Source organism: Plecotus auritus, assembly GCF_963455305.1.
Source record: "Plecotus auritus genome assembly, chromosome: 3".
Lineage (NCBI taxonomy): Eukaryota > Metazoa > Chordata > Mammalia > Chiroptera > Vespertilionidae > Plecotus > Plecotus auritus.
The window spans coordinates 169,061,209-169,625,801 of NC_137772.1; the positions used below are offsets into that span (position 1 = coordinate 169,061,209).

Below are 564,593 nucleotides of genomic sequence, written 5' to 3' on the forward strand. Positions count from 1 at the left end.
CAGCCGCCTCCCGCACACCCCCCACTGGGGATGCGCCCGCAACCAAGGTACATGCCCTTGACCGGAATCAAACCCAGGACCCTTCAGTCCGCAGGCCGACGCTCTATCCACTGAGCCAAACCGGTCTCGGCAAGGTCATAAGAAATTTGACAGCTTCTGCCCATGCTTCTTTTTGTTTGTTTGTTTGTTTTGTTTTTAATCCTCACCTGAGAATATTTTTCCATTGGTTTTTATTTAATTTATGTATTTATTTATTTATTTATTTATTTTTGTTAAATAGATTTTTTTATTGATTTCAGGGAGGAAGGGAGAGGGAAAGACAGATAAATATCCATTGGTTACCTCCTGCACACACACACACACACACCCTGCCCCCGCCACCAGGCCCCGCCCTGGGGAGGAACCTGCAAAGGAAGTACAGGCCCTTGACAGGCATGTACCCAGCTAGGAACCAGGGACCCTTCGATCTGCAGTTCACACTCTATCCACTGAGCCAAACAGGCTAGGGCTGCTCATGCTTCTTAGAACACTCTGGTAGCCCTGAGCTGCCATGTAAGAAGTCTTACTACCCTGAGACTGTCATGATCTCAGAAATGTGAGTGAAGCTCTCCAGATCAACCCATCTGCCTATTGAATACCACATGGGGCAGAAGAATCACCTGGCTAAGCCCTTCCCCAATTTTTGACCCATAAAATTGTGAGCTATATTAAAATGGTTGCTAATTTAAAAAATACAAACAAACCAACAAATCATGAGATAGGTCCTCTCATTCTCATTTTACAGATGAGGATCTGAGGCACAGAGAGGTTACTTTGTACCAGGAACTATACAAGGCATTGAAGGTAGAATTATTAACAAAATAGATACAGGCTTCTGCTTTGGCAGAGCTCAAAGACCTCCAGGGAAGTTAGATAATGAAATAATGTTTAAAATGTGATGGAAGTTATGATGGGGATGTAAAGCTTGCTGTGGGAGCTGCTAATTAGGGCCCCTACCTAACTCTAAGGGGTTAAAAGAGCTCTTCTTGTGTGTGACCTTTTGACTGAGATATGAATGATGAGTAAGAGTTACCCAGGTGAAGATTGGTGGGAGTGGAGAGAGGAAGTATTTCAGGCAGAGGAAAGAAGATATGCAAAGTTGCACTTCAGGAGTGGAGTGGCTGGAGTGTGGAGTTTGTGGTGGGGAGTGTGAAAAGTCTAGGATAAAGGGAAAAAGTGTTTGTAAATCAGATTGTAAAATGTGGGCTTTACTCTGAGTACAATGAGAAGCCTTTGAAAGGTTAAGTCAAGGGAGTGGCAGGGAATTTTTGTGTTTTAGACAAGTCACTCTGGCTGCTGTGCCAGGAATGGAGTGGAAGAGAGCAGAACTATATGCAAGGAAACTAGTTAGGAGGTTATATCATCCAGGCTAAAGAGGGTGGTAGTTGTAGGGATTAAAAAACATTGATAGAGCTCTGGCCAATTTGCTCTGTGGTTAGAGCGTCAGCCCTCAGACTGAAGGGTTCGATTCAGATCAAGGGAGCGCACCACGGTTGCAGACTCCATCCTAGGAGGCAACCAATCAATGTGTCTCTCTCACATCGATGTTTCTCTCTCTCTCTCTCTCTCTCTTTCTCTCTCTCTCTCTCTCTCTCCCTCCCCTCCCTTCCACTCTGTCTAAAAATAAATGGAAAAAATATCCTCAGGTGAGGATTAACAAAAACAATAAAAAATTAAAAAATAATGAAATGCTTTTAAAAAAAGAAAGGTAGATTGGAAAGGTTTAGTAATCAATTAAATGTGATTGGTGAGGAAATAAGAGAAATTAAGGTTGGCTGTCAGGTTTCTGGCATGGGCAATTGGGTACACCCTCTATGTGCTCCAACAGATAACAGTATTTCCCCTAGTGACTATCACACTGTATTTTAATTGTTATGAGAAGGTAGGGACCATATTTACCATCTTAATTGACAATACCCAGCACACAGTTCCTATCTGGCAAACATGCTAATAAGCATTCTATAAATATTACTAAATTTAAATTTAACCGAATAGGGGTACTGGAAGAGAAACGAGTTCGTTTAGAACATACTGTGTTTGTGGTACCTGTGAAATACCCACGTGGAGTTTTTCAGTGGACAGTGGATTAGACTGAAGCTTCAGATAAAGATCTGGAATGAAGATATGGTACTCAGCAGCACATGGAGCTCATTTGAGCTACAGAGATTAAGACTACCTAGGATACACAAAGCACAAAGGGCACCGGATCTCAGACAGACCATGGGGGTTTAAGGAACAAGCAAAGGAAAGCCCTCTCTTATACAACAAAGAAGCAAGTGCTAGAAAGGTAAGGAGGACACCCACAGTGTTTCTAGGAGAAAAAAGTAAATTGTGTTGGCAGCTGCTGAGATGTCAAGCAGCATAAGGACTGCAAAGTGTCCGTGCAAACTCAGGGGTGACCCTAGTGAAGAGTGGCCTTAGAAAGGGGAAGGTGTCAGGGGAGAGGAAATCAAGATTCTGTGTGTAGGCAACGCTTTCAAGAAGTTTGATTTTAAAAAGGAAGAGGGCCTAGCTAGTTTGGCTCAGTGGATAGAGCGTCGGCCTGTGGACTGAAGAGTCCCCAGTTTGATTCTGGTCCAGGGGCACATGCCTGGGTTGCCGGCTCGATCCCCAGTGGGGGGCTTGCAGGAGGCAGCCAATCAGTGGTTCTCTCTCATCAATGATGTTTCTCTCTTTCTTCCTCTCCCTCTCTGAAATCAATACAAATATTTAAAAAAATAAAAGGAAAAGGAAGAAGTACAGTGGCAACCAGAGAGCACAGTCAAGGGAGGTTTATTTAAAGATGGGGAATACTTGGCTACATTTAAAAGGTGATGAGGGTCTGGCTGGCATGGGTCAGTGGTTGATGGTCAACCTGTGAACCAGGAGTTCACTGATTGCGGGCTTGATCCCCAGTGTGAGGCCTGCAAGAGGCAGAAAGAACTGCAGTCACTATTTTGGAAGTGGGAAGGAAGAGCTGAAGGGTGGGATTCCCCACATTTTGAAAGTGGAGCAAACTAAAGAGGAATGTCACCCAGAACTCAGTACTGGCAACGCAGCCCTCAGATCACACATCAGAGGAGGAGAGCTGTCTGTCTGATGTCACCAAGGGGGTGGTACCCCACCTCCACTCCACCTCTCCAGAGCCAGACAAAAAGCCTCACAGAAAGCTTCACTTGTGCAGTGGAGAAACAGCAGGGGAAAAGAGGAGTGGTCAGGTAAGGAGGAAGCAAAAGTATGGGTTTTGAAGCTCTGGCAATGGACAGGGGAAGTCAGTGTCCACCTTCCAGGGAAAAGCTGACATCAGTCTCCCATTCACCCCAATATGCTGTCATAGCATCCTGTACTAGCTGTCCATAGACCCCAATTCCCTTGTCATTAATAAATGTATTGTGTGGTTAGTTAAGATCTGTTTTTAAGCTCTAAAAGGGCAAGGGATGTGTCTATCTCCTCCCTGCCTCTTATCTCCAGTGCCTAACATTGTTCCTTTCACACAGGAGGTGCACAGCCAATCCTTGCTAAGAGTATGAATGAATGAGCCCACACACTAAAGTAGGGCCCCACCCAAGAGGCTTAAGTACAGAGGCTTCCCAGCTCCCCAAAACATGTCCTGGGTGGGGGCAGGGGGGATGGTGGCGTTGGCACCACTGTCTCTAACTGAACCCCTCTGCGTTTCTCCCACCCACTTTCTTGTTCTCTCCAATGTGGTCTTCCTGGCTCTCTGTTTCTGTCTCTCTGACTCCACACAGGAAGCACGCAGCTTTAGGTCTGAGGTGATCAGTAATGGAAACATTGGTGCCTGTGTACATTTAATAAAGGGTCACAAACTTTTTTATTTTTGTCATTAACTGCTTTCTCTTTGTCTGTGTTCTGTCTCAGACCTGATTCTTTTTTTCTCATCTTCCTGTGTCCAACTCAAGAGTCCCACCACCGTCCGGAACCAACTTCTTTTGCCCCTGGATCTTCTGATGGGCCCCAGAAGATACTTGGAGGAAAATCACTGAGGTAGGCCATGTCTGATTTCCTGTCTTGCTGGCCTCACAGCCCTGCTGACCACATCCTCTGTCACCTTACTTATATACTTCCTCACCAGTCACATCACTCAGGAGTTCTCAGCCCCCAAAACCTGTCAGTGACCCCCACTCAGGCCTTTTGCTTTACCCTCTTCTCTCACTCCAGGATTCCTGTGCTTGTTTTCCTCTGACACTGCTCTTAGAACCATGTTTCTCTGCCTAGAAGTAGCTAGTTCTGACCCTTTCTGGACATCCAACACCCCTTTTTCCCACAGGTGATAGGACTGGCCACAATGCTGCCTGGCACTCAGTGGTGGCCAAGTACTTGGGGGAACCTAGGACTGGGGCCCAAAAACACTTCTCCGAGACCCCAGCTCTGTGCCCTATATGCCTTCACTTACACTGCGGCAGATGGCCAGCAGATATGTATGGCTGAAGGGGACAGGTTCCTACTGATTCGAAAGACCAACTCTGACTGGTGGTTGGCAAGGCGCCTGGGAGCACCATCCACCTCACGACCCATCTTCGTACCAGCTGCCTACATGACAGAGGAGTCTATCTGTTCCCAGAGCCCAACCACCATCACCACCAGGCAATCCCTCTGGACTCATGGTGAGTAAGCCCTTCCCATCACCTTCTTACCTCCCTGGCTTCTGGGAATTATTGGAAGGATCCTCCTCCTCCAAGTTTCTGCTGATCCCCTTCTCTTATTTTCCTGTCATCAGCCTACTCCTTACACCCACCAGGGTGTCCCCATTGCCTCTCTTCCTAGTCTCAAGTCTTCAAGATCTCATTTTATTTTTCAACAACAGCCTCTCCCTGCTCTTGTCTTCTCTGTGAACCCCCAGCCAAGATCAGGCCTCTGATCACCTGCCCCCTGCTCTCCCCATTTCTGTTTCCAGGGCCAAAGTTGTTTCCTGGCTCACTGGAGGAGCTGCACCCATCTCAGGCAACCCCAGGCAGAGCCCAGTCTACGTCGCAGCAGCCTCCTTCTCTTCCTCCCAAAATCTGTAGAAGTGTCAGTGTTACTAATTTGAGGCCCACTCTCCTGAAGCCCTCCCAGGATGGACAAAGTAGAAGATCTCTCTCCCGGCAGAATTTGCTGACAGAGGCCAATGCCAATGTGGTGAGTCATAGCTCTCCATCTGAGCAGCTGCGATCAACAGATATTTACTGCTGAGCCCTGTTCTAGGCACAGTGGCTAACAGGACAGACTCAGCTTTCAAGGGTTCCCATGACTGACAATTCTCATAAACAAATATGTGTTGGTACAAATAAGTGCTACCAGGAAGATAAATATGGTGGAGAGGGACTGAACTGGCCTAGGAAGGCATCTCTGAGTAGATGATGTTCTATCTATCTGAATAAGGAGAAGTCAGAGACAGCCTGATGCAAAGGAGGAGATGAGAAAGAATTCTAGCTAAGGGACAGGACAGCAAGTAGTAAAGATCCTGAGGGTACATGGAACCTGGCAGATGATAGAGGGACTGAAAGAAAGCCAACCTCAGCTGTGCTTTCTCTCTCTTCCTCCTACTCCTGGCCCAAGGCAGGGTTTGTCCAGTGTCAGGTCTCCTCACCTCTAGAGATGGAACTCCTTTTTCTTCCTGAAGATTCAGCCCCTCCCCTCTCTTAGTTACTAGTGGTTGAAAAGTGGCCCCTCCTTTCTCATACCCCTTCCTCTCTGTCTCCTTTTACTCTGGAGGATGTGAGGGTGGGAGCTCCCCTCAAATCACCCCCCCCAACACACACACGTGTACACACACACACACACACACACACACACGCCTGTTCCCCTTTCCTGCGGCCCTAGGGTGGGGGTGGGGTGGGGGAGGAGGGAAGTTGGCAACAGGAAGTGAGGAGAAGAGCATAGAAGACTGTGAGGGAGGGAGAAAAAAAAAAAAAAAAACACGCACACACACACACAGCCGGGGACCAGGTTTCTCCCTCAGTACCTGGGTAACCCCAGCCAGGATCTGGTGGTGAGAAAATGGTGGGGGAGAGGAGGAGGTAGTTAGGTGGAGAGAGGTTTGGGGAGAATACCTACCCCTTTCTTCCCCCTTTCCTGGCAGGCTGGACCCCAGCTCCTCATGTCAGAGCCCCCTGTGTACTGTAACTTAGTGGACCTTCGCCGCTGTCTCCAGTCCCCACCCCCAAGCCCTGCGTGTCCCCCGCTGCAGAGGCTGGACGCCTGGGAGCAGCACCTGGACCCTAACACCGGACGCTGCTTCTACAGAAACTCGCTGACTGGCTGCAAGTCCTGGAAGCCTCCACGCCGCACTCGAACCCAAGAGACGGTGAGACCTTCCCTCCTGCTTATCTTTGTCCCTTCCATCTCCTCCTCTCCCCTACTGTATTCCAAAGTAGCGTGTTTGCTTTCTGGGGCTCGCAGAAGATAAAAAGAATCAGAAAATTGTGAGAAGGGTGTTGAGAGCGAGTTGAGGGGGGCATCTGGATGTGGCTTTACCTCCTCTTTCCCCCCCAGAACCCTGGCTCCATGGAGGGAATACAGACCCTGAATAGGGACAACGGTGTCTTGCAACCTCAGACAAAGAGCTCAGACTCTGACACCGGGTCCCCAGAACTGCTCATCCCCCAGGTGAGATCCCTGCCTCCTCCAGTTTACACGCAGGAAAAGCCATCTTTGCACCACTTTCTCTTTTATGCAAGACATTCTTCTTTATTACACTCCTGTCACCCACATCCGCACTCCTCTTCCTCCGCATCTTGGGACTTCCAAGTTAGAGTTTGCTCCACCTGTTTTTCTCCAACCCCCTGCCCCAGGGTTCACCCTGCCTCCACCCACGCACCTCCCAGCTCAACCCCGCAGACCAGCCTGCAGCCCGGCAGCCCCTTCGGCCTCTGCCGCAGGTCCTGGACGACCCTCACGTAAGTTTCCCGTTTTCATGTGAATGCAAGATCCTCCCAGCCCCAGCCCTCAATTCCTGCTCCTCCGAAACACCTTCCTCTTTCTGACTGTTCTCTGGGGAGCCTCCCTTACCCAGCCTCCCTCGAAACTTTAAGCCGAGGTTCTGTGAGGGGCACTGGCTGACTTACTGGTACCCCTTCTCCGTTTCCCAGGAGGTGGAAAAGTCGGGCCAGCTCAACGTGACTAAGATTGCTCAGGGGGGACGCAAGCTCCGGTGAGGAGAGCGGGGATACCGCCGGGCCCGGCTGTTGGACCCCTCCGGTTGGGTAGAGCAGTGTTGGGAGAGCGCCCTCCCCTAGTGATTCTAAACGACCTCTGCGCGGCTACTGCCCCTCTGCCCCTGCAGGAAGAACTGGTGCCCATCTTGGGTGGTGTTAGCGGGTAACAGCCTGATGTTCTACCGAGAGCCACCCCGGGCGGCACCCTCCTCTTCAGCCTGGGTGAGTGAGCGAGGGAAGGGCCGGTGCCCGAGGGCACAGTTCTACCCGCCTCAGGCCAGCTGTGGGGACGGAGGCGTGGAGGAAGGGAAGGAATTAGGAAGGAGCGCAACCTCCTTGTGGTCCACCCTGTGAGAGGGAGACAGTGAGGGAAACCGCACCGCGGCCTCAGTCTCTCCCCTGATTCCCAGGGACCAGCGGGCAGCCGACCCGAGAGCAGCGTGGACCTACGCGGGGCGGCCCTGGCCCACGGCCGACACTTGTCCAGCCGCCGCAACGTCCTGCACGTGAGTGCCTCTCGAGCATCCTCAAAGCCTCTCTGACCCGAGGGTGCGCCCTCCATTTCCCGTGGTCTCCCTCTCGGCCTCCCCGCTCTATATGCTCCTCCCCGCTGACCCACGCCTTTCCCCCGCCGGCGCCCCAGATCCGCACGGTCCCTGGCCACGAATTCCTGCTGCAGTCAGACCTCGAGGCCGAGCTGCGCGCCTGGCACCACGCGCTGCGGGCGGTCATCGAGCGCCTGGTGAGAGGGGCAGGAGGGGCGGGGCGAGAGAGTGGGGGAGGAGCGGTAGGGCTTAGGGACAATGGGGGGCAGGATGGGCTCAGTGTAGAGCCCTGGGGTGGGGCTGGGATGTGGAACCCCAGCAGCCAATTAGGGTCTCCTTGCTTGGAGCTGGGGGTGCAGATTTCTCTCCTCTCTTCCCATCTCCTACGCGGCCCACCTCACCCGCCTGGATCTAGGATCGGGAGAACCCACTGGAGCTGCGCCTGTCAGGTTCGGGGCCGGCGGAGCTGGGGGAGCTGAGCGCTGGGGAGGACGAGGAAGAGGAGTCGGAGCCGGTGCCCAAGCCACTGCTTCGTTTCGGCGGCCGCTGGAGCTCCAGTGAGAGGCGGGCGTGGGGGGCGGGCCTCGGGGGCTATTTCCAGGTTCCTTCTCCCGGCAGCTGTGCTCTTACTCCGGTTCCCCGGCCTCCCACAGGTCGCTGCCCAGAAGGAACTGAGCAGAACCGCGTGCGGAACAAACTGAAGCGGCTGATCGCTAAGAGACCGCCCTTGCAAAGCCTGCAGGAGCGGGGTCTGCTCCGAGGTGAGGTGGGCTGGCCCAGCAGGTGCCTTTCTCCTTCGTGCCTCCGGGAGTATTTTTGCGTTCCTGATCTGGGCATCGGCCCATTTCATGGATGAGAAAACGTCAGTGAGGCTCGGAGTAGAATTTCTCTTCGGAGACCATTGCTTTTCCCACTACTGCTGACTTTGGGAGGTGGGTGTACCTCCTTGCATAGGCCTAGAACAGGCAGCCAGGAGGGCCAGCCCGACTTTGGAGTGAAGGCCTGTGCTGAGAAGAGCTTCTGTGGGTGATACTGCCACCTCATCCTGTATCTCTCCAGACCAGGTGTTCGGCTGCCAGCTGGAATCACTGTGCCAGCGGGAAGGAGACACTGTGCCCAGCTTTGTGCGGCGCTGCATTGCTGCTGTAGATAAGAGAGGTAATTTTCCCAGAGACCCCAGGTCTACCCTTCCAGCAGGCCAAGGCCTGGAATTTCCCACCTTCCTCACTCTTCCTTTTAGCCTTTTCCCTTCCACCCTTGGTTGCCTCGCCAGACCTCATCACACACATTAGAGCGGGAATCCTTATCTTCTTTTTCCTCACCTCATCTTCTAGGTCTAGATGTGGATGGCATTTACCGGGTGAGTGGGAACTTGGCAGTGGTCCAGAAACTTCGCTTCCTGGTGGACAGAGGTGAGAAGGCCTGTGGGCAAGTGGTGGTACTAAGAACTTCATGTCTCAGAACCACAGGCAGTTCCGAGGGAGTGAGCTGGCAGACAGGGAGGTCTTCTGGCTGGAACTGCATGTCTTAGCTCTTAATCTCTTCTCATACATGTTGCAGAGCGGGCGGTCACCTCCGATGGGAGGTACGTGTTCCCAGAGCAACCTGGACAAGGTACTTACATGAAAGGCCCCTTGGACCCTTAAAAATTCCCCACATCCTCCTTGCTCCTATGATTCCTTCATCTCCTGCTCCTGGAAGGCTTGTCCCCATCCCTGCCTCTGCTATCCTGCCCTACTGTAGACTCCCTAGGCCAAGCATGTCAAACTCAAAGGCTATCACGGGCCAAATAAATGAGACATGCAGCCCACGGGCCAAGAGTTTGACATGCTTGCCCTGGGCATTCCTATGTCTGCCTCAGCTGGATCTTCTCCCAAATTCCTGATCTCTCAGTCTTGGGGTCCCTCTGGCCCTTCATGAGCCCTGAGCCCTCTATACCTCCTTCTTCTTCCAGAAGGCCAGTTAGATTTGGACAGTGCTGAGTGGGATGACATTCACGTGGTCACTGGAGCCCTGAAGCTTTTTCTCAGGGAGCTACCCCAGCCTCTGGTACCCCCACTGCTGCTACCCCATTTTCGTGCGGCCCTTGGTAAGGGATGGGAGCTTTGAGCAATACCCTTGATATTGTGGGGAGATGTGAGGGGTAAAGAATAAAGTAGAGGTTCTCTCATACGCTTCTGTCTCATCCTGAACACAGAGATGGAAAATAACTTTCAACACATGTGCTGACCCCAGTTGTTGTTGGTTTGTTTTGTGTGTATGTGTGTGTGAATGTTTGGAGTGCTGAGTTGAAAAGATTTCTAAAGCTGCAGTTGGGCTCAGTGAAAAAGGAAGCTGCTATGCATAAATGATGTCTTCCATGGGCCTGGGAAAGAGTAATAAGTTACCCACCCTGCACTAGCACCTTCCCTAAGTTCACCCCCATGCCCTTCCCATTACTCTTTCTCTATAGAGCTCTCGGAATCAGAACAGCGCCTCTCTCAAATAAGAGAATTAATAGCCTCAATGCCGAAGCCCAACCAAGACACTCTGTGGTACCTCCTGGAGCATTTATGCAGGTCGGGAAAACCGAATATCTTGTTCATTAGGGAGAGGGTGGGGTGGGGCATGCAGCAGGGACTTTATTCAAATGGGGTGAAGGTAGGGAAATACCCACGTTTAGAGCAGATTGATGAGACAGGCAACTTTTGTGCAGGGGTCATATTATGAGGGTCGAAACCTTTGGTCAGCATCAAATGGGGAAATGGGGACCAATGATGCTGTGTGAGAAGTAAGGGAAATCTAACCTCTCCCTTCCCTCTGCCTCCTTGTTTCCCATTGGAACAGTGGTGATGGCTTATTAGGCTGAGCTGGGCCTGGGCAGTGACTTCTGAGAGAGGATAGCTATTTGAATTAAAGCCTCCCAAATTGTGAGCAAAGAGGACTCTAGGGGCAGTCTCTGACGCTGGGAAGAGGTGGTTGTATCCTGGCTTGTATCTTCAAGTTGAATCTTGAAGGTTTCTCCACTGGTCCTATCTCATCCCCTTGAGGCTCTCTCTCCTTGGTTTCCTTTGGCCACTACATGAAGGGATCCCAGAGTGAACTCTTCCCTGCTCAAATCTTTGAAGGGTTAGATTTATTTGAAGTGGCAAAGCTGCCTCCTTATAGCCCCTTCTCTTGGCCTTTGCCCACAGGGTGATAGCACACTCAGATAAGAACCGCATGACCCCTCACAATCTGGGAATTGTGTTTGGACCAACCCTGTTTCGGCCGGAGCAGGAGACATCTGACCCAGCAGCCCACGCTTTCTACCCTGGGCAGCTAGTCCAGTTGATGCTCACAGACTTCACCAGTCTCGTCTCCTGACTGGGACACGGAAGAAGAGAAAATGTGTTTCCAATGGTACCCTTTGGTGTTGTGGTGTGTTCTGAGGACATCCCTTTAAATCCCATGTCTCCCAGATGACTGTCTCCATCTTTGTGAGTCTGACCTGAGGGGTTGGGATGTGGTGAGAGAACTTCTCTAAAGAGGAAATTGGGAGGAAAGTGGGGGAATTAACCCCTGCTTCTCTTCTTGTTCCCTATCATCACCCCTCCCCAAGATAATAGCACATAAAGCAGGGCTTTTTCTGATGCAGTTCCTTTATTAAGAAACAGTGTCATTATCAAATTCCTCCCCCAAATATATACAGATTTTATACAACCCCCAGCCCCTAGTCCTATCCCTGGGGCATCCCAGGGGTCTATGGCTCCTTCTCCTGACTTCTCTGGGGGGATGGACACCCCTTAGGAAATGTGGATCTGTGATGGGTGGGATTCCACACTTTAAGCACTAGAGTTGAGGAATTGTGTCTCACCAGGCAGGGACCCCAGTAAGACACTCATGCTGCCCACAGCCATGTTGGGGGCTCCTGAGGGAGGTGCAGTGTGTTCAGAGCTGCCCCCCTGATCATGGGAAGGGGGAGGACTCAGCCCCTGAGCCTCATCCAGAATAGCCACAAAGTCCAGCTGAGTGTTGTCAAGATCAAGAGAGTCCAGGGGGTTACATACCTGTCCTTCAGGAGGAGGGTATAAAGCAGGACCCCCTCCCAACCTGCCCACTTCAGGGTGCCCACAGCTGGGGTTGGTGCCTCCTGCCTTTAAGGGCCCATAGCAAGTGGGCAATGGGGGCAGAAGTCGGGGTGGTGCTGCTGCTCTATGGGAAGCTTTATTTCCCCCCACTGCAAAATTTTCATGGCATGGTGAAGGGGTAGAATAGGAGCCTGACTTGTGATTGGGCAAGTTAGGTGCAAAGCCAGGTCCATATGTGGCCATGGGGGCCTTGGCAGGGCTTGGGCTAACCTGGGAACCTCCCAGAAACTTGGGACTCTGGTAGAGAGGTTCCTGGACTGGGGGATCTCCCCTGCCCCCACCCTCCCACAGCAGCTCCTGTTGAGACTGGACATAATTACACACAAGCTGAGCCTTGAGCTGTCCTGTGGAATGAGTGGGGTGATCAAAATCTGGGCCAGGCCTGGATTCTGAAGGAAGATAATCAGGGGGTGGCTGGGGATAGGAACCTGATGGCGGATATTGGGGAGGGGGAGGCTGGGGGTAGTGGGAGAACAGAGGTTGTGGGCATGGAGGCCCCTCATTGGGGTGGACATTGAGGCAGGGTGCCGGTCCGGTGGAGTCAGAACCCATTGGACACCCCTGTTCCGGCTTGACTTGCACATGTCCATAATGTTCAAGACGAGGACACTGGCTGTAGGCTCCAGCTGGAGGCTTGGTGCCTGGATACAGCCCAGAGTGGGCAGGGAACTCACCCCATGTTTCTGGGGTAGGGTCATGATAGGAGACCTGCTGGGGACAGGGATTGTGGTTGTAGTTGGTGGGTGGACCAGGTCCAAGAGGCAGGGAGCCTGGACCCCTAGCTCCATAAGGCTCAGCTGCTGTTCCCTCAGGTCCCCTGTAACCCAGAGTATCAGCAGGTGGGAAGTCCATATAGGGGTTCAGGCCACTGTCCATCATGGAGGTCCCAACCTCTGGCTCCTCCCGTAGCCCTCTGGTATCCACAGCAACATTCTCAGTGATGCTGGGGGGCTGTGGTGAGTAGACAGAGGTTGGGAGTTGGGGATCAAAGTTCCGTCCTCTCCCTGCCATGGTAGGGTATGTGTGAACACAACCCAAGCTCTTGAACCGCTGAACCCTGGCTGGGGGCGGGTGGTCAGCAGCCCGGGCTGGGTCACTGGCCCTCCGGGTGACCCCTGCATTGGGGTTGTATCCTGGATACTCAGCTAGGCTTCTCCAGGGAGGTCCCGGGAGACCCCCCATTCGATCTAGGCTGGATGCTGCAGTGGGTGGGGTACCACCTCCTCTGGCTGAAGCATATCTTGTCCGGAACAGGTAGTGCTGGGCAGGTGTGAGGCCAGGCAAAGAGGATGCCCCATTCTCTGGTGGGGAGCCAGGGGGAAAAGGAGAGGCCAGGGAGGAGCGGCGGCTGACAGTGTAGGCTGAGCTGACGCTGCTGGAGCTGCTGCTGCGGCGGTCAAGAGAAACTGGGGGGCCCAGACGGCGGGACACAGGGGTGCCTGCAAGTAATAGGGAGAAAAGGCAGGGTGGTCAGGAAGCTCCCTGAATCTCACCTGCCTGCCCCATGGGACAGCCTTGTCCCGGAATCCCGGGGAAAGGCTCCTTAACTCTAACCATTCAGTTCTGTCTCCTCTTTCTCCCATGCCCCTTCTGCTTCTGTGTCACCAGAGGTTCCGGGCTGCTGTGAACAGTTGTACAGGTTGTACCTGGTACACTGCACAGTTCTAGGGGACAGAATTCACCTCCCAGATTGTGTATATCACAACAATTTTCTGATGGATGGAAGGACAGTGTCTTAAGGAAGGGGGATCTTGTTCTAGTGTACAAAGCTTCTATATTGAAGCTCTGAAGGGTGAAGTCCACCCTCCAACTTCAAGGAAGGTCCAGATCTCAGCCCGGCAACCACCCGCTACACCCAGGTCTCACCAGTGTGGGTCAAGCTGGGCAGTTTGAGGCCCCGGGGCCCTATCGGCCGGAGTTGATGTAGCTGGTCCAGCCTGAGGTTCTCAAGGCGGCGAAGAGTGGACAGACTGGTGCCAGCAATGCAAGGCCCCTCATCCAAGCTGGACAGGTCCTCAGTGCTTCCCCCTGTATTTCCAGTCATTTCCACACCACTGTCTGTGTTCGCCGCGCTGCCTGCTGGGGAGTGGTCACTGCTGCAGGACGACTGGGCCCCAGGACTTGGCTGTGGCTTCTGTGGGGAAGATGAGGGCTGAGGGTGGTATCCTTCCTCCTTTCCCAGAAGTTGGGGAGTGGCTAGAAGCCAGTGGCTGCTCGGGTTGAGGGGGGGCTTACAGGTGTAGAGAGGGCTGAGCAGGTGAGGGATGGGGCAAAGTAGGAAAGACGTTGATGAGCAGAGCCGAGGCTGGAGCACAGATCACCTGGGCTCAAATTCGTCCTCTTAGTTCTATGACCTTGGAAAATTTCTCTATGCCTGAATTTCCTCATCTGAAATGGGGAAAGTAAGTTCCTTCCTCATGAAGTTGTTGTGAGGTGTACATGAAATTATACAGGTAAAGGGCTTGGAATAATTACACTAAAATCCCTAGATTTGGGCTAGTCCCAGGAGCCACACAGGGACAATTAGAGGACTGGCCAAGGAAGAGTGAGAGGATGGGATGGGCGAGCTGGGAAGATATCAGCAAGGCTGTGTGGAGGCGGGTATGGAGGCAGAGGCCTGTCCGGGCGTCTCACCATGGCACCCTCTGGCACAGTCAGTCTACTCTCCTCCCTGACGGGGCCTCCATCCCGCTCCCTTTTGGGCTCCACTGTGGAAAGGGATGGTGCCCGAGGGAGGGGGCCATCCCCTCGGTGCCGCTTGGTCACGTGGGCGTCAGGACCGTGCACTGTCTTGACATGTTTCCGGAGTGAGCTGGGATCCGTGTAGCGTTTGGTGCAGCCAGGGAGTTTACACACATATGGCTTCTGTTGAGTGGAAAAGGAAGACAGCAGACAAAGGTGTGAAAGTGGAAGAATGCAGAAGGAATGCAAAAAATTGGTGGCATCAAGTGAGGGCGAGGGGCAAGGGGTTACCCACAGCATTCAAGGAAGTACGGAGAGAGGGGCCCATGGAGTAAAAATATGAGAGGATGGGGGAAAGATCAGGAAAACTAACAGCCCAGGCCTGGGAAAGATGAAGGGTGAACCCAGGTCTGTGAAGCCTCATAAACTCAGGGGTTGAAGGGATCAGGGGTCTCCTTTAGTTAGAATGGGTCTTTTTTAAATTAGCCCTTAAGCTGGTTAGAAGTGGGGGGCAGGGTGGTAAGAGGAAATTCTTGGTTTCAGAAAGGTCTCCGGGTGAATTATACAGGAGGGGAGAACTCACCTCTATGGAGTGGGTGCTGGGCTAAGGGATGTCTTAAGGGGGAAACTCCCCGATAGGTGGCTTCTCAAGTGGGGAGGGTCTCTTAGGCGGGGCACTCACCTCATTGGAGTGGGTCCGATTCTGGTGCTTGGCTCGGTCACTGGCATTGCTGAAGGCTTTACTGCAGCCCTCGTGCTCACACATGTATGGCTTCTCACCCGTGTGTGACCGCAGGTGTGTCTTGAGATTTTCGAGGCGTGAGTATGACTTCCGGCACCCCTCAAACTGGGGGATAGAAGGGTCAAAGGATAGCGCTCAGACAGAAGGACATGGGATTAGAGGAACCCTGAAACTCAAATGGGACACACATCAGAGACTATAATTCAAGATGGGAGAGCACTGGGGCTTTAGGAGAATTCCCTTAATTAGGGGAAGAGGGCAGACAAAAGCTGGGGAAGCAAGTAGCTGGAGGCACTCTGCCCGCAGGGACATGGAGCTGAGGCCAGAGCATCTCCTGGTCAAGCCGGGGCAGGTCTCCCTGCATGGGGATCTTGGACTGTTTTGGGGTGGGGTGATCTGGGAGTGTTTTCTGTCCTCCATGCAGGGCTTCCCCGTTAGGCAGAGTGGTAGGCACAGTGCCTAGGGCCCACAGTACTTTCAAGGGTCCCACAAAAGAGTTTTAATTTCTTTGAAAAGCAAGAGGAAATTAGCTTTTAAATCCAAGAAAGTGTTCCAATATATAATATCAACATGTTTATCATCATACCAACAGTCATAAAACACACATTTTTAATATTTGCTTATGGAGGAAGGGACCCATGGTGGGCAGCCCCAATTTAAGGAGGACCCTGAGCTTGGGAAGAGGGAGTCTCACCGTGCACTTGTGTGGCTTCTCGCCCGTGTGTCTGCGCATGTGGACCACCAGCATGTACTGGGCTTTGAAGGGCCTCAGCTCCCTGGAGCAGCCCCCCCAGTGGCACACGAACTCCTTCCGCTCCCCATGGATGTGCTCGCTGTTGATGTGCTGAGGGAGGAGATGCAGAGGCTCTCTGAGGTTCTCCTATGCCAAGAGACCCAGACCTCCTTCCCTTGACCTTCCCGCCACACCATATTCCTCTACGGCTCCACTTCACGGGGGAAGATGGTGCAGGAAGGACAGGATAGCCCACATCTCAGTTCTTCCAAGTTTTGTTCTTTTTAAAAAATATATTTTATTGATTTTTTACAGAGAGGAAGGAAGAGGGATAGAGAGTTAGAAACATCGATGAGAGAGAAACATCGATCAGCTGCCTCCCACATGCTCCCCTCCGGGGATGTGCCCGCAACCAAGGTACATGCCCCTGAACTGGAATCGAACCTGGGACCCCTCAGTCCCCAGGCCAATGCTCTATCCACTGAGCCAAACCAGCTAGAGCAGTTCTTCCAAGTTTGTAAAACAAAGCTACATCTTCTGAGTTTATGCCTGCTCAAAAGGGCACTCAACCTCTGACCTCAGTATCCTCTGACCTCCTGCTCTCAGCCTGATTCCAGTGTCCCACCCAGAATGTCCTACAGGCTCCAGCCAACATTCCTGTTACCCCCTGGGGCTCACGTGCACCAGCTGCTCCTGGGAGTCAAATTCCTGGCTGCAGCCATCCCAGCGGCAGTCAGTCTCATACACAGATTCAGGCTCAGGCTTCTCCTCTCGCTCCATGTCTTCCCGCCCATCCAGCATCCCCAACAGGGGATCCTAAGGCAGGAGAGGCAATCCTAGGGTCACTCGGATGACAGCTTTTGTTTCACTCAGGTCCCGGAAGTAAAGCCTCCCCACCCTTACCTGTGTGCCTGTGGAGTTGGGGCTGGACATGTCACCTTCCAAGGGCTCCTCTGGACACTTGCTGACCAGCATGTCCAACTCAGACTTCAACTTCACCACGGGAAAAAGTGAGGGTGTGAAGGTTGAGGTGGGCCGAAGGAAGAGGGGGCCCAGTCCCAAGTGCCCCTCCCCAAGCAGCTAGAACCCCTGAATTTGATAGAGACTTCCTCCTCAGACTGCACTGAACAGGATGGGCTAAAGGAGCTCTCTCCTTTGGAAGAGTCTGATTCAACCCCAAGAGTGAACTCCAGCACCTATATTCCTTTATTTTTCTGGTACTGAAACTTTAGTATCCCCTGTCCTTCCTTCACGTTCCCCTATATAGTCCTCTCCCCACCCCCTTGAGCTGAGGCAGATAGGTAATAATATGAGGGCTCTCACCTGGCAAGTTGGGAGGGGTCCCCGGGACTGAGGATGTGGCATCATCGCCCCCTGGGTGGGGTCATGGGGACCGCAGGGCTGGACCCCGAAGGATGGTGAGGTCCCTTTTTGGTGATTCATCTGGGGTGGGAATCCCAGAGATGGGCTGAGGAGGAGGGGGGGGGGGGAGTGGTTACTTAGGACTATCACCTCAGAAAGTCTCAGGAGTTCTGGGGCTATGCGAGGGTGCCTGGAAGACAGTATGGGAGGTGGTTGAGGCAGTCCTGGGAGGTACTGAGGAGGGCTCAATGCCTTAGAAATTATAAGGATTCAAATAGGGTCAGGTAGTTTGGAGGGATTGAGGCTTTTGATAGGGTTTGTTTGGGAGGGTCTTTTGGGGCCTCTTAGCCCGAAGCTGTCTGCACCTCATAGTGCTGATAGAGAGGTGACCATAGGAGCCCCCCGGAGAGGCACAGTGTGAGTTGATGAAGGCCACGAGGGAGCTGGGTGAGGTTCGGATAACTGTCTGCAGGTCCAGGCTGGCATCTGACAGAGGTGAGATGGAGAGTGCCCGCTTCTTGGTCAATTTGACTGCACTCCGGGGAGGAGGAAAGAGTGGGGCTGGCCAGGAAACAAGGGAGATAGATATGATAAAGTGGCATGCCTTTCCATGCACCCAACCCATGCGTCCTAACTCGAAAAAAACACAAAACAAAACCACGTGACTCTGCTTTGCCCTATTGACCCCATCTGTGACCTCTTAATCATGCTCAGATCCCTCAAGCTCATCTCCAAGCATTTGCTTTTCAAGCTAGATCCCCTGCTCTCCCAGTTTCCCTCAAGACAAATCCCGGAGGGGCAAAAAGGAGAGATGTTGCCTGAGGCCTCACCCTCAGCGCAGCTGTTGGTCTCTCTGGCTGGCCCATAACTGTGGGGGCCAGACATGAGGTTGGCCTGGTGGCAGAAGGGCAGACCAGACAGTCCTAGAAAAGAGAAACAACTGGAATGGCGGACACACAAGGCTTCACCTTGAAACCCCAGGCAAAGCCTGGTCCCATATTCTAAGCCCACATTACATAGGACCTCAAATCTTTTTGTAGATGGGAAACTGTCAAGGGATAGGAGACAGAAGAGGGATCCCTGGGACTGGTAAGAAATCTGCCAGTCCTCAAGGCTCAGCGATTGGTATATGCACTGACCTTCTGTCCCCATGCTGGGGGGCCCCTGGCTGGGGAGGGGCCTGAGACAGCAGGGCTCGCCATAGCTACTGACTGGCGGTGGGGTCATCGAGTTGAACATGGTGTCTCAGAGGAGAGTGTGGGAACACTGCAGGAGGGGAAGGGAAATCTGCAAGTTATACCGGTGGGAGGAAAACAGGGAAAGTCAGATAACTAAATCAGGCACAGAACCCTGGGCAGAGCTTCCTCTGTGCTCCCAGTCCCCTCCAAGACAACTGGCACAGGAAATCAGGTTGAAATGAACATCACTCAGGTAATGTTGGTAAGGAACAAAATCAGGTAAGGAGAGAAGCCCCAAAGAGGCAGGGGCAGTCTTGGCGATTTTTGTGGAAAGTGGGTGGGAGCTTTGCCTGTGTGGTCTGTGTGTGTAGGGGGAGAGTGTTGTGGACTAATTGTGCCTATGAGAGCTTCAAGTGATTTTAATGCCATGGAACCTTTATTAATTCTTGCTCTGACCACGGGCCAGCTTTGAGGAGTGGGCTGAGACTCATGCAGAGCTTCTGGCTTAAGCACTGGGCTGGCTGTTCAGCCTGAGCCTCTTTCCCTTCATTTGTTACTGCTCAGGGACAGCCCGCCAACAATCTCTCCAGTGTCCAGCAGAGGGAGCCCTCGCCACAGCCCAGACAGACAGGCTGGTGGGGCCAGGAGGAAGCACGGATGATCTGCCCTTTTCTCTCCTAGAGCAAAACACTGTAGAACGGGATAAGGTTTCTGAAGGGAGCCTCCCGGGTCCGCTGCTTACAAAGGATGGAAGTTGGTGTTATTCTGGGTGGTTTGAATATGGGCACCCACCTAACGCTTTTGATCTGTTTGGGGGAACAGGTAAGGGACTGTGAGGGAAGTCTTTGGGAGAATAAAAAACAAAGTCATTATCCTTTAGGAGTAGTGAGGGAGGAAAGGGTGCCGCTGTCCGCTTTTCTCCTCAAACGCCAGTTTTTACTCCACCCCGTGTTTTCCGATTTCCCGAGACTGAGGGTGGGGTGGGGCGGGGTAGGGTGGAGAACGAACGGGAGCGGGCCGGCCGGCGCGGTGGGTGATCCCGGGATGCTGGGATTTAGGGTGAGGGCGGGGTAAGTTGGGGAGCGGAACCCGGACCCCAAGACCCAGTGGGAGCTTCGCAGCCTGGACTGTACTCTTCCTAATTCCTCCCTTCCTAGCGGAGATCTGGATCCCGCATCCAAGACCTCCCAACTCGACCTTGGCACGAGGGAGGGGGGGGCACAGCTGGCTGGCAGCTGGATCGGGGGACACTTCTCCCGCCTCCTTCTATGACTCATCCAGGGGAAGAAGGCGGGGGCTCGCAAACGACCCCCCAACACTAAAGAGACGCCCCCAAACATGCCTACTAAGTCATCTTTCTGCCCCACTGCCCAGCCTCAGGGGTGCAGCCGCTGGAAATGGGGCGACATCCCTCCTCGCCCACGCGTGCCAGGGCCCACCCACGACTCCCCTTCACATTAGTGAAAGGAAAAATTTGCCAACTTTTCCAGCTTTAGTTAAGTTTTTCTGCGGTGTGGATGAGAGCACAGGATGGGGCAGGAAGCTGGCTCTAGGGTTCTCCACCTGGAGCCCTGAATCATCTTGTGTGTCTTCCTATTTTCCAGAGTCCCTCTCGCACCCCCGCTCCCCAACTCCCAGGAGTCGGCCCCTCCCCCTTCTCCCGGTCCCGCCTTCTCCGCCCCCGTGCCTCCTCGGCCCACCCAAGTCGCCGCCGCAGGCTCTGGCTGCAGACGGCTCCGCTTCCCCCGCCCGCCCGGGAGCCCAGTCGAGCGAGCCGCAGCGAAGGGGGGAGTGTTGAGAGGCGGGACACATTCTTCCCTCCTCCCCTCAGTGCATCCAGAAAGCTGGCAGTGGCGCCCGGTGTGTGTGGGGGCCACTGTTGGAGAGTGGGGGTCCCAGTGGCAAGGTGGAAAAGAAAGAATCCAGAAACTACAGGGAGAGAAAGTGAATGGGTAAATAAAATAAGGTGTGTGTGGGGAGGAGAGCCATCAGGACACCTTAGGTTCCTGGGTATCCCAGCTGGCTTCCCAAGGGTTAACTCCAACAGACCCCCGGGAACCCCCATAGTGACGTAAAGGGCGGGGTCTGAGCCGCCTGGCGGGGATGCCGGGGAGATAATGGGGGAGGGGGTTTGGACCCCGCCCCCCTGGGGAAAACCACTCTAACTCCGGCCCTTACAACTCCCCCAGGAAATCACCCCGCCTTCTTCCTCTACCAGACCGTAAAGATCTATCCTAGGAAGACCCCAGTTCTGCAGCCCCCTAAAATCTCCATTTCTCAGTCTCTATGGGATCCCCTTTCCCTAATCCTGTCCCCAAAGCTAGCTGCACAGGGCGGATTGTTTCGGGGTCACGGGGCCTGAAAGAGGCTTCAGAGCGGCGAGCAAGGGCAGGCAGGGTGGTCTGAGCCAGAGGAGGGGCCTGGTCCAGCTCCCGTTTGGGAGGGGGACCAACAGGGATGCACCGGCAGGCAGTGGCTAGTGGTCCCGCCCAGTCCCAGTAGGGGTCTCCCTGCCGCTTGCCCCAGCTGTCCTGGTGGTCCTAAGGTCAGAGGGTCAAGACAAGGGCTCCTGGACTCCTCCTTAGCACCCTGCCCACAACCCTTGGGGACGCGGGAGTCCAAAGTCCTTGGGGAGTCTGTCTAGGGCCTAAACTAGACACTGGTCCCTCCAGCCCCCTTCCTTGTCCAGAAGACACTCCTTTTCCAAAAACACATGCACCAGCAAGCTCATCTGTCACAAGACAGGCCAGGGGTTCTAGCCCCGCCGACCCCCCCCCCCCCCCGTGGTTTTGTCACCTCACGCACACCCATCCCCACCCCACCTAGGGTTCTCTCCTTAGCTGTCCCCTCCTTTCAGAAACACTGACGTCTTCCAGCCGGCGCTCAGACACACCTGGAGTTCCCTCTCTACCTTGCAGACCTCCAGCTAGCCGTCCCTCCAGCCTCTTCATCCCAACCTCATGAAAGTGAGATGTTTCTAATGTATGGGAGAGGCAGAGACAGACAAAGAGATCCACAGTTGCCTGAGACAGACACACAGACAGAAGAGAAAAAGAAACAGTGAAAGGGAGATACAAATGAAAAAATTCTCCAAACGTTCTAATATCTCACCCCAGGCTCTCCCACCCCAATTCTGCCGCGGTGCCCCAGTCCTCATGGCTGGGCAGAGTCCCTCACAAGCAGAGCATCCCCTCAGGCCCCCTCCCCCACCTCTCCCAGGTGGTCCCCCGCCTGCCCCCCTTCTCACCTCTGTCTGGGCGCTGGGCTCGGGATGCGCGGTCCAGGGCTGGAGTCTGGGCTGGGGGGTGCGGTGGGAAGGGGGGGCGGACGGGGCCACTGCAGCGCAGCCTCAGTGCCACCCCCACCCCCCCTAACCTGGCCCCCAGCCCTCCCGCCGGCCCAGCCCGCCGGGCCGCGAGCCGGGACCACCCGCGAGAAGCGCAAACTTTTTTTTTCCCTAATGCAAAAACTTTTTCTCGCTCAAGCCTCTGGCGCGCCGCCGCTCTTCCCGCTTGCCCTTCACCTCCCTCCTATTTCCCTCCCTCTTGCCGTTCTGTAGGATGAGGCGGGGTAGCTGGAAGCAAGAGAGGGGGTGCCGGGCTTATTGCACCCCCAGGACCCCCAGGATCCTCCCCCTCCCTTGAGGGACCCTATGCTGCCCCCCCCAACTGAACACGCTGCTGGTGGTGGGCGGTAAATCCCGGCATGGATCCTTGGACCGGCTGTCCACGAAGAGTCCCTGAACCAGTGCCAGAAATACATTGCAGTGTGGGAAGGGGGCGATGAAAAAGTTCATTCCAGAAAGATTATGTTGGAGGTAGGGTCTTCGACTTTGATTGGCGCCTAATGAGCACCACCCTGCGGTTTCTCGGCTGTCCTCACTCTTTGGATGGAACACGAAAGAGCTGGGACGGAGTTGGGGGGTTTGTTGGAAACAGGATTGTGACAGCCTTGGGTTGGGGGCCCTGAGCGTAAGGTGAGGGTTCTATGGAGCATAAGAGGAACAGAGGCTGAGGTAATGGGTGCAGAGTGTGTGGACAAAGGTTACTAGGGAACCCTAGCACTGAGGCACTGTTCCCGAGGAACCCCGGTTCTCCTTGTTCTAGAAGTTCTGGAGACTGCGGCCACCTCCGCACCTCTGCGCTGTCCGCTCTCTTCCTGCTCTTCCAGGCTGTCTGCTCCCTCTGCTGGCCTTTTTGGCATATGACACCCTCCTGAAGTCTTGGAGTCAGAGGAAACTTGGGAAGCCAAAGGAATAGGGTTTACAGATCGCCACCAAAGCCCAGTTAGGAGTCCAGGGCGGGGGTTGTATGAGCCCCCAAAACTGGACTGGCAGAGGCTGCTAGTGCAGAGCGGTAGTATCTAATAGTGTCTCTTTGGATTTGTGTTGCCATGGTGATCAGATGCAGGGAAAGGGTCAGCTATTTCATTCTCTCTGACCTTTCTTTATGAGAAAGGGGCGAAAGCATGATGGGGGGGGGGGGGGGGGAAAGGTCCCTTTATTTTCTGTTACCCTTCAGACAGACCTCCCACATCCTAACTCTGCTTCCAAGAACCACTTCCTTGGGGCTGGAGGGTTAGTAGGTTAACTGTTCAGTCTGAGGGTCAAGGGGAAAAGGTGAAACTAGGAAGTGATCTGAGGCCAGACGCATATAGATAGTAGCTGTGAGGTACAGATAAGGAGCGTATCTGAGCTCCCTCCCCCATGTTTCTTTGACCCAGACACCAGTTATACCCAGAGGGTCAAGCACGACCAGAGGTCACTGGAGAAGAAGGGATCCTACTCATGCTCCGGTCTCAGCCATGTGCCCCATCCTCCAGGGTAGTTCTTTTAGGTCACACTGCTTTCTCCTTCCCACACTGCTTTCTCTAGATCAGCAATTCTCAAATATTTGGTTTCAAGACCACTTTACACTCTTTAGACTTACCAAGCTTTTGTTTATGTGGTTTATATCAATTTACCATATTAGAAATTAAAACTGAAAAAAGTTTGTAACACAAGAATACACAAGCACACATCCCATTAACAATGTCAGAAAGATGATGTAATCACATGTCACCAGCCTCTGGAAAACATTGAATGCTTTTGAGATAATGAAAATAAAAAGGCAAACAACATCTTAGTATTATTATGAAAATAGTTGTGACCCCGTGGACACCCCTGAAAGGGTCTCAGGAACCTCCCAGGGGTCCCCAGACCGCACCTTGAGAACCATTGCTCTGGACCACCACCCCAGCCCTTTATGACTCAAACTGGTTGATTTTTTTTTCTTCATTTTTATTAGGAAAGTATAAATGTTTGTCTCCCCAGTGGGTCATGCCCCTCACTGGAAAAAACCAAGGAACTTCTCAGACTCAGCACTCTTCTCTCCTGACTCCCATTTCTGGGGTTCTGCTCAACACCTTTCCTCAGCCCTTGCCCATCTCCTTCTTGAGCCTCCCTTAAAGCACTTCATCAGCCCGACCCCCGGTCAGCCTGTTTCCCTGGCCCCAAGTGTGCTGGACCCTCAGTCTGCTTCTTTCTTCTCTCACTTGAGGACTTTGTCTTCTTGGGAGAGACTAAGTCATATTCTCTGCCTGCTTCTTCCCTCCCTCCCTCCCTCCCTCCCTCCTTCCCTCCCTCCCTCCCTCCCTCCCTCCTTCCCTCCCTCCCTCCCTTGCTGCTGCTATGTTCTCATAGGGCTTAGGGCAGGAAATCATGCTTTCTGGATAGATTCCTTCAAAGGACACACTTTCCCCAGCTCCCCACACATCAACCAGCCTGGAATAGACCAGCGTCTGGATAGGAAAGTGTCCATTTGGGTCCCAGAGAGGTCAACTCAGTCATACTGCCAGGTGGCCCATTGGTTGGTGGTGCAGATCAGAAATCTGATGCCTCCAGCCACAGATGCCCTTTGCCTGGGAACCCCCAACTTGATATCTTTACTTCGACCCCCAGATCCTCTTGCTAGCTGCAGCCACAGGCCTCCACAACCATATCTGGCACATCTGTCTTGACCACATTACCATCACGGTTCAGGTAGAGGAGAGAGAGAGGCCTTCGGGTAGTAGGCACACAGCAAGAGGTACCCAAGGGCCAAGGGTTGTTGGCCTTGAGGAGGCTGAAGACAGCAGAATGGAAGGAGGCAGCAATGCCCGGGCTGCCAGCCAGGTGGGAGGGGCACTGCCCACTGCAGTAATTCAGCTGGTACCCCTCAGGCTGCAGGATCCAGTCCCTCCATCCCAGTTCCTGGAAGTCTACGTAATGGTCTCGCCTACAACATAAGGGAGTATCAGGTTCACAGGTGGGGGTCCTCCTCCTGACGCGGCCTGCTCCCTGCCCATTGGGACGGGTCTTAAGCTCCAGGAAGGGCCGCTGGTTTCCCTCTATGTCCAGGAGGCGCAGAGGTTGTCCAGCAGCTGTGCTGTTGCCTTCTAGGGCACTGCAGTCCAGTTGGAGTCTCAGGACATGAGACTCCTCACCCCTCAAGCCACTAGAGGGCAGAGTCAGGGCATGCCAGCCAGGGCTTGTAATTGGGTGCTCAGCCAGGAAGGCCCCGGACTCTCTGTGCCTCCTCCTTGTGCCCCATCGAAAGATCTTCAAGTAAAGAGTGCCAGGAAGGGTGGGGAGTACATGAAGCCATAGGCGCGCATGGAACAGCTGGTGGAACCGAGGAGTGGACAGGTGGAAGGTGAGCATGGAGCTGCAGGTTGAAGTGGAGGAATCTGCCAGAAAGATGGAGAAAGGACTGAGGGACTGAGCAGAAATGGAGCTCTCCTCCAAGACTCCTGCAAGCCCTGCCCACTGCTCGCCCTAGCACCCACCTTCAGAAGAAACAGGGACTGTCAAGCATCCTCTGCACCCAGTCCCTGCCCCATCTTCTCCTCCTCCTCCCACGCCCTGCTCTGTCTGTCTTGTCTGCCAGCCTCCCTTTCTGCCTCCCTTCCCCTGCTTGCTTTCTGCCTCTCTCTCACCCACCTGTGGTGGTAGCAAAGCTGATGACCTCCTCCCCTTTCGTCGGAGCCACACTTCCCTGCTGTAGTCTCCGGAGAGCTCTGCTCAGTGCTGCCTGGGGTGGAGGGTTAGTTATCCTGGGACGACTGGTCAGGTGCAGCCCCTCCAGGATTTGCTGCTTGGCTAGCTCTAGGACCAGAGCTCGTTCTGCTTGGGGTGACAGGGTGGGGCCCCCACAGGAGGGACACACAGACCTTGTCTCCTGTGCCCACACCAGTACCCACAGCAGCACCAGCTGGAGCTGGACACCAGGAAGCCCCATATTCCTGGTGAATGGCCCTGGGTCGAAACGGGAGCCTCAGATGGCAGTTGTTCCTGCTGTTGAGTCTGATTGCACGGAGGCCAAAGAGGGCACAGCAGCGGGAGTGCCACACCTACCCTTAGCCAAGGGCAGAGCCACCTGTCTTCTGTTGCCTGGTAGAAAGTGGATGGTCTGATGGGTAGCTGTGTTTAGCACAGTCTGCCAATTTGACCCTCACAGCTCATGTCTGGTTACTGACTGTGGCCCCTTTAGAGCCTGCAGCCTGGGGCTCCCGCACCTCATGGTCAGCCTGCAGACCTACCTTCTGAGCACCAGATTGGCCAGCTCTGCTGCCCATCAAGCCCCTGCAGGGGGTGGATGTCCCCCCCCACCCTGGAGCTCAGGTTTCACCATCTGGCCCTGGTCACTGAGCTTGAGGTAGGGGTATGGGTGGGGGCAATGTGGACACGCATGATGCAAGAAAGGATGATTTCACATGGTCAGCCCTCAAGGTCTGGGACTTGGGGGAGGGAACTCCATATAGCAAGGTGGGGAAGGGCAATTTCCCCTCATCCTTTCAGCCTTTCTAGCTCGCTCTTTGGCCACTGCTGCAGCAGTTGCTGTGATGCAGCTGCGAGTTCCCGCGGTTATTTCCCTGGGGTCTCTGGGCTAGAAGGAGAACTCTGGTTTCTATTTTTAGCAATGGGTCTGGTACAGGGGGGAGAGGTTGGCAGGTGGGGGCGGGAGGAGCAGAGTCCTTTTGCCCAGGCCCAGGTGTCAGTGCCATGGGACACAGAAGTCATTCCCTGACCCTGCCTGTGCTGGCTGCCCAGAGTCCAGTTGGACTGGAGCACACGTGGAGGAGGGCAGGGGCATGGGGTTGGCATGTTACTGTGATGTCTGGGGAAACCCAGAGAGGTGGGGGCGGTGGGGTTGATGCAATCTTACAGCAGGGCAGAGTCCACCAAGGCTGGCAGAGGGCATGGGACTTGGGAGGGCCTGTACCCAGCTGCTGGTTCTCTTTCAGGGACTTTGAGAGTTGCTTAAATGTGGGGCATCCTAGAAGTGGTAACAGGTCTCTCTTAATGGGAATGAGAAATGGATGGTTTAAGAGTAGAGCAAACAAAAAGTGCAGCAACCTGAGTTCAATCCCAGCCCTCCTTATCTCACTCCCTCACTGACTATAAATTGGAGGGCCAAGGCCCCTCTATCTGGAACTTATGAGGGAAGGCCTCATGTTAGCCTTTCTCCTTACACCTCAGTTTCTTCAAGAAGAGGGAGGAAGTGAGCGTGATTTGGAAGTGTGCCCCCACTCCATTTTATTCATCTCCCCGCTATTTAGCGGGGGTGTGTTGGGGGGCTGTCAAGAGAGCCTTCTAATCCAGCAGCAGGGAGAGAGGTGGTGCTTTGGGGGCTGGGTTTCAGTACCCCCGATGTCCACCATGTGGCAGTGCTGTGCTACTGACAGCCACTGTCTTAGCTCTGACCAGTTTTCCAGAGAAGGGGCCACCAGGGGAGTGGAGAGATGCAGTGCTTCCCAACCTCTCACGCTGGGAACCCTGACTCCCCAACAGGAGACAGAGAAGCTGGTCCCTCTGCTCTCACATCTCGCCACTGCCAGAGAGCAGAGAGTGCTGTTAGGACCAGCATCACTGCTGCCTTTGGTTTTGGACCTCATCACACTGGCAGGTGGCAGTGGAGCTTGGTGATGGGTGCGAGGTTCTTCCTAGAAACTCAAGGCACCTCGTGGTGGGGAGCAGGGAGAAGGGACAGTGAGACTTTACAGACCCTCCTGTCCACCCTGCATTTCCCCCTAGGGCCGGAAACACTCAAGCCCCTCTGTCCAGTGCTCTCCCCAGCTCCGTCTCTGTAGGTCGGGCTGGTGACAGCCCTCTACCTTCTGGGGTCTGGGCCATAGAACTGCAAGACAGAGGTTTTGCCCACAACGGCATTTCAGAGGGCTTACCTGTTGGTGCCAGGAGGCAGAGTTCAGGGAAGCAGCAAGAAATAGCTGCAGGAGTCGCTGACCCCACCCCTCCCCTCTGTCAGGTGCCCCCAATTTCCAGCTCTTCCTATCCTCTTGCTGCTGTGCCTGGCTTGGCCCTACCTCCTCACTGACACTTACGTCAGAACCCAGCTATAAATATGCTCTTAGCATCTTAGTCACTTTTCCCAAGAAGTGCTCCTGAGTTATAAATACTCCAGCCATCTGCCTCATTGGCCCGCCCTACCACCAACCTGGATGGGGCTGGGGGATAGCGACAAGGCTTAGGGGTGGGTAAGGAAGTAGAAGAATCCTGAGTGATTATCTTGCCTAAATGAGAAAAGTCTGACAGTCTAGAGCAGCCTTGGGCAAACTACGGCCCGCGGGCTGGATCCGGCTGTTCTATCCGGTTCTCTTGCTCTCCCCTCCGCTCCTTTACTTTGAATTTATATTAGTTCACACAAACACTCCATCCATGCTTTTGTTCCGGCCCTCCGGTCCAGTTTAAGAACCCATTGTGGCCCTCGAGTCAAAAAGTTTGCCCACCCCTGGTCTAGAGTTAGGGACTCAGGGGACTCTGGAAGAAAAGGTTTGAAAAAAGACATACCCACTCTTTCTCCTTGTTATAGAAGGCAGAGCCACAGAAGAATACTGATCCCCTGTTTATTTAAAAATCTGCCTTTTTACATCATGGATTTTTTTGCATTAATCTTGATGTTTTTAAAATATTGAATTAAAATATTATTTATTTTTGCCCTGTCCAGTTTGGCTCAATGGATAGAGCGTCGGCCTGCGGACTGAAGGGTCCTGGGTTCGATTGTGGTCAAGGGCAACATGTCCAGGTTGGAGGCTCAGTCCCCAGTAGGGGGTGTGCAGGAGGCAGCCAGTCAATGATTCTCATCATTGATGTTTCTATCTCTCTCTCCCTCTCCCTTCCTCTCTCTGAAATCAATAAAATATATATATATTATTTATTTTTATTGATAAATTTTTGGGCTCCCCCTTAAATTTTGCCCCTAAGGTGAGTGCTTCACTCTGCCTCACCTTTGTCTTGGCTCTGGGGACTGAAGTGGTGGGAGGGAGGGGAGTTGGGTGGGTGAAGGGAGAGGTACCAGAAGATTCCCTTAAATTCTCTCCTTAGATGAAGATCTCAAATTAAAGGTGGGATAACGCCCAAGAGGTTGCTCAGGAAGCCCCACAGCTCAGCCTTGCAGTCCCTCAGGAGGTCCTTTTCAGACTTTCTCCTCTAGGGTTCCTATTCCAAGGACCTCAGACCCTGGTTGAAGGGGGTTATAAGCTGAGCAAACACAGACATCACGTAACCCAAAGGACACATGGGTTTTGCAAAATCTCGGCCTTGGGCTGCAGACAATATCGACCCATGGTGCAGGGCTGTCCAACCAAAGGGAGGAAACTGTGGGGGAAGAGGGCAAAGGTCTAGCAGTGATTTTCAACCTTTTTCATCTCATGGCACACACAAACTAATTACTAAAATTCTGCAGCATACCAAAAATATATTTTTGCTCATATGACGAAAAGCTATACTGTTGATTGACTTACAAAAATATAATAGTAATTACCTACCTTTTTTGCTCCAAAGTGACTTTAAAAAAAAATCAGGTGTCTAGCCCTGGTGGGTGTGGCTCAGTTGGTTAGCATCCAATGCACTGAGAGGTTGCCAGTTGGATTCCTGGTCAGGGCACATGCCCAGGTTGTGGCTTGGGTTGTGGGCTCGATCCTCAATAGGGGGCATGCAGGAGGCAGCATATCGATGTTTCTCTCATGGATGTATCTCTCCCTCTCCCTTCCTCTCTCTCTAAAAATCAATTAAAAAACCATTAAAAATAAAAATGTCTATACTTGTAAATAAGGATTTCTGGTACTAAGAACTAACCAGATGCAACCTTATTATGTGATGTGATCAATAAGATGCAACTCTATTATATGACCTATATATTTATGGTTCAAGACAGGCATTCACACAAGATGGCTATTATTGTTGTTGTCAGGTATTGAATGTTTTTAAAATACTTGCAGCCCAGCTGGTGTGGCTCAGTCATTGAACATCCACCCATGAACCAGGAGGTCATGGTTCAATTCCCAGTCTGGGCTCATGCCCAGGTTGTGGTCTCAATCCTCAGTGAGGGGTGTGCAGGAGGCAGCTGATTGATGATTCTCTCTCATCATTGATGTCTCTGTCTTTCTCTCCCTCTCCCTTCCTCTCTCTGAAATAAATAAAAACTTATAAAAAAATTCTTGGAAATGTCTGGTCTAGAGAGAACCCAGAAACCTAGTCGCAAAGCAAATGCCTCCCTCTTCTCACTCCAGGCCTTCCTTTTTTTCTCCCTACCCTACTGTAGCGGCCCTTAGCTGGTTCCAGCTTCCAGTCAGGACTCCTGGATGGAGGCCTGAGAGTTGGTGAAAGGAAGGCAGCCATGTCTCAACCATTCCTCTGCCTCCCCCCACATGTGTGCCCACAGGTTGTTGGCCTACTTTCTGATTGAGCAATGATCTGTGAGTACAGGGGGAAGAGAGGACCAGGTAAAACCCAGGTCTTTATTAGCCTTGAGACCAGCAAAGATGGTTCCAAAAGGGGGCAGGGGGCCTAACAAAGGAGGGGAGGCAGCCTGGGGAAGGAAGGGCATGAAGTATGGAATGGACACAATAGCTCAGCTCTGAGGAACCTGTGTGAGGAGAGACAGAAATGGACACAGCAGGCAGGCTGTCATCTGGCCTGTCGGTTGGGGTTCTGACAGGAGACAAAAGACCCACTCAGATGGCTGTGTTTGCATCACTGAGAAGAGTTAACGAAGGACTTATTTTTTAAAAAATATATATTTTTATTGATTTCAGAAAGAGGAAGGGAGAGGGAGACAAACTTCAATGATGAGAGAGAATCATTGATCGCTTGTCTCCTGCACACCTCCTACTGGGAGTCAAACTCTGACCTCCTGGTTCATGGGTCGATACTTAACCACTGACCAATACCAGCTGAGCATTGAAGGACTTCTTTACAGAGGTATGGGCAGGGTTAAGGGAACCAAAGAAGGATAGTGAAGCACCGAGGTACTAGTAAGAGTGGAGAGCCATTATAAGCCTTTAGCATGGAAGCAGTGATATCAGAACCCAGGCAAAGCTGAAGCCATGGAAGAGAGGAGCCAGACAGGATCTGTGGGGACATAGTCACAGCCACAGTCACTCATGGCACTTAGGCCGAGTGAGCATGAATAAGAAATATTTGGACTTCTTGCTTGTGTCTTCCCTTAGTCAAATTCATCAGGAAGCAGGGGCCAAAGGAACTCAGGTGAGTCAGCCCTCAAGGGCATAGAGCAGGGCAGAGAAGGATAAAGAACGAATGTGGGTGTGCCAAGAAAGCCTTAGGTGGGCCACCTGGGCAAGTAAGAAGGAAAAGGGCTCAAGATACAGAGAGGAATGAGTCTCATTTTGGAGAGTAATGATCTAATCTTTGGTGAAACCAAGGCGGGGGCTCTTTGGAGATCCAGAAAATCAAGGGAAGGAGCTTGGTCAACTTATTTAGAGAGGGATGGGCATTGAGGGGAAAGGGCAGGGATGCATAGTGGATTATGGTGTAGACTAAGAGTAGGTTATGGGTGTCTGCCTGGGTTGCACTGCTTATGGTTGGAGGTGGATCAGAGTCTCTGGGATGGCAGTTGAGCATGTGGGGCTTGCTTGATGGACTGTGCTCTAGGAGAGAGGCTGGTGGTTATGTATATATTTATTTATTTTTAAAAGGTTGACTTTTTAAAAATTAAGTTTTTATTGATTTTAGAAAGAGGAAGGGAGAGGGATAGAGAGGTAGAAAACTATGAGAGAGAATCATTTATCGGCTGCCTCCTACCTGCCCCCTACTGGGGATCTAGCCTGCAACCAGGGTATGTGCCCTGATGGAGAATTGAATCGTGACCTCCTGGTTCATGGGTCAGTGCTCAACCACTGAGCTACCCTCTCCCTTCCTCTTTCTGAAATCAATAAAAATATTTTTTTTAAAAAAAGAAGTCCTTCATTAACTCTTCTCAGTGATGCAAACACAATGAGAGGCACAGTGACTCTCTTTATTTTTTTTAAAATATATTTTTATTGATTTCAGAGAGCAAGGGAGAGGGAGAGAGAGATAGAAACATCTATGATCAGAAATCATTGATCGGCTGCCTCCTGCATGCCCCCTACTGGGGATCAAGCCTGCAACCCAGGCATGTGCCCTTGACCGGAATCAAACCCATAACCCTTCAGTCCACAGGCCGACGCTCTAGCCACTGAGCCAAGCCGGCTAGGGCACAGTGACTCTCTTTAGATGAAGACCTCCTTAAGTCAAAGTTGTGATAATTTCCAAAGGTTGCTCAGGAAGAGGGATTGCACCTTCTGAACAGAGGCAGTAATGGAGTCAATCCCTGTTCTCAAGACAGGGCACCTCTGTCGAGGCTTGTGGGGTAGACTAACTGCACCCACAAGCCTCGACCACCATGTCAGGTATGTCAGTCTTAACAATGTTGCTGTCCCTGTCATAGTAGAGCAGAGACAAGGAGCGCCGGACTGTGGGCACGCAGCATGAGCCCCCTCCAGCTGTGCCTGTAGCTGTGTTGGCCTTGAGAAGATTGAGCACGGTGGTGTGAAAGGAGGCAGCAATGCCAGGCATGCCTGCCACATGCAGTGGGCACTGCCCTGTGCAGAAGTTCATTGTGTAGCCCTCAGGCTGGATGATCCAGTCATGCCAGCCAATCTCACGGAAGTTCACGAAGAACTCTTGTCGACAGCACATCCTGGACCCACTCTGGCAGTTGATGCCATGACGTCGAATCCGGTGCTTGCTCCCAACTCTCACCCGAGCTGCCACAAAAGGCCTCTGGGCAGCCCCACTCAGGATGACTGAGCTCTGGGCTACCTGGCCTTCAGGTACAAGCTCCAGGGTCAGGTGTCCCTGGCTGCAGGCAGCCTGAGCTTCAGGTCCCAGAAGGAGCTGGTGCCAGCCACTGGCATCCATCTTTAGCAGGTGCTGAGTGGCCAAAGTGAGGTTGGCTTCATGTGAACCTAGCACAAGGACCCTCACCTTCAAAGTCCAGGTGGTATTGGGAGGGAGCTGCACAAAGAACCTGAGGCTAGCCTCCTGGACCTCCATGCCACCAGCAGTTCTATCAGAGAAGTGGAAATCAAGACGAGTCTGGTTGATGTTGGAGAAGCCTGTGGACACAAGAAGCCCCAGTCATTGTGGTGTGCTGAGTTTCAATTCTTATCAGCTACCTCTCTATTCTCCGCACACTTAAACACTCTGCTCATTCTTGACCACGTTGCTGACTGAACTTTCTTCTTAAAAGTCTTTTCTCTCTTGGCTTTCATTACACAACTCTCTTTTGATTCTTCCTTGATTTTCTTTGCTGGCTTTTCTTTCTCTGACCAGCACTTTAATGCAAGAGTTCTCCAAAGTTTGCCTTTTACACTGAGGAGAGCTCTTACTCAGACTCATGGTCAGCCGAAACAACTTTTATTCTGGTGATTCTCCAATCTGTATGTCCAGTCCAGACCATTTTGCACCTCTGGACTGGACATGTAGATTTGGGAATCGCCAAGCTTCAGGACACATAAATGTCCTGCCAGCACATTAAAATAAATTTGTCTCAAATGAAAATCATTATTTTCTTTCTTGCTGATCTCTCTTTTTGTTCTTAGAATTGGTGGTGCCACTACCCTCCTTATCATCTCTAGAAACCCTGTGGTCACCTCCCTCATTCCCCTTATCCAGTCCTTCACCACAGTTGTTCTAATGTCTATGCATTTCTTCCGATCCCTATTACGATTGCAACAGTTCCCCTCTTCATCCCTCACCTGCCCTATTGAAACACTTTCATTGGGTTTTTATTCCCTCCACTCCACTGAAATTACTCTTGTCAGGTTCACCAACACCTGCCATGTTGCCAAGTCCAATGGTTTCATCTCTTTATATTTATCTTACTTGACCTTTAAGCAGTGTTTGACATACTTAACCATTCCCTCCTTCTTGAAATTGTTTTTTTTCCCCCTCCTGGCTTTTGTGACTCTGGCCACTCCATTTTGATCTTTTTTTTTGCTGACAACTCCTCTTTCTCTGCCTGACCTCTACATGTTGGAAGTCCTGAGCTCTCTTCTCCTTTTTCTTCTATATCTATACTCTCTCTCAGAATGGTCTCATCAATTCCCATGGCTTTTAATTTCATCTATATGCTGATGACTACCAAACATATACCCCTGGACCTGATTTCTCCCCAAGCCTCAGGCTTGTATATCTAACAGCTGATCTGATAACCTAGTTCAGTGGTCGGCAAACTGAACCGCTCTGTTGACTAATGAGTTTGCCGACCACTGACCTAGTTGGATAGCCAATGATATTTCAAACTTTTCATGCTCAAAGAAGAACTCTAGATTTATCTTCCAAAACCCATTCCTTCTCCAATCTCCTCCTTCCATATAAATGCATTGCTTAAGCCAAAACCTTGATTGCTCTCATCTCCTACTCTGAAATTATCTGCAAGACCTGTCAAATCTACCTCCAATTCATAATATAATTTCACTGATCTTGTCTCCTTTACTATACATTAGTTCAGTGATTTTCAACCTTTTTCATCTCATGGCACACACAAACTATACTAAAATTCTGCGGCATACCAAAAAAAATATATTTTTGCTGATCTGACAAAAAAGGTATAATTTTGATTGATTTACAAAAAAATAATGGTAATTACCTACCCCTTTTGCTCCAAAGTGACTTAAAAAAAATCAGGTGTCTGGCCCTGGTAGGTATGGCTCTGTTGGTTGAGTATCCAATGCACTGAGAGGTTGTCAGTTGGATTCCTGGTCAGGGCACATGCCCAGGTTGTGGCTCAGGTTGTGGGTTCGATCCTCAATAGGGGGCATGCAGGAGGCAGCAGATCGATGTTTCTCTCATGGATGTATCTTTCTCCCTCTCCCTTCCTCTCTCTCTAATTCATGAATTTCATCATCTCAAAAACCTTATTAGTGAAGAAAGCCCAAACTCTTTTAGTAAGCAGTCATAAGCCCATTATGATTTGATCTAAGCTACCCTTTTTTTCTTTATCAAGTAGAGTGCTTTATTGTGGGAATGCCACTGGCACTGTCATGGACATAAAAGGGCAGAAAATAAAGTTCAAATAGTGTTCATGTGAACTGGAATGTCAGGAATAAGACAGCTTTTGACAGCTCTCAGAGCCAATGTGATCTCTCTCATCTCTGTTTCTATGTAAGTCTACTTCATTCTTTTCTCTCTGAAAATTTGGACTTTCTTCACTAATAAGGTTTTTGAGATGGTGAATTTCATGATCTAGCCAAGTTTTTGGCAAGTAACTCTGGTGTCAGTGTAAAATAAGAATTAAAGAAATAAAAGACCATTCATTCAACAAATTTTTATTAGGTGCTGACTATGTACTAAGTGAACCATATAATGGTGAACCATACAGGCACAATCTCTACCTTCATGGAGTTTATATTCTAGCTGAGTTGGATATACTTCTTCTGCCTCCTCATCAGCTTTCTCAACTCCCAAAATGGTGGCCACAGGTCCTGAGTCTACAGAACATTTTACTCACCTCTTCCTAGCTAAGTGAGCGGATCTTTCAGTGTTCCAATTCCAAAATCCTAGAAGAGTCTGATTGGCCTAACAAATCTTTTCTTGCTAGGTCACTAAGCACCTTACTGTTAGGACCTCTAAAGTCACTCCAGTTATGGCAGGCAGACATATGACCCACAGTGGTTGTGGTAGACTATTACATCATTGGCTCCCAATGAACAACAGCTCCCTATATTCATAGCTTTGTGCAATTTCTTCCCATATTAACTCTTGTCTTGGCCATGTGATTTGATTTGGCCAATGAGACACAGGCAAGCATAGTGCAAGCAGAAGTTTATACACTGAGGCTTCATCTTTTTGGAAGCCAGCAACTTGGCTTCAGAGAAACCTGGGAGAGACTACTGAATGATGAGAAGCCATGTGGAGAATCAAAGACCATTATAGATGTTCTAGCCCCATCTGAGCTTCTGCCTGAATGTAGTTACATGAGCGACCTCAGCTAGCCCATGTGGACCAGAACTGTCCAGATAAGCCCAGTCAAATCACAAAATCATGAAAAACATTGAATTTTTTCTTTTAAGCCTCTGTATTGGGCTTCTTTGTTATATTAATGGATAACTTAAACAGAAACTAGTATCAGAAGTAGGGTATTCCATAATAAAGACCTAAAATATGTAGCACTGGCTTTGGGATTGGGTGGTAGGCAGAGGTTGTAAGGATGGTGAGGAGAGTGTTAGTGAAGGCAGTTAGAGCAGTGAGAAAATTGCTATTGGAAGCCAGAGAAAGGGGACACTGTATTATGTATTGGCTATCAGCTGTGATAACTTGGAAGCTAGAAGTGATATCTAACAAAGTTGTGAATTTAGCTGAAGATATTTCCAGGCAGAATGCTGAAAGTGTCATTTGGCTTATTTTAGCTGCCTTATCATAAGAACTGTTAAATTTTCAAGCAGAATTTCGATAGAATATTTCAAACAGGACTTGCTAGATTGAACAATAAAATATTTTTTCATTCCTTGTCTCTCTGTCTGGCAAAAAGTCCTTCAAATAAGATATGTTCTCAAGGCAAAAATCAAATCCAGGGCACTGTCAGTAAAACATGGCCTTGGTGTGAAGATAAAAACAAATATAGGGTCAGCCATAAGACCCTTTGCTATGATCTAACATCTTTGTTAAGCTCTAAAACTTAAGATGATGTTCTGTAGACCCTCTCAACAAGACAAAAGGGTTTCTAAGAATCTTAAGAGTTGTGTCCCACAACACCCTGACTTGTAACGTAGGTAGGGGTCTGTCTTGACAGAGTGGAGTGCCTTTTGTCTAATTGAGTAGACTATAATTTATTATTTAGAAGGCCCACAGAGTTTTGAAGATAATTTTAATAGTGAAAGCAGTACCAATTTGGACTAAAGGGACAGAGACAATTCAAAATGAAAAGAGGCCTGTGGGCCCCCAACTTCTCACGAGCACAGGTCATTTCTTATTTAAAAGGAAAGACATCTCAGAGGGTGCTGAGAGAGTGGCTCTAGAAGCCAAGGAGAGCAGTGATGGACTCTTCCTGAGAGGAGAGGAAAATCCTACCAGGGAGCAGCAGAATCAGGCACTAACCAAGGGAATTCTGGATTTGGGATAGACTGAGATATATGCCTGGCTAAATATCAGAATTTTCATGGGTCAGTGACTGCTCTGTGCTTCCCCATCTCCCATTTTGAATAGGAGTATCTATTATGGTTATCCTGTCTTGTCTCAGCATTGTATATTAGGTGTGTGGGAGGCAGTTAACTTATATTTTTAGGTCACAAGCAGTGGTGTGCTGGTAAATATTTAACAACTGGATTCTAGAGGGGGAAAAACACCCTGATTTGTAGTATTTGCCAATTTCTGTGGTATAAATTCTCCCACCATGACTGATTTCAAACTATCAATCTGATGTCTCTGGATGCAGAGTTGGAAGATATTCACAATCAGCTCTCATGAGCCAGTTCCAGGGCACCACTGAATACCCCTACCCTAGTTTCCCCAGAGCCTCAAACTCTCTCTTCATACTTCCAGCAAGAACAATTTTCAGATCTTTATTTCACACTACGGTGTAGATAACTTAAACGAATTGAAATGAAAACTTCAGGCTAAATTATTAAATGTGAAAGGTAAAATCCAGGCATCAGTCATTCTCACCTTCAAACTTCATCTCAGATCAGGTCCCCTCTGGCCTGAACATTGTAATCATTCATTGATTAGTAAATATGTGGAAAGTATACAGACTTTGAAGTCAGAGAGAATTGTGTTTGAATTCTGCCCCTTGCAAGCTATATGACCTTGGCCATGTAAATAATCTTCTTTGAATCTCAGTTTTTGCATTCATAAGGTGGGAATTCTAAAGTCTACTTTATAGGGTGGTTGTGAGAATTACAGGAGGTGAGGCAGGTACACGGAATGCATGGTAACCATCATTATTATTGCAATGTGCTAGGAACTGGGCTAAGTGTCAGGGATACAAAGGTGGAAAAAACCAAAACCAGCCAGGATTTCAGTGTTCAAGGGATTCATGGTTCATGGCCATCTGTCCACTTATGCTAACCTCCAAACTATTTTTTAACTCCAAATGCAATCTACTCCTTCAGACTTTCACCTGATTTCCCCCATTTAGGATGTTATTTACCATTCTCTACCCATTTGAAGGCAAACTTACTCTATAATGGCAGCCCATTTGCAATCTTCTGAAAGACCTCCCTGTCTCACCAGGTGCCAATGAGTTAATCCTGGCCCAGCAAACTCTTGTGCCCGCAGGCAGCATTTATTTCATTCTGCGTTATATTCTAAATAACTTATTTCCAGCAGCAGCAGCAGCAGCAACAGCAGCACCTAATCCCCTCATGGGCAGGAGCTAAGTCTTCTATTTCCTGTTCCCTCCCACCTTAGTCTTCTAAGTACATTACCTGTATTAGCTTATTTAATTGTCTCAACTATCCTCTAGTTATCCCCATTTTACACGTAAGGAAACTATTAACAACCCAATAAGTGTCTGAACAAGGATTTGAGCCCAGGCTATTTGGCTCTAGAATCGTCTTCTTAATCATGAACAGAAGCACATTTTGAACTAGAATAAGGTCTCATCCATCACTGGGGACTCTAGACTATGGTCAAGCTGACCTGCAATGTGATTTGGTTGTTTTAACGCAACCAATGTTTATTGGGCATCTATTATGTTTGGGAGAGGCAGAGTGGTGTAGTGCCCAAGGCCATGGATTCCAGAGCCATGACTGGTTCCACCACTTACCAGTCATGCAAACTTTAGCAAGTTACTCAACCTCTATGTGCCTCAGTTTCATCACCTCTAAAATGGGATAACGATAGTACTTGCGTCACTGAGCTGTTGTGAGGATTTTAAGGCATTAGTATATGTAAAAGGCTTAAAACACAGTAAACATTGTAAGTGTAAGTTATTTCTACTATATGCTAGCCTCTGGTGATAACATGAGGAATAAATGACAGTTCCTGACCTCAGGGTTGATATCCTATTGGAAGACAGGCTTTATAGAAAACCTGAAAATAGAGAATTTCTCACAGAGAGTTCTGGTTCAAGGTAAGGGAGCACCTCACCCTCAGGTCAGCGTGGGTTTTTTGAGAATGGGAGTGCCGGATCTTGAAGTACAGACCAGGAATGGAAAGGGCCTTCAGACATAAGAAAGCGCTTGTAAGAAGCTCAAAGGACAGATACTAGTAGATCACTTTGTGTTCTGTTTCTAGGGTACTGTCTACGAATTCTTGATCTTTCTCTCCAGCTGCCCACTAAATGCTCCAACTCCTCTCCCCTCCATGGAAGTAACTCTCCTCTTCTATCCTCTATCCACCCTTATATGTCCCATTTTGACCCTGTCCTGATGTGTGTAACTAAGGTATCAAGGCAAGAGGGCAGGGGTAGGGTGGAGAGGAATTATAGTCCTGATGTTTTTATTTTGCCCTTTTACCCAAATGAGGCATCTGAGGGAGAGGAGATGAAGAAGTTGTAACCTGGGACAGAGAAAAGACAGACTCGCCAGCCTCCAGCCTCTGGGTCCAGGCCCAGGAAGTGGATGGGCTCACACCACAGCCTGGGGAAGTTGGTGGGGTCTTTAGAGAGAGGAGCTAAAGGAGATGGGGGCAGGCAATCTTAAACAAAGTGAAATTTACCCACATCCCAGCTGCCCACTGGTCACATCTAAATTACAAGAGAGAGACTGGGGGGCAGAGTGGGGGGCGGTAGTGGGAATCCTGGGTTAGGAGATTACAGGTCATGGGAAGAAAGAGTTGGGATGGTTTGGGGGAGGAAGTCAGGGGTTAGGTTGGGGAGGACAGTTTTCCTTTCCTTGAGAGGTCAGGTTTTGAGGAAGATCTACAGGTCAGTAACCCACCTGTCTCAGCAAAGCTGATGATCTCATATTCCTGTCCCCTGTCAGCCTCCGGAAGCGCCCCCTGTGGGTGCCCATGGAAGCGCTGCAGTGCTATCCTCAGAGCGGCTCTGGACACTGGCCGGCTCAGCGTTGGGCGCTGGCTGAGGTGCAGCTTGTCCAAGATGCTTCTCTTGGCAAGGAGGAGAAGCAGCTCCCGCTGGCTCTGCAGGTCCAAGGCATGCTCCCCACATGCCAGGCATCGACTGTCAGCTCTGGTAGTGGCCACTGTGGCCAGAGCCAGACACAGGAAGGACAGGAACAATGAGGAGATCATTGTTGGGGGAGGCCCTCCTTAAGTGACACAGTGAGAGAATGCCACAAACCCCGGGCTCAGGGTCTCAACAGCTGAGGTCTCGGTTCTGTCCTGGCTGCCAGAGGCTGGGAAAGGAGAATGGGTCCAGCTGGCATGACTCCTTGTTGCAGGGGAGAGAGCAGCCAAACATCTGACTTGAGAGATGAAGCCAGTTACAGGTAGAACTTGGCAGAAGCTGCCAATGCATAATCAGTGAAAGGACAGAGTGGGGGATGTTAGTGGAGGTTGGTTTGTTTGGGGAAAGAAGTGTTCCTAGGCCAATGCTGGGAGACAGTGGGTTGCCCATGTGAGCTGCCAGGCCTAGGGACAAAGGTCAGAGATGAAATTCCTCTTCAGATCAATATCCTTGCTGGGAAGCCTGGTGGGGAAAGGGAGAGATTAGAGGCTGTAAGATAGAATATTAAAGGGTAACTTTCAAACAAGAGGGGGTTATTGGCAGGCATTTTAGGTCACTGTCATGCAGGTAATTGAGGGTTTGAGAGTTGCATTTTCCTTTGCCTGATACTTCTCATATCTCTGCCGGCCCCCAACCCAAACTCTTGTTAGCTCTTGTTCGGTTTTGCCCGAGTGAGGCTCAAAAAACATCCAGTCTAAAGGGTTGGGAGAGGAGAAGAAGTGTTCTAGCCAGGTCTTCTGTGTACTCAACGAGAAGTCTGAAGGTGAGGAAGGGGCTTGAGAGCTAGATGTACTCTGGGGTTTCTTCTGTTTAAGAAGAGAAATTTTAAGGTTGCTTAGAATTCTCCCTTTTCTCCCCTAAAGGTCCTGAGTAGTAGATCTTCAGGGAAAGGCTTTTATTTCCACAAGGGGGATTTACCTGGCAGGAGTAGCAGATGGAGTTTGGAGGATAGGTTTTTAAGCCGATGACTTTGGTTAAGTTCTATCTTTTCCTTTTATCAGCTGTGTGACTCTTAGCAAGTTACTTAACCTCTTTTGCTTTAGTGCCTTCATTGGAGAAATGGGATAAATTATTACCCATGATTCCAAAATCCAAAAAATAAAATCCACATTATTTTTTTGTGTGGGGGTAACTCATATAGTGTTTAAACCTGACCTGAACAGAAGTGAAGTTATTTGTGGTCTTTTTAAAAATCATTCTGAGACTATTTATATGTTTTTTTACTACAGAAATAGTATTTGATTATAGGATGCTACCCTTGGAGGTACTACATAATGTACATTTAAAAAATACATTTTTATTTATTTCAGGGAGGAAGGAAGAGGGAGAAAGAGATATAGAAAAATCAATGATGAGAGAGAATCATTGATTGCCTCCTCCGTACCCCACTTCGGGGGTTGAGCCCACAACCCGGGCATATGCCCTGGCAGGGAATCAAACCATGACCTCCTGATTCATATAGGTCGGTGCTCAACCACTGAGCCACGCCAGCCAGGCCATAATATACATTTTACATACCATTTTACCTTTCTAAAACTTGACATTTTCTAAATTCTGATCCATGTCTAGTCCTATGGATTAAAAAAAATTTTTTAAATTGATTTTAGAGATGAAGGGAAAGAGAGAGAGAGAGAGAGAGAGAGAGAGAGAGAGAGAGAGAGAGGTAGAAACATCGATGGGCCGCCTCCAGCATGGGCTGTCTCCTGCATGCCCCCTACTGGAGATCAAGTCTGCAACCTGGGCTTGTACTCTGATGAGGAATCGAACCAGCGTCCGCTTGGTGCATGGGACGACACTCAATCCACTGAGCAACACAGGCCGGGCTGCTCCTATGGATTTTGAATATGAGATTACAGATCTATAACAATTATCTCATAATTTTGAGATTTAAATAATTTTGTAAAGCACTTATAGTGGCTGGCACAGAGTAAGTGCTTAATAAAAGTTTATTATTATTCCTACCACATAGGTTTGTGGGCCAGAGTACCCTCACCTCTAAATGTGCTGAAGAAATTCTGCCAATATCTGCCCTTCTGGACTCTCCATTTTAATACATTCTGAAGTTCTAAAATTCAGTGTTTTTTAGTATGTTCTGCAGTTCTTGTTGCATAGTAAATATTTAATGGTCGAATTCTATCAATGTAAGACTACAACACTTCTTTGAGGTCGGTAAATTATCTAAATACACGTAACCAATAACTAAATTGACTCTCCCTTTCCGGGTTTGCAAACTGAAGATGACTCTTAAGAACTTATTTTAGTGGGAGGTGGTGGTAAGAAGCGATTTTAATAGAATTAAATTTTTACATCTGAAAAACATGGACATTTACCTACCACATGATCTTTATCCATGTATACTACACATTTTTATTGTAAAACTGCTCTTTTGGACTCAGGAGTTACTGTCCTAAGTCAAAGGCTGCTTTGAAAGTGCTATGTAAATTTAAATTTCTTTAGTTATTAGTATTATGTTTAAATTTAGGGTGAATATGACACGCTTAATGGGTTTAAGGTGGACTAAGGATCCCAGTGGATGTGGATTGGTAGCTTGAGACACAGGTTACACAAAGAGAGCGACACACTGAGCTACCGAGTGTGCTCGCGGGTGGGAGCTGGAAGGTGGGCAACCGTGTCCGGGGCGTCTGCAGGCCCGCAGAGGCATACAGCAAGCAGGGCCGCGACGGGCGCAAGACGCGGTGACGTATGCCGGACGTGGTGACGTAGCGCGCAGGCCGCAGCGGGGGGGCGGACTCTGGGCCTTTTCTTCCCCTTCTAATTTCCCCCCTCCCCCCTTTTCTCCCTTTCCGGGTTTGGTTCCCTCCTTTTCTCCCCCTCTTCCCCCTCCTTCCCAAGTCCCTTTCCCCTCCCCCGCCCCAGTTCCCCCCTGCACCCCTGTCCCGGGCCCGGGGGAAACCCCCGCCGAGAAGAGCCCGCCTCCAGAAGCGCGCTGCCGCTGGCCGTCAGGGCCGAGCCGCAGCTGAGCGGCCGTGGGCCCGGGCGGCGGGCGGAGACGTGGGTGCCCTCCCCGCCACGGCCCGCGTGAGGTGAGGCCACCTCCTGGCCGGGGGGGGGGGCGGGCGGCGCGGGCGGGAGGCCCGTGGGGAGGGGGCGTGGCGGCCGCGCGGTGCGGCGGGCAGAGGCCCCCGGTCTGGGTTCCCCGCGCTGGAGCTGCCCGGGGCCGGGGGTAGTGGGTGATGGCCGGAGTCTCTGGTGAAGGACGGCCCCGAGGCTGGAGATGTCCCCAGTGTGTGGGAAAACGCTGGCGAAAAACGGAGAAAGGGGGGCGCGGGGTGGAGGGTGGGGGGGCTGGCGCCACCTGTGGCCTGTGCAGTGGGACCTAAAAACTTGCGCCCTTTTGATGCTTGGGGGTGACTATCTCCATGTATTTCTTGGGTCTCCGTTTTCTGGAAAAAATGGGAGGGAAAGGTGTTGGAGTGTTTCAGATCATGCCGGTTTCCGAGTTTGTGTGGAGACAGGGATTTGAGTTGGAACATACAGGGAGATGTTTCTGGAGCTTAAAAGTTGGGCCTACACTAAGCCCATAACTCACTCGAGCCTCAGAAGACTATTACCGATTTCGGTTTCCTGTAGAGCCAAAAATTTTCAACATTTGTGACCGTTAGCCTAGTAATTCCACAGAATATTTATTTACTCATAGTGAACTGTTCTTGTATAATGATAAGTGACCGAATAACAGCCCCAGAGTTTCATTAAGCCAAAGAAAGGGAAAATTTCAATTCAGATCCCAGTTGGATGAATGTTCTTGTATATATTTTTTCCTGTAGACTTAACTAAAATGAAGACGCCTGAACCCTGGTTGATGTTGGTGGGCAAAATGGAGACTGGAGGTTCCACTTTTAAAATGTCACAAATTCCTAACGTTTTATTGTATTTTTGAATCGTCATATTGGCACTTAAATTGGTTTTGTGACTCTTCTTTCTTACTAATGCTTTTTCCCCTTTTCTTTTTTTGTGTTCTTTCTCCGATATTTCTCTTTTCCCCTTTTGTGGAGCCAGGGGCATGGAGACCAAAGTTTAGTGGTGGAAAGTGGTAGGTTAGGGCTAATTCAGTTCACTCTTCAGTTGTGTTTTTTCTTCCCCTGTTGCTGTTCTCCACAGGTTTGAGAGACCTGAGAACCTTTCTTGAAGGTCTGATAAATTGTCAGCAAAAGTCAAATTTCAGAGTTGCAGTTCCAGCTGTCTTTGAGTCCACTATATGATCTATACTGTAGATCTCCACAGTTTAAAACAATTTAAAGTTTTGCTTATGTAAAATAGGCTGCCTGATATTTTTTAATGGAAAGGAGTCAGAAGAGGAGATGGCTTCCTTTTTCTCTCAGAATAAAAACCACAGACTTTACAATTGCCTTCAAAGCCCTAGATCTGTAGCACCCTTTTGCCCCCCCCCCCCCCCAGTATATGCACTGGTCCGTGGCTGCTCCTTGAGGACATTTCTGCTTCAGCGGCTCTGCACTTGTTCCCTGGATCTTCCAGGATAACCATTTCCTTATAGAGCTGCACAGCCTTGTCGCCTCACCTCCTCAGATCTTTATTCAAATGTCACACTTAACAGGGACATTTCCTTGGCTATCTAAATTGCATAGCCCCTCCCCCACATACATTTTCTGAATATCCTATCACACTTCTCTGCTTGATTTTTCTCCTTACCTATTATCAACCTATAACATGAGAGATAGCAACATCAATGATGAGAGAGAATCATTGATCAGTTGCCTCCTGCAGGCCCCACACTGGGGATCGAGCCTGCAACCCTGGGCATGTGCCCTTGACCAGAATCAAACCCGGGACCCTTCTGTCCGCAGGCCAAACCAGCTAGGGCTAACATGCTGTATATTTAGTCTCCCCCATTAGATAGGAAGCTTCATGAAGGCCGATAGTTGTGTTTTGTTAATTGCTATATCCTTAGCATAAGGCATAGTACTTATGCAGTTGGTGCTTAACACATTTTTTTTTAAAATATATTTTATTGATATTTTACAGAGAGGAAGGGAGAGGGATAGAGAGCTAGAAACATCGATGAGAGAGAAACATCGATCAGCTGCCTCCTGCACACCTCCCCCTGGAGATGTGCCTGCAACCAAGGTACATGCCCCCGACCGGAATCGAACCCGGGACCCTTCAGTCCACAGGCCGACGCTCTATCCACTGAGCCAAACCGGTTTCGGCCTTAACACATTTTTTGACTAAATAGGTAAAGAGGAGTTTTATTCTTGAATTATCTCATTGTCATGAATTTTTTTTTTTTTTAATATATTTTATTGATTTTTTTACAGAGAGAGGAAGGGAGAGGGATAGAGAGTTAGAAACATCAATGAGAGAGAAACATCGATCAGCTGCCTCCTGCACACTCCCTACTGGGTATGTGCCCGCAACCAAGATACATGCCCTTGACCGGAATCGAACCTGGGACCCTTGAGTCCACAGGCCGACGCTCTATCCACTGAGCCAAACTGGTTAGGGCATCATTGTCATGAATTTCTGATCACGATTGGTTGTCCTTGGAGGTGTGGAATGGATTTTTACTAGGATTTTGTAAGGTATTTATTGGAAGAAATTGAGATTTTTTTCTTCTGTCAGTTCTTGCCACATTTCTCTTGACAGAAGTCTTGGGCTTTCAGGTCATTGAATAAAGCACTTTGAAGGCAGAGAGGATCAAGTGTGGGGAACCTTGTTTGGCATTGGTGGTCTTAGAGGAAGATTACCTCACATCTCATGTGGGTAGATTTTTACCAACTGCTTGAGGCTCTTCCCTTGAGATTTGTTCACATCCCCAATGAGAGATATCACCATCCTTACCACTTTGGCTCCAGAGAATTGAACAAGCTGGTTCCACTTTGAATTTTTCAGTAGACTGAAGATATTAGTATTTATAATCTGGGCAATATGGGTTAGGCATTTTTTCCTCATTCATGTAGAGGCAGGTGAGCTAAAAAACGATGAATAACCTCTAACAATGGTGAAGTGTTCGGTAATAGGCAACATTTGATCCTTTTAATCTCAATTCCATTTTGTGGTCATTTTTAGCAACTAAATTCTATATTAAGTCTGAAGATAAAAGGAGCAGGCCCCCTGAGTTCTGTGGATTATCCCTCATTTATTTTATCCTTTTTTGTTTCTTTTTTTGTTGTTAATCCTCCCCTCGGATATTTTCCCATTGATTTTTAGAGAGAGTGGAAGGGAGGAGAGAGATGGAGAGAGAGAAACAGATGTGAGAGAGACACATCAATTGGTTGCCTCCCGCACGCGCCTGGAGCCTACGGTGCCCTTGACCAGAATTGAACCCAAGACCCTTCAGTCCGAGGACTGATACTCTGTCCACTGAGTCAAACCAGCTAGGGCCCTTTCTTGTTTCTTGATTGACTCATTTGTTACTTTCATTGACCTGGCCAGAGTGGCCTGGATAAGATTTCTCTTTGGGGCAGTCCTGGCCACTATTTTTCAGATTAGGAAGGCAAAGGGGTGAGGTAGTGCTTTTAACTCTGTGGGAATGCTGGTGGCAAAGCCTTAAGATTTTTGCTTAACCCTTTGCCAGGACATTGAAAGCTGCCAGGCCAAAGAGAATGGTGTGTGTGTGTGTGGGAGAGATTGAGTATCTTGTATCTATTGGACTGGATCTGATTTGGATTTTATTAGTGTAAAGAAGTAACAGCATCAGAAATAAATTAGTAGTTCTCATTTGGTGAATACTTTCTGACATAATTTAGGCAGATTTATAGAAGCTTCTATCAGACTTCTATTGTCCCCTTTTTAATCCTTTCACAAAGTTTCTAGAAAGTCTTTCTGAAGCTTCAGAGATAAACAGTCTGTGCCATGTTCACACCTCTTATAGATAAACTAGAGGCCTAGTGCACGAATTCATGCATGGGTGGGGCCCAGCCAGCCTGGCCCCAATCGGGGTGGATCAGGACCAGGCCTGATGGGAGGAGGAGATGGTGAGAGGTTGGCCCAATCAGGGCTGGGCCAGCTGGGGGTAGGGGCCTCGGGCGATTGGTTGGCGGGCCTCACCCCAGATTGGTGTTGGGAGCCTGATTGGGGGTGGGGCTGACAGAGGGGAGGGGCTGTGTGCTGGCTGGCCCCACCCCCAAATGGTGTGTGGGGGAGCGATTGGGGGTCAGTGGCCTGGGGGAGGGGCCATGGGTGGTTGGCCAGCAGGCCCTGTCCCTGATCAGAGTGGGGGGGGCTGATTGGGGGCGGAGCTGGCTGGGGGGAGGAGCTGTGGGCCAATCGTGGTGGTGGTGGGGGCCCATTGGAGGTGGGGCCGGCCAGGGGGAGGGGCTGAAGGAGGTTGGCCAGCTGCCCCCCCCCCCCCCCCCCAATCAGGCTGGTTCGCTGGCCTCAGTGGGTGTCATAGCCACTGGTCGTTCAGGTCATTACGGCTTTCCTGTCACTGGCTTTTTATATATATAGATACTGAGTGCTAACAGCGGTTCAGAGTAGGTAACAGTTTCTGAATGATGCAGTGCTTATTCCTGTGTCAGATCTCTTCAGGAACTCAAGGAAAGCTTTCAGGAAAAAGCATATTTGGGGGAAAGGATAAAAAGTGTTTTATTTTGGTTACATGGTCCCAGGAAGTACAGAGGAGAGAATTCTATGAAACTGTGTGTGTGTGTGAGGGGGAGGGGGTGTTAAGGTTTTTCTATGCCTCCTTGTAAGATTGGATAAGGGACTCTTGAGTGTTCCTCTGTGGAATGTGTTACCAATTTACAAGTAGGAAAAATAACTGGACTCATGGCTTGAATATGTGTACATGAGTACAGTTGGTGCGTCTAATTTTAGAGACTTTCTTCATACAGTGGCCTCAGTATTTCCCTCTAGTTGTATCCTTCTTACCCTCTGTGTAGAAAACATTCCACTTAATAGTCTTTTAGTGGTTAACTTTTGTTCTTACCAATTTAGCAGTGTAGTACCTGTTCCACCTCTCCAGTGAAGTTACCATGTTCATTCCTTCGTATGTTTGAGTTTATTTGTGAAAACAAGTATAGATAGGAAAGATTTTGTAAGCAATCTATTTTAACTCCTCTTTGACTTCCCTTAGATTGCCTTAGCATATATCTGTTTTCTCCACACTTTAAAAAAATTGATGTGAAAGCCCATAATTATAATCTGCAGTGATTTTATTATTTTTATATGGGATGTATGAAAGGAAAGATTCTGGGATGCTTCCTAAATCCAGGTGTTCTTTTTGCTTTTCTGCAGGATTTCTTGTGAGTTGTACAGTCCAGGTGTTAGAGCCCATACTGAGAAAGCTATTTCAGCTTCTTGTTTTGATAATAAGTTTCCTAGAGTACTTTCCTGTGCTTTAAAAAAAATTTTTTTTAAAATAGATTTTAGAGAGGAAGGGAGAGGGAGAGAGAAGTAGAAACACCATGATGAGAGAATCAATTGGCTATCTCCTGCACTCCCCCTACTGGGGATCAAGCCTGCAACTTGGGCATGTGCCTGACCAGGGACTCAAACCATGACCTTCTGGTTCATCATAGGTTGATCCTCAACCACTGAGCTGCACATGCTGGGCTTCCTGTGCTTTTTAAAAAAGAACTGATCAAATTGGGAACCCCCAGCCTATAGATGAGAGAGGATAAGGAGAAAATGTGTGAAAGCTTTAGGTAGTCATGTCTCTCAATAATCAAAACACTTTGTATTTTTAAAGGACTAATTTTATTCTATTTCTCTTTAGTTTGTTAACCACAAAAGCATCACAAATCTTTTCACTTCCTTTAATTACTTGTCACACTGTGACTTTTTGAATTGTCAAAGACTGATTATTTCCTGGGAAATTATTTTCAGGCCTTTCTGGGTATTTTCTTGCGGAAAAAAAATGAAGCGGGTTATTAAGTGCTTTCGTAAGGTCTCTTCCTTAATTTAGACCAATGTTTTGATTCTTTCATTTATCTATAGGCATTTATAGTATGTTTTATAGTGTTTTGTGTGTGTGTGTTTGTATTGAAGACTGCAAGCAAATAAAAACTATAGTTTTGCATTCATCGTTATTCTGAAGTTCTTATCCTATAGAGCAAGAAGTGTAAAGATAAGTGAGATAATCAGCAGGGTTTAAGAGAACTCAATTTATTTCCAGTAGCTTTTTTGTTGATTATGAGTCTTGCAGGAAAAGAAAGAGAAAAAGATGGTCTGCAGGCTAGTCAAGTTGTATCTTTTGGAGGTATTTTTGCTCCGGCTCTTAGTCTTCTTTAAAAAAGATAAAAAAAACAAAAAACATATATATATATATATATATATATATATATATATATATATATATAAAATTCTTTTATTGATTTCAGAGAGGAAGGGAGAGGGAGAGAGAGATAGCAACATCAATGATGGGAAAATCATTGATCAGTTGCAGAATTGAGCCTGCAGCCCCGGCATGTGCCCTGACCAGAAATCAAACTGTGACCTCCTGGTTCATAGGTTGACGTTTAACCACTGAGCAACACTGGCTGGGCCTGCTATTAGTCTTCTGTATAATTATTTTCTGATGTACAGAATAGAGATAGATGTTTTTAATTACATTAACTAGTTTTCTCTGCCACTTGGTTCATTATCTTCTTTTGTGTAGATGCTTTTTGTATATGCCATGGTTATAACATTTGTGCTACAGTGTTCATCCTATCTAATAAAAGAGCAGTATGCAAACTAACCATCACTCCGCTACACCCATAAGCCACGCCCACCAGCCAATCAGGAGCGAATATGCAAAGAAACCCAACCAAGGTGGCTATGCCCAAAAGAGCAGGAGGGAGGCTTGGGTTTCCCCAGCAATGGAGGAAGGCAAGCTTTCCGGCTGCCCTTGCCAGCCCAGGCCTCCACTCAGTGCTACAAAGTTTCAATGATAAAAGATACATAAATCCAAACAGAAATGGCGGCAGCCACGGAGCTGGAAAGAGCTGGAGGCTAGGGTTGCCCGCGGCGATGGAGGAAGCCAAGCTTCTGCAGCCCTGGCCGGCCCAGGCCTCCGCTTAAGGCTACAAAGTTTGAATTATAGAAGATACATAAATCCCAACAGAAATGTCTGCCGCCACAGAGCAAGCAGGAGGCTTGGCTCCGCTCCAGGCTACAAAGTTTCAATTGTAGAAGATAAATAAACCCCAGATACCAGGGCCTCCGCTTGGGTCGCCAGGGGGCATGGCCGGCCTGCAAACCACCACAGGCCCCTCACCCAGGCTGCCCCACACCCCAAGGGAACCCCCACCCTGATCCGGGATACCCTTCTGGGCAAACCAGCCGGCCCCCACCCGTGCACCAGGCCTCTATCCTCCTATCTAAAAAGGAGTAATATGCAGATTGACCATCACTCCAACACACAAGATGGCTGGCCCCATGTGGTCAAAGATCCTGCCCCCATGTGGACACAAGATGGCCACCACAAGATGGCCAGCAAGGGAGGGCAGTTGGGAGGGACCAGGACTGCAAGGGAGGGCAGTTGTGGGCGATCAGGCCAGCAGGGGAGGGCAGTTGGGGGCGACAAAGCCTGCAGGGAGGGCAGTTAGGGGTGACCAAGCTGGCAGAGGAGAGAAATTGGGGGCGACCAGGCCTGCAGGGAAAGGCAGTTGGGAGGGACCCAGGCCTGCAGGGGAGAGCAGTTGGGGGGGACCAGGCCTGCAGGGGAGGGCAGTTAGGGGTGACCAGGCCTGCAGGGGAGGGCAGTTAGGGGCAAACAGGCTGGCAGGGGAGCAGTTAGGCATCGATCAGGCTGGCAGGAGAGTGGTTAGGGGGTGATCAGGCTGGCAGACAGAAGTGGTTAGGGGCAATCAGGAAGGCAGGCAGGCGAGCATTTGGGAGCCAGCAGTCCTGGATTGTGAGAGGGATGTCCGACTGCTCGTTTAAACGACCAGTCGGACATCCCTCGAGGGGTCCCAGATTGGAGAGTGTGCAGGCTGGGCTGAGGGACATCCCCCCCCCCATGCACAAATTTTGTGCACCAGGCCTCTAGTTATTAATAATGATCAAAACCATATTTCATATCTGCAAAGCATTTTTTTTCTTTCCTAAAAGCTCATTGGACCTTAAAGTGGTCTTAGTAATTATATTAAAAGTTTAGATTTTCCAAGTGTGCAGTTCATATTTTTTGTAGGGGAAGTATATATATATATATATTTTTTACATGTCAGTTGTAAGAATTTATGCATGGTTTTGGCATGTGAGCAGCATTCTGGGTACCAGGTAATTAATTCTTCATCCCTTGGAGAAGGGTGTTTCAGACTTGTGAAAGGTTCTGTAAGTTTCATAACAGAACCAGGAGGAAAGTAATCAAGGCAGTGACAATCTAAACTTAATAATGGATACATTTGAAATACATTTTTCTCTCTATACTCAGAAGTTGTTCTTTAGCCTTACCCTCCTTTGTGATTCTGTTGGAGAAGGGAAGAAGAGAATCTAGGATAGTACTCAGTTGATAACTTCCAGGAAAGAGTGGGCTATGGATGGGTAGCAGGTGAATGTAGATACAAGTGACTAAATGATCACTTACGGTTTCTAATGTTATTGATGGATGCAGCTCCCAGCAGCCATCAAAATCATTGGGAAGAACATGGTAGATCTGTTGTTAAGTCTAATGGACCTCTTTTCATCCTTACCTTCTTCACGGTTGATCCTTCTCTTTCTTGAAATGTTTCATTGACATGACTTTTCTTACCCACTTGCATTCCTGGTGGCTTTTTTTCTCCTGCTCATTCTTAAATGTGTATTTTCCTCAGGATTTCTTTTGTAGTCTCTCTTTCTACTTCTAATTCTTAAACCTTAACAGCATAAGCATCTCTTGGAGAATTTAAGAATGTGGCTAACAAAAGTCTTCATGACCTGGCCCCTGCCATACTCTCTGACCTACTTTGTACCACACTTTCCTGTTCTTACTAGCTCTAGCCATAGTAACTTTCTTTTCTGCCCCAAGGTCTTTGTGCTTATAATTCTTTCTGAGTGAAATGCTGTTTTTCCAGATCTTCAATTGACTTATCTCTTTTCATCATTCAAGTCACAGTTCAAATAACTTCTCCATAGACTCCCTGACTACCTTATCCAAAATATTAACCTCCTCTTTGTGCTTCATGACATTCTTCTGTTTTATTATCTCCATTGCACTTGCCAATATCTTAAGTTACATTGTTTTCTTGTCTGTAGTCTGGCTCACACCTAGAACTTCAACCCTATGAGAACAGGACCTTATTTCTATTATGATTGCTATATTCCTAGTGCCTAGAATAGTCACTCAGCACACATTTATGAAATGAATGAATGAAGTGTGGGTTCCTGGGTCTTAGTCCCAGAGGTTTTGATTTAGCAGGCTTGGAATGGAGTCTAGGTGTTTGTATTTTAGCAAACATTCCAGATGTTTCTGATGTCGCTCAGTTGTGTTTAAAAATCATTGCTTTACACAATCTGTTCGCCTCAGCCACCCTGATGGCTTTACTTAGCATTTGTTACTATAAACTGACAATTTGTGAGTCTCTGTGTCCAGTTCTGATCTCTTGTCTGAGCTCTAGGCTTGTCTATTTAGTGGTTTCTTGAACATCGCCATTTGACTGTCACACAGCACTTCAAATTCAACGTGACCAAAGCAAAAATAATTTTTTCTTGGAAATGTGTTTTTCTTTCTGAATCCTTTTTTTTGGTTCAAGATGCCACCTAGTTGCATAAGCCAGCAACCAGGATGTCATTCTTGAGTCGTTCTTACCCTTTAATATCAATAATCATAAAATTACGTAGACTCTTTATCTGCTCAGTCTTTCTTGACTCTTCAGTTTTCTCAATCAACATCACCACTTCCTTAATTCTGGAGACCATCCTCTCTCATCTGGATAATTGATGGCTTTTAACTGGCCCTCCTGCCCTAGCTTTGCTTCCAGTCTTTCATTTAGTTCTGTACACTTTTCAGGGGTGGGGAACATCCGGCCCACAGGCTGTATCATTTATTCTGGCTCTGCCAAGGCATTAGGGGTGAGTTAATTAAATGTTTGACCAAATATAGCAGGATAATTTTTAAGTTGATAATTTTGTGTGGCTTCTGAATGATGTTATAAATATCCAGTTGGCCCTTGGCAGAAAAAGGTTCCCCACCCCTGCTTTAGCTAAAGAAAACTAAATCTGTTATCGTCTGCTTAAAGCATTAAAAAAAAATACACACACACACACACACACACACACACACACTCACACACACTCTAGAGGCCTGGTGCACGAAATTCGTGCATGAGGTGGGGGGAGTGTGTGTCCCTCAGCCCAGCCTGCACCCTCTCCAATCTGGGACCCTTCGAGGGATGTCCGACTGCCCGTTTAGGCCCGATCTCACAATCCAGGACTGCTCGCTCCCAACTATTCACCTGCCTGCCTTCCTGATTGCCCCTAACCACTTCTGCCTGCCAGCCTGATCACCCCCAACCACTCCCCTGAGAGCCTGATGGATGCCTAATTGCTTCCCTGCCAGCTTGATTGCCCCTAATTGCCCTCCCCTGCAGGCTTGGTCACCCCCAACTGCCCTCCCTTGCAGGCCTGGTCCCTCCCAACTGCCCTCCCCTGCTGGCCTGACTGCCCACAATTGCCCTCCCTTGTAGGCCTGGTCCCTCCCAACTGCCCTCCCTTACTGGCCATCTTGTGTCCACATGGGGGCAGGATCTTTGACCACATAGGGGCAGCCATCTTGTGTGTTGGAGTGATGGTCAATTTGCATATTACTCTTTTATTAGATAGGATGATGTTTATTGATTTCAGAGAGGAAGGGAAAGGGAGAGAGAGAGATATAAACTTCAATAATGAGAGAGCATTCATTGATCAGCAGCCTCCTGCACATCCCCTACTGGGGATCAAGTCTGCAACCGGACCTGTACCATGACCCAGAATTGAACTGTGACCTCCTGGTTCATAGGTCATGCTCAACCATGCCTATGAGCCATGCCAGTGGTCATCCTGCTTAAAGCGTTTTAATGTCTTCTTGTTTCCAGTATAAAGGCTAGGTTTATTTGTTTGCTTATTTATTTATTTATTTATCCTCACCTGAAGACATGTTTATTGATTTGAGAAGGGGGAGAAGGGGTGTGTGTGTGTGGTTGCGGGGAGAAAGATAGAAAGAAAGAAACAAAGAAACATCAATGTGAGAGAGAAACATTGATACCGTTGCCTCCTGAGCCCTGACTGGGGATGGAACATGCAACCTAGGCATGTGCCCTGACTGGGAATCGAACCTGCAGTCTTTTTGGTGTTTGTGATGATGCTCCAACCCAACCAATTGAACCACCCAGCCAGGGCTTGAAAAAAAAAAAATCTGGGGGCTGCCTTATACTTTGCTGTTTTCACTTTGATTTAAGGGGTAGACTTCAGCTACAGATGAAGTACTTATTTTTTCACTCTCCCTGTTCTTTCACCTTATCTTCCCCTGAGTGCCTCTCTACCCCAAAACAACAAGAACCAAAACCCTCACTGGTTTGAGTATAATGTTCTGGTACCCTTCCAGGGCATCCCAAACCTCTCATTTTCTCTGCCTCTTTGAACCAGTTCCCACAAAGCTTGGTTCCTCTTTGTCTTTACCATAGTTTTCTCTGTACATTTCATTCTGAGTTCTTGCTCAAACTGAAGTTAAATTTGCTAGGATCGTGATCTCTCTTGTGCCAAAAGAGCTTTCTAGAACATGTGATTTTTGTCTTATTCCTCTACTAGCTGTATGGACAAGAATAGGAAAGAAAGAAATTGGATTATTTGAAGCTTATGTTCTAGAGGTATATGTTCTAGATTGTGATTTTGCCAGTTGTGCTAAAGTAAGTTTTTGCTCTTGTTGCTGTACCATCAGAGTAGTACATTTTCCATTATCAAGGTATCTTCAACCTTATATTAATTATCCCACATCAAATTTTCCTTCAGAGTTGTTTGATTTAAAATTTATTCTTTGTGTTTTACTCTCCATCCTAGCAATATTTTTGACTATGAAGAAATGGGAAGACCAAGATGGTTTGCACTTGGAATATAATAGTGCAGAAATATTTCTTTATTTTTTTAACTAAATGTCCACGATGGCTGAAAATTTAAGTTATTTGAACAGTATGGTAGGAGGACTATGGAAACCTGCTTGATTTCTCTGTAGGCTTTATGAGGGAGTAAAATCAGAACCAATGCTTAAAACTTTGACTTTTTAACCCTGTTTGAAGTTCTCTGAGGCTTTGCTGAGTTAATCCTTATTAACTCTGCTGAATCAGTGTCTTTATATGTAAAATGGAGTTGATAGTTTATTTTATGGTAGAAGAAAACTTGACTTTTGGAGATATCTATTAAGGTTGAGTACTTCTTAATACATCTATTGATTTAAATGTAGACACTTGAGATTAAAGCTATATTTAATGAATTTTCTTAGGCTAGCTTCAATATTTTACTCCACCTATAGTTAGTAGATAATACAAAAGGACAAAGAGGTTTTTGCAGATATTAAATTGTTACAGAGAACCGGAATAATCAAACAATGCTCGGAGAGTTTGGAGTCACACTTCATTCACCGGTGGGCTTAGAGAAAATGAATTCAAATTCTAAGCAAGACTACAAGCAGAACTTCCCTTTTTATTAAAGAGCCAGCCCTATGTGCACTTAGTGGTTATCCTGCTGCTGGCCTTGAAAACAACGCAGTTCTATCCAATTAAAAAATGCACCTGGCATGGCATTGAGAGTATGGGCATATCTAGTCTCTGGCCTACAAGGTCAGATAGCTAAGTTTATCTTCCTCATTATTCAAGCAGGCTAAAGCAGGCTAGAAAGCAAAGTTATTTTTTTAGAATAGGAGTCCGTCTAAAAAAACAGCAGAGAATTCCAAATAGTAGTTTTACAAAATAGGGGTTAGCCTTCTCAAAATGAGCACACTTTCCATGTAGCTGGGATTTATTTATACCTGTTTGGTGGCCACAGTCAGCAAGCATAGCCTACCTTACAGATCAGATTACTAGTCTCTAAATAATGTTCTCCAGTGCTGTTCAATAACAGAACATCAATGAAGTTAAGATTGGCAGAGAAAAAGTGGTGCTTTATTTCTGTGTGCCTCCTCCCCCATCTTTTTCTTCCTTTTTCTCTTTGGAATTAACATTGCTTTCATAACTGTTTTCCTGCCTCTTAGTTTCTTACAGGTTGAAATTAATTAATTAAACCTCATATGAATTTCCTCATATGGGAAATGGTAATTGTCTTTTCAGTTTAGTAGACTGGCTGGATCCAGCCATAGGGTCTCTTCAGAGTAGTAAAGTGTCCTAGGCCATGAGATTCTCTTCTATTTACTCTATGCTGTCATTTATTGTTGACTTGTGTTTTACTTAATGCCTACAGTAGAGGACATACATTTAGCCTTACCTATATATACTGTCTGACACATGAGGCCCCCTGGGAAAATTTTAGATTTTCAATTAAGAATGACAGGCATTGTCCTAGCCCATTTGGCTCAGTGCATAGAGTGTCGGCCTCTGAATTGAAGGGTACCAGGTTCAATTCCAGTCAAGGGAACATGCCAGGATTGTGGGCTCGTTCCCCAGTGTGGTGTGTGCAGGATGCAGCCAATCAATGATTCTCTCTCCTCATTGATGTTTCTATCTATTTCTCTATCTCCCCCTTCATCTCTGAAATCAATAAAAAAAGAAAAGAAAAGAATGACAGGCATTCACTTGCCACTGTTTCATTTTACTAATCCAGCTTTTTTTCACTTAACACAGATGCAATCCTGTTACTTAACTGCTTTGGTGCATTATGAGCCTATCATAGTATTAGGTTAGAAATCAGAGAAACCTATTATTATTATTATTAATCTCTGTTAGAAAAAACATTACTTACATGTTTTCTTCCCAGGACAGTTCTCTGTTACTAAGATATTTTCTTAGTTTCTGGTCCTCCTTTATTGGTATGATAGAAAAAGGGATCTTTAAGTCAGAACTGCTTCCAAAGTAATACCTAGTATTAAGAAAATTTATAAGAACAACTCATTCCTTTACTCAAATGTTTAATAGGTGCCCATTATTTGTTAGATATTGTTATATGCTAGAAATACCAAGATAAATGCAACATTGTCTCTATCCTCAAGGAACTTGTGTTTTATTATAGATTACAAAAAACTAAATAAGTTACAAGGTCACAGTGTTACACAATGTGGTGATAAAATGTAATATGAAGCCAAATAAGGCCTTCAAGATCAGGCCCCTACCTATCTCTCTAGCCTTTTCTCTAACTAACCCCATGAAAGTATCCTATGTCTAGACACATCCTATTCCTTAAAATTTGTCAAAGGCATCTTGCTGCTCTGCTGTATACCTCTACCCTTTATACATGCAGTTCCACCCTAGATTCTCTTCCCCATATTTCACCTGGCTGTTGTCAGCCCTTCAAAATTCAGCTGGATTATCACTTTCCAGATCTCCACTGTACTTCTAAAGCACCTTGTGCAGAGGAAAGAGGAATGGTTAACTCTAAATGACAGACTCAGATTCAGCTTTTCAGAGGAGGTAAAGTTTGAACTGAATCTCAATGGATTAATTAATTCAACCTCATATGAATAGCTATAGTATGAGGTGCTGGGGGGTATAAAATAAAAAGACCTAGTTTTTACCTTAAAAGAGCTTAGACAAATCAATCAGAGATAATGCAGCCTGATGAACACTGAGCTAGAGGAATGCACAAGGTGCTTTAGAAGTACAGTGGAGATCTGGAAAGACCCAGGGTGATAATCCAGCTGAATTTTGAAGGGCTGACAACAGCCAGGTGAAATATGGGGAAGAGAATCTAGGGTGGAACTGCATGTATAAAGGGTAGAGGTATACAGCAGAGCAGCAAGATGCCTTTGACAAATTTTAAGGAATAGGATGTGTCTAGACATAGGATACTTTTATGGGGTTAGTTAGAGAAAAGGCTAGAGAGATAGGTAGGGGCCTGATCTTGAAGGCCTTATTTGGTAGGCTAAAAAGTTTGAATTTTGTCTTAAACTATGAAAACTATTGAAGGATTTATTTATTTTTTTTTAAGATCACTTTTAGCAATTTAGCAACTAGACAGGGAAATAGACTGGAATCAGGAAATAAACTGGAGTCCAGTTCAGTTTAAGGGCAGTCAAAGTAATCCAGATAAGAAGTAGAGTCTGAAGTGGCCCTGCCAGGGATGAACAGATTCAGGAGATATTTAGTGGGTAGATCTGTTAGACTTGGAGGTGTGTCTGTGTGTGAGTATTGAGGTGAAAGTGATGAGTTTTGGATGACTCCCGGGGTGGATGGTGACATTATTTATGTTAGGCAAACAGGAAGTTGCTTATTTGGGAGTAAAAGTGAGGTGTTTGTTTTTGGATTGGTTGAATTTGAGGTACCTGTGAAACTATGTGGAAATGACTAACAGGAAGTTAGATGTACCAGTCTGGAGTTGGAGAGAGATATTGGGGCTGGAGAGACATTTGGGAGTCAACAGTATATACCTTGTAGTCATCTAAGGATTGTGTCAAGACTGAAGAGCTGAAGGCTGGGAGCCTTGGAGAACACTGACAGTGGTAATAGAGCCCTGGAAGAAAATTGAAGAGGCCAAGAAGGTAGATGGAGAACCAATAAAGTGTGTGTGATAGTGTCTTAGAGGAGAGAGTTTCAAGAAGGAGGCAGACAGTCATTTCAGGTCTGGAGTGAAGGCCTTCATGGCCATTACCTGAATCAGTTATTATATTGGTGGTAGCAAATATTGATTCTCTCATTCCTTCTACATTTACTAGTTGGTGTTGCTCTGTAAAGAAGAGCTTGATTTCTCTCTCTTTTTGTTTTGTTTTTGTTTTTGAGAGTCACTCTATAGATTTGAGGGTCACTCTATATACTTAAAAAAAACTTGGGCCCGGCTGGTGGGGCTCAGTGGTTGAGCATTGACCCATAAACCAAGAAGTCACTGCTTCGCCCTGGCCTGTTTGGCTCAGTGGATAGAGCACCGGCTGGTGGACTAAAGGGTCCCAGGTTTGATTCCAGCCAAGGGCACATGCCCCGTTGTGGGCTCGGTACCCCCACCCCCCCCAGGGGCGTGCAGGAGGCAGCCAATCAATGATTCTCTCTCATCATTGATGTTTCTATCTCTCTATTTCTCTCCCTTCCTCTCTGAAATCAATAAAAAAAAAAAAGTCACTGCCTCGATTTCTGGTCAGGAGATAGTCCAGGGTTGCAGGCTCAATCCCCAGTAGGGGGTTGTGCAGGAGGTAGCCGATTAATGTTTCTCTCTCATCGATGTTTGTATCTCTCTATCCCTCTGCCTTCTGCTCTCTCTAAAATCAATAAAAACATCTCGATATATTCCAATCCATTGCTCTACAGATTAAAAACACTGACTATAGCTGGTTTGGCTCAGTGGATAGAGAGTTGGCCTATGGACTAAAGGGTCCCAGGTTCTATTCCGGCCAAGGGCACATGCCTGGGTTGCGGGCTCAGTCCCCAGTGGGGGGCGTGCAGGAAGCAGCAGATCAATAATTCTCTCTCATCCTTGATGTTTCTCTCTTTCCCTCTCCCTCTCCCTTCCTCTCTGAAATCAATAAAAATATATTTAAAAAAACCCCACACTGACTATATTCAATATTATAGTAATTGTCATAGTTTGGTCAATGGGAGCCTCTTCAAACTGACTCCTATGCCCTTTTGACATGAACAGGTCAAGTTTTGAGCACTTTCTTATACTCTGGAATAAGATGTTTGAAGTTCACATTGTACTTTACTTGCTCCAGACCTGGAATCAATAATTTCTGTAAGGAACCTTGATTCCTTTAGTGGGGAACTGCTTCTCATTCTTAATGATCTATCCTTAGCTATCTTCATGGGATCAATTATTTCCAGTAAAAAAAAAAAAAAAAAAAAAAAAAATTGAGTGAACTCTAGACCTAAGACCCAGATGTACTTAATAACAAAATGTCTAAATTGAATTATTTCTCAGAATGAAGTGAGCTACAGGCAGTGATAATGACTTGCTATGGGAGATGGATATTGAGCAGAAAATTGGTATTGCTTCAATGCTCCTCACCTTACAATGTAGTTACTGCCCAAGAAACTGATCGAAAGTTGAAAATATCATAAGTCAAAATGCATTTAATACACCTAACCTATTGAACATCATAGCTTAGCCTCTCCTACCTTAAATGTGCCAGAATATTTAGACATTAGCCTATAGTTGGGCAAAATCATCTCGCTGCCACTGCTCACCATCATGAGAGAGTATCATGCTACATATACATCGCTAGCCTGGGGAAAGATCAAAATTCAAATTATGATTTCTAGTATCACTTTCATACCATGAAGTAGAAAATCATAAGTCAAAGCAGCGTAAGTTGGGGATTATCTGTATTGGGGTTCCCCCCCGCCCTCCTAACTTGGTGATGACATGTGAAGGTGAAAATAAGTTTTCATGTCCTCTTACTCTCATGCAATCCAGGCTTTTCCTTACTGTGGTGTAATCACTTAAGGGTTGTTTCCCTCTTTGTATCTTGTCTGAATTAAAATCTCCTTAGAAAGGAAAACTTCTAAACCAGAGCTTTCATACTTTGTGCTTTGAATCTAAACTTGCATACACACACATATTGCATATTGGTCTGTGAATATAGTCTAGGAAACTGACTTGAAGTTAGCGTGTTTGTATTGAACATGGAGTGTGGTTTTAGATTTAAGAAAATCTAAAATAGAATTAGCCTTAGAATTGGTATCTGATACACCCCAACCACTTATGGTCCAACAGAGTGAGAATGTCATGCTTTAGGATACTATATGAAACCAGATGTGTCAGTCTCTACAAAAAATTGTGCACTGAAGGTGAAACCCATTAAACCTATCTGTATGTTCTTTTGATGTGGAAACAGATAAGTAAGCTATAAGGAAAGGAATACTGTGCAATTAGCATGTTCTGTTGAAAATTTAAAGTCGTGCCTATTATCCCTGTGGAAATAGACTACATATTTTAAAAAAATATACTAGAGGCCCAATGCATGAAATTCGTGCAAGGGGCTCAGCCTTCGCAGCCGCGGCGGCTTGCCTCAGCCCTTGCAGCCCTGGCTTCGTCCGGAAGGTTGTTCGGCTGTCCTGTCTAATTAGTATATTACATTTTTATTATTATAGATTATTATTATAGATTTTAGAGAGAGAAGGGAAAAGGATATATATAGAGAAGCATCGATTGGCTGCCTCCTGCACACCCCCCTCTGGGCATCTAGCCTGCAACCCTGGGCACGTGTCCTGACTGGGAATTGAACCAGCAACCTCTTGGTTCATGGGTCAACGCTCAACCACTGAGTCACACTGTCCAGGCTATAGAATATATTTTTGAAGAGGGAAATTGTTATAGATAGAAGTTATAGATAATAGTTTACTTAACCTAGGTGCTAACCTATCTGTTGATTGTCTAGCTTATATATTTATTTTATGTGGATGACTGCTTTAAGATTATTTAAGAAATTAGCTGCCTGGCAACATTAAAGTGCAGATATTAAAATGAATTACATGCTTTCCAACTATTTCTGTTACTTGGCTAAATTTAGAACCATGCAGAGCTCCTGCAGAATTGAAATCTCTGGGGCTTTTAAGTCAAGACAGAAAATATTTAGCTTTTCAGATTAAGGAAGAAGAAATATAGCTTCAAATTAATTTTTGCACTGTTACCCAGACTACTTAATTAAGACATAGAGTCCAATGAAAAGTCAAAACTATTCTGAGATTTTTACTTCACTGTTGTTGAAAACTTGTTAGAGCCTAGGCTCTGGGTGTGAAAGGGATAAATTTCCCCTCCTCTGTGTATTGTTGGAGGCTGTCTACTATTTTCCCCACTGTCTCTTCAAATTTTGCTTGATAAGTATAGTTCTGATACTTCACTTGGATGGATGAGGTAATGCATCTGAGCTAGATATCAGGTGAGCATTACACTTGGGTACTTGTGGGTGAATTTTATGACACGAATTGTTTTGCAAGTATATAAATTCACACTAGTATAGAATATATATATGTGTGTGTGTGTGTGTGTGTGTATATATATATATATATATATATATATATATATATATATATGAACATAAACACCTTTATTACACAAGCTAAGATAGTAGGGAAGGGGATTTATTTGCCTTTCCTGGCCTTGGTTTTCCTTAGCTAGAACTCCGGTTCTTGCCTTCTAGCACATAGCCATTTGCTGTGCCACATTGGCCTGGGGCCTGATCTTGAAGAGATGCATGTAAGAAGCTTGCCCTGCAGGAATTGCTCCTCTAGGAGATGGCTGATTTTGGCATTCTTTTTCTTTTCATCGTGTTTCTTCTGAATTTTCTTTGATCATTTTTTGTTTAAAGTCTCTGTTCTTCCTCAGAAGTCAGCTAGACCCCCTACTTTCAGCCCAGTGGTACCGAGTGCTATCAATGAGCACGATGTAGTTCTCTACTAGGGTCTTGGTGTGGACCAGTTCATTGTTGGATGCATTGTAGACAACATTAAAAATCCTTGTTTTATTTTCACTTTTTTGTAGTAGGACTTTCTCTTGCCCCTGGTCTTGCTGTGCTTGTGCCAGTTGTCCGGAGAGATGCCCATGGCTCGCTGCTAGTTGGAAAGAGCAAGTGTAGGATATTCTGAGGAGAAACTTAGTTATACATTTAACTGTATATGAAATGTGAAAATCTGTTGATGGAGTTGGGTAGGATCTTTACATGAAAAATAGCAAATAAAGCCCTAGCCAGTTTGGCTCAGTGGATAGAGCATCAGCCTGCCAACTGAAGAGCCCCGGGTTCGATTCCAGTCAAGGGCACATGCCTGGGTTGCAGGCTCGATCCCCAGTAGGGGGCGTGCAGGAGGCAGTTGATCAATGATTTCTGATGTTTCTCTCTCTCTCTCCTTTTCCCTTCCTCTCTGAAATCAATAAAAAATATATAAAAAAAATAAATAGCAAATAAAAGGAATAGCTATTTTGGCTAATTTAAATATAATTTTAAAAGTAAGATTTTACATATGAAGTAAATACGATGTGTTTACTACCTGATTTGGCAATTGGAAATGTAGGATTTTGTTGCTACTATAGTAAGAAGTTTTAAGGACACTTGAAAAAATGCCAAAAATTATTGTAAACCAAGAAAACCCCATAAAAATGGAATGTATGTTTTTTCTGATTCTGGATTTATACAAATGGTGAAATGGTGAAATGTTGAAAAACAAATCTACATATTACTCTTTTAAAAATATTGATTTCATTTAAAAGTATTTTTATTGATTTTGGAAAGAAAGGGAGAGGGAGAGAGATAGAAACATTAATGATGAGAGAGAATCATTGATCGGCTGCCTCCTGCATGCCCCACATTGGGGATCAAGCCCACAACCCAGGCATGTGCCCTGATCTGGAATTGAACCCTGAGCCACGCTGGCCGGGCCATATTACTCTTATTGAATTAATCCTATGTGCACCATCCCTCTGCTTTCCTGCTAGGCTTCTATAGATGAGTTCTAGAAGAGAGGAGTCTCTGTTTCTTGGAGAAATGAGCTGCCTTCAAAGGGCTTACTGTTTAGTGAGGCAAAATATTATGCAAAAGGTAGCAGGATAGTTTTTATTTTCTTTTTGCTTATTTTTTTTTTTTTTTTACAAAGAACATGGATTTCTTTTATAATTAGAGGAAAAAAATTACTTAAAATACATCAACTCAATATTTGAAAATATTTTATAGACTTGTTCTCCATCACTCTTTTATTTTTATCCTCATCTGAAAATAAGTTTATTGATTTTAGAGGGAGAAGTAGGAGAGAGAGAGAAAGAAAAACATCGATGTGAGAGAGAAACATCGATTGGTTTCCTCCAGTATAAGCCCCAACCAGGAATTGAACCTGCATCCTTTTAGTATGCAGGATGATAATCCAAACCAGCCGTCGCCAACTGGTGGCCTGTGGATCACTGGTAGTCCATGAGGTCCGAAAGGTTGGTGACTGCTACTCCAAACAACTGCCACCCGGGCAGGGACAGCACTCTTATTTTTTAAAAAAATATTGGTTGATTTTAGGAAGAGAGAGAGATTTGTTCCATTTATTTATGCATTATTGGTTGCTTCTTATATATGCCCTGACTGGGGATAGAACCTGCAACCTTGGACAAATTAGGATGATGCTCTAACCAACTGAGCTATCTGGTCAGGGCCTCTCCAGCACTTTTTGTTAATCCTCACTGAAGGATATTTTTTTCCATTGATTAAAAAAAATTTTTTTTAGAGAGTAGAAGGGAGGGAGGTGTAATGGGGAGAGAGAAAGAGAGAGCTCTCACATCGATCGGTTGCCTCCCAAATTAACTCCAACCGGGGCTGGGGATTGAACTTGCAACCCAGGTATGTGCCCTTGATAGGGAATCGAACCCGCAACCTTAGGTGTACAGGCTGACACTCTAACCATTGAGCACATGGGCCAGGGCTCTCTCCAGCACTCTCGATTGGTCTCTAGTTAGGTGGAGAGTTCTTTTTTTCCTTGGCTTTATGACTGTTTCTTTGGGTTATCTCTTTTTATGCTCTAGCTGAAGCTCTTATTAAGTTTCAGTGTATTTAATCAATCATTTAGCTAACAAAATTTCTATTTAAACCTAGTAAGTATAGAATTGTTTTTCTGCGAAAGAGTATAAATATGCCCATTTGAACTCTGAGAAGAAAACTTGTTGTGCTTATTATTAGCTTGTCTTAACTTGCTGGAGACTTAGCTTTTTGATGTCACAAAAGGGACCCCTGCAAAATTTGAAGAAGACAATATTATATGCTTTTACTAGAGTAAAAACTTAATTTTAGCATAAAGTAGCACTTGAGGTAACAGGGAAGAATATTGGATTTTTCCCATAGGTCTCAGGGTTTTTCAGAGACAACTTTATTGTCAGATAAGGTTCTTGGGACCATTAGACGGCTTAGTATCATGCTAGGGCTGTGGGATCAAAATATTTTTATGTATTAAAGGACCATACAGGCTAGCTGTGGAGATAAATAATGAACATTTAATGATCAAAACAACAGTAGATAATAATGGATTAGATTCTGTAATATAAACAGGATGCAATAGGATTGAGTTGAGTCTAATTGAGTAGTATAAACAAATGGAAAAGAAAAGAGAGAAATTAATACAGAAAGGTAAAGAAGAGGTAGAAATTGAACTGGGCTTTTATTGTGGAAAATTTAAACTTTCTAAAGCAGTGAGAATAATAAAGTGAGCCTCCATGTGTAGTTATTAGCCTACGACTAATCTTGTTTTATTTATGCTTCTACCATCCGCTCCCTTCCTGATTATTTTGGAGCCAATCCGGGATGTATTATTTAATCCATAAATATTTCAGTATATATATCTCTAAAAGAAAGGACTTTAAAAAAACAATACTAGCGCTAGCTGATTTGGTTCAGTGATAGAGCGCCGGTCTATGGACTGAAGGGTCCCAGATTCAATTCCAGTCAAGGCCACATGCTGGGTTGCAGGCTTGATCCCCAGTAGGGGGCGTGCAGGAGGTAGCCAATCAATGATTTTCTGCCATCATTGATGTTTCTATCTCTCTCTCCTCCCTTCCTCTCTGAAATCAGTAAAAATATATTTTAAAAAATACCAACACCATTTGCACATCTAAAATACTTAATAATTACTTAGTATCACTAGTACACTTCTGATATTCATATTTCCTTGACTGTACTATCATTTTGTAAACAGCCTATATATTTATAATAGGATTCAAATAGCCTATAGCTTATAGTTGGTCAATATATCTTCAAAATCTCTCTTTTTAATATATATATATATATATATATATATATATATATATTTTTTATTGATTTCAGAGAGGAAGGGAGAGAGAGAGAGATAGAAACATCCATAATGAGAGAGAATCACTGATTGGCTGCCTTCTGCACACCTCCCACTGGGGATCAAGCCCACGACCCAGGCATGTGCCCCAATCAGGAATCAAACTGTGACCTCCTGTTTCATAGGTTGGTGCTCAACCACTGAACGACACTAGCCAGGCCTAAAATCTCTTAATCTAAAAGATTTTTCCTCTTTTTTTTCTTTGCAGTTTATTTGTTGAAGAAACTAGGTCATCTGTTCAGTAGTTTACCACAGATGGATTTGGTGATCAACATCATAGTAATGTCATTTAACATGTTTCTCTGTTCTCTGTGTTTCTTCAAATTTGGCAGTTACATCTAGAGACTTGATCAGATTCAGATTCAGTATTTTGGCTAGTTCAGATTCAGTATTTTGGCTAGAATACTTTATAGTGTATTTCTATTAGGAGGGAGATGTATGACATCTATTAGTCTCTTTTTTATGATGTCAGAAGCCATTGTTGATCATTGTCTACACCCATTCATTGAACTTCGTTAAGGGTTAAAAAATGGTGATATTCAAATTCTATCATTTCTTTTTTTTTTTTAAATATATATATTTTATTGATTTTTTACAGAGAGGAAGGGTGAGGGATAGAGAGTTAGAAACATCGATGAGAGAGAAACATTGATCAGCTGCCTCCTGCACAACCCCTACTGGGGATGTGACCGCAACCAAGGTTACATGCCCTTGACTGGAATCGAACCTGGGACCCTTGAGTCTGCAGGCCGACGCTCTATCCACTGAGCCAAACTGGTTAGGGCTATCATTTCTTAATTTATGTTAGCTAAAACCCTATCTAATAAGAGCAATATGCAAATTAACCATCACTCCGCTACACCCACCAGCCATGCCCACCAGCCAATCAGGAGTGAGTATGCAAATTAACCCAACCAAGATGGCTACAGCCAAGGAGTGAACAGGAGGCTTGGGTTTCCCCGGCAATGGAGGAAGCCAAGCTTTCTGCACACCCTGGCAGGCCCAGGCCTCCACTCAAGGCTACAAAGTTTCAATTATAGAAGATAAATAAATCCCAACAAAAATGGCTGCAGCCACAGAGGAAGCAGGAGGCTTGGCTCTGCTCAAGGCTACAAAGTTTCAATTATAGAAGATAAATAAATCCCAGATACCAGGGCCTCTGCTTGGGTCGCTGGGGGGCGTGGCTGGCCTGCAAACCACCACAGACCCCTCGTCCAGGCCGCCCCACGCCCCAAGAGAACCCCTACCCTGATCCAGGACACCCTTCAGGGCAAACCAGCTGGTTCTCACCCATGCACCAGGCCTCTATCCTCCTATCTAATAAAAGAGTAATATGCAGATTGACCATCACTCCAACACATAAGATGCCTGCCCCCATGTGGTCAAAGATGACTACCCCCATGTGGACACAAGATGGCCAGCAGGGGAGGGAAGTTGGGAGGGACCAGGCCTGCAAGGGAGGGCAGTTGGGGGCGATCAAGCCTGCAGGGGAGGGCAGTTAGGGTCACCAGGCCGGCAGAGGAGGGAAGTTGGGGGCGACCGGGCCTGCAGGGAAAGGCAGTTGGGGAGACCCAGGCATGCGGGGAGAGCAGTTGGTGGGGGGGGACCAGGCCTGCAGGGGAGGGCAGTTAGGGGTGACCAGGCCTGCAGGAGAGGGCAGTTAGGGGCAAACAGGCTGGCAGGGGAGCAGTTAGGCATCGATCAGGCTGGCAGGGGAGTGGTTAGGGGGTGATCAGGCTGGCAGGTAGAAGCGGATAGGGGCAATCAGGAAGGCAGGCAGGCGAGCAGTTGGGAGTCAGCAGTTCTGGATTGTGAGAGGGATGTCCGACTGCTCGTTTAGGCCCAATCCCGGTAGGATCCCATATTGGAGAGGGTGCAGACTGGGCTGAGGCACACACAACCCCGTGCATGAATTTCGTGCACCGGGCCTCTAGTACTTTTATAAAGATATACTTCCCCTCATCACCTATTTGCTTACTCTGAGATACAACTTGTGCAGAAAAGGCAAGACAAATGCCATTTTCAAAATAATGAGTTTGTTAACATCTTGCAAAGGTGATTGGTAAGTTTTATTTTAACTGTTATTATGGACTCTCCAATTTAAGCATATTTATGTGTTTCAACCAATTTTAATTTTATCCTTATTGATGTCTCACTTTCTCAGCTTGGCAAATAGGAACCTCCAATGTCCTTTTGCTGTGATCCTGTTACTCTTTGATAGCTTCTTTGTTTTCTAGCTAACATGATGTTCTGAGATCACCTGTTACATTTCCATTCCTGGGCATGTGTATCAGCCATTGCCCCCAAAATCCTAGTTCCTTTATGGGGAAATGATGTTTAGAGACCACAGTCTGGGTGCAAGAGTACTCATTCGCTTAGTGGGTTGGTCATTGTTTTTTTCCATTTTCAGTGAAAAAGGCTAGGAAATAAGGTGGCTTTTTAAAAAAAGAAAGTATATCACAAATTCATATCAATATTTCCAAATAAAAGTCAGGACAATAGATTTTTTAATTAAAATTTTTCAACCTTATAGAGGTTTGCATTTTTTTAAATTATGAAAGTAATCTGTGTTCATTATAAGAAATATAAATAATATAAATATCTATATATAAATATAAATAATTTATGCCCTGCTCAGTGGTTGAGGGTCGACATATGAACCAGAAAGTAATGGTTCCATTCCCGATTAGGGCACATGCCCAGGTTGCGGGCTCAATCCCCAGTCTAGAGTGTGCAGGAGGCAGCCAATCAATGATTCTCTCTCATCATTGATGTTTCTATCTCTCTCTTCCTCTCCCTCCCTCTCTGAAATAAATAAAAATATATTTTAAAATAGGATTATAAGTAATTCAAAAGAATATAAGATAAAATGTGAAGATCCTGATCCTACCCAGAATCACTAGTTAACCACTTAATACAGTTAATTCAAAGGTTTCATAGTGGGTATCTTTTATTCTTATACTAGAGGCCCAGCATGCGAAATCGCACAAGACCCAGACCTGCTGTGCTGGCGGGGCTCCAGACCCACTCTGTGTGAGATGCAGGACCCCAGTCCCACCCTGCGCGAGCCACAGGCCCCGCCAGCCCCATGCGAGCCCCAGCCTGCGAGAGGTGCTCCATGCACCTCCTGGTGACTGCTTGTTTGGTCGTTCCACTGTTACAGCATCACGATCACAGGCCTTTTATTATATAGGTCAATTATAGACACCTGATATAGGGACTTAAAATTTTGGCATCTTTTTTGAGGTTAGAGAAAATAAGATGAGAAGTTATTATGTGAAATAGAGATTATTATATATTTCTTAGATTTATTTTTTGAGTTGGTATTAATTTACATGGTTCATAATGCTAAGGATAGAAAAAAACAGGGTAGGAGAAACCAAGATGGCAGCATAGGTAAACACCTAAACTGCTGCCTTGCACAACAATATCAAAACTACAACTAAAAGACAAAACGGACACCATCCAGAACCACAGGAAAGCTGGCTAAGTGGAAATTCTACAACTAGAAGAAAAGAGGAAAGCACACTGAGACTCAGAGGAGCTGCAAAAGGCTGAGGTACGGAGACTCGCACGCGGAGAGGACGGGCGGCTGTGTGCATGGGTGGCTGAGTGCGCGGCTGGCTTTCTAAAGCAGGAGGGAGAAGGAAGCTCCCGACTGCACTGAACTCCAGTCCCGGGTGAGATGCTGGGAAACCAGACTCATTCGGGGGGAATCTGGACTGTCAGGAAAAGAGAAAGCACACTGAGACTCGGGAGCTGCGGAAGGCAGAGGTCAGGAGGCATGCGCGTGCAGAGAGGACTGACTGCTGAATGCACGGGAGGCTGAGTGCGCGGCTGGCTTTCTAAAGCGGGAAGGAGACAGAAGCTTCCGACTATGCTGAACTCCAGTTCCGGGCAAGTTTCTGGGAACCCTGACTCATTCGGGGAGAAACTGGACTGTTTGGCAGCGGGCGAAACTCGAGGGAGGCTTTCTCTCAGCAGTGCTTGCAGTGATTACCGAGGGACACTGAGACCCAGGGGCCTCATAGGGCAGGGCTGACAGGAAACCAAGGCTGTCTGCTCCGCACTGAAACTCCGCCCCATTCAAGCTGAGCACAGAGGCTTTTGCAGTTTTGCAAGTCTTGTCTCATAAGAGTGTCTCCAACACAGAAGTGTTCCCAGTGTGAATACAGCTGATCCTCACAGCCATTTGGCCTGGAGGTCAATTCCTCCCAGTGATACCAACAATAACAAGACTTAACTACAACAAGGCTGAGCACACAGTCCACAAAGGGGTGCACCAAGAGTGTCCACCTCAGGTTAACTGGGGAGGCTGAGCCACTGTGCCCTAGAGGACACCTGGTGAAAGAGACTTACAAGTCCAGGAAATGCACAGAATCCCAAACAAAAGGAATCCAAAGGGGAACACACCAAGACACATCATAATTAAAATGCCAAGAGCGAAAGACAAAGAGAATATTAAAAGCAGCAAGCGAAAAATAGTTAATTACCTACAAGGGAGCACCCATACAATTGTCAGCTGATTTCTCAGCAGAAACTATGCAGGCCAGACGGGAGTGGCAAGAAATATTCAAAGTGATGAATAGCAAGAACCTACAACCAAGGTTACTCTACCCAGCAAAGCTATCATTCAGAATTGAAGGTCAGATAACGAGCTTCACAGATAAGAAAAAGCTAAAGGAGTTCATCACCACCAAACCAGTATTATACAAAATGCTAAAAGGTATTCTTTAAGAAGAGGAAGAAGAAGAAAAAGGTAAAGATAAAAATTATGAACAACAAATACATGTGTATCAACAAGTGAATCTAAAAATCAGGTGAATAAAAAAATCTGATGAACAGAATAAACTGGTGAATATAAAAGAATCAGGGGCATAGAAAGGGAGTGGACTGACAATTCTTGGGGGGAAAGGGGTGTGGGGGGTGCGGGAAGAGACTGGACAAAAAGTGTACACCTATGGATGAGGACAGTGGTGGGGGGAGGTAAGGGCAGAGGGAGGGATGGGAACCAGGTGGAGGGGAGCTATGGGGGGAAAAAAGAGGAACAATTGTAATAATCTGAACAATAAAGATTTATTAAATTAAAAAAAAGAAAAAACAGGGTAAAGTTTTTTCTTGTTCCTATAACCCAACCAGTCAGTTCCTCTTTCCTAAGGCAACTAATATTATCAGTTTTTGTGCATCCTGTCCTATCTAATAAAAGAGTAATACGCAAATTGACTGTCACTCCAAGACACAAGATGGCTGCCCCCATGTGGTCAAAGATGGCTGCCCCCATGTGGACACAAGATGGCCGGCAGGGGAGGGCAGTTGTGGGCAGTTATGGGTGACCAGGCCAGCAGAGGAGGGCAGTTGGGAGAGACCAGGCCAATGAGGGCAGTTGGGGGGCACCCAGGCCTGCAGGGAGGGCAGTTGGGACCAGTCCTGTAGGAGAGGGCATTTAAGGGGAACTAGGCCTGCAGGGGAGGGCAGTTGTGGGGGATCAGGCATGCAGGGAGGGCAGTTAGGGGTGACTGGGCCAGCAGGGGAGGGAAGTTAGGGGTGACCAGGCCTGCAGGGGAGGACAGTTGGGGGGGGACCAGGCCGGCAGGTGAGGGCAGTTGGGGGGGACCAGGCCTGCAGGGGAGGACAGTTGGGGGGGACCAGGCCTGCAGGAGAGGGCAGTTGGGTGGGGGGGACCAGGTCTGCAGGGGATGGCAGTTGTGGGTGATCAGGCCAACAGGGAGGGCAGTTAGGTGTGACAGGGCTGGCAGAGGAGGGCAGTTGGAGGAGACCAGGCCTGCAGGGGAGGCAGTTAGGGGCAACTAAGCTGGCAAGGGAGGGCAGTTAGGGGTGACCAGGCCAGTAGGGCAGTTAGGGATGACCAGGCCTAAAGGGGAGGGCAGTTGGGGGAGACCAGGCCTAAAGGGGTGGACAGTTAGGGGGGACCAGGCCTGCAGGGGAGGGCAGTTGGGGGGGACCAGGCCAGGGGAGGGCAGTTAGGGGTGACCAGGCGGCAGGGGAGGGCAGTTGCAGGGGACCAGGAGCGCAGGGGAGGACAGTTGGGGGGACCCAAGCCTGCAGGGGAGGGCAGTGGGGGGGACCAGGCCTGCAGGGAAGGGCAGTTGGGGGGGACCATGTCTGCAGGGGAGGGCAGTTTTGGGGGGCCAGACCTACAGGAGAGGGCAGTTGGGGGGACCAGGTCTGCAGGGGAGGACAGTTTGGGTGATCAGGCCAGCAGGGAGGGCAGTTAGGGGTGACCGGGCCAGCTGGGGAGGACAGTTGGGGGTGACCAGGCCTGCAGGGGAGGACAGTTAGGGGCAACCAGACTGGCAGGGGAGGGCAATTAGGGGTGACCAGGTGGCAGGGAGGGCAGTTGGGAGGGACCAGGCCTGCAGGGGAGGGCAGTTACAGGCAACCAGGCTGGCAAGGGGGGGGGCAGTAGGGGGTGACCAGGCCAGCAGGGGAGGGCAGTTAGGGGTGACTGGGCAAGCATGGGAGGGCAGTTGGGGGCGACCAGGCCTGCAGGCGAGGGCAGTTAGGGGCAATCGGGCTGGCTGGGGAGCAGTTAGGCTTCGATCAGGCTGGCAGGGGAGTGGTTAGGGGATGATCAGGCTGGCAGGCAGAAGTGGTTAGGGGCAATCAGGCAGGCAGGCAGGTGAACAGTTGGGAGCCAGCAGTCTTGGATTGTGAGAGGGATGTCCGACCGCCTGTTTATGGGCAGTTGGACATCCCTCGAGGGGTCCCAGATTGGAGAGGGTGCAAGCTGGGCTGAGGGACACCCCCCTCCGTGCACGAATTTTGTGCACCAAGCCTCTAGTGTACTTATAAGCATAAAATATACATATACATGTAAATGTGTATATATTCTTTTTCTCCCTTTTTTTGCAAAAATGTTTGTTTTGTTCTTCCCTTAGCAATATAACTTAAAAGTACAGATATTTCCTTATTCTTGTTTATGCCTACAAAGTATTAAAGAATAGATATGTACTGTTTATTTTACCACTATAATTAAAGAGCATTTTGATTCTTCCAGTCTTTTTGCAGTTATAAACAGTGCTGGATGAGTAACTTTGTACATATATCATTTTGCATATTTGGAATAATAATTATTAAGATAAGTTTCTAAAGGTGTGCATTTTTATAAGTTTTTTAGATGTTGTAAAATCCATTCCAAAAATATATACAGTTTACATTTCTACCAGCAATTGATTCAAGAATTGAGAGGGAAGATTTAGTAATGGTGGTTATATACAAAATGATCAATTTGAATTAAAAAAAAAAGTATTGATTTTTAGAGAGGTGGAAGGGAAGAGGGATGGAGAGATAGAAACATTGATCGACTGCCTCCTGCACACCCCCTACTGGGGATCCCAGTCTGCAATCTGGGCATGTGCCCTCACTGGTAATCAAATCAGTGACCTCCTCGTTTATGGGTTTTTGCTCAGCTACTGAGCCACACTAGCCAGGCTCACATCTGCATTTCCATTCAGTCTGTTTCATTATGCCATTTTGGTTAAAGTAGATGAAGAAAATTCAGCCTCAGAGATACATAGTTTGGAAAATAATATTTTAATATTTCTTTGGATAATTTTGGATATTCTTTGATACTACACCCAAACTCAACAAGTAGTAGTTTCTTAAAGGTTAGTTGCAATGTAGAATCTGAAACCATGTGAATGAAATTTTGTGTTTGGTGACTTTATAATATATGTTTAGCTTATACATTGAATAGATCTTTAACCAATGTATGATTTTGAAACATTGTGAATTGGTCAATTGGAAAATTTTGTTTCACTGAGTTATGCAGAATTTGCAAATGTTTTACATAGTTGATTATACAGTTTTTTAAAAAATCGCATTCATTATCACCACTGTTTCATCAGGAAAGTCTTAGAGTATTCTGAAGTTGCCAAGCTCACAGCAGATACACATTTTCAAAATTCTGATTTTAGCTTAAAAGCTTTAATTTTATCTCTGGCAACAAATAGTATTATTTGTTTTCTTCAAAGTAATAGGTTCAATTTATTTATTTTTGTGAAAAATATTGCCATACCATAGTTTGCCTGTCAGTTGTTTACTGAAAAAATAATAGTAGTCCATGAAAAAAGCAGATAGTTCAGCTTGCAATTTAGTTGCTTTTTCTCAAGACAATTATATTTCGATATGCTATACTTTCCATTTTGTCACCTAGAATATTAAAAAAGACATGTACTCAGGAAGAGGGAATAATGGCGGCGGAATAGACAGACGTGTTCCGAGCCTTGTCCCGGAGCAGAAAGAAAGAACAGCTGAGGGTTGCACAAGGAGTGTTTGTTGGCCGGTTGGGAGACAGCTGAATTCCAGAAGGAGGTGGGGGACTGCTGAACGGGGTTCCCCTGACCTGGCAGCACCAACTGCGGCTGGGTCCCCTCCCAGAGCTGCGGGGTTGGACGCGGAGTCTGCGCCATCTTGATCCGGAAAGTGGAGCTTATCTGAAGCCTGAGAATCCACAACTGCGGCACCCCAGGAACAGCTGCGAGCCCCAGAACAACGCTCCCCAACTGGCGCAAGCACACGGGTTCAGAGGAGCTCTACACTCCACCACGGAAAGGTCAGATTTCGCCTGGGATAAGGTGAGGTCTCTGGTCCCGGAGGGAGAGAGGAACGCGCGTTTTGCGGGAGCTGGAGGACCAGGGAAGTCTGTGCCTAGAAAAATCCGTGGCTGTAGGGGCTGGCGTGATGTGATCTGTGATTGTGGAAAGGGGTCCTCAGAGCTGCTAAGAGAAGGGCACTCTAAAAAGCAACCCATTTTGATCTGAAGTGCAGGGACACCCTAAGAATTTCAGGCAGTCCAGACTTACGCGCAGCCCCTGCGTTCCCTGGGTGCCTGGGCTTACGCGGAGTCCCGGAGTTCGCACAACTGAGCTTTTTCCTCTTGAAATTCTTGCCTCTGATTACTAAGCCCAATACATAGGATCACCCAGTTGGGGACACCCTGGGAGACTGCAGGGGAAGGTTATTTTTCTGGAACCTGGGGATCGGAGCTGGGCGTGACCATCAGAGAGTCAGCTCTGAGGCAGACCACTCCCACAGGCCAGTGGCGAGTGCGGGAAAGAAGGCTCTAACACTGCCTAGAGAGGCCATAGATAGACCCGGAAGTTAATCCAGAAACACTGCCACCCAGGGGCTGAATCACAAATTGACTCTTGTGTAATCAAAAATAAAGGAATACGAGAAATTAAGACACACCGCCTGCTTAAAATCAGGACTGGCTTACAACACCGAAGAGCAGTGGATCGCAGGGAACTGCAATACTGTCTGGACTGAGAAACAGGCGTGCCAAACAGAAAAACAGAGGAAGTGAATGACCTTCACTACTTCACATTTTATTTTTACCTTTTATTTTTTTATTTTTTTATTCTTTTTTATTTTCATTTTTTGCATCTTTTAATCAAGAAACTTTTTTTTCTCTTTTTTCATCACTTGATTTTACCTTTTTAATTATTACATTTTTATTTTCAATCCGTATTATTACTACTGCTATTTTATCTTTTTTTTTTTTTTTTTTTTTTTTTTTTTTAAGTGTCATTTTATTTTCTCTTCATTTTATTTTGGGATTAGGGTTCTACATTCTATTTCTATCTTTCCTTTAGCATCGTTTTACTCTATCTCAACTCTACCTTTAGGCCATCACTCTCCTCCTAACCTCCCCCTTTTCAGTGTCCTGTTTATCTTACCCTTTTACTGCTTTAGATTCTCCCTATTCTTTCTGTTTACCCCTTGTTAAAATTTCACCCTACTTACATATCTAATCTCCAATCCCCTGCTCCTAGTCCACATACACCTCTCCCTTCGCTGTCTGAGCTATCCATAAACTTGTCCTTCTCTCTGTCCTTTTGTTGTTGTTTGCTTGAATGTAGATTATATCCAATTTTTATGCTTTTTTGTGAGATTGTTTTGCTTATTCTTCTTTTGTTTATTTTTTTGTTTGTTTTGTGCTTCAGCTTTCCCTTGCCTCACTCCATATTAGTTGGTGTTGTAGTTTGTACTAATCCCCAGGCACTTGTTGCTGGCATTTGCTGGGATTAGTGATTGTTCTATTGGAGTTTTATCCCCAATATATATAGTCTGTTCCCCTATCTCTCTTAGTCACTTTCTTGTCTCTCTTACTTTTTTTTTTTTCTTTTTTTTTCTTCTCTTTACTTTCCCTTTTCCCAATTTCATTTTCACACTCCTTTTTTCTTTTTTTCTTTCTTTCTTTCTTTTTTCCTCTTCTTCTTTCTCTCCTATCACCTAATTTGCCTTTTTCTGGTGGTCACCTTTATTGGAGGTTATTAATATCGTGAATACATTCCTGTTCAGTGCCTTGTGAGTTGTACCTGGTAGTGCTGTATTTTGTGCCTTTAAATCAACCCAGGAGAGAGAGAACTACATAACCAGACACCCAGAGAAGAGAGACCATGGGGAGACAAAGAGGCAGCCCGCATATGAAAGAAAAGCAGGCATCACCAGAAAAGGAAGTAAACGAAACGGAGGCAAGCAACCTTCCAGAAAAAGAATTCAGAGAAATGGTCATAAGGTGGCTGAAAAGAATGGAAGACAAATTCGACAATATGAGCAAGAACCAAGAGGAAATGAAGAAGAACCAAGAAGAAATGAAAAATGACATCGCTGCTGTAAAGAACTCAATAGAAAGCATCAAGAGTAGACTAGAAGAAGCAGAGGACCGCATCAGTGAGCTAGAAGACAAGATGGAAAAAAATACCCAAGAAAAGCAACTTCTAGAAAAAAAAATTAAAAGGCAAGAGGAGAGTCTAAGGGAACTTTGGGACAACACGAAAAAAAACAACATCCGCATAATAGGGGTTCCAGAAGGAAAGGAAGCTGAGCAAGGAATAGAAAACCTCTTTGAAGAAATAATGACAGAAAATTTCCCAGATATAGGGAAGAAAAAACACACACAAATCCAAGAAGCTCACAGAGTCCCAAGCAAAATGAATCCCAAAAGACCGACGCCAAGGCACATTATAATTAAATTGGCAAACAACAACGACAAAGTAAGAATCTTAAAAGCAGCAAGAGAGAGACAGAAAGTTACATACAAAGGAACCCCCATCAGACTAGCAACTGATTTCTCAACAGAAACTCATCAGGCCAGAAGGGAATGGAATGAAATATACAAAGTCATGCAAAGGAAGGGGCTGAATCCAAGAATACTGTACCCAGCAAGGCTGTCAATCAAAATTGAAGGTGAAATCAGGAGCTTCACAGACAAAAAAGGACTAAGGGAATTTATTACCACCAAACCAGCAATGCAAGAAATGCTAAAGGGTCTGCTGTAAAAAAAAAGAAATAGGAAGTGAAGAAGTAACACAGGGGTAAAGAATAGGAATGGCGACAAATAAGTACCTATCAATAATAACTTTAAATGTAAATGGATTAAATGCCCCAATCAAAAGACATAGGGTAACGGATTGGATAAGAAAACACGACCCATATATCTGCTGTCTACAAGAAACCCACCTCAGAAAAAAAGACGCACACAGACTGAGGGTGAAGGGATGGAAAAAGGTTTTCCAGGCAAATGGAACTGAAAAAAAAGCTGGGGTAGCAATACTTATTTCTGACAAATTAGATCTCAAACTGAAGGACATAACAAGAGATAAGGAAGGCCATTTCATAATACTAAAGGGAGCAATCCAACAAGAAGAAATAACTCTGGTAAACATATATGCACCCAATACAGGAGCACCCAAATACATAAAAAAACTCCTGGAGGATATCAAGGGAGAGATTGACAGCAATACAATCATAGTAGGAGACTTTAATACCCCACTATCACCATTGGACAAATCCTCTAAACAAAACATCAGCAAAGAAACATCAATCCTAAATGACTCACTAGACCAGATGGAATTAATTGACATCTTCAGAACATTTCACCCCAAAGCCACAGAATATACATTCTTCTCAAGTGCACATGGGTCATTTTCAAAGATAGACCATATGTTGGGACACAGGCAAAGTCTCTTCAAATTCAAGAAGATAGAAATCATATCAAGCATCTTCTCAGACCACAGTGGCATAAAACTGGAAATCAACTACAATAAAAACAACCCAAAGAAATCAAACACATGGAGACTAAAAAGCATGCTATTAAACCATGACTGGGTTACCAGAGAGATCAAAGAAGAAATAAAAAACATCATGACAACAAATGACAATGAAAACACTACAATCCAAAATCTATGGGACACAGCGAAAGCAGTCTTGAGAGGGAAGTTCATAGCTCTACAAGCCTACTGCAAAAAACAAGAAACAGGGGTAATAAATTACCTAACCCAACAACTCAAAGAGTTAGAAAAAGAGCAACAAGAAAAGCCCAGTGTAAGCAGAAGGAAGGAAATAATAAAGATCAGAGCACAGATAAACGACATAGAGACCAAAGAAACAATTCAAAAGATCAACAAGACCAAGAGCTGGTTCTTTGAAAGGATAAACAAGATTGATGAACCTCTAGCCAGGCTCACCAAGAAGCAAAGAGAGAGGACCCAAATAAACAAGATCAGAAATGAAAGAGGTGAAATAACAACAGATCCCGCTGAAATACAAAGGATTGTTAAAAAATACTACGAACAACTCTATTCCAACAAACTGGACAACCTGGAGGAAATGGACATATTCCTAGAAAAATATAACCTTCCAAAACTCAATCAGGAAGAATCTAAACAGCTCAACATGCCAGTAACTATGGAAGAAATTGAAGCAGTCATCAAAGAGCTTCCGGCAAACAAAAGCCCGGGGCCAGACGGCTTCACAGGAGAGTTCTACCAAACATTCAAGGAAGAACTAAAACCTATCCTCCTCAGACTATTCCAAAAAATTCAAGAGGAAGGAACACTTCCAAGCTCCTTCTATGAAGCCAGCATCACCCTAATACCAAAACCAGATAAAGACAACACAATGAAGGAGAATTACAGGCCAATATCCCTCATGAATGTAGATGCCAAAATCCTCAATAAAATTCTAGCAAATAGGATCCAGCAGTACATCAGAAAGATCATACACCATGACCAAGTAGGATTTATCCCAGGAATGCAAGGATGGTTCAATATCCGCAAATCAATAAATGTGATACATCACATAAACAAATTGAGAGATAAAAATCACATAGTCATATCAATTGATGCAGAAAAAGCATTTGACAAAATCCAACACCCTTTCTTGATAAAAACTCTCAACAAGGTGGGAATAGAAGGATCATACCTCAACATAATAAAAGCTATATATGATAAACCCACAGCTAACATCATACTCAATGGGCAAAAACTAAAACCATTTCCCCTAAGAACAGGAACAAGACAGGGATGCCCACTCTCACCACTCCTGTTTGACATAGTACTGGAAGTATTAGCCACTGCAATTAGACAAGAAGAAGAAATAAAAGGCATCCAAATTGGAAAAGAAGAAGTAAAGCTGTCCTTATTTGCAGATGACATGATATTGTACATAAAAAACCCGAAAGACTCCATAAAAAAACTAACAGACTTAATAAATGAATTCGGCAATGTAGCAGGATACAAAATTAATGCCAAGAAATCTATGGCATTTCTATACACCAACAATGAACTTACAGAAAGAGAGACTAAAAAAGCAATCCCATTTTCCATTGCACCAAAAAAATTAAGATACTTAGGAATAAACCTAACCAAGGAGGTAAAAGACCTATATGCGGAAAACTACAGGACCCTGAAAAAAGAGATAGAGGAAGATGTAAACAGATGGAAGAACATACCATGTTCATGGATTGGTAGAATCAACATCATTAAAATGTCCATACTACCCAAAGCAATCTATAGATTCAATGCACTCCCCATTAAAATACCAACGGCGTATTTCACAGACCTAGAAAGAACTCTCCAAAAATTCATCTGGAATAAAAAAAGACCCCGAATAGCCACAGCAATCCTGAGAAAGAAGAATAAAGTAGGAGGGATCTCAATACCAGATTTCAAGCTGTATTACAAAGCCACTGTCCTCAAAACAGCCTGGTACTGGCACAAGAACAGACATATAGATCAATGGAACAGAATAGAGAATCCAGATATCGACCCAAACCAATATGCGCATTTAATATTTGACAAAGGAGGCATGAGCATACAATGGAGTCAAGACAGTCTCTTTAATAAATGGTGTTGGGAAAATTGGACAGATACATGCAAAAAAATGAAACTAGATCACCAACTTACACCATACACAAAAATAAACTCAAAATGGGTACAGGACTTAAATATAAGACGGGAAACCATAAAAATACTAGAGGAATCCACAGGCAGCAAAATCTCAGACATATGCCAAAAGAACTTTTTCAGTGATACTGCCCCTAGGGCAATGGAAGCCAAACAGAAAATAAACAAATGGGACTACATCAAAATAAAAAGCTTTTGCACAGCAAAAGAAACCATCAACAAAACAACAAGAAAGACCACTGTATGGGAGAACATATTTGCAAATGGTATCACTGATAAAGGTTTAATTTCCAACATCTACAGGCAGCTTATACAACTTAATAAAAGGAAGATAAAGGATCCAATAAAAAAATGGGCAACGGACCTAAATAGAATCTTTTCGAAAGAAGACAGAAGGAAGGCCAAGAGACACATGAAAACATGCTCAAAGTCACTAATTATCCGAGAGATGCAAATCAAAACAACAATGCGATACCATCTCACACCTGTCAGAATGGCTATCATCAACAAATCAACAAACGACAAGTGTTGGCGAGGATGCGGAGAAAAAGGAACCCTCGTGCACTGCTGGTGGGAATGCAGACTGGTGCAGCCACTGTGGAGAACAGTATGGAGTTTCCTCAAAAAACTGAAAATGGAACTCCCATTTGACCCAGTAATCCCACTCCTAGGAATATATCCTAAGAAACCAGAAACACCAATCAGAAAGGATATATGCACCCCTATGTTCATAGCAGCACAATTTACAATAGCTAAGATTTGGAAACAGCCTAGGTGCCCATCAGCAGATGACTGGATCAGAAAACTATGGTACATCTACACAATGGAATACTATGCTGCCGTAAAAAAGAAGGAATTACTACCATTTGTAGGCACTTGGATGGAATTAGAGAACATTATGCTAAGTGAAATAAGCCAGTCAATGAAAGAAAAATACCACATGATCCCACTCATTTGGGGATAATGAAAAACATTATAAACTGATGAACAAAAAAATAGTTACAGAGGCAGTAAAGCATCAAACAGACTGTCAAATTACAGTGGTAAGGTTAGGGAGAGGTGGGGGAAATAAGAGATCAACTGAAGGACTTATATGCATGTATATAAGAGTAAGCAACGGATACAAAACATTGGGGGGTGAGGGCATGTATGGGAGTGGGGTGGGGGTGGGGGGCAATGGTAAGATATGTACACATATAATACCTTAATAAAAATTTGAAAAAAAAAAAATAAAAATAAAAATAAAAATATCAAAAAGTAAAAAAAAAAAAAAAAAAAAAAAAAAAAAAAAAAGACATGTACTCAAGGTTGGAAATATAGTAAAATTATTAATTTTTACTGCTTTATCAAGAGCACTCATAAGTAAAATTTATATTTTCTTTTTTATACTGCAGGTATGGGGTGGTGATGCTCCTGTCTTGATTTATGCTAAGGCACTAGAAGTCAGACGGACATTGCTTTTGTCATCATGATGAAAAGGACAGATAACATCTTAGTTTATTATGAAAATAGTTTGACCTTTTAGGTCTCATAAGACCATACTAGAACTGCTGTTTTAGATAGAGGATGTGTTATATATCCAGATATACTGAGTTGAGAAAAAGCCTAGCTTTCTAGGTCAACTACAAATAATTTGTTATGGAACTCAGGATATATGGAAAGATAAAAAAGGTTAGGGGCCAGATCGTAAAGGAGCTTAAGTACCCTGCTAAGAAGTGCAGAATTTATCCTAAGGGCAGTGGAGAGTCCTTGAAGGATTTTAAGGGGGAATGTACACACACACATACATATATGGGTGGGTGATGCCATCATATTTGTATTTTTTAAAGATCACCCTTATCACAGTGTGTTTTGTGGTAAGGAGTCCAGTAGAAAATAATGAGATCCTAAACTAAGGCTCTGACTTGGTCATGGAGCTACAGAGGGCCAGCTCTAACAAGGGTTAGAGCATGTCTTTCCTAAAGTAGAACTAAGCCTGGCAGGATCTATTGGTTGGCTGAATGGGCAGAAGCACCACCAGCTGCATCCAGCTGTCACTTGAAATACTCTTGTCTAGGCAGTTTTCTCTGGACATAAACCTAAACACCAAAAATACTCTAGAATCTTTTTTGCAAAAAGAGCTTCCAAAGGTAATAAGAATCCTGACTTCTATTACTATAGATTAGTTTTATCTGTTTTTGAATTTTGGATTAATAGAATCCTAATATATAAAAACCCAGGGTCCATAATGTCCAAAATGACCAAAGACTGGACCAACTGGAAGTCAGTCCTGCAGTCAGTGCTGGGTTGCCGTGGTGACCCAGCACTGACTGCCACTGTTTTGGGCGCGGCGACCCAACACTGACTGCCGAGGGGGCTGCGAATCAGGCCTGGAGAGAGGCCCAAAGAGAGAGGCAGGGTCTGATCCACAGCCTCCGTGGCAATTGTTGATCAGCTGTTGCCTCTCCCTTTCTCTTTGGGATTCGCCAGCAGCTGCGCCTCTGTTTCTCTCTGGGCCTCTGCGGGAGCTGCTGATCAGCCCCGCTTCTCTGAATCAGGCCCAGAGATAGGCCCGGAGATGCTGACTGGCATAGAAACTGACCAGTCAGAACCAAATCTGGGTGAACTGTGAGGAGCCAATGGCTGCCAAGGAGGCAGAGTTTTTGACGCTGACTGGCATAGACACCGACCAATCAGAACCAAATTGGCCGGCAGGGGAGGGCATTTGGGGGCGAGATCAGGCCTGCAGGGGAAGGCAGTTGGGGGCGAGATCAGGCTGGCAGGGGGTGGCAGTTAGGGGTGATCAGGCAGGCAGAGGCAGTTAGGGGGGATCAGGTCAGCAGGGGAGAGCAGTTGGGGGCAAGATCAGGCCGGCAGGGGAGGGCAGTTGGGGGCAACCAGGCCAGCAGGGAAGGGCAGTTGGGGGCAACCAGGCCGGCAGGTGAGGGCAGTTGGGGCGAGATCAGGCCAGCAGGGGAGGGCAGTTGGGGGCAACCAGGCCTGCAGGGGAGGGCAGTTGGGGGCGAGAACAGGCCAGCAGGGGAGGGCAGTTGGGGGCAAGATCAGGCCGGCAGGGTAGGGCATTTGGGGGCGAGATCAGGCTGGCAGGGGAGAGCAGTTGTGGGTGAGATCAGGGCAGTCAGGCGCGATCAGGCAGGCAGGCAGAGACAGTTTAGGGGCGATCAGGCAGGTTGGCAGAGGCAGAGGCAGTTAGGGGTGATAAGGCAGGCAGGCAGGTGAGCAGTTAGGAGCCAGCGGTCCCAGATTGTGAGAGGGATGTCTAACTGCCAGTTTAGGCCCGATCCCCGATTGGAGAGGGTGCAGGCTGGGCTGAGGGAACCCCCTTCCATGCACGAATTTCATGCAGCAGGCCACTAGTCTATATATATAAAAGCCTAAGAACTGGCCAACCCTCACACTGGCTTACTGACCAATTGGCCAGTAGCTATGATGCACAATGACTACCAGGGGTAAGATGCTTGATGCAGGAGCTGCCAAGCTGCAGTCACTAGGCAGCAGCAGTTCTCGGGTGATGCAACCGGAACCAGAGAGGAGGAAGCCCGATTCCAGGGTGCGTCACCTGAGAACCGCCCTCTCGCAATCTGGGACCCCTCAGGGGATGTTGGAGAACTGGTTTCAGCCCGATCCCCGTAGGCCAGGCCAAGGGACCCTACCAGTGCACGAATGCTTGCACCGGGCCTCTAGTCATCTATACTTATAATAGGGTAATATGCAAATTGGTTGGGATGCTGTTACGTAACGACTGATCAGCAGGAGAGTGGGGCAGCAAGCTACAAGTGACAGAAAGCTACAGGAGGGTGGGGCAGAGAACTAGGAGCAGCGGAGAGCTACAGGACGGTGGGGCAGCAGGTGGAGAGCTACTGGAGGGTGGGGCAGAGAGCTACATGCGGTGGAGAGCTACGAGTGGCGGTGGGCGGGGTGGCCAGCTGAGGCAAGCGGCAGCAAGCTACTCGTGTACGGATTCGTGTGCAGGGCCACTAGTCTATAATAATAAAAGTGTAATATGCTAATTAGACTGGAGGGCTGAATGATCTTCCAGACGGCCTTCTGGACGAAGCCGGGGCTGCTAGGGCTGAGTTTCTTGCACAAATTTTGTGCATTGGGCCTCTAGTATAATATATACTTTTTATGTCTTTTTCCCTCAACATTGTCTGTAATTGCATATTGCAATGGTTTGTTCTTTATCATGGCTATATTCCATTGCGTGACTATACCATAAATTTTCTATTGAGTTGTTTGTCAGTTTTGGACTGTTTTGAATAATACCGCTGTGAACATTTTTGTACATGTCTTCATAGACATAAGCACTCACTACTATTGGTTATATACCCAGGAGTGGGATGATAGTTCATGGGATAAATGTATATTTTACTACAGTTTTTCAAAGCAGTTGTATGAATTTATTCTCTTGCCTACAGTGTATAAGAGTTCTGGTTGTGCTATATCTTTGACTACATTTAGTACTGTCAGTCCTTTCAATTTTAGTTAGTCTGTTAGGGGTGTAGTGATGTCTTCCTATGGCTTTAATGTGCATTTCTTTGAAGACTATTGATGGGGAATATCTTTTCATATGCATATTGGCCTTTAAGTATCCTCTTTTGTGAAGTGCCTGTTAAACTTTTGGGTTGTCTTTTTCTTATTGATTTATAGAAATTCTTTGTATATTTTACATATGAGTCCTTTGTGGGATACATACATTTGTACATATCTTCTCCAGGTACTTACATGTGGGATAGATGCAGGGACAAATGGATGAATCTGAGCATTCTACTGGGATCCTATGGTATGTCTTATCAGTGGAGGGTGGTTCTGTATTGTGTTCTTTAGATTCCAGTTTGCTTACATGATGGGAATGCACATGCTGATTTTGAGTGACACATTAATATTTTGAATTAGTTTCAGCTGATTGTGGGTGTTTCTGTTACCTATTTCTATGGACCAAACCACCCTAAATCTTAGTGATTTAAAACACCTATTTACAGTAGTCCACCCTTATCCACGGGGTGCTATATCCACAGGGGTGGGGGAGGAGTGGGAGGAGAACTTATGTTCCAGGATCCCCAATGGAAGCCTGAAGCCTCGGACCATATGGACCTCTGTATATTACTATTTTTTCCTATATAGGGTGGGTCAAAAGTACATTTATAGTTCATATGGAAAATAATAAATACTATATAAGAAAAGAGTAATATGCAAATTAACCATCACTCCGCTACACCCACAAGCCATGCCTACCAGCCAATCAGGAGCAAATATGCAAATAAACCCAACCAAGATGGCTACGGCCACAGAGAGCAGGAGGGAGGCTTGGGTTACCCCGGCAATGGAGGAAGGCAAGCTTTCCGCCTGCCCTTGCCGGCCTAGGCCTCCACTCAAGGCTACAAAGTTTCAATGATAGAAGATACATAAAACCAAACAGAAATGGTGGCAGCCACAGAGCTGGAAAGAGCAGGAGGCTAGGGTTGCCCCCGGTGATGGAGGAAGCCAAGCTTTTCGCACACCCTGGCTGGCCCAGGCCTCTGCTTAAGGCTACAAAGTTTCAATTATAGAAGATACATAAATTCCAAAAGAAATGGCTGCCGCCATGGAGCAAGCAGAAGGCTTGGCTCCACTCCAGGCTACAAAGTTTCAATTGTAGAAGATAAATAAACCCCAGATACCAGGGCCTCCACTTGGGTCGCCAGGGGGCATGGCCGGCCTGCAAACCACCACAGGCCCCTCGCCCAGGCCGCCCCACGCCCCAAGGGAACCCCCACCCTGATTTGGGGCACCCTTCAGGGCAAACCAGCTGGCCCCCACCCGTGTACCAGGCCTCTATCCTATCTAATAAAAGAGTAATATGCAGATTGACCATCACTCCAGCACACAAGATGGCTGCCCCCATGTGGTCAAAGATCCTGCCTCCATGTGGACACAAGATGGCCACCACAAGATGGCCAGCAAGGGAGGGCAGTTGGGAGGGACCAGGCCTGCAAGGGAGGGCAGTTGGGGGTGATCAAGCCTGCATGGGAGGGCAGTTAGGGGTGACCAAGCCGGCAGAAGAAGGAAGTTGGGGGCGACCAGGCCTGCAGGGAAAGGCAGTTGGGAGGAACCCAGGCCTGCAGGGGAGAGCAGTTGGGGAGGGGACCAGGCCTGCAGGGGAGGGCAGTTAGGGGTGACAAGGCCTGCAGGGGAAGGCAGTTAGGGGAAAACAGGGTGGCAGGGGAGCAGTTAGGCATCAATCAGGCTGGCAGGGGAGTGGTTAGGGGGTGATCAGGCTGGTAGGCAGAAGTAGTTAGGGGCAATCAGGAAGGCAGGCAGGCGAGCAGTTGGGAGCCAGCAGTCCTGGATTGTGAGAGGGATGTCCGACTGCCCGTTTAGGCATCGGGCTTAAACGGGCAGTCGGACATTCCTCGAGGGGTCCCAGATTGGAGAGTGTGCAGGCTGGGCTGAGGGACACCCCCCTCCCCCGTGCACGAATTTCGTGCACCGGGCCTCTAGTTAATAAATAATAATACAAGAATAAACTGTTGTGCGCACTCACAACTGTAAATGTACTTTTACCCATTCTGTACATATCTAGGATAAAGTTTAATTTGTAAGTTAGGCACAGTAAGAGATTAACACAATAACTGAAAATAAAATGGAGCAATGTACTCTAATAAAAATTATGTGACTATAGTCTCTGTGTCTCAAAATATTTTATTTTACTCACCGTTTTACTTAAAGGAAGCACTTTACAACTTTTCTTTGATATATCCTAATTGCCAGCATCACTATTGTACTTTGGGATCATTATTAAGTAAAATAAGTGTTACTTGAACACAAACACTTTGATGCTTCAACCATTAATTTGATAATTACTGGCTACTAAGCGAGGGTGGGTAGTATATACAGCATGGATATACTGGACAAAGGGATGATTTATGCTTTTTGGGGGCCTAGAGCTGGACAGCGCAAGATTTCACTACACTACTCAGAATGGTGCACAATTTGAAACTTATAAATTGTTTATTTCTGGAATTTTCCATTTAATATTTTGGGACCATGGTTGACTGGGTGACTGAAACTGTGGAAAGTGAAATTGCATATGGCGGAGGCGGGGGAAAGGGTCTGCTATATTTGCTTATGATTACCTGGGCTGGCAATTTGGGCAGGGCTCATCTGGCACAGCTTGCCTCTATCCCATATGGTATCTGCTGGGCTCACTCATTCTATGGTTAGTTGGCAGGTTGGCTAGGAGCTGGTTTGTAGCGGGATAGTCTTACTCTAGCATCATCTAGCATTGGGCTAGAGCTGTTATCCAGGGTGCTATGGCCTCTCCTGCAGACTTTCTTGGTATCCTTGCATGGTGGCTATGTTCCAAGAGTGTGAGAGTGGAAGTTCTCTGAAGGCCTAGTCAGCCGTGGGCAAACTACGGCCCGTGGGCCGGATCCGGCTGTTCTATCCGGTTCTCTTGCTCTCCCCTCCGCTCCTTTACTTTGAATTTATATTAGTTCACACAAACACTCCATCCATGCTTTTGTTCCGGCCCTCCGGTCCAGTTTAAGAACCCATTGTGGCCCTCGAGTCAAAAAGTTTGCCCACCCCTGGCCTAGGTTCAGGAATTGCACAGTGCCTGCACCTATTGAACAAAGCAAATCACAAGGGCCGCTCAGATTTTTTTTTTTTTGCTTTGTTTGTTTGTTTGTTTGTTTTTAGTTCAGATTTAAAAGGTGGGGAAATGAACTCCACTTCTTTTTTTTTTTTTTTAAATGTATTTTATTGATATTTTACAGAGAGGAAGGGAGAGGGATAGTCAGAAACATCGATGAGAGAGAAACATCGATCAGCTGCCTCCTGCACACCCCCCACTGGGGATGTGCCCGCAACCAAGGTACATGCCCTTGACCGGAATCGAACCCGGGACCCTTCAGTCCGCAGGCCGACACTCTATCCACTGAGCCAAACCGGTTTCGGCTGAACTCCACTTTTTGATTGGAATTACTGCAAATAATTTGTGGCCATGTTTAATCTATAACAGTGGGCATTATTCTTCCTTGTCCTCTTCCCCCTTTCTTTCTTTTGCTCCCTTCCTTCCCAACCCTCTCCCTCCCTTCCTTTTTTTGTTTGTCTTGTCTTTCTTCTTGGAGGTTCATTTTAGAACAAAGATTACTTGGTTAAAGGATGTCTCCTATGATTACTTGGTGTAGCAAAGGACCAGATATTTGCAGGTTCTGACTTTGCAACTATTTTCCAAATTACTATAATAAACCAAACATCTGTTAATGCTGAAGAGATTTTCTTCCTCAAGTGATTTTGATCTTTTTGTTTAACTCCTTTTTAATAAAAAAAAAATTGCTAATTGCCAAGAGCAAACATTGTGGTCCTTTTATGGATCTTATTCCTAGCCCCTCTATGCCTTGGTAGTCACCCAGAGTTACTAATATGGGCCTGAAATGACTACTTTTCCCCCCTAGGTGCTCAATGAAGTCAGGGAAGGAAAGACTCATAGTAGGAGACTCATTGCAGTTATCTTGAATTGACAGCGTTTTTTATATATGTGAAATAAACAAGAATCTTGGGCAGGGTGCAGATGTCATTGACCTGTCAGCCCATCAGGATGAATCAGCTGAAGTCCTAGACAAAGTGACAATGTTAGCACAGTGAGCCTCTTGCCCAGAGTTTATTGGTCCTCTCATTAAGGTGGCTGTCATAGCCCTTATTTTAGAGCAAAATCAGAGTCATTGTTTTAAGATTCAGCTGACTTTCAACATTATTTATTTTGGAGAGGGAAGGTCACTTTCAGTTTAGGAGTACCATTGGAAGTGACATGTGGCTGTTTTTCAGATTACAGCCATTTCGGTGTGCCCAAGTGTTAGAGTTGTTAGGATCTCTTTTCTTTTTTTTCTTTTTTTTAAATAAATATATTTATATTGATTTCAGAGAGGAAGGGAGAGGGATATAGAGATAGAAACATTAATGATGAAAGAGAATCATCGAATGGCTGCCTCCTGCACACCCCTTACCGGGGATTAAGCCTGCAACCGGGGTATGTGCCCTGACCTCCCAGTTCATAGTTTCACGCTCAACAACTGAGCCACGTCAGCTGGGCAGGATCTTCAAAACTTGTCTCTAGTTTACTAGAGGCTATTCTGTTTCTCCTAGTAGGTTTAATTGTCTTTGGTCTCAGACAAGTAAACTCGTTAACTGTGGTTTCTGATTTATCTGTTGCCCAAACCAGTGATAATTTTTTTAAAAATTGTCACCTGGGGATATGCTCAGAGAGAGGAAGAGGGGAAGGAGAGAGAAACATCCATGTGAGAGAGAAACATTGATTAGTTGCCTCCCAATATGGGGTCAAACCCGCCACCAAGATATGTGCCCTGACTAGAAATCAAACACGCAATTTTTTTCGTGTACGGGATGATGCTTCAACCAACTGAGCCATCCAAACCAGTGATAATTTGATAGAAATAAGAACTCGGAGGTGGCATTTTATTGCAAAAGATGGATGTTGGCTGCTAAATGCAGCTGATTAGAAGGCTAGGACAACGTATGTGTTTTTTTGGTTACAGGGTCATTATTAAGGCTTTATAGAATGCACCATTAGGTAACTGAACTGATTCTTTGTATTTCTGTTAAATTATCTTTAAGGCATTTGGAGTTCTTCATAGAACTCTTATCATCCCTGATTCTTTCACAGGCATTTGCAGCTTGGGTCAGTTTAGCCTAATTGTTCTGGGCTGTGAGGCACTACTCAATGCAATCAATGCTGGTAGCCAGATCTTTGGGAATTGCTACTGCCAGAGAACATTGGATTTGGGCCCCACAGACCCAGAGAACAGTGTTGCTAGATACAATTGCCATCTTATTTTCAGAGTGCAAATTTTATCTTCAGAGAAAAAACGGGAAATTTCTGAGAACACAAGGAAGATTGTTAGAATGAAGAAGAGAACAGAGTTTTGAAAGCTTGGCCATCTTATTGGCTGTACAAATAAGTTTGTAAAAACCTTTAAAAATCTAAAACCTGTTTTATTTATTTTTAATTATTATTATTTTTGTTAATCCTCACCCGAGGATATTTTTCCATTGATTTTTAGAGCGAGTGGAAGGGACAGAGAGAGACACACACAGAGAGAAACATCTATGTGAGAGACACATCGATTGGTTGCCTTCCTCATGCACCCCGACCAGGGCATGGGATTGAGCCTGCAACCGAGGTACATGCCCTTGACCAGAATCAAACCCCGGATACTTCATTCCTCTGGCCAACCCTCTATCCACTGAGCGAAACTAGCTAGGGCCCAAGTTAGATTTTTAAAGGTATTATTTACCTTTGTAAGTGACTCAAACAACTAGAAAACTCAGTGCTTCTTGTGTGTCAGCCACTATTTGACATTGGCGGTGCAGATGAACAAAACACACAAGATTTCTGCTCTCTTGCCAAAACCGGTTTGGCTCAGTGGATAGAGCGTCGGCCTGCGGACTGAAGGGTCCCAGGTTCGATTCCGGTCAAGGGCACGTTGGTTGCGGGCACATCCCCAGTGGGAGGTGTGCAGGAGGCAGCTGATCGATGTTTCTCTCTCATCGATGTTCTAGCTCTCTATCCCTCTCCCTTCCTCTCTGTAAAATATCAATAAAATATATTAAAAAAAAAAAAGATTTCTGCTCTCAAAGAGCTTGAATTCTTGTTTGAGAAGATAAACTATTTTCAAATAAATAATAAGTAAGTAATTACAGTGTAATAAATGCTATGAAGAAAATAGATGTGGTGATGTGATTGAGAGTAAAGGAGAGGGGGAGACTTCAGATTGGGTGGTCAGGGAAGACCACTTTGTAGGGACATATGTACTAGTACTTGAGGGAGGCAGACCCAGCATTTCCTTGATGGAAGAGGCATATTTTGGACAGAGGAATAACAAATACAAAAGCTTTAAGGAAGTATGTGATTAGGTATGTTCAAGAATAGGCAGGGGCCACATTTTGTAAGACTCTAGACCTTGCTTGGGATGATGGAAAGCCGTTGGTGGGAGGAAGCTGGTTGAGCAAGAAAGCGAAATGATCTGATTTACATTTACTTTTTCTTTAATTAAAAATTTTTTTATTGATTTGTGTGTGTGTGTGTGTGGGTGTGCATGTGAAAGAGAGAGAAACATTGATTTGTTGCTCCACTTATTTATGCATTCATTGGTTGCTTCTTGTATGTGCCTTCTTGTATGGGCTGGAACCTGCAACCTTGGCGCATCAAGACGATGCTCTAATCAGGGCCTGATTTACATTTTAAAAAGATCACTCATGCTTCTTTGGGGAGAAAGATAAGAGTGCCCAGAGTGGAAGTAGAGAGATTAGTTAAGAACCTATTGCATTTTATTAAAAAACAAAACAAAAAACCCTGAAAACTATGTGGGGTTTATGGAGGATGGACAGCGGAAAGGAATTGAACTTTTATCAGAACGTATTCCACTTTTGCCGAAACCGGTTTGGCTCAGTGGATGGAGCGTCGGCCTGCAGACTGAAGGGTCCTGGGTTCGATTCCGGTCAAGGGCATGTACCTTGGTTGCGGGCACATCCTCAGTGGGAGGTGTGCAGGAGGCAGCTGATCGATGTTTCTCTCTCATCGATGTTTCTAGCTCTCTATCCCTCTCCCTTCCTCTCTGTGAAATATCAATAAAATATATTAAAAAAAAAAAAAAAGGCAAACAGCCGAAACCGGTTTGGCTCAGTGGATAGAGCGTCGGCCTGCGGACTGAAAGGTCCCGGGTTCGATTCCGGTCAAGGGCATGTACCTTGGTTGCGGGCACATCCCCAGTGGGAGGTGTGCAGGAGGCAGCTGATCGATGTTTCTCTCTCATCGATGTTTCTAGCTCTCTATCCCTCTCCCTTCCTCTCTGTGAAATATCAATAAAATATATTTAAAAAAAAAAAAAAGCAAACACCCTTTCTAATGTTAAAAAAAAAAAAAGTATTCCACTTTTAATTGTGGTAAGACTACAAATAGGGCAAGAAAACCATTACAACAATAAGTACTAGTGGGTGCTTTGAATTATGTTGCTCTTGACTCTCTGACTCAGAGTTGGGGAGTGAGCTCTTGGTGTTGCTCTAAGTGTATACCTGCTATGCCCACTTAAAAATCAGTCTGGACATGATTTGAGGGCCTATGGAGAAAGGCAACTAGTAATTTCTTTGCATTGAGGAAAACAAGGCATGTCCTGGGGAAAAAATCACCAAGCAAGGCAGTATTTCAGACACAAGATTGGTGGTGAAAAGGGAAGGACAGTAGCCTTTGGCCATGTCTCCCAACCCTAACCAAACTACCATACTTTTGTAATGCCCAAACCCTGAAGTACAGGGGCTGTAAAGAAACTAGAAGAGCTTTTTCATATAAATCTTAGTTTGATATTGGGAAGACAGCTGTTGGTGATGTGATCATGGAATAGTATTGTGAAACAAAATGGTAAGTTAAGAATACTCCTCACTTCAGCATAGAACACAGTAGGGCCTAGGCATTTTGTGGACTTCTAAGAACACAGACTGTCTTGGGCATATTAAGGGTTCTAGTAGTAGTTCCAGCACTCAGGGTTTTAAAGGAGGATTAAGCAGCAGCTAATCCTCAGTCCTGTAATAGCAATAATACTAATAAATATTGCAGTTGGGGTGAGGAGATATTTAATTATGTGTTTACAATAATTATTTATACAGTAAGCCCCTGGTTTTTAGGACCTCAATTTAATAGACTTGGGATTTACAACAAATCTCCAGTCATGTCATATGTGAAAATTAATACCCTATTAATTTTAAAATGCTTTTAACCAAGATTTGCTTGTAATTAAATTAAGAGATTATTTTTTTGTTATTCACTGTTATTTTTAACAAATTTTAGTGAATGGGCCATATGTTGGATAAAACACTGTAGTAATATCGCCGACATAAATAAATATTACATATCTACAACATAGTCTACATATTTAAATCCAAGAATCACCACTCATAAACAATGTTTGGCAAATGATTAGTATATGATCACACTGCATGGCATGAGGTAATTGGTTCCGTTGTCATTGCCATGACTTTCTGTAGCAGTTTTGTCTTTTATTTTTTAATATATTTTATTGATTTTTTTACAGAGAGGAAGGGAGAGGGAGAGAGAGTTAGAAACATCGACGAGAGAGACAAACATCAATCAGCTGCCTCCTGCACACCCCCCACCGGGGATGTGCCCGCAACCAGGCACACGCCCTTGACCGGAATCGAACCCAGGACCCTAGAGTCCACAGGCTAATGCTCCATCCACTGAGCCAAACCGGTCAGAGCAGTTTTGTCTTTTTAATATATATTTTTATTGATTTCAGAGAGGAAGGGAGAGAGAGATAGAAACATCAATGATGAGAGAATCACTGGTGGGCTGTCTCCTGCATGCCCTCTACTGAGGATCGAGCCTGCAACCCTGGCATGTGCCCTGACTGGGAATCGAACTGTGATCTCCTGGTTCAACCACTGAGTCACATCACCTGGGCTCTGCAGCAGTTTTTTTTTTTTTTTAAACATATTTTATTGATATTTTACAGAGAGGAAGGGAGAGGGATAGAGAGCTAGAAACATCGATGAGAGAGAAACATCGATCAGCTGCCTCCTGCACACCTCCCACTGGGGATGTGCCCGCAACCAAGGTACATGCCCTTGACCGGAATCGAACCCGGGACCCTCCAGTCCGCAGGCCGACGCTCTATCCACTGAGCCAAACCGGTTTCGGCTCTGCAGCAGTTTTAACACTTGCCGGCCATGTGAGCTAAGCCATGCCCCAGCAGTGCATCTGGTGACTGCAAGCATTTACTAGACCTATTCAGTATAAATTTAAAATTACTGTAATACATATAGAAAACTTTCCTGTGATATTAAACTTTTCATAAATATTTAATTTTAATTATACAAACATCTACATTAAACTTTTCATAAATATTTAATTTTAATTATACAAACATCTACATAAGTAAAAACAGGTAAACTAATTTGTAAATATTTTAACATACACATTAGGAAAACCTATTATCTTCTGTAATAATAAAAGCATAATATGCAAATTGATCGAATGGCCGAACAGCAGAACGACTGTCTGGACGACCTTCTGGATGACCTTCCGGACGAAGCTGCGGCTGCGAGGGCCTATTCTTGCACGAATTTCATGCATTGGGCCTCTAGTCTATATATATAAAAGCTTAAGCGACCGGCCGACCGTTAGCTATGTTGCGCACTGACCACCAGGGGGCAGACCACCAAACCACAGGCATGGAAACATGGAACAGACTGACGAATCTCAAAGGGAAGGGGGGTGGGGGAGGGCGGGAAGAGATTAACCAAAGATCTTATATGCATACTAGAGGACCAGTGGGGTCCTTTGGCCTGGCCTGCGCCCTCTCGCAGTCCGGGACACCCTTCGGCCTGATCCCCGCAGGCCAGCCCAAGGGACCCCTATATCTATATATATAAAAGTCTAATATGCAAAGAATCCCCTCGGAGTTCAACTGACTGGAAGTTCGATCACTCGCTATGATGTGTGCTGACCACCAGGGGGTGGCACAGAATGAAGGAAGGCCCAGGCCAACAGTCAGCAGCTGGGGAAGGCAGGCCCAGGCCAGCAACCAGCAGCCATTAGGGATACTACCTGTGCACAAATTTCATGCACTGGGCCTCTAGTATATATATAAAAGGGTAAGTGTCCATCCTTCCGACTGTTAGCTATGTTGCACACTGACCAACAGGGAGCAGACACTCAATGCAGGAGCTGCCATGACGCACACTGGCCATTTAAAAATAAATGGCACCGTGGGCCTGGCGGTGACAAACCAACACTCTGCTTCCCCCAAGTGGGACACAGGCCCTGCCACCACCCCAGAGCGACACCCCACCAAATTGCAGCCAGCAATGCCAAGACCTCATGGTGCAAAATGTGGCCCACAGCCCAGCCCAGCCCTGAAACAGTTGCTGTGGGCACTGGGTGATGACATCACATAGCAATGCCCGGCTTCCTCTCCCTAGCGACTAGCTTCCTTGGAGTTTCTTCAGCCCAGGAACCTGACTTGCTTTAAAGCCAGATGCAAACATTTTACAGTTTAACCAAATGTTTGTGAAGTGTTTTCATGTGACTTATTTGATCCTCACAGAAGTTCTGGAGTAGGTAGATAGGAGACTCAGTAGAATCCTATTTTCTTTTTTTTTTTTTTTTAAATATATTTTATTGATATTTTACAGAGAGGAAGGGAGAGGGATAGCTAGAAACATCGATGAGAGAGAACCATCGATCAGCTGCCTCCTGCACACCTCCCCACTGGGGATGTGCCCGCAACCAAGGTACATGCCCTGGACCGGAATCGAACCCAGGACCCTTCAGTCTGCAGGCCGATGCTCTATCCACTGAGCCAAACCGGTTTTCAGCTAGAATCCTATTTTCTTTTCATTGGCTGGAAAACAGAGATTTAGAAAGTTCAGAAACTTGACCTGATTGAAAAGAAGTAAGAAATGGTGGACCTTGAAAATGACTTCAGGTTTTCTCACTGCACAGAATATAGTCAAACACTGCTACAATTAAATATTTTACCCTTTGTTCTCCCTGCATGATCTTCAATAACAATCTGCTTCATATTGATATTTACTGCTGTGTTGCTGACAATTACCTGAAAGAGAAGTTGGGGTGCTTCACTGGGCTGGAAAAAGTTTAGCTAAATCAGAAAGCAGGTCTGATTAAGCAAGTTTATTCTATATATATAAAAGGCTAAGTTGACTTGCAAATGTATGATACATATAAAGCTCTTACTGGCGCCAATCACACGCATGTGTTTTGATCTGTCATTGTCAATTGTGAATTTGGTTGACACTTCTATCATAGAGAAAGGGCGAATAACAATATTAAAATGTTTCTTCTAATTAATTTCCTTTCAATGTTCATGAATCTGCACTGGGAAACTAGTATTACATAATAGACTTTCAGCTTTAACGGACACCCCCTCCCCCAAATTAGTCCATTATATCGAGGTTTTACTGTACTCACAGAAGAAAAATCTGTCTCTGGTCTCTATTTTTGCTTCTCACTTACTAAAGGAGATTCCAGATCTGCTAGCCCAGTTTCTGAACTTGTAAAAAGATAATGAGTAAAAAAAACAGCTGAAGAATTTCAAGGAGTAAGACTGGATGATTGATTTATATTAGGAAGTTGAGAACTACTTATGAGAAGGGGATCAACAGAGGGGAAAGAGCCAAATGAGCAGTGAATTGAGTGGAGGGGTGGATATAAAGTGTTCAGGGCAGGTATTAGAGTTAAGAGAAATATTGTGAGCAAAAGGAATTGGGAAAGAAGACATTAAGAAGCTGCTGTGGATTTTGAAATGGATCTCTTTTTTTTATTTCTTTGAGAGTCTCAAAATATTAAGATTTAAATTGTTTTTAACTTACTTTTTTTTTTTTTTTTTTCCGAGGTTAGACTTGTTTCTTATATGTGATGCCATTCCAGCACTGGACTCATGGAGGCTGAACATTTATTCAGGTAATAATAGGTAGCATATACTTTTTATGTACAACAAACTAAATGCTATGTCTGTATTCTTATTTAATCCTCATACATCTTCATGAGATTGGAAGTGTTATTGTTCCCATTTAATAGATGAAGGAATTAAGACTTAGAGGCTATATCAAGATTGAGTTCAGCTGAATTAAAACATAAAAAGGCTATTGCTGCAGTTGAAGTGAGGGACAATGGTAGCTTGGGTTAGATAACGTCATTCCTCACCTGGCTGGCATACATATGAATGTAAAGTAGTTATGATTAATAGAACTTCACCTCTATTTCTATAACTTTTCCCACTAGTGAAATACATCATACTTTTTTATTGTCTTTAAAACAATGGACATACTTTTTGGTAAAGCAAAATTCAGCTTAGGGTTTTAACCATAAAACTTTTCTAACTTTTTAGAAAGTAGATAAAATGTTTTGAAATAGTTTAAATTTATTTGAACAAATATCTACAAAAGGTAAAATATATATAACTGGGAATTCTTAAGAGGTGATTCATGTAGATAGTAGGAGTCTTTTGTTGATTTCATCACACTTGAGATACTCTTCACAGATATTTTTAGCTTTGAAGAACCTTATTATAGTTTCTTGTAAGAGCTTTCTTGGTGTATCTAAATGCTTATTTACAGATCACATTAATTGTATTACTTGCCAGAACTGGGAGGGTTCTAGCACTACTGACTGAAGGTCAGTCAAAAAAGAAGATTGAAATTACAATGTAGATTAATGGAAGTATTTTTAAGTTTAAGAAAATTCAGATTTATCTGCTACTTTGAGTGGTCCAAGTTTAATTTTGCCAAGTGTTATCTGTACACAAGATAAAGCAAACTGCTTTTATTACTACTTTATCAGTTATTGAGTGGCCAGCATGAGTACATTGCCCTATTTTTCCTTCTCCATCTTTTTTTTAAAAGTTTGATTGAGCTATAATTGACATATAGTAAACTGTATATATTAAAATTGTACAATTTTAAAATTTTGACATAAGTGTTCACCCATAGAACTAAAACCAGAGTCAAGATAATGAACATATTCATCAGCCCCACAGGTTTCCTTATTCCCATTTGTAGTCGGTCCCTCAACCTCTGTGGTCTCTAGGCAACTACTGATCAACTTTCTGTTACTATAGAATAATTTCCGTTGTCTAGAATTTTATATAAATGGAATTGTAAAGTGGATGCTCTCACATTTATTTCTGGTTTGACATTTTTTTCCACTAAGCATAATTATTTTGAGATTCATGTATGCTGTTGCAGGTGTCAGTAGTTCATTCCTTTTTATTGCTGAGTAGCAATCTGTTGTATACCTGTAACACAGTTTGTTTATCCATTCACTTGATGATGTACATTTGGGTTGTTTTCAGCAACTACAAATAAAGCTATGCTATGAATATTTGTGTACAAATTTTTGTATGGACATATGCTTTTTTCCTTCAAGTTAATTATTTTTATTTGAGGTAAAATTCATATAACATACAATTGACAACTTTGAAGTCTACAATTCAGTGGTACTTAATAAATTTACAATGCTGTGCAACCACTATCTCTCTAGTTTTAAAACTCTTTGATTATTTTATAAGCCATTTCATATCCATTAAGTGATCACTCCCTATTTCCACCTCCCCTTGGTAACCTCAAATCTGCTTTCTGTCTCTATGGATTTGCTTAGTATGGATATAAAATATAAAAGGATTAAGACAATATGTGACCTTTTGTGTCTGGCTTCTTTCATTTAGCATAATGTTTTAGAGATTCATCCAAATTGTATTGTGTATCAATACTTTTCTCCTATCTATGGGTGAATAATAGTCCATTGTGTGCTATGTTACATTTTATTTATTCATTCATCAGTTGGTGGGCATCAGTATTGTTTCCACTTTTGGGGTACTATGAATGATGCTGCTATGAACATTTATGTACAGGTTTTTGTGTAGACATGTTTTCATTTCTCTTGGGTGTATATCCTAGGAGTGTAATTGCTGGATCATATGGTAACTCTATGTTTAACTTTTTGAGGAATTGTCAAATTGCTTCCCAAGTGGCTGTGCTATTTTACATTATCACTGCCAGTGTATGAGGGTTCCAGTTTGTTTATCCTCATCAAACATCTTATTGTCTGTCTTTTTTTCTAGCCATCCTAGTGGGTGTGTTATTTCTAAGTATCAGTACTTTTCTATTTTTCTTTTTGTTATTTATGCTTTTAAGGTTGTTTTTTTAAAAAATATATTTTATTGATTTTTTACAGAGAGGAAGGGAGAGCCAGAAACATCGATGAGAGAGAAATATCAATTAGCTGCCTCCTGCACATCCTCCACTAGGGATGTGCCCGCAACCAAGGTACATGCCCTTGACTGGAATTGAACCTGGGACCCTTGAGTCCGCAGGCCGACGCTCTATCCACTGAGCCAAACCGGTTAGGGCGCTTTTAAGGTTTTGCCTAACCCAAGGTCACAGAGATTTATTTCAAAGTTTTCTTTTAAGAGTTTTATCTCTTTGAGTTAATTTTTGTGTATGGTGTGAGGTATGGTTTGAACTTTATTCTTTTAAGTGTAGATATCCACTTGTCCCAGCACCATTTGTTGAAAACACTATTCTTGGCCTATTTGATTGTCTTAGCACCCTTGTCGAAAATTAGTTGACCATAAATATAAGGGTGTATTTTTGGGCATTCAGTTCTATTCCACTACAATACTGTTTTGATTACTGTAGCTTTGTGTATACAGTAAGTTGAAATCAGGAAATATGAGTCCTGCATTTTTCTTTTTCTTTCTAATCATTATGTCATTTATTCTAGTCTCTTGCATTCCATGTGAATTTTAGATTATTCTGTCTATTTTTCTGCAAAACAGCCATCTGGGATTTTTTAAAAAATGTTTTTATTAATTTCAGAGAGAGAAAGAGAGAGGAAGAGAGATAGAAACATCAGTGATGAGAGAGAATCATGTCCCCTACTGGGGATCGAGCCAGCAACCCAGGCATGTGTCCTGATCGGGAATCGATCCGTGACTTCCTGGTTCATGGGTCGATGCTCAACCACTGAACTATACAGGTCAGGTGTCATCTAGGATTTCGATAGGAATTGAATTGAATCTGTAGATCAGTTTTGGGAGTGTTACCATCTTAGTAAGTCTTCCAATCCATGAATATGGGATATCTTCCCCTTATTTAGATCTTTAATTTCTGTCAGTAGTAGTTTATAATTTTCAGTATACAAGTCTTACACTTTTTTTAACCATACACCTTATACTTGTTTTGTTAAATTTATACCTAAGTATTTATTATTTTTGTTACAGTTGTAAATGGAGTTTTTTCTTAATTTAGTATTTTGACTGTTCAATTTTTGTATATTGATCTTATATCTTTCAACCTTGCTGAACTTATTAGTTTTTAGTGGGTTCCTTAGGATTTTAGATACAAGATCATGTCATCTGCAAATGGCGATATTTTCACTTCTTTTTGAATCTGGATTTCTTTCTTTCTCTTTATCGCCTCATGCTCTAGTCAGTTCCCCCAGTGCAATGTTGAATAGCAGTGGCAAAACTGTGCATCCTTGTCTTGTTTCTAAGCTTGTACTCTGTCTTTCATCGTTAAGTATGATTTCATTTATGGGGTTTTGTAGATTCCCTTTATGAGGTTGAGTTATTTCCTTAGTGATTACCCTGGGTATTACAATTACCATCTTAATTTTTAACAATGTAGTTCAGTTAATACCAACTCAATTACAATAGTATACATAACAATTATAATAGTATACAAAACTTTGTGCTTGTGTAACTCTGTTCCCTTTCCCCTCTTTTGTGCTATTATTATTATACAATTTGAATCTTTGTACATTGTGTGCCCATCAACACAGATTTATAATTGTAGCTTTATGCAGTTGTCTTTTAAATAAGATGGAAAAATAGTTACAAACAAAAAATTCATATATACTGTCTTTTACATTTACCTATGTAGTTACCTATACCATTACTCTTTTATTTCTTTGTTTGTATTTGAGTTACTGCCTAGTGCCCTTTTATTTTAGTCTGAGTGACTCTCATAGTATTTCATATGATTTAGGTCTGCTAGCAGTAAGTTTTCTGTTTTTATGTGGGAATGTGTTAATTTTTCTATTTTAAAATTAATTGTTAAGTTTTTCATTTTTTTAATTCTCACCTGAGGATATATTGCTTTCTTATTGATTTTTAGAGAGAGAAGAAGGGAGAGAGAGAGAAACATTGATGTGAGAGAGAAACATCAATAGGTTGCCTCCCCTATGTGCCCCAATCAGGGATCCAATTGGCAACCCAGCCATGTGCCCTGGATTGAGATAGAGAATTGAACCCAAATCTTTTTCTCTGGTGCATGGGACAATGCTCCAACCAACTGAGCCACCTGGCCAGGGCTCTTTCATTTTTAAAGGATGTTTTTACTGGATATAGAATTCTTGGTTGACAGTCCCTTCCTCCCTCCCTCCTTCCCTCCCTTCCTTCCCATTGCACGAATTCATGCACCTTGAAAGGAACTGTGGGCCGTGAGGCTGTGGTAGGCACAGAGGCGGGTCTTGGCCCATCCTCCGTGCCCCTGCCTGGCCCCTCCCACCGTGACCCCTGGTCCTCTGTCTGCTGGCAGCCCTGCTTCTGCTGCCGCCGCTTCCACGCACAGATGGTGGCGCTGGCCCCGCTCACACCTGCTGACGACGGCGTGGAGTGATTGGGGCCAGTGCCAGCAGCAGGTGCGAGTGGGGCCGGTGCCGTCAATGGGTGCAAGTGGTGGCTGCTGCTTTGATCGCCCCTCAGGAGCAGCGGGTGTGTGCAGTGGCTCTGGCACCAGCTGTGGGTGCGAGCGAGCTGGCGCTGGCAGCAGGTGCGAGTGCCCGGCGGGACTGCGGTGCACAGGAACAAAGAATTTTCAGTAACCACCAGAAGCTCACCCCAATGACAGCGACTGGCGCTCCACCTTGGTCTGGCACCCCTGCTCACCTGCTCTACCGCCTTGCTGCGGCCAATGCCCGCCATGTTCTGCACGCACCCCCTAGTGGTCAGCGCACGTCATAGCAACTGGTTGTTCTGCCGTTCGGTCCATTTGCATATTAGCCTTTTATTATATAGGGTTATTTTTAATCCCCACAAAGGATACTTTTTCCCATTGATTTTAAAGAGAGGGACAAACAGAGAGAAATATTGATGTGAGAGAAACGTGTCGATTGGTTGCCTCCTGCACTCGCCCTGACCGGGGCTGGGGAGGAGCCTGCAACCGGAATCGAACCTGGGACCCTTTGGTCAGCAGGCTGACGCTCTACCCATTGAGCCAAACCGGCCAGGACAACAGTCTTTTTTCTTTTAGCACTTTGAATATATGTTCCCTCTGCCTTCTGGCCTCCATGGTTTATAGGGAGCTTCTCGAATTTGCAGAGTCAGTGTTTTTAATTAAATTTGAGAAAATTTTGGCCATTATTTTAGTAAATATTCTTTCTTCCATTTTCTCTTCTCTCATGGGACTCCCATTATGAATTTGTTGATATGCTGATAGTGCCCCCACAGGTCTCTGGGGCTTTAATCATATTTTTAGAATTATTTTTCTTTTTGTTCCTCAGACTGAATAATATTAATTGACCTAGCTTTGAGTGTGTTGATTCTTTCTTCTTCCTGCTCAGATCTTGTGTCAAACCCCTCTACTGATCTTTTTAATTTCCCTTATTATTATTTTAAAAATATTTTTTAATTGATTTCATAGAGGAAGGAAGAGGGAAAGAGAAATAGAAATATCAATGATGAGAGTCATTGATCGGGTGCCTCCTGCACCTCCCCTACTGGGGATTGAGCCCACAACCTGGACATGTGCTCTGACCAGGAATTGAACTGTGACCTCCTGGTTCATAGGTTGATACTCAACTACTGAGCCATGCTGGCCAGCCTCCCTTATTATTTATTTTTCCAACTCCAAAATTTCTTTTTGATTCCTTTTTATAATTTCTATCAATATTCTTTTTTTGGTGAGACATTGTTCGATAATTTTCCTTTAATTCTTTAGTCATGGTTTCCTTTCCTTTTTAAATCGTATTTAAGATGGCTCATTTAAAGTAGTAAGTCCAATGTCTGGGATTCCTAAGTGAGTTTCTATTGATTGCCATTTTTCCTGTAACAGGTCATACATTTATACTTCAAGATAGTGTTGTATTACTTCATGGGTCATGTAACAACTTTACAATAATATATTTGTGCTTCTTTCTTCCTGATCCTTGCTCTATATTCTGGTCATACATTTTACTTGTATATATAAATTGTACAATATATTTCAAATTATTCTTGCTTTGAATAGTTGATAATTTTAAATAATATATTTAAATATTGAATGGGTGCCCAGCTAGCTCAGTCGGTAGAGCATTAGACTCTTAGATATTGAGCAAAAAAGTTTTTTATAATTACCCATATTGTTACCATTTCTGGTGCTCATCATTTCTTTGTATAGATCCATATTCCTATTTGTTATCATATTCATTAAGCCTGAAGGACTAGTACAAGTCTGCTGGTGATGAATTCTTTTAGCTTTCATATGACTAAAAAAGTCTTTATTTTTGAAAGATATTTTCTGAGTATAGAATGCTTTTTTAAAAAATAAATCTTTATTGTTCAGATTATTACAGTTGTTTCTCCTTTTTCCCCCCATAGCTCCCCTCCACCCGGTTCCCACCCCACCCTCTGCCCTTACTTCCCCCCAGCTGTCCTCATCCATAGGTGTACGATTTTTGTCCAGTCTCTTCCTGCACCCCCATACCCCTTTCCCCCCGAAAATTGTCAGTCCACTCCCTTTCTATGCCCCTGATTCTTTTATATTCACCAGTTTATTCTGTTCATCAGATTTTTAATTCACTTGATTTTTAGGTTCACTTGTTGATAGATATGTATTTGTTGTTCATAATTTTTATCTTTACTTTTTTCTTCTTCCTCTTCTTACAGAATACCTTTCAGCATTTCATATAATACTGGTTTGGTGGTGATGAACTCCTTTAACTTTTTCTTATCTGTGAAGCTCTTTATCTGACCTTCCATTCTGAATGATAACTTTGCTGGGTAGAGTAATCTTGGTTGTAGGTTCTTGCTATTCATCACTTTGAATATTTCTTGCCACTCCCGTCTGGCCTGCATAGTTTCTGTTGAGAAATCAGCTGACAATCGTTTGGGTGCTCCCTCGTAGGTAATTAACTGTTTTTCTCTTGCTGCTTTTAATATTCTCTCTTTGTCTTTTTCTCTTAACATTTTAGTTATGATGTGTCTTGGTGTGGTCCTCTTTGGATTCCTTTTGTTTGGTGTTCTCTGCGCTTCCTGGACTTGTAAGTCTATTTCTTTCACCAGGTGGGGGAAGTTTTCAGTCATTATTTCTTCAAATAGGTTTTCAGTATCTTGCTCTCTCTCTTCTTCTGGCACCCCCATAATTCTGATGTTGGTACATTTGAAGTTATCCCAGAGGCTTCTTACACTATCTTCATATTTTTGGATTCTTTTTTCTTTTTGCTTTTCCGATTGAGTGTATTTTCTTTTTTTGTATTTCAAATCTTTGACTTGATTCTTGCATTCCTCTAGTCTGCTGTTGGGTCTCTGTATAATATTTTTTATTTCAGTCGGTGTATGTTTAATTTCTAGTTGCTCCTTTTTCATATCTTTGAGGGTCATGCTAAATTTATCGGCCTTTTCTAGGATATTCTTGAAAAGCCTTATAACCGTGGTTTTGAATTCTATATCCAGTCGTTTGTTTTCCTCCATTTCTTTCGCTTGTGATCTGTTTCTTTGTCTCCGCATTTTCGTTGCTTCCCTGAGTTGGTAGGGTAGCTTTGTGTGCTAGGTTTCCTATATGGCCCAGTGGGTCGGCCTCCCCAGTTAACCTGAGGTGGACACTCTTGGTGCACCCCTTTGTGGACTGTGTGTACAGCCTTGTTGTAGTTAAGTCTTGATTGTTGTTGGTATCACTGGGAGGAATTGACCTCCAGGCCAGTTGGCTGTGAGGATCAGCTGTGTCTATGCTGGGAGAAGTTCGGTGTTGGAGACAGCCTTATAGGATCAGACTTGCAAAATTGCAAAAGCCTCTGTGCTCAGCTTGGATGGGGCGGAGTCTCAGGGCGGAGCAGACAGTCTTGGCTTCCCGTCATCCCTGCCCTTGCGTGCGCTCCTCCAGACCTCTGCCTTTCACGGCTCCCCTGAGTTTCCGCCTGACAGTCCAGATTCCTCCCATAAGAGTGTGGGTCCCCAGGGGCTCGCCCGGAACTGGGGTTCAGTGCAGTCAGGACCTTTTGTCTCCCTCCGCTAGGGAAAGCCTGCGGCAGCCTCCGCATTCAGTTTTCTCTGCGAGCACTCTCGCATGCGCGCCTCCAGACCCCTGCCGGCCCCAGCTCCCCTGAGTTTCCGAGTCTCTGTGTGCCTTTCTCTCTACCTGACAGTCCAGACTCCCCCTATATGAGCCTGGGTCCACGGGGTTTCCCCTGGAACTAGGGTTCAGTGCAGTCGGAACTGGGATTCAGTGCAGTTGGGGGCTTCCTTCCCCCTCCCGCCAGAGAAAGTCAGCCAGGCACTTAGCTGCCCTTCTTCTCTGCGCATGTGTCTCAGTACCTCAGCCCTTTGACACTCCTCTGATTCTCCGTGAGCTTTCCTCTTTCCTTCTAGTTGTAGAATTTCCACTCAGCCAGCCTTCCTGTGGTTCTGGATGATGTCCGTTCTGTCTTTTAGTTGTAGTTTTGAAATTGTTGTGCAAGGCAGCAGTTTAGGTGCTTACCTATGCTGCCATCTTGGTTTCTCCCTGAGTATAGAATTCTTGGTTGATAGTTTTTCATTCAGTCCTTTAAGATATTACTCCATTGTCCTTTGACTTGAGTAGTTTTCAGTGAGAATTCTGCTGTCATCTTCATCTTTGTTCCTCTATATTGTAATATGTCCTTTTTCTCTGGTTGCTTTTATATTTACTCTGGAAAGACAAGTACCATATGATTTCACTATATGTGGAATCTAAAGAACAAAATGAACTAATAATCAAAATAGAAACTTATAGAGAGCAGGCTGACAGCTGTTAGCAGTAGGGGGAGCGGTGCTTTGTAGGCGGGGTGGAGGTATTGAGCAATAAAGAAAATAAAAGGATAAAGAACTCATTGGCATGGACAATAGTGTGGTTATGCTGATGGGAAAGGGGATGGGTAGATGTAGAGGAGGGTATGTGGGGAAATGGTGATGGGAAAAAATAATAAAGGAAAAATTTTACTCTGTATTACTGGGGTTAGGCAGTTTGGTAGTGTCTTAGTTTGGTTCTTTGAGCTTCTTGGATCTGTGTATTTATAGTTTTATTCCAATTTGGAAATGTTTAGTTATTATTTACTAGAGGCCTGGTGCACAAAATTCGTGCACTCGGCGGGGGGCGTTCCCTCAGTCCGGATTGCAAGAGGGCACAGGCCAGGCCGAGGGAACCCACCGGTGCATGATTGGGGCTGGGGAGGGACGTGGGAGGTTGGCCAGCTGGGGCGGGACTGCAGGAGGGCTCCAGGGTGTGTCCAGCCCGTCTCGCTCAGTCTTGGACCCCAGCAGCAAGCTAACTTACCAGTTGGAGCGCCTGCCCCCTGGTGTCAGTGCACGTCATAGCAACTGGTTGAACAGTTGACTGTCTGCCCCCTGGTAGTCAGTGCACAGCATAGCGAGCGGTTGAGCAGCCTTAGCATATCAATAGCATATTTCACTTTGATTGCTTGAATGGATGACCTGACACAGCATATTAGGCTTTTATTATATAGGATTTTAAAGTTTTTTTCCTGTGCTTTTGGAAATACCACTAATACATATATTAGGCAATTTGAATTTATTTCACAATTCACTGATGCTTTGTTCATTTTATTTTAGTGTGGGGGTTTTTCTTTCTGAGTTTTATTTTGGTTAGTTTCTATTGCTATCACCTCAAGATTTTTTCCCCCTGATTTGTTCTGTTGAAATTTCTAATCTGCTCTTAGTCTTACTGTATTTTTCTTTAATACTTCAGAGATTTTTTTTTTTACTTCTTCTACCTAAAATGCTTACTTTTTCCTTTAGATTTTTGTACATATGGAATATAATTTTAATTTTTTAAATGTCTTTCTTTACTAATTTATAACTGTATAATTTCTCAGCATTTATTTTCATTGTGAAATAAATATAACTTTCATTGTGAAATAAGTCTAATTTACAGGAAGTTGTAAGAAAAATGTACAGCATTGTTCCATGTGCCTTCACCCAGCTTCTACCAGTAGAACAGCCTATACAACTATAGTACCATATCAAAACCAGGAAATTGATATTGGTACCATCTACAAGTTTATTAAGATTTGACCAGTTTTACATGTACTTCTGTATGTGTTTGTAGTTCTGTGGAATTTCATCATGTGTGAATTTGTGTATCTACAATGATCATCAAGATATAGTACAGTTCTGGTTGCTCTTTAATAACTACACCTTCCTCCACCCTTTTATAAACCTGTAACCCTGGCAACCATTAATTTGTTCTTCATTTCTGTAATATTGTCATTTCCAAATATTACTTAAATGGAATCATATAGTATGCGACCTTTTTTTTTTTTTTTTTTTTTTTTAATCCTTACCTGAGGATATTTTTTTCTATTGATTTTTAGAGAGAATGGAAGGGAGAGGGAGAGACAGAGAGAAACACTGATGTAAGAGAGACACATCAATTGATTGCTTCCCGCATGCCCCTGACCAGGGCTGGGAGCCTGCAACCAAGGTACCTGCCCTTGACTGGAATCCAACTCTACACTCTTCAGTCCGCAGGCCGATACTCTATTCACTGAGCCAAATCGACTAGGGCTAGTATGTAACCCTTTGAAATTGACATTTTTTCACACTCAGCATAATTCCTTTGCGATCCATCCAAGTTATTGCATGTATTAGTAGTTTGTACCATTTTATTGCCGAGTAGTATTCCGTGGTATGGCTGCCTCAAGTTTGATTAAGCATTCACCTGTTGAAGGACTTCTGTGTTGATTCCAATCTTTGGCTATTATGAATAAAGCTACTATGAACATTCCTATACAGGTTTTTTGTAAGCATACATTTTTATTCATCTGGGATAAATGTCCAATTGCTGGGTGTTATGGTAATTGCATGTTTCATTTTGTAAGAAACCGCCAAACTGTCTTCTAGAGTGGCTATACCATTATACATTCCCACCAGCTATACATATATGAGTGATCCAATTTTTCTGCATCCTTGCCAACATTTGGTATTGTCAGTATATTTTATTTTAGCCATTATGATAGATGTGTAGTGAGAAGTTATTGTGGTTTTAATTTAAATTTCACTAATGGCTAATGATTTTGAACATGTCATTTCATGTCTTTTGCTCATTTTCCAATTAGATTGTTTCTTTACTGTTGAGTTTTGAGAGTTCTTTATATATTCTAGATAAAAGTCCTTTTGTAGGATATGTGGTTTGCAAATATTTTTTCCAATCTGTGGCTTACTCTCTTCTGTGAATGCTAGACTCCTTGGCTTTCTCAGACTCGCTTGGGTAATCATAGGGTTATCCTTATTTGTTTCCTATCTCAGGAATCATTGTCCTTCATTGCCTCTGATGGCAGTGTGCTAAAACCATTGTTTCACACATTTTATCTGTTTGTTTGTGTGGTGTGTTTTTTTGTTATTTGTGCCAGGAAGGTATTTACTCCATATTAGTCAGAAATAATCTCCCTCTCCCAAAGTTTTCAGTAATATTAAGAACATCTGTTGTTATTAACTTCTGTCTAATAATTTCTTCCCATCTCAAGTCCTTAAAAGGTGTGTGTGTGGGGGGGTGTGGAAGCTAAATATAACAGACAAAAAGATACTTCTGATGTTGTTCAGTGTCTGTGAAGCCCAGCAGTTTGCAAATCATTCAGATACAAGCTTAGAACTAGAAATAGGTCAGTTACAGTAGCACAAAATGATGGTGTGAAAGGATTTTAGTGACAGCTTGTGTGTAATAATATATCTTTTCTTGTTCATAGTTCTCTTTGGATATAATGCTAGGTTCTAGGTGTTTTCAATATGCTTTTTCTCTACTCTTTATAGTCCTTTTCTTGAAAGAATGGCAATATTTATAAAATCATATTTAAATTTGTACAGTTGACCAGTTAAAGCAGTCTGTCCAGCCTCAGTGCACTAGCTAGGTAATTCTCCTTTCACCTTTATTATTCATTTTGGAGCTTATGTCCGAGTTTATGATGATTTACTGGTATTATATAGATTAGGATTTCTTAAAGATTTATCTCTGCATTTCATATTTGCACTTATCTGTGTAAAAACTCAGAGAGATACAACATTGTTATAGGACCATGTAGCTATCAAACACTTGAAGAAAATATTTCTTTGTAGTTATTTTGTAGAATTAGGACACATTTCAGTAATTAGGTGACTTTGAACTCTGAGATCTTCTAGAGCCATCTTTGGAATACAGAGCTGCCTCTGCTTGTGTCAGTCAGGAAAGTTTTATTTCTATTCCCAGTTTGTTGTTTTTGCTGATGATCCAAAGGCATAGCTTGGTATATTAGTCTGCTGTTTTTCCCAGTGGCTATTGAGATGCCTTGCACAGAGTGGTTACTCAGTATTTGTAGGATGAATGAATGCCTCTTCATTGAGTTACTGCTTCAGTCAACTCCCTTCATATATTGCATCCAGGATCCTTTCTCCCTCCCTCCCTCCCTCCCTTCCTTCTTTCCTTTCTTTCTTCCTTTTCCATACCTGAGGATACGTTTTTATTGATTTTACAGAATGAGGGAGAGAGAGAGACATCAATGTGAGATAGAAACATTGATCAATTGCCTCCTGTATGCACACAATTGGGAATCAAACCTGCAACCTTTCGGTGTATGGGATGATGCTCTAAACAACTGAGCCAAAACGGCTGGGCCCTTTTTTTATATTTCTTAAATATTGGTGCGTCCTGAGGCCTCTGCTCACCTCTCTAGCCTTTTTTGCTGGTAATATGCCACTGTTCTTTCCCTACACTCTTCCTTTAAAATCCAAGGTTTCAATTTCTACCACAGTGTGGTGGACTAGATATCCAGTCTCACTGGTATAACTGCCTATTGGACATTGACTTTGCCAGCTCGTGGGCATATCACATTTGCCATGTTTTTATTTTTACTTTTTTGAAAACATTTTTATTCATTTCAGAGAAGAAGGGAGAGGGAGAGAGAGATAGAAACATCAATGATGAGAATCATTGATCAGCTGCCTCCTGCACTCCCCGCAGTGGGGATCAAGCTCACAAAGTGGGCATGTGCCCCAACCGTGAATCGAACCGTGACCTTCTGCTTCATAGGTGAATGCTGAACCACTGAGCCATGCTGGCCGGACTTGCCATGTTTTTAAATAGAACTCAATCATCTTTCTTTCCCAACTGGTTTCTTCTTCAGTATTACTATCTCAGTAGTGGAAATATTTACCCTAGTTGTCAAACTTTTTGGTATCAGAATCTAAATACTTTATATCTTAAAAATTATTGAGACCTTCAAAAGAGCTTTTATTTTGTTTATATGCATTACACCTATCAATATTAATATATTAGAAATTAAAACTGGAACATTTAAAAATATTAATTCATTTGAAAATGATGATAAATCCATTACATGTTAACATAAAAGCAAATTTTTAATGAAAAAATTTTTCCAAAACACCAACAACAAACTTAGTGAGATATGTATCATTATTTTTTATTTTTGTAAATCTGTATTAATGTTGGGGTTAATAAATCACAGATGAAATCTCAGATCTGCCTTTTTATTCAATTAATTATGATTTTACATGTCAGATACCTTCTGGAAAATACTATTGTATACCTGTGAGAGCATGAGAGTGAAAAGGAACAACAAGATCTTAGCATTATTATAAAAATGAATTTGGCCATGCAGATCCCATGAAAAAGTCTTAGAGATTCCCAGGAGTCCCAGGCTATAATTTGAGAGCTTCTTTTCTATCAAGTCACCTAGGTTTCCCCTTACTCTTCTCTCCCAATCATTACATACATCTTATATGTCACTAATTCTTAATGGCTATACCTTTTTTTTTTAATATAAATGACTGGAAGTAGCGGTAGCAGGTGGGTGAGGATGGTCAGGAGGGGGCTGGGCAGATTAGCATGCATCCCTATGCCCCCTGGTTATACCATCTTAATGTCTCTCTTGTCAGAGTCCCCTCAGTCTACAGCTAAAATGCTTATCTCATCTTTTTCCTGGCTGGTGTCTCTGCCTCTATTTTATCTTCTTTCTAAGCCATACACAGTGTAGCAAAAGTAATAATCTTTCTAAAATAGAAAGATGATGAATTAACTCCTTCCTGAAAATTCTTTATAAGGTTCTTATAGCTTTAGTTGGTACACAAGATGTTATATGATCCCTTTTCCACTAACCTAGTGGTCGGCAATCTGTCTCGCGAGCCGCGGTTTGCCGCTCTGTTGACTAATGAGTTTGCTAATCACTGACCTAGACTCTCGATTCCAGTAATTACAGGCTGTTGTTGTTCCTTGTGATTAAGCCCCTATCCCAGTGGTCGGCAAACTCATTAGTCAACAGAGCGGCAAACGACGGCTCCCGAGCCACATGTGGCTTGTGAGCCGCAGTTTGCAGACCACTGCACTAACTTATAGCTTCTTCTCAGGCCACTTTTTTGTGTGCCTTATACTATAGCTTTCTTTATGCAATACTTACAGTTCTGAGAAAGCATCTTGGTGACCCATACATCTGTGTTAGAAATCCTATCTAATAAAAGAGAAATATCCAAATTGACCATCACTCCAACACACAAGATGGCCGCCCCCATGTGGTCAAAGATGGCTGCCCCCATGTGGACACAAGATGGCCAGCAGGGGAGGGCAGTTGTGGGCATTCAGGCCTGCAGGGGAGGGTAGTTGGGGGGGGAACAGGCCTGCAGGGAAGGGCAGTTGGGGGGGACCAGGCCTGCAGGGGAGGGCAGTTGGGGGGGACCAGGCCTGCAGGGGAGGGCAGTTGGGGGCGACCAGGCCTGCAGGGGAGGGCAGTTGGGGGGACCAGGCCTGCAGGGGAGGGCAGTTGGGGGTGACCAAGCCAGCAGGGGAGGGTAGTTAGGGGTGACCAGGTGTGCAGGGGAGGGCAGTTGGGGCAGACCACGCCGGCAGGGGAGGGAAGTTGCGGGGGGGACCAGGCTGGCAAGGGAGGGCAGTTAGGGGTGACCGGGCCAGCAGGGGAGGGCCATTGGGGAGACCAGGCCTGCAGGATAGTGGTTAGGGAGCGATCAGGCAGGCAGGTGAGCAGTTAGGAGCCAGCAGTCCCGGATTATGAGAGGGATGCCTGACTGCCAGTTTAGGCCTAAACTGGCAGTTGGACATCCCCCAAGGGGTCCCAGATTGGAGAGGGTGCAGGCCGGGCTGAGGGACACCCCCGTGCATGAATTTCGTGCACCGGGCCTCTAGTACATTATAATTTATTTGTTTGTCTCCTGCACCATTGATGTTCCTGGTAGGTGCAGAGAGATAATGTCATTCCTCTGGCACACAAATATTAGATTGCATCCCAGAATATTTGTCTCTTAAGAGGACAATGCATAGTGAGGACCTTAAAACCTAATGTCACTCTGGGCCTACTTATTCTGTTCATTCTATGCAAGCAGGCACCAAGAGATTAAGTAACTTGCCCAAGATCACACAGCTTATGAGTAGCAAAGCTGGAAATCAAATATCTAAAATCTGTACAGAATACTGATCTTCTTACTCAGCATCCCATAGTTATATCCTTTGCTAGGATAAAGGTAAGTTAGGATTAGCTAAAATCATATGAATAGCTCTGGTGTGGTGATCTTACAGAAAAAGATGATGTAGTGTTGATATTTTAAAAATTGAATTTATTGTTTTTTAAATATGTTTTTTTTTTATAAAACAACATGTTTTGGTATAAATGAAAGGATCTTTCATGTTGTCTTTATTACAAAATCATTATCACAATTCCTAGTTTTCAGCTCATTTATTTTCCACATCCCAGTGATAACAGCAACAAAAAGTATTTTTAGTTGAAATTTGGGAGATCGATAATCATTTTCTTTTCCCAACAAGTTATATTGGTTAACTTAGAATCCTGTTGCCTTTATTTATTAGAGAAATACATCTGAACTTTACCTTTCTGGTGGGATTTGTCTGCCCATACCTCCTTTTACCCTTACAGTCCCTTGTGCATTGCAATGGATGTTAATTTTGAGAATGCTAATTAGCTTCAGTAATTATATACCTTGCGACATTTCTAGACATTCATAGCTTTGTACTTTTGGTCTAGAATAGGATGTATTGGAGCTTGTTGGCTTTTGTGTCTTTTTTTTTTTTTTAAGAAGGCTTTGAACTTTGTTCAGGGAGGAGTTATATTACTCTATGTAAGTCCAGTCATGGAATTTAAGGCTACTGGGATTTGTTTTGTCAGTGCCCAGAAATATCATACTTATCTTTTGCTAATATATAGTATCTTGAGGTCATCAAGAATATTTTTTCTTTAAGATGATGCCTTTTGTTGTAGATGTGTTTCAGAGTTAGACCAATATGGAGGATGCAATTTTATTAAAATAAACTTTAAAATAAGTACCCAGGCTAGTTTGGGGAGTTATCCTATCTAACAAAAGGGTAATATGCAAATTGACCATCATTCCAACACACAAGATGGCTGCCCCCATGTGCTCAAAGATGGCCGCCACAAGATGGCCAGCAGGGGAGGGCAGTTGTGGGTGATCAGCCCATCAGGGGAGGGCAGTTAGGAGGGACCAGGCCTGCTAGGTAGGGCAGTTGGGGGCAATCAGGTCTGCAGGGGAGGGTAGTTAGGGGTGACCAGGCTGGCAGGGGAGGGCAGTTAGGGGCAATCGGGCCAGCAGGGGAGCAGTTAGGCGTCGATCAGGCTGGCAGGGGAGTGGTTGGGGGGTGATCAGGCTGGCAGGCAGAAGCAATTAGGGGTAATCAGGAAGGCAGGCAGGCAAGCGGTTGGGAGCCAGCAGTCCTGGATTGTGAGAGGGATGTCTGACTGCCCATTTAGGCCCGATCCCAGGGGCCTAAATGGGCAGTGGGCATCCCTCGAGGGGTCCCAGATTGGAGATGGTGCAGGCTGGGCTGAGGGACACCCCCACCCCCGTGCACAAATTTCGTGCATCTGGCCTCTAGTATGACATAAGAAGCATGCCTGCAACATGTCCCTCTTGTTGATAAACTTAATTCTCAGTTATGTAGGATGTGCTGCTGAGCTATCTTTTCTTCCAGCCATTGTTCTCTGTACCTGAGAGTGTCATGTATAATGTTGTGAAGGTTGTTTCAATTAGTTTTAGAATAGATTTGATTCCAAATTTCCTACTTCTGCCTCAGTATTGTAACTTTTAGTTTGGAAGTGAGCATTCATTCATCAGAGAGATAAATATGTTAAAGAAATTTTAAAAAATGAAATTTGAAAACCAAAATATGTTTTTGAGAGAATGATGGAATGCCGGATATAGTTTGTAGACTTGCTTTTAGTTCTTAGGAGTTGCAAGACAAGGAGTTAGGCATAAAAGCAAGAGAGACATGTAGGAAAGTGACTTTTCCTAACTTAATGTTTTAGACTTCTTTTTACTGCATCCCATCATATTTGGCACTTAAAACAAGAGCTTTAGGACAATTCAGTTAATTGAATTTTCTTCTCTGGTAGGATTATGTATGAAATTACTGAATATTATTATTATCCCTGTGCAAGTGGGTGACAAAGTGAAGTTGAAGAAAGCAGGAATGTCCTCATGTTAAAGATATCCTTTAATGTTTCCATTAATTTTATTTTAAGGAAACTGTTCTGAAATTAGAGGAAGCAGCTAAGTGAAGTAACCATGTATAAATAATGGTTATGCCAGGCTTGTTTTCATATTATATTGGTGTTGGAGTGTCAGATAACAATTCTATACTTACTTTTTGTAGTTAATAGTTTATTAACAAATACTTATTCGTTATGTCAGGAACTGAGATTGAGGGATGTAGCAGTGAAGAGAATGGAAAAATTCCTGCTTTTCTAAGAGCTTAAATTTTTTCCAGTTTTATTGAGATATAATTGACATATAACTCTGTATAAATTTAAGGTGTACCACATATTGACTTGACATATATTGCACAATGATTACCACAATAAATTTAGGTAACAGTGTCTTTTTTTGTAAGTTATAAAAAATAGAGCTTACATTTTTGTGGGAGAAATGGTTGTAAGAAAAATAATACTACTAGACCTCCATGTAGTTAATGACAGAAATCCCTAAAATGAGACCCACAAATGGCTGTGTTCTGGTTTCTCTGAAATTGGCTCTACTTTTTTGCCCTTATGGTCTTTTTTTTGGGAGAGGAGTGATGGCAGAGCCAATAATAGTTTTAGTTGGTCACATATTTGCTGTGCATCAGGCACCCTGCAGAATTATTTTGGAAATTATTTCATTGTATTAAGGAGTTTTTAGCTAGCTTATTTTTTTAAAAAATATATTTTATTGATATTTTACAGAGAGGAAGGGAGAGGGATAGAGAGCTAGAAACATCGATGAGAGAGAAACATCGATCAGCTGCCTCCTGCACACCCCCCACTGGGGATGTGCCCACAACCAAGGTACATGCCCTTGACCGGAATCGAACCCGGGACCCTTCAGTCCGCAGGCCGACGCTCTATCCACTGAGCCAAACCGGTTTCGGCTTAGCTAGCTTATTTTACAGGTCAGTAAAGTGAGACTTACAGAGGTAGTTACTAATCTGAGATCACACAGCTGATATGTGATAGGGTTAGATAGGCCTGCTCCTAATAATTTTAAGTTCCCAGGCAAGAGCCTGAATGGAAGCACATATTCCATATGTCTAAATATTTAAGTTATAAATCAGTATTTTAAAAAACTTAGAAAAACTTTTCTCCTCCTACCTGGACAAGTGTATTTTCATAATGGCTTAGAGGCCAGAATTCTTGGACTCTTCGAACTTCTGAGACAGTCTGGGATAGTGCAGGAAGACACACTAAATCTAGTCTCCCTCTGTACCGTTCATCTGTCCCTTATTCACCATTCAGACCATGGATTATGTATAATAGTGGGTATTGTCTATGGGAAGACAGAGTTTCAGAAGAGATCCACTGAAAGTGGGCTTGAGACTGTATGGGCAGGGAATTCTGGGATCCAGCATGTAGTTGGAGGTGGTAGAGTCAGGGGCTTTAGGTAGGTTTTTCCTCTTGGTCCCATGAACATCTTGCCTTGAGGGGATAGGTAATTTAGAAGGGGCTCAGAGTGGATCTGTCTAAAGTGTGAGACCCAGAAAATGGTTCTTTACCACAACCAAGGGTGGTACTAGTGCCAGGACTCTAACCTAGGTTCATCTGACCAGACGGTCTGTTGTCAACAATAAGAAAGCCTGAATTTACAGAGAAGGGGAGTGTTGGCCTACTGTCTGGTGAGTAGAACAGGGATGGAAAACAGCTGGTTCAGCCTTGTTATGTCATGCCTGGAGAAGTGCTTATATGGACCATGTTTTAAATAAGCCAGTCTTTTTCTCCTTTGGAAATACTATTTAGTGTTTGCTCTTAGAATCTAGAGAATTTAGGATTTAAAAAAAAGAAACTTCCCCTTATGTTAAGTGCATTATGATCTTTGTGTAATTTAAGTGGCACAGTATGAGGAGACAGTCAATTTTTCTTCGTTTTTTAAAAAAATATTTTTATTGATTTCAGAGAAAAAGGGCGAGTGAGAGAGAGAGAGAAACATAAATGATGAGAGAGAATCATTGATTGGCTTCCCCCTGCACATCCCCCACTGGGGATCAAGCCCACAACCCGGGCATGTGCCCTGATGGGAATCAAACTGCGACCTCCTGGTTCATAGGTTGATGCTCAACCACTGAGCTACACAGGCTGGGTGTCAATTTTTCTTCTACAGGTAGGTGAGGCAGAAGCATTTGGGTCTATTATGTATTTGTCTGTAGTTTATACTGAACAAGAATTTCTTAAGTATGTGTTTGTTGTGCCTAGTTAGAATAAAGCAATATATAAAAGGACCAGATTATGGTTTCTTTTTTAGTTGTATCATACATTATAGGTAGATTAGGCATCATTATAAGGTCCTAAATTTTTCAGTTGTCTGGAATTGATCTCAGACTTATGAAGAGAGTGGTGTATATTTTGATGGCTATGGGGTAATGCAGTATTTTTCTTTTAAATCCTCACCAGAGGAGTGAGGATATTTTTTTCGATTGATTTTTAGAGAAAGTGGAAGGAGTCGGGGAGAGAGAGAGAGGAAGAGAAACATTGACATGAGAGAGACATATCCATTGGTTTCCCCCCAGCCCACGCCCTGATCGGGGCCAGGGATTGAACCTGCAACCAAGGTACATGCCCTTAACTGGGAATTGAATCTTTGACCCTTCGGTCCAAGGGCTGACGCTCTAACCACTGAGCAACCAGCCAGGGCAGGAAATGCAATTTTGATGTAGAATGGTATTTCTTCATCATAAACATTGTTGAGGTTATAGAATACATTCGGGTTCTGGTTATTCTTATAATCCTCAGGACACCAAACTAAAAATTGACTGTTAACCATGCTACTCATCAGACCCCATACTTGAAGCATTCTTGAGTCAGTTGAAACCTGCACAGTCCCATGCACACATGATCTTGGTCTGTCCTCATCTAATTATAAATTCATCAGTTCTGTTAGACTTGGAGTTTAATTTAAACCTGATAAGAACAATCATAGCTTCTGTCCCGTTTTCTGGCTACCCTTTTTGTTAACAGGAGAGAATCTTGTATTTATATGTGTTGCATGATCAGATCTGTTAGAGGTGGAAAATTTAATAGAAAAATCTTGTATTGTATTGAGTGTACCTTCAATACTAGAGGATAATTAGTAAGTAAAAACCCAAATTGATGTTGGACCTAGAACTTGGTGGTATGTAAAATAGAATTTTATCCCCCTTCTAATTTTTTTAAAAAACATGTCTTCCATATTGGATTACCTTTCTATAACTACTGTTGCCAGATAGCACTAATGTTTATTAGCTTTCTTGTTACCATATTTGCCATGTCCCTGAAAAATACTTGTTTTTTGAAAAAGTACATTAGAATTCTGTCATCTGTTTTGAGTGACAGTTACAGCAGCATCCTGTATTCCCAGCAAAGGGCTTGGGAATTTGTTGACACAAATTCATTTTCTCTGACTCCTGATTTTCCCACCTAGGCTCTGTAGCCTATGGTCTATTTTTAAATCCGACTGCTGTGCTCTGTATTGTGGTAGTTCTTTTCTTGAATTATTTATCATTGTTTGGAGCCGAATGGAGCAGTATGTTTTTCCACCACTGCTCATTAGAACCCATGTGTCTGTCTTCAGCTTGGTTGACAGATTTGGTTCATGTTAAATCCCACTGGCCCATCCTAGGAAGGCTGCAAGGCAGTGTGGGAACAGGCCACAATCTCTGATATACTGTAAAAGTATTCAGACTTGTAGATTATGATTTTGTTTTGATAGCAGTGAGAAAGATAGAAGTTATGCCATGTTCTTACCTTAAACTGCTCAAAGGTACAGATTATGCTATGTTGATTTTTTTGATGACAGTTATTTAATGTTTTTTACAGTTGTTTTAATTTTAGGACAGATGAAGGAGGAATCCCTATGAAAAGCACAGCATTGAATTTAGATTTATTTAGTTATAAATATGACTATTTGGGAGCACTTTTAAATTCTCTGGTCTTGGGGTATGGGTTGTGGAGGATTTGTTTGGAAGTATTCTCATTACCTGTTTTCTCACCTTTTAACAGACTGTAGGCTTGGAAGAAGGATGGCAAAACCTAAAAGGGAGACAATTATTTTGAATGATATTTCTTTTCTGTTTTCTGATGCATAAGAACTGGTGTTTCTCTTTTGTCTTCATCTATGTTTTCTCCTGCATCCTGTCTTTCATGAAAATATTTTTCTCTTTCTCGACGTTGCTGCTTTTTTTCTCTGTGATGTATGAGTACACTTACTTTCGTATTCTTTATTTTTTAAAATATTTCCCTTCTCATATCACTGTAGGTGGAAAGGGAATACCTGTCAATCATTCGGGCACTGGAGAAGGAGAAAAATAGTTTGTACCCCTGCCCTGTTGGCCAGCTCTGAATTTGCCCATACCTTTTTTTAAAAAAGTGGTATAGATTTGGTTTCCATTCTTGGAGTAATGATGAAATACTTTATGTTTTGTACCAGAACAAGGCTTTTGGCCTTCTGTTGCTGCTTTTGGTCCATGCCATTGGCTGAGAAACTGGTATCGCACTGCTCAGTGATTCCAGTTCTTCTTCTTCTTCTTATTATTATTATTGCTTAATTCCCCTGTGATATAGTGGCTCTCAGTTGCATAAATCATACATTTCTTAAAAATACATTTTTATTGATTGCAGAGAGGAATGGAGAGAGAGAGAGATTGTAACATCAATGATGAGAGAGAATCATTGATTGGCTGCCTTCTGCACGCCCCCCACTGGGGAAAGAGCCCACAACCCAGGCATGTGCCCTTGACTGGAATTGAACCTGGGACCCTTCAGTCCGCAAGCTGATGCTCTATCCACTGAGCCAAACAAGTCAGGGCAAATCCTACATTATTTAGCAGTACCTTAGGATAGCCCCATGTACTGACTGTTCTCCTAACATTTCATTAAACTCAATTCTTTGGACTACATCAGCCAGGTTAAACTAAACTTAATTTACTATGTTTCCCTTGTGCTTTTGCTTTTCTCCAAGTTCTCTTGACTCTCTTTTTGTCAATACATTTCCATAACTCCTGGAAAATTCCATTGCAAAAGTATGTTCTTTAGGAAACTTAGGGGGAAATCAGAGGTGAATGGACATGTTTTTCTCATTGTTTTGAATTTCTGTTGGTTTTAATTTCACATATATTTTTAAAATTCCAGATTTCAATTGAAAGGGCAAGAGTAAGTATCTTGTTTTCTGTGAAATCTTATGAACTGTTCCTATTGCTCTCAGCACATGGTAGGCAGCACCTGCCTTACAATAGGGCAGACTCATTGGATAATAGGATATCGATGTAGGGAAAGAGATTGTAAATATTGGGGATTCTCAATTTTGTATCTTTTAGAATAGTAAGAATATGAAGACTTTACACTTTTATTTTGAATTATAGTTTGTAGACTAAAATAATACAGATTACAAATTGAAAGTCCAAAAAGACATGCTTGGTTTCTAAAATAGCCAAGTTTTGACCGCATAACAAAGAGCATATTTATTACTGGCATGCCAGGAAAATGGCTCACTTGAGCAAAAGTCTGATGGTGTAGTTCTTCATCCTTAATAAATTTGAGTTCACATTAGTCTGTTGTGAAAGTCTTTTAGGTGACATTCAGAACCAGAATTGTATATTATCTGCAAGGCTATTAACCTCATTTCCAAACGACCACTAACCCCGGCACCTTTCATGGAGTTGGGTTTACCTTAAAGATCTTAATTCAGAACTAGGGTCCCTGACCTTATAAGAATTAGAATTGTGTTTCAATTCCTTGACCCTTTTTAGATCATTTGATGGTGTTAAGGTGCTGGGGTGTAGGGGTAAGGGTTGGGGACAGGGGTTTTCTGAGTGAAGACTAGGAAGGAGGAAAGCTACCTGAGGATTCTTATTTGCCTAATCCTTCTGTATGAAATCAATCTCTTGCTGTCATCTTAGACCCACCCCAGCCATGCCAGGTGAGTCCTCAGTCCCAACACTGCTGACTGTTTGCAAAGTTAGGGAACAGTCCCCCAAGTGCACCCTCACTTCTGGCACCAATTGCAGAGTTCAAGGGTCCCCAAGACCACCCTTCGATTCAATGATTTGCTAGAAGGATGCATAGAACTCACTGAAAGCTGTTATACTAAAAGTATGGTTTATTTCAGCAAAAGGATGCTAATTAAAATCAGCCAATGGAAGAGACACATGAGGCAGAATTCAGAAGGGTTCCAAATGCTGAGCTTCCAGTTATCCTCTCTCAGTGGAGCTATGGACAGAGTTAACTCTTCCTGGCAGTGGTATTTGACAACACACATGGAATAGTGTCGACTGAATAAACTCACTCGAACCTTGGTTTTCAGAGTTTTTGTTGGGACTCTATCACATAGATATGATTGACTTCGTATGTAAGCTGACCTCAGTCTCCAGCCCCTCCTGAGGTCAAGCTGATTCTGTGACCCCAAGTCTCCACCTTAAATCACATTATTAGACTATCTGGCCTAGCTGAAAGGCCCCAGTAAACAAAAGACTCTTAATATGTAGGACATTTCAATGGTTAAGGATTATTTTCAGGGAGCTGAGGCAAAGACCAGACCTCTCTTTGGGTAAGGTTACTATGCACTCAGCTAATTTAATTCTCAGGCCCAACCAAAAGGAATGCAAAGGGAATGCATTTAAATTTTTTTGAACCATGCAAATTTATTTATTTTTTAAATATATTTTATTGATTTTTTACAGAGAGGAAGGGAGAGGGATAGAGAGCCAGAAACATCGATGAGAGAGAAACATCGATCAGCTGCCTCCTGCACAACCCCCACTGGGGATGTGCCCGCAACCAAGGTACATGCCCTTGACCGGAATCGAACCCGGGACCCTTCAGTCCGCAGGCCGACGCTCTATCCACTGAGCCAAACCGGTTTCGGCACAAATTTATTTTTTGGTCATAAAGTTAAATGTATATAAGTTAAATTTAATAAAAAAGTAGATCCAAGTTGATAGAGTTCCCAGGCCCCTGAGAAAAGCCAACTCATATCATCCATGGTGTAACATACCTTAAACATAGCTTCAAAGAATGCCCCAAAATAGATTGCCAATAATTATGAGCTAATAATAATAATAATAATGTCACAAATAAACAAGTCACTGTGAACAAGCCTCAGCAGAAACAACTGATCCAGACTCACAGAAACTTCAGATACTGAAATTATTTGATGTAGAATATAAAATAAGTATATTTAGTGAAATAGAAGAGTGAATAAAATATATATTTTTTTCTTTTTCTGAGAAGGCTGTTTAATGAGATCTAGGGACACGGCATAGCCCTGTACAAAAACACCAAATTCGCTCAGGGAGAAGAGACAGGAAAACAGGAAAGCAGACTTGCAATGAGAGGAGGTGGCTTTTCAGTTGGCTGGGGGAGGGGGTGGAATGATTCCAGGGCCCTCGGAGGGCAGCGGGGGTCTCATCATTGGGGGCATGGGAGCTGGGGGATGGACCCTGGGATTGGAGGGATGAACTCCAGGAGGCTGGGGGTGAACCCCAGGAGCTGGAGGATGAACCCCTGGAGGAGGGGGTATACCCCAGGTGGCTGGGGGTGCATCCCCGGAGCTGGGGGGTGTACCCCTGGGGCCTGTGGGTGGACTGAAGAAGCTTGTGGGTGTACCCCTGGGGCCTGGGGGTGAACTCCAGCAGATGGGGGAGGGTGGACACCTGGGGCTGGAGGATGGACTCCTGGGGCTGGAGGGTGAACCCTGGGAGCAGGGGGATGAACCCCAGATGTTGGTGCATGGACCACTGGTGCTGGGTGATGGACCCCAGGAGCTAGAGGGTGGACCCCAGATGGTGGGTGGACCAGTGGTGCTGGAGGGTGGACTCCAGGAGCTGGGGGGGGGGCAGCTGGGGAGGGCCCGGGGGCCCTGCAGGTGTAGGCCCACTGGGTGGCATGGGGGGCAGAGGCAGGCCTCCTGGTGGGGGTGGAGGCAAAGACTCAGGCAGTGATGGCCATGGGGCAAACCATTCATCAGTGGGGGTGGTGGCCGCTTTACCCCAGGAGGCCCAGCGGGGAGGCTTGGCGGGGCTGGAGGCTTTTCCATCTTAAAGTGGAACTGAAGGAAGAACTGCTTGGTTTCCCAGTTCCAGTGAGTCCAAAACTGCCCTCGGCCTTGTCAATCTCTCTGCTTGGCACCTTGAAGGCAATGGTCTCGTAGGGCTCAGCAGCCATCAGCAGGTACTGCCAGCGCCTGTCTGGGGGCTCGATCCTTTGTTCGTAGGCAGACATGAAGCGGTGGCGTGTTATGATACCGTCAGCGATCTCAGGATAGTCGATCTGGAAGAGGAGGCTCTGCTGGCCCATCTCTGTGTCCCTCTTCTTGGTCACTTTATAGCCCAGGCGGCCGATCTTCACAAACTTCACTTCTACTTTGACCTTCTCTGGTGCTGGCCTTTTTAGCCTCCTTGGCTGCTCGCCGGGCCAAGTTGGTCTGGTGCTTTTTCCCCTGGGTGTGCATGAGGTAGCTCCCCTCATTGTTGTGGAGTGTCAGGCACAGCTTGCATTCATATGAGCCCAGGTGGTTCTTCATGAAATAAGGGTCCTTATTGATGTCTATGGTCTCTAGGGCCAGCTGCCGGAGGCGCTCCCGCCGGTCCCGGTTGCTCTCAGAAGAGGAGGCCATGCCACCACTCCCGGTCTTGCCCCCAGGGCGATGTTGGAAGTCCATGGTGAAGGCCTTTGGGCTTTACTGGACTGGGGGGATACCTGCACCCGAGGCCGCAATCCCATTGCCTTTTCACCCGCCACGGGCCACTACGACTTTGTTCAGTCTGAATAAAAATTTTGAATAAGAAATAAGAGAATAGCAAGACTAGTTGGGTTGTAAAGTAAGGAAAATATTTTAAAAATAAAAATCTATATATATAAAACCCTAATATGCAAATAGACCCAACAGCGGAACAACTGAACAACTGGTCACCATGACGTGCTTTGACCACCAGAGGGTGTGCACGGAACATGGTGGGCATCGGCAGCAGGCAGTAGAGCACGGAACATGGCGAGTGTTGGCTGTGGCAGGATGGTGGAGCAGGTGAGTGGGAGCACCAGACCAAGGCGGGGCACCAGTAGCTGTCATTGGGGTGAGCCTCTGGTGGTTACTGAAAATTCTTTGCTCCCGCGTGCTGCGATTCCACCCAGCGCTCGCACCTGCTGCCAGCATTGGCCCCGCTTGCACCCTCTGCTGGCGCCTAGTGCTGGCCCCAATCTCTTGGCACCATCAGCAGCGGCTGCTGGCCCCGATTGCCCCTCAGGGCTTCTCCACCTCCCCCTGCTCCTGAGGGGCGATTGGGGCTGCAGCCGCCTCTCACACCCGTTGCCGGCGACAGTCCCACTCATACCTGCTGCCAGTGCTGGCCCTGCTTGCACCCGCAGCCGGTGCCAGTCCCAGTCGCTCTGTGCAGTTAGTGGGTGTGAGTGGGTGTGAGTGGGGCCGGTGCCATCAGCATGTGGGCGGCAGTGGTGGGAGTGGGCCTGCCAGCAGACGGGACCGGGGGCCATGGCGGGAGGGGCTGGGCGGGGGTGCAGAGGATGGGCCAAGACCCACCCCTGTGCCCACCACAGCTTCTCGGACCACAATTCCTTTCAAGGTGCACAAATTCATGCACTGGTCTCCTAGTATATAATAATTGAATGTTAAAAACTCAGTGGAAGGGAGCTTAAGTTCTAGTCATGATTGAGTAACAAGTTGATTTATGCTCCTCCCTTAAATAAGTGACTGGACAAAGTATATTTTAAAAGCTATTTTAGACATTGGACAAGGGATAGCACAGAACAGGGAATACCTGAGAGAAGTGAAATAAAGAAGTTGAGCCCTATGATGGCCCTACCTTTTGGCCTGAAGAACGTTTCCAGGCTGTAGCACCTAAGATGAGAAGGGATACCCAAATAGAGCTGACAGTCTCCCTGAGATGAGACAGAGGTAAAAGTTCAGGAAAGTTAAAGCAGCTAGAATCTGTGGGTAGAATATTTGAGAGAAGTTTTGCACAGAGAGAGCAAGAGATTCCCACTAAACTTGCACTGTCTAGTACAGTAGCTGCTAACCACATGTAGATATTTAAATAAAAATTTATTTTCTGAGTTGCCCCAACCACATTTCCAATGCTCAACAGCCACAATTCCATAATCACAGAAAGTTGTATTGGATTTTAGTGCCTTAGATTCTTTAGCCGAGTGATAATCAGTTCATGATTAGTGACAAAATTAACCCAAGGCCAGAAAAGGACCACTAGAAAGCATTAGATAAAACAGTCTCTGTTATACAGGACCATACATATGTTGTGTTTCCACTAGCTAGAGTAAAAACACCCTCTAACACCTGGGGCATTGTTGAGTCCTTAGAAGGGTATTGCTTCAAAAATGGTGTCAAATTAGCCCTGGTCTAAAGGATTTACCTAACAAAGCTTTAGCAAGCCTTACCAGGATTAAGTTGTTTCCAAGTCACTGATTCCTAAAACAAAGCTCAAAATTAAAGGAAAATTTTAAAAACTCCAGCAAATAATGCAAAATTTACAACATTTGACATCAAATCACAAATTATCAGGTATACAAAGAAGCAGAGAATACAGTGCATATTGAGGAGAAAAATCAGCCACTAGAAATGACACAGATGATGGAATTAGTAGTAGACAAAGACATTGTAACAGTTACAAGTTTTTCATATGTTCAAAAGTTAAATGAAAGATTGTGCATATTAAATGGAGACATGGAAGATTAAAAATGATCCAAATCAAACTTCTAAAAATGAGAATTACAACTTCTGAAATGACAAAGATAGTAGACAGGATTAACAGTAGATAGGCATTACAGAAGAAAAAATTAATGAACTTGAAGATGGTAGCAATAGAAACATCCAAAATAAAACATAAAATGATAAAAAATAAAATTATATGGTCATGAATGATGAATGAGCAGTGGAACATCAGGCAGTCTAAGAATACTGTGTAGCCCTGGCCGATGTGGCTCAGTTGGTTGAGTGTCATCCCATGCATCAAAAGGTCACTGTTTCAATTTTGAGGCCTCTCTCCTTAGCGTGTAGGAGGCAGCTGATCAATGTTTCTCACATTGATGTTTCTGTCTCTCTCTCCCTCCCCCTCAAATCAATAAAATCATATATAAATTTTTAAAAACGTGTAATTGGAGTCTCAGGAATGTGGGGCTGGTGATGGAAAAATATTTGATGAAGTAATGATAGCATGTTCTCTAAACTTAATGAAAACTATAAACTCACAGATTGAAAAAGTTCATTTAAGATTTTCTCTTCATCTTTGATTTTCAAGCAGTTTGATTATGATAGCTTTGGTATAGCTTTTTATGAGGTCTTTGAGCTGCTTGAATTCATGAGAACCCAGAACAGAAAAATCATAGCTATCCCAAGGCACATTTTTTTTTTTTTTACTGTATTTTTATTGGTTTCAGAGTGGAAGGGAGAGGGGGAGAGAGAGAGATAGAAACATCAATGATGAGAGAAAATCATTGATTGGCTACCTCCTGCATGCCCCACATTGGGGATCGAGCCTACAACCTGGACATGTGCCCTGACTGGGAATTGAACCGTGTCCTCCTGGTTCATAGGTTGATGCTCAACCACTGAACCAAGCCATCTGGGCAAGGCACATCTTAAGTTGTTTCAAACTAGTGAAAAGAAAGTCTTCAAAGCAGACAAAAATCAACACATACACACACATTATATACAGAGATGTTTATATAGGTTGAATTGTGCCCCCCAAAATTTGTATGTTGAGGCTAAGCCCTAGTACCTCATAATGTGACTATATTTGAAGAAAAAGCCTTTAAAGAGTCGATTAAGTTAAAATTAGGCTGTTAGGGTGGACCCAAATCCAGTCTAACTGTGTCCTTATATGATGAGGCAATTTGGATACACAAAGCCACACCAGGGGCATATATGCACAGAGGAAAAGTGCTAAATGAAAAAAACCCTGTAAACCTAAAACTGTATATGCAGTGAAAATAACTTTCAAAATTGAAGAAGAAAATATGCAGAATAGGCAAATGTCTAGGGTAATGTTTGCTTAGGGCTGAGGATTGGGAGAAAATGGGGTTATTGCTAATGGGTATAGGATTTCTTTTTGGGTGACATGAAAAACAATCTAAAGTTGATTTAGTTGATGGAAGAACAACTCTGAATATACTAAAAAGCCATTAAATTATGTTCTGTATTTTTTAAAAATAGATTTTTACTGCTTTCAGAGAGGAAGGAGATGAGAGAGAGAGTTAGACACATCAAGATGAGAAAGAATCATTGATCGGCTGCCTCCTGTATGCCCCACATTGGGGATCAAGCCCATAACCCAGGCATGTGCCCTTGACCAGAATTGAACCTGGGACCCTTCAATCTGCATGCTGAAGCTCTATGCTCTAAGCCAAACTGGCTAGGACAAATTATGTGCTTTAAATGGGTGAATTGTATGGTATATGAATTTTATCACAATAAAAATAATAAAGATGAAATAAAGCCTTTTAAGAATATATAAGAGAAATGGCAGAGTATGCAAATGTGGTACTCACATCCCCCCACAACCAGATCAAAATTACAACTAAATTACAGAACAACTATCATTCAGAACTGCCTTAAATCTAGCTAAACAGAAGTCCAAAAATAAGGATATGAAGAAGCCATGTCAAGACTGGTAGGACAGGGAGAGACTTGGAACAGGCTGATCCCACACCCATGTATGGTGGTTAAAAATTTGGAGGGATATCTCAGCTACAGAGGTCTTCCCTGAGGAGTGAGGGGTGCCAGCTCCTCACCCCAAGCCCAGAGTTCCAGTGCCAGGAAGAGAAGACCTCATAACTCTGGCTGGAAAAACCAGCAGGGATAGTGGCTGAATGAAATGGAGGGCTGCCAGAGTTCCAGATGTTCCTCATAAAGATCTGGTGCATAATCTTACTTGGATATACTTGCTCTGAGCTCCAATACTGGGGCAACAGTTTGATAGGCATGAGGGACATACAAGGAGGAACTGAATTGTCTGGCATTGGGGTGAAGGCTGGAAGGGCAGCTTTCTCCCAGACAGAAGTGCTTGCAGAGGCTGTTGTTCCTTTTCTTTCTTTCTTTCTTTTTATTTTTTATTGATTAAGGTATTACATATGTGTCCTTATTTCCCCCATTGCCCCCTCCCTCTCATGCCCTCACCCCCTGGTGTCTGTGTCCATTAGTTATGCTTATATGCATGCAAGTCCTTTGGTTGATCTCTCCTCCTTACCCCCACCCTTCCCTACCTTCCCTCTGAGGTTTGAGCATCTGATCAATGCTTTTCAGTCTCTGGATCTGTTTTTGTTCATCATTTTATGTTGTCATTATAATCCACAAATGATTGAGATCATGTGATATTTATCTTTCTCTGACTTATTTCACTTAGCATAATGCTCTCCAGCTCCATCCATGCTGTTGCAAATGGTAGGAGATCCTTTTTATAGCAGTGTAGTATTCCATTGTGTAGATGTACCACAGTTTTTTAGTCCACTCATCTGCTGATGGGCATTTAGGCTGTTTCCAAATCTTAGCTATTGTAAATTGTGCTGCTATGAACATAGGGGTGCATATATCCTTTCTGATTAGTGTTTCTAGTTTCTTGGGATATATTCCTAGAAGTGGGATTACTGGGTCAAATGGGAGTTCCATTTTTAGTTTTTTGAGGAAACTCCATACTGTTCTACACAGTGGCTGCACCAATCTGCATTCCCACCAGCAGTGCAAGAGGATTCCTTTTTCTCCACATCCTTGCCAGCGCTTGTCATTTGTTGATGATAGCCATTCTGACAGGTGTGAGATGGTACCTCATTGTTGTTTTGATTTGCATCTCTCGGATGATTAGTGACTTTGAGCATGTTTTCATATGTATCTTGGCCTTCCTTATGTCCTCTTTCGAAAAGTGTCTATTTAGGTCATTTGCCCATTTTTTGATTGGGTTGTTTATCTTCCTTTTGTTAAGTTGTATGAGTTCCCTGTAAATGTTGGGGATTAAACCCTTATGGGAGATAACATTGGCAAATATGTTCTCTCATGTAGTGGGCTTTCTTGTTGTTTTGTTGATGGTTTCTTTGGCTGTGCAGAAGCTTTTTATTTTGATGCAGTCCCATTTGTTTATTTTCTCTTTAGTTTCCATTGCCCTAGAAGCTGTATTGGTGAAGATACTGCTTCGTCATATGTCTGAGATTTTGCTGCCTGTGGATTCCTCTAAGATTTTTATGGTTTCCCGTCTTACGTTTAAGTCCTTTATCTATTTTGAGTTTATTTTTGTGTATGGTGTAAGTTGGTGGTCTACTTTCGTTGTTCCTTTTTCGAGCCCTGCCCCAACAAGAGCCAGCAGGAGGGTGCCATATCTGAGTCTTCATCAACCTGGGTAACACTCCTTGGCCTGTTTTGGTGATAAGATGCCATCTCACCCAACTTTAAGGCCCACCTAAGCTGTTTCCAGTGGCTTTTCCATACAAATGGCCTGTCTTGGCTCATGCTTTAGACTTTTCTAAAATTTCTTAAGCCAAATCTGGCCTCAGTGTGCCACATACCTCTTGCTAAGTGGCCCCAGGCCTCACAGGGTTCACAGCTTGGCCTCTCCCCAGCATGTCCAAGCCCAACACAAGTAGCAGTCATCTGCAGATCTCTGTAGCTCATGCCAGGTGGGCCTGGGCAAGGCACAAGCAGTGGCTGAACTTGGCCTACACCTCCCAGAGCCAGTGCACCTGGTGGACAGCTTCAGATCACATCAAAGCATTACGTAATCACTTCCATGAGAGATACACTCAAGGTGCAGACTCAGCAGGCACTAATGCCCCATTGAATCAAGTCCTGTTCCATGGGGTCAGCTGCTGCACAATAGATCCTCCACAGTGGTGGCGGCCTGTCCTCACAGCCATTTGGCTTGGGGGATAAATCCCTCCCATTGATGTGTCAACAGCAATCAGGGCTCAATTACAACAGGTGGGTGTACATGGCCCAAATGGGGCAAGGGGCACACCTGGAGTGCTGAGCTTGAGTGCCACTGGGCCCTACAGGACACCTACATAAGACCACCCTACCAAGACCAGAAGTAGCAGCTCTACCTAATACATAGAAACAAACACAGGGAGGCAGTCAAAATTAGGAGACAAAGAAACAGGTTCCAAATGAAAGAAGAAAAATAACTAACAAAATGAAGACAAACAACTTACCAGATGCAGAGTTCAAAACATTGCTTATAAGGATGCTCAGTGAACTTAGAGAAAGAGTAGATGAATTTAGTGAGAACTTCAACAAAGAGATGGGAAACATAAAAGTGGAGATAGTAAATATAAAAAAGAGCAAGTCAGAAATGAAGAATACATGAACTAAAATGTTCAGTAGAGTAGAAGCAGTAGAACAAATCAATGATTAAGAGGATAAGGAATTAGAAAACACTAATCCGAACAACAGCAACAAAAGAATTTTAAAAATTGAGGCTAGTATCAGTAGCCTCTGGGACAACTTTAAGCATGCCACCATTCACATTATGGGGGTGCAAAAAGGAGACGAGAGAGAACAAGGAATTGAAAACTCATGTGAAAAAATGATGGAAAACTTCCCTTACCTGGTGAAGGAAATTGATACACCAGTCCAGGAAGCTCAAAGCCCCAAACAATGAAACCAAAGAGGCCCACATCATAATTAAAATGCCAGAGTTTAAAAACAAAGAGAATCACCCTAGCCGGATTAGTTCAGTGGATAGAGCGTTGGCCTGCAGACTGAAGGGTCCCAGGTTTGATTCTGGTCAAGGGCACATACCTAGGTTATAGGCTCAGTCGTGGGGACAGGCAACCAGTTGATGTGTCTCTCTCACATTGGTGTTTCTCTCTCTGTGTCTCTCCCCCTCCCTTCCACTCTGTTTAACAATCAATGGAAAAATAAATAACAAAGATAATCTTAAGGCAGCAAGAGAAAACTACTAGTAGTTAGTTACCTACAAGGGAGTTCCCATTAAACTGTCAGCTCATCCACTTATGGGAATATATCCTAAAAATGCTGAAACACCAGTCAGAAAGAATATATGCACACCTATGTTCATAGCGTTATTTACAATAGCTAAGATTTGGAAGTGCTCATCAATATAGATGAATGGGTAAAAAAGCTGTGGGACATTTACACAATGGAATACTATACAGCTATAAAAAAGTGGGATCTCTTACCCTTTGGGACAACATGGATGGACCTGGAAAATATTTTTTTATTTTTAATTTCTTTATTAAGTTATTACATATGTGCCCTTATTCCCCTATTACCCCCCCCCCCATACTCCCCACTCATACCCTCAGCCCACTGTTGTCTGTATCCATTGGTTAGGCCTATATGCATGCATACAAGTCCTTTGATTGATCTTTCCCCCTTACCCCTCCCCCCCCCACACCACCTTCCCTCTGAGGTTTGACGGTCTGATCGATGTTTCTCAGTCTCTGGATCTGTTTTTATTCATCAGTTTATGTTGTTCATTATATTCCATAAATGAGTGAGATCATGTGATATTTATCTTTCTCTGACTGGCTTATTTCACTTAGCATAATGCTCTCCAGTTCCATCCATGCTGTTGCAAATGGTAAGAACTCCTTTTTTTTTTTTTTTAAATATATTTTATTGATTTTTTACAGAGAGGAAGGGAGAGGGATAGAGAGTAAGAAACATCTATGAGAGAGAAACATCAATCAGCTGCCTCCTGCACACCCCCTACTGGGGGTGGGCCCACAACCAAGGTACATGCACTTGACTGGAATCGAACCTGGGACCCCTGAGTCCGCCCGCAGGCCGACGCTCTATCCACTGAGCCAAACCAGTCAGGGCAGAACTCCTTTTTTACCACAGCGTAGTATTCCATTGTGTAGATGTACCACAGTTTTTTTAAAAATAAATCTTTATAGTTCAGATTATTACAGTTCCTCTTTTTTCTCCACATAGCTCCCCTCCACCCAGTTCCCACCCCACCCTCTGTCCTTACCCCCACTACTGTCCTCATCCATAGGTGTACGATTTTTGTCCAGTCTCTTCCCGCACCCCCCACACCCCTTTCCCCCCCGAGAATTGTCATTCCACTCCCTTTCTATGCCCCTGATTCTATTATATTCACCAGTTTATTCTGTTCATCAGATTTTTTATTCACTTGATTTTTAGATTCACTTGTTGATTGATATGTATTTGTTGTTCATAGTTTTTATCTTTACCTTTTTCTTCTTCTTCCTCTTCCTAAAGAATACCTTTCAGCATTTCATATAATACTGGTTTGGTGGTGATGAACTCCTTTAGCTTTTCCTTACCTGTGAAGCTCTTTATCTGACCTTCAATTCTGAATGATAGCTTTGCTGGGTAGAGTAATCTTTTTTTAAAATATATTTTTATTGATTTCAGAGAGGAAAGGAGAGGGAGAGAGAGAGAGAGATAGAAACATCAATGATGAAAGAATCATTGATTGGCTGCCTCCTGCACGCCCCACACTGGGGATTGTGGGCATGTGCCCTTGACTGGAATTGAACCTGGAACCTTTCAGTCCACAGGCTGACACTCTATCCACTGAGCCAAACCAGCTAGGGCTGGGTAGAGTAATCTTGGTTCTAGGTTCTTGCTATTCATCACTTGGAATATTTCTTGCCACTCACTTCTGGCCTGCATAGTTTCTGTTGAGAAATCAGCTGACAATCGTATGGGTACTCCCTTGAAGGTAACTAACTGTTTTTCTTTTGCTGCTTTTAATATTCTCTCTTTTGTCTTTTGCTCTTGGCATTTTAATTATGATGTGTCTTGGTGTGGTCCTCTTTGGATTCCTTTTGTTCGGGGTTCTCTGTGCTTCCTGGACTTGTAAGTCTATTTCTTTCACCAGGTGGGGGAAGTTTTCTGTCATTATTTCTTCAAATATGTTTTCAATATCTTGCTCTCTTCTCTTCTTCTGGCACCCCCATAATTCGGATGTTGGTACGCTTGAAGTTGTCCCAGAGGCTCCTTACACTATCTTCATATTTTTGGATTCTTTTTTCTTTTTGCTTTTCCGGTTGCTTTTTGCTTCTTCGTATTTCAAATCTTTGACTTAATTCTTGGTATCCTCTAGTCTGCTGTTGGATCTCTGTATATTATTCTTTATTTCAGTCAGTGTATGCTTAATTTCTAGCTGGTCCTTTTTCATATCCTTGAGGGTCTCACTAAATTTCTTGGAGGTTTCTAGAAGATTCTTGAGTAACCTTATAACCGTGGTTTTGAACTCTATATTCAGTCGTTAGCTTTCCTCCATTTCTTTCATGTGTGACCTGTTTCTTAGTCTCCACATTTTGGCTGCTTCCCTGTGTTAATAAAATGGCTTTGTGTGGTTGGTGTCCTATAGGGCCCAGTGGCTCAGCCTCCCCAGTTACCTGAGGTGGACACTCTTGGTGCACCCCTTTGTGGGCTGTGTGCACAGTCTTGTTGTAGTTAAGCCTTGATTGTTATTGATATCACTGGGAGGAATTGACCTCCAGGCCAATTGGCTGTGAGGATCAGCTGTGTCTATGCTGGGAGAACTTCTGTGCTGGAGACACCCTTATAGGGCAAGATTTGCTTCAGTGGGGCTTTGGTGCTGAGTCTGTCCCTTGAGTGTGTCCCTATTGATCTGAGGAGTTGTAATCTGGATGGTCCCACTCTGACCACTGCGTACACTGGCTCTTGGATCTCCAAGGAGGTGCAAGTTTAGCCTCTGCCTCAGGCCACCCAGCAGGAGCTACGGAGAGATCTGCAGATTCCTCTTCTTTGTTTGGGGTTTGGAGGTGCCCAGATGAGGCCCAGCTGTGAAGCAGTGCAAGCTGCTGTGGGGCCTTGGGCCTTCTTTTGGAAGTTCTGGCACTCTCTGACCCAGCTGCAGTTTATTAGTTAATTTTAGATTGCAAAGGGCCAGGCCATTCATATGCAAAAGCCTCTGCGCACAGCTTAGGTGGGGCGGGGTCTCAGGGAATCAACAGGGTGGAGCAAACAGCTATGGCTGATCCTCAGCCCTGCCCTAAGAGGCCCTCGGGTCTCAGTGTACCTCGGTAATCGCTGCAAGCACCTCTGAGAGAAAGCCGCCCTCGAGTTCCGCCCGAAGCCAGACAGTCCAGTTTCTCCCCATATGAGTCTGGGTCCCCAGAGTCTCGCCCGGAACTGGAGTTCAGAGCAGTCGGGAGCTTGTGTCTCCCTCCTGATTGAAAAAGACAACCACGTCCTCAGTTGTCAGCCCTTTCCGCTCGCGCCCCCCTGTACCTCTGCACTTTACTTCCACACCTCCTCTGAGTCTCAGTGTGCTTTTCTCTTTCCTTCTAGTTGTAGAATTTCCACTCAGCCAGCTTTCCTGTGGTTCTAGATGATGTCCGTTTTGTCTTTTAGTTGTAGTTTTGAAGTGGTTGTGCGAGGCAGCAAGTTCAGGTGTTTACCTATGCAACCATCTTGGTTTCTCTTCGGACCTGGAAAATATTATGCTAAGTGAAATAAGCCAATCTGAGAAAGACAAATATCACATGATCTCACTTATTTGTGATATCTAATGAACAAAATGAATTGACCAAAATAAGACCCGAAGCACGGAGGCATGGAGCAGACTGACATACCTTGATGTGGGGATAGGGGAACAAGAAGAGATAAACCAGAGAACTTATATACTTACAGAGGCCCGGTGCACAGAATTCATGCATGGGTAGGGTCCCTAGGCCTGGCCAGTGATCAGGGTCGATCAGGGCCTTCCAGATGCCATCTGGGGCCTCCCTTCCCCAGCTGCCGGCTGGGGCCTTTCTTCCCCGGTTGCTGGGTCTTCCTTTGTCGCGCCCCACCCCCTGGTGGTCAGCACACGTCATAGTGAGTGATCGAACTACCAGTCTCTCAGTCAAACTCCTGAGGGGACACTTTGCATATTAGCCTTTTATATATATACTAGTGGCCCAGTGCACGAAATTTGTGCACATTAAAGGAGAATTAATTAGAAGAAATATTTTAATATTGCTATTTGCCCTTTCTCTATAATAGAAGTGTCAGAGATGAAAGAAAATTAGTAAAATGTATATGAAAATCTCCCTCCTGTCAGAGTCTGGGGCGCGCCGCGGGACTCAGAGTCAAGTCCCCGCCCACCCATGTGTGCCTCGAAATTGTGCGAGACCCAGACCTGGTTGGCCCCACCTCTGTCAAGCCTCACTGGGTGGAGGGTGCAGCCTCTGGACTCCTGGCCTGGTGCCGGGCGGAAGGGCGCGGCCTCAGGTCCCCCGGCCCTGGCTCGAGGACACGAGGGCGCAATGACCATTTGCATATTAGCTCTTTGTTACATAGGATAGATATGTGTAACCCATGGACACGGGCAATAGGATGGTGAAGACCTGGGGTAGGTAGGGTCTGGGACAAGGAGGGTAAAGTGGGGGGCAGGGAATGGGAGACATCTGTAAATCTCTAATACCTTCAACAATAAAAAATATATATATACATGTATGTATATACATATATATATATAGTATATCCTATCTAATAAAGTGGGAATATGCTAATTGACCCTCATGCTGTCGCAAAGATGCCAGCGCCCACAGCCAATAAGGAGGGAATGTGCTAATTGACTGCCACACCCTCAAAGATGGTGGTGCTCACAGCCACAAGATGGTGGCGTCCAGTCCCCTCAGCCCCACACGCCTGCCTCTGGAGTCCCCCAGTCCCATCAGCCCCCCAGCCGCCTGAGGCTCAGGTAACCAGGGCTGGCTGAGGTTTGCACTGCTGGCAGTGGCAGCAGCGGAGGTGTTATGGGGCTTCACCTTCCCCTGATCGCCGGGTTGCCTCCTGCCCCTGAGGGCTCACGGACTGTGAGAGGGGGCAGGCGGGTGGAGGGACCCCCCCCTCTAGTGCATGAATTTTCATGCACCGGGCCTCTAGTATATATATTAAAAGAGCCAGGGTCGTAACATCCAAAACAACCGAAGGCTCGACCAAACGCCAGGCTGTGGGTGCGGCAGGCAAGCGGCTAACTGCTGACCTCTCGGAGAGAAAGAGAGAGGCTGGCCAGATCAGCAGCCAAGCCTCTCTCTCTCTCCCAGAGGTCAGCAGTTCAGCCCGCTTGCCAGCAGCCTGGGGCAGCTGCTGATCAGCCCTGCCTCTGTGATCAGGCCTAGAGATGCTGACTGGCATAGAAACTGACCAATCAGAACCTACTCTGGGTGAATTGTGAAGGCAAAACCTAAGGTGGGAGCTGAGGAGGGGTTTTAAGGGCAACAGCTGTTTGGTGTAAGGTGTAAAAAAGTGATTCAATTTTTTACTGACCGGTTTGGCAGTATAGTGCATATGGCTGGCTATCAATCCAGTTATAGGGATTATGTGTTGTTGTTTTTTTTAATACATTTTATTGATATTTTACAGAGAGGAAGGGAGAGGGGTAGAGAGCTAGAAACATCGATGAGAGAGAAACATCTATCAGCTGCCTCCTGCACACCTCCCACTGGGGATGTGCCCGCAACCAAGGTACATGCCCTTGACCGGAATCGAACCCAGGACCCTTCAGTCCGCAGGCTGACGCTCTATCCACTGAGCCAAACCGGCTAGGGTGGGATTATGTGTTTTTGTCTGCCAAGAGCATCTCCTCCTGTTGGAAAAGCCCCCCCCTCCCATTTAAGCAATCCTATCATATATAACCTATCTATACTAATAAAAGGGTAATATGCTAATTAGACCGGGTTGACTGGCCGATTTCCTTCTGGACAAAGCCATGGTGTTGGGGGCTGAGGTAGAGGCAGTTAGGGGCAATCAGGCCGACAGGGAGGGCAGTTGGGGGCAAGACCAGGTTGGCAGGGGAGGGCAATTGGAGGTGATATCAGGCTGGCAGAGGCAGTTAGGGGCGATCAGGCTGGCAGGGGAGAGCAGTTAGGGGCAATCAGGAAGGCAGGCAGAGACAATTAGGGGCAATCAGGCAGGCAGGCAGAGAGGTTAGGGGTGATCAGGCCAGCAGGGGGGCAAGGTAGGGGCGATCAGGCCAGCAGTCAGAGGGGTTGGGGTGATCAGGCAGGAAGGCAGTCAGAGGGGTTATGGGTGATCAGGCAGGCAGGCAGGCAGGCGAGTGGTTAGGAGCCAGTCGTCCCAGATTGCGAGAGGGATGTCTGACTGCCAGTTTAGTCCTGATCCCTGTGGTACATCCCTGAGGGGTCCCAGATTGGAGAGGGTGCAGGCTGGGCTGAGGAACCCCCCTCCATGCACGAATTTCGTGCACTGGGCCTTTAGTGTGTGTGTGTGTGTGTGTGTGTGTGTGTGTGTGTGTGTGTGTGTATACTAGAGGCCCGGTGCATGAAATTCATGCACGGGGGGGGGGTGTCCCTCAGCCCAGCCTGCACTCTCTCCAATCTGGGACCCCTCGAGGGATGTCCGACTGCCCGTTTAGGCCCGATCCTACCGGGATCGGGCCTAAACGGGCAGTCGGACATCCCTTTCACTATCTAGGACTGCTGGCTCCCAACTGCTTGCCTGCCTGCCTTCCTGATTGCCCCTAACCGCTTCTGCCTGCCAGCCTGATCACCCCCTAACCACTCCCCTGCCAGCCTGATTGATGCCTAACTGCTCCCTGCCAGCCTGTTTGCCCCTAACTGCCCTCCCCTGCAGGCCTGGTCACCCCTAACTGCCCTCCCCTGCTGGCCTGGTTCCCCCCAATTGCTCTCCCCTGCAGGCCTGGGTCCCCCCCAACTGCCCTTTCCTGCAGGCCCGGTTGCCCCCAACTGCCCTCCTTTGCTGGTCCCTCCCAACTGCCCTCCCCTGCTGGCCATCTTGTGGCAGCCATATTGTGTCCACATGGGGGCATCCATCTTTGACCACATGGGGGCAGCCATCTTGTGTGTTGGAGTGATGGTCAATTTGCATATTACTCTTTTATTAGATAGGAGATATTTTATATATATATATATAAACTGCCAGCTGATTTCTCAACAGAAACTTTGCATGCCAGAAGGAATTGGCATGAAATACTTAAAGTAATGTAAAGCAAGGACCTAGCCTGGCCTGCGTGGCTCAGTGGTTGAGCGTCGACCTATGAACCAGGAGGTCACAGTTTAGTTCCCGGTTGGGGCACATGCCTGGCTCTGTCCCCAGTGGGGACCATGCAGAAGGCAGCCAGTCAGTGATTCTCTCTCATCATTGATATTTCTGTCTCTCTCACTCTTCCTTTCTGAAATCAATAAAAAAATATTTTTAAAAAGAAAGAAAAGCAAGGATCTACAACCAAGATCACTCTGCCCAGCAAAGCTATCATTTAGAATTGAAGAATAGATAAAGAGCGCCTGAGACAAAAAACTAAGAGTTTATCACCATCAAACCAGCATTACAAGAAATGTTAAAGGGTCCTAAAGAAGAAAAGAAAAGGATCAAAACCCTGGCTAGTGTGGCAGTTGGTTAGAGCATTATTCTGTACATGTAGGTTGTGGGTTTGATTCCTAGTCAGGACACATACCCAGGTTCCAGCTTTAATCCCTGTTAGAGGAGATAATCCATCAATGTTTCTCTCTCTCTCTCTCTCTCTCTCTCTCTCTCTCTCTCTCTCTCCCTCTCCCTCTCCCTCCATCCCTCCCTCTCTCAAAAAATAAACAAACATATCCTTGGGTGAGAATTTTAAAAACTTTTTTAAAAGATCAAAAATAGGAATAATAAAATGGTAATAAATACATATTTATTAACAATTACTTTAAATGCAAATGGATTAAATGGTCCAATCAAAAGACATATGGTGGCTGAATGGATAACGAAATAAGACTCTTATGCCCTTGCCCAGTGGTTGGCAAACTGCAGCTCGTGAGCCATATGCGGCTTGCGAGTCGCGGTTTGCCGCTCTGTTGACTAATGAGTTTGCCAACCACTGCCCTAGCCAGTTTGGCTTACTGGATAGAGCATTGGCTCCTAGACTGAAGGACCCTGGATTTGATACCAGTTCAGGGCACATACCTCAGTTGCAGGCTTGATTCCCAGCCCTTGTCTGGATGCTTGCGGAAAGCAACCAATCAATGTGTCTCTCTCACATTGCTGTTTCTCTCTCTCTGTCTTTCCCCCTCTCTTCTACTCTTTCTAAAAATCAATGGGAAATATCCTTGGGTGAGGATTAACAACAAAAAAACCAATGTCAAATAAAACAAAAAAAACTGCCACATGACCCTTCCATATGCTGTCTATAAGAGACTCACTTCAGGTAAAAAGAACACACACAAACTGAAAGTAAATGGATAGAAAAGGTATTTCTTGAAAATAGAAAAAAATAAAAGCTGAGGTAGCAATACTTATACCAGACAAAATGGCCTTTAAAACAAGGGGGATAGCCCTAGCTGGTTTGGCTCAGTGGATAGAGTGTCGGCCTGCGAACCTCTGAATGCTCTCTTGGAAGCCCTGTGAAAGGTGCAGAGATTGAAAGTGGAAGAAATGGCGGTATCGCACCATGTTCTTTTATCACAACCTTGTTGCCCTGCATCACAAGAGCTGGTAGAATTAATCACCATCGAACTACCACTATAAGAAATGTTTAAGGCAGGATAAAACTATACCAGATTAAAAGTTAAATCTACATAAAAGAATGAGGAGAATCAGGAATCTATATAGAAAATATTAGTTTTTTTAAAAAGCTACTTAAAAGATAATTGACTTTAAAATAAAACTGTATTGTGGGATTTATAACATGTAGAAATAAAATATAGCAATTGCCCAAAAGGTTGGGAGAGGTGAAATCTTTCTTATATAATAAAAGGGTAATATGCAAATGGACCCTAATGGCAGAACGACCGCTGGACCAGTCACTATGAGGCACATTGACCAACTCTTGGTCCCGTTCCCTGGCCAGCAGGCTCTGATCTTCTGATGGCCACCCATGGCAGGGGTGGGTCTGGCGAGTGGGCAGCTGGGGAAGATGGCCCTGATCGCAGGCCAGGCCCAGGGACCGTACCTGCGCATGAATTTTGTGCGCCGTGCCTCTATAGAAGTATATTGTTCAAAGGTTCTTATATGAGAAGTAGTATATTACTTGAAGGTAGATTATGATAAATTAAAGATGTATACCCTAAATCCTAAAGAAACCACATTAGAAAGAAAAGCAAAGAGGTATCTATAATAATAATAAAAGTGTAATATGCTAATTAGACCGGACAGCCAAACGACCTTCCGGATGAAGCCGGGGCTGCAAGGGTTGAGCCCCTTGCATGAATTTCATGCATCGGGCCTCTAATAGTTAATAATTCACTAAAGGAGGTAAAACTGAATCATAAAAATGCTTAATCCAAAAGACATCCAGAAAAGAGAAGACAAATTAATTGGACAAATAGAAAACAAAGAGCAAGATGGTTGCTTTAAATCCAACCATATCAATAATCATTAAATGTGAAATGACCTAAACACTAAAGTTAATAGGTGGAAATTATCAAATTGCTCTGGGTTGCTCAGTGGTTAAGAGTGTCAGCCTGTGTACCTAAGAGTGCCGGTTTGATTCCCAGTCAAGGGCACGTACCTGGATTGCAGGTTCCATCCCAGGCCTGGTCAAGGCTCAAGCAGGAGGCAACCAATCGATGTGTCTCTCTCACATCAGTGTTTCTCTTCTGCTCCCACTCTCTCTAAAAAGCAATGAGAAAAATATCCTCAGGCAAGGATTTAAAAAATAAAATACATGAAGTATAAATAAAATGCAAAGGAGAAATAAAGAATCCACCATTGGAATTGTAGATTTCAACACTATTCTCTCAATGATAGATATAAAAATTAGACCGGGGAAGGAGGCATGGGGGGAGGGACGGGAGTGGGCTGGAAAGAGGTTACTGGGGGAAGAAGAGGACCTATGTGATACTTTTAACAATAAAGATTAAAATATATATATATATATATATATATATATATATATATATATGTATATATATATATATATACACACACACACACACACACATATATATATACCAGAACAGCAATAAATAAATAAATAAAAATTAGACCAAAAAAAAATCAGTAAATAACTTAACCTATTTGACATTTACAGACTACCCAACAACAGCATGATACATATTCTTTTCTAATATTAGTAGAATATTTATCAAGATAGACCATATCCTGGGCCATAAAAGAAATTATAATAAATTTTAGATTTAAATATACAAAGTATGGCCCTCTCAGTGGTCGGCAAACTGCGGCTTGTGAGCCGCGGTTTGCCGTTCTGTTGACTAATGAGTTTGCCAACCACTGCGTAAGGCATTACCCTTACCCAGAAGTTTTGACTTCAGGTTAAAGACATTAGTACATTATTAAAATGTTTTTTTAAGTGTTTTTCCCTAAGGCAGTGGTCGGCAAACTCATTAGTCAACAGAGCGGCAAACCATGTCTCGTGAGCCGCATGTGGCTTGTGAGCCGCAGTTTGCCAATCACTGCACTAGCTGGTTTGGCTCAGTGGATAGAGCAATGGCCTGTGGACTGAAGGGTCCTGGGTTCGATTCCAGTCAAGGGCACCTGCCTGGGTTGCAGCTTGATTCCCAGTGTGGGGCATGCAGGAGGCAGCCAATCAATGATTCTCTCTCATCATTGATGTTTCTATCTCTCTTCCTCTCTGAAGTAAAAAATATATTTTAAAAAATAAATATACAAAGTATGTTCTTTTATAACAAAGGGATTAATTTAGAAATCAGTAACAGAAATAGTAGTATATTGGGAAAATTCCCAAATATTTGGAAATTAAATGCTCTGAATTATACATGGTTCAAAGAAGAATAAGGAAAATTAGAAAGTGTTTTTAGAAATTTGTGGGATGCAATTAATGCAGTACCTAAAAGGAAATTTATAGCATCAAAATGTTATATTAGAAAGGAGAAAGACCTAAAATCATTGACCTAAGCTTCTACCATAAGAAACTAGAAAAAGAAAAGCAAACTTAACTTCATATAAGTAGATGAAAGGAAATTGAAATGAGCAGAGCAAAAATCATTGAAATAAAAAGCAGAAAAGCAATACAGATTATCAATGAAACCAAAAGTTGGTTCTTTAAAATAATGAACAAAATTGCTAAACTTTTAGCCAGACTTAGAGAAGGAAGAGAGAACACATAACCAGTATCAGGAATGAGAGATGGGACGTTACCTAATTATTCTACAGCCATTATAAAGATAATGTCGAATACCTCAAATCATTCTAAATCAGTACATTTGACAGTTTACATTAAATGGTCAAGTTTCTTGAAAGACAAACTGCTAAAGCTCAATAAAAAGTAGCATAGTCATGGCCAGTGTTTCTCAGTAGTTAGAGCTTCAGCCCCGGGTGCACTGAAGGGTCGCAGGTTCAATTCCAGGTCAAGGGCATGTACCTCGGATGCAGGCTCAATCCCTAAATTCAGTCAGGGTGTGTAGGAGGCAAACAATCGATGTGTCTCTCTCACATCTCTGTCTCTGTCTCTCTTCCCCTCCCTCCTTCCCTTTCACTCTATAAAAAAGAAAGAAAGAAAGAAAGAAAGAAAGAAAGAAAGAAAGAAAGAAAGAAAGAAAGAAAGAAAGAAAGAAAGAAAGATATCTTCCTATAAGGATTAACCAAAAAAAAAAGGTGGGGGGTGGGGGTGGGAGGAGGAACAGGTAACCTGAATAGGTCTATATCAGTGGTTTCCAACCTCTTTTTGGCTATGCCCCACCTCAGCACCTCTAAAATCCTGATGCCCCCCCACCCCCGTGACAAATAATTTTTATTATTCAAAAAGTGAACTCCTATTCACATGGAGGAAGACTAAAAGGCCATTAACAAGCTTCCAAAGAACATGGCATCCATGAAAGAGAAAAATAAAAGAACGACAGGTGAAGTAGTGAGGAAGAAATCACTAAGAAATTGTTAAAAATAATAATAATATGAAGTGATATGAGAAAATAGCAAATAAACTTTCAAAGCAAATAATAGAGAACTGAAATGCATAAATATGTTACAATATATATTTATATACTTTATATGAGACCCCCTTGAACCATAAGAAATGCAGAAAATTCAGTTAATTACTCATTCTCGAATTGCCCCCCTTAAAAATCAAATTGCCCCCCTGTGGGGCGGGTGCCCACTTTGGGAACCACTGGTCTGTATCTATTGGAGAAATTGAACTGTAGTTTACAACTTTACCACAGGGAAATTCCAGAACTTTTTTTTTTTTTAAATATATTTTATTGATATTTTACAGAGAGGAAGGAAGAGGGATAGAGAGCTAGAAACATCGATGAGAGAGAAACATCGATCAGCTGCCTCCTGCACACCCCCTACTGGGGATGTGCCCGCAACCAAGGTACGTGCCCTTGACCGGAATCGAACCCGGGACCCTTCAGTCCGCAGGCCGACGCTCTATCCACTGAGCCAAACCGGTTTCGGCAAATTCCAGAACTTTTACTGCTGAAGTTTACCAGCAATTTAAGGAAAAATTTATATCCCATTTTTATATAAGCTTTTGAAAAACTTTAGAAGAGGAGGGAACATTTTCCAACTAATTTTATGAGCCCAACCTTACTCTGATACCAAAACCAGACAAAGACACGAGAAAACTACAGACGAATACCCATTTGAACATAGATGCAAAAATCCTTTGAAATTTTTAATAAACTGAAGCCAACAATATATAAAAGAGTCAAAAACCCAAAGTAGGGTTTATCCCAGCATTAAAAATTTAAACAATGTAATTTACTGTGTTAACAGACTAAAAAAGAAAACATAATTATCTCAAAAGAAGTAAATAATGCATTTTAGAAGATTTAACTTCCATTTGTGTTTAAAACTCAACAAATTGAAAAGAGCATTTGCGGGAAGTTTTAATTCATTATTTTGAAGAAAAGTACTGCTGAAAGTTATCGTATACTTCAGGAAGCTTATGGTGAACATGCTCCATCTCAAGATACTTGTGAACGCTGGTTTAAATGCTTTAAAAGTGATGGTATCGATGTGAAAGACAAAGAACGTCCAGGTAACCAAAAAAGTTTGAAGACCAATAATTACAAGCATTATTGGATGAAGATGCGTGTCAAACTCAAAAACAACTTGCAGAAAGAACTTGCTCAGTCTGTTAGAGATATCTTTAAATTGCCCCCTTCCCCGGTCTAATTTTTATATCTATCATTGAGAGAATAGTGTTGAAATCTACAATTCCAATGGTGGATTCTTTATTTCTCCTTTGCATTTTATTTATGCTTCATGTATTTTATTTTTTAAATCCTAAAAATTTAAAGATATCTGAAAGAAAAGAACTTGCTCAGTCTGATAGAGATATCTTTACCAAAACTACAGCTATACTTAATGATGAAATACTGAATTCTTTGCCTCTAAGAATAAGAACAAGGCATGGATGATTGCCCTACTTCATCATAGTACTGAATATTCTCACCAGTGCAATAAACTAAGCGGGGAGGGGAAGGTAATAAGAGGCATAAGCTTGAAAATGAAAAAGTTAAAAAGAAAAAAAAGAAAATGAAAAAGTAAAACTTTTCCTGCTGCAGAGGATAGCATCATATGTATAGGGTATGATAAGAAAGCTACAAGAAACTATATTAAGTTTAGGAAGGTTGCAGGATACTAAGTCCGTATATAAAAGTTAATTGTTTCTTATATACCAAGAAGAGTAATCTAAAATGGAAATTGATGAAACACACCATTTACAAATAGCATAAAAGTATGAAATTCTTGCCCGGCCAGTATGGCTCAGTGGTTGAGCATCAACCCATGCACCAAAAGGTCATCAGTTCGATTCCTGGTTAGGGCACATGCCCAGGTTGCTGGCTCAGTTCCCAGCAGGGGGTGTGCAGGAGGCAAATGAACAATGTTGATGTTATTCCCTCATCAATGTTTTTATCTCTCCCTCTTCCTTTCTCTGTCTCTAAAAATCAATTTTAAAAAATTATTAAATTCTTAGGGCTAAATTTGATAAGATACATGCAGATGCAGTAGCTATATACTGAAAACTAGAAAACATTGCTTATGGATGAAAAGGTTCAATACTGTTAAGATTTCAGTTTTTCCAAGATTGATCTATAGATTCAATATAATCCAGGTCCGTTGACACACTAACTCAAACTTAACTGGAAATCCAAAATGTCTAGGATAGACAAATTTGAAAACAGATCAAAGTTGGAGAAATTACCAGGTGTACCGGTTAATAATGTGGATTTTATAATCAAAGAAAACACCATAATTTCAAGAGAAACATCAGAAGTGCTTTATTCAAAGTAATGTCCATCGCTAGCTACACATTTCCCCCATCTTTCAGGTGGATACCGTCCCAATAGAACTTTTCTTGTTTTGAGGCAAATCATTCAGAGACCCAATTTTCCACTTCTCCATACGTTTTGAAGTGCTGCTCAAAGTGTGTGTGCCATTGATCGAAACAAGTGGCCTTGCAGTTGATGTTGATGGTTGACCTGGATCAACCCATGATTTTGTGCTTTTGGGATTCTCAAATTAAATCCACTTTTCATCGCCAGTCACAATTTGATGGAAAAAAGACTTGCTTTCGTGCCGTTGAAGCAACATTTTACTGATGACTTTTCGGTTTTCCATTTGTCTTTCGTTCAGTTGATGTAGCACCCATTTTCCTTCCTTTAAAATCTTTCCCATTGCTTGTAAACAATCGGAAATTGTTTGCTGAATAGCGTTTCATCTTTCTGCAAGTTGTTTTTGAGTTTGACACGCATCTTCATCCAATAATGCTTGTAATTATTGGTCTTCAAACTTTTTTGGTTACCTGGACGTTCTTTGTCTTTCACATCGATACCATCACTTTTAAAGCATTTAAACCAGCGTTCACAAGTATCTTGAGATGGAGCATGTTCACCATAAGCTTCCTGAAGTATACGATAACTTTCAGCAGTACTTTTCTTCAAAATAATGAATTAAAACTTCCCGCAAATGCTCTTTTTTTGGCACGAAATTCAACATTATTAAGCGTAAAAATATCTATGATGTTAACACCTTCAGAAAATTTGACATATGAAGTTTTGAAGCTTGCTGTCAATATAACAAAATATACATATCAAATCACATATATATCAACATATATGTAACTCCATCTAATGAAAAAAATCCGCATTATTAATCTGTACACCTGGTATACTACCTGATTTCAAGACTTATAAATATTTAGTAATTAAGATTGTGTGGTATTGGTGTACAAATAAACATATATCAATGGAAGACAATACAAGTCCAGAAATAGATTCACAAGTGTATGGTCAATTGATTTTTGACCATTGCCAAGGCATTTCAGTGGAGGAAAGGATAACTTTTTAATAAATGGTCCTTAAACAATTAGATAACCATTGTAAAGGAGGAAAAAAAATTTTTCCTTTACTCCCTCAGGTTCTCACCTATCTCTCTAACAAAAGACAGATTAACAAGAGAAAAACCAATTTATTAACATGTGTATCACATATATACATGGGAGAAACTCATGGTTGAGTAACTCAAAAGTTTGGCTAGAACGTAGGTTTATATAGCTAGCATCTTAACGAAGGAACAATAAAATTTAAGACAAGTGATAAGACAAAGAAAATGACCTCGAGTCTCTAGGGGCGGCCAATTGTAGGAAGGCAAATATATGTGAAACTAATGATAAAAGCTAGTTAGTAAAGTTTGTTACCATCACTAGGCTGATAAGGGCTGTCTCTGTGATTAACTTTTATTCTTCCTGTCAAAAAAGGGAGAATAGCTTAGCCCAAGCATGTCAAACTCAAAGGCTAACACGGGCCAAATAAACAAGGTTTAAGTTTAAGTGGGCTGGAAAAAAACAAAAGCTTAAATTTTCATAGAAATGTAGGCTTATTTTGATAGAGACATGCTGAATACAAAGGGCTGAAATAAATGAGTAATCATTAACATAAAATAATAAAACATTTTAATAAAAATTAATATTTTTTTCTTGAACATTAACTTACCAGACACTGAATAACTGCACAAATTAATAAGCGTAACACAAATGAATCTATTTTTCTTGTTCTCCAAAAGCGAAATATTTCCTGTTGCACACATCAAACAAGTCAGTCCAAGAACCAATGACGTGGCAATTGGTTGCTAAAATATTCGCTGCTAGTATTATTGGAGAAAATGGTGCGCCTGCGGGTAAAGCTCGTAAGGGAAATGAATGCAACATGATTATAGTAATCAGTCAGTAGCAAATGCTGTAGTTCGTTATTAATAATTATGTATAACAGGATATTGTAAAAATTAAGTTACGAAATTTTTATTAAAACGTTTCTTACATACCATTATATTGGCTGGGCTGCAAAAATATTGGTTGTGGGCCACATGAGGGCTGTGAGTTTGACATGCTTGGCCTAGCTGGTTTGGCTCAGTGGATAGAGTGCGGACTGAAGGGTCCTGAATTCAGTTCTGGTAAAGGGCACATGCCAGGGTTGCAGGCTCAATCGCCAGTAAGGGATGTGCAGGAGGCAGCCAATCAATGATTCTCTCTCATCATTGATGTTTTTATCTCTCTCTCCCTCTCCCTTCCTCTCTGAAATAAAGATATATATTTTTTAAATGTTTTTAAAAAGGGGGGAGGAGAATACCTTTGTAAATTTATGTCCTTCTCTTCGGCAAATACAGGAGGGCAGAGAGTTTTTCTGCTTCTCAGTTTCCTTCTGCTCAAAATAAACCTTATGCCAAAGTGCATAATTTGGGTAGCAAATCTGTTTTTCAAAAAAAAAATAACAACAAAATTCCAACTTTACACCATCAAAAAATTACCAAAATTGATCATAGACTTATATGTAAGGGGCTAAAATTATTAATTTCTAGAAGAAAACATCTGAGAATATAGTTTAGGCAAAGATTTCATTAGCTGAACAAAAAAGCACAAAAAATTTTTAAAAATGAATGTTTTGATTACATCAAAATAGTATTTCTTTTTTAAAAACACTGTAGAGAAAAATGAAAAAACAAGCCATAGATTGGTAGAAAATATAAGTTTAAGAAAATGTGGAATATATGAAGAACTCTCATAATTCCAAAATAAGAAGACAACCTAATTTTAAAGTGGACAAGACACTTTGCTAAAGAAGATACGGGGTTGACAAATAAACATAAAAGGGTGGTAATTATTAATCATAGGGAAATGCAAATTAAAACCCAAGATACCACTACACAATTCTTAGCATGGCTGAAAATCGAACCTGTGAGCTCACGGACCAACAAACCCAACCAGGGCTCAGCTGAGCTCTTTTTAATAATGGTTAGTCCTTAAATTTTCTGGATCCTACACAGTCACATTGCTAAATTTAGGCCAGTATGTCTTTCTTCCTAGTTCTTATACCTCGTGTGTGTGTGTGTGTGTGTGTGTGTGTGTGTGTGTGCGCGCGCGCGCGCGTGCGTGCGTGTGTATGACTGCTTTTGTCTAAGCCTCCCATTCAAAAATTGACTCTAATGGATGTTCTTTCCTGTTAAGCTCAGTAATAATAATACTAGCTGCAACTTACTAAATTGTATACTTTGTGCCAGGTACTGTAAATTATTTGTTTCTAATTTCTATATCTTGCCAGGCAGGTACACTTATCCCCATTTTATAGATGAGATTCAAAGAGGTAGAATAGTTTGCCAATTACATGATTATTGAGTAGAAGCCTGAGAATAGTCACTGTTAGTCCTGTGTTTTACCTCGAGGAAAACTTTTCAGTGAGAAGTAGAAAGTCTTGCTAAAATGAACTACTGATACTTTATCTATGAATAAAGTATAGAAATCGTACTATAGAAGTCGTACATACTCCCTTAATACACCATTCACAGACCTTACTTATTGCTTCCTTCTATGTCTGATATGAATAAACACTATTGGTTTTTTTAGTCTTAATCATGACTTGATTCAGAGTACATCTTATTACATAAGCACATTTTACCGGCACCAGCATCAGTAGCTTCCTGTTCTACATCTCTTTTTATTTTTTATTTTTGTTCTTTGGACATTTGGTATAGTATTATTTGCCATCCAGATATGGGAAAGTCTTAGAAATTTGTCTAAACCCTCATTCTCCCCACTCATAGTAACTTTCTTTTCAAAGTTTTTCTTATGGAGGATTTAAGCATAAATACAATAGAACAGCAATTTTCAACCACTGTGCCATGGTACACAATTTTTATTTATTGGTTTGAGAAAGAGAGGAAGAGAGGGAGGGGGAGAGAGAGAGATGCCTCACCATTGGCCAGGGATTGAACCTGCAACCAACCTGTATATGTGCCCTGACCAGAATCAAACCGGTGATGGGAGGATGCTTAACCAACTAAGCCACACTAGCCAGGGCGGCACACAGTTTTTCAAACATGCAATACCTATTTAGTCAGGGGCACTGATCTCTTTTCCCTTAGATTGTCAAATAAAAAATGACAACAGGCAACACAACAGTAACCATTCAGTGTGAATGAATCAAAATGATAACTATTTTTGGTCACATCAGCAAAAAAATTTATTTTAGTAATTAGTTTTTGTGTGCCATGAAATAGAAAAGGTTGAAAATTGCTGCAATAGGGAATTATCTAACAAATCACCACAAATCCAATACCCAGTTTCAACACAATCCACATATACAAATTTTTTGTTGTTGTTATTGAAGTTGGAATATGTTAAAGCAAATGCACATATATCATTTCACCTGTAAACAATTCATGATGCATCTGTAACTAATAAGAACTTTTAAAAATAACTACCATGTCACTCATATCTCACAAAACTAACAATAATACTTAGTGTCATTCAATAGCCAGATCATGTTCATTCAGTTTCCTCAATTGTGTTTCCAATGTGTCTTTTTTTATAATAGCTCTAGAGGCCTGGTGCATGAAATTCATGCATGGCAGAGGGGGGGTGGTCCCCTTAGCCCAGCCTGCACCCTCTCCAATCTGGGACCCCTCGGGGGTCTGACTGCCGGCAGTCGGACATCCCTCTCACAATCTCCTAATCGCTCACCTGCCTGCCTGCCTGGTCACCCCTAACTGCCCCCCCTCTGCCGACCTGATCGCCCCTCACTGCCTCTGCATGCTGGCCTGATTGCCCCTAACTGTCCCCCCCTACCCTGCTGGCCTGATCGTCCCTAACTGCCCCCCCCTGCCAGCCTGGTCGCCCCCAACTTCCCCCCCTGCTGGCCTGGTCACCCCTCACAGCCCCCCTGCCAGCCTGGTCGCCCCACACAGCCTGCTGTTCAGTCATTTGGTCGTCCCTCACTAACCCCCTGCCAGCCTGGTTGTAGGCAGCCATCTTGTGAGGGCATGAGGGTTAATTTGCATATTACCTCTTTATAATATAGGATAACTATGGATCCATACATTTTAACTTTTTTTAGTTGAACAAATTGTGGGAACCAGAGAGTCCCTTTGTGTTTATTTGGGGATGCTGTGGTTGAATATTTTTTTGTGATTCAATCTAGAAGAACTAGAGGACTTTTATTGGGATTATAATACTGCCCATTTTAAAACTTACTGATTTGCTTTGCTCACAATATGAGGATCTGAACACATGCTAGTTCTGTGAGCAAATAACTAAGTTTCTTAGTTAACCCTAAGTTTAATTTTTTAAAATATATTTTTATTGACTTCAGAGAGGAAGGGAGAGAGAAAGAGATAGAAACCGTCCAGGGCCTAAGTTCAGTTTTGAAGATTTTGTTGTTGTAAAGCTCACATTTAAGCCTTCATATACTAAGCATGGAAGGATGTAAAAATTCCCAATTTCCTCATCATTGTTATCTATTAGCTAATGTAGTTCAGTATAAGAATGAGTATTTTTAAAATATCTTATTATAGAAGCAATCCATGGTTATTAAAAGTATTTTAGAAGATGCATATTAGTAAAACTACATAGCGAAGACAATAAATATCTCCTGTAGCCCTAGCCGGTTTGGCTCAGTGGATAGGGCGTCAGCCTGTGGACAAAAAGGTCCCAGGTTCGATTCTGGTCAAGGGCACATGCCTGAGCTGTGGGCTTGGTTCCCCAGTAGGGGGCATGCAGGAGGCAGACAATCGATGATTTTCTATCATCATTGATATTTCTATCTCTCCCTCACCCTGCCTCTCTGAATAAATAAAAATATATTTTAAAAATATACATCACCTGTAATCACACACCTGAGAGACAGATTATTTTTTTTGTTTTATATTCTATATAATAAAAGGCAAATTGTCCCCTCAGGAGTTCGACCTCTCGCTATGATGTGCACTGACCACAAGGGGGCAGTGCGGAATGAAGGAAGGCACTGGCCGGCAGCTGGCAGCCGGGGGAAGGAAGGCCCGGGCTGGCAGCCAGAAAGCCCTGATCACCAGTCTGGTCAAGGGACCCTACCCATGCACAAATTTCATGCACTGGGACTCTAGTCTATATATTATCTAATAATAGACAAACATGTAAATTGACCGTACCTCCGCTACGCCCACAGCCAATCAGAGTGAGTATGCAAATTAGAAGGCCAAAGATGGCAGCCGCCTAGCTGCTCCAGGCACGGAGTGGCCAGGTGGGGCAGGATGCCTGCTATGAGAGGGAGGGTGGGAGGTGAAGGGATCTACAGGAGCTTAGTGCCGCAGCAAAGACAAGACTGCAGACTCCGGAGTCTTCAGCGAAGATGAAGAAGGCAGACTCTGGCCAGAGTGAAGGCCTGGGTCCCGGGTACCAGAGGAAAATGGTGCTGGAAGCTAAGGGAAGGAAGGCCTATTGCACGAATCTCTTCTGCAACAGGCCTCTAGTGTATATATAAAAGGCTAATATGCAAAGTGTCCCCTCAGAGTTCGACCGGGAGACTGGGAGTTTGATTGCTCGCTATGATGTGTGCTGACCACCAAGGCATGGTGCGAAACGAAGGAAGGCCCTGGCCGGCTACCGGCAGCTGGGGAAGGGAGGCCAAATTTATCCAGAGTGGCTATACCAATGTATGAGAGTTCCAATGTTATGAGAATTCCAGTTGCTCCATAGCTTCACCAGGATCATCAGTGTTTTATATTTAAATCTTTTGCCCATTTTTAAATTGTGCTATTTTCTTATCACTGAGTTTTGAGAATTCTTTATATATTCTGGATATTAGTCATTTGTTAGATACATAATTTACATATATTCCACCTGGTTGCTCGTCTTTTTTTTTTTTTTTTTTTTTTATCCTCACCTTGGGATATTTTTCCATTTGTTTTAGGGAGAGTGGATGAGAGAGGGAAAGACAGAAACATCAATGTGAGAGAAACACATTGACTGGTTGCCTCCTGCATGTCCCCTGACCAGGGCCAGGGCCGGGGAGGAGCCTACAACCGAATTACATCCCTTGACCAGAATTGAACCCGGGATCCTTCAGTCTGCAGGCCAACACTCTATCCACTAAGCCAAACTGGCTAGGGCTGGTAGCTTGTCTTTTTATCTTAGCAGTGTCTTTTGCAAACAAAGTTTGTAATCTTGATAAAGTCCAGTTTGTCAAAAAAATTTTTTTTTTGTGGATTGGTCTTTGGTATCTTAAGAATCCAGGTCACGAAGATTTACTCCTTTATTTTCTTCTAAACATTTTATAGTTTTACAACAGATCATCAATCCATTTTGAATTAATTTTTGTGTAAGTTTTAAGGTTTTGATTGATATTCATTTATTTTTCCCTTTGGATGCCCAGTGATTTTGATACTGTTTGTTAAAAAGACTGTCCTTTCTCTATTAAATTGCCTTTGTACCATTATAAGAAATCAGTTGGTATATTTGTATGGGTCTACTTCTGTACTCTCTTTTTCTATTTTGTTGATCTGTGTCCTTTCCCTTTACCAATTCTATACTACCTTGAATACTGTAACTTTATAGTAGGTCTTAAAATTGGGTATTGTGACTCCTATAACTTCATTCTTCAAAATTATTCTGGCTATTTTACTTTTTTGACTTTCCATATAAATATTAGAATTATTTTGTCTGTCTATTAAAAAATTCTGCTGGGATTTTGAATGGAATTATACTAAATCTATAGGTCAATTAGGGAGAACTGACATCTTTCCTATGTTGAGTTTTCCAGTCCATGAAAACAGTATGTTTCCCCATTTATTTAGTATACAGATCTTGTACATATTTTGTTAAGTCTGTACTGAAGTATTTTTGACTCATAATTTAATTATGAGTCATAAGTGGTATTGTTTTTTTTAATTTTTGGTTTTCTTTTATTTGTTGCTAGTATATGGAAATTTGATTTTTTTTTTTTTTTTTTTTTTGGCAGTGTTTATGTCCTATGATCTTGCTAAACTAGTTCTAGGGGTTTTGTTTGGTGTGTGGATCCCTTGGTATTTTATATGTACACAATTATGTTTGTGAAGAGAATCAGTTTTTATTTCTTCCTTGCAAATCTGTATGTCTTTTATTTCCTTTTCTTGGCTTATTGTATTGGCTGGGACTTCCATTATGATGTTGAAACGTAATGGTGACAGTGGACAGCCTTCACTTGTTTCTGATCTTAGGAGGAAGGCATCAGTCTGTAGGTGTGTTATAGGTGCCCTTTATAAGACTGAGGAAATTTTCTTCTATTCCTAGTTTGTTGAGTTTTTATTATAAGTGAACCTTGAATTTTGTTAAATGCTTTCTCTGCAGCATTTGAAATGGTTGTGTGGTTTTTTTCTTCTTTAGACTCAGTATGGTGGATTACATTGATAGCTTTTGAAAAACTGAACCAGCTTTGATTCTTAGGAATAAAACCCTCCTGTTGTAATGTATTTTTCTTTTTTTATGTATCACTAGATTTGATCTGCTAATATTTTTTGAGACATTTATCATCTTTGTTGGTGAGGATATTTGTAGTTTTCTTATAATATCTTTGCCTGGTTTGAGTGTCAGAGTAATGTTGGCCTCTTAAAATGAGTTGGAAAGTATTGATTTCAGAGAGAAATGGAGAGGGAGAGAGAGATAAAATTTCTTCCATTTTCTGAAGAAATTATATAGAATTGGTACTATTTCTTCTGTAAGTGTTTGCTAAAATTTACCAGAGAAAATATCTAGGCCTGTAGATTTCTTTAATAGTTACAGGATTATTCAAGTTATCTAATTCATCTAGGCTGCCCTGAAAATTTATGGTTTTCAAGTAAGTTGTCTATTTCAACTAAGTAGTTGAATTTATGTGGTTAGAATTTTGGGTAATACTCCTTTATTATCTTCTTAATGTCTGCATGATCTGTAGTGATTGTTTTTCATTTCTGTTATGTGTTTTCTCTCTGTCATTCTTGATAGAAATTTGTCATTTTTGTTGCTCTTTTTAAAGAATTAGCTTTTAGTATCATTGATTTTTTTGTCTTCAATTTCATTGATTTCTGCTCTTTATTATCTTCATGCTGATTACTTTGAGTTTATTTTTCCTTTTTTTAGTTTCTTAAGGTAGAAATTTAGATTATAACAGATCTTTCTGCTTGTATTGGTTAGCTTGGGCTACCATGACAAAATAGCACAAACACAAAATTATTTCTCACAGTTTGGAGGCTGGGAAGTCCAAGATCAAGGTGCCAGCAATGTAGGTTTCATTCTGAGGCCTCTTCTTTTGGATTGTAGGCAGCTGCCCTCTGGCTGTGTATTCATTATGACCTCTTCTTATGTGTGCCCATGGAGAGAAAGAACAAGTTCTTTGGTGTCTCTTCTTATAAGGGCACTAATCCTGTTGGATCAGGGCTCCATAGGTGTCACCTCATTTAACCTTAATTAGTACCTTAGAGGCCTGTTCAAATAAAGCTATACTGGGTTAGGGCTTCGACATATGAATTTTGGAAGGACACAGATATTTAGTACATGATGTTACTTTTCTAATATAAGCATTTAGTGCAACATATATTTTTCTCTCTAAGTACTTATTAGTTTGCATCCTACAAATTTTAATTTGTTATATTTACGTCCTTGTTCAGTTTAAAATATTTTCCATTTTCCTTTGAGATTACCTCTTTGACTCATGGGTTTTTTAGAAGTGTGTTGTTTAGTTTTCAAGTGTTTAGAGGTTTTTCTGTTCTATTTTTGTTACTGATTTCTAGTTTAATTTCATTATGGTCAGAGAATATACTGTGCATGATTTCATTTCTTTCAAGTTTGTCAATTTTGTTTTATGACTCAGCATATATAGTCTATCTTAGTGAATGTTACATGAACAATTGGATAGAATATGTATTCTGTTTTTAGTTGGAGTGTTCTAAAAATGTCAATTAAATCCTGTAGTTTGATGATATTGTTCAGTTCTGCATCCTTTCTAATTTTTGGTCTAATGAGTCGATCCCTGAAAGAGGGGTGTTGAAATATCCAACTGTTTTTTGTTGTTGTTTTTAAAAATATATTTTTATTGATTTCAGAGAGAAAGGGAGAGGGAGAGATAGAAACATCAATGATGAGAGTCATTGATTGACTACCTCCTGCATGCCTCACAATGTGGATTGAGCCTGACCTGGAATCGAACTGTGACCTCCTGGTTCATAGGTCCACATTCAACCACTGAGCCATGCCAGCCAAACTGAAATATCCAGCTGTAATTATGCATTTGTCTGTTTTTCCTTTCAGTTCTCAGTTATTGCTTTGTGTATTTTGAAATTATTATTAGGTGCATAGACTTTTAAAATTTTCTTCTTGGTGAATTGTCCCTTTTACCATGATCTAATGTTCTTCTGTATCCCTGGTAATTCCTTTGCTCTGAAATCTGCTTTGTCTAATATTAATATATCCTTTCACTTTTTTAAAATTAGTGTTTGTATGGTGTATCTTTTAAAATTTAAATTAGTCGACTTTATTTTGTAAACAGTTTTAAAGGTTTACAAAAAAATCAAGTAGAAAGTACAGTTTCCATATACCACCCTCCCCCAATACACACACATTTGCCCTATTATTAATATTTTGCATGTGTGGTACATGTGTTACAATTGATGAACCAATAGTGATATGCTAGTTATTATTAGCTAAAGTCCCTAATTTATGTTAGGTTTTACTCTTTGTGTTGTACAATTCTGTAGGTTTTTAAAAATGTATAATATAATGTATCCACTGTTAAAGTACCATACAGAATAGTTTATTGTATTTGCTTTTAACCTCCCTATGTCATTATATTTGAAGTGTTTCTAATTTATTTGGAAAATTTCTGTCTTTCAAATTTTTTGAGTTTTTATTTTATTGTTTGAAGTATTACAAATAGTAGTTCACATGTTTCCTCTCCCCCCCAACCCCAATTGACCTTCCTCCAGCCTCCCCTACCCCCTGGCACATGCCCTCACCTCCCTCCCAGTGTCTTGCGTCCATTGGTTATGCTTCTATGCATGCATACAAGTCCTTTGGTTGATCTCTTACCTCCCCCGCAACCCTCCCCAGCCTTCCCGCTGTCGTTTGACAGTCTGTTCGATGCTTCCCTGCCTCTGTATCTATTTTTGTTCATCAGTTTATAATGTTCTTTATTATCCATAAATGAGTGAGATTATGTGGTATTTTTCTTTCACTGACTGGCTTATTTCACTTAACATAATGCTCTCCAGTTCCATCCAGGCTGTTGCAAATGGTAAGAATTCCTTCTTTTTTATAGCAGTGTAGTATTCCATTGTGTAGATGTACCACAGTTTTCTAATCCACTCATCTGCTGATGGGCATTTAGGCTGTTTCCAAATGTTTGCTATTGTAAATTGTGCTGCTATGAACATAGGGGTGCATATATCCTTTCTGATTGGTGTTTCTGTTTTCTTGGGATATATTCCTAGAAGTGGGATTACTGGGTCAAATGGGAGTTCCATTTTTAGTTTTTTGAGGAAACTCCATACTGTTCTCCCCAGTGGCTGCACCAGTCTGCATTCCCACCAGCAGTGAAGGAGGGTTCCCTTTTCTCCACATCCTTGCCAGCACTTGTCATTTGTTGATTTGTTGATGGTTGCCATTCTGACAGGTGTGAGGTGGTACCTCATTGTTGTTTTGATTTGCATCTCTCGGATGATTAGTGACTTTGAGCATGTTTTCATATGTATCTTGGCCTTCCTTATGTCTTCTTTCAAAAAGTGTATTTAGGTCATTTGCCCATTTTTTGATTGAGTTGTTTATCTTCCTTTTGTTAAGTTGTATGAGTTCCCTGTAAATGTTGGAGATTAAACCCTTTTGGGAGATAACATTGGCAAATATGTTCTCCCATGCAGTGGGCTTTCATGTTGTTTTGTTAATGGTTTCTTTTGCTTTGCAGAAGCTTTTTATTTTGATGTAGTCCCATTTGTTTATTTTATCTTTATTTTCCATTGCCCTAGGAGCTGTATTGTTAAATATATTACTACAACAAATGTCTGCTATTTTGCTGCCTATGGCTTCTTCTAAGATTTTTATGGTTTCCCATCTTATGTTTAAGTCCTTTATCCATTTTGAGTTTATTTTTGTGTATGGTGTAAGTTGGTGGTCTAGTTTCATTTTTTTGCAAGTATCTGTCTAGTTTTCCCAACACCATTTATTGAAGGGACTGTCTTGACTCCATTGTATAGTCTTGCCTCCTTTGTCAAATATTAATTGAGCATAATGGCTTGTGTCAATTTCTGGGTTCTCTGTTCTCTTCCACTGGTCTATATGTCTGTTCTTATTCTGTCTTTAAATTTTTTAAAAAACTAGAGGTCCAGTGCATGAAATTCATGCACGGGTAGGGTCCCTCGGCCTGGCTAGTGATCAGGACCAATCTGTGGGGTGACCGGCAGGGTGATCGGGGGGCCCCCGCTGGCACCCGCCTTGGCTGGCCTGGGGCATGTGGGCTGGGGGCAGCTCCTGCATTGAGCATCTGTCCCCTGGTGGTCAGTGAGCATCATAGCAACTGGGTGTTCCACTGATCGTTCCGCCATTCGGTCTATTTGCATATTAGACTTTTATTATATAGGATACCTTTATTGTTGAGAGTATTACAGATGTTGAGAGTATTTTTCCCCCTTGCTGCCTTCCACCTGGTTCCCACCCCCTGCCCCCTGCCCCCTGCCCCCCATGCACCCCAGGTCTTCACTCCCTTATTGTCTGTGTCCATAGGTAATGCATATATGCATATAAGATTTTTGGTTAATCTCTTCCCGTCCCATCACCGGCCTTCTTCCCTCTGAGATTCGTCAGTCTGTTCCATGTTTCCATGCCTCTGATTCTATTTTATTAATCAGTTTACTTATTTCATTAGATTTCTTGTTTGTTTATTTTTAGATTCAATTGTTGATAGATATGTATTTATTGCCATTTTATTGTTCATATTTTTTATCTTTTTCTTCTTCTTCCTCCTCTTCTTAAAGAATATTCTTCAACATTTCATGTAATACTGGTTTGGTGGTGATGAACTCCTTTAGTTTTTTCTTGTCTGTGAAGCTCTTTATCTTACCTTCAATTCTAAATGATAGCTTTGCGGGCAGAGTAATCTTGGTTGTAGGTTCTTGCCATTCATCACTTTGAGTATTTCTTACCACTCCCTTCTGGCCTGCAGAGTTTCTTTTGAGAAATCAGCTGACAGTCATATGGATGCTCTCTTGTAGATAATTAACTGCTTTTCTCCTGTTGCTTCTAAGATTCTCTCTTTGCCCAGGTGGCGTGGCTCAGTAGTTGAGTATTGACATATGAACCAGGAGGTCATGGTTTGATTCCTGGTCAGGGCACATGCCCGGGTTGTGGACTCCATCCCCAGTGTGGAGCATCAGGAGGCAGTCAATCAATAATTCTCATCATTGATGTTTCTATCTCTCTCTCCCTCTCCCTTCCTCTCTGAAATCACTAAAAATATATATTTTTTAAAGATTCTCTCTTTGTCTTTAACTCTTGGCATTTTACTAATTATGTGTCTGCCCTAGCCAGTTTGGCTCAGTGGATAGAGCATTGGCCTATGGCTGAAGAGTCCCAGGATTGATTCTGGTAAAGGGCACATGCCTGGGTTGTGGGCTCCATCCCCAGTATGGGGTGTGCAGGAGACAGCTGATCAATGATTCTTTCTCATCATTGATGTTTCTCTCTTTCCCTTTCCCTTCCTCTCTGAAATCAATAAAAAAAAATATTTTTTAAAAAAGATGTTCTTAAAAAAATTATGATGTGTCTTGGTGTAGGCCTCTTTGGGTTCCTCTTGTTTGGGACTTCCACACTTTCTGGACTTGTAAGTCTATTTTTTTCACCAGGCAGGGGAAGTTTTCTGTCATTATTTCTTCACATAGGTTATCAATATCTTAGGTTTTCAATAGCTTGCTTTCTCTCTTCTCCTTCTGGCATCCCCATAATGTGAATGTTGGTACACTTGAACTTGTCCCAAAGGCTCCTTACACTATCTTCATATTTTTGGATTCCTTTTTCTTTTTGCTCTTCTGATTGGGAGTTTTTTGCTTTCTCATATTCCAAATTGTTGATTTGATTCTTGGAATTGTCTATTCTACTGTTGAATCCCTATAAACTAGTCTTTATTTCAGTTAGTGTATGCTTAATTTCTGACTGGTCCTATTTCATGTTCTTTACATTCTTACTAAGATCCTTGAAAGTCTCACTAAGTCCCTTGAAGCTCTCATGAAGATCCTTGCTCATAACCATGGTTTTGAACTCTGTATCCAGTAGTTTGTTTCCTTTCATTTCTTTAATTTGTGACATGTTTCTTTGTCTCCACATTTTGGCTACTTCCCCGTGTTTGTTTCTATGTATTAAGTAGAACTGCTGTCTCCTGGAGTTGGTAGTGCGGCCTTGTGTAGTAGGTGTCCTGTAGGGCCCAGTGGCTAAGCCTCCCCAGTCACCTGAGCTGGGCACTCTAGATACACCCCTGTGTGGGCTATTTGCACAGTGTTGTAGTTGAGCCTTGATTGCTGTTGGCATCACTGGGAGGAATTAACCTCCAGGCTAGTTGGCTGTGAGAACCACCTGCAAGTACAGTGGGAGAACTGCTATGTAGGAAACACACTATAGAGCAGGACTTAGTGTTCACTGAATCTGCCTCTTGAGTGTGTCACTTGTGGATGTGTAGGGTTGTAATCTGTTATGATCTGAAACTGTCCATCAGGTACACTGGCTCTTGGGCCTCCAGGGAGGTTCACAGTCAGCCACTTCCTGGGGCCACCTGGCAGGAGCTACAGAGAGATCTGCACATGGCTACTATTGGCCTTGGAAGTGCCCAGGCTAGGCCCAGCTGTGAAGCAAGACAGGCTGGTGCGAGTGCCTGGTCTTGGGCCTTTTATTGATAGGTTTGGTCATGCTGACACCAGCTGCAGCTTGTTTGAGAGATTTTAGCAAAATCTGAAGCCTGAGGCAGGACAGGCCATTCATATGAAAAAGCTGCTACAAATAGGTTGGGTGGGGCTGCAAATTGGATGTGGCAGGGTCTTAGGGAATCACCAGGGTGGGGCAAAAAGTGTGAGCCAGGCTGATGGAGACTCAGAAATGGCTGTCAATCAGCCCTGGGACAGGGAAGGTCACAGTAAAAAAACAATAACCCCTGTGAGCACCCCCATATGAGAGAAAGCCACCACCGAGTTCCTGCCCCGATGCCAGACAATCCAGTTCCTCCCCCAAAGCCACTTGGTGCTGGATCTCAGAGGGATCAAGTCCAAGCAAGTTCATGCACCGGCCCTTTAAAAGGAACACCTGGGTTTCCAACAGCCTCTGTGTCAATCCACAGTCCCCACTGGTTTTTACAGCCTGAAGTTATAGGACTTCTCTTCCTAGCTCTGGAACACTGGGATGAGGGTCTAGTGTGGGGCTGGGACCCTTGCTTCTCATGGGCAGCCTCCACTGAAACAATCTCCCTCCCAATTGAAAAATTGGCACACGTGGATCAGCCCATTCCATGCCTCCACCCTCCTGCTAGTCTCAGTGTGCTTTCTTCTTTACTTCTCTAGTTGTAGGACTTCCATTTAGCCAGATTTCAGATGGTTCTTAATGATGGTTGCTCTGTATTTTAGTTGTAATTTTGATGTGGTTGTGGGAGGCAGTGAGTACAGGGGTTTACCTATGCCGCATCTTGGTTCTTAATTGGTATTTTTATTATATTTAAATTTGATGTAATTATTTATATGTTTAGATTTAGATCTACCACCTTATTTGTTTTTTCTTTGTTCTTCCTATTTTTAAATCTTCTGATGTTACCTTTCCATGCCTTTTCAGTCATTTGAACCTTTTATAGTATTTTATTTATTTACTAGAGGCCCAGTGCACGAATTCGTGTATTGGGGGGGGGGGGTCCAGCTGTTCTGGCCCCAATCGGGGCGGATGGGGCTGGGCCTGTTTGGAGGAGGGGATGGTGGGAGGTTGACTGGCTGGCCTGCCCAGATCGGGGCCTGATCAGGTCCCCCAATCCGGGCTGGGCCAGCTGGGGGAAGGGGCTGCAGGTGATTGGCTGGCGGGCCCCGCTCCCAATTGGGGTTGGGAGCCGATTGGATGTGGGGCCAGCCATGAGGAGGGGCTGTGGGTGGTGGGCCAGCCGGCCCCACCCCCGAATGGAGTGGGTGGGGGGGTGCCAATCGGGGGCCAGTGGCCTGGGGGAGGGACCATGGGTGGCTGGCCAGTGGCCCTGCCCTTGATCAAGGTGGGGAGGCCGATCTGAGGTGGGGCTGGGTGGGGAGAGGGGCTGCAGGAAGTTGGCCAGCCAGCCCTGCCTCCTATTGAGATGCGGTGGCGATCAGGGGCAGGGCTGGCAAGGGGGAGGGGCTGTAGGCCGATCAGTGTGGTGGGGACCTATTGGGGGCATGGCCATCTGGGGGAGGGGCTGCAGGGTGTTGGCTGGCCAGCCCCACCCCTTATGGGGTAGGGGGTGTGATCAGGGGTGGGGCAGCCGGGGGGAGGGTCTTCAGGAGGTTGGCCGCCCAGCCCCACCCCCTATTGGGGTGGGGGGTGCGATTAGGGGCAGGGCAGCCAGAGGGAGGGGCTGCGGGCCTATCTTGGTGGGGCGGGCTGATCGGGGTCGAGGCTGGCCTTGGCGGGGGGGGGGGGGAGGAAGGGGGTGTTTGGCCGGTAGGCCCCCTCTTGATCGGGGTGAGAGAGTCTGATCAGGGGCAGGCCAGGAGTGGGGAGGGGCCAAGAGGTTGGCCACTGGCCCCACCCTCTGAGAGGGCCGGTTCGCTGGCCACAGTGGGTGTCATAGTGACCAGTTGTTAGGTCATTATGGCCATTACAGTAGCTGCCTTTTTATATATATAGACTTTTTAATGTATTTTTATTTATTTCAGAGAGGAAGGGAGAGAGAGAGAGAAAGATAGAAACATCAGTGATGAGAATCATTGATCGGCTGCCTCCTGCATGTCCCCTAATAGGGATTGAGCCTGCAATGATCTCCTGGTTCGTAGGTCGATGCTCAATCACTGAACCATACCTGTTGGGCATAGTATATTTTTTAAATAATTCCTTATTGCCGAAACCGGTTTGGCTCAGTGGCTAGAGCGTCAGCCTGCGGACTGAAGGGTCCCGGGTTTGATTCTGGTCAAGGGCATGTACCTTGGTTGCGGGCACATCTCCAGTGGGAGGTGTGCAGGAGGCAGCTGATCGATGTTTCTCTCTCATCGATGTTTCTAACTCTCTAGCCCTCTCCCTTCCTCTCTGTAAAAAATCAATAAAATATATTAAAATAATAATAATAATAATAATAATAATAATTCCTTATTGTTGTAAGTATTACATATGTTCTTTTTTTTCCCCCATTGACCCCCTCTAGCCTGCCCCCATCCCGCCCCCCCTCCAGGCCTTCAGCACCCCATTGTCTGTGTCCATGGGTTATGCATATATACATACAAGGTCTTTGGTTGATTACCTCCCACCCACCTACCCTCCCCCTCTTCCCTCTGAGATTCTACACTCTGTCCATGCTTCCATGTCTCTGGATCCACTGCATTTATCAGTTTATTTTCTTACTTAGATTCCACATATGAGTGCGATCATGTGATACTTGTCTTTCTCTGACTGACTTAATTCACTTAGCATGATACTCTCCAGGTCCTTCCATGCTGTCTCAAAGGGTAAGAGAGTCTTCTTTTTTATTGCTGCATAGTATTCCATGGTATAAATATACCACAGAATTTTTATCCACTCATCTGCTGATGGGCACTTGGGCTGTTTCCAGATCTTTGTTATTGTAAATTGTGCTGCTATGAACATAATTCATTCTGATTGGTGCTTTGGGTTTCTTAGGATATATCCCTAGAAGTGGGATCACTGGGGCAAATGGCAATTCCATATTTAATTTTTTGAGGAACCTCCATATTGTTTTCTATAATGGTTGCATCAGTCTGCATTCTCACCAGCACTTGTCATTTGTTGATTTGTTGATGGTAACCATTCTGATAAGTGTGTGATGGTACCTCCTTGTCATTTTGATTTGTATCTCTCGGATGATTAATGACTGAGCATTTTTTCACATGTCTCTTGGCCTTCTGTAGGTCCTCTTTAGAAAAGTGTCTATATTTAGGTCCTTTGCCCATTTTTTAATTGGATTGTTTGTCTTCCTTTTGTTAAGTTGTATGAGTTCCTTATATATTTTGGATATTAACCTTTTATTAGATGTATCATTGCCAAATAAGTTCTCTCATACAGTGGGCACCCTTTTCATTTTGTTGATGGCTTCTTTTGCTGTGCAGAAGCTTTTTATTTTGATGTAGTCCCATTTGTTTATTTTCTCCTTAGTTTCCTTTGCCTTAGGACTGTGGCCAGCAAACTGCGGCTCGTGAGCCACATGCGGCTCTTTGGCTCCTTGAGTGTGGCTCTTCCACAAAATATCACGGCCTGGGCGAGTCTATTTTGAAGAAGTGGCGTTAGAAGAAGTTTAAGTTTAAAAAATTTGGCTCTCAAAAGAAATTTCAGTCGTTGTACTGTTGATATTTGGCTCTGTTGACTGAGTTTGCCGACCACTGCCTTAGGAGATGTATCTGTAAACATATTGCTACAGGAGATGTTTGAGATTTTGTTGCCTCTGGTTTCTTCTAGGATTTTTATGGTTTCACGACTTATATTTAAGTCTTTTATCCATTTTTAGTTTATTCTTGTGTATGGTGTAAGTTGGTGGTCGGTCTAGTTTCATTTTTTAGCATGTATCTGTCCAATTTTCTCAACACCATTTGTTGAAGAGACTCTTGACTCCATTGTATGCTCTTGCCTCCTTTGTCAAATATTTATTGAGTGTAATGGCTTGGGTCAATTTCTGGGTTCTCTGCTCTGTTCCATTGTTCTATATGCTTGTTCTTGTGCCAGTACTAGGCTGTTTTGATTACAGTGGCTTTGTAGTATAAGTTAAAATCTGGTATTGTGATTGCTCCAACTTTTTTTTCTTTCTCAAAATTGCTGCAGCTATTCATTGTCTTTTTTGATTTCATATACATTTTTGGAGTATTTACTCTAGCTCTGTGAAATATGCTGTTGGTATTTTAATAGGGATTGCATTGAATCTGTAGATTTCCTTGGATAGTATGGACATTTTAATGATATTGATTCTACCAATCCACGAGCACAATATATTCTTCCACTTGTTTATATCTTCTTCTGTCTCTTTTTGCAACATCCTGTAGTTTTCCGGGTCTTTTACCTCCTTGGTTAAGTTTATTCCAAGTACTGTATTTCTCCGTGAATAAGACTACCCCATATATAAGTTGCCCCCCACTTTTCCAACCCCAAATTAAGTAATCAATATTTTAAACATTTTTCTGGTTTTCATCTTAGGGCCTTCTTCTCTTTTTGGCATCTTAAGGAGTTGTTCTTCCTATTTTCTCCATTGTCTGATCATACACTCAGTGGGGGGAGGTTCAAATTGTCTCTCTGCAGCTCTATTTCCATGCTCTTTTGCATAGTTGATTACATTCAGTTTGAAATTTGCAGAGTAAGACAATCACTTACTGGTATTTATCTTGTTATTTTTTGACATCTTTATGGGCTCAGAATGCTCACTCTCCTGTTGCATCTGCACACTCTCCACTTCCACCTCCAATTACGGCATCAGCTGACATCAGTAACAATAAGGCTCGTGATTGGAGGAAGCCTGTTTGAAAGGTATGGGCAGCTACGCACCCACCCGCAGGGCTCCCTCCTCGGCTGACTTCCCTGTATAAGAAACCCCTCCATTTTCAGTCTTAGTGATTTTAGAAAGAAATAGTGTCTTATACACAGAAAAATACGGTATCTTAATTTTTTGTTGTTGCAATGGTAAATGGAATTGTTTGTTTAGTTTCTCTTTCTGAGGATTCATTATTGGTGTATAAAAAAAACCATTGGTTTTTGGGTGTTGATTTTGTATCCTACTACATTGCCAAATTCATTTATTAAATCTAGTAGTTTTTTGGTGGAGTCTTTAGGGTTTTCTGTGTACAATATCATGTCATCTGCAGATAATGAGATTTTTGCATTCCAATTTGGATGCCTTTTATTTCTTCTTCTTGTCTGATTGCTGTGGCTAGGACTTCCAGTACTATTTTGAGTAAGAGTGGTGAAAGCGGACATCCCTGTTTTGTTCCTGTTCTTAGGGGAAATGTTTTTAGTTTTTGCCCATTGAGTATGATGTTGGCTGTAGATTTGTCATATATGGCCTTTATCATGTTGAAATATGCTCCCTCTATTCCACTTTGCTGAAAGTTTTTATAAAAAATTGGAGTTGAGCCGAAACCGGTTTGGCTCAGTAGATAGAGCGTCGGCCTGCGGACTGAAAGGTCCTGGGTTCGATTCCGGTCAAGGGCATGTACCTTGGTTGCGGGCACATCCCCAGTGGGGGGTGTGCAGGAGGCAGCTGATCGATGTTTCTCTCTCATCGATGTTTCTCTCTATCCCTCTCCCTTCCTCTCTGTAAAAAATCAATAAAATATATAAAATAAAATAAAAATTGGAGTTGAATTTTGTTGAATGCTTTTTCTGTGTCTATTGATAGGATGATGTGATTTTTGTCTTTCAATTTGTCTATGTAATGTATCATGTTTATTAATTTGTGAATATTGTACCAGCCTTGCATCCCTGGAATAAATTCCACTTGGTCATGATGTATGATCTTGTTAATATATTGCTGGATCTGATTTGCTAATATTTTGTTGAGGATTTTAGCATTTATATGTTCATCAGGGATATTGTAGTGTCTTCATCTGATTTTGGAATTAGGATAATGCTGGCCTCATAAAAGGAGTTTGGAAGTGTTCCTTCCTCTTGGATTTTCTGAAATAGTTTGAAGAGTAAAGGTGTTAGTTCTTTGAATGTTTGTTAAAACTTCCCTGTGAAGCCATCCGGACCTGGGCTTTTGTTTGCTGGGAGTTTTTTGACTACTGCTTCTATTTCATCAGTTGTTATTGACCTATTCAGGTTTTCTGATTCTTCCTGATTCAGTTTTGGGAGGTTGTATTTTTCTAGGAATTTGTCTATTTCATCTACATTGTCCAGTGTGTTGGCATACAGTTATTAATAGTATTTTCTTACAATCGTTTGTATTTCTGTGGTGTCAGTGATTATTTCTCCACTTTAGTTTCTGATTTTATTTATTTGTGTCCTCTCTCTTTGTTTCTTGATGGGTCTGGCTAACAGTTTATCAATTTTGTTTATCCTTTCAAAGAACCAGCTCTTGGTTTCATTGATTTTTTTTTTAGTCTCTATGTTATTTATTTCTGCTCTGATCTTTATTATTTCCTTCCTTCTACTTACTCTGGGCTTTTCTTGTTGTTCTCAAAATTTTGAGTTCTTTAAGTTGTAGCGTTAAATAGTTTATTGTAATTTTTCTTGTTTTTTTTATGTGTGCCTGTAGTGCTGTGAACTTCCCTCTCAGGACTGCTTTTACTATGTCCCAGAGATTTTGGCTTGTTTTGTGTTCATTTTCATTTGTTTCCAGGAAGTTTTTATTTATTTATTTCTTGATCTCATTGGTAACCCATTCATTGTTTAATAACATGCTGTTTAGCTTCCATGTGTTTGAATGTTTTTGGGTGTTTTTACTGAAGTTGATTTCTAATTTCATTCCACTGTAATCTGAGAAGATGCTTGATATGATTTCAATCTTCTTGAACTTGTGGAGATTTGTTTTGTGTCCCAACATGTAGTCTATATTTGTGAATGATCCATGTGCACTTGAAAAGAATGTATATTCTGCTGCTTTGGGGTGAAATGTTCTATAAATGTCAATTAAATCCATCTAATCCATTGTGTCCTTTAGAATCACTGTTTCCTTATTAAGTTTTTGTCTGGAAGATCTATTCAGTGAAGTCAGTGGGTGTTAAAGTCCCCTACTATGACTGTATTGTTGTTGATCTCTCTGTTAAAGTTCTCTAGAAGTTTTTTTTATATATTTTGGTGCTCCTATATTGGGTGCATATATGTTTACCAGGGTTATAGCCTCTTGTTGGATCGATTCCTTTAGTACTATGTAGTGACCTTTGTCTCTTGTGATGGCCTTCATTTTAAAGTCTATTTTGTCAGATATGAGTATTGTTACTCCAGCTCTATTTTCTTTTCCATTTTCATGGAAAATTTTTTCCCATCCCTTCACTCTCATCCTGTGTGTGTCTTTTGTTCTAAGATGGGTATCTTGTAGATAGCATATAATTGGGTCATGATTTTGTGTCCATTCAGCTACCCTGTGCCTTTTGATTGGAGCATTTACTCCATTTACATTTAGGGTTTTTATTGATAGGTACTTACTTATTGCCATTTTAATTCTGTATGCCTAGATTTCTCTCTCTTTTTCTTCTCATTACAGTACTCCCTTTAGCATTTCTTGTAATGCTGGCTTGGTGGTGATGTACTCCTTTGGCCTTACTTATTTATTTTTTTTTGGTCTGGGAAGCTCTTTATTTGACCATCTATTTTGAATGATAGCCTTGCTGGATATAGTAATCTTGGCTTCAGATCCTTGCTTTCCATTACCTTGAGTACTTCATGCCATTCCCTTCTGGCCTGTAGAGTTTCTGATGAGAAATCAGGTGTCCGCCTTATGGGAGCTCCTTTGTAGGTAACAGTTTGCTTTTGTCTTGCTGCCTTTAAGATTCTCTCTTTGTTTTTAATTTTTGACATTTTAATTATGATGTGTCTGGGTGTGGGGTTGTTTGGGTTCTTCTTATTTGGGGTTCTTTGTGCCTCCTGAACTTGTGAGACTTTCCTTTACCAGGTTAGGGAAGTTTTCTGCCATTATTTCTTCAAACACGTTCTCTCCCTTTCTGCCTCTTCTGGCACACCTGCTATTATAATATTGTTACATTTCATATTGTCCCACAGAGCCCTTAAGCTGTCCTCCTGTTTTTTCATTGTTTTTTTCTTTTTGGTTTTCTGATTAAGTGATTTTTTCAACTCTGTCTTCTAATTCACTGATTTGATCCTCAACTTCCCCAATCTGCTGGGTATTCCTTTCAATGTGTTCTTTATTTGTGTTATATCATTATTTCCAACTGTTCTTTTTTTCATAATTACTATAACTTTTTTCATGCTGTTGAGCATCTCTGTCATCATTACTCTGAACTCTGTTTCAGATAAATTTCTTATCTCTGCTTCATTTATCTCTTCTTCTGGAGAATTCTCTTGTTCTTTCATTTGAGGATTGTTTCTTTGTCTCATTTGGGCTATCTTTTGGGATTTGTGACTATGTATTAGGTAGATTTGCTATGCCTTCCAATCTCTAGTGCAGGAGAGTGTCAATGCTGTTGCTGACTAATTAGATCAGGCAAAGACTCAAAGCCTCCAGAGACCACCTCTGCCTACAGATGGATAGGATTCGGACTTGAATTGCACCCTGGCAATCATCCTCAGGTGTGGCAAAAGTTTTTTTTTCAACAGGGTGGGGTGGTTGCTTCTGCCTGGAGGCCAATTGTTATTTTTAGACTCTTATATGGCCTCAGGGCAAGGTGTTTTCCAATAGGGTGGGTCGACTGTTTTTCCTCCCTGCAGGCAAGGCAAATATCTGTGTGGGAAAGATGTCCTCCCCTGCATGAGGGAATGACTCAGCACAGCAAACTGGGGGTGTCTGCCTTCTGAGCTCTAACCCGCAAGTCCCCAGTCCTGCTTCTGCTCACACAGCTCCAGTCTACTCCACCCTCCCTCTGCTAGAGCACAAGGTGGGTGGCTCCACAGGGAATTTTGTGCATTGGCCCTTTAAGAGGGTGCCTGAATTTCAGCCATCACTCCTTGGCAGACAGCAACCCCACTGCTTTTCACAGCCAGATGTTATGTGGGTTCCCTTCTCAGTTCTGGTACTCTCTGCTGGGAGGCCTAGCTTGGGGATTAGATCCGAGAGTTCTTAGTGGCAACCTTCCACAGCTGAGATATCTCTCCAGGACTTCAGTTGCTGTCTGTGGGCACCCGGCCAGCCCCTTTGCACCTCCACCCCTCCTACCAGTCTCTATGTAGTCTATGCTTTAGGTCCTCAGAATCAGGGTTCTCTCCTGCAAGTCTTCCATTGATTATTCAGGAAGTTTTTCTGTATTTTAGTTGTAATTACAGTTTGTTCCAGGGAACATGTCCATGCAGCATCCACTTTATTAGTTGTTCTAGGGAACTCTCTCCTCTTTTAGTACACACACACACATACAACACATATACATGCACATATGTGTATGTGTGTGTATACACATCTAACTTTTAGTGGTTTACTTAGAATTAATATTTTGCCATTTTAGGTGGAATGTCAAAACCTTACCACTACATAGGTTTCTTTCCTATCCCCCTTTTATGTAGTTGGCTTTCTATTATTTTTACCTACGTATATTAAAAACTCCATGTTACAATCTTATAATTTTTGCTTTTAAACTCATTTTAAAGAACTAAGTATGGGAAGAATAATCTGTTGTATGTAACCAGATATTTAGCATTTATATTTTTCTTTTGTTGTTTCTGGTGTTCCTAGTGTAGTTGTATTATTTCCCATCTTGTTTTTTTAATATATTTTATTATTTTTTACAGAGAGGGATGGTCTTAGGCGATGTTAGAAACATCGATGAGAGAGAAACAGCTATCAGCTGCCTCCTGCACACTCCCTACTGGGTATGTGCCTGCAACCAAAGTTGCCCTTTACTGGAATCGAACCTGGGACCCTTGAGTCCACAGGCCGACGCTCTATCCACTGAGCCAAACCGGTTAGGGCTTTCCCAGATTTGGGGAACTTTCTTTGGCCATTCTTTTATAGAAGGTCTACTGGCAATGAATTATTTTAGCTTTCTATCATCTGAGAATATCTTTATGTCATCTTAATTCCTAAAGACAATTTTCTCGGAGGAAAACCAAGATGGCGGCATAGGTAAACACCTAAACTGCTGCCTCGCACAACAATTTTAAAACTACAACTAAAAGACAGAACGGACACCATCCAGAACCGCAGGAAAGCTGACTGAGTGAAAATTCAACAACTAGAAGGATAGAGAAAAGCTCACAGAGAATTGGAGGTACGGCAAAGGGGCTTTGTGCGCGCAGAAGGAAGGGCGGCTGAGAGCCTGGCTGACTTTCTCTGGCGGAAGGGGGAAGGGAGCCCCCGACCGAACTGAACCCCGGTTCTGACTGCACTGAAACCCTGTTCCGGGCGAGCCCCTGGGGACCCACGCTCTTGTGGGGGGAGTCTGGACTCTCGGGCGGAGACTCAGGAGCCGGGGAAGGCGGAGGACTGAAAGTCCGCTCGCGCCAGTGCGCACAAAGGCTGCGGAGGCTGCCACAGGCATTCACTAGCGGAAGGGAGTGAGAGGCTCCTGACGGCACTGAACCTCAGTTCTGACTGAAGTGAGCCCCAGTTCTGACTGCAGTGAACCCCAGTTCCAGGCGAGCCCCTGGGGACCCACGCTCTTGTGGGGGGAGTCTGGACTCTCGGGCGGAGACTCAGGAGCCGGGGAAGGCGGAGGACTGAAAGTCCGCGCGCGCGCCAGTGCGCACAAAGGCTGCGGAGGCTGCCACAGGCTTTCCCTAGCGGAAGGGAGTGAGAGGCTCCTGACGGCACTGAACCTCAGTTCTGACTGTAGTGAGCCCCAGTTCTGACTGCAGTGAACCCCAGTTCCAGGCGAGCCCCTGGGGACCCACGCTCTTGTGGGGGGAGTCTGGACTCTCGGGCGGAGAATCGGGAGCCAGGAAGGCAGAGGACTGAAGGCACACACGTGCGCGCAAGGGCAAGGCTGACGGGAAGCCAAGACTGAGACTCCACCCCATCCAAGCTGAGCACAGAGGCTATTGCAATTTGGCAAGTCTAATCCTATAAGGCTGTCTCCAGCACCGGACTTCTCCCAGCATAGACACAGCTGATCCTTACAGCCAACTGGCCTGGAGGTCAATTCTTCCCAGTTACACCAACAACAATCAAGACTTAATTACAACAAGGCTGTACACACAGTCCACAAAGGGGTGCACCAAGAGTGTCCACCTCAGGTTAACTGGGGAGGCAGACCCACTAGGCCAAATTGGAAACCTAGCACACAAATCTACCAACCCAGGGAAGCAGTGAAAATGCGGCGTGTAAGAATCAGATCACAAACAAAAGAAATGGAGGAAAACAAACGACTGGACATAGAATTCAAAACCACAGTTATAAGGCTTTTTAAGAATATCCTAGAAAAGGCCGATAAATATAACGAGACCCTCGAAGAGATGAAAAAGGACCAACTAGAAATTAAACATACACTGACTGAAATAAAAAATATTATACAGAGACCCAAAAACAGACAAGAGGAACACAAAAATCAAGTCAAAGAATTGAAATACAAAGAAGCAAAAAACACTCAACCGAAAAAGCAAAAAGCAAAAAAAAAAATCCAAAAAGTTGAAGATAATCTAAGAAGACTCTGGGACAACTTCAAGCGTACCAACATCAGAATTATGGGGGTGCCAGAAGAAGAGAGAGAGCAAGATACTGAAAACCTATTTGAAGAAATAATGACCGAAAACTTCCCCCACCTGGTGAAAGAAATAGACTTACAAGTCCAGGAAGCCCACAGAACCCCAAACAAAAGGAATCCAAAGAGGACTACACCAAGACACATCATAATTAAAATGCCAAGAGCAAAAGACAAAGAGAGAATATTAAAAGCAGCAAGAGAAAAACAGTTAATTACCTACAAGGGAGCACCCATACGACTGTCAGCTGACTTTTCAACAGAAACTATGCAGGCCAGATGGGAGTGGCAAGAAATTTTCAATGTGATGAGTAGCAAGAACCTACAACCAAGATTACTCTACCCAGCAAAGCTATCATTCAGAATTGAAGGGCAGATAAAGAGTTTCACAGACAAGAAAAAGCTAAAGGAGTTCATCACCACCAAACCAGTATTATATGAAATGCTGAAAGGTATTCTTAAAGAAGAGGAAGAAGAAAAAAGGAAAGATAAAAATTATGAACAACAAATACATATCTATCAACAAGTGAACCTAAAAATCAAGTAAATTAAAAACCTGAGGAACAGAATAATCTGGTGAATATAATAGAATCAGGGGCATAGAAAGGGAGTGGACTGATAATTCTCAGGGGGAAAGGTGTATGGGGGGGTTCATAAAGAGACTGGACAAAAATCATACACCTATGGATGAGGACAGTGGGGGGTAGGTAAGGGCAGAAGGTGGGGTGGGAAATGGGTGGAGGGGAGCTATGGGGGAAAAAAGGAGAAATAATTGTAATAATCTGAATAAAGATTTATTTAATAAAAAAATAAATAAATAAATAAATAAATAAAAAAGACAATTTTCTCTGGATATAGAATTCTCTGTTTATAGTTTTTTCTTTCATCACTTTAAATATGTTCTACTTCCTTCTGCTCTTCATAGTTTCTGGTAAGTGTTCCCTTATTAATCAGTGCATCATTTTTGTTTGCTTTCACAATATTTCTTTGTCTTTACCTTTTAGCTGTTAGATTATGATGAAGTCAGGAGTGGATTTTGTTGTGTTTATTCTGTTTGGGTATTATTGAGCTTCTTGACTCCATAGGTTTATGTCTTTTGTGAAATTTGTGACGTTTTCAGCCATTATTTCTTCAAATGGTTTACACACTCTCTCCCCTCCTAGGATACTGATAGCCCAAATATTAGAGTTTTTGGTATTGTTTTTTTAGGGCCTGATGATCTGTTTCCCACCCCACCCCCAAACATTTTTCTCTTTATTTTCATATTTGATATTTCTATTAAAATTTGATATGTCTTCAAATTCACTAGTTCTTCTGTCATTTCTGTTCTGCTATTGAACACACCAAGTGAATGTTTATATTTTGGTTGTTTTATATAATTAATATATATATTAATCCTCACCTGAGGATATATATTTTTTCCCCATTGATTTTTAGAAAGAGGAGAAGGGAAGGGAAAGGATTGAAAGGGAGATAGAGAAACTTTGATGTGAGAGAGACATCAATTGGTTGTCTCCTGCATACCCTGAGTTCGAACCTGCAACTCTGTAGATGCCCTTAACCAGCAATCGAACCTGAGACCCTTCAGTGTGGGGGGCCAACACTCTAACCACTGAGCAACACCAGCTAGGGCGATAGTTATATTTTTTAGTTCTAAAATTCCCATTTGTTTCTTTTTTATATCCTCAATTTCTTTTCTGAGGCATTCTGTCTTTCCGTAGTTTCAGGAGTGTTTTTCCTAATTTTTAGAGCATTTTTATTATAGCTACTATAATAGCTGTGAGATAGTTTCTACATCTGTGTCATCTCAGATTGTATCTGTTAATCTCTTTTCCTATGCAAATTGAGATTTTCTTGGTTCTTTGTATGCCAAGTAATTTTGGATTATGTCCTGGAAAATTTGAATATTATATTACAAGGGTCTGGGTTTTGTTTAAATGCTGTAATGAATGTTGACTTTTATTTTAGCAGACATTTGACCTAGTTGGGTTCAGCTTGAAATTTCTATCCAGCCTTCAGTCAGTGGTAATCCCAAAGCCATTTCAGTTTTCTGAGTTTTTGCAGTGATATTTATATCTGCTTTGCATGTATATTATTCATTAACTCATCTGGGAAGTGGCCAGTGGTTATTCTAATAGTTCAGAGTAACCTTTTTGTTAAGAGATACACATGGAATTATTTTAGCTATGAAGGGTCATTATGAGAACATCTCAGTTCTGAAAAAATATGTGTAAATTTTTGCATACATACTTGTATATACTAGATCTGTATGTGAGTCTAGATGACTATTATACTCTTTTTGCAAATTCTGTGTACACTAGTAATTTCTCAAAAATTTGGAGGCAAATGAGAAATATACATAAAAAATATGCCATTTCTTTGCTTTAAAACCCCCAATGGTATCTCATCTTGCTAGTATAAAAGCCAGATTCCGTTCAGTGGTCTGTTTGGCCCTTCAGGATCCACCTTCTAGTGGCTCTCATCTCATTCAGAGAAAAAACAGAATCCTCTTTTTTTTCTTCTTCTGTATGATCCTTAATGAATCTATCTCATATTCCTAGAGCATATCATAGTGTCTGGCACATAGTACGAACATAAGCACATAACAAATATGTGGTTGAATGAATGACTAGTTGTCTTTGTGACAGTTTTTGTTGTTTTTCTCAGAATGACTAGGCTTTACCCATATGTTATTTTGTGCTCTTGCAGACCTTGCACCACCTGTAATGTCCATTACTTGCTGTAGCAATAGATCATTATTACTTTTCCTTAGGTTCTTATAAATTAGGGCCTAAGGTCACTTCTAAGTCTTCTGTCCCAGAGCCATACATACTCTCAAGAACTATTACTATTCTTTCTTGGTGTCCTTTGTACCACTTACTTTAATCTATTTATCCTCATCCCCATCCTTATACTGTGTTCTCATCCTTTTGTATCAGTTCTATCAGTAAGGTGCCTTCACAATTTCTTCATTCCCCCATTTTATGGCTAAAGTCTTCTCCCCCTCCTTTTGGGGACAGATACAGGAAAAGGAACAGATAGCTACTAGTATCCAATGTTGCCTACCTTCTTTCCCAAAATGAAGAATAATTTTACTAAATATAGCTTTCTGGAAAAAAAAAATTCTCTATAACTAGGTTTGGTCTTAGTTTCTAAAGTCCAGCTCCGTGGCTCTTAGGCAAAGACCATTTCTCTGGCCTCAATTATTTTGCAGATGAGAAAAAAGCAACATAATTTTAAAAGTGAACTTTTAATTCAATACATATCTCCAACTCATTGTTCTTCTCTAATAAGACTCTATTTTGGCATCTCAATATATGCAGCAGAAAAGAGCTGCTGCTGTGTCTTTAAAAAGCCATCCTCAGAGCAGTGTGGAGGCAGGCATGTCACTGAACTGCTTGAATGAGAGCGAGAAGAGGAGGTGGAAGGGGGTGCTCTTACAGCGTGTGTGTGTGTGTGTGTGTGTGTGTGTTTGTGTGTGTGTGTGTGTCTGCGCGCGCGCGTGTGTGTGTGTCTGCGCGCGCGCACACGAATGGACTGTTGGCAGAGCTCTAGGTGACATCCCTCTGAACAGCTGGGCCATGGACTGCTTCAGAGCTGCTTGTCAGAGCAATTAGCTTGCTGGAGACGCAGTATTTCATTCAAGGGTGAAGGGTGCAAGTGGGGACTGTGGGTGGAGTAAGAGGCACAGGTTTCCCAGAAGGAATTTCTTCCAGCAAAATTCCGGCAGAACTGATTCTTACAATGAGGTCTCCATTAATAATGTGAGCTCGCTGTTGGTTTAAGTGCAGATCCATCTGGGGTGAGTTTTGGATAATTTTTATTTCTTTATATAAAAGCCCTTGAACTCCACAGACTGGATGGGGGAGAAGCTAGAAAGATATCTTTTGTATCTTAGCCAATTTAACTATATAACACACACTAGGGAAATGAGAGATTGTTCAAGAGTTACGTTTTATAGGGGGTTTTGGGCATTTTCGTGTTTGTTTTTTTTATTTAAAGTATTTTTAAAATTAGGCTTGCTGGAACTTTTTTCCTATATTCAGATTTTACTTCTTCCATGGCTATTTCAAGCGATGCTTCATTCAGATTTAGCTTATGAAAATAGTGGTGATTTCTGTTCTCTGTGGTGATGCTGTTGACGCACATTGCAGGAAGCAGGGAATCCCCTATAAATATCCTTCACGGTGTCATTCCACAGCTATCCACACCCAGCTGGTGAATATGTCTCTCTGTTCTATGTCTTTATGTAACTGTCTCCTAGTCTTTGAATGTGATAAGAAGAAGGATGTTGCCTTTACTGTTTCTAGAAAGCTTTTTTTATTATTATCATGAACATCTTAGGAGGAATTTTTTCAGTGTTTTTACTAAAACATGCCTTTGACTTGTTGAGGTTGTCATAAGAATTTCCCTGGGGGTTTACTGCTCCTTATTTGGGATTACTTGTTTGTCTCTCATAATTGGCTTGTTTTTGTTTGCTGGCCTTGGTTTCTAAAGAGTGCAGAGATGGGATTCCCTCTACCTCCAGTGACGTAGTGAATTTGTTTGCAGTCTTTTTCTTCTGAGCGGGAGGGGACAGAGAAGGAAGAAGAAAAATCCATCAGAACCGGTGCGTTATACGCCTTGATGATAACTGGGTGGATTGAACAGAGCTTAGAGCAAAATGAGATGTTAATGATAAGGATGCTATTTTGTTTGTTTCCTTTTAGAATAGGCTGGGGTCAAAGTCAGGATTGCTGAAGCAGCATGCCTTAATTAACCCTATGTATCCTACTGCTAATGAATTTTACCGAATTGTTTTTTTCTAAATATGAAATTTTGAAAAGGGCTCATAAGCAGGTTTCTAGAACCCATCATCCATGAATAATTCTAGGTTGAGTTTTGGAATTCGGAATTTTTCTATCTTATTTGCACTGGTCCTGAGCATGCAGTTTGTACACTGTTGAAGCAGACCTCAAAAATAGGTGGTTATATAAAATTTCTTGCCACTGTTGTTAAAGTAAAACTCTCATTCTGAATGTCTAGAGCTAAAGCAAAGCTTTAGGAAGAAATTGTTAGATAAACTCTTAGGTATGAACCTAACTTCTCTTTTTTTTAGATTAAGTGCTTGGGCTTCCTGCTCCTTTTTATGCAACTCCATTTTAATACCACTGATCTCTGGAGGGCTGCCTGCAAAGGTCAGTGTGAAAAATTCAGAAGACTTAGAGCCTAGGAGAATTTAAGGTTTCCTTTCTATGGATGTGTTTGGATAGCATATGTGGAACAGTACCTTTAAGAATTTACTGTTTTATTTTTTTTTTAAACTTTTTTTTTTTTAAATATATTTTATTGATATTTCACAGAGAGGAAGGGAGAGGGATAGAGAGCTAGAAACATCGATGAGAGAGAAACATCGATCAGCTGCCTCCTGCACGCCTCCTACTGGAGATGTGCCTGCAACCAAGGTACATGCCCTTGACCGGAATCGAACCCGGGACCCTTCAGTCCGCAGGCCCACGCTCTATCCACTGAGCCAAACCGGTTTCGGCATAAAAAAAAAAAAAAAAAAAAGAATTTACTGTTTTATTTTCTATCCTGATACTCTTTTTCTGTTCTGTGCTTTCATTATTCTAAGTAATATGTGAAGTGAAAAGAGTAATGGCTGCTTTTCAGCTTACTTTGTGCAGTCCTATTTTTATGGTCATTCAATTATATGAATATGTATTATAGCCATAAATATTTCAAACTAACAAAATTCTAATTTTATTTGGAGAGAAGGGAGTGGGAGTGGTGATAATCCTAAGGTAAACCAAGAGCATTCCAGAATAACCTATTTAGAAACTTGCCAGAGACTGGAGGAGCTATAAGGGTTAAGAGAATTCCACTGCATCTTGCATCTCAATATTGCAGCAAATATGTGGACAATTTCTTGCTAGCTTTTCAGGAAACCCCTGTGGTGGACAACCCTCATTAATCGTTGCTGGGAGACTGCTCTGACGTCACTGGGAGCAGTTCCCTGTCTGCAGCTAGGACTGGAATAGCCAGCCTTTGAGGGGGAAGAAAACTGCTGTGAAATTAAAAGATGAGGGTTTTGTTAACTTGGTTGTCCTTTCATTTCGGAGTGGGTGGAATAGACCTAAAGTCTTTCTTAAATGTTTCAGTCATTAGCAATTATATTATTAAGTCTCTTTATTTCAAATGAAAATACCTTCTTTTTTAATCTTTGTTTTCTAAGCATCAAGGTTTTGAAAAGGTCAAGGAAAAGATTTTAGTTTCTTTTTATCCTTCCTTTTTTTCCACTTTTTTTTTTTTAATATTTTATTGATTTTTTACAGAGAGGAAGGAAGAGGGATAGAGAGTTAGAAACATCGATGAGAGAGAAACATCGATCAGCTGCCTCCTGCACACCTCCTACTGGGGATGTGCCCGCAACCAAGTTACGTGCCCTTGACCGGAATCGAACCTGGGACCCTTCAGTCCGCAGGCTGACGCTCTATCCACTGAGCCAAACCGGTTTTGGCTCCACTTTTTTTTTTTAAAGGAGGAAAAAAGATTCAGAACTGCTTTTGCAAAGGTATTTAGCATCACCCTGATTGGGATAATTGAAAATGTGACTTATGTTGGAAGACCTTTCTGGTGAAATTGATAATGACTATTTCTGTGCCTAAAAGTTACTATATGTACTTCTCTCTCATGTTCTCTCCTAACCTACCCACTCCCACTGCTATATAGTCTGTTAGAAGCTTCTTTCTTTGAAAAGTATAGTGGCTAAGTGCTTGGACTCTGACTTAGGCTGCCCGAGTTCAATTTCCGGCTAGGCCAATTGCTAGTTCTATGACTTTGGACACATTACTTAACCCCTCCATTTCTTCATATGTAAAATATGAAATGAAGATAATAGCATCCACCTACTAGGGTTGTTTTGAAGATTAAAAGAATTAATGCATGGAAAGGCTTTAACATAGTTCCTGGTAATCTAAAAGGCTTACTTAGCATTAGACATTATTATTGATATTTAGAAATTAAACATGGTAATACTATTTATGTCTTCAGATCACCTGTAATTTTTGAGGAAGCCAGGAGAGATTTTCAAGCCATGTAGGATATTGAGCTTCTAAAATGAATATAAATATAATCTAAATATTTAAACTTAAATTTGACACTGTTGATCCTTTTAGGAAGTATCTTTTCTAATTTGATGCTTATAGGCTAAATTGCAAACATGTTCCCTCAGATTAACAGTTTTTTTTCTTTCTTTGAGCTTTTGACTTCTGTAGATGATGGTTGGTTGTTTTTTAATTTTTTTGTTTTGTTTATTTTCTACCACTGACTCTGATCTACTTTAATATCTTAGGACACTTATCTTTATTGTATACCTCTGAAACTTCGTATCTTCTGAGTGTGTGAATTGCTGTGGTGTTCTTCCTCCATATGTTTGTGAAAGTATAAGATTTATATGAAATACCACATCTTAAAAACTTTTTAAAAATATATTTTTATTGACTTCAGAAAGGAAGGGAGAGAGAGAGAGAGATAGAAACATCAATGATGAGAGAGAATCATTGATCGGCTGCTTCCTGCGCTCCCCTCCACACTGGGGATCAAACCCACAACCCATGCATGTGCCTTGACTGGGAATTGTACTGTGATCTCTTGGTTCATAGGTTGACACTCAACCACCGAGCTATGCTGGCTAGGCTCAAAATGTCTTTAAATTCTAGCTTTAAAAAATCTAGGATCTTAAATGGACCAAATGTCAAATCACAAACAAATACTAAATTAGCCAGTATCTCCTTGCCCTTTTACCTTCTTTTTTTGTTACTGTTAATCCTCACCCGAGGATTTTTTTTTTTTCATTGATTTTTATACAGAGTGGAGAGGAGAGGGAGAGACAGAGAGAGAAATAACGATATACAGAGACACATCAATTGGTTGCATGCAACCAAGGTACATGCCCTTGACTGAGATTGAACCTGGGACCCTTCAGTCCGTAGGCTGACACTCTATCCACTGAGCCAAATTGGCTAGGGCAGCCATGGGCAAACTACGGCCCGCGGGCCAGATCCGGCCCGTTCGGCTGTTCTATCGGGCCCCGGAGCCGAAAGAGCGGAGGGTTCTCTTGCTCTCCCCTCCGCTCCTTCACCAGCAGCAGTGTTAACATGGCAACGTTGGGAAACACGGCCACAGCTCCTTCTTTTGAGTGGGCGGATTTATATCTGCCCATTCAGTAGAAGGAACAACCTCTCAATCTTCCAGAGGCTCCTTGTAATGCCCGCGGACGCATCCCCCGACATCACCCTGGGAATGCATAGACACGTTATCGTGGTGATGTAGGGAGACACACCCCTGGAGAGCACAGTATCAGAGCATTAGCTAAAAAGGAGACCAACAACACTGTGCCCACTGAAGTTGACGTTTTAAAGACCAAAAACCTTTCAACCCAGTCTACATTGCCATCTACATCTACGTCCCGGGCATAATTTGGAAGTTGCACTAAAGAAAATGTTTAATTTACTGTTTACACATTTTGTTCTTTTCTATTTGTTTTAGTTTTAAATTATTTTATTATATTTAAGTTTAATTTAAAAGGCTTTTGTACCTTTCCTTTGTTAGGCAGTTTTATTTTGCCTTTGCCATCTTCAATATAAGGTATGTTGTTGTGCTATGATTCCTCCATTTTTTGAAGTTTCAAATTATAATTAGTGTTTACATTCTTCTTGTTAAAATGTTTGAAATGAATAAAACTATTGAAATAAAAAAAAAAAGACTGTACCCTTTTATGTAATGATGTTTACTTTGAATTTATATTAGTTCACACAAACAATCCATCCATGCTTTTGTTCCGGCCCTCCGGTCCAGTTTAAGAACCCATTGTAGCCCTCGAGTCAAAAAGTTTGCCCACCCCTGGGCTAGGGCCTTTTACCTTCTTTTAATTTCATATTAAAGACTTAGAGAGTGTTCTTCTTGTGTGGTTTTTGAAGTTTCATCTTCTGGATTGCTCTCTAAACTACCAAGATACACGGACAAGAGCTATTAAGGTGTCTAACATTAATTGCAAAAAGAATATCTACCTGTATAACTTTTTATCCTTTCCTCCCTATTAATTTTCTTAGGCCAGTGAGGCTTAAGGAGTACAGGATACATATCTTCTCTAGTGGGATATGTGGGAAAAGAGAGCCAGTATTACTAAAAAGGGGCATGAGCTGAAAAAAAAAAAAAAGAAGCTCTGTCTGGGTGAATGTCCTTAAAGTCCAGGCAATGCCATGAGATATGCTAAGTGGACATTATATGTTGCTGGGGGAATAGGTAAGAAACACTATAATTAGATAGTATGACTGCCCTTGCTTCTATTAACTGAAGTGAATTAAGGGGGAATTTTTTTATTTCCAAAATGTATTAACTCTTGAATGTATTTATCGTAGGGAGTTGAGGAGAAATGTAAATGAAGATCTAGATGCAAAGAAACTCATCACAGTATTATTTTATTATAAAAATTAACATTTTCTAATATTCAATAATAGGGAAATAGTTAAATTATTTTTTGTTTGTCTCCTGCAGGCGGGGATCAAGCCTGCAACCCAGGTATGTGCCCTTGACTAGGATTCGAACCACTGAGCCACACTGGCCAGGGCTAAAATGAACTAGTTAAAAAGTAATAATGGGCCCTAGCCAGTTTGGCTCAGTGGATAGAGTGTCAGCCTGCGGAAAGGTCCCAGGTTCGATTCTGGCCAAGGGCACATCCCTGGGTTGCGGGCTCAATCCCCAGTAGGAGTCATGCAGGAGGCAGCTGATCAGTGATTCTCTCTCATCATTGATGTTTCTCTCTCTCTCTCTCTATCCCTCTCCCTTCCTCTCTAAAATCAGTAAAAATATATTAAAACAACAACAAAAAAGTAATAATGGGAAAATGGTCACAATTTTAGTAGTAGTAAAAAGCATTGTATAAAAATCCTATATAATAAAACCCTAATATACAAATTGACCAGTTGCTATGACATGCATTGACCACCAGGGGGGGGGCAGACGCTCAACGCAGGAGCTGCCCCCTGGTGGTCAGTGTGTTCAGCCAGAAGCCAGGCTCACCGCTGGCAAGCGCAGCAGCGGTGGCGGGAGCCTTTCCCGCCTCTGCAGCAGCGCTAAGAACCCCTCGGGGGATGTCCGCCTAAGCTGGCAGGCGGACATCTCCTGAGGGGTCCCAGACTATGAGAGGGTGCAGGCCAGGCTGAGGGCCTCCCACCCCCGGCCCCCCAGTGCACGAATGTCATGTACCGGGCCTCTAGTATTCTGTATAATATAAAGTACATTAAAATTATTGGATGTGGAAGCATATCCCATATGGATACAAACAAATTTCATACTAATAAGGAAACAAAGTTTAGAAAAATATATTTCAAAACATTGCTAATATTAATAGCAGTTATTTATGAGTTATAGATTATGGGTGATTTTTCTTATATGTGTGTATGTTTTCTATAAGTATAAAGAAGCCTATAGTACTTTTCTGACCATAAAAAAAAAAGAGTAAAAAATTTTTAATCCTTACTGTTGGTATCTGAAAATAAATTTTCAGAATGTGTTATGGTGAAAATATATATGATGATTTATATAAATCCCTGAGCATGGTATTTAGAATACAGTAAATGCTCAATAAGTGATAGCTGCTGCTGTTGTTAGTTATGTAAGGAAGATAGCCTCTGACCAGAGCCTGACACTTTCTATATTGGGAGGCTATATGACTGAGAAAATATCCTATTCATTCAGCTTCTTGTCTTGAGATCAATAAATATGCTGTCCTTCTATGCATACAATACTGGCACAGGATCTTTTAAAAAAAGAGAAAGGTTATAGGACTAGAGTGAAATGTTTTGTTTTTCTTTTATGAAGATATAAAGGAAACTGATGTAAAGAGAGGCCTAATAGTGATTTCTTTTGCAGTGACTTTGTTTTTTAGCTTTGATATAATTTATGACTCCCATTACAAGTTGTTTTTACCCCCCTTTTTGGGTTGTCTCAAGATTTCTTGGAAAATTTGAAACAGTGTAACGAAAAAGTTTTTTCCACTGTTCTAGGTATTTCTGGTACTCTGTTGCTTCTCATGTTAGTCTGCCCTTATAGATTGGGTCCCCTGGAACCAAGTGCTGACAAAAGATAGAGACTTCCATCTACTTTGGATGTGTTTGGAAACTGAGATGTACATGTAAGAAACTACATTCAGCATGTGAAAAACATACTGAAAATACACATGTGATAGCTGTTTTTACTGGGCAGTAGTATCAGATATTCTTAACATTGACTCTTTATTCTTCATATTCACTACAATTCTTAATGTGTCTTAACATGATATAGTAAATAGTCATAGAAAAAATTACTATAATCTCTTTCAATTTTTATTTATTGAATTGAGAGAGAGAGAGAGAGAGAGAGAGAGAGAAATAATTTGTTGTTCCACTTATTTATGTACTCATTGGTTACATGTATGTGCCCTGACTGGGGATTGAACCCACAACCTTGGTGTATCCAGATGATTCTCCAACCAACTGAGCTACCCAGCTGGGGCCACTATAGTCTCTCCTGTCTGAGACCATCTATATGTATAAAAGCCTAAGTGACCGTTGCAACCGAACAGGCTTGCATGGGGCGACCAGGCCGGCAGGGGGATTAGTGAGGAGCAACCAAACAACCGAACAGCAGGCTGTGTGGGGTGACCAGGCCGGCAGGGGGATTGGTGAGGGACAACCAAATGACTGAGCAGCAGGCTGCGTGGGGCGACCAGGCCGGGGGGGGGGGGCGTGGGTGGGGGCAGTTGGGAGCGATCATGCTGGCAGGCAGAGGCAGTTAGGGGTGATCAGGCCGGCAGGGAGGCAGTTAGGGGCGACCAGGCTGGCAGGGGGGCAGTGAGGGGCAATTAGGCAGGCAGGCAGGTGAGCAGTTAGGAGCCAGTGGTCCAGGATTGTGAGAGGGATGTCTCCCGAGGGGTCCCGGATTGGAGAGGGTGCAGGCTGGGCTGAGGGGACCACCCCACCGTGTACAAATTTTGTGCACCGGACCTCTAGTTTTCTATAATGCACACAATAATGTGAATGTACTTAGTGTCACTGACCTGTATATCTAAAAATGATTAAAACAATACACAATAGAATAAACCAGATGAAAATATATGGTTTTCAAGCTAATTTTAATCCTTACATCAGATTCTGCTTCTCAGCATTCACTTACCACCATATACTAGAAGGTAGGGATCAAAGTTGCTTGTTGCATCCAGAGATATTACATCAATTATTATGAAAAGCATGCTAGGAAAGGGGAATACTTTATAAGTCAGGTGGATTTTAGAATGTTAATGAGCACCATTGGGGAGAATGGTCAGGTTTTTTTTGTGTAGTCTCCTCATCTAGTTTGTAATTATCTGTTTCCTCTTTTCTTCAAGGAGATCTGTAGCTGAGGGAGAACGAATGGGGGCATATGGTATGTGACGAGCAAATGTATTATTTCCTCATTTGGACATGGTTTCTCTAAGAATAGTGGGGCGGGGTTGGGAGGAGAGTATAGAGAAGAGGATAGACATAGAATTCCCAGGACTGTATGAGCTGATTGTGATTTGAGAATATAGAGCATAAGAGCCTGATACCTGTTTTAATGCTAATTTTAATATTTAAAACAAAGTTAGGGAGCCCTAGCTGGTTTGGCTCAGTGGAGAAAGCATTGGTCCATGGACTGAAGAGTCCCAGATTCTATTCTGGTCAAGGGCACATGCCTGGGTTATGAGCTCAATCCCCAGTAGGGGCCTTGCAGGAAGCAGCCAATCAATGATTCTCTCTCATCATTGATGTTTCTATCTCTCTCTCCCTCTCTTTTCCTCTCTGAAATCAATAAAAATATATTTTTTAAAAAGAAAAAAGTTAGGAAAACTTACAAAGTTTAGCAGTCTTAAATTAGAACTTTTAGCTCTCTGTGTATTATAGCATGGGAAGCTCCAATACTGTGATTTTAGCTAGGCAGCACTCCCCTTGTGTTAATCCCTCAGTTTGTGCTGGTGTTGGTTTTTCACAGTTCAAGGATTTCTAAATTTCTCTACTAATTTAAAAAGGCAAAATCTCCAGAGTTTCAGAGATCCCTTGTTATTTGCATAGATTCATTGTCATTGCTATTGACTTTTCCACCCACTATTCATTTTTAGTATATCAGAATGGCAGTATTTCTTATTTTTCTGTAGAGACTATTCTTTGACAGTATTACAACAGTTTCTGTGGGAAATGCTTTATTTAAAAAATAAAAAAGTAAGGAGAATCTCATCTTATAGCTCTTAGTAATAGAGCCTGTTGCCATGGAGTCCCGGATCAGATTGGCTGACCTGGTGGCCAATGAGCAGATAGAACAATAGAACATAAACACATCATCATTTAATCTTGCAGAATTATTTACTCAGTGATATATGCATTAATACCATAACTGTATATAGAGCAGTGAAATAAAATGTTTCAAGAATGGTATATGGCAGCTTTGGGCAAACTACGGCCCGCGGGCCGGATCCGGCTGTTCTATCTGGTTCTCTTGCTCTCCCCTCCGCTCCTTTACTTTGAATTTATATTAGTTCACACAAACACTCCATCCATGCTTTTGTTCCGGCCCTCCGGTCCAGTTTAAGAACCCATTGTGGCCCTCGAGTCAAAAAGTTTGCCCACCCCTGGTATATGGTGTTCTTCTCTTTTCTTTCAAAATTTGCCATTTACTATAAACACTGCAATGATCCATTATCTTCTTAATATGATTTATTTGGGAGAAGATGTGGTAGGTAATGTCTATCACCTATTTGTGAATCAAGCTGCTGCTGCTGCTGCTGATGCTGCAGTCAGTTGGACTTATGCCAAGTCGAAGTCAGATTCTGGCCTTTTAGACCAGAGGAGATTTGTCTTTATATCTGAAGCCTCCTTGCTTGTTTATTTTGGTATCTTTAAAGCTGAGTCAGGAGTTGGCAGCTTTTTCTTAACTTGTTTTTCCTTCTTCCTCTTTCACTCCAGTATGGTAGATCCTGTTGATGTTACATTTATATACCAGGTTCTGGAGTTGGATTAGCTGGGAGTAGCTTCCGTGTTTTCCATCGTCACTTCCCTAGCTTGTTCTTCTTTTTGACATAGGTCTGTGCCTATGATCATAGCATGTATCTTATTGCTTTAGAGACTGGGAATGGTTCACTCATACCAAAAAAAAAAGAAAAAAAAAAATCCCCTCTATATCTTGTAAGCTAAAGAAGTCAAGAGTATTATGTTTGCCCTAGCCAGCTTGGCTCAGTGGATAGAGCGTCAGCCTGTGGACTGAAGGGTCCCAGGTTCGATTTTGGCCAAGGTCACATGCCTGTGTTGCAGCTCGATCCCCAGTGGGAGGTGTGCAGGAGGCAGCCGATCAATGATTCTCTCTAATCATTGATGTTTCTATCTCTCTCTCCTTCTCTCTTCCTCTCTGAAATCAATAAAGAAATATAGATATAGATATAGATATAGATATAGATATAGATATAGATATAGATATAGATATAGATGTATGTATTATGTTTCTCTTCTTATGTTTTACACTAGAGGCCCGGTACATGAAATTCGTGCACTGGGTGGGGGGGGTGTCCCTCATCCCAGCCTGCACCCTTTCCAATTCGGACATTCCTCTCGTAATCCGGGACCGCTGTCTCCTAACCACTCACCTGCCTGCGGGCCTGATCCCCCTAACTGCTCTCCCCTGCAGGCCTGATCCCCCTAACTGCTCTCCCCTGCTGGCCTGATCCCCCTAACTGCCTTCCCCTGTGGGCCTGATCACCCCTAACTGCCTCTATCTCGGCCCTGCCACTGTGGCTTTGTCTGGAAGGACATCCAGAAGGTTGTCCAGAAGATGCCTGGTCTAATTAGCATATTACCCTTTTATTAGTATAGATTAGGAATACTTGAAAAATTATGGTGGATCTTGTTCTCTTCCCCTTCAGTGCTCCCAGGCTTGGCTATTTACAGATTTAAAGGATTGAAAGAGACTCAAGAGGTCCATAAGTTTGTTCCCCTCTTTTGAGCTATTGGAGTCTTTATGAGTCAACTTTTCATTATGCCATCGCCTTCTGTCTCAGAGGAAAACAGACAAATAAACAAACTTCAGATTCATCTATTGAGAAGCAAATAGTCCATTTAGCATCTGATTAACTGTTTGTGGGAGGCCCTAAGGAAGTAGGGTAGGAAGTATTTGAGGTTTTGTAATTTTAGTTATTGTAACCAGAGAAAGGCTCATTGAGATGGCATTTGAGTAAAGACCTGAGGAAACTGAGTAAGCAAGCCATGTTGTTATCTGAGAAATCATTTCAAGCATAAGGAAGGAACAGTAAAAAGCAATCACCCTAAAGTGGGTTTAGGACACAGGGAGGAGCCAGTGTGACAAACTGCATAAGTGTGTGTGTGTAGCTGGGGAGGTAGGAGATAGTAAGAGATGGGGTCTGAGGGAAAACTAGTGGTCATTGTAAGGTCTGGTAGGTCATTTTAAGAACTTGGGATTTTGCTCTGAGCCATTGGAGGGTGTTAGGGAAGGTGTAATATGGTCTGAAAATGTTTTTACACAATTACTCTGGCTGCTATGTTTAGGATATACTGTAGGGTATCAAGAGTAGAAGCAGGGTACCAGATAGGCTATTTCAGTCATTTAACCAAGAGAGTTGGCAGCTTGAACCAGGGTGGTAGCAGTGGAAGTGTAGGAAGTCATTACATTTTGGATATATTTTTAAATTAGATTCAATAGTATTTGCTACCTGATCACTTAGATACTCACTTTATTCATATACTAGAGGCCCAGTGCACGAAATTCGTGCATGGTGGGGGGATGTCCCTCAGCCCAGCCTGCACCATCTCCAATCTGGGACCACTCGAGGGATGTCCGACTGCCCGTTTAGGCCTGATCCTACCAGGACTGCTGGCTCCCAACTGCTCACCTGCCTGCCTTCCTGATTGCCCCTAACTGCTTCTGCCTGCCAGCCTGATCACACCCTAACCACTCCCCTGCCAGCCTGATTGATGCCTATCTGCTCCCCTGCCAGCCTGTTTGCCCCCAACTGCCCTCCCCTGTAGGCCTGGTCACCCCTAATTGCCATCCCCTGCAGGCCTGGTCCCCCCCAACTGCTCTCTCCTGCAGGCCTGGGTCCCCCCCAACTGCCCTTCCTTGCAGGCCTGGTCGCCCCCTACTTCCCTCCTCTGCTGGCCTGGTCACCCCTAACTGCCCTCCCCTGCAGGCTTGATCACCCCCAACTGCCCTCCCTTGCAGGCCTGGTCCCTCCCAACTGCCCTCCCCTGCTGGCCTGATCACCCCCAACTGCCCTCCCTTGCAGGCCTATCCCTCCCAACTACCCTTCCCTGCTGGCCATCTTGTGTCCACATGGGGGCAGCCATCTTGTGTGTTGGAGTGACAGTCAATTTGCATATTACTCTTTTATTAGATAGGATGTACTAGAGGCCCATTACTCTTTTATTAGATAGGATGTACTAGAGGCCCAGTGCACGAAATTCGTGCACAGGTGGGGGGTGTCCCTCAACCCGGCCTACACCCTCTCCAATCTGGACCCCTTGGGGGATGTCCAACTGCTGGATCCTAACCACTCGCCTGCCTGATTGCCTCCTAACCACACCCCTGCTGGGCCGATTGCCCCCAACTGCCCTGCCCTGCAGGCCAGGTCACCCCCAACTGCCCTCCCCTGCCAGCCTGATGGCCCCCAACTGCCCTCCCCTGCTGGCCTGGTTGCCCCCAACTGCCCTCCCCTGCTGGGCTGATCTTGCCCCCAACTGCCTGCCCTCCCCTGCCAGCCTGATGGCCCCCAACTGCCCTCCCCTGCTGGCCTGATCTCACCCCCAACTGCCCTCCCCAGCAGGCCTGATCTCGCCCCCAACTGCCTGCCCTCCCCTGCCGGCCTGGTTGCCCACAGCTGCCCTTCCCTGCTGGCCATCTTGTGATGACGTGGGGGCAGCCATCTTGTGGCGGCCATCTTGTGACGATGTGGGGGGAGGCCGTCTTGTGATGACGTGGGGGGCAGCCATCTTGTGACAACGTGGGGGTGGCCATCTTGTGACAACATTGCGACAGCCGTCTTGTGATGACGTCACGCAACGCCATCTAGGCTTTTATTATCTTATATAATAAAGAGCTAATAGGCAAATGGTCATCACGCCCTCGCGTCCTCGCGCCTTCGTGCCAGGGCCAGGGGACCTGAGGCCGTGCCTCTGGCGCCGGGGCTGGGGGACCTGAAGCTGGTCCGGAGGACTTGAGGCTGCACCCCATGCCCTGTGGGGCTTGATGGGGGTGGGGCCAGCCGGGTCTGGGTCTTGCGCGATTTCAAGGCGTGTGCAAGTGGGCAGGGACTTGACTCTGGGTCCTGCAGTGCACCCAGACACTGACAGGAGGGAGATTTTCATATACATTTTACTAATTTTCTTTCATCTCTGACACTTCTATTATAGAGAAAGGGCAAATAGCAATATTAAATTATTTCCTCTAATTCCCTTTTAATGTGCACGAATTTCGTGCACTGGGCCACTAGTATAGGATGAAAAGGAATGATAATATCTACTTGTAAAATATAGCTCTTCACATACAATAGAGTGATTTTTTTAAATATGTTTTTATTGATTTCAGAGAGAAAGGGAGAAGGAGAGTGAGATAGAAACATCAATGATGAGAGAGACTCATTGATCGGCTGCCTCCTGCACTCCCCACACTGGGGATCGAGCCCACAACCTGGGAATGTGCCCTTGACCAGAATTGAACCTGGGACCCTTCAGTCCACAGGCTGACGCTCTATCCTCTGAGCCAGACCAGCTAGGGCAGTGGTCGGCAAACTCATTAGTCAACAGAGCCAAATATCAACAGTACAATGATTGAAATTTCTTTTGAGAGCCAAATTTTTTAAACTTAAACTTCTTCTAACGCCACTTCTTCAAAATAGACTCGCCCAGGCCGTGGTATTTTGTGGAAGAGCCACACTCAAGGGGCCAAAGAGCCGCATGTGGCTCGCGAGCTGCGGTTTGCCGACCACTGAGCTAGGGCATGCTCGCTATTTCTTATACCCTGGAGATTGAATGTTCTTTATTTTGATGAGTGCTGCCCCTAACTCACCCAGTAATAATGCTCAGCCTTTTCCTTGCAGCAGAGGTAGCATTAGAGCCCCAGGGTAATGATCTTATATCTTCCATAAAAATGCTAATTTTTCTTATTTTACCTTTTTACCCACAAGTACATATAAACTCCAGGGTGATGCTGCAGGATTCCTTGCTTATAGTACTTGAAGAATGATTATTATTACTTTTATCATTATTATGAGAGTATATGTGTATGCTTTTAATATATAGTGTATATGTACAACTAAACCTAAATAGTATCTTAAACAGGAAGAAGTTTATTTTTCTCTCACATTCAGGAAATTCAGAGGTAGGTAGTCCAGTCAGAGGCTGTTCTAGTCAAGGACCCAGGTTTCTTCATCTGTTGCCTGACTATCTGTAGTTTTCAATCCCAGTATCATCTCACAGTCCCAGATGGCTGCTGAAGCACCAGCCTTAACTTCTATAATCAAGCCAGCAGGAATTAAGGATAAGTAAAGAAAGACTTCCACTTCCTTTAAAGATACTTCATAGTACTAGTTGTATTAGTTTTTTACAGCTGCCATAACAAGTACACAGACTGGAATAATGATCCTAAAGATTTCCAATTTCTTGATGTGAAATTAGATTATTCCTATCTCATTTCTCTGGCCGGTCTCACATTCAATTTTAGGTTTTGAAAGATTCTTTTAATACTAAATTGTTGGCTTAGATGTCCTCTTCACCTGACAGGTGATGGTGTTGCAGAATTTAGCAGGCGACCGGAAAATACACAAGGAATACCCGGAGATCAGGAAAAACCCTTTATTTAAAGCAGCGCTTGCTGGCTCAGGGGATTTGAAGATCCAAAGCCTGAACAGCTAATACAATGAGATCACCACCTATATATTCCTAAGTTTCTTTGTTTCCTAACTACCCAGCTTTTGTGGTGGGCTTTCACAGTCCCTCCTCAGTCAGTTAAAATGGGGAAGTTAGATTGTATCTAAATGCCTGGCCTGGGTGGCACCAGCGACCCCCCCTTCCAGCCAAGCTGCCAAATTCCCAGCCCAGGGCCCCTGCAAACTGGGAGCACCCAGGAAAACAAGACTATTGCCTAAGGAAGGGCAGTGACTTAATTATAGGCTGACAAGAAGGTGCACTAGGACACTGATCACTGGCACATATTCAGATTGCTAGTTTCCCTCTCCCAGGTTGCCCCTTATATTCCTCCTCAATGGCATTGACCTCTAAAGTCATCACAGTAGGGCAATATAGACTTAGCTCCATGGCATTTAAGTTAGCAATAGAAGGCATCCTGAAATGCCATTGACAGTAAGTAAATTGTGATTTTTTATTTTTATTTTTTCTTCCCAGAATGTCTTGTCTGGGTTGAGTTGGAAGCAATTTTGCCAGGGCATGGGAAAAGACAGTGTGAACTTTTAAGATGCTCTCCATTCCTAAAATTCTTTGATGTTGCCCTGACTGGCATGGCTCAGTTGATTAGAGTGGTGGCTTACACAGGTTCAATTCTTGGTCATTGGGTTGCAGGTTGGATCCCAGGCCCTAGTGGGGATGCATGCGGGAGGCAACCAATTGATGTGACTCTCACTCATCAATATTTTTCTCTCTTCCCCCTCACTTCCACTCTCTTTAAAAAGAGTCTGTGATGTTTTCTACATAGTGGCATTACTATGATAAAGTTAAAGGAAATGGAAGCAGCAGAGGGAAAAGCCTCACTGCTGCTCTTTGTTTAAAAGAAGAAGAAATTTGATTTGTTCAGTTTCACTCAAGGAAGTAAAATAGGCATTTTGGGTCAAGAATGTAGAGAAGCCAATAGAAACTAACACTTCAATTGATTGAGCTAATCACCAGTAGTTCTCATTTCAGAACACATATAGCCATGACAGATATTGAGCAAAGAAAGAAGGTACATGTCTAGAACATTTTTTTTGAGAGAACCACTGATCAAGAGGGAAACATCATTCAGTTGCCTCCAGTATGCGCCTGGACTGGGGATCGAACCCACAACCTGGATATGTGTCCTGACCAAGAACAGAACCCAAGACCCTTTGGTGCATGGGACGACGCTCTAGCCATCTGAACCATACCAGCCGGGCCATGTCTAGACCATTTTAATCTTGTTTCTCTCTTTACTTTTCTAAGGAATTTCTCTGGGCACCAGCCAACTCCTATGGCCTTCCTTACCACACCAGTGAATTCTTTTGAATAGAATGATTTTTCTCATGCTTCCCTGATTTAGAAAAGTGGCACAATTGTTATTATTTTTATTGGTTTGGTACTAGTAAAACCTATGATAGTTGACTCCTACAGTCCTTCAAGGACTTGGTGAGTATTACTTAATTATAGCTTTACATGTTCCATAAGTACTTTAAACTCTATTCCCCCATATTATGCTTTCTGTTTTTGAAGAGAAGATTACATATATCTCATTTATAGCTCAACTAGAGGCCCGGTGCACGAAATTTGTGCACTCGGGGGGGGGGGTGTCCCTCAGCCCAGCCTGTACCCTCTCACAGTCCGGGAGCCCTTGGGGGATGTCCGACTGACAGCTTACGCCTGCTCTCCTCCCCGCTTGAGAAGCGGGCCTAAGCCAGCAGTCGGGCATCCTTATCACTGCTGTAGAGGTGGGAGAGGCTCCTGCCACCGCCACTGTGCTCGCCAGCTGTGAGCCCAGCTTCTAGCTGAACGGTGCTCCCCCTGTGGGAGCACACTGACCACCAGGGGGCAGCTCCTGTGTTGAGCATCTGCCTCCTAGTGGTCAGTGTGCATCATAGCGACCGGTTGTTCCGCCATTCGGTCGATTTGCATATTAGCCTTTTATTATATAGGATAGGGCCTTCTTTCCTGTCTTTCTCCCAAGGGCAAGTAAGCCACTTATCTCTTCAGGCATGTAGTTACACTGTTTTGTTTTTTGTACTTTGGGCATTGTGGTGGGAAGAACATGGAATTTTGGAATCAAAAAGACTCAGGTTTGAATTTTGACTTTTTATATATACTGTATGGCCTTGAACAATTCACCTAATATTTCTGAATGTTAGTATTTCATTTATAAAATGGAAATAACATTTTATACCTTGAGAAGATCAATAAGATACTCTATATAAACTGTAAAAAAATTTAGTCATGAAGATTGAGTGGAAAGATGGAAGAGTTTACAAACCTAATTTTTAAACCCCCAAATATGTCCCCTATTGACAATCACTCTCTAAAGAAAGGCCTCCCATCCCACATTTCACACCCCAGAGTGCTCCTGAGTGTCCATTTTGGGACACCTAAAACTTTGGCTTTGGGATCACAGTCGGGTGGAATACGACCCTTGCCCTTCTTGTACTGGAAAAGTTGTTTAATTCCTCCAAAGCTTTGGGTTCTTTATCTGAAAGAAGAAAAAAAAAGGAAAGAAAAAGCCCAAATGAATAGTTTTGTAAGGGTTAAACAATGTTAGAAGCAATAATCAATGAGATACCACCTCATACCTATTAGAATGGCTGTTATCAACAAGATAAGTAATAACAAGTGTTGGAGAGGTTGTAGAGAAAAAGGAACCTTCATTTACTGCTGGTGGGAATGTAAACTAGTACAACCACTATGGAAGACAATATGGAGGAAAAATTAAGAATAGAGTTACCATATGACCCAGCAACCCCTCTTCTGGGTATCTACCTGAAATATTTGAAAACATTTATTTGCAAAGATATAGGCACCGCTGTGTTCATGTAGCATTATTCACGGTGGCCAGAACATGGAAACAATCAAAGTGTCCTTTGATAGATGATTGGATAAAGATGTACATATGTACAATGGAATACTACTCAGCCATAAGAAAAGAAGAAATACTGCCATTTGGGACAAAATGGATGGATCTTGAGCATATCATGCTAAGCAAAATAAGGCAGACAGAAAAAGTTAAGAACCATATGATTTCACTCATATGTAGGATATAAAACTGAAAGAACAAATGAATACCAGTAAACAAAAACTCATAGACATAGATAACAGTATGGTAGAAAGGAGTTGGGGGGTGGTAAAGGGTAATCGGGTCAAATATATAGTGACGGAAGATAATTTGACTTTGGGTGATGGGCACACAATGCAGTATACAGAACAGGTATCAGAAGTGTACATTTGAAACCTATATAATCATATTAACCAATGTCATATAAAGAATGTAAACTTTAGAATCTGTACCAGAATTCTGTTGTCTTAGTAGTGGTGTGACCTTGGGAAAGTTATATAACTACACATGGGGGATATGAGTTGAAGTGCATAAAGAACCAGGTTTATAATCTTGCTCAAAAACATTAGTGCTTTTTTTTTAACTCCTAACTCTAATATCAGAGAGTATAAGAATAAGCTTGCCATGCATAAGAACCTACAGTTTTGTTTTTTAGCCTGATATTTTAACCTTATGGATGTTTTTTCCCACTGTCTTGACTCCTAAGGGCATTTCCTGTGTGTGTGTGTGTGTGTGTTTGTGTGTGTGTGTGTTTAAATAACAATCTTAAGCATTCAGTTAAGTTTTGACAATTGTAGTATGCCCCCATGTAACCACTACGCCAAACAAGCTAGATACTTCTAGCAATCCTAAAGGATTCCTTATGTCTCTTTCCAATCAATATTTTATTCTCCAAACTCAAATCAACCACTTTCTGGTGTAAATCATTATAAGCTAGTTTTGCCTGTTCTTGAATTTCATATAAATGGACTTACGTTGTATGTATTTTTTGGAGGGAGATCCTCTTTCTTTTACTTAACATAATAGTTTTGAGATCAGTCATGTTTTTGTGTATGTCAGTAAATACCCAGCAAAGTCCCCTCATGTCTCACTGATGATGATTTGATCACTTGTTCCTTCCCAAGCCTGTCTCAAAAAGGAAATAGAATTACCATCATTTGTCTAGCTAATTAAGATCCATCTCCTGGGCTCAGGGATTGGGTCACCTTCTCTGATCCTGGGTCCTCAGAGGAAGGCAAACACAAAAGTTAATTCTTTTTTATTGCTGAATAGTATTCTATATTGAATATGCCACAATTGATGTATTCATTCTCTTGATCCCCTAGATTTTAAACAATTTTTTAAAATATGGGTATCAGTTTGGAGTAATTTACTCTTTTTAAAGATATTCTTTTTAATTTATTTCAGAGAAAGAAAGGGAGAGGGAGAGAGATGGCAACATCAATGATGAGAGAAAATCACCTGTTGGCTACCTTCTGCACACCCCCATAACCTGGGCATGTGCCCTGACTGAAATCTGCCATGACCTCCTAGTTCATGAGTCGAAGTTCAACCACTGAGCCACACCACTGGGCAGGAGTAATTTAGTCTTAATATACAAATTAGTAAAGGACTGGAAAGTTTACAGGTATTTTGCCATAGGGTATGTCAGCATTTTTAGCCTGTAGAAACTGTCTTCTTGCTTGCATTCTCTCTATTTGGCCATGGATTGAAAGGGAGAAAATGAAACTGCCCTTCTGTTTCTGAGTGTCCCTATATAATGTATTCTTTTTGGCCCAATGCCTAGAAAGTTGCTTATAGAGTTGATGGAAGGATATATAATATCACTGTGCTCTGGCAGGTACTTACCGTGGCAGTCAAAAAATTTATGGGGAATATGCAGTATTCTCTCTCAAAATTGCTAAATCTTGGCTCCCAATCATCAGCCCTTGTATCATCTTATTTCCTCACTCCCTCTCCTTGCCCCCCACTGCTGACAGCCCTCTCTGTGTAGCTTTGAGCCCACTCAGTGTCCTCAGGAGACATTCTATCTTAAAATTGTGCTGTTTGCTTGGATGAAATTACAATCTGCACAAATAGGTTGTAGGGAAGCACAAATCTAGGCTCTCCTGAGAGTTTAATGTCTTTGCTTTGTTCTCATCAAGTTGCATATGAAATAGTTACTTTCTTTTCCCGCCAAAAATCCTTCCAAGCCTCAGTTTCCTCTCTGTACTAAAGCATGAAGAGTGAAAATTATTTCTCTGCCTGTTAAACCTTTTCTACTGGCTTTAATCTCACTTTTTATTTTTAAGGCTATTTCATTTTTAGGTAAATTAATTGTCTTGTCCCTGAGTTGCATCTTTTGCTTTTGTTTGGCCCAGAAAAATTTGTTTCCAGGAATCCTTATGCCCTAAAAGTAAGGAGAGCCTTTTGTATAGGATTATAGGACTGGAAGTGACTGTAGTTAAAGGTTATTTTGGAGGATGAAAGAGCTCAAGAAATTCTGTTTTGAGCTCAGTGTATCTTCTGATGGATCTTGACTCTAGACTAGTAACATTCTGACCCCTCATTATTTGCCTTTGTTAACTTGAGGACAGCCTCTTTTACCCTACAAGTAAAATGGTGAGGAGACTTAAGACCATGTGATATGAAGACCTGATTTAAGAAGCTGGGAATGTTTAGAAAATGAAGATAAAGTTGCCTCTGTAAGAGGCTGACATGGAAGTGAGATTAGGAAGATGAGTTTTGCCTTTAAAACACACACACACACACACACACACACACACACACACACACGTTTGTATCTAGAGGTAGAGACTTTCCCTTCACTAGAGGTATATACAAGCAGGGTCAGCACAACCATTTTTCAGAGTTACTGATGAATTGGGGAACCTGACTGTGGAGGACTATGGGTGCAGGAGGAGGGAGCTCAGTCCCCTTGCAATTGTGAGATTCCATGATTCCTTTGTGTCTTTTTTAAAAAATATTTTTATTTTTACTGATTTTAGAGAGGAAATGAGAGGGAGATAGAAACATCAATGATAAGAGAGAATTATTAATTGGCTATTTCCTGCACGCCTCTACTGGGGATTGGGCCCACAACCCAGGCATGTGCCCTTGACTGGAATCAAACCCGGAACCCTTCAGTCTGCAGGCCGACGCTCTATCCACTGAGCCAAACCAGCTTGGGCTCCTTTGTGTCTTTGATAGACTTACCTGGCCTTAGTTAGAAGCAGTATTGCATAACGGTTTAGAAAGCAAGCACTAGAGCTGTATTTCCTGACTTTGAGTCCCTAGTTCTTTCGTGTACCAGTTGTATGCCCTTTAGCAAATTATTTAACTTTTCTGTGACTTGGCTTATTTATCTGTAAAAGAGTGATGATAATAATATTTATCTCAGAAGATGGCGGTGTAGGTAAACACCTAAACTGCTGCCTCGCACAACAGTTTCAAAACTACAACTAAAAGACAAAACGTCTATCACCCAGAACCACGGGAAAGCTGGCTGAGTGGAAGTTCTACAACTAGAAGGAAAGAGCAAACAGCATTGAGAGGTGCACAAGCGCTGAAAAGCTGAGGTACAGAGGTGCGAGAATTGGGCTGGCGACGGGCGTCTGGGAGCGCTGCTTTTTTCAACCTAAAGGGAGACAAGCTCCCAATTACTCCAAACTCCAGTTTCTGGGGAGACACGGGGGACCCAAACTCCTACGGGGAGAAGCTGGACTGTCTCCCGTGGGGTCGGAAAGTGAGGGTGGCTTGCTTGCAGGGCTGCGCACAGGAATAATTGTTTACTGTGCTCGGGCGCGGGACGCAGGGACACTGTCGGAGATGCAGAGCCAGCTAACTGGCAGGCATTGCTGTTTGCCACACCCTGGCCTAGTCACGCCCTGAGACCCCGCCCCGCACAATCTACAAACCCACCCAAGCTCCAAGCAGTGGCTTTCGCATATGAATGACCTGCCCTATCGCAGCTTAACCTAGCAAACTTGCAGCCCAGGTCAGACAGCTCCAAAACCTCCAAAACCCAAGCAAAGAGGAGAAAACTGTAGTTCTCGCTGTAGCGCCTGCTGGGTGGCCTCAGACAGTAGCTGACCTGCACCCCTTTAGAGATCCAGAAGCCAGTGTACCTAGTGGTCAGTGTGAGAACCAGATTTCAACTCCTCACATTCATAAGTGACACATTCAAGAGGCAGACTCAGTGAGCACCAAAGTCCCACTGAAACAAGTCCTGCACCATAAGCGTGTCTCCAGCGCAGCAGTTCTTCCGTTATAGACATAGCGGGTCCTCACAGCCAATTGTCCTGGAGGTCAATTCCTCCCAGTGTACCAACAGCAATCAAGGCTTAACTACACCAAGACTTTGCACTCAGCCCACAAAGGGGTGTACCAAAGGCATCCACCTCAGGTGATTGGGGAGGCTGAGCTACTGGCCCCTATAGGTCACCTACCACACAAAGCCATTCCATCAACACAGGGAAGCAGCAAAATGCGGAGACAAAGAAACATGTCACGAATGAAAGAAATGGAGGAAAGCAAACTACTGGATGATATAGTGTTCAGAACCACATTTATAAGGTTACTCAAGAATCTTCTAAAAACTGCTGAGGGCCCTGACCGGTTTGGCTCAGTGGATAGAGCGTCGGCTTACGGACTGAAGGGTCCCGGGTTTGATTCCGGTCAAGGGCATGTACCTTGGTTGCAGGCACATCCCCAGTAGGAGGTGTGCAGGAGGCAGCTAATTGATGTTTCTCTCTCATCGATGTTTCTAGCTTTCTATCCCTCTCCCTTCCTCTCTATAAAAAATCAATAAAAATATATTAAAAAAAAAAAAAACTGCTGAGGAACTTAGTGAGACCTTTAAGGATCTTAATGAGAATGCCAAAAAAATGGAAAAGGACCAGTCAGAAATTAAGCATACACTGTCTGAATTAAAGAATATACAGAAACTCAACTGTAGATCAACGTACCCCAAGAATCAAACCAAAGATCTGAAATATGAGGAAACAAAAAACACCCAACCAGAAAAACAAAAAGAAAAAGGAATACAAAAATATGAAGATAGTGTAAGGAGCCTCTGGGACAACTTTAAGCGTACCAACATCAGAATTTTTGGGGTGCCAGAAGAAGAGAGAGAGCAAAATATTGAAAACCTATTAGAAGAAATAATGACAGAAAACTTTCCCTACCTGGTGAAAGAAATAGACTTACAAGTTCACGAAGCGCACAGAACCCCATACAAGAGGAATCCAAAGAGGACCACACCAAGACACATCATAATTAAAATGCCAAGGGCAAAAGACAAAGAGAGAATCTTGAAAGCAGCAAGAGAAAAACGGTTTGTTACCTACAAGGGAGCACCCATACGACTGTCAGCTGATTTCTCAACAGAAACTATGCAGGCCAGAAGGGAGTGGCAAGAAATATTCAAAGTGATGAACACCAAGAACATACAACCAAGATTACTCTACCCAGCAAAGCTATCATTCAGAGTTGAAGGTCAGATAAAGAGCTTCACAGACAAGAAAGGACTAAAGGAGTTCATCACCACCAAACCAGGATTACATGAAATGCTGAAGGGTATTCTTTAAGAAGAGGAAGAAGAAGAAAAAGGTAAAGATAAAAATTATGAACAACAAAATGACATCAAATACATACCTACCAACAAGTGAATCTAAAAATCAAGTGAATAAAAAAATCTGAAGAACAGAATGGACTGGTGAATATAATAGAATCAGGGACATAGAAAGGGAGTGGGCTGACAATTCTCAGGGGAAAGAGGGTGTGAGGGGTGCGGGAAGAGATTGGACAAATATCTTACACCTATGGATGAAGACAGTGGCGGGGGGTAAGGGCATGGGGTGGGGTGGGGAATCAGGTGGAGGGGAGCTATGGGGGGGAAAAAAGAGTAACACCTGTAATAATCTGAACAATAAAGATTTATTTAAAAAATATAAAAAATAATATTTATCTCATAGGATTGTTGTAAGATTAAATGAGATACATAAAGCACTTTAGAATAGTGCCTGGCACAATGTAAACATTGCAAAATTTTTAGGTGATTATTATTATCTCTGTCCCTGTCAGTCATTTTTGTGTGTGGAGCTAGGCTTCTCTGTCTGGTCCAGATACTTCCCCCCTCTCTCTTTTTTTAATCCTCACCTGAGGATGTTTATTGATTTTTTTTTTTAGAGAGAGAAACATTGATGTGAGAGAAAAGTATCAATTAGTTACCTCTCAAATGCACCCCAACTGGGGATCAAACCCACAACTTAGATTATGTGCCGAGTGGGAATTGGACCCAAAACCTTTTCAGAATACAGGAGGACGTTCCAATCAATCAAGCCACACCAGCCAGGGCTTAACATACCCTTTCTGACTATCTCAGATGCTTTTAGTTAGAAGGAACAGTAAACTCAACTCAAAATAGCTTAATGATAAGAGGATTTGTGACCTCACACATCAAAAAGTACAGAGCTAGGGGGGTCCAGATTGACTAATTCAATGCCTGCTCTGCACCACAGCATCAAGGATCCAGACTTATTCTCTCTGCTCTACCATCATCCATGTGTTGGTAGGATGTTACCACAGTCCAGGCATCATCTGCATATAAGACAACCTTCAGCAGAAGATAACTACCTTTTTTTTATAGTGTCCTTTTTAAAAAAATACAGTAGGAAGCTGTTCTTTGAAGACACCCACCCAGCAAAATCCTCTCATGTCTTATTGTTGATGAGTCACTTGTCCCTTCCCAAAACAGGAAAAAGGAAAAGGAATTACCACAATTGGTCCAGCTAATTAAAATCCACCTCCTAGGTCTCAGGAATATGATCATCTTCCCTGATCATGTGTCCTTAGAGGAAGGCAGACACTAGAAGAAAGTCTGGGATAGATTGAGTGTAGAAGAAAGGGGAGATCTAAGTAGGCAGCCAGTATAGTGTGCTACTGTACCTTTTCCTCTGCTGCTTTATTTTTCCTCAGAGTAAGAATTACTTTGTTTTACACAGCTCTTCAAGAAGCCAGTGATCTCAGTTGAGAGGACTCTCAAAATTATTAAAAATAGATGCATTAATCACTGTCTGTTTTATGGTTGTCTTAAAGTACCTAAAGCACAAGTTTTTCTGTTTCTCAATGAATGAAGGAAACCTGGAAACCATGTGGCTCCTTAAAACTTGAGTTGAAATATGTGACCCTATTCCAATATGGACTGTTATGAAAAAATCATTTTTTGTTTGATTGAGGTTTTTTTCCTTAGTGCTGAGGCATCGTGAAGTTAGTCCAAGTATTCAGATAGTTGAGCCTTTTCTGACCGACATGTGAAGAGGAGCAGCAAATTTGTCGCTCTGATTTGAAGAAATATACCTATTTGATAACTGAGGCTCATCCTGTGAAAAGAAATAACCAGCTGCTTTGTATTTTTCCATATTACCTCTCTCTCTCTCTCCAGTTTTATTGTGATTTAATTGACATACAGCTCTGGTAAGTTTAAGGTGTACCACATAATGACTTGACATACATATATTGTGAAATGATTACCACAATAAGTTTAGTTAACATCCATCTCCTCATATAGTTACCAAAAAATGTTTTTTCCATATAGTGAAAACTTTTAAGATCTATCTATCATACAGCAATGTTAACTATAGTTATTATGCTATACATTATATACCTAGTATTTCTTTATCTTATAACTGGAAGTTTGTACCTTTTGACCACTTTCATCCAATTCCCCCACCTCCCCACCCCTCAACTTCTCTTTCTGACAGAGAAATCTGTGTGAGGCTATTTAAGCCTAAAAAAGAAAAATGTTGGTCTAGCATGTGAAAAAGAAGTAAACTTAATTTTGTGTGATCCTAAGGCAGATTTAGAATAAAGATTGAAGCAGTTTGTAGCCTGGGATAGGGTGCAACTATATAACAGTTAAAACTGTTTAAGAAATAGTGAAATTATCTGTCTCAGGAGTTTTCCAGGAGCTCTTCTTAGGGGGCATGGGGGGAGATTGCATGAGGTGACATCTAAGAACTTTTCCAATTCTGATCATTATTGATGTTTTCCAGCTAAGGGATACGGAGAGGGCATGCACTAAGTTTTACTATATTTCAAACTGAAGAGAATGGAGGCTTGATTTACCCATGGAGAGGGGAGGTGGATAAATATAGGTGTATATGCAGTTCTTATGTACAACCAATGATCCATAAAGCTCTGTAGGTTATAACTCTTTTTATAGAAGCCTCTAGATACTGAATCAATTAATTAAAAAATAGAACATCGGCCATTTTCTTTTGTAGTCAGTTTCTTCCCATACTTCTCATCTTTAAATTCAGATGTATGACTACGATTATATGAATGACTTTCTGGCCTTTTAAAGGGAATTTATCTAGCACTATGCAAACTAAGTTTCCAGACAGCTGCTCAAGAGCTGCCACAAGGTAAACAAAGCAATGATCTTGCAGACTATCTTAACTTATGCCAGGATGAACTTACCTGTGCTTCTTAAGAGTTTCTGGGTCTTAACCGTTAAACTGATTTGAAAAAGGAAAAATGTCTAGTGTGAAAGGTGTTTTTTTTTAAGCATTTCTGATTGATTGTTTGTTTGTTTAGCTCATTTCTAGGGCTACATGGAATAGACATGACATTTGGGAGAGTTTTCAGTCTATTTTTAAAGGAGGGAAAGTATTCAGGATTAAAATACAGTCATTAACCATGTAAGGAGAAATCTCTGCAAACCATTGTTGGAGCTAAGCGTGTTTGAACTTCAGTGGTTGAGGACATGAATCTGTGTAGAGCATTAACTTCTGTTTCTAAATGTATACTTGGAGAACTGTGTTGACTTCATTACAGGACTTCCCAGGTAGCAATAATAAGTGATAAAGAGCTGGCCACCCCTGCACTACAGATACTCTGTATCCCTGGAATGCAGTAGAATGACTGAACACAAATAGTGAATAGCAATGAAAAGATTCTCCCTTCCTCCAGGTAGAGACCCAGTCTTTCTTAAGGACATATAACTAGAGTACTCTTCTTGCTTTTTCAGCTTGCTTAAGGTAAAGGAAAAAAAAAATTAAGATTCTATAACCATTTTTTGATTTTGCTGCTTTTTGATGGGGGAGAGGCTTGAAGTTGGTAATAATATTGTGGTTTGTGACAGCTGTAGAATTTCTCCCTTAGGAAAGGAGATTGATCCTCTCTGTTAGTGAATAGAGCTTTATAATATACCAGAGGCCCAATGCACGAAATTCTTGCAAGAGTAGGCCTTCCTTCCCCCGGCTGCTGGCACCAGCTTCCTTCTGGCAGCCGGGACCTGGGCTTCCCTTGCAGCCCCGGCTTCATCCGGAAGGTCGTCTGGTCTAATTAGCATATTATGCTTTTATTATTATAGATTTTTCTTTCTGGAGAGTCTAGTGAGTTAACTCTTTGAAGTACTCAAGCTAAAAATATGTGCAGATTGCTGTAGGGAACAAGGGAGGGAAATAGGTGCCAAGAGGATTCATACTACATTGCTTTAGAACCAAATCCTGGTGACTCTCAAAATAATTATGCTGAGTAAAAGAATCCAGATAATGTATGACTAAAATTCTAGAAAATGGAGACGAATGTGTAGTGACAGCAGATCAATGGTTGGCTGGGAAAGGTGGGGAAGGAAGGAAGGGCTTACCAAGGAGAAGGGGCAAAGTTTAGGGTGATAAATGTGCTTATTATTTTGACTGTGGCGATGGTTTCACAGATATATGCATGTGAAACCATTGTAACGGATTAAACTACATTTTAAATATATGCAGTTTATTATATAAAGTTTTACCTCGATAAAGCTTTTTTAAAAAAGAAAATAAACAGCCCTAGCCGGTTTGGCTTAGTGGATAGAGTGTCGGCCCACGGACGGAAGAGTCCCGGGTTCGATTCCAGTCAAGGGCACGTACCTTGGTTGCAGGTTCCCTGGCCCTAGTCAGGGTGCATGCATGAAGTAACCAATTGATGTGTCTCTCTCACATCGATGTTTCTCTCTGTCTCTCCCTCTCCCTTCTATTCTCTCTAAAAATCAATGGAAAAACATACTCAGGTGAGGATTAACAAAACAACAACAAAAAGAGGAAAATGAACAGATCCAAAGATAGTGTTTGTCAAGAGGGCCTTTTTCTGGGTTATAGGGAAGCCGCTGAACACTTATATGTGTAATACAAGTCTTATGTGGTGTGTTAAGTATGAGTACACACCTCCTATTTAATGCATTTGATGTTTCTTTAGGAGTCCATAGAGCCTACTGTATTCTATTGAAGAAGATGTCTAATAGTAACACTACTCAAGAGACCTTGGAAATAATGAAAGAATCAGAAAAAAAGCTGGTAGAAGAATCTGTAAGCAAAAACAAGTTTATATCTAAGACTCCAAGTAAAGAAGAAATTGAGAAAGAGAGTGAAGAAACCAGTTTGCGTCAGGAGACACAGGTAAGGATTAGAAGTGCATATGTGCACACTCTTTATACCTGAACAGAAAGGTCTTTATAGGTGGCTTTTGGGGGATCTATAGGAAGCCAGTCACTTATAAGAACACTTGATTCTCCCTAAAAACCCAACTTCAGCTCTCAAGATATATCTTCTTCCCTTTTTGTCATAGATTCCATAATGAAGTCGAAAGAAGACAAGAGTGAAAGCCCTAATCCATTTAGATCTGAGTTACACTGCTTCTTGCTATATTTTGATATTTTTTAACTATCAAAAAATAAACTGTATACAAACACATTTAACAAGTCATAATATGGCTCATACAAGAAACTCTTAAAACTGGGGCTGCCTGGTTTTACACAGTGTTAAATTCATATCCTGGTTGTGTTAAAGCAGTCAGCATTTTCTGGATCAGAAATAGTCTCTGAACTTGCTACTTGGTAAATGTAAGTGAGAGGAATTTCACTCTTTGGTTGCCGTGTTCTCCATCTAGATTTGTATGACAGTGCAGATATGATGGCAGTAGGTGATGGTCAGGTGAGCTTCCTTCAGGGCTCCTCTTAGTACCCAGGCATCCCAGACCCTGAGTCTCATCTAGCTTACTTGTTTCCAGTCCTTCTCTTCTTCCATGGTCACTGCTGGTTTTCTCTGTTATCCTAGCCCAAATTACATATATCCTTTCCTTCATGCCCAGGAAAGAAACTAGTATTTATTATATGCTTAGAAAATAGACTGTTAACTCTAGTAAATTAGTTTAAAAAGCAGTAGCACCAACATTTTGGAAAGTCTGGAAACTTAAAGCACATTTCCCTTGACAACCCAATACACCTAGGCCTTGTCTTCTTTAAAGATTAAAAACAGCAACAGCATAAAGAGATGAATTAAAATCAGACAGCTCTTTGAAATATTATGTTGTCTTTCCTCTTAACAGTTTGCCAGATCTCTGTCCTGGCTGCTTTTCCTTCCATTATCTTGCATGTGAGTTTTCATTCCCTGCTCATCCTTTCAGAGTTTGTGGAGACAGTCTTCCACTGTTCCATCTATACTTCTAGCCTCCACTGGTACCAATAATGAATTTTAATTCCCCAGGGCAGATATATGAAGAATGTTTAATTATGCACTGTCATGGTACTTGGAAGATGATAATTAAATGAACTTTTGGGTCCAAGTTACTCTGTTCTCAGGAGATTATTTTAAGCTGTGTTCTGAACTCCTTTTTTATGTATTTCTTTAAGGCAGGTAGAAAAGAAAGGATGTTTATAGGTTTTATATGCCTTATGGACACTCATTTGGTTTAAAAATGTCTTCACCTAGATATACAAATAGGTTGGGCAGGGAAAGGGGAACCTGTTTCCCCTCTGACTCCTTTGCAGCTGCTTAGAGCAGGTGGAGCTGCTGCTGCCATCTACTGGAGCTCCTGCTCCTTCTACAAAGTCTCCAGTCTTTTTGGCCACCCTTTGGAAGACCTCTCCCCTCTGCCATTTCCCAAAAGATCATGTACACTAAACAACACTAAAAATGCTATTCTTTTTCCTACCTTCCCCCTGACTCACACTCTAGAAGTCTCCCCAAGAATCTTACTGATGCTGTCAAGGGAGCGCCTGTTATGCATTGGTGAAAGGTTTGGGGAAAGGGGACTTTGATTACTTATACCGTGTGAGACATATTCTTGGAATCAGCACTTGGAGCTCAGAACATCTTTTGCATGGAAACAGTGCTATAAAAGGCAGTTTAGAATGGGCAGACTCTGACTTTTAACCCATATTGAACTTAGCTGAGTCCTTCAATTAACCAACTGGTTATGGCCTCCTAGCTGGGCTTTCTGCCTTTAAACTTGTAATCCCTTCTGATTCATTTACCATACTGCTTTAGAAAGATGGTTATGAAAGAAATAACGGATTGTGTTAATTCTCCTCAAACTTTCTGTGTGTCTTATTGCCCTAGGCTGAGTCCCAGATTTGTCAGCATGACATATTGTGACCTAGTCCCTTACCTGTCAGTCATCCACCTCTGGCGTCCTATGCTTCAGCCTTATGTGATATAAATCTTTGACCTTGTTATAAATAGGGACTGAAAAGTTTTGGGAAAGCATGCTTTTGTACAAGCTTTCTCTACCTAGAATGCCCTCCTTTGTATTCTTTCCCTGGTCTGCCAACATCTGTCTAATATCTATTTATCCTTCAAAACTCAATCCAAATGTGTCTTTCCCCCAGAAGCCTTCCTTGACAACCTTACTCACCCATTGCAGGTCTATATTGTATAATTCTTCAACTAATGTCTACCTTCTCCACAGAACTCTAAGCTCTACAAGGCCCAGGATTAGGTCAATTTGGGCTTATCATTGTATCTCTAGGGCCCAACACAGTCCCTTACAGGCACTCAATATTGCTAGGTCTGAGTTAGACACTTATGCTGTGTGCTCCTGTAGCACTCCACAAGAACCTCTGTAATATACTTAATGTACTGTATTGTAATTGTCTATTTGTCTTCTTCAACAGGATTATGAGTTCCTTTTTGACAAGGTTTGTGTCTTTTATCTCTGTATCCTCTAGTAGTTAGCATGGTGTCTAGTAGATATATTATGCTTTTAATATATGTTTGACTATTGGATGAAAACTATCCATTTGGAAAATAAGCAGATTTATACATACATTTACTATAGGGTTATAAATTGATAAAACCTCATTGAAGGGCAATTGGTAATACTTTATAAAATTTTTAAATGGACTAAAAATATACTTTATTTTTAGGTATACTCAGTGTTATGGTCATTGAAACATTGTTTATACTAACAAACGATCAGAAACATCCAAAATGGTGTAATTTAAGGGATTGGTAAAATAAGTTATGAAACAGCCATACAATGGAATACCATGTAGTCATTAATAAAGACAGTAGATCCTATATAATAAAGAGGTAATATGCAAACTGACCGTCACTTCAACACACAAGATGGCTGCCCCCATGTGGTCAAAGATGGCCGCCCCCATGTGGACACAAGATGGCCGGCAGGGGAGGGCAGTTGGGGGGGACCAGGCCTGCAGGGGAGGGCAGTTGGGGGAACCAGGCCAGCAGGGGAGAGCAGTTAGGGGCAACCAGGCTGGCAGGGGAGGTTAGTTAGGGGTGACCGGACTGGCAGGGGAGGGCAGTTAGGGGCAACCAGGCCTGCAGGGGCGGGCAGTTGGGGGCAACCAGGCTGGCAGGGGAGGGAAGTTGGGGAGACCAGGCCTGCAGGGGAGGGCAGTTGGGGGTGACCAGGCCTGCAGGGGAGGGCAGTTGGGGGTGACCAGGTCTGCAGGGGAGGACATGGGCGACCAGGCCAGCAGGGGAGGGCAGTTGGGGGTGACCAGGCCTGCAGGGGAGGACATGGGCGACCAGGCCAGCAGGGGAGGGCAGTTTGGGGCAATCAGGTCAGCAGGGGAGCAGTTAGGTGTCAATCAGACTGGCAGGGGAGTGGTTAGGGCAGGGGTGGGCAAACTTTTTGACTCGAGGGCCACAATGGGTTCTTAAACTGGACTGGAGGGCCGGAACAAAAGCATGGATGGAGTGTTTGTATGAACTAATATAAATTCAAAGTAAAGGAGCGGAAGGGAGAGCAAGAGAACCCTCCGCTCTTTCGGCTCCACGGGCCGGATAGAACAGCTGAATGGGCCGGATCCGGCCTGTGGGCCGTAGTTTGCCCACGGCTGGGTTAGGGGGTGATCAGGCTGGCAGGCAGAAGCAGTTAGGGGCAATCAGGCAGGCAGGCAGGTGAGCGGTTGGGCGCCAGCAGTCCTGGTGGGATCAGGCCTAAATGGGCAGTCAGACATCCCTCGAGGGGTCCCAGATTAGAGAGAGTGCAGGCTGGGCTGAGGGACACACACACACACACACACACACACACACACACACCCATGCACGAATTTCGTGCACTGGGCCTCTAGTCTTCTATAAAATGATATCCATGAAAAAAAAAAGTTTAAAAGCAAGGTTCAGAGAAGTGTGTACAACCTACTTCTATTTGGTTTAAAAACAAACAAACTTGTGTGTATACACATGTACAGTAAGCTTATATGCATAAAAGATCTCTGGAAAGATTATAAGAAATTCAGTATTAATTGAGAGAACCAGGTAACTGGAGGACAGATGCCCCATTAATACCTCTTGAATGTTTGTGTTATTTGTATTATTACCTATCTGAAAAAATAATGACAAAATACTATTTCATATTCCTAGACTATGGCTCTTACTCTTTCCTTACTGTAACAGATCTTGCCATTGACCAGATCCACCGTCATTGTCATTTCTTTCTTTTTCCATTCACTCTTCCGGTTCTCCACTTTGCATTGTAGTTGTCTTGTTCAGTAACTAGTGAAGACAACAAAGAAAAGGAAATCCTCACCTACCCAGGAGCGTGCTGGTACTCTGACTCTGTCTTGTTTTCTCTCCCCAACCCACCAGCCTCAGTTCTCTCCTACCCCAGTGCCAGTGAGTTCCATTCCAAATATCTCAGAAGCCCTAAGTATCTCATCCTTTACATAACCCTACCCAGCCTCTTCCCAAAAGCTGCATTTTGACTTTTCAGCTGTTCAGAAACTTCATCAATTAATTAGTTGTTTCTTCCCTCCTCCCATCTCAGTCCCTCATCCTTCATCTTCTACCCTACTCCTTACCCACTCTCCTTTTCCTCCCTTTGCTCTGGAGGTTTTATCCATATCTTCCATTCTCCCTACTTTTTATCCTGTCCCATCTTATATTCCTGACCCAGGCAGTCTATAATAAGAGCTACCACCAGGAGCTTAGAACTGGGACAATTCTCGGAGGAAGACAGTTGACAAGATCTTTATTCCATTTCTGCAGCAATAGGGACAGGTGATTTGGACATCTCAGATTGGAACTCTGAATTGATTGTCGTATAAAGATGTTATTATAAGTGAGGGTTAGGAGTCATATTTCATGTCCACAAGCATCATAAACAAGAGTGTTCTGTGGTTTACCCAAAAGTAATTTTTATCAATCTGTGGAATAGGCCAACCAGTCATTGTCTTCCTACTTTTTATCTACATGGTGAATGGTGATTTGTCTGTAAGTGGCCTGTAGTGGTTTCTGTGTCGTGGTTGCTAGAGTTGTAGCACAGGGGAATAACCACACCAAGTGGGTCTCATCATAATTTGGCTATGTAATAGTTTTAACAGTTAGTGCTTTCTCTTTGTAAACTTGTATTGCTTTTAACCTGTATTGATTTTTCCCCACCTTTAATATTTTCTAATCTCCTTCTAACAGAGGCGGACATCCAACCATGGTCATGCCAGGAAAAGAGCCAAGGTGAGCACCTTTTCTCTATAGCTTCTTTCCTGGTGTTATTAGTAATACATTTTACAAATGGACTTATCACTAATATCTCATTTATTTGCATTATACACAGGCAGTTTTCTGCCTAATTGTGAATATACATACATATGTGCACACACAGAAACATGCATGCACATATATCCCATTGTAAGGTCTGGCTATATTTTTCTCCATTATCTCTGATTCAGCCACATGTATTTCTGATAACTGTGGGATACCCAGCCAGAGCCTCCCACAAAAGCCTGAGCAAATTGGTCCTAGTTCTACTGTAATGCTAGTTTCTCTGCTCAGCTCTGGCTTCTCTGAGAATAGCTGCTATATGAGTCTTACTTTTTTCCCTCAACATTTTTTTTTCTTTATGAATTTTTTTTTTTAGATAAATTGTGCCCCATTGGTAGAAATGATTCAAGATTTTGAACATCCTAAAAATATAGCCCCCCTTTTTTTATATTTTACTTCTTAGGTTGGACAGGGAGGAAGACTTAATTTTTTAATCATTGTATGATAAAATTAGCCCATCACAGATTATTTTATTTTATTTAAAATATATTTTATTGATTTTTTACAGAGAGGAAGGGAAAGGGATAGAGAGTTAGAAACATTGATGAGAGAGAAACATCAATCAGCCGCCTCCTGCACACCCCCTACTGGGGATGTGCCCGCAACCAAGGTACATGCCCTTGACCGTAATCGAACCTGGGACCCTTCAGTCCATAGGCTAACGCTCTATCCACTGAGCCAAACCGGTTTCGGCACAGATTATTTTAAGTAGTGTTATCAGGGAGGACTGTATATTATTAGTGTGTGCTAGCATATTAATTTCAGTTGGAAAACTGTAAAATGTTAAACTTTTCTTGCAGTAGGAAGAATTATCACCAGAAGTAATAATTAAGGGCATCCACTCTTTTCCCCCAGAAAAATAATGGCAGAATTTGAGAGTGGCCATTTTGTTGCTTGGGTTTAAAGAAGGCCATTATGTATGATAAATTGACTCTGTGTCGCTTTATATGGCCTAATCCACAGTGATGTTCTTGATATTAAAGTTCAAACAGAGGGTATTCACTGCTATATCACTTCTTCCTGAATTTTTTTTCTTTTTTTTTAAATATATTTTTATTAATTTCAGAGAGGAAGAGAGAGGGAGAGAAAGATAGAAACATCAATGAGAGAGAATCATTGATCGGCTGCCTCCCACACAACCCCCACTGGGGGTCGAGCCCACAACTCGGGCATGTGTTCCTGACCGGAATCAAACCCAGACCCTTCAGTCCGCAGGCCAACACTCTATCCACTGAGCCAAACCAGCTAGGGCCTTCCTGAACTTTTTTTTTTTTTTTTTTTTTTTTTTAATATACATTGATTGGTTTCAGAGAGGAAGGGAGAGGGAGGTAGAAACATCAATGATGAGAGAAAACCACTGATTGTCTGCCTTCTGCACACCCCCCACCGGGGATCGAGCCCGCAACCTGAGCATGTGCCCCTGACTGGAATTGAACCTGGGACCCTCCAGTCCACAGGCCCACCCTCTATCCTCTGAGCCAAACCACACAGGCGTCCTCAAACTACGGCCCACGGGCCACATGCGGCCCGCCGAGGACATTTATCCGGCCCGCCCGGTGCCGCTGTCTGTCCTGCTTAGCAGCCGACTCATCCCGGGCCCGCAGTGCCCATAGGAATTTGATCATAGTTTTTTTTTAAACTATAGTCCGGCCCTCCAATGGTCTGAGGGACAGTGAACTGGCCCCCTGTTTAAAAAGTTTGAGGACCCCTGGGGGCCTTCCTGAACTTTTTGAGTTAAGTAAGATAGTTATTATCTTCATTTTACAGCTGAGGAAACTTGGGCTTATAGAGATTGAGGGAGTTTGACAAAGGACATTTATTAGTAAGTGGCAGAACTAGGCTTGAAGTCAGTTCTTCCAACTTACAAGTTTTTTATTTGTTGGTTTGTTTTGTTTTTGTTAATTCTCACCCGAGGATATTTTTTCATTGAGGTTTTTTTTTTTTTTTTAAGAGAGAGTGGAAAGGAAGGAGGGGGGAGATATGAGAGACACACATTGATTGGTTGCCTCCTATCGACGACCCCACCAGGAGGGATATCCAACTTGCAACCCAAGTATGTGCCCTTGACCAGGAATCAAACCTGCGACCCTTTGGTGCTTGGGCTGATGCTCAAACTTAGCCACATGGGCCAGGGCAGACTTGCAAGTATTTTTCATTATACTGCTCTACATAGAATGCATATACCAAGTTTTGTACTTTTGTATTCATGGTAAACCTTGATTTTATTGTAAGAACTCAGTAAATGTTTATAGGTAAATTTCTTATAAGTCACTCTATAGTTTTTTACTTTGAAGATCCCTAGGAGAGCAGTGATTTGCAAAATGGATTTCAGACCTTTTTGGGATTCTCCCACCAGTAGAAATAAACCAAATGGATTCACTTTTTATCACATTAATTCCCAACTGTTAGAATGGTTTTCTATCTTTCTCTTTATTCTTTTCTTAGACACTTCTTTCCATCCTTACCACCTAAGGTTTAGAGTCATTTAGTATTTACTGTCTACTGTACACTAGGCATTATTTATGATCCTATGTTTATATACCTTGTGTCATCTAATTCTCACAACAGTTCTTTAAGTATTTTTATCACAGTTTTATTGAAAAACAGAGACCCAGCCCTGACCGGTTTGGCTCAGTGGATAGAGCGTCGGCCTGTGGACTGAAAGGTCCCAGGTTCGATTCCCGTCAAGGGCATGTACCTTGGTTGTGGGCACATCCCCAGTAGGGAGTGTGCATGAGGCAGCTGATCGATGTTTCTCTCTCATTGATGTCTCTAACTCTCTATCCCTCTCCCTCTCCCTTCCTCTCTATAAAAAAAAAAAAAAAAAAAAAAAAAAATCAATAAAAATATTAAAAAAAAAAAAAAGAAAAACAGAGACCCAGAGAGGTCAAATAATTTGCTCAAGGTCTCGTAGTCCATAAGCAAAAAAACAGGAGTTAAAGCTAGGGCTTTTGATTCTTAAATCTGGGGTCTTTCTACTGAGGTCTACTGTTGTGTATTCTCAGTAAACTTCTGAGCCTGAAATTGGAGCACTGGGCTGGAGAGAGGGAGGGGTGGGGGAAGAGAAGGGAGGGCCAAGTGAAGTGGTTTTCCTATCTGTCTAAAGTAGCCATTTTGTTTTTATATGTCTACTGTTATAAGCAGGAGAATTATCTTTCTTTTGGGGTGGGGAGAATTATCTATCAAGTGAATCAGGAACTGGCAAGTAGGATTCATTTTTTAAAAAACCTTATTTAATAGAAGCAGCAACAGCGCCAAAGAGGATGTCCATCATTCAGCCAAAAGCTTTCTGAATGTCTGCCAAGGGAAAATACTATATGTTATTTGTTTTTTCTCAGTCTAATTCCAAGCTCAAGTTGGTACGCAGTCTGGCAGTGTGTGAAGAGTCTTCTGCCCCATTTGCTGATGGGCCACTAGAAACCCAGGTAGGTCCTTTATAAGAGTTAAGTGTAGCTTTTGAGTTTGGCAGTTGTTTGGTAAACTAATATAGCAACCACAACATCAACATTAGGCTTGGAAATCAGGAGCTTCGATACCAGCCATTATAGTAAAGCATGGCATGGATGAGATCATGAAGTATAGATCTTCACACCTGGACCACCCACGATGATGCAGATGAATAAGATCCCAGGACTAGATCTTATTTTCCCACCCACAACTTTTCCCTCTGGTGGTTAGAACCATTTCCATCTAATTCTTATACCAAGAACAGCCAGTGTGACTTGAGCTGCCTATATAATACAAGGCTGTGATTGTAGAAAAGGCTTGGCCTTTATCCTTTTTTTAAAACAAAAGCTAAAACAATTTAATTAATAAAATACCCTCTTCTATAAGAGAATGCTGCCTCCCCAAGATTTATCTTCTCTGATATTTAAGGGGGCTACAGGAGAATTAAAATCCATTTCCCCTTTGATTATATTTCTCTCTACTCTTGTCCAAGGATATAATTCAATTGCACATCAGCTGCCCCTCTGACAAAGAGGAAGAAAAGTCCACAAAGGATGTCTCTGAAAAGGAAGATAAGGACAAAAACAAAGAAAAGGTTCCAAGGAAGATGCTGTCTAGAGGTGAAGACTTTCCCTCTTTCTTAATCTGTTCTAGGGCCTGGCTCTTCAGTGCCCTTTCCTTCCATCTTGAAGTCTGGCACTCGCTGGCCTAACTGGCCCAACAGTTCATTGTGTCCTATGGACTTCATGGTTGCTTGAGAAGGTACCTAACAAGGTTACTTTCTTTGATGCTTTATCCAACCCTGTCTTAGGGGCTCATGTCATACCACAGAGAGCTGCTCCATTAACATTGGTGCTACACATAGGAAGACATTGTAGTCAGTTCTGATTTTATTTTTGCTCTGGAATAAACAGTGACATGGATCATCACTGGTTGCAGCTCCTCCAGATACCTTTCATATTTTGGAATGATTGAAGTAATTATTTTTAGCAGTGCAAATTTGCATATTATTATTATTAAGTTCTCTCTGGCTTTAAATCTTGGGCTGATAGCAAAAAGACATGGTTCATAAAATGATAGTTGAGAGGAAAAAAGCAACCGTGTTTATTTTTTTTATAAACAAAAAACATCATATAAATTATCAACATTTGAGCATATTTGCTGAGGTTATGGAAAATTCAGTCTTGACTGCCCTTACCTGGACCTTATTTTCCTTAACTAGAATAAAAACAGCTTTGTTTTGGTGAGGGCATTCAGTAAATACTGAGAGTAAGGTGGCTTTTCACTGTAATCCTGATGCAACACTGTGACTTAGATTCTACCTTCTATAATCGTCATGAGGAATTTGGGGGAGGGGGGCTGGCAAATCACAGTCATTCTGGTTTTTAAGCTAAAACCCCTAAAGTTTGATTCTACTTTCCTGTTCTCATCTCTCCTGATCAGGTTGTATTATGCTTGGGATTAGATATTATGCAAGGCAATTTCATTTATTTTAAATTTATTTTGTTGTGGTGGTTTTAGACTCCAGCCAAGAATATACGGACTCCACTGGAATAGACCTACATGAATTTCTTGTAAACACACTGAAAAAGAACCCAAGGTAATAACATGATTTGATGAAAGGGGCAAAGGGGCCAGCAGCCAGAAGGATACCCAAAAGGCCAGGTAGCTTCTCAGAATTTTTCCATTAGAATCTCAGGATACCCATCCCCCTACCACCATTTCTCTTCAGTGTAGTTTTATATTCTGTGAGGGATTCAGAATATCCTCATATTGAGGTTTCTCCTGTCAGAAGAGTTGAGAAAAATTCTGTAGAAGAAGAATGCAGAGACAAAGAAATATGAAGGCTTGGGAGTACAATTAAAAAGCACAGAAGAAAATAATAATTGATTGTACATAAGCTAAACCATAATAGTTTTAAAAGTCTATAAAAAATCATATAGACTATAGAATAATAATTAGATGAATAAGTGTAAAGTAGGTGTTTATATGAATATGACTGCCAACAGAATTAGGTTTCTGATAAGGATAACAAAGTACATGGTTTAGCAGGATCTGCAAAATGCATACTCAGTTGTTTTCCTTTTTTTTTTTTTGTAATTCTTTATTGTTGAAAGTATTACATATGTCCCCCTTTTTCCCCTATTGACCCCCTCCAGCCCACCCCTGCCCACTCCCCCGCCCCAGACCTTCAGCACCCTATTGTCTGTGTCCATGGGTTATGCATATATGCATACATGGTCTTTGGTTGATTACCTCCCACCCACCTACCCTCCCCGACCTTCCCTCTGAGATTCCATACTCTGTTAATTATTTTTCTTTTTTATTGATTTTAGAGAGGAAGGGAGAGGGAGAGAGAGAGAAATATCAATGATGAGAGAGAATCATTTATTGGCTGTCTCCTGCACACCCCCTACTGGGGATCGAGCCCGCAACCCAGGCATGTGCCCTTGGCTGGAATCAAGCCTGGGACCCTTCAGTCCTCAGGCCTACGCTCTATCCATTGAGCCAAACCAGCTAGGACTATTTTTCTTTTTTAAAGTAACATAAAAAAGTCAGTGAGGTTCAGTAGCCATTGCATTTTGGTCCACTATTGGGGTTTGGATCTCTTTGTCCCTTCAGCTTTTATAGTGAGCAGATTGTGTTCTCAGTCCTTGCTTTGAATACCTATGGGAGGCTGCTTTTTGTTTTGTTTTCATCTTTTCTAAACAGGGACAGAATGATGCTGCTAAAATTAGAACAGGAGATTCTGGAATTTATTAATGACAACAAGTAAGTTATTTGAATGAAATACAAATTTAGAGGTGGGAGGGTCACCAAAAGAAATTTAGGTACAATTTCAGGATATCCCTCTTTCATCTTTCTCTTATAGTCTGTATTTTGATGTAATTATTCACTGGAAACTAAAAGGAGTTGGGGGAAGTAATCAGTATGTATTAAAAAGTATATGTGTGAGAACCAAGTGAGGTATTTAAGTTATTGCATAAACTTTAGTTGAAAAAAAAAAAGTATATATTTTCAGCAGCTAGCCCTTGTCCCATATTTTATTATTCTTAAATTTCTCCCTTTTTTCTTTGTAGACTATCATCCAGGTGGATGAGACCTAGGACTTAAGGAGTAGTCTTAATGTGTGTAGTGGGTCTATAAAATACTATTGTTAAAGAAGCTGAGAGAACCTTGTTGGTTTCCATTGAATAAATATATTTCTTATAATATGTCTGTTTCTCCTAAGAAATTCCCCATTTTAGATACTTTTAAGGAAAACTACAATTGGCTGATATTTATCTTTATTTTGTTCCCCTCCCTCCCCCGGTTTTCCCTTCAGTAACCAGTTCAAGAAGTTCCCTCAGATGACCTCATATCACCGGATGCTATTACACCGGGTAGCTGCCTATTTTGGGATGGACCACAATGTTGATCAAACTGGAAAAGCTGTCATTATCAACAAAACCAGTAACACAAGAATGTAAGGGAGGAAATCACAGATTGGGAAGACTTTCCTGGGATAGCTTCTGGGGTGGAAGAGGAAGGTTATAGGATCAAGATGTCTTTCTGGGGAAGGAAGGGGATGTGGGGGTGGTAGGCTATATTATCAATTCCTCCTCTTTCCTCACTCCTGTGAGGTGTTGGATACAGATTCTACTGATGTTTTGTGAAGACTGGCCCCAGCCTCTCTTCACCTTTGCTGATAGGAGAAATATAACTTTGGAGGAAGACAAGTTGTAGATGTATAAAGAACAGACCCTGAGGACTTCATTACACCTTATGTGACGTTTTGAATGCCTGACTCCAGAAATCCACCTGATGAGAGTTGTGAAATTTAAGAGACCTGTACTAGGAGGTCAGCTTCCTAACAAAAGGGCTTTTCCTCCCTTCCACATTTTTCTCCCAATCCCAGCCCTGAACAGAGGTTCTCAGAACATATAAAGGATGAGAAGAATACAGAATTTCAACAGAGATTCATTCTCAAGAGAGATGATGCCAGTATGGACCGAGATGATAACCAGGTAAAGAATGGAAAGGGTTGGGTGTAGAGAGAGATTGCAGTAAGAGAAACTGGGAGGGCAGAAGAATTTTTGTGGGATAGAGAAAACTTGAAATATGGAAAAATGTATTGAGCTATAGTTGGCTTTGGCTTAATGTTGAGGGTTGATACTTGCTGAGCTGAATGCCACCTGTTAGCCCAGAGAGACATGGTGCTGAGGTTTGCTGGGTTTTCTTATTTGTCCTGGAACTCCTTGGTTCTGCCATTTGACTTCTAATTTCACATCATTTAGGGACAAAGCAAGGTCCCTCCCTGCTTCTGCCTTGATTCAGTTGATGACTTCATTCTTTTTTTCTTTAATAGTTAGGGATATTTCTTTGGGAACCACTCAAAGCTACTTTATCCCACTTCCACTCTTATCCTAGTTCAGGACTAGCCTTGAACTGGCAAACTTGTTATCTGATTTACCCACTTTTAAAGGTGTTTCTGATCCTTTTCTGCAAATTATTTCCCTAAGTCCTTCCACCAAGGTGAGTGAGTTAATTTGGCTTCTGATGTTGGGAGCCTCAGACAATATCCCCTTTTTGATCCACTCCTATAGGAATGAGAAGTGAACAATCTGCCCATCCTTTCCTTTATGGGCCTGGCTTTTCCTCTGACTTTGAGCTCACCCTTTAGATAGCAAGTGATTATTTGTGGGTTAGTTTTCTAGCCACATGTAGAGTTTAGATCCAACCTGTTTCTGCTTGACCTCCAAAGGAGGTTAGGTGGAGAACCAGGATTAAGGTTTAAAGAGCATGGTTGGGTAATGCCAATATGAGTCTCGTTAATTAATGATAACTATAGTAATATCTTACCTCTAGAGTCAAAATTAGTTTCCGTAGGATATTGTATCATCTTGAGACCAGGACTTTCCTGCTTGTTACTTGAGTATTTGAGGGAGTCTTTTTGAGAAAAGTACCATTATCTGTTGTGGACAAACATGCTGGGTCTGATTGAAAGCAATGAAATATACAAAAAGATAAGCAAATTTTAAAAAACAAGAAAGAGCCTTTCCATCCTGATGCCCTTCTCTCCATTTTCCTAAAACCTTTTTTTCTGTGGATCAGGAATTATTCAGGCCTCAAGGCACATGAGTGGAATTTGTCCCTATTTTATCTCTTAGCTTCAGGCTTGATTCACAATAGGTTAGGCTCTGTGCACTTTCTGTCTGTGATACTAATAATAAATACTGTAATTGCTATTCTATTGGGTGTTTTTTCTGAACTAGATTTTGTTCCTAACACATATACATTATCTTTTAATCTTCACACCCCAGTGTAGATGGGGGTTATTAGCCCCACTTTAAATGTAAGAAAACTGAGGCTAAGAGATGTTATTTGCCTGAAGTGACATTACTCAGAGGTGGCAGAGCTGAGATCCTGCCTGACCTCAAAGCCCATTATGTACTTTCTACTCTGCCACTGGTTTACTAGTACTAGGGGCTGAAGACAATATAGTGCCATAAAGTCCTGTGTCTTCTTGGAAGGGGACTGTAAAAAGACATGTAGTAGAATTTAGGTTCTTCAGACTAGTGAGAACTAAATCTAGTCAAAAGTTGATACTCCTAAAGGCATGTCTACCTCTGGAGATTGGTGAAGGTGGGGAAAGTCAGCCTAGAGTAGCAGTCTTCTTGGTTGTTTCATCTAAAGTTTCCAAAGCCTCTGAATTGAAGGTCAGAATCTTATAACCTGATGACATTCATTTGATGGGTTACCTCCCTCAGAGCTCCTTGCCTTCAAGACAGTATGGGAAAGGACACTCTGTAACACCCTACCCAAGATAGTGCTCATAACTCACAAGCCAAGAGAGGAAAAGACAGTGTGGGAGAGTTGGGTGTAGACAGCCAGAGGTGGTGATCTGCTCAGCCATCCCTCTAGTCACCTCACTACATTTCTCAGAGAATGTAAGGTTCCCTATCCACCATTTTCTTCTTTTCCCTTTCTATCGCTCTCTGTCCCCTTCTTCCACCTTATCTTGTCTGTTCCTTTCTCTGTCCATCCTTCTTTCTGTTCTCTTTGCCCTTTCTTTCTCTTTACCTCATTGTGTTGCTCTCTTTCTTCTCTATTTTTGTAATTTCTCTCCCCCTCCCTCCAGGAGTTACAGTTAAGATGAGAAAAAAATTCTTAAGCATTGAGTTTAGCTTTACCCTTGGGATTTTATTTCCAAAGCTCTCTTTGCCGAGCTGTGTGCAACTTGGATCTTCAGGACATGGCATTCATTAGTGATTAAAGAAGGGATAATATCAGGTGTTAGATCTGTAAAACTCTTCTCTACATTCAGCTCTGCTAATTACATGTTTCTTCTCCCTCTCTAGCTTCCTCCTATCCCTTGCTTTCCCTTCAGAGCAATATTGTTTATTCCCTCAGCTATTCTCTTGATCCTTACTGATTGGAGAGTACCTGAATACTATAAGGAAGCAACCCAATCCTTATAAATAGTTGTTGTTCTTGATACTCTGGGGGTGGGGGTGGGGAGATGGAGAGGCCCCAACCATCCAGAAAACCTGATCTCCCAAACTGCATGGTCAGATGTACCCAGTGAAACCTGTCCAACACTGGAAATTTTAGTGCTTTTCCCCCTCCCCCTTTTTTTTTTTATGGCAACTATAAACTCTCCCGGTTTCTCTTCCTTGCTGGTGTGCAGTGAGCTTGCAGTACGAGGAGAACTTAACTAGCTTAATTCTGCTCATCGATCTAGATCAGAGTTCCATTGCAGGATGGAAGGAGGAGCAAGTCAATAGAAGAGAGAGAGGAGGAATATCAAAGGGTCCGAGAGAGAATATTTGCCCGAGAGGTAAGTGTAGCTTCTGAGAGTTGTCAGCCCATAGCTTTTAGCTCTTAATCTTTGGAACTGTGAATGGAATGAACCCTCCATAAATGTGTTGTTGTTGTTGTTTTTTAACCAAAATCAGCCAGCCCCAGATTTGATCTCTAAAATTAAATGTGGCTTGTTAGGAAGCTGCAGAGTTTTATTTGTATTATTTTTTAATACATTCTGCTGTATGGCATATAAAGAGAACAAATGGAGTGGCTGAATTTGGTGGATATGATTAGACTGAAAATAGAAATGGTTTTGGCAGGGCTTATGGAAGGGCTTTGAATCTTGCCTGTCAAACCCTCCTCCCACTTACCCTCTTTCACTTCCACTATCCATTTTAGGCATCTTTGCTTCTAAGTGGAAGACTTAGTGTCCACACAGCCTATACATTTTATCTTGTTTGGCCAGCCTCATTTTTAGGATATGTTGGTGATTGTTAGAGCACAGATCTGGCATCATTCTCTGAGCTCCACATTCCATATTCACAGAAGGTACCACTCACTAGTCCCTCCACTCTCTACCTGAACAGAAAGTTTCTTTCTTCCTATATTTCTTAACTTGCTTCTTAGAATAGGACTGGCTCTTTGGGCCAAAAGCCAGCATGAATCATTTTAGGCAACTTGATTCTTAAGAGTTGTGAGCCAAATCAAATATACTTGATATCCCTGTATCTGGTGACCTTTGCCTACCAGACAAGAGAAATATAGCAGAAATTCAGGAAAGGCCGTAGATAGGGAAGAGGGGAACAAATCTCCAGAAAATGTAGGATCCAGTTAGCAGCACCTTCTTACAATCAAATTAGCAAGCAAAAGAGGAAGAACCAGCCTCCCTTCATTGTCAAAACATAGCCAGTTATAATCAATATACTTAGATGGACACTACTCTCCTCCCATTTCCCCACTCTCCCCTCCATCAAGAATACACACACACACACACACACACACACACACACACACACTCCTTTTCATCATCACCTAGCTCAGAAAAATATTGTCTCCAACTTTAATAAAACTGAACTCCTCTATGAACTTGTTCCATTGACTCAGGAGACCCAAGTCTTCAAAGGGTCCTCTTCACTGGGGACAGATATATGACAAACCTTCTGGCCAAAGGTCCAAAAAGAAGGAATCTTCTTACCTTCTGTTACATAGATTTCCATTTTGAGTCAGAAAAATCTGTCCTCCAATTATCCAATCAGGATAATTGGACAATCCTCAAAGAGGATTCTCTAACCTTTACCTGCAAACCAATTGGGTGGAATGAAAAGAGATCATTTGTACATGGCTGTGGCTGGTGGTGACCCTAAATTGTGACAGAGCAGGTTGGGGAATGATAATAGCAAACATTTATATAGTTTTTACTATCTTTCAGACACTCTCTTAGCATTTTGCATAAATTATTTAATCCTCATACTAGGTTATTATTTTCCTCATTTTACAAATGTGAGACTGAGGCAGAGAGAGGTTAAGTAACCTAAGATCACACCACTAGTTAGTAAAAGAGCTGGTGTTTTAATTCAGGTAGTCTGGCTCAAGTCCATGCTCTTAACCCCTAAAGTAAACTAGCTCTCAGTAGTTTGCTTTGTTCTGAGGTCTTTAAATTAAGAGGTACCAGTGACACAGCATAGCAGTCTCTGATGTGGACCTCTGCTTCACTGACACATGGAAAATGACTGTCCCACCATGCCAGTGTATTAGCAAAGCCACAGCTATTCTGAAAGTACAAGCAACTTTTAATAGGGTATTAGGGCTAATTATGAACAACACTGGAATATGTCTACTTACATATTCCATATGAACAACACTGGAATATGTCTACCTACCTTGCGGATTTATCACTTTCATTTCAGCACTTCCTACATCTTACTGTAGGTAGAGGCATCAGGAATCCCAGAAGGTATAGACAAAGAAAAATGGCCAAAGTCCACCATATTCCAAAGATTCCCATGTGAAGAGGAACCTGGCCAGTCAAAGGGAGATGATTAAGGGTGGAATTGAGGAAAAGGCAGGCCAAAAAAAAGAGAAGTGGCAAGAAGGGTGTTTGGATGGAAATGCTGATGCTGCAGCCTTCTCTGGAGCCTGAGCTGTGTATTGGGAAAACTGCCCCATATAGGCTCTGCTCTGTGTGGAGCCCACTCTGCTCAATACTCTTGGTACCTTTTTCTAAGGGTTGGGAGTCCACTATATAGCTTACTTCACTCAGCTCAGTGGCTTTGTCAGGAAATATCCCCAAAAGGAACGTTTCAGGCTTTTAATTTTCTTCATTTTTCTAGGCTCTAAAAAATACCTGCTTCCCTAATTTCTTACTCTCATTGGGTCTCAGGTCAGAATGTCTTTCATTTTGGCCAGTGTAGAGGACAGAAATGGAATAATTATTGAGGATGATTTTTTTAAAAATCACGAAATTTTTTTTTCTTGTCTCCCTTCTTCCTTTCTTTGAACACATTCTTTATGACAAGCACACCAATTATTATGCTCACTTTACCTCTAGAGAGAATAAATTTAGAGCTTAAAAAGGAAATAATAGTTAGGTTAATACTTTCCTCTTTCTCCTTTCCATACTCCTACCTTTATTAACCTCTCTTTTTAAACACTCTGGGAAGGCTAAAAATGCTCAATGCTCTTTCCCATTAAAGATGAGAAGTCAGATTGGGTGTGTGGGTGTGGGTCATCCTGTCCCTGCTCCCTCTCTCCCTGTTGGGGGGTGAGCTTGGTTTGAGGACCTTGGGTATTCATAGCATCATGGACACCCTTTTCGGTTATGCCATGCTGTTTTCTTATAAGTTATTTTCCGTTTTCTCCCCCTCACCTAGACTGGCCAGAACGGATATCTAAATGACATCAGGTTAGTACCACTTAGCATGTTCTCTGCTTCTCATTGAGCTTTTCAGTGAGGTTAATATAATCCTGTAATGATGCTTTTCTTTGATGTTAACCAACAGACTCTCCAAAGAAGCCTTTTCTTCTAGCTCTCACAAGAGAAGGCAGATTTTTAGGTACTTCTGTGTAATCTTTATCTTTCCTTGTTTTGTTTTTTTTTTTAATTTGTTTGTTTGTTTTGTTTTGCTTTGTTTTGTTTTGCTGTAATCTTTTCAGCGGAGTGAGTTTGCTCCATGCATGGCTGCTTGTGGAATAATTCAGTTTGTGGTTTTTGCAACATTGGATATTTGTCCCCATTAAAAAAACAAAAAACACAGCTTTTGCTCAATGACTTTATTTTTATTGTTGCTGATTTCATTTTAAGTCCTGGATAGGTGGTGAAGGGGACCAAATAGTTATATGGGATAGGTACTGTTTCTTCCCAGAAATTTGCTGGAATTGGGCATTTTTGGAGGAGTTCAACAAATTAAGGTAAAAGAATGGATGTCCTTTAAGCTACCTTTTCTGAATCTGTGGAAAGATATGAAGAGCTTATCCCTGACCCAGCATAGGGAATGTTTTGTATCTTTAAGAAAGAATAGTACTAACACATATACATACAAATACCTCGGTCTATGTAGTTCTCTCTTTGGAACAATGTGTAAATGGGTAAGATGACCCACTTCTGAGGCCCAAGAAGGACCTCAGAAAGGACTGTCTGCCTTAGGAGGTCTTTAGAGCATGTCCTTTATGTGATTGTTCATGACTTGGTCTTAATTGTTGGCGAAAGCTGCTGTACTAACTTCTCCAGTATCTAATATTCTCCATTTTCCACAAAGCAGTCATGAGAACCTTTTATTTCAGTCTCTCTGTTCCACCCCAGCAGATTACTAAAGGTGGTGATGAGAGAAGAGCTACTTTAGGACCCTATCTTGTCACCAACTCATTTTAAATATATTCTTCCCATTTACCGTAGAAAAACTATAGAGCACAATATTTAATACCAGGATTCAGGTCTAATCCTTTCCAAAGGGCTTATGTCTTTTTGAATCCTAAGCTTGATAGGACCTTACTAACTCAGATTAGTTAGAGCTCTCATCCCCGGTACTTCAGTTGTACCTTCCGTATTATCCTTTCTAAAGTTAGTTAAGCCATCTGGAGGTTGGAATAGAGAGATTTTCCATTCTTAGGATGGAGGATTTTATCTCCCTTTCCATATCTTTGAACTTTTTTTCCTAGACTATCCCACCCTTATGTCCATATGAAAGCCCCAGGCAGAAAGGGCTCTGCATTTGTGGTGGTGGTCGAGATAGAGTCCCCCTTTTTAAAAAAATAAGTTCTTGTTCCATATTGTACACTTCAGTTAGAATTCATGCCAGAATACCTATAATAAACAGGAGTTTTAAACTAACTTCTATGTGTGACTTCGTACACAGTGCTTGACAGTTGCTAAAGTACACTAGTTGATTCAGTTCTCTCACTGATTTGATAAACTGGTTTACATGAAAGAAAACAAAAGCAGAGACATTTAAGTGACCAACTCATGTTTTTATGGCTACTAGTGGCAAAACTGGGACTGACTCTTTGTCCAGTGTACTTTTCATCATACCACACCAGCTCTCTACAAGCATCACTCCTTCCTGTCTGAGTATTGTTCCATTCAGAGCCCTAATTCAGACTTACTGCTAAGGATGATGCCCTTATTAATGCTGCAGAACATCAAACTATATCAACTATGCAGATAACTAGAGGCCCGGTACACAGAATTCATGCACGGGTAGGGTCCCTAGGCCTGGCTGTGACGGGGCCGATCAGGTTCCCCACCTCCCCACCTCCTCCTTCCCTCGCTCCCTCAGTGCCCCGCTGGTCGCCTGCCCTGTTCCACGCCGCCCCCTTGTGGTCAGTGCATGTCATAGCGAGTGAGTGAGCGAACTCCCGGTCAAACTCCCAAAGGGACAATTTGCATATTAGCCTTTTATTATATAGGATAGCTTGAAGGATCTAGTTAGCAGGTGCAGCCTTCTCCTATCCAGACCTCCTTTATGCTGCTGCTTTTCATACTGAGTTTTGATTAAAAATCTAGGTCATTTAAATGCAGTTCCATGAACTCTTAAGGGGTACTTCATTCTCTATTTGGGTACTAGTTCAGAACTCTAATGATTAGAAACTGATCTTCTCTAACTGCTTTATACCTTTATACCCAAGTTTGTGCAATAAATACTGATATACCAGATTTCCTCATCCACAATTGGCAATAACTATGGCAGCTTCCCAATCCTTTGAAAGATTCTATTCCCCTGATAAATAAGCCACAATGAGGGTTACTGATATTTTTGCCACCTCTTCCACAAACTTCTCTTCCCACTTCCCAGACACAATAAACTGGACTTTTCACGGCACTGAATCTACTTGTAAAAACTAAGTCAGCTCTGATTTCACAGGAGTATAAAATGTGAGTTTTCTCTGTTCTTCACCCTTATCTCTCTAACACACAACCCAATCCAATGCTCAGAATTGCGTTTGGTAGTTTTCCCTCACTGCCTTATTTTTAGTAAAGTGGAAAGACTTGACTAGAGGTTGGGTGTAGTCGTAGGGAAGGAAAACTGATCTCTTTCCTGACCAAGACTCAACTTAGATTCTTTAACTCTCATGTTAGTCAAAAGATGATCAGATGAGCCACATTTTGAGAACTTGGCCATCACTATCTTGGGGGAGGGAACTGGATGACAGGGCGTTTGGTTTAAAGTTGACTCATTCACTATCCTTTGGTAGGAAAAGTAAGTGGCACAATTGTTATAATAGATAGTACTGTGTTTGATTTAGGTATAAAAGGTCATTAGGATTTTTGCAAAATTCAAGCTCTAATGTCTAATAAGCAGCCTCATCCATTGCTACTGCTATATCCCATTACCCCAAAAAATACACACATCTTTATTGAGTCCTCTCAGTAGACTTGCCTTTGTCCATTAAGATGAAGCTATTGGCTCTCACTTGAGGTCTGGAGATTTCCTGGTTTATACTTCTTTCTTGTTTCCCATTCCACTTTGACATCCCCAAGAAAAAGGGATAAAGTTTTAGAGAACCAGGCATATTTTCTAGCCCTCTATTCTAATGATATAGAGAGTATTCGAGGTCTTTATAAATCTACTTGGAATTTAGAGGAGAATTAGTATGTCACTAACCAGCTGTGCCTGTGTGTTGTTAGCCCACCATGACTGGCTTAGCTAAACAACTAAAAATAGTGATTCAGGCAAATATTTTTCCCATCTTCTCTAAAGTACCTTTGGAGCAGATAGTCTATAAAGAAAGGTATTGTCTTTAATATTATCCCCTTAAGAAAAATACCTTTGATCCTAGCCAGTTTCCTCAGTGGTTAGTGCATTGGCCCACAGACTGAAGGGTCTTGGGTTCGATTCCCATCAAGGGCACATATCTTGGTTGCAGGCTCAACCCCCAGCCCTCGTCGGGGCACATGTGGGAGGCAACCAATCGATGTGTCTCTCTCACATCAATGTTTCTCTGCCTCTCCCCCTCCCTTCCAATCTCTCCAAAAGTCAATGAAGAAAGAAAGAAAAATACCTTTCTATATTACAATAACTGTGAACCTGGTATCTTTGAAACCAAAAGGGATTGCCTTAGGTAGAATGATGGTGAAAAGGATGGAACTCAAGCTACTATGAGTTTTGCTCAATTGCTCCCCAGTATACATTCCAAAATCTTTGTAATTGTTGTCATTTGATTTCCTTAGGTCAGTGGTCGGCAAACTGCAGCTCGCGAGCCACATGCGGCTCGCAAGCCACGGTTTGCCGCTCTGTTGACTAATGAGTTTGCCGACCACTGCCTTAGGTTATTAGTTGTTGGGAATGGGAGATGTGAAAGGAAAACCCCTCATTCTTGGTTGCTTATGGATTAAAAAGTGGTAAGAGCTCAACAAGACTTAGGATTTTCAATGCAACCCTATCTATCTTGAGTATAGCACTTTATAGACACAAGCAGCAATTATAGCATCAGGATAACCTGATGTTTCTAGAGCAAAATAAGAGAGGATGAATTCCTTTTCTCCATAGCCTTTCACCTTGCCTGGGACAGCAGGGTTATTTACATGGAGGCAACTAGGCACAGTCCGTCCTCTGCTGCTTGCCATCCTGGGTCCCAAGAGCATATTTCCTTGATCATGCCAAAGACTTCAGTCCTTAGAGAATCTGGGACCAATTGTTCCCAGATGCCAACATAGAACTTCCACAAAATAGGTTAAATCAATTCCAGACCATCAGACTGAGTTTTCCAGAGTGCCCCTTTAATCCACTATACTCTTCCCACCCCAGAAACAGTAGTCATAAAAAACACCTCTGCCTGGCTGGCGTGGTTCAGTGGTTGAACATCAACCTATGAACCAGGAGGTCACGGTTCGATTTCTGGTCAGGGCACATGCCCATATTGCAGGCTCGATCCCCAGTGGAGGGCGTGAAGAAGGCAGCGATCAATGATTCTCTCATCATTGATGTTTCTACCTCTCTCTCCCTCTTCTTTCCTCTCTGAAATCAATTTAAAATATATATATATTTTAAAATGCCCTAGCCAATTTGGCTCAGTAGATAGAGCGTCAGCCCACGAACTGAAGGGTCCTGGGTTTAATAATGGCCAAGGGCATGTACCTCGGTTGCAGGCTCGATCCCCAGCCCTCATTGGGCACATGCAGGAGGCAACCAATCGATGTGTCTCTCTCACATCAGTGTTTCTCTCTGTCTTTTCCCTTCCCTTCCACTCTCTCTAAAAGTCAATGGAGCCCTGACCGGTTTGGCTCAGTGGATTGAGCATCGGCCTGTGGACTGAAGGGTCCCGGGTTCAATTCCGGTCAAGGGCATGTACCTTGGTTACAGGCATATCCCCAATAGGGGGTGTTCAGGAGGCAGCTGATCGATGTTTCTCTCTCATTGATGTTTCTAACTCTCTTTCCCTCTCCTTTCCTCTCTGTAAAAAATCAATAAAATATATTAAAAAAATAAAAATCAATGGAAAAAATGTCCTTGGGTGAGGATTAACAAAAAAAAAGAAAGAAACACCTCTGCTGTCTTAGACACATTATGTGGAAGACCTGTTGTGGGATCTATCTATGTCATTGGCTACTCCTGCCTTCTAGCACTGATAACTTCTAGGAGTCCTTTTGTTTTAAGAACTCCCAGAAAAAGATGGTACCCCTCTGCTCCCCACTATTTCCTGCATGTCTGGGGTCCTGCAGTGGGGAGCTGGGGGAAGAGACCACAGCCAATCTCAGCATCATGTGTGTGGTTCCCACCCACCTCTGGTCTGTTGTATTGAGTTGCCAGTGCGCTGTCTTCCAGATGTGCCCCCATGCTCTTTGTTAATATACCGGGTATTGTTCTGTCTGCTCTCATCAACTCTTGATGGGCCAGCCAACTAACAAGAAGTCAGTGCCCATCCTCTCCCCAACCTCACCCCTTCTTTGTTATTGAAAGAATAGAAATGAACTCTCTCCTAGCCCTTCTGCAGAAGTGGTAGGTGGAGGGTGCTCTGACCACTGTGGTCTCTGCAGGGGGAACCGTGAGGGGCTAAGCCGCACCTCAAGCAGCCGCCAGAGCAGCACAGACAGCGAACTCAAATCCCTGGAGCCACGGCCTTGGAGCAGCACGGACTCTGATGGCTCTGTTCGAAGCATGCGGCCCCCTGTCACCAAAGCCAGCAGTTTCAGCGGAATCTCTATCCTCACCCGGGGTGACAGCATTGGGAACAGTAAAGCTGGCAGTGCAGGAAGGATCTCCAGGCCAGGTACTACAACTTCTCACATGTGTCATGCTATCATGTTTTGCTTGTCGTTTGCAAAAAACCACACTGATACTTACTTTTTTTAAAATTTAAATTCTTTATTGTTTAAAGTATTATATATGTCTCCTTTTTTCCCCATTGACCACTCCCCAGCCCTGATACTTTTAATAAAACACTTGTCCCAATATTGTGTCCTGGAAACCTAACACAGCCAGATGAGGGAAAATTTGATTTCTTGAATTAATCCATTGTCCTTTTGAGTACTCTCTCTGATTTTCTTTCAGACCTTTCCTACTGGGGGAAAAAAACTGATTGGATTAGATTAATTGATCTGATTTCTGACTGAGGTGGGACATCCCTATAAGCCCAGGTTCAGGTCACATACTGAGATGAGAAGATAGCTGCTTTCATTCTGTGGCCTCTGAGATTATAAGGAGGGTCTGTAGAGCAGAGGGAACCCTTAGAATTTAGCTATTTGTAATTCATTGGTGGCAGCCAATAGGCTAGGACTTAGAGAGGTACTTCTGTGGCTGCTTCCCTGGAGCTTGTCACTGAGAAAAGGAGCATGAGTTCCACCTGCCAGCCCTGTAGCCACCCTTTAGCTCTTCTCATCTGCTATGAATCCTTCTCCATCTATTCCTATTGCACTCTTAGCAGAGGGATATTTAGCTCTTTATGCCAAGTGGAACTCTGTTCCACCATCTTCCTGCCTATGAAGAATTACTTGAGAAAACCAAGATGGCGGCATAGGTAGTCACCTATACTTGCTGCCTCTCACAACCACATCAAAACCACAACTAAACGGCAGAACAACTACCACCCAGAACCACGGGAAAGCTGGCTGAGTGGAAGTTTCACAACTAGAGAGGTGAAGAAAACGCATTGAGACTGCTAAGAGGTGCGGAGGTGCGGAAAGTGCTGGCACCTGGATGTGCTGCTCTTTTAACTGGGAGGGAGATACAAGCTCCCGCTTGCTCTGAACTCCAGTTCCGGGCGAGACTCTGGGGGACCCAGGAACATTCGGGGAGAAACTGGACTGTCTGGCATCTGGACAGGAACGCGAGGGCGGCTTACTCTTAGAGTTGCTCTCAGCAATCATTCATGCACAGGGGCGCAGGATGCAGAGAACCACAGAGAACCGGGGACTTCTCTGGTTCAGAGCTGACTGGCAGCCATTGCTGTTTGCTCCGCCCTGGTGATTCCCAGAGACCCTGCCCCACCCAATTTACAACCCCACCCAAGCTATGAGCAGAGGCTTTTGCATATGAATGGCCTGTACTTTTGCCTAAAACCTGTCAAACTGCAGCTGGGTCAGAGAGCCCCAGAGCTTCCAAAAGAAGGCCCAAGGCAGCAGCAGCCTTGCTTCACAGCTCGGCCTCGTCTGGGCACTTCCAAACCCCATACAAAGAGGAGGAGTCTGCAGATGTCTCTGTAGCTCCTGCTGGGTGGCCCCAGACAGTGGCTGGCCTTGCACCTCCTTGGAGATCCAAGAGCCAGTGTATCCAGTGGTCAGAATGAGACCATACCGGATTACAACTCTTCACATCCATAAGAGACACACTCAAGGGGCAGACTCAGTGAGCACCAAATCCTTACTGAAGCAAATCCTGCCCCAAAAGGGTGTCTACTGCGCAACAGATCTTCCAGTGTAGACACAGCTGGTCATCACAGCCAATTGGCCTGGAGGTGAATTCCTCCCAGTGATACCAACAGCAATCAAGGGTTAACTATAACAAGACTGTACAAACAGCCCACAGAGGGATGCATCAAGAACGTCCACCTCAGGTGACTGGGGAGGCTGAGCCACTGGGCCCTATAGGACACCAACCACACAAGGCCACTATCAACTCAAGGAGACTTAGCAGCTACCCAGTACATAGAAACGAACACAGGGAAACAGCCAAAATGCGGAGACTAAGAAACAAGTCACAAATGAAAGAAATGGAGGAAAGCAAAATACTGGATATAGAGTTCAAAACCATGGTTATAAGGTTACTCAAGAATCTTCTAGAAACCTCGGAGAAATTTAGTGAGACCCTCAAGGATATGAAAAAGGACCAATCAGAAATTAAGCATACACTGACTGAAATAAAGAATAACATACAGAGATCCAACAGCAGACTAGAGGATCCCAAGAATCAAGTCAAAGATTTGAAATGCAAAGAAGCAAAAAAACAACCGGAAAAGCAAAAAGAAAAAAGAATCCAAAAATATGAAGATAGTGTTAGGAGCCTCTGGGACAACTTCAAGCGTACAAACATCTGAATTATGGGGGTGCCAAAAGAAGAGAGAGCAAGATATTGAAAACCTATTTGAAGAAATAATGACAGAAAACTTCCCCTACCCGGTAAAAGAAATAGACTTACAAGTCCAGGAAGAGCAGAGAACCCCAAACAAGAGGAATCTAAAGAGGACCACACCAAGACACATCATAATTAAAATGCCAAAGGCAAAAGACAAAGAGAGAATCTTACAAGCAGCAAGAGAAAAACAGTTACCTACAAGGGAGTACCCATACTACTGTCAGCTAATTTCTCAACAGAAACTATGCAGGCCAGAAGGGAGTGGCAAGAAATATACAAAGTGATGAATAGCAAGAACCTACAACCAAGATTACCCAGCAAAGCTATCATTTAGAATTGAAGGTCAAATAAAGAGCTTCACAGACAAGAAAAAGCTAAAGGAGTTCATCACCACCAAACCAGTATTATATGAAATGCTGAAGGGTATTCTCTAAGAAGAGGAAGAAAAAGGTAAAGATAAAAATTATGAACAACAAAGTGACAACAAATACATATCTATCAACAAGTGAATCTAAAAATCAAGTGAATAAAAAATCTGATGAACAGAATAAACTGGTGAATATAATAGAATCAGGGGCACAGAAAGGGAGTGGACTGACAATTCTCAGGGGGACAGGGGTGTGGAGGTACGGGAAGAGATTGGACAAAAATCTTATACCTATGGACAAGGACAGTGGGGTAGAAACCGGGTGGAGGGAAACTATAGGGGGGAAAAAGAGGAACAGCTGTAATTATCTGAACAATAAAGATTTATTTAAAAAAAAAAAAAAAGAATTACTTGATTCTCCTCCCAGAAGTTCTGTAGGTCTTATCCTCAGAAGATGTCAGTAGTGTTGAAGATTTTTGCCTCTGACTGTTGGGTCTTTGCTGCCCTTCCCTGATACCTCCTTTCTAATTCCATTGCCTCTGCCTTTATACAGGCCTTTATCTTCTCTTATTTAATTATGACACTAGCCCTCAAGTTGGTTTTCCGTCCTCAGCCCTTTTTATAGGCAATTTACCAATCTGTAACATAGATCTAATCAAATCACTCCTCTCTTAAAAACATTCATGTTTTTCCATTCCCTGCATAGTAAAATCTGAATTACTTATTACAGCATAACTTCCTGGCTCTAGTTTGCCATCTCAATCTTATTTCAAGATATCTTTCTCTGGCCCTCCAACAATTTCTTGAATATGATACTAGCTTTGTCTCCTCTCAGTCTTATAAGCCTTCTATTCATCCTTCAAAACTATCTGTCCTGCCACTTCCTCTTTAAACCCTTCCCTTTAACCCTTCCAGGAGTTATTGCTTCCTCATCTTTGCTTTCATACAATTTTGTTTGTATCAGTGATGCATCAGTTATCCTTATGAGATTGTAATCATTGTGTGGGTGTTCACCTTTTGTCAGGAGATCCTGTGCTGTTTAAGGGCAAAGACTGTGTTCCCTTTATTTTAGTGTACTCAGTTCATTATACAATGCCTCACACATCCTATATAATAAAAGGCTAGTATGCAAATCGACTGAACGGCAGAACTACTGGTCACTATGACGTGCACTGACCACCAGGGGCAAACGCTCAATGCAGAAGCTGCCCCTTGGTGGTCAGTGCACTCCCACAGGGAGAGCGCCGCTCAGCCAGAAGCCAGGCTCATGGCTGATGAGCACAGCGGCGGTGGCGGGAGCCTCTCCCTCCTCCAAGGCAGTGCTAAGGATATCCGACTGATGGCCTAGGCCCAAGGTTTCCCAGACTGTGAGAGGGCGCAGGCTGGGCTGAGGGACTCCACCCTGAGTGCACAAATTTCGTGCACCAGGCCTCTAGTAGTAGATATTCATTAAAAGTATTTTGTGTGAATGCATGCATGACTTGGAGAGCCTGGAAATGGGGAAAACAGATGAAGGTTGTGAGTATTTGCATGTGCTTGGAGAGGCAAGGCTGCCTTCTCAGCAACTTTTGTGAGATGCTGAAAGTTGAGAAGAAATCAAAGAGAAAACAAGTCTCTTAAAGGACTAGGAATCTGTACTTTCCCAGGAAATAAACATTTATGTTTTCAGATATCTAATCATGATGGACAGATACTAGGCATTTTGGGGGAGGTGACTTAGCCTCACATTTTGTTCAATGCTAAAACCAAACATTGACAATCAAGGTAGTTACTGTCCCTAGGGAACAGAAATGTGCTAAGATGAGGACTCCCATCATCAGGACAGCTGAAATGCATCCATGCTAATATGTGTATCTTCCCAAGACAATTGGGGAAATGGACAGGAGAGTGAGGAGAACAGCAAAGAAAGACTAGAGCCCTGCAGTTGGGCCCTCCAGGGGTGGTATGTTCATGACTTGCACTTACAGCTCTTGGTGGGTCTCCTCTTTGCCTTAGGTATGGCTCTAGGTGCCCCAGAAGTGTGCAACCAAGTCACCTCATCCCAGTCTGTCCGGAGCCTTCTCCCCTGTACTGCCCAGCAACAGCAGCAGCAGCAGCAGCTCCCTGCTCTCCCACCCACGTCTCAGCAACAGCCACCCTTGAATAATCACATGATCTCACAGGTGAGTCACTGCTCAGTGCCAGATCCCCCTTTGCTCAGATTCAAGCAAGCTCTGGAAGTACAATCATGTCTCTTGTGCTGTGGGTAGTAAGAAAGATGTGTTTTTGGAGACATGCCACTCTCTCCCCCATTTCTCATTTGTTAGTTTTGGGGAAAGAAGAATAAGGATGAAGGTTTGGCCAAAGTGCTCTTCGTAGTGTCAGTCTGGGAGATTTTTGCTTTATATATTTCTTCCTCTTCCCCTGAAAATTGTCAGTGGGATCTTTTACCCCATTCCACATTTCTGCTATACCCCATCTCTCAGTATATCCTGTATAATTAACAAGATGATTTTGCTCAATATATCTATATATAGAGCTTAAAAAGACCATAGCTTCCACCATAGTCTGACTGAATGTACTCATGTGACTGTTGACCCATAAACATATATTTATGTGTTGGGGTTAGGGGAAAAGGAAATAACACTCAAGGCCCCTGCAATACCTATGTCATAAATCACAAACCCTCTCCCCCCCCCGCCAATATTTTCTGTTTTCCATGCCATAAAAGAGCTCCTCTTTCTGTTGCTGGATGGGTAGATGTTGGTACCAACTAGGGTGTGAGTGAAGTTTTGCTTCTATGGGGACTATCCAAGCCATCAGCAAAAGAGTTAAATCCTATTCTAAATGGAATCTCAGTATTCTAGGTTTAAAAGTCTCCTTAATAACCTGAGGAGAGCTGCTCTGAGCTCTTCATGAATAGAGCCCATGCTTTATCCCAAAGTGTTCACTGGTAGTCAGGAATCCCATGTCTGTACTCTGTTATGCTGTAGTTAAAATTCTTGTTACAGGCTCCCTTGTCTCTCTGTTTAGTTAGTCCAGCTTGACCTAAAATATATCTCTTCCATAGGTACAAGAAACAAGTTCCAAGCACTCATACCCCAGAAAACTAGAGTGGAAAGACCCCAGAATGGCCCAGTACTGTCCCATTCAAATACTGTGAAATGAAGCTAAAATAAAAAACATGAATATCTAGGAAACCCTGCTTTGTGTTTTAATGTAACCCACATGCAGATCATTCTAGTCTTTCATATTAGTCCCTAAATCAGTTTCTCTATGATCCTGACTTACTTTCTTCTAACACCATCTACCTCATTAAATCTCATCCTAATATATGAAAACCCAGGGTCCGTCACGACCGGAGGCTCAACCAACCAGAAGTCAGTCCTGCAGTCAGCGCTGGGTTGCTGTGGCGACCCAGCACTGACTGCTGCAGCTGCAGATGCAGTGACCCAGCACTGACTGCTGAGGGGGCTGCAAATCAGGCCTGGAGAGAGGCTTGAAGAGAGAAGCATGGTCTGATCCATAGCAGCTGTTGATCAGCACTTGCCTCTCTCTTTCTCTCCAGGCCAGGCCAGCAGCTGCACCTCCATTTCTCTCCAGGCCTCCATCGGGGCTGCTGATCAGCCCCATCTTTCTGATCAGGCCCCATTGATAGGCCCAGAGATGCTGACTGGCACAGAAACCGACCAATCAGAACGAAATCTGGGTGAAGTGTGAGGAGCCAATGCCTAGGAGGCGGAGCTTTTGACGCTGACATAGAAACCAACCAATCAGAACTAAATTGGCTGGCAGAGGAGGGCATTTGGGGGTGAGATCAGGCCTGCAGGGGAGGGCAGTTGGGGGCAAGATCAGGCCAGCAGGGGAGGGCAGTTAGGGGTGATCAGGCAGGCAGAGGCAGTTAGGGGCTATCAGGCTGGCAGGGAAGGGCAGTTGGGGGCAATCAGGCTGGCATGGGAGAGCATTTTGGGGGGGCAAGATCAGGCTGGCAGGGGAGGGCCATTGGGGGCAAGATCAGGCCAGCAAGGGAGAGCAGTTGGGGGCAACCAGACCGGCAGGGGAGGGCAGTTGGGGGCGAGATCAGGCCTGCAGGGGAGGGCATTTGGGGGTGAGATCAGGCCAGCAGGGGAGGGCAGTTAGGGGTAATCAGGCAGGCAGAGGCAGTTGGGGGTGAGATCAGGCCAGCAGGGGAGAGCAGTTGGAGGTAATCAGACAGGCAGGCAGAGGCAGTTAGGGGCAATCAGGCAGGCAAGCAGAGAGGTTAGGGGCATCAGGCAGGCAGGCAGAGGGTTTAGGGGCAGTCAGGCAGGCAGGCAGGTGAGCGGTTAGGAGCCAGCAGTCCCAGATTGTAAGAGGGATATCTGATTGGAAAGGGTGCAGGCTGGGCTGAGGGAACTCCCCCGCTCCATGCATGAATGAATTTTGTGCACCAGGCCACTAGTATATATATAATTGATTTCAGAGAGGAAGGGGGAGGGAGAGAGGGGGGAGGAGGGGGAGGGAGGGGAGGGGAGGAGAGGGAGAGAGAGACAAAGAAAGAAAGAAAGAAAGAAAGAAAGAAAGAAAGAAAGAAAGAAAGATCAGTAATGAGAGAGAATCATTGATCAGCTGCCTCCTGCATGCCCCACATTGGGGATCGAGCCCTCAACTCAGGCACTCAGGCATATGCCCTGACTGGGAATTGAACCATGACCCTCCTGGTTTATAAAGTCAATGCTCAACCACTGAGCCACATAAGCTGGGCCCTGTCTGTGTCTTAACTCAGACCTATAATGGGGTAAACGCTGTGCTCCTCTCTCTAGCTATCTTCTGTGTATGTATGTTTCACATTTCTAGGAGCCCAGTTTTTTGGGGGTTGGTTTTGTTTGTTTGTTTGTTTTCTAAAATGTGTGGATTTTAATATAGTCTTGCTCCCTTTTTTCCCTCTTAGTTTTCCATCTGCCTCCTCCTTCTATCCATATCTAGAAACAGACAGCAAGAATAGAACAGAAATAGAAAGATAAAGAGAATAACCATTTTAGACTGAAAAATTTTTAAATAATTTCCAAGTGACTGGCCCTGAGTCCCAAATTTTACTCAATTGGATTCTGTCTCTGCCTCTGCATCATGAGGGTCAGTGGGTCAGCTGTTGGTATTGACTGACCTGCAGGGAGTATAGTGCTAATTTAGGCCCTGTAGCTTGGGAACCGGGGAGCATTATTTGGTATAGAGATCTCTGCTCCCTCAGAAATTTATTCCTGAGATTAATTGTGATCACAAACTCCAAACCAAAAATTCTTAGCCTGGTTAAGTTTTGGTGTCCCTGAAGCATTTGTGGTAGCTGCTAATATTTTTATACACTTCCACCCCCCATATGTAGTTCCTTTTTTCTTCCTCTCCACTTTTTCTCCTTCTCTCTTTATCCTTTTCTTCTTCTTCTTACTGCCCTTTTCTTTCTTTTCTGTTTGACCCTGTCTTTCAGTGCTGGTGGCTCTCCAAACTCAAGTTGCTGAGCTCCAAAATAGTTATTGTTCAGTTTCTCAAAAGGTACATAATAGAGCAGGCATGAAGGAAGTGACCATACACACACATACCACTGTGCTTATTCTAAAGATTTTCCTTTGGAAGAGAAACTGATAAAATATAGTTACCTTTAGCTCTGTAGCAAGAGACATTTGTCCCAGGCTTGGAGACACTGCTGGCTAAACTGTGCTGTTTCCCTTCTTGGCAGGCCTCTGCTGTCAGAGCAGGCCTCCATATCGTATATCAGCAGTGCATGTGAAATCAAGGAGTGAGACTGAGGATTAAAGGGCCAGAGGCTACCTTTTGCCCAATTTACTTAAAGTGGAATAGGCCTCTTAAAAAGGAGCCCTCTCCAAACCTCTCGCCAGGAGCCCAGTCAAGCATCTAAACACCAATGATTTAGTCCAGAATTTGCCAGTAGGTGACTATCACATCCCTCAGGGCCAGTCTTTGGCTTCCTCATGGTTTTTAGGAAGTTCCCTAACTCAGGAGTTTGAGACTCTCTAAGAAGAAAACTGCACTAAAGGTAGAAGTGGTATAACTTAAAAATAGCACAGCCCGGCTGGCATGGCTCAGTAGTTGAGCCTAGACCTATGAAACAGGAGGTCACGGTTCGATTCCGGTTAGGGCACATGCCTGGGGTTGCAGGCTGGATCCCCAGTGTGGGGCATGCAGGAGGCAGCTGATCAATGATTCTCTATCATCATTGATGTTTCTATCTCTCTCTCCCTCTTCCCTTCCTCTCTAAAATCAATAAAAATACATATTTTTAAATAGCACTGAGATGCCTACCTTTACCACTACGCTTCTCAAGAGAGTCCTAAGAAAGGAGCATTTCTTCTCTCTTCACTTTTTACTTAAAACTCACAAATTCACATGAGGAAATCAGGCAGCCTTATTTTACCACTTCACTTTCTCTTTGGTCACCCTTTCTTCCTCTGGAGGATATAAAGCACATTAGGCCCTCTTCTAAGAAAAAGAAGAGGATTAGGATAATAGAAAATGGGTTTAAAAACTACCAGCACAGATAGCTCATGCTGAGAAGATTGGCCAGCAGTTATATTTGGAATGCCACTGGCTTACAGAAAATAAGTATGCCAGGAGAGCTGAGAGTTTATTTTCAAGGCTGTGGCAGCATCTCTCCCAGGTCACACAGTGAAGTCTCAGTAACTTTTTCCTAACCAAGATGACTTACATTTTACTTAATCCAGATATCAGGAGTGTTCTCCATTTTGGGGGTCTTCTAATTCCTGGACTCTTAGCTTCTAGAAGTTAGTCCCCTCTATGAAAGGGTCTCTCCAGAGATAAGTGGCAGGAGAGGATATTGATACCTTGGGTCTCCCACACCTCTTGTTACTCTAAATTTGAAAGGAAGAAGGAGAATTATACAAACAAAAAGATGTTTGTGTAATTCTGTTTAGCTTCTTTCCCACCCTCCCTATTGCTAGAGTGGAGAGGAAGAATATATGTCAGGTAGAACTATGTTCCCATCCAAATTCTGCAGATTAGCTGTGTGATCCTGGATGTGTGATTTAATCTCTCTGAACCTTACTATCTTAACTGCAAATACAAGTTATCATATCTCCTTATAAGATTATTGTGAAGCTATAATGAGATAAAATATATAAATGAGACAATGAATGTAAAAGTTATTTCCCTCTCTCTTCCTAGCCTCTTCCCTTTCTCCTACCCCTCCTACCACCATCAGGGGCCATGACTGGAGAACTGATGAGGGATTGAAATGGCTGGAAAGGAAGAAGAGAGAGAAAAAATAATTCCTTATTAGTTGGTTTAGAATACACCAAATGCTCCTGCTTGTGGCTAATGAAGGGACTGAAGGAACAAAAGTTAAAACTAAGGCTATTTATATTTTATTCCTAAATCCCTCCCTGTTTGCTTATGGGGGCATTTTTTATACTGCCCTCATAGCCTGGAGTTTCACAGAACAATCTTGGAGCAAGAGGATATAGCCTTAACCAGGCGTGAACTGACTGTTTTTTCCTTCTGCCCTCGGGAGGGAGATGATCCCTGTGAATGAGCACTTCCTCCAGGAGAGCTGTGCTGTGAAATTAGGAGTGTGCCTGGGAGAGCTCAGCCAGACCTTGGATGATGCTCAGAAACAAGAATCCGTTTTGTTTTGTTTTTTAATGTTTTTTGTTGATTTCAGAAAGAGGAAGCGAGAGGGAGAACGAGATAGAAACATTAATGATGAGAGAGAATCATGGATGGGCTGCCTCCTTCACACCCCCTACTAGGGATCGAGCCCACAGTCCAGGCATGTGTCCTGACCAGAATCAAACCATGACCTCCTGGTTCATAGGTCGATACTTAGAACTACTGAGTCATGCTGGCCAGGCCAAGGGATCTCTTTCAAATGGACATTTGAGGAGGGTTTATGATTATGTTCCTCAGGAATCATGTTTAGAAAAAATGTTTTGGGAAAAGCTATGTTTGGAATCAGACAGCAGACCCCAGCTCTGAGAGTTCTAAAATTGGTCACAATAGCTGCAAAGTCCTGAGTGGCTAATGGGGTGGGGTCTCCATACTGCTTAGCAGCCTTGCTATTCATGTGAAATTTCTTTTATGATTAACATTGTTCCTTCCCTTTTCCTCCCCATCTCTACCCTGCTGCCTTTCCCTGTGCCTCCCTTTTCTCTTCCCTTTTCCACATGTCTCTCTGCTGGTCCACAGCCTGTCCCAGCTCTGCAGCCCTCTCCACAGCCTGTTCAGTTCTCTCCAGGCTCCTGTCCCCAAGTCCTTCTGCCAGTGTCTCCACCCCAGCAGTACAACATGGTATAAACTTCATTACCCCTTTTTGTCTTGTCCTTGTGTGGCCTGTATCTCTGGGTATGTCTGGGTCAGTCTGTGACATCCTTGCAAAGCAGTTGTGCTTTTTGGAGGGCCATGTTAAAAAGTGTTTCTTCTTGTGGGGCCAGTATAGGCTGAAGTATACTCCTCTCTAGTGACCACATCACAGTAATTTAGCCATCAAACGATGCCTAAATATAAGAGAGAGGAACACTGAGTTCCCCTGAGTTATAGGAAGGGAAACACAACCAGATGTTGATCTAACCTGGGCTCATCTTTTCCTTTAAAAATAAAAACACAATTGCAGACTTCTCTGGTCCCACTGGTAAAAACTTAAAATGTTCCCTTCTGTTACCATGTTATTTTACATAAAAAGTAGCCTTTTCTAATGCATAACACTTGCTGTTTAGTTTGTACCTTGACTATAAATCCTTTGAAGATCTGATTTGCCTCATAGTTGATAACTTCTTTCATGATATAGGAGGACTGGCTTCTTTTTATTTCATGTTAATCACACCTGTCTGCTTTCTCACTAGAATCCCCTCTTGTCTCCTACCTCTTATCTCTATTCTGAAAAGTCCTAGAATATGAACCTCAAAATAATCAGCAGTCCAGTACTCTTGTCATTTGTTTCTGCCCATTAAGGTAGTTAAATAGCTAACTTGAAGATCAGATCCCTGAAAACTGAGTGAAATCACAGGAAAACATTACCTTTTGTTCCTACTAGGTTTTTTTTTTTTTTTTGGTTTTTGGTTCTTTTTGCAAAAGAACTCTTCTGCGTGTGTATGTATTTGTGTGTGTGTCAATTACTGTCCAGGGAGCAGAAAGGACAGGAAGCTAACAAACTAACCTATCACCGTACAAGTGAGAGATGGAACACCATCACTCTTGCTGCTTAGAGAAGAGGGCTGAGAGAGAAGGCAATTACAGACTAGCCAGTCAGTCTCACCCTCCAGCTCAGCTACTCACCCTGGCCTCCTTTCAGAGGTGAGAATTAGAAGTGGTTTCTGAAGGGCAGGAGAACTCTAGGCAAGTATCAGAGAACAGAGGTGGAAATGACCTTGAAAGGGAGTAAGGAGATAAGCAGCAGGAGTGGGAGTCCATCAGTCTTTCTGCTGCATAGGCAGAGCTGGGGAGCCGAATGAACCGAGCCACCCATAATCCATTCAAGGTGTTATCTTGGTCCTTTATTATAAAAACAGGATTTTTGGCAACATAGGGCACTTTGTGTGGTTGGAGGCAGGAGGAAGACAGGAAATGGAAAGGCTTATAGTCTTTTTTTTTTTTTAACCCGCTAGTTTGTCCTGTTTTTCTATATATAGAAGTTGTGTCTTTGCTCCCATCTCCCCAGGACAAATTCTAATAAAAATCATAATCAGAGTGGCCATTGTTACCTCACATGTGGTAAGGAGACTGGCCTCCCAGGGCAGAGGCAGGAGTGTCTCACATTTGGTGTAGGTAAGGAAGGTTGTAGATGGGGTTGCTATTTCTGTGTGTCTGTGTTGAAGCCGAGAACATGGGGCTTGACACCACCTCAGTCCTTGAGTCTCCACTACTTTTTCAACAGGTAGATGACCTCAGCAATCCCTTTGGACAGATGAGCCTTAATCGCCAAGGTTCTACTGAAGCAGCTGACCCATCCACAGCTCTGTTCCAGCCCTCGCTTATCTCCCAGCACTCTCAGCAGACTAGCTTCATCATGGCTTCCACAGGACAGCCCCTCCCCACTTCCAACTATTCCACCTCTAGCCATGCAACACCTACTCAGCAAGTCCTGCCACCCCAGGGCTATATGCAGCCTCCTCAGCAAGTGAGTGGCTCTGGTTCCCAGCTTAAATCACTAATTCCGTTTGTCTAGTATTATATTCTTCTCTCTTCCTCTGATTTAGACCAGAGGGGATACCTATTCCTCATCTCCATTTCCCACTAGTTGTCTTTTTAGTTAGAAGGTTTCTTTCTACATGACACAAGTCCTCCCAGTTCTTTTTCAAATTTGTATACCAGTGCTGCAATTGCAGACCCAAAATATCTCCATTTACAGATTTTTGGCCATCAACCGTGATTGATAGTTTGGGGACCTTCTCACACATCTCTTTCCTCTCACCATAGATCCAGGTTTCTTACTATCCCCCTGGACAGTATCCTAACTCCAACCAGCAATATCGACCTCTCTCTCACCCGGTGGCCTACAGCCCCCAACGTGGTCAACAGTTGCCTCAGCCATCCCAACAGCCTGGTAAGGGGAACTGCTGGTGTAAGAAGACAGTGAATAGGGGAAGGGCGGAGACTGGGAAAGAGAATTACCATCCCTGTTTGTTGTTTTTTTTTTTAAAAAAAAAAAAAAAAGGCAGGAATGATTAGATTCCTGAAGAGATACCCAGGATCTCCAGAAAAAGGAAAGACAAAATAGACAGGTGAAGAAAAATTGCTGATAGAGTGTGACCTCCTAAACATTGTTGAGACCATGCTAATGTCTTCTCTTCCTTGCCTATCCCCAGGTTTACAGCCCATGATGCCTAACCAGCAGCAGGCGACTTACCAAGGCATGATAGGGGTCCAGCAACCACAGAACCAGGGCCTGCTCAGCAACCAGAGGAGTGGCATGGGGGGCCAGATGCAAGGCCTGGTGGTTCAGTATACTCCACTGCCTTCTTACCAAGTGGGTGCATTTTGCATTGGGAAAGATCACCCAGTCCTCGGGATGAGGGAAAGGAGGACAGCCTCCCACGTCATCCAGTCTGACAGCTCTGACATAAAATACTGTTCACTTTGCCCCTTAAAATTTTAGGTTTTTTTCTCTCTGGGAGAAAGCCCAGAGAATCTGAGAAGAGTGTTTATTTAAATTGTTTGGTCTTTATACAGTCATGCAAATGAGTACATGCCCAGAAAAGTAGGCTCTAAAGGGAATCAGGCTCCTTTCTCTACATCAGATGCTCAAGAGTGGTATTTGGAGAAGAGGGAAATGGAGGTAGCTCTGTGAGCATTTCCTTTAGGCAGATGAGCAGAATAGGAGGAGTCTCTGAGAGCTAGAGAGGAAGTTAGAGTGCCTTAGTCTGTTCTTGGATGAACTCATTGGGCGTATTAGTGGTCATTCTCTTCTCATCTCCACTCAGGTCCCAGTGGGTAATGACTCGCAAAATGTGGTCCAGCCGCCTTTCCAGCAACCCATGCTGGTCCCTGCAAGCCAATCTGTGCAAGGGGGTCTCCCGGCAGGGGGTGTGCCAGTATACTACAGCATGATCCCTGCGGCTCAGCAGAATGGTACAAGGTAAGGACTCCCCAAAAATCCAGACACATCTCCCATAGACCTTCGGCAATGGTTGCACCATGCTTTTGTTTTCACTGACCTAGGAAAATAAAGGCAGGCCCTGACCAGTTTGGCTAAGTGGATAGAGCGTCGGCCTGCAGACTGAAGGGTCCCAGGTTCGATTCTGGTCAGGGGCATGTACCTTGGTTGCGGGCACATCCCCAGTGGGGGTTATACAGGAGGCAGCTGATCGATATTTCTCTCTCATCGATGTTTCTAGCTCTCTATCCCTCTCCCTTCCTCTCTGTAAAATATCAATAAAATATTTTTTAAAAAAAGAAAAGAAAAGAAAGGCGGGGTAGAGATCCCAGTAGTGCCCTACAGCTGGTAGAATATGAGTGAGTTCATTCTCTTTTTGTCCTCATTGATTTGACATATCCATAAGAGGTCATTAGCAGAAAAAAATTCCTTCTTCAGAAATTGAGGCTTTATGATTTCCCGTTTTTTATTTTTCTAATCAGCGAGATTCAGGACTATGGGATAGAGATTGCTCATCATTAAAAGAAGCAATTTGGAGAATACACACACACACACACACACACACACACACACACACACACACACACATATATATATATATATATATATATATATATATATATAATTTTCTGTATACCTCTGTTTATATCCATGGATGAATTTCACATGGTCTATTTATACGTATTTTGGATAGACCATAACTGATTATAATTTTAAAGTACCTTAGAAATATCTAGTACACTTCCCTTGTTTTATTTTTCTCCCTTTTTTAAAAATATTGTTTTATTGATTTCAGAGAAGAAGGGAGAGGGAGAGAGAGACAGAAACATCAACAATGAGAGAATCATCGATCGGCTGCCTCCTGCACACCCCACTCTGGGGATTGAGCCCACAGCCTGTGCCCTGACCAGGAATTGAACCTCGACCTTCCAGTTCATAGGTCGACACTCAACCTGTGATGGACACCAGCTGGGCTCTCCCTTTTTTTAATAAATGAAGAAGTTCTAGCTAGGGATATTAAGGAACTTACCCAAAGTCATACAACTAGTTAAAAGCAGAGCTGGAACTAGAACTCAAGTCTGGGCCTACTTGCAGGTATTTCTGGGTGTCTCTCTCAGTGTGTATATGTTTATTTATTCTTTTTATATGTACTAGAGGCCCAAGTGCACAAAATTCGTGCACGGAGGGGGGTTCCCTCAGCCCAGCCTCTGGCCAGAGGCCCCTCCCTCCCTCCATGTGGCCGGGGCGCAAGACGCTATGGGCACCGCCATCTTTGTGATGGAGTGACAGTTAATTTGCATATTACCCTTTTATTAGATAGGCTGTCTCCTGTTGTCTTGAGCTTTGTGGGGGGGGGTTTTCCCTGTTTGTCTTTAGTTGACTATCTGTGTTTGCCATTGTGTAAATATCCTAAATCATACATCTCCATAGTTCTTTTATACCTATCTCTCTCTTGCACTGTATATCTGTCTCTGGTACTCTCTTTGTGTGTCTATTATGTTTCTCAGAGTATGTGTGTATTTGTGTTATGTGCATGTATGCACATGTATGTATCTGATGTTTCCACACTGTTGGGAAGAGCAAGTGTCACTGACATTCCATCTGTAGCACTGATTAGCAGCTTCCTAATTGAAAGATGATCAAGTACAAATATATATAATTAACTTTGAACTGATTAGTGATTTTAGAAATTGCATAGCAAATTGGTTTGGGAATTGCTTGGAGCTGCCTTTGCTTCCCACAGGGGAGGCCCGGGCAGCAGCAGCTGTTTGCCATGAGCTGTGTTCCTCCCTCTACCCCTTTACCACTCCTCTCTTCTGTATTTCCCCAGCCCTTCTGTGGGGTTTCTACAGCCTCCTGGCTCTGAGCAGTACCAGATGCCTCAGTCTCCCTCTCCCTGCAGCCCACCACAGATGCCACAGCAGTTCTCAGGTAAGATGATAAAAATTGCCGGGGCTGGGGGGCCAGAGGGGAGGTAGGAGGGGAGAGTGGTCTTGGGCACTGGCAAGAGCAAATGCTGCTCTAGATCTGGGAAGGGTAGAGAGCGTTCAAGGATAGTGTGACCCCATCGGGAAGAAAGACCAAAATCCTGGCTGGTATTTTCCAGGGGTGCTCAAGTTGACCTCTCAAGAAAGGTGAGATTGGTTGCCCCATCCCCATCCCTGGGCAGCCACATATCTGATTGGGTTCATTGTTTTTTTTCCTTCGTGTTTTGTTTTCCTTTTTCTGAATTCACCATTACATTTACCACATGCGTTTGAGACATGAAGTGCTTACCTCTCTCCTGCACTTATTCTTCCTATGACAGCTTTTTTTTCCCCTCTTGGGAGTGTGAGCAAGGCTGGTAAAATGCTTTTTAAGTCGTATCTTCGATTTGTTAAGCACTTGTTTGTATGTGATCACATACATTTTATCATTTTAATTCTTACTACAACTTCATGAAGGGGAAATTTAAGCCTGAAAGGATAAATGACTTGCCTAAAGTCACAGTCCTAGAACTTGAACTTTGGTCTTTTGAATTTCCATATCCTATGCTGCATTCTCAATAACACATTTTCAACAGGCTTCTGTACTCTCTTCCTTTCCCTCCAGTGGGAAGTAAATAGATACTGTGTTAACAGCTAAAGGCCCTCTTTTTCTTTTTAATATATTTTTATTGATTTCAGAGAGGAAGGGAGAGGGAGAGAGAAATAGAAACATCAGTGATGAGAGAGAATCATTTTTGGCTGCCTCCTGCACACCCATTACTGGGGATCCATCCCGCAACCTGGGCATATGCCCTCACCGGAAATTGAACCATGATCTCCTGGTTCATAGGTCGATACTCAACCACTGAGCCACACATTGGCCAGGTCCTTCCTTGGAGGGACCAACTCTCCCAGGTGAATAGGCTTATGTCATGCAGCCTTTCACTGTCTGCCTTTGCCAAGAACTCCCCCTGTACACCAAGTGCAGCTGTCCTTGTTTCTTTCCCTTTCACCCCACCCTAACATAGTTTTACACTGCAGTTAAAGAAACTTCAGGGTTTCTGGAAGGCAGAAGGTCTTAATGTACTTATGTTGTGGGAATATCAGAGTGCCCTCTGCTGGGGAGAGGGAGGTATTTTTGCCAATTTCTCCATTTAGAAATGTACTATTTTTCACATAAGATATTTTATACTCATGTTAGATTCTGGAGAGTGGATTCCAGAATTTATTTTGCTCATAAGACAGAATTAGTTGTTACCTTCAAGGAGCAATGACTTCTTCCAGACCAAACATGGATGTCTCACAGGCTGAGAGATTTTAAATTCAATAGCCCTGCCCTAGCCGGTTTGGCTCAGTGGATAGAGCGTTGGCCTGCGAACTGAAAGGCCCCAGGTTCACCTCCAGTCAAGGGTACATGCCCAGGTTGTGGGCTCTATCCCCAGTTGGGGGACTTGCAGGAGGCAGCCAATCCATGATTCTCTCTCATCATGGATGTTTCTATCTCTCTCTCCCTCTTCCATCCTCTCTGAAATCAATAAAAATATATTAAAAAATAAATAAATTCAACAGCCCTTACCTTTTATTATATTACTAGAGGCCTGGTGCACAAATTCATGCACCAGTGGGGTCCCTCTGCCTGGCCTGCGGGATTGGGCCGAAACAGGTTCTCCGACATCCCCTGAGATGTCCCAGATTGTGAGAGGGCGCAGGCCAGGCCGAAGGACCCCACCAGTGCACATTCGAACCCAGAGAGGGACCGCGGGAGGGCTCCAGAGTGTGTCTGGCCCATCTCTCTCAGTTCCAATGGACTGGACCCCAGCAGCAAGCTAACCTACCAGTCTGAGCGTCTGCCCCCTGGTGGTCAATGAATGTCATAGTGAGCGGTTGAGCAGCCTTAACATATCATTAGCATATTACGCTTTGATTGGTTGAATGGATGACTGGACACTTAGCATATTAGGTTTTTATTATATAGGATTGGTCTCTCTAGCTGTTTCTCCTAGTGTCCCCAGGAGCACTTGACCTTGACATTCTCATCAGGGTATGGAAATTGTAGAAACCAGCTCAAGAACCAATGTAGCCTTTGGTGGTGCTTGATACCACAGGGCATTTTCTCTCTTATTTGTTAAAAGTAAATGTGTACATATGGATATACTATCCTTAATGGTATATCAGTATATCTATTGGGTCTCTGTGATTATATATCTGTTCATCTTCAAATATAAGGTCTTTGAATATGAAACAAACCAGGTGAAAGAATTTTTCATTACCTCCTCTGGACCTGGTGCTGGGTTAAATAAACTGAAACAGCTATTCTGAAAGTTGGCAGCACTTAGAGATCTGGGCTGGGATTGGACAGAGGTAATCAGGCTCTTCCCTAATCAATAGAAATGGAGGAAACCCACTTTATCATCTAGTTCCCTTGCTTCTTCGGAATTTTCTGTTATAATTCCTTTCTTCCCTGCTTGATCCTAGGCTTCTGGATTTTCCTAGATGATAGGACCCACTGTTCCACCCACATCTAAGAGACCATATTCACAATACCACTGATTTTAAAAGTCTTCAATCCCTGCTCATAAAAACCTAAGAGGAAGTAGAAATAAAGTACATCTTCTGTCTTCCTTTCCATTTTACCCTTTACTGGGAAGATAGAAGACCTGCATAGCCCACAAGGGCTCTGTGTCACCTTCAGAGGATAATTACCCGCCCTTCTCCCATGAAGCAACATGGTCACTTTTCCAAAAATAAAGGCAGGGATTAGGGTTGACTGTTCCTGGAACAACTGTTCTGGTTTATTAATACATTTTTGTAGTTGCCCAATTTACCCCCAGGCCTGGATCTTAATTCCTCCACTATGATCTTAGACATAACCATAACCCCAGGAATCAACTTTCTTTCCACTAAAATGATGGCTTGCAAGTCTCTTAAGGTTTCTACAGAGATGCTGTTCTGGGGAAGATGCACACAGACATAAAATGTCAGTGAAACCTGTACCCAGACTCCCACCTCACAGTGACACAGCAGCGTAGCCAGCATGAGGCACATACAGACATAGCCTCTCACATACTTACTGGTTTGTTTTGTGGCTGAGAGGTTACCTCAGGCTGTGACTGTTTTCTCTCTCACTCCCTGAAGAAATCCCTCTCCCCCACAAAAAAAGACCAGATACTATTGTATTCTATTCTGTAATTTTGGAAAGATGCTATGGATTTTATTTCTCTCACCATTCCTGTCCATAGATTTGATTCCCGGTGGTAAGGAAGAAGCCTTATCAGTCTTCTACCTCAGTGATTTAAAAAAAAACCCAACTAAACAAAAACCAATTCTGCCAGACATAAATGTCATCTGTTTGTATTTATGTGGTTTGCTCTGCCCAAACGACCTTTCTGCCCAGGTTTAATGATGCCACTTAAAGAGCCATTCACTCGTCCCCTCTCCTTTCAGAGCTTTCAAGCTGAAATTGATTTCCTTATTCAACGCCCTTCTCCCCCTTCCTACTCCAACACTTGCTTCTTCCTCCAATCTGATTATATAGAAGTGCTGTCACTGGGCCGTGAGGTGGTTTTGGGTTTTTGTTGTTTTTTTTTTTTTTTGGGGGGGGGAGTGTTATCGCCATGTCCATTAAGAAAGCAGCGACAGTTCAGCTGCTAACGGATGCCACTTGCTTTGGGCTTGAGAAAGAGAAGCATAAAAATCAGCTCATCAGCCAAGTAGTGCTCTGTGTCCTCGGCTGAGTGAAGGAACAATGCTGCAGGCCAGCAGGGAATGAGGGGAAAGACTCATTGTGGGGAGGGCTGAAGCTGTGACTGATCATCCTAGCTGTGTTTTTGTTGGGAATCAGAGAAAATAATACCAGGACTTTGTTCTCTTTTCCCCTCCCATTGAGCTGCCTAATAGCTCCTATGGCTACATGTTGTAATTAGAAAGAGCTTTCACCACCTTGTATATGCTCCATCCTACACACTCACACATCCTCCACTCTTTCCTGGCCCAGGGCATTAGGCTCAGATTATGAACTGCCTTCCAGAAAAGCTGTAGATTTGATTATTTTTACCTTGGCCCCCTCAGGTAGCAATGAGATTTTTGAATAAGGTCAATTGCAATTTTGTTGGTAGAAGATGTTGGAGCAGGTGGGGCTCTTAGGACAGGGAAATGAAATGCCCAAAGCAACTAGAGTAAGGGAGGAGTTTTTAAATGTATGACATTCCACAGCTGTGCAATTTTCCTGTGGTTCTACAAGCCGTGCTGATGACCCTGTCCCACTTGGCAAGAGATGGGAGGTGCCAGCCTGTCCCTCTGAGTATTTGTGCTCTTTGATTAGATGAACCCTGGGCAGGGGGCACAAATTGACTGGGGAATAGGATTCAACAGATGCTGTGTCTCCTGAACTGCTCTCAGGCCTCCTGCTGTTTCTTTTCCTTTCCTTTGACCGGTGCTACCTGAGAAAAGCAATCACACTTACTTCCCAGCAGGACTGGTGCCCAGGGCAGAGGCTGCAACATTTCCCATCACAGAAAGCAATGTGATGGCAATGGCAGTGGCAGCCCCAGAGCACCGAGCCATGACAACTGAAGCATTGCAGCAAGTTTTTGAGTTAGCAAGCCCCAGTCCATTTCTCTACCACCACATACACATGGACTCAGCCTGTCTTCTACAGAAATACATCCTGGGAGGTCAAGAGCAAACCCTCACAATGGACAATTCCTCCTGGGGAAGCAGAGCTCTTGCCCGTCCCTCCCAGCAGGGACTGTCTATCAAATTACTTCTTGACCCCTTACCCTGCTTTTCACTATGAGGAAGATTCAGGACTTAATGTTCCTCCTCATTGAACCCTTTCCTCCCCTCAGCCTGTGAGAAGGTTAGGACTTTGTTCTCTTTTCCCCTGTGGTTGCCTATGCTAAAACTTCAGGATCACATCCTGTCAGTCACCTGAACCTCTCAGTGAAACCCCTTTAGAGGGGATCTGACCCTCCCACTCCATTCCTGCTGTCACTGCCTGATTCCAAACCTCCTCATTTGGTTTGCAGGGGTTCCTAACTAGTCTTCCTGCCACTAGTCTCTCCCTCCCTTTAGCCATCTTACATTCAGCCACTTGAGTTAGCTCTCTGAAGCACAGGTCCTATGCCCAACCCCTACAGGATAAAGACCCTCACCAGAATGTGCTTTAAACTCTTTAACTATCTGGCTCCCCAATAGACTGTCCATTCCATGAGAGCAGGAACCAGTTTTTTGTTTGCTTGTTTTGTTGTTGTTGTTAATCCTCACCTGAGGATATTTTTTCCATTGATTTTTAGAGAGAGTGGAGGGGAGAGGGAAAGACAGAGAGAGAAGCATCCATGTGAGACAGACACATCGATTGGTTGCTTCCCACATGCCCTGACCAGGGCTGAGGATCAAGCCTGCAACCGAGGTACATGCCCTTGACTAGAATAGAACCTGGAACCCTTCAGTCTACAGGCCAATGCTCTAACCACCTAGGACCAGGAACCCGTTTTGTTTGCCATAAAACCCGTGCCAAGCATAGGAACATAGGTACATAGTAAATGTTCAATAAATGTTTTCTGAATAAATAAACGTATCTCATCTCCTACTACTTCCCCTACATAGCCCCGGTGCCTCAGCATCTTGAATTGCTTGCCATTTCCTGAATATGATAAATATCTCTGCTTGAAATGTTTCCAACTCACCCCACCCTCGCCCAAAGAGCACCTTTTGGGTCTGGCTTAGTAAAGCTATGTGCATTCATCTTCTCCAGAGCAACCAGAGAATCCTGGCTTATCTATAGCTATTACCAGAAAAGCCTGCACGTGCCTACAACTCTGGCCCAAGTGCCAGACTGCAACCTATACTGTGCCCAGACATTTGAGCAATCTAACTTGGGCATTTGGTAATGCCCAATCTTGACAGAATGGTGCAGGTTTCTGCCCCTCACCAGGTAAAGACCAGGAAAGCATTGGCATCTGGGACTTATGTCCCTTCCACTCAAATTTCTACTGGTTTAGGGAGAAGGAGTCAGAAACCAAATCAGCAGCTATCTCAGATTCCTGGCAGGACACAGTTTAAGTGACCATGAAGAGAGTTGGATTTGTTTACTAGCTTTCCTACTCAGGGTAAGCTGACAGGCCAAAATATAATTTGAATTCAGAACCAACTTATTCTTCCTCCACTCAGGAGTGTCACCTTCTGGACCAGGTGTGGTGGTCATGCAGCTGAATGTCCCTAATGGACCCCAGTCTCCCCAGAACCCATCCATGGTCCAGTGGAGTCATTGTAAATACTACAGCATGGACCAGCGGGGGCAGAAACCTGGAGACCTGTACAACCCTGACAGTAGCCCGCAGGTGAGTCCTGGCAAGGAGGTGACCAGATTCTTCTCAGGGAGCAATCTTTGTCATTGACTGAGCAACCTCTTTTTGAGGAAAAACACAAGACATAGAGAAGAGCATCTTATTTCAAAGTACCTAGGATCTAAGATGGCAGATGGGACACATACTTGAAAATGCCAAGAGAATACTTAAAATGGTATGTCAAAAGTGGATATTAAAATAATACATACTAATTAGGGACTAAGGGGCAGTTTGAAAGAGCAACCTGACTTTGGCAGAGTTCACCAAAAGAAGTTTCCTGAGGCAAGTGGATTTAAGCCAAGCATAGAAATAACGTCCAAAGAGTAATGTTTAGTGTTTATGTGATGTGTGCTCTTTTCTCCTACAGGCCAACACACAAATGAGTAGCAGCCCTGTCACATCTCCTACCCAGTCTCCAGCACCCTCTCCTGTCACCAGCCTCAGCAGTGTCTGCACAGGACTAAGTCCCCTTCCCGTCCTTACACAGTTCCCCCGGCCCGGGGGTCCAGCACAGGGTAAGGGGTCATATTAGGGCTGGCTGCTGTCAGATTTCCCCTTCACATCCCATTCCCAAGTGGGGAGATTGAGAGGGTAACAAGAGGCAGGGAGCCAGTGTGGCTGGTCATCCAACTCTGGGAGCCAACTCTCTTTTTTTTTAACCGTCACCAAAGGATATTTGTATTGATTTGAGAGAGAGACAGAGAGAGAGAGAGAGAGAGAGAGAGAGAGAGAGAGAGAGAGAGAGAGAGAGCAAGCAACATCAATATAAGAGAAACCAATTGGCTGCCTCCTGCATGTACCCCAACAGGGATCAAACCCACAACCCTTTGGTGTACAAGACGACACTCCAACTAACCAAGCCACCTGGCCAGGGCAAGCCAACTCTTATTTTAACATCCCTGTTTAGACCAAGGACACTTGCCCCTCTTTATTTTATTTTTTTAATATGTTTTTATTTTCAAAAAGGAAGGAAGAGGGAGAGAGGGATAGAAACACGCATGATGAGAGAGAATCATGGATCGGCTCCCTCTTGCAAGTCCCCCACTGGGGATCAAGCCTACAACCCAGGCATGTGCCCTTGATCAGAATCGAACCTGGGACCTTTCAGTTCACAGGCCGACACTCTAGCCACTGAGCCAAACCTGCTAGGGCTTGCCCTTAAAGGTGCCCCTGTTAACTTGCTCCAGGCCTCGTTTACATATTTAGTAGTTACTACCAAGTAAGGTGACTGTGAGCCAGGGAATAGAAGTTCACTGAACTTTCTTTTTCTTTTTTTAAATATGTTTTTTATTGATTTTTAGAGAGAGAGAGAGAGAGAGAGAGAGAGAGAGAGAATTATCTATGTGAGAATCATTGATCGGCTGCCTTCTGCATGCCCCTACTAGGGATTGAGCCTGTAACCCAGGCATGTGCCCTGGCTGGGAATCAAACCTGCGACCTCTTGGTGCATTGGATGACGCTCAACCAACTGAGCCACACTAGCCAGGGCTCACTGAACTTTCTAATGAACAAAATAGTTCAACCCCTCAATACTGAGTCTGAGGCCTGGGAATATGGACTGTGTCAGACACAGCATGGTTTAGAAGAGAGAACGCTGGGTTTGAGTTGAAAGTCTTGGCTTCATATTTAAATAAGTAGCTTTGTAATGTTGAAGATGTTACTTAAACTTGGAACCAGACCTCAGTTTTCTAATCCATAGAATAGGCTTAATCACAAATATGATGGGAGTAATCTTATATGCTTTCTGCCTTGGTTGTCACAAACAGTATAAAAATAAGATGAGGCTCTGACCGGTTTGGCTCAGTGGATAGAGCGTCAGCCTGCGCACTGAAGGGTCCCAGGTTCGATTACAGTCAAGGGCATGTATCTTGGTTGCGGGCACATCCCCAGTAGGGGGTGTGCAAGAGGCAGCTGATCGAAGTTTCTAACTCTCTATCTCTTTCCCTTCCTCTCTGTAAAAAATCAATAAAATATATTTTTTAAAAAAATAAGATGAGAATACAATTTAAAAAATTAAAGTGCTCTGAAATATATTTACCAAACAATAATAGCTAACACTAATAGTGCTTAGTATATATCAAGCATTGTTGTAAGTGCTTTATATATCGTATATTCATTTAACCTTCCCAACAACACTAATGAAGGGAAAACATACCCAACATCCCATTTTCAGTAATAGAGCCAGAATCTGAACCTAGGCAGTCTGGCTCCAAGTCTGTACTCTTGTCTGCTACACTGTATGCTGACATGAGACAGAAAATTTATCCCTGCATAAGGGGTGGGGAGAATCCATATAAGAAATGAAAAACATGCCCTGGCTAGTTTGGCTCAGTGGATAGAGCGTCACCTGTGGACTGAAGGGTCGCAGGTTCAATTCCAGTCAAGGGCACATGCCTGGGTTGCATGTTCGATCCCCAATAAGGGGGGCGGGGGGGCATGGAGGAGGCACCAGTCAATAATTTCTCTCATCATTGATGTTTCTATCTCTCTCTCCTCCCTTCCTCTCTGAAATCAATAAAAATATATATTTTTTAAAAAGGAAATGAAAAACATTCATAAGGGTCTGTAGGTTTCCTCCAGGACCTTTTGTCTACAGTAGACAAAACCCTTGAAGGATGATGGAACCTAATAGCCCCATTTGTCTGAGATACAGCTAAGACCCAAGCGATTTAGGAAGAGAGACAACTCTTAAATCAGTCATATGGGCACTCCTATAATAGAAAAAGTAGAAATAGTATCTATCTCCAAAGCCCCCTGAAATCTCATAAAAATACCATAAAGTTCAAACTCCCAGAAAACTATCTGTTCTTCCTTCCTAGGTGATGGGCGCTACTCCCTCTTGGGCCAGCCATTACAGTACAATCTATCTATCTGCCCTCCTTTGCTCCATGGCCAGTCGACTTACACAGTGCACCAGGTAAGGGTGTCCCCCATCAGCCTTAGGACCCTCAGACACGCCTTCTCATCCAGGCTCCTATCTCTGAGCCATCCACCTCAACCAGCAGGGTAGACAAGGGAGACAAAACAGAGAGAATGGACAGAGTAGGAGGAGCCCACTCCAGCACTCATTCTTCCCACCCCACTCGAGTGTCAAGAGTGGGGGGTCTCTTTGTTTCTCAGTGGCCACTTGCTGGCCAATCTGACTGCCTGGTGGGATAGGGTCCTCAGGTTTGGGTGCTGCTCCTTAATCTCTCAGACAGACATTGGGATGCAAGGCAATCAATGTTATCTACCCAGGATGAGCATTATCTTTCCATGTTGAAGGGACAGAGTGGATTGAAGCATGGAAACCGGAGTAAGAGACAAGCACTCAAATCTGCCTCCACTGACCTGGGGACGACAGATGTCGGTGAGTGACAGGATGCTGAATCCCCAAGAGAATGTGCTCACCCCTCCAGGCCTACATTATCAGCCCAGGATGGCTGGGAAAAAGCCAGCTTAGGGAGGAGAGTGGAAATTAGAGCCCTTTGTACTAAGAACAAGGAGAAGCTAGAGAAGTGAAGTATTTTTGTTCTCCTTACCAAACTATTCCAGATCCTGGGAAAATGATAGTAAAAATTGGAAATAACACAATGCTGGGGGTTGTTGAGACTATTATTAACTGAGAGTCTTCTGGGAGTGGTCCTGACTTTAATCTAGGACAGTGGTCGGCAAACTGCAGCTCGCGAGCCACATGCGGCTCGCGAGCTGCTGTTTGCCGCTCTGTTGACTAATGAGTTTGCCGACTACTAGGATAGGGGCTTAATCACAAGGAACAACAGCAGCCTGTAATTATTGGAATTGAGAGTCTAGGTCAGTGGTCGGCAAACTCATTAGTCAACAGAGCGGCAAACCGCGGCTAGCGAGCCGCATGTGGCTCGCGAGCCGCAATTTGCCGACCACTGATCTAGGATGTCTACCTTTGGTAGTCCTATACCCAATTGAAGATTGACAAGAGAATATGGGGGAGTGACTCTCCTCCTGCAGGCCTTCCATACTAAGTATACAGACCTCTCAGGATTTCCCCTATTTGGAGCAGTTGGCCAAAAAGGAGAGGAGGGAAACTGACTTCCCTAGGTGATAATAGAGGACTCTGTTTGGGCCAGCCTCTGGTAAGGGATCATATTTCAAGTTAGGCTATTGACTTTGTGAGAGAACATCAGCAAAAGCCATGCTTCCTTCACAGTAACAGCTCCATGAGAGAACAGTCTCTTCTTGCCTACCTCTCTGGGCTGAAGAAGTTTCCTAGTTTCTTCTAGTTGCCTTGATCAGCATCAGGATGGTGGGGAATTGGGTTGACTGGAGAAGGAGGAAAGGGCTAAGAGGGAAAGGCTGGGCTTTTGAGGACATTGTATGTAGATTTGGTCCACTGAATACTTCTCTGCTGGGTCGCTGTTCAGTCCTTCCTGTTCTAACCCTCTCACAATGTCCTCTTTCCTCCCTTTCCAGTCCTGGGGCGGGTGCTGGAGGTGACAGATCTTCCTGAGGGCATCACTCGTATGGAGGCGGACAAACTCTTCACTCAGCTCGCCATGTCCGGCGCCAAGATCCAGTGGCTCAAGGATGCTCAGGGGCTGCCTGCCGGGGGTGGTGGGGACAGTAGTGGGACTGCTGAGAATGGTCGCCATGCAGACCTTGCTGCCTTGTACACCATCGTGGCTGTGTTTCCCAGCCCCCTGGCTGCCCAAAATGCCTCCCTTCGCCTCAACAACTCCGTGAGTCGCTTCAAACTTCGAGTGGCCAAAAAGAACTATGACCTGAGGATCCTGGAGCGAGCCAGCTCCCAATAAATATGAGGGGTAGGGACTCGCACAGCAGGGGTGGGGGCAAGGTGGATAACTCCCTGGCAGACCATGGACAGAGGGAGAAAGGAAGGCTACAGACACTAAACTGGAGCCTAAGACAGTAGGGATGAAGATAGAAACAGACAGACACACTGGCACTGGACTCCTTACTCCCTGCCATAGGCCCCCTCTTTCCCTGGTTGGCCTCCCTCTGCTACCCCCTCCTTTCCAACCTCTTCTATCATTTTTTATCTCTTCTCCCACCATGAAATGAATTTCTTTCATATTTTTTGGTCAGGTAGAATTGGGAGGCTTCTACACTCCCCTGTTCTCCTAATTTCCTTACCATCCCAAGCTCCCTTTTCATTTTTGGTCTTTATGAATATATTTATATGGAAAGAATTAAGAAAAATGAAATTGATTTCCCTTTCTTCTCATTTCCCCCATCTTGTCACCCCAAGCCCCACAAAGTTAAAACTTGGGCCTCCCCCTATCCCCCCAGAACACTTGTATATTGTTTGTTTGAGGTTCGTGCCGCAGTAACAGACACAGTATTTAATTGCACATACAGATGTTTGCTAGGTATATTCACTGTAAATTTTATTTAATCTGATTTTTTGTTTGTTTGGGGGGTTACTTGGGGGAAGGTTGATTTTGTTTTTAAATATAAAAAAAAAATCTGTCAATTGGACGTCAGTCCCTGTTTCTCTTTTGTTGCCCTGGTGTGGGTAGGGGTTGGAGGTCCTGGGTAGGTACAGACAGCCGCACAGAGTGGGAGTGATTTGATGTGGGTTTGGATGGCCTTTCTAGCATATGAACACATATATTCTTAACACTATTTCCTGTGTCCCAGCCTCCTCCTCACACATAATTCTGATAGATGGCTGGGTCTCTACTGGGACCTTGGTTCTGAGCTCTCCCAACTCTGCCCCTAACTGTGGTTCATCAGGCATATCACTTCTCAACTCTACAGCTCTGAGTCCTTATCAGGAGCCTAAGAGACTTGACTGGCTGGGTGACCTCTGAGGTTCCTTCCACTCTGTTAATTCTGTGATACTCATTTAGGGTCCTTGAGGCTGAGCTGCAGAGGGGTAAGTGAGGTCCAGAACTGGGTTGAAAGCTGGCCTCTTACCTGTTCATCCAATCTGCTGAAAACTCTTCAGGGATGGAAGGCTTGGGCCTTTCTTTAATCCTAAAGCCAGTCGATTGGATTCTTCCTGGCAGGAACACAAGTAGATGTTTCTTACAATAAAAGTTACATCAGTTAAACTTGCACTACCAAGACACCAGGTGTGCTCAGCCTTCCCTGCTATACAGCTGAAGAAAGGTGAAGAGCCGAAGTCACCTGCCTGCAAGGTGGAGCTTTTCCTCTGAGGCTACTCAGAGCTAGTCTGTTGTTCACCCTGTCAGACCAGAGTCATTAAAGAGCCCATATACTCAGAACATCCAGCAGCCCCTTTTCAATCTCGCCCACCCATTAAAGGAGTGGAAAAATGGAAATGACAAAGAACATTGCCCTGGAAATCTCTTGGGTCTGGGTAGCAGTGTCTCTAGCTAGGCTCCTCCGAAGCTTGTCTAACCCAACCTTCAACATAACCCTTTACTTGAACAGATACAAGGGATAAAATGGCACTATATTGTCACCTTCAAATTGCTCTCCTCTGAGATGGCGGTATCTCCTTTTTCAGCTGTGTCACACAGGGCAGGAGAAGGCTGCGTGCCTGAGATAAGAATGCCTGATAACACACTGACCCATCAGTTCATACACTGGGGCATCCGAGGAGGGAGATGAAATCAGAATCAAAGGGACTTGGAGTGGGAGGCCTGGCATCCTACCACCTCCCAAGAGTTTGCAGTTCTCGTGGGGATATTACTTGCAGGTGATAAAAATTCCCTGGGTGGCAGCTATTATTGCCTTGTGTCCATTGTTGAGGCCTTCTGTATCTGATCATTAGACCCTCACTCCCCCAGAGGCTTTTTAAAATAGAATTCCCTTCACCCTGAGGACAAGATTTTAGAGGAATAGGGGGAAGATGCCTCTGGGGACAGCTGGAGAAAACGGAGCAATACCACATGTTCTTCACTCCCTGACAAGATGGCAGGAAGGTACCCCTCCAACTTCCCACAGAGAAGAAAGCAATCTAGTCTGGCCTATAGGAGAGCTCTGAAAATTAAAATTTCCCTTTCTTCGCCATTTCCCAGCCCTTTATAAAGGTTGGAGTTTAAATCTATCCTTGATGGTATAAAGACACATGGCAACAAGAAGAATGGCTGGGAAGTTCAAGGCTTAATTCCTGAAGCAGGTCCAGGGAGGGGAGAATTTTGGACCTTGGAAAAAGGGGTTTGGTTGGAAAAGCTGTTCATAATCAATCCTTACCTTCAGTCATCTAAAATTATCCAAATGAGTATACAGCATGAACACTGTCCCCTCCTGAATTTACCCAGTACTGACATGCACACCACAGATGAGAAACTAGGGAACAGCAACTCTGGAAGGTGGGAGGAGTTAGGGTCCAGTCCTGCCCAGGCCTCCCCATATCCAATTTCTCTATGTCAGCTGTGTCGCTCAGCTGTCCACTTCACTCCAGCCCTGTCATTCCAGCTCTGACACCGAGGCAAGAGGCTAGGTCTACAAATACCGTCTGGGTGGCTGGTGTGAGTTCAGAGGGTACTGGGGGGGCTTAGCCCCCAAGGAAGAGGACCAGTCTTCCTCCAGTGCTACCATCAAGACTGCAGGGGCTCCCTCTTCCCTCCACAGACTGAATTAACAGGGAATCCCAAACGTGAGTTGCCTCTTCATCCTCTTTCCATTTCCAGGACTGCTCACCCCAGCCTCCCCAATCCGTAGTCTATTCAGCTTCTTCATTTCTCTTCTTGTCTAGGAGTAGTTTAGGTTTTAGGAGTGAAATTATTCTACTCCAGGATAAAGAGCTAGGATTGGAGTGGGGTCAAGTGAAGGGAGTAGTAAGGGAAGGAAAGGCTCATATTACTTTGAAAACTTAAAATAGCTGAGGCCTGAGGCAAGCTGGGAACTAGGCACTAGGCCCCCAGGGCTCAAGAAAGAAGTAGAGAACAAATGCCCCAGCCCATCCCTCCACACATCAGCCTCCTGATAAAATGAAATCTGGAAAGTGTCATATCTCTACTGCCCATAGATTCCCAGGAGAAATGAAGTACCTGTTGGAAAATCCCTAAATCAGGCAGTCTTGAGTACTGACTGTATGGGGGCTACAAATTTGGGGGTTGCACCTCAGAGTGGATGGATGGGTTTTGGTTTGAGGAACTAGTTGGGAAGTTCTTCAGTCTGTTGGGTTTTTCTCAGGATCTCCATGGAATTTTCCTATTCATAAGCTCTGTGAAAAGATTTCTCCCAAAACCTCCCTTTTAAGGACCACCCTACTATAAAGGGAAAGAAATAAGGGAGGGAGAATGGCAGTCGGGGATTAGATGTCATAGTGGGGTCCAACCTCTTGCAGGATGACAGAAAAGAAGGTGCTGGAGTCCCCTAAGCCCTCCCCAGCAGAGACTCGGCAAAGTGGGGTGAGTCAGGGCCTCTGACCACTGGGTGTGGGGAACTGGGAAGCCAGTGCAGCACTTGAAGAAAAGTGCTTGAATTGATCTCACTTGTATGCGACTCCTCTGTTGTTAGATTGCCTGTCAGCATCTGCAGCCCCAATACCCCCTAATCCTGGGGTGTGCCCCTTGCCCCAAGCTAGAAAAATGTCTAGTGAGCTTCAGCTTTACCTAGTCTAGAGAGCATGACAATTCTTTTAACTTTGGGTTTCCTTCATTCCCTCCTCCCTCCCCCTCAGCTACAGCGGCTGAAGCAGTTATTCAGGAAGGAGTCTGCTGGGACAAAGGAGATGGAGCTTCCCCCAGAGCCCCAGGCTAATGGGGAGGCAGTGGGAGCTGGGGGTGGGCCCATCTACTACATCTATGAGGAAGAGGAGGAAGAAGAGGAGGAGGAGGAGGAGCCACCCCCAGAACCTCCTAAGCTTGTCAATGATAAGCCCCACAAATTCAAAGATCATTTCTTCAAGAAGCCCAAGTTCTGTGATGTCTGTGCCCGGATGATTGTGCGTGAGTCATGAAGGGAAGGAGAAAGCATGTAATGTTGAAGGCAGGGAACTGGGAAAGGGCTTAGGAGAGGAGTATTGGTATAGCAGACAGGCTGTAGCAAGATTTGGCTTTAAGGAAATACTGTTAGAGACTGAGAATGTGGGGTTCCACACAGAAAAGGAACTAGGCGCTATAGGAGCAGTGATGGTACAAAGGGCAAGGGAAGCAGCAACCTCACCCAAATGTTCTCCCCTCTCCCAAGTCAACAACAAATTTGGGCTTCGCTGTAAGAACTGCAAAACCAACATCCACGAACACTGTCAGTCCTACGTGGAGATGCAGAGGTGCTTCGGCAAGATTGTGAGTAGGCTTTGGGGAGCAAGAAAATAGAGAGGGGACATGTTGCCAGCTACACCCCTGCCAGTCTCTCCTCAGGCCACCCCCTCCATTTCCCTGCTTTTTCTCTCTCAGCCCATCTCTTACTTCAAAAAGGAGCACTCATGGGAGAGATGGGGTTCTGGGTCCTGCCTTGCTCTTTCTGATGCTTTCCATTCTACCCTACAGCCCCCTGGTTTTCATCGGGCCTACAGCTCCCCACTCTACAGCAACCAGCAGTACGCTAGTGTCTGTAAGTGACTCACATGGAACCGGAGGGAATGGGCAAGTTTAGAGATGGTTTCAGCACACCTCTAGATTTAGAAACCAAATTCTGAAACAGAAAGATTCTCCATCCCATGGTTCTCTCTCAACCTAATAGTTTAGCCACCTTGGATGCAGAGTCAATATTCCCCTATATGATAGCTGAGGGAGACAAGATTTAGCTAGGTCTCCACACAGCCAGCAAGAGGCATAGCCAAGACTGAATCTTCATCAAAAGCTATGCTCTGCATATGCAAAACCATTTCTAAGTGAACAAGGATTCTCGACTGTACTCATCCTTGTTACAGAAGAATGCTAGCTTAAGGACAGACCCAGAGCTATGGACATCCTGGGCAGATTCATAGTTTAGCAACCCTTAACATTTATGTTGAGGTGAAGCTAAATTCTGTGAGGAGTATGGGTGTAAAAAGAAGGGCCCACTGGTACAAGCACCCCTGCTTGCACATGCCATTCAGTGGGACAAAAAAGCCAGCAGTTAAAGGACCACTCTCCTGAGAAGGAGAATAGGAATTCTGAGCATTCCCCAACACCCAAGCAACTTAGTTAAGTTGACTTTCCAACATCATATAATGAATGCTCTGCCTGGAAGGAATGCTGGTAAGTATTTTTCTCCATTACATTACATTTCCAGTGATGTTTTTAGAGCTCTTTATAGATTGATGATCTAGGTATGCCCAGATGACAACTTCCCTGATCCTACACACACACACACACACACACACACACACACACACACATACACACACACACACTCACACGCACAGGTATCTACTCAATCACACCTCTCCCTTACTTAGGAGGTCTCTCTTTCCTCCAAGCCTTTCCCTGCCTCCCCAGTAATGTCTTCTTTCTTCTCCCATTCCCACCAGCTGCTGCAAATCGTAATGACCCTGTGTTTGAAACACTGCGCACTGGGGTGATCATGGCAAACAAAGAACGGAAGAAAGGACAGGCAGATAAGAAAAATGTGAGCACCATAACTCCTACTGAGTTCCCTTCCAGAGACCCCATGTCTCCTCTCTGGAAAGCTGAAAAAAAGCTAGGATTTCTTTCCCCTAAAATTGCACATAACCCAACAGACAGATTTTTGCATGCAATTTTAGAGGGCCTCAGGTTAAGAACTCCTGCCATAGCATGCGTTTTCTCCAGGAACGCCCTTGCAAAACTGTCAGATTAATCACTATAACCAACTGAAGGCTAGACCCCAGACCCCTGGCATTGCTAAACAATAGAGGCAAGAGCTGTGCTTTTGGATTCAGGGAACAGAATTTGCCCAGTAATTCTAGAATCATACAAGGGTCCATGAAGATCATCTGGTCTGACCCATTTATTCTATAGATGAGGTAACTGAGGCACAAATCTAGTGGCCAAAAGTAGTTTCATTTCCTTTTGTAATAGGACTAGAGGCCCAGTGCACAGATTCGTGCACTGTTGGGGTCCCTCAGCCTGGCCTGTGCCCTCTCACAATCCGGGACCCCCTGGGGGGATGTCAGACTGCCGGTTTCGACATCCCCCGAGGGATGTAGTAGTGCGCGAAGCAGTAGGCAGCTGAGTAGGAGCCTGAGCCCAGGCCAGGCGCTACTCCTGCTCATCCCAGCCCCGCTGTGCCTGTTGCCACTCAGTAGCGCTGCCGTGGAGGCGGGACAGGCTCACGCCGCAGCTGCACTCGCCAGCCATAAGCCCAGCATCTGGCGCCTGTCACTCAGCTGAGAGGTACTCCCACTGTGGGAGTGCACTGACCACCAGAGGGCAGCTCCTGTATTGAGCACCTGCCCCCTGGTGGTTAGTGCGCATCATAGCGACAGGTCGTTCTGTTGTTCAGTCATTTGGTCACTTAGGCTTTTATATATATACTAGTAAATTACTAGAGTCATAATGCCATAGATTTGCATTCAGTTCAGCAAGGGGTTTATTAGCATATCCTTATATCTATCTGGACAACCAGGATGGACTAATGTAGATAACAGTTACGGTTAGACGGAATGCTAAAATTGACTGAATGACAGTACCCAAAGGACCCTGGTCCTTTAGGGAGTGTCCAGCTACAGGAAGATTTCTGATGGCTCATAACATGATTTTGTCTTTGGTCCTTACCTATGAACATTTTTCTCACTGGTGCAAATGAAGACATAAATGGTATACCCATCAAGTTTGTGGGAAACATAGAAGGAAAAACATATATGGAATAATATATTCAGAAATCTTATAGACTAGAAAAAGGCCCAACACTAATCATTTGAAATTTTGTAAGGAAAAATGTATATATCTGTTTTTGGATAAAAAACAAAAATAAAAAAACACAACAACAAATCAACTGCACAAAAACAGAACTAGAGATCTGGCTTCAAAGTAGTTGATATGGAAGTTGGGTGCAGATTAGGGATTTCTGTGGAGGGAGCTATGACTGTAAGGCACTAACAATGTGATTTGGCTGCTTCCAGAAAGGCTAGCACACTCGGGTTCTGTTTTCTTAAGGGAATTATAAAAGCTGTGTTGCCCATTTTTCTCTTATACACTGAGGTATTTTTAAGGACAGACATTATAGTAAAGGACATAGAATTAGGATCCTGGGAAATTATTTGAAGGGACTGAGAATAATTAGAAAAAAAGGCAGGAAGGACATGTGCTGACATGTCCTCAGATCTTTAAAGGGATTATATTGGTTCTATATTCCTCCAGAAGGCAAATCAGGCCAATGACTAATAGTTACAGGGAGACTGGCATAGGTTTAATATGGGGAAATGTCCTATAAATAAATTGCATGGGCTTATTTTGCAAGATAGTGAGTTCCCTGTCATTAGCTGCATTCAAGCACAATGTGGGTGGCCCACCTGCCAGGATGTTTCAGAGAAAGTCTCTGCATTAGGCAGGTGATTGAATAGATATTTTCTCCAAGGCTTCTTCCAACCCTTCGATCCTATTATTCTCTGTCCTGATTGGAGAGCCAGGGCAAGCATGGGTTCCCAAGACAGCATCTTCCTAACTCTGGTGTACCTCCAGCCTCTAGCAGCCATGATGGAAGAGGAGCCAGAGTCGGCCAGACCAGAGGGAGGCAAAGCCCAGAATGGTGAGTGACACCCACCTCCATCCACAGAGATGGAGGAGGTCAGGGGCTCAGCAGTGGCCCAGGGAAAGGACGCGCCAGGTTTGGAGAGAAAGGAGGCCTCACAACAGAAGGGTAAGAGGATGAGGGATACCCTCCAGGAACCAGAGACAATTAGTTGGTGTTTCTCATCCCAGGAAACCCTGAAGGGGATAAGAAGGCTGAAAAGAAGACACCTGATGACAAAGTGAGACTCCTTTCTCCCTGCATGGAGCCCAGTCCTTTTCCCAGCCCAGTCTGACACCACTCTCGACCTCAGCAAGAGCTCAGACTGCGCCCTCGGGTTCCCATTACCCTTAACCAGCCTTCTCCACCACCTTACACACACACTGCTAATGCATTCCTCATAGTTCAGGGACCTGGGAGAGAGTTGGAATGGAGGGTGTCTGGAGAATGCTCCTGCCTTGGACTCCTGCCCCTCAATGTGGGACAGAGGAGCCCTGAGACTCATCCCCCACTTTCACCCCCAGCACAAGCAGCCTGGCTTCCAGCAGTCTCATTACTTTGTGGCGCTCTATCGGTTCAAAGCCCTGGAAAAGGACGACCTGGATTTCCCGTGAGAGGCCTTAAGATTGGGGTGGGGGTATACTGGATGTGGAGAGGGAGAGCCCAGCTCCCTCTGGGAAAGGAAAGGGGGAAGGGATACTCAGGGCTTGGAGCTTATCGAGGCTGGACCTGGGTACAGCCAAGGGACTGGATACTAAGGCCCCTAAATCTCAGAGGCCCCTCCCTTCCCCTGCCAGGCCTGGAGAGAAGATCACAGTCATTGATGACTCCAATGAGGAGTGGTGGCGGGTAAGAGAAATGACTGAGGGTAGGGTGGAACATGGGTTGAATTTAAAAGGCTGATTCTCCCTACCATCTCCTCTAGGGGAAAATAGGGGAGAAAGTCGGATTTTTCCCTCCAAACTTCATCATTCGGGTCCGGTCTGGAGAACGTGTACACCGGGTAACAAGATCCTTCGTGGGGAATCGCGAAATAGGACAGATCACCCTCAAGAAGGACCAGGTTAAAAAAAAAAAAAAAAAAAAAAAGACCAGGTAGCTCTGGTGCCCCAACCCAACCCCAGGCCGGGAGGCTCCTCTGCAAACTACACTCTATTAATGAAACTAGGAAAGGCCTCCGTAACTCCGGCTCCCCTGCTCTCCTCTACAACGGTTTTCCCTTGATTTCTCTCCTCCCTAATCCTTTAATCCTAGATCGTGGTGCAGAAAGGAGATGAAGCTGGCGGCTACGTCAAGGTCTACACTGGCCGCAAGGTGGGGCTGTTCCCCACCGACTTCCTGGAGGAGATTTAGGTGTGCAGGCAGGCGCCTGCTGGCGGGAGAGACCCAGGCCGGGTTCTGGGCAGGCCCAGTGGAAGCTGGAGAAGAAATGGAGTGAAAGCAACTATACTGCTGAGTAAGGGAGGAGCGGGAAGGCCCGCCAGAGCGAGACGGGGCTCCTGGGAAGGGACCGGTTCCCGCCCTCCTCCTTCGCCTATGCCGTCGGATACTGGTGCCTAGAACAGCCTTTGAGAGCTGGAAAAAGAATGCGTTTCCACTAGGAGGCGCCCTGGGTTGCGGGGGTGGGTGGGAGGCGAACTGTTGAATGTTGTGAATTTATTAAAGTTTTGACAAAAGTTAGAAAAGTTTGTTCTTTAACTTGGGGCCAAGGAGGGAGAGGGCCTACGAAGTGGTGGAAAATCCTCCCCAGCAGTCACATTTTGCTACTATCGGGTAACCTGAAACCCACCTGGGCTGAGGCCGGTGGGAGATGGGGAGACAAGTGCGTCCGCTAGGTGAGGCCTCTGTAGTCAGTAAAGAAAGGAGAGCCGGGCTGGGGTCACCGCCCCCGCGCCACTGGGGCTAGGAACAGGACCTGGTTGCAGGGTAGGTCCCTCTAGTTTTCCGCGATTTAGCCGCGGACAGCCCCTTACATTTCGAAACCTGGCTCAGTGCCGAGCTGGGCCGCCAGGGGGCGATGCAAGATCTCGGTTGGAGAGCGAGGGACGGGGGCCGAGGTGGTGGGGAGAGAAGAGAACCAGAGACAAGGAGCCCGAGACCCTGGGCCTGGGAGGGGGTGGGGTGCGTGCCGTCTCCATGGCAACACTTCCTCAGGTCCTCCGGGAACCCAGCGAGCAAGGCCCGGGGGCTTAACCCCTCCCGCGCGGCCCCCGCCCCAGCCCTGACAGGTACCAAGCGAAAGGGCGCTGGGCAGACAGCTAAAGGGCTCGCGCGGAGAACCACCCTGCGGCGCGCCGTATGCAAATATTTTCATTTGCATATGTAGACATGCAAATAGACCGGTCTTGGTCAGGGTGGCAGGTGGCAGGGAGCGGGAAGGTGTAGGGAAGGGAGCTGAAGGAGGAGTTTAGAGACCTGGGAGTGGACCAGTGAAAGGCAGCCTGGGGTGGTCGCTGGAGTGGAGTCTGCGGAGGGTCTTGAGCTTGATGGCGGATGGGGGGAGGGTCAGCGTGGCCAGCCAGGAGATCCTCTTCTCCTGCCCGCTGTCTGCCAGGCCTGAGGTTGGCACCGCCTAGCAAGGTTGGCAGCGGGAGCCCAGGCACCATCTGCTGCTGGCGGGAAAGGGTGGGGGGAGGACAGAGGCTCAGCTGGGCTGGGGAAAAGGAGGGCCCGGGACCAGCGTGCCCCCCTTCCTTCCAGAAGGCTGAGGTGTGGTGGGGGTAGGGAAACACACAAGAGGACTCATTGCAGAACCGGGTTCTGTCTTCTGTTCCTTTGCTCTTGACTGTACTGGAGTCCTTGGGGGATGCGGGGTCATAAGGAAGACTCAGGTAGCACCCCTTTCATCATGCTTGGGCTGGAATAGCAGCAGACCACAGGCCTTCCCTCCACATCCCCACACACAAATCAAGCCTTTTGCCCCCATCCCTCCTCGGGTGGGATTTGCCTACCACGAATGGGGGTGGGCGGAGAACAACTAGGACTTGGGTCCTATCTCTTCACCAAGCAGTCTGAGGGACTCAAAACCAGAGCCCCTGAGATCCTTGAGTGGGGCCCCCCACAATGCTGAAGCAAAACCAATTTACTGGCTCATTGGGCGGTGATGCTGGTGTGGGGGTACTGAGAGAGAGAGAGCGGCTGTTCTCCCCCCCCCCAATACACTCGGGGGGCACCCCCCTTCCCCGCCTCACAGAGCCGGCAGCTGTCCCTAATTAGAACGGCGGTTTAATTGGATTTATCAGCAGTTAATAGGAAATTAAGCAAAGGGCCCGAGAGAGGGAGGGCAGAAGGAGCGGGAAGGCCGGCTGTGCGGAGCTGGAAGGACGGGTGCTGGAGTGCCAGGGCTGGGGACACAAGGCCCAGTATCGTGATTGAGCCCCATGGTCATGCCCTGACCCCCAGTACTTGTCTGCTGGTTTAGCCTGGCCCGCTGGCAAAGAGCTGGTCTCAGGAGAAGGAGTCGGGAACAACAGAGACCCTGTGGGGGCCCCAAAGCCCTCTACTCCTGCCAGCAGCCACCTGGGTGATGGATAATGCTGCCTTACACTGCAAAGGTCATAAGTCTGGGCCAAGGAGCGACTGAATAAAAAACAGACCGGTTATTAGGGTCCAAGATACAACCCGCACCCTACTCTTCCCCAGTGCGCACCAACTCATAGCAAAGAAAGTGCCCCTTGATGTCAGAAGATCGGGCAGCACAGGCAATGAGGGGGGTATGGACTGAACCTCTCTCCCACCCCCTGCCTCCTGGCTGTGTTGAGGATCCTGGGAGTCTTCCTGTACAGCCAATGTCCCTCTATGGCTCCTGCTCCTGCTTTTCTCCCCAACAGCTGGGGTTGGGGTTGGGGTGGGCTGGCTTGGCTGAGGCCAGAGTGGCCCAGCCTCTGCAACACCTGCCTGGGGGGCAAGGAAGAAAGCTTGCAGGCAGTCAAACAGGGTGCAGGGTCAATAGCCCCAGGCGCCTCCTGTCAGCAGGCCCTCCTGCCATCAGGACCTCATTATATATACGGCTAGAATAACAAGGCGTTCTAGCAGGCACTCCCGCGACCTCTCCACCACACTCCTCCACCCCAGGGCAAGGCTCCCGCATATGTGTGGGTGTCAACCTCTGAACATGTGGGGGTCTCTGTGCCCTTGGCAATTATGGGTGTCTATGTCCCTGGTGTGCAGTGCGTGTGTGTGTGTGTGTGTGTTCCAAAGTGTGTGAGATGTGTGTGTACATTGGTGTGCCCCTGTACCCTGAATACGTATCTGTCTTGTCACCATTCTGTCCACCCCCCCCCCAACTTCTATTATTTTTGTCAGTCTAAGCCCCTGGGTGTAGCGGTGTGCACATGTGCTTTGGCGTGTCTGTGCATTCTTCACGCCTGGGTGTGCCCGCTGTAGGCATTTCCGTGGGTCTCTGTCCCCCGCAGGGACTGTGTCTGTGTGAGAATCAGGAAGAGCCTCTAGCGAGTGTGTGTTGCTCTGGCATCTACACTTGCAGGTGTGTGTGCCTCTGTGACAGTGCGTGGGCGTGTGCCTGGGTGTGAACCACACGGCGGCGCGTATTCGAAAGACAGTGTGACGCAGGCGCGCTCTCTGTGTCTGTGTGCCTGCGCGCGCCTGGCTGCCTTTCCCACCCCCGCCCCTTCCTCTCGGATTCCTAGTCCTCTCCTCTCCGGGCGGGCTTAGCTCCGCCGTCCGCATCATCTCCATCCATTATTGAAGAAACAGCCGCGTCCGCTCCAATCACATCAACAACCCCCCGCCCCCCTCGGTTCCGCTCGCCCCGCAGCCCCTCTGGGTGCTGGGAGAGGGAAAGCAGAGGCGCAGCGGGGGCACCAGCAGGAGCGGGCTCATGACCTGGTGCCCCGAGCAGGGCCAGGCACCGGGACGCCGGGGTCCCCGGCGGAGAGTGCTTTGCATAAACAGATGGCGCGGGCGTCTTTGTCTAGCTCCCTCGCTCCCTCGCTTGCTCTTCGAGCGGCTCCTGGCTCCTCCGCTGTTTAGCTGATGCAATCATGATCATCTCAGAGCCTCAGGACCCGGAGCCCTTAATAGCGGCGGCGAGGGTCAGGGGCCTCGGGGCTCCCGAGCAGATGCTGGGCACTGTGTCTTCCCTCCAGGGCTCCGCCCCCCACACCCCACAGCTGCAGAGGGAAGACGGAGCCCGTACTGAGGTGACGGGCATGTGGAGGTGACCGGAAAGGGGACCCCAGTCAGTGCCCCGAGGTGTCCCCAGGCTGTCCCGTAAGACTGCTGCAGCCCCCACCCCTCAGGAGCAGCAAGCCAGAGAATAGGACTCCAACTAGTGAATGGGATGGAAAGACAGAGATAAAGAGCGACAGAGAGGCATTTGTAATGAGAGACACAGCGAGGTAGAGATGTAGAGGGAAGGAGAGACAACAGAGAGACGGAGAAACAGCTGCAGAGGGACAAGCCAGGTAGAGAGCTACAGAGGAAGAGACAGACAGCCAGAATGATAAGGAACAACAGAGACACACAGACATACACAGAGACACCGAGACAGACAGGACCCCTAAGAGAGTAGGACAGGCAGGGGCTGAGGGCAGTCCCTGGACAGAGACGGAGCTCCCCCGCCCCCACCACCGCCTCTGGGACTGCCCAGCTTCACGAGAGGACTCATCCTGAACCTGGGGTGCCCGAGGCTGGCGAGGTGGGAGCTTCCGTGTCTCCTCTCCGCATCCTCCACCCCGCCCACTGCGGAACCCACTGCCTTGGCCGAGGGAGTGGCAGGAGCGGCGGGTGGGGCGTGAACCACACTCTAGAGCTGACTTACCTGCCGAAAAGCAGTGGGGCGCAGGCCCGACGCGGCCCAACAGGGGGCGTCCGAGGCATCTCCCCTGAGAGCTTAGAAGCAGCTCGGCCTCCAGGGGGCGTCCGCGCCCACAGCCCCTGAAGTCAGCATAAGGCAGCGCCGAATCCAGCTTCTTTTTTTAACCTACGGTGGAGCCGTCTGCGTGCTGAGTAGTGTCCTGCGCGATTTAACGTTTGGAGTCCAGTCGCGGCGGGACCCCGGCCCGCCCCTGGCCACGCCTAATCCACTGCTAATGACTTCTGCGGTCCCTCACCCGCTGGGTCAGTTTGGCCTGAATCCTTTTGGTGGGAAAGTGCGGGGAGGTGGGCGCAGCTGGGATCTGGAACCAAACAGTTCTGTGTTCGGCCCTAGAGATCCTGATCCAGAGATAGGAGTGGGCTTAGAAATAGAGTCACAGAGAAGGTGCCAGAGATGGGCACCAGAAGCAGGTGACCGGTCAGGGAGCCCCGATCAGAAGCAAAAACGTGAGAAGTTGGGAGAGTGGGCAGAGGCGCACGGCCGGCTGGAGGACTGCGGCGGCTCAGGGAAAGGAGCGGGCAGAGGCTTTGGGACGTGCTAGGCCAAGTCACTGGGGCGCACGGGAAAGGACCCAGGAAGGTGGGCGATGGCCCGAGAATCAAAGGGGTGCGGCGTAGCTGCCAGAGGTCCCCGTCGGCTGCCTGGCGCACCATCTGTGCCACATAGAGCCAGATGTGCAGCCCAGCTCTGGTCCCTCCAGCTCGAGCTCTGGGATTGATTGTCCTACCGGACAGCCTGGGGACACCTCAAGGCACTGACTGGGGTCCCCTTCCCGGTCACCTCCACAAGCCGGTCACTTCAGAGATTGGAAGGCTGGGGTGCACGGGTGACAGACACCCCACTCCCTGGCCAGGTGGAGTGCGGATGCTCAGGGCTGGTGCGGCACTGAGCCGCTCTAGGCTCTGACATCCCTTCAGTCAGTCCCTCTTCCCCGCCCCCACACGCGAGTCTCGGTCTCTTTGTTTTCGCCGTGTCTCTGACACTTTATCTCATTATCCGCCCGAGGGAGGCTCTAGCCTGGGACCCCGCAGCCTAATTACAGCCGCACTTGTCAACGCATGGGACAGGGGAAGTCTCAGCTCCGGGGAAAGAAGGAAGCCCCCAGAAGGGCCCCCTCCTCCCTGTGCCCGAGGTCCCCAGAGGTGGGTGCACAGGTCGCCCTTGCCCCAGCCGCCACAGGGCTGTGGAGGGAGGTGGGGAGCTGGGGGCATGCGGCTGAGCAGGGGGAGGCAGGGAGGGAAAGGAAGGGTGGAGGTTAGCGTGGGAGTGGGAGAGGTAGTTAGGGTGGGCTCCTGGGTCCCTGGAACCCCAATTCCCCAAGGATGGTGAGTGAGCCTTCTCGCCCTGACAGCATAGCATCTGGGGGCAATCAATTGCTTGCTCTGCACTTCTGTTTGTGTGTCTTGTTCTCTTTCCTCCTTCAACATCTTGTCTATCTTTCCTGAGCTGGTTTTCTCACTCCCTTCTCCTCTGTCTCAGCCAGAGGCAGAGAGTGGCCTCCTTGGACAGTTGCCCCTTTCCTCTCCCCCCTTCCCCAAGGGTGGCAAGGCAAGCTAGTTTCTCAAGCCTCCAAACTTCCACAACTGATTTACTCTGTCCTAAGCCCGAATTGAAGATACCTCTAACTCCTCTGGCCTCCAAACACTGTTCCAGGCCAACCAGAACACAACTGGGAGAAACCACCCAGAACTAGAGGGGCTGGGGCAGCTTTAGCTCTTCTGTTGGACTGTCTGCCCCCCCTCCCACTACACTGTGGTGGGGACAGAACCAGGGCCTCCAGGACCTGCTACTCCTAGATGCTCTAGAGAAGTGATTCTCAACCTTTCATCTCATGGCACACATAAACTAATGAGTAAAATTCCGCAGCACAACAATGTGTGTGTGTGTGTGCGCGCGCGCCAAAATAGGTATAACTTTATTCATTCACACCAGATGGCTATTGTTGTGTTGGCTGTTGTCATTTTTTTCATTTGACAATCTCAGGGAAAAGAGGTCAGTGCCCCTGACTCAATAGTCAGGTCCTGCACGTTTTAAAAATACTTGCAGCACAGCAGTGTGCGGTGGCACCCCAGTTGGAAATGGCTGCCCTGGGTGTCAGGGAAGCATTGCCGTTGCCCTTGCGCTTCCCTGGCCCTCCTGGTGCCACCTGCGAGCACTCCACACCTGCACTTTTCTGGAGGTCTGTCTGCCAGCCTGTCTCGGCGAGTCCCTGATCCCTCCCCCCACTGCTGGACCCCCTCTCAATCAGAGTCTGGGTCAAAGCCTGTGAGGCCTCTCCCTAGGACCAACCCAAAGCCCCAAGTATGATGGTGTCCCTGTGAGCCCGGAGGCGGCCTCCGGAGGCGAGAGTGGAGGCGAAGAAAGCCCTCAGCTCCCCAACAGTTCCTCCCGCTCAGAGCCTGGAACTGGGGAAAGAAGCGGAATGGGTAGGGGTGGGGTAAGTTGGCGGCGGCAGGCTGGGCTGGGCAGGGCTGGGCTGACCCCTCCCCAGCCGGGGGCGGGACCCCAGGAGCAGCGAGGGAGCCAAGCCCCAAAGAGGACCAGACACTGGAGAGGCGAGATGGCGGGAACCAGTCTCGGGGCCCGCTTATACAGGCAGATCAAGAGGCATCCCGCGGTGAGTTCGGTCCCCAGAGCCACAGATGCTAACGCCCAACTTTTCGCTGCCCCAGCGCTCCCCAGAGCTCCCAGTACCTTCTTGCCTAGCCCCCCCACCCCCCACCCCCGTCCAGGGCTCTAACCTTCTCCAAGGTGTCCTCAGCTATCCCTGCAATGTGCCCCCCTCCCTGCGTCCCTTGAACCCCCTCGGAGAGGCCTGCCGTGGGGTGTGGGAGATGGGGCCGAGCTGTGGTGCACGAGGTACCAGGTCCCCTCTCCCAGAAGGGAGGGAGCACGGGCCCCTAGGCGGGGGTGGGGGTCGCCCGGCAGGAAAGCGTGTAAAGGGCGAAGGGGAGCTCGGGGGAGGGGGAGCTGCGGGGAAGGGGAGCGCGGGAGAGGGGACTGACTCTGACAGTGTCCTCGGTCTTCCCGCAGCTCATCCCGATGATCGGCTTCATCGGCCTGGGCATGGGCAGCGCTGCTCTCTACTTGCTGCGGCTCGCCCTGCGCAGCCCCGACGTCTGGTAAAGGCCGGGCTTGGGACGTTGGCCGGGGCCCTGGATGGGGCCAGATGGGGCAGGGAAGGGGCCTCTCAGGAATGGTGGGAATCGGTGGGCCTGGCAGGGATCCCCCTGCAGCGCCCCTGCCCCGCCCCACCCCCCCAGCATCACCGGGCTGGAGCCCCTCTCCCCCTGGGCCCACCCAACCGCACTCTCCTCTGTGGCTCCAGACTTGCCCCGGCTGCCATGGCAACGCTGTTCTGCCGCCGCAGGCGGCCTATGGGTACCTCCATATCCCTGCGGGGCCTGGGGATGTGGCCAGGCAGCGTCTGGGGGGGCGGTAGGGGCCGGGTGGTATGAGACTCCACTGTTCCCCCCCCCAGGCAGTGGGGGTGGGGGGTCCTCTGAACTCATCGGAACAGCCCCATGTTGTCAGAATTGGGACACATCACAAGTCCCAGCCCCTCGGATCTCTGCCGATCTCCGCACTCTGCTCTGCTGGGCTGACCCAGGGTGGCAAGGTGCAGTCAGGAGCCTCGTCAGCAACTGCTAATGTTCCTCCTCCCCGTCAGTCTTTGGGAAATGCCCCCCCCCCCCTATAGGGCTGGGGTGGTGGGGCAGAGGGAGAGATGCTGGTGTTACCTTAGGCTCTAGAATCCTAGTACCCACAGAGAAACCCCAACCTTCCCCCCACTCTCCACAGCTGGGACCGAAAGAACAACCCAGAGCCCTGGAACCGCCTGAGCCCCAACGACCAATACAAGGTGCCTTTAGGTGGCCCTAGGGCTGCACCTCCATCCTCTCATTTCTTGGTCCCTGGGAAGACCCTTTGGCGCCTCCCCCCTAAAGGGAGGCCTGGGGCACTCAGTGCAACCCCCCTCTCCCCGCTTCCATAGTTCCTTGCAGTTTCCACGGATTATAAGAAGCTGAAGAAGGACCGGCCAGACTTCTGAGCCTGGCTGGGTCGGGTGGATGTCCTACACCGACGTCAGCCAGCCTCCTCCTTCCTGCCACTCAGCCCCTAGCCTCCAGGGCGCCACCCTCACCGCCCTGTCCAGCTCCTGAGTACACAGGCCTGGTTCCCACGCCTGAGGGGAGGCGGCTCCACCCCCACCCTCTTCCCTCGCTCCCTGCAGCGGAAGCACCCCTGACCCTCAGCTTGAGTCCCACGCAGGGGGGTGGGGGTGGAGAGTTAGGAGGTGGGGCCCCAGTGGGTTGACTCAAAAGGCCCAAGGGGGTCCCTCTGCTAGGCTACAGGGGCCTTATGGGTGTGGCGCAGGCTACGTGAGGAGCGTGGCAGACGTGAGCCAAGAGCAAGCAGGGGCCTCTGAGTGCCAGGCGACGTGGCAGGCCCCACGTTTGCCCAGGCTCTGGGCGCCCTCCCAGGGAGGCGCTGCTCTAGCTCGAACGGGCTCCTTGCCTGCGGCCCAGCCTGCTCTGGAGGAGGCACATCTAAGCCCAGGGAGGGGCAGTGTGCTGTTTCCTGCGACTCAGGAGCCAACCCCACCCCCTCCAGCCTCGCACCTGGGCCTCCCCCTGACATCCCACCCCTCCTCGCTCGCTCCCCTCTGTCCCCTGGGATCAAACAGAAGCAGCCATGGGCAAAATACAATTTCATTTAACAAATTGAATTTGCTGCGCCTGCTAATCACGTCTGGTGTCGGCTCTGATCAGAGACAGAGAGGAGGCTGCAGCCCCCGGGGGGCCTTGTGGTGGTTGTGGGAGGGAATCCAGGAACAACACTTGGAGGGAGACAAATCACCACCTGGCCCAGGGGACCGCTCCCACAGTAACAGAAGCTTGGGTCAGGTTAGCATTTTATTAGGTAAAAACAGAAAGGAGGGTGTCTACCCACCCCTTCCTCTGGCTCACGAGGGTGACCCCCTGTCCCCAAGAAAGAACAGGGAGGCCATAACACTGAGATAACGGGGAACCCGCAGGGCAGAGAGCCCCCAGGCCTCCTTCTAAGTTTTCTTACAAAAAGGAATTTCAGCTACAAATTCTGGGAAGGGAACTACATTTGGCTCTTCCCCTAAGTGAGAGGCCTTCTCTCCACCAGCAAAAAACTGGAAGATGGCTGACCCCTCCACTGGTTCAGTTGAGGGAAGGAGAATAATTTCAGTCTCTGAGCCTCATCTCCTTGGTCCCTTCAGTGCTCATCAAAACCAGGCATGGGGAAAGCCCTGGCAAACTGCTCCACCCGCTGCCTGAGGTCAGCCAGCCGTTGTCTTGTTTCTGGGTCACTGAGCAGGAAGGATTTGAAATCCTGTAGTTTGGCTAGAGAGGGGTGAGGAGAAGTGGTCAGAGCTTTAGGGAAGGTGTGAGATCACGGGGGAGGGCAGACAGTGAGTGTAAAGGGGCTGGCAGGGGCTGCGGTGGGGGTCAGCCTACTCACTGGTCTTGCTCTTCACATCCAAGCCAACCTTGACCCCTTCATCTATAAATGCCACAACTCTCCGGAAGTCATCCTCACGAAACTGTCGAGAGGTCAAGGCTGGTGCCCCTGGGAGAAAGGCAGAAGAGGATTAGCATGGCCCACGCCCCCCTCACATCCACCCTTCCCCCCTGGACCCCTGGGTCTCACCAAGCCGAAGGCCCCCTGGTGTGATGGCACTTCGGTCTCCAGGACAGGTGTTCTTGTTGGCTGTGATGGATACAAGCTCCAGCACCCGCTCAGCCCGAGCCCCATCCAGGCCCTTGGGCCGCAGGTCCACCAGCACTAGGTGGTTGTCGGTGCCACCTAAGCAGGGAAGAGTAAACAGAGAATGGTGAGTCCTGGGCCTTTGCCTGAGGCTACAGAGGCTCTCCCCCAACCTCCTGACTCACCAGACACCAGCGAATAGCCTCGATCTAGCAGGGCATCAGCCATGGCCCGAGCATTCTTCAGAACCTGCAGGGAGTACTCCCGGAACATGGGGCTACAGGCCTGGAGATGAGACAGCAGCACGTGGGACCCCGAGTCCTGCCCCTTCTACTCCTCCACCTCCAGCACAGTTGTGACTTGTCTTGAGGCCTCCCCTCCTGGCCCCTCCCTTCCAACAGTTCTTCAGTTAGCAAGAAGCAGGGTCTGAGCATCCAGATGCCCACCACCCGACAATGGTAGGCTCCCCAACCTGCTTTAGGGCCACGGCCACTGCAGCAATGGCATGGTTGTGGGGGCCCCCCTGCAGGGACGGGAACACAGCAAAGTTGATTCGGTCCTCAAACGTATAAGGGATCTCCCGGCCAGTCTTGGGGTCCACAGACTGCACCCCCTTCCGGTAGAAGATGAGTCCTGACCTGTGTGGGAAGACAGTGGTCAGAATCTAAGCTGAAAAAAAAGGGTAAGGGATGGGGAGAGCAGAGGAAACCGGCTGACCCGCGCCCCGGAGGGCTCTCAGGCCACCTCAGTTGTGTTGGGTGTGCTTGGCTCCAGGGGTTGAGGGGAAAAGAACCTTCCTCCCACCTCCCACCCTCAAACCCCCTGCCAGGAAACTGCCACATGGGCAAGAAAAGGAGAATTCTCAGACTGGGTGTAACTCTTTAGGTGGAATGAGTTCCTCTCTGATCCACCAACAATGCCCTGGGAATACGGCATGAAGGCAGCGCCTGACCTCGGGGAGCCTGACCTGGCCCCTCGAAGGGTCTTGTGAGTGGTAGTGGTGACAACATCCGCATGCTTGAAAGGTGAAGGGATCACCTTGGCAGCCACCAGGCCACTGATGTGGGCCATGTCTGCCAGCAGGTGTGCCTTGACCTCATCACACACCTGGGCAGGAACAGAAACAGGCCTCAGTCTGGGGAGGGTTCAGACAGGCCTGCCCAAGGCTGCCCCTCCTCCAAAATCTCCCCACCACCCCTTGGGCAGCGGCAGGTACCCCAGCCCTCCACCAACCTCCCTCATGCGGGCGTAGTCAATGAGGCGAGCATAGGCACTGGTACCAGCAATGATGAGCCGTGGTCGGAAAAGTCGAGCAGTGATTGCCAGCTGGTCATAGTCAATGAGGCCAGTTTGGGGCTGGACAGAGAGACAAAAAGCTGAAGTCCTTAAAAAGAAGCAGTGCAGCTCACTTTCCTCCTTGACCTTAAGGCTGCTCAGGGCGTCAGCCTCTTGCTTTTCCCAGGAGAGGTTCCTAGGCCTTGAGCAGCTCCCTCCCCAGACCCTAGAGCACTCACTCACATTCAGTTTATAGGGCATAGACTCAAAGAAGATGGATGTGGCTGAGATCCGCTTGACATCAGACATATAGCCATGGGTGAGACTGGGAGGGGAGGAGAGGAAGTAAAAAGGCTTCTAAGTGGAGTAAGACCCACTCCTTTCCTGCCCTGCTCCAAAGGCCTCGTCTCTGGAACACCGCTCCTAGCATGCACCACCCTCATTGCTCTGCCCACTCTGTGCTGGGCACTGGTTACTGGGTCTTATCTTCTTCCTGCACTGTACCTTGAAGGACAGGGAGAGGCCTGTTCCATCTGCATGGCACATGGCAATAAGTAACTCCTCTCTCATCACCATATGGCCCAGTGAGCCTATCAGCCACCCACCCCATCCATACTCACTGGCCACCGTCGGGCAGGTCCAGCCCCATGATTCGGTCATGAGGCTGTAGAAGGGCTGTGTAGGCAGCCAGATTGGCTGGGGACCCCGAATAAGGCTGGACATTGACTCCCCACTGTGCAGGATCCAGGTCAAAGGCCTCCAAGGCCCGGCGCTGACACAGCAGCTCGATTTCATCCACTACCTCTGCTCCCCCATAATATCTGCCATGGGAGGGGGGCATATCAGGGCAGAGAGAAAGGGTTCCACCATCCCCCTCGAAGTAGCAAAGGAGCGGGAAGGCTACTCCTCTAAACACACTGGGAGGGTGCAGGCAGGTGTCCCCCACTGGGAGCACCATCCTGGAGGCTGCCCTCCAGCCCTCTGGTGTCTAGCCCTCACCTCTTGCCAGGATAACCCTCCGAGTACTTGTTGTTCAGACAGGACCCCAGGGCCTCCAGCGCAGCTCGGCTGCAGAAGTTCTGGGGTGAGGGGTGAGGGCAATGTCAGAAGGTACAGAGCCCCTTTTGAGAGAGTCCCACAGCCCACCCTGCCAGAGCCCAGGCTGCAAGGAGCTGAGCTCTACAGAAAGCTCTGTTCATTCAGGGTTCCTTGTCAGGCTTGGGGCGCGGCCAAAGGCAGCATCCTCAGAAACCTAGCTGCCATGATAGGTGTCCCCAGCAAGCCCACCTGTCCACGCGTACCTGTGCTTCCAGGTTTCTCTTTTCTCTTGGGAGGGGGAAGGGACCAGACTTGATTGTAGGGGCCCTGGAAGGCTCTGGAAACTCTCTAATGCCCCCATCCCATAACCCAGACTGCCTCTGCCTCTGCTTCAGAGGACAGTAAGAAGAGAGAGAGATAAGGCCCAGTAGGAAGGCCCTGAGTCTGAGAGGGAGATCTGGAGAAATAGCAGCAAGATGACCTGTGACTTTCTGTACCCATGGTGGCCCAAGCCGTGGCCCCTCTCCCCAGACCCCACCTCTGAGGCAATGAGTTCCAGGCCACGACACTGCCTGTCCTTCTCCCTCTGCAGCAGCTCCCACATCTCAGGGTCACTGTCTGACAGACTCTCCTGGCCTGTCCAGCCCCTGGTTGCTTCTCCAGTCTGGGTCTGGGCTGCTTCACTGTGCTGGCACCGCATGGCCATCCTGACCAGCTGACCATGTCTCCGCAGAGGCTAGGGGAGGAAAAGCCAGGGTCAAATAAAAGGGTTCAGACAGTCTCCCAACAACCATCAGCCATGCCTATTAGGCACTCTGGCTCCAAACCCAACAGCCAGCTGTCCAGCCGGCCTGTTCCAGTTTTCACCACCCCCACCTCCAAAAGCCAGTTCTAGAGCCAAGGCTGAGATCAATGTCCAGGGGGTGGTTCTGATTCCATCCATTCACCTCACCTCAGAATCTTCCTCCGCCTAGACCCATGAACTACTCTGGAAAGCCAGAGGACAGTTTGTGTTCTAGAAGCTAGAGGTTCCAGAACCTCTCCACTCACTGGAACTAAAGGGTCTTCCATAAACTGATATCCCAGTCAGGGGGGAGGAGACCAAGTTGCAAGGGATTAAGAGAACAGGCTCACCATAGTTAGAGGTGGTTTTCAGAACATTGGAGGTAGCCATCCAATGTTCTGAAAACCAGGGTAGATTTTTAGCAGTCCCAGGGGGAGAGTGGTGGGGGTGGGGGGGGTGCTGATGGCAGGGAAGCCAAAAACCACACTCAGTCCTCTGCCGGGCTCCTTTCCACCGCCTTCCAGCCCGCAGAGCCGCAGGACCCCTGATGCAAGCAGTAGGGCTCGGTTGCATCATCTGCACGGCTCAGATCTTGCAGGGAAGACAGCTTGCTTGTCCAGACTGGGAATCCCGCTGTTCGCCAGCACAGGAGCCTCGGGCAACCGTTATAGTTCCCTCCCCAACTGCCACGTAAAATGGATGGTCACATGGCCCTGGGACTTCTGATTACCGGAATGAAGAGGGGGCCCCCAGTATACGCCGCGTGCACCCGAGGGTCTCGGGGATTCCCTAGTTGCGCGTCCGCTTCCGGAAGACCCAGACCATGTGCGTGGAAAAGCCAGGAGAATCCCATAGTTTGTGAATGGATATTACGGTAGGAGGGGAACTTGCTTTCAACTAATCACCCAGATTCCGGAGCCCCATTCTTACCCGAGTGGCCCAGAGCAAAGAGAAAGACAGCATCGCAACCCGAAGTCGCAGGAGGTCAAGACACCAACTCTAGCTTGGAGAAGCAAGGGGTCCGAAACGACTGACCCGATAGCGCATGCGTGAGAACAGCGGTCCTAGAAGCCAAAGGATTAAGGGTAGAGGCCTACGCATGCGTGAGGCGACTCCTTTATGGTCTTCTGGGAATTGTAGTTTTTCCACCTTTCTTCCGCTTCCTTTCCCGTCTGTAGCCCCAGGGTCAGAGGCTCCACTCTGAAAGAAAAGAGATCTACTGCCGCCCCCTCTTACTGTCCTAGATATCTTCAGGTGTTCCTCGCCCCCCCCCCACTGTCGTCCAGACAACAACCATTTATTGGATGCCTACTGAATACCTAGTATTATTAGGCTCCCTGGGAAATACAAAGACTCCTATACAAGCTAGAGAGCCATGGGGCACTGGAAGTCACCTGGTTTGGAAGGGTGAGAGGCAAATTCAAGTTCCAGCTCTGGGACTCACTAGCAAATTAGCCTATCTGGCCCCAGTTTCCTCGCTTGTAAATCAATAATAAAATAACACGTGGTGGGGATTAAATGAGACTTTGTATGTACACATGCTCTGGAATGGATTGTCCTCCCTTCCTCCTCTGACTTAGTAATCTGCCTCCTTCTTGGCCATCTCCTCCATCTCCTGGGATATCCTGGAGCTGAGTGAGATGCCCCTTCTTGTCCTTGTACGTGTTGGATTTTGTTAACTGTTCACCTCTTGCCTTCCAGGCAGTCAGTGAGCTCTCTTTGTTTCCCTGGGGCTATAGATACTTGGAACAGGAAGGGATCTTCCTGAGTTCCTCTGACCTCATCCTTTGGGGGAGGGACTCATTGACCTTTCCAGGAATAAGTTCCCAAACCTGGGCATCAGAATTAGCTGGGGAATCTGATATAAATATGAGTGTGGAGCCTTTCCTCAGAGGTTCTAATTCAATGGATCTTAAAGAATAGTGGACATTTGCCCACTCACGCTGACACGCAATGAAACCTCGCCTCATGATTCTAATAAGCAGTGATTTTGAGAACCATTGCCTCACATAGCAGTATTACACATTCATTCATTCAACATACATATTGAGCTTCTACTCTGTGCCAGGCATGCCATAGCACTGGAGGTATAAGAATAGATTACTGACTGCTGGGACTTCAAGAAGTAAAAAAAATGCAACAAGTGCAATTCCAGGCAGGGGCACCTCACTCTGCTCCCACAAGTCCAGGTGTCTGAAGAAAAGAGTGGGAGGAGGAGGAGGAGGAGGAGAGGATGACCTTGTCAGAGAGGAGAGGACAATCCATCACAAAGCAAGTTCATATGCAAAATCGCATACTATTTTGTTATTGCTTTACAAATGAGGAAACTAAGGCCCAGATGGGTTAACTTGCTAATTCCAACCATTCTCACTAGATTCTCATACCAGGCCTCAGAAGACCCCCCTTAGCTCTACCTCATTCCCTCCCACTCCTGCTCCAAGTGTTCTCAGGTCTTTCCAGCAACAGGCCTGTGATAGGAGTCCACTGAGTTCTACTTCCTCCAGTCTCTGACCCAGAACCACTTCCCACCTCTCTCCTCCTTTTGGCACCTCCCCATCTATTCATCCATCCATCAGATAGTTATTTTCCCCTTACCGACTCTTCACTCCCAGGAATGCCTTTGACTCAGTTTCCCGCTGGAGCCAGTGGGCAATCCCCTGGAGAACACTGGACCCAGGACTAAAGGCAAAAGAAGGCTGAAGAGGAGGAGCCGTTCTGTGCCGCATCTTGTCTGTACCCCCTCCTACCCCCCTTCTGGGGTCCCGAGGGGAGGGGGTGATGGCTGAGCTTGAGAACTGCTAATGAAGCCGCAGCCAATTAATGCCCAGGCCAGGGTAGGGGGCGGATAAAATTAGCAGCCGCGGCTGCAAGTGGGAGCTGAAGGCTGGAGCTGGAGACGGGGGTGGAGAAGGTGGGCAGCTGGCTGAAGGGGGCCTTGTTTGCTGGCGGCTTGCAGAGGCAACGAAGCCCACTCTCCCCCTCGTCTCAGGCTCAGACTTCACTCCCTCTCTCCCTCATCCGTCTGCAAACTCAGCGCCCACGAAATTAGGAAGGAAAAGGAAGATCGATGACTCCAGATGCCGCAAACACCGTTCCCCTTCCCCCCACCTGCCGCCTCCCGCCAGCCCCACGGAGCTTAGCAGGTCGTCAGCGCTCTGCTTGCGAAGTCCCAGCATCTCCTTGAATAGGAATTCAAGGCCTTTATACCTCCTCCCCGCAAATCGTCCCAAACAGCCCGCTGGGAGTCCCCTCTCAGGTTCACTCCTCATCCTATCTGCTGCAGTTTCGCTCTGCCCACCTCTGGGAGGAAAGTCCCCACCTCTAGCAGGGCTCCTACACCAAGGGTCGTCCTCATCTCTGTGTGATCTGGTTTTGGATGACCTCCAAGGTGCTAGCTCCATCAATATTTGCCTCAGTTTCCCACAAGCCACGGGGTAGAGGGGGAGGGGGCCTGGCCCGGTCTCTGCCACACATTAAAATCCACACACACCCCTTCCCTACAAAGATCTCACAGAAACTCGTATTGGATTTCACTTTATTTTGTTTTGGAGTAGAAAAAATATCACTGAGAGGAAGCAGCCAGAAAGGGGCAGATGGAGCAGGACTGCAGGGACGGGAGGGAGGCAGGCAGAGGGCAGGGGCCAGAGTCATGGCCTAGGCCCAGGCGTCTGCTTCCACTACCCTAATTGGGGTGTTGGTGTTGAAGAAAGAGGAACAGGCGTAGGGCAGGCAGGAGGGCCGGGGGATGGGCAGCGGCTTACACACGTACATCTTTACAGTCTTACACGGGGACAGGGTGGAGCAGAAGAACAAGAGCCTGGGGGTAAGGAAGTCAGGGTGGGACGAGGGTACCAGGCTAGGCGTGATTAAAGCTGAGGGCAAAGGGAGTGTCCAGCCCAGCGCCGGGACTTAAAGGGGACCCAATGTGGACATAGGGGACGCTGGGACCGCCTTTTCTGGGGCTGTGCTCTTGTTCCTTCACTTTGGGGTGTAGCTGAGGGGGCCTCAAAGGCACTCCCCATAAGGAAAAGGGGACCCACGCCAGCAAATAGTCCCCAGGAGGGCTGTTCCTCTGGCCCCCAGAATGGAAGGGTGAACGGGGCCACAGGAGTTGCGGGTCACTGGGAGGAGTCTCACTTAGGGAGGCTGGGATTTGGCGGGAAGCTCAGGGCTGGGGCGAGGGCGGGGCGCACTATCCAAAGTAGGGGTGCTCGCTCTGGAAGTTATAGTCTGGGCACACCTTCTGCACCAGTTTATAGTCAAAGCTGAGGAAGGAGACGAAGATGCAGATGACTTTAAAGGGCTTGGCACAGAGCCAGGCGGCCTGACTCTGCGTGTGCTCGGTGAAGCACACCTGCGAGGGGTCGTACAGGCACGGGCGGTGCTTGCGCGCGCGGTTTGTCTTCTCATACTCCACGTGGCAATTGAAAGCGCGTGACTCTTTAGCCCCCGGCACTCCCAGCGCTCCCCCGAGGGGGCCCGCCAGAGCGCCCCCTAGGCTGCCTCCTAGCCCCGCCCCAGCAGCAGCCAACCCCAAAGGGGTCCCCAGCCCAGGGAGGACCCCCTCCAAGGCCAGCGTAGACTGCAGAGGGTGGGGGGCGGGGCCGGGCAGCCAGACGCCCCCGAACTCGACGCGCTTAGAGGGCGGCACGATACTGACGCTGAGGTTGCCCAGGCTGGACGAATTGTGGCGGAAGTACACGCTAAAGGTCCCGTTCACGTGGTCGACGATCTTGCCCGTCACCAGCAGCGAGAACTTGAGGGTATGCACCCGGAAGTAGAAGTCCCCCCAGCCGAAGATCTTTTTGGCGCGGGCCGCTTTGATAGACGGCTTTCTCTTGGTGCGCTGCACCGGGAGCGCCCCCACCGTCCCCACCCGGGCCAGGGCCCCGGTGTGGTTAGCGGGCCAGGCCCAGCTCCAGGCGCGGGCGGTGCCCAGGCCGTCGGAAGACTTTGGCGCCTGGAGCTGTTGGACGGGGGCGCCCCGTCCGGCCGCTGCGGGGCGCAGCTCCATGTACTGCGGCCTCCCGGACTCCGGTATCTGGGCACTGACGGTCTGTGGACCAAAAAAGAGGAAGAAAAAGAGATGCTGGAGTTGTCCCTGGCCACCCTACCCCTGGCCACCCAACCGGGGCCTTAACCATGCCAGCCACTAGGAGACCAAATGGAACCCAGCAGCCCGCACGCAAGAGTGCTTCAGGGAGTGTGCATTGGAGTAGATCTGCAGCCCTTTCTAGCTGTGTGGTCTTGGCCAAATCACCTCACCTATCCAGGCCTCAGTTTCTACATCTGAGATGAGACTGAGAATCCTTATGTTCTTCCAGATCTCCCATGCGGCTGAAAAAGCCCAAGCCAGTGTGGGTTTGAATATGGGGACAGGGACTCCGTCTCCTCCAGCCCAGCCGGGAGCCTGGTTGGTTCAGAGAAGCAATTTTCAATCTTTTTCATCTCATGGCACCCATAAACTAATGGCTAAAATTCTGCAGCACACCAAAAATATTATTTTGGCCAATCTGACAAAAAATAGGTATATTTTTTATTCATCCATATCGGATAACTATTGTGTTGGCCATTGTCATTTTTTAACTTGACAATCAAAGGGAAAAGAGGAGGTCAAAGCCCCTGACTAAATAGTCAAGTATTGCATCTTTTAAAAATTCTCTCAGTACACCAGAGAGCAGCGGCACATCAGTTGAAAATCGCTGGTTCAGAGTAATGAGCCAGGGAGGAGTTGGACTCAGGCAAGTGAGTCCATGACCATTGTCAACATCCAGCATCAAGAAAGAGGTGAAGTCCTAGCAGATTTGGCTCAGGGGATAGAGCGGCGGGCGGCCTGTGGACTGAAGGGTCCCAGGTATGATTCCAATCAGGGGCACATGCCCCAGTGGGCGGGCATGCAGGAGGCAGCCAATCAATTATTCTCTCTCATCATTGATGTTTCTATCTCTCTCTCCCTCTTCCTTCCTCTCTGAAATCAATAAAAATATACATATTAAAAAAAAAAAAGAGGTGAAGACCTCCAGATGCCTCTGTGGAGACTAGAGCCCCACCCCGGCCTCATCCTCTACTCCATCGAGGGGAGGAGCGTGGGAAACCAGCAGAGCTAGGGAGAGCAGTGGAGAGTCAGTAAGGCTTGTGGGTTACTCAGGTACTTCTCCCTGCCTCCAGGGCTCCTGCTTAGTGGAGAAGGCCGACTGGTGGTGCTTCCCGGAGCTCGGGCTCGGATGGAGCGGCAGGAGGAGCAGCCCTGGCCCGCCCCCACCCGTCTCCTAGTGTCTCAGGTGGCAGCGATCTGGGAGACAGCGAGGGCTCGAGTACAAGATAGATCGAGAGGCGGGAGCGGTAGGGCCAGGCCTGGGCCATCAATTATCTGGGGGGGGGGGCAGGGGTGGCCAGGAGCGAAGGAGACAGTCGGTCAGAGCGAGAGGAAGAAATATGGAGATGCCGCTCCAGCCAGGGGAGTGGGAGGGAGAGGAGCTGTACATGTCAGAGTGTGTCAGTCAGACTGTGCTGGCTGTGGCTCTTAGGGTGGCCCTTACTGCGTGTGGGTTCAGATTGGGGAGGGAGCACTGCGTGTGTCAGTCTGGCGTGGTTGTGTTTCTGTTAGCCTAGGATGGTTGTATTGCGTGCCTGTCTACCTGGAGTGATGCCTGTGCCTGCGTGTGTGTATGTGTGTGTGTAGCTATGGTGATGGGTGTGTGTCTGCCCAGGGTGGCTGTGCATGGTGGTTATGTGTGTGCCCTGGTGACTGCATGTGTGTGTGTGTGTGTGTGTGTCTGCCTGCTTGTGGTGGCTGAATGTTTGTTGTGTCAGTCTGTAGCAGCTCTGTATGTGTGCCTGGGTTGTATTATGCGTGGGTTGTATGTGTACCTGGTTGGCTGTGTGTATTAATCTGAACAAGGCTGAGGCTGTGTATCACTTTGTGGTAGGTGCATCTGTGTGACCTGGGCTGGCTATGTGTGCTCTCTGGGTTTGTCACTTGTCCTCTGTGAGTTCCTATCATCCTGTGTCCATGTGTCAAGCTCCTCCTAGAGGGTGTGTGTCAGTGCATCCACAATGATAGGACAAGTGCTCTCGCTGATTCCCCGGGGGTGCATGTGTGCGTTGTATATTAGTGGCCCCTGCTGGCTGGGCTTGGGGTAGGCAAAGAGACCTGACAGCATGAGTGTCTCCTCTGTTTGTACACACCCATGTGTATACACCAGGTGTCCACAGGGAACAGGAACGGCAGAGTCAAGCTGCTGGGCTAGAATCTCCACCGCCTGGTCCCCATCCCCGCAGCACTGCGATCCTGGGTTATTAATGCGGCTGCCGCCACCCGATCGTCATACATATTTATCGCCCCCCACATCCTCCTCCCGTCCATACCTCCTCCCAGCTCAGGTGAGGGGTGCGGGCCGCAACAGTGATTGACTCAGACAGACGTGCTTGAGCTGGCAGCTAACGCCCCAGGGTGGGCCTGGGAAGGGCTGCGGGGAAAGGGTCCTGGGCCACAGCAGGAGGGGGAAAGGACCTCCCAGGAACTGGGCGTGGAGAGAGCAGAACTGGAGCCCAGAAAGGGCGTGGGAGGCGGGTGTACGAAGCGATGAGGGAAGTGGAAGGTGGGGAGGGGGCCATTTGAACTCTGACACCTAATCTTCTCACCTCTCTGGGCCCAACCACTGCTTTTTTCTGGGGACTTCTATCAGTCCCTGAAGCCTGCTCCAACAAACTCCAAATGCCTCTGAGTCACCCCCTGCCCCGCCCCCCCTCCCCGCACACCCCAGCAGCACCCAGTGTCCTGCACCCTGCCCAGGACCTGTTGGGGGGCTGGCTCCGTCCAGCAACTCCTCCCCGGCAGGGCTGGGACAGGGAGGCAGATTTGGCTGGGTGGTGGTGGGTGCCGGGTGCCCCCCCTCTGGTCCCAGACAAATTGACGTCTGTGCTTCTCTGATCCCTAGGCTTTGGGCACCTGCGCCCCACTGGCCATAGGAGCTAGCCAAGATAAAAGGGAAGAGTTGGGGGGGAGGGGCTTGGACAGGGAGGAGCGAGGGTCTGTGAGGAAACGAGCCGAGAAATGGGAACATGGAATAAAATAAAATAAAATCCTCCCTCTGGCTTCCTTGCTCGCCTGCTCCCGCTCCCTCTCTCCCTCTCCCTCTTTCACTGTTTTTCCATCTCCCCCCCCACTCACTCTCAGTCTCTTTTTTTGCCTCTCAGTCTCTTCCTCACTGTTTCTAATTTTCCTTTTATGATTCTATTTTTCTCCCTGTTTATGTCTCGGTGGTTCTTTCCCCTCTATCCTTCAGGTTGTCTGTCTCCAGCTGTGGGTGGGAGTGGAAGTGAGGGGAAAGCAGGGTGACAACGGAGCCCCTCTTTGTCCAGAACCCATGGTGCTGTCCTCCCTCTTCTAGGACTAAGATGAGAGCAGGGTATTGTCCGCGCAGGGTCCCCCTCAGTCCAGCGCTGGTTTAATTAAGCTAATTAAACGCGGTGACATTTGCGGAGGGGAGAGGCTGGCCGGGCTGCGGGTGGGGATGGAGGGGGTGCGCGGAGGTGTTTGGTGGCAGACAGGGATGTGGGGGTGGGTGGGGGTGCGCTTCACCAGGTGCCTCCAGGCCCATGCAGGGTGGGAGGCGAGCCAGGAGCGCTTTGTCCCCAGGCAGCGAACCCACGCACTGGAGGGGAGTTGAGGCTGCCTCTTGCTGCTTAACAAACTCCATTGGGGGGGGTGCTGTTTTGGGGCGGGAACGCTGGGAATAGGGGGAGGATGAGACTGTTGGCCCCCAGCCGCATTGCAGGGTGCGCCTCCCTGGGGCCTCCAGCCTGGTCGGTGGCTTCTCTCCTGCTTCTCCTGCTTCGTGGGCCAGGCAGGGCCGCTTAGGATTCCCATGGGGGAGGGATGGCACCCGTGGCTGGGGCAGGAACAGCTCTGGCCTGGCTGGGGATGAAGAGGGGAGAGTGTCCTGAGACCTTGCACCTAGCACTAGGCGGGGGCACTGCAGTCAGGACGGGTGGAGCAGCTGGGAGCTGGCTGGGGCCCAGGGATGGAGACAGGAGCGAAGACAGAAGTGGGGGGGACAGGACAGGCTGGGAGAGGAGCGGCCCAGAAATGGAGGGGCCCTGGGAGTGTGGACCTGGAAGGCCGGGCGCTGGGTACAGCGATGAGGGAGAAACAAGAGTAGGATCAGGGGTGAAGATGGGAACAGGGAGGAAGAGGAGCTCAGAAATGGTGGATGGGCATTGGGCAGAGCCGGGTGCCGAGAGGGTGGGACCAGGGGAATGGGATGGGAACCAAAATGAGGGTGGGGGGGCATGGATGGTGGATGAGGGATGGGCTTTGGGGAAGGGCAGGAGTGAGAAAGGGACAGGGGCTGTAGGATGGGGAGGGGATGCCGGTGGGCAGGGAAATGGGGGATGGGAAGTGGTTATTGGGCAGAAACAGAGGTGCAGAAACCTAGGGGGTGGGGTAGGGTGGGGATGGAGACTGGACTGGGAAACCTGGGACCAGTGGGGAGTGGAGGCAAGGGAGGAGGCAGCTGAGGACAGGTGTGGGAGACAAGCAGAGGACCAGGTAGAAGCAGGGCAGGAGCAGGCTGTGGGAGGGGCCAGGCAGGTAGAGGTGCAGATACCTCCTCTCAGACAGTATTATAGCGTGTGTGTGTGTGTGGGGGGGGACCGCTGGGGGGGGCAGGCTCTGCCCTTGGGCCGGTACCCCTCCCCCTCAGCCCCGCCTGCCCGCCTGCTCTCGGCCTGCAGCGCAAGGCTCACCGTTATCTGAATTTTGATTTTATTTTATTTTATTTTATTTCCCTGCTTCCTAGAGCCGGCGCGGTCCCCCCGGGAACGGCGCCCCCCGCCCCCCACCCCGCGCCTCACTTTATTATTGCAATAAATGTGCCTATAAAGGCGCGGGCTCGGGGCGCCGCGCGTAGGGGGGCGGGAGCCGCGGAGCGGGGATGTAATTTCCCGAAGCCGGAGCCGGAGGGGGAGTGGGCGGGGTGGAGGTGGAGGAGGGGGAGGCGAGGGAGAGGGGAGGCTCGCCAATTTCCAGCACTCCAGGCTGCGCTCCCTGCTCTCCAGCCCGCCCTGAGGTCGCTCCCACCCCACGCCCTGAACTCCCCACTACTCCCTAAAACGCTTGAGTCCTGGGACCCCTCCCACAGGACCCGCGTCTCTCTATTATCTGCCCTGCGCCCCTCCTGGACCCTGAGCGTGGGGTGTTGCAGGGCTCTGTCCAAAGTTCCCCATCTCCTTGCCAAGGACTGCATCTCTGACCCCTGCGATGCCCTCTCCACCGACCTGGTCTCTTTCAATGTGGTCTCACCCCTTTCCCGTGACCCAGCCTCTGACCCTAGAGGCCCTCCTTACCTTGCTTCTGTCCCTCAGTTACTTCACCTCTTCTCCACTCGCCCCGTCCTGGACCTCCACCTCCTCCCCTGCACCCACCTGAGACCCTTTCCAGCGGGTACCCCTCCCATGCTCACAGGCTTCCGCCAAAGGGAGCTGTCACAGCAACCCTCTCTCCTGTGCCCCTGGCCCAGCTGCAGCCCTGATTACCCCTAAATCCCTACCCACAGCGATGGGCCTCGCCTCGGCTGCACGTGCCTAAGTGGCCCAGCCAGAGATTAGCTGGGGGGCTAGAGAGCGTTCTGGGAGCTGGAGGGAGGGGCAGGCGAGACGTGTGGCTGGGGCCAGCTGGCTCGGAGACTCGGTTGGGCTTAATCATCCCCCAGGCAGGATAGAGCTGGAAGGTCCCCCAGGGCCCCACCCCTGCCCTCCCCCAGCTAATTAGTAATTAGTGATTAGTGATTAGTAACTATTGATCGCCTGCTGCTTCTCCCAGAAGACAGATGCTTTGGCAAGGAGTGGGGAAGACAGAGACAGAGAGGGAGAGAAGGAGTTGGAGACCTGAGCCCGAACCGTATTAGAAAGATCCTGAAGAAGGCCTGGCCAGAAGGCAGGGCTTCAGGGTCAGCGGGAGCCGGGAGTCCCAGGTCCTGAGAGGAGACCAGGATTCTGGAGCAGAGGAAGGAGAAAGCTCCTGCAGGCAGGTGAACAGGGTGGGGAGGCAGGCTTGTGAGCACGGACAGTTAAGGTTTCCCAAAGAGCTGTCCTGTAAACTGTTCCCCCCAGCCTCTTACCCAGTGTCAGCCCACTGCCAGCCCCGGCACCGAGACAGCCCTGCCTGCGCACACATGCACACAAGCTACACTCAGATACATAAACTCATCCTGAGGGTTACAGGCCAATGCCCACACTCAAAGCCACAAGCACTCACAAACCCTGGACATGCACACAGACCACACAGGCTGCAGTACACAGGTGCACTGGAGATCCACCCTGGGGTGCACATGTGTGCACAAGCCATACTCACAAGTACACACAGGTCAGTACTCGGACACACAAACACTTTTCTACAAATACTTCCCATGCACAGTTAGAAATATCCTCACACCTACAGTCTGTACACACAGGTAACCCCCTTCTCACACACAAATAAACTGGACTATGGCAGATACACACTTCCCCACTGACTCCAATACAAAGACCCACAGCTGCAGCTCACACACACTCAGCCAGATCCCCGTTGCTCACATCCTCGTGCTTACTCTCCCTCAACTCTCCACCAGATGTTTCATTCCCCTTCAGGGGGCAAAGGAAATTAAAGCAGATCTGTCCACAGGGGAGTTTATGTGATGGGGAGAGGGAGAGGGGAGTGGGAGGAAGTTGAAAGGAGGAGCAGGGAGTGCCATCCCTCCCTCCTCTCCCCCAGGCCTTCACAAACAGTGGGTCACAGGGCACAGACCCCCCTGCAGTCCTCCAAGGGCAGAGCTGGGCAGCAGGTGCAAAAGAAGTCCCCGCTAGTGGAGGCAGCTTCTCTGGAGGGGGCTCCTCTGCCCACCTTCTGGCCCCTCAAGGTCACCAGGCTGGTTTGGGAGAATCAGGAAGCTCAATCGCCAGGTTCACTGGGCAGCCCCTGCCCCGCTGGAGCAGCTGAGTGTGATTTGGCCCAGCAGGTGGGGGTCCAAGTGTTGGGGGCAGAACTACACCCCTTCACACTCTTCAGGGGCTGGGGGTTGGGTGCAGGGAGTAGGGGTTTAGGAAGCCACCTGCTTGTCCCCGGAGTAACTAGGTTACAGCGGGAGTGCAGGAGACAGAAGTCGTGGGCAGGGGAGCTGACTGAAGGAGAGCAGACCAGGGCCTAGGTCCCCACTGTGGGACACACAGCGGGGCACAGATGGCCGCGCTGTGAAGCAGGCACTTGCACTCACCCCTTCAAAGCCAGCACCACACACCACCCCAGCGTACACATGCACCCTGGTCCCCAGCCCTAGGCACCCACGCCTGGCTGCCCCGACACTCATGTACACACGCTGCCCCACACTCCACGCCGCACAGAGGAGCACACCGCCGAAGACTCCAAGTCAGGAGGAGGCAGATCAAGCCGGGGCTCTCTTAGCCTCGGAGTCCTCGCCCAGGAGCCTGGAGAAAGAGGCAGATGAGGGGTGGGGGGGGCGCATGCAGGGGACCGGAGGAGAGACTCCCCTTCCAGACAGCCCCTGCCCCCTATCAGCCGGCGCCACCGAGGGGTGTGTGTCTGTGAGGTTGTGCAGGGGAGGTGGTGTCTCCGCGGGAAATGTGGTGGGAGGCTGTAGCCAAGTTCGGCCGCATCGGTGTGCGCCCGTGTGCGCGCGCGTGTGCTCGGGCTGGGCAGGTTCGGAACACAGTGCCCACCTGGCATGGTGACAAGTGCAAAGAGAAATGCGAAGGCGCGAGTGGAGCGGTGGAAGGACAGACAGCGAGGGTGGCGAGCGAGATTGGCGCGGCCAGGCGGCAAGGCTGACACCGTGCTGGCTTGTCTGTCTGTCTCGCACTCCCGCTCCGTCTGGCGCACTCTTGGGTCGTGCTCGTCCCCTCCCCCGCCGCGTCCCCAGCCCGTGCCGCCAGATCCAAATCGGGCCCCCACCCCGTCCTGCCCCCGACCCTCAGCCAACTTGCCCCGGAGAGCCTGTCCTGGATGGGGAGTCTGTCTGTCGGCATCCCCCACGCCACGCAAAGTTGGGAGGCTCAGGCTGGGGGCGGGGTGGGCTGGAGGAGCCCCTCGCACTCCGGGACCTTCGCGTCCCGGACCCGGTGCGCGTCGCAGCCCCGCTGCCCTTACCTTCTTCAGGAGCCACGGGCCAAAGAGCAAGAGAAGCCATTCCGGGAGCAGCCGCATCTTCCCGGGCGGCGAGCGGGGCGGGTCCGGGGCAGGCGGGAGCGGGCCGAGGGCGGGGGCTCCGGGCTGGCCGCCGGGGGGTGACTGCCTGGGCGGCGGAGCGGCGGCGGCCCGCGGACTGAGCGCGAGGAGCGAGCGCGGCGCGGGGGGCGGGGCGCGGGCGGGGGAGAAAGTTGGGTCGGACTCGGGCGGCGGGCGGGGGCGGGGCTCCGCGGCGCTCCAATCCGGGCCGCACCCCGCGCGCCCCCTCCCGCCCGGCTGGGGGCACCGAAGGTGACTTTCACCCCGACACGCCCCGACACGCCCCCGTCGCAGGTGCGAGGCGGGAGGGCGGCGGGCCCCGAGCCCCGAAACCCGAGGGGCTGGGTCTGTGCACCGACCAGGAATAGGGCAGGGCGTGGGGCTCGAGCTCCCGAACGGTGTCCCCAAAGGGCCCAGAACGGCCTGAATCCCTCGATGCTCGGGGCCAAGGTGGGTCCCGGGCAGGATCAGGGCCGGGGCGAGGTGAAGGCGGGCGGGGCCTCGGGCGGCTGCCGCCGCACAGCCCTGACGGGGATGGATGGGCGCCCCGCGGCTCATTCGGCCGGGAGATGAGAATCATTGATCACGGACGGAAACCCCATCACGTCTGTCAATAGGGCTGACAAACAGCGCCCGCCGCCGGCCCCTCCCGCCCCCAGGGCACCTCCACGATCTCAGTATTCCTCGGCTAGACCGGCCTTTCACCTTTGCCCCTCACCCCCCCTGTGCCCCCCCCCCCCGGCGCCCCAGTGCGACCCTGGGTAGGGGTTGGGTAGAAAGCCCCCCTCAGCGCCGCCTTGCCTGGCCTATTGGTGTAATCTCTATTCCCTGCCTTCTCACTGTCCCATCTTTCACCATCAGCTCCTCTCCATCCCTGTTCCCTTCCTCTGTCTCTGTCCTTGTCCTCAGCCCTGTCTCTGTCCCTATCCTCTTGGCTGTTTCTTCACCAGCTCCCTCCTCCTCCTAGTCTCTCTCCTCTCTCTCTCCTCTCTCTCTCTCCAGCCCGGTCTTCAGCTGTCAGCTGTTGCTATGCACTGATGCTGTGGCTGAGGTTGTGGTATGACCCACACCTAGACAGCCAGAGAGAGGGACAAGCCAACAGATAGGAACAAACAGAGAGAGGGACAAGAAGAGAGACAGAGACAAGCAAAGAGACAGCGAGGCGCATACCCTGAGACACCAACACATACACCCAGCCATGCACACAGCGGCAGGCCACACCACGGAGGTGAGCACACAGGCAGAGTGAAACACATTCATGCAGAGGCCAGACACGCTAGAGGCACAGGGACACACAGACAGACACAGCTGGTTTACACACACTCAGGAGCAGGCACAGACAGAGACAAATGCACAGCTGCACCAAGAGACAAGTACACCCACCAGGTCTTCAGAGCCTGCCTTGCTTCCTTGCCTGGGCAGAGAGGCAAGCATCCAGACAGAGACGGACACACAGGCAGGTGCACGCTGGCACTGCCAGTCCAGAAGACAAGCCCAGGCGTGAACAAGCAGATAGATATAGGGATGTGACAGACACTCAGACAAAAGATCAGGGAGGCTGAGAAGATGAGGCAGGCAGGCAGCCGGCCAGCCAGGGGGAAGGAATCTGGGTGCCAGTGGAGCAGAGAGGAGAAGGGGGCAGGAGTGGCCAGGCCAGAGGCTCCAAGGCTCCAACCAGAATGCTGAGCCCCGGCCTCAAGCCCAGGGGTGTGGCAACAGTGGGTGGGGGCTGTGGGCACACTATGGCCTTGGGTGCCCAGGACAGATGCCCATCACTAGGGTCTTGATCTTCTGGAGCCCAGACCCACCCCATCTATCCTTCTGCTACAATCTCAGGTCACCCCCTTCTCCCTCCAGCCACACACACACACACACACACACACACACACACACACACCACTCCCTTCCTCCCTTCTCGGGGTCTTTGCCTGTCCCTGTATTTCTCCATCTCTGTATCTCGTCTCTCATTCTGTCTATATCGCCCCTGCCCCTGCCTGTCTCCTCCTCCTGCTAGACCCTCTCCTTGCTGTTCCTGGGGGGCAGAGAGAAGGTGCTGACTGGAGGGGTGTGCCTTCCAAGCCGCAGCTGGGAGCCCCTCTCGCTTTGCCCAGGATCTTGAGGCGACAGGCAGAGAATCAGTGGCTCCCCGGGGGCGCCAGATGTACGGCTGGCAGAGGGAGAGTGAGGGGGTGGGGCTGGTGGTGATGTGGTGGGGGAGCAGGCAGGGCGCAGGGGGAGCAGGCAGGCGCTGGGGGAGGGAGAGGAGCCGCTGGCGGAGGGTGGAGGGGGTGTGGCAGAATAGCCCCTGGGAAGAAAGGGAGAGGCAGGGCTGGGGTCGCCCCGCAGGTGCATAATTAGTGTGTTGGGGAGGGGGCTGTGCTGGGCTTCAGGATGAGCAGCGCTGCAGGAGTGCATGCGCCACCTGGTGGACAGATGGGTGCACAAACCTCCCTCTCAAAGATCAAGGACGCCCCTTCTCTCAGCAGGATCCCTCTGCCCTTGGGCCCTTTGGGGAGACGGGGCAGTGGAAGATCTCAGAGGTGGCTTAGAGGCCGAGGTTGGAGGTGAAATCTCAGAGCTAAGAGGGAAGGGGAATTAAAGGCAGTGCTCCCCCTTTGGGAGTTGGGTGAGGGGCCTTTGCAGCCACCCTAAGCTCATATTTCCTGTTGAGGGGAGAGTGGGACTCAATGTACAGCTGTGTGACCTGCAAGAGGTCCCCTTCTCGGGTCAGGGGTTGAAGTAGACCGGGGATTCCTCTGATTGTAGCTGTCCTTTCCTGTCCACCCTGGAATGTCTAAACTGATTGATAAACTAGGTCTGTTGGTGACCCACGGGCCTGGCAAACTGGTTTTCCCTGCTCTCCTTCACTCCAGGACCCCCTTCTCCTGAATCCAGGGTTCTACTCTTGGCATCTGATTAATTGGTCTCCATGACATGTGAGATGGTAGCGCTTTAAGAACAACTTCAGGCAGAGAGCTGTATGGGACCACCCTGAAGGATTAGCAATCCCCTCACAAACCCGGTGTGTTCATTTCTCATGGTGGGACTTCTCACTGTGGGGGATCATTTGGGTAGGGGTGGTGGTGGTGTCCCATAAAAGTGACAATGCAGAGAAACAGATCCCAGAGCCAAGGGAAACAAGATCCAGAGGGGTGAAGTCACCTGCTCAAGGTCACACACAGGGGCGAAGCAGATCTTTCTCGTCAAGTCCAGTGTCACCCCCTTCTCCTGCCACTGCCCAGGTGGAGGAGGGAAAAGGGCACTCAGACTCTCAAGCCTGCCTCCCGCATGACATGGAGCAGGCCTCCCCCTGGTGGCTGAAGCCAGAAAGCACAGCCCAGCTCCCAGAATCTCACACTCATAGGTAGACACAAGTGGCTTTTTTTTTCTTTTCTTTTTTGTTTTTTTTCTTTTCTTTTTTCTTTTTTTTTACAATTTTATTTATAACAATATCTGTTATTTAGTTGTAAAGGAATTCAGCAAAAATTATTAAAACGTTCCTGTCCCCAAAACGGGGCTGCCCGCTTGCCCTTCCTTGGTGTGCCCCACCTCCTCCCCAGGGGAGGGGAGTCTGGCGGACTGTTTACCAAAGTCTCCAGCCCTGGGAGCCATGTGGGGGCACTGGAGATGGGGTGCCTGTCTGGGAGGGGTACTGAGCGTGGCCATCGCAAGGTTGCCCCTAGAATGGGGACTGGGGCATGGGATGGACGCCCCAAGAACTAAAAACTCCATCCTTTCCTTCCTACCTCAGCCAGAGCCAAATCCTCCAGACAGGCGCAGCGAGGACTCTCCGCCCCAGAATCAGCCCTCAGGGAGCCGGGAGGGTAAAGGGGGGCTACAGGGAGAGCCCTGACAAAGTGTCTTGACCAGGAAGGGGAGGCAGCACCACCAGCTCTTCCAGTGGAGGTGCATTTTGGTGGGAAGATGGGAGGTGGGGGTCCCTTATACCTGTAAGCCAAAGGAGCCCCCAGAGCCCTCCATGTCCCCCCTCCCTGAAGGCAGCATTGGGGGGGGTGCTGAGGAGTGGGCAGGAAGGAGAAGAATGAAAAGAGATAATACTGTGCTCGCTCGCTTGCTCACTCACATATAAAAAGTAATTCCTTCATTTTTACATTTATACATCCCGGCGGGCCGGGGAGGGCTGGCTGGGCAGGAGGGGGCTGACGGAAGGACTTCTCTGGCAGGGGCAGGAGGCTCTGGGGGAAGTCCGACGGGGCAGGGGCCAGGCCTACGCCAAAGGGTCCCCTATCTCATCCTCAGGGCCCCGGCCCAGGAGTTCTCTCTTCTCATCCGTGCTGGCCAAGGAGTGGCGGCTGCCGTGACCACCCATGTAGAGTGTGGCGTACACGGGGTTGGTGAAGTTGGTGGGCTGTAAGGTGACAGAGGGTTCAGGTGGGACTCAGAGGCTGGGCTCTATGGCCTTGGTCTCCCACCCCCCAAACCCCCTTAGTCATCCCATCCACAGCCTCTTATCCCTGCCCAAGAAGCCGACTCCTCTGTCTTCCCAGCCCACCTTGTCAGGGTCCAGGGCAAAGTCAGCATCCAGTAGGCCTCCTACATCATCAGGCTCCCCGCCTTCATACATCTTATAGGTAGGGTTCCCAATCTCCACGTTCATGGCCCCGTTGGTCATCCGCTGGTGCTGGAAGCCCTTAGCCCTGGGGAGAGAGAGAAGCACAGGGGGCAGGGATTCTAGAGGTGGAAGGCAAGGTGGTAATGACTAGAATTTCCCAGACTCCCCAAACTCACCCCCGGACTCGCCGCTTGTACCAGAATACCACTCCAGCTACCAGAAGCAGCAGTAGCAGCAACAGCAGAGGGATTAGGATGGAGGCCATATCTAGAGGGGAGGAGATGGGAAACAGTCCAAAAGGCACAGGAAGCGAGCCCCCCCTCCCAGTTCCAGGTCCTGGAAGCCATGCCTCCCCACCCGCTGCCACCTACGTCCAGACTGCTGTTGGCTGACCACTTGCTCTTCACACCGGGGTCCTGCCATGTGGGGTGGGCACCTGCAGACAGGAGGGCAGAGATGAGCAGGCTCGACTTCGAGCCATGGCTGCCAGGGCGATGGAGAAGGGCCATGGGATCCTGATGGTCCCATTGAGATGTGGGGAAGGGGATGATCTAGGCCTCTGTGAGGCTCAGGCCCAACTCACTGGCACTCAGGCATCATTTTGCTGTTCATGGTGCAGGAACCGCCATTGCTGCAGTGGCCAGCGCAGGTCAGACAGCTGGGGGCCACCCGGCCATCCGAGCAGCTGCAAGAAGAAGTGAGATGCTGGGCAAGGCTGGTAGAGGGGTGTCTGAGCGGCTGGGGCAGGGGCAGGGCAGGGCTGGTAGAGGGGTGTCTGAGCGGCTGGGGCAGGGGCAGGGCAGGGCTGGTAGAGGGGTGTCTGAGAGGCTGGGGCAGGGGCAGGGCAGGGCTGGTAGAGGGTGTCTGAGAGGCTGGGGCAGGGGCAGGGCAGGGCTGGTAGAGGGTGTCTGAGAGGCTGGGGCAGGGCAGGGCAGGGCAGGGCTGGGAGGAGCAGATGGGGCATAAAGCTGGGACAGGGCAGGGTCTAGCCAGGCACTCACTTGCAGGTGACGTCCCCACTCTGCTTGTTGACCATGCAGGCTCCATCGAGACAGCGGCTGCACTTATTCACTTCACACCTGGGCCCCTCGAAGTAGGCGGTGCAGCGGCACTGCCGGGAGCCGTCAGCAGCCATTTGGCACGTGCCAAAGTTCTCACAGTAGCCAGAGCACTGCCCTGTGGGTTGGTGGGTGGACAGGAGATGCCTGAAACCCCACCCTCATGAGGGTCTTCCATATTGTGTATGTGGGGGAGCTGGACGCCCCAGGTCTGGGTGATCCCCACCTCGTAGGCTCCAGGGTACAAGAATGACCTTGAGCATCCTGACAGGGCACTGCTTTTGCATGACTAATCCTGATGCCAGAGGGCTCACTTGCTCAGAGGAAGTGCCCACACCCCCCCCAGGGAGCACCAGCTACCTGGCCTGGCCGAGCTACAAATGGCCTTCCTCCCTGGAACTCATGCCTGTGGCTCCCATCCCAGGCTCTCAGGTCCCCCGCTCCCCTCGCCCGTCCCCGGGGCCCAGGGGTGGCTAACTCACGGTACTGGCAGCGGTCACCCAGGAAGCCAGGTAGGCATCGGCACTGGGGCTGGTTGCCCTGGTTGACCGTGCAGGTGCTGTTGTTGGCACAGTAGCCCGCACACACCTGCTGGGTGCACTTGGGGCCTGTGAAGCCCGTGGGGCAGCGGCACGTGGGCACACCTGTGGAGAGGATGTGTGAGTGGGACTGTGGCCCAGACTCCCGGCCCTACTGCAGGGGAGCAGGGCTGTGAGGCTCTGGGCGGGAGGCAGACAGCAGGGGGCGGGACCCTGGGCTGTGGACAGGAGGCGTGCGGGAGGCAGAGGAGAATGTAGGACAGGGGCTGGGGATTTGCCTGAGGCGGGCAGTGGGTTTGGGGGCAGTGGGTTTGGGGGCTCGGGCCGAGGGGCTGGGAGCAGTCCCGCTGGGAAAACGGAGGGCTTACCAGAGGGGGAGGCCGCGCAGGTGCCCCCATTTTGACAGTGCTCCCAGCACTGGTCCAGCTCGCACTTGTCACCCGTGTAGCGGGGCTGGCAGCGGCACTTGGGCTGCCTCCGGGCATTGAGGAAGCAGCTGCCGCCGTTGAAGCACTGCAGGTTACAGGTTCCCGGCCGAGGAGCTGCAGGGAGGACCACAGACAGAGCCAGGGAGGGAGGAACTCAGGGGCTGCGGGGAGGAGGGTCTGGGCAGGGGACGGGGGCAGGGAGGGGCGAGCATACCATCTGGCGGGGGCGTTGGAGAGGGCACGGCCACACAGGTGCCGTTGTCCAGGCGCTTCCCGTTGGGGCAGGTGCAGACGGGCCCGCTGGGGCTCAGCAGGCAGAGCCACTCACACTTCTTGCGGTCACAAGGGTTGGTCACTGCAGGTGTGGGCCAGGGCAGAAGGAGGTTGACCCAGAACTCTCCCCTGCCCACCGGGAACCGAGGCCATGCGTGGAGACTCGATGCCCCCAGCCTTCCCCGCCCCCGCCTGGGCCTCCCCCGGCCCACCTTCAGGCTGCTTGTGCTGGTGGTACAGGACCACGTCCGAGGCATGGTTCAGGCCCCCCGTCAGGTTGATCAGGGGGCTGTGTCCAAACTTATGGATCTTGAAGACACGATTATTGATGTAGGTGACACCATAGATGTAATCCTCAAAGACATCGATGCTGAAGGGGTGACTCAGGCCTGGGGGAAGACGTGGAGGGGACTCAGGCCTGGTCACACTCTCCAGGACACTGGCCTCATGGTTCCCAGGCACCTCCAATCCAACATATCCCAACCACGTGCCCCTTCCTCTCCTTCCTCCTGTGGCGACCTCCGGCATGAGGCCCATCACCCCTAGACTTCTAGGGCCAGGACTGACTTCTGCTGCCTCTCCCCACATTTGCTAAGTTCCTACTGCCGCCTCCATGCAGCTCAATATTCATAGATGTAATGAATGAATGGACAAGTGGGCCAGAGGGTCGGGGTGGGCCTTGGGCCTGCAGGGCTGGTGCAGGGAAGGCCCCGCAGCGTTGTCAGGGGCCAGGCCGGGGAGGACTGCAGGCACGGGGGAGGCCGTGGGCTCCGTGGAGAGGATGGAGGCCCGAGGTCGGGGTGGCCAAGGCTGCTGTCAGACACTCACCTCGTTTGCTGTCAGCAGCCACGATGGGGTCAGTGCCATTGAGCCGGATGCTGCCAATGACCGAGAGCTTGGCATCCGCCCAGTACAGCCGCTCATTGTGATAATCCACGGCCAGGCCTGGGGAGAAGCAGAACTGTCTCCGTGTGGGGACCGCTCCTCCCTGTTCCCACAACCACCACCAATCGCTCTTTTGGAAAAGCTTCCAAACCCGCCTGCCCATCCGTGGGAGCTGTCCCCTCCCCTTTTGTGTGACTTCGGCGCACCTGCCCCTGCCACACCCTATCCCCCGCCGCCACAGACCTGTGGGCCACTGGATGTTGTCCTGTACCAGTGTCTCCCGCAGGGTCCCATCCATCGCCGCCGTTTCAATCTTGGGGTGGTTCCCCCAATCTGACCAGTACATGGTGCTGGGGAGGGAGAAGGGGAGAAGGGGTAGGACCTGAGAAGGCTGACCAAGGGGGGCCAGCAGGTTCCTGGCCTGGGCACAGGGACTTCTGGGTCTTAGAAGGGCGCTCTATCTGCCTCCTCCAGAGAGACTCAGGGGAGCCAGTTCTCTGACCAGGTTAAGACTTGCCCTCTTCTTCTAAAACCACAATGTGCTGATCCAGGTCAGCTAGGCGGGCGGGCAGAGCCGCCCCCGGGGGCCGAGGAGCAGCCCAGACCCTGGCTACCCAGGACAGCAGCCATGTGGCAGTCAGGTCCCGGTCTGAGCAGGCCAGGTGGGAGTCCTGGGCACAGGCAGCAGGGGAGGGCCAGAGGTGGGCAGGTGGGGAGACCTGAGGCCCAGGAAGACTCATGCCCAGGCTGGTCTGGGCGGCAAAAGAGTGCACCTGGGGTGCTGGGGTGCCACCCCCGTCCCAGCCCAGATGCCCCCCCCCAGAGCCCTGCCCACCCCCTCAGCGGGTCCACCACGATGGCGTGGGGCTCGTCAATCATGCCGGAGATGAGCGTCTTGCGGTTCTCGCCCTTCATTTGCGCCACCTCAATCACATCTCGGCCGGAGTCCGTCCAGTACACGTTCCCGGCCACCCAGTCGATGGCGATGCCCCTTGGCATCTTGAGCCCTGAAATCTGAACGGAGGGATCACAGTGTCAGGGCTACCACCTATTGTCTTCCTGCCCATTATCCACGGCCCCCAACTCTGCCAGCCGTTCTGGGCTAAAAACTCATCCCAGACTGAGAGCTAATCCCCGGCTTTGAGGAGATTCAACAGGTAATTATCTTACGGGCCACCCTGAGCGCTCCCACGTATTTTGCTGGATTAGCTATCGTTAAGCTGCTTTATTGAGGAACAAAGTGAGGCCCAAAGAGGCCAAACAGGTTGGCCAAGATCGACACGGGTGGCAGTGGGGGCCGGGCGTTGGATGTGGCTCTAACTGCAGCCTGTGTGCGCAGTGCCCTCTCCGGGGGCTGCAGCCTCACTGCCCTGCCGCCTCCGACATATCCTGACCGCCCGTGCCCGCAGCCGCACCCCTGCCCTCCACTGTCCTGGTCAAACTCTGCTCAGAACCAGCGGCGCTTTGGGCCCACCCGGGCTGGTGCTCACATTAAGGTGGGTGACACCCCGGTCAATCTCTCGCCGGTGACGATTGGAAGTGGTGGGAGGTGCAGCGGGGGGCAGGCTTCGGTAGGAGATGGTGCCCGTGTGCCAGTTGGTCCAATAGACGCGGCCGGCCTTGACATGCACATCCATGGCGTCGATGCGGACGCTCTCATCGCCCTGGAAGGCCTGCTCGTAAGCGGAGTGGGGGTGACTGGGGAACAGGCTGCGGATCTCATTGTCGTCGGCGATGTACAGGACCTGGTACTCGGAGCCTGGAGGGCAAGAGGCCAGATGTTGGGTGTGGGGAAAGGCTGGGGCAGGAGGCCGGCCGGGGCGCTGTCGGGTCTGGTGCTGGGAGGGGTGTGCCCGAGACGTGCTCCTCACCCAGCCCAGCCCCTTGCACACTAACAACGTCTTCGCTCCTAATCAGTCTCCTGGTCAGAAGCCTCGGCTCATCCCAGCGCCCCGTGCCAGCCTCAGCCCTTGGAATGTCCTTCCTCCTCTCCTCCTCCAGCTTATCCAGGGGACCTGCCCTCCAGAGGCCCCTGCTCCTCCAGCCCCACGGGCTTCGGCTCCTCATGGCCTCTGGCTGTCATCACCAGGCTCTCTGCTACACACTGTCCGATGTGTGCTCACAGGTGCACACGCGTGTGGGCTTATGCGCACAGACATGGAGGGGGTAGGTGTGCATGTGCAGGGGAGTGCACTTGGGTGTGTGGGCGTGCTTCTGCACAGGCACAGGATGCTGCAGGTGTGTGTCTAAGCACATGGGCGAGAACTTACATGTTCAAAACCAAAGAGGTAACGTGTGAGCTGATGGATGTGTTAATTAATCGATCGGGGGAATCCTTTCACAAGTTGTACGTGTATCAAATCATCACCTCGTATACATTAAATACCTGACAACTTTCTCACTTACATCCCAATAAGCTGACAAAAGGAAAGCATGAAGGGAACACGCAGCTATGATACATGTGACTGACTGCAAGTGTGGCAATGTGTGTCTGTGCCCCCCCCCCCCCGGAAGTGGTGGGTGGGAGGCATGTGTGGGATGTGTGTGTGCTGCCCTCGCCCCAGCCTTCCTCGATGAGCCGGCCCACACCGCGCCCTGTGTGGCGACCAGCACAGTGCACAGAAGTGGCACCTGCAGCTCTGGGGTTCCACACTTGGGCAGGGGTTTAAGGAGGACAGCACCCCATCCCAGGTCCACCCCATGTATATCCTGCGCTGCAAGCCCCGCCCCCCGCGCCTGTCCCCGCCCCACGGCCCCGGCACCTTCAGCCTTGCAGGTGTTGTGCGTCTTCATGAAGTTGCGCGCGCAGCTGCAGAGGTGGCCGCCCTTGGTGTTGTTGCAGAGCTGGGAGCAGGTGCCGAAGCGCAGGCACTCGTTGATGTCTGGGGTGACAGGGAGGGTCATGGAGAAACCCCATGTGACTGCGGTTTCTGCCTCTCCCCCCCCCGCCCGCACCGTCCCCCCTTCCTACCCTGGCATCCGGGCTGGCCTGGCACCGTGTGGAAGCCGGCGCGGCAGGCACAGTAGGCGGCTTTCTCGGTGCGCACGCAGCGTGCCTCATCCCCGCAGATGCTGGCGTTGGTGGCACAGCTGGTCAGCTTGGGGTCTGTGGGGGACAGAGAGTGGGTCCCCTCCCCTGAGCCGCCCCGGCCCGGGCTTTGGCTCTGGCCCCAGCTGCCCCGCACGCCCCCCTTACCGATGCTGCAGTCCTCCTCGTCCGAGCCGTCCCCACAGTCGTCGAACATGTTGCAGCGCAGCGAGGAGGAGAGGCAGCGCTGGTTCCGGCACAGAAACTCCTTCTTGTCTTTGCAGTGGGGGGTCTGAGCCGTGGGGGGCTCTGCGGAGAGCGGGGGCTTCAGGTCCTGGGCATTCACCACCCTAACCCCTTCCTCCCAGGAGCCATGGGTAAAGGTGGGACCCAAGCCTGGCCACTTGTCAAGCTTGCAGGGGACGCTGGTTAGACACTGTCTCCACCTCCAGACCTTGGCATCAGGAAGCTGCCAGCACCTCCCCCGGGGGAGGGCCCCCACGCTCCCAGCCATGGAACCTCCCCTTCCAATAAGTCCACTCCCGGGACACAGCTCCAGCTTGGCCCAGCCCTCCTCCCGGTGCACCCCGACCCAGGCCCCAGCTCCTCCTCACTGGCCCTTGCTCACCACAGTCCTCCTCATCAGTCCCGTCCCCGCAGTTATCGGTGCCGTCACACTGGCGGCCGATCCACAAGCAGACGCGGTCATTCTTGCAACGGAAGGGCCGGTTCGGAGGGCACACAAACCGGGCTGCAGGAGGCGGAGCCAGTCAGCTCGGGGGCGGGGCGAGCGGCTGGGCCCTGGCAGCCCAGAGCCCCGCTCCGCCCCAGCGCTCTGCCCTCGCCCCAGAGCCTCACAGCCTCACTCACCGCACTCCTCAGGGTTCTCGTCCGAGTTGTCCCCGCAGTCGTCCTCGCCGTCGCACTTCCACGCCAGGGGCTTGCACAGGGTGTTGTTGCACTGGAACTCGTCCAGCGGGCAGGTCCGCACTACAGGCCGGGGGCAAAGAGCCAACAGCGGCTGAGCCCAGGCAGCCCGGGTCCAGGGGCAGGACCCAGCCCAGACCCTCCCTCCACCGTGGAGCCAATCACAGGCAGGCAGTGGGACAGCCGGAGGGGACCCAGGTGTAGTTTTCTACCAGTCAGGCAGCGGGCAGAGCTGCCTCCTCTGCTATTTCGGGGAGAAAAGGCCTTTGGGGAAGAGTGTCCAGAAGGGTCCAGAGAGCCCTCTCTGGTGGTGACTGCAGGACACAGGCCCCCTCCAGGGCGAGGAGCACTGGGCTGGGAGTCGGGAGGCTGGGTTCCAGCCCGGCCTCAGCCCCCAGGGCAGAGCCAGGATGCCTGTCCTCCCTGTTGGGGTCTCACCGGCTTCACAGGCCCCTGTAGGCTGTGGAGCCCCCGCAGGTCAGCAGGACCCGCCTCATTTCCCGGGGAAAGGAGAGTGAGCAGGGACTGTTTCTCAGGGTAACCGACTGCCTTCTGGGAACGTATGGGCGAGGCCGAGACGGACATAGCCCGCCCGTTTCTGCTGGATTTCAGCCCAACTGGCTCCTGGGCGAGGGCTGGTGTGGGTGGGGGTGGGCAGGGCTCACCGCCAGTGCCGCAGGCTTCCTCGTCGCTGCCGTCCATGCAGTCAGCGTCCGCATCACAGCGCCAGCGCAGGGGGATGCAGTGCCCACTCTTGCACTGGAACTGGTCCATGTCACAGCGGGGCGTGCAGTCCTTCTGTGGGCCGGGGAGCGGGCATCCTGGTCAGACCTGGTACCCCTGCGCCCTGCTCTGACTCCCCCTTCTGGTTTCCCTGCCCACCTCATCCGAGCCATCCGCACAGTCATGGTCCCCATCACATTTCCAGCGCCCAGCGATGCAGCGGCCGTTGGCACAGGAAAACTCACTCTCAGAGCAGGGGCGAGGGGCTGGGGAAGGACGAGACAGGCCCCAGGAGGTGGGCATAGGCACCCAGCCCTCGAGGGCACCTCCAGCCCTTGGCAGAGTAATACCACCCATTGCTGTGTTCCTGAAGGCTGCAGCTGACTGGCACGATGACCAAAATGCTCAACCAATCCCGTGCAGCCACTGGCTGTCCTCAGGGGGCCAGCCGGGCACAGAGGGCACTCACTCACCCCTGGGGCACACACAGGAGAGCGGGCACGGGTCCCTGGCCCTGCCCTCGGGACACACTGTGTGTGGGGAAGGGAGGGGAGGGACAAGACCACTAAGACAAGCACCAGGGTTTAGGGAGCGGCCAGTCAAGGATGATGGGCTGAGGCACGGCACGGGGATGGGTGGGCTGTGGGCAGAGGCGGGGTGTGGTGGGAGCACAGCACATCGGCGACACCTACCTCTGTAACCCCAAGAGGACAGTGTGAAAATGGAGAGAAACATGAGATGAGGTGAAATGGCACAAACTCAAATACACAGCATGGAGTAGGGGACGGGGAGGGGAAGGGGCTCCTGACCCCCAGCCCTGGAGGCAGCTGCCCTGGTGCAGCTGGGGGCGTGCGGGCAGGGAGGGGCGCCTGCTGGGCGGTGGGGAGGGGACGTACTGCAGCTCTCCTCGTCGGAGTTGTCCCCACAGTCGTTGTCGTAGTCACACTGCCAGCGGCCCGGCACGCAGCGGTTGTTCTTGCAGCGGAACTGGTAGGGCTCACAGGTGCGCTCGTCTGGGGAGGTAGGGTTGGGGCCGTCAGGGGCAGAGTCGGGCAGACGTCAGGGTCCACACAGGGTCCCACACAGCAGGGGAGTGTGGGCGCTCCAGCCCGAGACAGGTCAGCACGGGGAGGCCGTTACGGGGCAGGAGGGACACGCGTGGGGGAGCTGCCTCAGGAAGGATTAACAGGCCTCACAGGTTCCGCACAGGTGTGTGCTAAGGAGGTGCTGGTGGCTCCAGGACAGGGAACCCGACAGGAGGCACAGGAGCCGGTGTGAGGCCACTGGTGAGCTGTTGGCAGGCAGCCCAGCTCCGCCCCATCGGTGGACGGGGCCCACCCGCACCGGGCAGGATCCTTGCCCTTGGATTTGGGGCTGGGGGAGCTCACCACACTCTTCCTTGGGCTCATCAGAGCCGTCCCCGCAGTCGTCCTCCCCGTCGCACTTCCAGCGCGCGGGGATGCAGCGGCCGGAGTCCTTGCAGCGGAACTCATCCACCCCGCAGGTCATCTGGGCTGCAAGGGGGGGGCGGGCGGTGAGGGGGGGAGACTCTCAGGAATGTGCTGTGAGGGTGGGAGTGGGCACTGAGGGGGTCCGGGGGCTCCGGGGCTGGGAGGGGGGTGGGCGGCTCTGTGGGAGGTGGGCTCCGGGTTCCCCAGGCGCCAGGCAACTCACTGCAATTGGCAGGCTCGTCACTGCCGTCCACGCAGTCGTTGTCCCGGTCACACACCCAGACGCGGGGGATGCAGCGCTTGGTGATGGAGCACTGGAACTGGTTGGGGGCACAGGTCACCTCGGCTGTGGGGGGGACAGAATGAGGACTTGCCCTTGTGCCTCCCACCACAGTTCCAGTCACCACCGGCTGGCTCCCCAGCCCCGCCCCTCCCTGCCTCGTGCCAGCACTTTCTTGGGAGGAAGGGACAGTTTATCTGCCTTTGGTGCTTTGTGCTCCTGGATCTGCCCATCCCTCCGCCAAGCTCCATGATTTTAGGAGCAAACCAAACACCGCGTACAATGTACGCTGCCCTCTGTCAACGCTCCTGGAGGGCAGCAGGCCCCGAGGAGCAGTTCTCAATGTGACTTGTCCCACCACCCCCTTCCCTGCCACAGCGGGGCGGGGGGGGGGGGGGAAGCGGGGGCACTCACGGCAGTCCCTCTCGTCCTCCCCATCCCCGCAGTTGTCCTGCCCGTTGCAGCGGAAGATGCCCGGGATACAGCGGTTGGTGTTGGTGCACTTGAACTGACTGGGCAAGCAGACGTGGATGTCTGGGGGAGGGGAGGACAGCAGGGTCATTCGTGTGGATGAGGCTCAGGAGCAGGGAGTGGGCGAGCACGGGCTCAGGGCCTGCAGGCGGCCAGGCTGGGCCGGGCTGAGCCCTCGGAGCGCAGCACGGACCCCTAGGTCCCAGGGAGGCACGAGGGGGCGGAGGGCAGCCCTCACCGCAGTTGGCCTCGTCGCTGTTGTCCTGGCAGTCGTTGTCCCCGTCGCAGATGAAGGCGGGGTTTGTGCAGATGCCGGTGGAGCACTGAAACTGTCCTGGGCGGCATTTGAACTCGTCTGCGGGCGGGAGGCTCCGCGTCAGGAGGGTGGGGCCGGGGTGGCTGCCCCACCGGGCCCCTGGCCACCCGCCTGCACTCACGACAGTCCGGAGGCTCGTCCGAGTGGTCCCCGCAGTCGTCCTCCGTGTCACACTTCCACCAGAAGGGGATGCACTTGTCGTTCTTGCACACAAACTGGAGGGCAGGCGGGGCGAGAGGGGTTGGTGGGGGTCTGGGGGACTCAGGAGTTTTCTCTGAGGGGCTGGACGTCTCACAGGAGAAGCAGGGTCAGGGTATTTGGGGGGAGGACGAGCTGGGTCGAAGGCTGGGATACGATGAGTGCAGGAGGGCCAGGTGAGGGGGTGTCTGTGTGGAGGGAGGTTCGGGGGTACTAGTGAGGGAGGGTCAGGGTTAGGGTGTGGGGGTGTTTGTGTGAGGTGACAGGTGTAAAAGTATTGCTGTGGGGAGACAAGAGGTAGGCAAGAAATGTGGGGGTGTTAGCGTGGGAAAACCAGATGCGTGAGGACATTAGAGAGGGTGTTGGGGTCCAAAGGAGGAGTGGGGGTACTGGTGTGGGGCCGGGGGATCAAGGCATTGCTGAGTGGGGGTCCAGGGGGACGGCCTCACCTGGCTTGCCGTGCAGTTGGACACACAGGTGCGCCCGTCGCTGCCCAGGTAGAAGTTGGTGGGACAAGCACATTTGTGGCCACCCCCGGGCGACAGCAGGCACAGGTTGCTGCAGCCGCCGTTGTTGACCTTGCAGGGGTGATTGGGGACTGCCAGAGAACAAGTGGGTCAAGGGCGGCGACTGGGCCCAGGGGATGGCCCACCGCTCCTGAGCCCCGGCCCGGCAGAGGCAGAGCGAGGGCAGCGCTCGCGGCTAACACCTGCTCCGCCTTGCAGCAGCTGCCCAGCCCTCTCTCTCCCGGGCAGAGGGGAGTCAGCCAATCCTGCTCTCCCAGGAGGGAGCTGAGGCCAGAGACAGGAGAGAGCCTCTCGCGGTGCCAGGATGAGTCCAGGCCTGCAGCCCACACTGCCTCCCCTGTGCCCTCCCTCAGCTATGGCCGCCCGCCTTCGGGGTCCCTGCACCCAGGCCCACCCTGCTTGACTGGCCTCAGGGCCTTGGGGCTGAGAGACTCCAGGGTGGGACCCAGTTTGGGCTGAGCTGCGGAGAGCCGGACCACGGCCTGCCTACAGCCTCTGGAATCTCCCGGTGCTGGAGAAGGGGTGGGCAGGAACCCCGGGAAGACTGTGAGGGTGCCAACCTGCTGGGCTGAGATGGGGCCCCTGTGCCGCTCACCTCCACCTGCTCCCACCCCGCTGCGACTCACCGTCGGGCTGGCGCAGGGCGTGGAAGACGTGCAGGTCCATGGGCCGGTGCAGCGTGCTGATGAGGAGCGTCTTGTTGGCGCCCGTGGTCTTGTGGGCTCGGTTGATAGACTTGGTCTCCCAGTCGGTCCAGTAGACGTAGTCCTCAAACAAGGTCAGTGCGAAGATGTGCGGGATGTCCTGGTTGAGCACTGAGGATGGGGGAGGGGACAGCTCAGCAACTCCGTGAGGCAGGCGCCAGCTCAGCCCCAGACGGGGCAGTGGCTTCCCAAGGCCGCACGGCTAGTAAGTGGCAGCTCTGGAACCCCAACCCGGCCTGTCTGAGCCGGCTCCTGCACCACAGCATCACATGGTCTCCTATCAGGAAGGGGGGTGCTGGAGTACGCCAACCCCAGGACCCCACGCCCGCCTGCCTCGCCCGTCATCTGGAACCGCGCGCGGAAGGGGTCCTTAGGCCTAGGCCGACCCCTGGGACGCACCCTGCGGTGCTGAGCCCGCCCCCCGGACCGTGCCCTCTGGCTTTTATGCCCACTCTTGCCCTGAGTCCTGATCTCTGATCCCGATAGCTTCACCCCCAGCCCCATCAGGGCTGCTGTGCCCGGGCAGCCTCGCTGGCAGACTGACCAACGTGGCGGTTGGAGCCATCCAAGCTGGCAAACTCAATGTAGTCCTCCCGAGCATCGGCCCAGTAGATGCGCTCGGTGACGTAGTCCAGGGTCAGGCCGTTGGGCCACGTGATCTTGGTGTCCACGATGACGCTGCGGCCAGACCCGTCCATGCCGATCCGGCCGATGAGCGAGTGGTCCCCCCAGTCTGTCCAGTACAGGTACCTGGCAGGAGGGTGGGCAGTGAGCCCGAGAGATCCAGCGACTGGTCCCTCCAGCTCCCACCCGCATGCGGGGAGGCGGGGCCTGGCCGCCTGCCGCCTGCTTTCCCCGGCTCCCGGCTCCTGCCACTCCCGGCTCCCTTACCCGTTCTGCACATCCACCACCAGAGCCCGGGGCTCCCGGAGGCCAGAGCTGACCAGCACCGTCCGGTAGGCCCCGTTGAGCTTGGACACCTCGATGGTGTCCCGGCCTTTGTCGCACCAGTACAGGTTGCCGCCCACCCAGTCCACGGCCAGCCCGTCGGGGTTGCTGAGGCCGGTCCGGTGCAGCACCTTCGGATGAGGAGGGAAGAGCCTGAGTGCCCTGGGTGGCCCCTCAGCCTCAGCTTCCCCGCGTGTACGTGGGGAGCGTGGCTGTGAGGGCCATGGGAAAGCCCGGCCTGGGGTCTGGGGCAGTGAGGTGCGAGGGAAGGGGTCTCTAAACGACAGACGGCTCACTCCCCCAACGGCACGTGCCTGGGAGCACGGGCGTCAGGGAGGTCAGACACCAGGGGGACTCACTGAGGATCAGGAAAAGAGCAAGAGGACTCTCCCAGACCTTCCGCTGGGCGTAGCGGAGTGGGAGAGGCAAGGACAAGCGGCCACACAGGCCTCAGCGGGAAGGGGGAAGGAGATCTCTGTGGTAGGTGGGTGGGAGAAGGGGAGACGGCCTTGGAATAAAGAGCGCCCCCTGGGGAGGGGCGCTGAGGGGCTGCATCTCTGCACCCCGTATGGCAGCTGGGCATGGGCTTCCTGGCCGCACCTGCACGTCGCTCCCGTTGAGGTGCATCCTTCGGATCATGCTGCCCTGGGTCGTCACATCCGTCCAGTAAATCATCTGCTCGCGGTAGTCAAAGTCCAAGGCGACGGCGTTGTTCAGGCCCTGCGTGGGGGGACAGGTCTGACTGTAGACGGGAGGGGGTGCTGGGGAAGCCAGGGAGTGGGATGACCACAGCCCCGCGGGAGGACAGGCACTCTGGGCCCGGGGCGGGGCGGAGGCCAGGCTGGCACCTGCTTAAGCAGCGTGTAGTTGGAGCCATCCAGGTTGAGCTTGCGCAGGTAGTACCGGTTGGCGAAGATCAGAAATGGCTCCTCATCTGGAGACAGAGGAGCCTGGCTCAGCGGCAAGCTGGGGCACATTCTAGCGCCCCTGGTCCCGGGCTGTCCTGAGCTCGCTGTCCCAACCCTCCCTCCACAGCACCCAGCCGGCTCACCGGTCACAGCCTTGCAGCTGTGGGGGTCGCCGCTGCGGGGGGCATAGCCCTCCACGCACAGACACTTGTAGCTGCCGTGGGTGTTGATGCAGAGCTGGCTGCAGGGGAAGGTGGTGCTGCACTCGTCCACGTCAGCACACGTGCGGCCGTCATCCTTCAGCCGGAAGCCGGGGCGGCAGCGGCACTGCGGGCACAGGGAGCCTTGGCTGGGGGCCGGGCAGGTGTCTGGGCCTCCCCGGGGCTGACGGCCCTTGTGGGGCTCCAGTTCCCTCCACTAGGAAAACCCAGACTTGCCACGGAGGCAGGTGCTGAGCCAACTGTGCCAGCGATCAGGCCCTCACCCCACCAAAACCACTAGAGGAGCTCCCCCTGACGCCAGGTGTCCACCTCCACAGGCAGTGCTCAGGCCTCATTGGTGTGACCCTTGGGCACCACTGGACAGAGTTGATCATGCTCCTCTCGACGCTTTCCTCGCCTGCTCTCAGCCCCAGCTGCTCGGCCAGCTCCTCACACCTCCCCAGCCCTCAGGGGGGCCAAGCACAGGGCTCAGGCCTGGGGCTTCTTTTCCATCTGTGCTCGCTCCCTTGAGAATCGGATCCAGACTCATGGACTTAAATGCCATCTCCATGGTGATCACTCCCAGTTTTGCTCTCCTGTCCAGCCTCTCTCTTAAATTGCACACTGGACATCATCTACTTGATACCCACATGCCCCCTGCTCTCTCAGCCTTTCTCACGTGGGCCAGCACAGCCTGCTGGCCCGACCTCCCACACGATGCGGAACCCACCCTGCAGTGCTCACTGCTTGGTCACTGCTGAGTCCCCACTGCCCAGCATGCTGCTGGGCAGAGGAGGTGCTGCAGGAGCCCTCCTGGATGAATGAATGAATGAATGAATGGATGGATGAATGGGGGTGGAGAAAGAGCCCTCCTGGATGAATGAATGAGTGAATAAATGGGGGTGGAGAAAGAGTCCTCCTGGATGGATGAATGAATGAGTGGATGAATGAATGAGTGGATGAATGGGGTGGAGAAAGAGCCCTCCTGGATGAATGAATGAATGAGTGGATGAATGGGGTGGAGAAAGAGCCCTCCTGGATGAATGAATGAATGAGTGGATGAATGGGGTGGAGAAAGAGCCCTCCTGGATGAATGAATGAATGAGTGGAGAAAGAGCCCTCCTGGATGAATGAATGAATGAATGAGTGGATGAATGGTGTGGAGAAAGAGTCCTCCTGGATGAATGAATGAGTGAATGAATGGGGTGGAGAAAGAACCCTCCTGGATGAATGAATGAGTGAATGGATGGATGAATGGGGTGGAGAAAGAGCCCTCCTGGATGAATGAATGAATGAATGAGTGGATGAATGGGGTGGAGAAAGAGTCCTCCTGGATGAATGAATGAGTGAATGAGTGGGGTGGAGAAAGAGCCCTCCTGGATGAATGAATGAATGAGTGGATGAATGGTGTGGAGAAAGAGTCCTCCTGGATGAATGAATGAGTGAATGAATGGGGTGGAGAAAGAACCCTCCTGGATGAATGAATGAGTGAATGGATGGGGTGGAGAAAGAGTCCTCCTGGATGAATGAATGAGTGAATGAATGGGGTGGAGAAAGAGCCCTCCTGGATGAATGAATGAATGAGTGGATGAATGGGGGTGGAGAAAGAACCCTCCTGGATGAATGAATGAATGAATGAGTGAATGAATGGTGTGGAGAAAGAGCCCTCCTGGATGAATGAATGAATGAATGAGTGGATGAATGGGGTGGAGAAAGAGTGCCCATCTGGCTCCTGGGGGTGTGTGGAAGCTCTCCTCTAGGGCGGGGCACACCTTGAAGCCAATCTTGAGGTCCTCGCACTCCTGGCTGCAGCCGCTGAGCTTTCGGCTGAGACACTCGTTGACGTGGCAGCCCCGCTCGTCCGAGCCGTCGCCGCAGTCGTCCTGGCCGTTGCAGAGCAGCGCCTCGGCCACGCAGCGCCCGCTGCTGCACAGGAACTGCGAGGAGGCGTAGCACTTGTGCTCTGGGGGGGCGGGGGGGCAGAGGGCCAGGTCAGTGGGGTCCCCAGGACAGGTGTGGGGGGAAGGTGGAGGGAGCGGGCATCGGGCCCACCTGGGCTGGTGCAGTGCGGGTTCATGGGGGCCTCGTCGCTCTGGTCGTGGCAGTCGTTTTCTCCGTCGCACTCCCACTGGCGGGAGCTCAGGCAGCGCCCGTTGGCGCAGCGGAACTCGTTGGGGCCACAGGTCGGGTACTCTGGGGGCGGAGGGGGAGCTGTTGGCCTAGGCACAGCTCGTCACGGGAGGACGGGGTCTGCTCCCCACCACGGCCCCGGGCTCACCACGCTCACCACACTCCGGGGACTCGTCGGAGCCGTCAGCGCAGTCGCGGTCGTGGTCGCACACGAAGTGCTTGGGGATGCACTGGCGGTTCTGGCACATGAACTCGCGGTCGTCACAGGTGCTGTTGTACACTGTGGACCGAGGCGACATGCCCCTCAGCCCCCGGACCCAATGCCGACTGTCACCCCAGACCTTCCTGGTAGAACGGGCAGAGCACTGGACAGGGGTCCGGACGCCCGAGCTGGAGACAGGGCTCTGCCACTGACCCCTGAGTGACCCCTGCTGCAGCACCTCCTCTTCTTGACCTCAGTTTCCCCTGTGGCTACTTGCTGCCCACCCCACTCCTCACCACCCCCGCCACTCACAGCAGCCGGCTGCCACGCTCTCGTCGGCGCCGTCGGCACAGTCCTTGTCGCCATCACAGAGCCAGCGCTCGGGGACACACACATGGGTGCCCGGGCAGGAGAAGGAGTTGGGGCCACACGTCTTGCCCTCTGTGGAGGGAACAGGGAGCCGCTGGGACCAGGAGCAGGCAGAGCAGGGAATGCGTGGATGGGTGGGGTGGGCATCCGCGGCCCCAGCTGCCCCTCACCACAGTGAGCCGCCTCGTCCGAGCCGTCCCCACAGTCGTCACTGCCGTCACACAGCCACTGCTTGGAGATGCAGCGATGGTTCTGGCACTCAAACTGGGCCTCTGAGCAGAACTTGTCTGGGGCAGTCAAAAGCCTCAGTTAGATGGGAAGGAGAGGGGCGGGGAGACCCACGGCACCCCTCTGTGGGGCTCAGCAGGAGCTGGAGAGGGGACCCCCTCTCTTCAGGGTCCGAGTGGGGGTTCTGGGTGAAGGCCCCAGTTGCCTCCTCCCAGGAGGGCATTTCTGGTGGGAGCTGAGAGCAGGGCCTGGACTGGGTCTCAGTGGCTATGGGAGAGCCCTGGCCCCGCAGGTGCTCGGGCTCCCGGCTCAGGGGACGGGATGCTGGTCACTCACTGCAGTGGGTCTCATCCTCCCCATGTTCACAGTCGTCCTCCTTGTCACACGTCCAGCTCATGGGGATGCAGCGCCCACTGGGGCAGGCGAAGTAATTCAGGGGGCATCTGGGGCGCTTCACACCTGGGGGCGAGAAGGGCGTGAGGATCCTGCTCTCCTCGAGCGCCCGCCGCCCTCCGCACACCTGCCCACCGTCGGGACCTGGGCAGTCTCGCTCGTCGCTGTAGTCCCCGCAGTCGTTGGCGCCATCGCACACCCAGCTGGGTGCGTAGCAGAGGGAGGTGTGCTCACAGGGCTGGAAGCGAACGCCCTTCACCCCCAGGCGGAAGTAGCTGCTGCAGTCGGTGGCGCCTGGTGGGGCGGGGGTGAGGGGTGACACCGGTTCCCTCCAAACACCCTCCCAGGTAGCGGCCAGCCATGCGAGCCTTTGTGTGTTTTGGAAAGTTGCATGGGTGTCCCTGAGGTGGGGTGCTGCCCACACCTTCCACTCACTGCTCCTCCCTGAATCCCAGGGAGCTCGGGCCTGGAGGCAGGGAGCAGGCTGGGTGGGGGGGGGGGGGTGGCGCTGAGGCCGCCTGTGGGCCAGAGGGCACGCAGAGAGGAGCATGGCAGGATGGGGGAGCACGGGATGGGGGAGCACGCAGGATGGGGGAGCACAGCAGGATGGGGGAGCACAGCAGAATGGGGGGAGCACGGCAGGATGGGGGAGCACGGGAGGATGGGGGAGCACAGCAGGATGGGGGAGCACGGCAGGATGGGGGGAGCACAGCAGGAGCCAGGCCGGCCCTAGGAAGGGCACCACTCACTGCAGTTCATCTCGTCGGAGGCGTCATCACAGTCCACGAACTGGTTGCAGCGGCTGGAGTTCCCGATGCAGGTGCCGTCCCGGCAGCGGAACTCGCCCGCACCGCAGGCCGTCTCTAGAACAGGGGCCACCGGTGCCATCAGGCGAGGTCCTCCCTTGGGGGCCAGGATGGCCCAGGCCGGAGCCCTGGTCACAGAGTGCCCCGAACCAGACCCCTCGGGGCTGGGACCCAAAGCTCGGCAAGGTGGGGTGCGGCAGAGGCCGGGGGTCCGAGGCCGGGCACAGCGTCCCACTCACTGTTGCAGGGAATCTCGTCGGAGCCGTCCCCGCAGTCATCTGCCCCGTTGCACCACAGCATGTTGGACACGCAACGCCCGTTGTTGCACTGGCGGAAAGTCTTCTTGCAGCGACGTGAGTCTGCGGGTGGGGAGCGGGCAGTGGGTCAGCAGCAGCTACGGCGGAGGGGCTGCCTCTGCGTCTGATGAGCTGCACGCACTCGTTCCCTCAACAAACGGCAGCCCTGCTACGGGCCTGCCCGGCACGGGCTCGGGTGGTTCTGCAGAACGCCTTTTGGGCCCTGGGGCTTTGGCTCCCTCACTCCCGTGCCCGCGGCTGGCGTGGAGGCTGGTGCCTGGCGGCCAGGGGTCTGGGGGAGGCTCCTTACTGCAGTAGGACGGCTTCTCGTCGGACTTGTCCTTGCAGTGGGAGACGCCGTCGCACGTCAGGCTGAAGTGGATGCACTCGCCGTTGGCACACTCAAACTCGTCTTGTATTCGGCACGAGGAATTCACCGCTGGGGAGGGAGGCGGGGAGCTCTGTGAGCCAGGGCCCTGGCAGCATCCCTCCCCCTACCCGGCATGAGGGCATCCTCAGTTTCTCCTCGGTGAAAGGCTGGGCTATCGGGGGCCGGGGAGGGGCTGGTCCCCAGGGTGCACCCAGGTCCCCGCCAGCGCCCTCCTCCCTCGCTCCTCTCACCCCTGCAGGTGAGGTCCTCCTGGAGGATGCGGCCCCCTCGGCAGGAGCAGTTGACGTGGCCTTGGTGGGTGAGCAGACACAGGTCCTGGCAGCCCTCGTTGTTGATGCGGCAAGGGGAGAGCTCACCTGAGGCCGGGACGGGGGGGCAGTGGGCTCAAATGCACAATGCAATGCGCACCCACTCCCCCAGCTTCCCTGAGTTCCCGGCATGGCCGTGGCGGGCATATGGTGGGGGGCCAGGTGGGGTGTTTGGGGGGCCTGAGAGGGACGGTGTGCTCTTAGGTGGGGTCATATGGAATTCCGGGGTGCTCTGGGGCGAGTCAAGTCTAAGCAGACTTCAGATCATGTGTGTAATGGTGGGGGCCCCAGGGCCTGTGTGAGAGGCCCAGGAAGGCTGTAGTCTGTGTGGGGGACACGTAGTCAGCCACGCCCTGTGTGTGTGTGCGTATGGGCGGGGGGCAGTGTCCGCACACAATGCAGCTGGTGGTGCAGGCAGAGCCTGGGCTGAGAGTGCAATCAGGTTCCGGGGATCGTGGTTCGGGGGGGAGGAATGACAAGAGCATGTGCTGGAGGTCCACGGATTCGGACGAGACCAGAGGACGGTGGTATGAGTGTGTGTGAGTGTGCATGTGTGTGCACGCTGGCAGGATGGGCAGGACAGCAAGGCTGGTGGCAGCGGCCCCACTCACAGCTGTTGGTGTCATTGGCCACGGCGATGATGCCCATGGGCTGCTGGGGGATGTCCACGCGCAGCAGCTTCATGTCGCTGCCCACGTACTTGTTGGCTCGCTGCACAGCCCGCCGCACCCAGTCGGTCCAGAAGATGTGCTCCCCGTACACGGCCAACCCGAAGGGGTGGACTGGCTCCGACTTCAGGATCACCTGTGGAAACAGTGCCATTGCCGTCATAGGTATCGCCTGGGCCTCTGGCCGAGTCCACCCCCTGCAGCAGGCTCCTGGCCTAGGCCCCAGACAGTCACAGAGTGGGAGGGACCTGCAGAGGCATCATGCCACCTCCCTCACGTAACTGATGAGGAAGCCATGCCTGGACGGTGAGGGCCGCACAGCTCAGTGGCCTGGATGGGGTGCCTCGGGCCCTCCTGGTTCTTCCTACCATGTGGCCTCCCTCTCCGCAACTCTGCGCCTGCCATTCTCCTCCTTGGCTGACCGGCCATCCCCGACCCAGCCCCCTCGTGCCGCCGTCCGCCTGCCCCGGAGACTCACGTAGCGGTGGGAGCCATCATACTCGCACCGCTCGATCTTGTCCAGGGTGGCGTCGGAGAAGTAGAGCTTCTCGGCCCGGTGGTCGATGGCCAGGCCGTTGGGGGTGCGGATGTCCTTCTCGATGAGAGTCAGGGCATTGGCTCCAGACAGGGCCGCTCGCATGATGCTGGGGTGCTGCTCGTTCCAGTTGGTCCAGAACATCAGGCTGCGGGGAGAGAGAGCCTCAGGGAACAGGAGTCAAAGCCAGGGGTCCACCATGGTGGGCCCAGGCCTGGGAGGCAGACGGCCAGGCCCAGGTCGGCCAGGGAGTGAACCAGAGCCCGGGCCCCAGGCAAGCTCCCAGCTGCTAAACCACACAGCCCCGGTGCCAGGAGGGGCCCGGCCACCTGCATCTACTAGGACAGTCAGCCAAGTGAGTTAGGCTCTAGGGCTCCAGGCCTGGCCCCACCACTTGCCAGCTGGGGACCTCACCACGTGACGTGACCTCTCCATGCCTCAGTTCCCTCCTCTATGAAGTGGAACTACTCCCTTCCCACAGGGCGGTTGAGGGCGGAACGCGTTAGTATCCATCGGACGACAGCCAGCAAACGCCCTGCATTTCCTATTATTTTATTAACGCTCTCTTCTCCCTGCACCCAGGAGCCCCTGCTGAGTGTCTCCTTTGTCCTAGGTCCTGGGGATGCATGGATCCTGCCTCACAAAGTCCTCGGGAATCACCTACACAATTTAAGGCCTTTGCATATTTGAGGCCCGAGCCCCAGCTCTGCCCCTGAACGAGCCTCCTGGCTGGCTCTCCATAAAGGAGGTGGGGGCCGGCCAGCACGCCGTGCTCCGCAGCACCAAGGCCCTGGCGCTGGGTGTGGGAGACCTCAGGGCTGGTCGAGCTCCACAGTGGTGTGAGGGTGTGGTCCTCCCATCGCCTGCACTGGATCGTGACTCTGGGTTCTTGGTCTCAGAGATTCACTTAATAAGGCCTGGGGTGGAGCCGGGAACCAGCCATCCCCAGGCCAGCCTCACGCACCCTGGGGTCTGAGAGCCACTGAGCTGCACGGGAGTCAGTTCCATTCTCCAGTTCTTTTCCAGAGGATCTGCCACCCCTGCCCCCAGTACCTCTGCACGCCCTCCCCCTGTCCCTCTGTTCTGGCCACAGAGCTGTCCTCCAGCCAGCGGACTTGTCTGGCTTGTGTTCTGGACTCCTTTGCAACCTCAGCCCCTCCCCCCCCACCACCACCGTAGGAACCTCTGGATTCGGCGTGGGAGGCCCCTTGCATCCCTCCCTACCTGGAGCTCTCCCTCCTCTAGCTCTTTCTCAAAGCACTCCCGTCTGTTCTGCCCTTCCCTGGCCTTTCCACCCCCAGGCCCTGGGCCAACCCGCCTGCCGGATGCCTCTCAGCGATTACAGGGCCCTGTGAGGCCATCTCGCTTCCCGCCATGACTTCTCTCCCTGGCTGGTGGCTTGAACAAGCCCAGCTCAAGGGGTGCACACAACAGGTGTTCTGTGGACAATCTTTGCCTGAAGCTTGAAGTCCCAGAAATACACAAGACCTACTATGTGCCTCAAACATGGCTCTCTGATGAACGCATGGACTACTCACCAAGCCACAAGGTCCTTCACAGCCCCCTTTCTGATCCTCCCCTAGGCTCCGGCACCCGAAATATTATTGTCCTCACATTACAGGTGAAAGGGGAGCTCAGAGAGGTCCTAGAGCTGGTCCAAGGTCACACAGCAAGGAAGCAGCTGAGCTGAGGTCAGCGCCAGCCTCTCCCGCACGCCCTGCCTGGTTCTGCCTGGGTGGTTTCTACCCCTAGACCCCGCCCCACCAGCCCACTCTGCCCGAGCCCGGCAGCTCACTTCTGGCACTCGTCCAGCACGAAGGCCCGTGGGTGGTCATCTCCGGACATGGTGATAACGGTCTCCCGCTCGAAGGCCCCCGTGCGGGTCTGGTCCACCGTGTGGCGGGTGATGGTGGATGTTGTGTAGCTGGTCCAGTAGAGAGTGTCCCAGGCGCGGTGATAGGCCAGGCCTTCCACGGAGCCCACATCTGCGAGGAGGAAGGAGCAGCCAGGGGTTGGGATGGGGCCAGAAAGCAGGGCTGAAGGGACAGGCTGGGCAGGAACTGAGGGGGCAGCCTAGAGCACCCCCTTCCTGACCCACGTGGGGTTGGAAGAGATATGTGGGAGCTTGAAAGCTGGGGGGACACGGCCCTCGGTGCCCCCAAACCCTGTGGTATTACCCTGTTTCCCACCCAAATGACCCACGGCCCAGCTCCTGGCCCTTCTTCCTGCGTCTCCCCACTGTGGGTAGATCGGACTTGATGTTGCCGCCATACTTCCCTGGAGCTAGAGTTCGGCCGCGTTGGGTGCGAACTGGATTTACTGGGAGCTTCCTACGTAAAAAGGCCCTGAACCAGATGTTTTGTGAACATCTTAAACTCAACGAGAGACAGGCACCGCCTTTAGGAGAAAAAGACTCAGGGGTTTCAGTGGCTTCAAGCTGCAGGACCTGCGGCTGCCAGAGGCAGCGGTAACGGAAGCACCGCAGCCTGGACAATGGCGGAGGGCGGGGCCGTTCCGCGGCCGCTCCGATCCAGCCCAGATGGCAGAGAATCGCGTTTAGTTTTGGACACTTGGTGTTTAGACAGATGTGTGGCCTGGACCATGTGAAGCAGAACTTCCAGAGGGGCTGAAAGGACAGCCTGTTCCTATCACCCCTCCAGACTGGCCCCTGGTCCGCTGTCTGGCAGGTCTTTATGGCGGGGAAGAATGAATAGAGGAACACGTGAATGTGTCAAAGGCCCCGGGGTACCCAGCCTGGAGGACAGGAGACTGCAGAGGGACGAAACAGTTGTCAGAGAGCTGGAAGGCCGTCCCAGAATGACAGCTCTAGCGCCCACTGCCCTTCCCGGCCCGTCCTGTGCTGGCCGAGCTCACACCGCCGCCTCCGTGCTCGTCTCTACACAGACAAGTCGGAGGCTCAGGGAGCACAGGAAACGTGCCCAGGTGGCTGAAATCCCGTGTCTGGGCTTGAACCCGGGCAGCCTGGGGGTGAGCCAGGACCAGCGGGGACGTGAGAGGGGAGCCAACTCTGCCTCCAAAGGAGAAACGTTCCAGTAACTACAACGGGCACAGCGTGATCCGATGGCCGCCTGTCAGGGACCCTGAGGCAGTGGGATTCGGGGGGCGGGGCAGGGGCCGGCTGAGGTCTGCCAGCTCTTCCACCCTGAGTCTGAGCCGACACTCCCCACCCCCCTCACCCCCACCCCTGCTTCCTTGGAAGATTTGGAATCTGGGCTCACTCTCCACGATGGTGGTCCTCCCGGAGCCGTCGTCGTTGATCTGCTGGATGTTCCCGAAGTGGATGTCGCTGAAGAAGATGCGGTTGGGGGTGCCCGGGGAGGTGCCTGCTCGGTAGTCGAAGGCCAGAGCAATGACGTTTTTCATGTGCTTAGAGTCCTCGAAGGCCTGCACGGGCGCGTTGAGATTGCGCTCATCCGACAGGTGGATGCTCTTGAGGATGGTGCGCTCCGAGTAGAGCAGGTAGCCAGCATACTCGCGGCACGACGCCCCGTCTTCAGCCAGCATCCCGTGGGCGCAGGCGCAGGCCCGCTGCCCGCCACCGCGGTACAGACACAGCTGCTGGCACCCTCCGTTGGCCACTGCACACACGTTGGTGCCTGGGGGCAGGGGGCGCGGGGGAAGGAGGAGGTTACGGAGGGCGGGGCGAAGACTCATGGGCGCCTGTGTCATCTCAGCTGAGGTGGAAACTCTGAGGGCCCCTGCTCTGCCTCCCCCAGTTCAGGCAACCCTCCAGCCAGCACCAGCTCGGTCCTAGGCTCCTCAGCCCCTGCTCGCCAACCTGGGCCTCCAGGGCCACTGGACAGTACCCCTTTGGGTCTTACTTCTCCCAGCCCCCTCGCTCTGGGTTCTTGGCGGGAGTGGGGGGGCACTCAAGGCCAGGGCCCCTCTGGCCTCACCTTTCTGGCGGTCCCGGTTGAAGACCTTGATGTCTTTGAGCTGGACACCGATGCCCGTCCGCAGGGGCACCGAGTCGGTGGCATTGTCTTTGCTCCCGCGCTTGATGGAGCCATTGGCGTGAGTCCTAGGGGAGGGAAGGGCCATGAGCAGGATGTCACCGGGGGCCGGGAGGGAGGGCACAGCCGGCGGTGGGTGGGAGGCTGGACGGACGCCCTCACCTGTCACTCCAGTAGATGAACTCCTCAAACACGGACACAGAGAACATGTCCATGTTGTTGCTGGACAGAACCACCTCGCGGTTCTCCCCTGTCTCCAGGTCGATCCGCTCGATCTTGTCTGTCCGGGCGTCGCACCAGTACAGCTTCCCATCCTACAGGCCAGAGACACCACCTCACCTCCAGCCCCAGGCCCCTCCGCCCCCACCCGCCCCTGTCACACTCACTCCTGACTCCCCTCTGTCCTCCTTCCTCTACCTCTTCCACCCTCAGACCTGCTGATCTGCCGGCCTCCAGTGTTCCCTCCAGTCCCCACTCTGAGTGACCCTCCCCCACCACCTCTGGGGCTGCAGGAGTCCTACTCTGGGTGGGGACAGGGCCAGAAGACCCCATAACTCCCTGTGTCCAGATCTTCCTACCAAACGGGGGGCCATTACAGAGGGACGCACAGGGGAGCAGGGCATGGGATAAGGGGAGCTTCCCCCAGAGCACGGGGTCCTTCCTGCATCCACACCTGATAGTCCACTGAGATGCCGTTGGGCCAGCTGATGCTGACGTTAACCAGCACCACGCGCTCGGTGCCGTCCAGTCGAGACCGCTCAATACGTGGGTACTGGCCCCACTCAGTCCAGAACAAGTACCTGTGGGACGGAGGGGCACCTGGGCTCAGTCCCCAGCACATGGAGGAGAGGGCCCTGTCAGAGTGGGCTGTGGACTGGCTGGCCTGCCCGGCTCCTCACCCCTTCTCCGGATGGACAGTGATGGCCCGGGGCTTGTCCAGGCCCTGGGAGATGACCACATAGCGGAAAGAGCCATTGAGCCGGGCGACCTCGATGACGTCAAAGCCCTGGTCTGTCCAGTAGATGTTGCCTGAGGAAGGGGTAGATGCTCAGAGGGTGGGGTGGGAGCATACGCACTGGGGCCCCTCCCAGCCCAGGTACCCCTGCCGCTCCCCCACCTGTTCCTGCCTGCCTCTTCTCCTCAGACCCTTCCTTCCAGGACCCCACTTCCCCATCCTCTGCCTCACACGGAGCCTGCACCCTGCGTGGCTCACCTGCAATCCAGTCCACGGCGATGCCCTCCACGCGGCCAATGCCATTGGTCACCACATCCTCACGCCACGTCTGATCTCGCTTAGCCCGGCTGATGGTGCTCAGGCCCATGTCCACCCAGTAAATGGTGTCATTTTCTGAAGGTGGAGAAGCCAACAAGGTGGGGATGCCGAACAAGGCAGGCCAAGTCGGGGGTCAAAATCACATGGGGTCAGGACAGAGGTGAGTGACTGCTGGGGGGGCCTTGAAGGGCAGATGGAGAGGGGTGGGGCAGCTCTGCTAAGTGCCTGAGGCCAGGCAGCCCGACCCCGGACCCCTAAGCACACCACCCCCAAAAGTCATGCTCCACTCCCTCCTGCCATCAAAAGGCTCACCAGCATGGAAGTCGATGCCAACAGCCAGGGAAGTCCCGGACACAGGGACCAGGGCGTCCGACTTGTCATTGGGATCCAGGGGGATTCCTCGGATTCCCTCATGCACAGAGTACAGGAGAAAAGAGCCCACACCTGAAACACAAGAACACTTCAGGCATGAGCCTCACTGACACCCCTTTAAACTTGGCTTCTGTCACCCTCACACCTGTTCTTCTATACAGCCCCTTAAAATATATAATATATATATACATATACACATACACACACACATACTGACTGAGTGGCCGGATTATTATGATCTCTGAACGCATAATAATCTGGCCACTCAGTGTGTGTGTGTGTGTGTGTGTGTGTGTGTGTGTGTGTATAAATATATATATATATAATAAAAGCATAATATGCTAATTAGACTGGACAGTTGAACAACCTTCTGGACGTCCTTCCGGACGACCTTCCAAACAAAGCTAGGGCTGCGAGGGCTGAGCCCCTTGCACAAATTTCGTGCATCGGGCCTCTAATATATATATATATACACACACACACACACACACACACACACATACTGTATATATATATTTCAGAAAGGAAGGAAGAGAGAGAGAGAGAAACATCAATGATGAGAGAGAGAAACATTGATTGGCTGCCTCTTGTATGCCCCACACTGGGGATTGAGCCCACAACCTGAGCATATGGCCTGACCCGGTATCGAACTGTGACCTCCTGGTTCATAGGTCAACACTCAACCACTGAGCCACGCCGGCCAGGACTCTATGCATCCCTTTTGATATCCATTCCCCCCCCCCCCCCCCCCCCCGCCTCCCCGCAGCTATCACGCTTCCCCTTCAACACACATGTATGCACACACCCTAGCCTGGGCTGGGAGGTCAGCTCTCTGGGAGTCAGGAGGAACACACGCTGGGGAACTACCTGCAAGACCTCCAGCCCCCACTAGAGGGAGACAGAGGCGTGGATTTCTCTCCCTGTGCTCGGCTCTCCAGGCCACTTCCCTCAATACAACCCAGCGGTCTCCGAGGCCATGAGGGACCATCTGGGAAGGTTCCGACAAGACAGTTGCACTGCACTGATTCCCACATTTAGATTTCCACCCTAGTTTCCTCTTTGTCCTTCCCTCTCTCCAACACCTGAAACGCAGCATTCCCAACACCTCACTCCTGAGCCGGTCTCATTCCGTTTCCCATTTCTTATGGGGCGCCATATTCACGCATCCCAGAATCCTCCCTGGCTTTTACCACTTGATACAGTGTGTCCCCAAATGGGCCTTGGTAGCTCAGGCTCCATGAAAAAAAGGACTCATGGCCGAGTGAGTTGGGGGAAACTCCAAACACCAGAGTCTTTCCTTGAAAAATTTTCAGTGCAGGTGAGCATATGCAAGGCTCTGAGACATTGTGCAGCAAAAACCCTTCAACTCTGTTCAACCCAGTGTTGGTTTCTGTAACATTTACCCACATCAGAGAGGGAGGTGCCCGGGAGTGCACCTCGGGAAATGCTGTCTCAGGGCACAGGCTCGTAAATCAGTCACCAAGTTCTTGTGAAACGTCTCTGCCTTTCATCTCCTCCCTGCAGCCCAGCCTAGGCCCCATCTCCTAACACTGGGATTACTGGAACAGCCTCCTAACTGGTCTAACAGCTCGGGTTCTCCCTCCCCCACTCAGCCGGTGCTGTGCCGCCAGGTTAATCTGCCCCAAACACCACGTCCCAGCCTCTCCTGGCTGAGAACTCATGGCCCTGCCCGACCTCACAGCCCAGCACCACGACCCCCCACACTCTGCCCAGCACTCGGGCTTGGCACCTCAGGGCCCTCCTGTTGCTCTGGACCCCTTGCCTCTGCCTATCATCCCTCCCCTTTGAGCCACACAACACTCAAACCCTACCTGTCCTATAGAACCTGGCTCAGAGCACACCTGTAACATGAAGCTGGCCCTGCCTCTTGTTCTTTCCTTCCTTTTTTTTAATCCTTACCCAAGGATGCTTATTGATTTTTAGAAGGGATAGAAAGAGAAACTGCGAGGTGAGAGAGATATCTATCGGCTGCCTCCCAGACATGCTCCGACTGGGGATCGAACTTGCACCCCGGGTATGTGCCCTGATAATGAATCGAACCCGCAATCTTTTCAGTGTACAGGATGACACTCCAACCAATGGAGCCACCTGGCCAGGGAAGCACTGCCTTTTGACATCTGTTTCTCCAAAATCCTACTGAAGTCAGAGCCACTGCATGGTCGTTTCCCCCACACGCTAGCCCCCGCTTCTGGTTAAGACTGCAGAGCACAGGGACTTCGGTCCCCTGGCTTCCCCCGTAGCACCCGGCGCAAGGGCTTCCTAAACATCCCACTCAGAAGGCCCTTCATGACACATGACGAATGCAGTCCTGTTGCCAAGGCTGTAGATAGGACGGTCGGGGTTGGAGACCTGGGCAGAGGCAGGGGCACTGACCCTCGCAGGCCTGCTGGCCACTCCGGAGGCTGTAGCCAGCTGTGCACATGCAGGAGCGGGTTGACTCTGACGTGGGCAGGCAGAGCTGGGAGCAGTCCCCGTTGTTGACACTGCAGGGGTTGGTGACCTCATGCCCTGGGGGAGAAGGTGGGAGGCAGAGGAAAGGGTCAGTAGCCCTCCCTGGAACCTCCATGTCCGGCTCATGCTGCTCAGGGACAGGACAGTCACTGCCTTCACCCTGGACCTTGTGGGGGTCACCACCCAACTCAGCTCTCGGGTCATCTGTCCTCCAGGCCCTTGGCCCGGTAACCGGGTGGCTGTGAGCTTCTCTGGTGCCTCAGTGAGAATTAGAAAGGGGAACCCCTTTGGGTGGGAGCGGAACCCACCCCATTTTCATTCCCATTCGCTCCCTTGCCCAGGGGTTCCTGCAGCCTTGACCTCACTGACCACCACCTCGCCTCCCTGCCCCTCGAGCCCTGTCTCACCCAACTGGATGGTCTCGTCATAGACCTTCATGTGCATCACCAGGGTGGTGCTGTTCCGCAGGACCACGGACCCCGAGCCATCAGCCTTGTTGCACGTGCCCATCTTCTCCGACACCTGATCTGCCCACCACAGCTTGTCCCCTGGGGCAACAGGAGGGGGTGATACCTGGGGAAGGCCCTCCCCAGCAGCGCTCCTGAAGGGCCTGGCAGGGCAGGCAGGCTGCCCCCAGGCCAGCCCGTCTCCCCAGCCTGTGCAGCCCGGCCTGTCTGCTCCTGTCCCTGCTCCCACCAGCAGCCTCACCCATGATGGCCAGGGCTGTGGCCTTGCCCAGCTGGTTCCGCATGGCGTCGATGATCTCGAGGTCACTCCCGTCCAGATTGCAGCGGTTGATGGTGTGGTTCCCGGAGCTGATCCAGTAGAGTTTGCTTTCAGGGAAGTCAATAGCCAGGCCTGGAAGAGGGGGGGTGTCACCGCCGGAGAGCCTGACACCAGGGCTGGGGTCCCAGAGCCTAACCCAGCCCCGATGCCACCTCCAAGGATGTGTGTTTTATGGGGATAAGGATAAGCACTAAGCTGGGAGTTTGGGGAGACAGAGGTGCAACTGGGAACCCTGAGAGCATGTCCTGGTCGAGGAACGAGGGAAGGCTGTGGGGCAGGTGGGGCAGGTGGGCCAGCTCATACCCACAGGGCCCCGCTGGCCACTGAAGAGCAGGGTGCGGTTGCTGCCGTCCATGTTGGCCATGCTGATGTTGTCACCGTCGGTCCAGTACAGCTTCCTGGGGGGGGGGGGAGGGGAAGGGGCTCAGCGTCCTCGTCTGCCCCCACCTCACGCTCCCTCACCCTGGCCCTGGACTGACCCACGAAGTGGGTGGACGACCAGGCCATGCGGCTGCTCCAGACCCTGCACCACTGCGTTCTTGAAGGAGCCGTCCAGCCGGGCCACGTTGATCTGCTTCTTGTTGGTGTCGTAGCTCGTCCAGAACAGGTTCCGGGACACCCAGTCCACGGCCAGCCCGTGGGCATTCGGCAGGTCTGGGGGCACAGGGGAGGTGGTGGCTGGGGGTTTGCAGGGCAGAGGTCGGGGGCGGGGCAGCCCGATTTCTGTGGGGAATGGGGATCAGGGCACCAGCCGCAGTGCTCCGAGGCAGGCAGGGGCGCAGGGAGGGGGCCCTGGGGACCCGGTGGGGAGCCAGGGCTGGGTGGGGGGCAGGGGCCAGACAGAACCTGCAGAGACGACCGTCTCCACGCCGGTGCCGTTGATGAAGGCCCTCTTGATGGCCTGTGTCCGAACGTCGGACCAGTACACGCGCTGCTCGCGGGCGTCGTAGTCCAGCACCGTGACGTTGTCGATGTCGGGCACCGTGAAGGAGATGATGTAGTTGTAGTAGGGGGCGTCCAGGTCCACTCCCCGGATCTCCATCTGACGTGCGTACAGCAGGAACTTCTTAAACTCTGTGGGGCACGGGGTGGTCACTGAGGGCAGCCCTGCCTCCGTGCTTCGCGCCCCCCACCCCCAACCCCCTTCAGAGTACGGTCCCTTCTCCGCGTCCCTTCTGTTGGCTGCTGGCCCTCAGCGATCCAGAAGCAGCGCTCCCACTGGGGTGACCTCCCTGCGGTGCCCAGCCTGTCCTACCGAGGCTGCCCCTGAGCCTCCCCAGCGGGTCCCTCCCAGTAACTGTCCACCTGCAGTTACAAGGGAGCCACCTGGTGCCGAGTCCTCCCTGAGCCTCGTGACCACGGCCCTGCAGGAAGGGCTCCTACCGTAGCAGGTGGTGTTGTCCTTCTGGAGCTTCATGAGGTGGGGACAAGCGCAGGAGACCGTCCGGTTGTAGTTAATGAGACACAGATGGGAGCAGGGGCCACGGCCCCCATTGGCCTCGCAGGGGTTGGGGGCTGGGTGGGGGAGAGAGGAGAAGCAAGAACATCCTGTCACTTGCTGGGCCCTCCATGGCCTTTCTCACCTGAACCACCCCTCTTCTCCTTTTTAAAATACATTTTTATTGATTTCAGAGAGGAAGGAAGAGGGAGAGAGAGAGAGAAACATCCATGATGAGAGAGAATCTTTGATAGGCTGCCTCCTGCACGCCCCCTACTGGGGAACAAGCCTGAAATCTGGGTATGTGCCCTGACCAGGAATCAAAACATGATCTTCCAGTTCACAGGTCGACGCTCAACCACTGAACCACGCCTCTTCACCCCTTCCCATCCTCCCTGTGTCAGCACCGCCTGACGCCAGCCCTTCTCTGTCGGCGGGCTTCGGTCCAGCACAAACCCCTCCCCTCTCACAGGCCTCTGACGGGCTGCTGGCTCCTCGGCCCTTACCCATGGGCTGCCGGGAGGGGTGGTAAACCTGCAGGTCGAAGGGCTGGGTATTGGTCCTCTGTACCACGGTGACGTTGTGGCCGGTCCACTTGTTGGCCTTGGCCAGCGTGTTTGTTCGCCAGTCCGTCCAGTACACCTCCCCCCCGTACAGCGTCACTGCAAACGGGTGGGACAGGAACTCGTGTCCCCGAAGCACCTCCATGTGGCCGGAGCCGTCGTAACGGGCTGAGTAGATGGCATCTGACCTGAGAGCACGGTCGGGCAGAGTGAGGGTGCCAGCTGGGGCCGCAGCCTCAGGGCACCCCGCCCAGGGCGCCCCTCCTGGCCCTGGCCCACAGCCCCCACTTCACCACCCTGGAGCATCCTTCCTCGCACCCCTGCTGGCCAGAGAAGGCACACAGAACGGCCAACCAGGGGACCACGTGGTGCCAGGGCCAGGATCCAGCCCTGTCACCAACTCCCACACCCCACACTTCTCCTCAGGGCGGCCCTTAGCACACAGGGCTTTGGTGAAGGTTACAAAAAGGCACCCCCCTCTGCAGAGACCAGTTAGACTGAGCCCCAGGAGAATGCACAGATCTGAGGGGACAGGAGGTTGTATTTCAGCCCTCGGCCAGGCACCCTCTTCTATCCGCACCCGTCCCCTAGCCCAGCCCCTCCCTCACTGCAGCCCTCTGCTGGGCCCAGCCCTTGGCCACCTGGTTCTGGATCTAAGTCCCCAGGCCTTCTTACCACCCTCCTCACTGCCAAGTCCTGGGACCCTGGCCCACCCTGGCCCTGGAGGGGCGGGAGGTGGAGGCCTCCCAGAGCTGGTGGAGGGGCTGACCTGGCATCGATCCAGAGGATGCGCTTCTCCAGGTAGTCCACGGTGAGCCCGTTGGGCCAGCCACCCGAGCCTGTCTCCCGGTGGATGGTGCGGCGCCCAGCCCCGCTCATGGAGGCTGCCTCGATTCGGGGCAGGCTGGCGTCCCAGTCTGTCCAAAACAGGATCCTGGGGAGTGGGGAGGGGGTGAGGCGGGACCAGCAGGGGCCTGGGGAAGGGGCTGTGGTAGGGTCTGGGTAAAAGGCCGAGGGGGTTGAGAAGCATTAAGGAGATGGGTGTCTCTGGCCAGGCTGAACAAGGCTTTGCAGGGACCATGGGGTGAGGGCTAGGCGGGGTCCTCACCCATCTCGGGGATCCAGTGCAATCGCCCTTGGGTGCTCAATGTCACCCGCCAGCAGGGTGGTCCGAAGAGTCCCATCCAGCTTGGCCACCTCAATCTGGTCCAGGTTACTCTCCACCCAGTAAATGTTGCCTGCAATCCAGTCTACAGCCAGGCCCTCGGGTGTGGCCAGGCCGTACTGAATCACCACCTCAAAGCTGGTCAGGGCTGGAGAAGAGAGGTCGTGGAGGTCAGAGTCCCATGGACAGGCTGGACTGAACTCGAGACATCCTGGCACATTCCATGACCCCCTCAACACTCATGCCTCTGATGGGCTCCAGATCCCACTGGGGTTCCCAGCCCCCCCTCACCCCCCCCGTCACTCAGGCCTCCCACCCCACCAGGAGGTCAAGCGGGAGTGCAGCCTGGCTTCCGGAACCCCGGAGGAAGGGGTCACCGCTACCACCTCTGCGTGCAGCTCTCTGGAAGGCTAACCATGGGAGGAGGTCAGGGCAGAGGGTGGAGGCTTTGGGGGACAGACTTAGACCCAGTGTGAGGAGGAAGGAACTTACTAAAAGTCACTCCACAGATTGTCTTGGAGACTTTTTCATGGAAAGACATATATACGTGGACCGCATTATTTTAGAAACTGTCGCACAGTGTGAACACGATCCCAGTCTACTTAGCACCCCCTTGTTGATGGGCATTTGACAGCATATTAACTATCCTGGACCCTCCAGCGTTTTCCCTACGACACACGACAGACTCCTGCAGGAAGATGAGCTTCTTCCAAGTCTTTGCTCAGATGTCACCTCCTGAGGGGGCCTCCTCTGCCTATCCAATTTAAAACGTCAACTCCCTTCCCCCTACCCCTCTTTCCTATTGACCCCCAGCGATGCCCTCCTCTGTCCCTCCGCAGGGCGCTCACTGGTTCTGCTTACAGCTGGTGCTACTGGCACATAAGCTCCAGGAGGGCAGGCACTTGGACCCACAGATTTTGGTCACTGCTGCCTCCCAGGGCCCAGTGGGTATGGCAGGTGCTCAGAATGTGTGTTGACTGAATGAACGAAATCTGTGATGGGTCTGGCCGCCTTGGGACGGAGGCCGAGTTCAGGTACCCCCACCCCTAAATGACGTTTTTATTTTCAAGCCTATAATTCTAGGCTCTGGGGAGCCGAGCTGCAGGCCTTTTCAAAGGAAGGCTGATCATTTTGTTAATTATCAGGCTGGCAGCCCTGCCGACGACGATAATTACGGGGCGTCAGGCACTGAGACCCACAGCAAAATCTAACCAATTAACAAGAGTGTGGGGGGTGGGGGAGCCAAGGGCCTCTGCTGGAGGCCGAGCGCGCAGTGCCCCTTCGGGGAGCCCTTCACCTCCGTTGTCCAGCAGCTTCCCGCGGTAGATCTTGTCCTCCACCACGTCGGTCCAGTAGAGGGCGCTCTGGCTGAGGTGGAAGTCCAGGGCGATGGTGTTGCGCAGGCCAGGCACCAGGACGCTGTAGTCCCCCTTGTGCAGGTCAATGCGCCGGATTTCGTGCCGGTTGGAGAAGATGATGAAGGGCTTGAAGGGGTCTGGGGAGGGGTGCGGCGGGGGTCAGCAAGGGGCTTGCTGCCTCCGTGCCACCCTGTGCAGGGTGTGGATGGAAAAGGGGTCACACACTAAACCTGACAGGCATGGTGGGCCCGCCAAACTCAGAGACTGGAAATCACCACACAGGGTGGTCTGAATGCAAAAAGTCCTAAGTGAAAGCGAGTCCCAGCGGAGTAAGCCTGTGGTCTTTCTGCCTCTAAGGTAGACACACCTTTGGAAGGTCAGAGGACCCTTCTTTCCCAGACCCTCAGGGCACAGCCTCGCCGAGGAGGCCACAGGACCCCTCCCTGTTACTTTGTTCCCAGGATGCCACCTCTATGTGCTTACATTGTAGTTATTAACTATCCTGGACCCTCCAGCGCGAAGTATGTGCCTCCCTTTACTTTTTATCTAGTCCCAGGGAAGCTTTGTGTCCTCCCGCCCCTTCATCTGCCACCAATGGGTTCCACGTAACCTTCCTATGCCTCTCCCTTTTATTCTAATGTATAGAGTAAACTGCAAAACTGCCATTCCCTGGAGCATTTTCTTCATCTATTGAGCTCTTACTTCCCAGCAATGGTCAGTTTGACTCAAGTAAACTAGGAAAATTCTCTACAGGTTTGGACGTTTCTTCTGTCTATAAGGGGAGGCAGGGTATCTGCTGGCTCTGGGGCTGGGCCGACGGACACCTTAGCTCTGGCAGTCAGCCGCCCACAGCTCAGGGACCTGCCTCGGCCTGCCCAGCGCCTGGCTGCCACCTGCCACCCTCACCCGTGTTTTACCCAGGCTGCGGCAGCTCTCGCCGTCTGGCTCCAGCACCCATCCCTCGTAGCAGGAGCACTTGACGCTGAACTTGTTCTGGTCGCACTTCTGGCTGCACTTGAGGTGCTTGGCACAGTAGCTCTGGATCTGACAGGTGTGGTTGTCAGGCCCCAGCTCCATGCCCAGAGGGCAGGAGCACACAATGCCTTCCCCGGGTGCCACTGAGCAGTTGTGGCTGCAGCCTCCGTTATTCAGAGAACACTGGTCTGGGGGGCAAGGATCAGGGTCAGGATCCCAGAGGGGGCAGGACCATGGCCCTGCTGGGCCCCAAGTCCCAGGCAGCCCAGGCACGCTTCCCCCCCGCCCGGCCACCACCCCGCATCCTCCTTTTCCATTCCTGTCAACCCTCTGCCCCACTGCTTCCCAGGCTTTCTCAGGACCAGGGTTGGGACCCCAGCACCCACCATGGGGACCCCCCCTTCCCACACCATGTCTGCATCTCTCTGGTCTCTACTTCCTTGCCACTTCTTGAGCCCACGGTGGGGGCCCCAGCTTTTTGCCTCTCTCTGGGAGGATGGGAAATCCATTCCCTTTTCCTCGATCTCTCCTGATTTGGGGTGAGGTGCAGTATGGAATGTCCCATCCTGGGCCCTGACATGCCCTGGGGTCTGCCAGCCCTGACAGATGACCCCGGCTGCAGTTCTCAGGGCCTGTCCGAGCCGCCTTATCTCCCCCTCCTCTCCTTTCGGGAACCCAACGCTCTGCCTGGAGATAAGGCGGCTCCGCTCCTCACCCACAAGCCCCACCATGTGCCCCGTCCTGACCCCATTTCTTTTGATCTTGAATGCACACCCTCCACCCCCACATTCTCACTCACCCTGGAAGATCTACCATCTTTGAGAACCCAGTTAAATCCCCACCTCCTCTGGGAAGCCTGCCCTGACCACATCAACACTCAAGCCGGTGCCTTCATCTCAAAAGCCAGCCAGCTCTGCGGCAGGCGTGTGGATGAGGGTCTGTGCCTGCAGCGAGGGGCTGCGCGGCACTGTCTCTGCGGTACTTGAGGAGCTGTGTGACCTCAGACCAGTTACTTAACCTCTCTGCGCCTGTTTTCTCATCTGTAAGGTGGAGTACATAATGTAGCTGCCTCGCGGGGCTGCTTCATGGGTCGAATGCTATAATAGTGTGATGTGTCGAGCACAGCCTCTCGCGAAGGTGAGTGGTAAATCAACGTGGGCACCACTCGCCCAGCAGCCAGCGCTGCCCTCTCCTAGTCGCAGACCTCTCCCCACACAGCCTGCCCTGTTCTACTTGGCCCGGCCCTGGCCCGACCCTTTCCCCAGCACCCTCCCCACTCCTCTCCTGGGGCCTCACCGCAGAGCTCTCCCTCATCGGAGCCGTCTCCACAGTCGTCCTTGCCATCACACAGCTTGTCGGGGGGCAGGCAGACGGAGGTGTTGTTGGCACAGGGGTGCGAGGGTGGCCTGCAGGCCAGGGCCTCACAGTTCTCCTCATCCGAGTTATCTTCACAGTCACTGTCGCCATCACATACCCACGCTTTGCTGATGCACCGAGCTGAGGGGTGGGTATAGCATGAGGGGCCAGGCCTGGGCATCAGGGCTCCCTCTGTCCTTCCCAGACCCGGTGGAGCCCTCCAATAGGGTCATGACTGCAATGCCTTATGGTCCACGAGGAACCCTGAGGCCTTTTCCCTGAAATTCACACGGAGAAGGAGGAGGAATCCACAGGAGCTGAGGGCTGGGGTTCCCAGGGCCCTTAGTGCAGGCTCTGCCCCTTCCTGTCTTCCCCACGCATCACGCACTGGCTCTTTCTGGGCGGGCTTTTGCCTCAATGCCCCCACCTCCATCCCTCACAGTTCAGTGCTATCTCTGCTCTCAAGATGGCTTTCTCCTGTCCATGTCGCCCCACTCCAAGCTCCCTGCAATATTTCTCTTTACCAGAGTCCTTGCAGCCGAACTTGACGTTGGGGTCACAGACGTGGGTCACTCCCTCGCAGCTCTTCTCGTCACTGGAGTCCATGCAGTCAGTGTCGCCGTCACAGCGCCACCGCAGGGGGATGCACAGCCCATCCAGCCGGCACTGGAACTCATCACTGTGGCAGCCACCAGGAGGCCTTGTTGCTGCAGGGGGAGGGGGGAGCGGGGAGGACATTGGGTGGGGTAGGGGCTTCAGGTCAGCCATTCCCACTTCTGCCTTCCCAGCCCCCTGATGCTATGCCCAGCCCAAGGCTATGAACAGAGACGGAGATGAAGCACCCTCTGAGCACTGCTGACACTCCTTGAAGCACTAAACGAGAGGCAGGCAGGGATGTTACAACTCTCCGACCCAAAGACCACTCCCCTAAACCCCTATTTTACACACGAGAGTGTGATTGGATAAGCAATTTGCTGGGCCAGAGCTCAAATGCGCCACCTTAGCCTAGCCTCATTCATTCGTTCACTCCACAGACACTTAGTGATCGCCTACTGTGTGCCAGGCACTGTGTCAGGCGCCAGCATGAGCAAGACTCCGTGACGGTCCTTACCGTCATGGAAGTGAAGCGCTAGCGGGGAAGACACAGACAATAAAGCGCAACACAGAAATCCAGGATGGAATTGCAGGTAGTGGTCAAAGCTGTGCACACAAAGCCGGGCGGGCCAAGGCTAGCGAGGGATGAGGATGCTGTTTTAGATGGGACAACCAGGGAAGGTCTCTGAGCAGGAGTCATCTGAGCAGAGGCCTGAACAGCGTGAGGTGTATTCCAGGCAGCGGGAACAGCTAGTGCAAAATCCGAGACAGGACTACGCAGGGCGTGCTGGACACACGCCCAGGGCACAGCTGAGGCTGCACAGCCAGAGCGGAGCAAGGAGGAGATGGGTGGCAGGAACGTAGGTCAGAGAAGTGGGCGGAGCCCTGCAGGCCTCGCGGCAACATTTGGTACTGATTCTAAATACGCAGGGAGCCGTGTGGGCTGAGGGCAGGGCTGGGGCATCATCTGTCTCAGGGCCTGCAGGTTATGCTGAGACATGACTCCGGGGGCCAGGGAAGGAGCAGGAACAGGTGACTGCACCTGCCTGACTGACATCACCCCCGGGGCGCTTTGCCCACCTGCCGCGTGGCCAAGGCTCTTCTCTAGTGCCTGGACTTCAGCAGCAGCCCCCAAGCCGATTCTCCTTCCTTGGGGCCCTGAACCGATTTCTAATCAAATCCCCTTCCGGGACCATCTTCCGAAAGACCTCCTACATCATATCACCTTCCAGCTTCGAAATCCTTTGCAGGTCCCGGCACCCAACTTTCCTTTGCTGTAATCTGCCCCCTTCGAAACAGCCTCATTCCTCCGTCCCCTCCGGTCCGAGGGGCCCCACCCAGCCCCATGGGCCCCCTCCTCTAAGTCCTACCGCTGGGTTCTCCAGGCCACCCCACCCCCACCCTGCAGACCCTCTGGCTTGTCCATTTACCCACAGTCTAATCCCTCATCAGGCCCCAGTTCACCTCCTGCCTCCTGAATGGTCCCAGCCATTTCAACTCACAACCATAGTTAAGGATTGCTGCCAACCATGACATCCCTGTTCCCACATGCCAGGCCCCCACCTGTCTCCTCTCATTTCACAAAGGAGGAAGCTGAGGCTTGGAGGAAGCAGCTTGCCCGAGTTCGCCCGGCTTGTAAATGGAGCTTTTCCCACCAGGCCACGCACACACCTCCAAAGACCCCTTCCCAGAATCCAAGGCTCTATCACCTGCTCTCCTCACCCAGCCTTTGTCAGCGATGGCCCTGGAAACTGACTCTCCCCTGAGCCTGGGGACTCCCCAATCCCCCCTCTCATCTCAGCACCACTCCCACTACGTGCACCTAACTCCACGAGGCAGAGGTTGTAGGCTGGTGACCCCGGGACAGATGAGGCCTGTGGGAAGATTTTTGCCTGTGGTGTTTTTCAAACTTTTAAAATCAATTGCAAGTTGTTACAGTTTGACTTGTGTTCCCTAGAAGAGATGCCGAAGTCCTAACTCACAGTACCTGCGAATGTGACCTTATTTGGAAATGGGTCTTTGGAGATGATCAATTTAAGATGAGGTCATTAGGGTGGGCCCTAATCCAATAAGACTGTCCTCCCATAAAGAGGAGGTATGGACACAGAGACACACACACACCCGGGGAGGATGCCATGTGAAGACCAAGGCAGAGATCGGGTGCGACACGCACAAGCCACGAGCACCGAGATTGCATGCACAAGCCACGAGCACCGAGATGGCCAGCAAACACCAGAGCTGGGAGAGAGGCCTGGAATAGTTCTCCCTCACAGCCCTCAGCAGGAGCCAGCCCTGCCGACATGTGGTCTTGAACGCATAGCCTTCAGTAATGTCAGATCATACATTTTTGTTGTTTAAGCCACTCAGTTTGTGGTACTTCATTGTGGCAGCTCTAGGACACGAATGTATGTATTGTAAAGTGGGTAGATTTCACATAAAAATCTGCATTTCAGACTTCCCTTGAAGCCAGGGTAATCCTGGGTCCGAATTCTCCCATCGTAACAACAGCCACAGCGAGACGCCCACCTCCCTCGAGAGGGTCTTTGCCTTCCGGTAAACTGACCTCCACTGCCCCTGGCTGGGGCCTGGGGGCCTGGCACTAGGGACCCTCACAGAGCCAACCCCTCTGCTTTGGTCCTCACTGCATTCATTCATCCCGACCCCCTGAGCATCCCTTTCAAAGCTACGAGGTCCCAACACAAGCCACGGGCTGAGTGCTTGCTGTGCACGGCCTCACTGAAACCCCCACAGCAAAGCCGCGATATCAGTGCTATTATTATCCCCACTTTGCAGATGAGCACAGAGGCCATTAAGTAACTTGCTCAAGGCCATCCAGATAGTTAGCAGAGCTGGCGCTCAAACCCAAAGCCACCCAGCTGCAAAGCCTGCAATCTTAACAGCGTGTGACACCGAATTGTCGGCAATCTCCCTCTCCCACTGGACTGGAAACTCTTGCAGGATAAGAGCCACCGCTGGGTTATCTCGGCTCCCAGATGGCAAGGACAGGCAGCGGGAAGATAGATGGATGGGTGGATGCTGAGTGACGGGCATGTGGACCGTCTCGCCCTGCCCTGCGGGCTCCAGGTGCCTACCCTGATTGGTGCAGTTGGCGTGGGTCTCGTCGCTGTAGTCCCCGCAGTCATTGTCCCCATCGCAGGTCCAGTGCTCTGGGATGCAGCGCCCGCTGTTGCATTTGAACTGGGTGCTGGAGCAAGAGTGGCTGCAGCCTGCCTCGTCACTATTGTCCCCACAGTCATTGTCTGGGGGGGAGGGGAGGGGAAGGGCCAGAAGGGGAGAGGCAAGGAGTGAGTCAGCAAACAGCCTTCTCTGTGACCCCAGGTGGGGCCCCCACTCCCACCTCCCGATTCCCACCTCCCCACCCCAACCCCCCCACGGAGAAAAAAACAAACAGAAAAGACACAGAAACTGCATAGACTGCAGCATGCACCATGGCCCACATGGGGGGAGGGGTGGCGGGCGGGCTCCAGGAGGGCCCTTCCCTGAGTCTGGGGAGGCTGGGGGAGGGGCGCAGGGCATGTTTCTTTTAGGCAGGGTGTGGGAACAGGGGTCTGTTTGCTTTTGGGGCAAGGCAGGGATTTATCTGGTTTTGGAGGGAGAGAGATGGAAGGAGTGTAGGTGAGGCCTCTCTGTGGGGTGGGCGGGGGGTAGGGGGGGCTGAATCAGGCCCTGCCCTGAACTTGGGCATTACTGGGCACAGCTCACAAGGGGCACTGTCTACAGCTGGGAAGGGTGGGGGCTACTGGACTTCCCTCCACACTTCCCCAGGACGCTGGGGAAGATGGGGTTTGGCTACAGGGCGGTGTTCCTGCCTCTCTTCCACCTGATGTGCTTTTCTAGCTCTCTCCTCCTCCTCGGCCTCAGTCTCCTGGCCCCTCCTCTCTCCTCTGAGAGGTGCCTCTGCCCACTCGGCTTCTCCCTTCCCACTGTTTGCTTTCTCCTTCTGTCGCCTCCCCCCTCTCTCTTCTCTCTTTGGCTTTTCCTCCACATCCTAGGAGCTCTGGGAGGGGGCAGCCTGGGCGTCCTGAGGCAGCCAGAGGCTAGCTGGGGCTCTGGGGTGATGGTGCATGTGCTTCTATGCACTGACCGGCAGGCTCAGGACAGGTCTTTTCGTCAGAGCCGTCCCCACAATCCTTCTCTGAAACACAGAAACCGCCAGGGCAACCATTGGCACACGAGACACGGCAAAGGTGAGGGGCAGCATGGCGCTGACCCCAGTCCCTCCTCTCACACGTCAGCCAGGGCTGGAGGCACCGAGCAACACGTCACCACACCACACAGACACAACCCGAGCCCGAGACGGCACGCACACGACAATCCCCTGGCCCGTGGCTCAGGGCTGACATCACCTGGTCCATGGCTGACCGCCAGGTGGGCTCCTGAGCCTAGAGCAGGAGCCTGGAGGGCGCACCAAGGACTTGAGGAGATGGGGTTTGCCGGGAGAAGGGAGCTGGGCCCTGGGCTCTCATTGCTCTGTCCCTTCGGCCCACTCCTCCCAGCCCTGCTTGCTGATCTCTCCCCGGCCCCCGAGCCTCTGCCGGGGTCAGACAGCTCAGACCCTGCCTGGGGAGGAAGGGTGCAGATGCGATGGGCAGCGCCCCCCTCGGTCGGTCTGGGTTCCCCCACGGCATTTCTGGCGTGTCCTCCTTTCCCCATCCAATCCAGTGGGGCTTTAGCAAACTGGAGGGAGGCCCTGCTTGGTTCTAAGACCCCTTGGGCCTGACACCCCGGGCTGGCTTCTAGCTTTCCTGGGAACCAGGGCAGGTGAAGGGCGTTCGCTCTTACCATTGTCACATCGCCAGTTGATGTTGATGCATCTGCCATTGTTGCAGGTAAACTGAGTCAGGGGGAAGCAGGTGGGATAGGCTGTCAGGGAGAAAACGTAGCTGAGTCAGGCACCCAAGATTGCACAGCATCGCGGCACCGAGCACGCGTGCAGGTGCCTCGGGTAACCAGCAGCCCTTGGTGCGGGCAGACGGGGAGGGAGGCTGAGCAGCAATGCCTGCGCCCCCGTACCCCCACCTCCCTGAGCTCCCTTTTAAAGCTGGTAGTTACCAAGCACGGGCCCCGTGCTGAGTGTTTTTCACACACAGTCTCGCGGAACCCCCACATCAACACGATGACACTGGTGGTAGCATCATCCCCGCTTTGCAGATGAAAGGCACAGAGGCCACCGAGAGTGACTTGCTCAAGACCGCACAGTACGAACTTGCAGGGTCTTTCAGGCCCCTCCGCCCCTGCCCCCCAGCCGGGGGGATGTTCTTGGGGTGACCTCCTCCGGGCCAGCCCGGCCTTCCCGCACCCCTCTTACCGCACGAGGCCGACTCGTCAGAGCGGTCCCCGCAGTCGTCGTCCAGATCACACGTCCAGGAGATGGGGATGCAGCGGCCACTGGCACAGGAGAACTGGTTGGGCGGGCAGGTCCGAGCTGCGGACGGAGGTGGTGTGAATGCTCCTGGCCCTGCCCCCTTCTTGACTTTCCTTTCCTTCCCTCTTCTGGGGTAACGGGAAGTCTTCCTACGGGCTTCACAGCCATTGCTCTCAGAGATCCCACACCACCTATGCGGCCTCACAGGTCTGCACCACCTCATCTCTCGAGGGGGCTCTGGCACCCTCCAAGGAGAGGCCCACCCTGCCTCGCTCTTATCTCCCGTCCAGAGCTGTGCTCTGTCCCCTGCAGGCTCAGTCCTCCCAGCCAGCCTTGCCATTCAGGGGAAGGGGACAGCACCCCTCTCCTGCTCGGCCCCATCCTCTCTGCCCCACGCCCTGTGTGCTTTCCTTTCTGCTGAGGCCCCTCAGTCTTCCCAGGCCTGGCTCCCCGCTCCCCCGCCTCCCTGACTTAGAGGTGCCCAGGGTGGTCCACCCCCAGTTCCACACCTGAGCACGTGGCATTGGACTCGTCCTCACTGTTCCCACAGTCGTTGTCCCCGTCACAGAGCCAGCGGTTGGGGATGCACCGGTTGTTCTCGCACTTGAAGCGGTCTGAGGGGCAGGTGTGCTGATCTGGGGAGGGAACAGGTCAGCGGTCACTGAGAGGGTGGGGCCCCGCTCCCCCGGCAGGCAGAGCCCTCCACTGGCTGCCCTGCAGGCCCACCGCCGAGGAGAGGGCGGGCGACTCACGGCAGAGGGCCGGGGCCTCGTCACTGTTGTCCAGGCAGTCGTTGTCCCCATCGCACTTCCAGCGCTCCTGGATGCAGCGGCTGTTGGCACAGGCAAACTCGCCCGGCTGGCACTGGGGTGGGGGCACGTAGGATGGGTTCGCTGTGGGCACCACAGGGGCGTGAGGGGGAAAGTCAGACCCAGATCACGGGTCAGGTGCTAAGGCCCCTGTACTTTGCTTATTTTATTATTTAAAAAGAACGCACAGGGTAATTTCACCTAGAGTGTAATTCTTCATGAACAGATTGTCTGCTGAAAACTGCAGCTCTATCTCAAGCCACAGGTGATGCTCACTCTAACAGCCCGGCACTTCCCAGCGGCCTGAGGATAAGCAGCTCCCCACCCGCTTCCTGCCCCTGAGAGACCACTCCGCCCCCGTCTCTGCCATCTTCACCCACAGCTCCTTGGAAGGTGTTCCGGGGCCTTAGGGCCCTGCCCTGGCCTGGCTCTTCCTTCACAGGTGCTCACCCACCGCAGGAGTGAAACAGGCCCAGAACCCTGCAGGCTCCACTCCTGTCCCCCAGCACCTCGCCTCACCGCCTCTGTCTGCCCTGCGCTATTAGAAGTAAAAGCACTGCGTCCTTTGGGTCGGCATCAGGAACCTCCAGGAGCCCCGGGCACCCGGGTCAGCCCGTCCCTGGACCTTGCCGCTCGGTGCATCCCCTTTCTGGCCCCTCTGTCATTCCCACGGCCCCGCGGGCGGCTCTTTTCTCTCCCACAGCCCGGGGACTGCTGAGCCTGGAGGTGTCCGCCTTGCTTCTCCATCCTGCTTCCTGACTATTCTCCTCTCTTCTCTCTGCAAAATGCACACTGACTTTCCTGTTATCTGACCTCCCACCCCTACTTCTACAGGCCCCCAAGCCACTCCCTCTCATCCTTAAGGGTTTTTAGATCTTGGCTCCAGCGTCACTCTTTCCAAAATCATTCTGCTTTAATTCTTGGTGATTTCAATGTCCGTGGAAGGATCTTTCCATTACCCTGGCCCCCCAGTTCCTCTCTTTGCCAACGCCCTTGCCCTCCACCTGGCCTCAGTCACTCCCTCTTAGCTGTGCGCTAAGGCCCCGCTACCCAGTTGCACTCTGGGATTCTACGGTCAGGAACTCACTCAGCATATGGCAAAGCATGCAGGTGTGAGAAATAGTAGAGTGAGTGATTAAGAAATGAGATCTGGGTCAGACTTCCTGGGTTCATATTCCTGCTCTAACTTTGGGCCTTAATTTCTTTATCTGTAAATTGGGGATAGTAAAAATATCTTTCCTACAGGAATATGTTAAGGAATAAATACATTACTGCATGGGAAGTGCCTATAACCATGCCTAGTACATAGTCTGTGCTCCATAAATGTTGGCTGTGATTACAGCAAAAAACTGGAAATAGTCCGACCAGTGTGGTTCAGTGCTTGAGCGTCAACCTATGAACCAGGAGGACACGGTTTGATTCCCGGTCAGGGCACAAGTCTGGGTTATGGGGTGGATCCCTGTGTGGAGCGTGGAGGCAGTCAATCAATGATCCTCTCTCATCATTGATGTTTCTATCTCTCTCTCCTCCTTTCTTTGCTGAAATCAATAAAAATATATTTAAAAAAATAAAAATAAGCCAACAAAACTGGAAACAACTTAAACATCCAACAACAGAGAAATGGTTAAGTAAATTATGGAACTTTTACTAATGAAATCTACTTCAGCCATTAAAAATTCTGCTTATGTTTTCATGACATACTGTCTGGTGACGAAAGCACGAACTAGAACAGGATGTGCAGCAGGGTTCCAGTTCGGAAAGGTGAAAGAGAAATGTCTGGGAGGATGGTTTCCCAGATGGGAACAGTGGTATCAAGGGGTGGTGGCCTTTGGGGTGACCTGTACTTTCTCCTATTTTCTATCATGTTTATGTATTTATTTTTATAATGAGCATAGCTTATTTTTATTTTTTAAAATATATCTTATTGATTTTTTACACAGAGGAAGGGAGAGAGATAGAGAGTTAGAAACATCGATGAGAGAGAAACATCGATCAGCTGCCTCCTGCACGTCCCCTACTGGGTATGTGCCCGCAACAAGCCCTTGACCGGAATCGAACCTGGGACCCTTGGCCAATGCTCTATCCACTGAGCCAAACCGGTTAGGGCGGCATAGCCTATTTTTATTTAAAAAGTGAGGCTATTTAAAATAATGCAAGAATAACACAGAAAATGCTGTGACACATGTGAACTCAGAAGGGCAGAGGATATGTTTGGTAGGATTTGGGCTTTTTTTTCTCTTCTCTAATTTTTTTTTTTAAAAAAATATATTTTATTGATTTTTTACAGAGAGGAAGGGAGAGGGATAGAGAGCTAGAAACATCGATGAGAGAGAAACATCGATCAGCTGCCTCCTGCACACCTCCCACTGGGGATGTGCCCGCAACCAAGGTACATGCCCTTGACCGGAATCGAACCCGGGACCCTTCAGTCCGCAGGCCGACGCTCTATCCACTGAGCCAAACTGGTTTCGGCTAATTTTTTTTTTTTTAATCCTAACCCGAGAATAGGTTTCCACTGATTTTTTTTTTTTTTTTTTTTTTTTAGAGAGAGAGAGGGGAACATTGATGTGAAAAAGAAACATCGATCCATTGCCTTCCATGTGCACTCCGACTGGGGATCAAACCCCCAACATGAGTATGTGCCCTGACCAGGAACTGAATGTGCAACCTTTTTGGTGCATGGGACGATGCTCTAACCAACTGAGCCACCCGGCCAGGGCTCTAGTACTTAGAACTATTGATATATTACTTTAATGATGGGGGAATAAAGATTAGTTTCCCCTAATCTTGGTGCCCTCTCACACCCCTCTGATCCCCCACTCCTGGTCCCCAGAGCCTCCTCTTGCCCCACCACTCAGCTCCTGTTGCCCCAACTGGGCCCTCTTTGCCTCCTTCATCTCTTACTGGGCCCCGTGGCCTCCTCCTACTGGGGCCTGCTTCCCTGCCTCCCACCCCAGCTGGGCCCCTCGTACCCATGCAAGTAACACCGTCTGTGCCCAACACCTGGTCCTCGGCGCAGGCACACTGGCGACTCCCCGGGGTGGCCAGGCACAGGCTGCTGCAGCCACCGTTGTTCACTCGGCATTTGTTGGTACCCACTGTGAAGGAGGGTCATGGGGAGGGACCAGGGGAGGAGAGGGAGAACAGGGGATGGAAAGGAAATGAGAAGATAGGGGACGAGATGCATTAAAGTGAGGAGAGGGAGAGGGAGGAAGCATTGAGAGGACCATGAGCACGTAGGCATGGCAGGGAGGCAGACAGGAAAGGAAGGGCAGATGAGATCAAACAAGCTGCCGGCGGACCCGTAGGACCCAGGCCTGATAGGCATGTACGTCGCACTCTAAGGGCAAGGGCTGGGGCCTCTCTTTTTGAGAGCCTCAAGAGGCAGAGTCTAGGATCCCAGGAGGAGTGCCTTCCCCCCCTGGGGAGCCTCACCCCCATCTAGGTCCCATCCCATCACCAGCCCCAGCCCCAGCCCCAGGGGGTACCTTGCTGCTGCTGAGCATCATACATGCGAATCTCAAAGATGGGGGGCCGCTCGCTACGCAGAAGGGTCACGGTGGGGGGTGCACCTCCTGCACCACGTTCCAAGCGGTAAACACTGCCGCTCCGGTACTCGGTCCAGAAGAGGTAGTTGCCGTGGTGACACAGGCCAAAGGCATGATTCAACTCAGGACCTTCATATACAATCTAGGGATGGAGGGGAGGTTACTAAGGAGCTGGAGACAAATGGGGGGACTGAGGAGGCCCACAGAGATTACCGGTTTGTACCCTCATTTATCCACATCCTACGTGGGTTCTTATTTCCTCCATTAGCCTGGGAGCCCCTGAGGCCCATAGCTTTGCACAGAGTGAGGTGCCAGACCCTGAGCCCAGCAGGAGACCGATGGCGAGCTTGTCCACAGTCTTCTTCCTCCAACACCCACGGGTGCGCGCGCACGCACACACGCACACACACACACACAGTACCGAACCGACAGCCAGAATTCAAACTTGCATTTCTTCTCCCAACAAACACTTGCCAGGATTTATTAAAGGCCAACCCATGGTAGGCACTAAGAAATGAAAAAGACACGGGAATCTGGGGGAGAGGCGGAGGTGGCCCTGAGCAGTGTGCCAGGTGAGGAGGAGCTGGGCAGAAAGAACTGCATGAGCTACAGCAGAGAGGGCAGCGCCTTCGGATGTGGTCCAGCCCCCAGACAACAGGCCCAGTCAGATGTACTTTAATAGAGGCAATCCTCCAACAGCACAACCCAACACAACACATGAGACACACAAGCACACAGATGTACACATCCACGGGGACACAGGTAAACACACAGAAAACCCACAGGCTTAGCCGCACACAGATGCCCACACATTCACACAGAGCCTCATCCACACATAAAAGTGATCTGGCAACACGTATATGAACACCACACAGAGGCACGCCGGCCCACCTTCCGATCTGTGCCATTGAGCAGTATGGTCTCGATGCGGTCATAGAAGGCATCCACCCAGTAGAGGCGGCCGGCTGGGATGTCCAGGCTCAGCCCATTGGGCCACAGCACTGTCTTGGAGGTGACAAAGATGTCGCGGTGTGAGCCGTCCATCCAGGCCCTCTCCAGCCGTCCTCGCCGGCTGTCCTTAGGGTCCTCCTCCCAGTCTGTCCAGTACATCCACCTGTGGGCAGCGACTGGTCAGCACCAAGTCATTAACAATCCACGTGTGTTGTCCCAGAGCCCCTCACAGAGGTCTTTCTGTCCTGCTCAGCCCTGGCCCACACATTTCATTCATTTATTCCTCCATTCAGCAAGTATTTGATGAGTGCCTACTACAAGCTGGGCACAGTCTGGCATTTGGGGACCCAGAAAAGACCAAGGGCCAAGCTGGTGTGGCTCAGTGGATTGAGCAGCAACCCATGAACCAAGAGGTGACTAGTTCGATTCCTAGTCAGGGTACATGCCCATGTTGCAGGCTCAATCCCCAGTGTGAGGAGAGCAGGAGGCAGCCGATCGATGATTCTCTCTCATCACTGATGTTTCTATCTCACTCTCTCCTCTCCCTTCCTCTCTCTCTCTAAAAAAATCACTAAAAAAATTTGTTTTTAAAGGGAAAAAAGTAAAGACCAAGGTAGCCAGGGCCCCTGCTCTCCTGGAGTCCATATCCCAGCCAGGGAGACAGATAAGAAATAAGTCAACCAATAAGATCTCTCACATCGAAGTGATAGAAGCAGGAGCACGAAGCAGGTGACGACGTGGAGAGTGGCCGCAGCAGGTGAGGAAGGCCTCTCTGAGGAGGTGCGATGTGAATGCCGAGGAGGAGCTAGACCTGCAAGTACCTGGGAATTCCAGGCAGAAGCCCCGAGGCTGGAACAGCTGGGGTGTCTCTCTGAGGCACAGACAAGGTGCCGTGAGAACAGAACTTCCAAGGGCAGGAAGTAAGGTGCAGATGAGGTTAAAAGGGCTGCATGCAGACGCCCTAGGACCCCGGCCTGATAAGGAGTGTGGTCTCACTCTGAGGGCAGGGGAGCCCGAGGAGGGCTCTGGGCTGGGGGTGACAGGATCAGATTTCTCTGTGTGTTTGAGGCATCACTCCCATTGCCCTAAAGATGGGGACATCTCCCCTTTCAGCTTCCCATTCTTGCCTAAGCATCCCACCTAGGCTGCTCTCTCCTGTTCACTCTCTGTCTCATCTGCCACTTCTAAGACCCACAGGGTGCCTGGCCCACCCAACCCAAGGCCCTGGGAGGACTCACCCGTTGAGTGGGTCCACCACGATGGCCCTGGGGTGTGTCATTTTGCCCTCTATTAAGGTCTTGCGGGTCTGAGCAGCTTTCTCCAGCCTGGCCACGCTGATGGTCTTCTTGGGCCCATCATCCGTCCAGTACAAATTATCCCCCATCCAGTCCACGGCCACACCCTCCACATTGTGGATGCCTGCAGGGAGTGAAGGGGACAACAATGGAGAGACTTAGAGGAGGCTCACACGGCCTGCCCCTGACCCTTAGGGTGCACATACCTTTGAGCAACTTGGCTAGTAGGGAGGGCTGGGAGCCTTGTATGCCCAAGACAGTAGGTGGAATGGGGATGGGAGGATGGAGGAAGGAGCATTTGGTGTTTTTTTAAAAAATATTATTTTTTTATATATATTATTTTTTATTGAGAGGAAGGGAGAGGGGGAGAGAAACATCAATGATGAGAGAGAATCATTGATCGGCTGCCTCCTATACGTCCCCTACTGGAGATTGAGCCCACAACCCAGGCATGTGCCCTGAGGGGAATTGAACCCTGACCTTCTAGTTCATAGGTCGATGCTCAATCACTGAGCCACACAGGCCAGGCATAGAAGATCATTTGTGTTGCCTCTCTGTGTGAGGCACAAAGTTGTACGTGACAGCAGCACACCTACGTGGTGGATGTGGGTTCTCGTGTGAGGGCATGTCTGGGCCTGAGTGAGGGTGGGCAGCTGCAGCAATGTGCTCCGGGCACAAGTGTGACGCCACATCCCAGCCCTAAAACTCCTGAGCTAACAAAATGAATAAATCAGGAAGCGATTTTTCACTTAGCAAAAGCCTTTGTCTTCAGTGCCCTTTAAATAGCAGTTTAGGGAACCCCAATCTTTTCGTGATGAGGAATTACTTTTGATTTCTCCAAAGTCTTATGACTGCTGACTGCTGAGGTTCTCTGCCCTGTGGGGAGGGTGGGGAGCAGGGTAAAGGGTGGTAACTGGTGTCAGTGAGTTGCCCAGTTAGGGAGCCCTGCCCTGGGGCCCGTGTATAGCTTGGGAGTTCCTCACTCAGGCCGGGAAGGGGCAGAGCTCGGCCCAGAGCCTCCGTGCAGGTGGGTGTTCAGAAGACAGCGCACTGTTGACCTGCCCCAGCAGCTCAGAGGGAAAAGCTGACTCAGTCCACAAAACACCATTTCCTGCCCCGGCGCGTTTTCTCAGTGGTTAGAGGGTCGGCCCATGGACCGAAAGGTCGCGGGTTCAATTTCCGGTCAAGGATGCATACCTTGGTTGCAGGCTCCATCCCCGGCCTGGGTCAGGGCATGTGTGGGAGGAGGCAGCCAATCCATGTGTCTCTTTCACATCCGTGTTTCTCTTTTTTTCTCCCCCTCCCCACTCCCTTCAACTCTCTAAAAACCAATAGAAAAGTATCCTCAGGTGAGGATTTAAACAAACCAGCCAACCACACAATTTTCTCAGGACGTGGAAGCACGCAGCGCTTGGCAGCACAGACCCTGCGTGTGCACGTGGTGCTGTGTGCCTGCTCTGATTCAAGGCTTCAGGCCTCTCCCGCTGTGTGCTACGTGCAGCTCCAGGGCTCGGAGCCAATGGCTGAGAGACCCTGAGTTTTCCCAAGGGCTGGCAAGGACAGCCCCCGCCATCCATCCATCCTCCTGCCTCTTGTCAGCTCAGCCAAGAAGGGGGTCACCCAGGGGTCAGTCTGTCATCCCCTCATCTCCATGCCAACCAGCCCAGCCAGCCAGTCAGCAGAGGGCGAGGGCACCGGGACAGATGTCTAGGCCCCAAATTGCTTCCCATCCCAGGTGGGTGATGCCCCTTGGGAGTCCTATCCACACGCCTCCCACCTCTGGGGCCCTTACCATCCTTCAAGATGGTCTCCCGCTCAGTGCCATCGATCTTCTGGCGGCCAATGAGGTAGCTGGTGGTGTCGGCAAAGTAGATGAAGCCGGTCTCAGCGTGGAAGTCCAGGGCCCGGGGGTTCATGAGGTTCTCGATGGGGATCATGTGCTCGTCTGGGACCTTGGCCCCCATATCCATGCCCCGGATGATGCCTGGCCGGCCCTTGCCGTACACAAGGAACAGCTCGTGTTCTGGCTCTAGGGCAGGCACAGACGGAGGCACAAAGTCAGACACACACATGCATGTGCACACACGACCGCCCCCTGGGTCAGGGGCTGGGGGGCAGCAGAGGCTCTGGGTCCCAGGGACAGACAGACACAGACATGTGTCCTGGGGGTTTTACCTTCCCCAGGAGTGGGAAATGGGGCAAGTGTAGCAAGTAGCATGTTTTTAGTGAAGTGTACTAAAGATTCCAGTCATGAAAAGGAGCACCTTCAAAACATGTTGGAATCTGACCACTTTGCACTACTTCCTCAGCTCACGTCCTAATCTAAGCCCCATCACTTCTCGCCTAAACTGGCTGCTGCCCATCCCCACCCCAGCAGCCAGTGTGATGTCACTTCTCTGCTTGGAAGTCGCCAAGCCCACATGGCCTTGGAGCCTTTGGGCGGTGGGTTCCCTCTGCCCTTCCTGCAGGCAGCTCCTCCTCACTCACGGATTGCTCGGTTCAAATTCCATCTCCGCAGAGAAGTCTTCCCTGGCTGCTCTAGCTACACGGAGCCCTCAGGTCATCGCGAGCTCTACTCTCCATTTATTTTCTTCCTAACACCTACCCCCACCTGAAGTTTTACATTTATTTGTCTGTCTCCCCTGCCAGACTGTACGCCCTGGAGGACAGAGATGACATCTACCTGTTCACTGCTGAATTTTTATTTTAGGACAGTGCCAGACACACAGGACATGCTCACTACTTACGAAGGAAGGAAGGAAGGAAGGAAGGAAGGAAGGAAGGAAGGAAGGAAGGAAGGGAGGGAGGGAGGGAGGGAGGGAGGGAGGGAGGGAGGGAGGAAGGAAGGAAGGAAGGAAGGAAAGGAGGGAAGGAGGGAGGGAGGGAGGGAGGGAGGGAAGGAGGGAGGGAGGAAGGAAGGAAGGAAAGGAGGGAAGGAGGGAGGGAGGGAGGGAGGAAGAGAGGCAGGGAGGGAGGGAGGGGCCAGTTTACAGTCTTCCATGGAGCTGGAGTGGGATAGTGGGAAAAGGCTTGTTTTCAGATGTGGGTTCAAATTCTGTGACTGTCCCTTACTAGTGATGAAACTTTGGGTAAATGCCTTCATCTCTCTTCATCTCAGACAGAAGTGGCAGGGCTGTGGGGAGGCGGGTAAGGACACCCTCCCACCCACCCCAGCAGGCACGCACGCACGCCCTTCACTCACTCTTGCACGACTTCCCATCACTGCCCAGGCTGAAGCCGGAGCGGCAGCGGCAGGTCCGCGCCTTGTGGCTGTTGGCCAGCAGGCAGATGTCAGAGCAGCCACCCGGCTTCCCGTACTGGTCGTTCTCACAGGCGTGGCTCCTCACTAGGGTGGGGTGGAGAGCTGGTCAGGACCTCAGGGCCTCTGTGCCTAGGCCTGCAGAAGGCTTCCTGAAGTCTGCCCACGCTCCCTCCTGCTGTCGTCTTTGTGCCCCTTGTCCCATTTGAGGACTTAGAAGCCCAGGACTGGAACGCCTGTCCCACCACAACCCAGCCACTCAGGTGGGGCGGCTGCGGCCAGGGAAGAGTCCCACGGCGGCCCACGCCAAGGGCTTCTCCTCTAGACCCACCAGGCGAGGGACGGGAGGAACACTCTATGTCCTTTGCAGAAGGGGGAAGGGGCCGCCTGGGGGTGGGATCCGGATGCCGAGGGGCAAGAAGGGGCTGTCAGAAGAATGGGTGGCCAGGGTGTTACATGGTTAGGAGAAGCAGTCATGATACGAGAGAATCGGGGGTTCCCACAGGAGGGCCCCCGGAGGGGCTGTGGCGCTCTGCTCACCTCGGGGCTGGCGCCGCTGGTGGTAGATGTGGAGGGCGCCCCCCTTGTCCACACGGGTGACAACCTGGTAGTCAGTGCTGTTGAAGCGGTTCACGCGGATCACGCTTGTCTTCTGCTGGGCGTTGGCATTGTCCGAGTTGGTGGCGTAGAGATAATTCTCAAACACGGTCAGGCCGTACAGGTGCTCAATCTGAGAGGGGCAGGCAGCATGGTCAGCACAAGAGAAAGAAGTCCTCCCTCTGTCTCGGAGAGCCCCTCGGCTTCCCATCCAGCCGCCGTGGTCTGTGCTCCTAGCTCCACTCCATTGCTGCCTAACGCTGTGCTTCCCTCCTCCCCTGGCTGGGCTATCCTGTTCTTGAGCTCTTCGATTGTCAAAACCCCACTCATCCTTCACGGAGCATCTCCTCCAAGAGCTTCCGGAACCAGGGATGCTCCCTCCTTCCACACGCCGTGGCTCTAGGTTTCTTTGCACTGTCTGGTGGTTTGTGGACTCAGCCCACCCAGTCTGCTCAAATCCCTTGAGGGCAGAAACCACATCCCCCACAGAATCAGGCCTACAGTGGGTGATGGCATGGTTCCGATGAAATCCGAGTTGGGACCTAAACTCTCTCCACAGAGAACATTCTTAACCCAGCGCCCAGCTAGGGGACGGTCGAGAGGACAGACTGGCCCTGTAACAGCCCTGCCGCGCACGTAACGTATCTATTATCTAACGTAACCAACTGTCCCAGTTTGTCCAGGACTAATGGGTTTGCTAACACCAGGACAGTCCCACGCAAACCGAGATGGCTGTCGCCCTAATTATCCCAGAATGGAGTGCCACCTGCGCTGGCAGGGCTTCTAGGCGAGGTCCGAGTGCTGTTTCCTGTGTGACCTCAGGCAAGTCCTCAACCTCTTGAGCCCTGCTATTTCCATCTGCCGAAAACAAACTGTCACCTATCTGCGCATCCATCTCCCAGAAGCCATTGCAAGGATCAAATCAGAAAAAGGAAGCAAAAGGTATCTCTAAAAGGACCGTTCCCATCAGAGTGGAAGCCATGTCCTGCCCTTCCCCCAAAGTGCTCATGACCACCCCCCACCCCCCAGAGAGCCCTCCCCCTGGGGTTCCCTGCGAAGGCTCCCCCTCACCAGGATGCCCTGGATGATGGTCTGCCGGCCCTTGCCCTCGTAGTCCACCACCTCGATGTAGTCCAGGTAGGCGTCAGCCCAGTAGACGAGGCGGCTGACCAGGTCCAGCGTGATGCCATGAGGAAACACGATCTTGCTATCGACCAGCTTGGTGCGGTTCTGCCCATCCATGTCACAGCGCTCCACCTTTGGGATCTGCCCGTAGTCGGTGAAAAACACTTTCCTGTGGGCAGATGGCACGTTAAAGGAGTTCCGGACGCTGGGGACCCCCTTCCACTGCAGCTTCTGCCTCCCCCTTTGCCGGGCAGCGCCCTCTCACCCCATGGTAGGGTCCAGCGCGATGCCCTTGGGGTTGTAGAGCTCCAGGTCTAGCAAAGTGACACATGTGTCGCCATTCCGGTTGCAGACAAAGATCCTATCGTCGATGTCATCCACAAAGTAGAAGTTGCCCGTCAGCCAGTCAATGGCCATCTGCTCTACGTCTGGAGAGTGCGAATGGAAGAGCTATGGGGGAGGTGCTCCCATGGACATGCCCACCCTGAGCTCCTGCAGAGCCCCCTTCCTCTGGGTGCTCCCCTCCATCCCCCAGGCCACGGCCGTCTCTGCTCCCTGAGCTCCTATGGGAGGTAGCAGAGGCAGTACACTTAGCCTTGTGATCTTTGCCACCTTTCCACCTATCTGGTCTCTCCAAGGAGAAGTCTCCGAGTACCTTCCCACACAGCCCCGCTCCCCATGCCGAGGCAGGATAGGCACACGGGGGGCACGGGGTACAAGCTTCCCTGACTCCAGCCCCTCCCGGAAGCTCCTCTTGGAGTCCCCAAAGACAGTGAGGACAGGTTCACCAGCTCATTTTAGTATTTTTTTTTAATCTGCTTTTATTTGAGATAAGAGCACTCAGGCTAATTAAAACATCACACAATGTTTGGCCACTCACACAGTTCTTTATTTTTAGCTGGACTTTCACATATGGTAAGTCCCATGCTAGCCAGAGCACTGACTGGAAGCTGTTACATGTTGCATGACTTCTAAAAAATGGAAAAGCAAGCACTTGTCAATAAATCCAATCTGAGAGAAAAGAATGCCAAAGTATGGGGCCCATATGGATGGAAACGGGAAGGTCCATGGTGGCCAAAGGTTGGATCCAGTGACATAGGCCAAACTTCCTCTATTCACCCCCATTTCTGTTTTTTCAATGTTCCTATTGCTCAATTTCCTGATGTTAGGGAGGGCTGGAGGAGAGAGCATAAGGACTCTGAAGGCAAACTGAGGCATGGCTGAGCAGAAGGGGGAGCTCCAGAAGGCTGGGCGTGGGGGAGGAGGAGGGAGATGAGGGCCACACTCAGTCTACAGCTATGGGTCTGGAGAAGATGCAAGAGGCCAAAAAGCTGAAGAGAGTAGGGGTGGGATGAGGGCAGCGGGAAATCTAGGAGGCAGCAAGTCAGAGGACAGGGACCCCTGCTGACTCCTCTTCTCCAGGACCCCTGGCCACCCACTGTCTTCTCCAACTACCATCCTCAGAAGTGATGCCTCTTGCAAACTGGAAAATTCCCAAGACAGGGACTCCCTGGGATCCCTGCCTTGCACTCCACCTCCACCAAGTTCCCCAACAGGGAGAGAAATCTCCGGATGGCCTGCCTTTGGCCGATCTTACCCCTTTTACTCACACTCAACCCAGTGGGAATCATTCTGCCCCACACAGCTATAGGTGTGATGACTGGGAATTCAGCTCAACCCCTCCTGATCCTTCCCCTCCCCACAGGGGCTCAGGGTCTGTTTCCCAACAGTGGGTGGGGGTGAGGACAAAGAGAACAGGAACATGGTTCCCAAGGAACTTGGCTGGGTCCTGCCACTGACTCACGGTCATAGGACTTAGGCTGGGGGAGGGGAGAGGGGAGAGGAAGGAGCCAATCTGAGATTCTCATCAAACTGGTTTCCTCTTCAGGTCCCCCCTGTTGAAACCCACTCCAAGGTGACTAGAGGAAGGTCACACGGATGAGTTATCTCTGTAAGTGCTGATGCACCCGAACCCAGCCATTCCCTCCTCGAACCCAGCCATTCCCTCCTCGGGGCCCTGGTGCTGGCACGAGCGGAGAGAAGGGTAGAGCAGCCTGGGATGTGGGTCCCAGGCCAAGTAGGAAGAGGGCCCAGTGCAGGGGTAAGGTGATCAAAATGCCCCACACACCGTTACCACAGAGAAATCAGACTACAGTGAATAGGAACCTCCCCACCTCACTCATCGCTCTGCTCTGCCCTGGGCCCAGCCTCGGTTTGAATCATCATCTGTCACCGCCTGTGGGACTATGGGCAAATTACTTAATGTCTCTGAGTCTCAGTTTGCTCATCTGTAAAATGGGATGGTGCATTAACAGCACACAGCACAGGGCAGGGCCGACAATAAAGTGAAGGCGGCTGGGCTGCCTCCAGAGGAAGCCAAAGTCCCAAAGTCCCAAAGGGAGGGGGGACCTGCCCACAGCCCCAGGCAGCCGGCAGGGTGGTTGAAAGGCAAACAGGGCTGCATGCCCTTTGCTTGGTGGGCGCGGTGGGGGTCTGGGGGCTGCTGGCATGTGGACAAACTTCACCATTGGAAGCTGTTTTCCCAGCACCAGCTGGTGCAGCTGGGTCCTTCTCTCCATTTCCTGAGGCTTCCCTGAGTCACTGCCCAGCCCCAGGGCTGGCAACACCCTGCCCTGCTCCCCACCCACCCTTCCCTCAGCAAGAGGGGAGGAAGAAGCCTGAAGAGAGCTAACGCCCCTCATCCAGGTGCAGCCTATTCCCGGCTGAGCCCCCAGGACGACGCTGACCTTCACCTTCGGGCCTCCCTCCTGGCCTGTGTTCCCTCCTAGTTCCAGGAAGGGACCATCCTGCTCTCAGATATTTACCCTTGGCCGGTCTCCCCTTCCACCTCCCAAAAGCCAGGCAGGGCCCCACTCAGCAGGCCGGTGAGGAGTTGGCAAGAACTGGAGTCCCCAGCCCGGTCTGGCCTCCCCTTTGGTATTTTTGCAGCTGGAGACTATTAGTTGCAAGCAAAAATCCTTTGTTATCCAACCCCCCTCTACCACATTATTTTCCTCTTCCCTAAAGTCCAGATTCCTCTGCCCGCCCCACCACACATATGCACACATTCGCATGCACACACACACATGCTGGACCACTCACACAATTCTTAGGCCATCACAGAGATGGGCTCAGACTGGGAGAGGGCTCCCCTCTGTCCATGGCATGGGGGGCAAGTGGAGTTCTGGGGTTGTGCCCGGAAGACCTGAGCATTCTGGCCCTATAAACCCAGAGGGTTTGCTCTTTGTGGTCCAGCCTTCTCAGGGCTGACCCACACCAGTGCACCCTCCAAACTCTGAAGACAGGAGAGTCTCAGGCAAACCTAAGTGGAGAGAGGCTGTGTTGTGGGAGGAGTTTGGGGGTGGTCTGGAGTCCTAGGAGTTAAGGATTCCAGCACAGAGGAGGCCACTAGGAAGCTGGGAGGGAGAGGACAGACCGCAGCCTGCCTGTGATGTCGCAAAGGACTTTCAGTTCCAGGCCCCAGAATAGACCTGGGGTGTGTGCTTTTAGACGCTGAACCCTCCCTATACCCCGAGCCCCATGCTCAGCATCCTGCACTCCCCACAACTCCAGTTTTTTCTCACCGTCTCCGTCATTCACAATGTTCAAGAGGCATTTCCCTAAATAGTGGCTGCTTTTCCAAAAACAACAGGCCCCACCCCATTCCCAAGAAGACCCCAGCTTCAGCTGCAGGATTCCAGTCACTCTCCCTAAAATAAATCCCGGGAAGGACGGGGCCTCTGAGCCCTGAGGAAATATCCATAACACATCCACACACCCAAGTATTGTAGGGTAGGGTGCAAGGACCCGGGGTGAGGAAGAAGAATCCCATTAGCCATAACCATAACCATAACATCAGGGAACACATTGCATCTGGTCCTTATTTCAGGAACCTCCCCACCTCACTCATCGCTCTGCTCTGCCCTGGGCCCAGCCTCGGTTTGAATCATCATCTGTCACCGCCTGTGGGACTATGGGCAAATTACTTAATGTCTCTGAGTCTCAGTTTGCTCATCTGTAAAATGGGATGGTGCATTAACAGCACATAGCACAGGGCGGGGCCGACAATAAACAAGCCACAAATGGGAGCTATGGTTTGCAGCATGGTCCTCCTTCACCTCCATCCTTTCTGTCCCCACTTTTCCCACCCAGTTACCATCTGTGCCTCCAGCCAGAGTCCTATGGCCTCCTGACTAAAGGTAGACCCTCCAGGTGGGCAGTTTAGAGGCTCCCACAGCCCCAGTAGTTCCATTTATCACAGCCTGTTTACCTGACTACAAATATGGAGAGGCCAGGGCACTTTTATCTTTGTCCCCTGCTCCTGACACACATGTACTGATTCATTCAACAAATATTTATTGAGCACTGAGTCCTCACTCGGTCGTCCTAGTGTCGGGACATCACTTTTTCCCTTCCCCTTTACTGCCAGAATCCTCCTTCTCTGGCCTCTGGATGCCCAAGACAGTGGGAGAAGACATCTGTCTGGTAATCCTCCTGCTTGGGAGGGGGGAGGGCTGAGGAGATGATCAAGAGTCTGGGGCTTGGCAGAACATTGCTAAATGGCATGTCCTCACGATCCTGCTTCCTGCCAGGTCCTGACTTCAGCTCTTCTTGTTCCACCAGCAAGTCTGGGACTCGGCCACATAGTGTCACCTCTGTCCCCGGGGCCTACCTCCCTGCTCAGAATTCCACCTGGGGGGGCGGGGGTGTGTGCCCTGCTTCCTTCCCCTGCCTGGCCCCAGTCCACCAAGTATTCAGTCTTGGGATGAGATGGCTGGATTCTGCAGCTCTGATTCAGAATCAGAACCAGGTCTTTCAGCTGTTGAGAAATCCGTACTGGGCTCTAAAACACATCTCTCTTGCTTAAGTTCCTTCCTTTGGCTTGAAAACAGTAGGGAGGGGGTGTTGGGAGCAGGCTGGGTAGAGAGGCGACTTCAAGGAGACAGCGGGGGAGAAGAGGACAGGGCTGGAGCTATGCCCAAGACGCAGGGCTGTCCCTGGCCTGGGAGAGGGGAGGAGGGCTGTTACATGATAGAAAACTCAGAATGGGAATGGGAAGCAAAAGCACCAGGATGTGGAGGGCCCAAGGCCAGAGAGGGGTGACTAGAGCCCCTCAATATTCTAATATTCTGACACCCTGAGGGTAAGAAAGGCCAAAGAAGGGGGCAGTTGGCTTTCTTACATAGTCTGTAAGTGTCCTGTAGGTAGGGGCTGGGGGGCTGAGAGAGCTTGGGGCATCCAGTTGGGTGGGAAGACAGCTCCCCTTTTAGCTGGAGAAGCCAGCTCACCACAGGCTCAGAGACGCTGCTCTCTGCCCTCTCTCTGCCTTCCCTCCAGACAAATCACTACCCCATTTCCTGTTGTGACTTTAAATGCGAGCATGCACGCGCGCGCGCGCGCGCACACACACACACACACACACACACACAAGGGAGGGAAAAGAAAAAAAGAAAACTGATGTTTGCCAGCTGGAATTGGGGACCCATTTCGCAACCTTGCTGCCTGTGGCCTACAGGGCCTTTTCTTCTTCCTAGGGGGTCTACCTCCTTCTTCCCCGCGCAGCATGGGGCAGGGGAGGAAACCCTAGGACCTCCGAGAGCCCCTCCAGAGCATCCCCTCATACACAGTCCAAACTAAGTGACTTCCGTAAATCTTATTTCCTTCAAGGCTCTATCTGCAACCTTGGAACCTCCCCCAACCCCTGCCACCCCCCCACACACACCTTCTCAGAACCCCACGCCTGCAGTCTGCCCTTATTCTTCTTACAGTGAAAATATCCTCAGAACTGAAGGGATAAGTCAGAGGAGCACAGCTTAACGAGTGCAGGCCTGGGGGTAGGGTGGGGCCGGGAGACTTGACCTCCAACACAGCTCAGCCTAGCATCATCCTTGTGGGGGCGGGGGGGGGGGGGGCGGGGGGCGGGGGGATGTCAGGCCTGTCTCAGGTACTTCCAGTTGACCCTTCTGGGCCTCAGTTACCAGAACTTAAAGTCTTTTGCATATCACTTTCAAAATATTCACCACATTTATGTACAGTTGTACTATTATTTACCTACTATTTCTTTAAATCAACTTATTTTGCTGTATCCTAAAAAATCTACAAAATCATAGATTTGATATGCTAGTTATAGGAGTTTCTTAATGAGTATTCAATAAAACATAACTACAATAATAAAAAATGCACATCTATGTGCGACAGAAAATCAAGGCATCCCTGCTTTGGGAAAGGCAATATTAAAAACTGAGGGTCTAGCCCTGACCAGTTTGGCTCAGTGGATAGAGCGTCCACCTGCGGACTGAGGGGTCCCGGGTTCGATTCCGGTCAAGGGCATGTACCTTGGTTGCGGGCACATCCCCAGTAGGGGGTGTGCAGGAGGCAGCTGATCAATGTTTCTAACTCTCTATCCCTCTCCCTTCCTCTCTGTAAAAAAGCAATAAAATACATTTTTAAAAAAACGAAACAAACAAACAAAAAAAAACTGAGGGTCTGGCCCTGGCTGGTTTGGCTCAGTGAATAGAGCGTTGGCCTGAGGACTAACGGGTCCCAGGTTCAATTCCGGTCAAGTGCTCTGGTTGTGGGCTCGACCCCGCAGTGGGGAGCGTGCAGGAGGCAGCCAATCAATGATTCTCTCTCATCATTGACATTTCTATCTCTCTCTTCCTCTCTGAAATCAATAAAAATATATTAAAAAACAAACAAACAAACAAAAAACTGAGGGTCTGGCCCTAGCTGACCTGGGGACTGAAGGGTCCCAGGTTCGATTCCGGCCAAGGGCACATGCCTGGGTTGCGGGCTCAATCCCTAATAGGGGGCGTGCAGGAGGCAGCCAATCAATGATTCTCATCACTGATGTTTCTATCTCTCCCTCTCTGAAATCAATAAAAATTTAAAAGAAAATAAACAACAGAGGGGCTGGCTTTGGGCCTCCCTAAGGGTCTCCCGTGACTCACTGTCATGTTCTCAGTCATGGAATCAGGGTCCTCAGAGACCACCCATCCAGCTGGGAGAATGGGCCTTTGGGTGATATAGCCCAGGAGGCGGGGGAGGGATCACCCCAATCCAGCGCAGTGAAAGCACTGGGGCTGCGCCAGGAGGGTGAGCAGCCTAGGCGTGGGTAAGGGAAGAAAGTACACACACACACCTTTCAGAATGCTGGGGATGTTGCTCAGTGGATGCCCCCCCACACACACACTCTTGAGTACAAACAGAGGGAAGGAGCTGGGGCTGAGACAGGGGCCAGTCCTGAGCCTGCTCCACAAGCCTCCGCTAGAGGCTGTACTGACCACTGGCCACCCCAGGCCTCGGAGGTCGTCTGGGGCTCTCAGGACTCAGAGTAGGTCTGGCTCACTCGGGCCCCAAGACCCATGTCTTACTTCCTGGCCTCCTTCCTTCTTTCTATTCTATTTCTGTATCCAGAGTTTTCTTTGGGGCAGGCTCCCTCTTCTTCCCACACCAGCAGACAGGCTTCCCTTGGCCTCTTGGCCTCTGAGCCCCCGCACCTCTCTATTGTCAGACTCCTCCCTCCCACATGGGGCTCAGCCTAGGGGTCTGATGGAGGTCATAGTCATAGCCAAGAATGGGATGGTTGCAGGGAGGGCTCCCCCAGAGGGCAGAGAGAAAGCAGGAGAAATCAGCAGCCTTTCTTCTCCATCCGCTGTGGGGAGCTAATTACAGGCCAGCAGCCCACTGCACAGGTGAGTGCCTGGGACCAGCCACCCTGCACACCAGGGCAGGCCATTCAGCCTCTCCTGGGAACGGGGGATAAACTGGGGATGTGGGGAGGGCACTAGGGGAGAGACACTTCCTATTTCCTCAGTTCAGGGCCCATAATTAGTTTGTGGGATGAGAGCAAAACAATCATCCTCATGGTGACAACCAGACATTCAGGCGGCATGGGGTGTGGGGTGCAGGCAGGGCAGGGGGGAAGGGACAGAGGCTGGGGCAAGAGGAACCCACTTCTTCACCCCGCTAGCACTTCTCCCCAGAACCTTGATCTCTTCCGCCTCTTGGACTCTGCCCCAGAAGGGCCCACTGAACCTAGCAGACTGGGAGGCAAGGCTGTGTTTGCCAAGGGAGGGATACCCGCCTGAGGTTATTTCCGGCTTCTCCTGGGGAGGAAGGCAGGAGAGGGGCCAGGCCAGAGCAAAAGCTGAGAAGGTTCCCATCAGGGCACCCGTCCCCAGCCTCCTGCCCACTAGCCCACGGTCTGGCCTCAGGGCCAGGGAGGGAACTGCTGGAGCTGCTCAGGCAGGCCTATTAGGTGGGGCCATCGACAAGGAGCAGGGAGAGGGGAAATGTCTCACGGGGTCTCCCCCCAACCCTACCCTGTTTGCCATGGGTTTCCCTGAGCTGCCCATCCCCAAGAGCTCGGCCAAGCATGTGGGGCAACCCCCAGCTCGGTACTCCAAGGAGAACATGTCTAATCACAGGGGAGCTTTGGTCACCAGCAGCCGGAGGACACCACTGGGATGCTCCGGATCTGAGGTGTGGACAGTGTGTGAGGCCATAGAGGGTGGGGCTCTCCGAAGAACATCTGCTGAAGCAGAACTAAGCCCTGCATCCTCCCAGGGTCTTTGTCTTCTGTGGGGATCATCACACAGGAACCAATAAGGAACTTCAAGATCTAGACAGGCCCAAGGTTCACGATCCTAAGCCTTTTGTCTGCCACCCTCCAGTTACCTCTGACTTTCACTTCGATTTATCTGACCCGAGCAGACAACCTCAATCCCGTTTTGCAGATTAGAAACCAAAGCAGCGTTACAGGGAACTCTGGTTTACTCAAGGTCACAGATCAAGTTACCCTCCCCAGTGGGTCAGATCAACCACAGGCCCCATCTTTCCCTCAGCCCTGTGGTGCATTTCCTGGGAATGTGATGATGCCAGATGTTTTGTTTGTTTATATAACAGCATCTGAGCTGAGCAGCACTGCTCCAAGCACTGTATCTATGCCCTGGCCCCATCCCCAGGAACACCCCTTAGACAGCAAAGTACAGCCTAGGGAGGGAGCCCCAAAGGGAACATCCCGAGTATCCTAAAACACTCAGGTGGTCCCAGCCTCACAGCTCCTCCTCTGGTCTCATCCACTGCCACAAACCGCCCCCCCCCCACCCCGAAACAGCCCCAGGACCTCCACACCCATGCTACAGCCGGGGTCTATTCTGGCGACATTGTGAAGACAGACCCAGCCATTCCCTTAGGCACTGCCTGGCAGGGCTCCTCAGCCCTTGCTACCACTTCGAGGGAAAGCCCCTTGGAAATCTAGTCAACACCCTTCTCTCTGAGAAGGGACAGTCCCTGGTCTCTGGAGATTGACCAGTCATTCCTCCTTTGAGGCCTTCTCAGATCTGAGCCAGAAAAGCAAGGCCTGACTCTGCCCCTGCCCTGGACTCCGTCAGGGGCTTCTTGTTTGGGCTCCAGTGCCTGACAGGGGTCATCCTGTCTAACCATCTGCTTCTGTCCCTGCCAGGCCCCACTTCCCTTGCCCTTCTGCACCCTCCAAACTGGGAGCAAGCAACTCACGGTGCAGGCTGAGGGAGATGTTTATGGTGTGCTCGTCCACGAAGCCCTTCAGGCCAGGCATGCGGGCACACTTGAGCTGCGTCTGGGCAGCACTGTCCCCAACGTGCACCCAGCACACAGTCTCGTTGGCGTAGCTGAAGTCCATGGCTGTGGTCTGCCGTGTGCTGGTGGGTGTGATGGTAGACACTTGGGCCCCACTCAGGTACGTGGCCAGGATGTTTTGAGAGTTGGCAATCAGCAGCACAGGGGGCCGGTCTACCGGCTCTGTAGATGAAGGAGAGGAGGGTCAATGCGGCAAGGGTTCCTAGGACCTCACAGGCTATTCTCCACCAAGGAACAACACGGAGGGCACCTCTCATTGTGGCCACATGGGACCCCACCCACCATTCTTGGCCTTGCAGGAACGGTTGTCTGGCTGCAGCAGGTAACCTTCCACACAGCCGCACGTGAAGGAGCCATCCGTGTTGGTGCAGAGCTGGCTGCAGGTGCCGTACACCGAGCACTCATCAAAGTCTGCCAGGAAAGAATCAAGGGCATGGTCATTTGCAAGGTGATGAGAGCAGGGAAGTGTGTGCCCTCAGACACTACCACTGTCCATCCCTACAGCTATGTTGGAGGACAATTTGGCAGAATATTACAACAATAAATGTGCAAACTCACTCAGCAAGTCCAGACTTGGAGAAAGCCACATATGTGCATACCATCCATTCATTCAGAAAACATTTCTCTAGTGCCTACTCAGTGCCAAAACTGTCCTAGGCTCTGGGGCTACATCAGTGAATAAAACAAATTCAAACTGTTCCCGCATAAAACTTAAAATTCTGATGATAAATGAAATACTGTTATAATAATAATAAATACAAAAGAAAGATAAATTGTATTTTTTGAGCTGCTAGTGCACTGGAAAGTGACTGGTGCTATGGAAAAATACTAAGCAGAGAAAGGGGAAAGAGCATGCAGGCGGCGGGGGGAGTGTGATTTTAGAGTGGCCAGGGGTGGCCTCCCTGAGAAGGTGGCATTTGTGCAAAGGCTCAAGGGAGGCAAATTTAAAGCAGAAAAGTTTGCATTGTTTGTAGCAGAGAGAAATCGGGAACATCTTACTCATCAATAGGGCGATGGCCAAGTAAACTGTGGTAACAGTCATACATCACAGTGGTTTTTAAAAGAACGAGGTAGATCTCTACGTATTAACATGGAAAAATCTCTAGAACATGCTGAGTGAAAAAATTGAAAACAGATATGCACAGGATGATTTTATGTAAAAAAAAAAAAAGCAGATGCGCATAAACAGTACTTTCACTGAGGTTTTCCATGAGTACATGCACACAGATGTACAGAAAAAGCCCTGGAAAGAGAGATAGCAAACCGATAACAGACTTGATCTCAACAGAGATGGGAAAGGGACCAGAAATGAAGAGGATTTTTCGAAGTGGACTTTAGTTTTATCTGTAGTGCTTTAAATTTTTTACAAGAAAACTCACATGTGACCTATATAATTTTAAGATGAATTTTTAAACGTCTGGTGGGAGCAAGTGGGCTCAGAGTCATGCCCAGAGGCTATATATAGGGCCTGTAGCCACGCCTCCTCTCTGGCACTTTCCATCTAACTCTCTCCTGCTCCAGCCAGGCCCACTGGCCCTGCCTCCCTCTTCCCACCACCATCACACTAGCAGCTGCACTCACCTTTGCAGGTCTTCCCATCTGCCTGCAGCTGGAAGCTGTTGTTGCAGTAGCAGGTAGGCCCGTTGAGTGTGGGGACACAGTGGTGCTGGCAGCCCAGCTGAGAACAGTTGCCTATGAGCTCTGTGAGAGGGCAGGAGACACACACTCAGGCCCTCAGACCTGGCAGCCACCCCCAGACTGTACCCTTCACCCAACTCCCGCCAACCCTTCAGAAGCCACATTCAAGGCCTGCAGTGTTGGAGATGAAAGGGGCTTAGGAAGCATCTACCATATTTTGCAAGTGGGGAAACTGAGACTCAGAGAGGGTATAAGACAGGCCCAAGGTCAAGGTCACATAACCAATTAGGGCTCACAACCATCTCCCTGCTCTGGCCTCCCTCTGTCCGATGGAGAGAGGTGTGGTAGTTTGTTGGGCTCAAAGCGAGTGTGGGCAGTGAGTCTTATTCCCTGCATATGCCTCTTATTTGCACGGCCCGAGGACTACGATGCCGGCTCCAGGGCTGGAGGTGAAGAGTGGATATGGAATCAAATCTTTCCCCACAGGATCCCAGCTCTGGCTTGGAAGCACCCCTGCAACTTATCCCTTGAGCCTAGAGGCTTCTGAGAGAAGCCTAAGTGAAGTCCAGGCGGAGGAGGGCAGGAGGAGCAAATTTGGTTCCCTCAGGATTCTTCTCTAATCTTTCTCCTGCCACTGACCCACTTCCACAGGGGAGACACAAGGGAATGAGACAGGAGGGGGAGAGGTGGGAACAGCTGCCCCCCCAAACCAGCGACCCAATTAATGGCCTTGCGTGGGGCCAGGCGGCCTGGCCACAAAGACCCCTTTGTCCAGCTGCCTCACCCCCCCACCTAGGAGTGAGAGCTGCCCCAGATGCTAAGACGTTCAGAAGCACTAAGCCTGCCAGGCAGAGCTTGGGTGGGGGGCCAGGCCTCAGTTATTCCTTTTCCTCCCCACCTCCACCCGAGAGCCCAAATGTGCTGTCTGTCCAGCCTTCCACCATTAAGCAGGTTAGTATTGTTTCTTCTGGAAAATCTAGAAGAGTTTCTCTTCTGGATATGGTTGGGGGGAAGAGGGGCGCGTTGAGGAGAACCAACGTCTGTAATATCAGAAAGGAAGTTCAAACCCTAGGTTTTCGAGGTTCTTTGTTGTTTTTAAAATTGAAAAGGTATTCGAGGTATTCAAAAGGAAGCAAATTTGAACGTGCACCATCAATTGGATGGGATGTGCGTGGTAACTGAAGTCAACCCCTGGGCCCACACTGCACCACATCCCAGGAGCTTCAGACAAGAACATGCAAAACCAACCAAAGGAGAGGATAAAAATCTTCCACAAACTCCCTTGCTCCACACTCCCTGCCTTGAGTGAAGAGCACCCAGAGGTGTCTCCTCCCATAGGCCAGGAAAGCAGACGAGCAAAACTTCAGCCCCCCAGCCCCGGCTTTAATCACAGAGTCTGCTCTTCTCTGTTCATACTCATGTTGCATGTAAGAAACCATTTGGAGAAAAGATCCCACTATTTACCCCCCAAAAAAGTATGAAAACACTGATCTAGTGTAAAGCTTTCATTTTACAGGTGGGAAACGAGGGTCTGGAGAGGGGTGCTGACTTGTCCAAGCAGAGAGAAGCCCAGGCCAGGGACCCTACATGAACAAGCTCCAAGCCCAAAGGGCCCACGGATTTTGGCCGCTGTCTGGTGGCAATTCTATGTAGGGGTGTAGGACAAAGCCTTATCCCTACTGGAGGTGCAAGGACAGTCCTCGGAGGGCAGGCCTCCAAACCCCTCAGATGCCCAGCTGCGAACTCACTGCATGCACCTGTGAGAGGAGTGGTAGAAGAGCCCTTACCTCGGCAGTGGGCCCCCTCGTCCGAACCATCCATGCAGTCCTGGACCCCATTGCAGAGGCGGGACATGAGAATGCACAGCTCAGTGCCCAGGCAATTGTGCTCGTTCGGCTGACATCGTTGGGCCTTACTCTGTGGGCCTGGGGGCAGATGGAAAGGTTAGCATTACCAAGCTGGCAGTAGTGGCTGTAGTTGGCCAGCTGCTCCCTGGGAGAGGAAGAGGGAACTGAGACTTGGGTTTCAGACATCTGCATTTTTGAGATCTTAGGAGGCCTCGGGGTTGGTTAGACTCTTCCATCTAGAGCTCTTCTACACAGCAGTCACACACCTGGGAGCGCCAGGTGGAGGGGAGAACTAGGCTTTCAGCCAAGAGTCCACTCTCAAATGTCCCCTGCCTATGGACCCCAACACCTCCACATTGCACACTCAGGAGACAGGCCAAGGTTAGAAGTGAAAGGTTTGAATGAGCCAAGGAAAACAGAGTCCATGGCAGAAAAGCTCCAGTGACAAAGAGCATCTCCTTCCCATAGCTTCCCGGTCACAGAATGGGCTGAGAGTCAGACGGACCAGGTGTTTTGGAACTGCACTGTCCAATATGTAGCATCAGCCATAGGTCACTACCGTGCACTTGAACTGTGATTAGTTGAAAATGTAAGCATAAAATACACACTGGCTTTTGAAGACTTAATGCCACACACACAAAAGAATGTGGTCCAGCCAGTGTGGCTCAGTGGTTGAGTGTTGACCTATGAACCGGGAGGTCATGGTTCAATTCCCAGTCAGGGCATATGCCCAAGTTGCTTGCTCAGTCCCCAGTAGAGGATGTACAGGAGGCAGCCAACCGATGATTCTCTCTCATCATTGATATTTCTATCTCTCTCTCCTTCTCCCTTCCTCTCTGAAATCAATTTAAAAAAAAAAAAAAGAACGTGAAAGATCTCATGAATACTTTTATATGAATATTATACTAAAATGATAAAATGTTGGATACAATAAATAAAATTAAAATTAATTTCAAAATTAAAATTAATTTCACCTGGTTGTTTTTTCCTTTTTAAAAGTGGCTACTAGAAAATATTGAATTGCCTTATGCTTTGCATTATATTTTTATTGGACAGCACTATTCTAGATCCCCCAACCCCAGAGAGGCCTGTCTGATAGAAAGATTTGGGAAGGGTCAAAGGTGGTAGCCCACTGGTGATGTCTCTGGTACTTCCTTTGTTGCCCAAGAAGATGGAGTTGGGGTGGCTGTTGAGCTCCTCAGAGAATTGTCAGGCCTTGCAGGCTAGGAAGCTGGCTGAGCCCATGAGCTGGAAGACAGACTACTGTCTACTGGCTCGTAAACCTGGACAGGGTGTGTGAGAGAGTGTCTCCCCATGAGTGAGCCATCCTGTGTGCCTGGGCAGGAGTCTGCATGCACAGGTGAGGGCGGTGTGTAGTGTGGAGTGAGGGGATACCTGTGTGTCTCCATTTCCACATTCTTTGGGGATTGAGTCTGGTTTTGTGTGTCTGTCTGAGTGCTTCTGCACCTCCCATTTTGAGTGTTGACTCTGTTGCTGTAAGAACATGTGCTTTTGTATATGTCGGGATAGAGGGTGGACAAGTCAGTGCCCAGGAGAGGCTGTGTGTGTGATGGGTCTGAGAGTAAGAGTGGGGATGTGTATAAGGTGGGGTTTGCTTCAAAGGAAGAATGGATAAAAACAGCCAGATCTGGCCACTCTGCAAGGCTTTCTTAATCCTTAACACTAAGCATCAGGTCAGAAATGTGGGGGGTAAAGGTGGCATCAGACAAGAAGGCACTCCAGGCTGAACCACCCCACCATAGACACACTTGTAGAATATCCCTGGCCCCCAGTCCTCCAGGGCAGAGAGAACTGGTGGCTCCCTTTCCGGCCCTAAAATTACCCCTGATAATTACGGGTAAGGGTGTGTGGGGAGAGCACAGGGGATGGGGCTGGAACAGGATAAACCCAGGAAAGAGAACAGAGACAGACCTAAGAATGCTCTGGCACCTAGACCCTGGCCGAGATTAACAAAGCAGGGGAGAGGCTGAAGGTGGAGACCCCAACACTCTGCCAGCTGCCCAGGATTCTGGGGTCCAGCCAGCAAGTCCTCCACCCCCATCTCCCACCCCCACTGGCAAAGTAAAGGCTGGGTGGGGACCTTTCTCCCAGTTTAAACAGCTGCCTCTGATTACACCACTTACTGGGGGCAGGGGAAGGCGGGGGTGGTGGGAAACGCACAGGGGTGGGGCTTCTGGTATAGAGACTGAGCAAGAGTTGGTGGCCTTTGGCCTGGGACTCTGAGGACAGAAAGGGGACCTGGCTGGACCTGTGGGCACTCAGCAAGGGTCGGGAGGCTTTGAGGTGGGAAAAAGAAGGACAAGCAAAAGAAAAGGGAGGTTGGGCTCTCTCTTTCCAGCAAAAATGTCAGTGCGGCCCTGGCTGGTTTGGTTCAGGGGATAGAGTTTCGGCATGTGGACTGAAGGGTCCCGGATTCGATTCCGGTCAAGGGCACATGCTGGGTTGTGGGCTTGATCCCCAGTAGGGGGCGTGCAGGAGGCAGCAGTCAGTGATTCTCTCTCATCATTGATGTTTCTATCTCTCTCTCTCCCTTCCTCTCTGAAATCAATAAAAATATATATTTTTTTAAAATGTCAGTGCGGAGAAAACAGTCTCTGGAAGACTCGCAGTGCAGCGGTAGAGTGAGCAATCCCATGTGCCATTTTTGAGCAAGCCAGGCACCCTGCCGGGCACCGTGAAGGGGGGAGAGGGCAGTTTTAGCTGTGTCATGGGCAAACAATCACAGAGCAAGGTCTACACCAGGCTAGAGATCAGCTTGTCCTCATCCCAAACTGCCTGGGCCAAAAGGGAAAAGATAAGTCAGGAGTTTTGGGGGAGGGCCCCAGAAAAGTACTTACAGATCTCAGGGGCCTCATCAGATCCATCCGGGCAGTCCCTCTCACCATCACATCGCCAGCCCTTTGAGATACAGGTGATCTGGTCTTTGCAGGCAAACTGCTTGGGGCTGCAAGTCTTGGGGACTAGGGGCAAGGAAAGAAAACAGGGTGTAAATGAAGGCTGAAAGCCAACTCTATGGCCCTAAAGCGCCCCCCTCCCCCCGTACAGCTCCTCCTCCTTCCCTATCATCAGTCTCCATTTGGCCCAGACTCTGAGTCACAGGCCGTGGGGGGCGGGGGAGAGGTGGCTGTGTGTCACTCCTACAACACTGTATACCTGTGGTGGGGGGAGGGGGAGGATACTTACTGCCCCTCACCCAGCTCCCTAGGCTGCCAGTCCAGTGCGCCCCTCCGCCGGCCCTCAGGGTCAAAGCCCTTGCTGCCTGGGTTACTCTGGGCCATGCACCAACACCTGCAGCTTTGCTGACCAAGAGGAAGGATGGGGCATTTACAGAATATTGACATGTTTTCCCTTATCTTCCTCTCCCTCCCACTGGAAGCCCAAAGCTGATCTTTTGTAACCTCTCTGCTCCTCTGCCTTATGGGAACTCCTGGTCCTAGGAACCCATCCCTCCCTCCCCCATCTCCAACTCCTAACTAACCACCAGGCCTCAGACGGGAAGTGTGTGTGTGGGGGGGGGTGCCCTTGGTATACCCGTAGCTTGGAGATGGCATCAACAGAGGTACTGGAGGGCAAGACTGTGCAGGGGCGGGGGACAGGGAGCCCCACCTCCACCTCCATTCTCTAAAGAGATAGCCTCCCTTGTGCTTAGATCTCAGGGAGGACTTTCAGCAGATGTCCCCAAGATAAAAGGCACCTAAAGATTGCTCAGGGTGATGGTGTTGGAAAGCCGAGGCGGAGAGGGCTGGGGGGACCTGAGGGAGCTGATTTCAGCCCAGCCAGACCATGAAGTTACCACATCCAGGACCTCTTTGCGCGGTCCCTCACCCCCACCAGCCTCCCTCTGCTCCACGCCATCCTCTCACCTCATTCTCTAAGGAGGAGGAATTAAGAATGGTAACACTAACTCCTATCTCGGGCTCCATATGTGCCAGGAATTGTGTTAAACCAGTTCTTTCTCTGTGTCATCTTATTTAATCCTCCCCACAATATGAGAAAGGAGGTAGTACTACTACCACCATTTTACAGATGAGGAACCCGAGCCTCAAGAGGGTGGGTCACATAGTAGGCAAAGGACAAAACCAGGGCTCACTGTTTTGAGCTGACTCCAAGCTTTTAAACAGTGCAGCCTATACTAGTCTCCCCATTCCCACTAAGACACACTCCAGCTGTTCCTCCCGACCCCACCACCATGCCCTCCATGGGAAGGAAAGTCCTCCCCTGTCCTTTACTCCCACCCAGGGCTGGGGTCCCAATCCCCCAGCTCTTCATCGCCTTTTCCTCGTCCCGGGTCAAGTCCATTTCTATTCAGCTGGCATGCACTGGAGACCAGCTCTGTGCCAGGCACTGCCTAGGCACCAGGGTGCCAAGGAGGAGTAAATGGCCCTCAGGAGCCCCAGTTCCCTGGGAAGGCAGCTGCACACCACGACCTCGAATGCAGGGCAGAGTGAGCTCAGGGCTGGGACGGAGTAGAAGTAAAGTATGTCAGGGCTCACAGGGAGGGACAGAATCTGAGAGGGGCCACATGGAGAAGATGTCCTCCCTCCCTAACCTCCATCGCTGGCAGAGGGCACTACACCCAGGCCCCTGACCAAGATGAGAGTCGAGTTCAGGAAACACATCAAGGATGGCTGGGCCAGGCCCTCCCCCCCAGAGTCCCCCTCCCCTACCCCCCACCCTGAGCAGGGAATAAAGGCCCCTTGAGGAGGTGGATAATACTGAGTTCATTGCCCCACTGGGCCAGCTGTGAGGTCTTCCCGGGGAACCCGCCAGCCTAGTTAGCATGCTGGAGAAGGGTCCTCTTCCCCTGGCCAGCCGAGACTGTCTGGGGGGGGGGGGGGTAGAGGGGGCTGGAATGGGACTCAGAGGCAGATGGGCTGTTTGAAGCCCAGAAATGGCCTCCATAGCTCCACCGTGCCCCCACCACCACCACCACCTGGACGTAGTCCACACCCCCACGCCTCCTGGGCCAGAACTCACAGACTAGGCCTGAGGTCACTGGTTGGTCACTCCAAATTCCCCTCCATTCTGCATCCCAACCACGATCCCCCCTCCTTTGGCCCTTACTTTGTCCCCCCTGCTGTCCCCCACCCCCATTTTTGGCCTGAACTCGACAGAGGAAACAGCAGCTGGCAAACTCCGAAAGCTGGAATGAGAGAGATTCACAAACCAGATGTGCTCTTGCAGAGGGAAGGGAGTGGGGGATGGGGGAGTGAAAGAAGAGGAGCCCTCAGGGCCCCCTATCCCACATCAGCATCTCTTCAGACCCAGGGACAGAGGGGCTTGGGGATGCACATCTCCCAGGAGCCAGGGCAGCACGAGGATCATGGAGAGATAAGTGAAAGAACTTCCTTCCTGTCAGGGATGGTGGAGGAAGCCCAGGGAATGTGGAGTTTGAAGGCTGAGGCCTGTCTTTGATTTCCTTCAGGGGGAGAGGGGAGGAAAGAAACAAATAACCTACTTTGGGGCAGTCTACACAGCCAAGGGAAGCCCCACTGGAGTGGGAGGGAGTTGCCATGGGGGTGGGTAGGAAGCTGGTAATCTGTTTAGGGCCTCCAGCCAAGCCCATTCCCCCGGGCTGAGCCTTCTGCATCTGATACCAGCACCCAGAACACCCATCTTTGTGGCCTGCAGCTAAGATGAGTGAGCAACACAGCCCTAAGTTCAGCCCTCACTTTGGGATCAACTACTGGTCTCAGCCGCGGCTGCAGAACCTGCCCCTCGTGAGAATTGCCCCTTCTTAATGACATGAGCTAACTAACACTTCACATGGTCACTGTGAGTCAGCCACTGATCAGAAACACTTTGTATTAACTCATTTAGATCCTCACAATCCTGTGAGGTGGGTACTGTTGCAATCCCCATCAGACAGAAGAAGAAACAGAGCGATTCACAACAACAGGTGGAGAAGGGAAACGGCAGGGAGCATACTTTGGTCCCCCCGAAGCTGGGAGTGGGAGCAGGGTCACAGGGGGTGGTAGTGGCCTTCAAGGCTCATCAGGGAGGAGAGGGACAAGAACAAGACAGATGAGGGAAGAAAGAGGAGCGAGATGAAGGAGGAGAACTAAAAAGGAAAGAGAGCAAGCGAGGTTGCAGAGAGAACGCCAGGACACAGGGGCCGTCTGTTCTCAGCTTTGCCTGGAGATGAATGTGACCGCCATGCTAACTCTGGCCAACACCCCTGCCCGCCCCCCCCACTCAAATCCAGGCACTCGGCCCAGCCATGGCCCCCAGGGCCACCAAGCTGGAGCCAGGACAGGAGGCGTAGGGTTGGGTGTACCGGGACCCCACTGCCCTGCTTAAGCCTTGGCTGTCCTCCTCTATCCTGTTCTGGGACCTTGGGGGTGGGGTGGGGAAGGGGGCTTAGAGTGCCTGGCCAGAGAACGGAGCATGAGGAAAGGACCGGCCCTGAGGAGGTCTTCTCCAGAGGAGGGGGCCCATTCTTTGAGGAAGAGAGAGAGGTGAGACCTCAGATGGTGCTTCCTAAAGGACCAGGAGACCTGAGGCAGGAAATTCATGAAAGAAACCCTTGAGCAGACACCACAGCGAGAGAGAGATTGTGTGAAGGGATGTTTTCTAAAGGGAAAAACATGATATATCTAAGGGAAGAGGAGCCAGGGGGTGGCCAAGGGGTGGGGGGCAGAGCCTGCAGGAATCTAAACTTTCAAACATATGGGGGTGGGGCAGCAAGGGCCTCCCAAACCCAAACCAAGAGCTTTTCACTAAATTTTATGTATTTTGGGTGTTACCCGGTGGCTCTTTCCCGCAGCTCAGCGAGGCTCAGACACATTTTTGTCATTCCTGAGTCTGGGCCTCTGCTTTGCGGCCTGGACAGACGGACAGACAGGATGGCCTGGACTGCCAGGGGAGGGGAAGGGTCTCCCCCTACATCTTGAGTCAATATTGACTCAGCAGCACATTAGCCTGACAAGTGACCTCTCTACCATCTTTTCCTTTCCCCCACAAGTACGATTCAGACCCTTCAAATGTCCCCAGAGATCATCATATCTCTCACCAGGCCTTTATGAGCCCTGATCACCTACCCCCAACACACACACATGGCTTATCCTCAGCAGAAGTAAGAGCTCTAAGCTTCTGACCCATTCCCCATACCTTTCTCTAGTTCTTAGGTCATGAGGAAGTTCTGCCAGAAGTCTAACTTCCCTCCTTCCTTCTGAAATATCTCCTTTCTCCCTCTTACTCAGTCCACAAAGGGTATCAAGTTCCCTCCTTGCAGAAACATTCTCTCCAAAATCCATTCCCAAAATTAGTGGAGGAGGGAGACGAAAGAGGAACTTGAAGGAAAGTGGAGAAGAACTTTCACTGCCAAACTGTATATTCCCAGTCTGGCCTGCGAGGGGATGAATAACTACAAAATTTCGAGCATGTGAGCAAGCCCAGGAGATAGCTTTCAGGACACCAAGAGGCCTGGATGGAAGGGATGGCAACAAGCAGAGACAAAGCAAGCGACAGAGATTGAGAGACAGGGCAGAGAATGCCACGAAGGATGGGCAATAAGCGAGATAAACCAAGAGGATGAGAGAGAGTTTCTGAAAGGCCAAGAGGGCACACACTAATGACAGACAGACAGAAGCAAAGATACAGTGGGGTCTCAGCCCAAAGGTTGCCAAGACAATGACACAGTTCTCTTGGGATAAACATGTGGAATAACAACTGCCCTGAGATCCGGATTAGGGTGGGGACAGCATATATCCTGATTTAGGGAAACAGAGTCCCTGCCCTAGCAATGTCTGACCCAAGGGAGACCCAGAATAGGGACTACTGCCTCCCATAGAACCGGGAGGGTGGGAGGACGGGAAGAGAGGGCTCTTCAACCTGGGAAGCCAAGGTCTGGGGAGGGTCTTAGCTCCCCAGGAGGAGCAAGAGGGGCAGAAGCTGCTCCTCCACCATTCCTCACCTCTCTCCCAGGGAAGGTTTACCCTGGTGCCCTTCAGAAGCACAGCACGGGAAGCACTCCAGAGCCAACTGCTTCCGTCTCCAAACAATGCAGGATCCTGCTAACTGGGCTGAAATCTGGGACTGAATACAGAGGGGTGGGACTAGGTTCTCCAAATGCACACATCCCACAGTTTGCTCCACCAGGTCAAGGGACCCTTGCATGGGACTCAACTGGGCGATTCAGAGCTGGAGGACTTGAAGGCTGGAGAGCCCACGAAGTGGGGGGCAGGGAGAGCTGAAAAGAGATTCCTGAGAGGGAATGAGCTTGGGGTTCTAATGTGCACGGCTGAGGCTGCAACAGGAGGACAGAGAGTTAGACTTGCATAAGGAAGAGCTCCCAAAGGTGAGGAAGGAGTTTGGAAGAGCTGGGGCATTGGACAAGCTCTGGCTCTGGCCAGGGCCCTGACTGGCATCCTTGGGAGGCTTAGTGCTGGGGAAGTGGTTGGGAACAAAAAACTATGGAGAAAATGGAGGAAGGGGGAGCAAGAATGGGAAAGAAGGAAGTCTTATGAAGCAGCCTCAAACATCAAAATATCCCCCCCCAAACCCCAAAATCAATGTCCTACATGTCCCTGCTTTGTCTTTCGTGTCTCTGCTTTGAAAGATAAGGGTAAAGGGAGATGTTCAAGGAACTGGGTCTAACCAGCGATAAAAGGAGTTTGGAACCTTTCCCCAGAGAGCCAGGAGGCAAACACCTCAGTTTCATAACTCACTTCAACTGTCCAGCTTGTCTGATAAGTGGTAACACACTGCTCAAGGGTGTGTGTGGAGAGCAGTTGGAGAAAGGAAGGCAGTCAGCCTTCGTCCCTGAGCCGGATCTGCCTGGGGCAGCCCTCCTCACTACAAAATGTTCTTCATCTCAGCAGGATCCTCAATAACCCTTCTTCCCGTTCCCCACCCCATCTGTTTCCCCATCCTCCCTATAGCAAGTACACTCAATTCTGTCTTCTAGCAGAGATGACATTGCTCCCCAAAGAGAAAGGGACCCTGGGGTAGGCAGAAGAGGTGGGGAAGACCCCAGGCTGCTCCCCTGGAAGAGCAGCAGCAAGACCTGTGAGAGCAGCAGGAAGGAAGGTTGGATACTAAGTCAGGTAAGCTGGGGCCAGGAGGTTTCCTTCTCTCACACATGTCTGTGGGCTTGGGGCTTGGGGCTTGAGGGCAGGGGTAGGAAGGATAAGGAACCCCTTAGGCTGCCTGGATAGCACTGGCCCTAGCAATTCCCCTTCCAGACCCAGAGTGGGTGGGTGGGACTCATGATTCATAGCCCCATTCCCAAGGTAAGAAGAGTAGTATGTGCTGGGGGAGGGGTCCTTTCCCTGGAATTTTGGGTACAGGTTGTTTGAGCTTGGGTTACAGCCGTGGACTGAGTGAACATTTTAAGAAAGGGTAGGGAGGCATTAAGGAGAGCATATCCAGTCTTCCTCTTCCACTCACCACCAACCAACTTGGTGTGGCAAATAGAACCGCTTTAGAACCCTGGGGGTGGACACTACCTGGGCCATTCCTGACTGGGCTGGGGAAACGTTCTGTTCTCCACAGACTCCTGATGGTCTCTCTCTCTCTCAAATTTTTTTCTCTCCCTCCCAGAAGCTTCTATATCTAAACCCCTCTGCCTCAGTTTCCCCTCCCACCTCACAGAACTGAAAACAAGAGGAAAGAACATGCATAAGAGGAAAGTCATGAGCAAGGGTTGGCTGTGAGGGCTGGTCAGGAGAATATTCAGGACAGATCCTCTTTACTCCTTTTGGGCAGATAATTGAGATGGGGGGTGGCAGAGGAGCAGACAGTCCCCAAGACAGAATTATTGAGGGCCACTGAATGTTCTGTTTTCCTGGCACAGCTGCTTCCTGACTCCCTAACCTCCCTCTCTCAACTGAAGCAATCTGGGGGTAGGGGAAGAGCGGGAAAGGTAATCTTATTTCAGAGAAAAACTTTCCTAATACCAACCTCGGAAAATTTAAAAGATGGAGGAAGGGTGCATGATGGTATTGGGCCCAATTTTTCCCGGATGACGGGAGTAAAATGACAGGAAGCGGTGAGATCCCACCCCTTCTCAAGTCAGGGGCCCAGCCCAACCCCATGACCCCAGCTCAAAGCTTAGGCAAGACTTGAACCAGTGACTCACAAGTAAGAGAAAAAAAATAGCTGACATAAAAGGGGAGGGGGCACATCCCCAACCGGACACAGTTCTAGCCCAAACCCAACTGTAGTATTCAAAGTGTATGTATATGCGGGGAGAAGGGGAATGGTAGAAAGAAATAAACACATTTACCAAAGGAGCAGGGAATTGGGAAGTGGGGGCATAGCCATCACCCCCATCCAACCTCCAACTCTCCTACCAATACTGACTGTGATCAAGCCAGAAGTCGGCGAGAAGCAGCCTTCTTTCGACCTCCCACCTCAGCATTCCAGGCCATTCTCCAGTCCCCTTACCCAACCATGACATCTGACGTTTTTCCTTTCAAAGCTCCCAGGAATTAAGAAGGAAAATTCAAAGTCACATAGCATCTCCTGCTTCTCCTCTGCCCCCCAAAACAGCCCTATTTAGGCTACTGACAGAGGCCCTGTGAGGGGGAAGTGCCCCCTTCGGAACCCTGGCGGGCAGCCGGCTGGATCCTGGACCCAGGCCTCCAAGCCTGGTCTCCCAGGCCCAGATTCCACACCCAAGCAGGGGGGCCTCTCCATGGCCCTCCCTTTCCACCCACAGCCATCTCGGGCCTGCCTGCCCTCTTCCCAGGGAGGCACTCTTGACCTGGCTCCCTCTTCCAGATTCAGAGGCCACTGCAAAAGTCCCTCCACCCCCATTTGCAGCCCTATATTGCAAATCCGGATTCCTTCACAATTCAGACGGGGGTGGAGGGGTGGAAGATGTAGGGGAGGTGGAGGCCCTCCCCAACCAGAGATAGGAAGAGAAGGCCTCTGGATCCCTGGATCAGAAAAAGGGGGAACCCTCTTCTCTCTTCCCAGGCCTCTGGTCTTTGTTTGGGCTGGGGGCCCCATGGAAGCATCATTTACCCAGGGCCACATCCTCCAAATTGGACCCCCATCCCCACCCCCAGTCGGGAAGCTGCTGTGTCAGCTGGACTGTGATAACAAAAGGCACCCCCTCCCGCGTCTCCCTTCCCCATCCAAACGCAGGAGTGGGGGCTGGGGAGTGGGTGTCCCCAGGGGTCCTAGGGGGCCGCGGAATCTCACTTACCGTCGACAGCGGCCGCGACCAGAGCTGAGAGCAGGGGCAGCAGCAGCAGCTGCGGCGGGGTCAGCATGGTGTGGGTTGATGCAAGCAGCAGCCCCCTACTCTCTGGTCCTGCTACTTCTCACCGTCGCCCCCCCCCCCCAATTGGGGGGTCCCCCTTTTTCCTCCTTTCCTCCTCCTCTATTCTTATCGTATCTTTCAGCAACGCGCACCAGGGGCGTGGGTGAAGAGGCAGAGTTCGGAGCCCCTTGTGAAGGGTCTGCTGACGAGGGTACGCCCCCTGACCCCAAATCCAAACCCTTCACCCCCTGCTTTTCTCTTCGCTCCTCTTTCCCAGTCCCTGGGCAAAGCTCACAGCTCCATCTCCGAGCCGCCTCCGGCTGCAAAAATGCACAATTGGGAGGAGGCAGGGTGGGGGGTGGGGGCGTGGACCGGGTTGGGGAGCCCTTGGAAGGGGCCTGATGGAGCTCTGGGGGCTCCCCTCGTTTCCGCCTCCTCAGTGCACGGGCCTGGAGCTCGCACCACTGTTCCCCCGACTGAGGTGCCGCGGGGCGGGCTGAGGGGGAGAGAGGGAGGGGAAGGGTGGAGGAGGGAGGGAGAGAAGGGGCGGGGAAAGAAAAAAAGGGAGGGGGGAGAGCTACGCGGCAGTCCTGTGAGTGCGCATGCGCTTGTTTGGCGCGCTGCCCTGGGGAGGGGGAGTCCGGGCAGCTACGAGGGTTTGAGCTCTGGCCCGCGGTTCGAGATTGGGGGTCCCGTGGCGTCGCTGGCTGGTTTGGGGCGGGGAGCGTCCTCTCCCCTGACTGGGCCTTTCTCTCCCGCCCCTGCGAATTGCTGAAGGAACAGGGGTGCTTGGGCAGTGGGCGAGGAAAGTGGAGTGGCTTCTCTCCTAGGATTTCAGCCGGGTCTGGGGATCCTGATTTCCTCGAGGGGCCCCGCCGGCCTGGGGTGGGGGCAGGGGCCGCCATCGCGGGGACGATTCGGGGAAAGGCTGAGCTTGGATTCGAAGACTTTTTGAGACGGGACTGGGGCCAGCGGCGGGGGGGTGGGGGGAGAGGGCGGGGAAGGAGGGGCCGCGAGGGCCCGCCCCCACCTCGCTCCCGAACTCGGAGTAAACAGGGACACCCGCGGGGACACGCCGCAGCTTGTCCGCCCTCCTGGGGCTTGGGGATGGAGCCCACCTTAGTCCCCGCCTCGCCCTGCCCGCCTGGCACCGAGCGCGGGAGGGGCAGGCGCTGGTTTGGAGGGAGGTGAGTCACCAGCGGGTGGGGCTGCCCCCTTTGCCCCAAGAGGTCGGGGCTCATTTATTTGTATTTTTTATACCTTCTGACTGGCTTCCCACCAAGTCGGGGTTTTAGATTCCGAGCAACAGGGATTTGGAATAAGATGAGGGACTCTGGACTCGGGTTCTAAGGAGGTGTCTGCTGAGTGCTGGACCTTTGTCCGGCCCGCAGTCGGTCCGGGAATGCTGCTTTCAGCCCCGAAGGCGCCGGGCGGTTTCAGAGCCCCGCGAATGCTCCTGGCCACTGCCCCCTTCTGGGCGGTGCTTTAAGCCTGCACCCGGGGCGTCTGGCTCTCTGGTGTCTGGAAGTCAGAGTTCAGGGAGACAGCAGGCGACTTTGGCTGCCAGAAATGGATGTTAAGATGAGAGGGTTGTACCCTTTTAAAATTCTAGCCAAGGAAGGGTTCTATGTCCTCCAGTCTGTCCCTGGCAGAAAGCGGAGCAACACTGAGAACTTGTCTCTTGATGGCAGTGAGAGCAACGGAAGAATACAGAGGGAACGAGACCTTTTCCCCAAACCAGAGCTCCCTCTGGGCTCGGATTGCTCCAGGCCAAGGCCACCTACCTTTAGTCTTCCAGGCTAGAAATCTCAGACTCTGCCAATTTTGTCTAATCTTGCAAGTCTGTGCTCAAGGTCTGTCATTTTTTCCTTTGAAATAAAGCTCAGATTTCCTCTGCCAGAGTTTCTTCACACAGCGGTGGAATCTTATTCATCCTATTGTACAGCCCTCATGGGCTAGCACAGTGACAGACACATGGTGGCAGGGACTCACTAAACGTTTTTTTATGAATGCCTATCAGATTCCTTCCTCTCCCAGGACCCTCTCCCAATATTATGGTCCAAGTCAGTGGTTCTCAACCTTTCTAATGCTGCGACCCCTTAATATAGTTCCTCATGTTGTGGTGACCCCCAACCATAAAATTATTTTCGTTGCTACTTCATAACTGTAATTTTGCTACTGTTATGAATCATAATGTAAATATCTGTGTTTTCCGATGGTCTTAGGCGACCCTGCTAGTGGTTCTCAACCTGTGGGTCGTGGATTGCGAGAGGAATGTCTGACTGCCGGTTTAAAACCAGCAGTCAGACATTCCCCAAGGGATCCCTGATTGGAGAGGGTGCAGGCCAGGCTGAGGGACCTCCCCCAACCCCAAACATGAATTTTGTGCACCGGGCCTCTAGTTATCTTATAAAAATGCTAATAATTAGTGGTTTAAAAAAACCTTAGCATATAGGAAGGTACAAGGTGAAAAGTAAACTTGCTGCTCTCCACACTCCCATTCTTCAGTCCCACCCTCAGAGTCACCAGTTCTGAGAGTTCTGTGGGTCTCCTTCCACGAGGTTTAAAAACAAAACAAAACAAAAAAAACCCAAAGAAAACAAATATACATAAACATTATTTAAAACCACAAATGAGCTCATACAATATATACTATTCTGTAACTTACTTTTCCAATTAACTTATCTTGATCCCTTTCCACTTTGTACACGCACATCTAGCCCTCATTTTATATTGGCTACTTGGAATGTCCTTGCTTGGATTCTACACAATCCATTAGGGCCATTGGACACTTGGTTATTTCCAGTATGTGAACTGCTGAGGGTGTCTCTGAAAGTTAGAGAATGCATATTTCTATCTGAGCCTTTAATTATACTGTTCTCCCAGCCCCTCCTTACCCTCCTTAGAAAAGCCCTCCTGTTATTCTCCCTTTGCCCATCCCTCCTGTTCCCACCTTGCACTCAGGATAGCCTCAGCACCTAGACCAGTGGTTCCCCAGCGTGGGGCACACACCCCACAGGGGGGCAGTTTGATTTTTTAGGGGGACACTTGGAGAATGAGTAATTAACTGATTTTTTTTGCATTTCTTATGGTTCTAGGGGCCTCATATACAGTATATAAATATATATTGTGACATATTTTATGCATTTTGTTTCTCTATTATATATTTTGAAACTATTTGCTATTTTTTCATATCACTTCATATTATTATTTTTAACAATTTCTTAGTGATTTCTTCCTCAGTACTTCACCTGTCCTTTCATTCTTTTATGTTTCTCTTTCATGGATGCCATGTTCTTTGGAAGCTTGTTTATACCAAGTTAATGGCCTTTTAGGCTTCCTCCACATGAATAGGAGTTCACTTTTTGAGTAATAAGAATTATATGTCATGGCGGGGGGGGGGTGGCATCAGGATTTTAGAGATGCTTAAGTGGGGCTTGGCCAACTATTAGGAGCTCTTGATTAATTGATGGGAAGGCTGACAGAAGTGTTAGGACAGGGGTGCCTGTGCTGGTTGAGGAGACAATCATAATTAATTCCTTTCAGACGGATGTGACTGTAAACATCTCTGTATTTCTTCTTCTTTTTTAAAAAATATATTTTATTGATTTTTTTACAGAAAGGAAGGGAGAGGGGTAGAGAGCCAGAAACATCTATCAGCTGCCTCCTGCACACCTCCCACTGGGGATGCGCCACAACCAAGGCACATGCCCCTGACCAGAATAGAACCCGGGGCCTTCAGTCCACAAGCCGACGCTCTATCCACCGAGCCAAACTGGTTTCGGCTCTTCTCTGTATTTCTCCTATAGCACTCATGAACCCCTCTCTGCCTCAGCGTCTTCTCCCACTTCTATTGTTAAGAAGCATTTTCAATCTTCAAATTCTTGAGTTGAAAATATAACCAAAATAGTGAGAAATCAAAGAAGAATTTTTTGCAGTCCATAATCAGGATACCTAGAATGGTGACAGTAGGAAAAGAAATTGGTGTGAGAGAAGGTATCTTCTTTTTTAGATCTTCCAGCAAATCATTAAACATTTTTCCTGTCTGAGTATAACAGGCACTGGGATTGGGGCATTAAGGGGCTGCTCTGGGATTGATTGTCAGGCCAGAGACTGACACCACCTAGTGGTCAGTTTAAAAAGTGTAATAGGAAGGGTGTTTCTGAAGGGTATGGTGGAAGATGGGAAGAGACCAAGATTTATTGAGCTACTATTTACCATGTACCAATTCATGCAATGGGTTTTACATGGATTAGCTCACTCGAGTCTCATAACCACCTATGACATAGCTGTTATTTCCAGTTTGTAGAAATTGGAATAGAGGCTCAAAGAGATTAAGGAAATCTGCCCCAAATCACAATCCAGATTGGAGCCCAGTTTTCATACATGTAATAAACATTTATTAGGTACCTCATATGTGTTGAGCATATTGGTAGGCACTCAGGACAAGAAATGGAAATACAAAGTCTCAGATTTCAAGAAGCATATAGATTAGTGGAGTTGTGCAATAAGATGACTGACAGTTATAACACAGTACCTTAGTGTCTAGAATAAAGGCAAGTACAGATGGCCATGGGAACCAGGGAAAGATACTTAATCCAGATAAGGGGGTCAAAGCACAGCAATGTAGACGGTACCAGGCGACATGTTGAAAGAGAAGAAGGAAGTGACAGGCAATGGCAGGAGGAAAGTTTGTTTTAGGTTGGTGAGCAAGCAAAGGCATGGAGGCACGAGGAAGTTTAAAACACTTGAGGAAGCTTTCTGATCTGCCATCCGTGGTGGAACTGCCGTCAAGATGCAGATTTTTGTGGAAACCCTTGTGAGGAAGACCATCAAATGTAAAGGCCAAGATCCAAGATAAGGAAGGAATTCCTCCTGATCAGCAAAGACTGATCTTTGCTGGCAAGCAACTGGAATATGGATGTACTTTGTGTGACCATAACCTTCGAAAGGAGTCCACTCTTTATCTTATGTTGAGACTACGTGGTGGTGCTAAGAAAGGGAAGAAATCTTATACCACTCCCAAGAGGAGTGAGCATAGAGAAAGAAGGTTAAGCTGGCTGTCCTGAAATACTATAAGGTGGATGAGAATGGCAAAATCAGTTGCCTTCTTGGGAGTGCCCTTAGATGAATGTGTGCCAGAGTTTTATGGCCAGCCACTTTAGCAGACATTGTTGTGGCAAATGTCTGACCTATTGCTTCAAAAAACCAGAAGACAAGTAATTGTATATGGGTCGTAAGAGACATCAACTGGCCCAGCCGGCATGGCTCAGTGGTTGAGCATCAACCTATGAGCCAGGAGGTCATGGTTTGATTTCTGGTCAGGGCACATGCCCAGGTTTCGGGCTCAATCCTCAAAGTGGGGCATGCAGGAGGCAGCCGATAAATGATTCTTTCATCATTGATGTTTCTATCTCTCTCTCCCTCTCCCTTCATCTCTGAAGTCAATAAAAATATTTTTAGTTAAAAAAACACACACACAAAACTTGTCACAAAGTAGTTAAAAAGAAGACAACTAACATTTAAAAAAAAACACACTTGAGGAATGACTAATATGATATGGCTGAAGTTTAAGGTACTTATTGGGGAGGGTAATGGGTGAAGTATTCGTGAGCCTAATTATAAAGGGTGATTTTAGGCACACTTTAGTAAGAACTTAAACTTTTTTTTCTAGATGTTGTGGGAAGCCAGTTGAAAAACTGATGAAGTTCTTAATGCATCAGTCATAAAGCTGGAGAGGAAGAGGATTCTAGACTAAGGTGATAGGATCAAGTTTACTAATTGGTTTACCATGTTGCCCTAGAGCAGGGGTGGGGAATATCCGGCCGTATAATGCCCACAAAATCATTTGGTCTGTCCTTGCCAAGGCATTAGGGGTGAGTTAATTAAGTGTTTGACCAAATATACTAGTAGGAGGCTAATTTTTTTTTAATCCTACAAGGTGTTTTGGGCCAGGATTTGGCCAAGTGTGTGCTTTTTTGTTTTTAAATGTTTTTATTGATTTTAGAGAGAAAGGAAGGGAGAGGGATATAGAGATAGAAACATTGATCAGCTGCCTCCTGCACATCCCCCACTGGGGATCGAGCCTGCAACCAGGGCATGTGCCCTGAGGGGAATCGAAATGGTAACTTCTCTGTTCATGGGTTGATGCTCAACCACTGAGATACACCAGCTGGGCATAGCAGGCTAATTTTTAAGTTGATAATTTTGTATGGCCTGTGAATAATGTGATAAATATCCAATGACCCTTGGCAGAAAAATGGTTCCCCACCCCTGCCCTAGAAGATAGGGACAGAGAAAGCTGGGCCTGGAAACTTTGGCTCACATTAGGATGTTCTCAAGTTTGGGCTGCACATTGGACTCAACTAAGGAGCTTTTAAAATCCCAATGCTAAGAAAAACTGGAAGACTTATACTACTTAACTTCAAGACGTATAGGCTACAGTAATCAAGACAATGTGGTACTAGCATAAGGATTGACAGACAGATCCATGGAACAAAACAGAAGACCAAAAATAGACTCACACTTACTGGTCACTTTATTTTTGACAAAGGTGTCAAAGCAATACACTGGAGAAAGGAATGTCTTTTCAACAAATGGTGCCGGAACAACTGAATATCCATATGGGAGAAGTAAATGAACCTTGACCCCTATCTCACACCATATGCAAAAATTAATTCAAAATTTATCATAGATGTAGCCCTAACCGGTTTGACTCAGTGGATAGAGCGTCGGCCTGCAGACTGAAGGGCCCCAGGTTCGATTCCGGTCAAGGGCATGTACCTTGGTTGCAGGCACATCCTCTGTAGGGGGTGTGCAGGAGGCAGCTGATCGATGTTTCTCTCTCATTGATGTTTCTAACTCTCTCACTCTCCCTTCCTCTCTGTAAAAAATCAATAAAATATATTTTTTAAAAAATGGATCATATCCCACTCATTTGGGGATAATGAAAAACATTATAAACTGATGAACAAAAAGATAGTTACAGAGGCAGTAAAGCATCAAACAGACTGTCAAATTACAGTGGTAAGGTTAGGGAGAGGTGGGGGAAATAAGAGATCAACTGAAGGACTTATATGCATGTATATAAGAGTAACCAACGGATGCAAAACATTGGGGGGTGAGGGCATGTATGGGAGTGGGGTGGGGGTGGGGGGCAATGGTAAGATATGTACACATATAATACCTTAATAAAAATTTGAAAAAAAAAAATAAAGATTTGTTGATAATGTCTAAAAAAAATAATAATAAAAAATAAAATAAAAAATAAAAAATAAAAAATGGATCATAGATGTAAACCATAAAAGCTAAAATCATAAAGCTTTTAGGTGAAAACACAATATCTTTATGACTTGGAGATAGGCAAAAATTTCTTAAGTCATTGAAGGCAATAATCATAAAAGAAAAAAATTAATAAAAGAAACATCAAAACTTAAAACATTTGCTCATCAAAAGATACTATTAAGAAAATAAAGCCAAAAAAGGTAAGCAAAATATAGATCTGACGAAGGATGGGTATCCGATATATATATATATATATATATATATATATATATATATAATTTCCTATAATACAGTAATAAAAAGACTGTAATTTTTTTAAAATGGACAAAAGGTCTGAGCAGATATTTCATAAAATAACATATATAAATGGCCAATAAACCCATGAAAAGTATTCAATATCTTTTTTCATCAAGAATATGGAAATTAAGACCACAATGAGATAATTCTCCACACTCAACAAAATGGTTAAATTTAAATAACTGACAATACCAAATGTTAGTAAGAACGTAGAGCCCTAGCTGGTTAGGCTCAGTGCATAGAGTGTCAGCCTACGGACTGAAAGGTCCCAGGCTCGATCCCCAGTGGGGGGCGGGAGTGGGGGGGGGGAGGGGAGCATGCAAGAGGCAGCCAATCAATGATTATCTCTCATCATTGATGTTTCTATCTCTCTCTCCTCTCCCTTTCTCTCTGAAATCATTAAAATTATGTTTTTTAAAAAAGAAGGTAGAGCAACTGGAACTCTCATAAGTGTTGGGAATGTAAAATGTACTATCTATTTGGAACAATATATAGCAGCTCCTTATAAAACTAAGCATATACCTGCCCTATGGACCAGCAATTATATTCTTAGTTAGTCGAGACAAATGAAAACATACAGGTGTGAGCAAAAGTAGATTTATAGTTGTGAGTACATGAAACAGAGTTAATAAAGCTACTGTAATAATCATAACTTGCATGTCCTTTTCCATATGAACAACTGTAAACCTGCTTTTGCCTACCCCTGTATATTCACACAAAGATTGGAAGAAGAATGTTCATAGCATTTTCTTCATAATAGCCCAAAACTGGCTACAGCCTGGGTGTCTATCATTAAGGAAAAAGAGGATAGCCTGGTTGGGTGGCTCATTTGGATGGAGCATCCTCCCATACAGCAAAATGTTGGGGGTGCAATTTCCAGTTAGGGTACATACCTAGGTTATAGTTTTTATCCCCAGTGGGGTGCATATGGGAGGCAACTTATCGATGTGATGTTTTTCACTCACGTGGATTTCTCTCTCTCTCTCTCTCTCTTTCTCCCTCTTCCTCTCTCAAAATCAACTAAAAAAACCATACCCTCAGGTGAGGATTTAAAAAAAAGAAAGAAAGGATAAACAAATTGTGGTATATCTCTACAATGGGATACCACTTAGTAATCCTATATAATAAAAGCCTAATATGCTAAGTGTCTGGTCATCTGGTCAGCCGTTCAAACAATCAAAGCGTAATATGCTAATGATATGCTGAGGCCATTCAACTGCTCACTATGACGTGCACTGACCACCAGTGGGCAGACACTCCGACTGGTAGGTTAGCTTGCTGCTGGGGTCCAGCTGATTGGGACTGAGCGAGATGGCTGGACATGCCCTGGAGCCCTCCTGTGGTCCCTCCCTGGCTGGCCAACCACCCACATCCCTCCCTGGCCCCAATTGTGAACTGGTGGGGTCCCTCGGCCTGGCCTGTGACCTCTCACAATCCGGGACCCCTTGGGGGATGTCAGAGAGCTGGTTTCGGCCCAATCTCACAGGCTAGGCCGAGGGACACCCCTGGTGCTCGAATTCGTGCACCAGGCCTCTAGTAAAATATAAATGAACGAACTATGGATATACACAACAAAATGGATGAATCTCAAACACGGTGAGTAAAAAAAGCCAGACACAAATGCTCAAAGTCACTAATCATCAGAGAGATGCAAATCAAAATGACAATGAGGTATGACCTCACACCTGTCAGAATGGCTATCATCAACAAATCAACAAATGACAAGAGTTGGCGAGGATGCAGAGAAAAGAAACCCTTGTGCACTGCTGGTGGGAATGCAAACTGCAGCCACTGTGGAAAATAGTTTGGAGTTTCCTCAAAAAATTAAAAATGGAACTCCCATTTGACACAGTGATTCCACTTCTAGGAATTTAAAAACAAGAATTCAGAAACAATCATCAGAAAGAATATATGCACCCCTATGTTCATAGCAGGGCAATTTACAATAGCTAAGATTTGGAAACAGCCTAAGTGCCCATCAGTAGATGAGTGGATTAAAAAACTGGTATATCTATACAATGGAATACTACACAGCTGTAAAAAAGAAAGAACGCTTACCATTTGCAACAGCATGGATGGACCTAGAGAGCATTATGCTAAGTAAAATAAACCAGTCAGAGAAAGATAAGTATCACATGATCTCACTCATATGTGGAATATAATGAACAACATAAACTGATGAACAAAAATAGACCCAGAGACACAGAAACATTGAACAGACTGTCAGACCTCAGAGGGAAGGGTTAGGGAAGGGGACGGAGGAAGAGATCAACCAATGAACTTATATTCGTATGTGCATAACCCATAGACACAGACAATAGGGTAGTGAAGGCCTGGGTGGGGGGAGAGATGAGGGAGAGGTTAATGGGGGGGAGGGAAAGGGGACATATGTAATACTTTCAACAATAAAAATTTAAAAAAAAGAAGCCGGACATAAAAGCACATCCTGTTTTATTCCATTTATATAAATTCTCAAACAGACAAAAATAATCCACTGTGAAGAAAATCAGAACAGTGGCTCTCCTGGGGGAGTTGGGGTGGCGAGAATATGATCTACATCTTGATAGGGGTTTGGATGACATACAGCAACCAAGTGGTAGGGCAGGGATTTGAACCTGGGTGGCCTGACACCAGAGGCCCTGGTTTTAGCCACCATATTACATTGTTTTATAAGATTACACAGGAAGAATCGCCTGTGAAGACAGGACACTGAGAAGGCGCACCCTGAGAGGTGGGAGGAAGACCAGGAAAGAGGAATCATGAAAACCAATGGAGGTAGAACTTACTCAGGAGTGGCTAACAGTGTGGAGTATTGCTGAGTGCCCATCGAGAGAAGGACTGGGGCAGACATCATTCTTGACATCTAGGAGGGCATGTGTGACATGGGCCAGACAGTTTCATTGGACTGGTAGAGACAATGGCCAGCTGGCAGTGTACTGAGGAGGTGAGGGAGGGAAGACAGTGAGCATGAATAACTTTCCCCAAAAGCTTGGCTGGAGTGGGGGGGGGGGGGGGGGAGAGAGAGAGAGAGAGAGAGAGAGAGAGAGAGAGAACAGTAATTACAGTGCTAGTTAGAGGGCTGGAATTTCCTTGGAGAGGCTCAATCCTGACCACAGCTGGCACCATTCAGAGATGTTTGACTTTGCCCACCCACCGGGGCTGCTAACTTGTCCTTCTGTGAGATGAAGGTCTGTTGACCACAGTAAGCCTCTGACAGCACCAGGACTTCATTTGGAACCTTGAGATCAGCTGAGCCCGCCACTGCTCACATCCTGTCATCCTTGGCAGGCTTCAGTGGGTGTCTACCCTTCTCCACTCAGCCCAGTGCTTCCTCTTCCTGACCACCCCTGTACTGCTTTCCACCCCCATCCTTGCACAAAGCTCTGGTCCACCTTCAATTCAGATTGTCCTTGCTCCTCTTTGCTTGTCTGAGGACTCTCTTCCTTTAAAGAGATATATGTCACTTATTCCTCCAAGTCCACAAGACGAGTGGTGGTGGGATCATGGGCAGTCATCCCACTCTGGGCTCTCCATTTCTTTTAATTAGTATGACGCCACCACGATCTTAGTGAAGGCCCAGACGGCGTGGCTCAGTGGTTGAGCATCAAACTATGAACGGTTCAATTTCTGGTCAGGGCACATGCCGGGGTTGTGGGCTTGATCCTCAGTAGCGGGTGTGCAGGAGGCAGCCGATCAATAATGATTCTCTTTCATCATTGATGTTTCTATCTCTCTCTTCCTCTCCCTTCCTCTTTGAAATCAATGAAAATATATTTTTTAGAAAAGATCTCAGTTAAAAAAAAAAATCTCAGTTAAGGACGCATCTAGCAGCAAGTAACAGAAGACCTGCTTAAAGCAGATTGAACGAATGAGGAGGTCAAGAGCAGGCTGAGGACTGGTTGACTCATTGAGAGTTTTTTTTTTTTACCTCTTTGCACTGTTATTCTATCCCCAAAGGTTGATGGTATCTCTCTTCACAGTTGCCACATGGTTGCAGCTATTCCAGTCTCACGTATGGACTTGCCATTGAGGAAGAACAAAATCTTTCCCAAGAGCCCTCTAAGGTCCTATTGGCCGGAGGTATGGAAATACTGTGATTGGCTATAATGAGTTTGCCGACCAGTGGGCTAGACCAAAGAGATTCATCCCCTGAAGCATGGGAAGGGAACACCTGTACAGAATCCCGACTTTGCCTACAAGGGAGAGAGGCTTACTGCTAAGTAGGCACTATCGGTGCTTTCACAGATAGTCATATACCATAAATTCCTCTTCCTTTATAAGGGCCAGCTATTTCACCTTCCATTGAGAATATGTGCAGCATGCAGCTGCAGGGCAACGGTGTTTGTGCCAGACTAACTGGATTTCAATCCCAGCTTACTTGCCAGCTCTTTGGCCTCGGGCGGGTTACTTAACCTTTCATACTGCAATCTACTCATCTGTAAAATGAGGGCCCTCAGTATTATCCAACAGAACTTTCTGTGATGATGGAAATGTCCCATGTCTGTGCTAATATAGTAGCCATTAGCCATATATGACTATTGATCATTTGAAATGTGGCTAGTCCATCTGAGAAATTTAATTTTTAAATTAAATAGCCACATATGGTTAGTGGCTACTGTGTTGGGCACATAGTTCTACCTCATAGTATTGTAGGATAAAATATACAGAGCTTAAGGTGTTTTAAAAAGTATTTTTATTGATTTCAGAGAGGAAGGGAGAGGGAGAGATAGAAACATCAATGATGAGAGAGAATCATTGAATCATTGATCAGCTGCCTCCTGCACGCCCCCTACTGGGGATCGAGCCCACAATCCGGGCATGTGCCCTTGAATGGAATCAAGAACCTGGGACCCTTCAGTCTGCAGGCTGATGGTCTATCCACTGAGCCAAACCGGCTAGGGCTTAAGTTGTTTTTAAAGTAGGAATTGAAGTAATACATAAACCCTCACTAAATCTTAGTTATTATTTTTGCTATCATCCACTGATGGCCCGGTCACTTTCCCACGCTCCTTGAAGACTATGGCATTTGACTCACTGTCTTCCTGTCTATCTTCAGGTCTTTTGCAAAGCCAGATGGCTTTAATGTTCATGCAGGTAGTCCAGCAGCACCCTGGCCTCTTGGCTCCTTGCCCTCGTCAACTCTAATAACATTACCGTAGCTACTCACTCCAGTGGCCACAACCACACCCTGGCAAGGAAACTGGGCTGAAATCTTAGTCTCTGGTCTCTGACCACTACATTCCAGCCCTCCGGATCTTTCTCTCCCTCGCTCCCAGGAAGGCTGGTCTTTAGGTCTATGAATACTTTTAGTTCCTTGACTCTGTTCTTTCCTTACCCACTGGCTCCACATGTCTTTACTTTTTTTCTTAAACCAGCCTCTGTTCCTCATGGCCTCACCTCTATTCCTTCACTAAATGGTCTCCTCCATCTGAATTGTTCTCCTGGCTTCAGATTTACACTTTAAATCCTCCTCTACATTACAGCTAGGGAGGTCTCTCTACTAAATCTCATCATATTACGCACCTACTCTAAGTCCTCTAATGCTCCCCATTCCCGACTACTACCCATTTCTAGAAGGTACTATGCTCCCATAGTATCCATGCTTTTGCATATGCTAGATCATCTTTCCGGTTTAACTCTTCTCTTGTTCTTTGCCTAAATAACTACTATTTTTCCTTCAAGATTTAGTTTGGGCATCACCTCCTCCAGGAAGACCTTCCTGGTCTCCCCTATTCTTTACTTAGTCTAGGTGCCCCTCCTATGTACTCCCACAGCACCCTGTGCTTCACTAGAGTCATAGTCCAGATTGTCCTATAGTATCACTGTTAACTAATCAGACTCCCCCTCTCAGCTTTAAGAGCCTAAGAACAGACACCTAACAAATTTTTGTTAAATCAACTGGACATAGATTCTGGGCAGATTTGTTTTGTTTGCTTACTATACTTTTTTTTTTTTTAAGGTGGGAGAGATTTGAACATGTTTATATGCTGAAGGTAAAATCCTATATAATAAAAGGCTAATATGCAAATTGACCATACGGTGGAACAACCAGTTGCTATGATGCACACTGACCACCAGGGGGCAGATGTTCAATGCAGGAGCTGCCCCCTGGTGGTCAGTGTGCTCCCACAGGGGGACTGCCGCTCAGCCAGAATTCCTGAGCTGGGCTCACAGCTGGCAAGCACAGCAGCGGTGGTGGGAGCCTCTCCGGCCTCCGCAGCAGCGCTAAGGATGTCTGACTGCCGGCTTAGGCACTAAGGATGTCTGACTGCCGGCTTAGGCCCGCTCCCCAGGGGGAGCGGGCCTAAGCCGGCAGTCAGACATCCCCCAGTGGCTCCTGGACTGTAAGAGGGCACAGGCCGTGCTGAGGGACCCCTGCAAGTGCATGAATTTCAGGCCTCTAGTGCTATAATAATTAGAAATGAGACGTTGCAGATTTGTAGGATCGAGGATACAATGAATGGAACTGTGCTTGGAGAAGCAGAAGGGAGGGGCCCTGAGCACAGGTGGAGGAACATGCCTTGGGCAAGGGCAGGGATACCCTCTCCTCCAAGCCTGAGGGAAGGCACAGGTGCTGATGAGCATGTCTGTTGGCCAGGAGCAGGAAGCAGAGGGAGTTTCCAACTGAGGGCCTCTGTTTGCTCTAACCTAGGTGGTGGGTTGGTATCGAGGTGGATGGAAATTTTGGGACAATGGCCAAAGTCTGAGAGACAGAACTGGCTAGGGGCCCACAGCTGCTTCCCACATTTCTTCTGTGACCTTTTCCTTTTATCCCTCAGTCCTCCACAAATCCCAGCCTGCTGCCCAGTGCACCTGAACATGGCACCCACTCGTGTTGTCTGTGTAATGTACTGAACTCCTGCCATCATCATTAAGTTTAGTCCTCATGTAAGAGTGTGTATGTAAAACATTTAGCCCAGCGCCAGGTACACAGTAAATACTCACTAAATGGTAGTCCTTGTATTTACTGGCAAGAAAAAATGTTGTCTTCTCTAGCTACACAGCAGTGTTTACAAGATAAGATGATCCCCTGTCCTCCAGGAGCTTATGTTCTTGTCAGAGAAGGATGTACCCATAAAATAATTAAAAAGCAATGCAAAGCAATTTGTGGTGGTAACCAACATCCAAATGATGCTTAAAAAAAGACAGCTCACAGCCTGCACTGAAATGTCTTTTACATCAAGACCTAGAACTCAAATACATATATAAAACAAGCAAGTTTCATTAAACACTACTTATCCTTACTTCTTTGTGTGATACATTCTGGTATTTTTTTAAATATATTTTTTTGAGTTTTTACAGAGAGGAAAGGAGAGGGATAGAGAGCTAGAAACATCGATGAGAGAGAAACATCAATCAGCTGCCTCTTGCACACTCGCTACTGGGGATGTGCCTGCAACCAAGGTACACGCCCTTGACCAGAATCGAATCTGGGACCCTTCAGTCCACAGGCCGACGCTCTATCCACTGAGCCAAACTGGTTAGAGCGAAAATTCATATTCTTATAAGGTACCCCCAGTACCTCAGGATGTGGCCTTATTTGGAGATACGGCCTTTACAGAGGTAATCACATTAAGATGAGGCCATTAGGTTGGGTCCTAATCCAATCCAATTGGCGTCCTTAGCAAAAAGGGGACATTTGGAGATAGACTCGCACCACTTGAACATGAAGACGGCCATCTGCAAGCCCAGGGGAGAGGCCTGGAACAGATTCTCTCTCACAGCCCTCTGAAGAGACCAACCCTCCCGGCACCTGGATCTTGGACTTCTAGCCTCTAGTACTGCGAGACAATAAATTTCTGTCATTTAAGCCGCCCAGTTTGTGGTGTTCTGTTATGGCAGCCCCAGCAAATTAATACACTCACCAAATTGATTTTGTGATTCAGTTGGGTTGCAACTGACCACAAACTTTGTGGGCAGTGCACTGACCACAAACGTCTTTTTTTCCTATGCTTTCTTTTGTGCAATCTTACTAGCCACTTGGTGGATGGTAGGACCTGGAGGAGGGTGTGGCAAGTATGGCACTCACTCTCAGGGTCATGCAAGTGGGAGTGTCATTACTGACAGTCTAGCCAACACTGCAATTGCACAACCTGAAGATGAGTGCCTCTTTAAATTTTGCATCCTAAACACTTCCCTAGCCTAGTCCATGTAAAGTAGATGTAACTATTGTCTCTATTTAAGGGGTTGACACAAAGTCCAAACTAAATCAGACCCAAGCTGATTTGCTTCTAAATTCTGGGTTCTTTCCATGACCTCACAGCATCCCCATCAGTGGAATCAGTTGGAGAGTGTGACAATAAATGTTGTTTTCCTACCAGTATTTGCTCCTCACCTTCCTACCCCCGAAAGGAGGCAAAGTTAGAGACTGCATTCACTCCTCCCCTTCTCTTGCAAAACTTCGGGGGAACTTGGACCTTCTGAGACCCTTAGTTGATGAAGCCTGAATTCAGCCACTGTCTGTGGATATCTGCAGGCAGAGTGGGCAGCTGGGAGCACTTACAAACTATGTGTGCTGTGCGTGCCTATGTGCACACACCGTGAACCTAGGACAGATCTCCTGCTGGCCAACTCCACCCCTGCTTCCCCTCCTTTTCAATTCACTGCCTTCCAGACACAATCAACACACATACCTCCAATAGGCTTTGTCTTAGTGGAGCTAATATTACCCCCAAACCAGGGACCCCTGTGTAGGATGGAGGCCCTGCTGCCTTCCTGGGCCATACAAACAGGGCCTAATGTTTACTATGTCCCAGGCCCTGTTCTAAGCCTTCACATGTTTTATCACATTTTATTCCTACAACCTGATGAGTTAAGAGTATTATTTGTTCCATTTTACAGATGACAAAACTGAAGCACAAAGAGTAAATGGCCCAGAATTGTGCAGTTAACAGTGCTTTCAAGATCTGAACCCAAGCAGCCTGTTTCCAGAGTCCCATTATTATTATTGGTTTCAGAGAGGAAGGGAGAGGGAGAAAGATAGAAACATCAATGATGAGAGAGAATCATTGGTCTGCTGTTGCTTCCTGCACGCCCCCTACTGGGGATCGAGTCGGCAACCCCGGCATGTGCCCTTGACCAGAATCAAACCTGGGACCCTTCAGTCCACAGGTCGACGCTCTATCCACTGAGCCAAACCAGCCAGCGAAAGAGTCCCAGTTCTTAACGGCTACTCTCTTGCCTGGCTGAGCCCACACATTCTGAGTTCTTGAACACTCATGCCCATCCACATGGAGCTGAATGCTAGGTATCAGTTCAGACACCAGGGGGCAGCATAGGCCTAGCTTTGACCCCTCAGCCCTGCCCTGTTTAGGAAGGGGTGGGGGCAGGGGGAGTAGAAACTTCCTCCCACTTCTGGGATCCCCCAGGGACCATCCTTTCCACATACCACTGTCTCTCAGGTTTGGGAGCGTGAAGGCCTCTCTAGGTCTCTTGACCCCCTCCAGCTCCTCCTCCAGCAAAAGCTGCAGAAATTACCCATTATTTATGATGATGACTCAGAAGCTGAGCAAGCCTTGCGTATGTGTCTCCTGTGGCTATATGTGGCTCTGAGCGCTGACATGTCTGTAAACCTGCCTGCATGTGTGTAAGCATATGTGTGTGGTCTGTGGCCAGGGAGTTGCTCATGTGTGTTTGTTTCTGGGTGTGTCTCAGTGTTTACTCCAGAAACAGGAACTTCACAAGGCTGCACAGCAGATTCGTATTCCAACTTGTCCCTTGGGAATCTGCAGGCACCAACTCCAGCCCACGCCCACTCCCACTCCCACCAGGGTCTGACAAGTAGCACCCTGTGAGGAGGGGGCAGTCGGAGGCACTCTGGAGTTTTCCAGAATTCTGACCTTGGGGTGCCCCCCCCCCCCCCCGCATTCCCTCCCATCAGTGGTCACGCGACCTCTAAGGCGTTCCCTGCCAAAAAGGGAGGGGGACCTAGGCGTTCCTTCCAGGGCCGAGCTCCCCTGCTGCTCTTCAGGGTCCTCCACTGGAGGGAGTGCAGAGCCCAGAGGGACTTGCTTTTCAAGAGGCGCCCGGGAGCCCCGTCCCTCGTGAGCCCCAACGCTGGAGTCCCTGTGAAAGTCTGAGTATGGGAGAGGCAGTTTGGGGCGGCATGTGTCTGCTTGATATTAGGTGACTTTCTTGAGAAAAGTTTATCACTTTTGAGGGAACAGAGTAAGTGGGGATCAGTTTCTGCTCCAGCCAGGCCCAAGGGCCCCAAGCCCCAGTCCTGTGTCCCCCCACTTGGCACAGGAGGTACACACACTCACCCACTTTCTTCCTCTTCCTCCTCCAGCCTACTTTCTCTTCTCTGTGTCGTCAGAGCTCCAGGGAGGGACCTGGGTAGACAGAGAAGCCGGAAACAGCAGGCTGGGGCAGCCACTGCTTACACTGAGGAGGAAGGACGAGGGAGAGAGGAGTGTGTGTGTGTGTGTGTGTGTGTGTGTGTGTGTGTGTGTGTGTGTGTTTTCTTTTTGGTAGTGGTGGTGGTGGAGGGCGGGTGCTAGCAAGGCCAGCCCTGAACTCGCTGGACAGAGCTACAGACCCATGGCCTTGCAGTGCCTGCCCAGAGAGGGAGAAGACAGCAGAGAGGTTGCCAAGGTGAGGGGATGCCTCCGAGGATGGGAGGGTGGGGGGGCCTCTGACTTCCAGTGTGTGTGAGTGGCGGGTGGGGGATTAGCCCGGGCATCTGAGGATCCTCCCCTTGGCAGGGTGGACGGTCCCCAGGAAACTGTTTCAGTTGGTGTTGGTCGCTGGTGGTACTGGGTTTGGGCAGTTTCGAATCTCAGATGAATCCGGAATGGGTACAGGCCCAGCACTCCTACCTCCCCGCCTTGGGACACTTTTCCCATCCCCGCCACCGCCACCACCAGGAACTGTAGTAAAGTCTGGGGAAGGAGGGCAAGGTGGTGTCCCCTGACCGCTGCGTGTGTGTGTTGGGGGAAGTAGCTGCCCCTCCCTGGAAGGTTGATGCTAGTGGGTCCTTGACAAACCCCTATCCTTTTTCCCAACGAAGGTTCCTGTTCAGGAACTGGGGGATGAGCGAGCCCTAGATATAGACCTCATGGTGCCCCAGAAGAGGGGGAATTTCCCCCTCAAAACTGCTCCACGCTTGGCTGCTGTAGACGCCGAGATTTCCCGGCGGCGCAGGGTTAACCTTCCTCGTGCTGAACTGGCTCCGCCTCCCTCCCCCCTCCCCGCCCCCACCGCCACATACACACATTGGGCAACTAGAGAAGCTCTGTTGACTTTTGATCCTGTGGTCTGGGGCGATCAGAGGACTAGGGAATGTAGGGGTTGAGGAGAACAGATGTAGGCCTCGAAGCAGGTGATGAGAATCCTGGACATGGGGTTTTTCTTCTCGGTTTGGAAGGGAATATTGGCCCCACCCCTTCAGGCCGTGGCTCCTGGGTCCCTGACAGTCTTTAGGGGGCTTTAAACAGATGGTGCTCCCCTGCTGACTAGCCAATGGACCCAGCCTTATTCTTGGATTTGAGTGGGGGAAAGTGCGGCCTCCTGGTGTCTGAGGATGGAGTAGGAGAGGAGATTTGAAGCCAGGACCAGGCCAGGAGGCTGGTCCATGACTTAGGAATCACCTCAATTCTCAATAGGGTAGGGGTAGAGGGTCAAAGTCTTAGCTCCATGAGAAACATGAGAGGAAGAGAGAAGGAATAGAGTCTTCCCTTGAATTTGAAACAGACCAAAATGTACCCCACCCCAAAGGGTGAATAGAGAAGGGCCTATTGGAGGACCCTGAGCAAGCGGGGGGGGGGGGGGGGGGTACGGGGGAGGGGGGGAGAGCGCGGAATTCTGCTTTGGGGAGAAAAGAGAGGAGGGGGACAGGAGGGCAAGAGGATTATACTTTTGGGAAAAAAAGAGCTGGAGGAGGAGCGGGACTGGGGTTGGGGGGAGGGTCTTGAAGCAGGAATCTTCAGAGAAGAGGCTCCTCTGCTCTCTATCTCTTTGGGAGTCCTGGGAGAAGGGAGAGGCTAAAAGTGCAACAGGAAGGTTTGGGGTTATTGAGCTGGGGGAGACCCAGGGAGTTTCCATCCCCTTCTTCTCCCTCACCTCTAGGAGAAGAAGAACATTACAAAAACATGAACTGAGAGACCCCTGGGAAACTACTGGTATACTTACCCTACCCTGCACCCCACTCAGAAAAGAGGCCATAAACATCTCCCCTACTTCTCCCATCTCCTCCTTTCCTCTCTTTTCTTCTCTGTCCTTGGCCTTCTAGCCAACCTTCTAGCATCCTCTCCCACTCTTTTAAACGCTTTATTCCAGGCTTATCAACCCCACTTTTCTCCATTATCCCACCTTCTTCTTGAGTTCTCCCTACTTTCCTCTTTGCTCCATCTCCCCTTCTTCAACCTTCCTCCCTCAGCCCTGCTCCTCAGGATGATGGGATTTGGATCTGGAAGGGATCCTAATAGTGCAGTGTGATAGTTAATCCCCACTTGGATTTAAATACTGATTCCAAATGTGCTTGCTGAGGGTCTTGGGCAGTTAGAGAACCTCCTTGAGACTTGGTTTCTTTCTTTTTTAAATTATCTTTATTGTTGAAAGTATTACAAATGTCCCCCTTTTTTTCTGCCCATTGACCCCCTCAACCCTGCTCCTACCCCCTCCCCAGGCCTTCCCCACACTATTGTCTGTCCATGGGCTATGCATATCCTATATAATAAAAGGCTAATATGCAAAGCAACCGAATGGGCAGAACAACCGCTTGCTATGATGTGCACTGACCACCAGGGGGCAGACACTTAACTTGGGAGCTGCCCCCCTGGTGGTCAGTGCACTCCCACAAGGGGAGAGCTGCTCAGCCAGAAGCCAGGCTCACGGCTGGCGAGCACAGTGGCGGTGATGGGAGTGTCTCCCGCCTCCAAAGCAACGCTAATGATGTCCGACTGAAGGCTTAGGCCCACTCCCCAGGTGTAAGCCTAAGCCTTCAATCAGACATCCCCAAGGGCTCCTGGACTGCAAGGCTGAGCTGAGAGACCCCCTCCCCCCACCGAGTGCACAGTTTTGTGCACCGAGCCTCTAGTATGCATATAAGAGAATGGGTTCTTCATCTATGAAAGGAGATAATTATATATTTAAAAAGTTGTTGTGAGGTTCTAATGAGATAACAGGCAATGCCTCATATATAGTGAGTGCTTAATAAATGATAGCTACTATTGCTCCACCATCCTCTTCTTCATTATCTTGCTGGCTAGTTTTCAAATTATCTCATGGAACCCTGGAATTTTGAGGGGTTTCTCAGGGTCATATTTGGTGTCAGGAGGTGGGGAGAGGCAGGAAGAAACAGTAGAGTTCCAGGCCTACCACATTTGCTTTCAAAACTCCGATTTTGCCCTAGCTGGTTTGGCTCAGTGGAAAGAGCGTCGGCCTGCAGACTGAGGGTCCCGGGTTCGATTCTGGTCAAGGGCATGTACCTCATCCCCGGCCCTAGTCAGGGTGTGTGCGAAGGCTAAGGCTACCAATTGATGTGTCTCTCTCACATTGATGTTTCTCTCTGTCTCTTTCTTTCCCTTCCACTCTCTAAAAACCATTGTGGGGAAAATGTCCTCAGGTGAGGATTAACCCAAAAAACTCTGATTTTATACCTGTTATATAATTTGGATTAAAAATATTAAAACTATTCCTTTAAAGAGTTTGGAAAGTTCTGCCCCTATCCAAGCATCATATGTTATAGATGAGAAGATTGAGGCCCACGGAGAGGAGGTTCCTTGCCCACAGAACCAGATCCAGGTCTGGAGCTGCAACCTAAGTCCTCTGCCTCCTCTCAGAGAGCTTTCCCTAATGCCGATCTCTCCTGTCTCCCCACGCCTCCACCTACAGCTCCATCACCCTGTGTCTACCATTGAAGGGTTCACCTTGTCTCAGACACTGACCAAAAGTGTCCCTGGTTTGAGGTGGTCTGGCTGTGAGTGACAGTGGGGTGATCTCTGGGAGAGCTATCTCCAGGAGGTCCCTGGCTGACCCAGGACATAGGTCACCTTCCTTGGGCACTTCTCAGAGTGGCCTGTTCCTTTCCTCCAGATGCCCTCCAAACCCCAGATCATGTCTCTGTGGGGGTTGGTTTCCCAGATACCCCCAGAAAAACTGCAGCAGCTCTACATCGACTTTCCCCAACACCTGCGGCATCTCCTGGGTGACTGGCTGGAGAAACAGCCCTGGTGAGTCCCTGCTGCCCCCATGTTAGTCCCTCAGGTCCTTCCTCACCCACTTTCCCTTTAATTAGCTTTTCTCTGCACCATTTCAGGACTTGGGACCCATTATTTGATGTGCAGGAACCCATATTTAGCAGGGAGTCTGTGTCGCATTAGCCAGACTATGCATGTTGACACCTGGAATCCCCTACCCTTTAGGAGGCTGGACCAAAGAGGAGGAAGGTCAGGGCTGAGGCAAGGGCACTTCCTATCACAGCCGGAAGATTGGGGAACAAGGCATGATGAGGGCTGCAGAGGGCCTGGATGGAGAGAACAGTAGAGGAAGGAGCCACTGAGCTGTTTGCTGTGGGGTGGAGGGTCAGTAGAGCTGATGAAGCCCTGACTCAAGGCCTCCTCATCCTGATCTTCCCACAGGGAGTTCCTGGTCGGCTCAGATGCCTTCTGCTGCAACAAGGCCAGCACCCTACTTTCCGCCACTGTCCAGCATCTTCAGGCCTCCGCCAGAAAGCAGGGGGAGGGGAGCGCCATCTTGCAGCATATCAGCACCCTGGAGGTGGGGGCAGCAGGGGGCGGGGACAAGGCTGGAGTGGGGCTGGGGTGGAGCTGGGGTGAGCACTGGCTGCTGAAAGAAAATTGGTTGGACGCTGGAAACAAATTGGTGTTCCTATGGTTAGCTGTTAGCTAGCATGCAAATTCGATTTTAAAAGCATGCAAATGCAGGAAAACTTCTGGAGTCTACAGCTGTGTTGCCTTTCAGTGTGTGTGTGTGTGTGTGTGTGTGTGTGTGTGTGTGTGTGTGTGTGTGAATTGAGGTGGGGGATTAGAAGGGGAGACTGACATGAGTAAGAGCCAGGCTAACTCTGTCTACCACCATTCATTTCTATAGAGCATATATCAGAGGGACCCCCTGAAGCTGGTGGCCACTTTCAGACAAATACTTCAAGGGGAGAAAAAAGCTGTTATGGAGCAGGTATTGTGACACCCCATCTCCCACCCCAACTCAATTCCCTAGAACATTGGCTTAAACCATGAGAAACTAGAAGGAATTTGAACTTCAGGCAAGGCTCAGTGTTCTAGGCCTGGGATGACTAAAGGAGGCTCCTAGGGTCAGAGTGAACCCCAAGCCTAGCTCAGGGAAACTTCAGATGAGGGATGGGGGTAGTGAGGCCTGGGAGGAGAGCAAGGAGCAAGGAGAGAGGTCTTATCTTTGGGAGATTCCAAAAGGTCGGGAAGCGCTGTCAAAGGGGAGACAAGGGAAGTGGTCTCTCTTTTCTGCAGAGCATGGCAGCAGGCACCCCTTTACAGAGTGGAGGCCAAGGAGAGGAATGGGCAGTGTTACAGTTCTTTTTGTGTGTGTGTGTGTGTGTGTTTGTTAATCCTCACTGAGGATATTTTTTCCAATAATTTTTAGAGAAAGTAGGAGGAGGGAGGGAGGAAGAAAGAGAGTCATTAACGTGAAAAAGACACATCAATTAGTTGCCTCCCACACGCACACCTGCAACCCAGGTACCTGCCCTTGACCGGGAATCGAACCCACGACCCTTCAGTGCCATAGGCCGACGCTGTAACCACTGAGTCACACCAGCTAGGGCAGAGTGTTACAGTTGTTGACATCTGTCCCTCTTGTGCAGTTCCGCCACCTGCCAATGTCCTTCCACTGGAAGCAGGAGGAACTCAAGTTTAACACAGCCCTGCAGAGGCTGCGACACCGAGTGGGGGAAACCTGCCTTCTCCGAGAAGCCCTGAAGCAGGAGGCTGAGGCTGGCCAAGGTGGGAACCTGGGCCTGGAGCCCTAAGAGGGCTTGGGGGAGTGTGTGGGAGTGATTTCCTCTTAGACCGTAACTGTGACTGAACCTCAAATCGCTCTGTCCCCCTGATTTCTGCCCCTACCCTCAGTGTCTCTGCACAGCTTGATAGAAACTTCTGCTAATGGGACTGGGCCAAGTGAGGTGAGTAATGGACTGAGAGGGGGAGCTTGAGCTCAAAGTGCAATCTTTGAGGGATCTCAAATCCTTGAAGTAATGGAGATTAGGCCCTAGAAAGGCAGACTGAGGTGGGGTGAGAGAATGCCAGAGAGGGAGAAAGATAGTTCTTTCCTCAGGAGCTGGGTGAGGAGCTGTGTGTAGTCCTGGCTCAGGCCCTTCGTGCCCGCAGGCCCTGGCCACGTTGCTGCAGGAGACTGTTGGGGAGCTGGAGGCTGCCCAGGCCCTGGTGCTGAAGAGGATCCAGATTTGGAAACGGCAGCAGCAGCTGGCAGGGAATGGCGCACCCTTTGATGAGAACCTGACCCAACTACAGGAGAGGTTGGGGCAGGGCTGACGGGAAGGGAAAGGGCTGGGGGTCGGCAGGCACCTGCTGTTTCTGCTGGAGGACCCACAGGTGTGAGAGAGAAAAAGCCAGGCAAGAGGGCCTTGCAGTGGGCCAAGACTCAGAGAAACCAGTCCTGGCAGAGCTATGCACCCTGTTGTTCAGAGCGTGTCCTGCACAAGTACGCCCGGTCAAAGGGGCACAAGTGGGAGTTCTTCCAACCCACACTTTTCTCTTCAAGCCCCATGCCCAGGGCAATGGGAATTCTTTTTCTATTCGGCCTATTGGGTAGAGCATCTTTTAACTTGTACAAAAGCACCATACATGCTGGCAGCTGATCTGGGTATCAGAGCCCTGGGGAAGAGGCAGCTGGGTTTCCACAGGAAGCTCCCACCCAGAGCCCTTGCAGCCCAGGTGCTGGCAGCCACACCCATGGTCCATCGCACCCCTCTACACACATTATTCTGCTTTCTTCCTGGGCTTAAGGACAGGGCTTCTCGGCCAGAGCAGGTAGCCTGAATCCTGTGCCCCCTGACCACTGTCCTGCCCCCAGGTGTGAGAGCCTGGTGGACATTTATTCCCAGCTGCAGCAGGAGGTGGGGGCAGCTAGTGGGGAGCTTGAGCCCAAGACCCGGGCAGCACTGATTAACCGGCTGGATGAAGTCCTGCGAACCCTCGTCACCAGGTATGCCCTGTGAGCCCCAGCCTGGCCTAGAGCAGACCCAAGGAAGAAAGAGGGTTAGAGTTGTGGGGAGGACTCCCGGGGAGGGACCCCTGCTGCTAATACCCCATTGTCCTCCCTCCTCCCAGCTCCTTCCTCGTGGAGAAGCAGCCCCCTCAGGTTCTGAAAACTCAGACCAAGTTTCAGGCTGGAGTTCGATTCCTGCTGGGTCTATGGTTCCTGGGGAACTCTGCCAAGTTTCCACTGGTCAGGGCCGACATGGTGACTGAGAAGCAGGCGAGGGAGCTGAGCAACCCCCAGGGGCCTGGGGCTGGAGTGTAAGCTGGGGTTGGCAAAGGCCAGAGGAGCTTGGGGGACTGGCACCTTCAGGAGGGAGGGAGGGCCATGGGATGAATGATCAAGGCAGAAGAGGAGGGTGGAATCAGTGTTGGAATAGGGTGGGGGCGGCATCGTGATTTGGCCTAGACGGGCTGCCTCACTTAAGAACCCAGGCAGGGAAATGGAGATGTGGAGCCGGAAGTCCACAACATTCACCCGTGGACTCAAGCTCCTCTCCACACCTGGTCCAGCCCACTCACTCTCTGACCTCCCCTGGCAGGGAAAGCTCTGGGGAGATCACCAACAACACCGTGCCCTTCGAGAACATTGGTTCTGGGAACTGCTGCTCCGCCCTGTTCAAGAACCTGGTGAGTGCTTCAGGAAGCAGTGTGTGTGTGTGTGGGGGGGGGGGGGGGGGGTGGGCACGAGGCGGGGAATGAGGAGGATCCTTAGACTATGGAACTCTCCTTGGAGAGGGTGTTGGGGGCCCAGGAGTTTCTGTCCTCACTCCTGCTCTCCCTCACCCCCTCCTGCAGCTTCTGAAAAAAATCAAGCGGTGTGAGCGGAAGGGCACTGAATCAGTCACTGAGGAGAAGTGTGCTGTGCTTTTTTCTACCAGCTTCATACTTGGCCCCAACAAACTTCCCATCCAGCTCCAGGTGAACCAAGGCCCCAGCCCTGTCCAGTCTGGGACCCCAGGGCCCCGCCATGCTACACACTGGGGCCCTCAATCCCCATACTTTCATGATTGCCTCATACCCTCTGAGTTTGTCACTCATTCCAGGATGCACGGGGAGGAGCAAGAACACGGAGTGCACATACCGTGGAATAACAGTGTAGTAGCAACTAGCACCTTTTAATAGACCAGGTCACTGTTTTAAGTGACACACACACAGTGCTCACAATAACATTATGAGGAGGGTGGTATTACTAGCCTCATTTCACAGATGAGGACACTGAGACAGAGATTGAGCAATTTGCCCAAGTCACACAGCTACTAAGTGTTGGAGCTGGCATTGGAAACCTGGAGGTCTGCCCCATGGCACTGGCTCACAATCACTTCTCTATAGTAAGGCCCTAATTGAGCTTTAGAAAGCTTTTGAAAACATGCCATGATCTTTTAACTATGTTATGTGAGTTCAAAGCTTCCCCCTCAGAGCCAGCTCTCTAAGGAAGCCCCTTGCCCCAATACGAAGAACCCCCTCTCCTCACCCCCTTAGGCTCTATCTCTGCCCCTGGTGGTCATCGTCCACGGCAACCAAGACAACAATGCCAAAGCCACCATCTTGTGGGACAATGCCTTCTCTGAGATGGTGAGGAAAGACTGAGGGGGGAGGGGGCTCTAACATGAGGATGGGGTACAGGCTGGTGGGTTAGCAGGCATGTTCAAATGGTAGTGATCTTAACTTCTCATGCACTTCTGACCTCTTTTCATACCGGTCTTAACTATATCATGTTGCAGCACCCTAAACTGTTGGAAAAGCACCATCTTTGTGAGCGAACTCAGGGGGACACCTGGGAGGGGCAGCCTTGGGGAGGTGGAAAGAATGAAGGCCCCTCTTGAGTAAGAATGAGGGTGGTCGCCTGAGGCACCCTCTCCTTTCCCCTTCACCCAGGACCGTGTGCCCTTTGTGGTGGCTGAGCGGGTGCCATGGGAGAAGATGTGCGAAACTCTGAACCTCAAGTTCATGGCTGAGGTGGGAACCAACCAGGGGCTACTCCCAGAGCACTTCCTCTTCTTGGCCCAGAAGATCTTCAATGACAACAGCCTCAGCATAGAGACCTTCCAGCATCGTTCTGTGTCCTGGTCACAGTTCAACAAGGTCATTGCCCTGTCCTTCGGACATTCCACCCCCAAGCTCTTCATCTCTTCAGGGTATCCCCAACCTCTGCCCAGGGACTGACTGTTGGGGTCTTCACCATGTCCTTTCACATCCATCAGGAAGGCCTTATCATGGCAGGAAATCCCATCAGCCCAGAGGATGTGTTTTCTGGCTTCTCTCAGGGTTTGGATTAGGGACCCCGTCTTCCCTCTTTACCAGTGATTTGTATGACTCACCCAGACTGTGTGTAAACACAGCTCAAAATAACTGACCCAGGGCGAAACAATTCCTACTGCAAAAACCAGGACGAAATCCCACAGGGACATGTAGTAATATCAGCAACCATGTACTGACAGCTTACTACCTGCCAGGCACTGTGCTTAGCACTTCACATATTTACCTCACTTAATCCTTCCAACATCCCTTTGAGGTAGGTACTATTATCATCATTTTATAGACCAAGAACCTATTGCTCAGAGGGGTTAAGTAGTGTGTCTAAGGCCTCCCAGCAGGTGAGTGGCATAGCTGGGATGAAACCCCATATTTCTGACTCTTGCTCATAGCTACTATATTTTATTCCCTCCAAAATAAGATGGCCCAGAACTGGGTCTCTTACAAGAACAGGGGGGGGGGGGGGGGGGGGGCGGGGAGAAATCTGGGTGTCTTGGTTGGCCACCAGCAGGGTAAATGCAGTCATGTTCTGCTCACTTAGAAAAAAAGGAAGAGAGAAAAGCCCATATGACTAGAGAATGTGTTAGCAAAGGGATCCAGACACTCACACCCAGCAGGCAGCCGCCTTCTCTGGACTCCACCAGGCTTCATTAGGGACGGGTGGACCATAGTGGTTATGAGAAACTCCAGGCCAGACTTCCTGGGCAAAGGTGGGAGTTCACCAGCTATGTGGACCTGGGCAAGTTATTTGACCTTTCTGGGCTCCCATTCTTTATTTCTAAGATGGGATAGCTGTAAGACCTACTTCCATAACCTTGTAAAGATCAGATAAATTAATTTATGGTAAGGGCTTAGAATAATGGCTGGCAAATAGTGAACGTGAGTATTGGCCGTTATCATTGATGGGTCTCAGGTCCAGTTTGGTCCCTCAGCCCTGTGACTCTGTCATGTGGGCACGCACAGCCCATACTTGCCCTAACCAGGCTCCGGCTCTGGCCCTTTCATGAACTCACACCAGCTCCTCCCTTCCCCACAGGAGATCCTGCTGGGTCGTGGCTTCACCTTTTGGCAGTGGTTCGATGGTGTCCTGGACCTCACCAAACGCTGTCTCAAGAGCTACTGGTCAGATCGGTGAGTCTCTGCCCCAGGTGGTCTGAGCAGCTGTACCTCCAGCTCCCTCTTCACATCCAGTACCTCCACCCCCATCCTCTCCTTCATCCTGGCCAGGCTGATCATTGGCTTCATCAGCAAACAGTATGTCACCAACCTTCTTCTCAATGAGCCTGATGGAACGTTCCTTCTTCGCTTCAGTGACTCAGAGATTGGAGGCATCACCATTGCCCACGTCATCCGGGGCCAGGATGGTGAGGTCACTCCAGCCAGTCCTGTCTGTGCCTGTGCCCTCTGCGATTTCTTCTGAGAAGGAAATGTTTTAGCTTCCTTATGCCAGTTCTGATCTTCAGAAAGTTCTTCTTTAGTTCCAACTTTTCTTCTTCCTTCTATGGTCAAAACTTCCACTTTCTCACTGTGAGCTTTTTGGGGATAGAGATTAGTGCCCCCCCCCCCCCCCCGCCCCAGGACCCCATTGGAGGTCCTCTCCTCCTTGCCTTGGTAGATTGAGTTCTGTGTGGGGGCTGGGAAAGGGGAAGAAAATCTGGACGGAGTGGCTCAGGGTCTCATTCCTATTGTAGGTTCCCCACAGATAGAGAACATCCAGCCATTCTCTGCCAAAGACCTGTCTATCCGTTCACTGGGGGACCGGATCCGGGACCTTGCTCAGCTCAAAAACCTCTACCCCAAGAAACCCAAGGACGAGGCTTTCCGGAGCCATTACAAGCGTGAGCTGGAGCTGGCAGTTCTGACCCCCCTTCCTGTTGCCCACCTCCTCCCTGATTCCAGTTGCCCCCTCCCTGTCTATTGTGTGTCATCCCTGACTTCTCGCCCCATTTTGTAGCTCCACTTCTCCCACTTGCCTATCAGCCATATCCACCTTTCCCACCTCCTCTCCAACCTAACCCTGGAGCACTCCATAGCTCTCCTTTCTCCCCACAACAGATGAACAGATAGGTAAAGATGGCAGGGGTTACGTCCCAGCTACCATCAAGATGACTGTGGAAAGGTGAGTGTGGTGGTGAGGATGATGGGTAAGGCCTGGTGCTTACTTGCAGGAAGGGGTGGCGGCATCAACAATTTGTCAGTTACAGGTATCTCCTTCCCTCCTCCAGGGACCAGCCACTTCCCGCTCCAGAGGCCCATATGTCTACTATGCTGCCCACTTATGATCTTAGAATGGCCCCTGACTCCATGAACATGCAGCTCAGCCCAGATATGGTGTAAGGAGCATGAGATGGGAATAGAAGTGGTCTGTGCAGGCAGGCTCTCTGCATGGGCAGCTGGGAGAGCCGGAGCTGGGGACTGAAGGATGGCATTTTCCTTGCCATGAAAGGAGTTCCTCATCCTGAGGCAGGGGCTGGGGGTGTCCAGAAGAAGAGCTGGCATCAGGGGATTCTGCTTTCTTTCCCCAGGCCCCAGGTGTACCCACCACACTCTCACTCTATCCCTTCATATCAAGTCCTCTCCCAGGAAGAATCAGTCAATGTGTTGCCAGCCTTCCCAGAGTAAGTGAAGAACCTCTTAGGGATTGGGTGGGGATACCCAGCGGCAAAGGGGATGGACATTCAAATGTTAGGAGAGGCTCTTCTGGGAGAAGGGGGCAGCAAAAAGCTTTGTCTCTTCTGTTCACTCCATTGAGCCTCAGTGGTTAAGACCCAGACTTCCCTGGGTTTGGATTCCAGCTCTACTATTTAACTGACTTCAGGCAAGTTACTTAACTGCGGTGCCTCATCTGTAAAATGGTGAATAATACCTTCCTCATAGGATTATTGTAAAGGCTAAATGAGTTCATTATATGTGTACTGCTGAGCAGAGTACCTGGCTTATAGCAAGGGCTATGTATGTAGGGATTAGTATTCTCTCTTCTGCCCCTGGAATCCACAGTCACTTATCTGCTATCTTGATTTTTATTTATTCATCTGTTTTGGCCTTGAAGTGATCTAGACATTTTCATTCCCCAGGCAACATTCAGGAACTTACTCTTAGTCAAGACATGACATCTCCCTCCCAGGAGTAGAGGTGGGGGAAACAGAACCACCAAAGTTCAGAGTCCAAATAAACATCAGAAATTAGCTAATCCAGTCCCCATCTCCCCCTCCTCCCAGGCCCCAACACACACTTTATGGATGGAAAGACTGAGCTCACATTGTAGAGATGGCTTGCTCTAGTCAGGATAAGGAGTACAAAATTCCTCAGTGGTCTTGACTTTGTAACACCCAGCTCTTGCTCAGCCCTCCTTTCTCTGACTGTACCCTTCTTCCTACTTCCAGACCTCACCTGCAGATGTCCCCCAACCTGAACCAGATGAGCCTGCCCTTTGACCAATCTCACCCTCAGTGAGTGACATTCCCCATCCTGACCCCATATGCCCCATTCACTCCCACCTCACCCCCCACCCACCACCATTTCATTCACTTTTCTGGTCCCAGCAGGGGTCTGCTGCTGTGCCAGCCTCAGGAGCATGCCATGTCCAGCCCCGAGCCCCTGCTCTGCTCTGATGTGACCATGGCAGAAGAGAGCTGCTTGAGCCAGCCAGTGGGGGGGTTCTCTCAGCCCACCTGGTGAGTGGCAGCCTGGGGTGGTGGCTGAGCGTGGGCTAGAGGAGTGGGTGCCAGGACTATCCTACTGCTTCTCTCCTCCCTCCTGCAGGGTTGGTGAAGACATGTTCCCGCCCTTGCTGCCACCCACTGAACAGGACCTCACCAAGCTTCTCCTGGAGGGGCAAGGGGAGTCAGGGGGAGGGCCTTTGGGAGCCCGGCCTCTCCTGCAGCCCAACCCCTATGGGCAGTCTGGGATTTCAATGTCCCACATGGACCTAAGGGCCAACCCCAGTTGGTGATCCCAGCTGGAAGGGGAGCTCAGAGACAGCTTTTCTACCCTGATGGACCTGCTCTGGATACCTGCCCATGCTCCTGCTAAGCAACAGATGGGGAGCGTGTCCCCCTAGCCCCACCTACTCCCTGGTGAGGAGGAAGACTTTGCCAGGAGAAGGCACTGCAGGTGGAGCCTATCCACTCCTCCCCTCCTACCACACACTCACCCCCACCCTCTCCCTTCCTGTGCTGGGGGAGAAATTCAGGTTCCAAAGTGAGACACGCCCCTGCATGCCTGCACACGCACAACACACAGCTCTTCCTAAGACGGGGCTGAGCACGGAGGGGGCTGAGCAAGAGCACAGGTTAGGGCACGGAGGGCTCCTTCTCCTACTCCCAGCCAGGATCCAGGATGCACATGTAGAAAAAAGCAGACATGTGCACACACTTGCACTAGAGGCTGGAGATGTGGGAGGGGATGGGCTGGGTCCCAGCCCTGGGGGAATGAGGAAGTTTAGGAGACCCTGGGTGGGAGGACAAGAGGGGCCTGTACATTTGGCTACTGATGTGGGTTTTGCCCAGATTAAAAAACAGATCCCAGACAGCTCCAGATCCCTGACAGTCAGATGGGGGCTTTCGGTTGTATATGAAATGGTGCAGAAGTACAGGGCTGAGTATCTTGGTGTATGTATAGCTGTGTGTGTGTGTGTGTGTGTGTGTGTGTGTGTGTGTGTGTGTGTACTTGAGACACATTAACATATAGATATCACACACATTAGTTGTATAGCCACACAGGACATTATCTGATTTTACCTGTGACAACACAGTTTTTGAAGTGTGAGACACTGCACAAAAGACACTGGTGAGTGTGCTAGCCTGATACATGCTAACCCAGACACACTCAGCTTCGAGAATGACTGTGCTCAGGTAGGTCTACGTGGCTGTGACATCGCATATGGCTTAGCTTCTGTGGCTCAACACTGCCAGTCCTGCCCAAGGCAGGGGTGAGTCTGGAGCCCGGCCCAGGTGTGTGGTCCTCTCCATGTATTAGGGACCCTCCCCGCTGCTTCTTTTCTACTTCCCCAGCCACTGCCAGTTTTCCTCCACTCCCATACTACCCTTTCTCCCCTTTGGGGGCCATAGATCATAAGCCATAAAATAAATTTTATTCCAAAATAACAAAATAAATAATCTACTGTACACGATCTGAAAAGAAAAACGCTCTAACTGCTCAGACAGATGCTGTGGTCCAGCCCCCAGCTGCGGGAGACACTAAGTCCAATCCAGGCCTCCCGTGGGGGCTGATGAAGGGGACCCCACATCCACCCCCCCACTCCACCCCCAGAGAGGGCAGGGCAGGAGGAAAAGAATTGCTGGGACTTGGGGGAAAAGATGGGCATGGGTGGGTGAACTGCAGCACTTGATAAATTAAAGAAACAAACTAGAAGCACAAAAATGGGGGAGCAGAGGGGAGGAAGAGCAGGTCCAGTGTTCTCAGGCCCCCATTTCTGGGGGAAACGTTTCCATTTTTAGCTGCTGGACCTTCCCAGGAAAGTTCCCCTTTCCCCCATATCCAAACTGAGTCCGACTGCTCACATCACTGGTTCAAACTAGAGAGAATGGGAGTGTGTTGTGTGAGGGGAGAACCCCAGATGCCCTGGAGGCAGAGTCCTTGCCCCCGTGCTGTGGGCAAGGGTGAGGGGCAGAACGCACCCCCTTTGTGTCCTCTTGCCAGGCCCCTGCTCGTTATTGCTTGAAGCCCCATAGTTTTATGCCCATGGAGCAAGTGGGGAGGCAGGAGAAGGGCAGCGGAAGGATCCAGAGTTGTGAGTAGAGACCAGGGATGGAGAGTGTAGGGATCTGTGGGAGCCAGAAATCCCAGGGCCTGGGTGAGAGAGTACCAGTCCATCCCTCACTGCCGGCTGGCCTCAGCCTCCACTTTCACACTGCTTCTGCGACCTTCCACCAGAGCTGGATGGGGTCCTGGGGCAGGGCATCGGTCTAGGAGCCCTTCCTCGAACTCTGCAGGGAGAAGGGGTAGGTTAGGAGACTGTGGGGTAGACACTGAAGAGAGAGGTGGTTGAGAAGAGAGGCAAGGCTAGAGAAGGCTGCAAAGAGTATCTTGATTGACTGCGTTACTGACTCCTGCCCACCGTGTGTGTATGGAGGGCTCCATATCCAAGTGTGTGTGCCCCCTCCTCTTTCTGGCTGTGTGTAGCTCTCTGTCTCTGTATGTATGTCTCTCTTTCTCTGTCTCTCCCGCCTCTGCTCTGCTGGAATTTCTGGTTCTGTCAGGAGCTGTGGGGGTGGCTTGGCTCTGACCTCTCCCCCTCCCCCTTCCTAGGCTCTGCCGCCCCCACTCATCTCTGGCCCCCTCCCAGGCCCTGCCCACCCACCCATGCCCCCCAAGTTTCTTAGAAGCCAAGTGTGGGGGAGGGGGGACAGGAAGCCAGGCTCCCAGCTCCTCCTCCAAGAAAAGCCCCCCTTCCAATCCCTGCCCCCACTTCCCACCCACACACAGTTTAAAAATACCAAGCTAGGGTTGGTGGCTTTGTCTGCTGCGTCACTCCCAGCCCAGCCGCTGCCTGGCCCTTCGCTGGCCTATTCCCCTTCCCCCACCCAAACACAAAGCATCCCCCCACCTAGGCTCTTCCACTTTCAGGCTGAGCAGCCCCATCCCAAAAGCCAGCCTGCTCCACCCTCCTACATTGGTGGAAGTTCTCTCCAAGCTTTCCTTCCTGGTGACCCTCCTTCTGCTCCCCTTCATCTCCCATTCGGTCTCCCTGCTCACCCCAACCCCCTTTCACAGGTCTCTGTTAGGGTCAGACCCTCCCCAGTAGGAAGAGTCCTGCAGGGTCCTCCTCTTCTTAACCCAAGGCCTGGTTGGCTGGAGCCCGACCCTCCTACTTACTGCCCTCTCTGGCCACTATACCCTCTTCCTCCCACCTGGCCCCAGGGCCCCAGGATTGCTAAGTGGGGCCTGGGTGGTGGGGGTGCTCGGGGACAGCACTGCTGGCTGCCTCACCTGCGAGAGGCGGCTTTGCAGGCACACAGGGGCTGAGGCGGCCCACGCGGTCATGGGAGACGAGGCGGGCTAGCCGCAGCCCCTCATCCATCAGTGTCTGCTGCAGGATGTGGCGGCTCCACAGCCCATGGGCTGGCAATGCCAGAGGCAGGTCAGCAGGGGGCGGCGTCAGCCTTGGGCATGACCCCACAGCTGTGGGCATGGGCACTGGTCAGGTAAGGGACTACAGTCAACAGAACCCCCACCCTCAACCACAAAGCCAAACCCACAGATCTAGGCCCTTTTGCCCCCATCCAGCCAGGCCTCCCAACCCTGTTCCAGGCAGTTGCCTCCTGGCTCTTTCCCGCCACACCTTCCCCTCCCACCCCGCCCAGAGGAGAAAAGTGCTCTGATGTACACTCACCCTGCAAGTGTCCATCTAGACTCTCCCCGGACAGACTGGCGCTGTCTTCTTCCAGGCTGGGGCGGTATGGGGGTGCATAGGATTCAGGGCCTGGGGGAGGCTGCTGGATTTCAGAGTGACTTTGCTCTCCAACCTGTGTGTGCCCCAAATGGGGAAATGAGGATCTGGCAAAGGAGGTTTTAGGGAAAGACTGTTCTAACCCCCTACATGCACCCTGGCAAATCTACCTCCTGTTTCAGCTTCTTCAGTGGTGGGCCTCCCAATTCTTCAGGGTGAAGCCTGTAAAGATGGAGGAATAAGGAGTGTGAGGCTGGGGAGGCACACATGATGGGCTGGGCACAGAATCTGGTGAGGGGCATGCATTTTTTCAAAATCCTGGGAAGCAGCTGGCTGAGCAAGAGTCCCCAGCTCAGGCACTACTGTTTTGGGGATTAGAGGGGACATGAGATGGATGGGAGGGGTCAGACCTCACACAAGTGGACTTTGTAAAGGCAGGACATGCAGGTTGGTGGCAAGCAGGCCTGGAGGCACCTCAATGGAGGTTAGGACATGACCCAGCTCCCTGGCAGAATTCTAATCTAGGAAGAACCTGGAGAAGGGGGTCTCACCTGGAACCCTTCAAGGAGGACAGGTAGGTGCTCTCTCGGGCCACTTGGCGTGATAAGGAGAAGAGTTCTACCCTCCGCAATAAGAGCGAGTTGTCCCTCATGCAGAACTGGGCAGCAGCCTCATTGATGGTCAGCTGTGGAGAGGACCACCAGAGCAGTCAGAATCCTAACTCCCCATTGTCTTGCCCAGACATCCTCACATCCCTTCATCATCAGACAAATGAGGCCCACCCATCAGATTCTTGCTTGGGTTTTGACATTATCCAAGAGTTTCCTGAGGGAAGAAGACAGAGGTCAGCACCCACAGATTCCTAGGAATGCCCAAGGCCTCTTCCACTCCTGTGGGGACATGAGCGGCATGAAGTTGGACAGCTGGGCTCTCACCTGTGCCTCTGTTTTCCCCTCAGTTGAGGGGAATTCAGCAGGAGCTGGAATTGGGATGGAGGAGAGGGGATCGGGGCCTGGAGTCTTGGTCAAAGGGCAATGAAACAGACTTGAGGAATGTGAGGATTCCCAGGGGTGAGCAGGTGGAGGCCTGTGAGCCAAGAGCAATCTCGGGAGACTGGGGTCCTCACCTCATGCAGGCTAAGCTGCTTGCCCTCCCGGCGCTTAGAGTCAAAGCGGCCATAGATGATGCTGTATTTGCGGATCTCCTCCTCCTTCTGGCTGTCATTATCATCCATCTCAAAGATGTGCCCCACGCTCCGTGCCAGCTTCTTGTTCAGCTTTAGCAAGGATGTCACCTCCCCAGCATCCCCCCTTGGGAAGCTCCGGAAGATCCTCTCCACACTCTCCACCACCATGCGTACCATCTCTGGCTCCAGTCTATCAGGAGCACCTCCAGCCCCAGGGGCTGCCAAACCTCCAGCCCCTATTCCCTCAGGGACTCCTCCCCCTGCAGGTGGGGAAAAAGGGGGTGAACCAGCCTCCTCTTCTCCTCCCGCCCCAACATCAGACTCTGGAGTGCTCCGGCCTGGCCAAATTCGGGCATCTCCTGCCCCAGGTCCCCCAGGCACTGGTGACAGCTTCTCTCCAAGTTCAAGGGGACTCTTGGGGCTAAAACTTCGAGCACTGCCAGCCTTTTCCCCTGGGCTGCCATGACCGTTGCTCATGCTCCCTTTCCGGGTGCCCGCAGTCTCAGAGATCTTGAAAAGCGGAATGCTGGACACGGGCACAGCAGGCACTGGCTGGCTAAAGAGCCCTGGATTGGTGGCCCACTCTCTCAGTGCCTTCTGCAGGCGTCGGACATGGAGAGGCTTGGTGGCCATGCCCACAAGTGCCATGATCTCCAGGAACTCCTCCTCACCCGCTTCGCACAGTTGTTGCACGTCGTCCCCTCCCTGCTGGATGAAGGTCTCATAGTAGGAAAGGAGGTTGGCGCGCTGCAGGACCCGGTACAGCTGCAGCTCCCCTAGTGTCCGAGGCAGTGCCATGGCTCGGGCACTAGGCCTGAGAAGGAGGCACACAAGAGAAAGAGGGGGACAGTCAGTGCAAGTCCCCCTGCTTGGTACCAACCCACACTCACAATTGTCCTCTCACTCCTGCCTGCTTCTCTTCCTCTCTCGCTTTTGAATGCTCTCCCTGACCAGTACCCAGGCCTGGGCACAGACCATGAGAATCAGGCACTGCTCAGAAGTATAGACATGTCAGTGCCATCACAGACAAGCCAGAAGTACCAAAGCCAGCTCAGTCTCTGCAGAAGTCAAAGGCTCTTAGTCCCCATCCTCAGCTTTTGCCTTTCTGGTCTGGGACATGGAGACCTTGCGCGACGAGGCCAGCTAGCACATCCTGGGATGCTTAGACATACCTCTCTTCCGGAACACGGTCCTTACCTTCCACCCTAAGCACTAGCAGTCTCACCATTACTCAAGGAGGGACAACTTGCACTGAGATGAATACAGGATGGCCCCATCCTGCACTGAGATGAATACAGGATGGCCCCTTCCTGCCAATAGTGGACACCTGGGACCACTGCTGGCAGGCTTCACTCCCTGGTGGCATCCTGCCTATGGCTGAGAGGGAGAGGTGTGTGGCCCCTCCCATGTCCTTTCCCACTCTGTGAGCCAGGTGCACCCCTGCTCTGCTACCTGACCTTCCCTACCATTTAGGCATTCTTAGCACACTCTTGCTCTCTGCCCTCAGGATGGTCGCTCTCCTCCAGACTGCCCAGCACCCCCAGGCGACCCCTCTCCCAGCAGTGACCTTCCACACCTGCTCAGTAGGTAGGCCTTTCCCTTCAGCTCAGCCGCAGGGAGGAGAGGAACGCCTCAATTGTTCTGCTCTGGGCCTATTCCGCCCACACACACTCCCACAGTGGTAGCGTCTGTGGGCGAAAATTGCCTAGGGGCTCCCGCCTACCCTCTCCCTCATTTTCCACCCACATCTCAAGTGGAGAGGGGGAGCGGCTCAAGGCCTCCTGAGGGAGGGGCTGCATGCTGGAAACTCTTCTCCCCACATTGTAAACAGAGGTACAGAAACGGGACCCCCTAAGACATCCCCTGCTTCTCCTCTGCCTAGTTGATGATCTCTTGACTTCTCCCGACCCCGGGGTCCTCCCGCCCCGCGCCAAGGACAGACTGAGCCAGCTGAGCGACCCCCCCACCCCCGCCGCATTGTTGCCAGCTACAGCTCCAGGGCTTCCCCTGGAGCTTGGAGGCCCCCCACATTCTTTGCAGGGGGCTCACAAGCCAGGTCATGCCCACAAAGTAGAAGGTGGGATGGAGAGTTTGAATATATTCTTTCATATCCAGATTCATCAGATCCCAGGGCTCCTCTAATTCCATCAGTCTCCACCCCCCAACCCTTATCTCTCTTCCTCTCTACATCCCCCCCCCCATCTCCGCCCTCCAGACCCCTTTCCAGAGTCCAGCTCCACCCATCCCCACTCCCTGCCGCTTCCCTTTGCCCACTAACTTGAGTCTGGGCTGCGGGGTCCGGCGGGCGCTGTCCCCTCCGCCGGGTGGCTGCTCGGTAGTGGGGGAGGGCGCTCTGTGCATGGACGGCCGGAGACCACCAAGGGCTGCCCCTCTCGGTGTCCGGCGCCCGGCGCCTGATGCGCGCTGCGATCTTCCCGGCTTGGGAGGCCGTGTCCGCCGCTGTCCGGGCTGCGTCCCTCCCTCCACGTCTCCTCTCCGAGCCTCCGCGACTCAGTCTGTGCCTCTGCCCCCCACCCCCCTCCCCGGCTGCGCTCGCCGCCTCTCCGCGCCTCCGCCCCCGCAGGACGCACGGGGAGCGAGGCCCGGCGCGGCGCTGACTGCCGGGCGGGCGGAGGGCGTGGGTAGAGCCGGGGGCGGAGGCCGGGGGCGGGGGGCGGGCGCCCGGGCTTCAGGGCCCGCGGTGAAGACGCCGCGGTGGAGAGACTGAGAGAGGCGGAGTCTTGGGGGGGAGGGGACGGGACGGGGTGTGGAGCTGGAGGCGGGGGCGTAGACTCAAAGCCCAGGCGCCAAAGTGGGGACTGGGGTGACCGAGGCCAGGGAGGGGAAGGCGGGCTTGGGGACCCAGAGGGCGGGGCGAGGTCGCTCCATGCCGCCCACGCCGGATGCACTGCCAGCCCTCTCCGCGCCCACGTACCCACGTGAGCGCCCAGCCGGCGACATTCCTCTTTCCCCGCCACCCCTACCCCTCCGTGCGGAGTTTCACAACCACGCACAGGTACACAAAGATACTGAGAAGCGCACCGTGCGCCTAAACGGCTCCGCGAGCCCGTGGCCCACACGCAGGCCTCGTGGCGGTGGACATGTGAATGTTAGGAGTGAGCCGAGAAAGTTGGCGGCTTCTCAGAGTGCCCTCCTCTGTGTGTGCAGCTGGCTCACGAAGAGTGCGCGTTTATGGCAGGTCTGTGAGCGCGGGGCTCTGCAGGAATGCCTTAGGTACCCCAGCGCTCTTATCCAACCCCAAAAGGAGTACTTTGAAGAGGCCGCTGGGAAACTCAGGCCTCCACCATCCCAGCCTCCAGTCCATGCTGAAGTTTGGGGAACAGGAATGGGCGGGTTACCGTGAAGCTACCACTTAGACGCGTTGGGTTTTGTTAGCGCATAGGTCAGGCAGGGATGGGAGGAGTACCCCGCCTTTCTCCACTCGTCGCACCCTATTTGCTGAGGATGGGAACCTACTCCTGGGGGATTCTGTGTGGCAAAGCGGGGATATGGAGGACAACCATTCTGGGATATGGGGACGTCTATCAGGGGACTTCCTCGGAGAGGCTAGGTGAAGATGGACAGGAGGCCAGGAGAGAACCACGCGGCTCCCTACGAGGAGCCTAACCCCCCCTTCACAACCCACCACCCCTCCCCCACTTTATTTCTCGTAGCCCCATCTGGTTCCCATTACACTCCCGCCCACGGCTGGGGGAGGGGCAGATGGACAGGCGGGGACTCTCAGCGCCAGGCCCTGCGGCTCTAGGCCCCGAGGAAATGAAGGGGGGGAGCAGAAGGGGGAAGCGGGATGCAAATGGACTAGCCAGAGGCAAAGTTCCCCCAAGTCCGAAACCTCAGCCCCGCCCCACCATTCCGCACTTCTGAGTGGCCCGGCAAGGCGTGGGCGGCGTGGGCGGAAGGCTGGTTCTACATTCGGGCCTGGCCATAGAACCTTTGTCTCCGCTGGGGGCAAGAGAGGAGGGGTGCATCAGTGGGATGGGAGGATTTCAGTAGCTAAGATTCTTTTCCCCATCCTGTTAAGCCCCAAACACTGGGTGGGGGGGTGACAGGACCGAGCTGAGTCCCATCTCCTATCCCGAGACTGGAGGGGCACACCCCAACCCCTCCGATGTGTGGGTGCCCCTCCCCCACTCCTCTTTACTTATTTTGGAGCCTGGGCTGCCAGCCACTGGCCGCGGGTTCCACGTGCCTCCTCCTTCCCTCTGCCCACGCTCCCCGTGACGCACATCCTCCGCCCACGCAGCCTCTGCTGGAGGCGCCCCCTCCCACCTGCCCTTTTGGGGTGGCGCTGAGCCCACGGATCCGGAGGGAGATGCAGGACCCGGGAAGAGGGCGGAGTAGGGTGTGAAGCAAGGGGCAGTTACCAGCTGGGCGCCGGGTGCCCTAGAAAGAGGCTTGGTCCCACTCTCCGGTCCTGGAGCGGGTACTCGGCCGCTGAGGAAGGAGAGAAAAATCCGCGGACCAGGACTGCCCTCTCCCTTAGGGGACTCTGAAGGGGTCTGGGTGCGAACCTGTGTGTGAGAGTGAAACTCTTGAGCGATATATCTTTGTTTCTCAGGGTTGTCTTGAGGATCAAATGAGAAGACGTATATAAGAACTTTGTAAATTGTAAAATCCTAAGCAAATTTAAGATGCTTTTGCCAGTTTGTCTCTGTACCTGAGGTTGTGTAATTATGTGTTTCTTTACACCTACGTGTGTATCCGTGTCTCTGTCTCTCTAGGTTTGTGTGTGAGCCCCTAGGTGTGGATTTAAAAATATGTACGTTAAAAAAAACATTGACTTGTCAAACTCCGCCAGAGGCCAGGCAGCCAGAGCTGCTGAGATGTCTGTTCTGCGCTTCCCTCCCACTCCTACCACCCCCCACACCCCTCCTACTCCCTTCCGTTGAGAACAAGGAATTTCCAGTCTTCGGGAAAAGGAGAGGCAGAAAGGCTTAGACTGTGAGAAATAAGAAAAACAAAGATAAGGGCCAGGGAGCAGGGGAGATGACAAAAAGGGATAGGGCAAATACAGGATCTTCATTTCTTTTTCTCTTATGGGCCCAATTTCCACAGGGTGGCTCAGGACCACTTCCCTACCTGACTCACCTGCTCTCCCCACCCCTACCGCAGAGTTCTCAGAGGCACGCAGAGCTTCGGATCCCATTTAATCAATTGACTTATTGTCTATAAATAATTTATTAATAAATAATTGGCTAATTAATTACCTGTCAACACTGGACTCTTCCAGGAAGGAAAACAGTATCCTCAGTCCCAGTTTTCCCCAAGAAAAGGAAAGAAGGTTGTGAAGAGAGTGTGTAAAAGAGGAGGAAATTTTGAACCAGAAGGACTGTCATTCCTAGGTACCTATAGATTTTCATCTAGTGGATTGCACTGCTCACTCTCTCCCTGTCCCCAATTTTCACCAGGCAAAAGCAAGCTCACTCAGCAAGGTCTGGTTCAAATGTCACCTTCCTGGACCCTTTCCTTTTTGTACCCGCTCTAGGCAGAATTAATTCCTCCCATCTCTCAGTGGCCTTAACTGTACACAATTAAATTTCACTGAGTGGCCAGATTATTATGATCTCTGAATGCATAATAATCTGGCCACTCAGTATATGGTTGCTTGTTTCATCCTCAGCCCAGGACACCACCTGGGTAAGTCTGATATCTGGTGGGCCCTCTGAAATGAATGAGTTGATGATGCTATTTCCAGGCCTGAGCAACTTTGTAAAGGGCAGTAGACACAGATTTTACTTCAAAAGGAGCTGAACCTGGACAAAACTATTTTAAGTAGAGATACTTGTTTTTTGTGCGTGTCTCCTTCCTTCTTTAAGTTTCCAGTGAATCTCACAACTTTGGCTCCTTGTTCTTCTAAAATGTTCACTATTCTGGTAAATTAATGCATGTACAGGTGCTAAAGATTTGGTTGAAATCCTTGCGAGTAATAGAAAAATATAAACATAAAGCAATGATCATCCTTTTTTCCTCTTTTAGTAACATATTAGAATTATAGTCTAAGGAATGTTGTCCTTCAATTTAGTCATCTTACAAGAGATGCATCACTCCTCCAGAGACAAAGTAACTGCCTATAAAGAGCTCATAGACTAGTAGGGGAGATAGACATTTTAACAAATAATTACAACGTAGTGCTATAATAGGGGGGTATAAACAGTGACAGAAGGATAGGGGGCAAGCGACCTATTCTGCCTGGGTTGTGAGGGACAAATCCAAAGGAGGAGGTGATGATGCAGCCTAGGATTTTGGTTTCTGAATAGGAGATTTCCAGGAGAAAGAAATGATTAAGTTGCCCTTGCTGGTTTGGCTCAGTGGATAGAGCGTTGGCCTGTGGACTGAAGGGCCCCAGGTTTGATTCTGGCCAAGGACACATGCCTCGGTTGCGGGCTTGATCCCCAATAGGGGGCGTGCAGGAGGCAGCCAATCAATGATTCTCTCTCATCATTGATGTTTCTATCTCTCTCTTCTTCCTCTCTAAAATCAATAACATATATTTCTTTAAAAATGAAAAAAAAAAACAAAAAAAAAAAACCTAGCCGTTTTGGCTCAGTGGATAGAGCATCGGCCTGCGAAGTGAAAGGTCCCAGGTTCGATTCCGGTCAAGGGCACATGCCTGGGGTTGTGGGCTCGATCCCCAGTAGGGGGCGTGCAGGAGGCAGCTGATCCATGATTCTCTCTCATCATTGATGTTTCTATCTCTCCCTCTCCCTTCCTCTTTGAAATCAATAAAAAATATATTTTAAAAAAAGAAATCAAGTCAGAGAGAGCAGAATGTACACTTACATGGATGTATGAAATAGAATGATATGTTTGAGAAACTAGAAATTGTTCACTGTTGCTGGATGGGGATGGTGGTGGTAAAAAAGGAGCCCAGGGAGGTGTACAAGGCCATTTCATTAAGATGGTAGAGTAGGGCCCTGGCTCAGTGGTAACCGCCCCCAAGGATCCGTGGGTTCAATTCCTGGTCAAGGGTACCTGGATTTCAGGTTAGTTCTCCACCTGGTCTGGGTGCCTGGAGGCAACCAACTGATGTGTCTCTCTCATATTGATGTTTCTGTCTCTCTCTTGCTCTCCCTCCCTCTCTAAAAATCAATTGAAAAAATATCCTCTGGTGAGGATTAACAACAACAACAAAAATTATAGACTAGGGCTTCTCGAACTATAGTAAAGGGCCAATTAAAAAAAAATTCCAATCTGTTATCCGCTACTTCTATAAAATACACAAAAGGTGAAATAAAATCCCCATTTTTATTAGCCTCAATAAATATAAAATTTCTCTCAGATTGCTGTAAAAGTTTCTAAAGGCTTACATTCAATTTCTGAAATTTTTTTTCATTGCAAAATTGGTAACAAACTTTGAATAGCACTGCCATGGTTGTTTCTTTAGATCTATGTTTTGGATCATACTAAGGACCCTGGATTTTATCACAGAAGATACCGTGGAACCATAAAGATTTCGTCATATGGGAGTGACAAGGTCAGATCTGCATTTAGGAGTAGTGTGGAGAAAGGGTTTTATGGCTGTAAAAACATTAGAGAGGCCAGCTTGCAGGAAATTAAGTGTGAGAAATTGAAAGGTGCTGGACTAAGTCACTGGCATGAGATAGAGAGGAAAGAACAGATTTCAAAAGATTCAAATTAATAAGTCCTGATGACTGAGTGGCTAAGGGGTTGGGGAAAGAGAAGAAGGGTTAGGGTGACTCTTGAGCTTCTAGCTTGGGTGATGGAGTAAATAGAATAGAGTGCTCCTTCCCAAAACTTTGGGAATTGTCTTCATCAAATACCATTTGCAATCATTTTCCTAAATTAAAAAAAAATTATGAAAACCAAGTTTTTCATAACTCATTTGATGACAAACCCTAATTTGTTATCTGAACTTATTTTGTGGCAGATCTGACATAAGCTTACATGAGATAATTTATAGTTTTTGCTTATCACACAGGTTTATCCCAGTGTGACTATTCATATATCTCATTGCAGACATACAAATTTGTTCAATTACAGGGTACTGTCCCAGACCCCTTTGGGATTGTTGCACTATATTGTGTATGCACCATATTACCTTTCTAAAGTTCAAAAAAATTCTGAAACACATTTGCTATCCAGATTTCCCAACCCATTTACTCATCAATCTTGGCTTGAGTTCTTTTGGTTTTTTGCATAAATCAGATCCACCTGCAGATAATGAATATTCATTGCAATGTATGCTATACACTCTGAAAATGATTCTCAAAGTTTTGAACAGTGTCCTCATTATTAAAACAATACCAAAAACATCTTGAGTAATTATTGTGAAGTGACAGACAGAATTCATTTGGATGGTCAGGTGTGAAGTATTTATGGATAACCAGTCACACCACTGTACATCTCATTTTTATATTTTAGCAGTCAGTTGTCAGTGATCTGAAATTAGTTCCCAAACCTTGAATTAGTCCCCTGGTTCTCTGGCCTTTAGTCAAAACTAAAATGTGAGCTCTGAATAATGAGAATTTGGGGCCTGGTAGGAAATAAAATGTGTGTGTATACAAGTTATTTTTTTAAAAATATATTTTATTGCCCTAACTGGTTTGGCTCAGTGGATAGAGCGTCGGCCTGCGGACTCAAGGGTCCCGGGTTCGATTCCAGTCAAGGGCATGTACCTTGGTTGCGGGCACATCCCCAGTAGGGAGTGTGCAGGAGGCAGCTGATCGATGTTTCTAACTCTCTATCCCTCTCCCTTCCTCTCTGTTAAAAAAATCAATAAAACATATTTAAAAATATATATATATTTTATTCATTTTTTACAGAGAGGAAGGGAGAGGGATAGAGAGTTAGAAACATCGATGAGAGAGAAACATCGATCAGCTGCCTCCTGCACACCTCTCACTGGGGATGCGCCCGCAACCAAGGTACATGCCCCCGACCGGAATCGAACCCGGGACCCTTCAGTCCACAGGCTGACACTCCATCCACTGAGGCAAACCAGCTAGGGCATACAAGTTATTTTTAAAGTTTTAGGTTCACACAAAAAATTGAGAAGATAGTCCAGGGAGTTCCCATGTACCCCAAATCCAGCTTCCACTATTATTATTGTACTAGTATTGGTACATTTGCCACTATTAATGAATCAGTATTGATATATTGTCATTAACTAAAAACCTGTAGTTTATTCAGATTTCCTTAGTTTCTATGTAATTTTTTTTTTCTGTTCCAGGATCCCATACATGATACCATATTAGATTTGGTTCTCATGTGTCAGGCTCCTCTTGGCTGTTCAGACTTTCCTTGTTTTTGATGAATTGACAGTTTTGAGGAGTATTTGTAGGATGCCTCTCTATTGGAATTTGTTTAATGTTTTTCTCATGATTATATTAGTTTCATGGGTTTGAGGGGGGAAAACCGCAGAGATAAAAATGCCATTTTTATCACATGCTGTCAAGGATACTAATATCAATGTGATTTATTACTGTTGATATTGACCTCTGTAGGTCAGCCAAGGGACTGTGTGTATGAGACATAGGGTGACCATTGTCTCAGGGGTGGCCTTGACTTTCTTTATGAGGGTAAAATTTCTTCTCTTACCCATGGCTCAGTCCCATATTGACTTTTTAAATATTCCTCGTTTCTGAAACCTTGAACAAACCCCAGCAGTTACCTTCCTCCCTGAGTTTCTCTCCAATTAATTAGATTCTATCATCTTTAGTGTTCCTACTCACCACCACCACTAGCAGCTCCTCTTAAAAAAAAAAGATGCTTTGCCCTGGCCAGTGTGGTTCAGTTGGTTGGTCATCATCCCATGCTCTGAAAGGTTGCTTGTTTGATTTCTGGTCAGGGCATATGCCAGGTTTTGGGCTCGAACCCGGTAAGGGTGTGCAGGAGGCAGCCAGCGAATTGATGATCAATGTTCTGCTCTCATATCAATGTTTTTCTCTCTCTCCCTCTCCCTTTCTTTCTGTCTAAAAATCAATAAAAATATTTTAAAAATAAGATGCTTCAATTTCTACTAACATTTACTGAACACCTGTTATGTACACTCTGCTAGGCCCACACTGTGTGAAATCATTTAATGGGAAGCAGCTTGATGCATGGAAAGAACTCAGGCTTTGTAGTGTTAAGACGTGGGTTGGAAACATAGTCCAGCCCAACTAACTGTGCAATCTTGGGCAGGTTCTTTTGCCTCTCTTAGCCTTGGCTTCTTTTTCTTTTAAAAATTTTTTTATTGATTTGAGAGACAGAAGGAGGCAGGGAGGGAGAGAGAGAAATATCGATTTGCTGTTCCACTTAGTTATGCATTCATTGGTTGATTCTTATATGTGTCCTGACTGGGGGGCATACTTGCAACCTTGGCATATCAGGAGGATGCTCTAACCAACTGAGCTACTACCCATGCCAGGGCTGCATTGGCTTCTTCTTAAATGGAGACAATATTTGTCTCACAAGATGTGAGGAATAAAAAGCTTTCTCTTAATCCACACATTTATTTCACTTCAAAAAATTATCCTATGACTACATTTTAAAATGCTAATATTTATTCCTATGACAACTGACAACACATTTTTTAAAATATATATTTTATTGATTTTTTACAGAGAGGAAGAGAGAGGTAGAAACATCGATGAGAGAGAAACATCCATTAGCTGCCTCCTGCATACGCCCCACTGGGGATGTGCCCACAACCAAGGTACATGCCCTTGACCAGAATCGAACCTGGGACCTTTCAGTCCGCAGGCGGACGCTCTATCCACTGAGCCAAACTGGTTAGGGCGACAACACATTTTTTTGTGTGACTTCTGTTTTAAGTAATTTAGGACCTTAGAAAACACAATCATCTTTTAAAACTTGCCCCGTCAGGCCCCACTGATAAAGATCTCTCAATTATAAGGTTCCCTTAACAAAAAGATCGTGATAAAAAAGAAAGAAAACAGAAGGAACTTGAGACAGTTTTCATGGAAATGTCAAGTTCCATCAAGGAAGCCTCGCCCATTCTGATTTTCTATTGGCTAAGCTTACCATCAATCGCACCAGTTGTAAATAAACTGGAGACGGAAGCATGTTGTTAAGGGTGGAATCTTCCTGTCGCCATTGCTAAAAGCGAATTCTAATAGGCTGAAAGCTGCTGCTCCCGCCCTCTCGCATCAGTTTCTAATAGGCGGGATTATAGGATCGCAGGGGACTGCGAGCTTGAAGCTCCTCCCAGCCAATTGGTTGTTATGGGGCGGGTCTTGTAGGGGATAGGCTGCTGGCCCTGCCTGTTCGGGATTAGTTGCTGGGGAGAGACACGTGAGGAGGCGGTGGCGGGAGGCTACTATGGCGGGAGGCATGAAAGTGGCGGTCTGTCCTGCAGTTGATGCTGGGCCCTGGGGCTGGTGGGCTGGGGGCGGCGGGGCAGTGCGGCTGTTCCTGGTTCTCTCCGGATGCTTGGTCTGTGGCTCAGGTACTGCCCGGGGCAGCAGCTGTCAAGGGGGCTGGTTCCGAGGGAGTTACATTCAGAAAAGTGGGGAGCGGTCCCGGGCGAGGCCGGTTACTCTGCTGAGTAGCGCGGGCTTTTGCGGAGAAAGAAGCTTGGTCGTCGGAGAATGGGCGCGGGTACTGCATCAGGGCCTGGGGCGGCTTGGTGGAGGTGCCCTCAGTGGGGAGGAGCTTGGAGCCTTTTGGTGGAGACAGGAAGGGAGGCCCGAACTGGGTGAGTAGCGGTTCCCGGAGCTGCGTCCGCTGCAGGGGCCTCCTCGAGTTTTTTGGTTAAAAAGAGGGAAACTCGAGAACCATTCGGGGTAGGCAGAGCTGCCACTGGAAAGGGAGCATCTCATTCATTCAGCACATTAGCAACACCTTCTGAGTGTATGATTTGCCAGGACTCGGGGCACGGATGGCTGAAATGCAGTAATCTCTCATCATTAGAGTCTAATGTCTTCTGCCCTTGTAAGGTCCTGGCCCCTACACGCCCTATGGAAGGGACCTGAAGCCGTTACATTCGCATTTCAAAAGAATAGATACAAGCGCCTTTCAGCATGAACAGGTTTCTTGTGGAAATTTAATTCCTCAGGCAAATTTATTTGATACTTACTACTGGATAATTGGCTTTGGATTGAGTTGAAAATTTTCCTTTTCTGCTCTAATTCAGAAAACCTAGAATTTAAAATTCTTCATAAATGCAATTGTTACTTCTATGGATAGATCACTTATTTAATGTTTATGAATTCAACATTTGGTTGCATAATTGTGGTGTTTCTACTGTTTGGACATTAGCGGTGTTTTTAGCTTTTAATTTTAGATAACACTTTGTGTATATCTTTGTGTATAACTTTTATTGCATTTGGATATATTTTTAGGATAGATTCTCAGAAATGAATTTACTAGATCGATAGCTAAAATATATTTAAGACCCTTGAAACATCTTGCTAAAGTACTTTACTGAAAAGGTGTGCCAGTTTGTACCACTATCAGCGATATTTACTTGTGACACTTGACAGCACCTTTGCTAACTTGATAGATCGAAAATGGCATCTTAATGTACTTAGCATTTATTGCATTATTTGTGAGCATATTTCAACTGTTATTAGCTATTTAATTTTCTGTTTTGACTTTTGAATATTTTGGAGTGTGTTTCTGTCCTTTGTTTTTGGCCTATTTGTTGTGATTTTTATTGGGATTTTTGTGGACTTTTAAAATCTTATTTGTATAAAGTTTTTTATATATAAAGGGTATAAATATATTTATAATCTGTTTATTGCCCCCCCTTTTCCTTTTCTTTTTTTAACCAGTTAACTGCCATGCGTCCAAAACGGAAACCATCCCCACACACCGCGATATTTTGAATTTAATTAGAAAAATCAATTTGCAATGAATATTATAAAAATAAATATATTACTCATAGTTCGGGTGTTCTTGAATTATTTCAGCTGAAAGTTCTTAAGAAAAATGATTTTAAAGTTGGTCAGGGCTGCCACTTAGGGAAAACATTTTTTTTTAATAGACGCTCGTGGCATGTGGGGGAAGTTCCATCGCTTGCACAGACACTTATGGCATACAATGGGTTAAAATTCTCACTTGTGGACATGCTTAGAGGAAGTGGGGGGCTGAGGGGAGGAGAGAGAAAGAGAGAAACTGATCGCTTGCCTTCTGCTCTTGCCCTGACTGGGGATTGAACCCACAACCCAGGTACGTGCTCTGACTGGGAATCAACAGGTAACCCTTCGTGCACAGGACGACACTCAAACCAACTGAGCCACTCCAGCCAGGCTGCCCCCTTTTTTAAATAGAAGATTTACTTTTTTTCTGTGGTCATTTGATTTTATTATTTAGGTTTATTTCCATTCATGCTTATAGAGCCCTCCAAATTGAATTGATACTATTTTTTGTGTGGTACAATTTAATTATTTTATTTTTTAATCTATAATTAATGCTAGTATTTGGTGTGAGGTGAGGATCTAGATAGATTTTATTTTCCAAATAACCAGTCAGTTGTCCCAAGCATCTCATTGAATAATCTTTTGCTAAACTCACTGACTTAAGGTGCTAGTTTTTTTTTAATCCTCACCCGAGGATATTTTTTCCATTAATTTTTGTTTTTAAAAAGAGGGAAAGTGGGGGAGAGGAGAGGAAGAGGGAAAGAGAAACATTGATGTGAGAGAGACACATTGATTGGTTGCCGCCCACCCATGCCCCTAAAAGCGGCTGGGGACAAATCTTCAACGGAGGTACTGCCCTTGGCTGGTGGACACTCTAATTGCTGAGCTAAACTGGTGCTTAAGGGGCTAGTTTTTTTTTTTTTTTTTTTAAATATATTTTATTGATATTTTACAGAGAGGAAGGGAGAGGGATAGAGAGCTAGAAACATCGATGAGAGAGAAACATCGATCAGCTGCCTCCTGCACACCTCCCACTGGGGATGTGCCCGCAACTACGGTACATGCCCTTGACCGGAATCGAACCTGGGACCCTTGAGTCCGCAGGCCGATGCTCTATCCACTGAGCCAAACCGGTTTCGGCAAGGGGCTAGTTTTTAAGGAGGCTTTTAAGTATGAACTGGATTACCTCCTTACAGAAATTAATAGGGGCTATTTAAGAATTAGAAGAGGTAGTTTTCATAATTTTTTAGGGTCTGTTCTGGTCCTTATACATACTATGAATAATTTTCATTATCTTCTACCTATAGATATTAATTGATCAGTGTTGTTTATTGAAAAGTAAGTTTGTAATGATCATAATTAAATATGAAGTTATTAACCTTTGAATAGCTGCTTTATCCTCCTATGTAATAAAAGGCTAATATGCAAAGTGTCCCCTTGACCAGGAGTTCGACCAGGGGGTGGGGCTGGCTGGCCAAATGCCCGCAGCCCCTCCCCCTGACTGGCCCCACCCCTGATGGTCCAGATTGGGGCAGACCAGCTGGACCCCACCTGTGCACGAATTTGTGCACTGGGCCTCTAGTAGGTAAATAAGTGGTGATTCACTAAATTCCAAAAAGGCATTTTTCTGAGAAATAGATCTTTGGGCTCAGAAAGCATTTTCCTGAATATTTAATTCATTCTGCTTTTTAACATGCTGGCTAACTCACTTTAGGGAGGGAAAGAAAGGTAGTGCATGTCCTTTTGCCATCAGAAGCACAGGTTTTAACATGAACAACTTGTATAGGTTGTGGGCTTGATCCCCAGTGGGGAACCTGTAGGGGGCTTCTGATTAGTGATTCTCTCTCATCTTTGATGTTTATGTCTCTCCCTCTCCCTTCCTCTCTAAAATCAATAAAAACATTTTAAAAAGTAAATAAAACATGTTGCTTTTTATAAAAGTTTCATTTCTTTTTTAAAAAATTGTGTTTTTTTATTGATTTCAGAGAGAGAGAGGGAGAGGGAGAAATAGAAACATCAGTGATGAGAGAGAATCATTGATGGGCCACCTTCTGCATGCTCCCCACTGGGGATCAAGCCGCAATCCCAGGCAGGTGCCCCTGGCTGGGAATCGACCTGGAATCCAACTGTGACCTCCTGGTTCATAGGTCGACGCGCAACCACTGAGCCACACTAGCTGGGCAAAAGTTTTATTTCTTTAGGAAAATGACATTGGAAAATTTTAAAGTTAGTTTTAAAACATTGTTACCCTTTCTTGGCATTAAGTGTTTCAAATGACCTATGTTAGTGATACATTATATTACCTGGTGCTGTGGGAAAGAAGGGGTTAATAAGTGTGAAACTTGTTGTTTTTTAAATTTGTAAATACAGTAGTTTTCAACTTCATATAACCTTACTCTTTTACAATCTCCAGAAGAAAATAAATTATTGATGAGTGTATTCTTTTAGCATATTTATGAGTATATTTTTTTTTAGTATATTTGTTAGACAAATGTCAACAGGACTTGGAAAGTTTTCATTTTATGAAAGATAGGATTGGAGGAAATCCAAGTTAATATTGGATTAAATCCTAGTAAGAAATTGGTGGATGGGGTTTAGGACATGCTACTCTAAAATATAGTACCGTGGCACATTGAATATTTTAATCTGAAGGAGTTTGAGAAAACAGTAGAAGCAGGAAGGTCACTGGAACCTCTCTTTCTTTGCCCTTCTTCCCTGAAACAGGCCATAAAATCCTTATATGAGCCCTGGCCGGGTGGCTCAGTTGGTTGGAACATAGTCACGTACATTGAAAGGTTGTGGATTCAATTCCTGGTCAGGGCACATACCTAGTTTGTGGGCTTGATCTCTGGTCCTGGCACTTACAGGAGGCGATTGATCGATGTTTCTCTCTCACATGGATGTTTCTCTCTCCCCCTTTCCTCTCTCAAAAATCAATAAAAACATATCCTTGGGTGAGGGTTAAAAAACAAACTCATGTGAGAAATGCCCTCTCTGTACCTGGAGGAAAGGAGCATCCTTGTCTCTGAAGACAAATGGACACTAAGAATCCTTGCTCAATCAGGCCTTGCTCAATCTCTCCTAGTTTACCACATTTACCTCACATTCCTTAACCTGTCATGTTCCTTCAGATTGTCCAGTCTTCATCAAACCAGCATAAAAAGTACATCAGTTTCAGGTTTCTTTAGGTCCTCATTTCCTTATGAAGGCTTTTGTGTCACTTAAATACTAATTTGTATGCTTTTCTTCCTTTGTCAGTTTAATTTGCAGGCCCAGCCAAGTACCCTAAGAGAGTTAAGGAAGACTTTTTCTCCCCTACAATATCAAGACTGATTTTTTTTAAGTTGAGATATAATTCACATACCATAAAATCCACCCTTTCAGTGGTTTTTAGTATATTCACAAAGTTGTGCAACCATCACCACTAATTCCAGAATATTTTCACCCATCCCAAATGAGACCCTATACACACATCTTAGCAGTCACTTTCCATTCCTCTCTTCCCAGCCCCTGGCAAACACTCATCTACTTTCTGTTTCTGTGGATTTGCCTATTCTGGACATTTCGGATAAATGGAATAATTCAATATGTGGCCTTTTTTTTTAAGTCTGGATTCTTCCACTCATTATAATGTTTTCAAGGTTCATCCATATTTTAGTATGTATCAGTACTTTTTATGGCTGAACTAGAGGCCCGATGCGCGAAATTTGTGCATGGGTGAGGGGGTGGGGGCCCTCAGCACAGCTTGCACCCTCTCTCAATCTGGGACCTCTGGCTCCTAACTGCTCGCCTGCCTGCCTGCCTGATCTTGCCCCTAACTGCTTGCTCCCCCACGCCAGCCTGATCTCACCCCTAACTACTTGCTCCCCCAGCCTGATCGCCCCTAATTGCTTGCTCCCCTGCCAGCCTGATCGCCCCTAACCGCCTCTGCCTTGGCTCCGCCACCGTGTCTTTGTCTGGAAGGAAGTCGGACGTTCGGACGATGTCCAGTCTATCCGGTCTAATTAGCACATTACCCTTTTATTAGTATAGATAATACTCCGTTGTATGCATATACCAAGTTTGTTTATCCATTCATCAATAGGTGGACATTTGGGTTGTTTCCACTTTTTAGCTATTATGGATATTGCTGCTATGCATATGTATGTACAACTTTTGTGTGAACATTATGTTTTCATTTCTCTTGGGTATATACATAGAGGTGGAATTGCTGGGTCATGTAATAACTCTGTGTTTAACTTTTTGAGGAACTGCTAAACTGTTTTCCAAAGAGGCTGTATCATTTTACATCCCTGGTACCAATGTCTGAGGGTTCCAGTTTCTCCACATCCTCTCTAACACTTGTTATTGTCCTCATTTTGATTATAGCCATCCTAGTTAGTGTGAAGTGGTATTTCATTGTGGTTTGAGTTGCACTTCCCTAATGACTAGTGACTCTTTTTATGTGCTTTATTGGTCATTTGTATATCTTTTTTCCCTTCAATTTTATGATTCCAGTTGTACAGCTTAGGGGTTAGACAATCATATATTTACACAGTATTCTCAATATTTCCAGTACCCCAACTGGCATAGTTATTGCAATATTATTGGCTATACTTCCTATGCTCTACTTACAACCCCCTTAACTATTTTGTAACTACCAATTTATATTTCTTAATGCCTTCACCTCTGTCACCCAGCCCCCAAACTTCCTTCCCTCTGGCAACCACCAGGTTGCTTTCTGTGTCTATGAGTCTTTTCAGTTTTGTTTGTTTATTTTGTTCTTTAGATTCCATATAAGTGAAATCATATGGTATTTGTCTTTCTCTGATGGACTTATTTCACTGAGCATAATAACCTGTAGGTTTGTCCATGCTGTTGCAAATGATAAGATTTCACTCTTTTTTATGGCCGAGTAATATTCCATTGTATATGTGTACCATACTTATTTATCCCTCATATATTGATGGGCACTTGGGTTGCTTCCATATCTTGGCTATTGTAAATAACGCTACAATGAACATAGAGGTACATATATTCTTTCGAATTAGTGTTTGGTGTGTGTGTTTAAATATATTTCTTTATTGATTTCAGAGAGGAAGGGAGAGGGGGAGAGAGAGATAGAAACATCAATGATAGGAGAGAATCATTGATTGGCTGCCTCCTGCACACCCCCTACTGGGGATCGAGCCCACAACCCCGGGCATGTGCCCTTGGCTGGAATCGAACCTGGGCTCCTCCGCAGGCCAACGCTCTATCCACTGAGCCAAAGCAGCTAGGGCTGTGTGGTTTTTTATAAATATCCAGAAGTGGAATCACTGAGTCATAAGGCAGGTCCATTTTTAATTTCTTGAAGAAGTTCCATGCTATTTTCCAGTGTCTGCACCAATCTGCATTCCCACCAACACTGCATGAGGGTTCCCTTTTCTCCACATCTTCACCATTGTATATTTTCTTTGGAGAAATGTCTATTCAGTACCTTTGCCTATTTAAAAAATTGGGCTATTTCTCTTTTTGTTGTTTAGTCTTTTGTTATGTGTTTTAGATGTTAGACCTTTATCAGATATATGATTTGTAACTATTTTCTCTCATTTTGTGGGTTGTACTTTCAAAACAACACAGGTTTTTAATTTTTATGAAGTCTGATTTATTTTTTATTTTCGTTTTTTGCTATGCTTTAGTGTCATATATAAGAAACCATTGCCTAATCCAGTGGTTGGCAAACTCATTAGTCAACAGAGCCAAATATCAACAGTACAACGATTGAAATTTCTTTTGAGAACCGAAAACTGACTTCTGCGCATGGGCCACGAAGTTTCAGTCGCACTGTACGTGCGCGCCCGCACGTGGTATTTTGTGGAAGAGCCACACTCAAGGGGCCAAAGAGCCGCATGTGGCTCGCGAGCCGCAGTTTGCCAACCACTGGCCTAATCCAAGGTCCTGAAAATTTACACACCTGTGTTTTTTATTAAGCATTTTATAGTTTTTGCTCTGACATTTAGATTTAAGACTGCATTTAACTTCAAAATTAGTCTTAGCTTTTACCCTAAAACAATTTTGGATTGGTGGGCATCATTGCCTTTTTTGTGTGTAACTTTGGCTTCCTAATGTTTGGTTGAGGATTTTGTGTTTTTATGGGTTTTGTGTGTTTTTGTTTTTGTTCTTTTTTTTTTTTTTAAATATATTTTATTGATATTTTACAGAGAGGAAGGGAGAGGGTTAGGGAGTTAGAAACATCGATGAGAGAGAAACATCGATCAGCTGCCTCCTGCACACCTCCTACTGGGGATGTGCCCGCAACCAAGGTACATGCCCTTGACCGGAATCGAACCCGGGACCCTTCAGTCCGCAGGCCGATGCTCCATCCATTGAGCCAAACCGATTTCGGCTGTTTTTGTTTTTAGTTTATTTAAATCTACCCACCTTTATATTAAGACCCAGAGAGATAACTACATTTCTACTTAAAGTAGCACTTAATAAATTGCTAAGTACAATATAGAACTCAGGGATAAGTTATTTAAATGTTTTGTGGTAAAGAAGGGAGCTTGCACAATTTGAGTGGGTAGACACGAAAGAGTGGTTACTTTTAAAAAAAATATATATTTTTATTGGTTTCAGAGAGGAAGGGAGAGGGGGAGAGAGAGATAGAAACATCAATGATGAGAGAGAATCATTGATTGGCTGCCTCCTGCACGCCTCCCACTGGGGATCGAGCCCGCAACCCAGGCATATGCCCTGACCGGGAATCGAACTGGTGACCTCTTGGTTCCTGGGTCGACACTCAATCGCTGAGCTACACCCGGCTGGGCAGAGTGGTCACTTTTTTAAAAAATAGGTTTTTAATTGATTTTTTTAGAGAGAGTGGAAGGTAGAAAGAGAGAGAGAGAGAAACATAGATTGGATGCCTCTCTCACACTTACCACCAGGGTATCAAACAGGCAACCCTGGCATGTGCCCTGACTGGAGTTGAACTGGTGACCTCTTGGTGAAAGGCACAATGCTCAATCCACTGAACCACACCGCGGCTGGGCGAGAGTGGTCACTTTTACTTTTTAAAACATGTTTTTATTGACTTCAGAGAGAGGAAGGGAGAGGGAGAGAAAGAGAGAGAAACATCAGTGCTGAGAGAGAAACTTCAGTCAGCTGCCTCCTGCATGCCCCCTACTGGGGATTAAGCCCTCAACCTGGGCATGTACCCTGACCAAGAATCGAACCATGACCAATGTGAGAGTGGTCACTTTTAAACTTTAAATTAACTGAGATTGAATACAGAACTTCTGAGGGGCAGAATGTTCTGTGTTGGTAAAACCAAAGGCAGTGCATATATTCATTGGCTGTTCTTAAAACTTGAAACAAACATCAGGAAGAAAGCAACTTTGCAATCTTTTTAGTTTTGCTTAAAGTACTATACATATCTATATATATAAAACCCTAAGTAACTGGTCACTATGATGTGCCCAGTCAGTGCATTCCCACAGCAGGAGCGCAGCTCAGCTCAGCTGACGCAGGGCTCATGGCTGGTGAATGCAGCTGCAGTGGCGGGAGCCTCTCTTGCCTCCGGCCTCCTCCGTGGGAGTGCTACCGAGCCTCCTGGCACAGCAGGGCCGGGATGAACGGGAGTGGTGCAGCCCCCAGCATGCCGCTTCACGCACTACTACATCCCTCAGGGGATGTCAGACTGCTGGTTTCGGCCTGATCCCTACAGGCCAGGCCGTCCGACATCCCCGGAGGGGTCCCGGATTGCGAGAGGGTGCAGGCCAGGCTGAGGGACCCCACTGGTGCACGAATCTGTGCACTGGGCCTCTAGTATATATATATAACATTGCCAATTCTGTTCATCCTACCCAGGAAAGGGATAGAGAAAAACCACAAGATGGGGTTACTTTAGCTTTGCCTTTTTAATGGAAACAGGACCTGGGTATGAATCTCAATTAAGCTAATTTGATGTTGGGCAAATTCTTTTTTTTTGTTTTTGTTAACCCTCATCTGAGGATATTCTCCCCCCTCATTGATTTTTAAAAAAAAATATATTTTATTGATTTTTTTTTACAGAGAGGAAGGGAGAGGGATAGAGAGTTAGAAACATTGATCAGCTGCCTCCTGCACACCCCCCACTGGGGATGCACCCGCAACCAAGGCACATGCCCATGACTGGAATCAAACCCGGGACCCTTCAGTCCACAGTCCGACGCTCCATCCACTGAGCCAAACCGGTCAGGGCCCCTCATTGATTTTTAAAAAATATATATTTTTATTGATTTTAGAGAGGAAGGGGAGAGGGAGAGAGGGATAGAAACATCAGTGATGAGAGAGAATCATTGATCGGCCACCTCCTACTGGGGATTGAGCCTGCAACCCGGGCATGTGCCCTTGACTGGAGGGTTAAATGAGATTGCACACTGTCTGTCTTAACACTAAATATGTTAAGCTTTTGTTATTACTTATTCTGGGTTAATGACTATTTGTAGTATCTAAATAAAATTGGACAGAAATAAGACTGTCTTATTTCTTTTCTCATTTCAGTTACCTTGTTTCTCAGTCACTGACATTTTAACCCCAACTTTAAGAAAGTGGTCAGTGAAATGAGTTAATAGTTATTAACTTGTTCTGTTACATTTAATTCTTTTTTTTTTTTTTTACATTTAATTCTTATTTTCTTTCTTTGCATAAAGCTGAAATTGATGTGGTCATGCTTCAGGAATCTCGAGTTTATACTATGATTGCCAGGCAACAATTCTGTTATGAAAATGTGCTTATCCCAAAGTGGCATGATATATGGACACGGATACAGGTAATAATTTGGAGGCCCCTGGCAGGGGCAGCTTTTGTGAATGTTTGTCTGTATTAGTGAGCTCTTTGACACTTCCTGTCACACATAATTTTTATTTTATTTTATTTTTAAAAATATATTTTTATTGATTTCAGAGAGGAAGGGAGAGGGAGAGAGAGATAGAAACATAAATGATGAGAGAGAATCATTGATCGGCTGCCTCCTGCACACCCCCTTCTAGGGATCGAGCCCACAATCCAGGCATGTGCCCTTGACTGGAATCGAACCCAGGACCCTTCAGTCCACAGGTTGAGGCTCTATCCACTGAGCCAAACCAGCTAGGGCCACACACAAATTTTTAAAAAGTATTATTAACCTTGGCAGGGTTGAGATTATCCTGAATTGTGTTTTTATCAATAAGCATTTTTTCCTACTTTATGTTCCTCTCTCTGCTTATTTAAGTAGCTTATAATACTTTACCCTGAGGTAAACTTTCTCCTTTTCCCAAAGAAACTTCTTTCTTCTCTTGCCCTCTTCTTTTTACACATGCGCGCGCGTGCACGCGTGCACACACACACACACACACACACCCTACACATCCTTTTCTTTTTTTTTTTTTTAATGTATTTTATTGCTTTTTTACAGAGAGGAAGGGAGAGGGAGAGAGAATTAGAAACATCGATGAGAGAGAAACATCAATCAGCTGCCTCCTGCACACTCCCTACTGGTGATGTGCCCGCAACCAAGGTACATGCCCTTGCCCGGAATCAAACCCAGGACCCTTGAGTCCGCAGGCCGACGCTCTATCCACTGAGCCAAACTGGTTAGTGCCATCCTTTTCTTTTTAAAGGCCTTATGCCTTTTTTGGCCTGGAAACTGTTGTGTGTCTGTCAGGATGTAAACTCTTTTGCCTTGCTGCTCTTATTTTTATTCTGCACAGGATGTTTCATAAGCCTCCTGAACTGAAGTTTCCCCTTGATAGAATGAATGACTTTGGTCTCATTTATTTCATAACGCCATTAAACCACCTGGCAAAGCAAGAGTGTCTGGCTGTAATAGTGATTGAACAAAATGAGTCCTTTTGAAAATGGTGCTACTCTCATAAGCATAGTTACTAATAAGGGCATTTGTTGTTCACATCAAAAACGTAAGGGTGGGCTTGTGGGTTTCTTTTTTTTAATTCTCTTTTTTTTATTGTATGATATAAAAATCATATTCCACCTGGGGCAAATTATAATCAACATGTACCCATAATCAGTGATTTGTGACAAAGGGTTGAATTTCTCAGCCTGTCATTATGGGAAACCTTTTTGGGGCTGTTTATGCCTGGTAATTTTCTTAATATTCTAGGCCCTGACTTTGTATGATCTCTTATAAATAGCTGTATTGTGGAAGTCTTTTTTCTCCCTATGTTCAGGCCTAATAGTAGATTCAGATCATGTTAACTACAAGACATTCTAACAGCTGCCTCTCTGTACCATGTGCAATGTTTTTTGTCCAATTATGTTTTAGCCACTGCATCTCTATATTTCTCGTAAGCCTTGTGGAAAACTAGTGCCATTTCTGATTTAGATATTTAAAGTTTTATGTTAATTTAAAATTTTTATTTGTGAAAAATTTATTCCTATTTTGTGTTACAGATTCGGGTAAATAGTTCCAAACTGGTACGAGTCACCCAGGTGGAGAATGAGAAGAAACTGAAGGAGCTAGAGCAGTTTAGTATCTGGAACTTTTTTTCTTCCTTTTTAAAAGAGAAATTGAATGACACCTATATTAATGTGGGACTATACAGCACAAAAACCTGCCTCAAAGTTGAGATTACAGAGGAAGACACCAAGTACAGTGTCACTGTGACCCGCAGTAAGTCTTACCCGTGTTTTTATGATGGATTCTATAGTGAGAAGGGACTGAACGTTGGAGGGTATAATTAGTGAGAAAGAGAAGTCAGCCCAAGATAATTCCATTTTGGTTCTGATTATAACCTGAGTTCACTACTGCTCCAAACAGTTTAGGGAGACTCCACCCCACATAAAGCCCTTTAGGCCTAGATTTGAGACTGCACAGATCTTGAAAGTACCTCCTTACCTAGAATTGTGAAGATGCACATTCTTAGTTCTTCCAATGGCTCTGACCTGATATTCCTAGTATTTCTCAGAGTTTAAAAGATGTATTCCTGCCTTCTGGGCACTTCTAGACAAAGATAGGTGTCCCGAAATGTACAGGTCTACATTTGAAGACATGAACGGTTAAATAATAAAAACTGAAGAGCCCTACCTGGTTTGGCTCAGTGGATAGAGCATTCGCCTGTGGACTAAAGAGTCCTGGGTTCGATTCCAGTCAAGGGCACATGCCCGGGTTGCAGTTTGATCCCCCGTAGGGGGTGTGCAGGAGGCAGCCGATTAAGGATTCTGTCTCATCATTGATGTTTCTATCTCTTTCCCCCTCTCCCTTCCTCTCTGAAATACTTCCTCTATATAAAACTGAAGAAGGGCAGAACTGAATATTAGTACTTGATAAGTAAAAGGTATTTGTGGAATGATAAATATGAAGATCACTGCAATTTAAGGCTTATTCAGTGGAACTGGGAGAAGCCCTCCCTTCTCTGAATGTCTGAGAAAGTTTCACAGAGGAGGTGGATCATTATCCTGTTGAATTCTCTGTGACTTTTGGTCTCTCCCTGGTTACCACCCAGGGTCCTGGATTGTTGTGAGTAGTGGAAACATTCTTGGGTTTTGCTATAAAATAGTTTGTGCCTTCTAATTGCCCCAGGGTTTCACAGTTCTTTGGATTGGCCTGTTGTTTTTATTGTTTTTGGTTGGTTGATTGGTTTTTGTATTTCTTTTACACTTACTGATCTTTTTTTTAAAAAAAATATATTTTATTGATTTTTTACAGAGAGGAAGAGAGAGGGATAGAGAGCTAGAAACATTGATGGGAGAGAAACATCGATCAGCTGCCTCCTGCACACCTCCCACCGGGGATGTGCCCACAACCAAGGTACATGCCCTTGACTGGAATCGAACCTGGGACCCTTCAGTCCGCAGGCCGATGCTTCAACCACTGAGCCAAACCAGTTAGGGCCTGATCTTTTTTTTTTATCCTATTCCATTTGTGGATCTCCCCTAGACTCAGCTCTTGAATGTGAAGGCTGTGGGAGGGTATGATATGCCCCTAAGGGGCCTCTGCTTGGGCCCCCTGGTCCTGAGTGAACTGTGTTTGAATGTATGTTTTTCCAGCACAGTGGTTGTATAGCGAAGGGAAGTAAATGGTGGTTTGGGCCAGAAGAACAGCCAGTTAGAGAACAACAGAGGGCCCAGATCCAAAGTTCTAGGCCTGTGGTCGGCCAACTCATTAGTCAACAGAGCCAAATCTCAACAGTACAACGATTGAAATTTCTTTTGAGAGCCAAATTTTTTAAACTTAAACTTCTTCTAACGCCACTTCTTCAAAATAGACTCGCCCAGGCCGTAGTATTTTGTGGAAGAGCCACACTCAAGGGGCCAAAGAGCCGCATGTGGCTCGCGAGCCCTAGGCAAATCTGTTAAGTCCCAGCCTGAGTGACTTAAGGCTTGAAAGCCAGAGTGGTGGAGACCTCTTGTGGGCAATTGCATGAAGTGCTGATGCCACTATGCCTGGCTCTATCCAAAGCAAAGCTTGGTTTCTTTTAGCCTTGGTATAGGTAGCCAAAATAAAAATAAGATCTTCAGGAAAGTACAGGTTAGACAGAGACGTAATTACCCTTTCTCTTTGGAAGGGTGTCCCAGCTTTGTGTGGAATTTATAATGCTATTTAGGTGGACTGTTTGTATTTATTTTATTAGCTGACCAATAATGCCAGCATTGCTTTTTATTCTACCCAATAATTCCCTCTTATCCATGGTTTCACTTTCTGTGGTTTTAGTTACCTAAATTGTGCGCTGTTCTGGGTAGCGGGATAAAGTCTTGTACTATCCCATCTGGATATGAATTGTCCCTTTGTCCAATGTATCCACGCTGTATACCCTACCCTCCTGTTGGTCACTTGGTAGCCATCTGTGTTATCAGATTGATTGTCACGGCTGACTGTCCCCGTATTGCAGTGCTTGTGTTCAAGTGCCCTTAGTTTATTTAATAATGGCCCCAAAGCACAAGAGTAGTGATGCTAGTAATTTGGATATACCAAAGAGAAGCTGTGAAGTGCTTCCTTTAAGTGAAAAGGTGGAAGTTATTGACTTAATAAGGAAAGAAAAAGAATGTTGTATGCTGAGGTTGTTAAGATAAACGGTAAGAATGCATCTTCTATCCATGAAATTGTGAAGAAGGAAAAGAAATCCATGCTAGTTTTGCTGTCACAAGTCAAACTGCAAAAGTTACAGCCACAGTGCATGGTAAGTGCTTAGTTAAGATGAATAAGGCATTAAATTTATGGGTGGAAGACCTGAACAGAAAACGTGTTCCAATTGATGACTGTGTGTTGCACCAGAAAACATTGAACCTATACTAAGACTTTAAGCAGGGAACCCTGAAATGAATGGCCACATTCACATAACTTTTATTACAGTATATTGTTATAATCTAATTGTTAGTTGTTGTTAATCGCTTACTCTACCTATTTTATAAATTAAACTATCATAGCTGTCTTTGTATAAGAAAGTACATTACATATATGCTTCAGTACCATCCACGGTTTCAGGATTCCAGTGGGGTCTTGGACCGTATCCCCCAGCGGATGAGGAGGGACTGCTATAATACCTTTAACTGTTTGGTTCTCCTATTAAACAGAAGTCTCTATTTATTTCAGGATTTGACCCCAAACTCTTTCTCGTTTTCCTTCTTGGACTTATGTTATTTTTTTGTGGAGACTTGTTGAGCAGGTAAGTTCCAAGATTAGAGTGCGGAATGACGAGACTCAGACCTGTCCTTGACTTTTATTGTAAAAACTTTAAGTGCTGCCATTTCCTTTTCTAGAACCTTTATGGCTAGGCCATTATCTGCTTGGATAATTTTTAAAAGTACTTTAATACAGAAGTAAAGAGACAAACATTAACCACTTATTCATTTCCTGCCTTTAGGAACTTACTAGGTAAGCTAGGTGAAACTGACATGTACAAATACAAAGAAAAGAGATAGAGAAAAAAGCAAACATTGAACAAAGATAGAATCAACAGTAACTATGTATACAAGTAAAAAGAGTATTTGTGGAGTAGTGAATGAAAGATTAACAATTGGAGTTTGAAGTTGGGCTGGAGTGAGGTTGGTGGAAGTTGTTCCTTTTTGGGGGGATCCTAAGAGAAACTCAGGCAGTAATAACTGATAGAAAGAGCCTGGAATAGGAGTAAGAGTGCTCTGTTCTAGGCCCTGTGTTTGGTTTATCCTTCTGGGTAATCAGTTCAGTTCCAGTCTCCACAAGTGCAGTATTGTCCCTTCCTTCTCCCAGAGATGGTGTATGGTTACTCAAAAGAAAGATTCTTAATAAAAAATGGGGTTGGGAGAGATGCTGGGGATGAGAGTGGGAGACTAAACAGAGGTTTATTATTGGATATACTTGAGGGGACCTCATTGATACTAATCCTCATAATCTGGGAGTAACTATATTGTTCCAGTTTCTTCAGTTTTCTGACTTCAAGTTTTGTCAAATACCTGCTTTAATCTTGTATCTTTTTTCTATCTTTTGACTGGGATAGTTGTCCTAGTTGGAACAATGCCGTGTGTGAAGAATACACACATAGTCATGAAATACATTTTCTCTTTGCAGAAGCCAAATCTTCTACTATTCCACTGGGATGAGTGTGGGAATTGTGGCGTCTCTACTAATCATCATTTTCATGCTGTCCAAGTTTATGCCCAAGGTAAGTAGCAGAATACTCATGTGGTTAAGATGAGCCTGGATAATTGAAAGATAGTTTTCTTATGTAATTTAGCAGCACTGAAATTTGCATTGATATCTAATCCAATGTCCTATTCCTTCCTTAATTCAGAAAGGTACTTACCATGATGAAACTTGGAGCCTGATTACATATAAACTCCATTTTTATTTAAAACTAGAGGCCTGGTGCACGAAATTCGTGCATGGGGGGGCAGTCCCTCAGCCTGGCCTGCACCTTCTTCAATCTGGGACCCCTTGGGGGATGTCTGGGAATCCTGTGGGATCGGGCCTAAACCGGCAGTTGGACATCCCTCTCACAATCTGGGACCGCTGGCTCCTAACCGCTTGCCTGCCTGATCGCCCCTAATTGCCTCTGCCTGCCTGCCTGATCGCCCCCTAACCGCTCCCCTGCTGGCCTGATCACACCCCTAACTGCTTGCTTCCCCGCACCGGCCTGATCTCATCTGATCTCGCCCCTAATTGCTTGCTCCCCCGCACCGGCTTGATGGTGCCTCTAACTGCTTGTCCCCCTGCCGGCCTGATTGGCCCCTAACTGCCTGCTCCCCTGCACTGGCCTTATAGTGCCCCTAATTGCTTGCTCCCCCATGCTGGCCTGGTCACCCCCTAACTGCTTGCTTCCCCTTGCCAGCCTGATCATCCCCCTAACTGCCTGCTCCCCGTGCTGGCCTGGTTGCCCCTAACTGCTTGCTTCCCCGTGCCAGCCTGATCTTGCTCCTAACTGCTTGCGCCTCTGTTGGCCTGATGGCCCCTAACCGCCTCTGCCTTGGCTCCCACCACTGTGGCTTTGTGAGGGAGTAAGTGGGATGTCCGGAAGACATCTGGTCAACCCGGTCTAATTAGCATATTGCCCTTTTATTAGTATAGATTCTGTGCTTAGTGGGGGATTAAAGTCTCCTTCCTATTTGCTAATTACATAGTCAGGCTTTTCAGTTATTTAGCATCTTATTTTCCCAGTGTCCTTTGCAGACTGTACCACTTTAAATAGGAAATGTTTGTCAGAGATGTGTTTTTCAGTAGTTTGAATTTTTTTTTTAACATAGTTTCATTTTGCTTTTATGTATGGAAATCTTTTGTAACTTTTTGCTTTCACTTCTACTCTGTTTTAGAAAAGTCCCATTTACATCATCCTGGTGGGAGGCTGGTCCTTTTCGCTATACCTCATTCAACTAGTTTTTAAAAATTTACAAGAGATCTGGAGGTGCTATTGGCAGTATCTTTTAAGTAAGTGTTATTGGTTTTGCTTTCCTTTTTATATGTTTATAGGCTATTTTAGTTAATGAAATTAACTTTTAGGAGTTTAATAGTCCATGCCATTTTATTAACTTTTAAGAATCATAGTTCTTCACTTATTTCCAACCCCTCTACAGTTATTACCTTCTCTTAAATTAAAATGATGCTGCTCAGAAGAAGACTTTAATTTGTGTTGTACACCTTTCTTTATATGATAGACATCTTTCTGAAAAACTGTAAATTGACTTTAATATAATTGTATTTATTTTTATTGTTGACAGTATTACAGATGTCCCCCATTTTTTCCCTTCCTTTGCCCCCCTCCACCGAGCCCCTGCCTCACCCCAGGCCTTCCCCACACTATTGTCTGTGTCCATGGGCTGTGCATCTCTAGCCAATATAATAAAATAGTAATATGCAAATTGACCTCACTCCAACACACAAGATAGCTGCCCCCCATGTGGACACAAGATGGCCACCACAAGATGGCCGGCAGGGGAGGGCAGTTGTGGGCGATCAGGCCAGCAGGGGAGGGCAGTTGGGAGGGACCAGGCCTGCAGGGGAGGGCAGTTGGGGGGACCAGGCCTGCAGGGGAGGGCAGTTAGGAGTGACCAGGCTGACAGGGAAGGGCAGTTGGGGGGGACCAGGCCTGCAGGGAGGGCAGTTGGAGCGGGGGGACCAGGCCTGCAGGGGAGGGCATTTGGGGGGGGACCAGGCCTGCAGGGGAGGGCATTTGGGGGGGACCAGGCTGGCAGGGGAGGGCAGTTAGGAGTGACCGGGCTGACAGGGAAGGGCAGTTGGGGGGGACCAGGCCTGCAGGGAGGGCAGTTGGAGCGGGGGGACCAGGCCTGCAGGGGAGGGCATTTGGGGGGGGACCAGGCCTGCAGGGGAGGGCAGTTGGGGAGGACCAGGCCGGCAGGGGAGGGCAGTTAGGGGCGATCAGGCTGGCAGGGGAGGGCAGTTAGGGGCAATTGGGCCAGCAGGGGAGCAGTTAGGTGTCAATCAGGCTGGCAGGGGAGTGGTTAGGGCAGCCGTGGGCAAACTACGGCCCGCGGGCCAGATCCGGCTGTTCTATCCGGTTCTCTTGCTCTCCCCTCCGCTACTTTACTTTGAATTTATATTAGTTCACACAAACACTCCATCCATGCTTTTGTTCCGGCCCTCTGGTCCAGTTTAAGAACCCATTGTGGCCCTCGAGTCAAAAAGTTTGCCCACCCCTGGGTTAGGGGGTGATCAGGCTGGCAGGCAGAAGCAGTTAGGGGCAATCAGGCAGGCAGGCAGGTGAGCAGTTGGGAGCCAGCAGTCCTGGATTGCGAGAGGGATGTCCCAGATTGGAGAGGGTGCAGGCCGGGCTGAGGGACACCCCCTCCCACCCGTGCATGAATTTCGTGCACCAGGCCTCTAGTATATATAAAAGCCTAAGCAACCATTCTGACTGAACTACTGGAATGACCGGAACGACCAGCCGATTAGTCGGTATGATGTGCACTGACCACAAGGGGCAGCTGCTCAGTGCAGGCATTGCCCCCTGGTGGTTAGTGCACTCCCACAGCCAACCTCCCGGGGCTCCTCCCCCCAGCCGGCTGGCCCCCATGGGCACCTGGTGCTAAACCATTTGTAGACGACCTGCTTCTGGGTTGGGATTTCATATGTAGCAGAGCAGCTCCCTCATTGCGATCTATTGAAAGTCAGCCTTCAACACAAGGGTTTGTCTCGCTCTCATCCTCTCCCTTCCCTGGGGGCTACCCACCCACCGTGGTGGCAGTGTGGCAGAGAGGGAAGGAGGATGGGGGGATGCAGGGAACCATGCGGTGGCGGGGCAGCATTGGCAGCCAGCGTCTGTTCCTTCCATGCCCAGTTCGGTGACCATTGCCTGCTCTCCCGACCCTGCCAGGGCCTTCAGGCCCCTGGTTGGGATGGGTAACTGGGGGTGGGTGGCAGCAGATGCAGCCCCTTTCCCAGGTGGGCTGAGAGCCAGCTCCCTCCTTGGAGCCAGCGGCCAACCACCCGTGGTCCCTCCCTCACTCAGTGCCCGAATTCGTGCACTGGGCCTCTAGTATTCATATAAGTTCTTTACTTAATTTCTTCCTGTCCCTCCAACACCCCTCCTCTCTGAGATCTGTCAGTCTGTTCCAGGCATCCATGCCTCTGGACCTATTTTGTTTTTCAGTTTATTTTGTTCTTTAGATTCCACATATAAATGGGATCATGTGCTATGTGTCTTTCTCTGACTGGCTTATTTCACTTAGCATAATAATCTCCAGGTCCTTCCATGCTGTCACAAAGGATAAGAGATCCTTCTTTTTTACAGATGAATATGTAGTATTCCATTGTGTAAATGTACCACAGCTTTTTAAAAAATATATATATTTTATTGATTTTTTACATAGAGGAAGGGAGGGGATAGAGAGTTCGAAACATCGATGAGAGAGAAACATCAATCATCTGCCTCCTGCACACTCCCTACTGGTTATGTGCCTGCAACCAAGGTACATGCCCTTGACCGGAATCAAACCTGGGACCCTCTAGTCCGCAGGCTGACGCTCTATCCACTGAGCCAAACCAGTTAGGGCTTACCACAGCTTTTTTATCCACTCATCAACTGATGGGCACTTGGGCTGTTTCCAGATCTTAGCTATTGTAAATAGCACTGCTATGAACATAGGGATGCATATATTCTTTCTGATTGGTGTTTTGGAATACTTAGGATATATTCCTAGAAGTGGGATCACTTGGTCAAATGGGAGTTCCATTTTTAATTTTTTTAAAGAAATTCCATACTGTTTTCCATAGTGACTGCACCAGTTTGCATTCCCACCAGCAGTGTACTAGGGTTCCCTTTTCTCCACATCCTCACCAGCACTTGTTGTTTGTTGATTTATTAAAGGTAGCCATTCTGGCAGGTGTGAGGTGATTCCTCATTGTAGTTTTAATTTGCATCTCTCTGATGATTAGTAACATTGAGCATGTTTTCATATGTGTATTGGCCATCTGTATGTCCTTTTTGGAGAAGTGTCTATTTAGGTCCTCTGCCCATTTTTTAATAGGATTGTTTGTCAATATAATTGTATTTCAAATATACTTGAGGACTTGAAGAAATAACTCTTCATTGAATCTGATCTGTAAAGCAAGAATTCTTTTTTTGTACAGATAGTAACTCTTAATCTACCCTTTGAGAGGTGATTAATCTGGATTTCCGTATATTGGGTGGTTTGTTGTTAATCCTCACCCGAGGATATTTTTCTTTTTTTAAAATATATATATATGTATATTTATTGATTTCAGAGAGGGAGAGAGATAGAAACATCCTATCTAATAAAAGAGTAATATGCAAATTAACCATCACTCCGCCACGCCCACAAGCCATGCCCACAAGCCAATCAGGAGCAAATATGCAAATAAGCCCAACCAAGATGGCTACGGCCACAGAGAGCAGGAGGGAGGCTTGGGTTTCCCTGGCAATGGAGGAAGCCAAGCTTTCCGCCTGCCCTTGCCAGCCTAGGCCTCCACTCAAGGCTACAAAGTTTCAATGATAGAAGATACATAAACCCAAACAGAAATGGCAGCAGCCACAGAGCTGGAAAGAGCAGGAGGCTAGGGTTGCCCCTGGCGATGGAGGAAGCCAAGCTTCTTTAGCCCTGGCCAGCCCAGGCCTCGCTTAAGGCTGCAAAGTTTCAATTATAGAAGATACATAAATCCCAAAATAATGGCTGCCGCCACGGAGCAAGCAGAAGGCTTGGCTCTGCTTCAGGCTACAAAGTTTCAATTGTAGAAGATAAATAAACCCCAGATACCAGGGCCTCTGCTTGGGTCACCAGGGTGTGTTGCCGGCCTGCAAACCACCACAGGCCCCTCGCCCAGGCCGCCCCACGCCCCAAGGGAACCCCCACCCTGATCCAGGACACCCTTCAGGGCAAACCAGCTGGCCCCCACCCATGCATCAGGCCTCTATCCTATCTAATAAAAGAGTAATATGCAGATTGACCATCACTCCAACACACAAGATGGCTGCCCCCATTGGTCAAAGATCCTGCCCCCATGTGGACATAAGATGGCCACCACAAGATGGCCAGCAAGGGAGGGCAGTTGGGAGGGACCAGGCCTGCAAGGGAGGGCAGTTGTGGGCAATCAGGCCAGCTGGGGAGGGCAGTTGAGAGGGAACAGGCCTGCAAGGGAGGGCAGTTGGGGCGATCAAGCCTGCAGGGGAGGGCAGTTAGGGGTGACCAAGCCGGCAGAGGAGGGAAGTTGGGGGCAACCAGGCCTGCAGGGAAAGGCAGTTGGGAGGGACCCAGGCCTGCAGGGGAGAGCAGTTGGGGGGACCAGGCCTGCAGCGGAGGGCAGTTAGGGGTGACCAGGCCTGCAGGGGAGGGCAGTTAAGGGAAAACAGGCTGGCAGGGGAGCAGTTAGGCATCAATCAGGCTGGCAGGGGAGTGGTTAGGGGGTGATCAGGCTGGCAGGTAGAAGCGGTTAGGGGCAATCAGGAAGGAGGCAAGCGAGCAGTTGGTAGCCAGCAGTCCTGGATTGTGAGAGGGATGTCTGACTGCCCGTTTAAAACGGGCAGTCAGACATCCCTCGAGGGGTCCCAGATTGGAGAGGGTGCAGGCTGGGCTGAGGGACACACATCCCCATGCATGAATTTTGTGCACCGGGCCTCTAGTCAGTGATAAGAGAGAATCATTAATCGGCTGCCTCCTGCATGCCCCCAACTGGGGATTGAACCCGCAACCCTGGTATGTGCCCTTGACCCGAATTGAGCCTGAAACCCTTCAGTCTGCAGGCCAATGCTCTATCCGTTGAGCCAAACCAGCTAGGGCCCGAGGGTATTTTTCCATTGATTTTTAGAGAGAGTGGAAGGGGGAGAGACAGAGAAACATTGATGTGAGAGAGACATAGATTGGTTGCCTCCCCCACATGCCCTGACCAGGGCCAGGTATCGAGCCTGCAACTGAAGTATGTGCCCTTGACCAGAATCAAACCTGGGACCCTTCAATCCTTGGGCTGACACTCTATTCACTGAGCAAAACCGGCTAGGCCAAATATTGTTTTTTTAAAAACAAGACTGTTCTAGAGTTGTTCAATGTGTAGCAATGCTTCATTTGACGCAAATAAATTAGGGATAAAAGGAAGGATGGAAGCTTAAAAAGATAAATATATCTGAATGATAGCAAAATGTATGATAATTGACTAATGATCTTGTCCATTTTCCTGGTTCAGTCAGTGCTATGTAGTCACTTATTGCTGTTCCCCACACAAATTATTTTACTAATGTCTTCTTATAGGTTATGTCCTCGCAGTTGGATTTATGAGTTTTGCAGTCTGTTACAAGCATGGGCCCTTGGAGAATGAACGAAGTATCAACCTGCTGACCTGGACCTTGCAGCTGATGGGCCTCTGTTTCATGTATTCTGGTATCCAGATACCACAGGTTGCTTTTGCCATTATCATCATTGCTCTGTGTACTAAGAACCTGGAGTATCCTATTCGGTGGCTGTACATCACCTACAGGTGACTGAAAGGCAATGTAACTATTGAAATGTGCAATGTGTTGATAGAGTTGCAGCAAAAGGATACAAAAGTGTTGACCTGGGAGCCTCTTTGCTAATGAAAATTTATTCTATTATTGCTTCTGATTTTGTCCTTCCTGAGTCTCTTTTTTTAACTCTCTATAGGCATTTTTATAGTTTTATTATAGTTATTTTATATAAAAGTATCCACTAAAGTGTGATGTGTTCATATCACCACTAGATGGTGCAAAATATATTACTTTTATATCAAATGCCTCGGGTTACATGGTTTCAGAGTATTTCACATTGGCTCTCAGATTGCTCTGGGAGTCCTGGTCTTTTCTTCTTCTTCTTCTTTTAATTGATTTTTTTCCCGTTCTGTAGAGAGAGAAGAAGGGAGAGGGAGAGAGAGAGAAACATTGATCGGCTGCCTCCTGCATGTCCCCTACTGGGGATAGAGCCCACAAGCTGGGCATGTGCCCTGACCAGGAATCGAACCATCAACCTTACAGTCCACTGGACGATGCCCAACCAGTTGAGCCACACTGGCCAGGGCTGAAAGTCCTAGTCTTAAGATGTAATTCATAGTGTGTTATCACCTTGCATAGTGAATATGGAATGGTCTCAGGTTGTCATTGGTGGTTCTATTACAGATAGTCAAGGGTGATATCTTCAGTTTGGGGAACAAAGTTAATGGACCACAATTTTACACCATCATTTTTGGTCATTTTCCCAGTTTTTGGAAAATAAATACTTTATCGTTTATTGGCAAATAAGTGAATTTACTCACAATAGTGAATAATAATTGACTATTCTGACTTGTCACTAATAGTCTGACATGTCAAGAGTACATTATAACTAAAGCTATCTGGCCCAGGCGGCATGGTCACAGTTCAGTTCCTGGTCAGGGCACATACCTGTGTTGCAGGCTCAATTCCCAGTGTGGGGCGTGCAAGAGGCAGCTGATCAATGATTCTCTCTCATCATTAATGTTTCTATCACTCTTTCCCTCTCCCTTCCTCTCTGAAATAAAGAAGGTCAGGCTCTCTGCTGTATGCCTGGCCTACTGAAGGGAGCTAGAGGTAAGGGTACATGTAGATTACTGATTAATGATTCATGGTGTTATTTTGGTGAGCACAGAAAGATGTGTAAGGCAACAGAAAAGATTGTCCCCCCTCGTCTCCTGACAGAAGAAGAGTATCGGATACAAGGAGAGGTGGAAACTCAAAAGGCGTTAGAGGAGCTTCGAGAATATTGTAACAGTCCAGACTGCTCTGCTTGGAAGACTATTTCTCGAATCCAATCTCCAAAGAGGTAAATTCTTGGCCAGATATGCCAAGCATCTGTCAGGGTGACTGTGACCTTGAGTTTTAACAGATCATACTTCTAGGTAATAATTCTGTATTTATGGCTTTATTTTCCTGTTCACCTAGTAGTCAAGAGAAAGGTTACGTAATCATATGTTAAGTGGAGCCTGTGTTTTGGTTCCTCAAGGAACTATCTACTCTAGCTTTGATTGTAGCATAGACAGGAAAAGATTCCAGTACCATATCAAGTGTCCCTTCTGATAGTATTGCATTACTCTTTGAGCGGTGTTTTCTGTTTGTTTGTTTGTTTGTTTGTTTGTTTGCTTTCGGGGGGAGGGATGGGATTTTTTTTTTCCTTTTTATTTGGGAGCAACTATACCAGTGAGTATGTGAAGCTTCAATTTAGAATCTTGATGGCATAAAGTTTATAGGACCATAAACATGAATGAATGTGTAATGACCCTTAATCCTTTCTTATCAGAATTACAGGTGTCTAAAGGAACCTTGGCACTTCCATAGCTAAAAAGGATAGGCTAGTGCTTATTAAGCAGGATGAGATTGCAGGGGATGTGGCCTATGACCCCAGCTTTCCTTTTCTCCTTGTCTCTGGTTTTAGTCTACTTAACTGCCAGAGTAAGGACAGGGATGCTGTCTGGACTCAGTATAATTTGAGTAGATCAAGGGTTTAAATTTATTCTTATTTTGAAATAAAAATAGAAAGGGCATAAGGTTCCTAATGAATATTATCTTCTCTTTTCCAGATTTGCTGACTTTGTGGAAGGTTCTTTTCACCTCACACCAAATGAAGTTTCTGTCCATGAGCAGGAGTATGGGTTAGGGAGCATTATTGCCCAGGATGAGATCTATGAAACATCCTCTGAGGAGGAGGAGGACGCAGATTCTCGGTACCCCACTTTCACGCAGAACAACTTTTTGACTTAGGTAGAAGTCAGTTATTTTTATGTGGACTGGCTTGGTACCTTGAAGGTCCATGTCGCATATGTTGTGCATTATGCTTCTCAGCTTGTTGAGACAGAGTGAGATACTGCAGGAATTCTCCCACTGAAATTAGAAGCCTGAGTAGGCCTCCCTCTGGTGGTCTTTGTGGGATCCCTGGGGAATGGGAGTGGATAAAGTAGTGAATGCTCCCCTGGTTAAGCAGTCAGCTCACCTTTTATGTTTCCAAAGATACTGGATGAGCACAGCTAGCACAGCCTTCTAGCTCCTCTTCTGGAAGTTGATTCAGTCATGGCATTTCTACCGCTGTGACTGGCACTCGGAAGTGAGAACTGTTATCTGGGTTGTATTTCTCAGAGAGAAACCCACAAATCTAAGCCTCTTTCACTTCTACTTTTATTCCAGTGACTTTAGAATAATCCTTGTTTAAAGAGGAAAATGGATTTTTGTTTGTCTGTCTTATTTTTTAAACGGACATATATAATTTTAATTTCTTAAAACTCCTGTTCCAGCCGAAACCGGTTTGGCTCAGTGGATAGAGCGTCGGCCTGCGGACTCAAAGGTCCCGGGTTCGATTCCGGTCAAGGGCATGTACCTTGGTTGCGGGCACATCCTCAGTGGGAGGTGTGCAGGAGGCAGCTGATCGATGTTTCTCTCTCATTGATGTTTCTAGCTCTCTATCCCTCTCCTTTCCTCTCTGTGAAATATCAATAAAATATATTTAAAAACAACAACAACAACAAAAAAAACACAAAAAACTCCTGTTCCAGAATCAGCAAGTGCTCCCGCGTGACAAGCCCCGTAGGCCCCTACATATTTATTAATATGGATTATCCATTAAAGCCCCAGAAGCTGTTGTGTTGACTTTGAATTGGTTCTCATACATGATATTTTGAGTCCTGCTTGCTTTTAGGAACATGCCTATTGGCTCTTCTGTAGGGGAGGTCTGTTGGGCTTTTTATTATATTCAGCTTTCAATTCCATCTTAAAAATAAATTTGCATTCTTTCCTTCTCATTCCTCCCTTTGCCCTTTTACGAAGGGTCTGTTCCCATACCTGTGAAGTATGTACAGTTCAGAGTTTGTTTCATTTCTTATATTCTCTTCCCCTTGGTTTTTAGCATTATTCCTGCTATTTAGGAGAAGTCATCTTATTTAGGAAATTTAAATGGTTTTTACAGGTACTCCATTTTTATTTTTTTTTATTTTTTTTTTGTCAGTGAGTCATATATCTTTGAGTTGCTGAGGAATCAGTAAACTATCTCCTTTTCCTTTCCTTCCTTTGTCTACTCATTCTTCCTGTTCCTTTCTGTCTTTCCTTACCACCTATTTTTCCCTCCACGAGCTCTGGCTAATTTTGTAAGCCCTAAAACAATGAAGTTTCTTGATATAACATACAAGATGTAGTTATGTAGCTACTAAAGTTTGCATTGCTAGAAAATAGACCTTCAGTTAATCTTCATGCCTCTGGATGCTCCTTCAACCATCAGGATCATATTTTTTTAAAGATGGATCATATATACATTTTTAAAAATTGATTTTAGAGAGAAACATCAATTCGTGTTACACTCATTTGCGCATTCATTGGTTGATTCTTGTATGTGCCCTGACCAGGTATTGAACCCATAGCCTTGGTGTATTGGGATGACACTCTAACCAACTGAGCTACCTAGCCAGGGCCAGACACATTTTTCCATGAATTTATTACACTTACTTGCCGTTTCATTTCTGACCAGAGGTTCATGTGGCCTTTTATTATAGTGGCATTAGTTTCAGATTCTTTTGCTATTGGAAAATACCCCTATAAATCAGCAATGCCATTTATGAGGGAGTGAATTTCCATGTCTCTGTCCTTAGCTGGTTTTGTCTTTGTGATCTTCACCCTCATACCTTGCAAAAAGCTATAATTACTCTATCCAGGAAGATAGACACTGATGGGAAGAGCACAGCATTAGACTTCCTGGATTACCATGATCACGGAGATGATTTGTTAAAAAAGTCTTCATGACTCCTTCAGACCAGCCATTTAGCAGATTATTTTGAAAGGCCCTGGGCTCCATTACTGCCTTCCAAAATGTCAGTTCTGAGACTCCTCTCCAGGTGGCCAGTTGATTATTTCCAGCAGTGTTTCCCACAGCTATAAACTGTCTCAAAGTGACAAGTACCTCAGTGGCAGCAAATAGACATAATGGAAAGTGAAAAATAAGCAGTTTTGGGGCAGATGCTGTGGGTTAAAGTTGCAGAGTAAAGGAGCTCTATATTGGGAAACCTTAATGCCTTTGTGAGTTATATACATGGTAAAATTTTATCCCTCTACAAAGAACTGTTAAGACCTTTGGAATATACTCTTTTTTTGTCCTTATTTACAGAAATTGAGACCTAGGCTATTTGAACCTACATTGATTTGAAGAAGTAATTCGGTTGTACAAATAGTTGATTCTCTGTCTCCAAATAGCTATTAGGGAGGGTGGTAGCTTGCTCCAGGGTGACTTTTCCTGATTCATGTCTTCATTTCAGTGAGAAAGCAATGTAAGTTAGGGAAGGATTTTTCTCTCTTTATGTTTAGTAAACTTGTGAAATAAAGTTTCCATCTCAAGACCAGTTACTTTCACTGTGTTTGAATTTAGGGTGAGTAGAATTGAAGTCAGCTTATTACTTCCTGTCTGGTAGTTGGAGACCTAGCTCTAGGCAGTGGAGATGACAGTGGGTCCGGCAGCATGAGAGCTGCTCTCAGATAGTGAAGGACGGTGCCTCTGGTGTGCTGCGTGTCCTTGCCCTGCCTGCCTGTGTGGCTCTGCCCCAGATGCTTCAGAGCTCCCTTGTGCCTGGAGATTGCTGAACTTAGTAAACCTTTAGAAGCTGCTCTTGTCTCCCTCTTCACCACTTAGTGTACTGGCTCAGTCTCTACTTGAAGCCCCCATTTAATTTTCTCTGGCAGTTACAGCTTTTGCAATTTCAGCATAGTCTCATCTCTCAGACTGATCTCATCAAGAAGGATTGAAGGGATAACTATGAAGTGAGCTGGACATTGGAACCACGTCTGCTGCCATGTCAGCATTTTGCTCTGCAAATATCAAGCTACAAATTGATCCTAGGGCCCAGGGACTCATCGGCATTCGAAATCTATTGCCTCTCATCAGCCTGACCAAGTTGTGTAGAGCATGTCCTCATTAATATAAGAGCCAACTGGCCTAAAATATTTCCCCTTGACTTTCCCACTCAGAGTACTTCCATGAAACTAATGACCAAAAATAAGGAAAATTTAGTATCTTTGATATCTTCCAACAAATTTCTACCAGCCACTTCATCTCACCAAAACTAGTTTATTTCTCCCCCCCAAATTCATGAATTTTATGTCTTGTACAAAGGGTATTTTGCTGGTAATAGTTTCGTTATAGTTCCAGTGTTTCATTTTGTGCTAATACATCCCACTCTAGGCCTTCGCCGTCTCTTCATTGACCATGTTCCCTTCAATCCAATCTCCACTGAGCATATATGATAGAGATTTGATTAATAAAAAGACCCAAATAGGCCAGATAGTCCCCCCAGGCCCTGATATCCATAAAAGGTTGGGGCTGGATTATGCAGTTGTCTTCAATCTTGTTGTTGTTCTAGAAAAAAAAAAAAAAAAAGGGCTCAGATGGATGCTTTGCGCAAAAATGGTTCTTAGCTGTGTACTCATAACTTTTCTCTGAATTGAGTAGTGAGAGTTGAAGTAGGAGGAAAGGAAATTAAATGTCCTTCTTGTATTCCTTTGGACTTAGGTCTGACATATGAGATAATAACCTATATTGAAATGCCAAGAATTTTATCTGAACCAAGGAGAGGACAGTTTGACAGATTTATTATGCCTTCATGTTACACAGGAACAGAAACTAAGTAATACACATAAAAATAGCCATTTTACAAGGCAAATGCACTTACGACCTTTTGCTTCTGTTTTGATGTAGCAGAAATTACTTTTTTAGGGAAACTTATGCAATTGTAATCTGATGGTGTCTCTTGCTAACTTAGCTTATGGACTCAGTTATGTTGAGCTGGATTCTACATGGTTACTACCTTCAAAAGGGTGTTCAGTGCCTTATGTGATGGAAGCCAGAGCCTGCTGGGAATAAACAATGCAAATTCACGTGAATGTCAACGCACAGCTTTAATGAGGATGGGAGTGGCACACAGCCTCCCAAAATGTGGGGCTTTGGGTTCCGTGCCCCAACCCATGTGTGTCATCTTTCTCTTCACACTCTTGACAATAACTTGAAAATGGTGAAATCACATTCTCTGAACTTTACTAGTATATGGACAACATTTTTATTATGTTAACATAATAGATAACTCATAATGTATTAGAACTGTTACAGACTCCAATTGCCTCAGTTTCCCGTGATGGTGAAATAGCAGGGGTAATGAATCACCGGGTAGGTTTTAGCTTGTGGGTAATGCCTTAGTGTCACTTAAAAATATTTTTTATTTATATTTAAAATAAATATTCATAAATGTTTGAAAGGAACAAAATGATCAGGGATGGCTCTTTGCCATGGGTCTCATTTTCACTCTTTTCTGTAAGAAAAAATGTCAATGTTTTATTATATATTTTTTCATTTTTATTGTACAAGTTTGTAAGTAATTCCAATTTTAATAAAGTTTTATAGACTATATAGTGGTTTCTCTTAATGAGCATGTACTTCTCTTGTTTGGATCTCGTGTTTTCAGTTAATGAGTAATTAGCTCCTCATTTTCATCTGTTTAATGAGATCGTTTGCATGCCATCTATTTTCCCCTTTTTTTTTTTTTTAAATAAATCTTTATTCAGATTATTACAATTATTTCTCCTTTTTTCCCCCATAGTTCCCCTCCAGCCATTTCCCACCCCACCTTCTGCCCTTACCTACCCCCCACTGTCCTCATCCATAGGTGTATGATTTTTGTCCAGTCTCTTTATGAACCCCCCCATACCCCTTACCCCCTGAGAATTATCAGTCCACTCCCTTTCTATGCCCCTGATTCTATTGTATTCACCAGATTATTCTGTTCCTCAGGTTTTTAATTCACTTGATTTTTAGGTTCACTTGTTGATAGATATGTATTTGTTGTTCATAATTTTTATCTTTCCTTTTTTCTTCTTCCTCTTCTTTAAGAATACCTTTCAGCATTTCATATAATACTGGTTTGGTGGTGATGAACTCCTTTAGCTTTTTCTTGTCTGTGAAACTCTTTATCTGCCCTTCAATTCTGAATGATAGCTTTGCTGGGTAGAGTAATCTTGATTGTAGGTTCTTGCTATTCATCACATTGAAAATTTCTTGCCACTCCCGTCTGGCCTGCATAGTTTCCGTTGAAAAGTCAGCTGACAGTCGTATGGGTGCTCCCCTGTAGGTAACTAACTGTTTTTCTCTTGCTGCTTTTAATATTCTCTCTTTGTCTTTTGCTCTTGGCATTTTAATTATGATGTGTCTTGGTGTAGTCCTCTTTGGATTCCTTTTGTTTGGGGTTCTGTGGGCTTCCTGGACTTGTAAGTCTATTTCTTTCACCAGGTGGGGGAAGTTTTCGGTCATTATTTCTTCAAATAGGTTTTCAGTATCTTGCTCTCTCTCTTCTTCTGGCACCCCCATAATTCTGATGTTGGTACGCTTGAAGTTGTCCCAGAGTCTTCTTACATTATCTTCAACTTTTTGGATTTTTTTTTTTGCTTTTTGCTTTTTCGGTTGAGTGTTTTTTGCTTCTTTGTATTTCAATTCTTTGACTTGATTTTTGTGTTCCTCTTGTCTGTTTTTGGGTCTCTGTATAATATTTTTTATTTCAGTCAGTGTATGTTTAATTTCTAGTTGGTCCTTTTTCATCTCTTCGAGGGTCTCGTTATATTTATCGGCCTTTTCTAGGATATTCTTAAAAAGCCTTATAACCGTGGTTTTGAATTCTATATCCAGTCGTTTGTTTTCCTCCATTTCTTTCGTTTGTGATCTGATTCTTAGACGCCGCATTTTCACTGCTTCCCTGAGTTGGTAGATTTGTGTGCTAGGTTTCCAATTTGGCCCAGTGGGTCTGCCTCCCCAGTTAACCTGAGGTGGACACTCTTGGTGCACCCCTTTGTGGACTGTGTGTACAGCCTTGTTGTAATTAAGTCTTTATTGTTGTTGGTATCACTGGGAAGAATTGACCTCCAGGCCAGTTGGCTGTAAGGATCAGCTGTGTCTATGCTGGGAGAAGTCCGGTGCTGGAGACAGCCTTATAGGATTAGACTTGCCAAATTGCAATAGCCTCTGTGCTCAGCTTGGATGGGGTGGAGTCTCAGTCTTGGCTTCCCATCAGCCTTGCCCTTGCTAGCACGTGTGTGCCTTCAGTCCTCTGCCTTCCCGGCTCCCGATTCTCCGCCCGAGAGTCCAGACTCCCCCCACAAGAGCGTGGGTCTCCGGGGGCTCGCCTGGAACTGGGGTTCACTGCAGTCAGAACTGGGGCTCACTTCAGTCAGAACTGGTGTTCAGTGCCGTCAGGAGCCTCTGACTCCCTTCTGCTAGGGAAAGCCTGTGGCAGCCTCCCGCAGCCTTTGTGCACACTGGCGCGAGCGGACTTTCAGTCTTCCGCCTTCCCCGGCTCCCGAGTCTCCGCCCGAGAGTCCAGACTCCCCCCACAAGAGCGTGGGTCTCCAGGGGCTCGCCTGAAACTGGGGTTCACTGCAGTCAGAACTGGGGCTCACTTCAGTCAGAACTGGTGTTCGGTGCCGTCAGGAGCCTCTCACTCCCTTCCGCTAGGGAAAGCCTGTGGCAGCCTCCCGCAGCCTTTGTGCGCACTGGCGCGAGCGGACTTTCAGTCTTCCGCCTTCCCTGGCTCCCGAGTCTCCGCCCGAGAGTCCAGACTCCCCCCACAAGAGCGTGGGTCCCCGGGGGCTCGCCTGGAACTGGGGTTCACTGCAGTCAGAACTGGGGCTCACTTCAGTCAGAACTGGGGTTTTGTGCCGTCAGGAGCCTCTCACTCCCTTCCACTAGGGAAAGCCTGTGGCAGCCTCCCGCAGCCTTTGTGCGCACTGGCGCGAGCGGATTTTCAGTCTTCCGCCTTCCCCGGCTTCCGAGTCTCCGCCCGAGAGTCCAGACTCCCCCCACAAGAGCGTGGGTCCCCGGGGGCTCGCCTGGAACTGGGGTTCACTGCAGTCAGAACTGGGGCTCACTTCAGTCAGAACTGGGGTTTTGTGCCGTCAGGAGCCTCTCACTCCCTTCCGCTAGGGAAAGCCTGTGGCAGCCTCCCGCAGCCTTTGTGCGCACTGGCGCGAGCGGACTTTCAGTCTTCCGCCTTCCCCGGCTCCCGAGTCTCCGCCCGAGAGTCCAGACTCCCCCCACAAGAGCGTGGGTCCCCAGGGGCTCGCCCGGAATAGGTATTCAGTGCAGTCAGAACTGGGGTTCAATGCGGTCGGGGGCTCCCTTCCCCCTTCCGCCAGAGAAAGCCAGCCAGGCACTCCGCCGCCCTTCCTCTCTGCGCGCACAAAGACCCTTTGCCGTACCTCCAATTCTCTGTGAGCTTTTCTCCTTCCTTCTAGTTGTAGAATTTTCACTCAGTCAGCTTTCCTGCGGTTCTGGATGGTGTCCGTTCTGTCTTTTAGTTGTAGTTTTGAAATTGTTGTGCGAGGCAGCAGTTTAGGTGTTTACCTATGCCGCCATCTTGGTTTTTTTTCTATTTTCCCTTTTCTTAACCACTGCTGCCCATCTTGGGTATCCTTGCTCTACTTTCATCCCTGGGCTGGATGATTTCCCAAGATGCCAGATCTCTAAAGGCTATTCTTACAGAAGTAGCAGGTTGTACTATTGTGCTGTCTCATAAAAAACAATATATAGGTTATTCCTGGTCCAGGGAGCTACTCTGTGCTTTAGTTCTTTAAATTTTAAAAAATGATATAAAGTATTTGTTTTATTTTCCACTGGGATGAGGGGCAGACCCATGGATCCTGCTGTGAAATGCCTGCCAAAAACTTTGTGTAGGGTGGAAGAGGGAGTAGGGCTGTAGTGAGCATTAGGGGGCGTGGAATAAAACCAATTATGTCTAGGCCCAGCTTCTGTAGTAGGAATCTGAGTCTTCTATTCTTTTTTCTTTGCTCTGGGAATCTGTTATAACATTTGCATTAATTCTGTACCTGTCTATTCTTTTCTTAGTTATTTAGATTACATAGAAACCCATTGTCCATTTTTCAAAGATGGTGAAAGGAAGAAAACAGGATGCAGACTGTATGTAAATTTATGTAGATTAATGCACAGTAATGGTATCTTTTTTTCCTCTGCCTTCTATAACTATACTAGGTAAATAAGAGACATAGATGATCATTAATGGCTAAATTAGTAAAAACTTAAAGCATAATTGCCAGGAATGCTTCATCATAGGGTTTCAGGGAGGAGAGAAAAAAAGATAAGGTATTTAAACCAGTTCTTCTCACACTTTAAAAATGCATAGGAAACATCTGGCGAGCTTGTTTAAATGCAGACTTCTGACTCAGTAAGCCCGATTGGGGCCCGAGATTCTGCATTTCTAATAAGCTCCCAAGTGATTCAGATGCTGCTGGTCTGTGGACCTCACTTTGAATAGTAAGAATGTAAAGCACTTACCTTGTTGCCTGGCACATACTAAGTACTTGGTCAATGTTACTAATTGACACCAGATAATTTGTGAGAGTCAAGAAGACCCTTTGCCAACCAAATAAATATCTTCACCATAACTGAAAACTGTGTTTTTATTGCATAACATCTTTTAAAAAATGAATATCTCTGGGAGAACGAATAAATGTGAATTAGTTTAATCAGATCGTTGACTTCTAAACTCTGTCAGAAATCTGCACTAAATACTTTGGAAGTTTCCTTTTTTTGCCAGCTTTATTGAAGTGTAATTTAAAACAAATTATTTTTTATTAATTTTTAGAGAGAGAGGAAGGGGAAGGGAGACAGAGGAACATTGCTGTGAGAGCTGAACATCAATCAGTTGCCTCTTGCATATCTCCTTCCGGGGATCAAACACGCAACCCGGGTATGTGCCCTGACCTGGAATTGAACCATCAACCTTTTGGTGCATGGAATGATGTCCAGTCAACTGAGCCACACCAACCAGGGCTGAAGTATAATTTATATACAATAAAATTCACCAGTTTTGAATTTTGACTAATGGAGACAGTTGTGTAATCATTTTCACAATCATGATATAGAGCATTTCCATCACCCCCAATAATTCCCTCATGCCCCTGCACAGACAAAAAAAGATTTTTTTTAAACACCAGTTTGTTGTTCCACTTATTTATGCATTCATTGCTCGCTTCTTCTACATTCCCTGATGGAATTGAACCCACAACCCTGGCATATCAGGATGATGCTCCAACCAGCCAAGCCACCCAGCCAGAGATAGACAAGGAATGTTAATGGGGCGAAAGGGGTGATTTTGGAGTCAGTGGAAGAAGACCAATAAGCTCCAGTTGCTTCAGTTTTGTTTGAGAAACAGGAGGTCACAACCCCCCATGCATCTTCACCTCAGGAATGCTTTAACAGATCTTAAAGTCTTAGATGACATGGAGGTGTAGTTTACACCTTGTTAATTTAGAGTGACTCACTTTTCCCACTTTGCCTAGAACATTCCTAGTTTTAACACTCAAAATTTTCATGTCCAGAGAACTCATCTTAGGTCTCAGACAAACCCTAGCTTGTGATGTTTATGCCATTGTTTCTAAGCCTAAGGTTGCCATCTTATTTTAAAGTTGCTTCTCTTGTGAGCACATAGTAGGAAATAAATGAGTGAACGGGTGGACACACCTAAACCCCAGTTGTAGGTGGCTGCAGATTCCTGGCCTGGAGAACAGGAGACCTGGGTTCTTTCTGGTCCCACCTCTGCCAGGTTTGCAGTGTGGTGTGATCCTGGGAAAGAGGTTTCTCACTCTAGGTCTGTTCATCTGTGTCCTCTATAATAGGGAATCTGTAGTCATTTCTGTCTCTGACACTGATACTGCTCTACCTGTATTGGGGATTATGTTCCTTTTTTTAAAAAAAAAAATTGTTTTTTATTGTTTAAAGTATTACAAATAGTAGTACATATGTCTCCTTTCCCCCCCCCCCCATTGACCTCCCCCCGGCCTCCCCCCAGTACATGCCTTTACCTACCCCCCCCCCCCCGCAGTGTCTTGTATCCATTGGTTATGCTTATATGCATGCATACAAGTCCTTCGGTTGATCTCTTACAGCCTGCCCCCCAACCTCCCTTGCCTTCCCGCTGTAGTTTGACAGTCTGTTCAATGCTTCTTTGCCTCTGTATCTATTTTTTCCCCATTTCTTTCCTTTAAAAAATCTTGCCTCTGCAGACTAGAAATAATCATATAATAACAAAAAGTGTTTGAGTCCCAATTTCAATGTCCATCAGTTCTGAGTCCCTGTTTCAATGTCAAACAGTTTCTTATGTGTACATGTCAGCAATGATATCTGGATGGTGGGCACATGGTGGCAATGCAGGTCCGACCCTCTCTGGTTTGGTCCTAGGCAACCTGCTGCAACGCACAGCTGCTGACTGCTAGTGTGGCAAGGCGTCGTCAGCAGGAGATTATGTTCTGATGTCACTTCCACTCAGCCTTTTCTCTCTCTCTTTTCCTTGCCTCTCCCCCACTCACATATATATAGTAAATCAATAAATTATGAAAGGGCAGGTTGATAATGGACTGCTGATGGGCCAGGCTTCTGCAGAATGCTTCTGCAAAGCAATAATGTTTGGACCTTGAACCAAGCAGCTGTGACTGCAAGTTGGAGAATCAAGTCTCTGCCTTCAGCTAAGTGTGTATTTGTGCATGCTGGGAAGGGAGAATGGTGGGCAGAGGGAGCCTGTTGTTCAGGATTTTCTCTGGGTGGGTGAGGGGGTACCCTGGAAAACAGGATTTTATAAGCTGCTTACTATCGAAGGCAGGTATTTCCAGCTGGGCTAGTGCCCAGAAAACATTGTCTCAAGGTTTCATTCAGTATCCTAGCACAGAAGGGTTAAAATTAGAAATGCCAGGACTTGGGCTGGAACCTCTGGCTGACTTAGGGTCAGGAAGCCGCATTCAGTTTGTGGTTCTGCCACATACTGCCTGTGGAACGATGGGCACACTGTAATCTTTGAGCCTCAGTGTTTGCCTCTAATTTTCTTTTTTAATGGACTATCTGCACTGCCTACCTCACAGGGTGGTGTGATTCAATGTGATGATACAGGTGGGAGTTTAATGAAACTGATGTCTATACAAATGTCAGGCATTATTACTAACTTTAGTTTTTAGGTCTGTATCATGGGGTCTGATTCATGAGGGGGAGGGGGTGGAGAGAAATTTGGGTATTTTGTCTGCTTAGTTCTTAAAGTAATGTCACTGACAACCCCTGACTCAATAATAAGATAGGAAGGGTGGGTTTGAGGGAGGTACTGAGTCGTTGTTAGGAAGAGACCCAAGCCTACCTTCCTCCTTGACAAATTTCTGACTTTGGGAAGGCTTATCCTTGGCTATAAATCCCACTCCTGTTCTCATTTCCAAATTTTTGGGACAATGGCACAAGAACTCGACTTGAGCTGCTCAGCTAAGGCCAGCCAGATACTCTTTCCTACTACAGGTGCTTTCTTGTGACTACTGTTTCCCTTCTGGGCTTCAGGCCTGTCAAGGGTTAAGCGAACCACACCCTCAGCAGGAACAGCCTCGGACTTTGTGCTGAGCAGCCGGCTCTGGCTTCTTGCTTGACCGACACAAGGAGCCCTGGCTGGAGGAGGCAGCACAGACAAGGTCAGAACGGTGGACACTGGCAAGAGGAGGGCAGCTTCTTTCCTGGCCTCTCCAACACCATGGACAGCTCCTGTTAACAGAGGCACCTCTCCACCTTTGGGGCGGGCATCCTGTGCCCCCTTCCTGTTGAATAGGGATTTCATCCACCATTCTCCAAGGAACAGTGAAGTTACACCCTAGTTCCAGTGTTGGGTGAGTCTAGCCTTGACCTGTCACTGCTCCTCTTTTGGGTATTGTGGTACCCACCTGGGGCTGGCTTCCTTTTCCCTTGCCTTACCTCCAACCTGTCATATTTCCACTTCCCTCAAATCCAAATTAAAAAAAGATGCCTTCTTCCGGCCCTGCTTATGCTTCTCACCCTTCCCTGTCAAGTTACTTAACCACTTGTGTTCAAAGTGACAATTGCATTCTTTTCCTGGAGCTTGGGGAAAGCAGAGTGAAGGAAGAAGGCAGCTGTATCCCCTTCTTGCTCAAACTTTCATTCCTGCTTTCTTCCCCTCCCCCATGCAGGTTCAGCTATGCAGGAGAGGCGGAGAATATGGCTCCTTTATTCCTGTGGGGAGTGGCATTGACCATTGTACAGATAATTCTGTTCTGTACCAGGCCACCCCACCTAGTCAGTCCCACAGGGAAAACTGAGCAGGGCTGGGCTTCTTCCTTAGGGGACACTTACTGTGTGCCTACTGCTGGGACCGAGGCAGTGGGCCCAGGCTCCCTGTTTCTCCCACTCTGCTTCTCCTTGTTCATTTCCTACTAAAAAGCTGGATGTGTCCCCCAAGGACAAAGTCTAGGCCAGGTTATAGGAATTCATGTGAAAACTGGAAATAGGAAAATAAGGACAGAAGTGTAGGCACATCCACAGGTCCTGAAAGCTACTAGTTTGTTGGGGAAACAAAGCTCACTTGGATTTTCTTTGGGGTATTCCAGTTTTTTATGGAGGAACTCCCAACTCCGTCCTCAAACTCTTCACCTTGTCTGGTCCCCATTTAAAAAATGAATCTCACTGTAGCAATGAGAGGGGAGCAGAGACCTTTGGAAGAGCCTTTGAAATGGGTGTGGGTGGGTTGGGTGACTGAAGTAGGGGCTGTGGGAGGTAGGGAGTTGAGGAGAACTGGGACAGTGATCAGGGAGTTTAGACCCTGGCCAGGGCCTCCGTGCAGGGAGGAGAGAGCTCTTGGTGCCTGGCTGTGGGCAAAGCTTTGCTTATCTTGTCCTCCCAACCCCTCTCTTACAAGCACAGATGTGCTTCCCTAGGTGCTACCTATGATGCCTTCCTTACCCTGGTGGTCAGAGGCAGGTGGTCCTGTCCCATCCCTGCCCTGTCCCTACCAACCCTGACCCAGGGGGCAAAGGATCCCCCACCTCCTCCCACAGTTAACGTGGGCTAGTCTAGAGGCTTCTCCCAGGTCAAGGACTCTCTCTAGGGCTGGAACTGGGGGAAGAAGGCTCTCCTCGTCCTTTCTGCCTTCTTCCTCTCAGTTACGGGTCTCTAAAGCTGAGCAGACATCAACAAAGCATCCCTCTTACCCCCAGGATCAGCTCCTCAACATGACTCTCCTGGAAGGTTCCATAGGGGTGGAGGATCTCGTGCTCCTGGAACCCCTGGAGGAAGAGTCTATGCTCAAGAACCTCCAGCTGCGCTATGAGAACAAAACGATTTATGTGAGTACATGTGGATGCCCCTGACGGTGGTGGCCAGAGAGTCCACATGCTCCCATACCTCCCCCACTCCTTTCCTTCACCTTCTTCCCCGGCTACAGACCTACATTGGGAACGTCTTGGTTTCCGTGAATCCGTACCAACAGCTGCCCATCTATGGCCCAGAGTTCATTGCCAAATACCAGGAATGTACCTTCTATGAGCTGAAGCCCCATATGTGAGTAGAGAGACCAAGGGAAGGTGACAATGATCCTGATGAGGAGACATCCTAATTTCTTCTCTCTTTCCTCCTAGAGGAGACCTCTAGCTGCCCTTCTGCCCCTGGCCCTCTGGAGCCCCCTTCCTAGCCTGCCACTTCCTTAGAATTAGAGGGTGGATGACTTGGAGGCTGGGGATTGAGAAAATGTGGTGTCTTGGATTGACCCCACATTAGCCATTACCTACTTCCTCCTCCCAAGCTATGCACTGGCAAACATGGCATACCAGTCACTGAAGTTCCGGGACCGAGACCAGTGCATCCTCATCACGGGGGAGAGTGGAGCCGGGAAGACAGGTGAGGCGCCTGCTGGGAAAGCTGTGGGATCACCTCTGGAACTAACCCTTTGTCTCTCCCAGCCAGGTCTGGCCCTGCCCCCTGCCCCTCCCCCATCCCCCAAATTCCCTCTTGGTTTTCCTGACTGTGAAGGCTCTGAGGTGCTGGGACGAGAGAAGTTACAGAGGGTGGTGTGGAGATCCATGTGAGGGTTTTTCTTGCACAGAGGCTAGTAAGCTGGTGATGTCTTATGTGGCTGCCGTCTGCGGAAAAGGGGAACAGGTGAACTCTGTGAAGGAGCAACTGCTTCAGTCTAACCCAGTGCTGGAGGGTGAGAATGCCAGGCTCTGCCCTCTGTACCCCTCACCCGGCCAACCCCAGAGTCACTCAGCCCTAGTCACCTTCCCATTGTTCCAAAACCACTGTCCTCATTCAGCCTGAAAAATCTGAGATTGGCACAATGACTGGAAGACCTTCCTCCTTTCCTTCTCGAGAGTCCCTCTTCTCCCCTCAGCCACCTCACTGCCCCTCTCCTCATCTCTGCAGCTTTTGGCAATGCCAAGACCATCCGCAACAACAACTCCTCTCGATTTGTGAGTGAACATCTCAGTCTGGGAGGAGAGGGTGTGGAGGCTTGAGAGGGAAGAATGTACCACAGACCCTTCCTGGACAGGGTGGTGACAAGAGAAGGAAGCAAAGTCTGTCTCCCTCTCTCTCTCTGGCCCCTGAAGGGAAAATACATGGATATTGAGTTTGACTTCAAGGGATCCCCCCTCGGTGGCGTCATCACAAACTGTACGTGTCTCCCCATTCTGCTTACCTCCTCTCTCTCTTCCACCTGCCCCACGGTGTCCCTTTCTGCTAATCTGCTACTGTGGGTAGAAGGAATATTAGACTACCCGACTTCCTAACCACTAGGGATGTCAGGGATGAGGGCAGAATTAGAGGGAAGCTGAGGTATCTCCCAGATCTGCAAAACATTCTTTTCTAATTTTCTGCCAGATCTGCTTGAGAAATCCCGAGTGGTGAAGCAGCTCAAAGGAGAAAGGAACTTCCACATCTTCTATCAGCTACTGGCTGGAGCAGATGCACAGCTGCTGAGTATGTGCCTGCCCTGAACATCCCCAGCCGTCATCAGTCCCCTCTGGGTCCCCGCAGCCTCTTCCTGAGCCCCTCAGATTCCTCCTTCCACATTCCTCATCTGATCTCACCCACCATTTTTTGGGAACAAATCCTGTGACCTCTGTGGGGTTTTATTGCTAGGAATAAGCTCTGTTGCCTCTTCACTGCTTGTATTCCTCTGTCCTGCCTGAGTTCCTCTTTTCCCTGAGTAGGCTTCAAAAATGGAACTCTCATTTCCATCTATCATCCTTTCCTATCTTCAACTCAAGGGATGTTACTGGTAGTTCAGCAGGAAATTCAGCAGGATGTTGAACCTTCACTGAGATTCCGTTGAAGTTGTCCTTGGTCTACATCTGTTTCACCCAAGACCTGTCCTTGATTTCCTCTTCTTAGACAGTTCCACCTAGGTTTCATTCATTCATTCAGCAGACATCTCTTGAGCACCTACTATGATCGAACACTGTGCTATCCTCTAGAGGTACAGAGTTGAGTAAGACATTGATCCTGTCCCTGAAGAACTTAGTCTCCCAGGGATGGCAGATGTGTGAACAGATACACTGCAATACGGTATGGTCAGTGCCAGTAGGCCTTGCAGATGTGCATAGGAGCAGAAGGAATAGGGCAAGCTGCCTTTTCCCGAGGAAGAGCCCGTCCCAGCTTGAATGTTGTACTGGCATCACTACAGGGTCCAGTGAGACCAAAGGCCCTGTCAGTCCGCCCTCTAGCTGAGAGCACTGTGGGTATCTGCTCCCTTTGGTTTCAGATTATTCTGTGCTGGACTTGTACCTATTTTCTTTTTTCCTCTGGCAGATCTATGGTTCAGGTGCCCCCACAGGTCTGATCTCCCTCCTGGCTTAATAGTCTTGGTTGTGTTCCATTTGTCTGAATCATAGGCACCAGTGTCTTGTTCTGGTTCTGTCACTCATTGGTTTAAATTGAGTCCCTCCCCAGTGTCATCATCTCAGGCAGGCCCTCCCCAGTGTCGTCATCCCAGGGCCTTTCTGACTCATTCTGTGTTCAGACGTTCCTCTTTAGTACACTTTGGTTTCAAAATTGTGTCTTGGGAGAAGCTTCCATTAAATTTCAGTTTGAGAGATACTCACTGAATCTCAGATCATTTGAATAACAGATCATTGATATCCCTAAAGTTCCATGATTAACCCACTCCTTCCTATCTCCGGTAGCTTTGATCATTCCCTTGATTCATTTATTAAAAAGAACAAAGTTCCTGCATGCCAAAAGTTCCAGGTATACAGATTATGAAGGTGAAAAACACAGTCCCAACACACAAGATGTTTATTTGTGAGGAGAAAACATAACTTAGCCCACGTGATAGGGGCTGGGATAGAGACTCACCACAGAGGAACACAAGAGAGCCATTTGACTCAGCCCCACCACACCAGAGAACCCTTCCAGAAGAGGGATCAGGGTTGGGAACACTCTGTCAGTGCTTATGAACAAATAACAAATGCACCAGCAAGGCTGAGTGGGAGGTATGTGCTTACCCTTCCTTCCTTACCTTCATCCTCAGAGTCACTGAGTCTAGAGCAGTGTAGAGGATTGGTTTGTTTGTCTTTATTGTTCAGAACTCTGAGGATGGGGAGAAGAATAAAATGAAGCTTTTCTTTCATAAAAGTTAGGAGAAAACCCCAATAATTACAAATACCTAAACCCTGAATACCACTTAAAAATTTAGTGTAGTATAGGAATTAATGATCCCAAAATAAAGGAGGCAAGGGAAGAAACTAAAAAAAAAAAAAGTCTTCTTTGAGTAAATGAATGAACCCACCTAGGGCTAGGGCAGTGAGGGTCCAGGCTGGAGAGCCTGTGTACTAACCCTTTCCCCAAACACTGGCCCTCCCAGCGGCCCTGAAGCTCGAGCGGGATACAAGTGGCTATGCCTATCTGAACCGAGAAGTGTCCAGAGTGGATGGCATGGATGACGCCTCCAATTTTAAGTCTGTGCAGGTGGGTGCCCAGGTTAGGGGAGGCTTGGGCTCTTAGGCCATCCCCTGAGCCCAGGCTCTGGCTTTGAGGAGGGAGGCATTGGACTGGCACCACAGTTTAACTTCTGATTTCTGCTTGCTCCCTAAGAATGCAATGACTGTGATTGGGTTCTCCAAGGAGGAGATTCGATGGGTGCTAGAGGTGACAGCCCTGGTGCTGAAGCTGGGGAATGTGGAGCTGTCAGACGAATTCCAGGCCAATGGGATATCAGCAAGTGGCATCTCTGATGGGAGAGGTCTGCACCCCCTGCTGAAGACCCACCCAGCTTCCCGAATCTCCTGCTCTTCTTCCACCATCTCTAGTATAACTAACCTCACTCTGATTTAGTCCCACTCAGCCTGCTCCTGAGTCCTTCCCCAAACATACGCATTAAGAACTCCCAGTAAGGCACATTGGAATGAGGTTTTGAAGTTTGGTAGACATAGGTTCTGAGACCTTTCCGAGTCTCACCTATTTCAGGAGATTTTCATATTAAAGTAGATAATGCATGAAAAGTTCCCAGATCTCCCCTTTCTCCTCCTCCCCAGACCTTCTTCAAGGCCATGTTCTGAACTGGATGCAAGGGCTGCTCCAGCAGGGCCCAGGGACACCAGTCTCCCAGCAACTTCACTTATCTGCTTCCTCCCTCCCCTGGGAGAAAGCCCTCTCTCAGGCCATGTTGTATTTCCTCATCACCCCAGGTGTTCTGGAGATTGGGGAAATGATGGGTTTGGATTCAAAGGAACTAGAGAGAGCTTTGTGCTCAAGGACCATGGCGACTGCTAAAGAAAAGGTGGTCACTGCACTGAATGTTGTTCAGGTAAGGAGCCCTATGGGAGGGGCTGATTCTGAGTCTGTTCTGTGGCTGCCACACTAACCAGCCTGGCCTTGCCCTGTAGGCTCAGTATGCCCGGGATGCTCTGGCTAAGAACATCTATAGCCGTCTCTTCAACTGGATAGTGAATCGAATCAATGAGAGCATCAAGGTGAGAGATCGCCCTCTTCCCTCAACACTACTGCCCTCACTTCTCCTACCCTGGTCACCAGCCCTATACCATAGATTCTGAGATGACAGAGTAAGGACAATGAGGAATAGCGCACAGTGTCTTCCAATAGTGTGTGATTGTGGAAACATCACTGGTTTTTTTACTATCTGGATACACCCTTACCAGCGTGTGGCCTTTCAATTTCACAAAGATTCTGAACCTCAGTTTCCTAATTTGGAAAATAGGACATTAATGCCTACCTGCTTCACAGGTTTAGTGAGGATGAGATAAAATTGTGTACATGGTTATTATAACCAACAGTTTTACTCCTAGGTATATATCCAAGCAGATTGAAAATCGATATATATGAATGTTCATAGAGGCATTATTCTTAATAACCAAAAAGTGGAAACAACCCAAATGACCATCAACTGATAAGTGAATAAATAAATACAATGTGGTGTATTTATACAATGGGATATTATTTGGCCATGAAAAGGAATGACATACTGGTACATAATCAACATGGATGAACTTTGAAAACATGTTGAGTGGCCGAAACCGGTTTGGCTCAGTGGATAGAGCGTCAGCCTGCGGACTAAAGGGTCCCGGGTTCGATTCCGGTCAAGGGCATGTACCTTGGTTGCGGGCACATCCCCAGTGGGAGGTGTGCAGGAGGCAGCTGATCGATGTTTCTCTCTCATCGATGTTTCTAACTCTCTATCCCTCTCCCTTCCTCTCTGTGAAATATCAATAAAATATATTTAAAGAAAAAAAAAAAGAAAAAAAAAAAAAAAGAAAACATGTTGAGTGAAAGAAGCCAGATATAAAAGGCCACATTTTGAATTACTCCATTTATATGAAATGCCCAGAATAGGCAAATCCACAGACATGGGATGTAAATCAGTGGTTATCAGGGACTGGGGGTGGGAGGGAGGACTGGGGAGTGACTGCTAATGGTTATGTGTACAAGATTTCTTTTGGGAGGATGATGAATGCTCTGGAATTAGGTAGTGGTGATGGTTGCACACTTTCTGAATATACATTAAAAGCCCACCAACTTGTATACCTTTAAAGGATACATTTTTCTGGTATGTGAATTAAATAAAAATAGAACTATTATTTAAAGATTATGTACATGAAAGTGCCATCAATTTATTTTTATTTTTTACTAGAGGCCCGGTGCACGAAATTCGTGCACAGAGGAGGGGGGGTGTCCCTCAGCCCAGCCTGCACCCTCTCCAATCTGGGATCCCTCTCACAATCCAGGACTGCTGGCTACCAACTGCTTGCCTGCCTGCCTTCCTGATTGCCCCTAACCGCTTCTGCCTGCCAGCCTGATCACCCCCTAACCACTCCCCTGCCAGCCTGATTCATGCCTAACTGCTCCCCTGCTAGCCTGTTTACCCCTAACTGCCCTCCCCTGCAGGCCTGGTCACCCCTAACTGCCCTCCCCTGCAGGCCTGGGTCCCTCCCAACTGCCCTCCCCTGCAGGCCTGGGTCCCTCCCAACTGCCTTTCCCTGCAGGCCTGGTTGCCCACAACTTCCCTCCTCTGCCGGCTTGGTCACCCCTAACTGCCCTCCCCTGCAGACTTGATCGCCCCTAACTGCCCTCCCTTGCTGGCCATCTTGTGATGGCCATCTTGTGTCCACATGGGGGCAGGATCTTTGACCACATGGGGGCAGCCATCTTGTGTGTTGGAGTGATGGTCAATCTGCATATTACTCTTTTATTAGATAGGATAGAGGCCTGGTGCACGGGTGGGGGCCAGCTGGTTTGCCCTGAAGGGTGTTCCGGATCAGGGTGGGGGTTCCCTTGGGGTGTGAGGTGGCCTGGGCGAGGGGTCTGTGGTGGTGTGCAGGCCAGCCACGCCCCCTGGCGACACAAGTGGAGGCCCTGGTATCTGGGGTTTATTTATCTTCTACAATTGAAACTTTGTAGCCTGGAGCAGAGCCAAGCCTTCTGCTTGCTCCATGGCGGCAGCCATTTTTTGGAGGATTTATGTATCTTCTATAATTGAAACTTTGTAGCCTTAAGCGGAGGCCTGGGCCAGCCAGGGTGTGCGGAAAGCTTGGCTTCCTCCATCACCGGGGGCAACCCTAGCCTCCTGCTCCTTCCAGCTCCGAGGCTGCCGCCATTTCTGTTTGGTTTTATGTATCTTCTATCATTGAAACTTTGCAGCCTTGAGTGGAGGCCTAGGCTGGCAAGGGCAGGCGGAAAGCTTGGCTTCCTCCATCGCCAGGGAAACCCAAGCCTCCCTCCTGCTCTCTGTGGCTGTAGCCATCTTGGTTGGGTTTATTTGCATATTTGCTCCTGATTGGCAGGTGGGCGTGACTGGTGGGTGTGGCTTGTGGGTGTAGCAGAGTGATGGTTAATTTGCATATTACTCTTTTATTATATAGTATTTTATTTTTTAATTTTAATTTTTTTATTTAATAAATCTTTATTGTTCAGATTATTACAATTGTTCCTATTTCCCCCCCCCATAGCTCCCCTCCACCCAGTTCCCACCTCACCCTCTGCCCTTACCCCCCCACACTATCCTCATCCATAGGTGTACGATTTTTGTCCAGTCTCTCTCTCTTTTTTAAAAAATATTTTTTATTTATTTTTTTTAGAGAGGAAGGGAGAGGGAGAGTTAGAAACATCTATGAGAGAGAAACATTGATCAGCTGCCTCCTGCACACCCCCTACTGGGGATGTGCCCGCAACCAAGGTACATGCCCTTGACTGGAATTGAACCTGGGACCCTTCAGTCCACAGGCCGACGCTCTATCTACTGAGCCAAACCAGTTAGGGCTGTCCAGTCTCTTCCCGCACCCCCACACCCCTTTCTCCCTGAGAATTGTCAGTCCACTCCCTTTCTATGCCCCTGATTCTATTATATTCACCAGTTTATTCTGTTCATCAGATTTTTTATTCACTTGATTTTTAGATTCACTTGTTGATAGATATGTATTTGTTGTTCATAATTTTTATCTTTACCTTTTTCTTCTTCTTCCTTTTCTTAAAGAATACCTTTCAGCATTTCATATAATACTGGTTTGGTGGTGATGAACTCCTTTAGCTTTTTCTTATCTGTGAAGCTCTTTATCTGACCTTCAATTCTGAATGATAGCTTTGCTGGGTAGAGTAATCTTGGTTGTAGTTTCTTGCTATTCATCACTTTGAATATTTCTTGCCACTCCCATCTGGCCTGCATAGTTTCTGTTGAGAAATCAGCTGACAATTGTATGGGTGTTCCCTTGTAGGTAACTAACTGTTTTTCTCTTGCTGCTTTTAATATTCTCTCTTTGCCTTTGCTCTTGGCATTTTAATTATGATGTGTCTTGGTGTGGTCCTCTTTGGATTCCTTTTGTTTGGGGTTCTGTGTGCTTCCTGGACTTGTAAGTCTATTTCTTTCACCAGGTGGGGGAAGTTTTCTGTCATTATTTCTTCAAATAGGTTTTCAGTATCTTGCTCTCTCTCTTCTTCTGGCACCCCCATAATTCGGATGTTGGTACGCTTGAAGTTGTCCCAGCCACTCCTTACACTATCTTCATATTTTTGGATTCTTTTTTCTTTTTGCTTTTCCGGTTGGGTGTTTTTTGCTTCTTTGTATTTCAAATCTTTGACTTGATTCTTGTGATCCTCTGGTCTGCTGTTGTGTCTTTGTATATTATTTTTTATTTCAGTCAGTGTATGCTTAATTTTTAGTTGGTCCTTTTTCATATACTCAAGGGTCTCACTAAATTTATCAGCCTTTTCTAGAAAATTCTTGAAAAACCTTATAACCGTGGTTTTGAACTCTATATTCAGTTGTTTGCTTTCCTCCATTTCTTTCATTTGTGACCTGTTTCTTTGTCTCCACATTTTGGCTGCTTCCCTGAGTTGATAGAATGGCTTTGTGTGCTAGGTGTCCTATTGGGCCCAGTGGCTCAGCCTCCCCAGTTACCTGAGGTGGACACTCTTGGTGCACCCCTTTGTGGGCTGTGTGCACAGTCTTGTTGTAGTTAAGCCTTGATTGTTGTTGGTATCACTGGGAGGAATTGACCTCCAAGCCACTTGGCTGTGAGGATCAGCTGTGTCTACGCTGGGAGAACTTCTGTGCTGGAGACACCTTTATGAGACAAGACTTGCAAAAGCCTCTGTGCTCAACTTGGATGGGGCGGAGTCTCAGGGCGGAACAGACAGCAATGGCTTCCTATCAGCCCTGCCCTAAGAGGCCCCCCGGGTCTCAGTGTCCCACGGTAATCGCTGCAAGCACCTCTGAGAGAGCTGCCCCCGAGTTTTGCCCGCTGCCAGAGAGTCCAGTTTCTCCCCGAATGAGTCTGGGTCCCCAGAGTCTCGCCTGGAACTGGAGTTCAGAGCAATCGGGAGCTTTTGTCTCCCTCCTGACTGAGAAAGCCAGCCGCATACTCAGTTGCCAGCCCTCTCCTCACACGTGCCTCAGTACCTCTGCCTTCCGCAGTTCCTTTGAGTCTCAGTGTGCTTTTCTCTTTCCTGATAGTCCAGTTTCTCCCTGAATGAGTCTGGGTCCCCAGAGTCTCGCCCAGAACTGGAGTTCAGAGCAGTCGGGAGCTTTTGTCTCCCTCCCGATTGAGAAAGCCAGCCGCGTACTCAGTTGCCAGCCCTCTCCGTGTGCTTGCCTCCATACCTCTGCCTTCTGCAACTCCTCTGAGTCTCAGTGTGCTTTTCTCTTTCCTTCTAGTTGTAGAATTTCCACTCAGCCAGCCTTCCTGTGGTTCTGGATGATGTCCGTTTTATCTTTTAGTTGTAGTTTTGAAATTGTTGTGCGAGGCAGCAGTTTAGGTGTTTATCTATGCTGCCATCTTGGTTTCTCCCAAGTGCCATCGATTTAGAAGCTATTACTGCAGGGTAGTGGGGTAAAATGGGATTTGACTCTAGGTTTGGTAAATGCTTAGCTCTTTTGAAATTTGATTTTTTAAATCAGTAAAATGGGAATAATCACTCCTTTTAGGTTTATGATATAATTAATGAAATAAGAATATAGATTTTTTAATAAAATGCTCAACAAATTAAGAGATAGTTATTTCCTGAGGGGATTTCGATATCTTTCTACCTCACACCATGGGAGCACTGTCCTGGAATCTCTTTGCATCTTCCTTTGCCTCCTTTCCACCCTCTTTGCTTGTCCTCCAGCATACTGAAGAGAAAGGAGAATAAAATCACAATTCCTGTCCAGCTTGGTCAAGCTCACCCGAGTTCTGTTTGCCCCTTGCTCCAATCACCTCCATCATCACATCCACTGTAGAAGGGCCCATCCTCAGACTTATCTTTTCCTCCTCTTCAGGTGGGCATTGGGGAGAAGAAGAAGGTAATGGGGGTCCTGGATATCTATGGCTTTGAAATATTAGAGGTAAGACAACTTTGCCCAACTGCAGTACCCTAGGGTTAGAGGCGGATGGGCTCAAAGGGGATGTGAGAGAGGGGAGGTAGGGCTAACAGGAAGGAAGTATCTTGGGCTGAGCTGGTCTCTCTAATCTGTGTACCTTCCCTTAGGACAATAGCTTTGAGCAATTTGTGATCAACTACTGCAATGAGAAGCTACAGCAGGTGTTCATAGAGCTAACACTGAAAGAGGAGCAAGAGGAATATAAGAGAGAGGTAAACTAAGCCTTCTCCCCACCTCCTCTCTCTTAAATGACTTCTAGGCACGTGCCAGGTCTTTCTTTCTCCTTGATCACAGTTTCTTCTCAATTGTTCCCTCGTGGGAACACGGAGGACAAAAAGTTTTCCCTGCACAGCTGAACATTCCAGCATTACCGAGAAGCCCAAATTTTCTGCTCTCCATCCCCCCCTGTTCCCCACACTCTAGGCCAGGCCAGGAAGGGGGTGGCTTGATAGAAGGGTGTGTGTGTGAGGGGGAGTCATGACAAGAGTGAAGTGACAGCTGTGCTTGGCCTATGGCACACTGTGAGCCACATTTAGAAGGGACTTTTCTCCTGGGCTTGGCACCCAACCACATCCCTTTCTGTGCTCTTCTCTAGCTCCTCAGAATCCTTTGTCTCCTCTAGGCTCTGATGTTGCCTTCCCCTCTTGTAGCACGCTGACCCCAGACTTTCTCCCAGAAGTGCCCGTGGCTCCGGATTTCCACACTCCTGCCCCTATTCAGCGGTTCTCTAGGTCTAGGTGTCAGACAGCTCTCTGATTGAGTTCATTCCCTCGAAGTGTGAATGCTGAGTCTCAATCATCAAGATGCTCCCTGTGAGCTCTCAGGAATCTCTTGTGACAGAACTTCAGGCACTGTGATAACAATGTACAGAGAAGCTTTTAAAAGTATTTGGATGTTTTTATTTAAAAAATTTTTAAATTTTTATTTATTGAGTTTTAGAGAAAGGGAGAGGGAGAGAGAGAAAGGCTAAAGGAAGGGGGACAGGGGAGAGAGGTCAATTTGTTGTTCCACTTATTTATGCATTTGTTGGTTGTTTCTTGTATGTTCCCTTACCGGGGATTGAACCTGCAACCTGGAGGTATCGGGATGAGGCTCTAACCAACTGAACTATCAGGCCAGGGCTTATATTAAATTTTCAAATGATCAAATAGATAATATATTCCTGTGCTTCAAAATTCAAAAAGCTTACAAGATGTATAAAGAAAGGCCTCTCTCCCACCTTGTCCCCAGCCTCCTCAATTTCTTTCCCATCTATAGGCAGTGAATACACCCTCTTCTACACCTTGATTTCATAATTTAACAAGAGATCTTTCTGTATCAGTCTATTAAAGATGCTATAATAAATATCATAATTCATTTAATCAGTCAGGGAAGACATTTTTGGAATGAAGTGGGAGGGCAACTTAATTCCACTCTGCATTCCCTGAAGACCTGTGAGAGAGGAGGGAGAGAGAAGCTTGTTCCCCAGTCACACCTGGGAATGGCCTGAACTGCTACATCTGGCCCTGGGGTGGTATTAGGAGGTATCCTGTCTGCAGGCCTGATGTGCAGCAAATCCCTAAAGCACAGAAAGCTTTGTTGCTTGATGATAAACTCACGTACGTGCTTTGGTTCTGTAGTTGGTTGTCAGAGTGGTGTGGCCCTTTGCTCTTCCATATACTAAAGGATCCCCAACCCCAGAGCTGGGTAATCTCTACCCAATCTTTACCTAGCAGCTTGTACTTCCCTCTCTACCCTACAGCACCTACAGGGCTCTCTACATTGATTTCCCCTCACTGCTGCTCTGGGTCTTCCCGTGTATCCCTCTACCCACACCACAAATTCTCCACGAACCTTGGAGGAATGGGGACACAGATAGAAACCATACCAAGGACCCCTCTGAACTGTGGGGCTTTCTGATGGTCCTTTGTGGGATAGGTGAAAGGGAGCCTGGGTCTGGTGGGGTCTTTGGAGATTTGTCTTAGACCTGCTCCCTGTAATTTTTCCACCTCCCCTTGCTAGGGCATACCATGGAAAAAGGTGGACTACTTTGATAATGGCATTATCTGTAACCTTATTGAGCATGTGAGTTATCCTTCTCTTATCTTTGGGACCTTCCCCTGGACATCCATCCCCCTCCCTTCACCCCTCACCCCTCACCCCACTTGGCAAGGGTGGTAAAAAGGGCAAAGGGTGAGTGGGCAGAGGATCTGGACATCCTAGAGGACCAGGTCTAGGTTGGGCTGATATTGTTCCCCTGGCCAGAATCAGCGAGGTATCCTGGCCATGCTGGACGAGGAGTGCCTGCGGCCTGGGGTGGTCAGTGATTCCACTTTCCTAGCAAAGCTGAACCAGCTCTTCTCCAAGCATGGTTACTACGAGAGCAAAGTCACCCAGAACGCCCAGCGCCAGTATGACCACACCATGGGTCTCAGCTGCTTCCGCATCTGCCACTATGCGGGCAAGGTGATATGGCAGGGCTGGAGGGTCAAGGCTAGGGCCTGCGCACAGGCTGAAGGCAATGGGGAAGGAATTGGGAGGATCTGCAACTGGGAGGGCCAAGTGCTGGGACAAGGTCATGGGCTCTCCAGACCAATAGATGTTCTTCTACAGGTGACATATAATGTGAACAGCTTCATTGACAAGAATAATGACCTACTCTTCCGGGACTTGTCCCAGGCCATGTGGAAGGCCAAGCACCCACTCCTTCGGTCCTTGTTCCCCGAAGGTGATCCTAAGCAGGCATCTCTCAAACGCCCCCCAACTGCTGGGGCCCAGTTTAAGAGTTCTGTGGCCATACTCATGAAGAACCTATATTCCAAGAACCCCAACTATATCAGGTGACATACTGGGCACATAGGGAAACATGCTACATACATCCGCATGCTGTAGAACATGTCAGGGGGGAGGTGTCTTTGGAATAAGAGTATCAGAGGCCCTTTTCTCAGGGAAAACAGAGCCTGGTGAGCTGTGAGAGTCCTGTAGCAGGGAGAGCATGAGATTTGGATGGGGACCATACTAATGAGTGAAACTGGAAAGGCCAGTGTGACCACTTCCTCTGAAATATTTCACCTAGGGGTAATGTGTGCAGAATTGGGGTGTAGAGACCAGGATGGGTCACACTGGCAAAGGTGAAGCTCCTGAAGCCTGGACTTTGCTCTCCCTCCCACCAGGTGTATAAAGCCCAATGAGCATCAACAGCGAGGTCAGTTCTCCTGGGAGCTGGTGGCAACCCAGGCTCGGTACCTGGGACTGCTAGAGAATGTGCGTGTGCGCCGGGCGGGCTATGCCTTCCGCCAGGGATACAGGCCCTTCCTGGAAAGGTACCGATTGCTGAGCCGGAGCACTTGGCCTCACTGGAATGGGGGAGACCGGTAAGACTCGGTGAGGAGTGGAGAAGGCAGTGCAGGGAACATTGTGGGAGAAGAGACAATGAAGTCTTCTTGTTCAAGCCCTGAACTCTTCTCCCAGAGTGGAGGGGATTGGGGGAGAGGTGGAGAGGCCCTCCCCTGGGTTGCCCCCTGGCAGCTTTCCCCATTTGCTTTCGTAGGGAGGGGGTGGAGAAGATCCTGGGGGAGCTGAGCACCTGCACCTCAGAGGAGATGACCTTTGGGAAGACAAAAATCTTCATTAAAAGCCCCAAGACTGTGAGTTGGAGAGTGCACCTGTATTGGGTGGGGGCGGAAGAGTTGGAAACCTCATCTGCATGAGAGGCTGGGTGGGGAAGGGAGCATCTATAACCTGGAACGGATAGTGGATGAGGTCTCCTCTCTGCGGGACTGTTCCCTGGGTTCCCACCCTGACTGAGAGCCCTGGAATCACGCGTGCTTGCAGGGCCCCTCTGAGTGCCTCCACTTGAAGCAGGACTCCTTGTGGGTCTGGGTAATGTGTCTGAGTTTCCAAATCCTAGCATAGTAGTGGCTACAGAGTTAGTGTTTAGTAGAAGCTTGTTAACATGAATTAGTAAATTAATGAATGAACTCAGAGGACAAAGGAATGCTCAAATAAAGCACTGGCTGGGAAGCCTCTGGTACTGTGGAGTGCAGGAAGAGAGAGCGCTGTTCCCCTAGGCCAGCTTCTCAGTTCCCCTTTCACCGCTCCACAGCTTTTCTACCTGGAGGATCAGAGACGCCTTAGAATCCAGCAGCTGGCCACACTCATACAGAAGATCTACCGAGGCTGGCGCTGCCGCACCCACTACCAGCAGATGCGCAAGAGTCAGATCCTCATTTCCTCTTGGTTTCGGGGCACCATGGTACCAGTAACCCCCAAAGTCCCATCCCCTCACTCTACTAGGAGAGTGGAAAATGGGGGAGGTGGTTCAGGAGGTAGGCCTTTTCTAACAGGCCCATTGTTTCCTACAGCAAAAGAAGCGCTATGGAAAGATAAAGGCGTCAGTATTATTGATCCAGGCTTTTGTGAGAGGGTGGAAGGTAATGGAAAAGGGGAGAGGGGTTCCCTCTCCACATGTGGTTCCTTTTGAATTGTCCTACTTGAACCTCGGACATACCTCTGTGCAATGGCGTGTCTGTGTCTGGGTATTTCTGAGGCTGCTCCATGTGTGTCTGGGAGTGTGGCTGCATGCTGAGAAAATTCGTACATATGTGTGGCTCTGCCTTCTGCTTTGAGTGTCCTCGTTGCCTCATTATCTGACTACTTTCTTCAGCTGTAGTCTCAGCTCTCTATTTTGCTCTGTTCTCTGTGTGGTTGAAAAGAGTAGAACCTCTTCTAGGTCTATGCTCTGTCTTCTAGGTCTAACTATCTTTATTCTGGCTCCTTTCTTGTATGTCCCTGCCAGGCCCGCAAGGATTACCGAAAATACTTCCGGTCAGGGGCTGCTCTCACCTTGTCAAGTTTCATCTACAAAAGCCTAGTAAGTGGTGGGTGCTGAGGATGGGAGTGGGGGTTTGAGGATGGAGGGACAGGTTTGAAAGAGAAAGATGTGAGGTTTGAGAAGAAGTGACTCAAAGCTTTCCCCACAAGAGCTTCCTTAGCCTGCCTGTCTCAGGGCCCAGGGGCAGAATCAGAGCACATTTGGGAGTGGACAGGGTAGGCAATCTTGTGGTAGGAAGGGGTCCCAGCACACCCATGAAGAGATGGCTGGATGGTTGACAGCAGGTGAGGAGCTGAGCCTCGTTGAAGACAGAATGAGGACACATAGGGTTAACGAATCTAGTTTAGAGTTGGGGTGAAGGTGACGAAATTATATTTTCCTTCTATCTCTTCTGAAACTATAGCAGTTGAGTCTGAAATTAAGCCTCAGGAAGGATCTTAATTGTGGAGGACTCAGGTCAGAGTGGACAGGAAGAAGCCAGGACCAGGCCTGGACATTCAGACTATGGGCAGTTTCCAGTGAGAGGAAAACAGGGACAGAGAAGGGGGTAGAAAGCAGTGCTGCTGCTGAGACATGTCAGAGGGAAAACAGACAGGGAGGGAGCAGCACTTCCTGGGAAACCTTGGGGAAGGCCAGAGGGTAGGAGGAAGAGCAGAGGTCTGAGGCAGAGGGCTGCGGTAAATTGGAACTGCCCTCCACTGATTTGATTTTTGGAGGAATAGGGACTCCATTACCTCCCTGAACGTTCGTCCTGTCCTCCTCCCCCTCCTCAGGGAAGCTTCATTTTCCTAGGCTGCCTCAGCCCGTCTCTCCTCAGCTGGCTCCACCGTGTCTGCCTCTCAGGGTTCCTGCTCTCTTACTGCATAACTGCATTCCTGAGACCTGTCATCTGGTTTTGCTCTTATCTCATGACTTGCCCCTCTTCCATCTTTTCTTTTTTTTTTTCTTCTTTTTTCTCATTCTTTTATTTTTTACTTATTTCTTTTTTCTTCTTCCACCTCTTCTTTCACGTGTATATTATCAGGCACCTGCTAAATATCACCTCAGGAGCTGCTGGGTTTAGATGAGAACTTCACTAACTCAGATCCCTAAGAAGAATGCATGCGGAGCCACTAGGCATGGACTCCCCCAGTGTTTCTGACTAGTCTATATTTTGCAATTGCCTTGCCTATAACTAATACTAGCATAATACCTACTATTACTTGAACACTTAACTATGCACTAAGTTCTTTACATGCATTAACTTTAATGTGATCAACAACCCTGAGAAGTAGGCCATTTATAGGTTAAAAACTAAGGCCCAGAGAGGCTAAATAACTTGTTAGGAGTCCCACAGTTGGTAAATGGTACAGCTGGGATACAAACTATTTGACTCCAGAGTTTTAATCACTGCCTGCCCCCTTCTCCCAATAGAGGCCTGGGCGACCAGGCATACATGGCCCTGGGTAGACCTGGGGATGGAGGGCTACATAGGGAAAGGTAGAACTTTCTAGATCTAGAAAAAAAAGAAAACCCTCAGAGGCTCCACATCAATTGGAACATGGGGGATTGTTTAGGAATGTTTACTGAGGTGAATCAAACCAGACCCAGGACCAGAGACTCCAGGGTAATGAGACCAAGCTCAGTAGGTCTTTGTAGTGGAAGATACAAAAAGCTTGGATAGCTCCTAGAGCAATATGCTGTGTGCTGTGCATTTTTCTATTTTAATTTTTTTATTTTTTAAAATATATTTTATTGATATTTTACAGAGAGGAAGGGAGAGGGATAGAGAGTCAGAAACATCGATGAGAAAGAAACATCGATCAGCTGCCTCCTGCACACCTCCCACTGGGGATGTGCCCGCAACCAAGGCACATGCCCCTGACCGGAATCGAACCCGGGACCCCTCAGTCCGCAGGCCGACACTCTATCCACTGAGCCAAACCGGTTTCGGCTCTATTTTAATTTTTTAAACCTAATGTCTTAGTAAAAAGTTTTCATAAAAATGCCAAAAAGTTGGCCCTGGCCTGCGTGGCTCAGTGGTTAGAATGTCGGCCTGTGGACTGAAGGGTTGCAGGTTCAATTCTGGTCAAGGACATGTGCCTGGATTGCTGGTTTGTCTCCCAGCCCCAGTTGGGTGTATGCAGGAGGCAACCAATTGATGTGTCTCTCACATCGATGTTTCTCTCTCTCTCTCTCTTCCCCTCTCCCCATCTCTCTAAAAAATCGATGGGAAAAAAATATCCTCGGGTGAGGAATAATAACAACAACAACAACAAAATTCCAAAAATTTGAAGTGCTCAAGATCAAGTCATTTTCTATACCTTCAATAATTCTATCCCATAAATGAAAAGGGTGTTGAGTGCTCCCTGAAATATAAAGACTCATGAGTTCTGGGTCTAGATTGGGGGAGATTAAAAACAGTCAGATATCATGGGTGAAACTTGACTGGATCCGAAACAGAAAAAATAAAAACAAAGCTGAAAAGGACATTTTAAAAAATATATATTTTTATTTATTTCAGGGAGGAAGGGAGAGAGGGAGAGAGAGAGAGAGAAACATCAATGATGAGAGAGAATCATTGATCAGCTGCCTCCTGGGGATCAAGCCTGCAACTTGGGCATGTGCCCTGACTGGGAATCGAACCAGGATCTCCTGGTTCATAGGTCGACACTCAACCACTGAGCCAAGCCAACCAGGCTGAAAAGGACATTTTTAGTATATAAAAGACATTAGGAGAAATTTGAGTGCATTGCTGTTGGATGAGTAAGTCTAATCAATGTTAATTTTCTTAGGTATAGTGATGAAATTGTGATTGTGTAAGTAAATGTCCCAGTTCTAGGGAGATGCATGCTTAAGTTTTAGGGGAAAATGTTGTTATCTATAACCTACTTTAGGATAATGTGACATGAAGATTTGTATATATGTATATGTATATGCATCTGTATGTATGCGGGGGCATATGTTAGAGAGAGAATTCAGATAGGGCAAGATGTTAACATTATCAATTGGTTAATTTAGGTGAGGGGTATACAGTATACAGATGTTCATTGTAATGTTTTTTTTTTAACTTTTATGCATGTTTAAAATTTTTCAAAATAAGAAAATATATTAAATTTTTAAAAAATTTTAAGTCAGGCCCTAGCTGGTTTGGCTCAGTGGATAGAGCGTCAGCCTGCCCACTGAAGGGTCCCGGTTTTGATTCTGTAAGAGGCACAGCCCTGTTTGCTGCAGGCTCGATCCCCAGTAGGGGTCCTGCAGGAGGCAGCCGGTCGATGGTTCTCTCTCATCATTGATGTTTCTATCTCTCTCTCTGCCGAGAACCAATTCCAGCATGTAATAATTACAAGAGTTCCGTCAAAAGGTTGGTGGGACTTGGGGGGCTCAACAAGGGTGAGCCACATATGTAATTTACCTGTTGGAAACGGCTAAAAAGGCACTTACCCCAAACCTGAATAGGATTGTTAGCTGCCAGACAGCTCAGGGCATTTTATTGCCTCCTGTTGGCCAAACACCTGAACAGCTGCAGGCTATTCCTCAAACTGACAATGATTCTGTAAACCCTTTGAGACCTTACCCTTTGAAGTGTATATTTCCACCTTGCCTTAGGATAAATCGTGTTGAATAAAAGCACGGGTCCTTGGTCAAGGGAGAGTCTTCAGTTCCCTTTAGCTGAAGCTCCTCTGACCCCCAATGCCTCTCAAAAATATCTTTTGTCGTCTTTGGACTCCTTTCTAATCATCTACGCACAGCCCCTTTCTCCAGAATGCTGAACCCTTTGTAAGGCTTGGAAAAGAACCCCGGCATTATGGTGCCGAAACAGGAGACACCAACATTTCTCCCTCTCCCTTCCTCTCTGAAATCAATCCTATATAATAAAGAGCTAACATGCAAATGGTCATCACGCCCTCGCTCCCTCGCACTGGAACTGCTCAGACACTCAACACTGGGGAGAGAGGACTGGGGACCAGCCAGGCTGCAGCCTGGGAAAGGGACAAGCCGCCCCCCACCCCGCAGTCCTGGGCGCCTGCGGCTGTAGCCTGGGCAAAGCCGCCCACCCACGGTCCCCTGTGGCTGCGGCCGGCCAGAGGGAGGGAAGCTCGGGTCCCAGGTGCCTGCGACCGGCCGGAGGAGGGAATCCTGGGTCCTGGGTGTGGGGCAAGGCAGAAGTGGTTAGGGGCGATCAGGCAGGCAGAGGTGGTTAGGGGCGATCAGGCAGGCAGGCAGGCGAGTGGTTAGGAGCCAGTGGTCCCGGGTTGTGAGAGGCAGTCGGACATCCCCCGAGGGGTCCCGGATTGGAGAGGGTGCAGACCAGGCTGAGGGGCCCCTCCTCCTCGTGCACAAATTTCGTGCACCGGGCCTCTAGTAAAAATATATTTAAAAAGCCCTAGCCAGATTGGCTCAGTGGATAGAGTGTCGGCCTGGGGATTGAAGGGTCCCAGGTTCGATTCCTGTCAAGGGCACATGCTCAGGTTGTTGGCTTGATCCCCAGTGGGGAGCGTGCAGGAGGCAGCCAGTCGATGATTCTCTCTCATCATTGATGTTTCTATCTCTCTCCCTTAAATCAATAAAAATATATTTAAAAAAATATTAAGTCAGGTTATGTCACTCTTCCCCTTTAAGCCCTCTAGTGGTGTTCTATTTCACTCCAAATGAAGGCCTCTGTCCTCACCACAGTCAACAAGGCCCCTGCAGGATCTGTCCTTGACTAACTATCTCTCTGATCTTCTCTCCTTTTATTGAATTTAATTCAGTCACTCTGGCTTTCTTTCTGTTTCTGGAATACACTACCACTCATTCCTGTCTCGGGCCCGCTTTTTTTGCATCACAGTATATGTAATGAACTGGCATTACATTATATGTGTTTATTTGCTGTGAGAGGCCTCCTTCCCCACCCCCAGTAGAATGTAACCTCAGGGAGTATAAAGACTTTTCTGTGTTCACTGCTGTGTCTCCATACCTAGAACAGTGCCAGGAACAGAGCAGACACTCAGTAAATGTTGAATGGGGAAAAAAACTCAAGACCTGGAAACTAACTCCCGAGGACTCACTGTCTAGAGAGATTTCCATGCATGTAACATTAGTACAAAAACAGAAGTACAGACAGAGTACTAGGAGGCTCCAAAGAAAGGAGGGCTCCCCTGGGCCAGGGGATCGGGAGGTTGGAACGGCATCTGAAAGGATGGGTAGAATCTGGGCTGGCAGTGTTGAGCTGAGAGCAGCATGAGCTAAGGCACAGAGTGGCAATGCGTGGGCTGGGCAAAGGGCGCGGCGAGGAGTCCTGTCTGGTTGGTGTGCCAGGGTCATGCAGGGGATCCTGTGACGAGGTGGGCTCTAAGTAAAATACTTTGAATACCAGGTTGGGGTGTTGCCTGTCCGGGGCCTGTCTTCTCATCATTGCACTCTCAATTCCCCTGCTTCCAATTCAGGCACAGAAATTCCTATTGGGGCTGAAGAACAATTTGCCATCTACCAGTATCTTGGACAAAAAGTGGCCAGCAGCCCCTTATAAGTGCTTCACCACAGCCAATCAGGAGCTGCAGCGGCTCTACCACCAGTGGAAGGTGAGTGAGGCCCAGGCACCTCTCTTCTCATTTGTCTTTTTTATTTTCTCCCTCTGATTTTTCTCTTCTTTTCACTCTTCTACTCCTTTTCTCTTTAAAAAAAATTGTGGCCCAGCCAGTGTAGTTCAGTGGTTGAGCTTCGATCTATGCACCAGGAGGTTATAGTTTGATTCCCAGTCAGGGCACATGCCCGGACTGTGGGCTTGATCCCCAGTAAGGGGTGTGCAGGAGGCAGCCAATCCATGATTCTCTCTCATCATTGATGTTTCTATCTCCCTTTCCTTTCCTCTCTGAAATCAATAAAAATATCTTTTTTAAAAATCGTGGTCGCCCTGGCCGGTGTGGCTCAGTTTGTTGAGCATCATCCCGTGCACTGAAAGGTCACTGGTTTGATTCCGGTCGGGACACATACTCAGGTTGCAGGCTCCATCCCCAGTCAAGGTGCATGTGGGAGGCAGCAGATCGATGTTTCTCTCTCACATCGATGTTTCTCTCTCTCCCCCGCCACCCTTCCTCTCTAAAATCAATAAAAACATATATTTTTTAAATGTGGTAAAATATGCATAACAAAATTTACCATGTTAATCATGTTGAAGTATACAGTTCGGTGGTATTTGAGCACATTCACATTGTTGTGCAGTCATCACCACATCCATCTCCTTACTATTTTCATCATCCCAAACTGAAACTCTGTACTGAGTTAGCAATAACTCCCATTTCCCCCTCCCCGAGCCTACTCTAGGAATTTGACTAGAGTCATACATTGCTTAATGGGAATGCATTCTGAGAACTGCATCGTTAGGCGATTTTGTTGTGTGAACATCATAGAGTGCACTCACGCAAACCTCAGTGGTGTAGCCTACTACATACCTAGGCTATATGGTACAGCCTATTGCTCCAAGCTACAGTTCATACAGCATGTTACTGCACAAAACAACATGAGATTAAATCAAGCACACGAGAAAATGATGCAATCAAGAGATGCAATGAACACGAGATATGAGGCTGCTGCTGTCGTAATGTGGCATACTGTTTATAGCAAACTTTTAAAAAATATATATTTTTATTTATTTCAGAGAGAAGGGGAGAGAGAGAGAGAGATAGAAACATCAATGATGAGAGAGAATCATGGATTGGCTGCCTCCTGCACACCCTCTACTGGGGATCACGCCCGCAACCCAGGAATTTGCCCTTGACTGGAATCGAACCCGGGACCCTTCAGTCGGCAGGCCAATGCTCTTATCCACTGAGCCAAACCAGCGAGGGCTAGCAAACTTTTTTAATATAAGTAGAGTGCTCTCTAAAATAGCAATTAAAAGTATAATATAGTAAATACATAAACCAGTAACATAATCGTCGTTTATTACCATTATCAAGTATTATGTACATAGTTGTATGTGCTATACTTTTATACAACTGACAGTGCTGTAGGTTTGTTCACACTAGCATCACCACAAACACATGAGTAATGCATGTGTTATGATGTTCCCATGGCTACATTGTCACAAGGTGATAGGAATTTTTCAGCTCCATTATAATCTTACTAGAGGCCCGGTGTATGAAAATTTGTGCACTCAGGAGGGGGGTGTCCCTCAGCCCGGCCTGTGGCCTCTGGCAGTCTAGGATCCCTTGAGGGATGCCCACCTGCCAGCTTAGGCCCACTCCCCGGGGGATCAGGCCTAAGCTGGCAGTCAGACTCCCTCTGGAAGCCCGGGAGCACTCAGGGGAGGTCTGACTGCGGCTTAGGCCCGCTACCTGTAAGCCGCAGTCGGACATCCTTAGCACTGCTTTGGAGGCGGGAGAGGCTCCCACCACCGCCACTGTGCTCGCAGCCATTAGCCCAGCTTGTGGCTGAGCGGAGCTCCCCCTGTGGGAGCACACTGATCACCAGGGCACAGCTCCTGTGTTGAGCATCTGCCCCCTGGTGGTCAGTGTGCGTCATAGCGACCGGTCATTCCACTGTTAGGGTCAATTTGCATATTACCCTTTTATTATATAGGATAGGACCACCATGGCACATGCAGTTTGTCATTGACTGAAATGTCACTATGTGGCACCCAACTGTATTTTAGGTACCTCCTAAAAGTGGAATCATACAATATTTGTCCTTTTGTGTCTGGCTTATTTCACTTAGCACAGTGTTCTATTCAGGACATGCTTATTGAGCGCCTTGTCTGGGACTGGGCCTGTGCTGGGCATACAGCCCTCAGTGGGTTTATATTCTACTAGAGGCCCGTTGCAGGAAGATTCCTGCAAGAACAGGGCTTCCGGTGGGCTTCCCTCCCACCCCCCGCACTTTCCCTCCCGCCACCGCCCCGTGCTTTCCCTTCCCTCCTGTCGCCACTGCCCCCCCTGCCCCATGCTTTCCCTCCCGCAGCTGCTGCCCGCCCCACGCTTTCTCTCCCGCCGCCACCATTGCCCTGCGCTTTCCCTCCCGTCGCCAGGGCTGCCTCACTTTCCATTTTCCCTCCCTCTTCCTTCTATGCTGTCTTCAGTCTTCACTCCACTCTGCATATGCAAATTAACCACCATCTTTGCTGGGTTAATTTGCATACTCACTCTGATTGGCTGGTGGGTGTAGTGGAGTGATGGTTAATTTGCATGTTTCTCTTTTATTAGTGTAGATTATTTCCACCCCTCCCCAGCATCCCTCAGTCCCCATTGTCCTCCCCATGCATCTCCAGCCTCTTCCCTCTCTGAAGTGTCTAGTGCCTGTTCTTTTCCCTCTGTCCTCTTCTCCAGTGTCTGTCCCTCTCCTTCCACATCTCAATGTCCCTCCCTCCCTTCCCAGCCCTGCACCCTTCCTTCATGATCATAGCTTCTGCTCCAACCCACTCACAGTGCAAGAAGTTCCGGGACCAGCTGTCCCCAAAGCAGGTAGAGGTCCTGAGGGAGAAGCTCTGCGCCAGTGAGCTGTTCAAGGGCAAGAAGGCTGCATACCCGCCGAGGTGAGAGCCTCAGACCCTGCAGTCAGTTTCATCAAGCGCAGGTGGACAGAGCAGTGGGTCTCAAATTCCAGGGTGCACCTGAATCACCAGGCAAGCTTGATAACACCCAGATTGCCGCCCCCCACCCACTCAGAGTTTCTGATTCTGCAGGTCTGGGTGGGGGCCTAAGAATTTGCCTTTCTAACAGTTGCCAGGGGATACGGCTGTTGGTCCTGGACCATGCTCTGAGGATCCCTGAGATAGTGGATATGGTGGTGGATGGGGGAAGGGGCACTGGAGGACTAAGATGGGAATGCAGTGCGGGGAGGTGCAGGGCCCTGAGGTCCATGCCAAGGGCTTTGCCTCCACTGCATGCTTCTTGTGTGTCCTCAGTGTTCCCATTCCCTTCCACGGTGACTATATTGGGTTGCGAGGGAACCCCAAGCTGCAGAAGCTGACAAGCAGGGAGGAAGGGCCCGTTCTGATGGCAGAGACTGTGAGGAAGGTCAATCGTGGCAACGGCAAGGTGAAGGCCGCATCCTGAATGCCTCCCCACAGCTGGAAGGGTGGGGGCTGACCCCATCTTTCCTCACCCTTTCCTGTTCTGTCCCTAGACTTCCTCTCGAATTCTACTCCTGACCAAGGGGCATGTGATTCTCACAGACACCAAGAAGTCCCAGGCCAAAACTGTCATTGGGCTGGAAAGTGTGGCCGGGGTGTCAGTCACCAGCTTCAAGGATGGGCTTTTTGGCTTGCATCTGAGTGAGGTATCAGCTGGGTGGGGGCAGGTCTCATCCTGGAGAAGGGAGTGGGCATCACAGGGCTGGGGTGGGCTGAAGGTGATGGGGCCCCAACCTCTTCCTCTGGGCCTTGGATATCTCCTGAGGAGAAAAAGTGAACCCCTTCCCTGCTATTTTTTCCTTCCTAAGATATCATCTGTGGGTTCCAAGGGGGACTTCCTGCTGGTCAGCGAGCATGTGGTTGAACTGCTGACCAAAATGTACCGAGCCGTGCTGGACACCACGCAGAGGCAGCTTCCAGTCACCGTGGCTGAGCAGTAAGGCCCTGAGCTTGGCTGAGGGGCAGATTGGCAGATGATGAAGCTGTTGGTCATTGTGACCAGGAAATTCATAGGGTCAGAAAGCGAAGCAACTGTGTCAGGGCAGGTCTTGGAGGAGCTTCTTAGTTACCCCACCCAAGTCTCCGGAGTCTTAAGTTTTCTGACCTGGGCTGGGGGGAGGGGGGAGTATTTGCCTCAAGAAGGGAAGAGGGAACCATCATAAAAATATGGGCATAGGGGATGAGGGCACTAGCTTTGCCTTTTGTCTCTTCCCCCTTCAGGTTCTCAGTGAGCTTCAAGGAGAGCAATGTGACTGTCAAGGTCATCCAGGGGCCGAGGGATAATGGGAATGGCAAGCTCAGCTGCAAGAAGAAGGGGAGTCATGGCCTGGAAGTGACTGTATAGTGAGGAGGTGGGACCGCATGTAGAGATGGCAGGTTCTCCCTCTTGGACCAACACCAGCCCCACCCACCCACCTTTGTGGGAGGATCTCATCTCTAACTCTCTGATCAGGGGTAGTGCTTGGAGCCTGAAGAACCCTTGAAAAGGACCTTTCTTCTCCCAGACCATCCCAGTCCTTTCTCCAAACTTCATCCCACCCTCAGCCTCTCTGCCCACTAATAAAACAAGTGACTTTCCAAAGGTGTGGTCAGCGTGGGTGAGTTGCTGTTCCCATCTTCTCACTGGCGTGTACTGAAACCTCCCCTCCTCTGCCCTCTCCCCCTCCCCTTCCTCAAGCTCCTTGGAGCAGCTAATGCAGATAATAAGAATGGAAAAGAAGGGAATTGTCTCTGGGCCCTTGACCGGCTGAGCTCTGGGTGTCTGGGTGGGGAGGCTAGAGAGCCTGGGGGGGATGGGCCTGAGGTCCCAGGTGGCCAGTGGCCAATTCATTAAGAATGTCCCTGGTGGGAAGACGTGAGGATCCCTGTCTTGGCAAAAACTGGGATCCTTTGGAGATTCAGGCCCAAGGATGGAGGGCTCATGTGAGCTGGGGAATGCAGGGCCCCTGTACCCAGGAGCTCCAGACCCCTCCATCCCCAAGCTCAGCACTGGCTCATCACACCTGCCCCACCCTGGCATCCCCTTCCTTTCCAAGCACCAGAAATGCCAGGCTGCTGCCAACAGTTGTCTTGCTAATCAGTGTCCGCAGCTGGGGCCTCAGCTGGTGGCATTTGACAGGGAGGCTCCCCCACCCCGATTCCCCCGTCCTTCTGACTGACCCCTTTCCTCGTGTCTTCATTTATTTCCCTGTGTCATCGTCATTTTTTCTCAGTTTCCAGCTGTCTCACACCATCACATTGTCCCCGTTTCTGCTGTGGGCTCTGACTAATACTAATATGTAATTTTTTTTGTAGAATGCTTTAAATACCCCCTGTCCCTTCCTATGTATTTCCTCATAGACTGTCTGGTCTCAGCTTCTCCCAACCCAGTGTCTGCCTTTAGGGAAGAAGCAGCTCCTATATTTGCAGTAAAATTTAGATCTGTGCGCTGTGAGTACAAACGGCTGCCTTTGTTTCTGCCCCTGATGTCTCTCCTTCCTTTCACAGCCTCTGCCTTTCCTGCCTCTTCCCTGCTCCACCACTGAGCTCACTGCCCCTTGAAGCTGGGGTCTCCCTCCTCCCCACTTCCCACCACCTGCAGGCAGCTGGGGGTCCCAGGCAATCATGCTTCAGGAGACCGGATTAACTTTGCTTCTTGCCTGCAGGTTAATCTTGCTCTTGGAGCACAAGCCATGTGTTCTGGCACCACCTGCACTGAGCTGAGATAGGACCCAGGGTGAGGGGCTGTGTACTGAGCGGGGGCGGAGGGGGGGGGAAGGGGGACCTCTGGCCAATCTTATGCCACCTCCAGCACCTCCCTCCATCCCTGACTTCTCAGAATCAGACTGAGGAGATCCCGTGTGACTGAGGGGGTGGTGACCACAGCCTGACCGCCCCCGCTGTCCGCTCATCTCCTGCTCCCAGGGCCCAAATTGTCGCCACTTTTCCAGTGAAGTGTCTGGTCATTTTCAGAGGCAATTTCAGGAGAATATGCAGCTGCTGCTCTTTACCCTGCTTTTCCTGTCCCTGGGGCTGAAGGCGCTGTCAGCTTCCTGGGCTGGGGGTGGAGGGAGTGGGAGGGACCAGGATCCCTGTCCTCCCTCTGTCCCCCCCCTCAATCAGATGGATGGATGCTAGTTTGAAGGACAGAGGGGTTCCTCTCCTTCTTTACTCTCCATCTCTTCCTCTCTTCTGTCTCTGCCTCTCTTCTTTTGTGGAGCCCAGGAGTGTGTTTTCCTCTTCTGAAGCCAATAGGGGCTCAGTTTCCCCGCTGTGTTAGAGGCTCCAGTTGGACCTTGTGGTGGGAGAACCTGGAGTTCTGCAGCCCTGAGCCCACCCACTCTGCCAGTCCAGCATTCTCAGTCTAATTTGTTTCAGCCTCGGAGGGGCACTAACTATCCTGCAGTTCCCCAGGACTCCTTTCCAGCATCTCACAGCTCACACCAGCTCTCACTCAGCTTCCCGCTCCACCACTTCTTCCCAGGCTCTGAGGGGCTCTTTGAGACCCTTGCTCTGAGGGTGGCCTCCCAGCTGTCTCCTGGCTGCAGAGCTCCATTCTTCACTGGTATCTCCAGCCAGTGTCACCTATGGACTCGGCCCCTCCTCCCCGCCCAAAGCACCCCTCCAGGGTGTGGCACCCAGGTTGTGCATGTGGTGGACGTATGCAGGTCCCTTGTGTACATGAGCACATACTGAGCTGGCCTCCACCTCTTCCCTCTGGGAACAGCCGACTAAGCTGCCTCATCTCTGCTCAACTGTTCACACCTTTTCCTGGCCTCACCCTCAACCCTGCCCAGCAGCAAAGGAGGGAACTGCAGAGGGAGGACCTGCCAGGGACCCTGCCCTCTAGGCCAGTAACAGCATCTGAGATGTGGCTCAAATAAAGAATGGTGGTCAAAGGAAAAAGCACCTCGGTGCTCTGTAGCTGCACCCCCACTTCACATGCCATTTGCATGTGATTTGTGAGCAAAATGAAGCCTCGCCTGCCCTAAGCATCTGAGAAGAGTGAGGAAACAAAATGGAGTCACCATAGCCAAACGAACAAAATTACTTAAATCAGAATGGGCTGAAGCATGAGGAGTAGATTTTGTTTTATTTTAACTAGCCTGAGAACTTAAACATTTCAGTGGTGCGTCCATGCCTGGAGATATAAAAAATTCCTATAGACAACCCTCTGAAGAGCTTAGGAAAGAATGCTCCCATGTCCAGACCACCTGATACTTCTTATCTAGACCACAGGACATCTGGAGGGTTACCGTCTTGGGCCAATCCAGAGGCTAAGAATGCAGAACTGGTTCTTCTCAAGAATGTGCTTTTTACTATAAGAACTCTTAACTTTTTTCCTCAGGACTCTGGGTGTTAAACTGGAAGTGTTTTGTTTTGTTCCTCTCCAATCTGCAATCTTAAGACCCTTGAATAAAACGTTGTCATCTAATTCTAGCAAAGCCCCCTGATACATTTTTGCTTGGTGGGCACCCCCAAAGATGCCCTCCTTCATCACCTCTGACTTAGTTTAGCAGCAGCTCTTTCAAGTCCCTGCTAATCCCAGAGATCAAGGGGTGATCCATTCTCCCTGCCATTCCCTTGCTGCCCCCACCCTTGGCTCCTGCTGTACTCTGGGAGACGCCACATCATCAAAGGACATTATTCATGGTGAACCTTTGCTGAAGCCCAGCTTCCCTGGTGCCAGGGCTTGGGGGCAGGGTTGGATGGGTTGGTGAGGGAGGGAGGCTGATGCAGAGCTGGGACACAGGAGGCTTTAGTTTTCAGCCTTGACTTTCCTCCTGCATTCCCAATTCTCTCCAGCCCACCCTGCTTGGACCTCCTCCAGATTGGTGGGAGGGAACAGGTGGGAGATGGCTAGGTCCAATTAGAGCAGCCCCTGAGCTTCTCAGAGACATGAGCCAGTCATGCCATTTACATGACAACAGCCTCCCTCTTCCCTCCCCCATCCCATCAAAGGCTCCCAAATGGTCCTGACCCTGTCAGGTGGGTAATGGGAAGCTTTGGATGAGGCCGCATAAGCCTTTCACATAATAAAGGGGCCTTGAGACCCAGCTGCTGCCCTCACTCAGGGGTGAGCATGGGTGGGGCCCTGTGCAGTCAGAGTGACTTTTCTTCAATATGACCCAAGTCCCAGGGTGGGTGGGATGCTGGGAGTGGGAGCTACACATTTCTGGACCCTAACTGCACTGCAGAGTCCTCTATGGAGGATCCACATTGTGAATTGCAATGCAAGAAGCTGGGCTCTAGCTTTCTTTTTTGTTTTATAAAGAAAATTTTATCGAGCACCTATCATATGCCAAACATTATGGAGCTAGGGATCCAAAGCAAACAGAACCGACCAAGTCCTTGCCCTTATGATGCTGACATTCTGGTGCGGGCTGGGGTAGATATTTAGCATGTTGGATGTAGTCAGTGCATGAAGAAAAGAAACAGGTGGGGGATATGGAGTATGAAATGGTAGTAATTTCAAATAGGGTGATTGGGGAAGGTTGGTGAGCAGGAGGCTTTGTAGTAAATACACAACAGAGCTATGGTTCTCTCCCCTGTGGGAAGCCATCCACTGTTGATACTATCATGAGAGTGCACCAAGGAACACAGAAGGCTGATGGGCCTTGGACGATTAGCAGGGCTAATACCATGCACTATTGTTACATTGAGATAGCGGTGGCTCAAAGCAATTTCCTGACCTGATAACCTCAAAGTAAATGGACCTTACTGATCTTTACTGATCTTTATCGACCTTAGAGATGGTCTGTCTGCTACCTGTTTGCCGTGCTTTACTGAGGGCAAGATGTATATCTAAAAATTGAATAAAAAGTGGATAAGGCCAGGTTTTAGTGTGCCTCTCCAAGAGAGAGGTCTCTATGAGAAGAAACAAGTCATCTTTTCTGTCAAAAAGCAGTTTAGACAATCGCCATTTTGGCCTGTGTAACTTGTCAGCCACCATGTTGGCTGCATGGCTTGCAGCTCCCCTGGGGGCCACCATCTTGGAACAGCAAAGGCCAACTGCTTCCCTTAAATTAGCCAATCATGAAAGACTGTGTGCCTGAGCTCCCTTCAAGAGTGAGGGACAGGTCACTTGTGTCAGGAATTATAAAGCCAAGTAGACCACCTGCTTGGTGTGCGCGTGCTTCCAGACCATGCGTGCGCACCCTTCTATGTAGAAGTGAAGATGTTTGCCTTGCTGCCTGGCTTCCGAGTATGTTTTGTGTTTTATCAGGACCCCTGAATTTGGGGGCTTGTCCGGGATACCATTTGTCATCACAGGGAAATTGGACCCATCTCCTGAGGAGGTGTGCCCTGCTGCCAAGTTGCGGCAGCCTCGGTGAGGAGGGACAGCCGTTACCCCTGGGCAGGCTATGAGCTCGGGATCGAGAGTCAGCCAGCAATGCAGGAAGGGCAATCAGGTAACCTCATGCATGACCCAAGATGGGAAATTGGATTGAGTACTATTTTGGTGATTGGGTATCTTCAGAGGTCGGGCATATGTGACTGGGATGTGTCTTGGACATAAAGCGAGTGCAGAGTTCTGATCTGTGGTTTTGTTCTCCTGCAAGGTAAGTAGCCAGAGAGGGATGAAGCAGATCTCAGGGAGTACAAGAAACCTCCAACATGGGGAATTGAGTACATAGTCACAAAGGACCTGCTGAGGATGGGAAACAGAAATTCTAGGCCTACGGAATACATTCCCCTGAAATAGTTCATTGGGAGAATGCTGAGATTCTGGGGAGGCAAGTTCCGGAACCAGGGACAGAAGACATTGCTCTTGGTGTAAACTTTTAGTGTTGTGCATGCCTATATGAGAGTGTTGGTTGATGTTTTATGTCTCTTTGTTTTTTGTTTAATTTGTTTAAAGATGGAGCAAGTCCCACTTTGGGGAAGCCCAGTTATATGTGGTGAGGCTGAACACATGACAGATTACAGGCACGTCCCAGCAGCTGCCAAGAATCCTTATTCTTGGAGATTCATCCTGCTTTCCCTGGCAGGGTGTTGGCCAGCCAGAAACTCTTAGCTAGTGAGATTTCTGTCTGTATGTCTGTGATGCAATTTTGGCTAACTTTTAGGGACTTTAATGTTTTTTTATGATTTATGATTTTGCTGTGCTGGGTTAAAATTTTAAGATTCTAAGGTTAATTTAAAAGTGAAAATCTGTGAATGTTGCAACCCAGGGAAGTTAAAACAAAGGCCAGCTAATTCCAAGCCTAACAAACCATTATCTTCCCCACCTGAGGAAGTGGGAGGGGAGAAAAAAAAAAAAAAAGGCCATTTTACTCTGAGCAAAAGCCTGTAGGTTTCCAAGAGGCAGAAAGGGAGGCTGTACTTGCTGAACTTGGCAGGGTGGAGAAATTTGCAAAACCCCGCCCAACATCATGTCCATTAAACACCCAGTTGGCAGCGTTGGTATTAACAGGGACAGGGACCAGAACAGGACCAGGATGGGAAGCAGGTGGCCTGTGCCTGTTTGTGACGTCACAAACTTGTGCAGGCCAGCCAAGGCGGAACTGAGGCTGGCTATGAAGCAGTCACAACTTTGTGGCTTCTGTGCCCTTGAGGGTAGGGCAGCAAGGAAATGGGTGAGTGGTAGGCGTGTCCTCCCAGTGTTTTCTCTGAGACATTCAAAGTATATCATATTTGTGATGTTACTAAAATATAAAAATTTAATAGCCAAATTGAAAATAATTATTTCTGTGGTCAAGACCAAATCTTTAATGTTACAACTGGCTTAAGTTTTAATAATCTTTAAATTGGGTATATTTGACAGCTTTTCTGAATGTAGTATTTCGAGAATTTAACTGAGAGATCTGTGACATCTCAAGGGCTCTGAGGTGACACAAAGATCTACTCTCTCCCTAAAAAGAAATATTTTTTAACTAAATTAGACCAATACAATGTACTTGAAATTACATAAGGAAGTAAGCTATACAGGCTGGGTTGGGTAACAAGATTAATGCTTCCATGATAATGCACAGTTCTTGCTCAGGGGCATATGACTCCCAGCCAGATTAGCGTGTCCTTTCTTTGAACAGAAAGGGCAATCATGGTTATTGGTCAAGAAAATGCTTTAGGATATAATTGGCTTTAAAATCTCAAAGTTGTTAAGATATAATAAATATTTGTAAGTAAAATGAAGAATTTGGATAAAGCCTTTTCAGTAATAATTATAAATATGTTAATAATGAAAGTCCAGTCACTGAAGAGGAGACTGACTGTGCTCTCTGTTGGAGGAAGGGGCCAGCTTGTTAAAAAAAAAAAAAAAAAAAGCCTAAAAGAGAAAAAGGGCAGACAGGAATGAGACTCTTGTCCTGCCTTCCCTTTCCTATGCGACCAGGGGAATGATTTGAAAGTCAGCTATGGCTATCTGGGAAAGGGAGCACCTGGCTGGCCCTGATGTGCTTTCAGCAGATGTAAGATTTCCAAACCTGGGAGTCCCAGTGTGACTCAGAACCTAAATAAGGCCTTCAGTATTCAGCAAGGCAAAGAAGGGTCTTCCAGCTAAAGAAGGGTCCAAGACTAAAAGATCAAATGATATTAAAAATTACATTTTGTCACCAATAATTGTTCTGACATTTCAAGAAAACTACAAAGGTAGAGAACTAGAAGGATAGACGTGCAGAAAAGCTGTTAAAAGAGGCTCAGAAGACCTATGTAGATAAGAATAAGAAAGGCAAAAACAGAAAACTAACATAATTTTAAAACAAGTGGCCTAGGCAAGGGCTGACCCGGAGGGCCAGAAACAGAAGTCACAGCAGTAACATTAACATGTTATCTCTAAGGAAAAATCTGGCAGTTTAAATCCAAGCGGCTAGAGGCCTGGGAACAGCCTGCTCCCTCCTCCCCCTGCCTTTTCTCTAGCCTTATATGCCTAGACATAATTTCCCAAAAGTCTTAATTAACTTAAAGGCTTTGGAGCCCTGCTGGGTTAAATGATAAACATCTAAATATTTTTTTTAAAACTGAAACATTAATTGCTAGACATGTTTTAATTTGCCTGCTCTTAGTTTTCATCACAGAAGGTCTCTTGTACTTTGTTGAAGGTATATTTTCTTGAAAGTAAAAGTGCATTTAAAGTATGTTCATAAGTGTTAATCCAAGAAATGCTGGCTGTTTACTTTTTAGTAATCATTGAAAAATTAAGGTTTCTAAGAATGAAGAATTCTAATACATTTTAAAGAAAAGGTCTGCACAAGTTGCTGATGGTATGACAGAAAAAAAGAATATTAGAGTAAGAAATACTTAATGGAATGACTGAGGCATAGTTATGCATTTTGAAGGAAAAAGAAGGTGATTTAAAGGTGGTTATTTCTGGAAGTTGTAAAAATGTTTTTGAAAGTTGTAAGAATGCCTGCGGAAGTTATAAGAAGTTTATAAAAAGAAATGTTAAAAAGGAAATTGATTAAATGATACAGGCCAGTAAGCCAGGACAAGCAGAACAGGGAAACTGAAATATTGAAACAGCAGTTTAACAACCTTCCTAGGGTTTGAATTTTAAGAAAAGTTTTGTTGTTGTTGTTGTTGTTGTTTTTACCTAGAGTTGGCTGTAGGTGATTTCAATAGGCCCTGGAATGCCTCAAGATCTTTCTACAATGGAAACTAGGGACCAATTTCTTAAGAACTATGTACTGGGTATCTCTTCTACTCTAATCTCTCTCAGGTTAGAAGGCCTCTTGACCCAAAGCCCTCTTGAGTTTCCAGTTCATCGCCATAGACCGGAAGACAAAGTTTGTTCTAATCAAGATTTAGAAGGGAAGCAAGTTGGAACCCTCCTGTCTTGCTTACCACAGAGACTGCTGTTCAGACTGCAGAGCAAGGTTGGACCCATCACACATGGGTTAAGGGCAGACATACCTCAACTTGAACTGCCATACCAGGACATATCCCCTTGAAATTGATGCTAAAAACTGTGAGCTACGCCCTAACTGGTTTGGCTCAGTGGATAGAGTGTCGGCCTATGGACTGATGGGTCCCAGGTTCGATTCTGGTCAAGGACATGTACCTTGATTGCGGGCACATCCCCAGTATGTGCAGGAGGCAGCTGATTGACGTTTCTCTCTCATCGATGTTTCTAACTCTCTATCCCTCTCCCTTCCTCTCTGTAAAAAATCAATAAAATATATTCTTTAAAAAAGATAAAAAGCAAGCAAGCAAACAAAAAAAACCCAAAAACTGTGAGCTGTCTTAATAACCATCATGTACTGGGCTCTATTTGCTTTAGGGATCTGACAAATTGCAGGGGCTTACAATGTGGGCTGGAGAAATGTGTACAATCTGGATCATGCTTACCAACTTAAGTTATTCATTATAGATAACTTGAATGACTTGGGTATTTCAGCCTTTAGGTCAAAAGATTGGCTAGGACTAGATTTAGGAGTAGATGTCACAGGACAAATCCCATAGACCACTGCCACCACCATGCAAATAGAAGTGGGACATAAGGGAACAAATGCCTGGATGGAATGGATTAAATATTCTATAGGCGCCCTAAATAAAAGCTACTATTATGCTTGCGCAGCAGGAAGCCTAGAGGCCCAAGTGGTCTCTTTTCTACTCAGATGGACCTCAGACAGTAACAGGATGGAATGTGTGCTTGCCCTGTGTCAGGAGGAAACCGCCTGGGGAAACGCTTTCTGTAGGACTCTTGCCCTGTTGTTCCCATCCAACAGAGGTAAAGAGCCAGGATCCCTGCCCCCCCGCCCCCCTGCCCCTCAACGATCCGGCCCGTCCTCTGACGTAAACTATACCTTCTGCCTCTCAAGGTGGGGAACAGTGCTTGGAGTTTATGAGAAATTTATCCAGATGCGTAAATGGCTGAGTATCCTCAGAAGCCCATCATGCTGCACTGTCGATACCCCGTGCTGATGTCTGGTGGTGTCATGGGGGACCCTGACTTGCGGCCTTGCCCAGCAAATGAAGTGGAACTTGTGCTCTGATACAACTGGCTATCACTTTCACGTTGGCATATCATAAACCTTTTTCAATGGACAGACAACTAGGAAGAGGAGAGAGAGTCTAGGGGGCTCCTTTGATCCCCATATACGCACAGATCCCATTGGGGTTCCAGGAGGAGTGCCAGGTGAGTTTAAGGCTAGAAATTAGATTGCTGCAGAGTTTGAGTCTGTCCTGTGCTGGCGGCCCACTGTAAATAAGAATTTGGTTGGATTAATTATATTTACTATAACCAGCAAAGGCTCATTAATTATACTCAAGACGCAGCTAAAGGGATAGCTGAACAGCTAGATGCCCCCAATAGGATGACCTGGGAGAACAGGTTGGCCTTGGATCTGATTCTCAGAAAAAAGGAGGAATATGTGTAATGTTGGGGTCAGTGCTGTACATTCATCCCTGACAACATAGCTGTCGAACCGTCACTAAGACCCTAAGGCATTGGCAGCTTTAGCTGATGACTGAGCTGGAACCTGGGATCGAGGGTCCTTTCTTTGATTCACTAGAGCAATGGTTTGGAAAGGGGAAGGGAGCGATGGTGTCCACATTCACCCCTTTAATTACTAGAAGTTACAGTGATAAGATGTTACATCATCTCAGGTATGGGGAGGGGGGGGTCTTATCCAAGGGTTAATTGAAACCACATTGACCAAACAGGAAGTTAGTCTTCTCCTAGACACTGTAGAGCATGAAAGTCAATGAGTGTCAGCCGAGTTTGAAGAAAAGAGTTTAAATAAAGAAAAGGGGGGAATTGAGAAGAAACAAGTCATCTTTTCTGTCAAAAAGCAGTTTAGACAGCTGCCATTTTGGCTGCATGGTTTGCAGCTGCCCTGGGGACTGCCATCTTGGAACAGAAAAGACCAACCCCTCCCCTTGAATTAGCCAATTGCGAAAGACTGTGCACCTGAGCTCCAATCAAGAGTGAGGGACAGGTCACATGTGTCAGGGATTATAAAGCCGAGTAGACCACCTGCTTGGTGTGCGCGTGCTTCCAGACCATGCGTGCGCACCCTTCTACGTAGAAGTAAAATGTTTGCCTTGCTGCCTGGCTCCCGAGTATGTTTTGTGTTCTATGCTGCCTGGCTCCCGAGTATGTTTTGTGTTCTACCAGGACCCCTGAATTTGGGGGCTCGCCTTATTTCTAACACAAGAGAAGTCTCCACCTGGCCCCCCATGCCTTCTATATTCATATTTCTTGTCTAGTGTTTTCATTTGTGTGTCCTCCCCTCCTTCAGATCCTGAACCCCCGCCGTAAAAGGTTGTGGCACTCCCCAGTCTCAAGATGTAGAAGAGTACAAGGTCTTAAATCTCCAAGTCTCTTGGAGAGGCGGGTCACCACTTCCTCTAAGAGATTAGCTATTCCCTTGCTGGTCAAAGCTCAGACCAGGGGAGGTTTAGAGTGACAAAACCCGAACCTGAGGCTCTTCTCCAGTAGTTGTATGTCCTGGAGCATGTGAACTTTTGGAGCCTCAATTTCCTCATCTGAGAAATGGGAATATTTCCTACTCACATGGTGGTGTTGATGAAAATCAAATGAATTGTTCTGTGCCAACCTTGCAAACATTTAAATCCTGCCCCCATTGTAAGTGATGGAAGTGATGAGTGGCTCAGAAGAGGATTTCACTTGGCCGCTCCCTAATCTCTTTCAGCAGCACCTTTTCTCTCCGGGTCTCCTTTGGATCCTGACCATGACTCTGGCTCTACCTTGGGTGTGAGATAAACAGCATGAGCCTCCTCAACAGTGTGGGCCATGAACAAGAGCTTGAGAGGTCAGGGGAGAAGGTGCCTGAGCCTCAGGGATACAGATGAGAGTGGGGAAATGTAACTGCGAGGAAAAAAGAAGCAATTAAGAGACCAAGGCTGGCTTAGTTGTGGTGGTATTCTTCCTTTCTGAGATTAGGAGGTCCAGAAGTTAGAACTCTAGAAGGATGCAACTAAGTCAGGCAAACTCAGGTCAAGAAAGAGTGAGGTGGGCGCCTGAGGGGAGAGGCACTAGCCCTGGAGAGGTGGTGGATGGAGCCAGACACCTACAGGTCGCTGCATTCAATAGCATGAGAAGCACTGACCCTCAGTTGATCTGAGGACCAAGGTGATAGGCTCCCTCCAGCTGAGAAGAGAACACGGTGAAATGAGGGCTAGAGGGGATGCCAGGATCACCTCCCATCCTCAGGGGCCTGCCCCTGGCTGTCCTGGTTGTCTTGGGGGTGGGAGGGCCAGTGAAGCACCCCCTGGAATTGTTCTGCCTGGCAATCTAATCTGAAGGCTTAAAAGGCAAGGAGCTGGGGGCATGAACAAGAAGGAGCAAGGGGCCCAGAGACCACACCTATTGAGTTGGACCGGGCATGCAAATTTTGTGACAAACCACACACCAATTATTCCTTAGTGTGCCCCGCTGAGGGGCTGTTGGCAAGTGGGCTGCTGGATAACCCCAGCGCACTGAAGAGTTTGTAGTGTGTGTGTGTGTGTGTGTGTGTGTGTGTGGCTGCAGCCTAGACCCTCCTTCCCACCAGCTTCTCCCCTCCCCTCCAGCCATCCTGGGATTGGTGATTCTCGGCCCCTCCCCCGGCTCCCCCAGACCCTCCCAGAGCCTTTATCAGGGAGCTGAGATCCTGCCACATTCCCAGATCCCCTCCACTCCCCGCTTCTCTCTTCACAGCAGCAGCAGCACCAGCTTTGTGGGGAGCAGGGCAGTAATCCCGCCAGCTCCCTGATTCTACTAGACCATCCAGCTGTAGGCTCCACGCTGCTCCACAGGTAGGCACGAGCGGGAGAAGGTGGGAAGGACTGAAGCTGGCACTGAAGGACAGGGGCCAGAGTCAGAAGAAATAAAGGAAGTGGCCGCCTTTGATCCGCCTTTGATCCGGGCGCAGGGCACTGGGAAGTGAGAAGAAGGCAGAAAGAAAGGGGTTGAGAGCTAGTGATGTTTGGAGCCTGTGGCTGTGGACTGATTGTTCTGTACGAGAAAGTTTTGCCTAAGTCTAGGGGTTGCCTAGTGCTGGAAAAGAGTCCAGAATCCCTCCTCCAGCTGAGTAAGGAAACAGACCACCACACGTCCTAGAAATCCATCCTCTTCCTTTGGAGCCTCGAGTCCCGGCACTGTTGCACCTTTGCTCATTGCTGCCAGGTGCACATCCTGGGGAGATATGTCTGATGGCGGAGCAGGGAAGCCAAGCCCAGGGGACGTCCCCACTGCTCAGAGATACCCTCCCCAGACCAGGGCTGGGGCACGAGAGTCAGGGGCTGGGAAGCAGGGTCCAGCTAGGCTGCTGGTGGTGAACGTTTCCTGTGTTTTCCCTCGTCTTATGTCCTCCTCCTCCCGCCTTCCCTGCCTGTCTCTTTGCACTCTTAGCACCATGCGGAGCGCCCTGCTGTTGGCAGCCATCCTGGCCCTCAGCCTGGCTCTCGGGGCCGTCTGTGTGGAGTCACAGGAGCAGGTGGTACCCAGTAGGGGCCACAGGGAGGTAAGGCACCCCTCCGGCTGGGCCTGCCTTGGCAGAGTACTGGGCAGCATCATGGGAGCAACAGCTTTGCTGGTTCCAAAAACTGTAGGGGAAGGTGTGGTGGTGGAGGTGTGGCTGGTGGGTTGGGAGTTACCAGGTTTCTGTCAGAGGGCTGGGTTTCTCTGCTCAGCTCATGTGCTCACTGTCTTGGGCATGTCTGTAAGGATCTCTGTCCCTCTGCACAGGTTTGACACCTTGCATATAAAAGGTGCCCTACCCATCTGATTGACTGCTGGCTTGGTGATTAGATGGTACTTCCAGGGATAGGCGGGGGAGGCCAGGTTGGTCTCAGGTTCCCTATGGTCCAGCTCAAGTTCAGGGTCTGTTCCTTTGAGGTGTGTGTGTGTGTGTGTGTGTGTGTGTGTGTGTGTGTGGCGGGGAGGGGGGTTGCTGAGGGGATTCTATGTACTCCCTGGAGGTTATGAAACACAGAATTTCTCCCCCAAATGGTCATTTGTGTGCTATTTTACTGATCAATTACGTGTATTATTGGTCCTAAGATCCCAGCCCTTCCCTCTCTCCTCTCCTTGACCTCCTCTAGCCTCTGCTTAGTCAGGATAGAAAAAAATAACAACAAAAACAAGCACAAAACAGGTTAGGCCCCAGTTTCCAAAGCTCCTCCAAGAAAAGGAATAGACTTGTCAGGATAGGCTTACGGCGGGGAGCAAGGAGAAAGTCGTTTTAAGGTTTTGAAACGATAGCGATTACACTGGTACAAATGCTTTTACATGATTATAGGTGGAACTTATTACAAATTCAGGGTGTGAAGTCTAACTGCCTTTCCAGCTCAGGTCTATTTAGCATCTCATTCCAGGAGGTGGGCAGAGTGTGTGAACAATTTGGGGAAAGTGGCTGCCTGGGAAGCTGTGTGCTGGGCAGGGAGAGGTGGCCAGCCTCCCTCCAGCTGTGAGGTGGATCAGGGCACCACAGGCTGGCAGCCTTGCAGTGGCAGTAGTGGTATCACATTCAAAAGACGAGAACCAGTTCAGCCCGGCGGCTTGGCTCAATGGTTGAGCGTCAGCCTATGAACCAGGAGGTCACGGTTCGATTCCTGGTCAGGGCACATGCTCAGTTTGGGGGCTTGATCCCCAGTGGGGAGTGTGCAGGAGGTGGCCCATCAGTGATTCTCTCTCATCGTCGATGTTTCTATCTCTCTCTCCCTCTCCCTTCCTCTCTGAAATCAATTAAAAAATAAATAAAATGTAATTTAAAAAAAGAACCAGTTCAAAAAAAACACATAGGGATTACCAAATATGGGCTGGACACTGTGTCCAGAGCCCAGAGTCCCAGCTCGAGGTCGGCAGGATATCTGGGTCTATTCTTCTGAGACAAACTTGCTTCGAGTCCCTGACCCTCTTCGTCAGTGAAAGAGAGAGACTGCTGCCCCATCCCTTCTCCTGCGGGTCTGTGAGAACGAGGGAAACTGGGGAGGGAAGAGAGGAGTGCCCAGGCAGCTGGGCTGGTGTGTGTGGCAGGCATCCTGTGTCAATGTGCTTCTGTGTGTGCTCAGCAGCCCAGGGACCCGTGGACTCTGGAAGAGAGGACCTTTGAGATTCAGAGTGAGAATCTCCAATCATGATCATTGTCATTGTCTCTGCAGCTAAATAGCCTGGGGTGTGGGGTGTGCCCACCGACCACCCGCTGTGCCCAAGTTACTAAAAATAAATCACCAAGACAATTAAGAACCCCTGCTTGGAATCTGGGGTTCATCTGCAGGATGGGGGAGAAGCGATGCCTTCCTGGAGTTCTGAGGCCAGGCAGACAGGGGCGAGGGGAAGAGAACCAGAGGCAGAAACCCATGGAGATCAAGAGGCAGTGGGAGACACAGGGAGAGAACCATCCACAGACATCGCAGAGGGGGGATTTCAGGGTCACAGAGGTGTCCCCCTTCCTACCCCACCCGCCCCTAGGGCTGAGTGCCATCTGTGGCTCCGTCATGGAGCACAATCAGAGGACATCTGCTCTGTCTGATGGGCCTTTCCTGTGAGTGGGGGGAATCATGGAGGGCAACCCCATACTTGCTCACCCAGGGGGGTAAGCCCATCCTTGGGCAAACCAGTTCCTGATGTGCCAGGGAGCAAAGAACCAAAGGCCCTTCTCACTGAGGGGTGGGAGGAGCTAGGACAGGGCCCCAGGGAGAGGCTCACAGGGACCCTTGAGCATGGAGACAGCTGGCCACTGTCTCAGTTTTGCTCAGATCCTCTCACCTTGAGCAGTGAAAGCCACATCCCAGGAAGGCCTTTAGTCTTGGGCAAACAGGATGGGTCAGTCTACAGGGATGCCCACTGCGTTCCCTTTTCCAGGGCTTCTCAAGCCTTGCTGTGCATATGAATCACCTGGAGCCTGGTTAAAATGCAGATTCTATCTCAGCAGGCCTGGGGTAGGGCTGAGATTTGCATCTCTAACGCGTTCCCGGCTTTTGCAGCTGGCCCACAGACCGCAGACTTTGAGAGCCTGCTTCTCTTCCCTCCTAATCAGAGGAAATCCTGAAAGAAATAAGATGTCGGGTTCAGCTGTGATAGACTCAAGAGAAGTCTGTGTCTTGTGGGAAGAGAGTGAGTGGACTGGGTGTGAGTCTCCTGCCTCGGCCCTCTGTTTCTCTCCCATAGAAGGTCCCGAATATCGACCAGCTGCTCAAAGCGCTCACTAGCCGCAACTCAGTCTCCGTGGTGGATGAATTGCTCAAAACTCTGAGCCAGGCGAGCAAGGGTAGGAAGCAGCCTAGGGAGAGGGATGTGGGGGGGTGGGGGTGGGGCTGGGGGGCAGGATTCCGGGGATTAAGTCGGCCTGGGAGACCCCTTTAGGTGGGAGGAGATGAGATGGTTTAGTGAATAATGGAGAGTTGTGATCTGAAGCACCCTCATCATCATTTTCCAGATCCCACACACTTGTTCTTGTTTTCACAGATCCTAAGAAACGGTCCTTTCTCCAGAAACGTGAGTAGCCTCTTCCCCCTCCCTGTCTCTGCCAACCACTTGCCCAGAGCTCCGAGGGCATGGAGCCCAGTGACTGACGGCCACTGGGGGCCATGCTGGCCTTTCCTGCAGGTGACATGCACGACTTCTTCGTGGGACTCATGGGCAAGAGGAACATCCAGCCAGGTGAAAGTGTGGCAGGGTTAGGGGACGGGCCAGGACATGCAGGAGTCAAAAGCCTCATATTTGTCCTCAGAGGGAAAGACAAGACTTCTCTTAGCTACAGGGGGCTTCCCAGGCCCTTTCTCCCCAGTCAGCTTGGATCCGCAGTGCAGTGTTCCCTGGGAGCCGCCCTGGGGGACCTTTATAATACCATGGTCCTGCAGCAGCCTTTGGGCGGGGGGAGGGGGGTTAGAGAGGCTGCTTCCTCCCCATCTCCCACACCCAGCACGAGCTTCTTCCCAGCTCTGTCTTCCAGGGTTGCCCTTCGTAGCCAGTCCTTCACTGTTATTCAGGGTGAAGGTCACATCCAGAAAAATCCCTCCTAACGACACTGTTTTCTTTACCCAGGCACTCCTGCTGATGTGACCCAGGAGAGCGAGAGCGCCCCTCGCTTCCGCAGCCTCCAGTACCCCTCCAATGTGGAATGAGGTGAGGAGTGTTGGGTCGGGGGAGGAGCGGGACTGTGTGCATGCAGGCTGCCAGAGAAGCATTGCCTCTGACGCCACAGGCACTGATACTCATAAAATACACGGCCAGTGCCCAGCACACTGTCACACACATCAACACGTACAGGCACGTGCTTGTCCGAGACACCACACACACACACACACACACACACACACACACACTCTCACACACGGCCCTCTTTTTCATCTCATCTCTGTCCCCTGGTGCTTTTCTGATGGGCAACTTCTGTTTAGATTCCGTTCTCTCCTGATCTGTGCAAAAGATGGAGAGCTCGTCCTCCGTTAATTACAGGTTCCACATCCAATCCGCAGGGGAAGTGCTTTGCCTCCCAGGCAGGCTGAACGTTTGGATTATCCAGAATCTCCACTTACAGGGCCCAGTGTGTAGTGCCACTCAAGAGATGGAGGAAGAAATTCAAGGAACTCGGGAAATCTAATGGGGAGGGGCTGGAAGCTGTATCTGGGTCCTGTAATGCAGACGGGCGTGGCCTGAGTTTGAATCGGTATCTACCGCTCACTAGTGGTGTTCCCGTGGCCAAGTTCCATAACCCCCTGTGCCTCACCTTCCCCATCTGGAGGACGGGTGAGAACAGGGCGTGGCGGAGCTGTGGCTGTGAGGGCCGAGCTTAAGTCAAGTGTTCAGAACGGCGCCGCCGCCGGGCACAGCCTCCGTGCAGGTTTTGTTATGACTGTTGGGTCTGGGAGGCGTGGGCAACGTCCTCGTGCCTCCCCCCCACCCCCCCCCCCGCCCCGCCCCGGCTGCTCCGGCCTGTCTGCCTGGAGCGGTCTGCGCTGAACCCAGGCCTGAGTGGGCTGAGATCTCTCACTTGGTATGCAAGCCTGAGTCCCCTGGGAAGTGTCTAGTCAAAACACAGCCTTCCGCCTGGACACCCCTTCCCACGCTCGGCAATCGCAGCTCAACTGCTGCGCTGGCTCCAAAGACAGAGGCGGCAGGGGGGAGAATGAGAGGGGCTCGGACGCCTCGGTTCTCACAGGGAGTCGCGGGGGAGGGGGGACCCCCTGCCTGCGTGCCTATCACCCACACTCATTGGTCTCAAGGGAGACACAAGGCCCAGGAGCTGGCTGTCGCTTAAACTGCCTGTGCATGACTCCCTGGGCCCAGAGACGAGGTCCGGCCCCCCCATTCAGTGTTGGGTGAGAGGGCGCAAAGAGCCATAATAATCGTAACTCACTGATTACATGGTACTTGCTGTATCATTTTGCTCTCATTAGATGGTTATTTCAATCCTGCCGACCGCCAGATAATTACACGGGCAACTATATCTGGATGACATCCTCTTCCCCAGCGTTATGCATCAGCCATAAAGATAATTACAGTGCAATTTTTGCCATAGTATTTTATACAAATAGCAGAAACAAGTGCATTGTGGAAATCTACTTTTACTGCTTGCTGGTGAGGCCAGGCTCTTTCAGAGGGACCAGGCCCATAATTGCAAGCCTTCATCATCTCACCGCTGACGGAGCATTCTCTACCTGTGCGGTGCCAGGAAGAATAGGACACAAGGTCCCTGGTGGCTGGCATTTAAAGGGATTAGATGAAATGAATCAGCAAAGATCATTGTATCATCTGATTTCATTCATGTGAAACTGCTGAAAGAGGAAGTGGTCTCTGGGCCTGTCCTTGCCAGGGAGCGGGAGGGAGGGGGTTCTGGAAAGAGGAGGAGGGACTGGGTGAGGCTGGAGGAGCATTAGCACCAGGGCTGCGTGTATGCCTGGCTCATGGGGATGCTAGGATAATATAAACTTCATTTCTGTTGTTACATTTAAAAATATATATTTTTTTTATTGATTTCAGAGAGGAAGGGAGAGGGAGAGATAGAAACATCAATGATGAGAGACTCATTGATCGGCTGCCTCCTACCCTTGACTGAAATGGAACCCGGGACCCTTCAGTCCACAGGCCGACGCTCTATCCACTAAGCCAAACCGGCTGGGGCTGTCGCTACAATTTTTATGTGAGCCTCCATAGACCACGAGCACAGGTGTTTATAAGTAGCATCAGAATGATACTGCTGGAAAAGGGCAAGCACCTGCAGCTCGGAGAGTCCATTCTCTAGTTCAAAGGCTGAGGGACAGCTGTGCTAAGACTTCTGTTCTCTCTCCTTCCCCCTTACAGATGCCCCTCCCCTTCTCCTCTGCTCCCCCAGCAGGTGGTTGGTGGGAGTGTTACCAGACAGAAGATGCGATTTCACTTTTTTGGTCCTCGGCACTCCATTTCTATACTCCTGGCTGCATCTTGACCACCCGACCCCCACCCCCTCTGAATCCCCAGGTGCATGCACTCCCATTTCCCTTCTCTTCCCAGCCTGTACCCTTCTTGTGCTGAGACTCCTTCCCCATCCCTCTACCCAATGCTGATGTAGACAGTGCATAGTGACACCCAGTTCCAGTTGGCATTGACTGTAGATTCCCCTGGCTTCCTCAACAATAAAGGATTTTTACATATGACCTAGAGGGATGTATTTGTTTGCTTGGTGGATCGGTGTGTTTTTTTTCTCTTCCTTAACTCTTCCAACCACATCATACATACATACATATGTACATATGATATGCACACATACACAAATATATCATATCTAACTAGAATTATCTTTATTTTGTACACAGCAATTTTCCCAACAGTGCCTTACTCAGTGTTTCATACAATTAGTATCAGAAGATTATTTAGTGATTAAAAGCACAGATAAATGAATTTGGAAGATGGTTTCTTGCACTCAACGAATTTCACAAACTAGCTTCAGATAAAGAAAAAAACATATTCTGAAGCACTTCATCTGAATTTCTAGGATGGGCCCAGGAGACATTGTCCTCTGAATTTGACTCTACTTAGAGGAGGGAGCGGGGATCAAGGCTGTGCAAAGACCCAGCCACCGAGGAGGAGGCATCCAGCACTGCATCACTATTCTGCCCCAAATGTCAAGCATGGGCTCTGCGATAGGTGGTGGGGATGAGATGGGACCCAGACACAGAGTTTACAGTGTTAACCAGCCACCTTAGTTATAAAGGGAAACACTTATTTCAGACTCCTCTATAATGCTACGGTTACCAGCCTGTAACCAGTTTAGTAGTCCATGTGTAAGGCATTTAAATGAGATGTATGTGGGTGTCTTTTATTAATCTGCTGTTCTATCACAGCCCATGGGTCCCAGGGGCTCCTGTGCCCCAATGGAACAGCCTGGGAAGTCCCCAGGCTCCCTAGTTTAGCCTGGAGCAGGGGCCTTGGCCAAGCCTCTGAACTACCCTGATACAAGTCCATATTCAGCTCTCCCAAGGCAGCACAGGGCGAGGGCCAGGGAGCCAGAGGCCACTCCCTGCAGTCCCTTCCTCCCAGGGAACGTTCTCCCTTTCCAGAGCCTGGCTGGCACCTTTGGACCCATAGCTGTACTGCAGGGCTGGGCAGGAGGAAGAGCTCACCTCAGTGTCTTTGGCGTCAGGTTTATTGCTAGAGGTCAAAGAATGTCCTCACCCCAGATCCTCAAGCCTTTCTTCGGTGAGTCATCTTGTTGGCTTTTCAGAATCATCTATCCAGAGGGTTTAATTGTGTGCAGTCTGGGGACTTTATGTGGGTCATGAAAACTTTAGGAGTTGGTTCTGCTCACACTTGAGAGTGACGTGTGCTGAGCAAAAATGTAGAAAGGCTGCTCTCTGGTGGCAGTACTGGGGATTCCAGGAAAAACACACATTTTATTTATTTAATTAATTAACATATTTTAAAAAAATATTTTTATTGATTTCAAAGAGGAAGGTAGAGAGAGAGAGAGAGAGAGAAACATCAATGATGACAGAGAACCATTGATCAGCTACCTCTTGCACGACCCACACTGAGGATCAAGCCCACAACCCAGGCATGTGCCCCTGACTGGGAATCGAACCATGACTTTCTGGTTCATAAATCACTGAGCCAGACTGGCCAAGCTGGAGACACTTTTTTTTTTTTTAATGCTAAAGGCCTTTATTTTTGCTCATTAGTGGTCATAGATTACCATATTCAGCTTACTTTCTATAACATCAGAAATTATATGAACAGCTTTTTTGTTATGTCAGCAGAAAAGCTTTAGGATTTATCTTTTCTCATGTTTTACATAAAGGCATATAAAATAATGAATCTGATAGATTTATAACCTATGAACTATATGTGTGATTTTTAGTCCATCAATACCCTCTACCAGTCATTCTCAAGTGAGGTTTCTGGAACATCCATATTAGGAAGGACAGGGGATCTGTGCTTTAGCAACAAATTGTGCAAATCCTTTTGATGGACCTTAAGGTTTGAGAACCACTGCTGTCCTTCATCATTCCTGTGAGATATCTAGCAAACATTCACATTTCAAAAGAGAAAGAAAACTGCCCTGATCAGTGTGGCTCAATCAGATCCCTGTTTTGTGCTTGGAGAATTCGTGAGGTAATCCTGGCCCTCATTTTCCTGTAGTAAAGAGGTTGATGCCCCAAAATACCTGGTCAACAAGACCTTGATGGAATTCTCAGCCCTTCTCAGTGTAGTGTAGCTTTGCGCATGTGTGCTGTTGTGATTGCATGGTGATTTACTTTTAAAGGACTTCAGTGCTAAAGGTTCTGAACCCAATTCCGGCCTGTGTGTGGGAGGTTTTCCCACACCAACAAGCCATGCTCTGACACCAGCTACAGAGGGATGATATCCGATTCCACGAGTTGAGGGCTTATTCTGACAAGACTGTCCCGCAACTTCAGATGACAATCCAGGCCCAGGTTGTCACCTATGCTTCTGACTGATCAGCTACAGATTGGAGTTTCCCAGGACCTACGCCCTGGGTTCAATTCATTTGCTAGAGTGGCTCACAGAACTCAGGAAACCCATGTGCTCACTAGATGACCAGTTTATTATAAAAGTAAATAACTCAGGAATAGCCAGTGGAAGAGGTGCATAGGGCAAGGCATGGGGAGAGGGGCACAGAGCTTCTCTGCTCTCTATGAACTCCCCTCTCCCGAAACCCCAAGCGTTCGCCAACCCATGAGCTCTCTGAATTGTTGTTTTTTTATGGAGACTTCATGACATCGTTTCAACGTAGGAAACATCCAAACCTATAAGAATCTTTATGAGTTTATTTGAGCCAAACTGACAATTTCTGGGAAGCAAAATATCAATGGTTGAGAAAATGCTCCGAGGATGACAATTTTACACCTTATTTAATATACTACAATCAGACGAGGTGGCATGAGGAGGGTTATATGTAATTTGCTGATGATAGATTAGGGAGGCGAGAGAAAGCAAATCGGGGAAAATCTCTGACATTGGATACAAACCAAAACGAAGAGACAAATACTTCTTTTACATTAGCGGGTACAGGATAGTTAAAAAGTAACTTTTACAGCACATAGAGATTGTACGCAGGAGAACAAGGTAACAATGAGGCGTTCTGTGGTCTGTGTTCCGGTGGGAGATTTTACCCTGAGGGGTCTGGGAAAGGGGATTAGTCTGACATTCCAAAGGTGTGTTATCATAGACGCAAAAAAGGCATAGGTTCAGGTAAGGCAAAGATTGACCTTTGTCAAGAAAGATACTGGCCTAGGTCATGACTACCCTCCATGAGTCACGTTTAGCTAGCAAGTTTATTTATTATTATTATTATTATAGCAAAGGTGGAAATTTATTGAAGAACAAGTACAGACTCCCACGTGGGGAGGGGGAAGAGTCCCCTTGCTAGCAAGTTTTAATTTCAGACCATCCTATGTGGTTCCTGTAGGTCTCTGAGTTTGTAAGGCCCACCATGCAGGCCTCCCCTGAGCTTGTCAGGTTTAGTATGTGACCCCTTTTCCTCAGCGAGGAATACAGTAGAAAAGAAATAAAACGAAGCCACTATAGTTAAGCTGCTAAATTACTAAAATCAAGTAGGTTGAAGCATGAGGAAATGATTCTGTCGTTGTTTTAAATAGGCTGGGAACTTCAAGTTTTGAAATTCCAGTCCTTCATCAATGCCTGGATATACATCAAACCTCCAAATGAGTCTCTGATTTCCCGGAAAAGACTAAGGATAGAATATTCCTGTATTCCTGACATCCATTATCCAGGCCACTATGCCATCTCGAGGATTACCATCTTGGACCAGTGCAGAGGTTCAGAATATCAGACTGATTCTTCTCAAGAATGTACTTTTTAAAAAAAAAAAAAAAAAAAACTGGAACATTTAAAAAAAATATAAATATATATTTTTATTGATTTCAGAGAGGAAGGGAGAGCTAGAGAGAGATAGAAACATCAATGATGAGAGAGAATCATTGATTGGCTGCCTCCTGCTTGCCCCCCACTGGGCATTGAGCCTGCAACCTGGGCATGTGCGCCCTTGACCGGAATCGAACCTAGGACCCTTCAGTCCGTAGGCTGATGCTCTATCCATGGAACCAAACCAGCCAGGACAAGAATGTACTTTTCACTGCAGGAACTTGTAGCTTTTCTTTTTTCTTCAGAACACTCTGAGTATTGCCCAGTTGTGTTTCTGGTGTGTAAACCCTACGACCTTTGAATAAATCTTTAACATTTATTTCTAGGCAAAGCCTTCAGAATCTTTTCGAGGTCACTTGACAGCATGATTGATTACATCATTGAATATTGGTGATTGATTCAATCTCCAGTTCCTGCTCTCCCCTCCCTGGAGGTTGGGGTGGGGGTGGGGGTGGGGTGGAACTGAAAGTTCCAACCATCTAATCATAAGATTGGCTCTCCTGGCAATCAGCTGCCATCCTGAAGTTCAGTCCAAAGCCTCATTAATATAACAAAAGACATCTTTATAGCTCCCAATCGCTTAAGAAATTTCAAGGTTTTTAGGAACACTATGCCTGGACTAGTGATGAAGACCAAATATATACAGGCCTACCTTGGAGATACTGCAGGTTTGGTTTCAGACTATTGCAATGAAGTGAGTTAAATACTTTTTTTTGTTTTTCCAGTGCATATAAAAGTTATGTTTACAGTATACTGTAGTCTATTAAGTGTGCAATAGCATTATGTCTAATGTACAAAACTTAATTTAAAAATACTTTATTGCCACTCTGGCTGGTTTGGCTCGGTGGATAGAGCATCAGCTTCCAATCAAGGGCACATGCCTGGGTTGCAGGCTCGATCCCCTCTGAAATCAATTAAAATATATTTTAAAAAACTTTATTGTCAAAAAATGCTAATCATCATCTGAGCCTGTTGGGAAAATGGTGCTGATAGATTTGCTTGATGCAAGGTTGCCACCATTAAAAATCAAAATTCAACCAAGTAAATTTAACAATCAAATTGACTTTATTCAACAATTCATGAATTAGGCAGCCAATTCCATGTGGCAAATAGAAAGGAACTCAAGAGAGTTGTAGAAAAGGAAATGATTTAAAGGCAGAAAGGGGGTGGGGCAAGGAAATGATTTAGCAGAGTAGATTGTTTTTATTTATTTTTATTTATTTCAGAGAGAGGAAGGGAGAGGGAGAGAGAGAAACATCAATGATGAGAGAGAATCTTTGATTGGCTGCCTCCTGCATGCCCCCTACTGGGGATCAAGCCCGCAACCCGGGCATATGCTTGATGAGAAATGGCACCATGACCTCCTGGTTCATGGGTTCACACTCAACCACTGAGCCACCCAGAGCAGGCGAGTGGGTTGTTTTTAGGCAAGGTCACCTTCCTCTGGGGGGCCTGGCATTGGCCTATCTGGCAAATTGCGTCACTAGTGCTGACCAGGAAATTCCAGACTGACTGGTTAAGATTACATTCCTGGGAGAGGCTGAGACTGCAATTAGATTAGTTATTGCTGACACTGCAATTGGTTTGTTAACGTGCATTTAGCACACGGGACTCCATTTGGGGCCAGTTCTCTCTCTCTCCCTCTCTTTCTCTCTGTCTCTCTCCAGGTTGTTAAAGTAGTTGGTTGGAAAGGCTAAACGGGCCCAAGACTCTTGCAAGCCTTGCCGCCCAGTGTCTCAGAGTCTTGCTGAAGGTTTAGAGTCTATTGGTTGTCTGATGCTCCACTTCAGGGCACTTGGTGGTAGCTTTATGTATCCCACTGAGCCTCTCACAGATAAGTATTTCATGTTTGGCAGCATTTAGTTGAATGTTTGCTTTCATTATAACCTACCACAGTTAGTGGTAGTAAGATTGTGGAAAAGGGGACACAAACTAACTGATGATTGCTGAACAGCCAAACCGGCTTAGATCAGTTGGCATCATCCTGTGTGTTCCTCTTCCCATCCATCCATCCATCCATCCATCCATCCATCCATCCATCCAGGAATCACTGAGCCCTCCCATGTGCCTGCGTGGGGGTTTGTGCCCCGCTGCCTCCTATCACCCGCAGTGAGATAGGAGAGAGGCTGGAACAGAAGGGCCTGGAGCCTGCGGAGCTCCTACGTCCTGGGAGGGAGAGCAGAGACCAGGGGAGGCGACCAGAGCTTGGATAGGAGCTTGGAGTTGGGATCAGGGTTTTCGGCAGCCGCGGGAGGAGGTAGTGGTCCTCCACCTGGTGCATCGGCGCTTCAGAAAAGCCAAAACTGAGGTGGGGTGGTTGGAAACGCCCCACAACTGCTCGCGGGGGCCGGCCGGCTGTCCCAGGCCGCGAGAGAGTGAAGGCGCTCGGAGCGGGGGTCCTGGGTCGCGCGGGGGCCCCCTCCAGGCTTGGCGGCTTTGAGCCCCGCACACCTCGCTCCGGGTCCCGCCGGGGCGGGGCGCTGCGACCGAGCGACGGGGGGCGCTGCCTCCTCCGGGACGGCGGGGGGCGCTGCGGGCCGGGCGGCGGGGGCGGCCCGGGCCGGCGCGGCGAGCGGCGCGGCGGATGGAGACTCTGGCCGCGGCCGGCGGCGCCGCCTCCTCGTCGGGCCGGGCACGGCGGGCCGGGGCCTTTGTGTGAGGCGGCGGCGGCGATGGTGCTGGGGCCCCGCGGAGCCGGGTAAGTGCGGCCGGGCCGAGGGTTGCCCTCGCCCGGGCCCGACCCCCGCCCTGGCCTTCCTCGCTCTCGGCCGGCGCCCTCCTGCCCGCTCCCCTCGCCGGACCCACCCTCCCCTGCGCGCGCCTGCCCCGCCGCTCCGCCGCCCGTCCCTGGCCTCCGGCGGCCCCGCGCACCGCGTGCCCCCGCCCCTCCGGAGTCGCCGGGGAACTCGCTGCTCCTGGGGGAGGAAGGGACCGAGGTGCTCGGTGCCCCCCAAACGGAGTGCCCCGGCCCGATCCAATGCCCTTTCTCCCCGATTCGGCCTCGGGAGGAAAGACCGGCGCCCCGGGATTGTTGAGGTGCCTCCTCACAAGTTCTGATCCTGCCCCCTCCTACCCCCACTCAGGCTGCCCAGCGCCCCGACCTACTGACGGCTGAGTGTGGCCACCAGGGCCTGGGAGATGCTTGGCTGGCACCCAGACAATGCCCAGGGGCGTCCTGGGCCCCCGCGAAAGTTGGGAGTTAGTGGAGTGTGCGAGGTGGAAGGGACTGTTGCGCCGGACAGAAGTGAGGCAGACCAGTGCTACCGCCCTCTCCCTTAGGATGCAGGCTCCCAAGGGGAAAAGTGCTATGGAGCCAGCCTTTTACCTATACAATTAGATGTTTTCTCATGGCAACAAGTAAATCTCTTAGTTCGTGTCAACATAAGCATCAAACCTGGAAAGGGTGGTGGGAAGAAATCAAGCATATTTAAGAAATATTAAATACCACAGTTAGGTTCTACTTTGCTTTACTCCTTTGAGTTCTAAAGTATTTTAACTTCATAGCTTACAAAGAATGTGGGAGATCAGTATCTGAATGGCTCTGGGTTGTGGAGAGGAGAGAGTAGGCAGGTAGTACAGGTAGGGAGAGACGGGAACTCAAAAGAATGAGCAAGAGATTTACTTAGGGATTGAAAGGACAAGCAGTGTTAGAAAACTAAAAGGTGGAGGGGCATCCTTACCTTTTCCTCAGCAGCTAAAGGAGCTTTGCTAACTGTTCAAATATGTGCATGACATACTTAATGAGACAGGACAGCTTGTATTTAGGAGGAAACTCATTTGAGCCAGTTGCTCGGTCATGAAGCATAGGATTGTGTCTGAGAGGATACCTCTGGCTTGGCTCTAAGGCCTACAACCTCTCTTACTGACTCTTAAAGACCAAGCTATCAGATTTGTTTCAGTGATTTTGGCTTTTGGTGTAACAGCTCTGTATTTGGGTCTGTGCAGGGGGAGGGGTAATTGTTCTGTCATGTTTGTTATCCTTGCTCTCAGCAGAATGGAGCAGCTCTCCATGTCTGTTCACTCTGCTCCCCACCTGAGGTGTAGGAACACCCAGACTAGTAGTGGTTTCTCCTGCAGAACACCCCTCCTGCAGGGATGTGTTTGGCCATCCATCTTCTCTCTTTGCTGTCCCCAGATTAACCGTGCTGATAAGGAGGCAACTTCACAGGAGCTGCTAAGATGGGCATGAGGATCAAACTACAAAGCACCAACCACCCCAACAACCTGCTGAAGGAACTCAACAAGTGCCGGCTCTCGGAGACCATGTGCGATGTCACCATCGTGGTGGGGAGCCGCTCCTTCCCGGCCCACAAAGCTGTGCTGGCCTGCGCAGCTGGCTACTTCCAGAACCTCTTCCTGAACACTGGGCTCGATGCCGCCAGGACCTATGTGGTGGACTTTATCACTCCCGCCAACTTCGAGAAGATTCTGAGCTTTGTCTACACATCTGAGCTCTTCACAGACCTGATCAATGTTGGGGTTATCTACGAGGTAGCTGAGCGTCTGGGCATGGAGGACCTCCTCCGGGCCTGTCACTCCACCTTTCCTGACCTGGAGAGCACTGCCGTGGCCAAGTCCCTAACCAACACCAGTGAGAGCCACTCGGGCACCCTGAGTTGTAGCTCAGCAGAACCTGCCCATCCCCTTGGAGAGCTCCGGGGTGGTGGGGAGCACTTTGGTCCTGATAGAAACTATGTTTTACCTAGTGATGCTGGAGGAAGCTATAAAGATGAAGAGAGAAATGTCACCAGTGACTCTAACCATAGCCTGCCTCTGCCACAGCAACCACTGCCGCCAAAGACAGAAGACCATGATAATCCTGCGCCTTTCACATCTGTACCTAATGTGGTGACCCAGCCAGCCCTGGGCACTGTCAGCATGGCCATCCAAACCAGCACAAGCTCCTGCCAGCCATACAAACTTCAGAGCAATGGAGACTTCAGTAAAAACAGCTTCTTCCCCCCTGACAATGCGATAGACATCACCACTGGGACCAACTCCTGTCTGAGTAATAGCGACCACTCCAAAGACCCAGGCTTTGAGCCGATGGATGACCTCCAGCTGGAGGACTTGGGGGATGACGACTTGCAGTTTGAAGACCCCACAGAGGAGATAGGCACAGCTGAGGAGGTGATTGAGTTGAGTGATGACAGTGAGGATGAGCTGACTTTTGGAGACAATGACAACCGAGAGAATAAGGCCATGCCTTGCCAGGTATGCCACAAAGTTCTAGAGCCCAACATTCAGCTGATCCGACAGCATGCTCGGGACCACGTGGACCTGCTGACAGGCAACTGCAAGGTATGTGAGACTCACTTCCAGGACCGAAACTCCCGGGTGACCCATGTTCTGTCTCACATTGGTATTTTCCTCTTCTCCTGCGACATGTGTGAAACTAAATTCTTTACCCAGTGGCAGCTGACACTCCACCGACGGGATGGAATATTTGAGAACAACATCATTGTCCACCCCAATGATCCCCTGCCTGGGAAGCTGGGTTTGTTTTCAGGGGCAGCCTCTGCAGAATTGAAATGTGCTGCCTGCGGGAAGGCATTGGCCAAAGATTTCCACGTGGTCCGGGGCCACATCCTAGACCATCTAACCTTGAAGGGCCAGGCCTGCAGTGTCTGTGACCAGCGCCACCTCAACCTCTGTAGCCTCATGTGGCACATGCTCTCCCATCTCGGCATTTCGGTCTTCTCCTGCTCTGTCTGTGCAAATAGCTTTGTGGACTGGCATCTCCTAGAGAAGCACATGGCTGTGCACCAAAGCCTGGAAGACACCCTCTTCCGCTGCCACTTGTGTAGCCAGAGCTTCAAGTCGGAGGCTGCCTATCGCTACCATGTCAGCCAGCACAAATGCAGCAGTGGCCTTGACCCCCGGCCTGGCTTTGGGCTGCAGCACCCAGTTCTCCCGAAGCGGAAGCTGCCAGCAGAGGAGTTCCTAAGTGAGGAGCTGGCTTTACAGGGCCAACCTGGGAACAGCAAGTATAGCTGCAAGGTTTGTGGCAAAAGATTTGCCCACACAAGTGAGTTCAACTACCACCGGCGGATCCACACGGGCGAGAAGCCGTACCAGTGTAAGGTATGCCACAAGTTCTTCCGAGGCCGCTCAACCATCAAGTGCCACCTGAAGACGCACTCAGGGGCCCTCATGTACCGCTGCACAGTCTGTGGCCACTACAGCTCCACCCTGAACCTCATGAGCAAGCACGTGGGTGTGCACAAAGGCAGCCTCCCGCCTGACTTCACCATTGAGCAGACCTTCATGTACATTATCCATTCCAAAGAGGCGGAAAAGAGCCCGGACAGCTGACTGGGTCCCACCGGAGCCAAGGGGAGCTCCCGGGTGGCAGCCAGGACATCGATTTTCTAGTGGCTGTTCGTCCCACCCTAGCTGAAGTTACAGTTTTGCCTTGCTAGGAATTCTGTTCTGTCTTGCGTTTAAAGAAGAAAAAAGAAGAAATAGCACATGAGCTGTTACTGTTTTAGAGAAGCAGCGGCCCTATCATGTTTACCTCCTTACCTGTTCTTGCCCACGAAGGGCTGTGTTTTTTATTCTTTTGAGGCTGGCCTTGGGATCTTGTCAGGCAATTGGTGTCAACTAGATCCCCTTCCCCAGCCTCTCGAGTTTTATGCTGCTAAGAACCCAGCCAACAGCCTCACTGAATAGAGGAGGTGGAGAGAGTTTTCACTGTGGGTTTAACTGCCAGACCTCCATCTGGGACAACCAACTGTGAGAGAGTTTGGCAGTGTGGTCATTTAGAAAAGACTAGTCAGCAGGGCAGCTCACCTCAGGTTCCATTCCCAGCCCTCAGCAGGGAAAAGGCAACAGGGATAGAGGTGCCTGTTGTTCCACGCCTCTAATCTGCTGACTGGACAGTAAGATCTTTTGGAAGCTAGATCCAAACTGAGGACTGAGCTTTCTATTTAGATCAGAAAGCTTTGGGATGAATCCTGGCCAGGGCCACCAGAAGAGGTCCTGCAGGGCCACCAGAAGTGGCAGCCTGGATGGACAGGAAGGGAGGTTTCTCTTTTTTCTCCTCAATTCCAAAGAAACATGATTTCATGGAGTGATGATGGTCCAGGACGTCAGGCCTTCCCTGTGGGGCAAAGAGGACAGGGAGCCATTTGATATAGTCGGTCCTATGTCATCTGGCCACCTCCATCAACCGTGAATTTTCTGTTGGAGAAGTGGGGATGTCTCTGGCAGCAGCAGCCTTGCCTTAATTTATATCCTGTCTCTCACCTAGAAGTGTGTTTGACCTGTAGTGTAGATGAGAAGACCCATGAGCTGGAGTGATGGACTGGAAGCCCTTCAGGATTAAAGGGACCGAGTAATTGGTGGTGTGTAGCGGGATGCCTCTCTGTCCCAGTTGGGCAGAGAGCTTTGGCAGTTGACTTTTGACCTGCTGGAATTTATCCTGATCTGTTTTTGTGTTGCCGCCAGTGGGCGCTATTGGCTGACAGCTAGTTCAGGCCCTCCCTCGGTAGCTGGGGAACATTTCTGCCCAGCCCTGGGGGCTTTGTTGTTAGTTGGCTTTTGAGGGGGCCCTTGATCTCACATACTCATTGGCTCACCTCAGTACACACTACCTCACCTGCTCAGGCCAGCGCTGGGAGTCCCTGAGCTAGGCCCTGACACTGCTCCTGGTGGGACTCAGCAGCATCCCGGGCTGTTTCACAAGCAAGTGGTTTTAATTAACTCACAAAGCCTTTTTGGACATTAATATTTATTTATTTTTATTTGTGTATACATATTACCCAGCATCTCTTGGATAAGAGACTTCAGGAAAATGAGTTTCTCCCCAGCAAGGAGCCATATCCAGGGGAGAATCCTGGCCAGAACTTTGGGAAATAGGCTAGAACTGGGAGAGAATGTTTCAAGCCTTTAAACAGGGCAAATTCTTTTTGTTCTCCCCAGATAGGCTCTTACAGAATATACCCAGGGAATCCTTTTTTTAAAAAATATATATTTTTATTGATTTTTTTACAGAGAGGAAGGGAGAGGGAGAGTTAGAAACATCAGTGAGAGAGAAACATCGATCAGCTGCCTCCTGCACACCCCCTACTGGGGATGTGCCCGCAACCAAGGTACATGCCCTTGACCGGAATCGAACCTGGGACCCTTCAGTCCCCAGGCCGATGCTCTATCCACTGAGCCAAACCAGTTAGGGCCCAGGGAACCCTTTAGGCAATTGATGTAAGAACTAGAGAGTTGGGGCTTGTTAAATTCCTAGGCCTTTCCTCCTCCTCCCATCCTGTGATGGAGTAGATTGGGGACTGGGCTGAGGGGACCAAGTCACATGAAGGACCTTTTTGCACATTTTCTCATTCCTCCTAAACTCGGAAAGCTGTATTAAGACATACAGGCAAACCAAAGCTTCATCTTTGGTGCACCTGCTGCCTCTCTCCCCAGCCCTAGACTTACCCAGCCTCTGACTTGGAGCGCATGGCTCTCTGCTGGGTGACCACTACATGAAGGGACTTGTACACATGGCCACCTTTCACCATCTAAACCAGCCGTGGGCAAACTACGGCCCGCGGGCCAGATGCGGCCCGTTCGGCTGTTCTATCCGGCCCGTGGAGCCGAAAGAGCGGAGGGTTCTCTTGCTCTCCCCTCCGCTCCTTTACTTTGAATTTATATTAGTTCATACAAACACTCCATCCATGCTTTTGTTCCGGCCCTCCGGTCCAGTTTAAGAACCCATTGTGGCCCTCGAGTCAAAAAGTTTGCCCACCCCTGACCCAACTTACGAATCTTCCCTGGGGACAATCCCTGGGGACTGTCGGGAAAGCAGTGCTGAGACTACTCATCTCTGACCAGCTTCTCCTTTTCCCACACTGACGTTTAGAAATCTAAGAAAGAATATATGTAAAAGTGTTTGCTAAGCTTTTCCAGCCTGAGCGATCCCTCCCAGACTGTTGGTGAGGACTGGTTTCTGAATGGCCAGATTTGAGGGAGTTGGTACTGGAACCCAGTGAGTATGCTGGACAAACCCTTTTCCTTAACAGAGGGCGTCATGGATGCTGGGTAGTCTGTATACTTAACCTGAAACTGTGAAGTATTCCCTTTTTGCCAGTAAACCAAAAAGCAAATCCTTGAAACTTTGCCCCTGAAACACTCAACAAAACACTGCACTCCCTGATCCTCCTGAGGCCAAGTGGTTGATCAGGGCGGCCCACTTGGTTGCAGTCAGACATGTAGCAGGGTCAGTAGCTCATGAGGCTCAGTGACCAAACCCTGTTTCTCCACATGTCCCCTGTATTCACACCCAACCCCGCCCTCTGTTCAGTCATGTTTGCTGCCCCTGCCTCTAGCTCCTCCTTTTCTGAACTGTTTTACTTGAAACACTATCGTGTGGCAAAGGGCACTCTAGGATACCTAGTGGAAGATAATTCATTTTATTTTGAGTTTTTTATTTTTTCAACCTTTGTTTGATTTTGTCACGCCCTCTGCCCTGGAACTCAGTTTAGCACTGTCTCCTGCTGTATCCTTCTGAGGTTCTGTTTGACCCTTGAATGTCTTCTCCCTTTTCCTCCTTTTTCTTGTTCTGTACTCCAGACTGGCTACATAATTGGCAAAGCCCTTTACTTAAAAATTATGTTTAAGAATTTCAAGATGGCAATTGTAGAGCATTAAACCAAGGTGAGGTTGTTCTCAACCTGCTTACTAGGGGGAGAGGGGAATACTTGGATGGCACACTGGGTAAAGAGCAGAGGCTGCTGTGGCCAGAGGAGGGGATCATTATCCTGGCTCTTCTGTGACCCGCTGCCCCACTGGGCAGCTCTGCTGGACCCTCATACTGGGCCCTCAATTTTAAGACTCCATGGAGTATCTAGCTCATGGCTAATTGGGAAGAAAGGAGGTGGGGGTGGGGCTCTGGCCCAGGTGACCCCTAAGAACCAGAAAATGGGTAAAAGTTCTTTTTGACTTTTCTTCTGACCTGTCAGCACCCTTTGTCTCCAGGACAAGCCTTTGGGCTTAAATACCTTCTCCCAGTGAGGTTTTGCTACTGATGATTTTTCTCCCTCTTCTGGCCTCCTCCTGTGCCCTTGTTTTCCCAGACTCCTCTACTGTGGAAATTAATTTAAATCCCTCTATGGATGGACACTGAGTTTATTGCCATGGGAGTAGGCTATGTGGAGAAGTCTGTGCCCATATGGGAGTCTCTACACCTCCTTTTTCCTAACCCTGCACTGAATGAGTCAGGAAGTAGGGTACATAGCATTCATTTCAATGTGGTTATCATCATAAAGTTGACATCAGGATGAAAACGGAATTATTTGGATTTCAATATTTCTTTAACACCCTTCCTTTGTCCAGTCCTCCCTCCCCTCCCACTTCTACTAGCTAAAGTCTCTTACGAAATGGAGAACAGTTGTTGATGTGTAACTCCTTCCATTAAATTAATAAGTACTGACCTAATATTTAAGTGTTTACTATCTATTGCTGTAAAGTTTTGTATATTTTGTAAACTTTTTTTCCCAAATAGTAGATGTCTAAAATCGTTGTACATCTGATTCTTTTATATTCCATTGTTCGGCACAAAGTGTGGTTTTTATTTAGAATAAAAAAAGGAAATTGGACATGGGAGTTCTTTTCCTGTTTACTGTGATCATGCTCATCCCTTGAGTTGGGGAGATCTGGACAGTCACCTGTTGAGTATCAGTAATTTGCTCAGCACATTTAGGCTTTTTCAAGCCTGAACGGTCCCTCCCAGACCTTTTCCTTCCCTGTAGCTGGAATTCCCCAGGGTTAACTTGTTGACCGGTTTTTTGTTTATTTGTTTTTCAAATCAATTTTTATTGATTTCAGAGAGGAAGGGAGAGGGGGAGAGAGAGAGAAACATCAGTGATGAGAGAGAATCACAGATTGGCTGCCTCCTACACACCCCCTACCAGGGACTGAGCCCACAGCCAGACATATGCCCTTGACCGGAATCGAACCCGGGATCCTTCAGTCCACAGGCCGATGCTCTATCCACTTAGCCTGGCTAGGGCTTGACCGGTTTTTAGTGGGAAATTAAGTCAGTGACCCAACTTTTTCAGGGGGACCATCCCTGAGGGGATCTTCTGTTGGCCCAGAGAGTGAAGTGGAACTCAGTCAATGTCTGGTTGGATTTGAAAATTGGCAATAAGTTGTCTTGCCAGTGCCATCTAATTCACTGTGACAGGGTATGTTGGAGTGGAGAGAGGCAGGTCAAACAGAGGAGGCAGAGGTTTGGAATAATTTCCTGAGGTTGATAACAAATGCCCCCCAACAGGGAAGGGTGTGATGTGGTCCATTTGGTCTCAGCACACTGCCTGGCCCTGGCCCCCGTCACTGCTCAGTAAATGCTGAGCTGAGCAGCCTTGCTGCCGTCAGCACAGCCTGTTCCCTCTCCTCCCAAGGCCCTAAGGAAACATGCTGCCAGGGAGATAACTGGTTGCCGGAGTGAAACCCGTGAGAAGACCACAACCTTGGGGAAGTGGACTCCGGTAACCTGGGATGTGACAGATAGAAAACTGGGTTTTCTTTAGGAAACTTGTGGAGCCCGAGTCAGGAGGCAGTGATATGGGCATCACATGTTGGCTTGGTTTTTACGGGGCATCAGGGGAGAAAGTCTTTTTACTGTGTTTTCTGCACTGTGGGGGAGCCCTTACTGTAACCCCAGGTTACACTCTGGACTCTCCTGGGTGGAAAGCCTTCAGCTCTGTGCCACTGAGCAGTTGTTTGTAGCTTAAGAACCTTTAAGGTTGGGCCCAGTGAGCAGGGGGATTATAGATAACAATTCCCCCCTGCTTCTGACCCATGGGCACACACCATTGGAGCACATGTTTATGCATCTGCTGAATGCAGGTTCAGATTTCTGAAAGCAGAGGAGACAGCGCACCAGGTCAATGACTTATTCCAAGTTAAACATTCCAGACACACAGCATTGGGCAGGACAGAGGTCTCAGTGATTGTGTCCCTGGGCCCTCCAGTCTCCACCGACAGGACTGAGAGACCAAGGACCTGGAACCAGTGGACTTGAACCTGCTCTTAGTCAGAGTTCGTGGACATGGTCCTAGTTTCCCAAACTGACAGCCTTTCCAGAAAACCTGCTTGTTACCAGGAGCAGCGGTCGCCAACTGGTGGTCCGTGAGGTCCGAAAGGTTGGCGACTGCTGACCGAGAGGACGTCTCATCCTACCTGTAGACAAGTGTTACTAGAAGTAAGTTGCTGGACAGATAAATCGTGAAAAGACTAGACACGGGAGAAAGAAGTACAAGGATGGGAACTGACAGAAGAATACCAGAACCCTGCCCTGTGACAGAATTGGGAAATTTCTGCTTCCTGTCCTGTGCAGAGACCAGAGGCTGAGGGACAGAGCATCTGTCAGTGCTTGCAGCTGGCTGTCCCAGGGTCTGCTCCCAGAATGGATGTCTCTTGTTATTTTTCTACGGTCTGGGGAGAAAGGGAGGGACAGGGATGGATTTCTGATAGCATCTAGTTTAGATCCGAAATGTCCTAGATCCAAAGCTGGGAGGAGATGGGCTAGCTATGAGGAGCAATTACCCTGGGGCAGCTCCTCTGCTCTGGGGGGAGGGGCTCAGGATGGACAAGCGAGGGGAGAGTGTCAGCAAGGAAATGGAGAACTTCCTGGATGGTGGAAGCGGGTGGAGGACCATCCTGCCAGCCCAGCTGCGGGGTGCCCGTGCAGACCTCGGCTTCACCCCGCCCTCTTCCCCACTCCCTCCACTATCACAGCACTGAGGACGGCTGCCCAGAAACCTCCTGCTGAGACCTTCTGGTTTCTTGGCCTCTGGCCTCTTGTCCCCACAGCCGGCGTGGTGCGCTGGGAGATCAGCAAGCACACACATGAAAAGGAAAGTTTTGAGAGGTTCCTGCAGAGCTCACTCTTCCGGCCAGGGTGATTTCTGCAATGCGTGTACTTTCTGCTGAGCATCTGTTTAGCTTTAGCTCCTTCCCCACTCACAGCTGCAAGTGCAGCCTTTTAGAGATCCAGAGTCATGGCTGGCTCTATTATTTATTTCACCCTTTTTCCTGTGCATCTGCCTTAGACACAGGGACTGAGACAAATAGGACAACACCAAGGCCCATTCTTGATCCCTCTCTGCCCTTTCTCCCTCTCCCCACCTCAGGGTATAAGATAGACTCCAAGTCGACCATGAGTGCTTTGACCCTTTTCCCTGCTCCCCCCCAAATCTCTCACCTACACCTCCAGCTTTCTACTTCATGAGGGAGGAGAGTGAAACCCACCTCAGCTGGCTGTAAGAGACTGAGGAGCAGAGATGGGTGAAGTGTTTGGTGCCTGGAAGTGCAGGCTGGGGTGGTGGGGGCCCGCTGCAGTGGGCTCGGTGCCCTCCATGGTGATGATGATGGAATGCTGCGTGGAGGAGGAGGAAGACGAGGCACGTCTGCCTGCCCTGGGCTGGGCCTTGGGAAGGTAATGGACCACAGCACTCAGCAGCCGGTCCCGGAAGCCGGGGCTGAGGAAGTTATAAAGGATGGGGTTGACGACGCAGTGGAGCATGGAGAAGCAGTCGATGACATCATAGAAGAAGTAGAGCAGGTGGACCAGGTAGCAGTGGAAGTGGATGTCGGCCCCGTACAGTGAGAGCAGCAGCAGGTTCATGTGGTAGGGCACCCAGCAGACAGCAAAGACGGCTATGTAGGCGCACATCAGCAGACAGTGGCGCCGGCTCTCAGGCCGTCCTGCCCGCTTAAGCCGCCAGGCCGTCAGCACATTGAAGACTGTGATGAGAGGGAAGGGCAGCAGGAAGCCCAGGATGGTGGTGGACAGGGCCACCGCCAGGGCCCATGTGCTGTAGTTTTCAAAAGGTGCCATGAAGAGGCACATGGGCTCGGAGATCTCCACCAGCTCCATGTGGACCACCTCGGGCAGCGGGATGATGGCCGAGAGCACCCAGACGCCCGCACACACCGCCCGCCGCACTCGGTGCTGGTGGCGCTGCCAGGTGGGAGAGGCACTGGTGAGGGTGACGTAGCGGTCGATGCTGAGGCACACCAGGAAGAAGATGCTGCTGTACATGTTGGCAAAGTAGAAGTAGTGGGTGAAGCGGCAGGAGAAGCTGCCCCAGAGCCAGGTGTAGTCCAGCATGACCTCTAGCATCCACACGGGCAGAGACAGGATGATGCCCAGGTCCGCTATGGCCATGTTGAGGACGTAGAGGTTCAGCAGCCCCGCCCGGCCCGAGCAGCGCCAGTTGACACAGATCACCAGGAGGTTCTCCACCAGCCCGACCACGAAGATGGCCAGGTAGAGGACAAAGAGGGCCACTCGCTTGGTGCTCTCGCTGAGCTCAATGTGGCACTCGGGCAGAGTGTGGTTGAAGAAGTAGAGCAGGTCCGTCCAGTTGTGGATCTCGCCAAGGTCACTGGCAGGCCCCGCAGTGACCCCGATGGAGGGCCCGGACTCCATGCTGGACGTGACTGACATCAGGACCAGCAAATGCCTAGTGGGGAGAAGAGAGTGTTGGAGGAGAAAGGAGACTTGGAAAACAGTCTTGTGTCCCCCAGGTCGCAGGGCCCCGGGACCAGGAGGCTTTGGGGAAAGATCCTGGGTCTGCAGAGGCAAGAAAGGGAAGGTGAACATTCAAACTGTGAGTAAATAGCACACAACTTACTTCTCAGCTTTGACCCAAGAGCAGAGATACTTTGCTAAGGGGCCTCAATGGTGGGACACACCAGATCTCTGCCCAGCCTGTCAGGCCCACCCTTCTCCAGCCTCAGGTGGGCTGGCTGGCTCCGACCTCCACTCACACCACTCCTCAGGAGGCTCTTGCTCTGTCTTGTCATGTGGGCTTTGGATGCAGCTCTCTCTCTCTCTCTCTCTCTCTCTCTCTCTCTCTCTCTCTCTCTCTCATCTGTGGATCATGCAGGAAAGGCAGTTATCTCCAAGCCCCATTCCCTTCTTCCCTGAGAGAGGGCAGCACTCACCTGAGTTTCCTTAGGGGCACCTCCAGTCCTGGAGGCAGAGGGTCTGGACTATTGGGGAGCTGCAAGGAGCCTGGAGGGACAGTGGCCTTGCGGCTGCCTTTGCTTCGGCTTCAGGGCTGCCCTTCTCATCCGGGAAGCAGTATCACTGGCTGAGGCTCTGTGGGAAAGGACCGGGATTTTTCCTGCCTTCCCCCAATCCAGTTAGAGGGGAAGTCACAGCAAAAGACCCAGTGGGCCAGTGGTGGGGAGGAGTCAGGCTGCAGCATTAAAATCCAGATTCCTCACTCACTAAACTAACGGTGGGAATTTACCTCTTTTAGAAAAAAAAAAAAAAGATTCCTTTATTTATTTATTTATTTAGTTTTGTAAATCCTCACCTGAGGATATTTTTCCATTTATTTTTAGAGATAATGGAAGGGAGGGGGAGAGAGCTGATAGAGACACATTGATTAGTTGCCTCCTGCACATACCCAACCAGGGCTGGGGCTCAAACTTGCAACTGAAGTACGAGCCCTTGATGGGAATTGAACCCAGGACCCTTCAGGCCACAGGTTGACACTCTATCCACTGAGCCAAATGGGCAAGAATATGTGTTTGAGAATAAATGAGCCACCAAGGTGAAGTGCTTAGCGCAGGGCTGGGTCTGTGTTTAATGCTTTACATATGCATGTGTTTTCCATTCTAAATCAGCTTGGAATGCCTCTCTCCCACGTCTGTCTTCATTCCTACTGAAGCAGAACTGGACAGGGTGGGAGGGCTAAAAAAAATGTGAAAATCAGTCAGACTTTTAATCGCTCTGGTCCTTCCTCCATTGACTCCCCCTCCACCCTTGCAATTCTCCCCAGCCCTCCTTTGGAGATTTGAGTTGAGAATCTGGGGAGAGAGGAAAGACTGGATCTGGGGTGGGGAGGGGCAGCATTGAGTTTCAGGGAGAGTCCTGGGTGGAGAGGAGGAGAACAGCTTCTTTTCTCCACGGCTCCATATTTCTCATGAAGTATGTGTATGGAAGAGCAGAGAGAGAGAGAGAGAGAGAGAGAGAGAGAGAGAGAGAGATATTGAAAGTCACTGAGCTTCTCTCTCCCTCCAGCCATAGGGTAAGCTCGCAGCATGGATTGTATTGTGGAACATTTTGTGTCGGCAGAGCTTCCTGCTTTTCAGTGCACTTTCACCTCAGTTAATCATTTGATCCCTGTGGGGAGGTACCCCTGGGGGAGGAAGGATGGGCTTCCTTATGCCCTGTGAGGCCCAGAGAGGTTGTCCATCTTACCCAAGCCACACTGGCGGATGGCAGAGCCACCTGGAGCTGGGCCTTGTTTCGTAGGATGTAGAGCAAGGGTGTGTTGGCTGGAGGGGATTAGATATATATTTAATTGAGGTGAAATTCCCATAACAATATCAACCATTTTAGAGTGTACAATCGGTGGCACGTAGTACACTCATTTTGTTGTGCAACCACCACCTCTATCTAGTCCCAAAACATTTCACCACCCCAAAAGAAACCCCATACCCATTCGGCGCACATTCCCTATTCCCCTCTTCGCCTAGTTCCCGGCAGCCTGCATTCTGCTTTCTGCCTCTGTGGATTTTGCCTATGGATATTCAATATAAATGGAATCATACAATGTGTGACTTTGTATGTGTTTTTTTCACTTAGCATAATGGTTTTGAGGTTTCTCCACATTGTAGCATGTATCAGTTCTTCATTCCTTTTTATGGGTGAGTAATAGTCCATTGCATGAATATAATACATATTCTTTATCCATTCAGGGAGGGGATTTTTTTTTGAAGTTTGCTGATTATTTTTTTATTAATTTTATTAAACTCTAGTGGCCTGGTGCATGAACTCATGCACATTGAAAGTAAATTAATTGGAAGAAATATTTTAATATCGCTATTCGCCCTTTCTCTATAATAGAAGTGTTAACCAAATTCACGATCGACAATGACAGATCGAAACACATGTGTGCGATTGGTGCCAGCAAGAGCTTTATATATATAGATAAGCTTGCTATTAGGCCTGCTTTCTGATTTAGCTAAACTTTCTCCAGCCCAGTGAAGCACCCCAACATGTCTTTCAGGTAATTGTCAGCAACACAGCAGTAATATCAACACAAAGCAGATTGTTATTGTAGATCACACAGGGAGAACAAAGAGTAAAATATTTAACTGCAGCAGTGTTTGACTATATTCTGCGCAGTGAGAAAATGTGAAGTCATTTTCAAGGTCCACCATTTCTTATTTCTTTTCAGTCGGGTCAAGTCTCTAAGCTTTCCAAATCTCTGTTTTCCAGCTAATGAAAAGAAAATAGGATTCCATCGAGTCTCCTATCTACCTACTCCAGGACTTCTGTGAGGATCAAATGAAATGAGGCATGGGAAAACACTTCACAGACATTTGGTTAAAGTGTAAATGTTTCCACCTGGCTATAAAGCAAGCCATGTTCTTGGATGGAAGAAACTGCAAGGAGGCTAGTCACTAGGGAGAGGAAGCTGGGCATTGCTACATGACGTCATTACCCGGATGGACACTTAGCATATTAGCCTTTTATATATATAGATAACAACAGATTTGCCATTTTAACTATTTTAAGTATCTAGTTCAGTAGTATTAATTACATTCACTTTTTAAAAAATTATCTGTATTGAGTTAAGAGGGAGGAAGAGGGAGAGAGAGATAGAAACATCAATGATTGAGAGAGAATCATTGACCAACTGCCTCCTGCATGCCCCACACTGGGGATTGAGCTCGCAACCCAGGCATGTGCCCTGACCAGGAATCCAACTGTGACCTCCTGGTTCATAGGTCAACTCTCAACCACTAAGCCACGCTAGCTGGGCGCAGTCACATTATTGTGTAACCATCACCACCAACCATTTCTGTGGGAAGGGAGATTTTTAATTTTGCAGTTTTCTCTTCCTTTTTAAAATTGATTTTTGAGACAGGAAGGGAGGGAGAGAGAGAGAGAAACATCCATCGGTTGCCTCCCAAACATGCTCTGACCTGGGATCAAACCCACAACCTAGGTATGTGTGCTGACCAGGAATCGAATACGCCACCTTTTAGTGTTGTGGATGTTGCTCCAACCAACTGAGCCACCCTGGCTCGGGCAATTTTGCAGTTTTCTTAAAGCCTCCTTTAGAAAGACTGTTTCTCCTCTCACAACACTTTGACACTAAGTGTAGGGTTTTCCCCCTATACCAACCAATTTTCCAACTCTCCAAACACCAACTGGGTATCCTATAATTTAATTCAATTCTGACACCAACCACCTGGAGTGAGTGTCAGACTCCAGGGGTTCAAGGACTCATTCCCCAAGATTGTCCTCACTTTAGGGGCTGGTCGCAAGCAGTTGATCCCCAGGGTATCCATATTTCTGTCCAGCATGGCTCCAAAGTCAGGGGTTCTTGAAACCCCCCCTCAGTTTCAATAATTTGCTGGAATGGCTCACAGAGCTCAGGGAAATGTTTACTTACCTTTACCAGTTTATAATGAAGGGCACAGATGAACAGCCAGATAAAGTCCAGGGGGAGAGGTCAGGAAGGTCATGAGCCTCTGTCCCCGTGGAGGTGGGGTGCACCACACCCCAAGTGTGGATGTGTTCACCAGCCCAGAAGATCTCTGAACCTCAGAGTTTATGGAGCCTTCCTCACAGAGGCATGATTGATTGTTAATTTAATCTCCAGCCAACTCTCTCCTTGTAGGATGGGGAGTGAGGCTGAAAGATGCAGCTTCTAATCAAGGCTTGCTCTTTCTGCTGGCTAGCCCCATCCCGAAGCTGTCCAGGATTCCACAAGAGTCACCTCATTACAAGAAGAGATGCTCCTATTACCCAGGAGCTGGGGGCAGAGATCAATAAATTTGTCATGATGAGGTATGAGAATATAAAATGTGGTTTAGCCCTAGCTGGTTTGGTTCAGTGAATAGCCTGTGGACTGAAGGGTCCCGGATTTGATTCCTGCCAATGGCACGTAGTACCTCAGTTGTAGGATCCTCCTCACCTTGGGCCCTGGTTAGGGTGCGTGCAGGAGGCAACCAATTGATGTGTTTCTCTCACATCAGCGTTTCTCTCTGTTTCTCTCTCTCTCTCTTCCAGTCTTTCTAAGAATCAATGGAAAAATATCCTCGGATAAGGATTAAAAATTAAATTAAAAATAAATAAAATGTGGTTTACTTCAATTTTTCAGGCAGTCCCCCCGCCCCCCTCTCTCATCTCAGTTTCTAGCCTGGGGATATATCTTTTCAGTAAGGAGCCTTAAGAGAATCTTTGCTTCCTTCTCCATGCCTTCGAGACAAACAGATGGAGACGCCACTGGACCTAGCCCCCTAGTTCTGGTCTCTGTTCTCTCCACATGGACCACACATTTTGACCCATGGCCATTTCTGTTCCTCTACAGCCTGCATTTTAGTGGCTGGTGTTTCCTGTACTCCTGAATCTTCCACTCGGTATGGCGATATCACCCACCCCCGCCCCCCGCAGCCTCACCTCCACCTGCAACCCAGCCCCCATCCCTCATCCCTCACATGGCCCGGTGTGTATGTGCAACCAGAGGAGGTGATGGTGTTCCCTCCTGGCAGAAGCACAGGGCAATGTGCTCCCTCAGGAAGAAATAAGTGACAGCTCTGCAGTTTCATGTGGGTGTTTATTTTTGGAGGGAGGAGGTGGGCAGCTGGGAAGAGAGAGTCTGGAAGGAAGGGTAAGAGGGAGGGGCAGCAGCCCAGGCTCCTTCCCAATCTGGGCAAAAGAAGTGGGGGGCAAACAGCTTTGCTGCAAGCAACAGGAGCGACAGCAGTGAAACAATTCCTGGAAACTTACTCTTTCTTCTTCCTCCTCCCACCCTCCCCCTTTTGTTTTTCAAAAAATGTAGACAAGACATTATAATCAACAATTTGAAAGGAAGGAAGGTACCAGGGAGGAATTATTGTAAGTCACAGATAAAGGCAGGCAGCTTCCAGGGTCGGAGGGGCCAAGGGCTTGTGGCTGGATGCTGGAAGAAGGGGCAAGGCAGGCTGTCCCAGGAATCCCCTCCCCCGCAACTCTGTGGCCTTTGTGGCCTAGGACCCTACTTTGTGTGGCAAGGGCAGGTGGATAGTGAACAGGTCAAGGCCGAGGAGTTTGGCAACAATTGCACTCTCATCCCCAGCCTGAGCTTCCAGAAGGCCACCGAGTGCAGAAGCCAAATCTGGCTACAGAAGTTGCTTTGCCCTCTGGCCTCGGCTTCCCCCTGCGAGGGAGGCAGCCGTATCTGCCCAGCAGCACCAGATAAGGGGCTCCCAGGCTCCCCAAAGAAGGATGTGGCCCAGCAACCCTGTCCTTGGCACGGCTCAGCCCTTTCCTGCTCACTCATGCTTTTACGGAGACACGGTGGAGGTTACACTCGTTTGGGGACTAGACTTGGCTCTGACACCTTGTTCCACCCGTAGTAGCTGTGTGATGTCAAGTCACTTTACCTTTCTGAGTCTCTGACTCTTTATATGTAAAGTGAGGACAATGATGCTGCCTTCACAGGGCTACTGTATGGGATACCTGAGGTAAAATATGTAAAGTGCTTGGCATAAGCATGGCCCTTTTCTACTTCTGGAGGGGAGGGGGTGGTGGTGAGGAAGAAGAGACCCTTATGTGGAATTGATCTTGAGATACCTCTCCCAAGTCCTACTATGACCAGCCTTTTTCTCTGAAATGGATCAACACCAGCTTCCTCTCTTATTTAGTTATTTGGCGTTGTGTTTCTTACATAGAAGATCAAAAACATCCCCAAATGCCAATATGAATTGCCACAGAAGAGATGCTGTAATAGCTATTGGATACTCATCATTTACCAGGGAGGATTCCAAGGTGCTTTTAGTTAGTTAAAATTTTTTTAAAATATATTTTTATTGATTTCAGAGAGGAAGGAAGAAGGAGGGAGAGATAGAAACATCAGTGATGAGAGAGAATCATTGATCAGCTGCCTCCTACACACCCCACATTGGGGATCAAGCCCGCAACCCAGGCACATGCCCCGACTGGGAATTGAACCACGACCACCTGGTTCCCAGGTCGATGCTCAACCACTGAGCCACACCGGCCAGGGGCAAGGTACTTGTTATGTATCACCTCATTTAATCCTCATAGTAACTTAACGAGGTGGGTATGTGGTAGGCAACAAAATGGAGACAACAACAGAGAGGTTTGACTACTTGTCTGCTAGTAGTTCAGTAAATTCCTATCACAGTGATTCTTTACCAGGATTCCTGGCTTTAGATGGTCTGTGAGCTCCCTGAAAAGTATATACAAATCTTGTCTGCCAAGTCGTTTTTATGGGGCCTAGAACCTTCCTTAGATTTTCAAAGAGGTCCATGGTGTCCAAAAGGTTAAAATGACCACCCTAGAAGAGCGTCTCAAGGACAGTGGCTATGATCAAAAAAAGGGGGGTAGGGCATACACCTGTGTGTGCGTGGTGTGTGTGTGTGTGTGTGTGTGTGAGAGAGAGAGAGAGAGAGAGAGAGAGAGAGAGAGAGAGAGAGAGAGAGAGAGACTCAGCACTGGGAATTCTGGGAAATTTCTTGAGTGAGGGGAAGTCCTCTTCACGAAGGCTGAGAGAAACATGGGATGATCCAGGGAGGGGGTTGAGAAAGAGAGGGTGAATTCTCTTTGCTTGCTAGCCCTCATCCTTCCACAAGGTGAAGGGCAACTGCTTCCTCTCTATGACTTCCCCAAGTGTGTGTGTGTGTGTGTGTGTGTGTGTGTGTGTGTGTGTGTAGGACATGTGCAACATTTGTCTAAGGAGAGGAAACTTGGAAAGATTGACAGAGACTGGAAAGGCCCTGGGTACCATTTTCCCAGGGAAACTGACAGCCTCCCAGTATGCCTCAGCTCTTCCCCCTCCTTTGCTTTCCTATCCCTTTTGTTCTCTCAAATCCCCCACCCTCTGGTCCGCAGCACCTGCCCCCCAGGTCTCTGCAGATGTGCTCAGTCCCTTGCTGACTCCGCATTTATTCAGTTTCAACTAACTTTTGTTGAGCGCCTAATGTGTGCTGGACAGAAATTCCCCTTGAATGCTCCAGTGCTTCCCAAGGCCTCCTGAGGTTTTACCGTTTTGATGACAACATATGGATTCTTAGACTTCCTGAGAGTTGGAGTCAGCAGGACTCACTGAACTCATCTTGATTCTCCTTCCTCATTATAAAGTGAAGGGAATGGAGGCTTTGGGGAATCTCCTGTTGTCAGACAATGTAAGAAATGCAGGTGAAAATGGAGAATGAAGCAGGACGTTGCAGTGTCATCTCCCTCAACCTTCATGTATCTGTTAGATGCTAGGCACGGCCAGGTGCTGGAACTATAAACACGATGAGACTCAGTCCCTGCCTTCCGGAGGCTTAGAGTCAATGTTCTAGTGTTTAGCCCATTCAGGCACAGGCCACGTTGCTTCATTAAAATGAAACCATTGTGACAGGCTTAACCTGGAGCTTCTGGTTTTGTCATTTCTCCTCCCCCAAAACAATCATCATTGAGACACTTTGTAGCCCTTGGGGAAAGGTGTTCAAGAGGTTTGGGCCCACCTCCCAGAATCCTCTCCAGCAGGTCAGGGGGCTGTGGACTGGTTAGGTCTAAGATCTATGATTGTACTTCCCGGAGGACACAAACCACTGATGCTGACTGCAGGGCTCCACCAGGCCTGCAACAGGAGGGCGTTGCCAAAAGAAGTCCAATGTAACCCATCCTCAAAGTCCCCCAGAGCCTCTGCCAGCCCCACTGCCCTCTTTTCATGAGGGGGATGGGTCTGGTCCATTCCTGTGGATGTGAGCAGGGCCTAGGCTCAATCAGCGGGGCCATGAGGAAGCTGCCCCACTTCAGCTTCATCCCACTCTCCAGTCCACCTCCTAATCCCTACTCTTGCTGCCCTGAGGTCTGTGGTTTAAAAACCTTTATGTCTTTGAAACTGTGAGCCCAGGGGAGTCAGGGGAGAGGGCCTCCTGTGCAGGTGAGAGGGGAGGGTGGCATTGACTGGGGCTCAGGGTCTGTGCCTGCAGTTGGGGAGGGACAGACTTGGGCCCCCCTCAAAGCCTGTCCATGGAATTCTCAGAGCTCTTGCAGGATCATAGTTCAATGTTGATGCAGATTGTGTCAAGGTCAGTGACCTGAGGTCAACCACAGACTTGTTCATCATGTTTCCTCACACCTGGGACTTCAGGTCTTTTTTACCCAATCTGTGTCCCCAAATATTAGCTATATTTTGTATTTTTGTCTTTTGTTCAATGTGTGTGTGTTTTTCTCTCTCCCCTCTATTCTTCATTATCTCTCCATCTGTGTCTCTCTCTTTCCCTCATTGATAGTTGTTGAGTGCTCACTATGGAAGCTGTCCGGAAATCTGAAAATGTGGGTGAATATTTACAATGTCTGCGAGGAGAACATTGATGGTGAAAACCCAGGCCTATTCTCCACTTTACCCACCTGAGATTTCAGGTCTGCTTTACCCACTGAAGTGTTCTTAGGTGTTCACTGTCTCTTATCTTTTTGTCATTTATACAAAGTGGTTTTGTTCCTCTCTTCCTCTTCATTCTTCATTCTCTCTCTGTCTGTGTCTCCCTCTTTCCCTCATGGGGACAGCACTGATGTGTGAAAACTCAAACATGGCTCTGTGTGATCCACACTGTGGACTCACTAGATTTCCTCAGCATCAGTCCTGTCTCATCAGATCTCCTCTACCAGGCAGGGGGCTGGGCACTAGGAAGAAACCAGGAGGAAGGCTGACTCTGTCACCACAGCTTACAGGGTCTGCATTGCCCCAAACCCTGCAGACAGCATGTAGTTATCTGTTATCTGTTCTACCCGCTCCCCATGTCGCCTCCTCATGCTGACCTCAGTCAGTTGGAAGGTGAATTGGAACCACAGCTGTGTCCTCACTGCAGGGTCTCAGCACAGTCTTCCTCTCTCCCCTCTGTGTGCCCAGGACTCTGGGGCCTGGTGAATAATGCTGGCATCTCTGTGCCCACGGCACCCAATGAGTGGCTGACCAAACAAGACTTCGTAAAGATACTCAACGTGAACCTGTTGGGGGTGATCGAGGTGACCCTGAGTCTGCTGCCCCTGGTGAGGAAGGCAAAGGGCCGAGTGGTCAATGTCTCCAGCATCTTCGGTCGTGTAGCCTTGATTGGTGGGGGCTACTGCATCTCTAAGTACGGCGTCGAGGCCTTCTCGGACTCCCTCAGGTATTGGACTGGGACAGAGGCCCTCCCTTGGTTCTTCTGCTTCTGTGCTTCTGGGGAAGCCTTTTCCAAGGGGTTGATTTCACACAGCCTCAGAGGCTCTTCCTTCCAGATCCTTCTCTCTTGCTTTATGCCAGGCATTTTCATTGGAAAGCACCTTTTTTTTTTTTTAAATCCTCGCCTGAGGATATGTGTGTGTTTTTTATTTAGAGAGAGAGAGAGAAGAAGGAGGGAGGGAAGGAGAGAGAGAGAGAGAGAGAGAGAGAGAGAGAGAGAGAGAGAGAGATCGGTTGCTTCTCATACACACCCCGACGGGGGATGGAACCCACAATCTTTTGGTGTATGGGATGACACTCCAACCCACTGAGCCACCTGGCTAGGACAGGGAGCACCTTTTTGTTGTTGCTGTTCTAGATATTAGTTTGGGCCCCACACAATTAGTTTGATTTAACCAGTCCCTGCCCACAGTCAGAAAGCATCTGAGGCAGAATTGGAACTGATCTTGCTCCACTGCACAGCCCATCCAGGTACATAACTGCTATGGGAATTGGGTTCCTGGGGCCCTGTTGTCAGTGAAGCCCCAGGGAAGCACTTTATCCAGGGAGCTTCTTCATCACATCCTGCACTGGCTGGAGGGCTGAGGAGGGGGGGGGGGGTGAGACCACAGGCAGAGAGAGCTCCACAGAGGACAGATGGCCTGAAGGTTGACCTGGGTGGGAGACAAGAGGGAGGGGATTCAGGAATATGGGAAAGATAAAACGGGCAGAGCCTGGACCCATCAGCCTCAGGTGCCAACTCAGCAGATCTTGGCTGAAAGGGTGTGTCTCAACAGGGGTCCTGAGAAAGGACACCAAAACCAGTTATTGATTTGTCTTGAAAACATGGATTCCCACTGATTATATTTGCCTTAAAGTTGAAAATTTTATTGAGGCCCAGGTAGTGAAACTGTGGCCTTCGGGAGCAGTGGGGTGTGGGTAGATGAGAGGAAGAGTCAGGGGCTTTAAGGGTGGTTAATGGATGGATGGAATGACCTGGGTAGGGATTTGAAGAGGGAAGTGAAATCCCTTCCTTCCTTCCAGAGAGCTGAGGGGCTAATGTCTCCTCTCCAGGATTTGTCACGAAATCTGGAGTCACAGGATAAGGTATAAGGATGGACAAACAAGTCCTGAGGCACTGGCAGGACCCAACACTTCTCTGGATGCCTCAGGTCTCTTCTCCACCTCCCATCAACCTCTGTGGACAGACGCAGGGGTGAAAAGCACAGCCACCAGCCTGCTCCATCGGCCGCAGGAGCCAGCTGTAGAATATCTGTCCCCTCGTGTAGGGTCCTGTGACCCCCCCCCTCCCCCCGCCATCTTCTGTCATGACACCATGTTCCCATGCCCAGATCCCATCCTGAACTTTTCTAGTGGAGGGGAGTAGAATCACCTCTGGATCCCAGACTTTCGTTTTCTGAAAGCTTTATTGAGCACCCCCTGTGTTCTGGGCAGGAGTTAGCTTACTGAGGCCCCGACTCTTTTCTCCACGGTTCTGACAATGTTCTGAGAATGGACTAAAGAGAGAGTGGGCATTTGCACATAGTGAAAGATATTCATGGGCTGAGTACAAATTGGAGTTAGGGAGTACTTGCCAGGTGTCTTAGTTTTCTTCCTTTAGTTTAAACTCACAAATATGGTGCTTTCAGGGGAACCTCATGTTGTAGAACAATCTCTCTGTTCTTCGCGATACAGAGAGGGAGGTGGGATGTTGCAGGGCTATTCAGTCTCAAACCTTAGTGAGAGCTTGGTGTGAGACGTGAGACTGCTGAGGACACAGAGATGACCGCGAGGATCCTCAAGGATCTCTGCATTCTTCAAAGCTCTGGTGTCGGCTGACTCAAGGTCAATGCATGGCTCCCACTCAAATGCCAAGCAAGAACTTCATGCTTACTCTGAAGTCTCCGGATTTGCATAATATTCTTTACGCACTCACATAGCCAGGCATACCAAACAAACTGAAATAAAATAAAAAATCGTTGATTTACACTATACCTTGGCCTTACAAGTGTTTCTTCAGAAGGTTTGGATTCACCCCAAAGAGTGCTCTCCAGAGTGTCAGAGAACTGTGGGGTTATAAACCCATGGCCCTCCATGCTAGGCTCTACCTGGGGCAGAGCTGCATCCAGATGGGTCCAGTGGCCCCAGATGTGGATTGTGACTCAAGGGGGCCAACCCTGAAGGTGGAACAACAACAAAGAAATCCAATGCAAATCAGCCCACATCTTCACCCCAGACTCTCCAAAAAGTCCCATCCCTCCTCCTTCTAGGCTTCATCGTTGGGGAGGGAGCCAGGTCCAGTGTGATGAACCCGTCAGGGGCTGGGACCCATCCTATGAGACAGCCCCAAGGACACTGCCCTCACTCTTTCCTTTTGCTGCCCTGGACCTTCATGAGGAGCGCGGGCTCAATGACTTTCCACCGGTAACTCTCATCCCCTCCAGTGCCAGACCATCACACCTAAAGGCAGGGGTGCATCTCAACATTTTTGGATCCACACTCCGGATAGTGGGGCTGCATACCTATAAAATTGGAAGCAAGCTTGCACAACTGACCCTCACTCCATACCCTTTCCAGAGCCCCGTTTCATTTGCGATGCAATCCCCTCTTTAGAGACCCATACAAGTAATAGGAGGATGTTTTGCTTTTGACAGAAGTCTCCGCTAAGACTCTGTGGAGCCACCAGGGGGCGCGTGTCTCTGTTCCAGCTCTCACGTTGCTCAAGCGGTGGTGCCCTGGAGCCTGGCCAAGCTGCCCGGCCCTTGCACTTCCTGTTAAAGGTCTACTGCAGAGACTCACTGCCGTGAGACTTGGTCTCTGGGACGCTTCTGAAGGATTTCTCGTTCTAGCCCCTGTAGCTCCCAGGTGAGTGAGTGTCATCCAGATTCCGTTTCTCTCTTACTGCTCTCTCCCGAACTTCCTGTGATTGTGCCCAACTGGATGGACTCTGAAGCTCCTGGCAATCCCCAAGCAGTTATATAGCTTTTAGGATTCACAAGAGTGAAGCACCCATCACGTGGGCTGGGAGATTTCTCTGCCTTCTAGCCCTTGAGACTTTGTGGTTGAAGGAATTTGGTCACTAAGGAACGAAATCTCCAGTTGCTTCTAAGAAACCGCGAATTTTCCCCTTAGCAGGATTTGCATGCCCCTTGACTCCCTGGGGGCTCCTTCCTTCCTCTTTGCTTTCCTCCTTCCCTATCTTGGGAAAGTTTTGTAGCCGGGTGCTGGCAGTCACCCCAGGAAGCAGGGACAGGCTGGTTTCTGCAGGGCCAGCAGGTGCCATCCTGCTGCCGCCTCCCAACATGAGGGACAAACACTCTCAGATCTACACAGTAGCTCTCTGCAGACAAGAGTTACAGCTGAAGGCTGAATCTGCCCCTGTCTGTCTCTTCTGCTTGCTGGCATATGTCCAGGCATTTGAGTCTCTGGTTTCTTCAAGGAAACCTCTCCCCTCTCCCAGTGCCTCTACTCTTTCCTGCTTACCAGTCAGAACTGTGAAACTGTGGACAGTGAGGGAGGCCCCAGAGCTTGAAACTGGCTTCTTCTGTCCCTGTCTACCCGCTGGTCCACCCCCTTTTATGAAATGGTTTCCTCATCTCACCCTGAAGCCCCTCAGGGACAGCTGGTCTGGGCTCCAGCGTCTAGTCCTTTCTTTAGTCTCTTGAGGGGGCAGATGTCTCCACATCCCCATCATCCCCCTCATACAAAGTGGACGGAGGCCTTTGTGGTTACTGGGGTTTACAGTTAAGGACCCAGAAGTGGTCTCTGTTTAAGCGGATCCTTTCTACCTTTGGAGTCTGGGTCTGGGTCTGGATTCTGCACGTTTGGCTGGCAGGGGAGAGCCTCAGCATGGGGCAGAGGGCCAGGGCTGGGGACAAGGCGTCTTCATGGAGTGAGGGGGTAGCTGTTAGGCCTTTTTCCATAGGCCCTTCCTTTCCACCCTCCCAGGTGCCGAGAGAAGTTTCCCCGAGTATGGCTGCCCCATTCCCTTCTTATGCTCTTTGCCTCTGAGGTAGTCAGACACCCTCCCGTCTCCAGAGCACCTTTCTGCCCCTGAGAGTTTCTGCATCAGCAGGGGACAGGATACCCCTTTCCCTCTCTTTCTAATCCAAAACTTAGTTTTCTAAGCAGAGCTTAGTTTTCTTAGGAGTGAATTCTGTGCTGAGCCAAATGAGAAGAACCTCAGGGGCTCTGCCTGCTGCCAAGGTCACACAGTAGTTGGAGCAGAGCTGGATATTGAACTCATGTGTGTCTTGATTCAAAGTGCGTCCTCTTTGTGAAACTCTCCAGTAGATCAGGGAGGCAAGGTTCCAGACTTGAGCAGGAAAAGGGGAAGAAGGCAGTTCTGGACCATGAGACTGTGATCATAGCGGGCTCTAATTTAGGGCAGGTTGATGGGGAAAAGAAGAGAAGAGGGAAAGAGGGAGGAGTGGGAGAACCAAGATTAGGTGGCTCGGAAAACTATCCTCAGGTAAAGGGATTTCCTGAGCAATGCAATGTCATCTATTAGAAATGGTGTAAGTGTACCAAAGGTCATACAAAATGGGGCACGAATCAATCACACGCACTAAACAAACAAACAAATAAATACTCACTAAACAAGATAAACAGAAAAGACTTGAGGACTCCATGTCAGAGTGCCTGGAGGCTGGTATGCTAACTTATACCCTGTGTTCTTAGATCCTCCTGACTGAACACTGGCCACGTTCTCATTTCACCCTTGCCTACCGCCTGTCCCTGCAAAGCCATGTGGCTGTACCTGGCAATCCTCATGGGCCTGTACTACCTTCTACGCCGGTACCGGGAGAGACAGGTGGTGAGCCACCTCCGAGACAAGTATGTCTTCATCACGGGCTGTGACTCGGGCTTCGGGAACCTGCTGGCCAGGCAGCTGGACCTACGAGGCTTGAGGGTGCTGGCTGCATGTCTGACAGAAAAGGGGGCCGAGCAGCTGAGGGTCAAGACGTCAGACAGGCTGGAGACGGTGATCCTGGATGTCACCAGCACAGAGAGCATCGCTGCGGCCACCCAGTGGGTGAAGGAGCGCACGGGGGACAGAGGTATCACACAGGTTTCTCAAGTCTTTCTTCTCTCCTGTCAAGAGAAGACCCCTTGCTACCTGGGGAAGATTCCCAACGTGTTTTCTAGGACTTGAGATCATACTTGCTTTCTTCACCTCACCCAGCATACCAGCTGAGCCTCTTCTCAGTCCACTGCCCTAGCCTCTGACTTTGGAGCTCTGTAGTTTGGGGAGAGTTTGTGCTGACGAGAACTGGTCCCTGCAGAATTCCTGTCTATGTAAAGACAATATTTCATTCCTTTTTTATGGCTGAGTAATATTTGTACCACTTCTTTATCCAGTTGTCTATTTATGGCCACTTATGTTGCTTCCATAAGTTGGCTACTGTAAATAATGCTGCAATGAACATAGGGCTGCACATATCTTTTCCAATTAGTGTTTTGGATTTTTTTTTTTTTTTGAAGAAATACCCATCGGGGGATTGCTGGTTTACATGGTAGTTCTATTTTTAATTTTTTGAGGAACCTCTATACTGTTTTTCATAGTGGGTACACCAATTTGCAATTCCGCCAACAGTGCACAATGTTTCCTTTTTCTTCACATCCTTGCCAACATTTGTTGTTTGTTGATTCTTAAAATATATTTTTATTGATTTCAGAGATGAAGGGAGAGGGAGAGATAGAAACATCAATGATCAGAGAAAATCATTGATAAGCTGCCTCCTGCACGCCCCCCAAAGGGGATCAAGCCCACAACCTGGGCATGTGCCCTGACCGGGAATCGAACCATGACCTCCAGGTTCATAGGTCAACGATCAATCTCTGAGCTCCCCTTCTTTCCTCCTGCTGGGCTGTTTGTTGATTTTTTTGAAGATAGCTATTCTGACAGGTATGAGGTTATATTTCACTTTGGTTTTAATTTGTATTTTTCTGATAATTAGTGATGTTGATGATCTTTTCATATGTCTATTGGCCAGCTTTATGTCCTCTTTGGAGAAATATCTATCAGGTCCTCTGCCCATTTTTCAATCAGATTGTTTGTCTTTTTGGTGTTAAGATGAATTTCTTATATGTTTTGGATATTAACCCCTTACTGGATATATCATTGGCGAATATCTTCTCCCATTCTGTAGGTTGTCTTTTCATTTCATTTATGGTTTCCTTTGCTGTGCAAAAACTTTTTAGTTTGATGTAATCCCATTTGTTTATTTTTTTCTTTTGTTTCCCTTCCCCGAGAAGACATATCCAAAAAATATTTCGAAGACCAGTGTCAAAGAGTTTACTGTCTATGTTTTTCTTCTAGGAGTTTTATGGTTTTGAGTCTGACATTTAAATTTTTAATTAATTTATTCTTGTATTGGGTATAAGAAAGTAGTCTAGTTTAATTTTTGAGCATGTGTTTGTTCAGATTTTCCAATACCATTTATTGAAGAGACCATCTTTGCCTCGTCATAGATTGCTTGGCCAATGGGTGTGGGTTTATTTCATGGCTCTCTATTCTATTCCATTTATCTATGTGCCTGTTTTTATGTCAGTACCACGCTTTTTAAAAAATTGAATTTATTGGGGTGACATTGGTTAATAAAATTATGTAAGTTTCAGATATATAACTCTACAGTACATCATCTGTATATTGTACTGTGTGTTTACCACTCCAAGTCAAGTCTTCTTCCATCACCGATTATCCCCTCTTTATTGTCTTCTACCTCCTGCATTTCCCCTTCCTTCGGCAATCACCATGCTGTTGTCTGTGTCCATGAGTCTTTCTTCTTATTTTTAAAAAAATATATTTTATTGATTTTTTTACAGAGAGGAAGGGAGAGGGATAGAGTCAGAAACATCGACCAGCTGCCTCCTACACACCTCCCAATGGGGATGTGCCCGCAACCAAGGTGCAGGCCTTTTTTTTTTTTTTTTTTTTAAATATATTTTATTGATTTTTTACAGAGAGGAAGAGAGAGGGATAGAGAGTTAGAAACATCGATGAGAGAGAAACATTGATCAGTTGCCTCTTGCACACCCCCTACTGGGGATGTGCCCGCAACCAGGGTACATGCCCTTGACCGGAATCAAACCTGGGACCCTTCAGTCCGCAGGCCGACGCTCTATCATCTGAGCCAAACCGGTTAGGGCAAGGTGCAGGCCTTTGACCGGAATCGAACCTGGGACCTTTCAGTCCACAGGCCGACGCTCTATCCACTGAGCCAAACCAGTTAGGGCTCTTCTTTTTTTTTTTTTTCTTTGCTTAATCCCTTCACCTTCTCACCCAGCTCCCAAACCCCTCCTCTCTGACACCTACTATGTTCTTTTGATTATTATATTCCTGTAGTATTGTTTGTTGTCAGATAGTGTGATACTTCCAAAATTGTTCTTCTTTCTCATGATTGCTTTGGCTAGTCAGGGCCTTTTGTGGTTCCATATAAGTTTTAGTACTATTTTTAGTTCTGTGAAAAATGCCAATGGTGTTTTGATAGGGATTGCATTGAATCTATAGATTGATTTCAATAGTATGGACATTTTGAAGGATTGCATTGAATCTATAGGTTGATTTTGGTAGTACGGACATTTTAACAAGGGTAATTATTACTATACATTAGCATGGTATATGCTTCTATTTATTTGTATCTTCCTCAATTTCTTTCTTCAATAGCTTATAATTTTCTGAGTACAGGTCTTTTACTTCTTTGACTAAATTGATTCCTAGGTTTTTGGTGTGTTTTTTAAAAATGAAATTTTAAATGAGATTGTTTTCTTAATTTCCCTTTCTGATGGTTCATTATTGGTATATAAAAATGCAACGAAACTCTGGCCTTGTGGCTCAGTTGAGTGGAGCATCGTCCCATGCACAAGAAGGTTTCAGATTCAATCCCTAGTCCGGGCAGGTATGGAAAGCAACCAATCAGTGTTCAACCAATCAATGTTCTCTCTCACATCTCTCCCTCTCCCTCTCCCTCTCCCTCTCCCTCTCCCTCTCCCTCTCCCTCTCCCTCTCCCTCTCCCTCTCCCTCTCCCTCTCCCTCTCTCTCTCCCTCTCCCTCTCCCTTTCCTTCTCTTTAAAATCAATAAGCAGCCCTGGCTGGTTTGGCTCAGTGGATAGAGCATTGGCCTTGAGACTGAAGGGTCCCAGGTTCGATTCTGGTCAAGGGCACATGCCCGGGTTGCGGGCTCGATCCCCAGTAAGGGGTGTGCAGGAGGCAGTCCAACAATGATTCTCTCTCATCATTGATGTTTCTATCTCTCTCTCTCTCCCTCTCCCTTCCTCTCGGAAACCAATAAAAATATATTTAAAATAAAATAAAATCAATAAGCATATACTTGGGTGAGGATTTAAAAAACATGCAACCAATTTCTGAATATTAGTTTTTTATCATGCTACTTTTACTGAATTCATTTATCAGTTCTAATAGTTTCTTTGTGGACTCCTTAAAGTTCTCTCTACATAATATCATGTCATATGCACCCTTTCTAATTGGATGCCTTTTATTTCTTTTCTTGTCTGATTGCTGTGGCTAGGACTTCCAAAACTGTGTTGAGTAGAAACTGTTGTTTTGTTCCTGATCTTAACACATTTCGGACCAGTAGTTTTATTGCTAGCTTTACCCAGTGGCCAGGTAAGTTTCTATTGAACAAGTAAAAAAAACACCGTTTTAAATAAATGTTAAAGGCACGCTTTAAAATTAAATAACCATTGCATTTTGAAGTTATTTGTTACATGTTCTTACAAGCTAATACCTTTTTAAAGTATGACAGTTTGTAAAACACTGTGCAATATGAAAAGGAACTAAACAAAGCTGACAAATGTGACACGTTTCTCTTCTCTTACCGTTACATTTGCATACTTTGCAAACTTTAGTAGGATATTTCTTTTTATCTGAAGATGGAATTTGCACAGGGATGTGCTGCTTCATGTTGCCTGATAATCTTTGCGGATGATCTTTCTGAGGAGCTCTCATCCTTCTAACATCTGATGGATTAGGATTGCTAAATTCTGGATCTGCTCATCTACTTCGGATGGGATCCACTCTGTTGCTACAAGTTAAAAGAAAGTCTTTGTATCTTACTTGGCTTTCTGGATTGAGTGCTTGATAAATCCTGAATGATTTGAATAGTCCACAATTAATCAGGTAAAGCACTACTTTCTTCATCCATTTTATTGGTTTTCAAAGGATACTATATGTTGAAAGATATTGGTCAGCAAGATCAACACCTTGCATACAGTTATTATACTGCACAATGGAAGCTGGCTTCTTTATTTCCTCTCCAGTATGCCGATTTGTCTTTTCTGTCTTACAAGAGGAAGCATCATGGATAGTTGAAATAATTCGAACTTCTCTTTTATTCTTCCAAATCAATAATAAAATATCACCTTTTCTTCGGAAGACTATTTCACCTCTTTTGCTTCATCTTTCAAACATTTTGGCAAGCCTCTATTTGTTCGAATTGTTCTGCAAACTCTTGTTTTATGTAGTAATAAAGTTTCTGCAATTGAAACGCTATTGTAAGAGTTATCTTGATATATGTGATGCCCCATTCCAGATACGGCTGAAGTAGTGACAGAATAGAGTCATTCAATTTTTTTCTTCACCTGTGTAAATTTCCATATTGCAAATATATCCAGTCTTGCTCTCACATATCATTCTTACAGGTAAACCATGTTTAATAATTTTAGCTGGGTTGTAAGTTCGAAATAGAAGACGTCCCCTCCAGGGATCATGCCTTCATCTAATGATAATTCTCGCATAGGTTTATATATTGTTTGAAACTTACGAATAAAGTGGTTGAGTACAGGTTGAATTTTAAATAGCCTGCCTGAAGATTTAGTCACATTTGCATTGTCATTGAAATGCCAGTAAGTCCAGATTTGTTGAAAACTATTTCGACTCATCATCTGAGGAAACATTGGAACAGCTAGAACTGGATTTGTAGACCAATATTCTTTCTAAGTATCCTTTCGAGTATGCCCCATTAGCACTATAAGTCCTAAAAATTTTTTCATATCTGTTGGGAGTAACAGGAGACCACTTTGTTGCTCTAGAAATTTTGTGCTTTCCTAAATTTTGGTTATAATATATGTTCGATTGAGGACAAAATAGTTCAAACAGATCATCGTAAAAAACCAAGGTGGTGACTTCAATGATGTTCCTAGAATCAGACGGTATAACTGTAACCCCAGAATTACCTTCAAATTTTTCCACATTAGGTTGAAAGTCCTCTTTTGACCAATCATTATCTTGGCAACCAAGACACAAATTACACTCAGAATCATGTGTGGAATTGTTCAAATTTTCAGGTTCGGAATCATTTGAAATTACTATTTTTCGCCTTTTTGAAGGAATAACCATATCACTGCCACTGTCAAAGCTTTCATCACTTTCACTTGGAATATCTGATAAATTGTCAGCAAATATATCCAGAATTTTATCATGTTCGTCATCACTATCCATGGTTACTGAGCACTTTAAAAATATCAAATTGATATAAAAAAGTTATTTTTATTACTAACGACAACAGACTAATTACTTTTATTTATTTATTTATTTTTTAAATGTATTTTATTGATATTTTACAGAGAGGAAGGGAGAGGGATAGAGAGTTAGAAACATCGATGAGAGAGAAACATCGATCAGCTGCCTCCTGCACACCCCCTACTGGGGATGTGCCCGCAACCAAGGTACGTGCCCTTGACCGGAATCGAACCTGGGACCTTTCAGTCCGCAGGCTGACGCTCTATCCATTGAGCCAAACCGGTTTTGGCCAGACTAATTACTTTTAATTCCTTTTGTAATTTTTAACTTCAGCAAATGCATTTTCCATTACTGTCTTTCTCTAAATAACAACAATGAAAATCTGAGAATTCTTGTAATTGACCAAAAGGCTTAGAACAGAAAAACGAGAATTCTCGTGATCCGTCCGCAATGAGTTACGGAAAACAAAAAAATAGACTATTCTATCTTTTTGAGTAACATTTATAAAGCAGTATCTTATGATATGGAATTGTTTCCTACATTTTATTCAACATAAATGATATCTTGGGAAACTTCTTTTTTTTTTTACCCAAATCTCTATAACTATGTGCATCGATTTGGTTCTTAGAAGGGAAATACATGGTAGAAAAATATGACCCCTATAAGGGCAGAGTATGGCTGAGCAGACCAGGGACTCCACTCTCCGGGTCAATATTCACAGATTCCCATCACCAGCCCTTGCCCTGTGTCCTGCTGATCCCTGCTCCTGCTGTCCTGAGGTTGGTGGTTGGTAAATTTTTAAATCCTCAGGACTATCTTTGCTCTTGCAGAGAGGTTTCCATGAAGCTGGGTAAATGATCAGCCAGGGGGCTGTGGTGGGGGTGGAGGAGAGTGGCCTATTGTGCAAGTGGGAGGAGAGGGTAGCATTGTCTGGGGCTGATGGTGAAGTCTGTGCCTGAGTGGGGGAGAGGCAGCCTTGGGCCCCCCTCAAAGCCTGTCCTTGGAATTCTCAGAGCTCTTGCAGGATCATAGTTCAATGTTGATGCAGATTGTGTCAAGGTCAGTGACCTGAGGTCAACCACAGACTTGTTCACCACATTTCCTCACACCTGGGACTTCAGGTCTTTTTTTACCCAAGCTGTGTCCCCAAATATTAGCCATATTTTATACTTTTGTCTTTTGTTCAATGTGTGTGTGTGTTTCTCTCTCCCCATCCATTCTTCATTATCTCTCCGTCTGTGTCTCTCTCTTTCCCTCATTGATAGTTGTTGAGTGCTCACTATGGAAGCTGTCCAGAAATCTGAAAATGTGGGTGAATATTTACAATGTCTGTGAGGAGAACATTGATGTGTGAAAACCCAGGCCTATTCTCCACTTTACCCACCTGAGATTTCAGGTCTGCTTTACCCACCAAAGTGTTCTTAGGTGTTCACTGTCTCTTATCATTTTGTCATTTATACAAAGTGGTTTTGTTCCTCTCTTCCTCTTCATTCTTCATTCTCTCTCTGTCTGTGTCTCCCTCTTTCCCTCATGGGGACAGCACTGATGTGTGAAAACTCAAACATGGCTCTGTGTGATCCACACTGTGGACTCACTAGATTTCCTCAGCATCAGTCCTGTCTCATCAGATCTCCTCTACCAGGCAGGGGGCTGGGCAATAGGAAGAAACCAGGAGGAAGGCTGACTCTGTCACCACAGCTTACAGGGTCTGCACTGCCCCAAACCCTGCAGACAGCATGTAGTTATCTGTTATCTGTTCTACCCGCTCCCCATGTCGCCTCCTCACGCTGACCTCAGTCAGTTGGAAGGTGAATTGGAACCACAGCTGTGTCCTCACTGCAGGGTCTCAGCACAGTCTTCCTCTCTCCCCTCTGTGTGCCCAGGACTCTGGGGCCTGGTGAATAATGCTGGCATCTCTGTGCCCACGGCACCCAATGAGTGGCTGACCAAACAAGACTTCGTAAAGATACTCAACGTGAACCTGTTGGGGGTGATCGAGGTGACCCTGAGTCTGCTGCCCCTGGTGAGGAAGGCAAAGGGCCGAGTGGTCAATGTCTCCAGCATCTTCGGTCGTGTAGCCTTGATTGGTGGGGGCTACTGCATCTCTAAGTACGGCGTCGAGGCCTTCTCGGACTCCCTCAGGTATTGGACTGGGACAGAGGCCCTCCCTTGGTTCTTCTGCTTCTGTGCTTCTGGGGAAGCCTTTTCCAAGGGGTTGATTTCACACAGCCTCAGAGGCTCTTCCTTCCAGATCAGACTTCTCTCCTGCTTTTTGCCAGGCGTGCATTGGGAAACACTTTTTTTGTCTTCTGGAGGTCTGGATGGGCCTCAGGGCAATGGAGTTGATTCAACCTGTCCTTGCGCACAGTCAGAAAGCATCTGAGGCAGAATTGGAACTGATCTTGCTCCACTGCATAGCCCATCCCCGTACATAACTGCTATGAGAATTGGTTTCCAGGGGCCCTGTTATCAGTGAAGCCCCAGGGAAGCGCTTTATTCAGGGAGCTTCTTCATCACATCCTGCACTGGCTGGAGGGCTGAGGAGGGGGAGGGGGGATGGGGGGACTGGGGGAGGTGGGGGAGCTGAGACCGCAGGCAGAGAGAGCTCCTTAGAGGACAGATGGCCTGGACGTTGACCTGGGTGGGAAAGAAGAGGGAGGGGTTTGAGGAGCATGGGAAAGATAAAACAGGCACAGCCCAGTTTTTTATTGCATGTGACAGAAATATAAGGGGATAGAATTTAAGTAGTGCCTTTCAGCAGAATTGGTAGGATTTAGAGTTATAAGCAAATGTATGTAAATACTTGTAAAAATTCTCAAACTCTGTAGAGAGGCAATACTATCATCATAAATTTTCTCCTCCTGTCTGCTGCACTTCACAACTCCTCACACTTTTGAGCTTAGTCTATTGCAATCTTATATTGGTGTTTTATTGGGTTGGATTTTTTTCCAGGTGTTGTTTTCTTTTATAAGACCTCTGAAGTCTTTGCCTCTCTGTCGGTTTGCCTTGCAGGAGGGAGCTCTCCCACTTTGGGGTGAAAGTGGCTATCATTGAGCCCGGTTACTTCAAGACTTTTGTGACCAGTGTTCCGGTGATTTCTAGGAACTTCCAAGAGGCATGGGATAAGGCCAGCCCAGAGGTCAAGGAGGCCTATGGGGAGAGGTTTCTGGCATACAGTGAGTGAGCTTTGTGGTTTCATGGGGATAGAAGCAAACCATTTTCCTGAAGTCTAGATTCATAGTTAGTACCACCTTAGTCTCAGGTCCAACCTCTGTGTTCTGTCTCACCCACAAACAGGGGACCTTTAATTCTATCTCTGTGATCCCATGTTGTCAACTGGTAACCTAAGGAAAGGATCCAGGCTTGTTAGACGTGGCACCACTGTCTTATGTGAACTTCTCATTTTGTTGAGGATGAAACTAAAGCCAGAGAGAAAAGACACCCATGAACTCCTGGTTAACAAGTATAAGAGCAGCTGGCTTTCAGGCACTTAGATTTCTAGTGTCTGTGGAGACCTTCAGTTGTGTGTTCCACATATTCCTAGGAATAAAGCCAGAGGTGGATTAGAATGAAACAGTTGTGCCTGGGGGAGGAGGGAGGCACCTTCTAAGGAATTTAGGTGGATTCAATGTAGGGGACCAGGAAGTCTAGAAACTCATTCTGTAAGTTGATCTTAATGGTTGGATTTGGGAATACATCTGGATCCTTTCTCATTCTGGACAGGCCTGAAAGCACTTGGATCATTGGATAAAATGTGCACACAGGATCTGTCCTTGGTGACGAACTGCATGGAACATGCTCTGACCGCCTGCCATCCCCGCACCCGATACTCACCTGGCTGGGATGCCAAGCTCATCTACCTTCCCATGAGCTACATGCCCACCTTCCTGGTGGATGCCATGGTCAACTGGAGTAACCCAAGACCTACTAAGGCCATGTGACCCAAGATTGTGGTGCTTAGTAGGGGGGAATTGGGTACTGTGTGAGGGAGGGGATGCAACTGTAGAGAGAAGTATGGTGCATTTTTATTCACATTCTCAAATACTATTATTAAAGTAAAATTAAATAATTGATTCAAAGAATATACATTTCTTTAAAGCCAGGGAAGTTTTCTGAGCAGGACAGGGACTAATGTTGCAGAACCTTGTTCTTTCCAATATTCCTAAGGTCAAACTCTGCCAGCCCCTTCACCATCCACAATTCACTGAAAACCCTGTTATCATCATAATTAGCTCGTTATTAATAAAAGGAAGGAAGCAAACAGGAATCAAATAATAAGCTTAATAATCAAACATTAAGCTGAATAAACTGGGAAGCTGAAGCAGATATTAGGACAGCATTCCAATGAGTTTGCAGGGAAGCTATAGCACAAACAGACTCATTCACACACTCCAGGGGACTGCTGTGGAGGAGACTTAATCCTCAAAGCTGACAGGAAAATCACCCCAGGTGCTGCCCTGCCAGCCCAGACTGGATTTCCAGAGGAAGGAGGAGGGGAAATTCCTCTGCTGGGCACGTGAGCAGTAGAAACCAGATGATGTAACAGAACTTTTGGACATGCGTAATAAAAGTTGTTAGCACAGGAGGGAGGTGTTTCCTTTTGGACATGCTCAGTGAGAGCCAGGGTGATGCCAGAGGGGCAGAGCCTAGTTTGGGAAAAACTGGGAAGGTGATCAGATTGATAGAGGGGGTGGAACCCCAGTGGGTCCAGGAAAGGGCTTGGTTGGGAGGAGCGCTGTGCACCCCCCGCCCCCCCCCCCTGCCCCGCAACACAAACACAAAACGGGAAGAATCAGAAAGTTGGTTGGATGGACTGAATGACATCCTTATTCTTTACTGTGAACCAAGAAAATATGGAGAATTAACAGCCCTGTGACTGTTGCTTCTAGACCCTGCCCGCCCTCTATGTCCCTGAGGGTGTACTAGTCTTAATGCTCTTAACCCCAAATAAAATCTTGCCATCACATTTATGTATTTACTGGAGGCCCGATGCACAAAATTCATGCAAGGGGCTCGGCCCTCACAGCCCCGGCTTTGTCCAGAAGGTCGTCCAGAAGGATGTCCGGTCTAATTAGCATATTACACTTTTATTATTATAGATTTTTTCCATCACATTTAACCTTCTCCACATGTGTGCCTTTTAAAATTCTTTTCTCTCAGCAGCACAAAAGAACCTGTTTTCACCAGTGACACCTGCACCTGACAATGAGGTCTATAGGTCTGTTTTACAATCCTTGCAGTGTCTCCGCCCTGTCTCTTCCAGAGACGTTTCCTGCAAGCTGAGTGGGCTTGGGACTTAGGAGGATGGGGCAAGGATGGCCTTTGGGAGGGTGAGAGGAGACAGTGACACTTCCTGGAGCCAAGGGTGCAGTCTGCACTAGGTGTGGCAGCAGGCCTCCTCACCTTTTCCCAAAGCCTGCCCTGAGCATTCACTCCAGGGTGAACTTTGGAATTTCCTGGCATAGAAGGTGACCTTGACTTCCTGAGCAGATACTGCCTTGGGATTGATGCAGGTTGTTTCAAAGCTAGTCTCTTGATGTTCAATGCAGGCATGTCTCTATTTAACCCTAGTCCTGGAATTTCAAGTGTATCTTTCCCAACCAGGGTGTGGAAAGTAATTATTCATGGTTTTTCTTTTTCTCATCTCCACCACCCCCCACCCCCGCCCCGGTTTCCTTTCTCTTCTCTAGTTTTCCCTTCATTACTGTCTCTTACCCATTTCTCTCTACCTGTCTATATGTCTCTCCTATAAGATAGTGCTGAATACTACTTTATCTCAAACTCTGTCCGTGCACTTAACAAAGATGGGCTTACTGCCTATCGTGTACCAGGCACTGAGGAGCAGAAAAATGAGAAGGACCATCCCTGCCATTTAGTAGCTAAACACGTTTGCAAACTCTGACTCCCTGTAACCACCACATTCCTGTTTCCTCTCCTGCACTCTTTTTCCTTATAGCATGCATCACACTGTTGTTGACTTAATAAAATAAACTTAATTGGAACCACACATGTGTTCTCACTACAGGGTCACAGCACAGTGTTGCTCTCTTACTCCCACTGTGCCCAGGACTCTGGGGCCTGGTGAATAATTGGCATGTCTGTGCCCACGGCACCCACTGAATGGCTGACCAAACAAGACCTCATAACAATGCTCAGTGTGAACCTGTTGGGGGTGATCCAGGTGACCCTGAGTCTGCTACCCCTGGTGACATAGGCAAGGGGCAGTGTGGTCAATGTCTCCAGCATCTTAGGTGTGTGTCCGTGTATGGTGGGGGTACTGCATCTCTAAGTACAGTGTTGAGGTCTTCTCTGACTCCTTCAGGTTTTGGGCTGGGACAGGGGCCCTCCCTCAGTCCTCCTGCTTCTGTGCTTCTGGGGAGGACTTTTCCAGGGAGTTCATTTCACACAGCTTCAGAGGCTTTTCCTTCCAGATTCCTCTCTCTTGCTTTGTGCCAAACATTCATTAGGAAGCACTTTTTTATCTTTTAGGGATCAGGATGGGCCTCAGGTCTATAAAATTTGATTTAACCTAACCCTGTCCTGGAGGAGGGCCCACAGTGGGAAAGTGACTAAGGCAGAATTGGAACCTGAATAACTTGGCTGCAGAGTCCATGTCCTTAACCCCTAGGATAGTCAGTTCAGGGAGTCTTTAAGCTGGGGGTAGAGCATTTGACTCAACTCTACAGATACTTCTGGACACATCTGTGAGTGCACAATTAATGTCTGAGGATAACAAGGTTTGTCCTCTGGCCTAAAATGTCTGACAGCCGAGAAAGGGACAAGAGATACAGAAATGGTATGGCCATCACTTGTGATGTTAGCCATGGTGGCGTGGTAGCCAGTAGAATGGGGGGAGGGTCCTGGAGAGGGGTCTGAGCTGAGGAGTGAAGAACTGAACTTGGCAACCTGGCAAAGTAGGGTGGAAGGCTTCCTGGATTGACTGCCTCTGCTTTGGGGTCCTCCAGGGATAAACATCTAGGCCCGGCCTGGCAGGAAGGATGCTGGAAAGGTGGGCTCATGAGGACAAGCCATGGAGTTTTATGCTGTTGGTGGCAGCACAGCCCAATGGAAAATACTAAATCAGGGCAGCTACTTTGTCAGATCAGCCTCTAGAGAACTCACTGGCTGGAGGATAGAGGTTGGCTCTGAATGTGGGGAAGCTGAGACCATAGGCAGAGAGAGATGCTCTTTAAAGGACAGATTGCCAGGGAGTTGACGAGAGCAGGAGAGGACAGGGAGATGACTGAGGAGTATGGAGGAGATTGATAGAATTTAAGGAGAAAGAGGAGGAGATACTTAAGCGGTGCTTTGCAACAGAATAGGTAGGATTTATTTATTATTATTTTTAAAAAATATATTTTTATTGATTTCAGAGAGGAAGGGTGAGGGAGAGAGAGAAACATCAATGATGAGAGAGAATCATTGATTGGCTGCCTCCTGCACACCCCTGCTGGGGATCGAGCCCACAACCCGGGCATGTGCCCTTAACTGGAATGAAACCTGGGACCCCTCAGTCCGCAGGCTGATGCTCTACCCACTGAGCAAAACCAGCTAGGGCTAGAATAGGTAGGATTTAGAGCTAATAAGTTTGTGTATGTAAAATACATGGGTAAATATTTCAGCTCTACACGAAGCCTATTTTATCTTCATAATTTTTCTCCCGTTGGCTGCTGCACTTCACAACACCCCCAGCTTTCAAGCTTACTTACTCCATTCTGCTTTGGGATTGTGTTGTTTGTTGTGTCTCCCAAGACCTTTGAAGTCCTTGCCCCTCTACCAGTGTGCCTTATAGGGGGGAGCACTCCTACTTTGGGGTGAAGGTAGCTATCATGAAGCCCCATTACTTTGAGACCAATGAGCAACCCTGAAATGTTTTCTTAGGGCTTCAAGGAGGCATGGAATTTGGCCAGTCCAAAGGTCAAGGAGATCTATAGAGAGAAACACTTGGCATCTAGTGAGTGAGCTGTGGACCATGGGGAGAGGAGCAAACATTTTCTGGAGCCTGATTTCATCATTAAAGCCTCCTGCAGTCTCAGGTTCATCCTCCTGGCTGACTCTCCCACTCAGTGGGACATTTAGCTTTATACCCATGATTCTGTGTGGTCAACTAGTAACTTAAAGAGAGGGTTTAGGTTTGTTAGAGCTGGAGACCACCATGTCATGTGAAGCCTCATTATGTTGAAGAGCAATCTGAAGCCAGAGAGGGAGTTCTTTGAAACTTTCTTCCCAAATTAGAGCCAATAATTAGAGTGGATGGGGTGGAGAAGTATGTAAGGATCCTTTCTCACTTTGAACAGACATCAAAATAAATAAAAATATTTTGAAAAAATGTAAGTTGAATTTATCGTTGGTGAGAACTGCATGAAGTGCGCCTGATATTCACCTGGCTGGGAGGCCAAGCTCACCTACCTCTCCATGAATTACGTCCTTAACTTCCTGGCGGGTGCTATGGTCCACTGGAGCTCCCCAAATCCTCTTAATGCCCTGTGAAACCAAGACTGGGGTACGTGGAGGATCTAGTTGGGGTGCGATGTGAGGGTTGATGCTCTGTGGGGAGGAAAATAGGGTGGAGGGAGTGAGCACTCCAGTCTCTAGGATCATGTAGCTTACCCTCCACCTTATCTCTGCCCCAGGCTTCTCCTAGGACTCTGAGGAAATTAGGAGGAAAGAACCATGTTTTGAGGCTGAGGAACAGGGATCCAAAAGCACACAATACGTGCCCTGTTCCTTAAGCAGCTTCTCAAGGTTCTGAGCCTCATGGCCCTGAATTTACACTTTTGGGAAGGAATGAACGCTGGAAGGTGGCTCAGTCCCATCTTCTCCGCCTCTGTTTACCTCCTCAGAGTGTGCCTTGGCCCTGGCTAGTCTCCCCCGCCCACAGGATGGAAATGGCCTGGTGAAGGTGAAGGCCCCTCTCCACTGAAGATACCTGTGGACAAAGGTAGAGGTGTGGAGGGCAACCACCAGGCTGACTCATCAGCTGCAGATGCCAACTTAGCAGGGGGTCCTGTTACCTGAGAGCAGGTGGCCTTCCCAACTCTAAGAAAAGAGCCTTCTTTATGGTCCTGCAGCACTCCAAGCCTCCATCCATGGCCTGGGTTTTGTGATGTTAGGAGTTTGAGCCCAGGAGAGCACTGTCTTAGCCAGCAGTCAACAGAGAGACCCATGAAGTGGTGAGCCTGGCCCAGGCCTGTGTTGGGGAAGTCTCAAGTCATCCTTTTCAAGATTCAAGACAACCCCTGGGTCTCACTTGTCTTCTCAAGAACTGGGTTACTCCTGAGCCTGCTCAGCCCTCAAGTGACATTATCTGACATCTCCCAACCAAGACTTCCCTGTTCACTCACCCAGGAAGCAGAGTTGGGAAATGCCTCCTAGATCCAGTGTAGGAGGTGTTATGACTTGGAGTGGTTATGAAGGAGGTGAGGTTTGCTTCTATCACTTCCCATACAGGCTTTGGGTTTGTTCCCCAAAGATGGGTCCATGAGCTGACACCGCCCCCGCACCCTGCCCTCCCTCCCCTTACCACCACCCCGTGGTATAGAGTAACCAAGCTCATTGGCCTTTTCCACCTGCTTTATCTGATTCTGGAGCTGACCAACCTTGGTAGATTGTGGAGCACAGAGATGCATTCTTTTTTTTTTTTTTTAATATATATTTTATTGATTTTTTACAGAGAGGAAGGGAGAGGGATAGAGAGTTAGAAACATCGATGAGAGAGAAACATCGATCAGCTGCCTCCTGCACACCCCCTACTGGGGATGTGCCCGCAACCAAGGTACATGCCCTTGACCGGAATCGAACCTGGGACCTTTCAGTCCGCAGGCTGACGCTCTATCCATTGAGCCAAACCGGTTTTGGCCAGAGATGCATTCTTGACCCTTCACTCTTGGGATCTTTGTGTCAGACCTTCTACACAGGGAAGGTATGGGCAGTTGGCCCTGTGTCCCTGGGAATGAGCTGGTGACCCTAGAGGTTTAGCCAAAGAACCACTGTAGACTCTAACATCATTCTGTCCCTGCATCTTATGTAATCCTGGGTGTGACCCCTCACTACTCACACCTCTGTCTCATATCCTTACTTCCTTATCTTTACCAGCATCCCTCCAACCTTTCTGTGAGTTCTTTGCCCCATTGCTTAGAATCTCTCCCTCCCTTCCAAGTCCTGACCCTGAGAATTTTCCACGCATCTGGCCCTAGTCCTCTGCTTTTCCCAGATGTCATTTCCTATTAGAGCCAAGGACTCAGCCCCAGGGCCTTTCTGCAGCTGCCCAGGGAACTCATGACCCATCCTCATCATCTGGCTAGACCTCACCTCATTGATATTCATATCAGAACTCTTTCTTCTCTGGCCTTCCTTCCCTAGGCCCAACTTGTCCCCCCTCCTTATTACTCTTGCCACCTATGATTCTACCTGTTATCAGCCCCATATCTTAAAATTACTTTGAATCCTGGCCTCCCTTCCCTCTGCACATCCAACTAGCGACTGTGTCAACTGACTTCATAATCCCTTCCTTCTACCATCACCACCCCACCTGCCAAGCTCCCCAGGTCACCAGATCACCTTGTGTGTGTCTGGTCCTGGGGGCAGAAGAAAAATGCCCAGAAAAATGCCCAGTAGGGCCCTAGCTGGTTTAGCTCAGTGGATAGAGCATTGGCCTGTGTATTGAAGGGTCCCGGGTTTTATTCCAGTCAAGGGCACGTACCTTAGTTGCAGGCTTGATCCCCAGCCCTGGTTAGGGAGCGTGCGGGAGGCAATCAATTGATGTGTCCCTCTCACATCGGTGTTTTCTCTCTGTCTCTCCCCCTCCTTTACACTCTCTCTAAAAGTCAATGGAAAAATATCCTTTGGTGAGGATTAACAACAAAATAATATCTGGTGGGGGCCCTGTGTCCTCAGTCCTTGATTCCCTCCATTTGCCTGGTCATTGGGTGGGTGATGTTTAGAGCTGGGCCTGCTTGGAGTGCAGTGAGGGTCCTCATTGGCGACCTGAGTATCACCTCCCAAGAACCCAGGCCCTGAGGCCCCCGATCTTTCTACTTTCTGGGAGTTGGGGCTTCCTATCACCAGCCTCCTTTACAGGAGGGGCCTGCTGCCTCTGGCTTCAGAAGACATATTTATCCTGAGAGAAACTTTTTTTTCATCATCTCTCATAATGGAGACTCACCTGAGGGCCGAGAATTCCAAAGAGCTAATAACCTGGAATTAATTTCTCTTGGGGTTTGGAAGGCACAAAACCAATTTTGTTTGTTTTACATTAATGAATTTGTCTTAATTTTTTCCTCTAAAAATGGAAATTAGGTTTATTTACATGCCTATATGCCTAACAAATTATTTTGATCCCTAGACCAGAAGTGGGGGATTCCCAAGGGGGCTTTCTGGGCAGAGTCCTCCTTTCTCATTTTTCCTGCTCAGACCGCCCAGGTGAGCCACCTCTCAGCATCAACATCAACACCGAGGTCTTCCTGTCCTTGGCACCTTCACCCATCAGGGCTGGGGGAGAGAAGGGCAGCCACCAGGGCTATCTGACGTGACAAGGCTTCAGGTTAGACTTGAATTTCTTGCATCCAGGCTAATTGGTGTGGTGATGCATCCATCCACCTATAAAAATTATAGAGTGGCTCCCTCAGAGGCCCTGTGTGTGTTGCCAGGCGTGGTAGGGAGAGCTCTTCTCCGCAGGCTCCGCAGACTGCCAGCTCGGGGTCAGAGGAGCAGCCTCTCCTGTTGTCTCCTGAGCCCGAAACTTCTTGGCCATCACCTCCTCCCTGCCCTATGGCGGCTCTCACGGACCTCTCCTTTATGTACCGCTGGTTCAAGAACTGCAACCTTGTCCGCAACCTCTCAGACAAGTATGTCTTCATCACAGGCTGTGACTCGGGCTTCGGGAACCAACTGGCCAAGCAGTTGGTTGATAGAGGCATGCGGGTGCTGGCTGCTTGTTTCACTGAGGAGGGGGCCCAGAAGCTTCGACAAGACACCTCCTATCGGCTGCAGACCACCCTCTTGGATGTCACCAAGAGTGAGAGCGTTAAGGAGGCGGCCCAGTGGGTGAGGAACCAAGTGGGCGAGCAAGGTGGGGCGAATTGTATTCTTTAGCTTTCTCAGTTTATCCTTTGTCTCTCTTTTCCTACAGGCATCTGACAGTTATCAGGGACCCTGTTGTTCAGATGGGGTGGGAGAGGTGATGTAGAGAAAGGGGCTGAGGCTCTGGCCGAGTGGGACTGGAAACTGTTGCATGGTTTGGTCTGTCCACATGAAGGGCTGATTTCCCAAGGAAGTTTCTCCCCCAGATACTCAGAGGGCTGGAGAGAGGTTGTCATAGGAGGTAGGAAGAGAAAGTGTGTTCTGTATGTCCAGACCTCTAAAGATGGAGCTGCTTCTCTGGGACTTTGGCAGTCCTGACCATCAGCTCTTGTCGGGATCAGGCTGGGGGAAGGCAGACGGGAATGTGAGGTCAGATTCCTTGAGTGGAGGCATTTGCTCTCCTGGACTGTGTCAGGCTAGATCCTCACATCATGGTGGAATTGGGATGAACTCAGAGTAAGTGCTGACATCAGAGTGGCTTGTCCTATTGGGAAAGGAGGCTATGGGCTGGGGCTGGGGCTGGACCAGGATTGCTAGGCACCTGCCCAGGGCACTTCCTGCATGAAGGGTGTGACAGAAGGAACAGGTTGGCTCTGTTGTAGAAGCAGCAGCCTAGGGGTGTAGTCCTGACCCCTAAGGGAACTAGTCTGGGGTCCACTCAGGTGGGGGCAGGAGAGCCTTGGGACCCAGGAGGAGCCAGGCAATATTTTTTTTTTCCTCCTTAGCACTTACCAGTATCCATTATCCAATATTGTTTGTTTGTTTATTTAATTGTCTGTTTCCCCTGCTAAGATAAAGCTTCAGAGGGAGGGAGGGGCATGGCTTTTTGTCTCTTTTATTTACTATATATCCCTAGTACTTAGAATAGTGTCTGGCATCTAGTAAGGTGCCAAATATTTGTTGGATGAACTAAGTAATTAATAACTCAGCAAGAGTGAGTCTTTTTTTCAACTGGCTGCCTCACTCTGGGCCACTTGTGTTAATGATTCACTGGGTATATTAATTTCCTGTTGCTGTTGTAATAAATGAGCACAAATGTAGTGTCTTAAAACAGCAGAAATTTATTATCTTGTAGTTCTGGAGATCAGAAGTCCAAAATGGGTCTCACTGGGCTAACACCAAGGTGTCAGCAGAGCTGTGATCCTTCAGGAGGCTCCAGGGGAGAAGCCATTTCATTGCCTTTTCCTGCCTCAGGCTGCCTGCATTCCTTGGCTCCTGATGCTCTTCTATCTGCAAAGCCAGTGAGGTCAGGCCGGGTCCTTTTCACACTGCCATGTCTCTGGTTCTCTGTCTTCTGCATCCTCTTCCACTTGGGAGGGCCTTGTGATGATATTGGGCTCACCTGGCTAATTCGGGAAACTCTTCCCATTTTAAGGTCAGTCCATTAGCAATTTGAATTTCATCTGCTACCTTAATCCTCTTTCCCATGTAATTTACCATATTCATAGGTTCCAGGGATTAATATGGGCACATCTTTGGGGAGCAACATCCTTGGTCTAAGGAGCATTGGGAAATGGGGGGAGGGGATTCTGGCATACTTTCTTATTTTCCCTGAGAGTCTGTGGACATGACAGGTTGACCCTGAAGTTATTCTCACTGCTCTGACAGTTCTCTAGTTGCTCTTTGCAGAAAAAAAAAAAAAAAAAAAAGATTGTCCTGATTCCCCAGCAGGCTGAGTTGTTTACCAGGGATGATTAGAGGTAGTGGTGAGTGTGGATTTTTTTCTCCACAGGCAGAGACCACTCGGGTTTTATAGTCTTTGGGTCTCAGGAGCCTCATTTCCCCCTCTGTAAAACAAGAGTCCCCTTTGAGAAGGTTCCGAGTCTGGCTCAGTTGGTCTCCTGGGGTCTCTCTAGTTAGAGGAAGACAGGAAGATAGGGTGAGGGCATGGCTTCTGTATGGAGCCCAGGCCCAGGGGAAGGGGTGGCCCACGAGTGGTGTTTACATTCAGACTTGCCCTCAGGAAAGAGTGGAAAGTGTGCCCAAAGGAGTACTTGAGGCTGCAGAGGCCAAGGTGGGGTGGTGGTATGGAGGAGGGGAAGGGAAGGAGCCAGGGCAGTGGGTGGGGCTCATCGAATCCCTGAATGAAAGACCTGGAAGTCCTCCTTAGGGATCATTTAGAGGTTTTTCCAACATGTTTTTAACACCAAACACCCTCCTCCAAGTAAAATTTTACTTGGAAGTTCAATATGTAAAACAAATGAAAGTTGAGCTTCTCCTGTATCTCCTTCCCTTAGTAGGTCCTGAGGTTCAGCCTGGGAAGCTCTGGGATTGCAAACCACAGGATGGAAACAACTAATCTAGCCCAGTCAACACAGAATCTGAGGCCCTGAGAGAGCAAGTGACTTGTCCAAGGCTGGAGGGAGAACCAGGACATGAACTTGAGCTCTTCAAGCCTGGGTCCCTGCAGAGATGAATGACAATACTTAGCATTATTTCTCTCCATATATACCAACTCAATTTAATGATCTCGAGAGCCCTTTTCACACTTTTCCCATCATTATTTAAATGCTTCATATATTTATGTATAGCTGTTATTTATTTCTTCTCTGGTTTGTGAGCTCTTTGAGGGATAAGACCCTGTCTTGTTCACTTTGTCTTTAGCACCTTCCTCTGTAACTGACAGAATAGGTGCATGAATGAATAAATGAATGTGTGATTGGATGAATGAATGAAGTAATTTTGGTAATGTGTGTAATGGAGTTGGTTTCTTATACTCAGGGGAACACAGAGGGGGAAGCATAATGGGGGAAGGAATTAAAACATTTACTCATTGGTATGAAAATGATGTCTCTTTTCCCAGAGCTAATGGCTTAGATGCCATTAGCTAAAGCCTGAATTGTTAGCTGGTACAGGGTCCAACTAGCTGGCAGACAGTGTGAATCAGAAAAAATGCCCTTTAGGGAAAACTAATTAGTAAAAGCACATCTTTTGGGCGGTCATAACTCCCCTCCCCAGGCCTCAGCCTGGCTGTCTTGTGCTTTGTGCACCTGCTCAACCATCCTCAACTCCCTGAGCTGCTGGGTGGTAGACCCTGGTACTTTTCCAGAGACACTGCTGATTTCTGTGTGGTTCTCTCTCTCCCTGTCTTGCCCCTAGGCCTCTGGGCCCTGGTGAACAATGCTGGTGTGGGCCTGCCCAGTGGTCCCAATGAATGGCTGACCAAAGAGGACTTTGTGAAGGTGATCAATGTGAACCTGGTGGGACTGATTGACGTGACCCTCCACATGCTGCCCATGGTCAAGAAAGCCCGGGGCAGGGTCGTCAACATGTCCAGCTCTGGTGGTCGTGTAGCTGCCATTGGCGGTGGCTACTGTGTCTCCAAGTTTGGTGTTGAGGCCTTCTCTGACAGCATCAGGTGACTGGGAGCCAAACCACTCTGGGTGGGAGTTCCAGGGTTTCACCTCAGGAAGAGAGGGCTGGGGTTGGGGAGAACAACAGCATGTGGGCAGGGGAGCTCTGAAGAGAGGAAAATAAAGTAGTAGTAGGAAGAAGGCTAGTCCTCAGGGGGCCTTCCCCAAGGACCAAGAGAATAAAGGATGAGGAGAAGAGGTGGAGTGGTGATAGGAGGCTACATTCCTGCCTTCCCTTGAGCTGTTCCAGAATAAGTGAAACCCTGTTTGGGCCTGTGGTAGTAGGAGGGATTGTCTCTCAAACAGACAGAGAGGCCTGGGGACAGATATGCCCATGGGAGACCCTCAGAGGAGGATGCAAGCTTTGCATTGACCTCTCATTCCCTTTGCCATGTGAGTGTTGGGTGTGGGGCTGAGTGGGAGGGACCTGGTGGGAGGTCAGGCTTTAGTCTAGATTCTTTGTTAACTTCCTCCTGCTGGGTTTGCCTAATGTGAATTGCCCAGAGACCAGGCTTGGGAAAGGGCTGAGGCCCTACGACAGGGCTTACTTGCATGAAAGCAAAGCCTGGCCTGGTGCAAGGGTAGGGAGGGCACCTCCAGTTTCCTGGGGAGATCAGCACCTATAGAGGTGTCAGAAGTGACTCTCTCTGATGACCTTGTGTCATCTTGGGGTCTCAGACTGAATCAAACTCTTCTTCCCCAGGCGTGAGCTCCACTACTTTGGGGTGAAAGTCAGCATCATTGAGCCGGGGAACTATCGGACATCTATTCTGGGCCAGCAAAGCATGGAGTTGTACTTGCGGAAGCTGTGGGATCGGCTGCCTCAGGAGACCCGGGATAGCTACGGAGAGGAGTACTTCCAAATCTGTGAGTTTCCCTCACAGGGAGAGGGTCTCTGAGAGGGACAGGGAGATCTTGGGGGTCACTTTCATTTTTCCAGATGATGGGATGGAGGCTCGAGGGGTTAAGGGCTGGGACAGGGGTCCTCAAACTTTTTAAACAGGGGGCCAGTTCACTGTCCCTCAGACTGTTGGAGGGCCGGACTATAGTTAAAAAAAAAACTATGAACAAATTCCTATGCGCACTGCGGGCCCGGGATGAGTCAGCTGCTAAGCAGGACAGGCAGTGGCACCCGGTGGGCCGGATAAATGTCCTCGGCGGGCCGCATATGGCTTGCGGGCCATAGTGTGAGAATGCCTGGGCTGGGATTTTGAGAACAGAGACCAAGTGGGCAACTGCTGGGAGTGACAGAACTATAGCTGTTGGGGAGATGGGGGCATGAGGATGGCTTCCATGAACAACCTCTGAAAGACAATTTAACATTGTGGCTAAGCTGTCCAAGGATGCTGCCCACTCCTAGCACCTGCCCACTCAACCCCAAACACCATTATGCTGTCGAATCAGCTGAAGATGCACTGACATAAGTACAGAGAAGTTATTAAGAGCACAGCTGCTTGAGCCAGACTGCCTGGATCTGCATCCTGCCTCTACCCCTTATCAACTAGGAGACTTTGGGCATAATACCTAGCCATGTTATGCCGCAATTTTCTCATCTATAAAATGGAGCTAATGATAGGCCTACCTCACAGGGCTGCTATGGGGATGAATATCTGTGAAATGTCCTGCACACACTAAATGCTTGTGGAAGGAATACAGAGGAAAAGGAGCACCCGAGTATTTAAGGCAACTCTCTTCCTCTCTGAGCTAAGGGTCTCCTGTGAACCTCAGGAGAGTAGAGGAGGGTCATTATAGCTGTTTCAATATCGCCCCTAAACTTTGTGCATTTCTTCCAGATTGAGGGATGAATGGCGCTCCGGCCATTGGGGCTCAAGAGGAGGGGGTGGCCTGTGGGTGCAGTGGAGGAGGAATTGGCCAAAAGACCTGTTAGGGCACCTCATGGTAGGAGAGAGAAGGCCATTCTGAGAACCAGAAGTCCCAACGTTCCCTGAGATCATCTAATCTCAAAGCTGAGGTTTGTTTGCAGGAGAGGATGATCCAGAAGACTTCCTACTTCTCTCCATTTCTCTGGCTCCAAGCACCTCAGAGCCACCTCTGGAGTTGCCTTTGTGAGGGGCAGACTCTGACCTGTCAACAGAAATTGGTTCTGGCACAAGCAGCTGCCTCCTCCTTGGCAGGCATCTCACTTCTCCAGTTGCTGCTCTGTGACCTGGCTGCCAGCCAAGAAGGTGGGGCCGGCGCTTGGCTGGTTCAGGAGGTTCTCTTGGGCCCGAGTGAAACAGCCAGGCTCTCAGCCCCGTTCCCGCTCCCTTTGGACCTCAACAGTGTAGTTATGCATTCCCCTAGCCCAGATTTCCCCCTCTCTTTACTTGGCTTCCTCTGAAAGACAATTTACTGTGGTGGCTAATCCTCTGGAACTGGGCTGCCTGAGTGCAAATTTCAGCTCTTAGGAAATTTGTCTTGGGCAAGTTACTCAGTTTTCTCATCTGTATTGAGTTATGAGAATTCAATGAGTTAATATATAGGGTGTCCCCAAAAGTGTACACACACACATTGAATACTTCTAAAGGCAGTATTTATTAAAATACATTTCATTTTGAAAATTGAGCTATCAGCTGTTAAAGTGTGTATACATTTTGGGGGGTGACATCCTATCTATGAGATGTTTAGATTGCCTGATCCCTGGTAGGAACAATTTGATTTAAAAGTGGTTTTTATCCTCCCTTAGACTGCGTATAGCCTCCTTCTCTCCGTTATACTGATACCTACAAGCTATAAGTTCTGTATGGCAAAGAGAGAGTCTTAGTAATTGTCCAAAATCCAAAGTGATGCATTTTTGAAATATACCCAGAAAGTCTGGATGGGTTTGATATAATCGCTCAATCAAATGCATGGCAGGTATCTAACCGCCTGGCATGGCCTCCTGAACAGCATACATCAATAGAGTAAAAAGCCAAGTTGCCAAAACCACGACAACCATTTATTCCCTCTTACACATTTGATTGAGAGCCCACCCCCTGCCAGACACTGTGTGAGGCTGGGAGTGGGAGCAGATCAAGCAGCAGGGCTCTCTTCTGGCTCAATGCAGGCAGAAATTGTAGTCTTTTGCGGGCCTTAAAAGAATATGGAGAAAGACAAACTTCCTCTGAAAACCACTTGTCCAAAAACTGCTATCATTCCTCTGGAGACAGTGTGGATTCAGAGTTTAGATTACAGCTGTCCTTCCAACTACGTTACACAACTGTCTAAACTTCAGTTTCTTCATTATAAAGTATAATCATTCCTCTCTCCTGGATTGTTTGGAGAATTAAACCTTAGCCATCTTGTTAGTACTGAGGGGAGTTGGACTGGGGGAAGTGTGACAGGGTTGTGGTGGGGGATGGGGCTGGGAGAGGTTTAGAGTCAGATCGTGGGCGGTTTTGATGGCTCCACCAAGGAGAGAGACTCTTATCCTGAAGGCATTGGAGAGCCTCTCAAATGGCTCTGACCTGACCTGATCAGGTTTGCGTGTGGGAAGGATGAGGTTGGAGACATGAGACCAGCTGGGAGGCTATTGCAGAAATCCAGTGAAGGAATGACAAAGGCATGAGTTACAAGTCTTGGTGCTTATGGGAACTGCGTGTTCGGGTGGTGGGGGTAGTGTTTCAGGAGGCAGGTGCTGTGGAGACAGACTAAAGAAATACTGAGGAGTGCTCATGCAGCACCATTGGGCGGAAAGTCCAGCAAGTTACGGCCAATCAGACAGGCTCGTGGCCTGTGAACCCTGGACCAGGCTAGGTATCTTAGAGTGATGTTTAACTAAACCCAAAATAGAAATATATTGGAAATGGCTAGTTAATAGCAACCTAATGTGGGAACAGTCCCAAAGAAGCAGCATATGCAATCACCAGGGCCGGAATGTGAACAGAGCACAGGATTCTCGCCCTAATAAGCCCAGAGTTGAGCCACAGCCAACAAGCAACACTATCACCTGCCAAGTTTCTTTCTTCATCTCAACCTTGCCAGGGAGGCCACCAAAATTTCCTCTTTTGGTCTCCTTTTATTCCCCCGGGAAGGGACTAGATCAGAAGCCCAGGACCTGTCCCCGGCAAAAGAGAAGAGGACAGAAACTCAACTATTGGGTCCATAAGTGCCAAAGCCTGGTCTCTGATATTTAATTCTCACAATAACACAAATGTTTCCCAGTTGCCTAAATCCAAAGCCCATGCTCTCCTTTACTATCTAGGAGAGTGACAGGTTAAATGGGTACCTCTGTCCCCCTTCCCACTCTGTGTCTAACAGGGTGCCCACCACAAAATAGGACCTCGATATATTTTTGAGATAATAATGAAAGAATGTGCCTTATACTACTTCTGTGTCTCGGGTCACTTCTCCCATCCCACTGGCTATGTGGGTCCTTCCCATCTTTCAGAGCCTAGTTCCAAAGCCACCTTATCACATCAGCTTGCCTTGCCTTCTTCATCAGGCCACACAGCCTTCCCTGAGTTAGAGCCTGCAGCCCTGAGCATCTTGAATGAGTCCTCTGACATTCGCCTCCCTGCCGGACCTTTTGCGTCAGGGCCAAGGATGGAGGACAGAGTGTTGGCTTCCTAAGACGTTGCCACTTTACAGACAGCGTGGCTCTTTTGTAGTTTGCCCTTTTTCACTGCTGTAGCTTCCTTTCTAGGAAACAGAAAGGGAAGTTCCTCGAAGTAGGGGTAACGATACTCAAATGACATTGTCCTGCTTTCCAGTGTTCTGCCTAGAGTTGGTGAATTCCTTGCCTTCCGGACCAACTCCAAAGTCAGGCCTGCTTTTGCTCCCTCTTTGTTTTCAAGTTTTAATGCCTTATTTCTAAGTCTGACTCTCAGGCACCACTTCCTCCAGAGTGCTGGGGCTGCCGCTGAAGTATGAGCGCTAGAGCACCAGTGAGATCACAGCCTGTAGGTGTATCTCGTGCCTTGTCCCCTGTTTGTGTAGTGAGCTTTGGCAGGCTTGGACCACTTGGGTACCTTGTACTCATCTCCACACCCATGTGCATAATGCTAATAGAATACCCACCACATGTTAGAGCCTTATAAGGCGCCTGCCTGTGCCTGAGACCATCTGAGCCCCACAATGGCCTTATGACCAAGGCAAGGGCAGTGTTACTATTTTCTAATAACATTTTTTTCCTGAATGCTTTTGTAGAAAATTCAGGAACTCTAGGGAGTAAGCAGTTGAGAAAAATACTCCAGTAACTGAGAATCTCACTAGCCAGAAAATATTTTTACTTCCTTCCTTCCAATTCTTCTATGCACTTAAATACATTTGTTTTCTATTCTTTCATCTTCCACTGTCTACCCTGCTATTATTCATATTCTCTAGTACAGATATTATTATTCCCATTTCACAGATGATGACAGTTTAAGCTCAAGGTCACACAATGAATAAGCGGCACAGTTTTTCTGTTGCTAGTCTAACACAATAATAGGAATTCAATACACTTTTTTTTCAATTACAGTTTACATTAAATATTATTTTATATTAGTTTCACGTGTACAGTATAGTGGTTAGACAATCATATACTCTACAAAATGACACCCCCCCTTATATTTCAAGTAACTACTTGGCACTCTACATACTTATTACAATATTATTGACTATATTCCCTATGCTGTATTTTACATCCTTGTGACTATTTTGTGACTACCAATCTGTATTTCTTAATCCCTTCACCTTTTTCATCTCACTCCCCACACTGCCTCCCTCTGCCAACCAACAGTCTGATCTTTGTATCTATGAGTCTGTTTCTATTTTCCTTGTACATTTATTTTATTCTTTAGATTCCACATATAAATGAAATAACATGGTATTTGTCTTTCTCTGTCTGACTTATTTCACTTAACATAATAGCCTCTACATCCATTCTGTTGTCCTAAATGGTAAGATTTCACTCTTTTTTATGGCCAGGTAATATTCCATTTTATATATTCTACCACTTTTTTATCCACTTGTATATTGATGGGCACTTGGGTTGCTTCCATATCTTGGAAGCATATTGAATTAGTGCAATACACAATTCTTGAATTCAAGAAGAGAAATAAGATTATTTACAGGGTATTTGTATAAGGGATAACCCAGAGGGTGTGGTTCCTCTGCCTGAAATGGTGTAATGGAAAGAGAGCTTGGATGAAATTCAGAAGGAACCATCTTTAATGAAGAATAATGGAGCCTTTTATTCCCGCCTCCCTCCCTCAAACAGATTCTGACAATCTAACAAACATGATGAGGTTGGCAGAGCCAAGAATCAGAGATGTCGTCAACAGCATGGAACACGCCATTGTTTCCCGGAGCCCCCGCATCCGCTACAACCCTGGCTTGGATGCCAAACTCCTCTACCTCCCCTTGGCTAAGTTGCCCACCCCTGTGACAGATTTCATTCTGAGCCGGTATCTTCCAAGGCCAGCAGACAGTGTCTGAGCTGGGAAAGCCCAAGGAGTGGTCATTGGAGTGTAGAGGAGGGGCCTGGGAGAAGGGACTATGGTGTCACAAGAGGTGGCATCAGATATTCTGGGGACACTTTGCTTGTCTAACACCCATTGCTGGTGAATTTATGGGTAATTTCAGAAGATGAATCCTCTTCCCACTCACTGGGGCAACACAGAAACCTGAGACGCCTTTGTAAGTTCAAAGACCCGCAACATGGTCCCAAGAACCTCTGTCACCTGGTCAGTATATAGCTTCTTCTGGACCTGGAAAAATCAAGGCGAGGATAACTAGTTCCTGCTGCATCACAAACCTCCCTCAGTTGTCACTGCCACTGGGAAATATTGTGGCATAATCCAGCCCACAGGAGAATCTCAACCACTTTCTTACTGGGTTTTTAAATATGCATTAACCTCTTTCACATAACCCATTATTTAAAGTATGTCGTAAGGCAGAAAAGATTAATAATAGGGAGTACAAGATTAACCAGGCAAAAGTTTATATTTTCTCTCTTTTAAGTTCCTCTATCCATAGGTGGTTGGGATCCACATAAAATAATATTCATTTATTAATCAGCATTAATTAATTCTTCAAATATTTATTGAGTGCCTACTACATACCAGGCACTGTGTAGTTGCTGGAAGGTTATACAATGATTAAATCATGGTCTTGATTTGTTTTGTGGTTTTGTTTTTGTTTTTTACCACAGTGTCTAATAGCAAAGATGGGACAAATGGTGATAAAAGAGAACATAAATAAGAAAATCACCTAATTCAGTGGTTCCCAAACTTGGCTGTACGTCATAATCTCCTGGTTAATTAAAAATACAGATCCCTAGGCCTCAACGTTAGAAAATATTATTCTGTAGACTTGGGATGGGGCCCAGAAATGTGCATTTGTAATACAAACCTAGACGGTTCTGATGCACCTAGGCACTTGGAAACTGTTGGTAGCCCAGAGAAGTCATAATGTTCAGAGGAGGATATGCCCTATTCAAAGTCCCCCCTGCCCCCCGCCGCAGCACAGTGACCAAGACAGAACTCAGGTGTTCAGATCCCCAGGTTAGGGTTTCAGTTATAGGAGAATACGTGTCTGAAATTAGTAACATTGTGAAATAAGTCATGGAACTGATTTTTAAAAAATATACCTTAAATTTCTGAGCCATATGACATTCTATTGAAAAAGACTTTTTTTATCTTGAGGAATGGTCATGTAATAAAGGTAAATGTGAAAATTTTTTATTAAAATGTCTTTGTGTCTCTTCAACATCGGCTGAACTTGAAAATAGTAAAACTTAATAACATCTGCAAATAACTTATATTCTAAATAAGTTAACACATTCATGGATCCCAGGGGTTGGAATGTGGGCATGTCTTTTTGGGAGCCACCACACAACCCACTGAGTCTGTTATTTGCATCACTTCTATTCTTGGCACCAAATTCTGTATCGGGAAGGATGCATTGGCAGCAAGTAACTGAAAAGCCAACTCACCACTGGTTTAAAAACAGAGTTAGGGCAGGATCCCATAATCGAATGATAACATCAAGATACAGGTTCTTCTGTCTCATTGCTCTGCCATCCACAGTTTTGACTTGAACTTAAATCCAATTATCTTTATGGTTGTGGTGTGACTGCCAGCAGCAATGGGAACTCTGTGCTTCCTCATTCACAACTAAAGGAGAAGAAAGAGCCTGTCTTTCCATGGCATTAAAGACTAAGGGAGTTTCTTTCCCATTGCCCTTACCAAGGCTCTCCTTGAATCTCCTTAACCCAAATTAGCTTGTTTGCCCATCCTTGAACCAATCACTGACAAAGGGGTAAGTTGCCCTGAATTGTTTAGATTAATCATGGAACAGAATGGTAATATTGGGGAGTCAGTGACAGTGCCTACTGCCTTGGAAAATGAAAAACTCAGCCTGAGCCGGTTTGGCTCAGTGGATAGAGCACTGGCCTGCGGACCAAAGGGTCCTGGGTTCGATTCAGGTCAAGAGCATGTACCTTGGTTGCAGGCTTCTTCCAGGCCTGGGCCTGGTCAGGGCATGTGCAGGAGACAACCAATCGATGTGCTTCTCTCACATCTATGTTTCTCTCTGTATTTTCCTCTCTCTTCTATTCTCTCTAAAAGATCAATGGAA

The 564,593-nt window shown here is 47.9% G+C and overlaps 19 protein-coding genes and 1 pseudogene across 63 annotated transcripts; 11 read left to right on the forward strand and 9 right to left on the reverse strand.

Moving 5' to 3' along the window:
* Positions 1-4,312: 4,312 nt before the first annotated feature.
* ARHGAP9 (Rho GTPase activating protein 9) lies at positions 4,313-11,406 on the forward strand (the record flags this gene model as incomplete). Of its 3 annotated transcripts, XM_080662699.1 has the most annotated exons (17): positions 4,313-4,643; positions 4,934-5,157; positions 6,101-6,325; positions 6,514-6,627; positions 6,813-6,917; positions 7,110-7,171; positions 7,304-7,397; positions 7,586-7,681; positions 7,819-7,917; positions 8,136-8,277; positions 8,374-8,481; positions 8,780-8,878; positions 9,055-9,132; positions 9,281-9,334; positions 9,675-9,809; positions 10,173-10,278; positions 10,894-11,334. In XM_080662699.1, 17 exons carry the CDS (start codon positions 4,325-4,327, stop codon positions 11,063-11,065), a joined length of 2,232 nt encoding a protein of 743 aa, XP_080518825.1. In that variant the 3' UTR covers positions 11,066-11,334. The 3 variants fall into 3 exon arrangements, with proteins under 3 accessions (XP_080518825.1, XP_080518826.1, XP_080518827.1); XM_080662701.1 differs by lacking the exons at positions 4,313-4,643; positions 4,934-5,157 and adding an exon at positions 5,863-6,010 and having other exon boundaries at positions 10,894-11,406; XM_080662700.1 differs by lacking the exons at positions 9,281-9,334; positions 9,675-9,809 and having other exon boundaries at positions 4,325-4,643; positions 10,894-11,184.
* A 53-nt stretch (positions 11,407-11,459) lies between these two features.
* On the reverse strand, positions 11,460-18,587 carry GLI1 (GLI family zinc finger 1; the record flags this gene model as incomplete). Of its 3 annotated transcripts, none has more annotated exons than XM_080659648.1 (11): positions 11,460-13,268; positions 13,696-13,960; positions 14,464-14,694; positions 15,194-15,358; positions 15,948-16,097; positions 16,665-16,802; positions 16,890-16,979; positions 17,310-17,454; positions 17,714-17,909; positions 18,179-18,271; positions 18,488-18,587. In XM_080659648.1, the coding sequence occupies 11 exons, from the start codon at positions 18,585-18,587 to the stop codon at positions 11,524-11,526; spliced, it is 3,318 nt and encodes a 1,105-aa protein (XP_080515774.1). In that variant the 3' UTR covers positions 11,460-11,523. The 3 variants fall into 3 exon arrangements, with proteins under 3 accessions (XP_080515774.1, XP_080515773.1, XP_080515775.1); XM_080659647.1 differs by having other exon boundaries at positions 13,696-13,963; XM_080659649.1 differs by lacking the exon at positions 18,179-18,271 and having other exon boundaries at positions 13,696-13,963; positions 17,714-17,879.
* A 5,886-nt stretch (positions 18,588-24,473) lies between these two features.
* INHBE (inhibin subunit beta E) lies at positions 24,474-25,829 on the reverse strand (the record flags this gene model as incomplete). Its single annotated transcript, XM_080660831.1, has 2 exons — positions 25,485-25,829; positions 24,474-25,231 (listed from the first exon to the last, which is right to left on the reverse strand). Exons 1-2 carry the CDS (start codon positions 25,780-25,782, stop codon positions 24,474-24,476), a joined length of 1,056 nt encoding a protein of 351 aa, XP_080516957.1. The 5' UTR covers positions 25,783-25,829.
* A 6,000-nt stretch (positions 25,830-31,829) lies between these two features.
* Positions 31,830-40,176, reverse strand: INHBC (inhibin subunit beta C). Its single transcript, XM_080660830.1, has 2 exons — positions 39,707-40,176; positions 31,830-32,941 (listed from the first exon to the last, which is right to left on the reverse strand). The coding sequence occupies exons 1-2, from the start codon at positions 40,017-40,019 to the stop codon at positions 32,199-32,201; spliced, it is 1,056 nt and encodes a 351-aa protein (XP_080516956.1). The 5' UTR covers positions 40,020-40,176; the 3' UTR covers positions 31,830-32,198.
* Positions 40,177-42,662: 2,486 nt separating this feature from the next.
* R3HDM2 (R3H domain containing 2) lies at positions 42,663-255,418 on the forward strand. Of its 24 annotated transcripts, XM_080662995.1 has the most exons (28): positions 42,702-42,998; positions 96,396-96,458; positions 175,949-176,027; positions 202,885-203,084; positions 205,580-205,603; positions 208,344-208,385; positions 211,811-211,897; positions 212,413-212,539; positions 213,441-213,519; positions 214,632-214,691; positions 215,245-215,385; positions 215,818-215,926; positions 218,644-218,739; positions 221,576-221,607; positions 221,705-221,758; positions 227,176-227,408; positions 232,071-232,237; positions 238,248-238,349; positions 239,932-240,174; positions 240,474-240,600; positions 240,863-241,023; positions 241,478-241,632; positions 243,482-243,582; positions 249,789-249,958; positions 250,332-250,479; positions 252,784-252,881; positions 253,229-253,313; positions 254,393-255,418. In XM_080662995.1, the coding sequence occupies exons 3-28, from the start codon at positions 175,979-175,981 to the stop codon at positions 254,731-254,733; spliced, it is 3,231 nt and encodes a 1,076-aa protein (XP_080519121.1). In that variant the 5' UTR covers positions 42,702-42,998; positions 96,396-96,458; positions 175,949-175,978; the 3' UTR covers positions 254,734-255,418. The 24 variants fall into 24 exon arrangements, with proteins under 24 accessions (XP_080519140.1, XP_080519127.1, XP_080519144.1 ...); XM_080663014.1 differs by lacking the exon at positions 175,949-176,027 and having other exon boundaries at positions 42,663-42,998; XM_080663017.1 differs by lacking the exon at positions 238,248-238,349.
* LOC308245609 (splicing factor 3A subunit 2-like) lies at positions 121,597-123,004 on the reverse strand (annotated as a pseudogene). The gene has a single exon. The product of its transcript is annotated as a splicing factor 3A subunit 2-like (transcript).
* A 1,885-nt stretch (positions 255,419-257,303) lies between the features above and the next one.
* STAC3 (SH3 and cysteine rich domain 3) lies at positions 257,304-264,174 on the forward strand. 6 transcript variants are annotated; one of them, XM_080659264.1, is made up of 12 exons: positions 257,304-257,510; positions 258,204-258,267; positions 258,540-258,807; positions 259,049-259,146; positions 259,351-259,414; positions 260,316-260,413; positions 262,447-262,513; positions 262,687-262,736; positions 263,020-263,105; positions 263,293-263,344; positions 263,431-263,498; positions 263,750-264,174. In XM_080659264.1, exons 2-12 carry the CDS (start codon positions 258,205-258,207, stop codon positions 263,931-263,933), a joined length of 1,098 nt encoding a protein of 365 aa, XP_080515390.1. In that variant the 5' UTR covers positions 257,304-257,510; position 258,204; the 3' UTR covers positions 263,934-264,174. The 6 variants fall into 6 exon arrangements, 5 of the variants coding, with proteins under 5 accessions (XP_080515390.1, XP_080515391.1, XP_080515393.1 ...); XM_080659265.1 differs by having other exon boundaries at positions 257,318-257,510; positions 263,421-263,558; XM_080659267.1 differs by having other exon boundaries at positions 257,328-257,510; positions 263,421-263,498.
* Positions 264,175-270,837: 6,663 nt separating this feature from the next.
* NDUFA4L2 (NDUFA4 mitochondrial complex associated like 2) lies at positions 270,838-273,078 on the forward strand. Its single transcript, XM_080662486.1, has 4 exons — positions 270,838-270,951; positions 271,368-271,456; positions 272,136-272,196; positions 272,329-273,078. Exons 1-4 carry the CDS (start codon positions 270,895-270,897, stop codon positions 272,383-272,385), a joined length of 264 nt encoding a protein of 87 aa, XP_080518612.1. The 5' UTR covers positions 270,838-270,894; the 3' UTR covers positions 272,386-273,078.
* A 159-nt stretch (positions 273,079-273,237) lies between these two features.
* SHMT2 (serine hydroxymethyltransferase 2) lies at positions 273,238-278,243 on the reverse strand. 3 transcript variants are annotated; one of them, XM_080662483.1, is made up of 12 exons: positions 278,101-278,243; positions 276,925-277,122; positions 276,348-276,427; positions 275,969-276,169; positions 275,592-275,673; positions 275,307-275,429; positions 275,041-275,180; positions 274,546-274,711; positions 274,259-274,358; positions 274,017-274,172; positions 273,828-273,935; positions 273,238-273,709 (listed from the first exon to the last, which is right to left on the reverse strand). In XM_080662483.1, the coding sequence occupies exons 1-12, from the start codon at positions 278,131-278,133 to the stop codon at positions 273,582-273,584; spliced, it is 1,515 nt and encodes a 504-aa protein (XP_080518609.1). In that variant the 5' UTR covers positions 278,134-278,243; the 3' UTR covers positions 273,238-273,581. The 3 variants fall into 3 exon arrangements, with proteins under 3 accessions (XP_080518609.1, XP_080518611.1, XP_080518610.1); XM_080662485.1 differs by lacking the exon at positions 275,969-276,169; XM_080662484.1 differs by lacking the exon at positions 275,592-275,673 and having other exon boundaries at positions 275,354-275,429.
* Positions 278,244-280,688: 2,445 nt separating this feature from the next.
* On the reverse strand, positions 280,689-290,512 carry NXPH4 (neurexophilin 4). Its single transcript, XM_080662581.1, has 2 exons — positions 290,315-290,512; positions 280,689-282,226 (listed from the first exon to the last, which is right to left on the reverse strand). Exons 1-2 carry the CDS (start codon positions 290,369-290,371, stop codon positions 281,363-281,365), a joined length of 921 nt encoding a protein of 306 aa, XP_080518707.1. The 5' UTR covers positions 290,372-290,512; the 3' UTR covers positions 280,689-281,362.
* Positions 290,513-294,472: 3,960 nt separating this feature from the next.
* Positions 294,473-373,288, reverse strand: LRP1 (LDL receptor related protein 1). 2 transcript variants are annotated; one of them, XM_080662582.1, is made up of 90 exons: positions 372,734-373,288; positions 364,416-364,538; positions 361,498-361,635; positions 359,654-359,773; positions 358,355-358,483; positions 357,971-358,234; positions 348,717-348,879; positions 348,398-348,620; positions 347,270-347,459; positions 346,673-346,816; positions 345,263-345,499; positions 343,414-343,594; positions 342,116-342,338; positions 341,165-341,366; positions 340,649-340,774; positions 337,620-337,760; positions 337,377-337,502; positions 336,811-336,927; positions 336,285-336,365; positions 335,587-335,637; positions 334,574-334,741; positions 331,412-331,594; positions 330,828-331,028; positions 329,474-329,719; positions 328,496-328,693; positions 327,142-327,346; positions 326,803-326,967; positions 325,977-326,221; positions 325,416-325,547; positions 324,879-325,106; positions 324,512-324,686; positions 324,336-324,430; positions 323,955-324,104; positions 323,654-323,794; positions 323,169-323,303; positions 320,715-320,846; positions 320,343-320,477; positions 320,029-320,158; positions 319,803-319,929; positions 319,292-319,443; positions 319,073-319,197; positions 318,395-318,772; positions 316,951-317,140; positions 315,099-315,303; positions 314,564-314,756; positions 313,875-314,000; positions 313,564-313,692; positions 313,197-313,316; positions 312,901-313,014; positions 312,296-312,445; positions 312,095-312,217; positions 311,701-311,817; positions 311,474-311,602; positions 311,117-311,239; positions 310,882-311,022; positions 310,602-310,792; positions 308,773-308,956; positions 308,570-308,655; positions 308,322-308,441; positions 307,665-307,852; positions 307,318-307,523; positions 306,696-306,884; positions 305,992-306,140; positions 305,466-305,559; positions 305,267-305,383; positions 304,972-305,091; positions 304,501-304,623; positions 304,215-304,340; positions 303,723-303,839; positions 302,986-303,092; positions 302,769-302,901; positions 302,047-302,166; positions 301,805-301,927; positions 301,345-301,485; positions 301,120-301,254; positions 300,911-301,030; positions 299,639-299,907; positions 298,984-299,162; positions 298,392-298,498; positions 298,092-298,208; positions 297,476-297,652; positions 297,205-297,345; positions 296,931-297,104; positions 296,506-296,667; positions 295,967-296,141; positions 295,549-295,650; positions 295,337-295,401; positions 295,142-295,232; positions 294,906-295,050; positions 294,473-294,761 (listed from the first exon to the last, which is right to left on the reverse strand). In XM_080662582.1, exons 1-90 carry the CDS (start codon positions 372,798-372,800, stop codon positions 294,621-294,623), a joined length of 13,686 nt encoding a protein of 4,561 aa, XP_080518708.1. In that variant the 5' UTR covers positions 372,801-373,288; the 3' UTR covers positions 294,473-294,620. The 2 variants fall into 2 exon arrangements, with proteins under 2 accessions (XP_080518708.1, XP_080518709.1); XM_080662583.1 differs by lacking the exon at positions 335,587-335,637.
* STAT6 (signal transducer and activator of transcription 6) lies at positions 370,494-404,967 on the forward strand. Of its 5 annotated transcripts, none has more exons than XM_080662586.1 (22): positions 370,494-370,625; positions 394,406-394,542; positions 394,951-395,089; positions 395,423-395,506; positions 396,168-396,306; positions 396,433-396,485; positions 396,691-396,839; positions 397,397-397,528; positions 397,654-397,842; positions 398,124-398,211; positions 398,380-398,502; positions 399,064-399,156; positions 399,460-399,666; positions 400,874-400,968; positions 401,065-401,201; positions 401,529-401,675; positions 401,893-401,956; positions 402,063-402,170; positions 402,363-402,455; positions 403,221-403,286; positions 403,383-403,511; positions 403,600-404,967. In XM_080662586.1, exons 2-22 carry the CDS (start codon positions 394,406-394,408, stop codon positions 403,787-403,789), a joined length of 2,562 nt encoding a protein of 853 aa, XP_080518712.1. In that variant the 5' UTR covers positions 370,494-370,625; the 3' UTR covers positions 403,790-404,967. The 5 variants fall into 5 exon arrangements, with proteins under 5 accessions (XP_080518712.1, XP_080518713.1, XP_080518711.1 ...); XM_080662587.1 differs by lacking the exon at positions 370,494-370,625 and adding an exon at positions 372,941-373,001; XM_080662585.1 differs by lacking the exon at positions 370,494-370,625 and adding an exon at positions 390,314-390,450.
* NAB2 (NGFI-A binding protein 2) lies at positions 404,913-411,039 on the reverse strand. Of its 3 annotated transcripts, none has more exons than XM_080662590.1 (7): positions 410,713-411,039; positions 408,375-409,248; positions 407,800-407,933; positions 407,419-407,470; positions 407,192-407,324; positions 406,789-406,980; positions 404,913-405,785 (listed from the first exon to the last, which is right to left on the reverse strand). In XM_080662590.1, exons 1-7 carry the CDS (start codon positions 410,793-410,795, stop codon positions 405,676-405,678), a joined length of 1,578 nt encoding a protein of 525 aa, XP_080518716.1. In that variant the 5' UTR covers positions 410,796-411,039; the 3' UTR covers positions 404,913-405,675. The 3 variants fall into 3 exon arrangements, with proteins under 3 accessions (XP_080518716.1, XP_080518715.1, XP_080518717.1); XM_080662589.1 differs by having other exon boundaries at positions 406,789-406,995; positions 410,713-410,977; XM_080662591.1 differs by lacking the exon at positions 406,789-406,980 and having other exon boundaries at positions 410,713-410,977.
* An 8,682-nt stretch (positions 411,040-419,721) lies between these two features.
* Positions 419,722-445,614, forward strand: NEMP1 (nuclear envelope integral membrane protein 1). Its single transcript, XM_080662341.1, has 9 exons — positions 419,722-419,865; positions 429,931-430,049; positions 431,669-431,888; positions 434,808-434,880; positions 435,762-435,855; positions 437,000-437,114; positions 442,403-442,628; positions 443,768-443,941; positions 444,696-445,614. The coding sequence occupies exons 1-9, from the start codon at positions 419,739-419,741 to the stop codon at positions 444,874-444,876; spliced, it is 1,329 nt and encodes a 442-aa protein (XP_080518467.1). The 5' UTR covers positions 419,722-419,738; the 3' UTR covers positions 444,877-445,614.
* A 10,981-nt stretch (positions 445,615-456,595) lies between these two features.
* Positions 456,596-483,299, forward strand: MYO1A (myosin IA). 2 transcript variants are annotated; one of them, XM_080662780.1, is made up of 28 exons: positions 456,596-456,828; positions 458,170-458,298; positions 458,397-458,512; positions 458,754-458,848; positions 459,054-459,158; positions 459,374-459,420; positions 459,559-459,622; positions 459,830-459,928; positions 461,814-461,917; positions 462,044-462,191; positions 462,637-462,755; positions 462,835-462,921; positions 468,216-468,281; positions 468,425-468,529; positions 470,319-470,381; positions 470,562-470,762; positions 470,910-471,136; positions 471,470-471,670; positions 471,847-471,943; positions 472,402-472,551; positions 472,661-472,729; positions 473,095-473,169; positions 478,539-478,673; positions 481,515-481,621; positions 481,994-482,126; positions 482,215-482,367; positions 482,530-482,657; positions 482,942-483,299. In XM_080662780.1, exons 2-28 carry the CDS (start codon positions 458,185-458,187, stop codon positions 483,063-483,065), a joined length of 3,132 nt encoding a protein of 1,043 aa, XP_080518906.1. In that variant the 5' UTR covers positions 456,596-456,828; positions 458,170-458,184; the 3' UTR covers positions 483,066-483,299. The 2 variants fall into 2 exon arrangements, with proteins under 2 accessions (XP_080518906.1, XP_080518905.1); XM_080662779.1 differs by lacking the exons at positions 456,596-456,828; positions 458,170-458,298; positions 458,397-458,512 and having other exon boundaries at positions 458,760-458,848.
* An 11,969-nt stretch (positions 483,300-495,268) lies between these two features.
* TAC3 (tachykinin precursor 3) lies at positions 495,269-502,217 on the forward strand. The gene is made up of 7 exons (XM_080662781.1): positions 495,269-495,400; positions 495,996-496,107; positions 498,756-498,855; positions 499,053-499,082; positions 499,194-499,247; positions 499,632-499,712; positions 501,888-502,217. The coding sequence occupies exons 2-6, from the start codon at positions 496,000-496,002 to the stop codon at positions 499,709-499,711; spliced, it is 372 nt and encodes a 123-aa protein (XP_080518907.1). The 5' UTR covers positions 495,269-495,400; positions 495,996-495,999; the 3' UTR covers position 499,712; positions 501,888-502,217.
* A 5,918-nt stretch (positions 502,218-508,135) lies between these two features.
* Positions 508,136-512,412, forward strand: ZBTB39 (zinc finger and BTB domain containing 39). 2 transcript variants are annotated; one of them, XM_080661467.1, is made up of 2 exons: positions 508,136-508,275; positions 510,103-512,330. In XM_080661467.1, exon 2 carries the CDS (start codon positions 510,147-510,149, stop codon positions 512,280-512,282), a length of 2,136 nt encoding a protein of 711 aa, XP_080517593.1. In that variant the 5' UTR covers positions 508,136-508,275; positions 510,103-510,146; the 3' UTR covers positions 512,283-512,330. The 2 variants fall into 2 exon arrangements, with proteins under 2 accessions (XP_080517593.1, XP_080517592.1); XM_080661466.1 differs by lacking the exon at positions 508,136-508,275 and adding an exon at positions 508,527-508,665 and having other exon boundaries at positions 510,103-512,412.
* Positions 512,413-518,181: 5,769 nt separating this feature from the next.
* On the reverse strand, positions 518,182-521,085 carry ACKR5 (atypical chemokine receptor 5). Its single transcript, XM_080661468.1, has 2 exons — positions 520,914-521,085; positions 518,182-520,429 (listed from the first exon to the last, which is right to left on the reverse strand). The coding sequence occupies exon 2, from the start codon at positions 520,411-520,413 to the stop codon at positions 519,214-519,216; it is 1,200 nt and encodes a 399-aa protein (XP_080517594.1). The 5' UTR covers positions 520,414-520,429; positions 520,914-521,085; the 3' UTR covers positions 518,182-519,213.
* Positions 521,086-532,788: 11,703 nt separating this feature from the next.
* Positions 532,789-545,583, forward strand: RDH16 (retinol dehydrogenase 16). Its single transcript, XM_080661472.1, has 5 exons — positions 532,789-532,999; positions 534,815-535,194; positions 542,502-542,760; positions 543,631-543,794; positions 544,342-545,583. Exons 2-5 carry the CDS (start codon positions 534,882-534,884, stop codon positions 544,557-544,559), a joined length of 954 nt encoding a protein of 317 aa, XP_080517598.1. The 5' UTR covers positions 532,789-532,999; positions 534,815-534,881; the 3' UTR covers positions 544,560-545,583.
* A 6,789-nt stretch (positions 545,584-552,372) lies between these two features.
* SDR9C7 (short chain dehydrogenase/reductase family 9C member 7) lies at positions 552,373-564,553 on the forward strand. The gene is made up of 4 exons (XM_080661473.1): positions 552,373-552,688; positions 555,799-556,057; positions 556,756-556,919; positions 562,234-564,553. The coding sequence occupies exons 1-4, from the start codon at positions 552,388-552,390 to the stop codon at positions 562,449-562,451; spliced, it is 942 nt and encodes a 313-aa protein (XP_080517599.1). The 5' UTR covers positions 552,373-552,387; the 3' UTR covers positions 562,452-564,553.
* The last annotated feature ends 40 nt before the right edge of the window (positions 564,554-564,593 follow it).

Bases quoted from the DNA above. Each gene is read 5' to 3' on its own strand.
- NEMP1 (XM_080662341.1), top strand. From the start codon at position 419,739: ATGGCGGGAGGCATGAAAGTGGCGGTCTGTCCTGCAGTTGATGCTGGG. The intron at 434,881-435,761 runs GTAAGTTCCAAG...TTCTCTTTGCAG, and splicing joins TGTGGAGACTTGTTGAGCAG to AAGCCAAATCTTCTACTATT. The intron at 443,942-444,695 runs GTAAATTCTTGG...TCTCTTTTCCAG, and splicing joins CGAATCCAATCTCCAAAGAG to ATTTGCTGACTTTGTGGAAG.
- ACKR5 (XM_080661468.1), bottom strand. From the start codon at position 520,413: ATGTCAGTCACGTCCAGCATGGAGTCCGGGCCCTCCATCGGGGTCACT.
- RDH16 (XM_080661472.1), top strand. From the start codon at position 534,882: ATGTGGCTGTACCTGGCAATCCTCATGGGCCTGTACTACCTTCTACGC. The intron at 542,761-543,630 runs GTATTGGACTGG...TTTGCCTTGCAG, and splicing joins GCCTTCTCGGACTCCCTCAG to GAGGGAGCTCTCCCACTTTG. The intron at 543,795-544,341 runs GTGAGTGAGCTT...CATTCTGGACAG, and splicing joins GGAGAGGTTTCTGGCATACA to GCCTGAAAGCACTTGGATCA.
- NXPH4 (XM_080662581.1), bottom strand. From the start codon at position 290,371: ATGCGGCTGCTCCCGGAATGGCTTCTCTTGCTCTTTGGCCCGTGGCTC. The intron at 282,227-290,314 runs GTAAGGGCAGCG...TTTGGTCCACAG, and splicing joins GCCCGTGGCTCCTGAAGAAG to ACCGTCAGTGCCCAGATACC.
- SHMT2 (XM_080662483.1), bottom strand. From the start codon at position 278,133: ATGCTGTCTTTCTCTTTGCTCTGGGCCACTCGG. The intron at 275,430-275,591 runs GTGAGTGAGTGC...CTCTCTGTCCAG, and splicing joins CTATGCCCTATAAACTGAAT to CCCCAAACTGGCCTCATTGA. The intron at 274,712-275,040 runs GTCAGGCTCCCC...CTTCCCACACAG, and splicing joins AAGACCCTTCGAGGGGCCAG to GTCAGGACTCATCTTCTACC.
- NDUFA4L2 (XM_080662486.1), top strand. From the start codon at position 270,895: ATGGCGGGAACCAGTCTCGGGGCCCGCTTATACAGGCAGATCAAGAGG. The intron at 271,457-272,135 runs GTAAAGGCCGGG...CACTCTCCACAG, and splicing joins CTGCGCAGCCCCGACGTCTG to CTGGGACCGAAAGAACAACC. The intron at 272,197-272,328 runs GTGCCTTTAGGT...CCGCTTCCATAG, and splicing joins GCCCCAACGACCAATACAAG to TTCCTTGCAGTTTCCACGGA.
- NAB2 (XM_080662589.1), bottom strand. From the start codon at position 410,795: ATGCACAGAGCGCCCTCCCCCACTACCGAGCAGCCACCCGGCGGAGGG. The intron at 409,249-410,712 runs GTTAGTGGGCAA...CCTCCTTCTCAG, and splicing joins ACCCCGCAGCCCAGACTCAA to GCCTAGTGCCCGAGCCATGG. The intron at 407,325-407,418 runs GTAGATTTGCCA...GGGCACACACAG, and splicing joins TGAAGAAGCTGAAACAGGAG to GTTGGAGAGCAAAGTCACTC.
- ZBTB39 (XM_080661467.1), top strand. From the start codon at position 510,147: ATGGGCATGAGGATCAAACTACAAAGCACCAACCACCCCAACAACCTG.
- INHBC (XM_080660830.1), bottom strand. From the start codon at position 40,019: ATGATCTCCTCATTGTTCCTGTCCTTCCTGTGTCTGGCTCTGGCCACA. The intron at 32,942-39,706 runs GTGGGTTACTGA...TTGTGTCCACAG, and splicing joins CATCAGCTTTGCTGAGACAG to GCTTCTCCAACATCAACCAG.
- R3HDM2 (XM_080662995.1), top strand. From the start codon at position 175,979: ATGCAACTCCATTTTAATACCACTGATCTCTGGAGGGCTGCCTGCAAA. The intron at 208,386-211,810 runs GTGAGCACCTTT...GTTTTTTCTCAG, and splicing joins ATGCCAGGAAAAGAGCCAAG to TCTAATTCCAAGCTCAAGTT. The intron at 241,633-243,481 runs GTAAGGACTCCC...GTATTTCCCCAG, and splicing joins GCTCAGCAGAATGGTACAAG to CCCTTCTGTGGGGTTTCTAC.
- STAT6 (XM_080662584.1), top strand. From the start codon at position 390,911: ATGGCCTTGCAGTGCCTGCCCAGAGAGGGAGAAGACAGCAGAGAGGTT. The intron at 397,843-398,123 runs GTAAGCTGGGGT...CTCCCCTGGCAG, and splicing joins CAGGGGCCTGGGGCTGGAGT to GGAAAGCTCTGGGGAGATCA. The intron at 403,287-403,382 runs GTGAGTGACATT...TGGTCCCAGCAG, and splicing joins TTTGACCAATCTCACCCTCA to GGGTCTGCTGCTGTGCCAGC.
- STAC3 (XM_080659264.1), top strand. From the start codon at position 258,205: ATGACAGAAAAGAAGGTGCTGGAGTCCCCTAAGCCCTCCCCAGCAGAG. The intron at 260,414-262,446 runs GTGAGCACCATA...GTGTACCTCCAG, and splicing joins GACAGGCAGATAAGAAAAAT to CCTCTAGCAGCCATGATGGA. The intron at 263,499-263,749 runs GTAACAAGATCC...CTTTAATCCTAG, and splicing joins CTGGAGAACGTGTACACCGG to ATCGTGGTGCAGAAAGGAGA.
- LRP1 (XM_080662582.1), bottom strand. From the start codon at position 372,800: ATGCTGACCCCGCCGCAGCTGCTGCTGCTGCCCCTGCTCTCAGCTCTG. The intron at 306,141-306,695 runs GTGAGTCGCAGC...GTTCTCTGGCAG, and splicing joins CGCCCTGCGCCAGCCCGACG to TCCCCAATCACCCCTGCAAG. The intron at 301,255-301,344 runs GTAAGGGGGGCG...TGTCCCCCACAG, and splicing joins CGAGGAGGACTGCAGCATCG to ACCCCAAGCTGACCAGCTGT.
- SDR9C7 (XM_080661473.1), top strand. From the start codon at position 552,388: ATGGCGGCTCTCACGGACCTCTCCTTTATGTACCGCTGGTTCAAGAAC. The intron at 552,689-555,798 runs GTGGGGCGAATT...TCTTGCCCCTAG, and splicing joins GAACCAAGTGGGCGAGCAAG to GCCTCTGGGCCCTGGTGAAC. The intron at 556,920-562,233 runs GTGAGTTTCCCT...TCCCTCAAACAG, and splicing joins AGAGGAGTACTTCCAAATCT to ATTCTGACAATCTAACAAAC.
- TAC3 (XM_080662781.1), top strand. From the start codon at position 496,000: ATGCGGAGCGCCCTGCTGTTGGCAGCCATCCTGGCCCTCAGCCTGGCT. The intron at 496,108-498,755 runs GTAAGGCACCCC...TCTCTCCCATAG, and splicing joins CCAGTAGGGGCCACAGGGAG to AAGGTCCCGAATATCGACCA. The intron at 499,248-499,631 runs GTGAAAGTGTGG...TTCTTTACCCAG, and splicing joins CAAGAGGAACATCCAGCCAG to GCACTCCTGCTGATGTGACC.
- MYO1A (XM_080662780.1), top strand. From the start codon at position 458,185: ATGACTCTCCTGGAAGGTTCCATAGGGGTGGAGGATCTCGTGCTCCTG. The intron at 459,159-459,373 runs GTGAGAATGCCA...TCATCTCTGCAG, and splicing joins GTCTAACCCAGTGCTGGAGG to CTTTTGGCAATGCCAAGACC. The intron at 482,127-482,214 runs GTGAAGGCCGCA...TTCTGTCCCTAG, and splicing joins TCAATCGTGGCAACGGCAAG to ACTTCCTCTCGAATTCTACT.